Source organism: Rhinatrema bivittatum, chromosome 2 (assembly GCF_901001135.1).
Source record: "Rhinatrema bivittatum chromosome 2, aRhiBiv1.1, whole genome shotgun sequence".
NCBI classification, from domain to species: Eukaryota; Metazoa; Chordata; class Amphibia; order Gymnophiona; family Rhinatrematidae; genus Rhinatrema; species Rhinatrema bivittatum.
In genome coordinates this window covers 421,474,208-421,979,850 of record NC_042616.1, presented here as the reverse complement: position 1 = coordinate 421,979,850, position 505,643 = coordinate 421,474,208, and the positions used below count along the sequence as shown (strand labels likewise).

The window sequence follows — 505,643 nt, the reverse complement described above, 5'->3', positions numbered from 1 at the left end:
TCCCTCCCAATCTACTTAAGCAATGGAAGAAGAAATGTATGGCCTTTATATGGGCCGGGCAGCGACCCCAGGTTTCTCGATGCATATTATTTCTTCCTAAGTCCGAAGGGGGGCTCCACGTCCCAGATATTGCCAGATACTATTGGACGGCCCAAATTAAAAATCTGGAGGATTGGCACATTATGAGGCAACCTAAGCAATGGGTAATGCATACGCAAGCTTGGCTGGGACAGGTTCCCCTATGCAGTCTATTGTGCAACCTAAAAGCACGTGGTTGGTCAATCCTAATGAGATTCTTCCGCCATCTTCGAATTTGTGGCATCAATTGCGGACACAGCTAGTGGGAGGGCGGGAGTACCATGCTAGTACTAGTTTATACATCAATAAGGCATTCCCTTCAGGATATGAGAGTGCAGAATTTCAGGTGTGGAGACAGAGGGGGATCAAAACATGGGAGCAAGTTTGGGGACTACAGAATTTGTGGACTTTCCAAGACTTGCAACACACATATGACTTGCCTCTATCTGCTGCCTATTCCTATGTACAGTTAGCCCATTTTGCTAAGGCCCATCAGCTCATGGCACCACTTAATATGGGAATGTCCAGCTTTGAAAAGATTTGTCATAAGGCCAATTACTCTAAACAAGTTCTCTCCCTGACTTATCGACTTTAGCACCACAAGTAAAGGCTCCCCCAGCTTTTCAAAGGGCCTGGGAAAGAGATATATCATTTGACTGGGCACCCATATTATGGAAGTCAGTATTTGGGGAAGGGGTATATTGCATTCTCACTCATTGAAAACACCTATAAAGTGGTATATCGATGGTATGCATGTCCTCTACAATTACATAAATTTGCACGTCACAGACACTTGTTGGTGGGCATGTGGGGAGGCTGGCTCCTTTTTGCACATGTGGTGGAGGTGCTCTACAGTGCAAAAACTATGGCAGGAGGTATCTCATTGGTTGAATGAAATATTCCCGGGATTGGGTGCTCTTACGCCAATGCACACTTTACTGGGTGTTAAGGTATCTAAGAGCTCATCAGACCAGAACAGTCTGGCACAAATCATTCTGACAGCTAGTAGATGCGAAATAGCTAGGGTGTGGAAATTATCCCAAGTACCAACAAAAGCAGTCATACAACAAAGAGTGGATAAAATATTTTTATTGTCCCGCATCACAGCTTACAAACACAATAATATATCTACATTTGAAAAAAATTTGGCAACCATACCCAGCTTTGGAAATCTACTCGTACAACATCTACATCTATTGTGTAGATAATCTATAGTGGACCCTTCATGACTTGACTTACCAACACCAGGTTCTATTTGCTTCCAGAAGACATTCGATGGCTCCCATGCATTCTCTTACGACTGCTTGGTAGGATTACTATATATGTATGAGGCATTTGGGGGGAGGGGGTGGGGGGAGGGGAGGTCTAAAGGTGTAAAATCAATGCTTATCTTCATGTTTTGAATGTGAATCTGCTCTTATCTATCCCTCCTATTGTCTGGGGGATTCGTTATTTATTGACACAGATACAACTGTTATAACTTTTGATATCGTTTATGTATCTTTTATTCTGGTATGTCTGTACCCAGTCGGATTCACTGTTTAATAAAAAATTGTTAATTACAAAAAAAACCCCAAGAAAATGCTCCAGGGAGACTGGGGGTCTTGGTTTGCCAGACTTCCGACTATACAATGCTGCATGTCAATTACGCTTTGTAGGGGAATGGCTCACTGGTTTTTATGCTTACTGTGAAGCTGGCCTGCTTGCTAGCATGACAGCTCCATGGGTCCCCCCTATTTCTCTTGCAGGCTTTCCCAACGATCTTACGAAATTTGGATATCCCAAAAGTGATGCTCTACCCATGTCTGCGTGCCTGGAAGTGGTTACGAACTCTGAAGGGCTTGCCTGGTACCACTTCTCTGCTGCTTCCTTTATTGGGAAACTTGGACTTTGTATCTGGACAGGATTGCAGTGCTATCTTCAGCTTTTGGGCCCATAATGGCTTGCCGTTCATTTTTCATCTTTATGAAGCCAAGGCTCCAAACATGATCGATTTTTCTACGCTAGCTCGAACTTTTCAAATACCATCTCAACACTTTTTCGCTTACCTTCAAGCGCACCACTACTTACAGTCCTACTGGGCCAGTGAGACATTTCTATCAGAATCCTCCTTTGCTATAATGGTTTTTGAAATAGCACATTCTCATAACTCCATTACAGGCTGGAGCAAATTGGGTAAAAGCTATAAGCAAATATGCCATCTGGACTCCTTAACCTCTTATTGGTCTACGGCAATGGACGAGCCAATCACAGGACCATCCTTGTCTTGTTTCAAAACTCTGCATACCCACATTCAAGATTTGGGTCTCCGAGAACTTCAGTTCCGGATACTACATCATACCATCTGTGATGATGTCCGCAGATTTCGACTGGGCCGGCTCCCGTCTTCACTGTGCATAAAATGTGCCCAAGTGGATGGTACCATGATACACCGCCTCTTTAGCTGCTCCAGACTCAAGGTGTTTTGGTCTAGGGTACTTGCATTTATCTCACAATGTGCTGGTGCTGCGGTTCAGAAGACCGGCAGGCTTCTTCTGTCAGGCTTGAGAGATGCCTTGGGGCAACGCCACACTTCACAGGACCGCTTTGCTATTCTTTTAGAATGCCGTACGATTTTGTCTAACTGGATTGAGCCCCTCAATCTGCCCCCTATATCAGTGTGGCACCACCAGATGGCATCTGCCTTGCAGATGGAGTGGTTGGATTTTACTGTAGGGCACAGGAAGCCAGATAAGAGATATTGCGAAAGCTGGGCTACTCGTTTTCAATTACTACCCTCTGACATACAAAATGGTCTCCTTACTACTGGGTATCAAACTACATGGCCATAATTTTAGTTCCTTAATATTCTAGCTTTGCTGGGCATGGTTGCAGCCCATTTATAGACGTGTTATAAGATATGTTGAATGTTATACACTGGCAGTGTAGGGTTGCTCTCGGGGTTAGCACCCCCCCCCCCTTTTTTTTTTTCCATAGCAGCATCTGACTTCTCTCTGGTCACCTAACCTGGCAGAAGCCCCCTTGGTCTCTGGGGGTAGGGATTGTGTGAAAGTGAGCAGATGAATGGGTTGAGTGTCTGGGTATGTTTGTGGTGTGAGAGGTCCATGGACTCCATGATGGTATGGCTGAGCAAGGCCTTTCGAAGGTCTGCTTGGCTTGTTGTAAGGTAGGGGTGTTTGTGTACAAAAAGGAGAGTCACAGTGAGGTTCTGAAACTGCCCGGTGTTTTGGAGGAGGAAGTTCTCCTGTTCTGTGTATACAGGGGCTCCCCCCTAGTTTGTTATACTATTACTGTCTTCCACCTCAATGATGCCATGTATTCCGCTCTTTTTGTACTATACTGCAAGTCTTATCTCAATAAAAATTATTCTGGGAAAAAAACAAAACCAACCTTTTCCAAAAATGTGACCAGTGGTGAAAACAGAAACCTGATAGAAAAAACACACATTAACAAGGTCACTCAATGATAACTTTTATTTTGCACCTACAAAAAGAAAAAAATAGTATCAAAAAGGCAACATACAAACTGGAAATTAGCTGGTCAAAATGGAGAAGAGATGCAAAACAAAAAATTGAACAAACTGCATCCTTATGTGTAGACCAGTATTTGGTTTGCAAACGTGGCACATAAAGCCATACTACAATATGATGGGAATGCATATCAGCAAACGGATCCATATAAAATCTCTGATACTTTTCTCATTTAGAGAGCTGGACAAGAACTGATCATTTATGGAGAATCCCAGTCCTTTTGACTCCCTTAAAGCACCTCCTGTTAAAAACACTTATGTACAATTAGTGACAGAATTTACTTGAAAGATGATATGGAATCAAGGGCAATATTAGTCACTATCAGAACATTACTCCAACATGAAAAATTAGTGCCCAGCAAATTGAAACACTCATTTAATGCTTGTAGTTAAGCTATCAACAAGCATCATAAAATTTCTATTTACAAAACAGATTGTTAAACGTCTGCTAGGGCTACTGCAAAAGTGAAATAAAGGGGGAAACAACAGCCCCTAAAAATAGAACTGTAAGACTGATGTTCCCAATCATGTTCCTAGCTAGACTGGAGGTCAGTGGAGCCTACTTCCTTACTAATCCCCACTCAGTATTAAATACTGTCTAACAGCACAAGAACGGGACAAAAAGTTTATTTCATGCCCTTGTATAAATGAAAAAAAAAAAAAAAAGAGTAAAAAATACAAACAAAATTCTACCAAATGTATTCATTCACTGATTCTAAAAACTCAACTCTACAATTAAAAAAGGGAAAGGTGCAAGAAAGCTGAGACAGAATTAGCATCCATTCCAAGCTACTGTTTCTGTCAAAACAACCTACCTGTATGCCGTACATACAAGACATGCTCTTCTCATCCCACCATTTTCAAAACTGGAATCTTGCTTTTATATACCGTACTCAAAATGCTAAGAATCTGCTCTACACTGCAATCTAGGGCTTGTACTGCCAAATGAATCTACAGTTAAGATCTTTCCTCTTTCAGTATGGAGAAGGAAAGGAGTAGAAGAGAAGTCAGATCAGAGAGACAAGGAGTGGAGCCTACGGTGCCTTCTTACTCTCATCATATGCACCAACCTCAACACTGTGCAAATTATTTCCTGGAGGAAGGTAATCAAGTATTTATCCCCCTAACCTCCCCTCCATCATTAAATAAACCTTAAAAGAATATACTTACTATGGGGGAGTCAAAAAATACCACCTTAGTTTGAAAAAGAACATATTTAAAAATTAAAACTTATTTCCCATATTTTTCCCCTACCCTGTGCTCTCTTCTCCTTGCACAGTACTACCTACCTGGAAAAAGCAGCTTACTGTGGAAAACATATTCAAAACAGATAGAAGATGCAGAATCTGCTTTTTTTAACCACTATGTAAAGACAATCTCTTCACTTCATTCTCAAAACTCATTGCCCTATCTTAAATTTGTGATTTCTCTTTTCTATTATATCAAGCATTGTTCCTACTAGAGTTCCCCTTTCTACATTCAATAGTTAGCACTGTACCTTTTTCATATCACCAAGTCAAAATATAAATTAGTCCGGACTTATTACAGCAAGCTTAATTCTTTAAGAGTCCTTGTTAATTGTTTTCAGACCCATGCCATATTTTGTCCCATGCATGTTAAGTATCTTATGTAAAAGTCCCACCTCCTCCAACCTACCATCATGCTATCTTTAAGAAATGGTGTAATTAGGTTTTTAATTTCTTCTTCCAAGTAGAGTGCAGGACTGAGCTACAATATTAAAGAGATCAGGACTGCTGAGGACAGAAGTAACAGAAGTAATACAAGAGAATTGTTTTTGGTTTTTTTTTTAAAAGGGTAAAATGAAAGTAACAATATACCTGAAAGGAGGAAATAAGTATTTAAAAAAAGGCATCTACTTCAATTAGTGGTCTATGGTTACTCAAGCTCCAACTAATTAACGACACTCATTTCTACCCCAACTCACCCTTCACTAAAACGCCACCAGCAGCTAACAAATGAACCTGGCTACTGAACTCATCAGAATTGTACATGTGCCAGATACCAACACATGACAACTCTGTAATTTCCAGAACGGAGCATTTAACATTAAACATGCGCATACAAGGACATTTACTGGGTGACAGGTGTGTATATTAGCATTCTTCCATTTTCACTCTGAAAGCTAAATTTTCATGAGAAAAAAATCATAAAAAAATACAGAAATCATAATGAAAAGAAAATATGGTAAAAGCAGTTATTTAAATCCAAGGCAAAAAAATCAACCTTTCAATGGATAACTACTTTTGTGGTATCATTTCCTTGGAGTAGTTGAAGAAGAAGGAGGTGGTGGTGGTGGGGGTGGAGGTGGATATTGGTAGGTGGTTTGTCCCATATAATTCATCATATTACTGGCGGGAGGCTGGGGAAACTGCTGAGACATCAGCGGCTGCGGCGGCTGGTTGGATCGTCCCACACCGCCGTACTGCTGCTGGCCAGAGCCTTGAGTGTTTCTCCCACTCCCAGCGGAAGCACCACTGCTACCACCAGTGGCCCCGTAAGTTCCGGAGCTGTAATCCTGGGTCCCGTAGCCACTCCCACCAAAGCTACCCCCTCCTCCATAACTGTTTTGATTGTAGCCGTATTGGTTCTGCTGTGCCCCAAATCCAGTGTTCTGGTTCCCATAACCAGCACCATAGTTCTGGCGACCTGTTTGGTCTCGGTTGTCTGCTCCATTGCTGTATCCTCCTCGATCTCCAGCGTTGCCTCTGTCCCTGTCTCGAAAACCACCACCAGCTTGGTCTCGTCTATCCTTGTTGCCCCGAAGCCTTCGATCACATTCCTCCTGGTACATCATGTTTGGGTTGTTGGCTGTGGGAATACGATAGCGTGATCGACCTCCTAAAAGAAAGAAAAAAATATGTAAGTGCTACACAATCTTTCAGAAATAACTGCCAGACAAAACAACTCTGCTTACCTGTAAGCAGGTCTCTCCTTAGACAGCAGGAGAAAAGTAGCTATTACGCATGGGCGACATCATCTGACGACGCCAATACAGACCCTGATCTCAGAGTTGAGTAAAGACTATCTGAGCATATGCGAGAGTTCCAGCGTGCACACGCTGCCTCATGAGATTCTCCAAAGCTTAAGCGAGGTAATAAACTCTCCAGGGAGATAGGCGGGTATTAAGAATAGCTAATTCATCCTGCTGTCTACAGAGAACCCTGAATACAGGTAAGCAAACTTGCTTTCTCTGTTGACAATCATACATGAATTAGTCAATACATGTGGGAAGTCCCAAGCTCAGGATTGCACTATGGAAGCATTCAAAGTCAACCCAGTCTCACCAGGTGGAGTGTCGACTACTGTGTGAACAGGGTATACAGAACTGTTTGTATAAACCATCTTTTTAGGACATGCTGTTAACACTAGTGTAACGAAGATGTGCACAGATGACCAAGGGGTAACTTGTGTCTTTAATAGAAATAGTCCTGTAATGAGCCATTGAAGTCAGCATGGCTCTCATTGAAAAGCCTTGACAGTGTGAAATCTTCAAGCCAGTTAGCGCATAACAGTGCACAATACAGCCCTCTATTTATTGGTATCAAAGAACACAAACATCTGAGAAGTTTGACTGTAAGGCTGAATTCTCTTTAAGTAATATGCCAGGGCTCTCTTACAGTCCAAAGATGAAAAGTCTGTTCTGTGTGTGCATGAGGTGTTGGAAAGATTGTAGGATGCATAATGGCTTGATTAATATGCAACGCAGCCACCTTTTGGAAGGAACTTGGGGTAGGTCCGCAGAACCACCCCATTGTGAAAAAATTGCAGATCTGGTGAATATGAAACCAGAGCTAGTAGTTCAATTACTCTTCATGCTGAAATGACAACCACAAGAAACTTCAGGTGAGAAACTTCCAAGTCCACTGACTCAAGGGGTATGAAAGGAGGTTTTATGAACTGAGCTAGGACCTAATTTAAGGTCCTCAAAACACTAGTGGTTTACCAACCAGAGATGTGGAATGCCAGAGTTCTTTCATGAACTTTGTTTCCATGTATTGGTATCCCAATGAAACGCTGCCCACCTGCTGATGATATACCACAATGCTTCAGAGATGAACTTTGACTGAAGACGTGATAAGGCCTGAGTTGCTTACCTATAACAGGTGTTCTCTGAGAATAGCAGGATGTCAGTCCTCACACACGAGTGACATCATCCGATAGAGCCTGGCCCAGAAATTTAATCTAAAAAATTCTACAGATTTCTAACATACTCTACTGAGCATATGCAGCTGGAGTTATTACCCTGTCCTCTAGGCAGAGTCCCTCAGTCCATAATATAGTTAATACATGGAGAACCAATTCACAGGGGAGGCAGGCGGGTTTCATAAGGACTGACATAAGAAAATTATTCCTTACCTGCTAATTTTCATTCCTGTAGTACCACGGATCAGTCCAGACAATGGGTTGTGTACCCCTTCCAGCAGATGGAGTCGGAGCAAAATTGTAAGGACGGCCCCTTATAGGTTAGAGCGCCCTCTGCGTCCCTTCAGTATTAAGAATATCCAAGCCAGTAAGAATACCATGGGATGGATCATGAAACAAATAACAGTGAACTGTAAAATCTAGAACTGAGCATCAAGGTGGCCCAGAAATTTGCAAACATGAACCAATAGGCAAGGAACAGAATTAGGTAAAACCAAGTAGTCGAGCTGATAGCAATCCCATTCCCAGATCCTTAGGGAGGGCGTCTGGACTGATCCGTGGTACTATAGGAACGAAAATTAGCAGGTAAGGAATAATTTTCTTTTCCCTGTACGTACTCGGATCAGTCCAGACAGTGGGATGTACCAAAGCTTCCTACGGAGGGTGGGCCCCGGATAGCCCAGCTCGAATAACCTGTGCACCGAAAGAACCAAACATCGGTGGCCGTACATTCAAGCGATAGTGATGTGCAAACGTGTGCAACAACTTCCAAGTCGCCACCCTGCAAATTTCCTGAGGAGAAACGGCCTGGCTTTCTGCCCAGGAGGCGGCTTGAGCACGAAGCGAATGTTGAGATTACTTACCTGATAATCTCCTTTTCCTTAGTGTAGACAGATGGACTCAGAACGAATGGGTATAGTATCCGCGTGCTAGCAGTTGGAGACGGATCTGATGTCAGCACGGGGTATATATACCCCCACAGGAAGCGTAGCAACTTAGTAATCTTCCTTGCAAAAGCTGTTATGGATGTGTGTACTGACGCTCAGTGAAAAGTGAAACAGGATTCCCCTGACCGATTGATAGTAGCTGGAGACCGCCAGCATTCCCAACCGGGAGGCGTTGACACCTGGTAGAGTGTACGCTCTTATGGAAACAGAGGACATGGCTTACCTTGAATCGGTGAAACCCATGTACACAGGCAGCTGGGCGGGATGCAGAGTCCATCTGTCTACACTAAGGAAAAGGAGATTATCAGGTAAGTAATCTCAACATTTCCTGGCGTGTAGCCAGATGGACTCAGAACGAATGGGATGTACAAAAGCTTTACTCCCAGCCTGGGCGGTAGGCTGCCTGAGGACCATGTAGAACTGCCCTCGCAAATGCTGAGTCCTCCCTGGCCTGGACATCCAGACGGTAGAATCTGGAGAAGGTATGGACGGAAGACCATGTCGCCGCTTTACATATTTCTGCAGGCGACAGCATCCTGGATTCCGCCCAGGATGCCGCTTGTGCTCTGGTAGAATGAGCCTTGACTTGTAGAGGCGGAGACTTCCCAGCCTCCACATAAGCTGCACTGATAACTGCTTTAATCCAGCGGGCGATGGTGGGCCGCGAGGCCGCTTCACCTTGCTTCTTCCCGCTGAGCAGGACGAACAGATGGTCCGTCTTTCGTAGTTCTTGCGTCACTTCCAGATATCTGGGCAGTAATCTGCCAATGTCGAGATGGCGCAATAAACGCCCTTCTTCAGATTTCTTCAAACCCGCCGTGGTAGGCAAGGATATGGTTTGGTTAATATGAAACTGTGAAACCACTTTCGGTAGAAAGGAGGGAACCGTGCGAAGATGGATAGCCTCAGGAGTGATTCGGAGAAACGGATCTCGACAGGACAGTGACTGTAGCTCTGATATGCGGCGTGCTGAACATACAGCCAGCAAGAACACCATCTTCAAGGTTAGAGAACGGAGAGACAGGCCCCGAAGGGGTCTGAAGTTGGATCCTGCGAGGAAATCCAAAACAAGGTTGAGATTCCATAAGGGCACAGGCCACTTCAGTGGCGGATGAATATGCTTGACTCCTTACAGGAAGCGAGAAACATCTGGGTGCTTGGCGATGGGCTTGCCATCCCTCCTGGGGCCATAGCAAGACAGCGCCACCACCTGAACCTTGATGGAGCTGAGGGAGAGACCCTTCTGAAGTCCATCTTGCAGGAAATCCAACACAACAGGGATTGTGGTCGAATGTGGATTGGTGCCATGAGTGTCGCACCATGCCTCGAATACTCTCCAGATCCTTACATAGGTGAGGGATGTGGAAAACTTGCGAGCTCGGAGGAGTGTATCAATCACGGGCTCCGAGTAACCTCTTTTCTTCAGTCTAGCCCTCTCAATGGCCAGACCGTAAGAGAGAATTGAGCTGGATCCTCATGGAGGATGGGACCTTGACGTAAAAGGTCCCGGAGAGGAGGCAGGGGAAGAGGCTCCCCTGCCAGTAGTCTTCTCATGTCCGCGTACCAGGGTCTTCTTGGCCAGTCTGGAGCCACTAGAAGAACTAGGCCCCGGTGTTTCTGAATCTTGTGGATGATGGCGCCCAGCAGAGGCCACGGAGGAAAGGCGTATAGCAGAGTCCCTGGAGGCCATGGCTGGACCAGGGCATCGATTCCGTGTGAGAACGGGTCGCGCTTGCGGCTGAAGTATCTGGGTACTTGAGCATTGGACTTGTCCGCCAGTAAATCCATGTCCGGAATCCCCCAGTGATCTACAATCATCTGGAAGGCTGTGGGTGACAGCTGCCACTCTCCCGGATTTAGACTTTCTCTGCTGAGGAAGTCTGCCGTGGTGTTGTCCTTCCGGCAATGTGGACGGCGGAGACGTCCTGAAGATTCGCCTCTGCCCAAACCATCAGTGGGGCGATCTCCAGAGATACTTGTCGGCTTCTGGTTCAGCCCTGACGGTTGATGTATGCCACCATGGTGGCGTTGTCTGACATCACTCTGACTGTTCTGTTCTTCAGTTTGTGAGCAAATCGAAGGCATGCCAATCGGACTGCCCGAGCCTCTAGACGGTTGATGTTCCACGCTGACTCTACTCCGCGCCACCGCCCTTGTGCGGTGAGTCCTTCGCAGTGTGCTCCCCAGCCGCTCAGGCTGGCATCTGTGGTGAGCAGAGTCCACGTGGGGGAGGACATCCTCGACCCCCTGCTCATGTGGTTGGACTGCAGCCACCACCGTAACTGTGTCCGGACTCTGGCAGGCAGAGGTAGGTGCGTGGAATAGTCCCGTAGACGAGGGCTCCAGCGAGAGAGCAGGGAGTGTTGTAGAGGTCTCATATGGGCCCTTGCCCAAGGTACCACTTCCAGGGTGGATGCCATGAGACCAAGAACCTGCAGATAATCCCAAGCTATGGGCCGACTGGCTCCCATCAAGTACTGGATACGCGTCTGAAGTTTCAACCTTCTCTTGGTAGTGAGACTGACTGTGTCTGCCTGCATGTCGAACTGTACTCCCAGGTATTCCAGGGACTGGGAAGGCTGTAGGCAACTCTTGCTGAGGTTGATTACCCAGCCCAAGCTTTCCAGAAGGGCGATCACCCTGTCGGTTGTCCGATGGCTCTCCTCTCGTGATTTCGCCCTGATCAGCCAATCGTCTAGGTAGGGATGGACCAGAATTCCTTCCCGCCTGAGGGCCGCTGCTACCACGACCACCACCTTGGTGAAGGTCCGTGGTGACGTGGCCAATCCGAAGGGCAGAGCCCGGAATTGGAAGTGGCGACCCAGAACCTTGAAGCGTATATAGCACTGATGATCCGGATGGATCGGGATATGCAGGTATGCTTCTGACAAGTCTAATGCCGTGAGGAATTCTCCTGGCTGTACTGCGGCCTTGACGGAGAGCAGAGTCCCCATGCGAAACCTCGAGACCCGTAAGTATCGATTGACTGACTTGAGGTCCAGCACAGGCCGAAAGGTGCCCCCTTTCTTGGGTACCATGAAATAAATGGAATAGTGTCCAGAATTCACTTCCCAGGCAGGTACTGGGATGATGGTTTTCAAGGACAGGAGCCTCGCCAGGGTAGCTGCCAATGCTGCCTTCTTGTGTATGGGACATGAAGATTCCACAAACTTGTCCGGAGGGAGATGATGAAAGTCCAGATAATATCCCTCCCGGATAATGGCGAGGACCCACTGGTCCGAAGTAATCTCGACCCATCTGGGGTAGAAGAGGGTTAACCTGCCCCCTATGGCTCCGTCCCCCAGATGAATCGGCGGATTCTCATTGGGAGGTGCGGCTGGGACCCGAGCCCGGGCCTGCTCCCCTCTTGCGCTGCTTGGTCCAAAGGACTGATTCCTGGCCTGAGGACATGGTGCCTGGTAGAGACTCCTGTAAGGAACAAAGCGCTGTGAACTCCTGCCCCTGGAGGGCCTTGGAAAGGCGCGCTGGCCCCTTCTGAACCGATCTTCCGGCAGTCTAGGCACTGGAGAGGCACCCCATGTACTGGCCAGTTTATCAAGGTTGCTGCCAAATAGGAAAGATCCCTTAAAGGGCAATCTGGTGAGGCGTGTCTTTGAAGGCGCATCAGCTGACCATCTCCGGATCCAGAGCTGCCTCCTGGCAGCTACGGAGGATGAGATCCCCTTAGCTGTTGTCCGACCCATCTGGGGTAGAAGAGGGTTAACCTGCCCCCTATGGCTCCGTCCCCCAGATGAATCAGCGGATTCTCATTGGGAGGTGCGGCCGGGACCCGAGCCCGGGCCTGCTCCCCTCTTGCGCTGCTTGGTCCGAAAGGACTGATTCCTGGCCTGAGGACATGGTGCCTGGTAGAGACTCCTGTAAGGAACAAAGCGCTGTGAACTCCTGCCCCTGGAGGGCCTTGGAAAGGCGCGCTGGCCCCTTCTGAACCGATCTTCCGGCAGTCTAGGCACTGGAGAGGCACCCCATGTACTGGCCAGTTTATCAAGGTTGCTGCCAAATAGGAAAGAGCCCTTAAAGGGCAATCTGGTGAGGCGTGTCTTTGAAGGCGCATCAGCTGACCATCTCCGGATCCAGAGCTGCCTCCTGGCAGCTACGGAGGATGAGATCCCCTTAGCTGTTGTCCGGACCAGGTCTGATGCAGCATCCGTGAGGAACGAAAGAGCTGACTCCATGTCAGCTGCTGGAGCGTTGTTCCTAACCTGTGACAAACAGGCACGCGTCACCACTGTGCAGCAGGTCGCGATCCGCAAAGATAGAGCTGCCACCTCAAAGGTCTGTTTCAGAATGGCGTCCAGTCGCCGGTCATGAGGCTCCTTGAGGGCCGTCCCCCCTTCAACTGGAATGGTAGTGCGCTTGACCACAACGCTAATCAAGGTGTCCACCTGAGGGCACGCCAGCAGGTCCTGGATAGCCGGTGCCAATGGGTACATGCCCGTCAGGGCCCGGCCCCCTTTGAAGGAAGCCGCTGGTGCCGCCCATTCTAAATCTATCAGTTGTTGTGCCGCTTGCAAGAATGGAAAATGGCGGGCTGTAGGACGAAGACCTTCCAGCAGGGGGTTCTGCGCAGAGGGTACCATAGCGCTGGGACCTGTAATATCCAACTCCGCCAGACACTGAGACACCAGGTCGGAGAGATCCTCCTTAGGGAAGAACCGCCTCATGGTTCTATATGGCTCAATCCCTGGGGGAAGTTCCCCCATCGTCCGGGAGTTCGGACTCGTCCGGTGAAACCTCCTGGTCTGATTGATCTGGACTGTCCAGCGGCGGGAGGTCCTGCTCACGATAAGGGCGTGAGGGTCCAGGAACAGGATCCGCAGGAGCCGCCGCAGTCGCAGCCACCGCAGAAACAACAGGAACCGCAGGGCCTGGACGGGAAGCCGTTTGCATCTGTACAAAGGCATGAATCCCCTTAAAGAGATCCACCCAGGAAATTGAAGCAGCCTCTAATCGCCGGGGTACAAGATCCCCCGGGATTCCCGATTGGTCGAGACTGCCCGCTAAATCCAGGGTATCCCCTGGGGAACTGTCAGCAAATCGTGGCTGAGACTGGTCCTAGCCCGAGGGTCCCACGGCCTCCTCACATTGGGCACATAGGGAGTCTGGTTCTTCACTGTGCGTGGCTCTAAGCTGGCATGCAGAGCAGAGGCCAAGGGCTTTAATGCCTGAGGCAGGCGGCGCTGCCGCTGAAGACGCTGAGGCATTCTGTTCCATTGAAAAGTATGCGCTGAATGCTTAATAGAACAGGCGTACAACAATAATAATATGCGGCAGCAATATGCGCTTAATACAACAGGCGCACAATAATAATAATATGCGGCAGCAATATGTGCTTAATACAACAGGCGCTTAACCATAATAATATGCAATATGTTCTCAGCAATAGGCGGCCATGAAAACAGCTCAATTGTATGCAATATGCTCTCAGCAATATGCAGTTAGCAATACACGCTCAATGGCATTCAATAGGCTCTCAGCAATATGCGGTTAGCAATACACGCTCAATGGCATTCAATAGGCTCTCAGCAATAAGCGGTTAGCAATACACGCTCAATGGCATTCAATAGGCTCTCAGCAATATGCGGTTAGCAATACACGCTCAATGGCATTCAATAGGCTCTCAGCAATAAGCGGTTAGCAATACACGCTCAATGGCATTCAATAGGCTCTCAGCAATATGCGGTTAGCAATACACGCTCAGTGGCATTCAATATGCTCTCAGCAATAAGGCAATATACGCACAAGGAGGAATAGAGCCGCGCCTATTACGGGCGCTCAATACCTGAACAAGGCCCACAAAATGGCACCCTCCACGGCGTGCCACGCCGCCGATCCTCTGTTCCTCGGAGACCAGAAATAAGAGATGTACGCCTTACCTGATCCTCGGCGCTTCCCGGCTGGAACCCGGGCGGTCTCCGGCTGCGGGGGGAGAGGGCAAGTACCTTCACCGCCGTGTTTGAGGATATGCACCCGCTGCCTCGTCCACGCCGGGACCGAGGCGCCTCGTATGCCTCACCCGAACCTTGCCCGGGGGCTATGTCCCTGCTGCGATTCGGCCACCGGACCGAGGACTTAGACCTCCGGTGGATCATGGAAATCACCCCGGGAAACTCTACTGGGGGAGGGACCTTAGGGTATCACCGCAGGAGTGCGGGGCTCGATGTTGCAGAAGTTGTTGTTGAAAGAAAGAAGAAAGTAGAAAATAGAAAGTAGATTTGGAAAACACGCTCAGCGAGCGTGCAGGCTCTCCAAACTGCTTTGGAGACGGAAATTACTACGTTGCTACGCTTCCTGTGGGGATATATATACCCCGTGCTGACGTCAGATCCGTCTCCAACTGCTAGCACGCGGATACTATACCCATTCGTTCTGAGTCCATCTGGCTACACGCCAGGAAATGAGCTTTGACACCTAGCGGAGGAACACGACCTGCCCCGATGTATGCGGCAGAGATCGCGGCCTTGAGCCAACACGCAATGGTGGCCTTAGAAGCCTTGTGCACTCGGTTGGGCCTGCTCCAAAGGACAAAGATCCGATAAGCGGAACTCGTTATTGACCTCCAAATATCGAATGAGAGCCCGCTTAATATCAAGATGTCGAAGGTCCCTGGAATCTGCCTCTGGAAAGGACGGGAGTTCCACCGTTTGAGTCACATGAAAGGCGGACACCACCTTTGGCAGAAAAGCAGGCACCGTGCGTAACGAAACCCCAGAGTCGGAGAAACGGAGGTATGGTTCTCTGCACGACAGTGCTTGAAGCTCCAAGATCCTTCGAGCGGAACAGATAGCCACTAGGAAAACCGTCTTGAGTGTGAGAACCTTGAGGGAGGCTCCAATCAGTGATTCGAAAGGCGGACTGGCCAGGAGGGACAAACAGTGGGATGGCGACTTGACATGCTTCGCGCCCCGCAAGAACCGAACGATGTCAGGATGAGACAAGAGAGGAGCACCGTCCACATGACGCACTAGAGAGCCAAGGGCCGCTACCTGGACCCTTAGAGAACTGTAGGCCAAGCCTTTGTCGAGTCCCTGCTGCAAGGAGGAGAGAATGTTGGCCACCGAAGCACGCCACGGAGAGACCGGCACGGCGTTACACCAAGACTCAAATATCTTCCAGACTCGCACATAAGCAATGGAAGTAGAGGGTTTGCGGGCCTGAAGGAGGGTGGAAACAACCGCATCGGGGTAACCGCGCCGTCTCAGCCTGCGCTGTTCAAAAGCCAGGCCGCAAGATAGAAGCGATCTGCCTGGTCAAAATATACTGGTCCTTGATGGAGAAGGTTCGGAAGCTGAGCTAGCCACAGAGGACCGTCCACCGCCATGTTGACTAGGTCCGCAAACCAAGGTCTGCGTGGCCACTCTGGCACCACGAGAATCACCGGCCCTTGGTGGGCCTCTATCTGTCAAAGGACTTTCCCCACCAGGGGCCATGGAAGGAACACGTAGAGAAGGAGGTTTCGCGGCCAGGGAAGAACCAGGGTATCCACTCCTTCCGCGCTGTACTCTCTTCTGCGACTGAAGAAGAGTGGGGCTTTCGCGTTCTGTCGAGAGGCCATGAGATCGAGATGAGGAGTTCCCCAATGACGGAAAATCTATTGAACTGCTGCTTCGGACAGTTCCCACTCTCCGGGATCCAAGCGTTGCCGGCTCAGGAAGTCTGCCTGAACGTTGTCTATTCCCGCTACGTGAGAGGCTGCTAGCCGAGCGAGATGGATCTCCACCCAGACCATTAAACTTGTCCGTTTCCAGGGACACGTGACGGCTCCTTGTCCCTCCTTGACGGTTGACATACGCCACAGTTGTCGCGTTGTCGGAGAGAATCCGTACTGCTCAGCCCTGGTGACGATCACCCATTGAAGGATCTCCAAATCCACTCCCCGTAACAAGTGATCTAGACGAACCCACCAGAGCAGGCTGTTCCTGGCTGGGTCCAGCAGTGGTAGTTGTGCTTGAAAATCCCGAGAGACCGGTTTCCAGCGAGAGAGTAATGCATGCTGTAGAGGACGCATATGTGCGAAAGCCCACGGAACTAAATCTAAAGTGGAAGCCATAGATTCCAGGACCTGGAGGTAGTCCCATGCCATGGGGAGCGAAAGTCAACTGAAGTGCCGTACTTGGGTGAGGAGGGCTCGCGCCCTGTCCTGCCGAAGAAAGACTTTGCCCAGCCTGGTGTTGAAATGAGCCCCAGGTAATCTATTGTCTGGGAAGGAACCAAACTGCTCTTCACCAGATTGATGACCCATCTGAGGGAACGGAGGAGCTGGAGGACTCTGTCGATCGCCCATTGGCAGAGATCCTTGGACTTTGCACGGATAAGCCAGTCATCCAGGTAGGGGTGGACCAGGATGCCCTCCTTCCGGAGCGCTGCTGCTACTACCACCATCACCTTGGTGAACGTGCGCGGCGCTGTCGCCAGCCCAAATGGGAGAGCTTGGAACTGGAAATGCAGGCCAAGGATCTTGAAGTGGAGATAGCGCTGATGATCCTGGAGGATGGGAATGTGCAGGTAGGCCTCTGTCAAGTCCAAGGAAGCGAGGAACTCCCCCTCGTGAACCGCCGCTATTACGGAGCGCAACGTCTCCATCCAGAAATGGGGAATCCTGAGGGATCTGTTGACCATCTTGAGATCGAGAATGAGATGAAAGGAACCTTCCTTCTTGGGGACCACAAAGTAGATGGAATAATGGCCGGACCCCTGCTCTCCGAGAGGCACCGGGAGAATGGCCCCTAATTCCAGGAGACGATCCAGTGTCTGGCGAACCACGTGTTGTTTGGACACTGGTCCGCAAGGGGAGAAGACAAAGCGATCTCTTAGAGGTCGAGCAAATTCTAACGCATAGCCGTGCCTTAGAATATCCAGTACCCATTGGTCTGAGGTGATTTTGGCCCACTCCTCGTAGAAGAGAGACAGCCAACCCCCTTATCCTGGGTGTTGAATAGTGGGCCGGCAATACATCATTGAGCGGACTTGGCGGGAGCACCTTGGGAGAGGCTGTCCCTGGACGATCTCCATCCCCGAAAGGAATGAGACCAGGATTGCGACCTGGAGGAGGGAGTCCTCTGAGGGAGAGTCCGAGACTGGTGGAAACGACGTTGTCCCCGGAAGCGGGTGGCAGCGAACATCCGGGAACTGCGAGGACGATCCTCGGGTAACTTGTGCACCTTGTTCTCACCCAGGGACTTGATAAGCTGGTCCAGTTCATCCCCGAACAGTAACTTCCCTTTGAAAGGCAAGGAGCCCAGCTGTGATTTGGAAGAAGAATCCGCTGACCAGTTTCGGAGCCAAAGCAGACTCCTGGCAGAGACTACAGAGACCATGGACCTGGCCAGTACCCGGAGCAAGACGTAGAAGGCATCCGCCCCATAAGCTATGACTACCTCCAGAATTTCCACCTGCTGAGCCTCCTGTGGAGAAAGCTCTTGGGTACAGAGAAGCTGCTGCACCCATCTGAGAAATGCTCTTTGCATAAGGGAGCTATAGACAGCTGACCTGACTCCCAGAGTGGACACCTCAAAGACCCTTTTGAAGTATACCTCCAGCTTGCGATCATGCATGTCCCGGAGTGCAGCACCCCCAATGACGGGGATAGTTGTCCGTTTTGTGACCGCCGACACAGACACATCCACTTTGGGGACCTTGAGAAGATCCAACGATTCCTCAGGAAGCGGGTACAACTTGTCCATCGCTCTGCTGACCCGTAGAGAAGTCTTCGGAGTATCCCACTCCCGCGACAACCGGAGGAGCATAGGGTGAAAAGGAAAAGTCTTGGCTGGTGGGCGAAGACCCTCCAGGACAGGATCTCCTTTCTTTGACGTTGTGCTGGGGCCCGAAGTGACTTTTGGGGCCTCAATGTCCAGTTCGTTGAGCACACGAGGGATGAGGGGATCCAGCTCATCCCTTTGAAAAAGGCGTAACACACGAGGGTCATCACCCTCGACTGGCGTGGTCGGAGAGGGGTCATCCAGATCAGGGTCTGTATCCGGATCTTGATTAGGAAGACTGGGAATGGACGGGTACCAGGGAGGGTCCTTGAGATGGAGCTTCAGACACTGAGGGTACAGGTCCCACAGTAGGACCCCTGGAGGCTGGAGAGGAGCCCCAACATCCCCCGGCTCCTCTATCCTGAAGAACTTGGCAGGCAGTGGGGCAGAGGCAGGATCCATGTGAGCTAAGTAGGCATTGTGCATTAGCAAGATAAAGTCCGTGGAGAAGGGCGGGGGTGGGCCCAGAGGGGGGGTAGTCTGCCAAACGAGCTCGGTTCAGGGGCAGTGGACGAGGTCTCAAGCTATTTGGTCAATCAATCACTTGGAAACCAGAGCGGTTCGCCTGGCGCTGAGAAGTTTCCTCCCTCTTGTCCATCATCGGGCGGTTAGGATTCTCTCAGACAACGCGACCATGGTAGCATATATCAATCGCCAGGGAGACACGAGAAGTCGTCATGTCTCCTTGGAAATGGACAAGTTGATGGCTTGGGCGGAGGCCCACCTCTCACAGCTGGCAGCCTCCCACATCGCAGGGGTAGACAACATTCAGGTGGACTTCATAAGCCAACGTCTTGACCTGGGGGAGAGGGAGCTCTCCGAGGTGGCAATGCAGTTCCTCATCCAGCGTTGAGGGACCCCTCACCTGGATCTCATAGCCACTTCCCACAACGCAAAAGCTCCGCGGTTCTTCAGTCACAGAAGAGAGCAGGGCGAGGAAGGGGTGGACGCGCTAGTGCTCCCATGGCCATGTCACCTTCTCCTCTACGTGTTCCCACTGTGGCCCCTCGTGGGCAGGGTTCTTCAGAGAATCGAAGTCCACCGGAGCCCCACCGTCCATGGTTCGCAGATCTGATCAACCTAGCGGTGGACGGCCCTCTCCGCCTCGGCCATCTTCAGCGTCTACTTCATCAAGGGCCAATATTTTTTGACCAGGCAGATCGCTTTTGTCTTGCGGCCTGGCTTTTGAGAGGCATAGACTGCGACGCCGGGATATCCGGAGGCCGTAGTTTCAACTCCCCTCAAGGCTCGGAAGACTTCTACGTCCCTCGCTTATGTCCGAGTGTGGAAGGTTTTCGAATTCTGGTGTACCTCCCCATTCAGCTTGGCCACGGATGGCCTCGGTCCCTCCGATCCTTTTGTTCCTACAGGCGGGCCTGGAGAAGGGCCTTGCGTACAACTCCCTGAGAGTTCAGGTCTCTGCTCTTGGATCCCTGGTACATCGACAGGAGGGAATTCCGCTTTCCTCTCACCCAGATATCGTCCGATTCCTCAAGGGTGTGAAGCATCTAAAACCTCCAGTTCAGGCTCCTTGTCCTTCCTGGAGCCTCAACTTAGTCCTCCGGATCTTGGGAGGCCCTCCTTTCGAGCCTCTGCATGACGCTACCCTCAAGGAGCTCACACAAGACAGTTTTCCTCGTGGCCATTTACTCTGCCCGCCGGGTTTCAGATCTCCGGGCGCTGTCCTGCAGGGAGCCCTACCTCCTTTTCACGGATTCTGGGGCCACCTTATGCACGGTGCCCTCCTTCCTGCCTAAGGTGGTTTCGGCGTTTCATCTGAATCAGACAGTGGAGCTCCCCTCTTTCTCCACTAATGAGCCACGTGAGCTCCGTAAGCTTGATATCAGGCGCATCCTGATCCGTTACCTGGAGGTCACTAATGAGTTTCGTCTTTCGGATCATCTGTTTGTACTTTGGCATGGTCCCAAGAAGGGATCCAGGGCCACGAAGACAACGATCGCTCACTGGCTAAAAGAAGCTATTGTGACGGCGTATATTGGAGCATCAGGGCCCATTCTCTTTGTTCTCAGGCGGCGTCCTGGGTGGAGAGCCAGTCTGTTTCTGCCCAGGAGATTTGCCGGGCGGCCACCTGGAAATCGTTGCAGACTTTTGCTAGGCACTATCGCTTGAATCTCCAGTCGTCGTCTTTTGGTTCTTTTGGTGACAGGGTCATTCGAGCAGGTCTGACAAGGGCCCACCCGAAGTAGGGAAGCTTTGGTACATCCCACCGTCTGGACTGATCCTGTTACGTACAGGGAAAAGAAAATTATTCCTTACCTGCTAATTTTCGTTCCTGTAGTACCATGGATCAGTCCAGACACCCTCCCTACGTCTGACTGGGATATTTGTTTGGAATTTACTGCTCGACTTCCTTGCTTTGCTTTTCTGTTCTCTGACCTCTGCGGCAGCCTCTCTCTTATGGTGCCGTTCAATCCTCTTTTTGCAAGTTTGCCCTTTGGCGTCTGTTTGAGGTTTGCCCTTTGGCAGCAGTTGGTAATTTTTTCATTCACACTGTTTGAAGTGGACCCAAAAAACAGCAAGGCAGACAATCTAACAAAGCCGTGAGGAAACAACAAAGAAATAGATGCCCAAGGAAATCTTTGCCAAATCGGGCATTTTTAATGAACACGTCTCCACCCAATAAAGATTTGGCAAAAATTTCCTTGGGCATCTATTTCTTTGTTGTTTCCACACTGCTTGAAGTTACACGTGTCTGATTTCCTTGATCCATCCTTCTTTGTGTATCCTGCTTTGATATTCTTATTACTGAAGAGTAGCAGAGGGTGCACTAGTTTATAAGGCAGCACGCTCCGAAGCTTTGTCTAACTCCATCTGCTGGGCGGGGGACATAACCCACCGTCTGGACCAGGGGTGGGCAATTCCGGTCCTCGAGGGCTGCAAATCAGTCGGGTTTTCAGGATATCCTTAATGAATATGCATGAGAGAGACCTGCATACACACTGCCTCAGTTGTATGCAAATCTATTTCATGCATATTCATTAGGGGTATCCTGAAAACCCAACTGGTTTGCAGCCCTCGAAGACCGGACTTGCCCACCCCTGGTCTGGACTGATCCATGGTACTACAGGAACGAAAATTAGCAGGTAAGGAATAATTTTCTTATCTTTCTCTCTATGGCGTCAAGCTCCCTATGCTCACATCCCGGAGGAGTGGAGGCATGGGTGCAGGAGTGCCAGGCCTTTTTTAGGGCAGACTCCACTACCACTGACTGGTGGGAGCTGCCTCCTCTCGAACCCCAGGGCCTGTTGCACCAAGTAGGTGGCATCGGCCTTTCTGTTAAATGTGGAGGCGGAAATGGGGTGCTCCCACATATGGAGGAGAAGTTCCTTAAAAATGTCGTGGATTGGAATTGCCACGATCTCTTTAGGAGTGTCAATGAACTGGTACACTCCCAGCATATTGTGACGCGCATCCTCCTCCTTAAGGAGTTGGAAGGAAATGGCCTCAGCCATAGCCTTAACAAACCCTGCAAATGACAGGGAGCGAAGGCTCCGAGAGGGGGTCATTGGAGTACTCAGCTGACGAGTCTGTGGAGTCATCACCCCAAGGGTCATAAGGACCCTCTTCCTCACTTGGGCCAGGGTGCTGAGGGTGAGGGACATGAAGGACATGAGGGGCATCGACCCTGGGCTCAGAGGGCTTCGGAGAGTGCAGGGGCACAGATGGTACCAATGGAGCCCCAGGCATCGAGGGGGGTCATCGGCAGTGGCAAGCCGGAAGGGCCTGGCAGCAGCTCAGGGAACCGTGGGCAAGGAGTCCCGGTCCCCGTGGCCTCATCCTCCTCGGAGGACCTGGAAATCAGGATCGCTCTGGTGGAGGGTGGCCAACAGGGCACCGAAGGCCCCGAAGGCACTGGCTGCATCTGTACAGCACGCCAAGAAGGATGTCCAGACGCTCCAGAATAAAATTAGGTCTTACCTTTGATAATTTTCGTTCCTGTAGTACCACGGATCACTCCAGACTCCTGGGTTTTGCCCCCCCCCCCCCCCCCCTCTAGCAGATGGAGGCAGGAGTTTACAAACAAAACTCCGCCTTATATAGGCTGGTGCCACCTACAGTCTGGCAGTATTACTTAAAGTCAAAGCTGAATGGAACCCCAAGAACTCACCAATCTAATAATTCTCCACTGTAACTATAGACAGTAACTTAACTACAGTAACCGGCTCAACAACCCCGCAATGGGAACAGAACCTGAGCCCCCATAATCGCTCCCACTGGATTGCACTGTAACTGATAGAAAGAAGACGAGCATAACGGACTCTCCCTGCGCATCGCAGAACAAAGGGCGGGGCTCTGGACTGATCCATGGTACTACAGGAACGAAAATTATCAAAGGTAAGACCTAATTTTCTTTTCCCTGTACGTACCCGGATCAGTCCAGACTCCTGGGATGTATCAGAGCTGACTTTAAATGGGATGGGACCTGGAGAGGCCGGCCCTGAGCACCCCTTCACCAAAGCCCCCACCGTCTGGTGCCTTAACGTCCAGACGATAATGACGAGCGAAAGTATGCAACAACTTCCACATCGCTGCTCTGCAAATCTCCGCTGCAGGTATCTGTTGACATTCCACCCAGGATGCAGCCTGGGAACGCGTAGAATGCGCGTGTAGACCCACCGGTAGAGATCTACACTGCAACAGATATGCCGAACTGATAGAACAAAGATGATCCGAAACCCGAAAAGCGTTAGTAACCTCCAAATATCGCAACAGCGTCCTTCGGACATCCAATCGGTGCAAGTCCTTGGACAAGGGATCCGCCCTGTCCAAATCCGAAAAAGAAGGGAGGTCTACGGTCTGATTTAAATGAAAAGCGGACACAACCTTAGGAAGAAAAGAAGGAACCGTACGAAGCGACACTCCCGAGTCTGAGATCCGCAAAAAGGGCTCCCGACAAGACAGAGCTTGTAGCTCGGAAATCCGCCTCGCCGAAGCAATAGCCACCAAAAACGTCTCCTTCAAAGTCAAATCTTTGAAGTGGACCGGCGAAGGGGGCTCAAAAGGGGCGCCGCATAAGGCCTTCAGGACCAGATTCAAGTTCCAGGAAGGACAAGGCCAGCGTAAAGGTGGGCGTAAATGCTTAGCTCCTTTAAGGAAACGAACCACATCAGTATGAGACGCCAAGGGCACGCCGTGCACCCAGCCATGCAAGGCCGCAACCTGAACACGCAAGGAACTACACGAAAGACCCTTTGCCAAACCCTCCTGGAGAAAGAGCAAGACCTCGGGAACGGAAGCCTGAGTAGGAACCACCTCCTGAGCCAGACACCATGACTCGAATACCTTCCACCCTCGCACATAAGATAAGGACGTAGAAACCTTGCGAGACCGCTATAGAGTGGTTATTACCGCATCCGAATACCCTCTGGCCTTCAACCTACGCCTCTCAAAAGCCATGCCGCTAGACCTGGTCAAAACAAACAGGCCCCTGGTGAAGGAGGACCGGAAGATACGGGAATCGAAGGGGCTCCTCTAAGGCCATGTTTCGAAGGTCCGCAAACCACGGGCGTCGCAGCCACTCTGGTGCTACGAGGACTACTTCCGTAGGGTGTAACTCTATGCGGCGCAGAATCCTGCCGATGAGGGGCCACGGAGGAAAGACATATTGGAGGACATCCGTCGGCCAAGGCATCCACGCCCTCCGCTCCTGTTTCCCTGCGGCGAGCGAAGAACCGTGGCACCTTGGAGTTCCTGAATGTTGCCATCAGGTCCAGAGCGGGCGTCCCCCAATGTGTGCAAATGAGTCGAAACGCGTCGTCCGCGAGTTCCCACTCTCCGGGATCCAGCCGATTGTGACTGAGAAAGTCTGCCTGTACGTTTTCTAACCCGGCAATGTGGGACACGGCAATGCTGCACAGGTGTCGTTCTGCCCACGTCATCAATTGCCGAGCTTCGGACGCCACTGGCTGACTCCTGGTTCCCCCCTGTCGGTTGATGTAGGCTACCGCGGTCGCATTGTCGGATAAGACCCTGACTGACTTGCCCCGAACCAGTGGAAGGAAGGCCTGCAGAGCCAGCTGAATCGCCCGGGTCTCTAAGCGGTTGATGGACCAACCTGCTTCCTGCGGGGACCAAACTCCCCGGACTGACTTTCGAAGGCAAACCGCCTCCCCAGCCGGACAAGCTGGCGTCCGTAGTGACCATCGTCCAGGAAGGAACCGCTAACGGTACTCCTCGGCTCAAATTGGCTGGGCACAACCACCAATCCATGCTGGACCGCGCCGACTGTGTTAGCAGTAAAGGTAGGTGAAATTGCTCCGAAACCGGATTCCTGCGGGAAAGCAATGTTGACTGTAAAGGTCGCATATGAGCGAAAGCCCAAGGAACCAATTCCAGCGTCGAAGTCATGGAACCTATCATCTGAAGGTAATCCCAGACTATTGGCATGGGCTTGGAGAGCAAACGCCGAACTTGGGCCTGTAACTTGACCATGCGCTCCCGCGTGAGAAATACCATTCCTCGACGAGTGTCGAACAAAGCTCCCAAAAACTCCAGAGATTGAGACTGAATCAGTCGACTTTTGGCCACGTTGATCACCCATCTGAGTCTCTCTAACAATTGGATCACCCGTTGAACCGCTTCCTGACACAGCCGCTCGGACTTTGCATGAAACAGCCAATCGTCCAGATACGGGTGAACTAGTAACCCTTCTCTGTGAAGGTGTGCTGCTACCACCACCATAATTTTGGTGAACGTTCGAGGTGTGGTCGCAAGCCCGAGCGGTAAAGCCTAAAACTGGTAATGTTGACCCATTACTGCAAAACGTAGAAACCGCTGATATTCTGGCCGGATTCTGATGTGAAGATATGCTTCCATGAGATCCAGGGAGGCTAGGAACTCCCCCTGTCTTACCGACGCGATCACAGACCGTAGAGTCTCCAAATGAAAAAGAGGTATGCGCAGGCACTTGTTGACGCTTTTGAGGTCGAGAATCAGACGAAAAGTCCCCTCCTTCTTTGGAACCACGAAGTAAAAGGAATACCTGCCTCTGCGCAGTTCTCGTCGCGGGACCGACACGATTGCGCCGAGACCAGAAAGATGTTTCAGCGTTTCCCTTATCGCTCGACGCTTGTCTGAAAAACCGCAAGGGGATACCATGAAACACTGGTGGGGCTGCCGTGCAAAATCTAACGCGTAACCTTGACTTATCACCTCCAGGACCCACTGATCCGACGTGATTCTGGTCCAACTCCTCGTAACACCTGGATAGTCGACCCCCGACCACCGGTACCGTGGCATGGACATCATTGTGAAGGCTTACCACTTTGCGTACTTTGACCGGCTCCTGGCCGGCCGAATCGGCACCCACGAAAGGACTGCGAATATGACTGCTGCCTGTTAGCACTATGGTGAAACGAGGAAACCGACCCCTCTCGAAGTCCGGGGCCTCCGACCTCCCCGGAACCGCGCAAAAGAGCAACTTACAAAGTTCCAGTGCCCAACAAATCGAAATAAATCGCAACTAGCAGAATAAAAGACTTACTTTTTTTTAATAATTACCAGTCACCTGTGGTTCCGGTACCACCTGGGGGGAGTGAGCCGGGCTCCCCGGTGTCACCCCCTGGGCAGGATGCTAGGAGACAGAAGAATATTGCCAGACTGTAGGTGGCACCAGCCTATATAAGGCGGAGTTTTGTTTGTAAACTTCTGTCTTCATCTGCTAGAGGGGGGCAAAACCCAGGAGTCTGGACTGATCCGGGTATGTACAGGGAACAAAGGTGCTAACATTGATGGCAGAGGCTCAGGCACCAGTACAGGAGCCGGTGGCACCGGTATCTCAATGCCTTGCAGCACTTTGAGCACCGTTGATTGTATCCTGTGGTCCAACTCCTCCTGGAAGTCTTGAGTGGTCAGGACTGATGGAGGGGGATGAGGTTTTGCCGGCTCATCCTCAGGTCCTTGAGGTGGCACGGCGCTTGGCACCAGTAACGTGGGGAACGCCTCGGGCTACCAGGGTCACCGGAGGGGCTCCAGTGGCCGGTGCCACTTCTATGGCAGCTTGATGGCCGATACCGCTCCAGAACCGTGTCGGGAGGGTGACCAGTGCCGGTGCTTCTGGGATTACTTCCGCTGCTCGGCCCAGTCTTTACCTGGTGCCGAGGAAGGCGATGATCCAGAGGTCTGGGGGAAGGGAGAGACCACAGACGATCGATCTCCCGCACCCCGATCCTTGGGGGTGGAAATCGAAAGGACCATGAGAGACTGGGACAGCTCCCCACAATCCTTGGGCGTCGAAGCAACCGACGCAGGAGTGGAGGATTTTGGGGTCCTGAAAAGTTTCTCCATTTTGAGGTACACACACCGCCCCTTGGGTGTCATCTGATCACACAGACGACACCCATGGACATCTTGCGAGGCCCCGAGGCAGAGGATGCAAACCTCATGTCGGTCCGTAATGAACATAGTCTACTGGCACTGGGTCGACACCATGAAAAAGACACGGTGTGCAGTCGATGGCCGATGGGCACCTGGAGGTGGAGAGTCGGGAAATCGACTGCAAGAACGTGCAAAACTGTTAAAGAACCTATCGTATCAGGAGGGCACTGACTGCAAAGGGGACCAGACGAGGATTAAAGAGAACTCGAAGAAAATAGAGACAAATTTTGAAAAATTGTGAAGCACCACAGTCTGAGAGGCAACTGAATCGCGGAAAAGAAGAGACCGAAGAGGGACCTCACGTGCCGAGCGGATAGTAGCAGGGTGGGCATGCTCAGTCTGCTGGCCAAGTTTCTAGAAACTTTGACAAACGTTTTCCAGGTTGGGCTCCATCGGATGATGTCACCCACATGTGAGGACTACTATCCTGCTTGTCCTAGGAGAAAGAACAGTATCAAGCATGACTGTCAACATGACAATTCAGTATCAAGTAGCTTTATACATTTTAAAAACAGAAGTATTTTTAATACTGAATGACTTTTCTCTGGATCACATAGAGATTGAGACTGATCATCACCAATTAAAACTATAATTCTGCTTTTATAAAATAATTGCACAAAATTAGCAGTACTCACCTTTCATTCCTCCACCGCCCCCTCGGTGATCCACCAACTGCATGAGTTTAGGGTTGATGGCCTGATTGGCCTCCTCTAAGACCTTGACCAGCTCTCTAGCTTGCTTCAAGTTACCAGGTGTGAAGAATGTATAGGCTGTGCCCTTATTGGTGCTACGAGCTGTTCGGCCAATCCGATGCACATAGTCCTCTGAACTATTGGGATAGTCATAGTTGATCACAAACTTGACATCTTCCACATCTGATGGTACGATAGATTTGCAGATGCCATGAATAAGGAAAGGGAGGGAAAGGGCAAGCATGTGTGCATGTAGAGCACCAATGCAATGAAAGGGATAAAAAGACAGAGATAAAGTTAGTTCCTGCATGGGACCTAGGCAAAATGGACTTAACCCAACAAGAGTAATGCTCAAAAATTTAGCCCTCAGAAGGAAAAACTTGAACTACTTTGTAATCTAAAAATCAGAGCTATTTAAAGCAGGAGTTATATGGTTTTATTTAAAAATCACCACCATTATTTTTAGTTAATTGCACCTTTACAACATTTTTATACTCTTCAAATGCAACTAGGGATCCAAAAGCCCCATAGAATCTTCCTGGCCTAATAAAAAAGTAATTTTTTGATGTATTATATCTGACTCCACAACAAAGAAAGATGCAACAGTTTTAAAAAAGTATACTACCTTACTCCTTAACCCTACAAAGGAATTATATAAAGAAAGAAGTACAGCAGGAGCAATCCATGCTGCCAGAGGACAAAATAAAATAAAGGAGCTATTACTCTTGTTGGGAGAAATCTACTAATGCATTACAAAGATAGGGATTACTTACCTTCACGGAGGCACCAAGACATTTAAAGCGCTGGATTCATAGTCTCCCCCCTCACCCACCATACATTTTTCCAACCCTCTCAACTGGCAAAATATTTCTATGCATGCTGAGCTCTGAGATGTTATGCCTACCTCTTACAAAATATCAGACACTACAAACAATATTAATTACATTAAAATTTCAAAATAAATCAATATTCTTAATCAAGTATTGTCTCAAGCATCTTTAGGAACTGTAACTGCTGTTTTGCAGTCCTTACTAAGATCATGCAAGAGGACACTCTTGATTAGTTAGATGTATGAGTAAAGCTGTATATGATGTAGGTCTTACAGTTTATCATTTGAGCTAAGGCCACACAACCTTTCACTCTGAAGCCAGATTTCGGCTAATAGTTATAAATTTAAGCATCCAGAATATATAGAGAAAATATAAAGAAAATAAGGAAAATCTACATCTCAAAGAATATTCTGGACAATATTCTCAAAGTACAGGTTCTTGCTTATAGAAAACAAAAACACTTATACTGTGTTACCAGACTGATGCACACTCCCTCCTTGGGGAAGAATCAGCTGCAGCCGATCCCGTCTCTTGGCATTTGGCGGTCTTCTTTCGAAAACTCCGCCCCTCTGACACGGTACCACCGGAGTGGGAGTATGCATCAATGGTCCTGGCGTAGCAAGAAGTCCCCACACGCTCGCTCTGCTAGATGCTTCTCTGTAGCCCAGTGCTTGGTTGTCAAGCGCAGGAGAACCAGGTTTCAGCTAAAAAGATCCAGTCCTCCAACGCTTTACCCCTCCACCCTGGGGCTAAAGTTTATTTACAATTAAACATTCCAAGGGCCAAACTGCATCTACTGCCCAGACTTCTATAATTTCAAGGATAAGAGGGTATAACAAAGATGTACAAGTTTTGAGGTAGCAGGGAATGGGCATCCAGAATGTCTGTTTCTTATTACGGTAAGTTATTGCTGACTTCCGTATGCTAGTGATTAGACCATGCCGTTCCCACAAAAACTGAGAAACAGCCGATACCAAAGGAGTGGCTCTTCTTGAATTGCCAAAAGCAAGCTTGCCCATGTGCAACATTTTGGGTCTAGCTTTAAAGAGATTATGTGTACAATGGATAGTGGGAAAAGAATAAAGGGAACAAGAAGTAAATTTCAGGCAGACTCCTCTTCACAGGTCTCGGGAGGGAGGGGGAGGGGAGGATGTGGTAGAGTCTGATAAACGGCCTGGCTCTGTCTCTCAGTCTGTTCCACACTGCACGGTACCGTTTCCAGGAGACTTACTCCAGGCAGACGTAATAACCCGCAAGTGCCATTCCTTTGGAAGACAAGGCACCACGGTAACTTAGCATACAGCTGATTAGTGGCATATGGGATTTCTCCATACCAGAAAGGTGGTCCTGGGAACTGTAAAGCTAAATTAGTTGGGTGGATGGGCAGACCAGCTAGGCCATCTGGTCTTTCTGCCATCGTGTTTCTATCTATCTATATCTGAGAATGACAAAAGGACAAAGAAAAGCATAGGGGATGTTGCTTTTTTTTTTTTTTTAAAAAGAGTATGTCAAAATAATTTGATATTCAATTTTTTGTAATTATAAAAAAAAAAGAGCATAAAAATTCTATTTCTTATTTGGAACAAATCTCACTTTTTCATAGATCAGATTTCATTAATGACACATGACATCTTAGGAGTCATATATACATGCTCTTTTTTTGATTTCTATCCCAAGCATTGTTCTCCTAGAGTAAAGACTATGGCATCACATTGGGAAAAAAATTACCTTGAGTAAAGCCAAATAAAAAGAATGATGAATTTCATTCTTAAGTGCTAATATACATTCATATTGGAGAATAAGTGAGTCAGATCAATCTGACCTGAAACATACTGACAAAACTTAATATAGGTGAACTCTACTTATGTACGAGCTTCATATATAATCTTGCTGACTTTATGGAAGCTGCCAAGAGCAGGTCCATGACTGTACAAAATGAAAACGATGGGCAAGCACCTGAGGAAAAGGACGGGGACAGGACACTATGTGCCATCAAGAAGCAGACCATAAAAAATGTCCTCTCCAGTACAAGACATCATTAGGGCCAGAGTTGTGACTGCCCTCCTGAAAGAGAGCTGCTCCAGGCCCCCAATGCTGATTCTTGCAGGCCCTGTATGGAGAGGGATCTGCAGCGTGGCATCGTTTCTGTTAAAAAGAAAGAAATTCAAGGATATTAATATGACAAAGTAATCAACAGAAAAAATAAAAATTTCAGTTTGTGCAGAGGAAAAAGGTGTGACCTTCCTCAGGGGATGAGTTGCTATGAAAATTTGGAGGGAAATGGAAAAAAAAAACTTACCTGGTTATTTTTTATTTTTAGAACCACCTTTCCATGAAGCAAAATAGCCTCAACAGACACGGAGTACCCCTGCCACTCAGCCAAAGCATGCCCCCCTATGTTTCATGGGTCAGGAGGCAAAGCATTCCTACGAGACCGTGGAGGTTGGAAGGATTTGTTTCTCTTCTACAGGAATGCCACAAGACAGAGCCAAGAGCAGTAGCTATTTTAAGTAACAAGAAACAGACTGTGTACCATTTCCAAGGGGAGAAAGGTGTTACATAGGGAAGAGTCCAGGGCAGGGTTGCCATACTGGTAAGCCAATTTATATATATATATTTTTCTAACATCTAGGCAAGATGCACAAAGAAGCGATCAAGCGTTTTGCAAGCTTGGCTAAAAAATAAAGTTACGACCAGTGACTAAAGTTGGCCGTCCTGTATCAAACTACTTTCAGGCCTTCCGCCCCCTCCACCAGGCCCAAGATCTACCTGCACAGGTCCAGACATGACCTTGGAGGGGAGACTCTTCTGGCTATTGAGTTTATACTCTTGATCTCTGAGACAGATTTAAAGGAGAACTCTTATACTTTCTTCTCAAAATGTATTTCCATCTTTTCACCATCATACAACTTTAAAATCCTTTAAGTTAGTACAACTGCACCAACAAACCTCCAGTCTGAGGAGGATCAAACTGTTGCACAAAACAAGAAAATAAATGCAGAGAAAGATTGTCAGCTATGACAAATTAGTCCATTATGATAGCAAGAGAGTTCGACTTTAAAGCTTAAGTACGTAATCTTGGAAAAATCTGTCTCCCTTTGGGATATATAACAAGATTTTTAGAAGAGAAAGCCAAGTTAAACCAAGTGCAGTAGTCAACAGACTGCTCATCAAATGGCATTAGACTATATGAATATGACATTGCTTTAAGGCAAATATCTTTCTGTAAAATAAATAATATTTGCTGCCACAATATTTTTCGTATAGTTTGTGTCAGAAGCAATATTACTCAAAAATTACTTACAGAAAAATAATCTTGTGTCTAAACACAAATACACTAGATTTGAGATGCCTGTGCAGGTTATATCATACAAAAACTAAAAACGAAGAGAAGATATATTTTGGGGGCTGACTGCTCATCAAAAGAGGTGCCCAAGACAGGGACTTGGAGCAGGAATTTTGCATCATGTAACCAAACACAAAACTAAAAGGCTAAAACCATTCAGATCTGCAGTTAAGATTACCTTATAAGATATTTAATTTTCAGAAAATTCTGTTAAAGTAAACAGAGCTACAAAAGATGGCTACTGCAAAAAGACACTATTTTGTTTTACTTAATTTTTTTCACCTAATTCTACTTTTTTTTTCTTTTTAAATGTAAGAACATTTTCAAAACATTTATTCAAAATGGACAGCACACACTATGTCTAATCTGAATCAAATTGACATAAGCTACCCTTTGTTCCTTAAGAGAGAAACTTAAGTTATCTACGTTCAAGTTTTGAAAAGCTCTTGAAAAATGATATACAAGGCTGCAATCCAAAGCTAGCTATAAGTCACGTTCTAAAATGTTTCAGTGCAGAAAGCCTAGAAACCAATGTCACAAGCCAGATCTAAAATTTACATAACTGACACTACTGTAGGACTCCCATTATATGGGTTTATATTTAGAAGAATCTCACTTATAATACTCGTGTCTATGACTGTAGGCAAGACAATGCAGGCACGCAGAAAAGTATTAGTGGGATTCTTCTAAATTTAAATCCATACACAATGAGCCTTGAAGCATTCAGTGAAGTTAATTTTATGTGTGTGTATATATACATACACATGTAAAATATAAATATTTATATATATGCACACACAGTCCTTACTGTAATATTTTCTTTTATTGGTTGGGAGGGCTTTTGGACTTGTCTGCATATATTTATGGACATTTGAAGCCCTCAGACTTAGTCCTCCTAGAAGACAGAATACTAAGGACTGGGGGTAGGGGTGAGTGATTAAACTAGATGTTTCCTCTCCCTCCTGGCGATCATTTAGTCATGCCTAGGCCTTGCTGCAGACCAAAGCCTGGTCGTTAAGAGCAGGAAGAGACTTTGAAAGAGAAAAAAAAATGAGATAGTTAAAAAACTGTATTTTTCTTGTGGGGTAAGTCATGCTTTGAATGGCTCAGAAATTTTTACAGTAAAATCACTACTGGTGCTCTGTGCACTATACGAACCTAAACCACGAGAGGCAACATCTGTGGCAATGAGGATTGGAGCCTTCCCAGTTCGAAATTCTGTAAAACAAGAAAAACAGTGGCTACAGTATCCAAAATAAACTACAATCTATTTGCCCCTGTTAAAGAATTTCTAAGTAGATACAAGGTGAAATTACTTCTTATCGGATAATTTCCTTTCCTCAAAGTAGGGCAAGTCAGTCCACAACAGTGGGTTCTGCACTCCAGCCAGCAGATGGAGACAGAGAACAATTCCTCATGCCTCTAGTCGACTGATTGACCAAGTCGTCTCTTCAGGAGTCCACTGTCCTTGCATCACCAGCTCCTTAGGGTGTGCTCCCCAGCCCTGGAGACTCACATCCGTTGTGACCACTGACCAATCGAGAGTCTCCAAAATCCATACCTTTTTTGAGATGTTCCCTTCGCAACCACCAGGGAAGCTTCTGCCTCACCTCCAACAGCAAGTCAACGTCACATTGTACTCTTGATACTGGGGATTCCATTGAGACAGGAGAGACCGCTGCAGAGGACACATATCAGCACGCGCCCAAGGTACAACCTCTATTATCGCGGCCATTGATCCAAATATCTGCAGATACCACCAGACAGACAGGCCAATCGCTGCAGGTAGGGTGCAGACCTGACCCCAGATCTTCTGAATGCAAGACTCCGGGAGAAACACCTTGCTTTGCGCAGTGTCAAACCTGATGCCCAGATACTCCAAGATCTGAGATGGCTGTAGGTTGCTCTTGGCGAAGTTCACTACCCATCCCAGGTGCTGCAATAACTGAACCACCCTGGTGGACACCACTCGGCTCTCCTCCAATGACTTGGCTCTGATTAGTCAGTCGTCCAAGTACGGATGAACCATAATGCCCTCCTTTCTGAGGGCCGCAGCCACGACTATCATCATCTTGGAAAATATCCTGAGTGCCATGGCCAAGCTGAAGGGCAACGCTTGCAACTGGTAGTGCCGACCTAAAACTTCAAAGTATACATATCGCTGATGCTGCTTGTGAATTGGAATATGAAGATAAGCTTCCGATAGATCCAGAGAAAGGAAAATTAGTTTCTTACCTGATAATTTTCATTCCTGTAGTACCACGGATCAGTCCAGACTGCTGGGTTTTGTCGTCCCCCCCCCACTCTAGCAGATGGAGACATGTTTTTAAAGCAAAGCTCCGCCTTTTATAGGAGAGTGCCACCTACAGTCCGGCAGTATTATATAATGTCAAAGCATGATGGCTCCCATAAGATACCATAACTATGTACACTAATCCTTGAACTAGAAAAATTAAAACCGGGTCACTGAACCCTTCAAAGACCTGAACCTGTAGAACCACTCAAGATTAATCAAATCAAATTTCTGCAGACGTGGAAAAACTGATAAAAAAAACCTTACGAAACGAGTGGACTCTCCCCCACGTTCATGACTCTATTCGGGCGGGACTCTGGACTGATCCATGGTACTATAGGAACGAAAATTATCAGGAAAGAAACTAATTTTCCTTTCCCTGTACATACCCAGATCAGTCCAGACTGCTGGGATGTACCAGAGCTGTTCTTACCTGGGATGGGATCCAGAGAGGCCCACTTGCAGCACACTTTCTCCAAATCCTCCCGACTCCGCAACTTGCACATCCAATCTATAATGCCTTGCGAAAGTATGTAGCGACTTTCACATAGCCACCCTACAAATCTCCTGTGGAGAAACCAAGTGACACTCCGCCCAAGACATCGCTTGCAACCTAGTAGAGTAAGCATGGAGCCCAACTGGGAGAGGTCTACCCCGTAGCAAATAAGCCGAGCTGACAGCCTCTTTCATCCATCGAGCAATGGTTGTTTTTGAAGCCATGTGACCCCGTCAAGGACTACTCCATAGCACAAAGATAGTCAGACATACGAAAATCATTGGTAACCTCCAAATACCGCAGCAACGCCCTGAGGACATCCAGCTTCCGCAATTCCCCGGACAAAGGATCCGACCGGTCTAACTCCCCGAAGGCTGGAAGCTCCACCGATTGATTGACATGAAAAGACGACACCACCTTTGGCAGAAAAGAAGGAACCGTCCGCAAAGGAACTCCCGAACCGGAGATCCTCAAAAAGGGTTCCCTGCAGGAAAGAGCTTGGAGTTCTGACTGTTGCGACCGTCGCTGCCTGAAGTCTCCACTACGCCCACCTTACCTCTTTGGCGACTCCCTCTTTGCCTGTTGGAAGTTTGGCTGCTGTGGCGACTCCCTGCCGTTTCCCTCAGGCGTCCCCGGACCGGCTCGAGCTGCACTCCACCATGTTTTCTAGCAGCCTAAGGGCGCTCGCGCGGCCCCGACTGAAGTACCAGCAGTGGCGCGAACCTCAGGGGCGTCCCCCTGAGGTGACGTCATCTTCACCGGATATTTAAGGTCCTTGATATCGCTAACGAGTCGAGTTAGCAAAGGTTATACTACCGGCTTTCCTCCAGGTATCGGCGGATGGGATTCGCTCTCCGCATACCTTGCTACTCTGCCTCCTCGGACTTACCAGGGGTACCCGCTCCTCGGGGGCCTCGCTTTCTCTTTGCTTTTCAGATCACAGTCTGGAATCTGTACTCGCTCCTCGAGGACCCTCGTTCCCTGACTTGCTACTGAACACCACTTCTTCCAGGAAGTCTTTGCTGCCTACAACACCAGTGAGTTACCATCTCTTTCTCAGAGCGTTCCCTGGAACCAGGTACTCGCTCCTCAAGGGCCTATTTCATTCCAGCTCCTGGGCTGTAGAGACTGTGTGAGTGTTACCATCAAGGTTCTGTTCCTGAACTCTGCAAACCCTGCCTACTCACTATATTCAAGTTTCTCTACAGCTCAGTTATCCAGGATCACTGTTCCAGTATCTGAGGGACTACAGCCCAGTTGGGCACTTCCAGCTCACTACTGCCACCTCTGGTGGTTCAATATACTGTTTAATAAAAGATCTAGTGTGTCTCTCCATACTCTGAGCCTAACCGGTGGTCCCTCTCGGGAGCCTCCCCCGGGGGCGTTGTCATCGGCCATCGGCCCAAGGATCCACCCACAACTACCTCAAACACTAACACCGACACTCTACGAGCCGAAGTAATGGCGACCAGAAAAATCACCTTCAAGGTAAGATCCTTCAGTGTTGCCCTCTTTAAAGGCTCAAAAGGCGCAGCACACAAGGCGGTAAGCACCAAATTCAGACTCCAAGATGGACAAGGCTGTTTGACCGGAGGACGCAAGTGCTTTACTCCTCGAAGGAAAGAGCTACATCTGGATGCTCTGCTTTGGCGAAACCACACAAACAACCAAGAGCTGCTGGAGGATGTGACGTCATCCCAGCAAATGGCTGGCTAACCCCGAGTCTCTCGCCAGACATCAGCAAAATTAACTGACATCGGGCACCCCGACCGGCGCTTCGCGCAACAAAGGCTCCCAACGCCTCCAGGCTTACCGGCAGATGTCTTATAGGCGGAAAGCGATCGATTTGAAGAAGTTCTCGTACACTAAACTGCCGCTGGAAGGAGAGCCTCAAGACAACAACATGGCGGGCGCTGGAACCGAGGCAGCAGACCTCGAGGCGGTGACGGCGGTCACCCTCGCGGCTGAAAACGTGATTCCTTCAAGGGAGGACATGAAGGGATGGTTCGCTGAAATTAAGGCGGAAATCGCGGCGAAAACCGAAGCTATTATGTCCTCCATCGAGGAGCTCAAAGGGGACGTAGCAGAACATGGCCGCCGCTTATTTGAAATTGAAACCAGGGCGGAGGCAAACAGCGTAGACATCAAGGAGCAGCATGAAACATTAAACACTATGCAAGAAGAAATGGAACGCTTGCAAAATAAAATGGAAGACCTAGAAAACAGGTCAAGGCGCCATAATCTCCGGTTTAGAGGTATTCCGGAGGGACCTGACTACGCGGACTGTATAGATACAGTGGTCCAGATTAGCACCATGCTTCTTGCTGCAGGCGCGGGAACAGCTTCCACGGAGCAGGAGGTGGAGGTGAAAATAGCACGGGCGCACAGAGTCTTTGGACCCCGTGTGAACAATTTGCCTAAAGATATTATAGCCTGCTACCACGAATTTGCTGTTAAAGACAAAATCGCCAGCATCGCCCGGCAGCAAACTAGCTGGAAATGGCAGGGCCATGAGGTCATGATTTTTATAGACCTCTCACCCACCACAATAAAGAAGCGGAGGGACTTTAAACCTATTACGGATCTTCTCCGAAAAGAAAATATCAGGTATAGATGGTTGTTCCCATTTGGGCTCAACTTTACTTTGAAAGGTGAAGCACTTAGGGCGAAAACGCCGGCGGAGGCCTCCACTATACTGCGCGACGCAGGTTACCCTGAAATCTTGGGTTTATCGTCTCTTCCAAAGCCACCCGTGCGAAAGGAGGGACCTCCACGCTGGCAACGGGTGAACAGAGGGGATAGGAGGCTGCGGCGACAGCCTGATTCACCCCCTCCGCGTTGAGCTTGGGCAGCGTGAATCTAATGGCCCGAGGAGGGCAAAAGGTTTTCTCTTTGTGACATTGCTGCTTTGACATGCCTGGGTTTCAGGGGCAGGTCCTCGCTTTCAAAGTTCACTTTATGGAACTATTTATTCTTGCTGAAATGTTTCCTAATGATTCTGTCTGTTTCCATGTGATGTTTTCAGGTTCTGAGTTACACAGTTTATAAGTTGGGGATGTCCCAAAATTGTCAGAAAATGTTTCTTTTAGAATATAAGATGTCTTGGGGAAAGGCTATGCTGGGATGATTGACTCCTCCCTTATTCAGACAGCATGGCCCTGGGATAGGGAACAGGCTGTGGGGGAGGGGGGAAAGCGGGAGGGGATGTTAGAGGGCAGCACTTACTATGGCCATATTGCTAGAGGGGACGCTTGGATATTAAAGAATTACAGACAAACTAGCTTCGTAGAGGGGGAGGGACCACAGGTGACAGCCATTGGGATATTCACCTATGACTTTATTAAATCATGACGGCCTTTAACGTTATGTCCCTAAATGTAAAGGGACTGAATACACCTCTTAAACGGCAATCTCTGTTTGATGATTTGAACTTCCATCATACTAAGATCGCCTTTGTACAAGAAACCCATTTAAAGAAGAGATATGAGCGTCTGCTTAAGCACCCTAGTTTTCCTAGGCAGTACTGGGCAGCTAGGCCACTGGCTCGAAAGTACTTAGGCGTGGGAATACTTATGCATAAAGATCTGATATATGAAGAATTATTATGTCGGACGGACCCTGAGGGACGATATCTCTTACTGGTTATTGCCATTGGAGGGGACAGGTATACCCTAATTAGTTCATATGCACCTAACGAGGGACAGGGTGCCTATCTGGACGGCCTTTCGCAGCTTATTGATCTGTGGGCGGAGGGCCATATACTCTTGGGAGGAGACTTTAATCTGACTATAGACCCACGCCTAGACAATTCTCACTCTAATCCTCCGGCTAGACGGACTGACCGTCAGGCTTTCCGCCGTTTTCTGCGGCATCATGGCCTGGTTGATGTGTGGCGGGTTTGGCACCCCAAATTTAGGAATTATACATTCTTGTCTAAAGTGCATAAAACCTACTCGCGCATCGACTACTTGTTAGTGGATAAGGGCTGCTGTACCCAGGTTATTGACCCGACACTGGGCCCTATCACCTGGTCCGATCATGGTCCGGTATTTATGGACTTTCATTTCTCTGGGTACGATAAAGGACAAAAATACTGGAGGCTTAATGATAGTCTCCTCGAGGAGGAGGAATTTTGTACCCAATTATATGGGGAAATTCAGGAATATTTTCAATTGAATGATACCCCTAATATTTCCCCAATTGTACTATGGGACTGTTTAAAAGCGGTGCTGCGCGGCAAGCTTATTGCCAGGGGTGCTTATGTCAAGCGCTGTAGACAGCGGGAAAAAGTTGATATCCTGTCGCGTTTGCAACAGTTGGGGAGAACACATTTAGTTACAGGGGATGATGGCCTATTGGAGCAAATTGATGCCTTGCGCAAACGCCTGGCGGATCTGGAAGCGGCCCAAATAGCCCACAATTTGACTCGCAGTAAGCAGCTATATTATGAAGGGGGTAACAAGGCGGGACGACAGTTAGCCCGCAAATTGAAGGTCCAATATGCCCAGACTAATATTGTAAAATTAAAAGATGAAAATGGGAGGATGCTGACCTCAAATACTGACATTAGGCAGCGCTTTCTCCGTTTTTATACGGAGCTTTATGCCCCTAAAATGGATATCCACCAAGCGGAGTTGGAGGCGTATTTTCACAATACTCCCCTGCCACAAGTCACACCTGAGGCCCAGGTATTCCTAGCTCGGGATATAACTGCAGCGGAAGTGACGTGGGCCATTAAATCGCTGAAGCTAGGCAAGTCGCCCGGACTGGATGGCTACACTGCTTTATTTTATAAAAAATTCATGACTTTATTGGTGCCTCCGCTGGTCTCACTATATAACTCGTTGCAGGGGCCGGTATCGCTATCCCAGGTAGACAATATGGCGGGGGTCACACTGCTGGCGAAACCGGGCCGAGATCCCACGGTCTGCGGCTCTTATCGCCCCATTTCTTTAATTAATTTAGACATGAAAATATTAGCAAAAATATTGGCCCATAGGTTAAATGTGTCCTTACCTGGATTGGTACATCCTGATCAATCTGGCTTCATCCCGGGCCGTATGGCATCGGATAATGTCCGTAAAACGGTAGCTGCCATGGGGTGGGCTCGCTCGCACAATATTCCCATGCTACTGTTAGCTATCGACGCCGAAAAGGCCTTTGACTACGTGCATTGGCCATTTTTGTTTCACACTCTGCGCTTATACAATTTGGGGGACAAGTTCATTAATTGGATACAAAAACTATATGAAGCACCCACTGCTTGTTTGAAAATTAATGGGGGGTATTCCTCTCCGTTTGCGGTTGGTAGAGGTACCAGACAGGGATGCCCGCTGTCGCCCTTGCTCTTTGCCCTCTTTTTGGAGCCCTTTACCCACCGCATACGCAGTAATCCCTTAATCACTGGGGTGCAGGTTGGAGAGTTTACCTCGAAACTGTCGCTTTTCGCAGATGATATTTTGTTCACTATTACTGACCCCCTTCGATCCCTGAGCGCAGTTTCCGATGAATTAGAGGCCTTTAGCAGGGTCTCGGGGTTCTCTGTCAATTGGGAAAAATCGGAACTGCTAAACGTCAATGGCTCCCCAGCCTTGTTGGACCGAGTTACATTGAAGTTCCCCTTTAAGTGGGCTAACCGTAAATTAAAGTATTTGGGGGTCTATCTGGGCACGGACAAGGATCTATTCCACTTAAATTATACCCCTCTTATGGCAAAAATATATAAAGATCTAGAGGAGTGGGATAGGTATCACATTTCCTGGCTGGGACGACTTGCAGTGCTAAAGATGAACATCTTGCCCCGGATTCTATATTTACTACAGACTCTACCCATTGTCATTCCTGTTCAATTGTTGGATAAATGGCAAAAGAGACTAAACAAATATTTGTGGAAGGGGAAAAGACCTCGGATCGCACAGCGAACCTTGTTTGTACCTAGGCATAGGGGAGGGTTGGGAGTGCCTAATCTTGCCCGTTACCATGGCGCGGCCCACCTGAAGGCGGCTATAGAGTGGCATGATTCTAAACATCGTAAGCCATGGGTGCAGTTGGAGCAAGCCTTGCTAGGTGACTTCCCTATTACGGCATTGCTGTGGCAGGCTCGAGCCTCTTGGTGTCCCAGACTGATTTTACCGGAGACCGTACAGGCCACCATGTCCGTTTGGGACCGCTGGAGGACCACCTTAGTGGGAGGGCAAGGTTTTTTCCATAGTTCCCACTTATTTTACCATGGGGAGTTTCGACCAGCGGGCACCCCGACCGCATTCAAAACTTGGATAGACAAAGGTATATTGCAATGGTCGCACATCTGGTCCCCTGGGGGGCTGACCACCTTTCCTACACTTAGCCGCCAATTCCAGTTGGGGCCTGCTGATCTCTTCCGCTACCTACAAGTTAGACACTTTTTCCTTCGACATAGGGTGGCAGTTGACCTGGCAAAGGGTATTTCAACTTTTGAAAGTATGTGTCGTCAGGCCCATTTGGTTACCAAACATATAACCAATCTATACTGTTTATTAAGTGATGACTTTGTTATGTCAGCGTCTCATATTCAAGCATGGCAGGCGGATCTACAGTGCGATAGGACTAAGGAGGATTGGCTGCGGACATTTCTACTTCTGAGGAAGGGACTGATCTCAACCCAGCATATAGAAAATGGATATAAATTATACTTTCGATGGTATGTCACCCCGTGTCTTATTCAGCGCTACTCGCCCAACACTCAGGGACATTGCTGGAAACTTTGTCAGGAGCGAGGCACTTTTTTTCATCTTTGGTGGCAATGTCCGAAAATCCAAGAACTTTGGACATCTATATCGACGTGGATATCAACGATTCTGAATACACGTATTCAGCTTACACCAGCACAAGCATTACTGAATGAGGAGCTCCAAGACAGATCAAGATTTCATAATAACTTTATTAAATTTGTGGTTACGGCGACCAGATGTGCTATAGCACGCAGCTGGAAGGATCCCAGTGTCCCGACGCTATCAATGGTACAGGCAATGGTCCTAAACACCCATACTTTGGGCAAGATTACAGCATTTCGCAATGCGTCGACCCATAACTTTCACAAGGTCTGGGGCCAGTATGAACGATGGTTATGCATTTCTGTTGTATAGTAAAGGCGGGGGCTGGCCGACTGCAGGCTTGGCGTGCCTCGCAACCGGTGTACCAACCCTGGGATAACAGCCTCAAAGGGGTCTTCCAATCGTTTGAGGTGCATGCATTGTCATGGGGCTTGTCACTTCCTAGGTCTCTCTATACTTTGCAGTGTGATGGCATGTTTTTGATTACCAAGTGTCTGTATGTTATATATCAGCTACCTCTACGGGGAGGGGTGGGGGGTTTCTAGGGGGTATATTTGGATAAAATGGCGTTCAGTTATGCTGTACATGCGTATTTTCTGTTCTATTCTGGTTGCATTTATTATGTACTTGGTGCATTTCTGTCTTGTTTTCTGCCAATAAAAGTTATAAATGGGAAAAAAAAAAAAAAAACAACCAAGAGCTGCTACCTGAACTCGTAAAGAACTGCACAATAAGCCCTTGGACAGCCCACTTTGAAGAAAACACAGAATTTCCAACACCAAAGCTCGGATTGGCGAAACGTCTCGTTCTAGACACCAGGACTCAAAAACCTTCCACATTAACGTATGCGAGATTACTTGATGTCTTACGTGACCGGAGAAGAGTAGATACCACTGCTGGAGAATAACCTTTGTGACATAGATGGCGCCTTTCAAAAGCCATGCCGCTAGACAGAAGCAATCGACTTCTTCCAAACAAACGGGTCCTTGGTGAAGTAGGTCTGGAATCTCTGGAAACCGTAGCGGACCTGCCACCGCTAGATTGAGGAGGTCCGCAAATCATGGGCGCCTTGGCCATTCCGGCGCTACTAAAATTACGGGTGCTGGGTGATGCTCCATCCGGAATACCCTACCGATCAGCGGCCAAGGCAGGAATATGTACAGTAGAACGTCAGTGGGCCAGGGTAGTACCAGGGCATCTACCCCTTCCGCTCCAGTCTCTCGGCGACGAGAGTAGAACCTCTGAGCCTTGGTGTTCCGAAACGTTGCCATGAGATCCATGCTGGGCCTGCCCCATGCTACGCATATATGCTGAAAGGCGTCATCCACCAACTCCCATTCTCCGGGATTGAATTGGTGCCGGCTAAGGAAATCCGCTTGCACATTGTCCACGCCTGCAATGTGAGACGCCGCAATGCTGACTAAGTGTTGTTCCGCCCAGCTGATCAACTGACACGCTTCCACAGCCACAGGGTGGCTCCTGGTTCCTCTTTGGAGGTTGATGTATGCCACCATGGTCGCATTGTCCGACAACACCCGGACTGCTCTCCCTTGCAGAAGAGGGCATAACGCTTGTAACGCTAACCTCACTGCTTGAGTCCCCAGCCGATTGATCGACCACTGAGATTTCTCGGGAGACCACAGTCCCTGTACTGATCTCCTCTGGCACACTGCTCCCCAGCCGGAGAGACTGGCGTCCGTGGTGACAACTGGCAGTCTGGCACCTCCAGAGGAACCCCACGGGATAGATTGTCTGTCACCAGCCACCATGAGAGAATGTCCTGCGCCGCCCCTGTAAGCGGCAGAGGGAAATAGAACAGCTCTGATACTGGGTTCCATCGGAACAGTAATGCGTACTGCAAGGGCCGCATATGAGCAAACGCCCAGGGCACCAGTAATGAACCCAAGAACATGTAAATAATCCTGGACCCTGGTAATACTCTTGAGTAACAAGCCCCTCACCTGGTCTTGTAACTTGGAGATGTGTTCCATGGTAAGAAAAACTCATTCCTTCTGAGTGTCGAAAAGAGCTCCCAAATATTCCAAGGACTGAGAGGGTACGAGCCTGCTCTTTGAAAGGTTGACCACCCAGCCCAGCGACTGAAGAAGCTGTAGCACTCTGTGAATCGCGACCCTGGCCAGCATTTCCGATTTCGCTCTAATCAGCCAGTCGGCCAAGTAGGGATAAACCAGTAGACCTTCCCTCGGAGATGGGCCGCCACCACCACCCAAAACCTTGATGAATGTCCTGGGCGCGGTAGCCAGACCGAAGGGTAGAGCCCGAAACTGAAAATGCTGGCCCAGAATGCAGAACTGAAGAAACCTTTGGTGGTCTGGACGGATGCCTATATGAAGGTAAGCTTCCGAAAGATCCAGCGATGCTAGAAATTCTCCCTTTCTGACTGAAGCAATGACCGACCGCAAGGTTTCCATGCGAAAGCGAGGAACCTTTAGACATTTGTTCACACTTTTGGGGTCTAGAATGGGCCGAAAGGATCCCTCTTTCTTTGGCACCACGAAGTAAATGGAGTAGTGACCCTTTCTTTGTACCTCTGGAGGAACTGGGACGATGGCCCGTAACTGCAGAAGCTGCTGCAACGTCTCCCATACCTCTGCTCGCTTTGTGGCATACCCGCAGGGAGAGATGAGAAACCGATCTCGGGGCTGACGTGCAAAATCTAAAGCCTAGCCTTGTTTTATCATGGTCAGTACCCACTGGTCTGTAGTACCTTGGCCCAATCCTCGAAAAACTGGGACAGCCTGCCCCCTATCGCCGGTACTGAGGAGTGGACCGGTGCCCCTTCATTGTGAAGACTTGGATCCTGGGGAAGGCTGAACCGGTTCTGCCGAATCTTCGGCCCAGAAACGGCTGGGACCAGGCCTGTTGCTTTGCTGGTACTGGACGAAAGGAAGAGCTGGGCACCTTCGCTGGTCGATACTGCCGATTCCCTCTGAATCTGGCCCGAGACGAGAAGGAACCTAGAGAGCGAGGTCTGTCCTCCGGCAAACGATGAACTTTATCTCCCAGGGACTGAATCATATCTTCCAAGACCTTTCCAAAGAGTAGCTTACCCTTAAAAGGCAGAGATCCCAGTTGTGCCTTGGACGACATGTCCGCCAACCAGTTTCTTAACCACAAGAGCCTCCGGGCGGAGACCACCAACACCATAGACCTTGCCAACGTCCACAAGAGGTCATGGAAGGCATCAGCGCAGTAAGCCACTGAGGATTCTAGATGGCCCGCCTGGGCAGCCTCCTCATCCGAGAAGCCCGCATTGGCTTGTAATTGCTGCACCCAGCGGAGTCCCGCTCTCATTGTAAAGTTACTGCATATAGATGCCTGAACTCCCATGGCTGAGACCTCAAAAATCCTTTTGAGTTGCACCTCCAACTTCCTGTCCTGTAGGTCCTTGAGCGCTGTCTCCTCTGTGACTGGGATCGTGGTTTTCTAGGTGACAGCAGAAACTGCCACGTCTACCTTAGGGACACGCAACATCTCCAAAGCCTCCTCTGGCAAAGGATACAGTTTATCCATAGCCTTACTGACTTTCAACCCGAGATCCGGGGTATCCCATTCCAGGAACAACAAATCCGTAGCCGAGAAATGGAAAGGAAAAGCGGTGGCAGGACCTCTCAGGCCCAACAACACAGGATCCATCTTACCGAGTTTGGATTCCACAGGAGGGCTGTCAATGCCCAGCTCAGTGAGAATAGCCGGGATAAGTGGTACAAGTTCCTCTTTGCGAAAAAGGCGTACCACCTTAGGGTCGTCATCCTCTGCGGCCTGCCTCTTTCTGCCTGTTGTGGATCAGGATCTGCCTAATCCTCTCCATGCAGAATCTGGGGTTGAGAATCCGGATCTCCGGGATCTGAATCTTGCGCTGAAGAATCAGTACCCCCCTGTAGAGGGGATGCTTAGGCTTGACTGGACCCGCATCCTTATGAGTCTTAGTGCGCTTGTGAGCATGGGACTTAGTCCCTAGAGGCAAGTTACCCCCCCAATGCAGTTTCCCTGTTTGTTTTTGCCTTAAAAGCTTTATGCAGGAAAACAATGAAGGATGAGTCAGAGGAGGATTCAGAAGTCTCCTTAGGACTGTTCTCCGTGGTGAGGGAAGCAGGCTGCACAGATTTCCTGCCCTCAGGGAGCCTCAGCTGAAGAGGAAAACACCCCTCCCCCATGGCTGCCTGAGTAGCAGAGCGGAACATTTGCAATATGGCCTCCATTCCCGCCCTTAGCTGAAAAAGATCAGGTGCAGGCTGAACAGCCCCAGCTGCAACCGAAGAGATTCGTGCCGGCTTAGTTTTCGGCACTTTCTTTATTTCTCTGCACCGGAGAAACCCTCTCCCCCCCCCGGTAAATATTCTGCACAGTCCCACACGGGAGAGCCGTGCGCGGGCCAAGCTGCATGCGCAACACTCGGCATCGGAGGAGCCAGCAATAAAACCAACAAACAAAAAATCTACAAAAATCAGCCCCCCCCCCCCCCCCCCCCAACCAAAAACATGGAGGAAAACACACACACACACACACCCGCGATGAGAGGGAGAAGGAGAGAGACGGCCCGACAAAATGAAAGCAAAAATGAAAACTTTTTTTTTTTAAATTAGTCTTGCCTGAAGTGGTCCAGGATGCTGATCTGTCTGGGTAGAGTGAGCCGGGCTCCCCGTATTGCACCCACTTTGCCCAAGGCTAACAATAGGGTCCTCAACCCTTGTTGGCAGCTGCCTCAAAACCAGCAGGGGATGGCCCTCTCAGGACTTGCCGACCCTCTGGGAGGTTGACCACAGAATTGTTTTTTTGTTTTTTAAAAAAAGAGACCAATCCACTAATTTAAGACAAGAAATCTATTAACTAATTCTGACTAACTATCCCAGAAAATAATATACCCTGACCAGACTGTAGGTTTTGCACATCCATCTGCTTGGACACAGAGTACCGTATTTTTCGCTTCATAAAACACACCTGACCATAAGATGCACCTAGGATTCAGAGTGGGAAAATTTTAAAAAAAAAGTGTGCTAAACCGGCTCTGTTCCCAGGGACTGTGCGTCTTATGGAGCAAATTAGGGTAGGGCATAAAATGTTTTTTGGTCCCCATCCCAACCCTTTAAATTTAATTAGCTACAACCCCCCACCCTCCTGACCGCCCCCCCCCCCCCCCAAGACTTGCCAAAAGTCCCTGGTGGTCCAGCGGGTGTCCGGAGCAATCTCCTGCACTCGGGCCGTCGGCTGCCAGTATTCAAAATGGCGCCAATAGCCTTTCCCCTTACTATGTCACAGGGGCTACCGGTGCCAATGGTCGGCCCCTGTCACATGGTAGGAGCACATTCCATTGCTTCTACCATGTGACAGGGGCCGACCAATGGCACCGGTAGCCCCTGTGACATAGTAAGGGGAAAGGCTATCGGCACCATTTTGAATACTGGCAGCCGACGGCCTGAGTGCAGGAGATTGCTCCGGACCCCCGCTGGACCACCAGGGACTTTTGGCAAGTCTTTGTGGGGGGGGGGGGGCAGGAGGGGAGGGGGTTGTAGTTAATTAAATTTAAAGGGTTGGGATGGGGACAAAAACCAAAACATTGGTTGTAGGGTTTTTTTTTTGTTTTTTTAATATTCGCTCCATAAGACGTACAGACATTTTCCCCCCACTTTTGGGGGGAAAAAGTGTCTCTTATGGAGCGAAAAATACTGTTATACTGCCGGACTGTAGGTGGCACTCTCCTATATAAGGCGGAGCTTTGTTTTAAAAACATCTGTCTCCATCTGCTAGAGGGGGGGCAAAACCCAGCATTCTGGACTGATCAGAGTACGTACAGGGAAGTGAGAAATTCTCCCTTCTGCACCGCCATGATCACTGATTTTAACATTTCCATCTGAAAATGAGTAACCCAGAGGGCTCGACTAATTCCCTTGAGGTCCATAATAGGTCGAAGCAAACCCTCTTTCTTGGGAACCATGAAGTAAATGGAATAGCGCACAGTAACCTCCTGATCCTTTGGAACTGAAACCATGGCCTTCAGGGTGATCAACCATTGCAGGGTGGACTGGACCGCTGACTTCTTTTCTACAGAGTTGCAGAAGGAAACCATAAAAGCATCTGAGACAGGACAGCAAAGTTCCAAAGCATATCCGTCCCGCACCTCTTCCAAAACCCACTGGTCAGAAGTGATGTGAATCCACCTCCGATAAAACTAAAACAGGCAACCGCCTATCTCTAGCACTGGAGGATGGACCCCCGAAACTCACTGGGAGGATCACAGAGTTCTGGAGACAGAGGCGCCATCTTTGCCTGGCTTCCTTGCCCAAAAGGACTGAGACATACCAAATGTCCGAGATCTCAGACTACTCAAATCTCTGGAGAAGCGAAAATGCTGAGAGCTCCGAAACTGCCCCTTTATCTGAGAAAACCAGGGAGTCTACTTCTTATCCTCCAGCAACAGAGGAAATCTTGACTCTTCCCACTGATCAGCCATCTGAAGACCCTGCAGGGACGAATTCCCCTGTGGAGACATCTCCCTGGGCCTCAACACACTTTTGACACACATTGAGGGACCTTCTGGGACTAAGGACCCACATATGGCATGCTGAGCAGATACGAAACTTCTTCCCGCACTGCTTCCCCAATGCCATGTCACACTCTCTCTCTTTTCCCTAACAGACTGAGCAAGCACGTCTCACTGTGTGCCCCAGCAGTTTCTGCCATTTAAAAGGGAGCTTGCCGCTAGTGACTATAATGCCGTTAAAACTCCGCTGGTTCCAAAAGTAGTCTCACAGCACTCCTTGATTGCGTGGTTCGGCGCGGCTGTGATCACAGCTGCCTGACTGATCGGCCTGAAAAGAATCTTATCAACACCCACTCCCAGTACTGCCCAATGTGCGTGTTTTGTTGGTTTTTTTTTTTTTTTTAAACTTTCTCTGCCAAAACCGGCAACAGACAAAAAATGGCAGGGAGAGAGAAGATGGAAGAAAGGAGGACCAGACAAATAAGAGGACTATGGAGCAGGGCTGATCCCGGGGCCTCCTTACCCCACCAGATCTCTTCTCCTATCAGGCGGAGGGTTAGGACCACAGCCTTCACCTCACTCCTTTCCAGTCTCTTGAAATAGTTTCCAGAGTCTCAAATTGAGGGAGGGAGCGACTGCTTTCATCACAGGAGGTCAAAATGGCCTGCTCAATCCTGGCAGGCTGAAATCCACAAGGATGCATGTCCACCACCTGCTGGAGATGGAGAAAAACTGGCTGGCTGGTGCTTGAGCAAAGCTATACGAGGGTGACATCAATGAGGAGTCGGTCTCTGTCTCCATCTGCTGTTGGAGTGCACAATTCACTGGTGTGGACTGGCTTATCCAGATGAAGATGAAGTATGTTTTGCAATTATGTCTACATTTTTATGTACATCTAAATCATAGACAGTAAATAGACTCACCAGTAAGTACCCAGTCTCTCTCTGGTTGACTCTTGTCCCCATGGATACACATTGCTGGCCAGCTATCAAACAGAAAAAAAAGTGCAATGCTATAGTGACGATGGTAAACCACTTTTCACCAATTATACAAATGCTGTGCCCTTAGTTAACATTCTGATCACCATGATACATAATGTAATCCAGGGGTCCACAAACAGGGGTGGGGGGGGGGGGGAAAAACAAGCTTACAGGAGGCCGCCAGCAGCAGTGAGCACAAAAAGACAAGAGTGCTCATCTCTGCTGTCTGGGGCTTAGTGGAATGCTGTATCAGGGGAAGGTGCATGTGGCCGCTGATGGACCTGATCCCACCGCCATGCAGCTGCCAGCAGACCTCATCCCACCAGTGGCTGAGCAGAGGAGGACACCCTTCCAGTCTGTGCAGGCCCGTGGTACTAGAAATTGTGACAGGAACACTTTCTCTATGCTGATCTTGCAATGCATGAGATCAGCATGGAAGAAGTGCTAGCCCCGCCAATTTTTAATAACGCGTGCCTGCACAAAGGAAGCAGAACAGGCTTCAGTTCCAGAAGCAGCAATGTGTGACTGGCTCCTCCCCAACAACCATGCGGCGGTGGTGATAGCAGCAGCAGGAGAGAGCAAGAGAGAAAGAAAGATAAAGAGAGAGAGAATGGGCGTCTGCCTATGCATGGGTGAGTATGGGTGCCTGCTTGGGGGGGGGGGGGGGGTTGTCTGTTTGGAAGAACAGGTGCCTGCCTGAGCATGCATCTGTATGAGAATGAATGAGTGCCTGACTGGGGTCTGCCTGTGTATAAAAATGAATGGGTGCCTGCATGGGGGTCTGTCTTTGTGTAAGAATGAATGAGTGTCTGCCTAGGGTCTGTGTGTATGAGAATGAATGGGTGCATGCCTGAGGGTCATGTGGGTGAGAACTTGTGTGTGTATGAGTAAGAGCTTGTGTGTACCTGGTGGTGGGGAGAGGGTCTTAGAACCTGTGTATGAGAGTGTGTGGGTGTGTATGAGAACATGTATGTATGTGTGAGAGAGAATGAACATGCGAGTGTCTGTGAAAGAGAGGATAAAGTTTGCTTGTCCCACTAGCCCCCTAATCCTCGACAATTTCAGAGTGACTGGAAATAAAGAGTTCCCAGGTATGACAGCAGGGTTTTTTTTTAATCCTTATTTGTTTTAATTATTGGATGTTATTTGATCTGTGTGCTGTTTTGAAATATTTTATTAGTGCTTGGGAAATTAAAAAATATATATATGACTAATAGATGTTATTCTATTTTTCAGTAGTTTCAAAATCATTTTTATTAGTATGATTCTACTATTATAATTGATGCTTTATGTATCTTGATTTTTTTTTGTTTATGAAAATGGTGATTCTCAAAAGCCAAGCTGTAAGACAGGAGCTAGCCACCTGATCTGAAAATACAAGACCCTGGTGTAGAAGCTTTGTTAGATGGGCAAGACGCAACTGCCTGTCCACAGCTAGATTGACCAGATCCATAAACCATGGCTGCTGAGGCCACTCCGGTGCCACTAGAATCACTTCTCCCAAGTGAATTTCTATTTGTCACAATACTTTGCCCACCAGCAGCCACGGCAGAAACATGTACAGGAGAACACTTTGTGGTCATGGCAGCACCAAGGCATTGACGCCTTCTGTTCCCTGTACGTACCAGGATCAGTCCAGACAGTGGGGTTATCTCCCCCTTCCAGCAGATGGAGTCAGATAGAATTTTGAAGGATGCTTCCTTATAAGGTAGTGCACCCTCTACTAATCCTCAGTATTCTCTTGACTCCAGCAGATGACAGTGGTGGCTTTCGTTCCCCACTGAGATGACTAGAAAGCTATTTTAGGAATTTTCTCTATTTTCCTCAGCTTTCCTTTCTTTTGGATGGATCAAGTCTGATTTAAAAAAAAAAAAAAAATCTTTTGAATTTTGAATTTCTGAGGGAATTATTTGGAGAGCTCTCCTGTGACCTCTGCTCTTGTTTTAGTGGGAGCATGCTAAGCTTGCAGGCAGTACTTTTTGCAGCTCTCCCCAGCCCCTCTCATCTTTGTTGTCGGGGTAAGTTTTTTTTTTTTTCCTTTTTGACAGGGTATTTCCTCTCTTCCTCTCTCCGGGGTGCAAGTCGGTGGTGCCAACCTCTTCCCCCTGTGGCTGCTATCAGACCCGCTGCCCTTGAGACGCAGTTTTCCTCGGGGAAGCCGGCACAGAGAGGCGCTATTCCTCTGTGCCTCTATCTGTGGCTTGCTGAGGAATAGAGAGAGAGCAGGGCTGAAGCGGAGGCTATTACCCGCTTCTTACAGCCACGAACCTGGTGAACGTGAGGAAGAACAGGCTGAAGCGGAGGTTTTTCCTGCTTCCCGCAGCTTTAAACCCTGCCTGTTTCTCGCGTTGAAATCAGCTGGTTCCCTCGCAGATCCGTCGGGGATCCCCATGCCTCGTTCGTCCAGGTGCTGCACTTGTGGAGACCCCGGTTGGAGGCTCTCCTACAAGGGAAATTGCACAGCTTGCCTCCCTGGTGGGGAGGGACCCTCTCAGCCGCCGGGCCGCTCTGGTTCTCGTCTTCTGGCACGCCTCGATGGACAGGGGCCGACCCCAATCCCGCTGACCGCGGGAACATCGGCCATTTTGTCTCCAGACTCGGCTGCCCCTGCGCTAACAGGAGAAGAGCAGGACATGCCTATCTCATTTCAGCCGCCGGTTTTGACACCCGTTCCACCTCTGAAGCCTTTTCCTCTGTCAGGGGATCTTCCCACTCTTCCTCCATCGGGGCCACCTCAGTTTTCCACGGATTTTGTTCTCCTGCTTCACAATGCTTACCTGGCCAGAATGGGCCAGCACCAGGAATTTCTGGCGGGACCTCCTCCTCCTAAGGTATCCAGAATGGCTGTTTCCACTGAGGTCTTAGGGAGTGCCCAAGGGTCAGCGGTCCCGGGAACAGGGGTGCCTCCAACCACCTCAAGCGATCCGAGGGTCCGTTTGGTTCACCCCTCTGCATGGGGGGTAGGGGGGTGGGGTGTCTGTTCCTCAGTAGGACCCGGATCTGGATGAATCTTCAACTACGGCTCAATTGGAAGGGGATGATCCTAGAATCCTAGATCTTCCAGAGGGATGGGCTGGTCCCCCTCATTCCACATATCCTACAGGAATTGGACATTGAGGCTCCTCAGGACCCGTCTGAGCCTAATCCACCAGCGAAGAAAGGGGACCCCCTTCTGGCTGGTCTACGTCCGCCATGTAGGTCCTTTCCTTTCCTTCCCATCCCACTTTCCTTCAACTGTTATCCAGGGAATGGGATTCTCCGGAGACCTCCCTCAAGGTTAGCAGAGCCATGGATAAGCTATATCCTCTCCCGGATGATTTCCTGGAGCTCCTTAAGGTTCCCAAAGTAGATTCTGCGGTCTCAGCGGTGACGAAAAGAACTACCATTCCAGTAATTCAGAACACTACTACATAACTATACAACAGACCTCAACACAGCAAAGCGCAATTTCTACACATCAAGAATACATGATTACCAATATAACCCGAGGACCCTCTTCGCCTATGTCAAAGACCTAACCAACCCCATCCAAATTGACAATACGCCAAACTCCAGCAACATCTCAAGTGAAAAACTAGCACAATTCTTCAAGGACAAAGTTAACAACATCATCGCCAAGATTCCCCAAAACTACAACGACCCAGTTGACATCCCCCCTCCCATCCACACATGGTCACAATTCACACCCGTTGCTTCCACAGAAATCGAGCCTATCATCAGAAAAACCAACCCTGCATCCCACCCTCTAGACCCCATCCCCATCAAAACCCTAAAACTCAGAGAGATTATTGTCAAACCAATAACCTACATCATTAACTTATCCCTAGAACAAGGAATCTTCCCAGAAAAACTCAAAAACGCCATCATCAAACCTATCATCAAAAAACCTCAACTCGACAAATCCGACCCAGCAAATTACAGACCAGTCTCCAACCTCCCATTCCTAGCAAAAATCATCGAAAAAACAGTCAATCAACTCACAGAACACCTTGAAACCTATAATGTTCTACAGCCTGCACAACATGGTTTCAGAAAATTCTTCAGCACTGAAACCCTCCTCCTCTCTCTCACTGATACCATCCTCAGAGGCCGCGACAAAGGCAAATCTTTCCTCCTGATACTTCTTGATATATCCGCCGCCTTTGACACCATCAATCACAGAACTCTCCTCACCAGACTTAAAGAAATTGGTCTCCAAGACACCACAATCAAATGGTTCAACTCCTACCTCTCAAACAGATCCTACATCGTCAAAACGAACTCATCTGAATCCTCTCAAGTGCCCCTCACTCATGGAGTCCCACAAGGTTCTTCACTATCCTCAACCCTATTTAACATTTACCTCATCCCACTATGCAAATACCTTTCAGAGGCAAACCTCACCTACTTCATCTATGCAGACGACATACAAATATTACTCCCCATAAACAAGTCCATCCAACTAACCATGGAAAAATGGAACAAACTCAGCTCAAATCTATCCCACTTGCTATCTCAATTATCACTATGCCTCAACCAAGCCAAAACAGAAATCATTCACATCCACGATGACCGTCCCTCTCATCCACTCAAGTGCACCCCCTCCGACCACCCAGGAAGCTCAACCAACCCGGGAGTGCCACAAATCTCACCCACGCCGTCCACAAGAAACCTAGGCGTAACAATCGACAGCCAACTCAACTTTAAACGACACATCTCCAATACAATCAAGGATGGATTCTTCAAACTCCAGACACTAAAAAAACTCAAACCCCTTCTCCAAGAGCACGATTTCCGAACAGTCCTTCAATCAATTATCTTCACAAAACTTGACTACTGCAACTCCCTCCTCCTTGGCCTACCAGAAACCCACATCAAACCCCTCCAAGTGCTACAGAACGCTGCCGCCAGAATCATCTCTAACAACAAAAAATCCTCCCACATCACACCCACTCTCAAAGAACTCCACTGGCTACCCATTACACAAAGAATCCAGTATAAAACCCTCACCCTCATGCACAAAAAAATAAACAACAACAATATGAACTGGCTAAACAACGGAATACAACCTTACCCTACACTCAAAGAACTCTCAGATCCACCAACACTGGCCTTCTAGCCGTACCCAATCTCAAATCTGCACACCTCAACGTCACCCGCAAACGAGCCATAACAATAGCGGGCCCCACCTTATGGAACTCCCTCCCCACCTGTCTCAGAAATGAACCTTCATTGCAAGTCTTCAAAAACACCTCAAAACATGGCTGTTCCTAAAAGCTTTCCCACCTGACACGTAACCTGCCCAAATGCAACTGCAACACACCACGCCCCCTACACAAGCATCTCGCACCACCATCTTCCCTCCCTTGCACCACCTTCCTCCCACCTATCCCCCCCCCCTCCCCCCCTTTCAACCCTCCTTGCCAACCTTAACCTTAAAATATCCTCATCAACAAGTCATTTATGTACATATGTTATATACTATATCAAATGTTCCATGTAATCCTGTTATTTCTGTTACAATTCGTTATATTTTATTACAATGTTATAATTTATTATATTTATTACAATGTTATAATGTAAAATAGGGCTGTTACTACCCTATTCTTTTAGTTATCTGGAAACCGATGTGATATCTCGATCGAACGTCGGTATATAAAAGAAATAAATAAATAAAATAAATAATGGGTGGTGCAGCCTTGCGAGATCTTCAGGATCGAAAGCTGGAAGTTTATCTTAAGAGAGTATTTGAGGTGTCCGCGCAGCCATTTGTTGTTCCTTCGTTCAGCATGCAGGCCTCCGCTGGCTTCAACAGCTGCTCAGCTCCCAGGAGTTGCCTCCTGAGGAAGCACTTCAGGCAGACCACCTAGAGGCCTTCATAGCATATGGAGCAGACACTCTATATGACATTCTGAGAGTCTTGGCCAGATCTATGGTTTCTGCAGTCTTGGCTAGACGCCTCCTCTGGCTCCGCAGCTGGTTGGCGGATTCTTCTTCCAAGTTGCAGCTGGGATCCCTACCCTTCAAGGGTAAGCTACTATTTGGGGAGGATCTGGACCAGATTATCAAGTCCCTTGGAGAGAATAAGGTACACAAACTGCCAGAGGATCGCCCTCGTTCTTCTAGGTCGTTCAATTCCACTAGAAGCCGATTCAGAAATCAACGTCGTTTCTGCCAGGCAAGGACTACAGCCTCTCATCAGCCGTCCTCTCGATCTCAATCCTGGACTCAGTCCTTTCGTGCCCAAAGACAGCCCTGCTCTGGTCTGGCCCAAGGATGTCCTCCAAGCCTTTACAATGAAGCTATGCCGGCCCACACCCCAATCCCCAGGATAGGGGGACGTGTCTCCCTTTTCTACGAGGAGTGGGTCAACATCACGTCAGATCAGTGGGTCCTGGATATTCTAAGTCACGGCTTCCTTCGTAGTCCCCAAGAAGGAAGGTTCCTTCCGCCCGATCTTGGATCTCAAGATGGTCAACAGGGCCCTCAAGATTCCCCACTTTCAGATGGAAACCTTGTGCTCCGTGATAGCGGCGGTGCACTCCGGAGAAGTTTTGGCCTCCCTGGATCTGACAGAAGCTTATCTACACATTCCCATCCTCCAGGCACATCAGCGTTTTCTGCGATTCAAGATTCTGGGACAACTTTTCCAGTTCCAGGCTCTACCCTTTGGTCTTGCGACCGCTCCTCGAACCTTCACGAAGGTGATAATAGTAGTAGCTACCGCTCTCCGGAGGGAGGGAGTCTTGGTGCACCCATACCTGGATGTCTGGCTCATTCGGGCAAAGTCCTCAGCCCAGTGCCACCAGATGGTCAACAAGGTGTTGACGCTTCTTCACTCCCTTGGTTGGGTGGTCAACTTCGCCAAGAGCAGTCTTTCTCCATCTCAATCTCTGGACTTCCTGGGGGCGCATTTCGACATAGCGCTGGGCAAGGTGTCCCTGCCCCCGGACAGGGCTTATACACTCATAGCTTAGATACGACGATTCATCGGTCTCTCGCTTCCAACGGCGTGGGATTACCTCCAGGTCCTGGGATCCATGACTTCCACCATCGATCCGGTCCCCTGGGCATTTGCGCATATGCGTCCCTTACAGCGCGCCTTGCTCTCCCGCTGGAAGCTGGTGTCTCAGGACCTTCCAAGCCATCCTCCCTCTCCCGCAGGGAGCCAAGGACAGTCTCTCAACCTGACTCATCTTCTCCAGGGTGTTCCTTTGGACATCCCGAAATTGGTAACCGTCACGACGGACGCCAATCTCTCTGGCTGGGGAGCGGTGTGTCAGATGAGTTCTATGCAAGGGAAGTGGACACCATCCCAAGCAACTTGGCCGATCAATCGCTTGGAGACCAGAGCAGTGCATCTGGCATTGAAATGCTTCCTACCTCTCGTCCGTCGCGCAGTCCGAACACTCTCAGACAATGCGACCACTGTGGCTTACATCAATCGCCAAGAGGGCACGAGGAGCCAGCATGTCTCTCGGGAGACAGACAGGTTAATGGCGTGGGCGGAGACTCACCTCTCCCGCCTAGCGGGTTCCCACACCGCAGGCGTAGACAACGTTCAAGCCGACTTTCTTAGTCAACATTGTACATGGCTGGACAGTATATTGTATTTCCTGAACTTATTGGCAACCTATTCTGCCACCATGTGCTTTGGCAAGCTCTTCGTCTACCATGTGCTTTGACAAGTCCAGCACCAGGAAGAAGCCAACTCCCCAGAGACAGTACCTGATTGAACTAAAAGCAACGATCCCCATTGGTCACCGGAAGTAGAAAACACACCCAGGATGCATGTCAGAACATTCCTATTGGACATTGCAAAAAGTTTAAAAGTCACGGACACACAGCTCCACGCTGAGAAGCACCACTGAAAACCCCGTTGTAACTTGCCTGCTTCGCCGTGGAACAACAACTTCCTCATTTTCTTGTTCCGCTTTTCTTTGTCTCTGTCTTTCTCTTAAATAAACTTGCTTTTTAGATCAAACAGCTGCCTGCATCCCGGAGAGTGGGAACTCTCAGAGGAGGCGGTGAATCTCCTGTTCCACAGAGGGGGGGACCCCCTACCTGGACCTAATGGCAACCTCCTGGAATGCCAAGGCAGCTCAGTTCTTCAGTCGCAGAAGAGAGTATGGCGCAGAGGGAGTGGATGCCTTAGTCCTCCCCTGGCCCCGTCATGTGCTCCTCTACGTGTTTCCTCCTTGGCCTCTGGTGGGCAACGTGTTCCGGAGAATAGAATCCCACCAGGGCCCGGTAATTCTGGTGGCACCGGAATGGCCCCGTCGCCTGTGGTTTGCAGACTTGATCAACCTCGAAGTGGGCGGACTTCTTCGTCTGGGTCACCTTCCACGCTTGCTGCATCAGGGTCCGGTATCTTTCGCCCAGGCCGATCACTTGTGTCTTGCGGCCTGGCTTTTGAGAGGCGCTGGCTGAGACGGCGTGGATACCCAGAGGCCGTTATCTCAACCCTCCTCAAGGCTAGAAAGACGACTGCATCCATCTCCTATGTCAGGGTATGGAAGGTTTTTGAGAACTGGTGTGCCTCCATACCTGTGTCGCCACGGACTGCCTCGGTGGCTCAGATCCTATCTTTTCTTCAACAGGGACTGGATAAGGGTCTGGCCTACAACTCGCTGAGCGTGCACGTCTTCGCCCTAGGCTCTCTACTTCATCAACAAGAGGGAACTTCCCTTTCCTCTCACCCGGATATCATCAGATTCCTCAGGGGGGTGAAGCACGTGAAACCCCCGGTCCACGCTCTTTATCCTTTGTGGAGACTCAATCTCGTTCTCCGAATCTTGGTCGGGCCACCCTTTGAACCCATGCGTTCCACGACCCTCAAGGATATCACTCTCATGACTGTTTTCCTGGTAGCTATCTGTTCTGCCCGCAGAATCTCAGAGCTTCAAGCACTCTCTTGCAGAGAGCCCTACCTTCGTTTTACGATTCGGGAGTTTCCTTGCGCACTGTGCCTGCTTTTCTGCCCATAGTGGTTTCCAAGTTCCACTTGAATCAGACTGTAGAGCTTCTGTCCTTCTCAGCGGACGATTCGGCGGATCTACGCAAGCTAAATGTCAAGCGTATCCTCATTCGCTATCTGGAAGTCACTAATGATTTTCACTTGTCGGACCATCTTTTTGTTCTCTGGCATGGTCCGAAGAAGGGGGCCAAGGCGTCGAAAACTACCATTGCTCGCTGGCTGAAGGAGGCGATCTCGGTGGCCTACATTGGGGCGGGTCGACAACCTCTAGCGGGTGTCAAGCCCCATTCTCTTTGAGCTCAGGCTGCTTCCTGGGCGGAGATGCAATCTGTTTCATTCCAGGAGATTTGTTGAGCAGCAACTTGGAAATAGTTACATACCTTTGCTCGTCATTATTGTCTACACATACAGTCGCCTACTTTTGGCTCCTTTGACTCTAGGGTCATTCGAGCAGGGCTTTCCGGGGCCCACCCTACGTAGGGAAGCTTTGGTACATCCCACTGTCTAGACTGATCCTGGTACGTACAGGGAAAAGAAAAATTATTCCTTACCTGCTAATTTTCGTTCCTGTAGTACCAAGGATCAGTCCAGACTCCCTCCCTGACTGTTTATTGGGTTTGGGATTGCCTTTCTGCTCAAATTGTTCTTCAGCGCCTTTTTCCTTTGGCTGGTTAATGGTTCATTCTGCAAGTTTGTTGTTTGACACTGTTTTGTGCTTATTGCACACTGTTATTTGTTACTTAATTCTATTGTTCTTGATCCATCCTGGTTTTCCTCTTTGCTTTGATATACTCCATACTGAGGATTAGTAAAGGGTGCACTACCTTATAAGGAAGCATCCTTCAAAGTTCTATCTGACTCCCATCTGCTGGAAGGGGGAAATAACCCCACTGTCTGGACTGATCCTTGGTACTACAGGAACGAAAATTAGCAGGTAAGGAATCATTTTCTTTTCTGCGAGATGCCATCAAGTCCATGTGGGGCTTGCCCCATCTGCAATGGGTAAGATGCATCGCTTCCTCCGACAACTCGCACTCCCTGGGATTCAGCTATTGATGACTGAGAAAATCCGCCTGCACATTGTCTATTAAGAAGAACATAAGAACATGCCAATGAGGTAGTAGCAGATGAAACTGCTCTGACAACAGATTCCACAGGAAGAGCAATGCCGACTGCAGAGGCCTCATGTGAGCAACGCCCAAGGCACCAGCTCCAAAGTTGAAGCATTGGAACTGAGAACCTGCAAGTAATCCCAGACCCTGGGTACTGCTCTCTCTAACAAACTGTGAATTTGCCTCTGAAACTTGCAAATGCGTTCCCTGGTGAGAAACACCTTCCCAATCTTGGTGTTGAAATGTACCCCCAAGAACTCAACACCTGAGTAGGGGAAAGATGACTTTTGGACAGATTCACTACCCAACCCAGGGTTCTCAACCACTGTAGCACCAACACCATTGTCTGCCTGCAAAGGACCTCTGACTTTGCTCGAATAAGCCAATCGTCCAGATTCGGGTTAAGTAGGATGCCCTCCTTTCTGAGAGCCGCCGCCACCACAACCATCACCCTGGTGAATGTCCTTGGAGCAATCGCCAATCCGAACGGAAAAGCACAAAATTGAAAGTGTGTCCCGAGGATCATGAACCTCAGGAACCTTTTACGGTCCAGATGAATTACTATGTGCAAGTTTGCCTTGGTCAAATCCAGATAGCTTCCTGAGCAAACTCCCCTTTGCACACCGCTGCAATGACTGATCACAGAGTCTCCATTCGAAAATGAGGAACTCTGAGAGCCATGTTTACCTTTTTCAGGTCCAAGATTGGACGAAAGGTCCTCTCTGAGCAATCAGCAGCTCCCCAAACAGGTAGTCAATGGTCAGAGGGACAAGACCTGAGCGGTCACTCTCGTCACCGGTCAAGCAGTTGTGATTTCCTGGAGTCCCACTCCCCAAGAGTCATAATGGCCACATTCATTCTCTCAGTGAAGACATTCAGCAGAGGTCCAGTGTCTTGGAGAAAACAGATGCTCTTGAAGCTCGGACATCAAACAGCTCCTGGAAACTGCTAAGGTATGTGGAGCCATCATCAGGCGAAGGGAAGGGTTCGAAAACAAAAATGTTCTGTTAGGTCCATGAACCTCAGGAATCTCTGGTGCTCTGGCCTGATGGCTATGTGCAGATATGCTTTTATCAATTCGAGAGGTGCCAAGAACTCTCTTGTGTGCCACCACTAGGAGGGAACTCAGAGTTGGACCTCAGAGTTTCCATGTGGAAACGGGGAAACTTGAGAGCTGCATTTACTTTCTTTAAATCCAATATCTCTTGAATTGGATACAGGGGGGAGAAGAAACAGGATGCTTAACTTAAAAATGACCTCCAGCACACTAAGCATGTTCAGGGTCTGAACCAACAGACGCGGGCCACGCCAAGCGTGTTCAGAGTCTGAGCCAACAAACTTAGCAAGACATCTCTGTGAAAATAAAAAGAATCTGAGCAGAGTCCAAAGTGGCTCTCAATCACATGCAATTTCTCCCTCTTCTAGAAGTGACATAACCAATTCCCCATCGGACTCCTCCAATGAATTATGATCCACACCCCCTTGAACATTACCAGGGACAGTCTCCCTGCGGCATGTTTCCTGCCATGACTGACAAATGGGAGGCCCAAGCACGTGATCCCTACATAGTAGGATGCTTCGCCTTCGCTGGGAACCCCTGCAAAAAGGTCTGCAGGCTCTGGAAACATTCCACCCAGGAGGAGGAGGAGGATGGATCTATACCAGAGTCCATAGGCCAAACCTTGCTCTCTCCAACCTTTCTCGGGGAAGCTTGTGCCCTTGGGAACAAGGGAGAACTGACCATTGCCTTGCCTCCCACTCCACTCCCCCTCCAGAGACACCATAGACCGAAGGGATGTCCCAACATGGGCAAAAGCTGTAGTAGTCAAATCGCTTTGAGCATCTAAACAGCATTGACACAAATGGAGAGAGAGTGAGGACTGAATTGCAATCAGACGGCAAGCCTCACAGACAGCAAGGCGTTTGGTAACTGTTCGTCCCTGGCACCTAGTTCTCCTGAACTTTGGCTCCAGGCGGCCTCCTGTGCGCACACCAATGCCACCTGGGCATACACGCACACCCCTCCAGGAAGCATGCAAATACGCGCTCAAGGCTAGGCCGCGGTTGTATGCACACAAGTATATGTGCAAATACGCGCTCATATAAGCCATGGTAGTACATACACAAGTAGCTGCGCAAATGTGCACTCAAATTTAGATTGCAGTCTTAAGCGCACAAGTCTAGGTCGCAGACGTTTATGCTTAAACTAGGCTGTGGCCTTACATGCATAGGCACCAGCACATGCAACCACCATACGGTGAGAACGCGTGCTGTAATGGGAGATACATCCCATTGCAACAGCTACAATGGAATGGAATACTGATGAGGGCTGAGAGTTAGATAGAAGCTCAGCCGGGGGAGGGGAAGACAAACTCCCAGAGGGCAAAGGGGCTGAAGGAAGAGGGATTTGAGCCAGGCCAGGACCCAGGTGAGGCTGATTAAAGGGAAGCAGCTACACAGACAAGACCGGTGGGAGTGGCAGGAGGAGGAAGCAACTCATACCTAATGACAGCAGTAAGCCCTGGTGGATTTTTTGGGGTGAAGTAGGAAAACGCTGAGGTAGGTGTGTTTGTTTGGAACATGTTCTCTTCAGCTTTTGAACTTTCCTACTGAAGGTGAGGAGGCAATCTGCCTCAGCTCTAGAGAACCAACTGAGCTGGGGAAGGGAAGGGCACTGCTGGGACTGTGATTGAATTAAAACTCCTGAAAGCAGGCTTAGCTTCAGGGAACTGCACTCAAGGGCTTGGCCATTGCAAGCAGTGGGGCTAGAACTGAACTTTATTTTGGAGAGATTATTGGGCCAGGGCCGAGCCCAGCATTAGGGCCGGAGTTTAAAATCCTATTGTGGGTTGTGGCGCTGAAACAGGCACAGCCGGAGAGTTCGAGCGTGAAGAAGTGTTGGTCCTGGAGAAGGCCAGACTCTTGGACCTGTGTTGGCCACTGATGCTGTAGGCCAGGGTGTAGGCAGCAGGCAGAACCAGGCTGGAGTTTGTTTCCAGGACCAATTTTGCTTACAACCAAGTGCAGGTGGACTCACGTTTGTTTAAAGTCAGTCAGACATTGGGAGATGTTGGGATACTGCAGCAAGGAACTGCTGGAGGAAGCTACAACAGCGGAACACCACCTGGTGAGCGGTTATGGTGCACACACCTATGCACATAAGAAAAGAACCGCCTGCCTGCATCTTCAGCGCGTTTAGGCCCGGATCTGTTTAACATCTGACACCAAAAAATCAGCCTGAAGAGCTTCTCAACAGTTCAGGCCTCTTGACTAGCCGAGAATCCATGGTGACAGGGGCCAAGCGTAATAGGTGTTATCCCAGGACAGCAGGATGTAGTCCTCACATATGGGTGATGTCACTGGCGGAGCCCTATTGCGGGAAAAACTTCTGTCAAAGTTTCTAGAAACTTTTGACTGGCAGCCTGAGGCTACTGAGATGGCCCAGCATGCCATGATATTCTCTGCCACAGGGGTCTCACTCCAGTCTCGTAGGTAGCAATAAGCTTTAGCAAAAAATAAAATAATAAAAGGTATGAGACCCAACTCCGCGGGGTGGCGGGTGGGTTTCGTAAGGACTACATCCTGCTGTCCTGGGATAACACCTATTACAAGGTAAGCAATTTTGCTTTATCCCAGGACAAGCAGGATGCTAGTCCTCACATATGGGTGATTAGCAAGCTAGAGGCTGAGTCATTTTGTAGTGAAGCAACACTGAAGCACTGTTGTTGAAATGAGTCCGCCGAAGAACATAGCAGGTTAGTTGTAGAAGGAGTTGGGGTTAAACTGGAAACAAGTTCTTTAAGACAGATTGTCCATAGGCTGAATTCTTGTCGTCCTTGTTTGTCCAAACAGTAATGAGCTGCAAAGGTATGAAGAGAACTCCATGTTGCTGCTTTACATATGTCACTGAACGATAGTGTGCTACTGAAGTTGACATTGCTCTTACTGAGCGTGCCTTTACTCGCCCTTGAAGAGAAAGGCCTGCTTTTTCATAGCAAAACTGTATGCAATATGCTAGCCAATTGGATAGAGTACGTTTACCCACTGCTTTACCTGGTTTGTTTGGATCATAAGAAACAAAAAGTTGATTGGATTTCCTATGGACTGCAGTGCGGTTTAAATAAAACGATAGAGCATGTTTACAGTCCAAAGTGTGTAAGGCTGTTTTTCTCCTTGGTGAGAATGAGGCCTTGGGAAGAATGTGGGTAAAACTATTGATTGGTTCAAGTGGAATTCTGTAACTACCTTGGGAACATAAGAACATAAGAAATTGCCATGCTGGGACAGACCAAGGGTGCATCAAGCCCAGCATCCTGTTTCCAACAGAGGCCAAAAACCAGGCCACAAGAACCTGGCAATTACCCAAACACTAAGAAGAACCCATGCTACTGATGCAATTAATAGCAGTGGCTATTCCCCAAGTATAATTGATTAATAGCCATTAATGGACTTCTCCTCCAAGAACTTATCCAAACCTTTTTTGAACCCAGCTACACTAACTACCTTCTCTGGCAACAAATTCCAGAGCTTTATTGTGCGTTGAGTGAAAAAGAATTTTCTCCGATTAGTCTTAAATGTGTTACTTGCTAACTTCATGGAATGCCCCCTAGTCCTTCTATTATTCGAAAGTGTAAATAACCGAGTCACATCTACTCGTTCAAGACCTCTCATGATCTTAAAGACCTCTATCATATCCCCCCTCAGCCGTCTCTTCTCCAAGCTGAACAGCCCTAACCTCTTCAGCCTTTCCTCATAGGGGAGCTGTTCCATCCCCTTTATCATTTTGGCTGCCCTTCTCTGTACCTTTTCCATCGCAACTATATCTTTTTTGAGATGCGGCGACCAGAATTGTACACAGTATTCAAGGTGCGGTCTCACCATGGAGCGATACAGAGGCATTATGACATTTTCCGTTCTATTAACCATTCCCTTCCTAATAATTCCTAACATTCTATTTGCTTTTTTGACCGCTGCAGCACACTGAGCCGACGATTTTAAAGTATTATCCACTATGATGCCTAGATCTTTTTCCTGGGTGGTAGCTCCTAATATGGAACCTAACATCGTGTAACTACAGCAAGGGTTATTTTTCCCTATGTGCAACACCTTGCACTTGTCCACATTAAATTTCATCTGCCATTTGGATGCCCAATCTTCCAGTCTTGCAAGGTCCTCCTGTAATGTATCACAGTCTGCCTGTGATTTAACTACTCTGAATAATTTTGTATCATCCGCAAATTTGATAACCTCACTCGTCTTATTCCTTTCCAGATCATTTATATATATTGAAAAGCACCGGTCCCAATACAGATCCCTGAGGTACTCCACTGTTTACCCTTTTCCACTTAGTGAGAGGGAAGGAATTTTGGATGTGTACGGAGAACCACTCTGTCATGTAGAAACTTTGTATAAGGTTCGTATGCGACAAGTGCTTGTAACTCACTAACCCTCCTAGCCGAGGTGATGGCTATGAGGAAGATAGTCTTCCATGTGAGGAATTTAAGATCACAGGAATCTATAGGTTCGAAAGGAGAACGCATGAGTCTTGTTAAAACCAGATTCAGGTCCCATTCTGTGACTCGAGGCCGAATTGGTGGTTTAAGGTGCGTTAAACCTCTCATAAACCGACTGACAAGAGGTTGTGTGGATATAGGTTCATCTCCTACCTTGTTATGGTAAGCTGAGATTGCACTTAAATGTACTCTTACAGATGAAGTTTGGAGACCAGAGTCTGAAAGATGGTATAAGTAGTCTAGAAGAGAAGTAGTGGGGCAAGTGAAAGGATCAATATGGTTTTGCCTGCACCACAAAGTGAATCTTTTCCATTTGGAAGAATAATTATTTTGTGTGGAAGGTTTACGTGAAGCTATAAGCACTTGGGATACACTGGATGAAAGATTGAGTGGTTGTAAAATCAAGCTTTCAACATCCGTGCTGTTAGTGAGAGGAATTGAAGGTTGGGATGGCGCAACCGACCCTGATCCTGAGTTATGAGAGTGGGAGCTACTCCCAGACGAATGGGATCCCTGACTGAGAGGTCTAGAAGTGTGGGAAACCACATCTGTCGAGGCCAATATGGGGCTATGAGTATCATGGACCCCTTGTCCTGTTGTAGCTTCAATAGAGTTTTGGTTATGAGCGGTATCGGAGGATACGCGTATAGTAGCCCTGAGTTCCAAGGGCGAGCAAAGGCGTCCTTGGCTGGCTGATTGTTCTGTGTGTGTAGAGAACAAAAATTGTCCACTTTGTGATTCAGATGTGACGCAAAGAGATCTATTGTCGGTTGTCCCCAACGTTGAAATATCCTGGTCACTACTGAGGGATCCAGGGACCATTCGTGCGGTTGGAACTGACGACTGAGTCGATCTGCTACTACATTGTGAATTCCTGCCAGATAAGTGGCCCGAAGAAACATTGAGTGGTTCAGGGCTCAGCCCCAAATCTGTGCAGCTTCTTGACAAAAGGAGATACGAGCCCATACCTCCCTGTTTGTTGATGTACCACATGGCTACTGTGTTGTCCGTTTGGATGAGAACAGTCTTGTGTGAAAGGCAGTCCTTGAACGCATGCAGCGCATAACGTATAGCTCGAAGCTCTAGGAAATTGATTTGAAATATTGCTTCGAGTTTTGTCCAAGTACCCAGGGTTTGGAGATTGTCTATGTGAGCTCCCCAACCCAAGGTGAATGCATCTGTGGTTAAAGTTATTTGTGGGACTGGTTGCTGGAAGGTTTGGCCCTTGCACAAATTGTCCTTGTTCACCCACCAAAGCAGAGATGAGCGTAACTGGTGTGTGACTTGAATTAGAGAATGAAGTGGTTGAATGGCTTGGATCCATTGAGATCTTAAAGTCCACTGAGTTATTCGCATGGCTAGTCTTGCCATAGGAGTAACATGCACTGTGGAGGCCATGTGGCCTAATAATGTTAGAAGCTGATGAGCTGTGGCTGTTTTCTTTGAGTGAATCAAGTTTGCCAACAGAGATAGTGTTTCTGCCCGATCCTCGGGGAGAAAGGCTTTTGCGAGGATGGTGTTCAATTCTGCTCCTATGAATTGGAGGAGATGAGAGGGAGTAAGATGGGACTTTTGATAGTTGATGAGAAATCCCATGTTGTGAAGTAGAGTAATGGTGTGATTTAAAGAAGTTAGAGCTCCTTGTTGAGATTGATTTCTGATGAGCCAGTCGCCTAGATATGGAAAAACATGAACACCTTGTTTGTGCAAGTGTGCTGCTATTACTGCCAGACATTTGGTGAATACTCTTGGAGCAGAGGCCAGGCCGAATGGCAGAACTCTGTATTGGAAATGTTGATCGTCCACCATGAAGCGCAGATATTTGCGGTGAGGGGGGAATATTGGAATGTGAGCATAAGCATCTTGAAGATCCAGAGAACAAAGCCAATCCCCTTTTTGATGGAGTGGAAGTATGGTAACTAAGGATACCATTCTGAACTTCTCTTTCTTCAGAAATCTGTTGAGATTTCTGAGGTCTAAGATAGGACTAAGGCCTCCGGTTTTCTTTGGAATGAGGAAATAACGGGAATAGAAACCTTTGCCTTGCTGAGTCTGGGGCACTCGCTCGACAGCCCTGGCTCTCAGAAGGGTGGATAATTCCAGGTGAAGTTGAAGAACATGATCTTCGCTGAGATGAGAGTGTTTCAGTGGAAAATCTGCAAGAATTGAAATGAAATTGAGTTGGTATCCTTGGTTTAATATAGACAGGACCCATTGATCCATTGTTATTGATGTTCAATTGATGTGGAAGTTGGACAGTCTGCCTCCTACTGGTAGTGCTAAATGAGGATTGACATAGAGGTCTTGTTCCCTGGATGTACTTTCAAAAGCCGGTAGCAGGGCCAGTTTGTGGAGCTGGTGGTGCCCTTGCTGCTCTCTGTTGTCTCTGCTGAGGTCTCTGTTGAGATCTAGGATGCCTTGGTCGAGATGTGGGGGGGGGATAGTATTTACGTTGCCTGTAGAAAGGCCGTCTGGCATCTCTACGTGGTGGCCTTCTGGTAGCATGTGTAGCAGAGTCATGTGGAAATGAGGATAATTGTCGTAAAGTTTCCGTATGATCTTGTAACTGGGAAACTGCATCCTGCACTTTGGAACCAAACAAATTATCGCCCAGGCAGGGAAGATAGACAAGTTTATCCTGCACCTCTGGTCTTAAATTAGAGGCCTTAAGCCAGGCCCAGCGTCTTGCAGCAATGCCAGATGCAGCAACTCTTGACGCTGTGTCATAGCTGTCGTAGGCTGCTCTTACCTCGTGCTTCCCCGCATCTAAGCCCTTATTTATAATAGTTTGTGCAGCTTCCTGATACTGTGTGGGTAAGGATGGCACAAACTCCTCCATCTGTTTCCAGAGTTTTCTCTGGTATTGGGTCATGTATAAATGGTATGCTGAGATTTTGGAATTCAGCATTGACCCTTGGAACACCTTGCGGCCCATTTGGTCCAGAAATCTATTATCTTTTCCTGGAGGTATTGAGGAATGGGCTCTTGTCCTTCTGAATTTCTTTTGTGCCGATTCCACTACTACGGAGTGGTGGGGGAGCTGAGTTTTTTGGTACCCAGAGGTGGGTTGTACCAGATAAGTTGATTCTATCCGCTTGTTGACTGCAGGAACCGAGCAGGGGTGTTCCCAAATACGTTGCTGCAGTTGTAAAAGAATTTCATGAACAGGGATAGCCAGAGTGTGCTTCGGGGGATCCACAAATTGGAGCACTTCCAAAGTTTGCTGTCTGACATCCTGCTCCGTATGTATCTGGAAAGAAATAGAATCTGCCATTTCCTGAACAAAAAGCGGGAACGAAAAATCCTCTGGAGGTGATTGTTTTGTTGCAGGAGGCGGAGATGGGTCTGACATGAAGTCCTCTGATGAGGGGTCAGAGTCAGTGTCGGACCAAGTATCATATTGAGTTATCTGGTGAGGAGGTGTAATTTTGTGAAGAGGAGGTACACCAGAGGGTCCTGGTAAGGGTTCTTCTGGTGAAAGATCCTCAACTTGCTCTCCTTCTGGGCGAGATGGTAAGGAGGATAGTAAGTCATGATATCTTTTGGTTAGAATATCATGTAGTGCCCTTTCTTCTGAAATTGGAAGCTTGGGAAGTGATTGAAGTTGTTGAGTCATCGATGGTTTTTGCTTAGTGGATGACTTAAGCTTCGATACCTTTGACTTGTGAAGTGGAGGTATGGTGGGTGCCGTGGTATAGATGGACATAGATTGTGACATCGATGGAATAGGCGATGCTGATGAAGAAAGAAAGGAAAACTCTGATATAGGAATGGAAAGTGGCGGTATCGATGACATCGAAGAGCTTGGCATTGATGGAATGTCTTTCATCGGGGTAGGCATCGAGAAGGATGAAGGCACCAGTGATGTAATCATCGAAGACTTCATTGACATCGAGGTAGTTTGTACCATCAGTGTTATCGATGATATCGGCTCGATGGCGCCGGCATCGGCGTGACCGCCGGCATCGGCTCGATGGCGCCAGCATCGGCGATGGCACCGGAAGTTGCTTCTGCAAAGCCTCCATTACCATCTTCTGGATGAGGACCGTTAAGTCCGGAGTAGTGGATACCGGTAATGGTGTCGATGGTGAAGATGAAGGCATCGTAGATACCAAGGTTTGCTGAGCATCGGTGGATTTATGCCATTTCGCGGACGGTTCTGTCGAAGACGGAATCGACGGGGACGCCGAAGATAGACGATGTCGATGCTTGTGTTTTGGTCTCTGTTCCGAAACTGACCTGGTCGATGACAGATGCGGTCGGTGAGGTAGCGTCCCTGGATCCGTCGACGTGTCGTTTCTTTATTAGGAGTTTTTTGGTTACTCCTGCGGGAGAGGATTTCGTCGACGTGGATGGCGATGGAATTAATTGTAGTTGAAAAAGATGAGCCATCTTTTCCCGCCGAAGTTTCCGACCCTTTGGGGTCATTTCTTGACATTGTGAGCATGAAGATATTTCATGCTTTTCTCCGAGGCAGATCACACATTCGAGATGTGGATCTGTTACTGACATGGTCCGGTTACAAGTAGGACATTTCTTGAAACCGGATGCCATGTTGGTATCGACGGCCGTCGATGAGAATCTCTGAGAAAAAATATCAATGAGAATGAGAAATCTATGCTACTTTTTGTCACCATCCGGTGACAAAAGTGACATAAGACCCAATGTGGGAGAAAATTGAAATTTTAAGGTGACTTTTTCAGTCAAAAATGTGAGAAGTCTCACAGGGCTCCGGTAACTGCGATGCTGATGGCAGCGCGGAAAAACGAAGACTGGAGTGAGACCCCTGTGGCAGAGAATATCATGGCATGCTGGGCATGCTCAGTAGCCTCAGGCTGCCAGTCAAAAGTTTCTAGAAACTTTGACAGAAGTTTTTCCCGTGATAGGGCTCAGTCAGTGACGTCACGCATATGTGAGGACTAGCATCCTGCTTATCCTGGGATAAAGCATCTTGCTAAACACACTTTGCACATAAGCAAATTAAAAACGGCAGAAGACCTCTACTCCTCCTCACTGCAATTGCCTCTCTGTGGGACAGGGAACTGCTGGTGATAGTTGAGGAGGGTATTCTCCTGCCTTTCCTGCCAACGCTGCTAGGGAATCAAAAATGGCCACCGTTTTTGTGCTGACGGGGAAAACCCTCAGTGCTAGTCATCTGTGAGGCTTGTTCTACCAGCGTAGCCATGTTTGATACAGACCCCTGAATGCTTTTGCTGCATACACACACTGTTCCTCCCCACACCTGCGGCACCACCAGCTCCTCAATGGCATGTAGGGGAACAGTCCCTCAGCACCCCCGAGCCAACACCCGGTCTCCTCCTCAGGCAAAGAAGCTGCTGAAAAACCCCATCACTGAGCTCCCTGAGCTGCTAAGACAGCTTCCCCCCCAGAACCTCGCTGTGGCACAGCTACCTCTATCTAGTTCCTTGTTCTCTCTTTTTTTTTTACTCTCCAAGAACAAATAAAGATACACAGAAACCAATACTTTCTTTTGGTGCAGAGGTTCAGGTTTCAGGAGCGCAGGCCGCATGGCAGATCAGAAAAGAGCCAGACTTACAATAACTACTCACTAGAATGGAACACAGAGCTGCTAGCAGAAAAAAAGAAAATCGGCCAAATTAAAAAAAGGGACAGATTAAAAGAAAACAGCTGCCCTGAGCCTGTAGCTGCCTCACCAGCCTTGTGAAGGGGAGGCATCTGGACCACCATATTTACACCCCATGGAAGAAAGGAGCAAGCGTACAAAAGGATCACCAACTCCCAGCTTGTCCACCTTGACCAGGCAGGGAAGGACTCACTAGGACCCAAAGAAACCCTGGGAGGAAGGCTCATAAATCGAAAATAGTCTCCTGAATGCAGAAAGAAAAATTGGTTCTTACCTGCTAATTTTCTTTCCTGTAATACCACAGATCAGTCCAGACAAGTGGGTTTATTCATCCCTACCAGCAGATGGAAGGAGAGGACAAATCTTTGGGCACTGCTACATATCTGAGTGTGCCACCTACAGTTCCTCAGTACTGACCTGTACCCAAGCCAAGATAATTTAACAGTAGGGCGAACCAAGCCCCTGGGATGGATACCCCTGAACTGAATAACCATCAACCACAGTCAGAGAAACTTCAGAACATTGTAACAAATTCAATCTAGCTTTGAAACCATTTTCATGTGAGACTAAAGGCCCAGCAGCAGAAACAGCAGTCTTTCGGCACAGATCCCAAGGGTGGGCCTCTGGACTGATCTGTTGTATTACAGGAACGAAAATTAGCAGGTAAGAACCAATTTTCCTTTCCTGAACATACCCAGATCAGACCAGACAAGTGGGATGTACCAAAGCCCAGACTGTACTGAAATGTGCTCCCAGGAAGTCTATCGTCTGCGAAGGAGTGAGACTGCTCTTGGGTAGGTTGATGACCCATCCAAGGGAGCGGAGGAGATGTAGAACCCTGTCGACTGTTTTCTGGCATAGATCCTTGGATTTCGCTTGGATGAGCCAGTCGTCCAGGTAGGGGTGCACTGGGATCCCTTCCTTCCGTAGTGCCACCGCAACGATCACCATTACCTTGGTAAAAGTATGCGGCGCAGTCACCAGGCCGAAGGGCAGAGCCTGAAACTGGAAGTGCTGGCCAAGGATCTTGAAGAGAAGATAGCGCTGATCAGTATGAGAAGATATGCCTTTTTCAAATCCAAGGAAGCGAGGAACTCCCCTTCGTGCACTGCTATCACCGAGTGTAAGGTTTCCATCCGGAAATGTGGGATCTTGAGAGCCTTGTTGACCATCTTGAGGTCGAGGATTGGACGAAAGGAACCTTCCTTTTTGGGGACCACGAAGTAGATGGAATAATTGCCTAACCCTTATTCCCCCAAGGGTACCGGGAGAATGGCCCCTAAGGCCAAGAGGCGATCTAGAGTCTGGCGAACTATGCATTGTTTCTTCACTGGTCCGCAGGGGGAGAAGACAAACCTGTCTCTTAGAGGCCGAGCAAATTCTAAAGCGTAACCATGCCTTAGAATATCCAGAACCCATTGGTCGAAGGTGATTTTGACCCACTCCTCATAATAGACAGCCGGCCCCCTATCCTGGGCGTCAAAGAGTGGGCCGGCAATACTTCATTGGGAAGACTTGGAGGGAGCCCCCTGCGAGAGGTTGTCCCTGGATGGTCTTCGTCCCTGAAAGGAATGGGACCAAGACTACGACCTAGAGGAGGGCGTCCTCTGGGAGATTGTCCGCGATTGGTGGAAACGACGTTGACCCCAGAAACGGGTGCGTGTCGCACTGAAATTCCTGGTACCCCTAGGACAATCTTCGGGCAACTTGTGTACCTTATTCTCCCCGAGAGACTGGATGAGCTGGTCCAGTTCTTCCCTAAACAGGAACTTTCTTTTGAATGGTAGAGAACCAAGCAGAGACTTGGAAGAGGAATCCGCTGACCAGTTACGGAGCCAAAGAAGGCGTCTAGCCGAGACTACTGAGACCACAGATCTGGCCAGAACCCGGAGTAGATTGTAGAAAGCATCTGCTGCTTACACTATCACCGCTTCCAGTCGTTCCACTTGCTGCGCCTCCTCCGGGGGTAGCTTGTGGGCACTAAGAAGCTGTTACACCCATCTGAGACCTGCTTTCTGCATGCAGCCGCCCTGACCCCTAGGGCTGACACCTCAAAGACTTTCTTTAGGTATACCTCCAGCTTGCGATCCTGCATATCTCTGAGAGCTGCTCCCCCAGTGACAGGGATGGTCGTTCTTTTCGTGATTGCCGACACCGACGCGTCAACCTTGGGGATCTTGAGGAAATCCAGAGCGTCTTCAGGGAGCGGATATAACTTGTCCATCGCTCTACTGACCCTCAGAGAAGGGAGGAGAGGTTGGACCACCAACGTGCACCCCAAGTAAATTAATTTAGAGGACTCCTGTGTAAAGGAAAAAAAAAAGGTACAGAACTTACCCCAAGTGAGAGGAGGACATAGGTAATTTCAAAAGTACGAAAGCTCTGTCTCCAAGTTTCAGAATAACTGAAACTAAGACAAATTCTTACACAGATCCTCCTAAGTATAACTTTTTGTTTACATATGATCCATCCAAAGAAAGAAAAATATTAACAAAAGCTATTAAGATTGCAAGGGGACCGCAGGTGCCACTGTCATCTGCTGGAGTCAGAGTAATACTGAAGAGATACAGAGGGCGCTCGAACCTATAAGGGGCCGTCCTTACAATTTTGCTCTGACTCCATTTGCTTGAAGGTGGACATAACCCACTGTCTGGACTGATCCGGGTACGTACAGGGAACAGCCACATACGCAACCTTTGCCTAGAGTGGCAACAGCGTCCCTGCAGAAGACTGTGTCTGAAGCTTCTGGATCCAACATAAACAGGCACGCTGCATCAGACTGGCAGAGACTGCCGCTCGGAGCCCCAGAGCGGACACCTGAAAAACCCATTTAAGCTGTACTTCCAGCTTCCAATCCTGCATGTCCTTCAGAGCAACCACCCTGGTGACTGGAATTGTGGTTTTCTTGTTGACCATTGAAACGGCGGCATCCACCTTCGGGATCTTTAGGGAATCCAAATGATCCTGCAGCGATGGATAAAGATTTGCCATTGCTCTCCCCACTTTCAAGCCGAAGTCTGGGAAGTCCCACTCCCGGCTGATCAGTTTCTGGATCTTCTTAGGAATGGGGAAGGCGCTGGGGGGGGGTTTCCGCAGCCCGTCCAACATCGGATTAACTCCCTCGTTATCAGATTCCTCCAGGGAGAGCTTTACCCCCAATTCCTCCAGCACCTGGGGGATAAGGGGTTTCAACTCCTCTCTTTTGAACAGGTGGACCCATTCGTGGGTAGTCACCCTCAGCTTCAGGCCCCTCAAATGCCCTTAGATCGTCCTTAGAGTTATCCAGATCCTGGAGAATCCCCCCATCCGGGTCAACATCTAGGTCCTCTGTCGGAAAAAAGCCACCCTCATCCTGAGGGTCATTCAAATCCTCTGAATCCCTGGTATCTGAGCCCAAGTGCACTGAGGGAGGTCCCTGAGGTTGCCCCCACGATCCCATGGCCCTCAACGGGTCATCCATCAGTCTTTTAGCAGAGTCTGAAGGACTGTCCTCAACGCGCCTCTTCCCGGCTTCCCTAGCCAGGAAAGCCTCATGGAGCAAAAAGATGAATTTGGGCAAGAAGCCCCTCTGGGCCGCCGAGATCCAGCCCATACGCCCCTCCACATGCTGCTGGACCATGGGGGATAGAAGGGGTGGGGGGAATCCCTGGAGCCGAGAGATTGGCCCCCTTACCCAACTCCCTCCTTCACAAGGGAAGGAACACAGGCCTGAGGCCCTCCCGCGGTCCTCGCTGACCATGAAGACCTCCTTCTTGCAGGCTTGGCCAAAGCCCCCTCCCTCCTCCTGCACACTCCGTGCAAAGGGAGAGTGAGGTTGAGATATGCAGACCAGATTCCAGAGGCCCAGCAGGCCTCCACCAGCGGCCTATCCATCATTGCGTTGGATTCACGAGGGGGGAAGGGCGCACTATGCAGCCGCCGCAGAACAGGAACTAGAGGGCGCACCGCCGCGAAGTTCCCGCTGGCGCGAATCAGAAGCACTGACACCGTGGGAAACGTGTGTGGGCACCACCATACGAAAACACAAAGAAGGGGCATTTTCCCCCAGCTGGAGTACCTTCCTGAGGCGGCAAAGGCAGATCCTCTGGGGCCGACCCAGGATGATCCCACTGAGCCTCCTAGCTTTGCTTTTTTTTTTTTTTTTAAGAAACCCCAGCAGCAATTACTCAGGAAGGAAAAGGAACCCCACAGGGGGGATACTTCCCTGAATCCAAGGGGCAGGCAGAGGAGGGCTTCAGGACCCATTGAGGGAACCAGTCCCCTGGCTATCACGGGCTAAAACTTCCATCCCTGGCTCAACCCAAGGGATGGCCCTCAACAGGAACCTGGCACCTCAGGGAGCAGAAATCTTCCAAACACTAGATCAGCCAAGACTGCAAGTAAAGCAAATGTTGCTTACCTGTAACAGGTGTTCTCACAGGACAGCAGGATGTTAGTCCTCATATATGGGTGACGTCACAGGACGGAGCCCAATCACGGAAAACTTCTGTCAAAGTTTCTAGAACTTTGACTGGCCCCTACTGGGCATGCCCAGCATGGCACTAACCCTGCAGCCAGCAGGGGTCCCCCTTCAGTCTTGTTTTGAAAGCTACAGGTAGTGCCGAAAAATAAAAGAAAACGAACACAACACCGCGGGGTGGCGGGCGGGTTTCGTGAGGACTAACATCCTGCTGTCCTGTGAGAACACCTGTTACAGGTAAGCAACATTTGCTTTCTCACAGGACAAGCAGGATGGTAGTCCTCACATATGGGTGAGTACCGAGCTGAGGATGTCCGAACATGCACCAAATGTACCCAACGGTGTGCAACAGGCACAACAACTGGGGTGGAATTTGGTAGAGGGCATCCGGAACCCTATCGGGCAGGCGGAAGGGTGTTGGTACGTGGAAAAAGGTTACGGAGGACAGATTGGCCGAAGATGGAATCCTGTCTTCCGGCTTTGTCCAAGCAATAGTGGGCTGCGAAAGTGTGGAGAGAACTCCAGGTAGCAGCTCTGCAAAGGTCAGGAAGCGGCACCGATCGTAGGTGTGCTACTGAAGTCGCCATGGCCCTCACAGAGTGTGCTTTAACACGGTCTTGAAAAGGAATGCCTGCTTGCTGATAGCAAAAAGATATGCAATCCGCCACCCAGGTGGAAAGAGCTTGCTTACCCACAGGTTGCCCTAATTTGTTTGGATGGAAAGAGACGAATAACTGAATGCTCTTCCTGTGGGCAACTGTATGGTCTAGATAGAAAGCTAGAGCCCGTTTACAGTCAAGGGTATGCAGGGTCTGTTGGAGTTGGAGTGAGGCCTGGGAAAGAAGATAGGTAGTATGATGGATTGATTAATGTGAAACTCCGAAACTACCTTGGGCAAAAACTTAGGGTGAGTGCGGAGTACCGCCCGGTCCTGCAGGAGTTTAGTGTAAGGCGGATAGGTGACTAGGGCCTGTAACTCACTAACCCTGCGAGCAGAAGTGATAGCTAAAAGGAATAACGCTTTCCATGTGAGATACCTAAGGTCACAGGAGTGGAGAGGTTCGAAAGGTGGTTTCATGAGCCGACCGAGAACCAAATTAAGGTCCCAAGAAGGGGCCGGAGGACGTAAAGGTGGCTTGATATGGAGCAAGCCTTTAAGAAATTGTGTTACGAGGGGTTGTATCGAAATAGGGACACCCTGATTCCTTTATGGAAGGCGGCTACCACGCTAACATGCATTCTAATGGAAGAGGTCTTTAGACCGGATTCTGATAAATGCCAGAGATAGTCCAAGAATTTTGGGATTGGACAGGAAAAGGGATCAAGGGACTGCGAAGTGCATCATGATGTGTACCTTTTCCATTTATAGGAATAAGATTGTCTTGTGGAAGGCTTCCGTGAAGCAATCAGGACACGAGAAACTGATTCGGAAAGGTTAAGTGGTTGAAGGATTAACCTTTCAACATCCATGCCGTCAGGGACAAGGCTTGAAGATTGGGATGGAGTAGGCATCCGTCGTTTTGAGCGATCACATGCGGGTCCGTTCCCAAGGGAATGTGCCTGCGGATGGAGAGATCCTGGAGTATGGGAAACCACACTTGGCGCGGCCAGTGAGGTGCTATCAGGATCATGGTTCCTTTGTCCTGACGTAGTTTCACGAGAGTCTTCGAGAGAAGAGTAAGTGGAGGGAATGCATAAAGCAGACCGGTTGCCCACGTAAGGGAGAATGCATCTCTGGGCCGAGAGTGCTTGCTACGAATTAGGGAGCAATAATTTTCCACTTTGTGGTTCTGAGGGGACGCAAAGAAGTCTATTTGGGGATACCCCCATTGCTGGAAGAGAGAGATCGCTACCGATGGATTGAGCGACCACTCGTGCGACTGGAAGACACGGCTCAATTTGTCTGCCAAGAAATTGTTCACTCCCGGCAAGTAGGTGGCCCTGAGGTACATCGAGCGGGAGAGCGCTTCCGCCCAAATCTGTGCAGCTTCCTGACACAGAAGGAAGGAGCCTGTGCCGCCTTGCTTGTTGATGTACCACATGGCCACCTGATTGTCCGTCTGAATCAGGATTACGTGATTTGATAGGCAATCCTGAAAGGCTCTGAGAGCATATTGCATCGCTCGAAGTTCCAGGAAATTTATCTGGTGTTTGGCTTCCTCTGGAGACCAAGATCCTTGCATCTGTAGATTGTTTACATGAGCTCCCCAACCAATGTTGGAAGCGTCGGTGGTGAGAATGATTTGAGGATCTGGTAGGTGAAAAGGCAGTCCCTGGACGAGATTGGTGTGATCTTTCCACCAGGCGAGAGATAGACTGAGTGCGGTGATGTAAACAATGGTTGACAGAGGCCGAGTGGCTTGAATCCATTGTGACCTCAGAGTCCAATGCATGACTCTTATGGCCAGGCGGGCCATTGGTGTCACATAGACTGAGGACGCCATGTGTCCCAGCAGGACGAGGAATTGGCGAGCTGTTGCTGTGTGTTGAGACTGCAACCGGTGAGCTAGAGACACGAGGGTTTGAACTCGCTGCTGAAGAAGAAAGGCTTTTGCCTGTAAGGTGTCCAAGTCTGCCCCAATGAAGGATAAGGTTTGAGATGGGAGTAAATAGGATTTCTCGTAATTGACAAGAAATCCTAGAGATATTAGAGTGTGAATGGTGAGGTTCAGGGAGGACCAAGCGACTTGCTGGGTTGGGGCCCTGATCAGCCAGTCGTCCAGATAGGGGTAAGACATGGACACCTTCCTTCCTGAGAAAGGCTGCGACAACTACGAGGCATTTGGTGAATACTCGTGGTGCCGATGCTAGGCCGAAAGGGAGCACTCGATATTGGTAGTGCTTTTGGCCTACTAAAAAGCGTAGATTCTTGCGATGAGCCGGAGCTATCGCAATGTGGGTGTAAGCATCTCGGAGGTCTAGAGAGCAGAGCCAGTCTCCTCTTTGTAGCAGAGGTAGAAGAGAGCCTAAGGTTACCATTTTGAACTTCTCTCTTTGAAGGTACTTGTTGAGGGCTCGTAGGTCCAGAATTGGATGAAGTCCTCCTGACTTTTTTGGTATCAGAAAGTACCGGGAATAGAACCCTAGGCCTTGTTGTGAAAGAGGGACAGATTCTATTGCGTTTGACTGGAGGAGGGGGGAAACCTCCTGCTCCAGAAGGACAGAGTGGCCGGTTAGTCCCCATGTTTGCAAAGGTGGGGAGTCCGGAACAGTTAAGAAGTTTAGGTGGTAACCCTGAGCAATGATTGCTAATACCCATTGGTCGGTTGTGATTGAGTGCCACTTTTCGTGAAAGTGACCTAATCGACCTCCCACTGGTATGCTTTGTAGAGGGATCTGGCTGCCGCTCTCCAAGTGGAAGTCAAAAACCCGAAGCAGGCCCTGGCTGGGGAGCTGCTTGCGGTTTTTGCTTTCAAGGCTGGCGAGGCTGAGATTTTTGATAAGGCCTCGGTCTGGATCTTGTTAATGGGGGATAATACTTCCGTGTACGGAAGAATGATTTCTTAGAGTCCTTTTTGAAGGGCTGTTTAGAAAGGAAATCAGAAGGTATCGATGAGAGCTGCTTGAGGGTCTCATGATGGTCCTTTAATTCAGCAAGTATTTGTTGAATTTGTTCTCCAAATAGATTATCCCCTAAGCAGGGCAGGTCAGAAAGTCTGTCTTGAACTTCTGGGCGAAGATCAGAAGACTTTGAGCCAGGCCCAGCGTCTTGCCGAAATGGCAGCTGCAGACACTCTAGTGGAAGTGTCAAAAATATCATAAGCTGTTCTAATTTCATGTTTTCCTGCTTCAAAACCCTTAGTTACCAGGGCTTGAAGATGTTGGAATTGTTCAGGCAGGGTTTCAGCGAAATCTTATATTTGCTTGAAAATGACCCTATTGTATTGGGTCATGTACAGCTGATAAGAAGCTATCCTGGAGATAAGCATGGCCCCTTGGTATACTCGTCGACCAATATTATCTAAGAACTTATGTTCTTTGATAGGAGGTATAGACGAGTATGGTTTCGTTCTTTTTTGCTTTCTTTTGGGCTGATTCAACCACTACTGAATGGTGGTCAAGCTGAGGTTTTTGAAAGCCAGGTGCTGACTGTACGAGATAAGTAGAGTCAGCTTTTTTGTGTACTGGAGCAATGGATTCAGGATTCTCCCAATTCTTTTTTAGAAGGTCAAGAAAAACCTGATGAATTGGAATGGAAGTGATCACTTTAGGGGCATCCAGGAATTGGAGAAGCTCCATCATCTGGTGCCTGTCATCTTGCTCTGTTTGAAGCTGAAAAGGGACCAATTCCGACATTTCCTTCACAAAATTGATGAAAGAGAGGTCCTCTGGAGGAGAACGCTTTCTACTTTCAGTAGGAGAGGGTGGTGAAGGTAAATCATCGGTGTCTGTGGACGTATCATCCCCCCAGGTGTCATAAGGATCAGCGGACTGACCTGTAGGACCAGGAGGGGGTTGGATACCCGAAGGTCCCGGCTGAGGCTCCGGTAAAATCGAAGGAATCACCGGGGGCACCGAGAATGCCCTGGCGGGCATCGGTGCTGGCATTGAAAGCATCGATGGCGCCGATGTGCGTATCGCCCCCGATGAATGAATCGGTGGCGAGGGACGACACGGCATCGATGGTTGAGGCACAACTCCCGAAGGAGGAATGCGAAACGGTGTTTCTCCTCCCGATGAAGCTGTCATCGGGGAGCGCACCGGGGCTGTCGGTGACCCAGGAATTACTGGTGGAAGGGCAGTCATGAGCGCTTCCATCCGGGAGAGCAGCGGTGCCAGCGCCGCTGGAATCGGGTCGGTGACCGGTTCCACTCTCGGCACCGGAGGGACCTGGAACCGTTGCATCGCCTTGTCGATGGCCTCCTGGACCAGCCGGTCCAGTTCTTCCCGGAGACCTGGGGTAACAAGACCCGTCTCCGTAACGGAAGAGGGAGGCTGGGGCAGAGCCGGAGGGACCACCTTTACAGGCGGAATCGCGACTCCCAAACCCCGATCGGGTGAGGGTTGCCTCGATGTCTCGGTCGCAGGAGTGGACGGTGCCGCTCCTGGCTGGGGTTTCTTCGATGGAGGCTCGGACGGTATCGAGGTCGATGACTTCGGTTCCTCGAGGGTCCAAGACTTGCGATGCCGATGTTTCTCCCTCCGATCCCCTCGATCTTCGGGGGAAGGGACGGGAGTCGATGGCCGTGGAGATGTCGATGGTGGACGGTCACCGGAGGATTGTCGACGGTGGTGTGACTTCGACGGTGCTGGTTCCGAAGACATGGATGCGATGGACGGCGTCGGGGTGTGAGCACGGAAAAGGAGTCCCATCTTCTCCATTCTGGCTTTGCGACCTTTAGGTGTCATCAAGGCACATTTGGTGCAAGTCAGGACATCATGCTCACTACCTAAACACAATACACAGACTCTGAGGGTCTGTGATAGACATGGTGCGCATACAATCTGGGCACCGACGGAAACCCGACGCCATGGCCATGAGAAAAAATTTAGCCGCGGTATGTCGACGGCCAGTAGGCCGCGAGGGCCAAACTCGACGGAAATCGACGAAAAACGGCAAAAAACTTACCGAAGTACCGTGAACTGAGTAAAGAAAGAGGAGGGACCCCTGTGGGGCAAACTTAACCTTAAAGAAGTCCGTGAAGAAATTCCTGTCAGGAATGTGGTCAGAGCTCCTTAACCGCGAGACTACTGCTGCGCGGAAAAAAGAAGACTGAAGGGGGACCCCTGCTGCTGCAGGGTTAGTTGCCATGCTGGGCATGCCCAGTAGGGGCCCAGTCAAAGTTCTAGAAACTTTGACAGAAGTTTTCCGTGATTGGGCTCCGTCCTGTGACGTCACCCATATGTGAGGACTACCATCCTGCTTGTCCTGTGAGAAACACCTCTACCATCTGCTAGAGGCAGAGAAATACTAAGGAACTGCAGGTGGCACTCTCAGATATGTAGCAGTGCCCAAAGTTTTGTCCTCTGCTTCCATCTGCTGGTAGGGATGAATAAACCTACTTGTCTGGACATGTTCAGGAATTGCAGGTTTTGCACCATCTACCATCTGCTGAAGACAGAGAAATACTGAGGGACTGCAGGTGGCACACTGGGTTATGTACAGTGTCAGTGATGCTTTTTCTGTCTCCATCTGCTGGCAGGGAGGCAAAACCCAGGAGTCTGGACTGATCTGGGTACGTACAGGGAATGAAGGACTCTGACAGCAAGTGGTCAATGCTCCTTGTTGCACTGGAGCCACTGCACCATACAGGTGCAATGACGAATGAAAAAAATGTATAAAAATGATTGAAAAACCTATCAGACTAAGAGAGAGAAGAAAAACCAACCATAGGTCCCTGTGCTGAACCATTCCTTTAGTTTTGAACAAAAGGAGTGCCAAAAAAAGCAAGAGACCGAGGAATCACAACCAAAGGAGTATGCGGAAAATGTGAGACAATGCTGCACATACCCAATAGGGCACAGTTAAAATTGTAGATATTTTGGCAAAGTTTTGGGTCAGGCTCCATCGGATGATGTCACCCTATTCGTGAGGACTGGCATCCTGCTTGACCTCAGAAAACGTTTAATGCAAGGACTTATACAGTTTATTTAGATTTATATTCCACTTTTCGCACTTTTTTCAGAGCTTCAAAGTGGATTACATTCAGGTACTGTATTTCCCTATCCCCAGAGGGCTTACAATCTAAGTTTGTACCTGAGGCAATAGAGGGTAAAGTGACTTGCCCAAGGCAACAAGGAGCGACAGTAGGACTCGGATCCTGGTCTACTGGTTCGTAGCTCACTGCTCTAACCACTAGGCTATTCCTCCACAGTTAAATAAGTTACAATGATCCAATAGATCTGATATTTAATATTTAATAATTATGTTATGTTCAGAAACTCTGTTTAATGTAACGCCTTAACCGCGACAGTTTTGTTCTATGTAAACCGACCTGATTTGATATTTGTATTGAGAATGTCGGTATATAAAAATCCTAAATAAATAAATAAATATCAATATATATCCTTTCCTCCCTCTCACACACTTTTTCAGCTACAAAGGCAACAAAATACTTTAACTTTCAAGTCTATAAAATGTTAAATCCAGAACGTGTTCACAAGTGCATCCTGAAAGGGCTGAGATAGAAATAAATGTGCTATTCTGTTGCACACAGTAACAGCATCTGTATTTCTGTTATTAAAATAGTCTGCTGAAATGTAGTGAATGCATATCATCCTGCCTGCCAACCAATTAGCTGATTATGTACCACTCAGGTGGAAGAAAAATGGAAGTGTTTTTTTAAATTTTACACAAGTCAACAATTTAATGCCATTTCTTATATGAAACAAAGAAATTTGGTTCAGGACTTACCCATCTCGCCTCATTCTGCGTGTAAGGTCATCGCATCGGCGCTTAGTTTCTACAAAGATGATAGTCTTATTCTCTTTCTCGGCCATTATTTCCTCCATCAATTGAATCAGCCTGAAACAGGACAATACATGGTAGGAACACCCAAGAATGACTATTACGAAAGCAGTCTTTCATAACAAAACATCTGTACATCTCTAACACATATACATAGAAGGTAATTTTCAAAGGGACTTCTGCAAGTAAAGTAGGGCAGAGTTGCTTACCTGTAACAGGTGCTCTCTGAGGACACCAGGATGTTAGTCCTCACACATGGGTGACATCAGATGGAAACCCGATGTGGAAAATTTATGTCAAAATTTGTAGAACTTTGACCAGGCACACTGGGCATCCCAGCATGCCCTACACCACATTTCCACCCAGGGTCTCTCTTCAATCTCGTAACAAAGAATTACAATTAAAATAAAAAATAGGAGAAACCCAATTCCGTGGGGTGGCAGGTGGGTTCTGTGAGGACTAGTAACCTACTCTCCTCAGAGAACACTGTTACAGGTAAGCAATGCTGCTTTCTCCAAGGACAAGCAGGATGGTCGTCCTCACACATGGATGAATCCCAAGCTACAGGCTTCTCCCCAGCATCAATGTATGCAGCCATGACTATCTCCTTAATCCAGCAAGCTATGGGAGCCTGTGAGAACAGCTCTCCCTGCCTAATACCGCCGTAAAGGACAAACAGGCAAACTGTCTTCTGTAAAGGCTTAGTAACCTCCAGATACCTAACAATATGACTCTTGACATCCAAGGGTTGCAACAGATGATACTCCTCTACATCTCTCTCTCTGTCCACAAATGGCAGGGAGATGGACTGATTCAAGTGGAAGTCAGTGACCTCCTTTGGTAGAAAAGAAGAAACGGTACGCAGCTATACCACCCCTGGAGTCACCCGGAGGAATGGCTCCTGGCAAGACTAGACCTGCAGTTTGGAAACCCTATGTACAGAACAAATTGCAATAAGAAACACTGTTTTCAAGGTCAGTAACCACAAGGTCTGGTTACGCATTTGTCTAAATGTAGGGCCCACTAAGAATTCCAATACCAAATTAAGACTCCATAGGAGCACCGGAAACCACAAAGGAGGATGAAGATGTTTCACTCCTTTTAGGAAATGGGCCACATCAGGATGAGCCGACAGGGAACCACCATTCACCTGACCCCTGAAACAGGCAAGAGCCGCTACTTGTACCTTTAAGGAATTAAGTGCCAAGCCTTTATTCAATCCATCCTGCAGGAATTCCAAAATGAGCGGGACCTTGACCGAACAAGGAAGAGTACCTCAATCCTCACACCAGGCCTCAAACACTTGCCAAACCCGCATGTAGGCCAATGAAGTGGATAACTTCCTAGTTCTCAGCAAGGTGGAAATCACTGTCGAGGAGTATCCATGCTTCAGCAAGCAAGCCCTTTCAAGGGCTATACCATAAGACAAAATCGAACTGGATCTTCGTGAAGTACAGGTTCCTGCCACAACAGGCTCCTGTGCACCGGAAGTCGAAGGGGCGAATCCACCAGGATCCTCCGCAGATCCACATACCACGGTCTCCTGGGCCAATCTGGAGCAACCAAGAGCACCATCCCTCTGTGGTGCTCAATCCTTCGAACCAATTTACCCAACATGAGCAATGGAGGAAAGGCATACAGTAACCTATCTCTGGCCACTCGCACCAAAGAATCGGTCCCCAATGACTTCGGATCTCTCCTGCAACTGAAGAATTGCAGAACTTTCGCACTGCGAGAGGGTTGCCAGATATAGAGATGGGAGACCTCAGCGATTAAGCATCAGCTGAAATGCCTTGTCTGACAAAGCCAAAATTGTTACCCTTGTATAGGTGTTATCCAGGACAGCAGGATGTAATCCCACATATGGGTGACATCAGTAATGGAGCCCTATACGGAAAAAACGTCTGTCAAAGTTTCTAGAAACTTTTGACTGGCACAGTGTGCCCACTGAGCATGCCCAGCATTCCATGATATTCTCTGCCACAGGGGTCTCCCTTCAGTCTGGTTTGTAGCAATGAGCGTTAACTAAAAAATAAAATGTATTGGACCCAACTTCGCGGGGTGGTGGGTGGGTTTCGTGAGGGACTACTTCCTGATGTCCTGGGATAATACCTATTACAAGGTAAGCAATTTTGCTTTATCCCAGGACAAGCAGGATACTAGTCCTCACATATGGGTGATTAGCAAGCTACAGGCTGAGTCATCTTTGTATTGGACCAACAGGTTACAACTTGTGCAACAGGCACAACTGGTGTACTGTTGGGAAAAAATGAGGCAGCCTGAAATCACGAAAAGTTGGATGTGGAAGGAGTTGGGATTATACTGGAAACAAATTCTTTAAAACAGATTGTCCATAGGCTGAATCTTGTCATCCTTCCTTGTCGAGACAGTAGCCGCAAAGGTGTGAAGGGAACTCCATGTTGCGGCCTTACACACGTCAGCTATTGGCACTGAACGGTAGTGTGCTACTGAGGTTGACATTGCTCTTACTGCGTGTGCCTTTACTCGCCCTTTGAGAGGAAGGCCTGCTTTTTCATAGCAAAGCTGTATGCAATCTGCTAGCCAATTGGACAGAGTTTGCTTGCCCACTGCTTTTCCAGGTTTGTTTGGATCAAAAGAAACAAAGAGCTGGTTGGATTTTCTATGGGCTGTAGTGCGGTCTAAGTAGTACGCAAGTGCACGCTTACAGTCCAAGCTATGTAAAGCTCTCTCTCCTTGATGAGAGTGTGGTCTTGGGAAGACGATAGATTGAGTCAAATGGAATTCCGTAACTACTTTTGGCAGAAATTTTGGATGTGTACAGAGTACCACTCGATCATGTAGGAATTTTGTGTAGGGTGAGTATGTGACAAGTGTTTGTAACTCACTAACCTTCTTGCAGATGTGATGGCTATTAAGAAAATAATCTTCCAAGTGAGAAATTTAACGTCACAGGGATCCATGGGTTCAAAAGGAGAACGCATGAGTCTCGTTAAGACCACATTAAGGTCCCATTGCGTGACCGGTGGTCGGTGTGGAGGTTTAAGTTGAATTATTGGTGCATCCCCAACGGTATTATGATAAGCTGAGATTGCACTTAAATGTACCAGAGTCTGAGAGATGCCATAGATAGTCTGATAGAGATGATGTAGTGCAGGAGAAAGGGTTAATACTATTTTGTGAGCACCACGTGGTAAACCTTTTCCATTTAGCACAATAGTTTTTTTGTGTGGAGGGTTTACGTGAAGCTACAAGCACTTGAGAGACATTAGTTGAAAGATTGAGAGGTTGTAGAATCAAGCTTTCAACATCCATGCTGTGAGGGATAGGGATTGAAGGTTGGGATGACGCAACCTGCCCTGATCCTGAGTTATGAGAGTGGGTGCTGTGCCCAGGCGAACTGGATCTTTGATCGAGAGGTCTAGAAGTATGGCAAACCATACTTGTCGAGGCCAATATGAGGCTATGAGAATCATGGACCCTTTGTCTTGTTGTAGCTTCACTAGAGTTTTGGTTATTAGCGGTATCGGGGGCTACGTGTATAGAAGGCCTGAGTTCCAGGGGCGAGCAAAGGCGTCCCTGGGTAAGCGGTTTCTCTGCTTGAATAGGGAGCAATAATCGTCCACTTTGTAATTCAGTTGTGATGCAAAGAGGTCTACTGTTGGTTGGCCCCAACGTTGAAAGATCTTGGTCGCAATTACTGGATCCAGAGACCACTCGTGACGTTGGAATTGACGACTGAGGCGATCTGCCACTACATTGTGAATTCCTGCTAGGTAAGTGGCCCGTAAAAGCATTGAGTGTGTTAGGGCCCAGTCCCAAATCTGTGCTGCTTCTTGACAAAGGAGATACGAGCCCGTACCTCCCTGTTTGTTGATGTACCACATGGCTACTGTGTTGTCTGTTTGTATCAGAACAGTCTTGTGGGAGAGGCAGTCCTTGAACGCATGTAGCGCATAACGTATAGCTCAAAGCTCTAGGAAATTTATCTGAAATGTAGCTTCGAGTGTTGTCCAAGTACATTGGGTCTGCAGATGACCAATGTGTGCTCCCCAGCCTAAGGTGGATGCATCTATAGTTAAGGTCACTTGCGTAATTGGTTGTTGGAAGGATAGGCCTTTGAGCAAGTTGTTCATGGTTGTCCACCACAGGAGCGAGGATCGTAGTTGTTGAGTCACTTGGATTGGATAAGAAAGCGGTTGAATGGCTTGTATCCATTGTCTTGAGTTCCATTGCGTGCGCCTCATGGCTAATCTGGCCATGGGAGTGATGTGAATTGTGGATGCCATGTGACCCAAGAGAGTGAGACATTGATGAGCTGTTATTTGTGTGCGTGCTCGGAGAGAGCCTGCTAACGAGGCTAATGTCTGTGCACGGTCTTTTGGAAGGAAAGCTTTTGCTGTTATGGTGTTTAATTCTGCACCGATGAATTGTAACAGGTGAGATGGTGTGAATTGGGATTTCTGGTAGTTGATGAGGAATCCCAAGGAATGGAGTAGAGTTACTGTAAGCTTGAGAGAGGTGAGAGCTCCTTGCCTTGTTTGACTTCTGATGAGCCAATCGTCCAGGTAAGGAAACACGTGTACGCCCTGCTTGTGTAGGTGGGCAGCTGCCACTGCCAGGCACTTTGTGAACACCCGAGGTGCTGAGGCAAGGCCGAATGGTAGTACCCTGTACTGGAAATGTTGATTTCCTACTAGGAATCGTAGATATTTTCGATGAGGAGGGAATATCGGAATGTGAGCGTAAGCATCTTGAAGATCCAGAGAACAGAGCCAAATCTCCCTTTTGAAGTAGAGGTAACATGGTGCCCAGAGAAACCATCCTGAATTTTTCTTTCCTGAGAAATTTGTTGAGATTTCTGAGGTCTAGGATGGGACGTAGGCCTCCTGTTTTCTTTGGAATGAGGAAATAACAGGAGTAGAATCCTCTGTCCTGCTGAGGCCGGGGAACTGGTTCCATGGCCCTGGCTCTCAGAAGGGTGGATAATTCTGTTTTGAGAAGTGTGGATTGGTTGTTTACCGTCCAAAATGAGATGGGTGGAGTATCTTTTGGTACAGTGAGAAAGTCCAAGTGGTACCGCCAAACTTATGACTCTCAGAAGACTTAAACCACTACTAACACCAAATGACTTCTGGTCAGTACTACAAGCATTAATTTTTTCAAGCACTGATTACTGTAATGCCCTTCTACTAGGATTACCCCACACCACGATAAGACCACTACAGGTATTACAAAACACAGCTGCAAGAATTTTAACCGGTAAAAGTAAGATAGACCATATCACCAAAACCCTAATTGAACTACACTGGCTACCCATTGAACAAAGAATTCAATGCAAGACTCTATGCACCATACATAAATTAATACACGACGAAAAGGCAGAATGGCTGAACACAGCCCTTCACGTACACGTCCCTAATAGAAACTTGAGATCAGAAAACAAAGCCCTACTAACTATTCCCTCAGTAAAAACAGCCAAACTAACTCAAGTAAGGGATAGGGCCCTATCCCTGGCAGGACCTATAATATGGAACACAATGCCTTTAGAAATCAGAACACAAAGAGACATCAAAGCATTCAAAAAAAGTTTAAAAACAAGGCTATTTAAGCAAGCATACCACAAAGGGAATGAAGAGTAGAATCCAGGGAATTGTATGATGCAGTCCGAAGAACTCCCACACACACATCAGCTTACTCGAATGGTGTGTGTGTGTATATTTTATTTTACTTTACCTCTATTAGATTGCAACAACAGAGGACCAGACTTAAGTGTTAATTTATCTTATAGCTGTTATACTTAAAGTAGACATGACGTAAATCCAGTTCACTTGGAACGGTAAGATTTACATGAGGAAGGCTCTCGTGAAGCTACAGGAACCTGAGAGACTTGAGTCGAAAGATTGAGCAGCTGCAGGATCAAGCTTTCAACATCCAAGCTGTTAGGGCAAGGGTTTGTAGGTTGGAATGGCATAACATGCTCTGGTTCTTAGAGTGGGCACTGTGCCCAGGCGAATTGGTTCTCTGATCAAGAGGTCAAGGAGTATGGGAAACCAGACTTGTCGAGGCCAGTACGGGGCTATGAGGATCATTGACCCTCTGTTCTGCTGTAGCTTCACAAAAGTTTTGGCTATAAGCGGAATTGGAGGAAACGCATATAGAAGCCCTTTGTTCTAGGGGCGAGCAAAGGTGCCCCTGGTAAATGGTTGTCGACAGCTGTGGAGGGAGCAGAACCTTTCCACTTTGTGGTTCATTTTGGACGCAAAGAGGTCGATGATTGGGCGACCCCAGCGTTGAAAGATTTTGCTCGCTACACAGGGATCCAGAGACCATTTGTGGGGATGGAAACGTCGACTGAGATTGTCCGCTAGGACATTTTGTATGCCTGCTAGATAAGTGGCCCTGAGATGCATAGAGTGTGCTAGGGCCCAGACCCAAATCTGCACTGCTTCTTGACATAGCAGATAGGAGCCTGTATCACAACCACTAAATAATATTTAATATGAAACTATGTTACAGTATTTGATGGCACCTGTTTAGTTAATATAACTCAACACATTTAAGTTTGAAATTATGTGCCTTATTGTGAACCGTTGTGACGGCAACTAGCTTAACGACGGTATAGAAAAGATTTTAAATAAAATAAATAAATATGTGATGGAAAGTACCCATTGGTCTGTGGTAATGTGTAACCAATTGTGTTGGAAGAAGGCAATCCGACCTCCTACCGGCAAATTTGGGGTCGGATTGGTAGAGCGGCTGCTGTTCCCTGGTATTACTTCAAAACCCCGATGTGGCTCCTGTTTGCGGAGGGCGTTTGAGCTCTAGGCGCTCTTGGTTGTCTTGACTGTGTTCTCTGAGTTGGCCTGGATGAGCGTCCACGGGCAGAAGGTGGATAATAACGCCTTGATCGGTAGTATGGACACTTGGAATCTTTTCTCGGGAGTCTTCTTGATGGTACTTGAGACTCTTGAGGTACCGAAGATAGTTGTTTTAGGGTTTCTGAGTGTTCCTTTAGGAGAGAAACCGCTTCTTTCACCTTATCTCTGAAGAGATTGTCTGCTACACAAGGGAGATCAGCTAGTTTCTCCTGTATTTCGGGTCTCAAATCTGAGGCCTTGAGCCAGGCCCATCTTCGAGCACTTATACCTGTGGCTGATAGTTTTGAAACGGCATCAAGACTATCATATGCTGCATGAACCTCGTGTTTGCCAGCTTCCAGACTTTTATGAATTATGTCAGAGAAAGACTCCTGAACTTGCTGGGGAAGAGTTTCAGAGAGTTCTTGCATTTGCTTCCATAAGTTATGCTGGTATTGCATGAAATATAATTGGTAGGACACAATCCTGGAAACTAACATGGATCCCTGGAAACATCTTCCTATCTATGTTGTCTAGGAACTTGTTGTCTCTTCCTGGTGGAGTTGAAGAATGAGTTTTTATTCTTTTTGATTTCTTTTGTGCTGACTCAACTACCACTGACTGGTGAGGTAGTTGAGTCTTCTGGAATCCTGGGATGTGTTGGACCAGGTATGTCGCATCAGTCCTCTTGTTTACTGGAGGTATGGAGCAGGGATGCTCCCATAATCTGTGTAACAGTTCTTCGAGGACTGGTATGGCTAAAACCTCCTTAGGAGGGTCCATGAACTGTTAACACCTCCAGGGTTTTTTGCCTGGTGTCTTCCTCAGACTGTAGCTGAAAAGGAATGGTGTCAGCCATATCCATGATGAAGTTGGAGAAGGCTAAGTCCTCCGGAGGGGATTTTCTACATTCCTCTGGAGGAGATGGTTCTGAGAAGACTTCTTCGGAAGAGGTATCAGTGTCTGTATCCTTCCATGTGTCAGGTGTATGTGGTCGAGACACCTTTGACATCTATGATCGTTCCCTAGGTTTCGATGGGAACAATGGGGATATTGGTGGTAATGGGCGTGGAACCCCCGATGGACCCGGAATCGGATCTGTAATCGGTGGTTCTTCGGCAGTATCTTCTCTCCTCGGTAGTGGTATTGGTAGTTCCTGAGGTTTTATAGGAATTGCACCGATAATTGTATCTAATTTTGCTAAAATCGGTGCAAGAAGGAATAAATCGGCGGAATCGACGATGGATGCGAAAGTGTCATCGGTATTGGCATCGATGGAACCGGCGATGGAACTGGTAAGGGCATCGGTACTGGCATCGATGGCCCCGGGGATGGAACCGGTAAGGGCATCGGTACTGGCGTCGATGGAAACAGTACTGGCGTTTGCGCTGGCTTTGAAGGCAGAGTCGGTGCTGGCATCGAAGGGATGTTGAGGAGCGCATTCCTGACTGCCTGGCGGATATAGCCGTCCAGTTCCGCCCGCATAGCTGGTGAGACCAGAGCAGCTATGGGGGGAGGCAGTGAAGGTGGTTCTGATACCTCCGCAGAACCCTGAGGAGGTACGGTTCCCGACACAGATATCGGTGGGGATCACTGTGGGGTGGAAGGCCTCGATGAAGCGTCCTCTCTCCGGGGTTTCTTAGATGCTGGTGCAGGATCCTTCGATGGACCGCCGGATATCGGGTCGGTCTCGGGATCGTGAGGCCCTCGATGCCGATGCTTCTGTTTGTGGTCGGTGCTTTTCTCGATGACCGACATTGATTTTATCGAGGATATAGACGGGGTTGGTGATGATCTATCTCCCGCTTCATCCGGTTGTCTTTTCTTCAGGACGACTTTACGGATCGCTCCAGCTAGAGACGACTGCGTGGACGTCGAAGTTGAGGGCATCAGCTGTAAATGGAACAGGTGTTCCATTTTTCTCCATCCGGAGTCTCCTGCCCTTTGGGGTCATTTTGGCACACTTCGGGCAGGTTAAGACATTGTGTCTCTCACCGAGACAGAGCACACACTCTAAGTGTGGGTCCGTGATGGACATTGTTCGACAACAAATCGGGCATTTCTTAAAACCCGTAGCTATTATGAAGTCGGACAGCCATCGACGACTTTTAGCTAATAGATGGTACGGAACAGACGCAAAAAAGGAAAAAACTTACCGCGATGGTAAAAAAACGGGGGACCCCTGCGGTTTTGAAGTTTTTTGGTTGTTTTAGAAATATGGTGAAAATCGCCACAGGACTCCAATTAAGCGCGAGGCTAACTGCTTCGCGGAAAAAAGAAGACTGAAGGGAGACCCCTGTGGCAGAGAATATCATGGCATGCTGAGCATGCTCAGTGGGCACACTGTGCCAGTCAAAAGTTTCTAGAAACTTTGACAGAAGTTTTTCCGTATAGGGCTCCATTACTGATGTCACCCATATGTGAGGACTAGCATCTTGCTTGTCCTGGGATAACATGTATTCTCCCAGATCCAGACTTTCCCTGCTAAAGAAATCTGTCTCACATTGTCTTTTCCTGCTATGTGCGAGGCTGAGATCATCTGGAGATGCACTTCGGTCCATTCCATAAGCTGATCTATTTCCTGTGACACATGTTGGCTCTTAGTTCCTCCCTGCCTATTGATGTAAGCCACAGTCATTGCATTGTCCTACATTATCCTGACCGATCGACCCTGTAGCCTGTTGCTGAACTGCAAACATGCCAACCAGACCATCCTGGCTTCCAGCCGATTGATGTTCCAGAGAGACTCTTCTGCACTCCAGCACCATTGTGCTGTCAGCTCCTGACAGTGAGCTTCCCAACCATGGAAGCTCACATCTGTTGTCAGTACTAGCCAGTCTAGTGGTGCTAGGGAAACTCCCTTCCATAGATGATCCACATGTAGCCACCAACACCGTTGGGAGGAGACCTCCATCGGGAAATTGAGCCAAAGCAAATAGTCTTGAGACTGCGGGATCCACTGAGGCAGCTTGGAGCGCCGGAGAGGACGCATATGCGCCCTTGCCCACGGTACCACTTCCAGGGTGACTGCATTAAAACAAGTACAGTTGAGAGCAAAATGTTCATCAACAGACGTAGCTGGGCCATTAACTCCTGAATACAAGCTCTAGAAGGAAAACCTTGCCCTCCTTGTCAAACCAAACCCTGAGGTATTCCAATGACTGAGTAGGCTGAAGACTTCTCTTGGCCAGGTTCACCACCCAACCAAGCTCCTGCAACAGGGAGATCACCTTGTGGGTCACCAGGCGGCTCTCTTCCAGCAACTTGGCTCGAATTAGCCAGTCCAAATATGGGTGTACCAGGATCCCATCCTCTCTCAACTCTGTCACAACTACTACCATTACCTTGGAAAAGGTCATGGGAGCAGTGGCCAGAGCTCAAAACTGATAATGGTGTCCCAGAACTGCAAACCTCAGAAAAAAATGTTCTAGTCAGATGGGAATGTGAAGATACGCCTCAGAGAGGTACAAAGAGGTCAGAAATTCCCCAATTGCACAGCCATTATAACTGAGCGCAAATTTTCCATGCGAAAACGCTGCACTCGCAGATGACAGTTGACACCTTTTAGATCCAGGATGGGACAAAAGGAGCCCTCCCCTTCTTGGGCACAACGAAATAAATGGAATATCACCCCATATTTTCTTGAGACATGGGCACTGGAACCACAGCCCTCAGGCTGAGCAGCCTTGCCAATGCATCCCTGTGCCCGGCACCTGCATCGACGGGGACTGGTGCAAGATACTACTTAGGTTTCACTTGCTGCTCGGCCCAGTGCCAAGGTCGAAGATAACGAACCTAGCACCCTGGGCCTGGAGGAGATGGACAACAGTCTGTTTCTGGAGCCACTATCCAGAGTGGTTGTTTTGGTTTCCAATTCCAGTTTGTCTCCATATTTATAATTTGTGGTGAAGGTCAGTTCTGGGTGTGTGACCGAGGTGAGGTATTTTACTAGCATGTAGGCATTTGTATCAATCTCATTTGTTGTGTTTTCTCAATAGGACATGCATTAGTGGTAAATTACTCTCTTTTCATAAGAGGGGTATTGTGCCTGCAAGTAAAGGGAGTTTGTTTTGCTTTTACTGAGATGTCATCAGAACCAGAATATCTTTTTTTATATGGTGAGTTGTATGGATAATGCCCTAGTTCTGCTCTGCACCCATTTTTGGGGGTCGAGGGGGTTCCTGAGGATGCAGGAAGGAAAATTGGTTCTTACCTGCTAATTTTCGTTCCTGTAGTAGGACGGATCAGTCCAGACAGCGGGTTGTATCCCCTGTCCAGCAGATGGAACCAGAGAAAAAAATAACTGAAAGGCATACCATATGGGCATAGCTCACCCTGCGCTCAAATCGAATACGTTCAAGCAAGTAACAATTCAACAGTAATAATATAACGCCAGTTTGGAACAGTGTTATACATAGCTCTTAAGAATTATGAAAATAACATCCGGTGCCTTATGAATCCTTTATTTAATACTTCTGTAGGATAAAAAAAGGCAATTAGCAGCGCTGCAAAAGGAAAAAGACTAGAAGCGGACTGAAAAAGTAGACTGGGAGGGAGTCTGGAGTAATCCGTGGTACTACAGGAACGAAAATTAGCAGGTAAGAACCAATTTTCCTTTCCCTGTATGTACCCAGATCAGTCCAGACAGCGGGATGTACCAAAGCTTCCCTAGTTAGGATGGGACCGAGACAGTCCCGCTCGGAGTACCTGTCTGCCGAAGGAACCAAAAATAAGTGCCTGAATGTCGAGACGATAATGCCGAGCAAACAATATGTAAGGATTTTCAAGTGGCCGCTCTGCAAATTTCTTGCGGGGAAACCAGCTGGCTCTCTTCTGCCCAAGTAGCAGCTTGCAAGCGCAACGAATGGACCCTCCGGAACCAGCCGGCCCCATCAGAGATAGGCGGACGCAATAGCTTCCTTTAGCCAGCGAGCTATAGTAGCTTTAGAGGCCTTCTGCCCCTTATGAGGGCCGCTCCATAAAACAAAGAGATGATCAGAAACTCTGAAATCATTAGTGACCTGTAAGTGGTGCAAGAGAACTCACTTAACATCCAAACGGCGTAAATCATCACTAGCCGAGCTAGCAATATCCTCCTGAGAAAAGGCAGGGAGCTCCACTCACTGATTTGACATGAAAGGAGGAGACTACCTTTGGCAGGAGGAAACCGTCTTTAAAGAGACGCCCGAATCAGAGAACCTCAAGAAGGGTTCTCTACAGGATAAAGCTTGCAGTTCAGATACCCTCCGGGCCAAACAAATAGCCACCAGGAACTCTGTCTTAAGCGTGAGGTCTTTGAGCGTGGACCGACGTAGAGGTTCAAAAGGTGCCTCGCAGAGAACCCGAAGGACTAGGTTAAGACTCCAAGACAGGCATGTATGCCAGACGAGCGGATTCAAATGCTTAGCCCCCTTAAGAAAATGCACCACATCCGGATGGGCTGCCACCGCGTAACCATCTAATTTCCCCAAAAGAGAGCCAAGAGCTGAGACTTGAACAGCAAAGAGTTGAAAGACAAGTCCTTGGAGAGATCATTCTGGAGAAAGGAGAGAACTAGAGAGACCGAGGCCCTGCGCGTCAAAACCCCAAGTTCCACACATGTTATCAAACACTCTCCAAACCCGAACATACGCCAGCGACGTAGAGGTTTTATGAGCCTTCAAGGACTTGGCGCCGGATCCTTGGGGGTTTCCATCTCGGAACGGCCGACGTCCCCGAAAGGAATGAGACCATGCCTGAGATCTGGAGGGGGTATTCCGCTGAAAAGACCCACACGGCTTGTTGTACCTGCGCTGACCTCTGAAACGAGAGCGCAAAGGAAAAAAGGATTTGGACTGTTTAGGGCAATCCTCAGGCAGCTTATGAACCTTGTCTCCTCCCAAGGATTTAATAAGCTGTTCCAGGTCCTCCCTAAAAAGCAACTTACCCTTAAAGGGAAGAGAGCCCAACTGCAATTTAGAAGAGGAATCCGCTGCCCAGTTACGTAGCCAGAGGAGTCACCTAGCGGAGACCATGGCTCTTGCCTGCACTCGGAGATCATAAAGGGCATCAGCGCCATAGGCAATTGCCCCTTCGAGCCGCTCTGCTTGTTCGGCCTCTGCAGCCAGGAGGTTCTGGGTGCTGAGTAATTGTTGAACCCACCTAAGGCTCACCTGCTGCATGAGACTGCTCCACACCGTCGTGCGGACCCCTAAGGACAGCACCTCGAAGATTCGCTTGAGGTATAGCTCCAACTTGCGGTCTTGAAGATCTTATAAAGCCGATCCCACCACTGGGATGGTAGTGCGTTTGGTGACAGAGGACACCGAAGCATCAACCTTGGGGACTTTAAGCATGTCGAGGGCCAGATCTGGCAGGGGATACAGCTTATCCATCGCCCTGCCCACCCAGAGACCAGAATCGGGGGATTCCCATTCCCGAAGTAGGAGCTGCATAAGCATAGGATGAAACAGGAAGGTATGAGGCGGAGCCCGTAAGCCAGCTAGGACCGGATCCACAGTGCCGGAAGTGGATGCACTGGCAGAAGTGGAGGCACTGGTGGTATCTTCCGGTGGGACTTCAATCCCTAGTTCATCCAGAACAAAGGAAATAAGCGGATCCAGCTCCTCGCGTTTAAATAATCGCAGGACCCGTGGGTCATCTCCTTCTACGGGTGGATTCACAAGCAGCAGATCCGGATCTGAATCAGGATCTGGCAAAGGAGCAGGCTGTGGAGGGTGAAGAGTATCTGAGCCCCCAGGTACAGTGCGGACCCTAGAAGCCCCCTGCGGGTCCGGTGAGCCAGAGCCTTGGCTACCGACCAAATGAGGAATCTTAGCCGGGGGAGGGCCCGGAACGGGATCCCCCCTATGCCTCCAAGCTAGCCAAAAAAGACCTGTGTAGAAGCAGCACGAACTCTGTGGAAAAACCATGGTAAGGCTTGTCAGGTACCTGTGGGGGAGGGGCCCCTTGAGAATCAAAATTTGTAACAGGGGGGCCCATGGGGCTTAAGTCAGGCGGAGAGTGTAGTAAATCGGGCTCCCCTCCCCCCTGAGGCTCTGAAACTGCTTCGAAGTCCGGGGACAAAATGGCCGCCATTCCTGCGATTTTCTGAGGTAGAGCCGGCCCGGACGCACGCTTAGCGACCCGACCCCGGGTCGTTGACTTAGAAGCAGTCCCAGAAGGTCCTTCCCCTCCGGGAAGCAGACAGAGCAGAGCCCTTCACGGGAGAGCCGCAAAGCAGGCTCCCCGCAGGCGAGGCAGAGAGGTAACCTTGGCATCGGGCGGCAAGAAATCAGCTGAGCTGAAAAAAACAGTGAAGCGCAGGAGCCAGCAAAACAGCTGTGAGGTGCTTAAATCCCTGCCGGTCGGCGTAACAGCCGCATAAAAGATTTTTGCCCTCTGCTTCAGAATAAAACAAGCAGAAATAGTCTCCTTTAATCCCCTTTGTTTTTTTTAAACTGTTGAACTTTCACCACAACAGAGGAATGGCAACGTCTCTGCAAGGGGACCTGAGGTAAGAACATCTCAGGGGAGACCAAAACAGTAAGGGGGAGTGACTGGACCACCAGTATCACCCCTGTGCAGGGAAATTGTTATGGATACCGGGAATTGAAGTCCTAGGCTGAATAATCAAGAGGAAATCCCCCCTAGGACTCCTTAAGAGCTAGGAGACAGAACTGTCTCCTGTAAATTTAAAAACTCTGTTCCAACCTTTTTTTTTTTTTTTAATACTTGCTTGACCCAATGTTGGAGAAGAAACATCTGAGGAGAGGAACCGCAGGTTCGTCTGACTGCATCTGCTGGAACCAGAGAAATACTGAGGAGCGCAGGGTGAGCTATGCCCATATATGGTATGTCTTTCAGTTATTTTTTCTCTCTGGTTCCATCTGCTGGACAGGGGACACAACCCGCTGTCTGGACTGATCCGGGTACGTACAGGGAATGTATATTTACATTTAGCCCCATGACAGTCACATGTTCAGTGTGTCATGCATGTGAGAACCATCTGTCAGGTGTGTCCAGGCCAAAAAAAGGTTGAGAGCCACTGTGCTAAGGGATGGAGCTTGGGCAGGGTTAAGTACTGGGCAGGGTTAAGTACTTCAATGCATGCTTTTTCGTTTTAAAAACTGAACATGTATATTCTCTCAGCAAAAAAGAAAATTATTCCTTACCTGCTAATTTTTGTTCCTGTAGTACCATGGATCAGTCCAGACCGTGGGTTATGTCCCCCTTCCAGCAGATGGAGTCAGAGCAAAAACTGAGAGGGCGGTCCCTCATAACTGGTGCGCCCTCTGTAAACCTTCAGTATTAAGAATATCCAAGCAATAAGGAAAAACACCTTGGATGGATCAATACAAATTGAATATCATGGATCAATACAAAATTGAATATCAACTGTAAACAAGTCTAAGCAAAAAACTTGCAACCTGAACTCTTAATCAGTCCCAAACCGATCCTGAAATAATTACACAGTCGAGCTGAAAGATTATCCCAAATAACCCCCAACAATCCGTAGGGTGGGAGTCTGGACTGATCCATGGTACTAACGAAAATTAGCAGGTAAGGAATAATTTTCTTTTCCCTGTACGTACCAGGATCAGTCCAGACCGTGGGATGTACCAAAGCTTCCCTAAGTAGGGTGGGCCACTGATAGCCCAGCTCGAATGACCTGAGCCCCAAAAGAGCCCACAATCGGTGGTTGAAGATTCAAGCGATAGTGACGCACGAATGTGTGTAACAACTTCCAGGTAGCCAACTCTGCAAATCTCCTGCGGAGAGGCCGCTCAGCTTTCTGCCCAGGAGGCTGCTTGAGGTCGGAGAGAATGAGCCTTTATACCGTCTGGCGGTGGACACCCAGCACCAATGTACACCATAGAAATTGCTTCCTTTAGCCAGCGGGCAATGGTGGTTTTAGAAGCCTTGTTTCCCTTCTGGGGACCACTCCAGAGGACAAGAGGTGATCCGATAAACGTAAGCATTAGTAGCCTACAGACATTGAAGGAGAATGCACTTGACATCAAGGCGTCTAAGCTCTCTGGAATCCTCGTCCTGGAAGGACGGCAGCTCCACCAACTGATTCAAATGAAAGAACGAGACCACCTTTGGTAGAAAATATGGTATGGTACACAAGGATACCCCTGAATCCGTGAAGCGTAGATAAGGCTCTCTACATGACTAGGCTTGAAGCTCCGAAATTCTGCGAGCAGAACAGATAGACACGAGGAATACTGTCCTGAGAGTGAGTTCCTTGAGGGTAGCTCTCTTCAGAGTTCAAACGGTGGACCGCCTAGAATTCGAAGGACCAAATTCAAATTGTGTGGACTGGCACCAAGACTCAAAAGCTTTCTGGACCCCGATATAGGACATGGAGGTGGAAGACTTCCTAGCCTTGAGAAGAGTGGAGATAACAGCCTCTGGATACCCTCCTCTTCTCAGCCGGCGCCGCTCAAAAGCCAGGCCGCTAGACAGAAGCAATCTCCCTGGTCGAAAAATACTGGGCCCTGTCGAAGAAGGTTCAGCAGATGTCTCAGTCGAAGCGGGCCATCCACCGCTAGGGTTGACCAAGTCTGCAAACCACGGCCTTCGAGGCCATTCCGGAGCTACCAGGATCATGGGCCCCTGGTGACTCTGTTCTTCGGAGCACCTTTCCCACTAGGGGCCAAGGCGGAAAGACGTAGAGCAGGAGGTCCCACAGCCACAGGAGGGCTAAGGCATCGACGCCTCTGCGCCTTGTTCTTCTTCTGCGACTGAAGAAGTGCGGAGCCTTTGCGTTCCCTTAGGAGTGGCCATCAGATCGAGATGGGGAGTCCCCCTTCGCGTGAAGAGGAGTGACACTGCTTCCTGGGACAGCTCTCTCATACTGGGATCTAAGCGTTTGCGATGTAAGAAGTCCGCTTGAACATGGTCTACGCCTACAATGTGAGACGCCGCCAGATGGGACAAATGGAGTTCCGCCCACTGCATTAGCTTGTTCACCTCCTGAGCGACATGGAGGCTCCTTGTCCCTCCCTGATGGTTGATGTACACCACTGTCGTTGCATTGTCGGAGAGGATTTGGACTGCTCGACCTTGGACTAGAGGCAGAAAGTGCTTTGCTCCAGACAGTTGTTGGGCCACGCTGACTGAACTGGCATCCACTGCCCCTGTGTCGATTGGCGTCCACACACAGCCCCCCAGCCTGGCGTCTGTCGTAATGATCACTCACTGCGGAACCTCTAGGTCCACCACTCTTAGCAAGTGATCCAGGCTGAGCCACCAGGTCAGGCTGTCCTTGGCTAGAGATGATAGCGGCAGAAGAGTCTGAAATTCCCGAAATACCGACTTCCAACGGGAGAGTAATGCTCTTTGCAAGGGACGCATGTGGGAAACGCCCAAGGCACTGCATCTATAGTGGAGGCCATGGAGCCCAGCACCTGGAGTTAGTCCCAAGCAGTGGGAAGTCGGAGGTTCTGAAAGCACCGAACATGAGAGAGGAGAAACTGGGCACAATCAAAACAAAGAGAGACTGTGCCCACTTTCGTGCCGAAATGGGCTCCCAAACAATCACAAACTTAGAAGAAAAGGCCTGTTGTCTCTTTAAGGTCCCCCCGCATCGGGAGGAGAGGCAGGCTCTAGGTCAGCCGGTTGCACAGGGCTTAAATTAGGTGTAATAAAAAGTACCAAATCAGTAGTAAAATGAGAATTCCCTTCCCCCATCTGGCAAAGAAACAGGTGCAGCAGGCTGGCTCTCCACATGTGGATACAAAATGGCAATCGAGGCATCAGGAGGGAGGGGGTGTGTGTGTGTGAGGAGTTGCCGCAGGAACGGCAAAGTCCTTCTGTGCCTGGCTGCTGCGAGCGGGAGAGAGAGAGAACTGCTCTCCGCTCCTTCCCTCGTAAGCTGCCGGTCCTCATACATGGTACTGATTAATAAAAAGTAAAAACCTTTCCTCTTTTTCCTTTTCCCCTCCAGACAGCCTAAAGTGACAGAGGAATTTTACTTCTCTGACGAGAGACCTGAGGTATGAGACTTCTCAGGGGTCTCCACGGGGAAGGGACTGGACCACCCCTCCCCCTGCACCCAGCTCCTCACAGGAACAAGAAATTCAGCGCTGCCACCTGTCAGAAACGACCCGCTCTTCCGTTCAGTCAGAGGAATGGCGCGTCTCTGCAACTGTTAGGCTGCCCCGAGGAAGAAACAGCATCTCAGGGCAGCAGGGGGTCGTGAGGGAGAGGTTGGACCACCAACATTCACCCATAAGGCAGCTGAAATACTGGCTGTAAGAAATAAGTAAATACTTACCCCAAAAACAACAGAACAACATAAGACAGAATGTACAAGACAGACCTGTCACTGAAAACAAAGTTCTGCCTGCAAGTCTCCAGAGAAGCTGAACACAGGCTTTTTTTTTTTTTTTTAAACTTTATAACTATGATCCATCCAAGGAAAGAATTAGAGGAAAACTAAGAATAAAGAAATTCTGTAAACTATCCTCTAAATGAACTGGGGAACCGAAGGTGCAACTGCCATCTGCTGGAGTCAGAGAAATACTGAAGGTTTACAGAGGGCGCACCAGTTATGAGGGGCCGCCCTCTCAGTTTTTGCTCTTACTCCATCTGCTGGAAGGGGGCCATAATCCACGGTCTGGACTGATCCTGGTACGTACAGGGAACTGTGCATACCAAATAGCAGGTGTAATTGTGTGTATGTAGTTTTGCTGTGATAATTTTCAAAGCAGACTTATGCATGTAAGATTTTTTCTTTTTTTGCAAATCAGTTTAACATATGCACAATGTTACAAATATTATCTCTATTGTGCACATGCATAAACACACTTATGCTGCAGGTAAAGTGAGGAACTGGATGTCAATAACTTAAGAATCCAGTAAGCAATGTTCCAATTATCCACATTCTTCACCTTACCTGCAACATACGAGATCAATGTTTGTCTAGCAAAGGAGAACTATGACAGCTATAAGCTGGGTTCGTAAAAAGCATGTAAAACTAGGAAACTATCGGACCATTAACAATGTTTTGCAGTAGTTCCAGTGAATTGGAAAATGCAAAATAGAACCACATCCAGTGTTGGGTAACTCATCTAACCTTCGTCCTGACCAATTATCTTAGTAAGATCCACTAAATGTTTAGAATATAATGCTCACATGTGTTTGATCCTCCAGAGACAACTTGCTATAAACTTGTCTTGGTAAAATACTGGAACTTGCTGCCTTCTTTCTAAGACTCCATTTTGATTATCTGCCTGAGCTCAAGGCTTTAGAACCTATCTTCACTATGTGATACATACTTGTGATCTTTCTCATTCTCCTGGCAGACATCAACAATCTGCAGAATGTTATGATTAGCGCTCAGCTCCAAGTTCCCCACATTAATTTGCACATAGTCACGTAGAAAGTCCTCTGCCAGCTGGCGCACCTCCTTTGGCCAAGTTGCACTCCACATCAGGGTCTGCCTGTCAGGCTAAAGGGTATAGAAGGAACAGGAAGAGTGGAATATCACTTTATATGGCTATGATAAAATTAAAAATAAATTTCATATCACAACATATGCCTACCCGAATCTGGTCAACAATTTTACGAATCTGCGGTTCAAAACCCATGTCAAGCATTCTGTCAGCCTCATCCAATACCAAGTATGTGCAGCGGCGGAGGTTGGTCTTCCCTGCCTCCAGGAAGTCAATGAGGCGTCCAGGAGTGGCAATGCAGATCTCCACACCTTAAAAGCAATGAAAAACAGACACCTAAGCTACACATTTATCAGTGTATCTGTAAAGAAATTCAACCTGACATACCCTAGTAACATTCAGGTGTGTTTTTGCTGGAAATGGTGGATTTTCAGATCAATTCTGTTTCTCTGAGTACAGAACAGATACAAAATGGAAATTTGATCTCATCTGCTAATTTTCTCTCCCCAAGTCCTACCAGACCAGTCCAGATGCATAATTTTTGCCTTCTTAGCAGCAGATAATTAGATGGCTGAACCTGCTCTATATAAGGCCCTGTGCAGCCTACAACTCTTCAGCATTTCTGTATCAAAATGTGAGCAGGGAAACTGATAAAGTCAATGATAGGCATTGGACCCCCCACCAATAGAGGGCTTAAAACCAGTAAAACAGAAACTAACTTCTGAAACTCAAAGAAAAACTATTATGCATACATTTATTCTGACAGGCTAAAGCAGATACAGAGCAGAACCTGGTCTGGTCTGATTAGACACAAGGAAAATAATTAACAGATAAGGAGAAATTTAATCTTATCTGTTAATTTCCTTTCTCTAAATCCTGTTAGAGCAATCCAGATGTGTGGGTTATACCAGTGCTGCCAGCAGAAAGACAGAGAACCACACTCTCTTCAATGACATCAACTGCTTATAAGCAATTCAGACTAAGCACTTGCCAGAATACTTGTGTCAAAGCAATGGAGTAAGAAAACCCCTATGAAATTATAAAATAACTATGAAAACCTTGAGGAACAGAAGGACATTTTTCAACAATTATTCCCCTCAATATTCCATAGTGAAAGAAAGGAGGAAAAGAGATAGAACAGCTAAAAGAAGAAGATATAGAGAATCAAGAGTTTTCTACTAGAAAAAAAACCTCTGAATCTTCCAAAAGACTTGAAGGACTCCCAGCCAAGGACTATAAAATGCAGCCATTGATTTCCCAGAAGGGTCCTGGACTGGTCTAGCAGGTTTCAAAAAAAGGAAATTAACAATTAAGACTACATTTCTCCTCTGACAAAGTAGACTCTGTCCTCGAAAGCTCATGCCTCAATAAATTGGCTAGTCTATAAAGTGTCACCTGCCTTGTCATTTTTGCTTCACCAGACTAACACAGCTATACCTCTGAAAATCTGAACTAAATGTCTCCTTTTTCATCCTGCTAAACCAGTCCAGTACCCAAGTCCCTTCTAACAGAGGTGGGAAGATGACAGAGCTGCTGTGACAATGTCTGACCCAGAAGTAGCCATCTCCCTTGGCTTATACCTCTAATCTGTTGTGGCTGCCTTACCAATTGTCTGTAATCGACTCAGCCCGAGCCCTTGTAGAACAAGTGCAAACGTGCTTCCAAAACCAGTAGACCTTTTAGCAAATATACTGACAAGATTGTCTGATCCACCTGTGCTGATTTTGAAACTGTTTCCCTATTGCAAGGCTCGCTGACCACCACCAAAAAAACTAGTTTTCTGAAAGGAATTAGTAACCTTTAAACAGCTGAGGAGAATCTGATGAACATCGATGAAGAGGAGACCTGTCTCTACTGTGACATTTCAATTTAGGGAACACCGGAAGAGATGCTATCTGGTTAAAATGAAAAACGTGACCTGGGTAAGAAGAGAAAAACTGGTTCTTACCTGCTAATTTTATTTACTTGAATCCCACAGACCAGTTCAAATGACTGGGTTTTCTCTCCTACCAGCAAACGGAGACAGAAAAGAAGAGCTTTACTGAACTGTTGGTACTTAGGTTACTGTGCCACCTGCAGTTACTCAGTATACCCTGTAACCAACCTAAAAAAACTTAACCTCTTGTTTTCAAGCAGAGGAATGAACAAACTATCAGTAAACACCAAAGGGAAACCCCTCCAATGAGAAGATTTGAATGCTAAGAACATTCTGAGCATATCTATACAAACAGCAAAGCGGTCTTTAAAAAACTAAGGGCTGAATTCTGGACTGGACTGGTCTGTGGGACTCAAGGAAAGAAAATTAGTAGATAAGAACCTATTTTCCCTTCCTTATCATCCCCTAGACCAGTCTAGACGACTGGGATGTACCCAAGTTTCCCTAGACTGAGCAGGAACCTGAAAGACCTGCTCACAACACACTCTTTCCAAATCCAGAAATATCTGGGCCCTGCATGTCCAACCTATGCTGCTTGAAAAAAACCGTGCAAAGAAAACAAAGTTGCCATTACAAATCTCCTGTGGTGAAACCAATTGAAGTTCTGCCCAAGATGCTGCTGGCGCTCAAATGGAATGTGCTCTCAGACCTACAAGAACCTAATGTCCCTTGTAAACATATACCGAAGCTATGACCTCCTTAATCCACCTCGCAATAGATGCCTTCTCTCCTTTATTTCATCAACTAAACACAACAAAAAAAGATGGTCAAACTTACGGAAGCCATTTGTAACTTTTAAACATTTCAAATGGGTCCTACGCACATCCAAATATGAAGTTGTCTAGAGTGTATTAAGGAAGAAGGAAAAGAAAATTATTCCTTACCTGATAATTTTCGTTCCTGTAGTACCACGGATCAGTCCAGTGGGTTATGTCCCCCTTCCAGCAGATGGAGTCAAAGAAAAACTCGAAGGGCGCCCTCATATAAGCAGGTGCACCCTCTGCATCCCTTCAGTATTCAGAATATCTAAGCACAGATAAACCGTGGATGGATCAAGTAAACCAGAACTGAACAATTAGAACAACGGTAACAAACTTAGGAACACTGCCAACAACAGAAACTTGCAAAAAGAACCATTTACCAGTCACAGCAGTATTGTATTATGGTGCGAACCACAGTGAAAACAATCCCAAGAACCCCATATAATCTCAGGGAGGGCGTCTGGACTGATCCGTGGTACTACAGGAATGCAAATTAGCAGGTAAGGAATAATTTTCTTTTCCCTGTACGTACCCGGATCAGTCCAGACAGTGGGATGTACCAAAGATTCCCTACGTAGGGTGGGCCCCGGAAACCCCTGCTCGAATGACTCGAGCGCCAAAAGAGCCAAACCCCTGTGATGGATGATTCAAGCGATAGTGCCACGCAAAAGTGTGCAGCGATTTCCAGGTAGCTGCATGACAAATCTGTGAAGACACCGCCTGGCGCTCGGCCCAGGTAATGGCTTGAGCTCAGAGAGAATGAGCCTTTAGTCCCACCGGAGGTGGCCGACCTGTTCCTACATATGCAGAGGAGATTGCTTCCTTCAACCAGCGAGCAATGGAAGTTTTAGAAGGCTTGCGGCCCTTATTAGTGCCACTCCAGAGGACAAAGATGATCTGACAAGCGGAAGTCATTAGTCGCCTCTAAATAGCGAAGGAGGACGTGTTTGACATCAAGGCGGCGAAGCTCCCTGGAGTCGTCATGCGAAAAGGATGGAAGTTCCACCAATTGATTCACATGAAATGTCGAAACCACTTTAGGCAGAAAAGACGGGACTGTGGTTAAGGATACCCCGGAATCAGTGAAACGAAGGTAGGGCTCCCTGCAGGAGAGAGCCTGGAGCTCCAAGATTCTGTGGGCAGAAGTGATGAAGACCAGGAAGACCGTCTTGAGCGTCAAATCCTTGAGTGTAGCACTCTTCAGCGGTTCGAAAGGAGGACTGATGAGTACGCAGAGAACCAAATTGAGACTCCAAGAGGGGCATAGAGCGTGGACCGGAGGCTTCACATGTTTGACTCCCTTCAAAAAACATACAATGTCAGAGTGAGATGACAGAGGTGCCCCTTCCAGGTGACAGAGGAGGGAACAGAGCGGCCACCTGGACCCGCAGCGAATTGTAGGCTAAACCCTTCTCCAGACCCCGCTGGAGGAAGGATAGGATTTGGGCTATTGAAGCGTGACGTGGAGAGATGTGGATGGAATCACACCAGACCTCAAAAACCTTCCATATCCTGACGTAGGAGAGAGACGTGGAAGTCTTCCTTGCCTTGAGGAGGGTTGAACTAACCTCCTCTTGATAACCTCGCCTTCTTAACCTGCACCTCTCAAAAGCCAGGCCGCAAGACAAACGATCTGCCCTGTCGAAAAATACTGGACCCTGACATAGTAGGTTCTGTAGATGTCCCAATCGAAGAGGACCATCCACTCTGAGGTTGATCAAGTCCACAAACAATGGCCGTCGAGGCTATTCGGGCATCCCTGGTGGGCCTCTATTGTCCGAATTATCTTCCCCACCAGGGGCCAAGGTGGGAACACGTATAGCAGGAGATGATGCGGCCATGGGAGGACCAGGGCATCCACTCCTTCTGCGCCGTGCTCCCTTCTGCGACTGAAGAAGCAAGGAGCCTTCGCATTCCTTTGGGTGACCATGAGATCCATGTGGGGGGGTTCCCCACCGACGGAAAAGAAGAGCCACTGCGTCCTCGGAGAGTTCCCACTCTCTGGGGTCTATGTTCTGCCTGCTTAAGAAATACGCTTGCACATTGTCCACCCTGGCTATGTGAGACGTCGCCAGGCGAGAGAGGTGACTCTTTGCCCATGCCATCAGCTTGTCTGCTTCCAAAGAGACATGCTGGCTCAGAGTCCCTCCTTGCCAACTGATGTACGCAACTGTGGTCGCGTTGTCAGAGAGCACCCTCAAAGCACGATGCTGAACTAGCAGGAGGAAATGCTTCAATGCGAGGCGGACTGCTCTGGTTTCCAGGCGATCAGCCACGTCGTCTGAACAGACGTCCACTGCTCCTGCGCTGCTTGGTCTTGGCATACCGCTCTCCAGCCCTAGAGGCTGGCATCCGTGGTGGAATTATCCACTGAGGAACCTCCAAGTCCACTCCCTTCAACAAGTGATCCAGACTGAGCCACCAACCCAGGCTGTCGGTGACACGATCCGATAGGGGAAGGATGGCATGGAACTCCTGTGACACCGGCTTCCAGTGGGAGAGTAAAGCTCTCTGCAAAGGACGCATATGCGCAAAGGCCCAAGGGACCAGATCGATAGTTGAGGCCATGGAGCCCAGCATCTGGAGATAGTCCCATGCTGAGGGGAGTGGAAGACAACTGAAGCTCTGTACCTGAGTGATGAGGGACCAGGCTCAATCCGGGCGAAGGAACACCTTGCCCACCCTGGTGTCGAAGTGTGCTCCCAAAAAGTCGAGTGATTGCGAGGGAGCGAGACTGCTCTTGGCGAAATTGATGATCCGGCCCAGGGAGTGGAGGAGCCGTAGAACTTTGACGGCCTGTTGACATAGGTCCTTGGTCTTTGCCCGAATGAGCCAATCGTCTAGGTAGGGATGAACAAGAATTCCCTCCCTCCGAAGGGCTGCCGCCACTACCACCATGACCTTGCTGAAAGTGCGGGGCGCAGTTGCGAGGCCGAAGGGCAGCGCCAGAAAATGGAAGTGTTGCCCCAGGATCTTGAAGCACAGAAAACGTCGATGCTCCTTGAGAATCGGGATGTGGAGATAAGCCTCCATCAAGTCCAAGGAAGCCAGAAACTCCCCACGGTGAACTGCCGCAATGACGGACCGCAACGTTTCCATCCGGAAGCGAGGGACTCTGAGATCTTGATCTGAGATTTTGAGATCGAGGATTGGGCGGAAGGAGCCCTCCTTTTTGGGTACCACGAAGTAAACGGAATAGTGGCTGGACCCTTGTTCCGCTGGAGGGACCGGAAGGATGGCTCCCAGAGCTAGGAGCCAGTCGAGCGTCTGCCGAACAATGAGGCGTTTCTGCACTGGGCCGCACGGGGAGAAGAGGAACCTTGTCTCTTAATGGCCAAGAAAATTCTAAAGCGTAACCGTGCTTTAGAATATCCAGGACCCAGTGATCCGAAGTAATCTTGACCCGCTCCTCGTAGAAGAGACGAAGCCATCCCCCTATCCTGGGTGTCGAGAAGTGGGCCGGTACAGCTTCATTGGGAAGACTTAGAGGAATCCCCTTGAGAGGGGCCGGTCTACAACTTCGAAAGGAATGGGACCAGGCCTGGGACCGAGCTGGCAGCTGCCTCTGCGAGCCTGGCCTGGACTGGCGAAAACGTCACTGACCCCTGAAGCGACTCCTGGAGGAGCTGAACGTTCTGGAGGTCCGTGGCCGATCCTCAGGCAACTTATGCACTTTGTTCTCCCTGAGTGATTTAATGATCTGCTCCAGGTCCTCTCCGAACAGCAACTTCCCCTTGAAAGGCAAAGATCCCAGCTGCTGCTTAGAATCCGCCGATCAATTGCAAAGCCAAAGGAGACGTCTTGCAGAGACCGCAGAAACCAATGATCTGGCCAGGACGCGGAGGAGGTCATATAGCGCATCTGCTCCATAAGCTATGACGGATTCCAAACGCTCCGCCTGCTGAGCTTCCTCCGGAGGCAAGTCTTGTGCACTGAACAGTTGCTGAAACCATCTGAGACCTGCACGCTGCATGAGAGAGCTACAGACAGCGGCTCTGACCCCAAGAGCAGAGACCTAAAAAATTCTCGAGGTAGACCTCGAGCTTTCGGTCCTGGAGAGCAGTGCCACCCATGACCGGAATTGTTGTGCGTTTAGTGACCGCTGTTACAGACGCGTCCACTTTGGGCACTTTGAAGAGCTCTAGGTACTCTTCAGGGAGGGATAGAGCTTGTCCATAGCTCTGCCCATTCTGAGAGTGGCTTCAGGGGTATCCCATTCCCTGGACAACAATTGGAGGAACATCTCATGGAAAAGAAAAGTCTTTGCTGGAGGGCGCAGCCCTGCCAGGATGGAATCCCCCTTTCTTAGCTGTCGTGCTAGACCCCAAGGTGACCACCGGGGCATCAATATCCAATTCTCTCAGAACATGGGGAATGAGATGGTCCAGTTCTTCACTTTGAAAAAGACACAGGACCCTTAGGTTATCTCCTTCGACCTGCAAGTGAACTGTCCGATCATCCAAATCAGGATCCGGTAGTGTAGGCAGCAGAGGGTCCTGAGGCGTCGGAGCCGGACAGCTGGGATGTGGAACCACCCGGACCCTGGAGGACACCGCAGTGGCCTCTGCCCCCGAGCAATCAGTGGGTAGCTCCAATCTGCTCTGTTTGGCAGGAGGCGGTCCGGAGGATGGCTCCTGCTGCTGTCCCAGCCTTGCTAAATAAGCACTGTGGAGTAGGAGAACAAAATCTGTAGAAAACGGCAGGGGATGGGGCGGGTGCCCCCACAGAGTTCCCCGAAGTTGTAGCGAGGTCCGGAGGGTCCATGGGGGTCAGGAGAGGCTGCGGAGAAAATCCGAGGTCAGAATTGCCAGCGGGCTGCCCTAGGGCAGCCGGCTCAGAAAACAAAATGGCCGCCATTCCCACGCTAGACGGGAACGGGGACAGGCCCCCCCCCCCCAGGAAGGCCGGCGCGCCTGAGAACGCGGTGTCGAGCGAGTAGCTGGGCTCGAGGAACCCTCCCCGCCGGGGAGGCACCTGGAGCAAAGGCCTTCCCCCTTGAGAGTCGGGACCCAGGCTCTCCACAGGCTCCACGTCGTGAAAATCGAGGCATGGGGGGAGGGAGGGAGGCAGGCAGCCCAATCAAAAGATCACCCCCGAACTGAGATGAAAGCGGGAATGAACCTCCGCTCCAAAAGACCAAAGACTCTAAGTCCTTCTGAAAATCACCATTGATGAAAGGTTTTTTTTGTTTTGTTTTTTAGCAGAAGAATGTCGCCTCTCTGCTAGCGCTGCCCTGAAGCAAACAGCTTCTCAGGGCAGCATGTCGTTGGAAAGAGGAGGAGTGGTTGGACCACCAACTATCACCCCTAAAATGTCAAACACTCAGATCTGAGAAGAAAATAAGACAGAACTTACCCCACATTCAAGAACAAAGCAAAGAAATGGAGACAGTCCTGCCTGCAAGTTTCCTCAGTGCCTCGGCACTGAGAACCCTAACTAACTTCAAACAGTCTGAGGAGTTTCTACTTTTTTTTTTTTTTTTTTTTTTTAAATTAAACTTGATCCATCCATAGACAAGAACAAGAGCCAACAAAGGAAAAGAAAGCTAATGTTCTAAGTATAACAAGAGAAAAGGGAAAACCGCAGGTGAAACCACTCACATCTGCTGGCGTCAGAGGAATACTAAAGGGACGCAGAGAGTGCACCTGCTTATATGAGGGCACCCTTCGAGTTTTTCTCTGACTCCATCTGCTGGAAGGGGGACATAACCCACTGTCTGGACTGAAGTTCTCGAGTGTATTAAGAAAGAAGGAAAATCCTTTTTCTGAAAAGTAGGCAATTCAATCAATTGACTCAAGTGAAAAGGAGAAACCACTATTAGCAAAAAGATGGTACTGTATGAATAGAAATTCCCTCTTCCAAAATCTGGAGAAAAGGAACCCTACACGACGAAGCCTAACTCCAAAATACATCTTGCTGAACAAATAACCACCAAAAAACATTTTTCAGTATAATAGAAACAGAAATATAGAAATGACGGCAGAAGACGACCAAACGGCCCATCCAGTCTGCCCAGCAAGCTTTCGCACTTTTTTTTTTTCTTCTCTCATACTTCTGTTACTCTTGGCCCTTTATAACCTTTTAGTTCTATTTCCCTTCCACCCCCGCCATTAATGTAGAGAGCAGTGCTGAACTGCATCTAAGTGAAATATCTAGCTTTCAATAAGCAAGCTACACCCATGCTTGTTTACCCAGACTATGTAATTCGGACCTTGTTGGTTATTGTCTGTATATAGATCCACCTTACTTCATTCCCCCCTGCTGTTGAAGCAGAGCGCTATGCTGGATATGCATTGAAAGTGAAGTATCAGGCTTATTTGGTTTGGGATAGTAACTGCCGTAAACAAGCAAGCTACTCCCCACTTATTTTGTGAATACAAATCCTTTTTTCCACATTTTCTCTTGCCGTTGTAGCTTAGAGCAATGCTGGAGTCACATTAACCGTGTGTATATTTATTGAATCAGGATATTATCTCCAGGCAGTAGCCGTCATTCCCGCAAGCCACCCACACTTCATTCACGTCTTCTAGATTTTATGGATCCACAGTGTTTATCCCACGCCCCTTTGAAGTCCTTCACAGTTCTGGCCTTCACCACTTCCTCCGGAAGGGCATTCCAGGCATCCACCACCCTCTCCATGAAGAAATACTTCCTGACATTGGTTCTGAGTCTTCCTCCCTGGAGTTTTAAATCATGACCTCTGGTTCTGCTGATTTTTTTCCAACGGAAAAGGTTTGTCGTTATCTTTGAATCATTAAAACCTTTCAAGTATCTGAAAGTCTGTATCATATCACCTCTGCTCCTCCTTTCCTCCAGGGTGTACATGTTTAGATTCTTCAATCTCTCCTTATAAGACATTAGATGAAAGCCATCCACCCTTTTGGTCGCCCTTCTCTGGACCGCCTCCATCCTCTCTCTGTCCCTTTGGAGATATGGTCTCCGGAACTGAGCACAGTACTCCAAGTGAGGCCTCACCAAGGACCTGTACAAGGAGATAATCACTTCCCTTTTCTTACTCTATATTCCTCTCTCTATGCAGCCCAGCATTCTTCTGGCTTTAGCTATCGCCTTGTCACATTGTTTCACAGACTTCAAATCATTACCCCTAGGTCTCTCTCCTGCTCTGTGCACATCAGCCCTTCACCACCCATCGAATACAGTTCTTTCGGATTTCCACACCCCATGTGCATGACTCTGCACTTCTTGGCATTGAATCTCAGCTGCCATATCTTCGACCACTCTTCCAGCTTCCTTAAATCCAGTCTCATTCTCTCCACTCCTTCCGGTGTGTCCACCCTGTGGCTTGATGGAGTTGAGAGACAATCCCTTCTGTAGGCCGCTCTGCAGGAATTCCAAAATCGCAGGAATTTTGACTGAGCGTGGTATGTCGTCGCGGTCCTCGCACCAGGCTTTGAATACTCTCCAAATCCTTATGTTAGGGATATGGAGAACTTGCGTGCTCGGAGAAGAGTGTTAATTACCACCCCCGAGTATCCGCTCTTCCTCAGGCGAGTCCTCTCAATGGCCAGACCATAAGAGAGAATAGAGCTGGATCCTCGTGGAGGATCGGTCCCTGTTGGAGCAGGTCTCTGTGTGGAGGTAGCAGAAGGGGGCTCCCTATCAGCAGTCTTCGTATGTCTGCGTACCACGGTCTTCTTGGCCAGTCCGGGGCCACTAGAAGTACTGGTCCCCTGTGATGTTCTATCTTGTGGATGATTGCGCACAATAGGGGCCACGGCGGGAAGGCGTATAACAGAGTCTTCTGTGGCCAGGTCTGTACCAGGGTATCGATTCCCTGGGACTGAGGTTCCCGCCTGTGGCTAAAGAAACTGGGCACTTGGGCGTTGGAACGGTTTGCCAGGAGGTCCATGGTTGGTGTTCCCCAACGGTTTACTACCAATTGGAATGCTGTGGTTGACAGCCTTCATTCTCCTGGGTCTAGACTTTCTCTGCTGAGGTAATCCGCAGTGACATTGTCTTTCCCGGCGATGTGGTCGGCCGAGATCTCTTGAAGATTCGCTTCCGCCCAGGACATTAGGGTCTATTTTCAGAGACACCTCTTGGCTTCTAGTTCCTCCCTGGCGGTTGATGTAGGCCACTATCGTGGTGTTCTCAGACATTACCTCTGATCACTTTGTGTCGGAGTCTGTGACCGAACCGTAGGCAGGCTAGTCTGACTGCCCGGGCTTCTAGGCAATTGATGTTCCATCCCGACTCTTCTTTGTTCCATTGCCCCTGGGCGGTTAGCTCCTGGCAGTGTGCTCCCCATCCTCGTAGGCTGGCATCCATGCTGAGCAGGATCCAGGTTGGGGAGGATAGTCTCGTTCCCTGGTTCAGAAGGCCTTCTTGTAGCCACCATCGTAGTTGGGCCCGAACTCTGTCCGGGAGCTGAAGGCGTATGGTGTAGTTCTGGGACAGTGGATTCCATAGTGATAGTAGTGGGCGTTGTAGGGGTCTCATGTGAGCTCTTGCCCATGGCACTACTTCCAGTGTGGATGCCATGAGGCCAAGGACTTGTAGGTAGTCCCATGCTGTGGGGCGAAGTTCGCTTAACAGGGTTCGTAACTGGGTCATCAGTTTTGATCTCCTTGTCAGTGTTCAAGATGACCTTGTCTTGTTTGGTGTCGAACTGGACTCCCAAGAATTCTAGAGATTGGGGGAGGGTTGCAGGCAGCTCTTGTTTGTGTTGACCACCCACCCAAGGCTCTCCAGTAGAGTTTTGACTCTGTTGGTTGCCTGGTGGCTTTCCTCTGTGGATTTCGCCCTGATCAGCCAATCGTCCAGGTAAGGGTGCACATGGATTCCTTCCTTCCTCAGTGTTGCTGCCACCATCACTATGATCTTGGTGAACGTCTGGGGTGCAGTGGCTAACCCGAATGGTAGTGCCCGAACTGTAGTGACGGTCCAGGATCGAGAAGCGTAGAAAACGCTGATGCTCTTGATGGATCGGAATGCGTAGGAGGATTCTGACAGATCCAGGGATGTAAGGAACTCTCCCAGCTGCATCGCCCTTATTACCGAGCGTAAGGTTTCCATGCGGAAGCGAGGAACCTTCAGGTGATGGTTGACCGCCTTGAGGTCCAGGATGGGTCTGAACGTTCCTTCTTTCTTGGGGACGATAAAATAGATGGAATAATGTCCAGTATTTATTTGATGTGGAGGCAACGGTGTTATAGCCTCTAAGGCTAGCAATCTGGTCAGTGTAGCTTCCACTGCCATACTCTTGGAAGGGTTGTGGCAGGGGGATTCCAAACTTGTTCGGAGGGAGGTGGTGGAAATCCAGGTAATATCCCTCTCAAATGATGGATAGGACCCACTTGTCCGAAGTTCTCTCGACCCATCTATGGTACAATAGGGCAAGTCTGCCCCTATGGCTTCTTCCTTTGGATGGGTCGGCTGATTTTCATTGTGGGGTGTGGCTGGGGCCTGGGCCCGAGCTGGCTCCCCTTTTGTTATGCTTGTTCCGAAAGGATTGGTTTTGGCCTGTGGGGCGGGCCGCTTGATATGTGCTTCTATATGGTAGAAGCGCTGTGATCCTCTGCCCCTGGAGGTTCGGGGGAAGGATCGCTGGTTTCTCTTATTCCTGTCCTCCGGTAGCCGCGGCTATGGGGACTCGCCACATTTGTTGGCTAGATTCTCTAGTTTGCTTCGAACAGGAGGGTTCCCTTGAAAGGCATCCTTGTGAGTCTAGTTTTGGAGGATGCGTCGGCCGACCAGTTTCGGAGCCAGAGTTGTCTTCTGGCTGCCACGGCGGATGGCACTCCTCTAGCCGCGGTGCGCACCAGATCAGAAGCGACGTCCGTGAGGAATGATACTGCTGGTTCCAGGGCCTCCCCCAGGAGTGTTGTTCCTGGTCTGTGATAAGCAGGCGCGTGTCACCACGGCACAGCAGGCCGCGATCTGTAAAGACATAGCAGAGACGTCAAAGGACTGTGAGGATAGACTCCAGACGTCTGTCTTGAGCATCCTTGAATGCTGCTCCTCCCTCCACCAGGAGAGTAGTGCGCTTTGAGACCGCACAGACCATAGCATCCACTTTCGGACATGCCAGGAGATCTTTGTTGGCTGGGTCCAGAGGGTACATGGCTGCCAGAGCCAGCCCCCCTTTGAACGTAGTTTCCACATGCATCCCATTCCAGGTCAATTAGTTGCTGGACGGCTTGCAATAGTGGGAAATGATGGGAGGTCTGACGGAGTCCCTCTAATAGGGGGGTTCGTTTTAGGTTCCCCTGAGGCACTTGTGCCCGGGATAGCAAGCTCTTTTAAGCTGTGTGTGACCAGGTCTGGAAGCTCGTCCTTGGTGAAGAAGCGTCTCATGGTTCGGTGGGGCTCTGTCCCCGGGAGTTCCCCTTTCTCCAGGGGTTCTGAATCCTCATCAGAGTTGTCCGTGTCCCTGAAAGTGGGGCTTCTGGGCGGTGGGATCACTTCCCTGGGCATAGAGGGTCCCGGGATGTTGAGGTCCTCTGTGGAGCTGTGGCCGTATTATAGGAGGCCCTGGATGCATGTGGACGAAGGTATGCAGACCTTTAAAGAATTCCACCCAGGAGATAGATGCTGGGTCTAGACTAAGGGGCGCAGTGTCCCTGGGGAGTCCCATTTGACGGGGAGTCCCGCTGTGCAATGCTAGACCCGGAGTACTGTTCGAGAGGCTGGAACCCGGTACCAGCTGGGGAGGGCCATGAGTTGGATCCCCTAGGGCCTCTTCACACGGGTTACACAGGGCCATGGCCTCCTCATGCTGTGCAGCTCTAATGTGGCATGCTGGACAAAGGCCCTGAGCCTTGAGTTTCTTTTCCGGTGGTGCCATGGCTTGTGCGCATAAAATACAGTTGTGCGCTTAGGTTTGGTGCGCGCTCAGGGAGATGTGCGTGCTGTTGTGCGAGCAGATCGAAGTTATGCGCCCGGCACAGCAAGCGCGTGGTTTTCCTTTGGTAAAATTACTCTAACGCTGTGCAAGCGTGCATAGAGTCCCTAACTACTATGGAGACGGAAAATATTGAAGAGCTGCACTTCCTGCAGGGGTATATGTACTAGGGCTGACGTCAGATTGAAATCTGATCCATCTCCAACTGCTATCAGGAGTTCACTATACCCATTGGTCCTGAGTCCATCTGCTACACGCTAGGAAAAGGTTGATTTAGTGGAGCTCTTACAAAATAGGAAAATTAGTTCTTACCTGTTAATTTTCATTCCTGTAGTACCAAGGATCAGTCCAGACTGCTGGGTTATGCCTCCCTTCCAGCAGATGGAGTCAGAGAAAAGCTGAAAAGCACCCACCATATAACCTGGTGTGCCACCTGCGATCCCTCAGTATAATCAATATAATAACAGCTATTCATTCTGCTTTGATAACTATTTTTTTTTTTTTTTATAATTCTTTATTTTAATTTTCCTTAGATTATAACAGGCAAGAAACAAAAATAATTTGTATCTTACATACAAATAAACAATCGTAGTGAGGCAATATGACAATAATTACCCTTATAATCAAATAATAGCAATATCTTAAAGAAAATGTGTACCGTTGGAGAGAAATAAAACTAAGCGAAAATTACAAGGTATAAATGGAATTACCATAATTTTAAACAAATAGAGATAACAACACTTTCTATATTTATTTGCTCTCACTCATTTTCTGCATTTTGGGGGTGTGAATCTAGGAATGTCTGTAAAGCTAGAACCTCAAAGAAAACATACTTTTGATCTTTATACCAGATTTCACATTTACATGGATATCTTAACAAAAATCTGGCTCCCCTTAATAGGGTTTCAGACTTCAATCTGAGGAATTCCCGTCTCCTTACTGTTGACCATGAAAATGTAACAGTCTATTGCGTAAAAATAAACGCAAGATTGTATCTCTTTCATGTGGGAACAGGAAGGAGACAAAAGGAGTTTCTCGTGCTGTTATAACTGTATCAAGAGTAGTTTCTAAAATATCTGACAATTCAATGGATTGCTCTTGCTGCACTTCTCTTGTAGTAGATTTTTTAGCAATATAATAAATTTTAGCAAATACAGGCATAGCCTGTTCAGGTATTTTTAATATATGTAGTAAATATTCTTTAAACATATCCTTCGGGGAAATCATTCTTAAAAAAGGAAAGTTTAGAACTCTTATATTAGAGTACCTGAAGCTGTTTTCCATATATTCTAATTTCCTCATACTTAATGTTTCACTCTTAACCAAGTTGTTTTGAAAATTTTCTACTTTACCCAAACGTTGTTCTTGAATTTCTAAATTAGCCTGATTGGTTATAACTTTCTTCTCTATTTCTGAAGTTTTCTTTTGAGCTTCTACATGTGTTTTAGTTAAATTTATTATTGCATTCTCAAGAGATTTAATTGCAGCCCATAGCACATCCATTATCACTAATGTTGTTGGATTTACAATTATTCTATCTTCAGACTGTCCCAGTTCTCGAACCCCAGCTTCAATGTTTCCCATCTCAGGTCCTACTTCACTTAATTTTGTATCAGGAAATATTGTATCATCAATTTTATCCTGTAGGACTGTTGGTGGAGATGGGATATTGGGAGCTCCGGGGCTTAAAGAGATGGCTTCTGCCAAGGAGGCTGATTCTCGCTCTAAATCTGCCTCTAATGCGGCTCTGTCCTCCGGATTGGTAGTTGCTGTTGCCACAAAGAATGATGGAATGTGGGATTGAGTTGAACCCGGTAATGGAGATGAAGATACAACCTCCCTTACACGGGCCTTTCGTTTAGTATGAGGCATTGTCTATTCGAAAAATATCAGTCCTTGTGGATATCTCTAATTTTTTTCTTCAACGGCAAACAGTATTGAGGTAGAGAGAGAGAAAATATCACTGTTACTCACTGGGAAGCTACCTGTAGATCTTATTTCAATGAAAAAACCTTAGGAATAAGTTCAATCTCGACAAAGCCGCGCGCCCCTTTGGCGCGCGCGCCCGGCTTCGGCAGCGCGCCGCGGGAGGGGGGGGCCGATTTTGTCCTTACTGGTCCCACCCCTGATGACGTCAGCGGCGCGACAGGCAGGAAGGAACTCAGGCAGTATCAAGCGTCTGTGCGAAGAACTTCCCAGCAGGTAATATTTTAAGGAAATTCAGGAGAGGGGAACCCAAGTTCTTTCTCCTCACCTCGCGGTCCCAGCTCTCGCTCTCTCTCTGCCCCTGCTTTGATAACTATTTTATTGTATTTTAATTCAACAACCTATGACTAGACCAAGTCAAACTTAAATATCTTCAAGTAAACTTATAGGAATGTCTTAAACACCACCAACCATGTCGCGTAGATGCGTACTCGTGAAATAATCTGCCAAGAGAAATACAAACTGCTGTACAGACTCTCCTGCCAATGGGCGGGCGTCTGGACTGATCCTTGGTACTACAGGAACAAAAATTAAATAAGAACTAATTTTCCTTTCCCTGTACGTACCAGATCAGGCCAGACTGCTGGGATGTACCCAAGCTGCCCTAAAAGGGGTGGGGGGCCTGGAGAGTCCAGCGCGGAGCACATTGCTGCCGAAGGAATCCACCTTCGGATCCCAGACATCCAACCGGTAATGTCTAGCAAATGTGTGCAATGATTTCCAAGTGGTCGCCCGGCAAATCTCTTGGGGTGAAACTCATTGGCTTTCTGCCCATGACGCTGCTTGTGACGTAAGAGAATGCGCCTTAAGGCCCTCTGGTACTGGGCGCCCGTGACATATGTAAGCAGAAGCAATAGCGTCTTTCAACCAGCGTGCAATAGTAGTCTTAGAAGCTTTAGACCCTTTCTTAGGGCCGCTCCACTACACAAAAAGATAATCCGACAATCTGAACGGATTGGTAACCTCTAGATACTGTAAAAGGACTCTACAGACATCCAACCTCCTCAGATCCTTATCTTCAACAGAGAATGCTGGCAACTCAATAGACTGGTTGACATGAAATGCCGAGACTACCTTCGGAAGGAATGAGGGCACTGTCCAAACAGAAATCCCCAAATCAGAAATACGCAGAAAAGGTTCCAGACATGACAAGGCTTGGAGCTCCGAAACTAGTCTAGCCGAACAGATAGCCACGAGAAACACCGTCTTAAGCGTCAAATCCTTCAACGTGGCCCGCTTCAAAGGCTACGGAGAACCAAATTTAAACTCCATGATGGACAGATCGCGCGCACTGGAGGCTTCAAGTGCTTGACCCCTTTCAAGAACCGTGCCACATCTGGGTGAGCAGCAATGGAAGTACCATCAACCTTACCACGAAAACAGCCCAAGGCTGCTACCTGCACTCGGAGTGAACTATACGCCAAGCCCTTCCGTAATCCGTCCTGAAAAAAGGCAAGAATGTGACCAATAGTGGCTTGCTGCGGGGGCAAAGTCAACCCACGGCACCAAGAATCAAACACCTTCCATACTCGAATGTAGGCGATAGAAGTAGAAGTTTTTCTTGCCCGTAGAAGGGTGGTAATAACTGACTCAGAGTAACCCTTCTTTCTTAATTGTCTCCTCTCATAAGCCAAGCCGCTAGACAGAAGCGGTCAGCCTGATCGAAAAATACTGGACCCTGATGGAGTAGGTTCGGCAGGTGACCGAGACGCAAAGGACCGTCCATCGCTAGATTGACCAGATCCGCGAACCACGGTCTTTGCGGCCACTCCGGAGCTACTAGAATCACCGGTCCTTGGTGAGATTCTATGCGTCGTAATACTTTTCCTACCAATGGCCAAGGAAGAAACACAAAGGAGAATGTGAGACGGCCAAGGAAGTACCAGGGCGTCCACCTCTTCTGATCCGTGATCCCTTCTGCGACTGAAGAAACGGGACGCCTTGGCGTTCAGATGAGTCGCTTTTAAGTCTAGGCAGGGAGTCCCCAACCGGCTTGATATCAGCCGCATCGCTTCCTCGGAAAGCGTCCATTCTCCGGGATCTAGCCTCTGACGACTGAGGAAGTCCGCCTGAATGTTGTTGACCCCGGCTATGTAAGACGCAGCAATGCGGGCAAAACTGCGTTCCGCCCAGACCATTAACATGTCCACTTCATTGGCCACGGCGTGACTCCTTGTACCCCTCTGACGATTTATGTAGGCCACGGTGGTCGCATTGTCAGAGAGAATCCGTACTGCCCGGTGACAGATCAGGGGTAGAAATTGCTGCAGCGCCAGACGAACTGCTCTGGTCTCCAAGCGATTGATGGACCACTTGGTCTGTGACTGTGTCCAAAGACCTTGCGCTTACCTTGACTGACAAACTGCCCCCCAATCGGAGAGGCTGGCATCAGTCATCAATTATCCATTGAGGATTCTCCAGGTCCACCCCTCGAAGTAAGTGATCCGGAATTAGCCACCAATCCAGACTGGACCTGGCCGGTTCCAGTAGAGGCAATGGAAGTTGAAACTCTTCCGACTTGGGGACCCAACGCGAAAGGAGTGCCCTCTGCAAAGGTCTCATGTGCGCAAAGGCCCAAGGAACCAATTCCAGGGTAGATGCCATAAAACCAAGAACCTGCAAATAGTCCCACACTACGGGTGAGGGAAGGGACAACAGGCGCCGTACCTGAGACATCAACCAGTCCATCCGCACCAGAGGGAGTGAAACCTTGCTGATAGCGGTATCGAAGCAGGCTCCTAAAAACTCCAACACCTGGGAGGGAACCAATTGGCTCTTGGCACAATTGACCACCCAGCCCAGGGACTGTAGGCGGTGCAATACCGAATGAACCGCCTCCCTGCAAAGTATCTCCGACTTTGCTCATATAAGCCAATTGTCCAGGTAGGGATGTACCAAGATCCCTTCCCGAAGGCTCACTGCCACTACCACCATTACCTTGGTGAACACGCGGGGAGCTGTCGCTAGCCCGCAAGGTAGGGCGCAAAACTGATAATGTTGTCCCATGATCATGAACCTCAGAAATCTCTGATGGTGTGGTTGGATTTCTATGTGGAGGTAGGCCTCCGTCAATTCCAAAGAAGTCAAAATTTCGCCTTTGTGGACAGCTGCAATGACCGATCTCAACGTCTCCATGTGAAACCGTGGTACTCTCAACACCCTGTTGACCTGCTTGAGGTCCAATATTGGCTGGAAGGAGCCCTCCCTTCTTGGGTACTACGAAATAGCTGGAGTAGTGACCGGTCCGGCGTTCGGCTCTGAGAACCGAATCAATGGCCCAGAGAGCCTTTAACCCCCTCCACTCACCGAGTCAGTAAATCAATTTTCCGGGAAATTAATTGCAGGGCAAAAAAAAAAAAACAAAAAACCAACCCCAAAAATTAGCCAGAAGCTAGAAATAAGCTAGGAGCAGTGTATACCTAAGTAAAAAAGTTGAATAGTTCAGCTCAGTTACTCACCTTGGAAAGGTGTTGAGGTAGTGTGATTGGGTTTGAATAGGGACCAACATTTGTTAATCAAGAGAGCAGTGAGTCACTCAGGCTAACTGAAGTTAGACTGTTTGACAAAGTTCCTCATGAGAGGCTTCTAGGAAAAGTAAAAAATCATGGGATAGGAGGCGATGTCCTTTCATGGATTGCAAACTGGCTAAAAGACAAGAAACAGAGAGTAGGATTAAATGGACAATTTTCTCAGTGGAAGGGAGTGGACAGTGGAGTGCCTCAGGGATCTGTATTGGGACCCTTACTTTTCAATATATTTATAAATGATCTGGAAAGAAATACGACGAGTGAGATAATCAAATTTGCAGATGACACAAAATTGTTCAGAGTAGTTAAATCACAAGCAGATTGTGATAAATTGCAGGAAGACCTTGTGAGACTGGAAAATTGGGCATCCAAATGGCAGATGAAATTTAATGTGGATAAGTGCAAGGTGATGCATATAGGGAAAAATAACCCATGCTATAATTACACAATGTTGGGTTCCATATTAGGTGCTACAACCCAAGAAAGATCTAGGTGTCATAGTGGATAACACATTGAAATCGTCGGTTCAGTGTGCTGCGGCAGTCAAAAAAGCAAACAGAATGTTGGGAATTATTGGAAAGGGAATGGTGAATAAAATGGAAAATGTCATAATGCCTCTGTATCGCTCCATGGTGAGACCGCACCTTGAATACTGTGTACAATTCTGGTCGCCGCATCTCAAAAAAGATATAATTGCGATGGAGAAGGTACAGAGAAGGGCTACCAAAATGATAAGGGGAATGGAACAACTCCCCTATGAGGAAAGACTAAAGAGGTTAGGACTTTTCAGCTTGGAGAAGAGACGACTGAGGGGGGATATGATAGAGATGTTTAAAATCATGAGAGGTCTAGAACGGGTAGATGTGAATCGGTTATTTACTCTTTCGGATAGTAGAAAGACTAGGGGGCACGCCATGAAGTTAGCATGGGGCACATTTAAAACTAATCGGAGAAAGTTCTTTTTTACTCAACGCACAATTAAACTCTGGAATTTGTTGCCAGAGGATGTGGTTAGTGCAGTTAGTATAGCTGTGTTTAAAAAAGGATTGGATAAGTTCTTGGAGGAGAAGTCCATTACCTGCTATTAAGTTCACCTAGAGAATAGCCACTGCCATTAGCAATGGTAACATGGAATAGATTTAGTTTTTGGGTACTTGCCAGGTTCTTGTGGCCTGGATTGGCCACTGTTGGAAGCAGGATGCTGGGCTTGATGGACCCTTGGTCTGACCCAGTGTGGCATTTTCTTATGTTCTTAAGATAGCTGCTGCTTCACTGTAAATTCAAAAATGTCATTTTTTTTTTTTTTACACAGTAAAGTTTGATTTAGTCAAAGGTTGTCTGAAAGAGAGAAATCAAACCTGATGGGAACAGTTCCCGGGAATTTTAGACAGAACCAGGACCGCAGGTTATGCCTCTCAATCTGCTGGAGTCAGAGAAATACTGAGGGAAAGCAGGTGGCACACCAAGTTATATGGTGGTTGCTTTTCAGCTTTTCTCTAACTCCATCTGCTGGAAGGGAGGCATAACCCAGCAGTCTGGACTGATCCTGGTACGTACAGGGAATGTATAATAATTTATATGGGGATATCTGTGAGTATTTTCACCTGACTTTTCTACATTGTAATTTCTTCAGCGCTATGCTTTCTACCCCCCCCCCCCCCCCCCCCCCCCCAACGTCTTTCCCTTAACAGCTGTAGCAGCCACCAGAATCCAAGCTATTTAGTTCAGTCCATCCTTTCACATTTCTTTTTTTTATATAACTTGATTGGCCATCCTACTCAATGCAAGGACCCCTTAAACAGGGAGGGAACAGGACCAGAGCCCACATTATAAAAGGGCGCAGAGATAAGAAGAGAACAAGAGAGAAGAAATCAATAGGCCCATAGTGTTTCAACACCCAAGTGTGCTGGAGCCCCTCACAGCCCCAGGAAACCTAAGGCTACCTAACCCTACTTTCTTACACTCTGGATTCAACCAGGAGCTCCAAAGGATGGACAACTGCTGCTGTACACATAGAAATCTTGTCAAGATTTCCTTCTGCAAAAGCTCATGTACTGATGCCTTAGAAAACATATTTCTCTGTCTCTACATGCTGGCAGGGAGGTATAACCCACTCATCTGAACTGGTAAGGCAGGATAAAGAGCACCATACTAATTATTCTGGGAAGACTGTCTCCTTGTGAAATCTACGAAGAGACCTTGCACACAGAAACCACGGATTCAGGAGATCTCTATCTTTACAGCCTATTTGAAGGAAAATATTGAAATATAATAAAAAGACTAAACAATCTGGATATGTTTTTTTGTTACATAATAGTTATACAATTGTTAGATTAACAGTACAAGATAAAATAAAATATGCCTCTACCAAAATGATTATTTTCCTGAAACAGACAGTCTAAAACATTTACCTCTTTCCAGGTCTCTGATTTGAGGTCCCTTTGGAGCTCCACCATATACACAGGTGCTCTTCAGTCTGGATGATTTCCCATAGTCATCAGCAACCTGCTGCACCTGTTGGGCTAGTTCACGTGTTGGAGCCAGAACCAGACACTACAAAAAGAGAAACAAATGCTTTAAATAAAAATGGGGAAATGTAACCTTCCTCCTTGAAGACCAAGATAAAGAAATACAACCAAACCAAAAGTTACATTTTCTGAGACACCAGCATGTTCACCTCACAGTAACATTCTGCAATTTTGGCTGACTGTGAAGATGGCTTAGATGGAAGTGTGTAGATATATAGAAATTTATGTTTACCTCAATTTCCTTTCCTTTATTTCTACTACATTAATCCAGAACTAGTCCCTCATCCAACTGATGGAGGAGAGAAGGAGAAATTACTACTTACCTGTTAATTTCTTTTCCTCTACGGCAGGCAGGCCAATTCACACCAGTGGGTTATATAGTCCTACCAGCAGATGGAGACGGAGTAAAGCTGACTCGCTGACGTCACTGACATATAGCCCTGCCCAGACATAAGCCCGCCAGTAGTCCTAGAAAAGCCAAACTGTGGACAAACTGATTTTCCTTGAATATAGCTATTAACAGTCAACCAATCATGATTCAACTAACTGGGAAACAGTGAGCTCAGCAAAAACATTATCAACTAATCTTAGAGGCTAGTTATGTCACTTACCAGTCCTTCAAACGAATGAACAGAAATAAAGGAAAATTGATCCCGACACGACAAAGCTTGAAGCTCGGAAATCCGCCGCACTGAGGTAATGGCTACCAAGAAAACTGTCTTGATAGTTAAGTCCTTCAACGTGGCCCGCCAGAGGGGCTCAAAATGGAAGTTCACATAAAGTTTAAACTCCACGCAGGACAAATCTGTCTGACAGGAGGACGCAAATGCTTGGCCCCCTTCAAAAAACGGGACACATCTGGATGAGCTCCAGCGAAACCCCGTCAATTTTGCCCCGCAGACAGCCCAGGGCCGCGACCTGCACCCGGAGAGAACTGCAAGCCAGGCCTTTCTTCAGGCCCTCCTGCAAGAAGGCTAGAATTTGCACCACAGAAGCCCGTCGCGGGGGCACATTCAACCCACAACACCAAGAGTCGAAAACTCTCCAAACACGAATATAGGCCAATGACGTGGACGATTTTCGTGCTTGCAGAAGGGTAGAGATATCAGAATATCCTCTCTTCCTCAATTGCCTCCTCTCATAAGCCAGGCCGCTAGACAAAAGCGAGCCACGCGATCGAAAAATACTGGACCTCGTCGCAGTAAATTCGGAAGATGGTTGAGACGCACCGGACTATCGATCGCCAAGGTGATCAGATCCGCAAACCACGGCCTTTGGGGCCACTCTGGAGCCACGAGGATTACTGACCCCACGTGGTTTTCTATCCGATGCACTACCTTGCCCACTAGGGGCCAAGGAGGAAACACGTAAAGCAGAACGTCGCGAGGCCACGGAAGGACAAGGTCATCCACCCCTTCCGACCTGCGATCCCTCTGACGACTGAAGAACCGAGCTGCCATCAGATCAAGGTGTGGGACCCCCCAGCGACGAGTGAGAAGCTGGAAGGCTGCGGACAATTCCCACTCGCCTGGGTCCAGATACTGGCGGCTGAGAAAGTCTGCCTGCACATTGTCCACCCCGGCTATGTGAGAGGCTGCGAGCCGGACTAGGTGTCGTTCCGCCCAAGACATGAACCGTTCGGCCTCCCAGGCCACCAGCCGGCTTCTGGTTCCCCCCTGGCGGTTGATGTAGGCCACAGTCGTCGCATTGTCTGAAAAGACTCGCACTGCATGCTGAACCACTAGCGGGAGAAATGCACATAATGCTAGGCGGACCGCCCTGGTCTCCAATCGATTGATGGACCATGTCGCCTATAGACTTGTCCAACGACCTTGAGCGGATTGAGACTGACAAACTGCCCCCCAACCAGAGAGGCTGGCGTCCGTCGTGACAATTACCCACTGCGGCTTCTCCAGGTCCATCCCCTGCAACAACTGGGCCGGAATCAATCACCAAGCGAGACTGGACCTGGCTGGCTCCATCAGTGGCAACGGCAGGCGGAACTCCTCCGACTTTGGATCCCACCGAGAAAGCAACGCACGTTGTAATGGTCTCATATGCGCCCATGCCCAAGGAACCACTTCCAGGGTAGAAGCCATGGAACCAAGTACCTGTAAATAGTCCCACACTATGGGGATGGGCAAGGACAGGAGGTGCTGGATTTGTGCTTCCAAACTGAGCACCCTCTCCTGAGTGAGGAAGACCTTGCTACCAAGGTGTCGAAGCATGCTCCCAAGACGTTGAGGACCTGAGACGGCTCTAAGTGGCTCTTGGCAAAGTTGACCACCCAACCAAGAGACTGAAGCTGGAGCAGGACCCTGCTCACCGCCACCTGACAGAGGCCCACTGATTTCCCCCGGATGAGCCAATCGTCTAGGTAGGGGTGAACCAAGATCCCCTCCTGTCGCAATGCCGCTGCTACGACCACCATTACTTTGGTGAAGACCCGAGGTGCTGTCGCTAACCCGAACGGGAGAGCTTGGAACTGATAATGCTTCCCCAGGACAATGAATCGGAGAAAACGCTGGTGATGCTCGCGGATTCCGATGTGAAGATATGCCTCAGTCAGGTCCAAAGAGGCCAAATATTTTCCTGAGTGGACAGCCGCAATGACAGAGCGAAGAGTCTCCATGCGAAAGCGGGGAACTCGAAGGGCTCGGTTGACTGCCTTAAGATCCAATATCGGACAGAAGGACCCCGCCTTCTTCGGGACTACAAAATAAATGGAGTACCTGACGGACCCGCGCTCCTCTGGAGGAACAGGAACAATGGCCCCCAGGGCTTTCAACCAACCTAAAGTTTACCCAACTACTTCTTGCTTGGTCCAAGGATCGACTGGAGAAATCAGAAAGAGATCCCTTAACGGGCGGGCAAAATCCAACTCGTAACCGTTTGCTATGATATTGAGGACCCACTGGTCCGATGTGATCCTGACCCACTCCTCGAAAAACAGGGAGAGGCGAACCCCCACCACTGGGCACCAGGGAGAGGGTCGGAACACCTTCATTGGGCCGGCTTTCCTCCGGCGGCCCCGAGAGCCTCCATCCCGAAAAGGTCTTCGACCACGAAAGGAAGTAGGCCACGACTGAGATCTCGTAGTCTGTTGCCGGACCGGAAAGGCGGGTGTCAGAGACTGCCGAAACCTGCACTGTCCCTGAAGCGGTAACACGCCGCCCCAAAGGGCCTAGACGCCTTGGGCTTGTCCTCAGGCAACGTATACACCTTATTCTCCCCTAGAAACTTAACAAGGACATCCAGCTCATCCCCAAACAACAACTTTCCTTTAAAAGGAAGATTGCCCAACTGGGTCTTGGAAGAAATGTCTGTGGACCAGTTCCGGAGCCACAGAAGCCTCCTTGCCGAGACTGCAGTGGCCATGTTGCGCGAAGAAGCTCGTAACAGATCATATAAAGCATCCGCAGTGTAAGCCACCGCGGACTCCATCCTATTTGCCTGGTCCGCTTCCTCTGGAGGTAATTCTTGTGAGGTGAGCATTTGTTGCACCCAGCCGAGTGTCGCCTGCTGCATGAGGCTACTGCAGACCGCTGCCCGAACACACAGCGCTGATACCTCAAAAATGCGCTCGAGGAGGACCTCCAGCCGCCTATTCTGCAAGTCTTTAAGGGCAGTCGCCCCCGTGACCGGAATGGTGGTCCGCTTCGTGACCGCGGTAACTGACACGTCCACCATGGGAATCCTGAGGATATCCAATTCCTCTTCCGGTAAAGGATAACGCTTGTCCATCGCCCTTCCCACCCGTAAGGTCGCATCCAGAGATTCCCACTCCCGCGTTCCATTGGGTGGAAGGGAAATGTTTGAGGCAGGGCCTGCAGGCCAGATAGCACCGGTTTCCCCTTAACCGGCTCTGAGGTGGGAATTGGAGCTTCCACCTCCAGCTCCTCCAGGACATGAGGAATCAAAGGATATAACTCCTCCCTACGAAACAAGCGCGAAACCCGGGGATCGTCCCCCTCTACAGGGGTGGCCTCATCAACACCCCCATCTAAATTTTGGATGAGAGGACCAAAAATGCCCCCCCAAAGGAGCAGGCCCCGAAGGTACATCCGGGACTGGAGGAGCATTCAGGGTCGCAACCCGTCTCTCGACCTTTGCTGGAGGAGGTTCGTCCTGCTGCTGATTAGCTTCAGCCTCCAAAAATGCTTTGTGCAATAGTAAAATAAATTTGGAGGAAAAAAATGGACTGCTCCTTTAAGGTATCCGATGGGGGTGGAGAAAGAGGAGGTGAAGGGGGAGGGGCCGCATTCGATGAGGAGGCAAGTCCGGGTTCGCACAGACGAACTGGGCTCAAGCTGGGAGGAGAGGAAAGGGAATCCTCTCCCCCATCCGGCAGATAAGTAGCTGATAAAATGGCCGCCGTTCCCACGCGCGCCGGCGACTGGGCCGACTGCAATCGCAGGCGCCTATCCACGATATGCGGTAAATTTGCGCTGAAATCCCCCCCGACGAGCCCTCCCCTCTGGGGAGGCAGCGGACGCAAAGCCCGTCCCGGGAGAGGTGCAGCCCCGCCTCCCCGCATGCGGAACATGAACGCCCTTCGTGGCATCCCGGGGGGGGTCTCCGAACCACGCAGTAGGTATGCTTAGCCCCTATGAAAAAATAACAGGATTCGATTAACTGTGCCGATTCGCGGCCTTCCGGAGCTCTGAGTATCCGGGCCCCCCCCCCGAGGAAAAGATAGTCTCGGAGCGCTCAGGGGAGGGACTTGACCACCGGTTAATCCCCCTTCAAGAGACGCGCTTTCCTCCAGGAACAAGGCTTATAGAGCCACCAGCCTCAGCCTTACCTCTACCGCCTCTGCCGTGAGAAACCCTGAACAAACAAAAACAGCACGTTTTTCTGTTTGGTTTTTTTTTTCAATTAGCTTGATGCAGCCAAAGGCTGTAAGCAGAAGAAAACAGAGCCTGAAAACTCTGAAGAAAAAGTAAGAAGTTTAAAGAAAATTTAAAAATCAGGATCAGGACCGCAGGTTCTGTGAATTCCTCGGCTGAGTCAGAGAAAATACTGAAGGATCGCAGGTGGCACACCAGGTTAAGAGGGGGTGCCTTTTCAGTTTTTTCTCCAACTCCATCTGCTGAAAGGGAGACACAACCCAGCTGTCTGGACTGATCCTGGTACCTACAGGGAACACTCTTTATCTTCTGCATTTAAAGGACGAACTAAAAGCAAGTAGGCAGCCCAGGCTGGGTTGTGGATCGGCCTGCTTTCCTTAGAGGAAAGGAAATTATCAGTTAAGTGATAATTTCTCCTTCCTCTGCACTCAGGCACGTCAATCCACACCAGTGGGATGTACTAAACTACTCCCGAAAAGGGCGGGAGGTTGCATGAAAACTGCATCCTCCTGAGCCTTAACATCCAAGCGGTAATGCTTGGTGTGTGTGAAGAGGACCAAATCTCAACAGGAGACAACCAAAGCTCAGCAGACAAAATGGCCTGAGCTCTAGTGGAATGCGCCCTGACCTGTCTAGGTAATGGGACATCTGCATCCACACAGGGGGCCGCGATGACCTCTTTCACCCAATGGGCTATAGTTGTTCGTGTTGCCGTTTCTCCTTGTTTACCTCCACCATAGAGCACAAAGTCGATCAGACTTCCTGAAAGTGAGTAATCTCCAAATACTGCACCAGATGCATGCGACATCCAAAGCATGCAACAAACGCTAATCACGCTCATCTCTATCCCTGTCCAGAATGGGCAGGGAAATAGAATGATTCAAATGAAACGCCAAAACCACTTTTGGAAAAAAGGAAGGTACAGTCCCCAGAGTCATTCATAGAAATGGCTCAATGCAAAAAAAAGAGCCTGCAGCTCAGAGAGCTGTCATGCTGAACAGACTGCCTCCAGAAAAACTGTTGTCAAGGTGAGCAACCGCAAAGCAAGACCCGCCAAAAAAAACACAAGATCAGATTTAGGTCTCAAAGAGGTACAGGTAGTCACAAGGGAGGACCGTAGCTGCTCAACTCCCTTCAAAAATCTGGACACATCAGGATGGGAAGGCAAGGATCTACCATTGACTTGCCCCCTGTAGCAAGCGAGAGCTGCTACCTGCACCTTCAGAGTGTTTAAAGCCAAGCCTTTAACTAAACCTTTCTGCAAAAATTCAATTTAGGAGAATTTCAACTTTGAGAGGATGAGAACCTCGCTCCTCACACCAGCTGTCACTTCGTGCAGGTTAACCCTAATCTGTTAAGGGTAGTAACTGTCACTCTGTACAAGTTATCCCCATGCAGATATGTTATACAATCCCATTCTTTAAGTCTTTAGGGATCAGCGTTTGTCCCATGCCCTTCTGAATTCATTAAATGTTGTCTTCACCACCTCTTCTGGGAGTGTTTTCCAGGCATCCACCTCCCTCTCCGTGAAGAAATATTTCCTGATATAGGTTCTGAGTCGTATCCCCTGGAGTTTCATATTTATTTATTTCATTTGTAGTATTTATATGCAGTCATTCCGAAGTCAATCACAATGGTTTACAAAATATAAACATAATAACAGGTACATAAAATACATATAATACAATATAAAATAATCGAATATGAAAGGAACAGCCAAAACAGGAATAAAATATAATTTAAAATATAATAAATTAAACAAGAAAAGAAAAACAACAAAATACCTCATTTGTAATCTAAAATCAGAAGAAACATCCTGCAGGCCAGATTAAATAAGGAAGAAAACTGCCTTAGCTAGCCATTACTCTCATAAGCTAGTTTAAAAAGCCAGGTCTTCAGTCCAGTTTCCTTTCCAGCAGAAAAGGTTTGAAGTTTGTGCATTGTTAATACCTGTCAGGTATCTGAAGGCCTGTATCGTATCTCCCCCTGCACCTCCTCTCCTTCAGGGTATACCTACTTAGATCTTTCAGCCTGTCCTTGTAGGTCTCAAACAGACCCCTCACCATTTTGGTTGCCTATGGATCATTTCCATCCTGTCTCTATCCTTTTTGAGATAAAGGCTCCAGAACTGAATACAGTACTCCAGGTGAGGCCACAATAAGGATCTTTGTAAGGGCAGTCTCACTTCCTGATAGTTATACCTCTCTCTCCTTGCAGCACAGCATCTTTCCGGCTTTAGCTACTGCCTTGTCACATTGCTTCACCGACTTCAGATTGCCATGCAGAGTCACCCCAATGTCCATCTCCTGGTCCATGCATGATAAGTCTTTTGCCCCTCTCCCCCCCATTACATACAGCTCTTTTGGATTTCCACACCATAGGTGTATGACTGCACTTCTTGGCATTGAATTGCAGCTGCCAAATCTTTGATCATTCCAAGTTTTCTTAATTCATTTTTCATTCTCGCTAGTCCTTCAGGCATGTCCACTCTGTTGCAGTTCTTAGTAGCATCTGCAAAAAGGCAAACTTTTCATTCTAATCTCTCCGCAATGTTACTCATGAAGATATTGATCAGAAGAAGTTCCATTTACTATTACACAGTCAACCATTAGTAATCCACTCTACCACCTTGGCGCCCATATCTAAGCTTCTCATTTTATTCACGAGCCTCCTGTGTGGGACCATATTGAAAGCTTTGCTGAAATCCAAGTAAATCACACCGAGCACTCTTCCTTGATCCAATTCTGTCGCCCAATCAAAAAGGTCAAATCAGGAGACGTGATGAGCAGCTAGGGGTGAGAACGTGTCCTGCTCTGGCTCCTAGGCCTCTGAACACAATCCTTCGACATTCTTGGGTCTATTAGCTGCATTTTGGGACTTCTACAGTGTCCAAAGATCTAGAATCTAAATTCTTACCTGCCATGTGGGCTGATCACCTGATCAAGCAGTTACGGTCTAGGGAAAAAAGCACAGGCTGGCAGAGGGGATGACGCTGAGGAGCTGGCTGCTGAGGAAGAAGAGTGACCTGCGCTTACCACCCAATTTGATAACTCTCAGCTAAAACACAATTTGGGGACCTTTTCCCCACAAAGCATACTTCCACCATTAATAGCTTGCTGTCATTGTGGAAAAGATCTCTACCCTGGTTGCCTCTGTGCAAGATAATGATGCCAGGATTGAATCTATGGAGACCAAGATGGAGGATTTGGAGCTGGCAACTACTAACGCAAGCAGAAAAGTTGAAAAGTTGGAACGGCAACTTACTGCTGCGATTGATAAAATTGAGGAACTGGAGGATCATGAAATTAGTATAGTTATTTTAAGAAGTAGGGTTTATAAGTATACATTGTATTTTTTTTTATCACTTTACTTTTGTTTATATTATATTTTACTTTTATTTTGTGTGTTTGCGTAGTTGTTGATTTAGATATTTATTTTTCTTTTATTCTGTTTTTTATATTTCAATTTTGTGAACCGTCTTGGTCAAATTTTATTTGTGAAAGACAATATAGAAATGTTTTAAAATAAATAAAATAAATAAATGAACACCAGAGAAATATTAGGCTGGTCGGTTTCACTGAGGGTGCAGATCAGACAGCCTTTTTTGAGCAATGTCTGCCTACTAGACTCAGCCTCTCTGCAAAGGGAAATCACCTCAAGATTGAGCAGGTGCATGGTGGCCGTCCATGCTCCATCATTATATGCAAGTGCACAGATTTCAAGATAAAGTGAGGATTTTAAATAAAGCACAGGAGCTCGGTGAAATCCTGCATCATGGAAAGCGGGTTATGTTCCTTCAAGATTTTGCTGCGTCGACACAGAAAAGAAGGGCGGAGTATGGCCCGATCAAGAAAGTTTCAGAAGCGTGGCTTGGTGTATGCCCTTCTCTACCCGGCACATCTGAAAGTCACCCTGAACAATAATAAAGTTAAAATTTTTGACTCACCATCGGAGGTGCACCAGTTTTTGGAGCAGATAGGAGACGCAGCCTGCGGGAAGACAGCGTGCTGCCTCAGCACTCCACGAGACTTGATTGTTTTGTTGTCTTTATCTCGCTTTCTTGTTGGTACATTGTTGCTTGCTACTTTCTTTTCCTATCTCCTTCTTCTTTGCAGAACTAATTGACCAGTTTCTTACTTTTTAGGGGCTGGGTGGCGAAGGGGGGTTAGTGATCATAACTTGTTTTGTTTGGGGGCAGGGGGGGAAGGCAGTGGATGATTGTGAGGTTGATGTGGGGACTCGTTCTTTTAAAGGTATCTGTTTTCTTTCTTGATATGTTTATTCTTTATTATGTCCACTTTTATTATTACTATTTACTAGTCGCATTTAGGTTGGGTCGCTGGTGGTGGCACTGATCCCAGCGTCGGGTTCTGGTGCAGTGAAAGTATGCAAGCATCATCACAGTTTGCACCGACTGACTGCAGTGGATGCGTTACACAGAGACTGCAGGTGCCAGTGGCTCTTCCTGCAAGAACTGAGGGGTTCATGGTTTGGACTTCTTTTTTATGCCTCCTGCAGAGAGGTTGCGGGGGGGGGGGGGTTTGAGTACCAGAATGCTGTTTGTTATGCTTATTAATGTTTTTCCTGAGTTTTGATGTGTCTGCTTCTCTCTTTTGCTCACTGATCATGCAGCTTATTAACTATGAGGGTTCAGGGTGGTGTCCAGAGGAGGATTCTGAAGTGGTCTTTTTCCCTTAATTTTTTTAAGCATTTTTCATTGTCTCATAATTATGTGTGGCTTCTTTTGAGTGGTCCCTCCCTGTCCCTTTGGACTGCCTGGTTGAATTTGTGGGGTAGTGAGGAGCTAAGGGGGATGGGTGGTTTTTCAGAGATTATGTCTTAGGACACCGGGTAGATGGGGTTTTGGTTTTATTAGAGGGGGGTAGTGGGTATTCTTGTTGTTATGTGGGGATGTGTGGCTCACCCCTCGGATCCCAATTTAATTCCCATCCGAGGGGCAATGGGTCGGTTGGGGTTGTTATGATTTTTTTTTCAGTTGAGACTCGTGTTAACTCACCTACAGGGGTGGGTTGTTTGGATTGGGTGGATTTCATTGGGACTCTCATGGGAGCTTTGGGAGGACTAGTGGGGTTTCTTAAGAAAATATTTCATCTTTGTCTCTGGTTTATTAAATTTTCCGTGTGATTCTCCAATATGTCGGAAGATCTGTCGGAATAGTCCCATCTTGCTGCAGTGCGGTCTAAATAGAACGCTAGCGCACGTTTGCAGTCCAAGGAATGTAGTGCCCATTCACCTGGGTGTAAGTGAGGTTTTGGAAAAAATGTAGGAAGTATTATGGACTGATTTAATTAGAAATCAGAAACTATCTTTGGCAGAAATTTAGGGTGAGTGCGGAGTACCACACGATCGTGGAGGAATTTGGTATAAGGTGGGTATGTGACCAATGCCTGTAGCTCACTGACTCTGCAAGCGGATGTTATAGCAACTAGAAAGATCGCCTTCCAAGTGAGATGTCTAAGCTCGCAGGTGCGCAGGGGCTCGAACGGAGGTCGCATGAGCCATGCTAGCACAACATTGAGATCCCATGATGCAATTGGGGGACGCAGTAGAGGCTTCAGCTGGAGTAAGCCTCTCATAAAGTGCCCTACCAGGGGTTGCGCCGAAATCTGGGCATCTCCTACATCTTTGTGGTAAGCGGCTATGGCACTTAGATGCACTCGGATGGAGGAAGTTTGTAAGCCAGACTCCGAGATGTGCCAGAGGTAGTCCAGGAACAGGGATCTATTTCCTTTGTCATGCACCACAAGGAGAATCTGTTCCACTTTGAGTGGTAAGATGTTCTAGTAGAAGGCTTCCATGAAGCTACGAGGACCTGGGTCACATCGTTAGAAAGGTCAAGTGATTGCAGAATCAACCTTTCAACATCCATGCTGTTAGAGACAGGGATTGGAGTTCGGATGATGCAACAGTCCATTGTTCTGCGTTATTAGATTTGGATCTGTGCCCAGGCGAATTGGTTGCTGGACTGAGAGGTTGCGTAGGATGGGAAAACAAATTTGTCGCAGCCAGTATGGGGCTATGAGAATCATTGTGCCCCGGTCTTGTCATAACTTCATGAGAGTCTTGCTGATGAGTGGAATCGGAGGGTATGCGTATAGAAGATCCGTTGTCCACGAGTCACGTTACCCCACTCGGGGATGTTGTGCGACTGCGATGTAGAGTAGAATTTGTATCTTTGCGGTTGTGAATTGACGCAAAGAGGTCTATGTGTGGGTGGCCGCACTGGTGTAAAATCATGTTCGCTACAGTGGGATTTAGGGACCATTCGTGAGGATGAAAGGTCTGGCTGAGGTTGTCCGCCATCACATTGTCCACTCCCGCCAGGTAGGTTTCTCTCAGTTATCATGGAACGTGAGAGAGCCCAGGCCCAGATCTGTGCCGCCTCCTGGCATAGCAAGTAAGAGCCTGTGCCCCCTTGTTTGTTGAGGTGCCACATCGCTACTTGGTTGTCTGTTTGAATTAGGATTACCTTGTTGGATAGGCAATCCTGAAATGCGAATAGGGCATACCGTATCGCCCTGAGCTCCAGAAAATTTATCTGGTGGTTTGCTTCTGCTGTGGTCAGGTTCCCTGGGTTTGTAGGCTGTTGACATGGGTTCCCCAACCCAGGTTGGAAACATCTGTGGTTAATGTAATCTGAGGACCTGGATGTAGAAAAGGTAGTACTATCTGAAGACTGGACTCCTGTATCCACCAAGCTAGTGAGAGTCGAAGCTGGCTGGTGACGTGGACATTGTGGGACAAATGTTGATATGATTGGGTCCACTGGGACTTTAAAGTCCATTGTATTACTCTCATGGCTAGTTGAGCCATTGGGGTAACGTGAACAGTAGAAGCCATGTGTCCTAGCAAGGTTAGCAGGTGACAAGCTATAGTAGTGCGGTGAGTTTGTACTGCTCTGGCTAAGGTTGACAGTGTGCGTGCTTGGTCCTTCGGGAGGAACGCCCTGGCTTGAATGGTGTTGAGATCTGCTCCGGTGAACGAGAGTGTGTGTGATGGAGTCAGATGTGATTTGGGATAGTTTATGAGAAACCCCAAAAACTGTAGCAGGTGTATGGTAAGACGGAGGGATTGAAGTACTATCTCCCTGAATGGACCTCTGAGCAGCCAAACATCTAGATACGGATAGACGTGGATAATGCGCTGCCTTAGGTAAGCTGCTACTACTGCCAGGCATTTTGTGAATACCTAAGGTGCTGACGCCAGGCCAAACGGCAGCACCCGGTATTGACCTACTATGAATCTGAGATATTTTCTATGAGTAGGGGATATGGCTATATGGGCATAAGCCTCCTGAAGATCTAGAGAGCAGAGCCAATTTCCTATTTGAAGGAGAGGGAGCATGGTGCCCAAGGTGATCATCCTGAACTTTTCCTTGCGGAGATGTTTGTTTAGGGCGCGGAGGTCCAGAATAGGACGTACGCTGCCTGACTTCTTTGGAATCAGAAAATATTGAGAGTAGAACCCTTTTCCTTGCTGCAGTCGGGGAACCGGTTCCACGGCATTGGAGTGCAGGAGGATTGAGAGCTCTACCTCGAGAAGTGGAGTATGGTCGGTTAGACTCCACGCCAGACGTGGTGGCGAGTCCGGTGGTAGTGCCAGGAAGTTTAGATGGTAACCATGGGCAACCACAGAAAGGACCCATTGATCAGTGGTGATTGTGTGTCATGCGTTGGTGAAGTGGCACAGACGGCCTCCCACAGGAAAAGTTGATGGAGGCGAGGGTTAACTGCTGCTCTTCAGAAGGGAGTCAAAACCCCGATGCAGGCTCAATCTGCGGAGCTGGTTGGGTTTTGGGGCTCTGTGTTGCCGAGACTGTTCTCTTTGAGAGGGTCTCGGTGGTCGAGCATGAGATGGAGGAGGGTAATACCTACGTGGCTTATAGGATAGCCTCCTTGGTTCCCATCTAAATGACCTTTTGGCAGTAGACGAGAAGTATGAGGGAACAGCGGACAGCTGGCGCAAGGTCTTATGGTGATCTTTGAGTTGCGCCACTGTCTCCTGAATTTTCTTGCCAAACAGATTGCCCCGTGCATGGAAGATCTGCCAACCTGTCCTGGACTTCTTGGCGTAAGTCCGAAGATTTAAGCCATGCCCAGTGTCTGGCGCTTATTCCCACCGCTGACACTCTGAAGGCAGTCTCAAAGATGTCATACACTGCCCTGACCTCGTGCGTTCCAGCATCAAGCCCTTTTTGGAGGATCGTAGAGAGTCCCTTCTGAAACTCTTCCGACAGGGTCTCGGAGAAGTCCTGGACTTGCTTCCAGAGACTCCTCGAGTATTGAGTCATGCATAGCTGGTAGGCTGCTATACGTGCCATAAGCATAGATCCCTGGAACACTCTTTGGCCGAAGGCATCCAAGGACTTTTTGCTCTTTACCCGGAGGGGCAGAAAAATGAGGCCGGGATCTCTTGGCCTTCTTCTGGGCGGATTCAACCACCACAGAGTGGTGGGGTAGCTGGCTTTTCTGAAAACCTGGCGCTGACTGAACCAGGTACGTGGCGTCAGTTTTCTTGTTTACTGGTTGAACTGTACCAGGGTGTTCCCAGGTACGGTGTAACAAGTCGAGGATCACTTCGTGGACTGGAACTGCCATCACTTCCTTGGGGACATCCACGAACTGAAGTACCTCCAGCATTTTATGCCTGGCATCCTCCTCCATTTGCAGTTTAAAAGAGATGGTTTCAGACATCTCTTTTATGAAGTTGGCAAATGTGAGGTCTTCAGGAGGGGAGCGGCGATGCTCTTCTGGGGGTGAAGGTTCTGATAGAAGTTCCTCAGAGTCTTGAGAATCAGAGGAATCATTACCCCAGGGATCGTATGGTGGATCTCCTCCACCCTGCGGGCCTTCAGATGGAGGCAGAGGTTCAAATCCAGCCGGATCTGGTGGTGGCACCGATGAGAAGGATGGAGGCACTGAAACAGGAGGCGGTGGCACAGAGGACGGTGGTGGCACCAATAGTATCGGTGTTTTCAATGGTTGTTGGGGTGGAAGTAGACCCAATGGTCCTGTAATCGGCTCCGGCATCGGTGAAAGCTCTTCCTCGTCTGAAGACAAGGGAATCGGGATCGGTGCCGAAAGAGGAATCGATGGCTTCGGAGGCGCCGCTGGTCCAGAAGGAATGGGCACTGATGGAAGTGCACCGATCAGGATATCCAATGACTCGAGGAGTGGAGCCAGCATGGTAGGCACCAGATCAGACGTCAGCATGGGAGTCTGCGCTGGTGGCGACTGGAATCCACGAAGTGCCTGAAGTACTGCCTCTTGGACCATCCGGTCCAATTCCTCCCAGAATGCTTATGTTGGTAACACAAATAATGAAAGAATCCGAGGCAGTCAGGAAATCACTAGTAATGCAAAAATCAAGATCCTGCTGTGTGTAAAAGGGTCAACAATATGTTATGCTCAAAGTGACCTCATATAACGTGCCCAAGAAGCTACAGGCTTCAAAAGCTCTAGGGAGCGTTAAGCCTTTCTAATCATTGGTCACTGAGATTATTTTAACAAGTGCTCCCAAATAGGAGCTAGTCAATGTTGAAAGATACTTCAATTGACAAAGTTATCCTGAGAAACACTTATCTTGTGTTGCAATGCCCTCCAGTCCACATATGACTGGTAATGGCAGGGATTACAGTCCATATAAAGGTGCAAAACCAGGCTGAGTGAGATGAATCCGACGATATCCGACACTGCGGTGTTTCAAAGCAACCTCCTTCTTCAGGGAGTCGGATGGTTGATTCTTGCCGGCACAAGGACTGTGAACTGAAAACAGACTGTTTAAATTGACCCCATAATAAAAATATTTTAAAGAAATGGCATCAGACTTGGAGAGCACTTACTTTTGAATGAGTTCTTATGTCACTGTGATTGTAAATATCAATGAGCGCTGCAACAACAAAATGAGAAATAGTCCATAAGAAATGCCATATCAGTCAGGCAATTCTTGCGTTACCTGGTTACCTTACTTGCGCGATGCCGAGCGGCTAATTTGCTGCCTCGCCGTAAAAGATCTGTAGGTGACAGCGCTGAAAAAAAGATGCTGACATTTAAAGATAAAAGGCCTGCCAATTTCTGAACCAGATGGTCAGAAATGATGAAGAAAACTAACCATATATGGCTATATACTTCATCAAGGCGCCATTTTGATTGTTGGTGCTGTCACCGAACTATCTCTGAGGCTGTGGGAGCTATCCAAATATGGGCACATGTGTCACAGGTGCCATAATTGATTTTCTTTTTGTCGAGACGAAAATGAATATCGCCATCCAGGGGCGCTGGCTTTTCTGGCTCATCTCCCAGGTCCACCCCCACCGGAGGCGTGGGAGCTGAAGAAGGGTCCATGTCCAGGGCCTGCCCTAGCCCAGGCTCCGCCCCAGCAAGACTATTGGAGGGGCCATGAACCGTTCGAATCCAAACTGCCCCTTGTGGCTCCTGTTGCCTGGGCCGCTTGCTAAGTAGCCCCTCCGGACCCTTAGACCCTCCCAGGTCGGCGGTCTCAGCCTGGCCACCCTGGCTGGCCAGATAGGCCTGATGCATCAGGAGCATAAATTCCTGGGAAAAAACAGGTGGACCCAGAGAATCCCCCACCGGGGGGGGGGGGGGGGGGAGGGGGCAGTGGGAGATCAAAAGCAGAGTTCAATGGATCTCCGTGCTTCTTAAAACTGTTGGCGATAGCGCAGGAGGAAACTCCCCACCCCCACCCGATGCCTCACGTCAGCCAACAGAGGATTCAAAATGGCCGCCATTCCCACACTCAGCGGAAATGGGGCTGCCTCGCTCTCTCTCTCCTGACAGCCCTTTATCCCGTGCCGCACAGTCTGGTCGTCAGACCTGCCAGCGCGCGGTAAGAACCCTCCCCACCAGGGAGGCAGCGCACACAAGAGACCTGACCGCCAGAGAAGCTGACTTAGCTCCCTGCAGGCCTCAATCAGCACAACACGGCATGACAGCACCAGCGCTTGCGAGGACCGCACCACCAAACCCCAATACAGAATGGAGCGAGCCCTGACAAAAGAGTGCAAGCCAACCCACTGTCTGTAGCAAAGGGGAAATTGCCACTCCAAGCACTGCTGGGAAAGCACCCAGCAAGAGAGAAAAAAAAATCCTTTTTTTTTTTTCACGAAGGCTGAAATGCTCCGTGTCCCCGTGGGGGGGGGGAGGGAGGAGGAGGGAACCGGACCACCAGCTATCAACCCCGGCAGCCAAACAGAGGAGCCCACAGGGTCACCAACCCGGAGGATGGTCCCCCTAGAACCTGCCAACTCTACTTTGACCACCAAGAGAATAGAACAAAAAAAGTCAGCTGCTAATTCTATATATATATATATTTATTTTTTTTTTTTTTTTAAAGAACCCCACAGTATCAGAACTGCAGGTTTTGCACCACCTCCATCTGCTAGAGACAGAGAAATACTGAGAAGCTGCAGGTAGCACACCAACTTAAGAGGGGGCACTCTCGAAGTTTTTCTCTGTCTCCATCTGCTGGAAGGGAGGCAAAACCCAGTCTATACTGATCTGAGTACGTACAGGGAACGGACGGCTCCCTGCGATCTCTCAGCATCGATGGAAGCAAAGCAGGCATAGAGGGAGTAGACTAGAGAGCCCTGAAAAGTTTCTCCATCTTATCGAGGCGCGCCCGACGCCCTTTGGGTGTCATATGGTTGCACAGATAGCACCTGCGGATGTCATGCAAGGCCCCCAGGCAGAGGATGCAAACCTCATACGGGTCCGTGATGGACATCGTCTACGGACACTGGGGGCACAGATGAAAAATTTGAGAAAACACTCGAAAAATATCGAGAAAAACAAGGAAATTGAGAGCTCCACCGACTGCAAGGCAATTGCACTGCGGAAAAGAAGAGACTGAAGGGGGACCTCGCTTGGACGCGCAGATAGAAACATACTGGGCATGCTGAGTATGCTGGTCAAAGCTTCTAGAAACTTTCACAAAAGCTTTCCGTGCTGGGCTCCATCGGATGATGTCACCCATATGTGAGGACTATCCATCCTGCTTGTCCTAGGAGAAAAACTGTTACTGGAACTTCCCTAGGTATGGACAAGTTAAAGTAAATTTTAATTAGGTAGTATTTATTGTACAACCAGTTTCTTTTCCCTATTTGCTTGCTTGTTTACTTTGTTAGCCCTCTGTCTGATCGATGAGCCAATCATTTTTTGTATTCGGTCTATAGGGGTCTTTCCAAAAATTGTGACTTTTGAGGAGTCTCAGAAACCAAAGGATAGATTCTGGACAAGGTACTTGCTCAGAGGCAAGCAGGAACTCAGTTGGTGGGCAGGAAATATCTAGTGTAGGAGGCACAAGTGGGCCTGAGCAGTGTTTGGCAGGACTGTCCAAGGGTTAAACCCTGAGTGGGTGGTTAGGGGTAGCTAGCACTAAAGCATTACTTGAAAAGTGGGATGAATTCCTGGTGCTGGACCTCTTCCTTGACTTAAGACTCCAAGTAGTATGATTTGCTGCTTGGTTCTGATGAGCCACATGATGGCACCCTGATACTTCAATACTGGTATCTTCGATGCTGCTAATATGCAGCTGAAACTAAAGATGTTTAGCAGCTTAAGTCTTCAAAATCTGTCATTCCTAGGCAACATCTTGGCACTTATGTTGCAACTAGCAACATCATGGTCTTGTTCCAGACGCCTTAAGCAATCCTTTTTGAGAGTTTGTTATGGATGTCTTCTGATTATATATGTGGTACCTATTGAAGCCACTGAACCTGCTTCTATGGTTTTGTGAGAAACATTAAGGTGAAATCAAACAAAATAATTATAAAAATTTAAGCTGACATGAAGCCACTCAACAGCACCCAAAAAAGAAAAACAAACAAAAAACAGGTCGTGGAACAGCAGTAATGGCAAAAAAGAAAAACATGCTGAAAATCCTAACTAATGAGGCCCTCAGTGAAAAAGAAGCACTTTCAGTGTGAAAAAATTGCAGGAAAACAGTGAAAAAGAACCAGAAAAAGGAGAGAATCTCAGACATCCAATCACATGAATGGACAAAGACTGAGAAAGCTCATATAGTAGCATCTGCGCAGCAATGTCTGTATATTCTCTGAAAAACCTTCTAGGACAGGTTTGTTCTCTGTTGACAACACCAGCACAGGTAAACAAAACAATAACAATTAAAAAAAAACTTGAGCCCAGAAAGTGTCTAGGTTTTTCTTGGCTCTCAAAGTTTTTCCCCCAAGTTGGCACAGTCAATGGGGAATAAACTTTCCAGTATTCAATAGGATGTGCTAAACTCAAACGTGATCTGCTTTGCCACCTTCACCACAACGTATATTGTGCCAATGTATTTATAAAGAAACCGCGAGAACTGAACAACAAACTGAATGGCAGGGGGGAAAAAAAAAAAGATACAGAACTAACAGCAGGAGGTGAGCAAATGAATGACTGCGATGCGTGACCACACCCCGCCCTGACGTCACTGGGAGCTCCGGCGATGGTTGAAGAGCGCCTCACCATCAGGCGCCAGCGAGCGGGGAGGCCACCCTCCATCCTGGGCCCCCGCGAGAACTGAACAAACTGAATGGCAGGGGGAAAAAAAAAAAAAAAGATACGGAACTAACAGCAGGAGGTGAGCAAATGAATGACTGAGATGCGATGTGTGACCACGCCCCCCCCTGACGTCACTGGGAGCTCCGGCGACGGTTGAAGAGCGCCTCACCATCAGGCGCCGCGTGCCGAAGGGGCGCGACAAAGGGGCTCTCCCCTTTGTGCATCCCTTCGTGCAACCCTTGTGCTTCTAAAAAAAAAAAAAAAACCCTTTTATATTTTTCTGTTATTTAACCTTTATTCCAATTCTTTACCTTTTCTTTTCGCTTGTTAACAATTTTAATTAGAAATGTTCATTGTATTAGACTATGGAAATTTATTTCCTGCTATTCTGTTTAATGTAAACCGGTATGATTTACATCGGATGTAAGAATGTCAGTATATAAAAATTAAAAATAAATAAATAAATATATAGCCATTGAATACAGGGGAAGAAAAAGTACTTACAATTGGGCCATCACCTCTCTCCAAGTATGGCTGGTGATTGATGTGAACCATAGCAGGCAGCAGATACTGAAATGAAGAAAATTAACAGGTATTTAAAACTGAACAAGCTACTAGAAATCCAACTGACTATTTAACAGATTTATAACTAAAAACCTATCAGCCAATTTCTAGGTAGTGTACATAAAAACATACATAACATCAAACAACAAGCAATCAGACCATAAAATAAAACCCAAACAAACAATATCTTAAAATTAATTTACATCATTAACAAATATTTGGGCCGAGCGCACTGTTTAATCCGCTGTCGGACGCGGGTTAAAAAGGCGCTAATCGACCCCCTAATGCAATAGGGGGATTAGCACCTTTTTAACGCACGTCCGACACGGAGTGAATGAGATAGCACTCATCACAAACTCGGCATCTGTTTTCATAACCGGCCGACTGCCAGTAATGAAAATGGCAGGCAGGTTATGAAAACTGAAGCAGAGTTTACCGACGTCGGTCTTCACAAACAGCAGCCGCGGCGGGTCGCGTTAGGAAGGAGGCGCTAAGGTTGCATAAGCGACCCTAGCACCTCCCCCTAATTTCCATATTGCATGGCAGTCAGGTCTCTGTATGTACTGCCTCCCCGGTGGGGAGGGTTCTTACCGCGCACAAGTCATACAAAAATAACTTCCAGAAAAAAAGATGCTGTAACAGCTCGTACATACCGCCAAGGTCTTGCCGGAACCAGTCTGTGCGATGCCCACCATGTCCCGGCCACTCAGAGCTAGAGGGAAGCCTTGGCACTGGATTGGGGTTGGTTCTGTGAAATTCTGATCCAGCAAAACATCCATGACATATTCTAGAAGCAAAAAAGGCTTTAAATTATTTACACACACAAACACACCAGCAAATTAACTCAAGATCTTTTATGAACTTTATGAACTAAGATTTCTCACTATGTCTACGGGATAAAAAAAAACTTTGCTAGATCTAGCCCTATATATTTTAGTTTGAGCATAAACCGTAATAAGGTCTTGAGAGGTATCAGCACTCTTGACAGATATATGAGGAAGGTTAACTATGACACGAGCCCCCTGTTTCCATAGCAGAAATTTCAAGATTCTGCAGCAAAGATTAGCAAATTCTGTGGCAAATCTGCATAATCTGACTATGCCAAAAAAAAAAGAAGTCAATTTTTAATTAAAACCATTCATTGTTTTTAAACAATATTTAAACTATATACACAAAGTACAAAAATTTACAATTTATCAAGGCATGTTTATAAAGTTAACTGTGAAAATGTCATTTTAGTTTTGAATTGAAATAATGCAATCCACACCAGGAGCCGGTATAAGCTTGAAAGCCCTGTATTTTACTGCCTTCTGAGACATTCTGGCACATGCTGTTCAGAATAGCACTTCATGTGATGGTCCTATGCAGCACAAGCAGCAGTCGTGAAGATCAAGAATGGAGATTTTATAGAAAAACATAGCACTTTCTTAAATGCTAGTGTTTTCTTCGCTCCATTTTGAAAAGGACTGCAGCTATATCAATTTTTAAATGAAAAATCTACCCTAAAGAAAAGGAAAATTAGTTCTTACCTGTTAATTTTCGTTCCTGTAGTACCACGGATCAGTCCAGACCATAGGTTGAGCCTCCTGTCCAGCAGATGGAGACAGACCAAAACGGAAAGGGTATCCTATATCAGGACAGAGCCTACACTGCAGCCCTTCAGTATAACCATTGGCAAAGCAGTAAAAGGCATAAGATCAAGCAAGTAACAGATTAACTATGAAACTTTTGTAAAACAATCAAACAATACAACAACTGAAGGAAACTGTGACTAAGCGCTCTTGCATGACTACCCCATATCATCGTGAAAGATGCTTCCGGTGCCTGTGATGAGAATCCAAGAGAGCCATGCAGAGACACAAAAAGATTCCTATAAGAAGGAAAGAACAGTAAATAGTTCGAGCGGACCGAATACGGGAGGGCATCTGGACTGATCTGTGGTACTACAGGAACGAAAATTAACAGGTAAGAACTAATTTTCCTTTCCCTGTACGTACCCGGATCAGTCCAGACCATGGGATATACCAAAGCTTCCCTACAAAGGGTGGGACCGAGACAGTCCCACTCAAAGTTCCTGCTGACCGAAGGAACCAAACACTGGCACCTGAACGTCAAGGCGGTAATGATAAGCAAAGGTATGCAGGGATTTCCACGTAGCCGCCCTGCAGATTTCCTGAGGAGAGACTGCTTGACTCTCCACCCAAGAAGTAACCTGAGAACGCAAGGAATGAGCTTTCAAGCCCTCAGGGACCTCCCGGCCCTTACAGATATACGCTGAAGAAATAGCTTCTTTCAACCACCGAGCGATTGTAGTCTTAGAGGCTCGGTCGCCCCTTTTTGGGCCGCTCCACAGAACAAAGAGATGATCTGAAATCCGAAAGCATTGGTAACCTGGAGGTAACGTAGCAAGATATGTTTAACATCCAAACGACGAAGGTCATTGCCTCCGGGTCCCGCTACATCCACAGAAGAAAACGCAGGAAGTTCCACCGACTGATTGACATGGAAAGAGGAAACAACTTTCGGCAGGAAAGAAGGCACGGTTCTGAGAGAGACGCCAGAGTCCAAAAAACGCAGGAAGGACTCTCTGCAAGACAGAGCTTGAAGTTCCGATACCCTCCTGGTGGAGCAAATGGCAACCAAAAACACAGTCTTAAGCATCAAGTCCTTGAGAGTAGCCCGATGGAGAGGTTCGAAAGAAGCCGCACAGAGAGCCGGAAGAACGAAATTTAGGTTCCACAAGGGGCAGCTTTAAGTGTTTAGCGCCCCTAAGAAAATCAAACAATATCCGGGTGAGAAGCCACTGCATGGTCCTCAATGGTGCCCAGGAGGGAACCGAGAACAGAAACCTGAACATGCAATAAGGTGATGGAAAGGCCCTTGGAGAGCCCACGCTGAAGGAAGATGAGAGCCATAGAGACAGACGGCGAGCGCACCGAGACACCCGCTTCCGCGCAGGCATTCTCAAAAACTTTCCAAACGCGAACGTAAGCCAGGGACGTAGACCGCTTACAAGCTTGGAGCAGAGTGGAGATAACCTCTTCTTTATATCCCTTGTGTCTCAAACGGCGCCGTTCAAATGCCATGCCGCCAGACAGAAGCGATCCGCCTGGTCGAAAAATACGGGACCCTGCTGAAGACGATGAAGAAGGTGACAGAGATGAAGGGGACCGTCTGTCGCTAGATTTACCAGATACGCGAACCACGGCCTGCGAGCCCACTCGGGGACCACGAGAACGACCGGACCCCGGTGAAGCTCTATTCTCCTGAGAATTTTTCCCACGAGAGGCCAAGGTGGAAACACGTAAAGGAGAATGTCGGACGGCCAAGGAAGGGCCAGGGCATCCACACCCTCTGAGCAATGTTCCCTCCAGCGGCTGAAGAATCTGGGAGCCTTGGCATTGGCTAAAGTCGCTATCAAATCCAGGTGAAGGGGACCCCACCTGCGAACAATCAAACCCATTGCCTCCTCTGACAACTCCCACTCGACAGGATCGAGACGTTGTCAGCTGAGAAAGTCGGCTTGAACATTCTCCTTGCCCGCTATGTGAGAGGCAACTAGGTAATCCAAGTGCCTCTCTGCCCAGGCAAAAAGCTTGCTGGCTTCCAGCGCCACCAGGCGACTTCGGGTACCCCCTGACGATTGATGTAGGCCACCGTGGTGGAGTTGTCAGAGAGAACATGGACCGCTTTGCGGCGGATTAGGGGGGAGAAAGACCTTGAGGGCCAAGCGACTGATATGCCAACAGGACTGTCCTGGGGACCAGTGTCCTTGAGTTGTTTGAGATTGGCAGACCGCCCCCCCCCCCCCCCCGGAGAGGCTGGCGTCTGTCGTGACTATGACCCACGTGGGAGTCAGAAGGGGCATCCCCTTCAGGAGATGCGCCAGCGACAGCCACCACTGAATGTCTGAAATGGTAGAGTCGGAGGGGGGGGGGGATCTCTTGGAACTGTTCGGAGACTGGGTGTCAGCGGGATAATAACGCTTTCTGTAAAGGATGCATATGCGCAAAAGCCCAGGGGACAAGGTCGATAGTGGAGGCCAAGGTCCCCAGTATCTGCAGGTAATCCCATGTCATGGGGAGCGGCAGAGAGATAAAGCTGTGCACTTGATTGGTAAGTTTGAGTGCCCGAGTGTCCGGGAGGAACACTTTTCCTACTCGTGTGTCAAAGCGAGCTCCCAGGAATTCCAGGACCTGGGAGGGTTGGAGACTGCTCTTGGGGAAGTTGATTATCCAGCCGAGGGAAGTGAGAAGAGCAAGAACCCGGTTGACGGCTCGTACACAAAGAGCGGATGACTTGGCCTGCACGAGCCAGTCGTCCAGATAAGGGTGGACCAGGATTCCTTCCCAGCGGAGAGCCACCACCACTACCACCAACAAGGCCGAAAGGAAGTGCCCGGAATTGGAAGTGTTGATCTAGGATGTGGAACCGAAGATACTTCTGATGGTCTGGTTGAATCTGAATGTGCAGGTAAGCCTCCGTTAAGTCGAGGGAGGCAAGGAACTTTCCCGGACGGACCGCCGCTATCACCGCCCTCAGAGTCTCCATTCGAAAATGGAGCATCCAGAGGGCTTGGTTGACCCGCTTGAGGTCCAGGATCAGACGGAAGGCGTTGTCCTTTGGCATGACGAAGTAAATGGAAAAGTGGCCGGTGCCTTGTTCCTGCACCGGTACCGGTACCGGGAGGAGAAATAGCCTAGTGGTTAGAGCAGTGGACTATGAACCAGGAGACCTGGGTTCAAGTCCTGCTGTTGCTCCTTGTGACCTTGGGCAAGTCCCTTTACCCTTCATTGCCTCAGGTACAAAAAGTTAGATTGTAAGCCCTCTGGGGATAGAGAAATACCTACAGTACCTGAATGTAAACAGGTAAAATAATCGCCCCTGGAGCCTCGAGTGGACCGCAAGGGGAGATGAGATGAAAATCCGGTAAGTCCGGGCCAATTCTAATGTGTAGCCTTTTTCTATCACCTCGAGGACCCATTGGTCGGACATGATTTTGGCCCATTCCTCGTAAAACAGAGAAAGACGCCCACCTAAGTTTCGTGCGGAGGAATGGACCGGCCGTATCTCATTGTGGAGCAGTCTTGGTGGCTGGGTGATGCTGACTCCCATCTCGGAAGGCACGGCAGCCACGAAAGGAATGAGATCAAGACTGGGACCTGGAAGTACCACCCCGTGGGAAGGAACCGCGGCCAAGGGTGTTGTACCAACGCTGTCCGCGGAAGTGGGTACATGTGGGAAAGAGACTTAGACTGCTTAGGGCGGTCCTCCGGCAGCTTATGGACTTTATTTTCACCCAAAAATTTAATGAGCTGTTCCAGGTCCTCTCCGAAAAGCAACTTGACCTTAAAAGGGGAGTGTGCCCAGCTGTGCCTTAGACAAGGAGTCTGCGGACCAGTTGCACAGCCAGAGGCGGCGTCTGGCCGAAACCATTGCCTTGGCCTGAACGCCGAACAAGTAATACAGGGCATCCGCGCCATATGCAATGGCGCCCTCTAAGCGTTCCGCCTGCTCCGCCCCTGCAGATGGGAGGTCCTGGGTGCTGAGTAATTGTTGCATCCCCTAAGGCTTGCCCGCTGCATGAGACTGCTGCAGATTGTTGCCCGGACCCTTAGAGCTAAGACCTCAAAGATCCGCTTCAGATAAAACTCGAGCTTGTGGTCTTGGACATCCCGCAACGCTATAGCGCCCACCACCAGAATAGTGGTATGCTTGGTGACCGCAGAGACAGAAGAGTCCACTTTGGGAATATTCAGCATGTCCAGGCAATCCTCGGGGAGCGGGTAGAGCTTATCCATAGCCCTTCCAACTCGGAGGCCCGTCTCCAGGGCTTCCCATTCCTGTAGGAGAAGCAGTTTATGCATAGGATGGAAGGGGAACGTACGCGGGAGTACCCTAAGTCCCGCCAGGACCGGGTCCGCGTTTGGTGGCATTGCCGCCGTCACAGAATCATCCAGCAGAGCATCAATCCCCAATTCTTGTAAAACGAAAGGTATGAGAGGCTCCAGCTCCTCCCGCTAGAATAACCGGAGGATGTGGGGATCGTCGCCCTTGAGCAGGAGGGCCTGAGCCGAAGCTTCACCAAAATCATTAAGAGGGTCCACGGGGGGCTGTGGAGGGTCCACCGGGAGGGGGACTCCCGGGACCACCCGCACCGGGCCTTGCGGATCCGGAACCGTGGGGGAGGGAGCAGCGCGAGCATCCGAGGGATTTTCGGAGGGAGAGGAATTTGGGGGGGGGGGGGGTTTCCGCCTCCTCCTGCAGGCTAGCTAAATATGATTTCTGCAATAGGAGCACAAAATCCGAAGAAAATCGGGCCAGAGATGGGGGGTCCGGGGCATCCCCCTGAGAGCACACCGGGCTCAAATCGGGGAGTAAAACTGGCAAATCTTGCTCCTCTGCCCCCTGTGAGGCAGAATCAGCATCAGGAGACAAACCCAAAATGGCCGCCGTTCCCACGGTTTGCCGTGTCGGGAATGGCCTGGCCATGCGTTGTGGAGCACGTCCCCGGGCTTGAGTTTTTCGGCGCCGCCACATAGGGGCCCCTCCCCACCCGGGAGGCATCTAGAGCACACCCCATCTCTGGAGAGCCAGGAGGCCGACTCTCCACAGGCTAAACACAAATTTGAACGAGGCATGAAGTGAGCAGCACAGCCGCGAGAGAAATCACAAACAGCTGAGTAGGGAGTCCCAGAGGAGAGGAGCAGGAGATCGAACCCCCTCCCTCCGTAAGAGTCAAAACCTTTCTGCCTCTGATTTTCACTGAATTAATAGTATTTATTTACTATATATATATATATATATTTTTTATTTTTTTATTATTATTATTTTTTTTTTTTAAACTTGTAGAGATATAGTTTAGCAGGGGAATACGCGTCCCTGAATATGCACCCGAGGTATAGACGTCCCGGGGCAAGGCAGAAGGCTGAGGGAGAGTGTATCACCACCAGTATCGCCCCAGGTAAGGTGGTCATCGGGAAGGGAACCTAGGCTGAGCAAGTCAAGGGGCAAAGCCCCCCTAGGAACCCCAAGAGCGAGGGAGACAGGGCTGTCTCCCTGACACAGATACAAATTCCAATTAAAGATCTCTTCTTTTTCTATTTTTTTTTTTAATCAAATAAAAGACAGGTAATACTTGCCCCCTAAGAAAGAAGCAAAGAAGAAAACCCCGTAAGGGAAGGGCAAGCTAACAAGGAACCACAGGGTGAGCTGTCTGGCATCTGCTGGAGACAGACAAATACTGAAGGGCTGCAGGGTAGGCTCTGTCCTGATATAGGATATCCTTTCAGTTTTGGTCTGTCTCCATCTGCTGGACAGGAGGCTCAACCCATGGTCTGGACTGATCCGTGTATGTACAGGGAATGAGAAATTTATCTCCATGTTTACACCTTCCTATTTTCTTCCTCCTAGAAAAGAGTAAAAAACCACCTAATTTGTTTTTAATTTTCTGTATGGACAAACAGAAAATAATCAGCCACCTAAGTGGGTGACTATTTCCAATTTTGCAGAGATGGAAGAAAGCTTTCTTAGAGCTTAGAAAGACCATGAAGGTCTGAGAATGTATGGGAATTCAGTACAGCTGTTATTGTATAAGTCTCTTCAATCTTTTTTCTTCCACTTAAGGCAAAAAGATGTAATATTTGCTCTCCCTCTTCAAAGCTGTTTGTCATTTTTGTGGTTTGTTCTTTTTTCTCGTTTAATTTCTATTTGCTTCTTGAGTCTAAAAAATAAAAATTATTTAACCATATTTAAATACAAATACTGGACATCAGTACAAAAATACTCACGGGGGAAGCTAGCCTGGTGAAAATTGAATACCGGTTTTGGACAGTCCGTTCCTCTTACTGTAATTTCCTTCTTACGACGCAACTCCTCCACATCAAACTATATATGAAAGAAAAAAAATGAGTGTTTACATAGCAATTCCAATGTGGATTTTGTTTGCTTATATAAACTCATGATCTATTACTTATTCTATAAACAGCTCATGCCTTTTCACTGGTAGCTCAAGGCAAATTACAGGTACAGTAAGTATTTTCCCCTGTTATCAAATGGCTCACAATCTAAGTTTTGTAGAGAGTCAGCAATATTGTCAGCAACATTGGGACTAATGGCTTATTGGCCAACAGTCTTTTGGGCCTGGCCAGTTCTAAAACAAATGTTATTGATTTAACTTGTGCTCTATTTAATTTGAAGGTGCTCACAGAATATCTTGATGACACAGCCATGGGAAACTAGTCATATTCGGAGGACACAAATTCTTGGTTGGCGTAATGCCCATACTGGGTCAGACTAAGGGTCCATCAAGCCCAGCATCCTGTTTCTAACAGTGGCCAATACAGGCCATAAGAACCTGGCAAGTACCCAAAAACTAAGTCTACATGTTACTGTTGCTAGTAATAGCAGTGGCTATTTTCTAAGTCAACTTAATTAATAGCAGGTAATGGACTTCTCCAAGAACTTATCCAATCCTTTTTTAAAGCAAATGTTGCTTACCTGTAACACGTGTTCTCACAGGACAGCAGGATGTTAGTACTCACATATGGGTGACATCATCAGGATGGAGCCTAATCACGGAAAACTTCTGTCAAAGTTTCCAGAACTTTGACTGGCCCCTACTGGGCATGCCCAACATGGCACTAACCCTGCAGCCAGCAGGGTCCCCCTTCAGTCTTATTTGAAAGCTACAGGCAGTGCCGAAAAATAAAACAAAACGTTACGAACACAACCCCGCGGGGCGGTTTCGTGAGGATTAACATCTTGCTGTCCTGTGAGAACACCTGTTACAGGTAAGCAACATTTGCTTTCTCACAGGACAAGCAGGATTGCAGTCCTCACATATGGGTGAGTACCGAGCTGAGGATGTCCAAACATGTACCAAATGTACCCAAAGGCGTGCAACAGGCACAACAACTGGGCTAGAATTTGGATGAGGGCATCCTGAACCCCACCGAGCAGGCGGAAGGGTGTTGGTACGTCACGTTGTAAACAGGTTATAAAGGACAGACTGGCCGAAGATGGAATCTTGTCTTCCGGCTTTGTCCAAGCAATAGTGAGCTGCAAAGGTGTGGAGAGAACGCCAAGTGGCAGCTCTACAAATGTCAGGAAGCGGCACAGCTCATAGGTGTGCTACTGAAGTCGCCATGGCCCTCACAGAGTGTGCTTTAACACGGTCTTTGAATGGAATGCCCGCTTGCTGATAGCAGAAGGTTATGCAGTCCGCCATCCAGGAGGATAGAGTCTGCTTACCCACAGGCTTCCCTAACTTATTAGGGTGGAAAAAGACAAACAATTGAGTGTTTTTCCTGTGGGCAGCTGTACAGTCTAGGTAAAACCCTACTTTAGGCAAGAATTTCAGGTGAGTGCAGAGTACCACCCAGTCCTGCAGAAGTTTAGTGTAAGGCGGATAGGTAACTAGAGCCTGCAATTCACTAACTCTGCGAGCTGAAGTGATAGCCAAAAGGAAAATCACTTTCCATGTGAGATATCTAAGGTCACAGGAGTGGAGAGGCTCGAATGGTGGTTTCATGAGCCGACCCAGAACTAGATTAAGGTCCCAAGAAGGGGCCGGAGGACATAGCGGAGGCTTGATGTGGAGCAAGCCCTTCAAAAAACATGTTACAAGGGGGTGTATTGATATAGACACATCCCCGACACCTTTATGGAAGGCGGCTACCGCACTGACATGCATTCTAATGGAGGCAGTCTTAAGACCTGACTCTGATAGATGCCAGAGATAATCCAGAAATTTCTGGATTGGACAGGAAAAAGGGTCAAGGAACTGAGAAGAGCACCATGACGTGAATCTTTTCCATTTGTAAGAGTAAGCTTTTCTCGTGGAAGGCTTCCGTGAAGCAATCAGGACACGGGAAACTGGCTCAGAAAGGTTAAGTGGCTGAAGGATTAACCTTTCAACATCCATGCCGTCAGGGACAAGGCTTAAAGATTGGGATGTCGTAGGCACCCGTCGTTTTGAATGATCAGAAGCGGGTCCTTTCCCAAGGGAATGTGCTTGCGGATAGAGAGGTCCTGAAGTATTGGAAACCACACTTGGCGAGGCCAGTGAGGTACTATCAGGATCATGGTTCCCTTGTCCTGACGTAACTTTACGAGAGTCTTCGAGAGAAGAGGAAGTGGAGGGAATGCATAGAGCAGACCGGATGCCCAAGAGAGGGAGAATGCGTCTCTGGGTTGAGAGTGTTTGCTGCGAATGAGAGAGCAGAAGTTCTCCACTTTGCGGTTTTGTGGGGACGCAAAGAGGTCTATCCGAGGAGATCCCCATTGTTGGAAGATGGATTTCGCTACCGAGGGGTTGAGACACCACTCGTACGGTTGGAAGACGTGACTTAGCTTGTCTGCCAGCACATTGTCCACTCCCGGCAACCAGGTGGCCCTGAGCTACATTGAATGGGAGAGAGCTTCCGACCAAATCTGCGCAGCTTCCTGACACAGAAGGAAGGAGCCTGTGCCTCCTTGTTTGTTGATGTACCACATCACCACCTCGTTGTCCGTCTGAATCAGGATGACTTGATTTGAGAGGCGATCCTGAAAGGCCCTGAGAGCATATCTGATTGCTCGAAGTTCCAGGATATTTATTTGGTATTTGGCTTCCTCTGGAGACCAAGAGCCTTGTGTCTGCAGATTGGCTACATGGGCTCCCCACTCGAGGTTGGAAGCGTCGGTGGTGAGAATAATTTGAGGATTTGGAACCTGGAAGGGCAATCCCTGGAGGAGATTGGTCTGATTTTTCCACCAGGCGAGAGACAGACTGAGTGAGTCGGTGATGCGGACAATGATCGACAGAGGCTGAATAGCTTGAGTCCATTGAGACCCCAGAGCCCAGTGCATGAGTCTCAAGGCCAAGCGGGCCATTGGTGTGACATGGACTGAGGACGCCATGTGTCCCAGGAGGACGAGAAATTGGCATGCAATCGAGGAGTGCTGAGACTGCAGCTGGTGAGCAAGGGACACAAGAGTCAGTGCTCGTTGTTGAGGTAGGAAAGCCTTTGCCTGAAAGGTGTCCAAGTCTGCCCCAATAAACGATAAGGTTTGAGATGGGACTAAGTAGGATTTTTCGTAATTGATGAGAAATCCTAGCGACATTAGTGTGTGTAAGGTTAGATTGAGGGATGACAGAGCAGCTTGCTGAGTGGGAGCCCTGATTAACCAATCGTCCAGGTAGGGGTAGACGTGAACACCTTGTGTTCTGAGGAAGGCTGCGACAACTACAAGGCATTTGGTAAAGACTCGTGGCGCAGACGCTAGGCCGAACGTGAGCACTCGATACTTGCGATGAGCTGGAGTTATCGCAATGTGGGTGTATGCGTCCTGGAGGTCCAGAGAGCAGAGCCAGTCTTCTCTTTGTAGAAGAGAGCTCAAGGTGACCATCTTGAACTTTTCTAGTTGAAGGTACTTGTTGAGGGCCCGTAAGTCTAGAATAGGACAGACACCTTCCGATTTTTTGGGAATTAAGTACCGGGAATAGAACCCCAGGCCTTGCTGAGAGTATGGAACGGGTTCTATCGCTCTTGACTGGAGGAGGAGGGAAACCTCTTGATCCAGAAGAATGGAGTGTTCGGATGTTCTCCACATCTGTAGAGGAGGGGAGTCTGGTGGTAGGGCGAGAAAGTTCAGATGGTAACCCTGAGCAATGATTGCTAATACCCATTGGTCGGATGTGATTGAATGCCACATGTTGTGGAAGTGGTACAATTGACCTCCTACTGGTATGTGTGACAGAGGAATCTGGCTGCTGCTCTCTAAATGGAAGTCAAAAACCTGAAGCAGGTCCTGGTTGAGGAGCTGCTTGTGGTTTTTGTTTTCGGGCTTCATGAGACTGTGGTTTTTGATAAGGTCTCATGGCACGAGATCTGGATGGTGGCAGGTAAGACTTCTTTGGGTGGAAGAATGACTTCTTAAGAGTCCTTTCTGAAAGGCTGTTTTGAGGAGAAGTCAGAAGGCATCAAAGAGAGCTGTCTTAGGGTCTCATGATGGTCTTTTAATTCTGCCACCGTCCGTTGAATCCACTCGCCAAACAGATTATATCCGACAAGGCAGGTCGGGTAACCGGTCTTGTACTTTTGGGCAAAGATTAGAAGACTTGAGCCAAGCCCACCGCCTCGCCGAAATGGCAGCTGCAGACACTCTGGTAGAAGTATCAAAAATGTCATAAGATGTTCTGATCTCATGCTTGCCTGCCTCAAAACCCTTGACTAGGGTTTGTAATTGTTCTTGAAATTGCTGAGGCAGGGAGTCTGAGAAATCCTGTATCTGCTTAAAAATGACCGTGTTATATTGGGTCATATAAAGCTGGTAGGCAGCAATTCGGGAGATGAGCATGGCCCCTTGAAATACTCGGCAACCAATGTTATCTAGGAACTTCTGTTCCTTTCCAGGAGGAACAGATGAGTGAGGTTTTGACCTCTTCGCCCTTTTTTGAGCAGACTCTACAACGACCGAGTGGTGATCAAGCTGAGATTTTTGAAAACCTGGGGCTGATTGTACCAAATAGGTAGTGTCAGCTTTTCTATGTACTGGAGCAATAGATCCAGGATGTTCCCAGTTCTTAAGAAGATCAAGAAGGACCTGATGGATGGGAATAGAGGTGATTACCTTAGGGGCATCCAGGAATTGGAGCAATTCTATCATCTGGTGCCTATCATCATGTTCAGTCTGCAATTGGAAGGGAACCAATTCAGACATTTCCTTCACAAAATTTATAAAGGAGAGGTCCGCTGGAGGAGAACGCTTCCTACTCTCAGTAGGTGAAGGTGAAGGTAAATCATCGGTGTCTGTTGAAGTGTCATCACCCCAAGTGTCATAAGGATCAGCACCTGCTACTCTAGGAACTAAAGGGAGCAGAGTGGTTGAAGACCTGAAGGCCCCGGTCTAGGCTCCAAAGGAATCGGAGGAATTATCGGAGGCACCGATGATGGCATCGAAGGCATCAATGGATGAGTCTGTGGTGCCGACGGATGTATCGGCACCGATGGATGGGTCGGTAGCGAGGGACGTATCGGCATCGATGGCTGAGGCAGAACTCCCGATGGAGGGATGCGAAACGGTGTTTCTCCTCCCGATGATGCAGTCAATGGGGAGGGCATCTGAGCCATCGGAGACCCAGGAACCATCGGAGGAAAGGCGGTCATAAGCGCTTCTATCCTGGAAAGCAGCGGTGCTAGCGCTGCCGGAATCGGGTCGATGATCGGTTCCACAGACGGTGCCGGTGGAACCTGAAGACGTTGCATCGCCTTGTCGATGGCATCCTGAACCATCCGATCCTCAGAGACCTGGAGCAAGCAGCCCCGGATCCAGTACAGAAGAAGGAGGCAGAGGCATAGCCAGAGGGACCACCGTTAAAGTTGGAGTCGTGGCTCCCGATCCCCGATCAGGTGAGGATTGCCTTGGTGACTGTCGCAGGAATGGTCGGTGCCTTTCCTGGACGGGTCACTTCGACAGCGGCTCGGATGGCGAGGTCGATGATTTCGCTCCCTCGATGGTCCGAGTCTTACGGTGTCGATGGCGATGTTTCTCCCTGCAATCCCCTCAATCCTGAGGGGGAGTGGAGGGTGGAGGGTGTCGATGGCCGAGAAGTCGTCGATGGCGGTCAGTCACCGGTCGGTGGTCGATGCTGGCGCGAAGTTGACGGTGCCGACGACGTCGATGCAATGGACGGAGTCGGGGTTTGAGCACAGAAGAGAAGTTCCAACTTCTCCATTCTGGCCTTGTGACCCTTAGGTGTCATTAGGGCACATTTGGTGCAGGTCAAGACATCGTACTCGCGTCCTAGGCACATTATACAGGCTTTATGGGGGTCTGTGATAGACATGGTGCAGGTACAGTCCGGGCACCGATGAAACCCCCGACGCCATGGCAAAAAATCGAGCCGCGGTACGGTCGACGGCCAGTAGGCCGCAAGGGCCAAACTCGACTGTAATCGACGGAAAACGGGTAAAAACTTACCAGAGTACCGCGGACTGAGAAAAGTTAGAAGAGGGACCCCTGAGGCAAATAACTTTTAGTAATTCCGTGAGGAAAATTCCTGTCAGGAAGCTCTTCAGAGCTCCTTTACCGCGAGGCTACTGCTGTGCGGAAAAAAGAAGACTGAAAGGGGACCCCTGCTGGCTGCAGGGTTAATGCCATGCTGGGCATGCACAGTAGGGGCCAGTCAAAGTTCTGGAAACTTTGACAGAAGTTTTCCGTGATTGGGCTCCATCCTGATGATGTCACCCATATGTGAGGACTACCATCCTGCTTGTCCTGTGAGAAACCCAGCTACACTAACTGCACTAACCACATCCTCTGGCAACAAATTCCAGAGTTTAATTGTGCGTCGAGTGAAAAAGAACTTTTTCAGATTAGTTTTAAATGTGCCACATGCTAACCCCATGGAGTGCCCCTCTAATCCTTCTATTATCTGAAAAAGTAAATAACTGATTCACATTAACCCATTCTAGATCTCTCATGATTTTAAACACCTCTATCATATCCCCCCTCAGCCGTCTCTTCTCCAAGCTGAACAGTCCTTTAACCTCTTTAGTCTTTCCTCATAGGGGAGCTTTTCCATTCCCTTTATCATTTTGGTCGCCCTTCTCTGTACCTTCTCCATCGCAACTATATCTTTTTTGAGATGCGGTGACCAGAATTGTACACAGTATTCAAGGTGCAGTCTCACCATGGAGCGATACAGAGGCATTATGACATTTTCCATTTTATTCACCATTCCCTTTTTAATAATTCCCAACATTCTGTTTGCTTTTTTGATTGCCGCAGCACAGTGAACCGATGATTTCAATGTGTTATCCACTATGACACCTAGATCTCTTTCTTGGGTGGTAGCTCCTAATATGGAACCTAACACTAACTATAACATGGGTTATTTTTCCCTATATGCATCACCTTGCACTTATCCACATTAAATTTCATATGCCATTTGTATGCCCAATTTTACAGTCTCAGAAGGTCTTCCTGCAATTTATCACAATCTGCTTGTGATTTAACTACTCTGAACAATTTTGTATCATCTGCAAATTTTATTACCTCACTCGTCTTATTTCTTTCCGGATCATTATAAATATATTGAAAAGTACAGGTCCCAATACAGATCCCTGAGGCACTCCACTGCCCACTCCCTTCCACTGAGAAAATTGTCCATTTAATCCTACTCTTTGTTTCTTATCTTTTAGCCAGTTTGTAAGCCACAAAAGGACATCGCCACCTATCCCATGACTTTTTACTTTTCCTAGAAGCCTCTCATGAGGAACTTTGTCAAACGCCTTCTGAAAATCCAAATACACTACATCTACCGGTTCGCCTTTATCTACATATTATTAACTCCTTCAAAAAAGTGAAGCAGATTTGTGAGGCAAGTGTTCTGTGATTTTGACATTTAGAACACTTTCCACTATTTTTCCTGGCACTGAAGTCAGGCTAACTGGTCTGTAGTTTCCTGGATCACCCCTGGAGCCCTTTTTAAATATTGAGGGTTACATTAGCCACCCTCCAGTCTTAAGGTACAATGAATGATTTTAAAGATAGGTTACAAATTTTTCCTGAAAGGTCTGAAATTTCGTTTTTTAGTTCCTTCAGAACCCTGGGGTGTATACCATCCAGTCCAGGTGATTTACTACTCTTCAGTTTGTCAATCAGGCCTACCACATCTTCTAGGTTCACCGTGATTTGGTTAAGTCCATCTGAATCATCACCCATGAAAACCTTCTCCGATACGGGTATCTCCCTAACATCCTCTTCAGTAAACACTGAAGCAAAAAAATCATGTAATCTTTCTACATTGGCCTTATCTTCTCTAATTGCCCCTTTAACCCCTCGACCATCTAATGATTCAACTGACTCCCTCACAGGCTTTCTGCTTCGGATATATTTTAAAATGTTTTTACTGTGAGTTTTTACCTTCACAGCCAACTTCTTTTCAAATTCTCTCTTACCTGTCTTATCAATGTCTTACATTTAACTTGCCAACGTTTATGCATTATCCTATTTTCTTCTGTTGGATCCTTCTTCCAATTTTTGAATGAAGATCTTTTGGCTAAAATAGCTTCTTTCACCTCCCCTTTTAACCATGCCGGTGATTGTTTTGCCTTCTTTCCACCTTTCTTAATGTGTGGAATACATCTGGACTGTGCTTCTAGGATGGTATTTTTTTTTTTTTATTTTTTTATTTTTTTTTAACAATGACCTCGCTTCTTGCGCACTTTATTTTTGTAGCTGTTCCTTTCAATTTTTTTCTATTTTTCTCATTTTATCAAAGTTTCCCTTTTGAAAGTTTAGCACGAGAGCCGTGGATTTCCTTACTGTTCCCCTTCCAGTCATTAATTCAAATTTGATCATATTATGATCACTATTGCCAAGCGGCCCCACTACCGGTACCCTCTCTCACCAAATCCAGTCTAACTTCAGTTAGTCAGCCAGAGTGACTCACTGCTCTCTTGATTAACAAATGTTGGTACCTAATCAAACCAAATCACACTACCTTAACATCTTTCTGAGGTGAGTACTGAACTTTTCAACCTTTTTACTTATACACTGCTCCTAGCTTATTTCTAGCTTCTGGCTACTTTTTTTTTTTTTTTTTTTAAATATACAAACACTATCTTCTGCTGCCTTACAGACTATTAAAAATAAACACAAACTACCGCTTACTAGCTAGCTGCCTTACTATTTGAAAACACAAACAGTCTAACTTCACTTTATTCCCTGCCTTACTGACTATTAAAAGCGCAAACACACTAAATAATATTCCCAAAGAAAATTTCCCAAGCAAAAACTTACTGATTCCTTTCAGTCACCAGCAAGGTGATCCTCGCCTCTCAGTGCCCAGAAACAACTATGGGAGGAACAATGTGGGGGAATCAGGGTATGTGGGTGAGATAGATGGGCTTTGATGAGCAGATAAGGAAAAACAAAGAGCAATGTCTTAGAAAATAGAAATGCATAGATTAAAAGTTTTGCACGCAGCTGCAGTAGAGGTGTATAAGAGAGGTAAGAACAAAGTCAGTGGGAAGAGTTTTGATCTGGCTTTACGCTGTACATGCCAGAACGCCTTCCCCAGGAGGAGGAATACTGAACAATTTATTGCCTGCTGTTCTTTCTTATACAATATAATATCAGTGCATGAAATAAAAGAATAATTTTAGGACAGACTGAATCTTGAGTCTCTCTCTTCCTTTAGATTTGTGGACAGCCAAGGTGTGATAAAAACATAGGGGGAAGAAGCACCTTGAAGGTTTAGCTAAACAGGCAGTAGCTGGATAGTTTGTACTTGAGACAATAGAGGGTAAAGTGACTTGCTCTGGTTCTAAACCTGCTGCTCTAAACACTAGGCTACTCTTCCAATTCCACCAAATAATTCTCCCACCATTCTTGACTTCAGGATTATCCTCTTTCTTCAGGTTAGAGACCAGCTGTAACTCTCAGCCTCAGGAGACTAAGCTACCTGCCACCTGACCAGAGCTCCATATTCTCACTGAAACTCAAACAATTGTAATAGCTAACCAAGTCCTTTGTTGTTTAAATGCTTTCATATAGACAAATTTGCAAAACATATCCAAATGTATAATGGGCTCTCTTTGCACCTAACACATCAGAAACCACTGTCACAATAACTCGACATTCAAAGGTCTACCACCTTTTAATCTCTAAATCAAATTCCAAACAGCAGGTTTGGGTGCTTTACAGGGAATTGTTCTATGAAATCTGCCATATATGGCAGAATGAACTTTTCTGATATTTGGGGCTAACAACTCTGGAAACCACAGTCTTCTTCGCCAAAAATGTAGAGCTTCACTCAGTTCTTTGCCATTATTTGTCCTGAGTATAATTTATGGAAGAAAAATATACAGATGTGAATACTTTCATACTCAGGTGAGCTTTCACAATAAGTAGAAATAATTTAAAAAATATCCATCATTGGCTCCCATTCATTTCCACATGAGAGATTTGCGTATACTGACTCTCCATGATATGCACATTTATGTCATGCATATTCATTGTGGACATCCTGAAAACCCAGGTGACTGGGTGTCCTCTAGGACGGGTTTGGGAGCCACTGTTATAGAATAACCCAGCGGTTCTCAACCAGTGTATCGTGACACACCAGTGTGTCGCCAAGCACACATGCAGGTGTGTTGCCACACTTCCCGGTCCCCCGCTGACCCAGCTGCTCCCCCTACCCCAGCGAAATAGGAAGTCATCCTCAACCCAGGCTTAAAATATTGATAGCCCAGGCAGAACACGGCAGGAGAGCTGGAGTCAGCAGCACCAGCATGGTCTTTTCTTCCCTCCCACGGCCCAGAAAAGAAAGTACTGTGCAGCAAACGCGCGCTCGAGAAGAAGAGACCATGCGTGCATCATCGTCCCGAAGAAGAGAGGCACGACACAGAGCAAAAGAGGAGCAATGTCAGCCCCTGCAACGGATGGGGGTCCTTTCTTGAGGCTGCAAGGGCTGGAAGAAGAGGAGGCTGCTGCTGATAGTTTGTTGGGGGACTGAGTGAGCAAGTATGTGTGTTTGAGATCCTGTGTGCATGTGTGTGAGACAGAATGTATGTAAGTGAGTGACTGAAAGCCTGTTTGGGTGAAAGACAGTATGTGTGTGTGATCAAGAACCTGTGTGTGAGAGAGATCATGTGCATGTATGATTAAGAGCCTGTGTGTATGTATAGGTAAGAGAGATAGCATGTGTGTATATGTGTAACTGGCAGCCAGTGTAGGTGAGAGAGCATTTGACTATTTGATTGAGAACCTATCTGTAAGTGAGAGGAGCATGTGTGCAAGTGTGTGATTGAAAGCCTGTGTGTAAGTGTGAAAAGAGACAGCATGTGTGTAAATGTGTGATGAAGAGCCTATATAAGTGAGAGAGAAAAAGCATGTGTATATGTGCATGACTGACAGCCTATGTAAGTGAGAGAGAGAGAGAGAGTATGTGTTTGCGTGTATGATTGAGAGCCAGTATGAGAGCTTGTGTGTGACAAGAGAGGATAAAGTTGCAGACAAACCATCCCTCCTCCTGCGAATTTAAAACAATCTCAGGGCACTTGGATATCAAATGTTCCCAGGTATGCAGAGAAAAGCATTTTTTTATCCTTATTTTTTTTTTATTATTGGGTCTGTGTGTCTATTTTGAAATATTTTATTGGTATCTAGAAAAGTTTTATATGAAGTTTTTAATTATTGGATATTCCATTCATCAGCTTTTTTGAAATCTGTTCTTTTATGGTTTTACTGCTATTGATTTTATATTTCTTGATTTGTTTTGAGGACTGGTGAAGTTTGTCTTTTTTCTTTGTTACACTGCATACAGTCTCTCTGGCTTGTTGTGGTTTCCAGTACAGTTTTTGTCTGCATGTTTCTAGTTATGCTTTATGGCCTCTTTATTCTTTGTTATGTGAGGGTCTGCACATTTGACTAAGGTGAGGTATTCTGCTGGCGTGTATTTTCTGGGTAGGGCTCTATAGCAGCCTGGCTTGGTCCGTTTTCCTAATAGGAGGTGTATTGGTGTCTTAAGGCCTGGTGTAATATTTTCAGTGTTGCCTTTTCTTAGGTAAGCTGGTTACCTTTTGAGTGCTGGAAATTGGTGTTTTGGTATGGGATGTTTACTATTTATGCAGTTTCTGTTCAGAGTACTTATCTTTCCCTTGTGCCATTCTTAACAAAAACAATACTGGACCTTTATTTTTTTTATTTCCACTGTGAATTGTAATGAGCAGTGTGTCACACATGTGAGCATGGTCTGTCAGGTGTGTCACGAAGGCAAGAAAATTGAGAACCACTGGACTAACCTACTAATTAGAATAACTTTACAATGGTTAGCAGAGTAGCTCAAGGAAATAATTTAGATAACTTTAGTCTTCTGTGGAATTAAAACTAAGTTCAGGGGTAGCTTATTTAGTAATACCATAGTATACACTTCAGGTAAGTTATTTTTAGTTGGTCTTATCTTTAGTAGTTATGGCAACAGGATTCTTTATCTTTAGTAGTTATGGCAACAGGATTCTTTTTAGAATGTACTCTTAAGAACAAAAATATTTCATAAATTAGAAAAAGGATTTTGGAAAATTGTATATAACTGCACCTATTAGTGACCTTAGAAAAATAAATGCAATATAACCCTAACCAAAATTATAAGAAATAATAGGTCTATTAATCATAGGTAAAGATAATAAGAATCCTTGATTAGGATAAATTACGTGTCATCAGTTGGAGAAAAGTACTGCCTTCTACTAGGATGGGGTGGGATGGCAAGTGATTTAAATCACTGCATCTTCTGCAAATAAAACACATTAAGTAAATTTCTTCTGATCTTGATCAGCAGCATTATATTTTATCTCTGTGGTAATAGTTTCTAGTGGCTCAGGTTTACTTTTATACCCTTAGCAAGAAGAGAGTCTATCAAGGGAACCACAAACTACATACCTCAGATTTAAAAATATATTCTGAAGTCTGAAAGAATAAGATACAACACTTCATACATCCTAGCATCAAGTAAGCAAGCAAACAGGACCACAAGCAGGAATTCTGAGAGTAGAGATGGCAGTTAAGATTCTATAGGATCGCTAACTTTACTTGCAGGACAGTTAATGAAAAAGCAGGGACTTTCTCATTTCTTTCATCAGGTACCAGAAGCTCCAAACAACTGAAGGATGGCTGGGAAAGATTGTTATCGCCAAAGCTGTCACTGTTGTTACCACTTCTACTGATGTCTAGACAGATGCTCTGAACCAGATCCTCACTGTAAAAGATGTCTGCAGATTGCCCCCCTTAGGAAACAGGTGGCAGAACTCAGATGGCGAAACTGAGAAGCATCCAGAAGAACGAGGACTACATCGATGAAATGATTACTGAAGCATCAAAGATGGAAAACAGAGGTAAAAGGTGAAACTGGACAAGATGACAAATGGACCCAGATTACTACAGCTACTTGATCCTATACCACGTTTCCAATTTTCCTTAAGTGAAGAAATGGGATGTAACCCTAGAAGTAGGGAAGAAGAAACCATCAGACAATGAGGAACCAAAACATGCAAACCCCCAAATTGTAGGCTGAACAACCACTGCACTTAAGAGACAGGAGGGTAGTGGTGGTTGACTGGTTGGTGACTCACTTCTGAGAGGCATCTATCTGTCAACTGGATACGCTGCCCTAGGAAGCGTGCTGTCTGCCGGGTGCCAAAATCAAACATTACAGAGAGACTGCCAAAAATCCTTAAGCCTACTGAATACTATCTGATGCTGCTCTGCTAGCACAAATGATACTGCTAGGTACCAAACAGATTGTATCAAAAATGACTTTGGGAGAGAGGGTAAAGCAGATAGGTGCTTCTCCATCCTCCCAGTTAAGGAAAAGGCTTAGGCAGGGAAACACATTTTGGGATAAATTAATGGCTGCATAGGTGTCGCCAACGACAACATTTTGGCTTCCTGGACCATGGAATGTTTCAAGGATTGCTGGGCAGAGATGGGGTCCACCTGTAAAAAAAGGGACATAGCATCTTCCAACAGAATGGCAATCTCCCGAGGAGGGCTTTAAACTAGGATCATTGGGGATGGGTGAACAAAACCTTAAGGTAAAACATTAAATCCTTATTTTTAAAAAATGGGGTAAAAGGGCAACATCTGGAAAGCTATGTACACTAATGCTCACAGTATGGGAAATAAAGTCCTGGATCTAGAGGCAGTAATGGAAGAAGCTGATTTTAGATGTAGGGGGTTTTATGAAGACATGGTTCATGAAAAAACATGACTGGGATAGTTAATATACAGACCTCCATCACAGATAGAAGAAATGGACAGAGATTTAATGGAGGACATTCACAACATTGCTAGGGGATTTCAATCTGCCGGATGTCGACTGGGACATCCTGGCTGTGGTGTCTTCTAGAAGCCGGAAGATCCTGGATTCTCTGCAAGGAGAAATCTTCTGGCAACTAGTAACAGAACCCACACGGGAGGGATGATACATCTGGTTCTTATCAAAAAGAACAGTATCTATAATAGTCTAGGATACAATGTTCATCAGAAGGTGTGGTTCAATATTAAGAGTGCAGGAGATGAAAGGTTCATTAAAAGGGGAAGTTGAACTTGGGGAGCTGAAGTTGGCACAACCTGCAGATCCCCACTGTTGACAGGTGGAGCTGGACGAGGCAGAGGCCCAACCGGAGTTTCACCTTTACCAGCCCACATTCCCCTCGGGTTGAACCTTTGGGTGCTGGGGCTGGCAGGTCTTAGAGGTGGATAGCCTCTGCTGATGGTTGTAAGGTCTGTTGAGACCGATGGGCTGGAGCAGATGCGGTACAAGCGAATCCTGAAGCAGGCAACGTTCAGGAAGGTCCAAGAGGCAGGTTAAGGTCAATACCGGGTAGCCGTCCAAAGGGAAAGGCGGGATGGATAGGCAAGGAGCAGAACAGAAGTACAAATGAGGAGACGTGGTGAACTTAAGAACTGAAGATAAGAAATGGAACTGAAAACATGGAGTGAAGGAACTGGAGAACAATGACAAGGATGCTGAGGCAACACACAATAGAAGGACGTAGAGAAACCTGTTGCCGAGGCACTGGAGGAAAGTCTGCAGGGGCCTTTTACAGGTTAGAGGAGTGATGTCATTGGGAGGCGCCTCCTGTTCTTTCCCACTGCAGGTCCTTTAAAAATCGATGGAGTCAGCGCGTGCATGACCTAGGAGGAATGGAGGCAGTAGTGTCCTGCCACACTGGAGGAGGAAGGTAGTCCAGCATCGGGAAACAACAGGAGAGGCCTGGCCTGAGGTGTAAGTGCGATGGTTTGTGGGAGAAGTCCATGGACCAACAAATTTAACAGGAAGGGTCCAACACCTCAGGAAAACTATGTTAAAATGGGGGAGTAACTCAAGGAGTTATCAACTGAATGGGGAATCTAGAAGAAATGGAAAAGTGATGGTTAAAACTAAAAGGAAATATTATAAAAGGCAGCTAACCTTTTTGGTAGGGAAGTAAATAAAGGAAAAAAGAAAGAGGCTATCGTTTTCTAAAAATGGGAAAATAAAACATTCAAAAACTAAGATCACAAAGAGGAAAACAGGCAACAGTATATAGAAAAGCTGTAGCTGGGAAAGTAGTCAGGAATGCAAAAATTCAAATGAAGAAAAAATATCAAATACAGTAAAACGGGGACAAGACTTAAATATGTTCATGAAAGAAGGGAATGCAAACATGGCATTGTAAGATTATTCAGAGAGGAAGAGGAGGAATATGTAGAGGCTGAGGAAAAACACAAAATTGCTTAACAAATATTTCAGTTCAGTGTTCACTGTGAAAGAGCTAGGCACACAACTGCATAAAACAAACAAGAAAGATTGGAAATGAAGTAAACCTCAATCAATTTTCTGAACAATGTGTTCATGAGAAACTAATGAAACTTATCTTAAAATTAGATAAAGTAATGGGGCCAGATGGGATACATCTGAGGGTACTGGCTAATCTTTTCAATCCTTCTTTAGAGTCGGAAGTAGTTCTGAAGGACTAGAGACAGGCAATATGGTTCCTATTCATACAAGTAGAAATAAGGAAGAGGCTGGAAACTTCAGACCGGTAAGTCTGACATCACTGACAAAATAATGGAATCGTGCAAGATAGTGCAGTTTCGGGAATCCGATGGATGGCAAGATCTGAGGCAGCATTGTTTTACCAGAGTAGATCTTATCAGACAAATCTGCTCAATTTCTTTGATTGGGTGACCAGGGAGTTGATTCAAAGGAGAGCGCTAAATGTAGCGTACTTGGATTTCAGTAAGGCTTTTGACACAGTTCTGCATAGGCGACTGGGCTAGAAGCTGGATGAGTGAAGTGACAAAGGGTAGTGGTAAATGGTGTTTACTCTCAGAAAGGGAATGTTACTGATGGTATGCTTCAGGGATTGGTTCTTGGGCCAGTTCTTTTTTTAAACATTTTTGTGAACAACTTATGGAAGAATTGTTGGGAAAGGTTTGTCTTCTTGCCAATGATACCAAAATCTGCAACAGAGTCGACAGCAAGGATGTTGTAGAAAACATGAGGAAGGATCTAGCAAAGCTTGAATGGTCTAGGGTCTGGTAGCTAAGATTTAATGCTAAAAAATGCAGAGTAATATATTTAGGCTGCAAAAACCCAAAGGAGATATACAGTATTAAAGGGTGAAATTATTTTAAGCACAAAAGAAGAGCAGCATCTGGGGATGATTGCATCTGATGATCTCAAGGTGGCCAAACAGGTGGATAAAGTGACAGCAAAAGCCAGATAGATGCTTCGCTGCATAGGGCCCTCCCTATGCTTTGCCTTCCTTTTTCTGCTATGGTTAGCAGAAAAAGGAAGGCAATATTGCCCCTGTATAGATCCCTAGTGAGACCTCATTGGAAATACTGTGTACAATTCTGTAAACTGCACCTTCAAAAGGATATAAACCATTTGGAGTCAGTCCAGAGGATGGCCGTGAAAAAGTCAGTGGCCTTCGTTCTAAAGCATATGTGGATAGTCTTAAAGACTTAAACATATATACCATAGATGAAAGGCGCGATAGGGGAGATATGACAGACATTTAAATACTTCAAAGGTTTCCATGCACAGCAGGCAAGCTTCTTTCAATGGAAAGATGGCTCTGGAAGAAGGGGTCATGGGATGAGGGTAAAAGGGGGTATACTCAGGAGTAATCTTAGGAAATACTGCTTTTACAGAAAGGATAGTAGATGCATGGCATAGCCTTCCAGTGGAGGTTGAATTCAAGAAATACAGGGGATATCTGAGGGAGTGATAGGAATTATAAAGTTAAATTAGTTGGGCAAATGGGCACATTAGATAGGCCATATGGTCTTTTTCTGTCATCATGTTGCTAGGTTTCTATAATCTAACTTCTAAATGTGACAGATCCTAAGAAAAATTCCAAGAAACTATTAACACCACACTTGGGGCCATACAAGATGATGACTTGACTGCAAATTCGTCCAGAAAGGTCTGTGCCCAAATGAAAAAGTCCTCCAAATACAGTAAACACAATTGCTTACCAAGGACGACACGATATCAGTCCTTTCGGATGAGTGACATCATCAGTGGAGCATGGGCTAGAGTAGCGACTCAAACGTCCAGGTCTTTTGGACGTGCTCCTTTGAGCATGTGCAGGATTGTCCAGCATCACAGTGATCAATTCGGGGCCATCAGTTCTGCATATATCTATAAACCGAGGTAAACTCATCCTTGGGAAGGTGGCAGGGACAGATATCCTGCTATCCTCAGCAAAATATGTTATAAATAAGTAACTTTGCTTCTTCTGAGAACAAGGATATGCAATCCTCACAGATGGCAAGCAATAGCTACAGGCTGCCTTCAACAAAAAATGAGATAAACAAGAAATTATTGCTAACAGGCAAATATGTTTTTGTTGGCAACAAACCTTTTTCTGTTTTTTTTTTTTTTTTGTTTTTTTTTAAGATAACCTGGAAGTAATAAAAATGGGCCTAGGGAAGATGGAGTTGGTCCATCAGCTGGATTAGTACATTACACAACAGGTGACTTGATTGGAGATTCAAATAGAAGCAAGCCCCACACAAATCCAACATCTAAAGGCTGTACAGATATGGATTTATTTTCAACATGGTGGTGATAAGCATCAACTGCATCAAAGTGAACTCTAACCTGTCTTGAGACCAGACTCTGAGAGATGTAGAAAGTAAAGCTGTTTATGTGTGGGGCAGGAGAAATAAAGTCTAGCACCTTTCCCTCCACTTAAAACCATTAAGATTTTCTAGTGGAATCTTTCCTAGAAGCCAGAAAAAAAAAAACCCAAGACATTCTCAGATAGATTTAAGGAGTTAAATACTACTCTCTCAACATTCAAACCATAAAGGTTAGGGGTGGAGTAAAAATGTCCTGATTCTCTGTGATGAGAGTTGGAGAATTCTCTAACCAAATTTGTTCTCTGATGGATAACTCCAGAATGAGTGGGAACCAAACTTGTCTTGGCCAATGAGGGACTATTAGAATCAAAGCCCCTTACTCTTCTGAGTTTTAGCAGTCTCTGCCACTAGAGGAATGGGAGAAGACTCTCTCCCCATTCTAGAGAGAAGGCAGCCAAAACTAGTTTGTCTTGATATCCTTTTCTCAAACAGAACTGCAGACTCTCTGTTCACAGGAGTTCAAGCAGATGCCTCATAGATGTTTCCACATACTGAACATCTAGTTTGCTACCTCTCTTACCAGGGCCAATTTATGTGGTTCTAGGAACTGACCGAATTTGTTCATTAAGTCATTCTTTGAGAGGTGGCCCAGTTCCTCATCCTGACAATTTACTGGCACAGGAGAAATGATTCTGTTCCTCCCTACTTATTCACTTAGAACTTAACTGATTTTCTGCTTGTACTAGGACAGATTATCTGAAATCCCTTAGAAAGTTCATCAAATTAGCTTCCTGGAGCTTAAGTCAATTTTGAAGCATTTCAGAGCATACCATAGGCCCTGGATGTGAATCCACTATACATCTCCGTAGTTAAAACAATTTGAAGTGTGGTTTCCTTTGGCCAAATTTGATTGGTTCAGCCACCAGGACAAGGAGACCCTGGGGTGCTGAATGACATGGACATTCTCTTATTTAGATATTTTATATACCGTCATTCCAATAATAGCTCACAACAGTTTACAAAGTGACATTCATAGCTATAGCTAATCACACAAACTGATGTGTTACAGAGGTGTTATTCATAGAAAGGCATTAATATTTATCAAGTGAGATTTCTAGTACATATTAATAATAGATCTGGTATTTAAGGCAAAAAGTATTTTAAATAAATCAAAATGATAGTTTTCATATCTTAGTAGGTGGGTTGTTTTGGGAATCTTACATTCTCCTTTGATTTATTCTTCATGGTTCGATTATCTTATGTCCTTCTTGTCTTTGTGGATCTGTATATTCTGAAGTTTTAAAGTCAATTTATATTAATTTTTGGAGAGCCATATTTTCAGCTCTCCTTTAAAGTTCTGATAAAGTACATAACACCTCAGGCAGAGAATTCCACAGTTTTAGACCCGCTATGGAAAACACACGATCTCTTTTTTGTAACAGATGTGTGTTCCATATTGTGGGAATAGTAAATAGTCCTTTATTTTGAGATCTTAGTACAACCATACAATGTGGATTGTATGGTTGTACTGTCACTTCAAACAAGCCGGTCTCATTGGAATGAATGACGTTGAAAATTATCATTAATGTTTTATAGTAGATTCTGGATTGTACTGGTAACCAAAGCAGTGACATCAGCAAGGGTGTAATGTGATATTTTCTAGATCCTAGGAAGAGTCTTGCTGCGGCATTTTGTAATAGCTGTAGTAGTTTTAAGTAACATGCTGGAAGTCTTAGTAGTAAGGAGTTACAGTAGACTAGGTTTAAGAAGATTAAAGTTTGCAGTACAGTATGGAAGTCCTGAAAAGTTAGTAATGGTTTCAACTGATGGAAGTATACGCAATTTGGAGTAACCAGTCTTGATTGATTTGCTGATGTGCATTTTCACTGTAAGGTTCTCATCTAACAGTCGGGCCGATACAGTAAAGTCCGCGGGAGAGCGGTGTCCCTAGCGCCTCCTTTTAGACCGGAGCAGCGGCTGTCAGCGGGTTTGACAGCCGACGCTCAATTTTGCCGGCGTCTGTTCTCGAGCCCGCTGACAGCCACAGGTTCGGAAACCAGACGCCGGCAAAATTGAGCGTCCGGTTTTCGACCCGCGAGCCAACTTCAAATTTTTTTGTGGGGGTTTGTTTTTGTTTTTTTTTACTTTTGGTAACTTTCGGGACCTCCGACTTAATATCGCCATGATATTAAGTCAGAGAGTGCACAGAAAAGCTGTTTTTACTGCTTTTCTATGCACTTTCCTGGTGCCCGAAGAAATTAGCGCCTACCTTTGGGTAGGCGCTAATTTCTGAAAGCAAAATGTGCGGCTTGGCTGCACATTTGTTTTCTGAATCGCGCGGGGAATACCTATTAGGGCCATCAACATGCATTTGCAGGTTGCAGGCACTATTAGGTTTGGGGGGGTTGGACGCGCGTTTTCGGCCCCTTACTGAATAAGGGGTAACGTTAGCACGTTGAAAATGCCCATCCAATACAGTGCGCTCCATCGGAGCGCACTGTACTGTATCGGTCCGAGTGTTTCTAAGTCCCATGCTTGATTTGAGGGGTTAATTTGAAAATTACCCAGATTTAGGGGCAGGTGGATTAACTATTGATGAGTTTCTACACAGCCAAATGATTTCAGTCTTTTTTCGGTTTAATGTTAGTTTAAGTTGCGAAAGTTCTTGTTGTATTGCTTTCATATAGCTAGAGAGTAATGAAGCTGTATTTTCAAATGATCTGTTGAATGGGATGTAAAACTGTATGTCATCAGCATACAAGAAGAAAGTTATTCCTAGTTTAATCAATAATTTACACACGGGCCGATACAGTAAGGACGGGGAAGAGTGCGGTAGTGCCGGACACACCCTCGTTTGCCGCACGCACAGTCCGGATCACATACCGCTCGATACAGTATTTAAATGGTATGCAAATGCAAGCCGTGTCCATGAAGCGCAATCCATTTTACTGTATAGAGCGCTATACAGCGCCTATACAGTATCCTGGGTGCGCTGGTACCTGTCATTTCAAATGTCATTTGAAAAAAATCAGGTACCAGGTGGATACATGAGAAGGGCTGGTGCAGTTTGTTTTGTTGTCGTGTGCAAATGATTGCTTAACTGCCTGACCCCATCACCCCCCAGGAAAGACCTTTAGAGGAGCCAGGATCGGGCAAACTTTCCCCCAGCCCCCGCTCACCTGCCCTGGCCGCGTCCATGGGTGCTGGTCTCCCGTGCGGGCGCGCTGGCAGCTCCGGAGCAGCCCCAGTCCTCTCTCCCCTCCTCCCGGGATGCCACTGGCAGATTTTTTATATTAAAAGTAGCCTTGCAAAATTCACAGCTGGTGCTAGTGTTTATTGCTCCCCATCCCAGCAGGTGGAGACAATGAGAGAGGTGAGCCACCGGATAGAGGGCTACCTTGGTGCCAGTGTAATTCGGTCAAGCAAAGGAATGTAGATGAGGGCTTCGAAATTATTTTCAGGGGGTTGATTAATAGGGGGGAGTGTGTATATATGTTTTACTGATTCCAGATGGCAGGGCTACATATAATCTCTTTAAATGTTAAGGGTCTGAATTCCCCAAACAAAAAGAAGCTACTTTTTCAAGAGGCGAAAAGGGGTCAGGCAAACATTTTTTGTCAGGAAACCCATTTTCTAAAACGGGCAGAACAGCTCCTAATGGACAGATTTTTTTCCCCAACAATTTTTGGCCTCTGCATCTATTCACTGAAAGTATGGTGGAGTGGGGATCTTGATCTCTAACTCACTTGTTACAAATGTTAAACATGTTCAAAAGGATCCTGAGGGAAGATACGTAACCTTAAAAGTATTAATTGATAACACTCCGTTTACATTCCTCACACTGTGGCCCTAACACAGACCAGCGCTCGTTTCTGCACCATATTTGTAGCCTGCTGGAGACCTGGGCAAAGGGTAAGGTAATAATTGGAGGTGATTTTAACCTCACCAGGTACACTTACCTAGATAACTCGAGCCATACAGGAGGGGGCGGTTGGATCCATAAAAGGGCCTTAAAACCTTAATTAGCGAAAGGGGATTGATCGACATCTGGCACTTGCAAAACTTCACTCAGCATAATTACACCTTTTTCTCACACTCCCATCAATCCTACTTTCGCATGGATATGTATTTATCACCGCCCACCGACGCACTCCAGGTGGCGACATGGGACCCGACTATTTAACAGGCCGACTGCGACCAGAAGCCCCTTGCTGGACGGATCTCCCTGCCGCACGGAAGACTCAGACCCGCCGACATCCCTACCCAAAAGGTAGGCCCTTGCCGCGGCCAACCCCCCCCCCCCCCCCGGACCCACCAGGAAAAAAAAAAAAAAAAATTCTCGACCTGCCGGCCCTGCCTCCTCGGCAGTCCCCAGATCTACCTACCTGATCTACCCTCCAAGGAGGGCCTAGACCACGCAGGCCTGACCGTCCACCGGCAGGCACAAACTGCCCTCACCCCACCGTCCACCGGTGGAGTCTGCTGCGCCCCTTGACGCCCTCCTCAACCGGAGCACAGCCCAGGAAGTGCCGTCCTTCTCCTCGCGGCCTCTGACCCCGCCCACCGATGCGTTCCAGGCGGCGACGTGGGACCCAGCTATTTAAACAGGCCGACTGTGCCTCTGGAGCCACGCGCCTAAGGAGCGCGACAAAGGGGCTAGCCCCTTTGTGCGCCCCTTCGTGCAGCCACTGAGTGCGACAAGTTATCCTCCCCCCTCTCCCACAGTAGCTGAGTTCCATTTTCTACTACTCGCACAACAGCCACACTTCTAACTACACAAACCAAGATGCTAACTTATCCCATCCCCATAATTAACCACCTCTACTACAACAGGAGGAAATGAGCAACTCCTACTCATCTTCATCAAACGAGATCCCTGATACCCATCATGACATCCCCCCTCACTCAATTCCTTGGTCTCTCTCTCCTCTCACTGACGCTTCTCAACGCACAATCCCTCACAAAAAAACCTCACATTCTCAACGACTACTTATTGGATTCAGAATCTGATATCTGAGCCATCACTGAAACATGGCTGAAACATACAGACATAGCCCTAACCAACCAACTACTGCTACAGCTCTACGATTTATTCTCAATACCTAGACAAAAAAAAAAAAAAAGAGGTAGCGGCATTCTTCTAGCTGCAAAAAAAGAGCTAAAACTAAATTCCTCAAACCCTGAAAACGGCCTCCAAATTAGAAATTGGCCTCTTCAAATCGAACAAACTACAAATTTGCCTAATATACTCCCCCCCCTGGGCTCCTAGACTCAGACCCCTCTCCTATCATTGAACTCATTGCCAAACACGTCAACGCGGACTCCCCAGCTATTATCTTAGGGGACTTCAACATTCATGTAGACATGACTCCACTGTCTCCCAACTGCGAAGCCCTACTCTCCTCCTTCAAGGCCATAGGATTCAAGCAAATCATCAACATGCCCACCCACGAAGCTGGCCACACCCTGGACCTCATCTTCATAAATTCTACTGTCACATTCATATCCCCTCCCTCCTGCACCCCTATCCCTTGGTCGGACCATTCAATGATCACTACAGACCTCTCGATAAAGAAAAACCCGACCCCCCCCCCCCCTCATCAAAACTTCCATTCACTTCAGAAAACCCTGCTCCATGGACAACCTCAGCTCCCACCTCTCTATGGATCTTCAAAACCTTGACCTCTCTAACGCAGACTCTGCCCTGACTTCTTGGCTCAATGTCACTAATTCAGTGGCAAACAAAATTTGTCCCATGACTGCCAAAGAAATCAACCCTGCCCTTAAAAACAAAAAAACCTTGGTTCTCACTAGAGCTGAGAAACCTCAAACAAGAGCTAAGATACAAGGTACAGAGATGGTGCAAGGACCCCACCCCCGCTTCGCTGTCAGCCTACAAAGCCACAATGCACTCATACAGGAACATCATTCTCCGCACTAAGATTTCTACGCCAGCAAAATCCACAACTTTCTCTACGACCCAAAGGCCCTGTGCCTCTTACGTTTCAGCACTTACAAAACCCTCCCCGCCCTCCATCCCAGATGACAAAGCCCAATCTAAGTCAAATGAACTGGCAACTTTCTTCGAGAGAAAAATCTCTAATCTCCTAACTCCGCTCATTCTCTCGAATACCCAGCCTCCTCCCCCCTACACACCCCCCAACAGCCAAAAAGCAAACTTTGATACCTTCGAACTCACATCTTCCCTAGAAATTGAATCTATCCTCAAGAACATGAAACCCTCCCCTCACCCCTCAGATCACATCCCTTCAAAACGTCTACTCACCATTCCAAACACCATCTCCAAACCTCTAGCGGAAATCATAAACGGCTCCCTAACCCAAGGATCAGTACCTGACCCTCTGAACCTCGCCTCTCTTAAACCACTTCTAAAGAAACCCAACCTGGATCCAGTAGACCCAGCGAACTTCCGCCCCATCGCCAACCTTTCTTTTATTGCCAAACTAATGGAGAAACTGGTCAACTCCCAACTCTCTGACTATCTAGACAATCACAAGATTCTCTAGCCGGCTCAGTTCGGATTCCGCAAATCCCTAAACACTGAATCCCTCCTAATCTCACTCACAGACAATATCCTCATGGGCTTAGACAAAGGTCAATCATACCAACTGGCTTTGCTGGATATTTCGGCTGCGTTTGACACCGTGAACCATTCCATCCTCATTAACCACCTTGCGGATATTGGCAGTTCAGGTACAGTCCTCAACTGGTTCAAGTGCTTCCTCAGCAATAGAAACTACAAGGTCAGAATAAGCAACAAAAAATCCCACCCCATCAGATCTTCACATGGAGTACCTCATAAGAACATAAGAAAATGCCATACTGGGTCAGACCAAGGGTCCATCAAGCCCAGCATCCTGTCTCCAACAGTGGCCAATCCAGGCCACAAGAACCTGGCAAGCACCCAAAAACTAAGTCTATTCCATGTAACCATTGCTAATGGCAGTGGCTATTCTCTATCCTCAAGGATCATCACTCTCTCCCACCCTCTTTAACATATCTTCTACCTCTCTGCCAGCTCCTTGCAAACCTAAAATTGACACATTTTATTTACACAGACGATGTTCAGATACTGATCCCCAAAAACCCTCAACTTCTGGAACAGCTGCCTACACTCCCATCAACCTTCTTCTCTCTAGCCTCAACCCTACCAAAACTGAACTTCTCCTCATCTCACCCAACGAACATAACCCCTTCTTTAACAACCTCACCACAACCTCAGCCTCAACAACCCATGTAAGAAATCTTGGCACTATACTAGACAACAGACTGAACTTTAAGAAATTCGTCAACAATACCACAAAAGAATGCTTCTATAAAAGCTACATATCCTGAAAAGGCTCAGACCACTCTTGCATTTTCACGACTTCCGCGCAGTTCTCCAAGCCACCCTATTCTCAAAAATAGACTACTAGAACTCACTACTCCTCGGCCTTCCGGCAACCTCCACTAAACCTTTGCAGATGCTCCAGAATGCAGCCGCAAAGATCCTAACTAATTTCAGTCGAGGAGAACATATCACGCCCATTCTCAGGAATCTATATTGGCTTCCTATCAACCAGAATCCTTCATAAATCCCGTACCATCATACACAAGACCATCCACAATCAGTCCTCACTCCAGCTAAAAATTCTGCTTCACCTACACTCCATGAGACCAACCAGAGATGCCTATAAAGGGACTCTCCAAGCTCCCCCTACCAAGTCCACGCTCCACCCTTCCATAATGAAACGCGCCTTCTCTACAGCCGGACCGTCTCAGTGGAACGCATTACCCCCAGAATTACGTCAGGAACAATGCCCGCTTACATTTAGGAAGAATTTGAAGACTTGGCTATTCAAACAAGCCTTCCCTTAATCTGTGGCAGCACAAATATTGACTCCCGATACTGTCCTCGGTTCAGAAACATGCTATTATGCTGCTACTACGATTTAATTCACTGTAATTAAGCTGCAATCACCTCCGCCATTCCTATTCTTACCTCTCCCTCTTAATTTTCCTATCCCCCCCCCCCCCCACATAGATCCTACACAGTCAACCCTGTCCTTCCTTAAGAACTAAGTTAAGTTTGAAGTTAAGTTCTATTCTATTCTGTTTAAGTTATCCTGAATTTATTTGGACTACTCCCTTGTTATATGTAACTTTCCCCAGGTTCAGTTCAATGTAAACCGGTGTGATAAGACTTTGTCCTGAACATCGGTAAAGTAAAAAGATGTAAATAAATAAATACATACATAAATTTAATTGATAAGGATATTGCAGAAATGGTAATTAAGACTGACATAGGGCTTATTACTTGGTCCGATCACATTCCTATCTGGTTGGAAATTAGGTTGCCTACCAGATCCCTTGGAAGTCAGCATTGTTGCTTAAATGATAGCTTACTAAATGACAAAACCTTTGTGGAATCCTTGTCTGGTGACATTCAGGAGTACTTACATCTGAATTATAGAGGACATGACTCCTGGTACGGTATGGGACTGCTTGAAAGCTGTAGTTAAGGGGAAACTAATAGCGCGGGCTAGCTTTCTCAAAAAGGAAAGGAATGCCAGACGCCCGAGTCTTATGCAGCGTATCACTAAACTAGCCCTCAGTCATAAGCAGACCCTTGACCCTAAAAAGCTAGACGAACTTCAGTCTGCTAAAAGGGAGCTGCAAGCACTTGACCTAGAGAAAATGGCTTTCCATCTTGATTTAAGTCAGAAACACTTTGAATTTGGCAATAAAGCAGGACGCATGCTAGCTAGGAAGCTCAAAGAGAGAGCAGCTCAGTCTCTTATCACCAAAATCAAGGATTCCACGGAGTCAATGTTATATGAAGCTAGTGACATCTGTATCCATTTCACCCGCTTCTATGAGGAACTGTATGCTTCTGATGACCTGGGGGAGGGTCTTAATAATTAGATGAATACTTACAAAGGGTGGAATTACCTTCCCTGTCGGGAGAAGCATGTGAGTTCCTAAATGCTGAGATAACTCACACTGAACTATACCAGCCCATCCAAGGCCTGAAGTTAGGAAAGTCACCAGGCCTCAACGGTTTCATGGCTAAATTCTACAAAACCTTTCAGGCCGAGGTGATCCCACCACTACTCCGGATGTTTAATGCCTTGCGGTCCGAGGGCTCCATCTCCCCAGAAACTAATCTAGCTGGTATCACTATCTTGGCCAAAAGTGGGAGACACCCCTCACTGTGCGGGTCGTACCATCCCATTTCCTTGATTAATATTGATCTGAAACTCCTGGCCAAGATACTGGCTACCAGACTGGGAAAGGTATCTCCTCTACTAATCTATGAAGACCAATCAGGGTTTGTCCCTGGGAGTGAATGCCGAAAAGGCATTTGACAGGGTCCACTGGCCATACCTTTTCAAAGTCCTTAAGAAATTTAATTTATTTATTTATTTTTAGTTTTTATAAACCGACGTTCCTGTATAAAATACATATCACACCGGTGTACAGTGAAATAAAACTGTCGCCACGTGGGCGGCTTACATTATAACAAATAACATAAATAACATTATAAATACATTTACATTTTACATTTTAACAGATAACATAATAACTAAATAAATAACATTGTAAACAATTAACTGATAGACATAAAGGAGTAAGATGGAGCTTAAAGGAGCTTAATCTGGGACCCAGTTATATTCGATGGATCCAGTGCTTATATGAAAAACCCTAGGGGGTGTTTCAGAATCAATGGAGACTATACTCAGCCATTCCCGGTGAAATGAGGCACCCGGCAGGGATGCCCGCTGATCGCCCCTCCTGTTTGCCCTATTCTTAGAACTGTTTGCGGCCTTAGTTAGATCCCATCCCGCCATCCAAGGGATGCAGGCGGGATCCTCTGTTTATAAAATGTCCATGTTATGATCTCCCTTTCACAGTGACGACACCGGCCTCCTCTCTTGAGCCCTTATTGCAGGAGATGCGAGCATATGGTAAAGTCTCTGGCTTTAAAGTAAATGAGGATAAGTCGGAACTTAATATATCCATGACACCTGTCAGTTTTGCAGTTATCAAGGATACCCTGCCATTCCGAATTGCAAAAGGCTGGGTTAAATATCTGGGCGATAAGACTGGCCCTGAGCATCGTGAACTATTTCGCCTTAATTACGGCCCGCTTTTCACTAGCATTGGGAAAGACTTGGATCCTGGTTTGGAAGAATAGCCATAGTTAAAATGAATATTCTACCCCACTTATGCTACTTTTTTCAGACCTTGCCAGTCTCAGTCCCGGACACTTTGTTATCTTTATGGCAGCGCAAACCTTTTTGGTTCATCTGGAGCCTTCAGGTACCTAATTTGGCTTGGCATTTCAGCACCTCCCAGATAAGTGCGCTTATCCAGTGGCACTCTCGGGAGACCCCGAAACCCTGGGTCAGAATAGCAGCTGAAGGAGTGAGCGACCCACCTTTACATATTTATTAACGGTCTAATATTATACACTATTTGCTTACTTTGATTAGTTTTTGTTATATGTTAAAACTTGTTCACTTCGTTTGTTCAATGGAAAAACTTGCTTACTTCATTTGTTCAATTGTAAAAACGTTTTTCCTAATTCTGTTCTATGTAAACCGCTAAATGTAGCGATAGTTACTGTTCCTTGTAAACCGGGGTGATATGTATATTATACAGGAACCTCCGGTATATAAATTATATAAATAAATAAATAAATAAATATTAGGGCCTAGCAAAGGGGGAGGATAGATGTTGCAGGCCTATCCCCTTTCTCCCAACTAATTTTATGGGGGAAATGGCGGTCTCAGTTGGCTGGTGAAAAAACTGCCTATTACCTAACATCATTCCTGTTTGACAAATCCTGCACCCAGGTATGCAGCCAAACATGACCAGGTTCTGGCTAGGGAAAGAGCTCTATACTTGGGAGTGTTTATGGAATGGCTGGAATCTCTTACCTTTTAGTGATCTACAACACACACAACACCTATCCCATAAGGATTTCTTTGCCTACAATCAAATTTTCCATTTCTTTTCCTCAGCACATATTGGGGGGCTCTCAAACAGGGTAAATCTCTATTTGGAAACTTTTGTTCACAGGCAGACAAGGTGACCAAATCTCTCTCTAAAATTATGACTCATCAAACGGGTACCCCCAGGGTTAGCTCACATTCCAAATAGCATGGGAATGGGATACTGGGGAAGTCCTCAAAGAAAGCGACTGGTAACACTCTTTCTTCACTACCAGTAGATGCTCAATATCCTCTGTGATAAAAGAAAATGGTATAAAGTACTATATAGATGGTACCTTACCCCTGACAGACTGAGCAAGTTTGGTGGGGGTGGCAATAACCTTTGCTGGAAGGGATGTGAGCTACTAGAACATTCTACCATCAGTGGTGGGAATGCCCCAGTATAGTGCATCTCTGGGAAGCTGTCCTAAATTTTATTTTCGCAGTAATAAACCTCCGCATCCCCAGGGATCCAAATATTTCTTTGCTTAATATGTTCCCGGGCCAAGAAACCAGACCTGCTCATAGTTGGATTCAACAAGTAGTTTCCTCCATTAAATGTGAAATAGCTCTTTGGTGGCGTAAGCCAGGGATCCCAACCATAGGAACAGTACAGTCCAGAATAGACAGGGTATACTGCACGAGTAAACTCACGGCAGTCCACAATAGCAGGATAGCCCATCATAGGGATTCCTGGTCACCCTATCTAAAATGGAAGTCTGAAAATGTCTGACTCAGATGGTTTAGAAACTGTGTATGAAACATTCTCTTCACAACACTTATGGGTTGGTTTATATTTCGATAACCGGGGGTGGGAGGAAGTTTAAATTGAAAAACAAGACGCATACACAGGTTTGTTACCATTTTATTGTTCTCTACCATGCAGAGATGCTCTGAATGTATTTTTGTTGTTTTGTTACTCTGGTATTTTCTTATACCCTGTTCTGTTTATTCTTTGAGCAGTCAAAATTTCAATTACAAAAACAAAAAAAAAAAAAAAAACGAGAAATTCCAATTTGCACTGCCATAATATAACAGATTTTCCTTTCAGAAATGAGTCACATGACACCTTTGAGATCCAGGATGGGTCGAAAAGACCCCTTCTCTTTTATGGAAAAGACAAAATAAATGGAATAGTGTCCTATATTTTCCTGCGAATTGGGAAAAGGATTCATGGTCTAAAAATCCAGCAGTCTCCTCAACACAGTTTCCACTGCCTCTTTTCTGTAGAGAGTTGCATGGAGAGACCATACAGGCATATGGAGAAATTTAGCGAAATCCAGAGCACCGCCATCCCTCACCACATCCAGGACCATCTGGTCCATTGTAATCTGGACCCACCTCTGATAAAAGACAGATGCCTGCCTATCTCCTGTACTAATAGGTGAGCACACACATCTTCATTGTGAAGATCAAGGTGCTCCAGTCCTGGAGCCCGTATCTTACGAGGCTTTCTAAGATGAAAGGACTGAGATCTTCCATAGAGGCGAGACCTTTTAGTAGATGCTCCTCTGTAAGGATGAAACCAATGGGAATCCCTAAAGCAGCCCTTTGCCTCAAAAGGACGCAATGTGCCTTCTTGTCCTCTGCTAAGAATGCAGCGCCCAGTTCCATTGTCGATCTGCCATCGGACCCCACTCCTTGCGTCTCCTGAGAAAGACGCAAACCAGCCCGAGCCGCCAGGCAGCAGCTAGAAGCAATCTGCAAATTCATTGCCATGGCTTCAAAAGCCTGGGGCAGCCTCAATCCTCCTATCCCGAGCATCTTTTATAGCTGCCCTTCGTTCCACCGGAATTGGTGGTTCGCTTGGTAACAGCGCATATCAAGGCATCCACCATCAGGAATCACAACTGATCCCTTCCTTTGGATCCAAGGGGTACAAACTTGCAAAAGCGCATCGCCTTTTAAAATTTATCTCCAGGGCACTCCATTAAAGGTCAATCAACTCTTGAACTGAATCCAAAAGGGGAAAGAAACAGGATGCCTTGGCATAAGGTGGCTAATACAGGGTCCTCCTTTGCAAGTCCGCAGCATCACCCCAGCCCACACCAAGCATCTTTAGAGTGAGTCAACAGACTTAACAAGTCATCTTTGTGAAAAAACCAGGAGCAGAGTCCGACAGTTCCAAATCAGGTGAAAATTTCTCCCCTTCCAAAGGGAAGAAAACTCAAGTCCCTATCTGAGTCATCCAAGGTATCATGATCCACATCTCCCGGACATCACCAGGGACAGCCTCCCTGCGGTGCTTGCCTGCAGTGGCTGACAACTGGGAGCCCCGAGCATGCGAACCCTTCTTAGTAGTTGCTTTGCCTCCATTGGGCGCCCCTGCAGGAAAGCCTGCAGACCCTGTAAAAATTCCACCCAGATAAAGGAGGGGGGATCCAAACCGGGGCCCACAGGCCCAAATTGGACATTGTGCAACCCTTCTTCCGGAGATGTCTCTGTTATCGGGGACAAGGGAGGAGGGGATACATCCGCCATGTCACTTCAGCTCCAGTGGCCCAATCGCCTTGAGCATCCAATCAGCATTGACACAGGCGAAGAGAAAGTGATAGCTGGATTGCCTTTATATGGCAACCCTCACAGATAGCCAGGTGTTTAGACCATTTTGTCCCCGGCGCACTGGGCTCTACGCAGCCTCTTGCACGTCCACCACCAGTGTCTGGGAATACTTGCCCAAAACGTAGCTCACAATCATATGCACACAAATACCCGTGCGCAACTATGCAGCCAAAACTAGGCAGTGGTCCTACATGCACAAATATAGGCTGCAGCCTTATGCACACAAGTATGTGCGCATTTACATCAGAACACTGCTGGACAGTGAGACTGCATGCACATGCCTGTGTGTGGGAAAATCACCACCACAGCCTATCATGGAGCTGTCAGGACTGAGCTTGAAGAATGATGCCTAGCCATAGGCTGCTGAACCAACCAAGCCTGAACCGCCTCTTCTATATACTAACTCCCAAGAGAAGTTAGAGGGAAAGTGGGTAAAGACCATCAATACAGAGGGAATAATATCTGAAAGGAAAAAGAGGGACACCAAAACTGCCCTACTCATTTTTCTTTTACCTGAACTCAGGCCCTCTCTGGCTGAGAGCACAATCGGGTCACTAGCTACAGGGGAAGATGGCACAAGCCTTCACCACCGAGCACTCCCTCATCTGCAAACTTTTTTTTCTCTACACCTATCCAGCTCCCACACTTAAAATGCTCAACAGAGGGACCAAAAATTGGTGTAACCTCAGGAGATCAAGTGATGCTCTGAAATCTATCTTCTCCTTTCCTTTCGCTTTTTATTTTTTTTAATTTTTTTTTACTACAAGCAATCCCCAGTAGAGAGATATATGCCCACCATTTGCTGGAGACAGAGAATACTAATTGGCTGAGGTTGGGGCGGGCCTATATGTCCGTGACATCAGCAAGTCAGTTTTACTCCATCTGCTGGTAGAGGTATATAAAACTTGTATGAATTGGCCAGCCTGAGTACAACCCCCCTTGAGAGACTTCTCGGGGAAATTACCAGTTTAACCAGTTACCAATCCATTGTGGATTGGTAACTGGTTAAAAGACTGGAAACAGAGGGCAGGACTAAATGGTCAGTTTTCGCAAATGGAGAAAGGTCATTAGTGGATACCGTAGGGATTGGTACTGGGACCTGTGCTGTTTAACATTCATAAATAATCTGTAAAAGGGAATGATGAATGAGTGATCAAATCTGCAGACAAAATTATTCAAATTTGTTAAAACGGTAGCAGACTAAGAGGAACTACAGCAGGACCCTGTGAGACCAGGAGACTAGGCAGATGAAACTGAATTTGGTAAAGTGCAAAGTGATATGCATATGGTAAAATAATCCCAACTACAGATACACGATGCTAGGTTCTGCATTGGTAGTCACTACCCAGGAAAAGGACCTTGGCGTCCTTGTGGACAATATATTGAAATCCATGGCCCAGTATATGGTGGTGGTGGTCAGAAAAGCAAATAAATAGTGTGTTAGGAATGATCCAAAATGTTGCACAGGAGGTGGATCCTTGAGCCGAGGTGGGGTTGATGCTACCCGTAGAGCAAGCCCTATGGGTCCCCACAGTCGGTAGACAGAGCTGGCTGACTGACGGAGCTGACTGGAGTTTCGCCAGCCCTTGTTCCCTGCAGGTTGAGCCCTTGGGTACTGGGGCTGGCTGGAGTTAGGTGGGCCTCCGTCCGAGGACTTCTGATGGATGAGGAGGTGGTCAGCCAGCAGCAATGAGGGTAGGACAAGGCGGAGTCCCAGAAACCCGGGCGCCAATTGGAATGAGAGGCAGACAGGGGGCGCCCGAGTAAGAACAGGCCGAAGCCTGAGTAGCCAAGTCCAGAAAGAATACAGTAGAGGTGTCGTTGAACAAGCTGGAGTCAAGGCAGGCGGCAGGCAAGGTAGAACGGTAACGGAAGGCAATGGTCAGGTCCAGGAGATAAGTAATGTGGTCAGACAAAGCAGAGGTCGGGTCCAGGAGAAGACCCGTAGCGTGATCAGGCAAAGCAGATGTCGGGTCCAGAAGTCAGTCCATAGAACAAGTAGAGTAACACGGGAACACAGGAACAAGGGAGAACACCAGAACTAGGATAGGAACCAGGAACACGAAGGAGTCACCAGAGGAAGCAACATAGTACACAACCAGCGTGGTGACCTGTTGCAAAGGCAACTAACTGTAGCTGGGCCCGGCCTTATATACCGGGACCCAGTGACGTCATCACCCGCTACGGCCCCTTTAAAAGAAACAGATGCACGCACTCACAGCACGGGGAGGCCTGTCACGGAGCACGGACTTCCGTCACAGGGACAGGAGCACCAAGGGTGGCCCGAGGTCATAGGCGGTGGCCCATGGCCGCAAGAGAAATGGAGCCAGACAGTGGAGCAGGCAAAAGAGGGTAAGAGGGCCTAGCCATGGGTCTGCAGCGGCTGGCACACGCAACACAAAAAGGCATGGAGAATAAAACAAATTATCAAATTGTCTCTGTATCGAGTCATGGTGCGACCACTTCTTGAGTACTGTATGCAGTTCTGGTTACCCCATCTCAAGAAAAATATAGTGGAACTAGAAAAGGTGCAGAGGGCGGTGACAAAAATGATAGAGGGTGGAACATCTCTCCTATGTTGAGAGACTGTGCAGGCTGTCTCTTCAGCTTGGAAAAGAGTTGGCTGGGAAGAAAAATAAGAATTTTATAAAATGAGTGGGGTTGAATGGATAAATAAAGTATTTACCCTTTCAAATAATACTAAAACAAAAGGACAAGCCATGAAATTAGCAACCAGCAATTCAAATCATAGAAAGTATTTTTTTCACTCTGCGCACTATAAAGCTGTGGAATATACTGCTAGAGGATGTGATCAAGGGACTAGCGTAACGGGGTTTAGAAGAGTTTTGGACAAGCTCCTGGAGGAAATGTCCATAACACATTAGCCAGGTAGACTAAAGAAAGCTATTGCAATCCCTGGGAGTAACAGGAATTAGATCTACGTTATGGGATCTGTCATGTTCTTGCGACCTAGTGACAGGATGCTGGGCTCGAAGGACCTCAGTGTGACCCAGCATGATATTTATGTTCAGGAAGGATGCATCTCACTGAACAGACTGCCACCAGAAATATAGGGATTCATATTCAGCCGCTGTGCAACTCGGCTATTTAGTCAATTAACTTTTAGAACAGGTCTACTGGATGACTGGTAAGTTGTCTGGCTAACTCAGCTCCTTCCAGTTATGCCCCCAGAATGCCCCTAACTTATCCAGCCAAAATTTAGCTGGATAATAGAATTTAGCTGTTGTTAAGTACCCAAATATTCTTTTAGCCAGATAATTTCTGAGTTATACAGCTAAATGTTTCTGAATATGGACCTCAGTCTTCAACAGCAAATCCTCAAGTTTTGCCTGCCTGTTCCTGCTACAGCCTCAACACCCGGTTGAGATTCCAACAAAGGACGACTGAATGAAATAGGATGTCTGAGATACTTTATACCCTTTAACTAAACCATGACCACATGGGCTGTTACTAAAAAACCTTCCTATATTTATTTATTTATTTATTTTATATACCGACCTTCATGACAGGTGTCATATCAAATCGGTTTACATGGAACAAGGGGAAAAAAACATTCTTATCAATCATTTAACTGTAAAATAATCAGAGGAGGTAAAAAAGTTACATATAACAAGGAGATCGAACTTGGGAATAGAAGAAAGAGAATGACAGCGGGATAACCATTGTGAAAAAATATACAACTGCCATCTAAACCTCAAGGGAACTGAGACAGCCCATTTTCAAAGCTGGTTTGAAGGGAAAGTAAGTGGAATAGATGCCCTGAAAGAGCTGATACCAGGCAAACATCCTTCAGACCTATTCACATGGATTGAGCACTGGTGGATCGCTTCCAAGCCTTCAATATGGGTCGCATTCATCAGGGCTCAAAAGACCTCTCTTGCATAAGTGAGTCCTCTCAATGGCCAAGCCATAAGCAAGAAACGAGTCGAATCTGTCATAACAGGCCCATGTCCAGAGCAGAATATCATGTCTCCTTGCCCGACCTGGGAACTATCATTCAGAACAAAGAATAGATGAGTTTCTATTCTTTTTACCACTCTTCCTATAAGTGGCCACGGAGAAAACAGAGAAGGTAGTCTTCCAGCCATGGATGATTCAGAACATCTATTCTCATAAAGCTGCCTTCTTTTCTGCAACTGACCCCCCCCCCCCCCCCCAGGGAGCAGATAGGAGTGAAGTGACCTGCAGCTGTACTCTCCACATTTCAGGAATTTTCCTGTAGTTCCTGCCATGTCTTGGAGGTGGCCCAAAAGTATTTGATGTCTTCGGGAGGCACCGCCGAACTCACACACTAAAGGGGTGCATCTCCTCCATAAACTTTTGAGTAAAGAACTGGAGCACTGCAAGTACTTTCACTACCCCTATTTATTTTTCTGAGCTTATCAGAGGATCTTAATGGGGAAAAAGAGGAAAAGAAGTTAAAAGCCTCCCATATTGACTCACCGCTCCACCTTCAATTTTCCAATTGTCTATCCAAAGCTTTGCAAAACCAATGGAAAATGTATCCTCCGGGACTGGCAAGCTTGGCATTGATAACATCACTTTGAATGGAACTTCTATCTCCTTAACCCTGATGCTCGTACTCCTCCTAAAGCAAGATTAGAGTCCTTGCATCAACCTGAAGACATTGAGTGATTACCCGAAAGTGGTTTTGATCTTTGTTTTAGTGATGGGCAGGTTTTGGCACAGTTGGAGTTACCGTGGAAAAGCCGATAGAGGGACTCAGGTCTGCATCCAAGGAGCTTAAGAACAGTCAGTGACTCTTCTTAGCTTTGATTATTTTAGAAACATTATGGATAGCTATCACTGGACTTGGAAGATTTCTAACTAGTGAGATTGATATAGTGTGGTTATATTCAATAGTGTAGCTGCACTGTTTAATATGCTTCCAACATTAGCCGGATAAATTTATTCGGCTAACTTTGCTATGTGGACGCTGAATGAAGACTTCCCAGGGGCTGCTCTCTCACGCCTTAGGTTCTACAAGCAACTCCAAAGGGTGGTAAATTGGGAGCCCCTTAAATGCTGCACCTTTTCCAGATATGTCTGCACCTGCTGGAAACAGAGAAATACTGACAAGGTTTACTGCTGCACAAGCTCATGTATAGCAAGAGATGTTACAGAAAATACAGTTCTTTGTTTCTGCCTACTGGCAAGGAGGTATAACCCGCTTGTTTGGACTGGTATGGCAAAATAAGGGAATATTTGTTGATATGAATATATTTTTAAACATCTAATATGATCTATATCTTGATGCTGAATGTTACATTTTGGATGCACAACACAAAATTATGATCTCAATACAAATTACAGAATCAAATATACTTTTTTTCAAAGACAAAGTGTAACATAATTGCTCAGAGGAAAGAAGATAAAATCTGATCTAACATGGTTTAGAAAGTAAATTAACAGCATATTCACTAAAATAATGAAATGCAGAATATGGCAACATTACCCAGGCCACATTAAAAGCAGCATGACCATGGTTTAGCTGCCATGTTCAACAGCTCAGTTTTCCATGTACTAACCAGCTCCTCATAATAATGCTAATGCACATGCAAATTCTGCACTTTAGTCAATCATGTATTAGGTAACGTCTATTAGTAAACAGGCCGCTCAATGCATGTATGTTTTCTAGTTACAGTAAAACATGCTATTTTTACATTAAAAATTAAATATTACATTCCTACAATTTACAAGGTAAATATTCTCATGCATATTTATGTCAAACTTACAAAGAATCTCAGAACTTGGAAAGACAAATGATATTCTGACTGGCATAGTGGCAATTACTTATTCTTTCCTGGAAACACTTACAGATGTCATCCTAGTCACTTCTGGATGCTCAGCATAGAAATTCTTCTCAAATTTTGGCAGTTCACTCAAATCCCATTTCTTTTTACGGAGACGCTCTCCGGGATTGCCAAACTTCTTTGGAGGAAGGAGGCCACTACCACCACCACCACGGTTGGAACCAAACCTGGGTCCAGAGCTGGTAACACAAATAAATACAAATAAATTAAATCACAACCACCACCAAATGGAGGCTCTTAGTGGATCGGCAATAATTGCTATCACTACGCACAGGATCTATGTTCAATTCCTGAGTCAGGTTTCTACTCCCCAGGCCAGCCAAGGAGTATATGAAGGCAACATTCATAACTCTTGGGGGAAGGAATTCAACAGCAACGTATAGTAACCATACTTAAGTGTCCACATTAGTTGGGTTTCAGAGGGAGCTACAGTTTGTAGTTTCTGGCTAAGGACTGTCACTGCGATAGCAGGGCTTAGTTGGGAAGAGAATATAAAAATTGTGCAAAAACCCTAGGCAGCTGTGATTGAAGGCTTGTGGGCACAGATGCAGAACAGAAGCTGGTTCTAATTGAGCTGAAGTCCAAAGCAGCACTGTCAGACTGAAAAAAAAAATCTATCATAAGCAATACAATGTTTAACAAGCTCAGTAAAAGCTTCCCCATCAGAAACCGTATTCTGTTCCTGCTAATAGGTAGCCACTCTCAAAACTACCTGTGGGGTTTACCAGTATAAGAGAGTGTGTGGTCCCAGTACAAATGGTCCCAGTTCTATCAAGATGGGGATTATGGAACTCATTTAAAAAAAAAAAAAAAAAAAAAAGCACTTTAGAAATACACTTGGATTTTATCAATCAGCACTAAATAAATGTATATAGAAAATTAATTTGCTAAAATTAGCCTAGTTCAAGTTAATCACATACAAACTATCAAGGTCCTTAGGGAAGATACATCTGCCCTTCCCCGGCAAATCTAGCACCCTCCTTACTCCGGTCACTTAAAAATGTTTAAGTTATGAAATTGTTAATTTTTCGATTTCCATGTTTCTCAATATTAAAAGGCTGGTCTAGCCTGACAGATCAGTGTTAGGACTATGCACTGCCATGCAGAGGTCTTGGTTACAATTCTCCAATTAGGTCTTCTGCTCCATAGGCCAGCCAGGGATGCTGCAAAAGCAACATTCACATTCCCTGGTGGGAGGATTAATAGGGTGCAGTGGTGAAATCTCGTGGCGCCACTTTGGATACATGATTGCAGGGTGCTGGTAGGAGCCCTAGCATGTAGCCCCTTGCCAAGGACCTTTGCTACCATGACTAGGTTGAACTAACAGAATGTAAAATCATGGCATCATAACCCAAAAGAGGGCAATCCCAACCAGAAGCTCAAATGGATAGAAGGAAAATGCCAGGTGAAACAAAAAATAAAAGCTTAAAAAAAAAAAAAAGATAAGGAATGGTGAATCACAATGAAAAGCTGAGATTGCAAGTCACACACTACATATTTTTTTTTTTTATTGAGGTCACCTGCACAAACATAAGTGCAAAGCCAAGTCCAGTTCACACTGTCATATATACAGAAACCCTCCAAGTTCACAGGCATCTAAATAACTGTAAACAAAGATGTGAAATACAAATTAGATAATGCACATATACTTTATTTTAAAGTTCTCTTTTTCTGCACTGATCATTTAAATAAGCACAAATTGTAAACTTTTGAGTAATAACATTAAAACTTCAATTCATGCTGCTGCACATTTCTACACTCACCTTTCTACTCATATCCCATGGAATTATGTATCCAGTTTGTTAGTGCACATAATCATATTAACTTCCTTAATTCTCCAGAATGGGACTACCGATAGTAGAATGAGGATCACAATGGCAGTGTGAGATAATGAAAACCAAGCGCCAACTGACCCAACTGCAGAAGCCACCTCCTTTCCCCAAGCACTGATTGGTCTTCAGGAAAGAGGAGCATCTGCAATACCAATCGGTACTCAGGTGCAACAAAGAGGGAAGTATATGTAGGGTCAATCAGTGCCTGATAAAAGAACAAGACGACCTGCAGTGGAGCGAAGCAGTGCCTGGCTTTCAGTAGCACCCTGCTGATCTTCTGTTCTGAAGGCTTTGCCCCCGACCACCCTATTTCCTGCTAATCCTCAGCAACTGAAATCTGTTTCTTTGCTACTGGAGACAGACAATGGAGACTGAATAGGAAAACTGAGCTGAGGGAGTTCCAGAGTTTGGAAAACGCAGAGTACAAATTGGTAGGGAGGGCAGCGAGTGATAGGAAGATGGCAGGGTGGCAAACAAGATAATGCCAAGAGTAGAAGTGAGACTGGCATGCGAACATGAAGGAGAGTAGCACGGATGGTGAAAACTGGCAGGGAGAGTAAGAAACACTAGCCCTTTGGAGGGAAGGGGACTGCTGTAGAGAAAGACCAATATTTGGGGTGGGGGGGGGGGGGAGTACATCAGACACTGCAAAGACTACGACCTAGGAGCACGAAAGAGCTGGTAAGCTCTTGCTGTGGAGTGCAGAATTCCTCCCTTGTGCAGAAAATAGCAGAGCAAACCCCGGCATGCTGCGGAAAGCGTCCCGCTTGTGCTGCGGGACGTGCTCCATTAGCGAAGACGAAGGCCCCGGTGCACCGTTCGCAGCGAAGAGGGAAGACCCTGGTGAGAATGTGTGTGTGTGTGAGAGAGAGGAGAGGGAGGGGAGGTTGAGAGCAGGAGTGTGAGAGCATGGGAGGTAAGAGAGTGGGGGGGGGAATGCTTGAGTGTGGGTTTCAGAGAGAGGGAGTCTATATGAGGAGATTGTGAAGGAGTGTGTATGTGGGAGCTCGTGTCTATGAAAAAGGGATCGTGTGTATTGTGAGGGTGCTAGCCTGTGTGAAGGGATTGTGTATGTGTGAGACAGAACCTGTGTGAACAGGCGCGTGAGAGACATAGGTAGCCTGTGTGAAGATGTATGTGTGAGAGAGAAAGGGAGCTTGTGAAGGTGTGTATGCAAGAAAGAGGGCCCTGTATGAGGGGATGTGTGTATGTGCGAGAGTGAGGGAGCCTGTATGAGGGGGTGTGTATGTGTATTAGAGAGAGGGAGCATGTGTGAGAGAGGGAGGGACAGAGGGAGCCTGTGTGAGGGGCAGTACTGAGAACAGGGTCAAACTCTGGGACTGGCAATAGATTGGAAGGGGTTGAGCCTAGAGGTAGAGGGAAGAGATACTGGCAGGTGGAAGAGTTGGGGCCTGAGAGGGCAAAGTGGCCAGGGGAGTAGGGCGAACGAGTGGAAGGGACACTCTTACAGTGAATTTCTAGGGAAATTCTGATCAAAATATTTAAAATTCTGCACCTTTAAGTAATAACTTTTTCTGTATTAATTTAAAATATAATGTTATATATATAGTCTTTAAGTGATTACATTTTAAATTAATATAGAAAAAGAACATAAGACATAAGTGGAAGGACTTATATAAAGAAATTGGAACTCCGGTGAAATTAAGAATTAGTTTAAGTTTGGAGAACTTTAGATGTTGACATCTTGAGATTATTTATATATATGGTATTTGACTTCATCAACCAAGAGAGGAGTATATTTTGATATTTTTTGCATTACTTAAAGACTGTCATGTAAATTGTGTTATTTTGTCCAACATAAAGTTTTCAGAATTTTAAGTTTTTGTACACAGAATTTTAAATTTTTCTGCGCAGAATTGCCCCAGGAGTAAAAGTACCTGTGGGATCAGTTGGCCCCCAGATTTTCAAAAAATGAAATGCCAGTGAGTTTTCCTTTAAAAATCTGCTTTTAAAAACTGTTCCAATGTGGGAAAACAAGATGGCCGCCGCCTAGTTAGCACACAAAGACGCTCTTCTCCATGGATTTCCTGAATTTTCTACTCTTTCATGCTTATTACCTCTTCAAAATGCCTCATACAAAAAGAAAAGCAAAAGTGAGAGAAATTTTGACGTCGTCTCCAGATTGAATCGCTCTTTGCGACTCCCCTACAAACTGCATTGGAGGGTGCAGCGGCTGGGGATCTCGGTGCTGAGCAAACACCGACCCCCTTGGTCGAGGATACATCTCTTAGACCCGGTGCGCCGTTGGCTCCATTACTACCATTCATAGCTTCAGTTCTTTCAGAAGAAGAAGGAGAAAAAGAACCAAAAGTTATGCCTGACTTTACAAACTTCCTTAGTTAGACCACCGATTATATCTTTGGATTCAATTTGGAATGCATTAACCTCAATGGAAAGAGAACTTTTGGTTCTTTTTCTCCTTCTTCTGTGGGGTTTCCATTCTTCGGCACAGCTTGAGCAATCCGTTGTTTTTTCCTAAGGCAAGCACTGACTCTCCAAAGCTAACGTCAGTATTGCGTCCCTTCTCGGGGCATCAAATCTTTCTCCAGATCTTAACTTCCAGAAGTGCAAGTTCTGGAAGAGTTAAGAGTTAAGACTAAGAGATGTATCCTCGACCAAGGGGGTCGGTGTTTACTCAGCGCCAAGATCCCCAGCGGCCGCACCCTCCGATGCAGTTTGTAGGGGAGACACAAAGAGCGACTCAATCCGTGGCTGCCGTGCATCAAGCATCGGAGACAACATCAAAATTTCTCTCACTCTTGCTTTTTGGAATCCAAAATTACATCTATGGACAATCAAATGAAAGAATTTGATACCAGCATAGCTTATTGTGAACCTGTTCAGAATAATTTGATACGTTCGGATAGTGTTCATTCCAAGAAGAGAATGGAGAATTCATTGAGAATGCTAAACTTGAGAGTTTTGAATTTCCCCTATTTAAAGTTAATATCTCCTAGGGATTTACTCAAGAATTACCTGACAAGGATTCTTAAACTTTCTAGTGAAGCTATACTATCTTCTTTCTTTTAAAGAAGTGAATTTAGAAAATCAACCACAAGTTCAACTACAGGATGCATCTTTAAATATTTCAGATATTCTGGAACTTTCACAAGATACAGATATCCAGACAAGAGGAACTCTTTTGGTAACCTTTGCATTTGTATATGAAAGGGACTCTGTACTGAGGCTTCATTTTCGGAATCAGTCACAACTATTCCATGGTCAGAAAATATGGATCTTTTCTGATATATCAAGAAACACTCAAGAACGCAGGAAGAAATTTCTAACTATGAAGGCTGAAGCTGTTTCACGTGGAGCAAGGCTCAGCTTAAGATATCCGAGTAAATGTTTGTTAGTATTTTGGAAGTTTAAGTATTTGTTCTATGAACCATCTCAGTTGCGTACCTTTTTGGATTCACACTCCTGAAATTTTCTCTGTGGGGGGCCAGGTATTATGAATTATGTAGGGGATGTCTAGGAAGCAATATACTGTATCTAATTTTCTTTATAATATTCGCTTAATATAGCCTTGTTTTACCCCCTTTTTTCTTATTAATGCTGAGATACAGTTATTTTTTTCTTCTTCCAGAAAGTTTTGGAGATATTCTATACGGTAACGGTTGTGTAAGTATCTCAATTCTGTACAAGTGGATGCTTGTGTTAAATTGAAAGTATAATAAAAATAAAAAACTTAAAAAAAACTGTTCCAATTTCATATATCTTAGAGCCAAATGCAATATGTGAAAAACGTGCATTGAACCTCAGCGCATTTTCTTTATTCATGTGCTAAAAAAGTTAAGTGATATGATGATGCACCCGCAGTTTTAAAAAAGTGTGATAACATGAAAATACAAACACAACATGCTTAGCATGCATAAAATATGTTGTGTGTGTTTAAAACCAGAGTACAGGAACCCCACACTGTTGAAGAATTTTAAATTGTGCTACTTAAAACCAGCAGCCTTGCTAAAAATCAAGTTGAAATCAGACAATAGCTGTCACAAAGGTTGTTACATGGCCCATATGCAAGAACTTTTCTCTCTTGCTACAGAATTGTAGGAAATGAACTGTGCCTTAACCCCTTCCTTTGCCACTGCATTTTTCTTGCTTACCCTCCCCTCCTGTCTCCCCATTATCCCTGCAAGGAGCCACTTCCTTCCTCCTCTACCTTCCATCCCCAAAATCCAAATACCAGTCTCCCAATCTACTATTGCTACTGAAGTTTATGGTTCCCTTACCCTTAACAATTTGATTCATTGCAGCATATTCCCAGGCTTAATTCTGACCTACCTAAGAAATAGCACCAGCAATGCAGGGGAAGGAGAGGGCAAGGGGGGACAGCCACAAGCTTCCAAGTAATAGTGGGTGACGGCACCCACGTGGAAAGGGAGCCAACACCTGGGTATTGAGGAACAGGGAGCGAGAAGCTGTTTTCTCTTTCTGGGAGTGGGGTGAGAAAGAATAAAACTAGAACACAGTAGATGTTGACAGATAAGAATCAGCTGGCTTTCGTATCAATCCAATTTTTCTGCCTGTGGGCCTGATATAATAATGTGCTTTCAGTGGAGTGCGATATTTTGCCCACAGCTGTGTGCCCATTTTTTGTGCAAAAACTGTATTCTCAATGCAGCAAGGTTTGCGCACAAAAAGTGTGTTACACGGTACATGCCGCTTAGCACACTCGCATGGAAATACCATGCTAATGAAAGGATTAGCTATTACCCCCAAAGCAGAGGAATGCACTGACTAAAGAAGACAGAAGAAATGAAGTAAAAAGACAACTATTACAGTGTACTGGGGAACAACCGTTCCCCTGCTCCTATCTGCTGGAGTCAGAAAGATACTGAAGAGGGAGACTGGTTGTGCTGGCTTATGTGGCAGCACCCTCTAAAGTTCTTGTCTGACTCCTGGACAGGGGACATAACCCACCGTCTGGACTGATCCTGGTACGTACAGGGAAATAGCTTTTTTTATTTGGTGTCCTATCCAAACCAAGTTTTCAGAACATTGTTTGGGGGGGGGGGGGGGGGGGGGAAGAAGGCATGCAACATGAAGACACTGACAGGTTGTGTGTTCCCTCCTGCCCCCCTCATCCATGTATATTTTCTCTTCTGAGTGGAACTTATTGTTTCTTTGCTCCTCACTCAAGTTAAAAGTGTGGCAAGGCATTAATATATCCTTAGGAGCCGAATTAATAAGCCCAGCTTTAAGACTGTATTACTGAAATTCAGTGCAAAGTTTCATAACACAGGCATTAAAACAAAATGTAACTGGATGAAGTAAACAAATGCTATGGTAATCCACTGGGAATTAAAAAAAAAAAAAAGCATGCAAACAAAAATGTGCATACTGAGTTTGCATGATCATGCATTTTAGTTTGGGTGGTGAAGGGAATTTATATGCACAAAATCATTTTCATGAGACACACAGCAATCTCGTAAGCCTTTTTTCTCTTTAGAAAGCAGGATAAACACTGTAGAAAAAAAAACTGGGGGAGTGGAAGCAGGTAGAACAAAATAAGCAATCTAAGAATAGTAATAAACAAGGTACACTGACAGGCTGATACAGAAAGACATGCCAACAGCCACCTCCCCTGAGCACCCAATGCAGTATTTAAATGAGGCAGTGTAAAAAAGGGCACACTAAGGGAGAATTGTGCATCTGTAGCACTTAAGTAGTTTACTACATTGGATGCCCGCAATTGCAACAGGCGCTCAATACAAGTGTGTATTTGATCCCGCTTCTTTTTTATTTGCTGAAATGTATTATATTAGGCGCCCCTTGCTATGGGCATCTAAATTATGCGGCTATAAGAAAAATGGCCCTCTTTTAGATCACCAATATACATTTAATTTTCTGAACTGCAAGCAGTAAAATTAGAGTCACAACAATACTGAGGAGGACTTCACACTTACTGCAACACAGAGGACTTTTTTTTGGTCACGGATAATTTTTTTTTTTTTTTTAAGTTTCTCATGAGCCCTCGACTGTGAGTTGACTTTAATCCACCTCCAGGTTTGGAGTTAAATTCCCCACGTTAAAAGGAGCACATTGGGTGCCCAGCACTTACCTGCATTGGTAGAATTTACATATGATGGGCACTATCAGGTAGGCATTTGTTAGGACATGCTATTGCATTGTGTACTAGTCCAGCGCGCCCGATTGCGAGTAAACTCGTGTATGAGACTGGGCACACCTTATTGAATCAGCCTGAGAGGGAGAGTTGGGTAAGAGAAACGAAAATGATGGGAAAAATGGAATGACAATATAAAAGAGAACTGAAAATTCTTAATCTTCCTTCTAGAGGCAAAGTAATAGTTTTCCATTTGCGCCTTCAGTAAAATAGAATTTCAAAGCGAGTATGTAAACAGCTGAATGTGCACTTCTGGAGGACAGTTTGGTCATTACTACAGAAAGCATAATCAGAAGAGTCTGAATGCTTTCTATTATACTTTATCACTGTAGTAGTAAAGTCAAGTAGACAGGATACATAAGACATTTCAAGAAAGCACTTAAAACTCAAAAGGGTTAGAACATTTTTAATGCAATATAAGTTGCTTTCAAAGGAATGGACCTTTTATGCACTTTAAATTAATTTACAGCCATATGTACATTTATGCAAATAAACACTGGAGTGATTTTGTAGTGTAACAAAGTGAGGCATGGATTTTTCCTAACCCTTCTGCAGAATATTCCTCCAAGTTTCTGCACAAAGGGGGCAGCAGGAGACTATGCCTCTTTGTGGAAGAAACTCTGGCAGGCTTTATAAATAAATTATACAATTAGACATAAATTACCGTCCAATTGCCTCGCTCACAACATTAGCAAAAATTATCAAATCTGTTGTATTTCACCATCTGAATACATTGATGACAATAACCTGCTCCATCCAAAGCAACATGGTTTTCGCAAAGGACATAGCACCAAATCTCTTTTGCTATCACTCTGACACTACTATACTTTGACTCCAGCACTGACTGTATTATTTTTCTTGATATCTCAGCCACATTTGATACTCTAGTCTAAACCATGAGATTCTACAATCTGACTTCAAACACATCGGCATTAATGGCACAGTACTAGACTGGTTTACTTGTTTCTATCTAATCATCTGCAACAAATTAATCTTGGTAGTCACCACTCTGCATAGTACTGCACTAACTGGTGTTTCGCAAGGTTCTTCTCTATCAGCTACTCTTTTTATTATTTATCTCCTTCCTGACACCTGCTGGTTTAGGTTTAACCTTTAAAATATACACAGACAATATCCAGTTCAACATCTTCCTGGACACACATTTTCATTATTTCATATATATATCTAAAAGCCATCAACACATGGCTACCACACAATTGTCTAAAATTAAATACCATTAAAACTGAAATGGTTTATCTATCTTCAATACCCCACTGCTCATGTTCCCCACCCTCTGAATTCATAAACGAAATCTGTACTATTCCGATTGTAAATCATGCTCAAAACCTAGGAGTAATTATAGATTTCAATCTGTCAAACATTTCTACAGTAGTAAAAAAAGTTTTTACACAAAAAACATTTACTAAAAAAACTAAAGCCTTTACTATACCCTGACTTTCGTACTGTTCTTCAAGCCTTGATTCTAACTGGAATAGGTTACTGTAATTCTCTGTATGCTGGCCTTCCTGATACTGCACTTCGTCCTTTGCAATTAATTCAGAATACTGCTGCCCCTCTCATTTCTAACTAAAACGCAATGATCATATTACTCCAATTCTTCAATTACACAGGATTCCCATCAAATATATACAAATTTAAAGTCCTATCAATTGTTCATAATCTCATCTACAACCCCTCATCTATTTGGCTTTGTTCCTCTCAGACTAGATCTAACAAGAAAACGTGCTTTTTCAGTTGCAGCCCCTCTTTTATGGCACTCCCTTCCAGACTCATTACCACTTGTCAAACATTAAAGAGTTCAAAACGCTCTAAAAACATGTTCCTCAGTTTTTAACCTGATTCCTACAAAACCATAACATCTTTACACACTTGTTTACACCTAAATTCCATTTTAAACACAGATGGTTCCTAAATTATGTTTATCTACTTACTGCTCTTATTTTGTTTATGTCATGTATGATTTATTTTACCTTTCTACCGCCCATATATTCTTAACATTACGATTTATTTTATTCTCATTTTTAGTTACTGTATTCAATTATTTTTGTAAACCACTTAGATCTTATACTATTGTACAGGCAGAATAGAAATAATTTTAAATGGATAAATAAAATATAGCTGACAGTGGGCAAATTATTGGGCCACTGGTGAAGATAAAGGGACATGACTATCACCATCACTGAAAAGACAGACTACATTAATTTTGAGACCAGGGAACATTTTAGAACAGAGATCTCAAAAGCCAATGCTCCAGAACCCAAACCATATTCAGATATCTTGACAACCAGAACATAAGTAAACTAAAAACTAGAGAAAGTGCATGCAAACATTAATGAGACTATGGATTATCCTGAAAGGCTGACCTGTTTGTGACTCTCAGACCTGGACACTACTAATTTACAAAAATAAAACCCCTCATCTTTGGTCCCAAAGAGAAATCTGGTGGCCCTCAGGATACAAGACCCTATAAAAGATCAATTAGCAAAGCACTACTTACAAGGCAGAGTGGTCTATGTAACTGTTTTCCATTATTTCGTTTTTCCTTGGACTTTATCGGTGTTTATTACAAAAACAATGGGAGAAGTCATCAGAAAATTATTTTCAAGGTACATATCTTTTTTTTTGTGCTTGCTGTAATAAACACTGATAGATTCCCAGGAGAAATAAAATAAAAACAAAAGGTCCCTATCTACACCAAAGCTAACCTTTCCACCCCCCAAAGAATAGCCAGACAACTCTCAACATTTACAGGACTACAGTAAATGTGATAAACTCATGTGATAGACCACATAACTCCCATCCTGAAAGAGCTACATTGGCTACCCGTATACTTCCGTATCATGTATAAAGCCATGTGTGTCATCTTCAAAACTATACATCAACGCATCTCCCTCGATCTTCAAATCCCCCTCCAAGCATACAATTCGACAAGACCTACCAGAGAAGTTTACAGAGGCGCCCTCCAAGTTCCTCCCACGAAAACGACCAGACACATTACCCTCAGAGATCGGGCCACCTCCACAGCTGGCCCTTCTCTATGGAATTCCATTCCTACAGATCTCAGACTAGAACCCTGCCTCCTAACTTTTAGGAAAGGACTTAAGACTTGGTTATTCAAGCAAGCTTTCCCAGACACAATCTAATGACACAATCCAAGGACTCAATCCAAGGACTCCCCAAAACATTCAACCATTAACAATACCACTTGTACATAGTATTTAATTAATTTAATTTGTATTTTGTCTAACCAGTTATTCTTTCCTATCTCTTCCTTCTTCTCCAAGTTCTGTGACCCTTGTTAATTGTAACTGTTTCCTTCGATCACCACAGTTTTAGTTTGATGTATTTAATGCACCCCGTTTCATGTAAACCAGCAAGATATGTCCTCATGATTGCCGGTATATAAAAAACCTTAAATAAATAAAATAAATAAATAAATAAATAAACTATCCCAAGCTTGTCATAGATGTATTAAGTAAGTCCAATAAAAAGATAGCATCTAGAATTAATTTGTTGACATGTAATACTCTGTATCCAAGTGGAATAACACGGCAACCACAATTCTTTGCTCGGGACTACAAAAGCTGGAACAAATAAGATCACGGGGCACGTCAAATCATCCGGGAACTCAGCAGGCCCTCCCCTCCCCTCCCCCACGTTTACAAGGGACTACCGGCCATAAGTACGCCCTATTCCGGCTTCAATTAACTGCTCGAAGTTTATCTTATGCCTATGCCCTATGAAGATATTTCTATAGCCTACAAACACACACAACCCATAAAACTCACGCACATTTCCGCTAATTCCTATGGCATTAACATAAGAAGGTGCTTCTTCCCTTTATTTCCCCTCCCCCCCCTTTCTTACCCGCCTCGGTCCCGGTCTCCGAAACTTCGCATTTTAGTGCCGAAAACCGAAAATTAAAACAAAAAATTAAAGCGTAAATGCTAAACTCGTTTCAAAAGAAAAAAAAAGCCTATATTTATACAGACAGTGCGTTATTTGTAATCGCTTTCTCCTCAATGGCGACGTGTACGAGTGAAGGAAACGGGACGTAAAAGCCCAGGCTTTTTCCTTCTTTTCTAGAATAAACGGCTCAGCTGACCTCGACCGTGGAAAACAATTTGTGTTTATTAAATATAATGCACGATTCTGAAGCGTTTTCTTGATTTTTAATTGCGTTTTCGATGTAAATCCGCCAGCACGAAGTGACCACGTCTTCTTCCAAACAACAGCCGCTGCACAAAATGGCGACGGCCGACCAATTTTTCCCCAAACTCTCCTCACGCTTTTTGCGTAACGTAAATGTCGTGTACTCCACCGTCTTACGCTTGGAATATTGCGCAAAGAAATCGGTGAATATCGATGACGCGCTACGTCTCACTGCTCTCTATTCTGGATGCTGGATTGCGACAAAAAGGTTGCCTAAGGTAGTTTTTTATTGTTACAGTTTACGCTGGAATAGTGACAAAAACTTAAAAAAAAAAAAAGGCGTAGCTGATGCGCAATATTGGCGTAACGTTATGTTCGGCTCTCTTAATTGAAGAGTTGGTAGTTTACGCACGAATTGTAGCGGTTTACGCTTTAGGAATAGTGCACACGTTTTCGCTTGTTCAGCTCGGCTTCAGTTTACAGCTCCACCATGTTGTGTGTTCTGTACAGGGGCCAAGTGTACGGGGGATTATTTCAAAATAGGCGTACGGGTTATATGTCTGACACGCTTGAGCTTTCTATGCCTGTAAAGCACATACTTCAAAAGTTCCTAAAAGCATGCCAAATTGACTCTTGAAAGATTTACATCATATGACCTAAAGCCAAACTATCTCTAACATACATTTCACTTTTTACCTAAATTGTGGATTGCAATCTGGTTGAAAGGCAGGAAACAGAAAGCAGTCAACTGGAATACTTCAGGGTTCTGTACTTGGACCAGTGCTTTTTAATATATTTATAAATGATCTGGAAAGGGGAATAACAAGTGAGGTGATCAAATTTGCAGATGACACTATTATTTAGAGCAGTGGTTCTCAACCTTTTTTCTGTTGGGACACACCTGACAGATGGTTCTCACATGCGTGACACACTGACCCATGATCGTCACAGGGCTAGATGTAAAAGTACAGTTTGCATCCACGGGAACCCCCCTGAACCACAATAATGGATGTAAAGCAGAATTATGACATTCCCCATACAACTCATCCTACAAAAAAGATGTTCTGGTGTCATCTCAGTAACAGCAACTCAAACTCCTTCTACTTCCAGGCTCAATAGCCCTACTTATGAAAAGACAGCAGTTTACCACCAATGCATGTCCTCTTGAGAAAACACAACAAATAAGACTGATACAAACGCTTACATGCTAGTAAAATATCTCGGTAACAGACACAGAACCGACCTAATATACTCCCAGGATCTGTAGTAATGCACATAAACTAATCCGCACACAGTTACATCTGTATTATGGAATACACTCAAACAGGAGCAACCCTATCTATGAAAAGGCAACACTACAAATATTAAATCAGGTCCTAAAAACCAATACACCTCTTATTAGGAAAACAGAACTAGCAAGCAGCTATAGATCCCCACACAGAAATAATTGTAAAACTATACTAATAAGCAGAAAAAAAGTTTCACAACAACTATGAACAGAATAACATCCAACAATTCAAAACTCATAAAAACTATTAAAAATTCTCCAAACACCAATAAAATATTTCAAAAAAAGAAGACACATCCCATAATATTAAATAATTAAAATGGCAGTCAATCAAGAAAAATAAACTTAAAAAGCCACCTTTACTTACCCCCCTCCAGCAGCTCTCCTACTCCCCTTCCATGCAGGCCGTGGCACACACCAGAAGCAGCAGTAGAAGCTAAGTTCTATACTCCTGGTCCTTTTCCTTAGGGCCTATGTCTCTCACACACACACACCATATCAGTCATGCCCCCATGACCAGTTTCTGTCTCTCACACACCAATCATCTCCCAAACAGTCTTTGACAAACACACCAGTCACCTTCCTGAACAGTTTCTCTCATGCCATACACACACACAGGCTTCCCACGCCCGTGTTCCACTTACATATATGGGCTTCTCACTCTCATAATCACTTTCTCACACACACTCACCAGTCTCTCACTCCCATGCTTGTTCTCTCCACATGCACAGGCTTCTCATTCCCATAATCACTTTCTTTCTCTCACACACACACCAGTCACCTGATCTCTCTCATGCATACACACACACAGGCTTCCCACTCCCATGTTCTCTTTCAGATATACAGGCTTCTCACTCCCATGCTGTGTCTCACACACACCCAGGTTTCTCACTCCCATGCTCACTCTTCATATGCACAGGCTTCTCATTCCCATAATACTTTCTTTCTCTTTCTCTCTCACACACACACACACACATACACACACACTAGTCACATGATCTCTCTCATGCATACACACACAGGCTTCCCACTCTCATGTTCTCTTTCTGATATACAGGCTTCTCACTCCCATGCTGTGTCTCACACACACACACACATATTTCTCACTCCCATGTGTAACCCTTGAAGTTCAAATTTCTTTATGACTCCTTGTGTCTGAAACCTGCACTTTGATTCCCAGCCCAGTATTAGAAATGAATCCACACGCTCCTTAGTGGGTAACAGTTTTATCTTTACTGGGATGAATGACTGAAATACATCTGTTCACTTCCTAAGCATCTGCATTTTTCATATAAACACATGTATATAGTACAAGAGAAAACTCAACTTTGTCATAAACTCATGTTAAGTATTTCAACCAGAATCAGCATGTGATAATAGCACCAGACCCTAAGCAGTCTCTAAACAAGCAAAGTTCCAGATTGTACCCTACTGTGTGTCCATTTGAATTTAGAGCTGAAGATGGCGTCAGTACTGCTCTTTGCTTCAACCGTCAAGTCCACAATACAGCAGCCTCTATCCAAAAGAAAAGCTTCAAATCTTGACAGGGCACAGTTCAATTACTCCCAAGTCGTCCACAGCAGGGTTTCAGAAAAGCAAACCTTAATCAGCAACAGATATTTATTAGTTCAGAGCAGGGCAGAAACTCTGTTCAGGCTGTAGCAGTGATCTGCTGCACATGCCCAATACAATCCAATTTTGAATCTCCTTTCCCCCCCACCCAGCTCTTAAAGAGACAGCACTCTACTGTCAGTCTTTTCATGTCACAATAATGATTCAACATTTCTCTGCCCTAGTTCCTAGAGGTATGTTACATGGTCCCCTCCTAAAACCTGACGTCACCGGCAGGTATTTATGTCCACAGCTTATATATTAACTCTGTTTGTTTGCTCAATATCTCTTGCATCATACTACTTAGTTGCTGCATGGATATACACGCCTCTAATGGATTCCTTGAATATGACTGTCTCAATATGTTGTGGCTGTGCAACCCCTTGGGCAATTGCACTTCAAAGTCATCGAATCTACTAGGCAGTCTCCTTGGTCTCTGCGATCTTTGAGGTAACGGTAGAAGTCCTATTTTGGTCATTGATTCATCAAGAGTTTTCTTCTTCCCCGAGGAGGATGCACGCTATTCTTCATTGACTGAGCTGTTCAAATCGCATGAATTGTTATGATTTACTGGTATACTAACTTCCACAGGATCCTCTTCCCATGACTCTGGATGAAACTCCTCCGCATTAGGATTTAATGTTCCATTTGACTGAATTTCACCAGTAATTGGACTCTCTTCCAGTTCAGTTGGATCTGAACTTCCGCTCTCCATGATAGAGCCATCCATACTATCCTCAGCGTCCTCCTTCTGCTTTTTCAGCAATTGCTTGGTACTATTGAATGGTTCACAATGAATATCAGCCTCTTCTCTTCCAGAAATAAATCCACAGGGGCGCAGTAGATCCCTGTGTAACGTCCTTTCGGGTCCATCTCCTGTTTCTGGCTTCACCACATAGACTGGTATACCTTCAATTTGTTTTACCACAATATACACTGAAGACTCCCACCGATCAGCCAATTTGTGCTTGCCCCTCAACTTCACATTCTTGACCAATACTCTATCACCCTCTTCCACTGAGGATGGCATTACTTTCGCATCCCATCTGCGTTTGTTGGCTAGTTGATGTTTCTCAGCTTCCTGAGTAGCCAGTTCGTATGCATACTTCAACCTCTGATGTAACTCTCGTACCTATTGATGATGAGTTTCAGCGTTATGACCCACTGGACTGATGCCGAAACATAAGTCTATTGGAAGTCGAGGTTCTCTTCCAAGCATGAGAAAAAACGGAGAAATTCCAGTACTGTCATTCCGAGTACAATTATAGGCATGTACTAGTGGCCGAACATATTTTCTCCAATGTTCCTTACGCTTATCCTCTAATGTACCCAACATTTCTATTAAGGTTCTATTGAAGCGTTCTACGGGATTTCCTCGAGGGTGATATGGAGTAGTTCTGGATTTAGTGCCTGCTATTCTACATAGCTCTGAGATGAGTTCAGATTCAAAATTGGCTCCTTGGTCACTATGGATTCGTTTTGGAAATCCATAGTGGCAGATTAAATTCTCCCACAGGGTAACAGCAACAGTTCTTGCGGTCTGATCTCTAGTGGGATTTGCCTGAGCATACTTAGTAAAGTGATCCGTGACTACCAAAACATTTCGTGTATCCTTGTCTTCAGGCTCTAAGGTGAGGAAATCAATGCAAACTAGCTCCATGGGGGCGTAAGCTTTTATATTTACCAAGGGGGCTGCTTTTTCTGTCCTAGCTTTTCTCCGCACACATCTTTCGCATGTCTTCACCCATTGCTCTACCCCATGTGCCATTCTCGGCCAATAAAAATGTGCATGTGCTACGTCCAAGGTCCGTTCACAACCCAGATGGCCAGTTTCATCATGTACCCCCTCCAGAGCTCTCTGACGATATTTTCTTGGAATCACAAGTTGTTGGTGTGGTCCTCCACTCCTCATCACTTTTCTGAAAAGTACCCCCTCTTGAAGACATAGTTTTTGCCATTCTCTGAAGAATAATCGCAATTCTGGATGCTCCCGATTCCTGTCTCGATCTTCAAATTTCTCACCTCTCTCCAGCATCATTATGACTTGGGATAAACATGGGTCTTCCCTCTGGAACACTCTCCAGTCACCCAGGGTAAACCCAGGTAGGGTGGATTGTCCAGGCCACAGGTCCGGGTCATCAAAATCATCTGGAACAGCATCTCCTCCTGCAGGTAAGATTTCCACCAAGGCACCAGGGCTGCACTCAAACTTGGAAGTAGAATGAGGTGTAATGGGAGTGTCGTAGTCTCCCGAATCTTCTGAAATATGTGTCAAAATAGAGACATCATGCTTCTGGAATGCCGCCTTACATATTACCTTAGAGTGTCCATTCCTTCTTGATCTGTCTTCACACAAGATAGCATCTTGGCAACCCTCTCCTCATATTTAAAAAATTCTTCATCATCTTCTTCAGGATCATGTGGTCTCCTAGACAACCCGTCAGCATCTATATTGGCTTTACCAGATTTGTATCCAATGTCAAAGTTGTACAGGGAGAGGGATGCTAACCATCGATGACCTGTGGCATCCAGTTTAGCAGTCGTCAGGATGTACGTCAGAGGGTTATTATCTGTCACTACTTTAAACTCTGCACCATATAGATAATCATGAAATTTTTCACAAACTGCCCATTTAAGGGCTAAAAATTCCAATTTGTAGATAGGGTAATTCCGTTCACTTTTAGTGAGCCCACGACTGGCATATGAAATCACTCGCAGTTTTCCTTCTTGAATTTGGTAAAGTGCAGCGCCTAGCCCTGTAGTGCTGGCATCAGTGTGTAATACATAAGGTAGCTTCCAATTTGCGAAAGCCAACACAGGAGCAACCGTGGGTCTTTCCTTTATAATTTCGAATGCTTTCTGACATTCTGAGGTCCACCGTGTACCCAATGGCTGCTGGCTTTGAATCCGGGCTTCTTTCCTATCCTTTCGACTGTTTGTTAGTCCCACCAACAGATTACTGAGCGGCTTAACCAAGCGTGAGTATTGATTCACGAATCTTTGGTAATAGCCCGCAAATCCTAGAAAAGATCGCAGCTCTCTAATGTTTTTAGGTTGTGGCCACTTAGTAATGGCTGAAATCTTCTCTTCATCGGGGAGCACCCCCTTCTCTGAGATATGATGACCGAAATATTTCACTGACTTCTGAAAGAATTTACATTTAGATGGAGAGAGCTTCAATCCGCATTTCAACAGTCGTTGTAACACCCTCATCAATCGATCCTCATGCTCTTCCAGTGTGTCCGAGAATATTATAAGATCATCCAAGAAGGCCACAACTTCATGTAGATTAATATCAGTCATTACTTTCTCTATCATTCTTTGAAAACTTGCTGGAGCATTTGTCAGTCCTTGAGCCATTCTCTTAAATTGCCAGTTTCCAAAGGGCGTGGTGAATGCAGTTTTAGGCCTATCCATTTCTTCTACCTCAATCTGATAGTACCCACTCTTGAGATCTAGTACTGAAAACCACTTGCTACCTGATAGGAGAGTGAATGTCTCCTCAATTCGAGGCAACGGATAGGAGTCTTTTCTGGTTATGTTGTTCAATTTACGATAATCAACAACCATCCTCAAGGTACCATTTTTCTTTCTAACCAATACCACAGGTGAAGCATAAGGGCTATCAGACTCCTCAATCACTCCTGTGGCTAATAGCTCCTTCAGGTGCTGCCTGAGATCCTCAAAGTCAGCTGGGGATACATGACGTGTGCGCTCTTTGAATGGAGTTGGATCCAACAGGGTGATTTTATGCATTATTCCTGGAATACGTCCAATATCAAGGCCATGACAGGAAAATGCTCCTTTTGCCTCTTGATTAATTCTCTTTTCTATATGCTGTTTAAACTCTTCAGATATTGGAGAATCTCCGAAGTCTAGCGACACCTTCTCCTCCATGTTACCCTCTCCAATAGCTTCTAGTTTAGCATAGAGATGTGAATCGGAACCAGAATCGGTTCCGATTTCAGTTCCGATTCACATCTCTATAGATGTGAATCGGAACCAGAATCGGATCCGATTTCAGTTCCGATTCACATCTCTAGTTTAGCACCATCCTTATAGGTCGACCCTGTAACGTTCATGGTCCTCACTATATCGACTGGCTCACCTACACCCAATGTCCTTCTAGGAGGCAAACTGATGCTACAATCCGATATATTCTTCAATAGCACCCTAGCCTTTGTGTGCGACTTACTGCCAGTTCAGATGAGTTGAGGTTGTACTAGTAAGCCTCCGGGTAGAGGATAATTTTCTGAAGCCTCAAGCAATATGGACAAACTCTGACCATGTCTGGGCATTCTCAGAATGCATTCCACTTCCTTCGCTTCATCCCTTTCGAACACTATTGGTCTGGTGCTGGTCAATCTAGCCATCATTGGCCTAGTAACTCTTTGATTGGAACTTTGATGAGAAACATAGGTCTGATATGTAGTTACCCAATTTTTGTCCATGGCTAACTCCTTAAGGTAATTTGGGCCAGCCAGTTCTTTACAGTCATGTATTAGATGTCTGAGAATATTCGTTCCCACTATTAAAGGCAGGGGTTTGTTCTTTTGATCGGGACAGACTAGAGCAAGGACAGAATATTTGTTCCCACTTCCACAGGCCTCCTTGGGAAACTGTACTTCAACTTCAATATACCCCAGATAAGGAACAGGTTGACCTGCACCCGTAACACAAAGTAAGTCTTCTAGAGGGTATAGCTTTCGATGTGATAAATAGTCTTCATAGAAGGTTTGTGTTATGCACGTCACTTGAGAGTCAGTGTCCACTAAGCAAGGGCACTGCACACTATCCAAATAAGCGGTTGCAGAACAAACCTTTCCCACGAGGCGTTTCAAAACATCATCTGGTAGAGGTCATGGTGGGATATGATCACTGGATATTTCTCTTTTGGGACTTATCTGAATTGCATTTGGTGCCTTTGTCTGCCCCTCGCAAAAGCACCTTTTTAGTTTAAAGGAGTATATGAAACCTGCCTAATGCTGGGTATTTTTTTTTTTTTCAAATTTTTCCCGCAATTTCTGTTGGGCTAGAGCAGCATTTACAGGATTGATGCATTCTCCCATCATGTGTCCATTCTCGCTACAGTTATAGCAAAATGAAAGTATCTTGGGATGATGCCTCCCTTTTTGAGGCATCTTCTCTATCCAAGAGTTTCTTCGCATCATGCTGTTTGCAGCAGGGCTATTTACTATTTCTGAATTGGCAGCTCTACAATGAGTGATCAATGGGGTGAGCAAAACATTATCTTCTTCTCCTGAAAATGTTCCCAACTCAGATCCCACCTTAAACTCGCTTGCCTCTGGTGTCATATGTTGAGCAATGCTTATGTCATTTGCTAGGTAAGTCCTGCTTACAGGTTTAATCTGGGTAACTCCCAATTGACGTATCCTCCTAGATTCTTTCATGTTTCTTTCTTCCTCATTCGTTCTGATTTTAAATAGCAGCTCCAAGTACTGTGGCAGTTTCTTCGACTGGCTCTCTAATAAGTCCCTCAATTGCAGTCGGGTAATCAGGGTCTCCTCCCAGCACCCACGTACAAACTGTTGTAGTAATTGCCTGTCTGGGGCGAGCCCAAAGAAAATTCCCCGCTCCACGACTTTCTGTAACAGGACCTGAAGCCTTCTCAAATAGTCTGAAGATTTTTCTTTGCCATTCTGGAAAGTTTCAATAAATTGAAAAAATAATTCCTCTCCATTAGTTACACTGCCATATGCCTTCTCCAGTTCCTCTAAACACTGACCTGCTGTGGCACTTTTATCTATGTAAGAGACAATATTTAAAGCTGGAGGAAGGAGACTTTCAATTAATTTCCTTTTTTTTGCCCCTGCGGTGAGATCTAGATCCTGCAGTAATTGCTTAATTTGAATATGCCAAGTTTCATAGTCTCCTTCATTACTAGGTTTAGGGACATTTCCAGAGAAAACTTTAATTTTGTAGTACGTATGATTCAACTCTGTGCCCTTTTCCTTAGGAGTTTTGATCACATGCTCCACTATAACCTTTGAAACATCCGCAGGAATAGAAATTGGTGGAATGGAATATTGAGAAGAATTGACTGCCACAGGATGTTGGGTTAGCATAGTATCCTGCCATTTGGGGACTTTTTTTCGGCTTTTAACTGGAGTCTGCAATATACTCTGGGGTGATTGATCCATATCTCGCGTTTCTTTTTCTTGTGACCCCAAACTCTCAATCATGAGAGCAGATGTTCTTTTTCTCAGATCTTGAATATTGATTTTATGACTGTCAGCTATATATGCTAATTCATCTTGAAGTCGATCTGTCATATCTAAAAGTATGTCACTCACTAGTGGGTCAGTGCATGCTTCAGAGGCCATCGACTCAACATTCTGTTCTAATAATGTCTCATCTAAGACAGGTAAAATTATCCACTGACTGTCCAGTTCCACTTTTAAGCTCATTCTTTCTAAAATAATTATAGAAAGCGGTTCTTCAAACTCACACAAAACTTGATCAGATGACTCAGCTCTTAAACGTTTCAATTTTGTAACTACACCCGCTGGGCTTAAGACATCTTCTACACTTGCTAAAGATATTTCAGGGTTTACAGAACTCAGAATAACAGAATTATCAGGAATACAATCATAGTACTTGCAATACTCCATTTTGTATGAGAAAGAAACAAAGAGAATACTGTGCTCACTTCACTAATGATGCTGGGTCACTCAGTAGCAGGTCAGACAGAGAGAAGAAAAAAAACTACAGCCCCACGTTGGGCACCAAAATTTGTTGTAACCCTTGAAGTTCAAATTTCTTTATTTATTTATTTATTTATTTATTTTGGGTTTTTATATACCGGCATTCGAGAACGCAGTCCCATCATGCTGGTTCACATAAAACAAGGGTGTATCGTAAACATAAACTAAAACAATGGTGTAGAAAAAGGCAGTTACATATAACAGGGTGATTAGAACTTGGCAGAGGAAGAAGAGAAAGGACAGGTCATTAATTCAAACATATAAACGATAGCGGAGATGGTTAATCATGGTGTAGGTGAAGGTAGGGATTGGTATGGATGAAATAGATCAGTTTGAGTCCGGGAATGCTTGTGTGAATATCCATGTCTTTAGTCTTTTATGTCTTTTATGACTCCTTGTGTCTGAAACCTGCACTTTGATTCCCAGCCCAGTATCAGAAATGAATCCACACGCTCCTTAGTGGGTAACAGTTTTATCTTTACTGGGATGAATGACTGAAATACATCTGTTCACTTCCTAAGCATCTGCATTTTTCATATAAACACATGTATATAGTACAAGAGAAAACTCAACTTTGTCATAAACTCATGTTAAGTATTTCAACCAGAATCAGCATGTGATAATAGCACCAGACCCTAAGCAGTCTCTAAACAAGCAAAGTTCCAGATTGTACCCTACTGTGTGTCCATTTGAATTTAGAGCTGAAGATGGCGTCAGTACTGCTCTTTGCTTCAACTGTCAAATCCATAATACAGCAGCCTCTATCCGAAAGAAAAGCTTAAAATCTTGACAAGGCACAGTTCAATTACTCCCAAGTCGTCCACAGCAGGGTTTCAGAAAAGCAAACCTTAATCAGCAACAGATATTTATTAGTTCAGAGCAGGGCAGAAACTCTGTTCAGGCTGTAGCAGTGATCTGCTGCACATGCCCAATACAATCCAATTTTGAATCTCCTTTCTCCCCCTCCCCCCCAGCTCTTAAAGAGACAGCACTCTATTGTCAGTCTTTTCATGTCACAATGATGATTCAACATTTCTCTGCCCTAGTTCCTAGAGGTATGTTACACATGCTCACTCTTCACATGCACAGGCTTCTCATTCCCATAATCACTTCTCTCTCTCTCTCTCACACACACCAGTCACCTGATCTCTCTCATGCATACACACACACACACAGGCTTCCCACTTCCATGTTCTGTCTTACATATACAGGCTTCTCCCTCCCATGCTGTGTCTCACACACACCCAGGTTCTCACTCCCATGCTCACTCTCTTCACATGCACAGGCTTCTCATTCCCATAATCACTTTCTCTCTCTGTTACACACACACACACACACACACACCAGTCTCTCTCTCATTTCTATGCTCACTCTCCACGTGCACAGGCTTCTCATTCCCTGAATCACATTCTCTCTCTCTCACATTCACATACACACCAGTCACACCGTCACCTTACCAACCAGTCTCTCTCTCATACATGCACACACACACAGTCTTCCCACTCCCATGCTCTCTCTCACATAATCAGGCTTCTCACTCCCATGCTTTCTTTCACATACACCCCCACAACACCAGGCTTCTTACTAACATGCTTTCTCACATACCCAGATTTCTCACTTCCATGCTTTTTCTCTCTTTCTCACTCTCTCTCACACACACACACACCTGACTGTCTCACACTCTCACATACACATCAGTCATCTCCTTGAGCAGTCACTTTCATTGTCTCTCACATATACACATACATCATCTCTCTGACCAGTTTCTCTCAATCAAACACATGCTCTCGATCAAATACATTCTCTCACTTACACACAGGCTCTCAATCACACACACATTCTCTCACTTACACACTGGCTGGCTGGCTGCTTCTCTCTCTTTCTCTCACTCACTTCCTCTCTCTCTCTTCCCCCCCCCCCCCCCCCCGAGCACAAATGGTAGCTGCAGCAGCCTCCTCCTCCAGCCCCCGCAGGCCAAGAAGGAAGAATCCCATCGACCGCGGGAGGCTCATGCTGCTGTCTCCTTTCTCGATTACCGGCGGCTTCAATTGCTCGGGGGCCAATACTGCAGCCGCCGCTGCTACTATATCACGTGGCACGGTCTTTCTCCTTCCCGCGCACTGCGTATCACTTCCTGTTCCGGGTCCGGGGGGATGCAGGAGCGGGAAGAAGAAAAGGCCAGCCACGGGTGCCACAGCTTCTTTTAGCACTGCTGCCGTTCCCACTGGGCTTTAACGTGCTGATAGCCCGGCGGCAACGGCAGCAGGGAAGAAAGAGCAGCGGGAGAGACCGGGAGCACGCGACACACGAGCCGGTGCTTGGTGACACACTGGTGTGTCGCGACACACCGGTTGAGATCCGCTGATTTAGAGTAATTAAATCAAAAGCAGATAGCGATAAAATACAGGAGGACCTTGCAAAACTGGTAGATTGGGCATTTAAATGGCAGATGCAATTTAATGTGAACAAATGCAGGAAAATACATATAGGGAAAAATGTCAGAATGTCTCTGTATCGCTCCATGGTGAAACCGCACCTTGTGTATTGATTTAATTCTGGTCTCTGAATCTCAGAAAAGATATAGATGCACTGAAGATGGTATATAGAAGGGTGACCAAACTATCACGGTTAGTTTTTTTTTAAGAGAAAGGGGTCTGAGACAACTCTTGCTTGCCATTTTCCACCAATATATGTCCATAAGTCCACATTGACTAATTCGGAATACAGCTTTTTCTAGTGCTATAATCGATCTAACATTTAGTTGACTAATACGCTAGACTTCAGCAAGTTTAAGCAAGGAAGTAAATTTCTTACATTGCCCACCCTGCATGATTACTTTTTGAACCGCAGTTTGTTTTATAATAATTGATTTATTTATTGGTCTAATTTTTTATTTCTGACAGATTCTGAAAGTGTTTCTCAACACTGTTCTCAAGGATTGTATTTATACTGGTCTATACATTAAGTTATGTCGCTACACCATTTTACACATTTAATCAACAAATGTTGAAGGTATTTTTTACTTAATTTTTTTAGCCTCTTTTTTTTCTATTTTATTTCCCCTTTCACTAATTTTATTTCTAATTTTATTTTTTCTTCCTATTTTAAGTATTTTTCTCTTATTCCTCATAGACTATCACACCAAGTGGCTCAGCTTGGACTGTACATATTTTTTTGACAGTACATTGATTGATCACAATTGAAGACAATCTATAACGATAGGTATTTGTCATTCTCTGTACCTTTTGCATTTTCTGTTTTTTGACCATTTTCCACTATCACTTTCTGGTGTGTATATTGCTTAGTTTTGAGTCTCAATCACTTGTGCCAAGGTTATACACATACATTCATATTCATTCTTGCATTCATATACTCCTTTTAAACAACCACACTGTATTTGTATTTATGTATGTATTTATGTATGTCAAGTACATTTTTTTTTAATATATGTATTTTGTTAAATATGCATGTATGTTGTTTTTATTGTTGACACATTATTTATGTCATATTTGTATGTGTATCAGATTTTAAATTATATTTTTTGCCCTTAATAGCCCCTGAGGCAGCTCCTGTAGGAGTGAAACTCGGCCAGAGTCGGGCTTTTTCCAATAAAGGCTGTTTCACACCGATCACCCTCTGTTTCTTCGCTTATCGGCAATTTGGATCGGCTTCCGTTTTGTTTTTTACTGAGTCATGGAGGACACCGGCTGTTACAGCATCTCCACAGCTATCCTCCTGCGACTCCTCTCTCAGCAATCCGATTCCTCTGAGGAGGTGAGCGTCCATCGGCCCTCTTACATTGCCCGTAGAAGCCTCCATAGTCAGCCTCTCACGGGCTCTCCATTTTCACCCCGAGTGAGGCATAGGTAAACTTTTTGCAAGCAGATGGGGAGAGAGACGTTACATGTCCTCACTCTAACGTGCCATCTTGGATCTCCACAAACATAGTTTTAATATATATTTTTTAACTTTATTTTTATTTAAATCTTGTGAGCATATTACAGTGCATGTGACCTAAAACTATTACATTCAAAGCTGAATAAAATGAAGTTACTTACCTGTAACAGTATTCTGTTGGACAGCAAGACGTCAGTCCTCACATGTGGGTTACATCATTAGATGGAGGTCCAGCAGGAATTTTGATTTCACAGTTCTAGAAAGTTTGAGCATGCTCTATTAGGCATGCGCAGCCCTAGCTCCTTCGCTGCTTCCCAGGCAGGGACCCTCAGTCCAATGGCATAGCCATGGGTGGGCCATGGCCCATCCAGTTTGCGCTGAGGCCCACCCTCTCAGTTACCTGGCACCTGAGAAGAGAGACCTGTTACAGGGCCATCATGGAGCTCATCCTGCTTGGCCCAAGAAGAGAGGCCTGACAGTCACAGGGCCATCGCAGAGCTCATCCTATGTGGCCCGAGTAGAGAGGCTGTCAGTCACAGAGCCAATGTGGAGCTCATCCCGCGTGGCCCAAGGTTACAGGAAGCAAGAGTTGAGGGCCAGAAACAGTCACTTGCAAGCTCGGGACCCCCGCCGGGCTTAGGTGTTGCAGTTTCCTGGACGGACAGGGCAATACTGCAGACGATGTCCAGAAGTGCCACAGTAAAGGCAGAGCCCCTCCTTTCTCAGACGGAGATTTTCGGTCGGGGATAATCGCCCGCGATTCACCTCCATGGGTTCCATAGTGGAGGAAGGTGGTAACACTGGAACCTTCACTGAAGAGTGGGATGTACTTGTGGGGCGTGCGGCAGGAGGGCGTGGAGCCTTTACTTCTAGGTGTTTTTGCCGGAGGCGATGATCAATCCTACTGGCAAGAGAGATCAGGTCCTCTAGAGATGTGGGAGTCTCACGGACAGCGAGCTCGTCCTTTAGAGCACTCGAGAGTCCATCTAGGAAGATGGCTTGCAGACAATCTTCTTGCCACCCAAGTTCTATGGCCAAAACTCCACTGTATATTCGGAGAGGGTCCTTGACCCTTGACGGAGGTGGAGTAAACTATGACTGGCAACAGCCATACGACCTGCGTCTCCGAAGTTCTGCTTGAACAGAGTAATGAAGTCCAATAACTTGGAAAGAATGGGGTCAGAATGTTCCCATAAAGGAGAGGCCTGTACCAGAGCCTTCCCTTCCAACCGGGGCAGAATGAAGGTGACTTTGGTAATCTCCTTCAAAAACAATGAGGGTCGCAGTGCGAACTGCATACAGCACTGATTAAGGAAGCCACGACAGGAGCGTGGATCCCCATTGTACTTGGGGGGTGCAGGAAGTGCCAAAGTTGCTTTGGGATGCATCGTGGCCGGGAGGCCCACCAGATTGGCCATTGCTGTATCTTGTAATTGAGAATGCAGTTCTTCCACCGAAGAGGCTAGCATCTCTAAAGCTTGATGATGTTGCTTTACCATGGCAGCCAGTCCTGGAAGGGTCCTGGAGGCGGGAGACTCCGCCAAGTCCATGGTCTTGGCAACCTGTTGTGCTCGGGGGTGGACCCTTGTCCTGGAGCAAGGATGGAATGGCTCCTGAAAGGGAACAGGAGGTAACTAGCCCCAGGGAGCGGAGCACTGGAGGAGACAGCGGCTAGGTAGAGCTTCACCATTGGAAGCCCGAGGTCCCCCCGGGAGGAGCCCATAGGGACCCAGGCCGCTTGGACTTAGGTGGGCCTCGCAGGGTCTCCTGGGAGTATGGAAGACAGGCGTGCCCACTGACACAGAAGGAGCGAGGTCGGGTTCGAGCTGGAGCAGGGAGAACCAGAACAGAGTTGGTGATGACAAGGCAAGGAACAGCCAGAATCTGGGGACGAGGTCAGGCAGGTGAAAGGTCAATGTCCATAGGTCAATCCGAGGAGTAGTCAATGAGGCAAGGGTCAGATACCGGAGGTCAGAGAAAGTCAGAGGCAAGCAGGTCAGGAGCAGGGTGAGGTCTTGAGGCAGGCGGTAGACAGACAGGCAAGTCAGGAGCAAGCCAAGGTCAGTACCAGAAGTCAGTCTTAGAGTACTACCTGGGTAGACAAACTGACGATCACAGGAACAGGCAGGACTCAGGAACATGGAGTCAGGAATGGAACTGGAACAGAAGGATCCTGGAACGAGACTAGGAACAAGCAGGAACAAGTGCAGAGACAATCTAGCATACAAGCCGACCCGATTGCCAATGCAAGGAAGTGGAGTGTTAGATCAATCAGGGCGCACCGTGGAACCAAGACCCACCCTCGGCCCTACAAGTGTCCGGGTGGTCTCTGCGTGCGCATAGGGGCGTGGTTAGCATGGCAGGATACGCTGAACCTCGACGTGAGGCCTGGCACGCAGAGGAAGGCCCGGCGACCGCCACCGCAAGACGCCAGGGCCTAGCTGGGCTAGCAACTACCGCGAGGGAGGTTGTCCCGGGACCCGCTGAGGAACTATGCAGGTGAGTGGTCCCGTCCGCGGGACGGCCGCAGGCGGGGCGCATAACAAGAAAATTGTCCATTTAATCCTACTCTCTGTTTCCTGTCTTTTAGTCAGTTTGTAATCCACGAAAGGACATCGCCACCTATCCCATGACTTTTTACTTTTCCTAGAAGCTTCTCATGAGGAACTTTGTCAAATGCCTTCTGAAAATCCAAGTACACTACATCTATCGGTTCACCTTTATCCACATGTTTATCAACTCCTTCAAAAAAGTGAAGCAGATTTATGAGGCAAGACTTGCCTTGGGTAAAGCCATGCTGACTTTGTTCCATTAAACCATGTCTTTCTATATGTTCTGTGATTTTATTTATTTATTTTATTTAATAATTTTTATATACCAACTTTTCATGCAAGCATATCAAATCGGTTTACAGTAGATAGCAAATATTCATTTAAAATATTTGCATTTCCAAAGAAGAAAGGAAGTAAATATATTGTTTCATAATATAAATAATTAACATAGCAAACTAAATAGTAGGCTAAATAATCAAAATTTAAACACTTAGAGAGGTAGTATAGTAAGCGTAGAGATAGTATAATAAAAAATAAAAATATACATTACCTTGGTATAAAATCAGAAGTGTGAGATAATTATGCTAACAGCTCTTGGTAGGCTTGTTTAAAAAGCCAAGTTTTAATCCCCTTTTTAAATAATTTGATGTCTGCTTCTAATCGTAATTCCTGTGGAATAGAGTTCCATAATAGGCGTCCAGCAATTGAGAGAGTTCTATCTCTTACATTATTTAGATGCGCAATTTTGGGGGAAGGAATTGGCAGCATCCCTGTTCCCATTGATCTGGTGATTCTTGAGGGGGTGTGGAAATGAAGTGAAGAGGTTAGCCATTCAATTTTTTCATTGTAGAGGGTTTTGTGAATTAGTGACAAGATTTTATGCTGGGCCCTGTAATTGACCAGCAGCCAATGAAGTTCTTTTAATATTGGGGTGATATGTTCGGATCTTCTCGTACCTGTCTAGAGTCTAGCTGCAGAGTTCTGCAGAAGTTGCAATGGTCTTGTGATATTTGCGGGAAGGCCTAAGAATAGTGAGTTGCAGTAGTCTAATTTTGATAAGACAAGTGCCTGTAAAACAGTTCTAAAGTCTTTTGGGAATAGGAGGGGTTTTAATCTTTTGAGTATGTTTAATTTGAAGTAACCATCGCTTATGATTTTTTTTAACGCAGGATTTCATAGAGAATTCGCAATCTATAAGAATCCCTAGATCTCGTACCTCTAGGGAGATGGGGTAGTTTTTGGCCGCTTCTTGAATTTCAAGCTCTTTTGTCTTGCTTAATTTAGGTGAGATGTATAGGATTTCAGTTTTTTTAGTAGTTAGGGAAAGATTAATTTGGGTTAATACCTTTTCAATGGCGGATTGGTATATGTCCCAGAGCCTAAGAGTTTGGTCAATAGATTTTTGGATCGGTATTAAAATTTGAACGTCGTTGGCATAGATAAAATGTGTTAGACCAAGACCTGATAGAATTCTACATAGAGGGAGCATATAGATATTAAAAAGTGTAGAGGATAGAGAATGATCCCTGGGGTACTCCAAAGTTGAGATTGTTAGGATGTGATTCGTTAAGAAATTTTACTTTGAAGGTTCTATTTTTTAGGTAAGAGCTAAACCATTTGAGCACGGAGTCTTTAATGCCTATTTCGTTTAGTCTATCAAGGAGGATATTATGATTATTATTTATTTTGTTAGAATAAAATTCTTTTTTTGCTTTATTGGTGGCTTCGTTGTATTTATGTAATAGAGATTTGTAGTTAGTTAATGTTTCAGTGGAAGGAGAAGCTCTCCAATGTCTCTCAGCTTTTCTCAGTGTTGTACCATGGGGTGTGGTGTTTTTTGTTAATGGAAATAACTTTTTTAATAAGTGGGCAGCAATTATCAGCTACTTTTTTTGTTAAAGAGAACCATGAATTGATTGTGTTATCACTGTTTGATGTATCTATGACATTCAGAGCTTTTGAGAGATGATCAGTTAGGGTATCTAGTTGACATGGCTTCCTGTATTCATTTCTGGTCTTGGTTGCTGGGGGTGTTATGGTTGTGTATTGGATATTTATATCACAGGTAATTAATTTATGATCAGACCATGGGATTTGGGTAGTAGTAGGACTGAGAGTGGTATTGAGATAAGAGTTGATGAATATTAAGTCTAGTGTGTGTCCTGCTTTGTGGGTTGATTGATTTACTATTTGTTGAAAACCTAATGCTGACATTGAGTTTAAGAATGCCTCACAGTTATGAGATAATGGGTCTTTATCGACATGTAAGTTAAAGTCACTGAGCATGATGGTAGGAATTTCAGTTTTTAGGTTAGTAACAAAAAATTCAATTAATGGAGAGACATTAAGTTCTAGTAAGCTTGGGGGTGCATAGATTAAACAAATTAACCACTGGGAATAGAGCTATTTCGAATTTGGGTGGTGAATTTATTTGCTGTATTTTTAGGAGGAGTTCCTTTTTTGATAGTATCATTATATAGAAACATAGAAATGACGGCAGAAGAAGACCAAACGGCCCATCCAGTCTGCCCAGCAAGCTTCACACATTTTTTTCTCTCATACTTATCTGTTTCTCTTAGCTCTTGGTTCTATTTCCCTTCCACCCCCACCATTGAAATATCTAACTTGATTATACCACCCCCTCTTTTGATGTTTAGAACATTTTCCACTATTTTTCCTGGCACTGAAGTCAGGCTAACCTGTCTGTAGTTTCCGGATCACCCCTGGAGCCCTTTTTAAATATTGGGGTTACATTAGCTATCCTCCAGTCTTCAGGTAAAATGGATGATTTTAATGATAGGTTACAAATTTTTAATAATAGGTCTGAAATTTCATTTTTTAGTTCCTTCAGAACTCTGGGGTGTATACCATCCAGTCCAGGTGATTTACTACTCTTCAGTTTGTCAATCAAGCCTACCACATCTTCTAGGTTCATCGTGATTTGGTTCAGTTCATCTGAATCATTACCCATGAAAACCTTCTCCAGTACAGGTACCTCCCCAACATCCTCTTCAGTAAACACCGAAGCAAAGAAAACATTTAATCTTTCCGCGATGGCCTTATCTTCTCTAAGTGCCCCTTTAACCCCTTGATCATCTAACGGTCCAACTGACTCCCTCACAGGCTTTCTGCTTCGAATATATTTTAAAAAGTTTTTACTGTGAGTTTTTGCCTCTACGGCCAACTTCTTTTCACTTGCATCCCCATAAATGTCTCTAAACGATGTTTAAAGAATATTTTCAAAATCCATTCCTTATCCATCTCCAATGCAAAACTATCAGAGTAGCCGGTTCTGCTTGGGCTTGATCAGATAGTTCCAAAAGATCTGTAACATTTAAGCCAGTTATACCATTTTTTGCTTCCTCTGATTCTCTCAGGGGATCAGTAGTCCCTCTAGAGCAGAGCTTTCCAAACTTTTCATGTTGGTGACACACTTTTTAGACAAACATAATTTCGGGAAACAGTAATTCAGTCTACTAGTAAACCAGAGGTTAAAGGTTAAACGAACGAAACATATTTCGACAATTTATGTATGTTTCCTTAAATATATACATAAATAAAATGTTTCACGACACAACCTATCTCATGAAAACCTTAAATTTATATTAAAAATATATATTCCAAGATTCATGTTATTGTTATAATTTATGAGAAACAATAATAAAACAAATTGTCTGTCCCACACACACTCATCTCTCTCCTCCCCCCAGCACATGTCTGTACCCCACACACTCATATCTCTCCCCCTCAAGCACATGTCTGACCCCCACACACTCATTTCTCTCCCCCCAGCACGTCTGTACCCCACACACTCATATCTCTCCCCCTCAAGCACATGTCTGTCCCCCCAGCACGTGTGCCCACCACTCACTCATCTCTCTCCCCCCAGCACTTGTCTGGCCCCCACACTCATGTACCTCGTCTTTTTGATTGTTGCCAGTTAAGTGCTTCACTCCCTTCCATGATCACCAGACACTGCTGCTTGCAGTCAGTACTCTTCATGGCCAGGCCTCATCGGCAAGCAGCAGCCAATGCAAGGATGGCTGGGCTCGTTCCACCCACCAAGCCCCCCCCCAAAAAACGCGATTGACAGCAAAAATCACCCAATAATAAGCAACCCATAAACTGAAAAAAAAAGTGAATCTCTAGAAAAAAAAAAAAGCCCAAACTCGCATCAGAGTTGACCAGGCTTGCGCGACACACCTGCACACTGCAGGTGACACACTAACGTGTCCCGACACACAGTTTGGAAAGCTCTGCTCTAGAGGCTTCTCTTTTTAAACTTCCCCTCACGGGGACATAAAATACACGAGTAAGCGGTGATATTTGATCAGAAGGTACCTTCAAAATTTCCTGGAGATATTTACTGAACATGTCTCTTGGGGAAATTAATTATATGAAGATTCTTATTTTTTAGTAAGTTCTCCATATTTTCAATTTTATTTAACAAGGCCAAACTATCTTTTACCAGCAGCTCATGTTGATTTTTCACAGAATTAAGGAGTACCTTCTTCTCAGAATCTTGACTATGCATATTCTTGACAGTATTTTCCAACGATTTGATTTGTGCCTCATGGTCTTCCATTTTAAGTGTAATCGGCTCAGTCTGTTTGATCATTAAGTTGCCCAGCCCAACAATAGCCTCCCACAAAGATTCCAAAGTTATTTGCTCTGGTCTCTGCGGGCAAAAGGAGGAAATTATAAAACTCATCTGCTGTGGCATTGATGAAATCGCCGGTGGCTCCGATTCACCTACATCTGGGCTGCCGAGAAGCGCAGGAAGCCCTCCGGGCGGTTATTCCATGCTGCTTTTTTCCGAAGGGAGACTCTCCGTGCGGCTCTCTCCGCCAGCACTTATGGCATGCTTCTGGGTCTCCATCCGGGGCTCGCACCAGCACTGGATTCCTTGGCGCCTCCCTCACCATCGGGGACAGTGTTCCCTGATCCCGCGTCTCCTCACCCGATGTTACAACTCCTCGGAGAACGTGGGCATCCATCAGGCCCGTTCTTGGCATCTCAGGTAAAGCCCCAGGGATGGCCCTTTCTCAAGCTTGCCTCTTCCTGGCCGAATGGGGCATTTTCAAAGGAAATTCTTTAAGAAAAATCTCAAGAGCACCACGCTCATGGTGCTAGCACTCCGTCACCATCTTGGATCCCAGCCACTTGCCCGCAGTTTTGAAAACTGTCCCCTTGATGGGCTGGCATCTCATTTGTTCATTAAATCTCCATTTAAAGAAAGAAAGAATCAACAAACCACATTAATATTTATAATATTCTATATTTATTATTTTTGCTTGCATTTGGTTTTCTGGATCAGAAATTCAGAATTGCTCAAAGATAACTGGTCACAAAATTTAACTTGTGGCATGGAAAAGGCCCATTGGTATACTCCCTTCCTGTACTTGGATCTCCACATCTCAGCAATTATTTACATCATAGTTCTAAAATTATGGAGTTGAACCCACTATTGGGGCTTAGGGATGAAAATAAATTAAAAAAAATTACCTGAAGAAGGTTGGGATTGGGATAGGCATAACTGGTTGACAATGTCCATGGTTTTCATTCTGAAATTCCCATGCATTATTCATGACATGGACTTGGCACCTGCTACAAAATCAACAGGTACTAACTTACTCATGTTACTGGACAGCCCTGAAAGGAGTTCTCTTTAAAAAAAAAAAAAAAAAATTGCTTCCAGGCCTGCTTCAATGAGGGGCAATTTTCAAAAGTGTCCACATTGTTGCAAAGTCCATGGCAGTTTTCCCCACAGACTTTGCACCAGTTCTAAAAGAGAAAGTACACGAATATGTTCCCTTTGAAAATTGCCTCAGGAAAAAGTAACCAGAGATTTGCATCTGCTTTTCCTGCAGGTGCTTCTTCCCTTAAAAATAATACACATAAGGCTGACCTTTGGAGAGTATAGGGCCAGGGCGAATCAACCGCAGTGGCACCCTAGAACACTGAGGAGCATGGGTCCTACCTTCCAGATGATGGGTAATTTTAGTGTTGGAGATGGGGGCTACCATGGTGGTCCAGTGCCAATCCCTCCTCCTCCCAAAGTTCAGGGCTCAGGGTAGTCAAGCTTATTCGCTGCTTTCTCTAAAAGACGGCCTTGCACGTACATTTTAAAATGTAAATCTATGCGCATTATTTTCCTTCCCCAACTTAAAAACGCCCCTGGGTTCACTTTTTTTACCCATCTAAAAGTACACGTATTATTGATCCTCATGCATACTTTTAGAAGAGTAAGACCTGGGCAATTTTCTGACTACCAGTGTACCTGGGTAAATCAGTACTCACCTGAGTAAATGGCCTCTGAAAATTGCCCTTATACTGCATAGGTTTGACAGAAGAAGTTTGGAATAGAAGTTTGGAGCAACTGATTATGATTTCTAAGTTGAAACTGAGTTCTCCTGCTGTCCTGTCCTCCTCCTCCACAGGATTTATACCACGTCATTCTCCTTCATGTTTATACACCCTATTCCTAAATTGATAGTTAATGAAAGGTTGCCTTCTCCTGGCTGGGATGGGATGCTAATATGAAGGCCATCAAGAGAACATTTTGGAAGACAGAATACATCACAATAAATTCTGTATCCAAGCAGAAACAACTGTTGAAATGTGAGAGAGCCTAGGCTTCCATGTGCCTTTTCCATGCTATATGAGACACTGCAAGAAATTGTTCTGAACTTTATATCAAACCAGCACTGTACAATTAAGACAACAGAAATGTTTGGAGAGACAATTGGTAGGCTTGGATTTAGGCACAGGCAATGTAAGCAACTGCCTCCAAATTTTAATATGCGCTGGAGCATAGCTGCTGCTGCTGCTGCCACTGGTCCTTTAAAACAGCCCAGCCCTGTGGCAACTCCGTCAAGAAACTTCATGGCCCTTGTGTGCTGTCAGACATTGCAGTGCTCCTCCTTCTCTCTCCTTCCATATAGGCTTCCTGTTACTCTGGAAACCCATGAGAAGGGGCAGGGTGCCACATACTTGTCAGCACCCAGAAGCTCACATCACAGGCCCTGTGTGCTTGATAGTTGCTGCGGAGCAGGGCCAGGCCACTCTATATGACCAGCAGAAGTGAGGAGGGAGTCAGGAGAGGGGATGATCTGGTTAGGGGTAATGAGGGAGAAGCAGGAGAGGTCTCCTTGCACCTCCAAAGAGGGACTCCTGCCCCTCTTCCGATTACTGTCGAAACCCCGGGAAACAAAGCCCCCCACATGGACTGTTGGCACCCTGGTTTTAAATCTGGCCCTGCTAATTAGTATGACTATATTTGCTCTGGTTATTTTAGTGATTGCAATCTGCTCAACATCCTTCCTCTCAGGCTTCTTTGCAAAGCTGTGTCAAAATGCTTCTTTGAAAAAATTTATGCCAATATTTGCTTCTTCCCTTGCTTCAAAAGAAGAGCTTCCCAAGAGAGAAGCACTGGATCCCAAGGGGGGGGGGGGGGGGGGAAGACAAAGAATTGAGAGTAAAAGAAATAAATCCAGTGAGAACCCCAGCAGTCTGTCCTAGCATTGTCGTCTATATTTTTAAAACCAGACATCTTTATAAGGAATACAAATTATGTTCCATTATAAACATATCAAACAAATTAGCATTGTCGTCTATATTTTTAAAACCAGACATCTTTATAAGGAATTCAAATTGTTCCATTATAAACATATCAAACAAATTAATAACACAAGACAATTAGTTTATAATGCTGTGAAATCTCAGGTGTAGCCAGCCATTCTGCAGAGTAGTTAGAAAGCAGTATCAACATGGTAGAGTTTCCTTGTTTTATTCTTTTGCATCCCCAACACCTCCAGCTGTGATTGCAAATGTGGCTTCATTTTCAGGCATTTCGGGGCTTATGAGGGAAGAAAGCAAAAATATCGGTCAGCACTATTCCCACCTTATCATATCTCAAAAAGCAAAAGACCCTCAGATCATCTATGCAAATGAACTCTGATGTTAACAATTGTGATTTTTTTTCCAAACAGGGTTACACATCTTTTTTTTTTTTTTTGTTTTAACTCTTTTTTTTATTTCATAAACAGACAGACAACAAGTCCAATATTTAAACAACCTAGCAAACAAATAATGGTGTTCGAGAGTACCCCATAACAGCAAGTAATCGGTACACTGATGATAAATGCTTATTTTAATGAGCTGAGTATTAATAGGTCCAAAACCTACCCCATACAGAATCATAAACCCCACCTTTCCTCTTAAGAGAGTATGCCAGCTTCTCAAAGGGAGCTATCCCAAACAATTGCTTCCTCTAAGTCTCTAGAGAAGACATTCCCTTCAATAAAGAAGCATCGGTGAACCGTGCAGCCAGTAACATCTGGCTTATTAACAGCCTTTGTAGCTGGAGGCATTTACTATTTGTATATGCTGGAAAAGAGTCGATCTAATGGTTAGACTCTTACCTCGAACCTACCTGTATTTTTTTTTTTTAACTCTTTATAAATTTTAGGCATACAAAACAGATCAATGAAGGAACCACGTGTCACATACTGACATTTTAACATTGTCACGTTCCATGGATGTTGAATGCAAAGCAACTTCATTTATGCATACACAAAATTTATCTCATTACAACTGTGTAATACTGATGGTAGGGCCCCCAAACAGCATTTTATTTAAACTGCTCATGTTTCATAGTATACCGTGAACGTTCAGTGCTAGCAATGTCTCGGACTTGAGCACATCACACAAACCCTGATAATGACGCTTGGTGCCGGAGGGGATGTGATCATAGGGATTCTCACCTACATATGTGGTGGACATGCCCTATAATAAGATATTTGTGTGGTGTTTTTTGAAGAAATGTCACAGGTTATTGTTTCTGATATTCTTGCTTCTCCAAAGATGCATTACTTGGATCATAGGAATCGGTTTTGGAGGGTTACACATGCTGAAACTAATTTGATGGAACTGATTGGATAAAAAAAAGATCTGGAGTCATTTAGCAACCCTACATGGCACGATTTATGGATCAGTTTTCACAGCTATGTCAAGATTCCTAAGCGCTGTACTCAAAGCATAACTCCTTAAGGCTGCATCACAAGACGTGTTGTTCCTTCTGGACTCAGATTTGATCAGGTTTTGAACATCTTTTTCAATGTGCACAAGCCAGGTAAAAGGATACTACAGGGCTACCCTATGGCTCAGGTCAGAGCAGGATTGGATTTTAGATTATGGCACACATCGGCAAGTCTGAATGGGGGCAGGGGGCCCGGAATCTACTTCAGAGACTGGATTGAGAGAGGCTAGTTTTTGAACACCTTTAAAATTTGGCATCCTAGGCAGGTGCCTATACCTAAATCCAGCCCTGGGTCCAAAGCACTGCATTCTTCGACTTGTATTCAAAATGTTCTAACTAATGGGGTCAGCAGAGCTTGGGTGCACTGAGGAGGAAGTGGTACCTTTTAAACTCAGGAAGGGAGAGAAGATAACTGAAATTATTATGGCTACAGGGCAGCACTAAGGGATAGACTTGAAAGAGACTTCCCTCTAGTCTGCTGGGTTAGCAAAGGTGCCTGTTGTAGCTTGCAGATGTTGTCTGTGGTGGGATTTTAAGCAGTGATGGAAAAATGGAGAGAAAAAAAATACTACGAAGACCTGACCCAAAGGCCTAATGCTAGTGCTGTCACTGACATGGGGAACATCTAGGTTTCATTCTCATATCTGCCTTTTGCTCCTTCTGGGGCCAGCAAGAGCTAGGGATGCTGCTCAGACAACATTCTTAGCCCCCAGGGGAAGAAAGAATCCCAGGCATCTTGCAATAGTAGCAAATATGGGTGGTTTTAGGATGTACATGTTGCAGACTTCTCAGGGAGCTGCAGTCTGAGGCCCTCTACTGAGAATTATATAACGGGAAAATGGTGAGCTAATGAAAAATATATGGACTTATAGAACCATAGTCCCAGTTCAGATAAACTCCTATTCAGCTGGAATTCCAAATGTGAAGAGGAAACCAACCCCCCCAAAAATATCCTAAGATAAAGAACATCTGGCATTTTAGTTTTTATGTGTACTGATTCCACCGCAGTTTGTTCAAATAGAATACCATGACAAAGAGAGCCTTGTTCAATGGAAAGGATGCTCTGGAATGAGGAGTTGTTTAATGACGGTAAAAGGGGGTAGACTCAGGAGTAGTACAAGGACATATTTCTTTACAGGAAGGGTAGTGGATGAATGGAACAGAAGGGTAGTGGAGAAAAAAACAGTGTCTGAATTAAAAAAAAAAAAAAAAGCATGGGACAAACATAGGGGATTTCTGAGAGAGTGGAAACAATTGCAGAGCTGAACAGAATGTGTGTATTGGCAGACTAGATAGGTTGTATGGGCTTTTTCTGCTGTCACATTTCTAAGTTTCTAAGAAATCATCTAGTTCTTAAAAAAAAAAAATAAAATTTTTTTTAATTCATGCCACATAATGCTTCAGTGCTACCCCTAACACCCACTCAGGATTAACCCTGTGGCCACATAGAGGGCCTGCCAAGCACTACCCAGGCCCGCCTGCACATGTGCACGTGCTCCTATACTGGCAAACTCCCACTAGCCAACTGGATTCTTGTTTGCCTTTGGTCAAGTCCCCATTTGCAAGCTTTCTGGGTTGTTTCTGGGGATACCAAAAACCCACATAATGCAGGGGTCACACAGTTCTTAGATATGCACCTAGAAACCAAATACACAAAACACCAGGATAATGAATCAGTCCAAGACAGGTAGAACTAACAAATTAATAAGTTTTATTAACAAAAAGTAGGAACAGTGAACAGAAAAAGATTGACTTTGCAAACAAGAATAGGTAAAAAAAACAAGGATTCAAAAGCTAGTTAAACACTTTCTACCATACTTATCTAGTGCTTAGGAAGGTCAGGAAAAAGGCTGTTTACATGAGCTGAAAAGGGCCTCAGCAAAGATTTTATTTTTATTTTATGATGTAATTTTTTTTTATGGTTTATATTTAAGGAATTGTTTTAATTTATGATTTGTTGTTTGAATTATGGTCTGATGAATGTTATACACTGCACCGATCAGGGTTCACCTGCGTGTTCGGTTAATAAGAATGAATTAATAAATAAATTTTTGTCTCTCTGTACTAATAGCTGAGACTAGTGAATTCTAGTATCTTCAAGGCTAGTTTTCTGTCTGAGGGGCCAATCAAGGCACAAAGTACTAGCATCTGCTCTCTGACCGTTAGCTTTCTAATTAGTGTTTTCTGGCCAGTGGAGCTGCAAGATGTCACAGTCCTACAGCTTCCCTCAGGATACTAGGCTATCTATGCTTCCAAGCCTTATTTTGAGTCAAGCCAGCATCCCAAGCTTGTTTGAACTAGAGTGCAGAGGTCAAACGCTACCTTCAGGAGGATGTGACATCACCGGTCTCGATGGAAGCATAATTCTGTGCTCCTGTTCCCCCTGAGTAATATCCATTGAGTATTATTGCATTCTCTTGAAATATCAACTATCTGTTTGTAGATACTGGTGTAACTTAGGTAAAAGTTAGCTTTGAAAAAGAAATTGATGGACTTTAAACAGTTTTCATATGTGAAAGCTAGCTCAGATTCGGCAGAGGTTGGAGAAATGGAGTAGTCCACAAACATGCTCATACCAGATATGGTGTTGGATCAGGAAGGCCAGATTCAGCAATTGGTTGAAAGTGTTGTCCTGACCCACGCTGGATTTAGACAATGGTTTTGCGATATGAGGAAGGACATGAAGGAAAACAAAAAAGATATTTTAAATATGTTTGATTTCAGAGAGGAAATAACGAAAATCATCCAAAGTGTAAAGGAATGTGATACTCGTTTAGAAGCTCAGGCCAGTAAGTGAAAAACCTACAATCATATTATAAATCTTTACTGAAGGAGAATGCGGAGCTTAGAGAAAAATTGGAAGTTACTGAAAATAGGTCTTGTCGGTGTAATCTTTGTTTTCATGGGATTCTAGAATCAGCTAAATATCGAGACTGCAAGGTGGTAATCCAAAAGATTTGTGCGCAGATAGAGATAATCATACAGAAGAAGAAAAGTTGGCCACGATGATGATTGAGATAGAATGACCACATTGCTCATTGGGTCAAACTCTACCTACAAGCCAGCCAGAGGACATGAGCTGTCTCTGGGGAGAAAGCACAAGGCCTAAAGCAAAACAAGAAATTACAGTGCACATAAACCCTCCTGTTTCACCATAATCCATTTCTTGGAAATATATTACTAGAACTTGATTTTGATAAAACTGAATCTAAGCAGCAGTCAATCCCTTTATTGTTTAAAAAAAAAAAGCCACACTCTTCTGTGCCTTATTGTTCAACATTTTCTACAGCGAGAACAGATCTACAAGTTCCAGAATATTCATGGTTGATAGTTAAATACAAATAAAATATAACTGGAACATGTAATCCTAAAGATACCCTTTCAGTGGGTGACTATTGTAAGACTCTTACCTATCGTAAATTTTGGCAATACGCAGCTCGCCTCTTCCTTTGCGTAGGCTAATTCTTGTTGTTGAAGCATGAGCAAGTATATGTCCACCAATAGGCTTTTTAGGGTCAGCCTGGAAACTGGAAAACAAAGATCATAATCATGTGTTTTAGAACATTTGTCTTCCATCTGCAGAATTCAAAATGAGTGTAATAAAAAGACATTGGTCTGAAAGTCCTTTGAAAGCTTTTGTAAACAATAATTTATTTTTAAATAGGAAATGCCACAAAACATGGAGTACATTCAAAACTTAATTTGTCTTGACTGATCTGGTGTTTCAGTGGTAGTGCTGTGCATTGGTGTACAGTGGGACCTCTGTTTGATTCCTAGCTAAGATTTTCTGCTCTTCAGGTCAAGCAGGGAATGAGATTTGCTGAAGCAGCATTCATAGAGAGGATGCAGGAAGACAGTCACTGACTTTAAAGCCCATGATTGCAGGGTTCTAAAAGGCACCCTAGTCTACAGTCACTGGCTGAGGACTGTTGCTGAGATTGAGATTGGACTACAGAAAGTTGGGAGGAATATAAAATATGGGCAGTAGATTTCCAGCATTTCTACAGGAGTACTTGCAGTGCACTCAGAAATTATTCAGACCCCCTTCACGTTTTCCACATTTTGATACGTTAGTTTTATTCTAAAATGGGTAACCTGCATTTTTTCCCTCTTCAATCTACAAACACCCCATAATGAGAAAGCGAAATCAGATTGTAGAAATGTGTGCAAATTAATTAAAAATAAGTATTCAGACCCTTTGCCATGACACTCCTGTTTACATTGATCATCCTTGAGATGTTTTGCCAGCTTGATTGGAGTCCACTTGTGGTAAATTCAATTGATTGGACATGATTTGGAAAGGCACACCCCTGTCTTTATTAGGCCCCTTCTGTTGACAGTGCATGTCAGAGCAAAATCAAAGCCATGAAGCCAAAGGAATTGTTTATAGACTTCCGGGACAGGATTGTGCTGAGGCACAGATCTGGGGAAGGGTACAAAAAATTGTTGCAGCAGTGAAGGACCCGATGGAAACAGGACTCTTCCTAGAGCTGGCCACCCACCCAAACTGAGCAATTGGGGGAGAAGGGCCTTGGTCATGGAGGTGACCAAGAACTCAATGGTCATTCTGACAGACCTCCAGAGTTATTTTGTGGAGAAGGGAGAACCTTCCAGAAGGACAACCATCTCTGCAGCATTGCCTTTATGGTAGAGTAGCCAGACAGAAGCCACTCTTCAGTTAAAGGCACATGACATCCCATTTGGAGTTTGCCAAAAGGCACTTAAAGGACTCTCAGAACATGAGAAACAAGATTCTCTGGTCTCATGTAACCAAGATTGGCTTGAATGCCAAGCATCATGTCTGGAGGAAACCAAGCACCACTTTATCACCTAGCATACACCATCCCTAAGGTGAAACATGGTGGAAGCATAATTCTGTGGGGATGTTTTTCAGCTGAGGAACTGGGAGACTAGTCAGGATTAAGGGAAAGATGACTGGAGCAAAGTACAGAGAGATCCTTGATGAAAACCTGCTCCAGAGCACTTGATCTGAGTGGAGCAAAGATTCACCTTCCAACAGGACAATTACCCTAAGCACACAGCCAAGAAAACAAAGGAGTGGCTTCAGGATAAATCTGTGAATGTCCATGAGAGGCCCAGCCAGAGCCTGGAATTTGAAATCAATCGAACATCTCTGGTGAGATCTGAAAATGGCTGTGCATCAACACTCCCCATCTAACCTGACAGAACTTGAGAAGATCTGCAGAGAAGAATGGGAGAAAATCCCCAAATCTAGTTGTGCCAAGAGTGTAGTGTCATACCCAAGAAGACTTGAGGCTATAATCCCTGCCAAAATGCATCAACAAAGTACTGTCATGGTTTTGCCTGCCATGCAGCCTCACCATGCCATGATCCAGCCTGCTGTGACACCTCCCTATCAGCAGAGGCCTCCAGTGAGTTCTATTCTGGGCTACCCAAATTATCTACTCACTGGCCACATGAAGCAGCCTGTGGTGCAGTCTCTTCTCCACTAGCTGCCCTTAGCGAGCTTCACCTCCAGCCTAGTCCCGTTCTTGCCACATTGGTCTTAGAGCTCGCCACTAACTCGCTGATCCTTGTTGCCCCAAAAAAGGCCAATGAAAAGGCCTCATAGCTCGACCAACATACCAAGGACAGCTGCTCTACGATGTGGATTAAGTCCAGATACCTGATGGGTCGTCTCTTATCCCCTTCCCCTCCCCGATCCCGCTGCCATCCATGTAATAGCCGCTTAATGATGAAGCTCATCACCAGGTTCCCCCAACCTCTCAGCTTCTGGAAAAAGGAGAAACCTGCCAGTTGTGATTTGACTGACGACAACAAATAACCGTTGTCCTTTGCCCACAGTACAAATTTCACCACCGACTCCTCCCTAACTGGTCCTCCTCTCCATCCTGTCGACTGTAGGAAACGAGCCACCACGCCCCTTCCCACCACATATGCTGTCCAAGTGGCTGGGGCCACGATCTTCCGTATTAATCTCCATTCTTCTTCTTCCGACCCAGCCTCCAGAGGTGCTCTGGAAAATGCTCTGCCTTCAACTTTGCTTGCGGGGCCAACGCTCTGAAGACCTTTCATTTGAAACGAGAGAGGGCATCAACGATCACATTTTTAACTCCTGGGACATGCTTGGCTGTAATGCTAACATTCCCCTGCAAACTCCTGTAACAGTGCAGAAACCTTCAAGCATTTTGCTGACAAATGGTTAATCACTTGTACTACCACTAGATTGTCACATCAGAAGACCACTCGCTTGTTACTTAGCTCGGCCCCCTAAATTGCTAACACTGCTACAATGGGGAACAACTCCAAAAACATAATATTCTTGGTAATTCCCTCCACCACCCAGTCCTCGGGCCACGTTCAGCGCACCACTGTCCCGGAAAATACACTCCAAAACCGGTGGACCCAGCTGCATCCGAGAACAGCTCAAGATCCTGATTCGATATCACGCTGTCCGGTATCATATGGACCCCGTTAAACAACTCCAAGAAAGCCTCCTACAGTCCTAGTTCGTCCTTAATCCTGCGCATCACTCTTATAAAACGGTGCCCCACATGAATTCCAACTGTAGATGCCGATAACCTCCTTATGAAAGCCCTCCCCATCGGAATGACTCGGCAGGCAAAATTTAGTGACCCAATCAAGGATTGCATCCGCTGCAAGGTTACCTTGGTTGACCCCTTAACCTCCTGCACTACTTCCCTCAACTTTTGCACTTTATCCCCTGGCAGCCGCGACACCATTGCCTCAGAGTCTAACTCAATGCCTAAAAAGGTCAACTGCGTGGACAGCCCTTCCGTTTTGTCCGGCGCAATTGGCACACCCAACTGTCTTGCCACCTCCAGAAAACCATCCAACTGCTCCCAGCACTGATTGGACTGACTGTCCCCCACAAACAAAAAATCATCGAGGTAATGCAACATGCTGTCACAGAGCATATATTGTTCTGTATCCCATTGCAAGGAGCTGAATGCTTCAAAGTAAGCACACGATACTGCGCAACCCATAGGTAGGCAACGATCAAGGAAATACTGCCCTTCGAAGTAAAACCCCAGTAACAGCACGCTCACCAGATGTATGGGCAACAGCCGAAAAGCAGACTCAATATCCGCTTTCACCATCAGTGCACCCCGTCCTGCCTTTCGTTCCAACTCCAACGCGTCATCGAATGAATCATACCTCACTGAACAGTCGCTCTTAGGAATAAAATCATTAACCGACGCTCCTCGCGGGAATGAAAGATTAAGGATTAGCCTGTATTTACCTGGTGTCTTCTTTGGAATGACAGCTAATGGCGAAAGATGCGTCCTGCGAAACGGCGGCTGATCAAAAGGACCCACTATTCGACCTAGGCTCAGCTTTGCCTGTAATTTTGCCCTTGCTATGTCCGCTAACCTCACCACTGACCTTGCATTCTTTACACTACCCCCTCCCCCCAGCCCTGTGTATGGAATCCTGAAGCCGTCCCAAAAACCATAGTACAATAACATAGCCGCCCTCTTATCCGGATAATGCCTTAACCACGCCCTCAACTCCGATACCACCACTGGGGCTGCACTCTACTTTTGGGTGCACTTAGATGCTGGATGGGCACTGCCACACGTGGCGCACGTGTGTCGGAACTTGCAATCTGGAAACAAACAAGTGGCTTTGTTAAATCTCCAGCACACATCCGTTCCTCCAGCTGCCACTTTGCCACCCATCCCCACTTTGAGGTTACTCCCTGCCGCCCAAAAGGAGCTTGTACTTCCTTCCCCGCTCTCCCCACTTGCCGCCCCAATAAGACCCCCACCGCTGCTCCCTACCCCTTTTGCACTACTCTTGCTCTTGTTGGTCATCTGCGTTAACCACAGGTGAATGTTCTATGTACCCCACGACATATGGCGATTACCCGCCATTTTATCCCTGAACTTCTCGTCATAGTTGAGCCAAGCCCAACCTTCATAATCTTTAAAGGCACCCAATATGTTATCTGCGTATGCCAATAACGATCCATACTGAGCTGGCTCAAAGTGACCCAATTACAATTGCCAAATGCAAAAATCCCCTGACCCAATTCAGAATATTCTTTGACACCTTGGGTCCCGGTGCTCCGCTTTTTGCCCTTTTCTTACTTTTCTTTTTGTCCTTCCAACATCCCCTTCTACCCTCCAACAGTTTGAAAATATTAACATACTTCCGTTTCTGAATACGCCTCCGCATCCTCCTAGGCACTTCCTCTCAAAGCTCCATCAGTGATGCTAGCACGGGATGCCCCATGTCCTGCTTCGGGCCCTCTCCTATCCCCGCTCACCTATCCACCTCCGTGTCACTTGAGGTGGATGATGAAGACGATATCGAGCTGGTGTCCGACTCCGAACTAGGCTTGCTTGCCCTCTTTCTCCTTACCCGCCCTACTCAGCTCCCTTGTATTCTCCCACTCATCGGCTCCAGCTCCCACAGATCTACCACCCGCAACCTTTGTTGGTCTGTCCACAGCTGCCGAGCCTCACTGCTCCCATCCTTCCATGGAGCACGAGAATGCCTGTTCTCTCCAGGCCTCCTGTTGGGATGTGCCAGGATGAACTGAACCCGCCGGACCTGCAGAAACAGAAACACAGCCCGCAGAATTGCCCCTGGACCTGAGCTCCAGATGTCTTCGCACACCCAGCCCTCGCATGCCTGCCAGTGAGGTCCCAGCTGGTACCTCCATACCCTCATCCTCTCCTACCCACCAGCCTTGGCCCACCCCGCCTGGTCAAGCACTCAAGCACTGCTCTCATAAAACCCATCCCTGTACCACAGTGGCCAACCTCCAAAACTTCCCCATCCCCAATACCCTGTACCTGCTGTCGGGAAAGGAGGATTCCCTCCTGGCTGCATATCTGAAAAATCTGCAGAATCTCCTGTTGGCAGTGCAGGGAATCTGCTCACCCCACTCCATGCCGCCCTGCTGTGCATATCTCTTTCTCCTTGCGCACCTCCTCCCGCCGAGTGGCTGGGGATGCTACCTGACATACATGACCCTCGTCTTCTGCTTATGTGGGCAGCACTACATGCACCTTTGCCTAGGTGAGCTGCACTGGTTCGGGGGGGAATTACCTCAGGTATAAAACCTGGAGACTGATCCTCGGCTGCCAGTGCAGCCTGACCCCTGGAGCTTTTCTTGGGAACCAGGGCTTTTCCTTTGCTCCTGCCCCAAGTCGGCACCGCCGTGGCCTTGCCAGACGCAGGCTCCTGCCCGGGCGGGGGAAAGGGGGTGGGTCTAAATCCTCCCCGTAAGCATCAAGGGAAATGGCAGGGAAGGAATCAGCTCCTTGAAAAGGGGGGGGGGGGGGGTGAGGGAAACGACCTCAGGGCTGCTCTCCCCACAACTGGACACAGGGGAAGGGGAAGAGGGAGGTAGAACACTTGCCTGCAGCACAGGGACAGTCTGAAGAGTCTGGAGGAGGCAGGGACCAACCGAGTGATCCGGGCCTATGGCTGCCAGAGGGGAGGGCCAAGGGAGCTGAGCCGGCCGAGGAACCACGATCCCCACCATGACGCTGCATTTTTTTTTTTTTTTGCTGAATCCTTCCTAATCTAAATATTTATAATTCTTTTTTTTTTTTAACCCACGATAGGGACAGCAGAGGCACCAGCGATAGAAAATCGCCAGAGCAGCCTCCTGAAGCAGCTAGCAGGATCATCTGGCAGGGAACATCGATCCCTGATCGATTTTCAAAGTACCACTTACATAAAAAATAAGGTTTTATGCACATACATATTCAAAATCAATCCCTATAAACCTTGTCCTTGTCTAGTGTGTGTACCACTCTTATCTGGGATTAATCTGTCTTGATTTGTCACTGCTACATTCTGTCTGCACATTTGTAATTTAATATATTTTTATTTACATGGCTGTGCAGCAGTCCCACATTCTACAGAGCAGCAGCACCTTTTAAATAATACACTGGCTCAGTAATTATCTCTATTTCATTTTTTTATTGTGATATATATCTCACTCCTATCACACAAAGTGTATTCGGAGCAGGTTGCAGCAAATAAAATAATAGAGTAACTCATAACCAAAAATAAAATAACAGCATTAGTACAATAATAAAAAACACATATAAACAACAAAATTCAACAGGTCAGTACTAAAAATGTTTGTCTGGTTAAGTCCCAGACTTAGATAAACTGTGGGATTTAAAATCCTATCAGTCTGACCAAACTGGAAAATCAAGGACAGTCTGGGAGTGTTCTGAGGCAGGGTACAATTATTCAGCTAAGTTAGCTGAATGGTAAATAACAGCAGTTAAAGATCTAAATGGTCCATACAGTATGACACTGTTAGTGTTATCTGGCTAACACAGCTGACTAATTTTAGGTCTTCCAAAGAGCAGTACGTAGCTGGGTATATTCAGCAGCATGCTCACTCATGGAATATCCCAGCTAATTTTGCTGGCTGGCTAATCACTAAAAATTGACCACCAAATAGGTAAGTAAATCTACTTAAGGGGCTGATTAAAAAAAAAAAAGAAATCTCAGTTTAAAAATTCAGGGGTAAACAGTATTAAATAAAAATGTCTTTATTGCCTTTCAGAATGAAAGTAGATCTGTTATGATCCTAATATATTTAGGGAGATCATTCCAGCATTTTGGGCCTACACAGAAAAGCACCCTATTCCTAATGCTATGTGGTTTCATTGACCTCACTGGAGGAATTTCAAGTTGGGTTGATTAAAAGGAATGCAATGTTCTGGTCGATTCATAAAGGAATAATTTCAAGTACTCTGGTGCCAGATCATGAAGGGCTTTAAAGACTAGCAGTGTCAGTTTAAAAAATAACAGGAAAAATTGGCAACCAATTTAACAATTTTAGTGTTGGGGTACTGTGTTCATGTTTTTTGATGCCAGAAATAAGTGGAGTGGCACTGTTCTGCACAAACTGGAATGACTGCTAAGGAAGCCCTATTTATAAGGTGTTATAATAATCTATTTTGGAAACCGCCAGCACGTGAATGATGTTCTAAGATCCTCAGCTAGGAAAATGATATGCACATTTTTAGTTTCATTGCTGTGTATTTTTAATGTATTTACAATTATGAACATATCAGGATGTGAAGCCCTCTGAGCCGAGGCAAAGGGTGCTATATAAATAATAAAGATAAAGATGTCTAATCAAATATAGTACAAAGTAACTCCCTCAAATAACCAGGGTAATCTGAGGCTCCAATATCAGATGAGGGTCAGCATAAATTCCCAGTAGACAAACATTTTTGGCCACTGGGAGAACAGTGTTAAACAGGGTAACCACCAAGGCAGACCATAATGAAGGCAGCCTCCTAATCCATAGTGTGAGCAAAGGCTCACTACTGTTGCCTTCTCAGTGGTTAAGACAGGGATAGAACCGTATCCCTTTTCTTTTTCTTTTCTTTTCTTTGCTTCTTATAAAATAGAGTTAACGAGAGAAACTGCAAATTGTTAAAACGGATTGTCAGAGAGAGAGGAATGTTGCTTCTTTAGCAGTTGGAAGGAGACAAGCAGAGATAAGACTGTACCCCTCCCCACACATGGCTTTAGCAAGGACCTTTGCATAGAGAACGTAACTTAGAAACTGTATGTAGACAAAGGCATCATGAACAGTATCTTATTGGGCAAGGGAATTTGCACATACACAAGGGAAAAGGGAGGGGGAAAAAGGGGGCTTGCATAAGCAAGAAAAAGTGTATAAAATGTACTGCTTGAGCCCGTGGGGGTGTGCCTACTTCTGTATGACACCTGTACTTGCAAGTCCGTGAATAACGCCCCCGTATACTGTTTCACTAAACTTGCACTTCCAAGAAGGATTTGTTTGCTTGTTTCTTTCACATAGTAGCTCAGATTTACTTGGATTCATTTTGGGCTTGTTGGCCTGCAGCCAACTGGCAATAACCCTTAAACAATGATTCAATTTGCTTAGCGTTAACTCCCTTAGAAGACCTAAGTGAATGTAGATTTAAATATCATTTGTACCATTTTGGATGTTGGTTTGGGTTTTATTGAATTTTAGGGTTAGTTGGTTTGGAGATGGGTTTGTCTATATTGATTTGTTAGTATTTTATGTATGAATGTTGTTATTTCATATTTCATGCGATTTGCCTTGTCCATGTATTACTTGAAAACTATGGAATATAAATTTAGAATTAAATTAAATATATGTAAGTCTAAAAACATGTCCCAATGATTTTTGTTAGTGATAGTATGTAGATGTTAAATAAAGCTGGGAACAAAAGTAAGTCCTGTAAAACCCCGAAGATATTTCTTGAGAAGCAGAGAAATTTGAACTTGTGTCGATCTGTAACTTACCATTAGTCAGAAGGGAGGTCTGTACTAGGGGTGGCCAACCTTTCACACATCAGAAGCCACAAAACAAGAAAGCACAGTAGCCAAGAGATTCACCTTTGAGGAGTGGCTGGGGGGTTTCTCCCCGTCCAACTCCACCCCCTAAAGAAAGGGCCAACTCTCTTAACCTCTACTTCATTGCTATAGGTCTCCTTCTCTTAATTCCCCCACCAGATTCTCCCTCTCTCTTCAACTCTGTTTCCAACCCTGCCCTCCTCCCTCTCCACCTAGCCTGGAGCATTCCTGAGATACTAGGGAGTCCTGAAACTCCCAGAATCTTCTGCAAAGAATAACATAGAGTTTCTATCCTAAGTTCAGCAAGAAGTACAAAGGTCTAGAATCATTATGAAAAGACCGGTAACCTTGGACTAAAAAATAAATGAGTTCAAGTAGGTTAGCGGTGGATGGGCTATAATTGGCACAAAATCATATCAGAAGGGTGTAATGTATCTTCTGTTCTCTTAGAAATGAATAAAAACATGGTTCCCAAGAAGAGAAAGCTGATAAGAAAAAACTAATAAATAAAAAAAGCAGGAGGAGGACAAAAACACTGCCCCAACAAGCGGGAGTCAGAATGGTCACCTACTTTGTGTCTATGTGAAGAGGACTTGGTAAGAAAAGGATGTATTTTCCTTTTTGGGTCCTGGAAGCTATTTTGGTTTTAGTATTCATGATTATACAGAATAAAAAGTACACACACTTGTTATTGCACTTTTGGTTTGTTTTTATTGTCTGGGAGCACTTAGTCTCTGGGATCAAAATTCCGAGAGACTAAGATCCCTAAGCTGTGCTGAGAAAAAAAACAAACAGTTCCAGTATCTCTCATATCTCATTCCCCCTTTCTCTCTCTCCCTCATCTGTCCCCTTTCTCTCTCACTGTCCCCATCCAACCTCTCTCGCTTTCTTCCCTTGCCCCCACCACTCCACAGCATCTTCCTGGCTTCCTTGGTGTCTCCTCAGGTTTTGGGCCGCTGGCAGCAGCAGGATACCATGGAGGGACTGCAGCCTGTGGGAGCTGGCAGCAAGAAATCACTCAGTACTAGGGCCTGCAGGAGGCAGCTGTGGCAGGGGCGGTGCTTGGTTCATCCAAAGTGCTTCTTCAAAGGTTCTGGTGGTGCAGCGATATGTGGAAGTAGTCTGTAGGTGTAGTGGTGAAATGCAGCGATCAATTCCTTTACGTGGCAATCCTCTCCTAAGCAGCCAGTAACATGCAGAAGTTATAAAGTTCTGTAACGTCTGCAACACACTGGCTGTTTAGAAGAGAGAAAATCAGCAGGAGGCAGATAAAAGGCCAGCATGCATCAGGACACGTAGTTCAGGGAATAGGGGCCAATTGGTGCCAGACTACTGTAGCACTCAAAAGTCATTTGAAAGTGCTGCAAGAGGCATCCAAAGGGCAGTTGGTCACCCTTGCTCTATACAGACTCGCTCCTTTTGCAGATCACAACTGCATACAACTTTGCACAGCAAGAGTGCCCTCTGCAAAATGGCAGCACTTCCCCCAGTAGCTTGTTTGAGCTCCTGGTCTACGCCTTGTAAAAATTCCCTAATTAGGAAACCTCCAGAATCTGAATTGGGCTAGGTGAAGCTCCAGACCTGGCCACTTACCCAGAACTCTAACCAAGGAAGCTATTATCATATTGGGCTGGCCTTTGCAACTGGAATCCATGCATATTCCTCTGGAGGCTATTCTATATGCATAAATATTAGCGCTTCCTGGAGCTATCTTGCATTGCTCATACAAATGTATGCAGCTTCAAAATCTCACTCATTGGGAAGCTGGTCATTGTGTGCAGGTTTCTGCCAATCAGTCACAGGATAGTGAAAAATAAAATCTGTCTATTTCTCCTCTAACTCAGGTCACATCTACCTCACAAATTTAATTATTAGGGCCTATTTTCCACACTTTATACCCTAATACTTAATCCGAGTACTCATGAGGACTATGACAACGGAGAGGAAAACACTATATAACAAGCTATACAAAGGTCCAGATTTGCAAGGCGCTAATCGCCTACATGAAAAGTGTCTAGAGTTTAATGAGATGCAGCAAGTAGATGTCTTATTCTTCATAAAGCCAATCTGGGCTTGAAAACAGATTTCCCAAAAGATACAGGTCTCCTGTTTCCCTTTTACCTCAAACTCTCATAAACTCAGAATTCCTAAGGCAGTGTTTCCCAACCAGTGTACCTTCAGATCTGATCAGGTGTGCCACAGAAAAGCCACCACTGGGAGGGCAAGATGGCTGCTGCCTGATCTACATGCTGAAGAAGTGCTCCTCCGGCTCTTTACCTGAAATATTTTTTTTCCCTCTACGTAAATTCCTCATACGAAGAGGAAAGCTCGGTGGAGGGAGATTTCAAGTTCTTCTCCTGTGCCCGAGCAATTACAACCTTGGATTGAAACCTTCTTTGTGGCAACCCTATCTGAGACACCGGAGGGGAGAGCCGCTATGGAGATGGCGCCAAGCAATTGCCGCCTCCACTGGCTGAAGTAATAGTATTAAGCCCTGGCGAGCCGAGCATGCTTCTACCTCCTGTTCCATCGATATTGGATATTCCTAAATTGAGATTGAGAGAGATTGATACCTCTGAGGCCCCGAGAAGGGAAACCATTTTGGTTTCTCCTTCGGTTAATCCATTTGGAATGGATTCCACGGGCCTTTTTCTCATCTCAAAATTGCCTGAGACGGGAATGTGAAGGTATGTCCGTCACTAAAGCCATTATTTAAGAAGCCAAAAGAGATAACTCTACAGAGTGTTTGGTTTGCTTTAATTTCTATTGAGAAAGCTATAACCTCTTTAACAGCTATAATTGTGGATAACAACCGGCGAGTCCTGGCTACAGAAAATCAAGTTGGATTGTTGGCCACTAAAGTTACTGAGATGGATACAAGGATTTCTAATCTGGAAACAGTACAGCATAAATTGGTTCAATCAGATATTGTCTCTTCTAAGAAAATGGAAAACATGGAAAATGCTTTAAGAATTTTAAATTTAAGGATATTAAGAGCATAAGATTTGCCATACTGGGTCAGACCAAAGGTCCATCAAGCCCAGTACCCTGTTTCCAACAGTGGCCAATCCAGGTCACAAGTACCCGGCAGGATCCCAAGAGGTAGACAAATTCCTTGCTGATTAATCCCATGAATAAGCAGTGGATTTTCCCAAGTCCACCTCAACAATGGTCCATGGACTTCTCCTACAGGAACCCGTCCAAACCCTCCCTAACTGATCTACACTAACAGCTTTCACCACATCATCTGGCAATGAATTCCAGAGTCCAATTATGCATTCAGTACAACAATATTTTATCCTATTTGTCTTAAATGTATGATTTAGTAATTTCATTGAATGCCCCCTAGTCTTTGTACTTTCTGAAAGAGTAAACAACTGATTCACATTTGCCTGTTCCATTTTATAGACCTCTATTGTATTACATTTTCCTTATATAGGTTTGCTTCCCCCCTAAGGATCTATTCAAGAGCTATTTAGTGCAGATTCTCAAATTTCCATCTGAAGCTGTTCCAATGATAACTAAGAGCCTCATTTACTAAGCATTTTTCCCATAGACACAGCATAGGAGAAAAGCCAATGAGGCCCTAAGGCTTATTTTTTTCCTAAATCAGAGGGAGATACACCTAAGAATCCAGAACCCGTTTCATCCATAAATGCATCTGAATTATTAGAATTGTCTCAAGAGACGGTTATTCAGAATAGAGCTACCTTGTTAATAACTTTTGCATTCTTATCTGAGAGAAATTCTGTGAAGTTCTTTTTCCGGAATCGTCATCAGTTATTCTACGGTCAAAAAATTTGGATTTTCCCCGATATCACTAGGACAACACAAGAACGCAGGAGGAAATTTCTCTCTATGAAACCTGAAGTCTTAAGTAAAGGTGCAAAATTTGATCTGAGATTTCCATGTAAATGCTTGCTAAGATACCAGAACTCTACTTATTTTTTTAACTTTCCCAGCTACGGGTATTCCTGGACTCCCATTCCTAATGTTCCCCATGTGTTGGCTCGGCATAATTTTGTTTGGGGGGTGTAAGTTCAGGATTAGTATTGTACAACTATATTTCTTGAAATAATCAATCTTGTTAAATTTTGTCCTCCCTCATTTCCTAATAATCAATGAGACAAATATTTGTTGGGGAACTTAGAATTTCATTTTGCAATGTTTCATTGTTTGTATATTACAAATTTTGTCTTAATTACTGGTACAAGTAATACTTGTATTATTGTGCTAAAAATTCAATAAAAAGAAAGAAAAAAGAAAAGCCACCACTGCCTGATATTCAGATCAGGATCAGCATTTTAGGCATTGCTCTTAGCAATTCATACCAAAAAGAAACACTAGAGGTGGTTCTTAAATGTGTAGAAGCTCGTTTCTGAGAACGTGTAATCAACTATATCTCTTCCATGAGCTCCAGAATGTGGCTGCAGGGCACGGATAACTGGACCCCATTTTGTGCAGCACACACATTGAACACAGCAACTTTTCTTCTTCCCTGTCTTGAGCCTCCCCCTCCAGTCTTTGTCCTTTCCCCAGGCTCAGTGAGATGGAGAAAGCATGCACTGAACACTCGATGTAACTTACTCTGCTGGGAGTAGCAGCAGTGAAGGAGCTCTGGCAACCACATGTAGCAGGCAAGATAACTTACATAGCTGACTGCCCATGCTGACTTCTCCTTTATCCTGCACTTACACAGAGAGAAAGCTAATCTATTTTTGTGGGTTCATGTGTGTCTCTGCCCCCTTTCTCCCTTTGGTTCAACATTTGGAAGAGAAACTGGGGCGTTCAGTGCTTTCCTAGCTTTTCTTTTGACCATATGAGACCTCTCCACACTGCCTGCTCCATGTGCCACACAACATTTTTATCAATGTAGATGTGCCTCAAGCTTGAAAAGATTGGGAAACACCACCCTAAGGTAAGGAAAATTCCTCAGTTAAACCCTTATGTATAAATGGGGAAAAAGGGCAATGTCTAGAAAGCTATGTACAAAAATGCTCATAGTATGGGAAATAAAGTCCCAGATCCAGAGACAGTCATGGAAGTGGTTGACTTGAATATAGTGGTGGTCATGGAGATGTGGTACACACTAAGTTGAGTATAACTCCCCCACGAGGGAGGGAGTTTTACTCGACTTAGTGCTCACTAACAGGGATAATGTCTCTAATATCCGGAAGGGTGCCCACCTCAGCACCAGTGATCATCAAATGATATGGTTTGATATTGCAAATAGAATATGGAAAAGTCACACGAAGACCCGAGTTTTAAAATTCAAAAATATGGACTTTGTCAAAATTGGGCCGTACCTGGAGGTAAAACTAGAAGACTGGGAGAAAATGAGAGACATGGAACAATAGTGGGCCAAACTAAAAGGAGCAATTACAAAGGCAACAAATCTATGTTAGAAAAGTAAACAAAGGTAAGATAAATAAGAAACCAATCTGGTTCTCAAAAGAGGTGGCTGAAAATATAAAAGCAAAAAGAACAGCGTTCCAGAAATATAAAGAATCCCAAAAAGATGAACATAAGGAAAAATATCTGGTGAAACTAAGGGAGATAAAGAAGGAAATCAAGAAAGCAAAAAGGCAGAAGAAAGGATTGCCAAAGAGATAAAGTGAGGATGTGGTCACCTTCCATGCTGGAAAAAAGTGGGATAGTCTGCCTCCTACTTGTAGCAGTAGAGATGGGTTCACGCTCCCTAAAAACCCTGAGGGGGCTTAGGGGGATTGCTGTCTTAAGGCGGACAAGGCTGTCAAGGAAGTCGTTTGCATTGTTGAATCACTTGCTGCTGAGGAGGCTGAGGGCGACTTGGCATATAAGGTTGAGGCCAGTAGGATGGGTAAGGTCTGTAGGGACGCCATTGGTAATAAGGCTTCCTATAGGATGAGAAATATTGTCTAGAAGCAGCTGCATCAGAAGGAGTGGTTAGCGACATGACAACAACTTCTGCTCTTTGAGCTGTGCTACAGTCTCTCTCAATTTGTCTCCAAAGAGATTGTTTGGGAGACAAGGGAGGTCAGCAAGCTTCTCATGTACGTCTTCGCGAATTGCACTTACTCGAAGCCATGCTAAACTTCGGGCAGCGATGGGGTTTTCCATGGAACTGGCCGAGGTGTTGAAGCCTTCATAAACAGTTCGGAGGAGGTGCCTTAGCCCTTCCTCCAAGTCTTGGAATTGTTCGGGAGGTCAGTGGTCTGGGGTCGCCTCCTGAAGGTAGGGCCTTTAGGGATGGCAGACACTCATATAGGTACTGTGTAATATAGAACTGGTGCTGCTGAATCTTTGCATTTAGTATCCCAGATTGAAAGGCCTGTTTCCCGAAATCATCCAAGTTTTTGGAATCCTTTCTGGGTGGAGTGTTTGAATGCAGACATGATTTTTTGGCTTTCTGCATAGCTAATTCCACTACCACTGAGGCATGAGGAAGCTGCACCATGGAATAAAATTGTGATTGCCTCATATGGAATTTTAAATCCGTTTTGCAAGAGGTTTGTGGTCCGGCAAATAGAGATTCTCAGGCCCTAGTCATGATTGCGTCCAGCGTGAGAGGGCAAGGCCATAAGTTCTAAGGGTGATGCAAAGATTTTGAGGATGCCCAAGACTTCTGCTCTCAGGTCAGGTATATTTCGAGTCTCAATGTTGAGACGCTGCCCCACTTTTCCCACAAACTTGGAATATGATAGATCCTCCGGTGGAGATAAGGGCTCTGGTTGTTCTTCTGCAGGGTAAGAAGGATCCCTGTGGAGGATTCCGGTGAAGTGGAAGGTTGGGGGGACATATCCCCATGAGGAGAAGCCGGTGGAGGTGGGCCGGGAGAAGGAGGACCTAGTCTGAGACTTCCCTGTGGCAATGGCGGGTCCTCCAGGGGTATCTCGCCTGGATGTTTTCCTTGCTGCTCAACCACGGTGAGAAACTGAGACAGGATGAGTGAGATCTCAGACATTGGGAGGCTAAGGTTTCCTGTGGGGCAGGCATAGGTTCCCTATGAGCACCTCTGGGTGGTACTGCAGCCAGCAGGATGTTGGAGTCTGGACTTCTTGGTTTCTGTGTGTCCTTGGTAGGCCACTTGTCTTTCTTTTTTAATGGTTCCTGGAGACCTGATTTAGTTCTGTGCTGGGAGGCAGAGGACAGGCCAGAGTAAACCCTGGATGAGGCCAAGGAACTGTGAGAGGTGGCATGAGAAGAAGGCGCCACATCAGAGTCCACCACCAAGAGTGGGGAAGGTTTCCAAGGCGTTTGTGTCCTGACCAGTGCTTCTTTGGTGTCTTAGTAGCATTGTACATCGAGGGCGTCGTCTTCAGCATCGATTTACTTCGAAGTGTCGTTGACGCTTTATGCTTTTGCTTTGCAACCGGATCACATGGTCAACTCTTTGACTCAGTTGCGTCAGTGGTGGGTCGGGGGCTCGACACTGATCGACGCTGATGGCGTCATTGGTGCCACCGACACATCCCCTGTGTCGTGCGTCGGAACTGAAGGAGTTCGCTTCGGTGCCGGCCCGGACGAACCAGGAGGCCCTACCGAGGAAGCTTGACGATGCGTCGACGCTTTGGAGGCCTGGGGGATCCCGGAGAAGACTTAGTTAAGTCTTCAGAAGGAGCATATGATCCCGATGCCTCTTCCATTATTCTCGCGATCCTGGCAGCCCTCTGTCGCTGGGCTCGAGGGGTCATGCATCCGCAGTCCCTGTACGTCGTTTGGTCGTGCTGAGGACAGAGGCAAAGATAACATTTGGCATACCTGTTGGTCACCAACATGATTTTGCCACACTGGCAAAATTTGAACCCCCGGTGACTGTGGCATCTCGGCGAAAAAAGTAGTTTTTTTTTTACTTGGAGTAAAAAAATCCCGTCAGGAGAAAGAAGCTCTGCGTGCAGTTAAGTGCACGGAAAAAAATGGATTGAGGGAGACCAGGGCTGCGCAGGAAGATCCACGCAGGCACACTACACTGAAAAGACTCAGTGTTCTAAGAGAGCTCCACCACCTAGCCGCCCGGAGGACATCCCAGACAGCATGGCTAATTCATGCTACTTATCTACACACAAATGCCACAGGATTTTGCTCCTGTGGAAATCTGGACTTCCTTCCCCAACCAGAGATCAGTGAGGGTTCCAGACTAAGGCTCAGTCTGATCAGAAAGACAGACTCCTCGCCCACTCGGCATAGGACTTTAAATCTTATTGTTAAAGATAAACTTGTTTTTCAACAAACCGGCCTCCTGTTATATGAGGGAGGGTTGACACCTGTATGGACAAGGACCACTTTGTCAGCCAACTAATCCTCACAATCTTCAGTTTTGTACTTACTACCAACCTTTGAAGGAGAAAAGTGAAGGTCTCTAAGAGACCCCACCTTGGGTGCGAAGTCTTTTATGCAAGCTTCAAAACCCAGGATGCATGCAGTCGTCATTAGGGTAAGTGGTACTAGTACTTTAGAACAAGTCTGTTGTGTTTCGCAGCTCGCAGGGGCCTCCCACGAGCTGTGCTACTCACCTCAATACTGCTGGGCCTTCCCAGACGTGATCCCTGCTGACGCAGCAGGACGCCACCAGCCCCCCCAATGCACGTGAGCATCAACGTTCTCAGACTTAAAGGGCCTGCAGTAGGATGTCACCCACCCGGACCTATTTAAAGGCAGGCCACATGCCCTTTAAATGCCTCATCAACAGGTCCTCCTACAACTAGTAGTGCGTGTTGCTTCCTATGTCTGCCCTGCCTGTACCTGCTTCATCTGCCCAGCCTGTACCTGTTTAATCTGACCAGCGTGTACCTGCCTCGTCTGTACAGCCTGAGCCTGCCTCATTTGTCCAGCCTGACTCTGTCTCATCTGCCTAGCCTGACCCTGCCTTGCCAGCCTAGTTGGTTCCTCTTCCTGTCCTGCCTTTTGCCTTCTTACCCCTCAGACTGAAAACTGGTTTTGACCCTTGCCTGGACCTCCATTTTTGCCTGTCTGCTGCCTGCCTTGACCATTGCCTGGACTTCTGTTTTGCCTATCTGTTGCCCATCTCGACCCTTGCCTGTCCCTTGAATCTGCTACTTCGCCTACATCCAGAGACCCTTGCCTAAGTCCTGCCAGCCCCGGAACCTAAAGGCTCAACCCGAGGGGAATGAGGGCTGGTAAAGGTAAAGCCTCTACTTAGTCTCTGCCTCACCAGGGTCCACCTGCCAGTGGTGAAAACCTGCAGGGCTCCTCCCTGCAGGTTGAGCCAATCTCACCTCAGCCTCTAAGGGTCAACAAACACAACAAAATCAGCCACCTGAATAGTGTGACCCTTGTGGCTGAATGTGCAGATGTCATTTAAGATGTGGCATGGATGAAACCATCCACCCTTTAGGGGCCAGTGTACAATACGAACGTGACACCGGTTTGCCTGGAACGGTCGCATAGCGATACATTCATGTTTTTTCACAGCAGGTACTCCTTCATGAGAGAGAAAATCTTTATCTGCTCCTTTGAAGAAGATTCCTATTAGAGTGAATATGTTGCTAGTACTGTGAAAACACCAGATCTTGCGACAGCCCTCTGCACATCATAAGAACATAAGAAAATGCTATGCTGGGTCAGACCAAGGGTCCATCAAGCCCAGCATCCTGTTTCCAACAGTGGCCAATCCAGGCCATAAGAACCTGGCAAGTACCCAAAAGCTAAGTATAGCAAATGTTGCTTACCTGATGTAACAGGTGTTCTCACAGGACAGCAGGATGTTAGTCCTCACAAATGGGTGACATCGAGGATGGAGCCCACCACGGAAAACTTCTGTCAAAGTTTAAACAGAACTTTGACTGGCCCCTACTGGGCATGCCCAGCAAGGCACTGACCCTGCAGCCAGCAGGGGTCTCCCTTCAGTCTGATTTTCAAAGCTACAGGCAGTGCCTAGAAAGTAAAAATAAAACGAACCCAACACCGCGGGGAGGCGGGCGGGTTTCGTGAGGACTAACATCCTGCTGTCCTGTGAGAACACCTGTTACATCAGGTAAGCAACATTTGCTTTCTCACAGGACAAGCAGGATGGTTGTCCTCACAAATGGGTGAGTACCGAGCTGAGGATGTCCCGACTTGCACCAAATGTACCCAACAGTGTGCAGCAGGCACAACAACTGAGGAAAAATTTGGGAAAGGGCATCCGCACCCTACCGGGAAGGTGGAAGGGTGTTGGTACATCAAGTTGGAAAAAGGTTACGCAAGACAGATTGGCCGAAGATGGAGTCCTGTCTTCCAGCTTTGTCCAAACAATAGTGGGCTGCAAAGGTATGGAGAGAACTCCAGGTTGCAGCTTTGCAGATGTCAGGAAGCGGCACCGAACGAAGGTGTGCCACTGACGTCGCCATGGCCCTCACAGAGTGTGCTTTAACACGGTCTTGAAAAGGAATGCCAGCTTGCTCATAGCAAAAAGAAATGCAGTCCGCCAACCAGGAAGAAAGAGCCTGCTTACCCACAGGTTGTCCCAACTTATTAGGATGGAAAGAGACGAATAATTGAGTGCTCTTCCTGTGGGAAACTGTACGGTCTAGGTAAAAAGCTAGAGCCCGTTTACAGTCTAGGGTATGCAGGGTCTGCTCTCCAGAGTTGGAGTGGGGCCTGGGAAAAAAGATAGGTAGTACATAGAAACATAGAAATGACGGCAGAAGAAGACCGAATGGCCCATCCAGTCTGCCCAGCAAGCCTCACACATTTTTTCTCTCATTCTTATCTGTTACTCTTAGCTCCTTGTTCTATTCCCCTTCCACCCCCACCATTAATGTAGAGAGCAGTGATGGAGCTGCATGCAAGTGAAATATCTAGCTTGATTAGTTAGGGGTAGTAGGGGCAGTAACCGCTGCGATAAGCAAGCTACACCCATGCTTATTTGTTTTACCTAGACTATGTTGTACAGCTCTTGTTGGTTTTTTTTTTTCTTCTCCCCTGCTGTAGAAGCAGAGAGCCATGCTGGATATGCCTTGAAAGTGAAGTATCAGGCACATTTGGTTGGGGGTAGTAACCGCCGTAACAAGCCAGCTACTCCTCGCTTTGTGATTGCGAATCCTTTTTTTTTCTTCACCCTGTCGTTGAAGCTATGCAGGATATGCGTGAAGCATCAGTTTTTTGTTTTTGTTTTTGTTTTTTTTTTTTTTCCCCTGCCGTTGAAGCAGAGAGCTATGCTGGAAATGCGTGATGTATCAGTCTTTCTCCCATGCCGATGCAGCAGAGAACCATGCTGGATATGCATGGAAAGTGAAGTATCAGGCACATTTGGTTTGGGGTAGTAACTGCCGTAACAAGCCAGCTACTCCCCGCGTTTTGAGTGCGAACCCTTTTTCTTCTCCTTTGCCGTTGTAGCAGAGAGCTCTGCTGGATGTGTGAAGTATCAGTTATTCTTCTCCCCTGTCATTGAAGCAGAGAGCTATGCTGTATATGCCTTGAAAGTGAAGTATCAGGCATATTTGGTTTGGGGTAGTAACCGCCGTAAAAGTACGATAGATTGATTGATATGAAACTCCGAAACTACCTTAGGTAAAAATTTAGGGTGAGTGCGGAGTACCGCCCGGTCCTGCAGGAGCTTAGTGTAAGGCGGATAGGTAACTAGGGCCTGTAATTCACTAACCCTGCGAGCTGAAGTAACAGCCAAAAGGAATAACACTTTCCAAGTGAGATATTTCAAGTCACAGGAGTGCAGAGGTTCGAAAGGAGGTTTCATTAGACGACCAAGAACCAGGTTAAGGTCCCAGGATGGGGCCGGAGGACGCAAGGGTGGCTTTAGATGGAGTAAGCCCTTAAGAAAGCGTGTTACTAGGGGTTGCACTGAAATAGGATTACCCCCAATACCCTTATGGAAGGCGGCTACCGCACTGACATGCATTCTGATAGAAGAGGTTTTAAGACCTGATTCAGAGAGATGCCATAAATAGTCCAAGAATTTGGAGATTGGACAGGAAAGGGGATCAAGGGACTGAGAAGTGCACCATGATGTGTACCTTTTCCATTTGTATGAGTAAGACTTTCTTGTGGAAGGCTTTCGTGAAGCTATCAGGACTCGAGAAACGGAATCTGAAAGGTTAAATGGTTGAAGGACTAACCTTTCAACATCCATGCCGTCAGGGACAAGGCTTGGAGGTTGGGATGGAGGAGGCATCCGTCGTTTTGAGTGAGCAGATGCGGGTCCTTTCCCAGAGGAATGTGCCTGCGGATGGAGAGATCCTGGAGTATTGGAAACCATACTTGGCGTGGCCAGTAAGGTGCTATCAGGATCATGGTTCCTCCGTCCTGGCGTAGCTTCACGAGAGTCTTTGACACAAGAGGGAGTGGAGGGAATGCATAGAGCAGACCGGTTGTCCACTTGAGGGAGAATGCATCCCTCGGCCGAGAGTGCTGGCTCCGAATGAGAGAGCAGTAATCGTCCACTTTGTGGTTCTGAGGGGACGCAAAGAGGTCTATGCGGGGAGAACCCCACTTGTGAAACAGAGAGGTCGCTACCAGAGGATCGAGTGACCACTCGTGTGGGTGGAAGACACGGCTCAGCTGGTCTGCCAATACATTGTCTACTCCCGGCAGGTAAGTGGCCCTGAGGTACATGGAGTGGGAGAGGGCTTCCGCCCAGATCTGCGCAGCTTCCTGACACAGAAGGAAGGAGCCTGTGCCTCCCTGCTTGTTTATGTACCACATGGCCACTTGGTTGTCCGTCTGGATTAAGATTATCTGATGAAAGAGATGATCTTTGAAAGTGCGGAGCGCATAGCGGATTGCTCGAAGTTCCAGGAAATTTATCTGGTGTTCGGCTTCCTCTTTGGACCATAACCCTTGGGTTTGAAAGTCGTCCACATGGGCTCCCCAACCGATGTGAGAAGCGTCGGTGGTTAGGATTACTTGCGGATCCGGTGGAAGAAAGGGTAAGCCCTGAAGGAGGTTGACCTGAGTCGTCCACCAGGTTAAGGATAGGCGCAGCGCTTGTGTGACTGTGACTATGGAGGACAGAGGCTGAAAGCTTGAATCCATTGGTGTCGTAGAGTCCATTGTGTTACTCTCATGGCTAGTCGGGTCATGGGAGTGACTTGAACCGAGGATGCCATGTGTCCTAGGAGAATGAGGAACTGGCGAGCCGTGGCAGTGTTCTGAGACTGGAGCTGGCGAGCCAGGGACATTAGGGTGTGGACCCTCTGAAGAGGAAGGTAAGCCTTTGCCTGTAAGGTGTCCAAGTCTGCTCCAATGAAGAATAAGGTTTGAGACGGGACTAAGCAAGATTTCTCGTAATTGACAAGAAACCCTAAGGAAAGGAGTGTTTGAATTGTCAATTTTAGGGAGGATTGAGCTATCTGTTGGGTGGAGGGCCCTGATTAGCCAATCGTCCAGGTAGGGGTAGACGTGGACACCTTCCTTCCTTAAGAATGCTGCTACCACTACGAGACATTTGGTAAAGACTCGTGGGGCAGAAGCCAGACCGAAAGGTAGGACACGGTATTGATAATGGTCGTGGCCTACGAGAAACCGTAGATATTTGCGATGGGATTGTGTGATCGCAATGTGGGTATAAGCGTCCTTGAGGTCGAGAGAGCACAGCCAATCCCCTCTTTGTAGCAGAGGGAGCAGCGCGCCTAGGGTTACCATTTTGAACTTCTCTTTTTGAAGGTATTTGTTGAGGGCTCGAAGGTCCAAAATGGGACGTAGTCCCCCTGATTTCTTTGGTATTAGGAAGTATCTGGAATAGAATCCCTTGCCTCGTTGAGAGGGAGGAACGGGTTCTATAGCATTTGATTGCAGAAGAAGAGACACTTCCTGTTGTAATTGAGCCAAATGGGTGGATAGACTCCACGCTTGAAGAGGCGGGGAGTCTGCCGGAAGAGTTATGAAGTTGAGGTGGTAACCCTGTGCGATAATTGTTAGTACCCACTGATCTGAGGTGATCTGCAACCAAGGTTGTAGAAAATGGTACAGTCGACCTCCTACAGGAATGTCTGGAAGAGGGGTTTGGCATGTGTTCTCTACAGGGGAGTCAAAGGCCAACCGCAGGCCCAGGAGGAGGGGCTACAGTAGGCCTTTGTTTCCTAGGCTGACGCGGCTGAGGCCTAGTAGAGGATCGAGCTGGACGAGGCCTGGCCGATGGAGGGTAGTAACGGCGTGGCCGAAAGAACGACTTCTTAGAGTCCTTCTTAAGTGGTTGTTTGGAGGAAACCTCAGACGGAACAGAAGAAAGTTGTTTCAATGTCTCGTGGTGATCTTTCAATTCAGCTACTATTTGCTGAATTTGTTCTCCAAACAAATTGTCCCCTAAGCAGGGTAAATCCGCTAAACGATCCTGGACCTCTGGGCGAAGGTTAGATGATTTTAACCAAGCCCAACGTCTGGCCGAGATGGCAGTAGCTGAAACCTTTGTGGAGGCATCGAAGATGTCATAAGCCGTTCTGATCTCGTGCTTCCCCGCTTCAAATCCTTTATTAAGAAGGGCCTGAAGCTGTGGCTGGTATTGGTCAGGTAATGTGTCAGCAAAATCTTGCATCTGTTTAAGGATGGCTCTGTTATATTGCGTCATGTAGAGTTGATATGAGGCTATGCGAGAAATCAGCATAGCTCCATGGTACACTTTCCGTCCCACACTGTCTAGGAATTTATTGTCCTTGACCGGCGGAGTGGAGGAGTGTGGCTTGAGACGCTTGGCTTTTCTTTGTGCGGACTCCACCACAACAGAGCGATGATCCAGTTGAGGCTTTTGAAAGCCTGGTGCTGACTGGACGAGGTATGTGGAGTCAGCCTTCTTGTTAACTGGTGATACAGATGAAGGAGATTCCCAGTTTTTCTTTAAGAGATCGAGAAACACCTGGTGAATGGGGATGGAAGCGATGATTTTTGGAGCGTCCAAAAAATTGAAGCAGTTCCATCATCTGGTGTCTGTCATCGGTCTCAGATTGCAGCTGAAAAGGTATAATTTCGGACATCTCCTTTACAAAATTAATAAAGGAGAGATCCTCTGGAGGAGATCTTTTTCTACTCTCTGTAGGAGAAGGCGGTGATGGTAAATCTGTGTCAGAAGATGTATCATCACCCCAGGTATCATAGGGATCACTTGGGGGTTGAAGCCCCGATGGACCTGGTTGAGGATCCGAAGGCATCGAAGGAAACCTTGGAGGAACCGGTGGTACAATCGGTACTGGGAACGGCATCGAGGGTTTCGGTGCTGCCGATGGAGTCGGTGCCGGTCTTGGAACCGATGGAGCCAAAGGATAAATCGGTGGAGATATTCGAGAAGGCACCGATGGGACCACCCCGGAAGGGGGAATCAGGAACGGTGTTTCTCCCGCCGATGAAAATCCAGTCGGAGACGATGGTGCTGTCGGTGCTACTGGAATTATCGATGGGAGGGCATGTACAAGTGCCTCCATACGTTGTAGTAGCGGTGCCAGCGCTTCCACCAAAGGTTCGGTGGTCGGTTCCTTCCTCGGTGGCGGAGTCGGTGCCGGGGTCGATGCCGGTGGCGGTGCCGGAGACGGTGCCAATGGAGGTTGGAATCTTTGCATCGCTTTCTCGATGGCCTCCTGGACCAGCCGGTCCAGTTCTGCCCGGAGACCAGGGGTAACAATACCCGGCTCGACGGGAGAGGGAGGCTGAGGCAGAGCCGGAGGGACCACCGTAACCGGTGGGATCACGGCTCCCACACCCCGAGAGGGTGAGGGTTTCCTCGATGCCTGCGAACGAGACGTGGACAGTGCCAAGTCTGAACGAGGCCTCTTAGTCGGTGGCTCGGCTTGTTCAGAGGTCGATGACTGTGGATCCTCGACAGGCCGAGACTTGTGCCGTCGATGGCGATGCTTGTCCTTCCGGTCTCCTCGCCCATCCGGGGAGGGGACAGGAGTCGACGGCCGAGAAGTCATCGATGGTGGACGGTCACCGGAGGGTTGACGATGGTGGTGCAACTTCGACGGTGCCGGTTCCGATGACGTCGATGCTATCGATGGCGTTGGGGTGGGTGCATGGAAGAGGAGCCCCATCTTCTCCATCCTGGCTTTGCGACCCTTAGGTGTCATTAGGGCACATTTGGTGCAAGTCAGGACATCATGCTCACTACCCAAACACAAAACACAAACCCTATGGGGGTCTGTGATTGACATAGTCCGGGTACAATCTGGGCATCGACAGAACCCCGTCGCCATGGCTTAAGGCCAAATTTAGTCACGGGCTCGGTAATTGCCAACAGGCCTCAAGGGCCAAATTCGACGGTAGTCGAAGAAAAAAGGCAAAAAACTTACCGGTTTCCGCGGAGGTGACAAAATTTGTCGAAGGGAGACCCCTGAGGGGCAAATTTTCTTCGGAAAGAAAAATACCGAATTCCTGTCAGGAACGTGGTAAGAGAGCTCCTTTCACCGCGGAAAAAAGAAGACTGAAGGGAGACCCCTGCTGGCTGCAGGGTCAGTGCCTTGCTGGGCATGCCCAGTAGGGGCCAGTCAAAGTTCTGTTTAAACTTTGACAGAAGTTTTCCGTGGTGGGCTCCATCCTCGATGTCACCCATTTGTGAGGACAACCATCCTGCTTGTCCTGTGAGAAATTCCATGTTACCATTGCTAATGGCAGTGGCTATTCTCTAAGTGAACTTAATAGCAGGTAATGGACTTCTCCTCCAAGAACTTATCCAATCCTTTTTTAAACACAGCTATACTAACTGCACTAACCACATCCTCTGGCAACAAATTCCAGAGTTTAATTGTGCGTTGAGTAAAAAAGAACTTTCTCTGATTAGTTTTAAATGTGCCCCTCTGGGCTGCATGCCCATGCAAAAGTAGCGGTGTGAGTTCTTCCCCCCCAAATGGGTTCCTGAACCCAGAAGGATACTGAAGATAGTTCAGATAGAAAGCAGCTAACCAGAAGCAAACTCACCAGCTAGAACTGTGGAGAATTTCTGGATTTCAGGCTTGAAATCCTTAATTAGATTATGCTAACACAAGGCTTGACTCTGTGCTTTTTAGACCTAGCTAGTAACAGCTAAAAAGCAGAAGTACTGAAAAGGACTTAGCTACAGCATTCTAGGAATATATACTTATATAGAAGACAATATTCAAAGCTGGCCATTTTTTTTTTTTTTTGTAATTTAAATTTTATTAATCAACACAGAATACAAAACAACGGGCTACAATTGTTGCCCAAATGTAACAGAGTCTTGTAACAGCAGCCAACTACATTACAATAAAATGAGAAAATCATAATCCTGCATGAGGTTTTCTCATTTTGTACCTCCCCTTACCTCCCCTCCCCCACCCCCATTGATTATTCAGCTAAGTGCAGTGTGTAACTGTAATTGCAATAGTGGTGGCTCTAAGGAACAAACAGGCAGCATGAGGTGTGGCATACAAAAAATAACGTAGCAAGGGTAAAATCCCACTTGTCCTAAAGATGTGAATAACACTTAGGAAATAGCTAAATGGTGGCAATACTACAACAGTATGCCAAGTAAGAGGCAACATAGAGCCTGAGAGTAGAGTAGTGGTCATTGGCCCAGGACTAAGTGTACTCCCTTCAAATGAATAGGGATTGCCACCAGGGGTTTAATGTTATCCCAATTTCCAATTTAAGTAAAGCAAATGTTGCTTACCTGTAACAGGTGTTCTCACAGGACAGCAGGATGTTAGTCCTCACATATGGGTGACATCACAGGATGAAGCCCAATCACGGAAAATTTCTGTCAAAGTTTCCAGAACTTTGACTGGCCCCTACTGGGCATGCCCAGCATGGCACTAACCCTGCAGCCAGCAGGGGTCCCCCTTCAGTCTTATTTAAAAGCTACAGGCAGTGCCGAAAAATAAAATAATAAAATGTTACGAACCCAAAACCACGGGGCGGTGGGTGGGTTTCATGAGGACTAACATCCTGCTGTCCTGTGAGAACACCTGTTACAGGTAAGCAACATTTGCTTTCTCACAGGACAAGCAGGATGGTAGTCCTCACATATGGGTGAGTACCGAGCTGAGGATGTCCGAACATGCACCAAATGTACCCAAAGGCGTGCAACAGGCACAACAAATGGGATGGAATTTGGTAGAGGGCATCCTGATCTACCGGGCAGGCGGAAGGGTGTAGGTACGTCACATTGTAAATAGGTTACGAAGGACAGACTGGCCGAAGATGGAATCTTGTCTTCCGGCTTTGTCCAAGCAATAGTGGGCTGCAAAGGTGTGGAGAGAACTCCAGGTGGTAGCCCTGCAAATGTCAGGAAGCAGCACCAATCGCAGGTGTGCTACTGAAGTCGCCATGACCCTCACAGAGTGTGCTTTAACATGGGTCTTGAAATGGAATGCCCGCTTGCTGATAGCAAAAGGATATGCAGTCCACCAACTAGGAGGAGAGAATCTGCTTACCCACAGGCTTCCATAACTTGTTAGGGTGGAAAGAAACAAACAATTGAGTGCTTTCCCTGTGGGCAGCTGTACGGTCTAGGTAGAACGCAATAGCCCGTTTACAGTCAAGGGTATGCAGATCCTGGGAAAAAATGTAGGTAGTATGATGGATTGATTGAGATGAAAATCCGAAACTACCTTAGGAAAGAATTTAGGGTGAGTGCGGAGTACTGCCTGGTCCTGCAGAAGTTTAGTGTATGGCGGATAGGTAACTAGGGCCTGTAATTCACTAAATCTGCGGGCTGAAGTGATAGCCAAAAGGAAAATCACTTTCCATGTGAGATGTCGAGGTTCACAAGAGTGAAGAGGCTTGAATGGTTGTTTCATGAGCCAACCTAAAACCAGATTAAGGTCCCAAGAAGGGGCTGAAGGACGTAGTGGAGGCTTGATGTGGAGCAAGCCCTTCAAAAAACGTGTTACAAGGGGGTTGTACTGATATAGGGACATCCCCGACACCTGACATGCATTCTGATGGAAGAAGTCTTATGACATGACTCTGATAGATGCCAGAGATAGTCCAGGAACTTCAGGATTGGACAGGAAAAGGGGTCAAGCGACTGAGAAGAGCACCATGACGTGAACCTTTTCCATTTGTAAGAGTAAGATTTTCTCGTGGAAGGCTTTCATGAAGCAATCAAGACACAGGAAACTGGTTCACAAAGGTTAAGTGGCTGAAAGATTAACCTTTCAACATCCATGCCGTCAGGGACAAGGCATGAAGATTGGGGTGTCGAAGGCACCCGTCGTTCTGGGTGATCAGAAGCGGGTCCGTTCCTAAGGGAATGCGCCTGCGAAAGGAGAGATACTGAAGTATTGGAAACCACACTTGGCGTGGCCAGTGAGGTGCTATCAGGATCATAGTTCCCTTGTCCTGACATAACTTCACGAGAGTCATCGAGAGAAGAGGAAGTGGAGGGAATGCATAGAGCAGTCTGGTTGCCCATGAGAGGGAGAATGCATCTCTGGGCTGAGAGCGTTTGCTGCGAATGAGAGAGCAGAAGTTCTCTACTTTGCGGTTGTGAGGAGACGCAAAGAGGTCTATCCGAGGATATCCCCATTGTTGGAAGATGGAGTTTGCTACCGAGGGGTTGAGAGACCACTCGTGCGGTTGAAAGACGCGACTCAGCTTGTCTGCCAACACATTGTCCACTCCCGGCAAGTAGGTGGCCCTGAGGTACATCGAATGGGCGAGAGCTTCCGCCCATATCTGCGCAGCTTCCTGACACAGAAGGAAGGAGCCTGTGCCTCCCTGTTTGTTGATGTACCACATGGCCACCTGGTTGTCCGTCTGAATCAGGATGACTTGGTTTGAGAGGCGATCCTGGAAAGCCCTGAGAGCATATCTGATTGCTCGAAGCTCCAGAAATCAGGATGGCCTTGTTTGAGAAGCAATCCTGAAAGACTCTGAGGGCATATCTGATCGCCCGAAGCTCCAGGAAATTTATCTGATGTTTGGCTTCCCCTGGAGACCAGGTTCCCTGAGTCTGCAGGTCGTCGACATGAGCACCCCAACCTAGGTTGGAGGCGTCCATTGTCAGGATAATTTGAGGTTCTGGAATCTGAAAGGGAAGGCCTTGAGGGAGATTGGAGAGCTGCATCCACCAGGCAAGCGACAGGCGGAGCTGCTTGGTAACGGGGACAATGCTGGACATTGGATGATAAGCCTGAACCAACTGGGACTTCAGCGTCCACTGCATGGCTCTCATGGCGAGGCGTGCCATCGGAGTGACATGTACAGAGGATGCCATGTGACCAAGCAAAATGAGGAAATGACGAGCTGTGGTGTACTCTCGAGCCTGGAGGCATTGTGCTAGGGAAATGAGAGTGCAAGCTCATTGCTGAGGGAGGAATGCTTTTGCCTGCACGGTGTCCAGGTCGGCCCCTAGGAAGGATAGGGTTTGAGATGGAACTAGCTTGGACTTGGGATAGTTGATCAGAAACCCAAGAGACAGCAGTGTATGGAGAGTTAGATGTAAGGAGGCTAGTGCGTCCTTCTGAGTTGGAACCCTTATCAGCCAATTGTTGAGATAAGGGTAGACATGGACACCTTGACACCTCAGGTAGGCCGCGACCACTACGAGGCACTTGGTAAAGACTCGAGGTGTGGATGCTAGGCCGAACGGCAGTACCCGGTACTGGAAGTGTCAGGGGCCGACTAGGAATCGAAGGAATTTGCGGTGATCGAGATGTGTGTGTACGCGTCCTGAAGATCTAGAGAGCAAAGCCAATCTCCTCTTTGAGAAGAGGATGAAGAGAGCCCAAGGTTACCATCCTGAACCTTTCCTTTTGCAGATACCTGTTTAAGGCACGCAGGTCCAGGATTGGACGAATGCCCCCTGACTTTTTTGGAATGAGGAAATACCGGGAATAGAACCCCTGCCCCTGCTGAGAGAGGGGCATAGGTTCTATCGCCCGGGATTTCAGGAGGGTTGAAACCTCCTCCTCCAGAAGAGAGGAGTGGGCGGACGATCCCCACATCAGCCGAGGTGGGGAGTCCGCTGGTACAGTCATGAGGTGGTAACCTTGAGCCACTACAGCGAGTACCAACTGATCTGAAGTGATCATGTGCCATATGTTGGTGAAGTGGCACAACCGACCCCCAACGGCTACGGACGGTAGAGGAGGTTGGTTTATGCTCTCCAGCGATGAGTCAAAATCCAGCAGCTGGGCCCGGTGGAGGGGCTGGCTGAGTCTTCTGAGGCCTGGATTGTCTGGTCTGACCTTTCTGGTAAGGTCTGGAGGGGCAACCTCGAGTAGCAGGAAGATAATATCTCCATGGCTTGAAGGACGGTCACTTAGAGTCCCTTCTGAATGCCATCTTAGAGGTGGACGGGAAATCAGAAGGTACTGACGAAAGCTGGCATAGCGTCTTGTGGTGGTCTTTGAGCTGTGCTTCGGTCTCCTGGATTTTGTCCCCGAAGAGATTATCTCCAGTACAGGGCAGGTCAGCCAATCGGTCCTGTACCTCTGGTCCTAGGTCAAAGGACTTTAGCCATGCCCACCGTTGTGCACTAATCCCTGCTGTGGACACCCTAGAGGCAGTGTCAAAAATTTCATAGGCAGCGCGGACCTCATGCTTGCCAGCATCTAGACCCTTCTGAGCCAAGGCATTGAGTTGATCCTGAAGCTGGTCACCCAAAGACTCAGAAAAATCCTGGATTTTCTTAAAAAGGTCTCTGTTATACTGAGTCATGTATAACTGGTAGGAAGCAATGCGAGAAATAAGCATTGAGCCATGGAAAACATGATGGCCAAAGGCATCCAGGAACCTCTGTTCCTTCCCTGGAGGTATGGAAGAATGAGGCTGGGCCAACTCCATTACCACAGAATGGTGATTCAGCTGTGGTTTTTGAAAACCAGGGGCTGTTTGTACCAGGTAGGTGGCATCTGTTTTTCGATTCACCGGTGGTACAGAGCCTGGATGGTCCCAATTCCTCTTTAATAGGTCAATAAGGACTTCATGAACAGGTATGGACATGATCTCCTTGGGTGCATCTACAAATTGGAGCACTTCCAGCATCTTGTGCCTGGAGTCCTCTTCTGTCTGAAGTTGGAATGGAATTGTTTCAGACATTTCCTTTATAAAATTAATAAAGGACAAGTCCTCTGGAGGAGAACGTCTTCTCTCCTCAGGGGGAGATGGCTCTGAAGGTAAGTCATCAGTATCCTGGGAAGAATCATCTGTTCAAGGATCGTAAGGTTGATCACCGGCTCCCATAGGGTCTCCATAGGGAAGAAATGGTGCTATTCCTGAAGGATCAGGCCTAGGCACCGATGGCATAGATGGTGGCACCGAATGATGATGATGCAGCATTGATGACGGGATAGGCACCGATGGAACTGGTGACATCAATGGGCGAGTCGGTGGCAAAATCCCAGTCGGCCCAGGCATAGGTTCCAGCCTCAGTGTTTCTTCGTCCTCCGATGACAAAGGAATTGGGGTGGAAGGCATTGGACATACCGGTATCCTTGGTTCCCCCAGTGGAAGGGCACCGATCAACGCATCCAGCCTGCCGAGTAGCAGGGATCGGGTCAGCGACCGGGGGGCAGGTATCGGTGCCGGCGTCGATGGAGGTTGGAAGCCCTGCAGCGCCTTTCCGATGGCCTCTTGGATTATCCGATCCAATTCCTCATGGAAGCTTGGGGCGTGCAACCCCAGCTCCGGAGTAGGAGGCAGTACTAGCATAGCCGGAGGGTCCACCTGTGAAAGTGGAGTTGTGGCTCCCTGCTCCAATGAAGGTGGGGAACGCTTCGGTGTCCCAGTCGCAGAGGAGGAAGGGGCCTTCTCTGGACGGGGTTTCTGTGTCGGTGGCTCTGTCGACGCCGATGCCAAGGGCTTGCCTGGATCAGCGACTGAGCCTTCCGATGATGGTGTTGACGCTTTTCACGATGTTCTCCTCGGTCCTTCTCCGGAGTCGAGGAGGAAGAAGTTGGTGCTAGGAGGGTAGCACCGGTGTCCCGCTGCTGGCGAGAGGTCGATGGCACCGGCTGAGATGATGTCGAAGCGCTCTATGGAGTCTGTGGCTTTGCCTGAAAAAAAAACTCCATCTTCTCTGAGCAGGCCTTACGGCCCTTGGGTGTCATTTGGGCACATTTGGTGCAAGTTAGGACGTCATGGTCGGACCCCAAACACAACACACAAACCCTATGTGGGTCTGTGATGGACATTGTCTGAGGACAGTCGGGGCACCAACGAAAACCCGACGCCATGGCTTTGACAAAAATGTAGTCGCGGTGTGGTCGTTGACCAGTAGGCCCTGAAAGGGAAAACTTGACAGGAATCAACCGCAAACAGGGGTAAAGCCTTACCTTAAGACCGCGGACTATGGAATCGATAGGGGGACCCCTAATGGGGTAAAATTTTTTGAAAGAAGGTCCGTGAGGAAAATTCCTGACAGGAATCTCTAGAGAGCTCCTTTACCCGCAAGGCTACTGCTGCGAGGAAAAAGAGACTGAAGGGGGACCCCTGCTGGATGCAGGGTTCGCGCCATGCTGGGCATGCCCAGTAGGTGCCAGTCAAAGTTCTAGAAACTTTGACAAAAGTGTTCCGTGATTGGGTTCCATCCTGATGATGTCTTGCCCTTCATACAAATCATTCACAATCCTCAGACCAAGAAAAAAAGGCGGTGGTCTAATGCTAATCATAAAGAAAAGCTTACAAATGAAACCACAGCTAAGATATGCTCCCCATTCAAAATTGCCCTCTTTGACTCTTCAAAGTTACAAATCTGTCTAGTATACTGTCCTCCTGCAACCTTAGAACGAAATTGCTCCCCTTTTATAGAATTAATGATTGCCAACCTAACCCTCAATGAACCAATCCTTGGCGATTTTAATTTACACATGGACACATGTCCCCTATCATCCACATGCAAAGCCATCACAGATGCTCTTGCAACAATGGGAGTAGAACAAATAGTCAACGGATCAACACACAAAGCAGGACACACCCTTGACCTAGTTTTTATCAACACCGACATCTGGAACTCACACCACATAAAAATCACTGAAATCTGTACCATGCATACCGATCCCATTTAACAAATTACAAAAAACTTATCCATAATACAAAGAAAGACTTCTACTCGACCAAAATAATCAAATACTAACAAAACCCCAGAATGCTTTTCACCATCGTAAAAAACCTCATCAAATCACCTAATGAAACAAGAACAACTCCAACATAACCATATATTGAGGAAGTTAAAAATTGTTTACTCCGGGGGGGCACTGTTCGCCATGAGAGGAGATGGCTGCTCACGTTTAAGGCTCCAGCTTTAGCTCCTACCCGATCAACAAATTTGCCATGAAAAACTTTGGCAAACCCAATTTCAAGCACAACACCGGCTTGGGCATGAGTCGCTGGCGAAATTGACCTAGTAGAGCTGTGCTGCTCGCTGCGGGATGGGAGTGCTGCAAGTAAGTGCAGGTCCGGCCCCGATATCACCCCAGCTACCATTCTCGCCGCGGGAAACTAACAGTTAGCCTCTCGACATAGGCCAGTCTGGGCGGGAGTCTTTGGAGTAAATGCATACAGCACAAATTTAAATTTAAATAAAAATCAAAGAAGTGCTGATTACTGCGGGGTGAGTAAGCTGCTAGCACCCGAAGTCTTGCATTATCTGCTTCTGGACCGCCATTCTAACCGCGGGAAAACCTACAACTAAGCAACAACTTTAAAAATAAAAATTAGAATGCTGCGGAGATTCTTACCTTCTCCAACTACAATTTCTGCCGCAGTATCAGGTTGGGCAGGAGTGGGTGATTTTAAATCTAACAAAAAGTGGAAGCGAGATCTGCGGAGCAGCAGGGGAGCTGAGGGATATTCTCGCCCAGGCACAGCCTTCTTCCTGACAGCCATTTTTGCAGCGCAAAACACAGCAGGGGTACAGGAACGGAGACAACAGACGTCGGAACTTCACCAAAGTCTGCCCTGAGTGAGAGCTACTATTTTAAAGGGGACTTTCAATATTAGCTATCCACCCTTACAAGGGAAAAAATAAAATAAAATAACAAATAACTACAACCTTAAACCTGGCGAGCTGTTTCCTGTGGCCCAGAAACGCTGCTGTTGTCATGAGACTTTCTCAGCGGTTCCCCTCGAGAGCCACCGTACTCTCTTTGCTGCAAAATTCCATTGGGAATTATAAAAAAAAATAAAATAAAAATTTTACCTATATACTTTACTTAATCAGTGACGGGGCACTGTTTGACATGTAGCAAGATGGACTCTAGTTACTAATGCTCCCAGCCACTCTTCACTCTTATTGCCTATTTCAAAGAGAATAACAAAACTACGATCACCCTACTATTCGCATAAGCCCCTCAGGAGACTTGGTGACTAAGAGGAAAAGAAACCTGAACTTGCAAAAATTCTCCTTCACCAGAGCTGCAGCTGAACTCCGGAGATCGGGGCCTAACAGCATGGTGGCCGAAATGGGGGAGAAGGACGGATCAGACACAGAAGCTCCGATATTATCCCCCCACAATCTGAGCGCCAGTCAAGCATCACTGATATTCCCACAACAGTGGGAATATCAGTGATGCTTTCCCACAACAGTGATTTTGAGAGAATGGTTTATGGAGCTGCGGACGGAGATTAAGCAGCAAAAAAGGAGATCCTAGACTTTCTCTGATCTTAGGGAGAACATGGCTTCCCTGGGTCGGCGTGTGGATGAAATGGATGTCCGGTTGGAGGATCAGGAGCTTCATATTAAGGAGATAACGTCCCAACAAACAACCGTGTCCTCAGAACTCTCAGATCTGCATGAAAAAATTGAGGACCTTGAGAACCGGTCCCGCCGGCAAACCTTAGGATCAGAGGCGTTCCCGAATCGGAGGACTTCACCAATTGCCTGACAACGGCGAGAGCAATCTGCTTACATTTATTACAACAAACACCATGAGCGAGCTCTCAAGATACAGATAGCGGTAACATTAATATCCAGATCAAACGTACCCACAGGGCACTGGGATCGCAAAGAGAGAACAGAGCCCAGGATTTCATCATTAACTTCCTAAGTTATAAGCAAAAAGAGGACATTTTAAAGAGCGCTAGAACACAACGCATTTACATTTATCAGGACCTGGCGCCCAGTATGCTGAAGAAACGCTAAGAATGCGTGCGGTCACTCAGGCTCTACAACAAGCCGAAATGCGCTATAAATGGAACGTTCCATTTTTCTTGTTATTTCAAGTTAAAGGTATCTCCTACCGGGTAAAAACGGAGAGGGAAGCTACTACGGCATTTCAGCAAGTGGGAATCGCAGCGAATCTGCCGGTAAAGCATTAGGCTGTTGAAGCAAGCAAGCCGGCCCTGCGCTCAAGATGGCGCCGAGTCGGGAAGATGAAGCAGCATAGCGCGCCATCCTCAACGAAGGGATCGCAGGATGCCGCAGATAAAGGCTGACGCTGTGCGAGGGGCTACATGCTGGTTTGATTATACCTGTTTCTAGATTTTAGTCCATTAAGGGTAATAGCACCTATGCAGACTGCAAGTTTTGCTACTTGTAGAATCGTTGTTAATCTGTTTTGTTCCAGGAGCAGGGAAACTATGGCAGGGAAAGGGAGGGGGAGGGGGAGGGGGGCTGGGAAAAATGAAGGACTAGTAGTTCCTTTGTCTGACATGGAGAAACTCCTCAAGATAGGATTCGCCAGAGGAGGTCAGCGGATCAGTAAAGGGAAGGGATTTGTTGTCCAAGGCAGGAAGAGGCATTGGGGTCAAGGAGTCTATAATATTATGCTATGGCTTGCAAATGTCATGGTCATCAAAAGCAAGAATACCAGCGGGATGCACAATAAACAATTTAATTGGAGGGGTGTCACCTTTTATGATAGTTTTAATGAAATGTAAGTGCTCATGATACGTTTAGTCACACTTAGGGGCAGATTTTCAAAGGGGTACGAGCGTAAGATAAGCATGTATCCCCCGAAAAGCTGACCCTTCCACCCCGTGCGCGCACCGAGCCTAAGTCCTGGGGCTTTCCTGGGGGGGGGCGTGTCGCGGCCGGCGCATCATCGGGGGCGTTCCGGGGGCGGGGCTGCGGGTGTGGTTCCGGCCCAGGGGTGTTCCAGGGGCGTGGACATGGCCTCAAGACCATCCCCCGGACCGGAACATGGCGGGCCGGCATTCGCAAGTTACGCCTGCCTCAAGCAGGCGTAACTTTTGAAATAAAGGTAGGGGGAGGAATTAGTTAGGGCCGGGGGGCGGGTTAGTTAGGGGAAGGAAAGGGAAGGTGGGGGGCGCCGGAAAGAAAGCTCTCTCCGAGGCCGCTCCGATTTCAGAGCGGCCTCGGAGGGAACAGAGGCAGGCTGCGCGGCTCTGCACGCGCAGGCTGCCGATTTTTGCGCAGCCTTGCACGCGCCGACCCCGGATTTTAAAAGATACGTGCGGCTACGCACGTATCTTTTAAAATTGGTGTACTTTTGTTTGCGCCGGTTGCGCGTACTTTTTAAAAATCTGCCCCTTAATGTAAAAGGGCTCAATTCTAATAGGAAATGAGTGCTGCTTAAAAGGGAACTGCAAAATCTGAATGCTCATATTGTTTTTTTTTGCAGGAAACACATTTAAGAAAGCACCATGAACAATTATTAATCATTAAAGAATTCCCCCATGTCTTTTTATCCGCAGAAGGGAAAAATGCTAGATATGCAGGCACTGGGAGTTTGATTAATACCAGTTTAACCTTTATGGTGTTGCTTCAGATTTCAGATGCTAATGGCAGATATATGCTTGTAAAAATTAAATTAGGAAATGAGATTATCACTTTACTCTCTGTATATGCTCCAATAGGAGATCAAACCATGTTTTATCAGCACATAAAAAAGTTACTGGACAAACATAGATAGGGTATATTGTTAATGGAAGGAGATTTCAATTTGGCCCTCTGTCCCAAGCTTGATAAATCTGCTAGCGCTCCAACGGTTCTACCTCCACATAGTACCAAACCACAAAATATACTACGATCCATAATAGGTGAGTGGGCTTTAGTGGATATATGGAGGCACTTATACCCTACCGCCCGAGTTTACACTTTTTATTCCAGTCTGCATAACACTTATTCACGCATTGATTATGTGTTAGTGGATAAGCAATTGTTGACCAGGGTGCGAGGCTCCGATATCGAACCTATAACATGGTCTGATCACAGCCTGGTATAGGTAGACATTGATATACGAGGAGGGCAGGGTGGAAAGCAGTACTGGAGATTAAATACAGCTCTGTTACAAGATGAGGCTTTCGTTAAATCTGTTAAAGAGCAATTAAATGAATATTTTTGGATAAACTCCCAACCTGATATCACAGCTAGTGTACTCTGGGAATGTTCTAAGACAGTGATTAGGGGTCAATTTATTGCCAGATCAGCGGCTCTTAAGAAAGAGAGAGAGTCAAAGCGGGTAGCGCTTACTAAAGAGCTGGCTGAGCTTTCTAGAACACATATGAGAAATCCCACTCCTCCGTTGAGGAACTGCGAGCTAAAATTAGGAGCATTGATGACAATCAAATATTGCACCAGCTAGAGCTAATTAAACAACAATACTTTGAAGGGAGCAATAAAACCGGTACACTTTTAGCCTGCCAGCTTAAAGCAAGGGTTTCACAAAGTGTAATCTCCAAAATTAAAACTGGACAGGGGAACTTAGTGACAGACCCCATGGACATTCAGAAGGCTTTTTCAGATTTCTATGCCTCCCTGTACAGCCAAGAACATAACATAACACGAGTCTATTACGGAATATCTCAGAACCGTGGCCTTTCCAACACTGACTGCTGAGCAACAACAATTTCTTGACAGGCCTATCACAGAAGGGGAAGTTCATATGGTTATTAAAGCTCTAAAAGCTGGTAAATCCCCCGGCTTAAACGGATTCTCAGGAGAATACTATCAGGCTTTTGCTGAGGAAGTGACTGCATATCTGGCTGCTCTCTTTAATCATATCAGAGATGGGGGGATATTTCAGCACCAGGCTAATGTGGCTGGCATAACAATTCTGCCTAAACCAGGAAGGGACCCTACCTTATGTGGGTCGTATAGGCCTATCTCCTTAATAAACCAGGATTTAAAAATACTGGCCCTACGATTAAATAAATATCTCCCCACTTTAATACATACAGACCAGGTGGGATTTGTGCCCCATAGAATGGCTGCGGATAATGTGCGCAAACTTCTCGATTTGATATGGTGGGTCAAGAGAGAGAGGACCCCAGCTGCTTTATTGGCAATCGACGCAGAAAAGGCGTTTGATCTCGTGCACTGGCCTTTTCTATTCCACGTCCTAGAGAGTATGAATTTTGGCCACCATTATCTTACCTGGATCCGACAGTTGTATAATTCACCGAGAGCCACTTTGAAGGTGAACAGCGGGTATGGCGATCCCTTCGTGATTGGGGGCACAAGACAAGGCTGCCCTTTATCGCCCCTGCTTTTTGCCCTATTTCTAGAACCTTTTGCCATTCGAATTAGAGCCTCCAATGAAATACAAGGCATACATTTAAAAGACCAACAATTCAAACTCTCTTTATTTGCCGACGATGTAATGTTTACATTATCCAATCCAAAGCGGTCCTTGCTTGGGGTGGAACAGGAATTAAAGCTATTTAGCAAGGTGTCTGGATTCAAGGTAAACTTTGAAAAATCTGAACTTATGAATATTACCTTGCCTCAGTCTGAAATTAAGGAAATTACACAGATGTTCCCCTTTCGATGGGCCAAGAAAGCATTGAAATATTTAGGGGTTTATTTACATCCTTCTCTGGAAAAGCTGTATGCCCTTACCTATGCTCCGCTGTTAAAAGCTGTAGACCGTGACTTGGATACATGGCATGGGGGGCTCCATTCCTGGTTGGGTAGAATGGCCATCATAAAAATGAATGTACTACCTCGATATCTGTATTTGTTTTCCACACTTCCAATTTATCTCTCACCCGCTCTCTTGCGTTGCTTGCAGAAGAAAAGTTTTGATTTTATTTGGCATAGATGTCCTCCCAGGGTAGCTAGAGGTACTTTGTACCTACCCAAAGAGCACGGGGGAATGGGAGTTCCCAATCTACATGTGGCTTCTCAGTTGAGGGCAGTGCTGGATATACACAGAACCCAAGCCACTAAACAATGGGCTAAGGCGGAACAGTTAATGTTGGGCTCGATGCCTATAGAGGCGACTCTGTGGCAGCCCAGACACACTTGGTACCACACGGATTCCATCCCTGGTCTTTTCAAACAACCATTAAAGTAATGAATAGCTGGAAAAAGAAACTAGTGGGGAATTATAACTATTACTACCAATCCCATCTTTTCCATAATAGGGAGTTCCCGATGGGTTATCAATCTGCGTCCTTTAAATTATGGCAGCAGGCGGGTGTCTGTATGATAGGGCACTTGTTCCAAGAGGGTGCCTTACTTAGCCTTTCACAATTGGCTCACAAATATGAACTGGGAGCAACTAAATTTCTGGCTTATGTGCATACAGTTAAGCACTTCCCAGCTATTACGAGGCAACAGATCTTTGTTTGAAAACCTATGTATGAAAGCTGACTTCCACTGCAAAGTAATAGCTAAAATCTATGGGTTACTTAACAATTCAGGGGAACATATCCCGGTGCATCGATGCAAATGGGAGGCAGATATAGGCCGTACACTCACAAAACATGAATGGGAAATATTTATAGGAGGATGGGCAAAGGATCCATTTCTGCTAGCTTACAAGAAAATGGATATAAAATGTTGTACCGGTGGCATTTAACCCCAGACAAACTACACAAATTATATCCTGCAGTGTCCTCGCAATGTTGGAGAGGATGCAGTAATGTTGGCACCTATTGGTATATATGGTGGGAGTGCCCCAAGATTCAACCGTTTTGGCAGTCAGTTTTGGAATAGCTACATGATCTATTGCATGCACATTTTTCATGGGATCCTATCAACACCTTATTATCGGTTCCAGTGAGAGACTTGGAAGTGCACCAGCAAACGTTCTGCCAACATGTGGTAACTGCTGCGCGTCTTGCGATAACGCAGCATTGGAAATCTGGAATGGGGCCCTCCCTTGCAGACATGTTGACTGGGTTGCGTAGACACCGTCAGTTGGCCTATCTAATGGCGGCAAAAAAGAATCAGCTGGCTACCTATTCTAAAACATGGAAAGCATTACCAGACAGCAACATATCACAAGTCTAGGGATATGGCTACGCTCTCCCTGAGACAATTAAAAAAAATATTTTAAAGAATATGAAATGCGGGTGACTAGTCATCTCAATTGGGCTTTTAGCTCTATTAAGCTCGATTTAGCCCATTCAAGCCTCATTGTATACCACGTCCAAGCCCCTAATGAGAATTTACACATTGCCAGATATGCTGCATTTACTTCTATGACTTAGCACTAATGTATGTATCTCTGTCTTGGAGCTCTCATTATGTACTTTTGTACTGTTACTCTTTGATATTGTCTTGACATCCCCTGAAGTTTTCTTGAAGTTTTCCTGGTATTCCACTGTATTCTGGACAGAGACCCCGACTACTGATGACTGGCAATATGCTGATCCATTTATGATGACTGCAAGCACTATCTGCCTTGGGGGGGTGGGGGGGAGGGCAGGAGATACTTTTGCAATTCAATGTACACTAAATATGTTTCATGTGTTTACCAGATCTGCAATATTTATTGTTAAAATAAGCATATTGTTTGTATCTTTTGCAAAAAATTCAATACACAAAGTTAAATAATAAAAAATTGTTTACTCCAAAAAGTAACTGTAATTTCTTAGGAAAAATGTAAGCTTATGCATAGGTATTAGTTACATGGAATAATGTATAAGATTCTTGGGAATTAATGAATTTTGATGCGTATTCAGGTAGAGCATGATAAGCAAATGTTGCTTACCTGATGTAACAGGTGTTCTCACAGGACAGCAGGATGTTAGTCCTCACATATGGGTGACATCGAGGATGGAGCCCAACCATGGAAAACTTCTGTCAAAGTTTCAGGAACTTTGACTGGCCCCTACTGGGCATGCCCAGCACGGCACCAACCCTGCAGCCAGCAGGGGTCTCCCTTCAGTCTTGTTTCAAAGCTACAGGCAGTGCCGAAAAATAAAATAAAAACAAACCCAACACCGCGGGGTGGCGGGCGGGTTTCGTGAGGACTAACATCCTGCTGTCCTGTGAGAACACCTGTTACATCAGGTAAGCAACATTGCTTTCTCACAGGACAAGCAGGATGGTTGTCCTCACAAATGGGTGAGTACCGAGCTGAGGATGTCCTAACGTGCACCAAATGTACCCAACGGCGTGCAACAGGCACAACAACTGGGGTAGAATTTGGGAGAGGGCATCCGCACCCTACCGGGAAGGTGGAAGGGTGTTGGTACATTATGTTGGAAAAAGGTTACGGAGGACAGATTGGCCGAAGATGGAATCCTGTCTTCCAGCTTTGTCCAAACAATAATGGGCTGCAAATGTATGGAGGGAACTCCAGGTTGCAGCCTTGCAGATGTCAGGAAGAGGCACCGATCGAAGGTGTGCTACTGAAGTCGCCATGGCCCTCACAGAGTGTGCCTTAACACGGTCTTGGAAAGGAATGCCAGCTTGCTGATAGCAAAAGGAAATGCAGTCCGCCAACCAGGAGGAAGAGCCTGCAAGATAAAAATTTCACAATGTGAATCGAAACCAGAATCTGAACCGATACTGGTTCCGATTCACATCTCTATTGCTCGATGACATCCGATGCTTGACGGTGCCCATCGATGGCATCGATAGCCCCCCACTGATGCTCTGGCACTTGGATGTGCACTGGCAACTAATATCACCCATGGCACCATCGGTGCATCAACAGTGAAGATTGCCCATGCTCATGCTCACCCTCTCTTCCTTGGAGATTGCTTTGCTAAATTATGTTGACAGGCAGAAGAGCAGGCTATGTCATCCAGGGCACCAGACATGAAGATTAACTTGAGCCTTTGGAGACTAGTGTGGTTCCCAGTAGTGTAGGGAAGATAAGCTCTCCTCCCCACAGGAAAGCTCCTATGCTCTCCACTGCCCTCTGAAGGACAAGAGAGGAGTTTTTTTCAATCCTGGAATCCTTTGGGCCTCCATTGAACAGTGATTGGACTAATTTTCATGGAGTTCCTGACTAGATGGAAACTCAGGCAAATCCTCAGGCTAGAGGCCTGGCCCATCCACACAAAGACCCTGTAAACTGCAGGTCCCATGAGGCAACAGACAAAGGCAAAAATCACATAAAGGTGTAAGAAAAAAATAAAATTCATAAGCTGCTGGGTAGTATTGTTTATTATTGTAAAATAAACTTCCAATCAGGCTGTGCTGGGTTCTCGGCCTCCACACCATGCAGCCAACAGAAGTAAATCATTAAAAAATAAGAAAAAACTGAAATAAACAAAAACTACCTAACTATATACAAGTGAGAAAACAAAACCTGCAGGATCTTGCAAGAAAAAACTGCTTTTCCAGCTCCAAAAACATTTGGTACAGTAGATAAGTCAGAGCAAAGAACTGTGACTTGCAAACTTGGTGGCAAAATGAGAATGAGGGACCTTGCCTGGGATGCCGCTATAGCTGCACATGTTCAGTAGAACATGCTAAAAGCTTCTAGAATCTTTGTAATCAAAGTTCCTTGCTGGGCTCTGTCAGATGATGTCACCCATATGTGAGGACTGCCATCTTGCTTGTCCTTGGAGAAAAGCCCTATTTCCCAGAATTCCAATAGCAACAAAGGAAAATTAGTTTCTTACCTGATAATTTTCGTTCCTGTAGTACCAAGGATCAGTCCAGGACACCTGGGTTGTGACTCCGCACCAGCGGGTGGAGACAGAGCAAAACTTGTGGGCGGAGCCATATATAAGCCCCTGTGCCAGTCACAGCCCCTCAGTCATATGTAATGTCAAAGCAGCAATGTAACCAAGTAACAAACTGGCTAGAAAAATTCAAACTAACACCGAAAAACTCGAACTTGAACTGGGCTCCCCAACCGGGAGAGCTAAAAACAAGCGAACAGCAGAACTTAAGAAATTATGAGCGGACTCTCCGTTACTGTAGCGAAGCCCTGCGGGTGGGATCCTGGACTGATCCTTGGTACTACAGGAACGAAAATTATCAGGTAAGAAACTAATTTTCCTTTCCCTGTACGTACCAGGATCAGTCCAGGACACCTGGGATGTACCAGAGCAAACCTACCGAGGGTGGGAAGCAGAGAGTCCCGCTCGGAGTACCCTCTCTCCAAATCCCCCGGAATCGGTAGCCCGGACATCCAATCGGTAATGCCTGATAAAGGTATGCATCGACTTCCAGGTAGCCGCCCTGCAAATCTCCTGAGGCGATACCTGTGAAGCTTCTGCCCAGGACGCAGCCTGGGAACGAGTCGAATGAGCCCGAAGACCCACCGGAAGCGGCTTACCCTTTACCAAGTACGCTGAATCAATAGCCTGTTTAAGCCAACGCGCAATCGTTGTGCGGGACGCTGCAGCCCCTTTCTTTGGCCCTGAGAACAAAACGAACAGATGGTCGGTTACCCGGAACGGATTAGTAACCTCCAAATAATGAAGAAGAGACCTTCGCACGTCTAGCTTTCGCAGTTCTTTGAACTGGGGATCAGTGGACTCCCCGACCCTGAAGGCCGGTAACTCCACTGACTGACTGACGTGAAAAGACGACACCACTTTAGGAAGGAAGGAAGGAACCGTCCGCAAGGATACTCCGGAATCGGAAATCCGCAAGAACGGTTCCCTACAGGACAGCGCCTGCAATTCGGAAATACGCCGAGCCGAGGCAATTGCCACCAAAAACACGGTCTTCAAAGTAAGGTCCTTAATAGTTGTACGCTTCAATGGCTCAAAAGGAGCGGAGCTTAGAGCGGAAAGAACCCAGTTAAGGTTCCAAGACGGACAGGGGGGACGCAATGGAGGACGGAGGTGTTTAGCCCCTCGAAGAAAACGGGAAATATCAGGATGAAGAGCCAGGGAGGTTCCTCGGACCTTACCCCGCAAACAACCAAGAGCTGCCACCTGGACCCGTAACGAACTGCACGCCAAACCTTTGGTCAGACCGGCTTGAAGAAACGTTAGAATATCTGAGACTGAAGCAGAAAAGGGATCCAACCCTCGCTGCACGCACCAATCCTCAAAAACCTTCCAGACCCGGACATAAGCGAGAAACGTAGACTGTTTCCTGGACCTCAGCAAAGTAGCTATCACCGCGTCTGAGTAACCTTTTTTCTTCAGACGATTCCTCTCAAAAGCCATGCCGCGAGACAGAAGTGATCCGCATCCTCCAAACAGACGGGGCCCTGACGTAGGAGCCCCGCGAACCCCTGGAGACGAATGGGTAACGACACTGACAGCTGGATGAGATCTGCGAACCACGGATGACGCGGCCATTCCGGTGCTACCATGATCACATGAAACGGGTGCAATTCTATGCGCCGAAGAATCTTGCCTATCATCGGCCACGGGGGAAACACGTAAAGGAGTACATCCGTCGGCCATGGAAGTACCAGAGCGTCGACGCCCTCTGCTCCCCGTTCTCGACGCCGACTGAAGAATCGTGGAGCCTTCGCGTTGTCCCATGTGGCCATCAGATCCATGTGGGGAACTCCCCATGTTCTGCAGATGAGCCGAAAAGCTTCGTCCGCCAACTCCCACTCTCCGGGATCGAGGTGATGACGACTTAGAAAATCCGCCTGTACATTGTCTACCCCGGCAATGTGAGAGGCTGCTATGTTGCTGAGATTTTGTTCTGACCAGGTCATCAAGAGCTGTGCCTCTGCAGCCACCTGTGGACTCCGCGTCCCTCCTTGTCGATTGATGTAGGCCACAGTGGTTGCATTGTCCGATAGTACTCGGACCGCCTTTCCGCTTAGTAACGGTAAAAAGGCTTGGAGAGCTAGACGGACCGCTCTGGTCTCTAGTCTGTTGATAGACCACTGGGTTTGAGAAGCTGTCCACAGCCCCTGGACCGACCTTCCTAGGCAAACTGCTCCCCAGCCGGAGAGACTGGCATCTGTAGTCACTACCGTCCATTTGGGTACCAGCAGGGACACTCCACAGGAGAGATGCTTGGAGTCGAGCCACCAGTGGAGGCTGGATCTCGCTTGGCCCTCGAGTGGAAGAGGCAGGAAAAACTCCTCCGAGACCGGCCACCATCGGGATAGTAAGGACGACTGCAACGGCCGCAGATGAGCGAACGCCCAGGGAACGAGAGCTATTGTTGAAGCCATCGAGCCCAGGACCGTCAGATAATCGCAAACTCGAGGACTGTGAAGAGAGAGCAATCGTCGCACCTGAGACTGTAGCTTGTCCCTGCGTTCCTGGGACAAGATCACTTTGCCGTTCCTTGTGTCGAAAAGAGCTCCGAGGTATTCTAGGGTCTGAGTCGGTACCAGTTGACTTTTGCTGAAATTGACCACCCAGCCTAGAGACTGTAACACCTGGAGGACTCTGGCCACTGCTTGCTGACACAGAGGCTTGGATTTTGCGCGAATCAACCAATCGTCCAGGTAAGGGTGAACCAGGAGACCTTCTCGGCGTAGTTGCGCCGCAACTACCACCATCACTTTTGTGAAAGTGCGAGGAGCGGTTGCTAGACCAAACGGTAGCGCCCGGAACTGAAAATGCCGCCCCAGGATGCAAAACCTTAGGAATTTCTGGAACTCCGGCCGAATTCCCACGTGCAGGTACGCCTCCGTGAGGTCCAGAGAAGCCAAGAATTCGCCTGGCCTTACCGAAGCAATAACCGAACGAATCGTCTCCATCTTGAAGTGAGGAACGCGTAAACATCTGTTTACGCCTTTGAGGTCCAAGATCGGCCTTGACGTGCCGTCTTTCTTTGGGACTATGAAGTAAATGGAGTAACGGCCTTTGCCGCGCTGATGGATAGGGACCGGAACGATAGCTCCCAAGCTTTCCAAGCGCCGGATGGTGTCTAGCACTGCCACCTTTTTGGTCGGAGCTTTGCAAGGAGAGACTAGGAACTTGTCCGCTGGAATTCGAACAAAATCTAATGCGTAACCGTGTCTTATCACGTCGAGGACCCACTGGTCCGAAGTAACTCTGGCCCAATCCTCGAAAAACAACGTTAACCGCGCCCCGACATTTGGGATCTCGTGCAGAGACTGAGGCGAGGATTGGACCGACCGCATTTCATTGCGGTCCCTTGTGAGCTCCCGCGGTCGAGGTTCCTCCCTGTTTGCCAAACCGCTTTCCTCGAAAGGATTGCTGCCACTGAGAGGCCCGGGAGGAAGAAGACCTGTACGAGGGACCCGAGGAACGAGAAGGACGAGATTTTCTGGAACCACGGAACCGTGACCTGGAGGAGAAGGAGGACCGCGCTCTGTACTTATCCTCAGGCAGCCTAAACGCCCTGTTCTCTCCTAGGGAGATCATCAGGTCATCCAATTCTTTGCCGAATAGCAGCTTACCTTTGAATGGCAGTGCTCCAAGGTGAGCTTTAGAAGAGCCATCCGCTGCCCAGTTTCGTAACCACAAAAGGCGACGCGCCGAAACAGACGCTACCATGGATCTGGCAGAGGTCCGTAATAGATCATGTAAAGCATCTGCTCCATACGCTATTGCCGCCTCAAGACGATCAGCTTGAGACGCCTCTTCCGGGGAGAGATCAGCATTCGCCTGAAGAACTTGGGCCCAGCGCAGACTAGCCCGCATTGCGAAGTTAGTACAGATAGCGGCCCGTACTCCTAGAGCGGACACCTCAAAAATCTTCTTAAGCTGTACCTCCAGCTTCCTGTCCTGGATATCCTTGAGAGCCGTCGCTCCTGTAACCGGGATAGTAGACCGTTTTGTCACCGCCGAGACTGCTGAATCCACTTTCGGAAATTTGAGAAGGTCTAGCGCATCTTCAGGGAGTGGATACAGTTTATCCATGGCCTTACTGACCTTGAGACCCAGCTCCGGGGTATCCCATTCTTTAAACAAAATATCCGTGGACGAAAAATGAAAAGGAAAAGCCACTGCCGGTCCCGTGAGACCTAGCAAAACCGGATCCATGTTGGCCTCCTGACGGACCCCCACTGACGGAGCCTCAATTCCTAGCTCCTTAAGAATAGCCGGGATTAGAGGTATCAGTTCGTCTCTACGGAAGAGGCGGACCACTTTGGGATCATCTCCCTCAACTGCCTGAGTTCCTTTGCTCGCTCTAGGCTGGGAGGAGCCGTCCGCCGTTGTGTCCTCAGCCCCCATCAGGGGCTCTTCGGCAGGATCCGTGTCCGTCGAGGAGGAAAACTCCGATTCCGAGTCCTGTGGGACTCCCCGCAGGGATTGCTTCCCCCGCGGGGGCTGTCTGGCGGACCCCTCGACTTCTCCAGTCGTCCGCTTCTTTGAGGCATGCTTACTAAGGCCCCCCTCGGAGGCTCCTTTTCGCCTACGCCTACTGCGCTTACACTTAAGGACTTTGCGTAGAAGAAGCGCAAAATCTTCTGAAAAAGAAGCCGAGTCCGAGGAATCGAGTCCGGAACCCTCCCGAGACCGAGACCTCTCCGGAGCGACCCCCCCCGCAAGACTTGACTGCGGAGAAAGCGGTGGAGGCATAGCAGAGTTCCCTGCCGGCTCCCGCCTGATTTCCTTGCCTGTGGCCAAAATGGCCGCCACTCCCGCGCTGAGCGGGAAAAGATCCTGCTGTCTGTCAGGCAGAGCACTGGCGCGCGGTGGCGAACGCGCGGCCAGAGAACGGACCCCCCGAGACGCCCCCGACGAGCCTTCATCGCCCGGGAGACAAGAAGCACAGAGGCCGTCCCTCGAAAGCCGCGCGCGCGCCGAGCCGCAGGCCCGGCAAGAAGAGCCGCGAGGCATGGCAGCAAAAAAATGCGGGAAATACAAGCGCTGACAGAAAAAAAATAGAAACTTTTTTTTTTTTTTTTACCAAAATAACGCCACGACTACCCCCCCGCGACCAGCACCTCCCCCCCGAAAAAACCGGAGCGGCAGCACTAAGTAGCAGAGAGCCGGTGCAAACAAAGAAAAATAGAAACTTTTTTTTTTTTTTTTTTTTTTTTTTTTACCGCTTGTCGCTGTCCACGGTCCTGAAGCCCTGTTGCAAGAGGGGTGAGTGAACCTGGCTCCCCGGTGTCAACCCCTAGCGCTGCTACTAGTAAGCCGGGTCCTCGACCCTAGCAGCGGCCTCAACCAGGGGGGGGTGGTCCCCTCAGAACCTCACAGCCCCCCTGGGAGGCAGGGCAGACAGGACACCACTCACTAAAAAACAGCCAAATTTAAAAGGAAATTAAACTCAAAAGAGAAAAATCTGAAAAAAGAAACCTAACTACCACAATCAGTGCAGGCAGAGGCTGTGACTGCACCTGCACCACCTGCTGGAGACAGAGTAAGACTGAGGGGCTGTGACTGGCACAGGGGCTTATATATGGCTCCGCCCACAAGTTTTGCTCTGTCTCCACCCGCTGGTGCGGAGTCACAACCCAGGTGTCCTGGACTGATCCTGGTACGTACAGGGAACCCTTTATAAGGAGGAAACACTGCAAATATTGTACCGGGCCCTAGAAAACCAATACATCTCCTATTAGGAAAACAGAACAAGCCATATTGCTACAGATCCCTACACTGAAACTGCATACTAGCAGAATATCGAACCTCAGTCACACACCAAAAATACAGGGTAAGTGGCAACAAATTAGAAATATTCAAACAAAAAATGAATTCTTCTTTGTTCTGCTGTCCAATCCAGCTTTACTCTTCCGCTCCTGTCTATAGGGCACAGGTGGAGAGAGAGGAGGAATTGAATAAGGGAGCAGAAGTCATACTCTTTGCGCTGCAGTGTGCCCTCTAAGCTCATCCTGTCCCCTCTTATCCATGAATGTCATGAGGAGAGGGGTTGGATTAGGGGGCAGATTGGCTTTTTTCTCTCTGAACTATGCTGTGTCTGCTCCAAGTTCACTCACCTCCTGTTGTCCCCTGTAGCTGTCTGGGAGGGGAGATGCTGGAGCAGGAAACAAATGCTTTTCTCTGTTGTCTAAGATTCAAGTATTGGCCAATAGAATTATCAGTGTAGATCCTTGTGTACTCATATAAAAGAGATCCTGCCATGCTGAGCTCAGAGCAGCTGCCCTTTTTTGCCCTTAAGTAAATGTGGCCCTGCCTTTAACTAGATTTTTACAGAGTAGTTCGAGATCTGTCTTTTTTTATTTCCCTTGTTGGAGTAGTGCTAATGCGCACTCTTAGTTATGGCTTATATTGCTGCCAAAGGATGGAAGGAGGGGAAGATCCAATGAAGGATAGATGTCCTTTCTCCAGTAGCTGCCTTCCTGTAACCAGACCTATCTCACTTATTCTCTCACTTATTCTATGGGGAAAGAAAGTGGAAGAGGTGGTGGAGAGACAAGACAGAGGAAAATAGGAGAGAGAAAGAAAAGGGCAGCAAGCATAACCTATCATACCATTTATTTTGTAGGCCACCAGTTGCTACTAAAACATAGAATATGACAGATTAAGACCATATGGCCCATCCAGTTTGCTCATCCACATCTCCTCAATTTTATAGTCTCTATTTTTCCTGCATCGATATTTGGTAGAAGCAAAGAAGATTCTGATAAAAGGTACTTAGAGAATTTATTTACCTTCATACCCTACTTCTCCTAGTACATCAAAGTGGCTTACATCAATATACACGATAAAAGGATACAAATAATTTGGTGACAGACAATACATTAAACCAGCATTCCCCCAAACTCATAATAAAGAACATTTTAGTACACTGCCTCACACAAAATAAAAGCTAATTTGAACTCACCCTTTGATAACATCAAAATATATTAGAATAAGTACCCAGCCAAAACCAATCACAAAAACATTCCTCCACCCAATCCAGTTCACAATGAGATGTTCTTCCCAATCAATATAATGGCCAACATGCACAGCATTACCCAGCCCAGCCACCAACACCTGACTAATCAACCACCATCACCATACTGGAAACAATTAAATCAAAGGCTGCCTGAAACAGTCAAGATTTGACCAGCATCCTGAAGTTGAGGTAATTAGTTTTAAAACAAACCTTAAATGGCAAGCTATTCCAAAGGGTGGGAGCAACATAGCTGAATGCTTTCCATCAGGTGCAAGATAAATTAACTGCTAAAGTGGGCACAGCCAAAAGGGCCTGCTCAGAGAATCTCAAAATCCAACTTGGCTTGTAAGAAATCAAACAATCTGAAAGGTGCTTAGGGGTTCCATAATATAATCCCTTCAACACGAAAGATAAAATTTTGAATTTAGATTTATATTTCACTGGAAACCAGTGCACCTCCTTCAGAACTGATGAGATATTATCAAACTTCCTTTTACCTGATAGCAGTTGCATTGCGGTGTTCTGAAGGAGGCTGTAGTCACTTCCAACTAGTGGATGGAATACCCTGGTATAAGGCATTACAATACAAACTAAACAATTATTAGGTGATATTTTTTTTATTGGACTTAGTACATCCCTTGACTAGCTTTCGGGAACTAACACTCCCTTGCTCAAAGCAGAACAGAATGAGTGCTTACGTCATGGTTGCTCCAGGGTCAGCAGTCATTTGATTGGTGACAAACACAGCCACATTGTATTCTGTGTGATAGAAAGAGAGAAAGGCTTCAGGGAATTCAGAAATCATTAAAATTGTACTTTTATTGTCTAAGGGGGTCATTTATCAAACTGCTATATGGTGTTTTCGCATGCGAAAACGTCATAACGCATAGTGCGATGCAAATTAGAAAAAGGGGAGGAGTTTGGGGCGGGTTTTGTGGCCACGTGGGCTGGCTTCATGATTTGTGAAGCCATATCGCACAGCTTTAACGCGTATTGAGAGAGAGAGAGAGAGAGAGAGAGATGTTACCCAGGAGAGATTCCATCAAGCTAGGTTGAGAGAACATTGCACAAATCTCATCTTTGTGCGAGTTTCCTCACTCCGCAAGTCATCAAATCTTCACAAGAGAGCACTGCTCTGTTCGTACGTCTCACTCTGAATGTCCCCTACACTAATACTTAAACCTCACCTCGAGTGACTAGGTAGGCCTCATATAGAGGTATAAATACCTACCTAGTATGAGGACATTATGGCTAGGATCTCTCTCTCTCTCTCTTTACTTTGTGATAAACTGCTATTACCATAAAACACACCCCTTTTCCTATCACAGGTGATATTTAGTACATTTTGATAAATCCAGGCCTAAATTTGCAGGACCTCCTTTTTATTTGTTCTTAAAAAAAAAAAAATCAAGAGAAAGTCAGTAGAAAAAACTGCATTTTTTTCATCTTAGGGAGAACTGACATTTTCTTATCTGTTAATTTTCTATTAACTCTGAGAAATCAGGGTTAATGAAAACATATTCTGACTTGGTGATGCAATAGATCAGAAATCACAACAGATCACTAAAGTGCAAGTCCCTCAGTTACTCCTCTCCTCCTATCTGCAGCAAGAGAGACTTTCCACTAAAGCCCACTTACTCCCTGACCATTGAATACTTTTGTCAGCTAAATATATATGATAAACAAAGAAACCAAAGAGAAGGAAATTAAATACAGTACATATTTTCTTACCAGTAGTCATTTCAGAGTTGATACAACTGAGTAAGAAAGGAAGTGAAAAAAGCAATGTCTGACAAAAAAAAGACTTGTTTCCTGACTGTCCCTATGCACACACATTTATCTAAGATAATACACTCAAATCTTTAAACTAAATCTACAGAATGGGATGATGTTGGCTGCTTGGCCTTAATGTAAAGAACATTTTCTTATATTACACTCTTCCAATCAGTACATATGGGATATAGCTCAACAGAACATAACTGGGTTGGGAGCAACAGGGTCTGGAGAACTCTCCTACTGAAAGCTGCGTCAGCCAGGCCCACTTGTCCACTCTACAATCTCTTATGATGCCTTGCAGAGGTCTTCTACTGATTCATGCGCTTTTTTTTCAGCAAAAGAAATAAATACTACACTGGAAGAATGAATACTAAGTTTGTGATTCCTTTTGTAACTTCAGAAACACATACTGAAGTCACCTAGGAAGAAAAGTCTTTTATTGGCCTAGAAGTTCCCTCCTACCCTTTTGGGCTTCCAGCTCGATTAGAACCAGCTTCTACTGGACCTGTGGCACCAAGCGCCTTCAGTTGCAACAATATGAGGCTCTTCCCAGTTTTAACTTCCCTCCACAGTTGTCCAACCCAGCCATCACAATGTCAGTCCTCGGCTAAAAGCCCCCTCCAGAACTTGTATGCATGAACCCTTAAACGGAAACCACCAGCTGAGTCTAAAGAATACTGGAATGCTGCCATCACAAGCTTCTTCTTTGTTGCCCAGCCCTGGAGAAACCCCAAAATACCTGGTCTCCTGTTCTGAGATGGCCCAGCTGCAGCAGCTGCTCTGAACACATTTTTTTTGGTAAGCTTTATCCATCCAACTAGGGAAGCAGCGAGCTAGAAAAGAAAGGGGGAACAACAGAAGCAAAACACTAACCCCAGGGGGAGAGGCCACGGAAAATAAAAAGAAGCCCCTAGGAGGGAAGGAGGGTACTCAACCAAAGAGGCAAAGATCCAGTTCCCAAAGGAATTCCCCCTAGTCACAAGTCTAGGCTCAAATGGGGGAGGACATTTCTAGAAGAGGATCAGTTCAACTGGAAGAGGATGTCACGAGACTAATCAAACCAGGAGCAAGCCCAATCCACTAAATTTCTATCTGCTGGAGACAGAGAATACTTGCAGGCTTTGTGCAGCACACACCCTATAAGAAGTGATGTCAATAAACATTTGTTTTATGTCTCCAACTGCTAGCTGGGGAGCATAATATTTGCCATCTGAATTGGTCTGGCTGGATGATGAGGAACATGGTCTGTGGCTCCTGGCCAAGGACCATTATTGTCAAGGTACAAGGGTATGTGGTACCCTGAGTGAACCTTACAGCCTTTTGCCTCACCTTTCCCACATACCATTAAAAAGACATTCAAAGTAGTCTTCTGAGGTAAAATATCATTTACAACATGTACTTTATATTTTCAAGCACTGTTGTGGTGCAAATCAGAAAACTCATATGGTTATAAGTCTATTGTATCCACTGTAATATGTTTTGGGTGTGGTCTTGGCCCTCAGAAAGCTATGAGTAACCTGAATTACAATTACAATATAGTAAACCTCCCATACCATACAACACTAATTTCCGGCACTCAAAAAGTAACAACTCTGCCTTTATTAAGAAAAGTTAACACTGCAAATATAACACGCCAATACACTTAATAGGAAAACAGAACAAGAAAGGCTGATACATATCCTTACACAAACTATACGCTAGCAGAATACCTCTCCTTGGTCACACATGCAAAACAAATACAGATCCTCACCAAATACAAAATAAAGAAACCATAAAGTAGAAATAGAAATATGCAGCAATAACTGAAATGGAAACTGCAACAAGTCAGACTCTGTATGTAATGCAACAGTAGAAAACCAAAAACATCAAACAATAAAATCAAGAAATATAAAATATCAATCATAATAGTAAAAGCATACTAATAAAAAGAATAAATATATCAAAACAGCTGACGAACATACCATCCAATAATTAAAAACTCATGTAAAAACATTTTTTTTTAAATTTTTTTTTTATAATTTAATCTTTATTGATTTTTAATTTCAGAACAAAGAAATATTTCAACGTTACACGTATTCCACCCAGATCACAATAAAGAAAGGGAAATAGACATTTTCTATCTATTCACTCTAAGATAAAATACAAAGAAATTATACATGTATATCTGAGGACAAGTACATTGATCTATTATATTTTAAGAAATGTGGGGAGATCAAGGGTGACTATAGCAGATATAATAAAGAAAATTACAATACGAGTATTACTTGCAGATTATCTGTGAGTCACCAAACATTTATCTTAATCCCAACGAACTTTAGGATTCTCGCTAGGATTGCACAAGGGAATCAAGATGTTTACGTAATTGCTCCGGATCTGTAAAGATATACTTTACATCTCCACGAGTTATTAGGCATCGACAAGGAAAACGCAATATAAATCGTTCTCCTCTCTCCACTGCTTCTTTCCTTAACTCTAAGAATTTTTTCCACTTAATTTGTGTCGACCTGGCTATGTCGGGGAAAATGCGTATTGGCTGACCAAAAAATTTGACATTTTGAAATTTAAAATACTGTTTTAATACATTATCTCTCTCAACCCTTGAGGAAAATTGAACTATTAACGTTGCTCGTAGAGCAATGTCCATTTCAAATGATTTTTCCAAAAAGTAGGTAATGTCCAAAGTATCTTCCTCTTGTAATTCTTGATTTTCTCTCTGTTTCGAGTCTCCACTTCCACGAACACATAACACCTGATAGTAAACAGTTGCTACCACTGGGATATTTTCCGACTGAATTTTTAGAATATTCACAAAATAACTCTTCAACAATTCCAAAGGTGACTGTAGTTTTGTTTTGGGAAAATTCAAAAATCGCAAATTTGCTCTTTTAGATATATTTTCCTGAAATTCCAATTTATTCTGAGTCATTTTTTCTGATCTTATAAGATTTCCTTGTATTTTCTCTATTTCTTTCACTTTATCTTCCAGTATTGTTACTTTTTGTCCAGCCAAATTCACCTTTTCTTCCACTTGGATGGTTTTATTCATAGCTTCTCTCACGTTTAATGTCAATATATTTATAGATTTTTGCATTACAATCAAGATGTTTTTTATTTCCTCCAACGAAGGAGCTAGAACTGCAGTTGTATTGAGAAGAGAAAAATTGCTCATTGCAACTCCTACCTCCAAAAGTCCTTTGCCACTTGACTTATGTTCTTCCAGGCCCTGCTGTTGGGTCTCCTTTTCACGGCCCCTGGAGCCCACTTCCATCGGGCACTCTGAGGAGAAATTTCCATCTCCTCTCAGGGTGCCGTCCTCTTTGTCGGTTGTTCTCCTTGGTGGGTCCGGTATCGCTGGATATCCCGGGCTTAGGGATGTTTCAAAAATCTGGGGGCTGGGCTGCTGCTCCAATACAGCCCCAGCGACTCCTACATCCGGGTCTAAGTTTGGCGTTTCCGCGAAGGCAGCTTCGATCCGCATCTGTCTCAAGGAATCTGGAGTTGAGGTAATTTCACGCACCCGAGCCTTCCTCTTAGTGTGAGGCATATTCAGATTAATTTTCAACAAGAAACTCCGATTAAGGAAAAAATTTCTAAGAGTTAGGCGAGGAAATTATTTAGCGGGTCAGGAGCTGCGATCTGCACACCCTCACAGTTCGGCGGCCATCTTGATCTATGTAAAAACATTTAAAAATTTTCAAAACACTAATACAATTATTCAAAACAGCAGACACAAGAAATAACTCCTAATAATTAAAACTAACAAGGATAAAAAAAATCCCGTTCTCCAACTTTTGATTTCCAGGTGCTCTTACATTTTCATGGATTGCTGCACAAACTTTCTCCTTTCTCTCTCTCTCACACACATACTCTCAATCACACAAACTTCCTCTGTCACTCACTCTTTTTTCACTTTTGAAACATAAGCAGCAGCAGCAGCAGCAGCCTCTTTCAGCTCGTGCAGCCAACTGAACTCCTCTTTTACTGGGCTGCGCAGGCCAATGCTTCTGCTGCAGTTCTCTCTTTGGGCTGTTGCTGCCTCTGTTTTCTTCTATGCTGGCTAACACTGCTCCACCTCCTCTTCTTTCTGGCCATGCAGACCGAAGCTGCAGTCTACTCCTGCAGCTGCGATTACATTTTCTTCTTCCCAGCTGTGCGGGCCCACACAACTTCTTCTTCTAAGCTTGCACATGTGGGAAGGAGGAGATGCAATTGTTAAGCTGCTGCCAAATCTGTGAAAAACTGTTGCGTTCAACAGTCTGTGGCATGGGGCCACGGACCGCCACATTTACTTCCAGCCCCGGATCCAAGCCAGCCCCAGCAGACACCGAGGGAGACCCCCTGACACACACATGGCAGCCTGCCACAAGCCATCTGTCTCTTCCACTACTGGGAACTCCGATGCTGCTTCTCCCCCACCGGCACAGCAAGCTACCATGCTCTGCCAGCCTCCAACGCCGCATCAGTCTCGGGCCCTCCTAGGTAAATACACCAACCTTACCATTCATAAAGGGCAAGTAGCGGAAAACCAGGGACGGCGCTGCCTGATGACATCATGGCCTGAGTGATATATAAGACCACTCCATTATAATACTGTTTATGTTTGAATAAGGCAATGCAATAGTATTGCTGGTTTTTGAATCTCAATAAAATTCACATGTTAAAAAAAAAAAAGACCACTCCTGCAGTTTCTCCTCGTCTTGGCAATAGGTCGATTCCATCAGAGACGTGCATTGTCTCAGTGTTGTTCCTGTTCCTTCTCCTGGTTCCTTTATGCTTGTTCCTGCTCCGCATTCTTGTGTTCTGCTGTACTGTTCCTGGTTCCTATGATGGCAGTCGGGTCTGTGTTGGAGTTCTGGTCTTCTTTGTGGTCAGTCTTCCCCTCATCTGTTTTCAATGTCTTCGTCCCTGCTTGTGTATAACCTGCAGTCGAACACGGGTTAAATAGGCGCTAATCCACCCCCTAATGCAATAGGGGGATTAGCGCCTATTTAACACGCGTCCAATGCGGAGTGAATGGGATAGCGCTCATCACATGCAAATGCATGTGAATGAGCCTATTTCTCAATCACTCCGAATGCAAAAAGATAAATGTGCGTCTCTCCTTTCTGGAGCCGTCTTCTTACTTGTGGGAGCCTTGGAAAGGGGATTCTCCCATATCCTCTCTGTACCCACTGGCCTAAAGTTATTTGGGTCCACTCCCCATATAAATGAGTCAGCTGATCTCCAATTTGTGAAACTGGGGAGAGAACCTCCATATCTCATTGTGAACTCTTGGATCCTTCAGTGCTGTTGCACCACCATCTCTTGAAACTGAGTCCTGTTACTGATATGCCCCTTCAGAGAGCATGTACTTTTTCTCAGCCAGTATCGCTTTGCTTCCTTAAATCAGAGTCTATGAGGAAGACCTCTTTGGAAGCTATTGGGCTCATCTTCTGGCAGTTTATGTGCCTTGGACTTCCCCAAAATCTTTACCAGCTTCTCTAAGTCTTCCTCTAACAAAAGCCTCCCCGGAAAGGCAACTTGACCTCGCCCTGGAAAATACATTTGCTGGCCCACACAGAAGCCTCCATCCCTCTAGCCAAGGCTCAAACTAAATCATAAAGGGCATCTGCTATAAAAGCAAAAACAGAATCCAGTCTTTCCACCTTTTGCAATGTCAGCCCTTCATCCTTACTTCTTACCAGGATCTGCTGTACCCATCGAAAACATTCCAGGGATTAACTACAAATTTCTGCCTGCAGAACTAAGCTTGCTACTTCAAAAGACTCTCTATCTTCCTATCCTGAGCATCCTTCAGAGCAGTACTCCCCTCCACAGGGATTGTGGTCTTCTTGTGAACTTAGAAACCAAAGCATCCACCTTAGGAAACTTCAAATGCTTCATAGCCTAGTCAGGAAGAGAGTACAGCTTATTCATTGCTCTGCCTACGTTCTGCAGAAACCAAAGCCTTCACCATGCTATGAAAGGGAAAAGTTTTAGCAGGACCTCTGAGACCCTCCAAAATAGGATCGTCTCTCTCCTTGGAGGGTTCTATCCAGTCCTCCTTAATGCCAAGTTCTGCTAGTGACTGAATAATCATATTTGCTAACTCCTCTCTTTTAAATAGATGAACCACATATGGATCATCTCCTTCCTCAGCAGGGATCTCCCCCTCTTCCAAAAAATCCCCTTCTGGCTCACTAAAATCCCCAGCCAAATCCCTAAATGCACAGAATCCCATCAGGTTCAGAATCCTACCTGGCCAGATTTGGCTGGGAAGGTAGCGCAGGGACATCTGAGTGTCAAGAAAACCCAGACCAGATAAAAAATGAGCAGAACCCAGTTTAATAAAAAATGCTTTGAGCACAAGTACCACAAAGTCTGGAGAAAATGGAGCCGCTGAAGACCAGAGACATGTCAGAGGCTCCTGTGCCAGCTTCCACATAGGCTGTGTTTCTCACGCTTAGCAAGCATGGCCATGCTGCACCAAGAATTAAAATGCTCTCTTACCTCCTCACATATGAAGCTCCCAGGAAAAAGGCTATTTTAGCCCTTGTTTAAAAAAACTCCTGCTCACTCCCTACAATCTTCATCCTCCTATTTTCTTTTTTTTTTTTAATTTTAACTTTAATCACTTGGCAGAAGCAAGAAAAGAAAGCAAGCTTGCTTACTGTCAACCGTGTTTTTCCCAAATAGAAGGATGAAATAGCCATTACATGTGGGTGATATCATCTGGCAGCACCAAACAGACTTGTCTCTCCAAGTTTATAGAGATTTGAACTCTACTAAGCATGTGTGGGAGTTCCTGCATGGGAGTTGCTTCATGAGCCTCCTCAGTCAATATCAGAACTGAATCTAGTTATGTAGTTGATTTTCCAGGGAGGTGGGTGGGATTTCCATAGCTAATGTATCATGCGATCTATGGAAAATATCATTTACAATAAGCAAGCTTGCTTTTTTCCATCGATAAGCAGGCTGAATTAAACATTACATGTGGGGATTCTCAAGCTAAGAGTTGTAGAGCGATACTTAATAAGCAACCTGGACTCCACTGTGGAGAGTGGACTATAGCTGTTGCGTGTGCCATCCGCAGCAAGCCCTCTTACCCTCGTTCGCCTGCTCCAGCGCCTGGCTCTGCTGCTCTCATGGCCGGTGGCCACTGCCTCCAACCCCGGGTTGCTCTAACTCTGCAGCGGGTGTCCCTGCTCTGCGGTGGGTCTCCCTGTGCGGTCCGCAGGGAGATGCTGCCATCTCGCTCCACGCATCAGCTGTTCTTTTAAAGGGGCCGCGGCAGGAACCTCATCCGCAGCCCCGGATGATGACGTTACTGGATCCCGTATATAAGGCCGGGCCCAGTCAATGTTTCCTTGCCTTGGCAACAGGTCTCCACACTGGTCATGTCCTGAGTTGCTTGTTCCTACGTATTCTCCGAGTTCCTGGTTTCTGATTCATCTGTGTTCCTGTTCCTGACCTTGGTACCCGTTCCTGTGTTCGTCTCTAGCTTGATTGTTCCATTGACTGACCTCCTGGCTTTGACCACTGCTTCATCTGACTATGCTACTGCTTGTCTCCTGGTATTGACCACTGCTTTGTCTGACTACGTTACTGCTTGTCTCCTGGTATTGACCTCTACATTGCCTGACTACGCTACTGCTTGTCTCCTGGTACTGACCTCTGCCTGACTATGCTACTGCTTGTCTCCTGGTATTGACCTCTGCCTGACTACGCTACTGCTTGTCTCCTGGTATTGACCTCTGCATCACCTGACTACGCTACTGCTTGTCTCCTGGAATTGACCACTGCTTCGCCTGACTACATTACCCCCTACTCCTGGTTTGACCTTTGCCTTGCCTGACCATCCATCTGCTGACTTCTGGTATTGACCCACGCTTGCCTTGCCACTCTCCTTGCCTGCCGCCAGCCCTGACTTCAGCCTGCTCTACGATGCTCCACTCATCTTCATTCTGGACTTGGCTTTTCAGGCTTCGGCCTGTTCTTACTCGGGCGCCCCCTGATTTCCTCCTGTACTCCTTGGTGCTCCTCGTTGTCCCAGAGAAGACCTCGGACGGAGGCCCACTTAAATCCAGCCGGCCCCGGTACCCAAGGGCTCAACCTGCGGGGAACGAGGGCTGGTATTGGCGAAGCTCCAGCCGGCCTCCGTCAGTCAGTCAGCTCCACCTGCTGACGGTGGGGACCCGTAGAGCTTGCCCTGTGGGTAGCGTCAACCCCACCTTGGCCCAAGGGTCCACCTCCTGCACAACAGGTTGCCAAGGCCATGGACTCAGCGGAGCCGTCCGCCCTCCAGGCCATTCCCGGACTGGCTTTCAAGGTGCAAGAGCAACAGCGGTTTCTCGAGGCACTGGCCTCCTCCATCGAGCATCTCCACACTCGGCTTGATGCCCAATCAGGTCACTCGGTTCCGGTACCAGCTCCAGCTAGCTGACAGCCGTCTCCCTCGCCTTCCAAGGCTTTGTTGGCCCTACCAGCTCCGCCTTGTTTCAATGGGGACTCCAATCTCTGCAGAGGGTTTATCAACCGGTGCTACATGCAATTTGGTCTGCAGCCGTCCATCTTCCAAGATGAACTCACGAAGGTTACCTTCATCCTATCCTGACTGGAGGGTAAGGCATTGGTGTGGGCTTCGCCTTGTGGGAGCGTTTGGACTCGCTCTTACAAGAGCTATCTCACTTCGTGGCTTTCTTCCATCGGACCTTTGATGATCCCGGACGGCAGGCTGTGGCAAGCACCGATCTTCTTCATCTGTGGCAAGATCAACGGGTTCTGTACGATTACACCATTGAATTCCAGACTCTTGCTACAGAGTTATCCTGGCAAGAAGATTGCCTCCAAGCTATCTACCTGGACGGACTATCCCCGCGAGCTCCCATCCTCCCTTGAGGACCTTATCGATTTGACAGGCCGTATCGACCATCGCCTCCAAGACCGCCACCGTGCGGCTCGGACACCCAGACGACCCTCCTTGGAGCGCTCCCGCTCACCACCTACCTTGAGTCCCGCCGCTGGTGGTACTCCATCTATCTCTAAAGCGGAAGGGCCCATGCAGTTGGGCCATGGACGTTTGTCCCCGGAGGAGCACCTCCAGCGGAGGCGGTTGGGCCTATGCCTATACTGTGGAGCTCCTGGTCACCGTCTCCAGACTTGTCATGTCCATCTGGGAAAATTCCGGGCCTAAGTTCAGAACTTGGGTGCTTCCTCACCGGCCCCCCAGTTGTCTCTACCTGTAACCCTGACCTGGGACTCCATTCCTTCCCTGTCCTTGCTCTCATTAACTCTGGAGCAGGGGGGAACTCTATTCTAAAGGACTTAGTACAACTCCTGGGTATTTCTACCCATGCCCTGGAGACTTCCTTGTGTATTGCCACCATATATGGTGAGCCGTTGCCTGGCCGAATTTCTCTGATAACTGAGCCAGTCTGCCTTCTCACCAGTGCCCTCCATGAAGAGGTGGTGGAACTCCTTGTCTTAGAAAAATCTATTCACCCAGTGGTTCTAGGATTACCCTGGCTCCAACGTCACTCCCCCCAATTTGATTGGGGAACAATCCAGCTCATTGAATGGAGTCCAGCTTGCCATCAGACTTTTCTGAAGAAGGTGGTACCATCTCCTATCTTTTCTCTTGTGACCACTACCTGTTGCGTCCGTCGGTCTTCGACGGCTTCTCCCCACCTACCTCTCTCTACTTGCAGCTCCTCCCGCTCACCTTGGACTGATGGCTGCCACGGCGTCTGCTTGCCGTTCTCTCCGGCGTCCCCGGACCGGCTTTGGTGCTGCTTCCCGCCATTCTCCTTCAAAGTACCTCTAGGGTGCACGCACGCATGCCGCCCTCATCTTTATCTTCACGTTGGCGCGAACCTCAGGGGCGTCCCCCTGTTCTGACATCATGACTCCAGGGTATATCTGCCTACAGTATCTGCTAGCTTGTTGAGTTAGCAACAGGATTCGTACGGATGGGATTCGCTCTCAGTTCCCAAGCTACTCTGCCACTCCAGCTCTACCTGGAACTCTTACTACCCTTCAGGGTCGCTAACGGGGTACCCGCTCCTTGGGGGCCTCTCTGCTTCTTTCAGGTGCTATCAGGAAACTGGTAGAGATGTGAATCGTGTGATCGATCGTCTTAACGATCGATTTTGGCTGGGGAGGGGAGGGAATCGGATCGACGCGGTTTTGTTTTTTTAAATATCGTGTAAATCGTAAATCGGGGGAGGGCGGGAAAACCGGCACACTAAAACAACCCTAAAACCCACCCCGACCCTTTAAAATAAATCCCCCACCCTCCCGAACCCCCCCAAAATGTCTTAAATTACCTGGGGTCCAGTGGGGGGGGTCCCGGTGTGATCTTCCATTCTCGGGCCATGGGTGCGTTGATAGAAATGGCGCCGGCGCTACCTTTGCCCTGTCATATGACAGGGCAAAGGTAGCGCTGGCGCCATTTTGGTTCCTGTCCCCGATGTCACGAGCGTAGGAGATCGCTCCTGGACCCCCGCTAGACCCCCAGGGACTTTTGGCCAGCTTGGGGGGGCCTCCTGACCCCCACAAGACTTGCCAAAAGTCCAGCGGGGGTCCGGGAATGACCTCCTGCACTCGAATCGTGTTGCCGTACGGCCGGCGCCATTTTGCAAAATGGCGCCGGCCATACGGCAACACGATTCGAGTGCAGGAGGTCGTTCCCGAACATACTATAGGGCTATAGTATGTTCAAGTATTAATAGATTAAGAGTCTATCTTGAACCGACGGAGGACTTTTTAAGAAAAACAAAAAACTTTTTGATAAAAATATTTTTTCAATTAATAAAACATATAAAGAAGGTGAATGATTGAGAAGACCGGTTGGTGTCTTAAAAAAGGTCACACAATGTCAGGCTTGCTGACGCCTTCTATAGCCACATTTGATTTGATTTGATTCCACTCCAATATTGATAGCATATGGTTTTGGTGGATATTTTTGACTCTTTGTGCTAATACTTGGTAACTGAAACCTCCCATTATTATTGTGTTCCCACTGCTGTTCTCTTACCCAACACATATGGAATTTCTATCCATAAGGATAGAAATTGCATTTTGTTTCCTGCAAGATTCTTATCCTGCAATCTATGTTATCCTTTACATATAGTACCACCCCTCCATCAATTTGATCTGCCATGTCACGTTGATTTAATTTATACCCTGGTATCGCAGTGTCCCATTGGTTATCCTCATACCACATCTCTCAGATACCTATAATATCCCTAGCCTCATAACTCTCCAATCTTACTATTCACATAGAGACATTTTAAAGTATGCTTTTATTTGTATTTCTATTTGTACTGACAATCTTCTTATTAGCAAAAGAAATAAGCAGTTTAGTCATTCACATTTGCTCTAGGCACCTCTCCTATACACCATCTACGAGTTTTGCGATTTTCCCAGCAAGGCTTGATAAGGTTACCAACTCTGCTGAGAAAAGGTTGGAGACAACGAGATGTACCTGTTTCTCCTACCAGACCCCTTTGCCGTGGAATGCACTGACATTAGAAATTTTAGTTCAAAGGGACTACATGAAGATTAGGAAAGGAATGAAAACCTAGTTCAAGCAATCATTTAACAATAGTTGGTCAGTGTGATCTTAATTGCTTAGTATGTTTTCTGTTTTTATAAATTTTAACTACTGTATCCATTTTAGGATTCTGCTAATAGGCTATGTTGTATTTTATGATATTTTTGATTTGCTATATTTTATGATGGTTTTTATGTCAGCAAGTCCTATTAGGATATATACTGTTTAATGTATTATGAAATGGTTACATTACATTTATTATAAACTACCTTGATTTTATTGTGCAAGGCGGGATAATAAGACTAAATTAAATAAGTTTTCACTTCAGACCTCCAGCAATTTATTAAAAATGGAGCAAGCAGAACAGCAGAATCTGCCAGAATGATCAGGAAGTGATTGATTCTTACAAATCTGCTTCTCCTATGGCCTGCTGGCTATCATGAACAGAGTAAGCCAATAGGTTGAGGGAAGCGGTTCTGACTCCAGTTTTAAATATACCATGAAGGGAAGACAGTAACAGAGAAAAAGGGAAGGGAGAGCAAAGAAGAAGAAAGGAAAAGACAAATTAAAGGAGGGGAAGGGAGTTGGCAAATAAAAGAAAATTATTCCTTACCTGCTAATTTTCGTTCCTGTAGTACCATGGATCAGTCCAGACAGTGGGTTATATCCCCGTCCAGCAGATGGAGTCAGAACAGAGTTTGAGAGCGTCAGCATATAGAGTAGTGCACCCTCTGCTGGAGCTCAGTATTACGCATAGCAAAGCCCAAAAGCAAAACACAACATTTTGGATCCAGATCCGTCCCCAAAAAGGAACAGAGAAAGATATAAGTAAACAAACGGTCAACGGGACCACCAACAGTCAACTTGTGAGGAGCTGTGAACAGTAACAATAATCAGAGACAAACAGAATGAAAGTTACCTGGAAGAATCCGAGCAGGACCTAATGAAACCCCTAGTGGCGGACGTCTGGACTGATCCATGGTACTACAGGAACGAAAATTAGCAGGTAAGGAATAATTTTCTTTTCCCTGTACGTACCTGGATCAGTCCAGACAGTGGGATGTACCCAAGCTTCCCTAAACCGGGTGGGGTCCTGAGAGATCTGCTCGGAGAACTTGATCGCCAAAAGAATCCGTGTACTGAGGCGCCAGATGTAGTCTGTAATGTCTGGAAAAAGTGTGCAACGACTTCCACGTCGCCGCACGGCAGATTTCCTGGGAGGAAATGGAGCGAGATTCTGCCCAGGACGCCGCTTGGGATCGCGTGGAATGAGCCGACACGCTGCGAGGCGGCACCCGCCCCGCCGCAATGTAAGCCGATGAGATGGCGTCCTTTATCCAGCGCGCAATAGTCGTCTTCGATGCCTGAGAACCTCTCCTCGGTCCTGACCAGAGGACAAACAAATGATCGGATACCCGGAAGTCATGGGATAAATATTGTGGATCCATCAGGTCCAGAGGACGCATATAAAGAGCAGGTAGTAAAATACTGCACGGAGCGGCAGTAGCCACAGAGGCATTCACGGAGCGGGATGCCAGTGGCCAGTGGTAGGTGTCCACCTTCATGGAGCGGAAGGATGTAGGGCTGTCATCTCCCAATTAAATAAAAAACAAAAACAAAAAACAAAACAGGGATGGGATCCATCAGGTCTAGAGGACACATATAAAGAGCAGGTAGTAAAATACTGCACGGAGCGGCAGTAGCCACAGAGGCATTCACGGAGCGGGATGCCAGTGGCCAGTGGTAGGTGTCCATATAAAGAGCAGGTAGTAAAATACTGCACAGAGCGGCAGTAGCCACAGAGGCATTCACGGTGCGGGATGCCAGTGGCCAGTGGTAGGTGTCCACCTTCACGGAGCGGAAGGATGGAGGGCTGTCATCTCCCAATTAAATAAATAATAAAAAAAACCCAGGGATGGGATCCATCAGTTCTAGAGGACGCATATAAAGAGCAGGTAGTAAAACACTGCATGGAGCGGCAGTAGCCACAGAGGCATTAACGGAGCGGGATGCCAGTGGCCGGTGGTAGGTGTCCACCTTCACAGAGTAGAAGGATGAAGGGCATCCATCTCCCAATTAAAAAAAGAAAAGAAAAAAAGAAAAAAAAACAGGGATGGGTTCATGGGCTTATAGGTATTACCAATTATTAGGCTTTTCAATATTTGATGATAGTTAATGTGACTTTCAAGGCATTCTTCACTTTCGGTGCATGTCCGGCATGACTCCTTGCTTCAATGACAGGGGAAAAGAAAAACTGATACTTCACACATTTCCAGCATTGCCCTCTGCTTCATGGCAGAGAGCTATGCTGCCGCTTACCCAACTAATCAAACTTAATATTTCACTTGGAAGCAGCTCCAGCACTGCTCTCTACATTAATGGTGGGGGTGAAAAGGGAATTAGAACATAAGGTTACTAAGAGCCAAGAGAAACAGTTAAGTATGAGAACAAATGTGTGAAGCTTGCTGGGCAGACTGGATGGACCGGTTGGTCTTCTTCTGCCGTCATTTCTATGTTTCTATGTTGGTAACCTCCAGGAAATGGAGCAGCACACGCTTGACGTCCAGGAGCCAGAGAGACCGGGGTTCCTCTGGAGCGAACGCTGGAAGCTCCACCGTTTGATTGACGTGGAAGGCCGAGACCACCTTTGGTAGGAAGGATGGCACCGTACAAAGGGAAACCCCGGAGTCGGAGAAACGCAGATAAGGGTCCCGGCAGGATAAGGCTTGGAGCTCTGAGATCCGGCGAGCAGAAGAGATGGCTACCAGGAAAACCGTCTTGAGGGTCAGGTCCTTGAGGGAGGACCCCCTCAGGGGTTCAAAAGGAGGGCCCGACAGCGTTCGCAGCACCAAGTTGAGGCTCCAAGAAGGGAAAGGATCCCTGACCGGTGGCCGTAGGTGTTTGGCTCCCTTCAGAAAACGTGCGATATCCGGCTGAAGGGGTAGAGAGCAGTCCTTCTGTACCAAGACATTCAAGGCCGCCACCTGAACCCGGAGCGAATTATAGGCGAGACCCTTATCCAGACCATCCTGTAGGAAATGAAGGATCAGCGGGACAGTCGTGTATATAGAAAGAAAATCTATTGTATTTCCTGACTTTATTGGCAACCTATTTCACCACCATGTGCTTTGGCAAGCTCTTCGTCGACCATGTGCTTAGACAAGTCCAGCTCCAGGAAGTAGCCAACTCCCCAGAGACAGTACTTGTCAGTACCTGATTGGACTAAAAGCAACGATCCCCATTGGTTACCGGAAGTAGAAAACACACACAGGATGCGTGTCAACACATTTCTATTGGACAATGCAAAAAGTTTAAAAGTTTCGGACACACAGCTCCGCTCTGAGAAGCAGCGCTGAATACCAAGTTGTAACAAGACCGCTTCTCCGGGGAACAATAACTTCCTCTTTTTCTTGTTCCGCCTTTTCCTTTGTCCCTGTCTTTCTATCAAATAAACTTGCTTTTTAGATTGCAAAGCTGTCTGAAGTTGCCTTCCTGAGTCCCGCTATAAACAGTCGCCTCCATGGTTTGGACCCCGCGGTCGGAGCACCAGGCTTCGAAGACCTTCCAAACTCGAACGTAAGCGACGGAGGTCGAAGGCTTGCGGGAATGAAGCATCGTTGAGATCACTGTCTCCGGGTAGCCTCTGTGGCGGAGATGGCGCCGTTCAAAAGCCAGGCCGCAAGACAGAAGAGTTCTGCCTGCTCGAAAAATACCAGCCCCTGACGCAGAAGATGAGGAAGATGGGACAGGCGAAGTGGGCCGTCCACCGTCATCTGAAGTAGATCTGCGAACCATGGCCGACGGGGCCATTCCGGGGCAACGAGAATTACAGTCCCTCGATGATGTTCCAACCTGCGGAGAACCTTGCCGACCAGAGGCCAAGGAGGAAACATATAGAGCAGTTGATCCGACGGCCACGGAAGGGCGAGGGCATCCACCCACTCCGCGCCGCGCTCTCTTCTGCGGCTGAAGAAGCGTGGAGCCTTGGCGTTGAGAAAGGTCGCCATTAGATCGAGGCGTGGAGTCCCCCAACGACGGACGATGAGATGCATTGCCTCGTCGGAGAGAGCCCACTCACCGGGGTCTAGCTGTTGACGACTCAGGAAGTCCGCCTGAACGTTGTCCACCCCGGCGATGTGAGAGGCTGCTAACCGGACGAGATTGCTCTCTGCCCACTCCATCAGGGGAGTTGACTCGAGGGAGACATCCTTGCTTCTTGTCCCCCCTTGACGATTGATGTAGGCCACGGTGGTGGCGTTGTCCGAGAGGATCTTCACCTCTCTGTGTCGCACCAGGGGAAGAAAACGCTGGAGAGCGAAACGCACGGCTCTCGTTTCCAGGCGATTGATCGGCCACTTTGCCTCCTCTGGCATCCAAGTCCCCTGCATGGCGCTTCTTTCGCAGACGGCGCCCCATCCCGCGAGGCTGCCATCGGTGGTCACCACCACCCAATTGGGAACCTCGAGCGAGACTCCCCGAGCCAGATGCGAGGGGACAAGCCACCAATCCAGGCTTTTCCTGGCTAATGGTGGAAGCGGCAGGATCACCTGATACTCCTGGGAGACTGGTTTCCAACGGGATAGCAGGGACGCCTGCAGTGGACGCAGGTGTGCAAACGCCCAGGGTACCATGTCAATGGTGGAGGCCATTACTCCCAGGAGCTGCAGATAATTCCAGGCGGTTGGTTCTTCCAAAGCCGAAAACCGAGACACGTGCTCCCTCAGGGCTTGCGCCTTGTCCTAGCGCAGGAACACCATACCCCGCCGGGTATCAAAGCTCGCTCCTAAGAAATCCAGGTGTTGCGAGGGCACAAGGGAACTCTTTGGAAGGTTCACCACCCAGCCCAGAGAGCGTAGGAATTGTACTACTCTGGCCACTGAGGTCTGACCATGTGAGAAGGACTTTGCTCGAATCAGCCAGTCGTCTAGGTACGGATGTACTAGGATACCCTCCTTGCGGAGGGCCGCCGCCACCACTACCATGATCTTTGTGAAGGTCCGAGGTGCGGTCGCCAAACCGAAGGGAAGTGCCTTGAACTGAAAGTGTTGACCGAGAATCTTGAAGCGAAGATACCGCCAGTGAGCAAGTATGCTTCCGAGACAAACCTGTGGAGAAAGAAACTCAAAAAACTTCCACTTACCCCAACGGAAGAGGAAAGGAGTACAGAATAGAGAAGGCAGAGCCACAGACACACGCCTCCTCAAAAATTGAAAAGTCTTTTTTTTTTTTTTTTTTAAATTTTAAGGATCCAAAATGAAGAGAAACATAAGACAGGGAAATACTGTGGAGAAAAAGAAAGAAATAATAAAAAATGAAGAAACCCTGTCAATCTGGGGGAGCTAGTGGATCCCCCCACTCACATCTGCTGGAGTCAGAAGAATACTGAGCTCCAGCAGAGGGTGCACTACTCTATATGCTGGCGCTCTCAAACTCTGTTCTGACTCCATCTGCTGGACGGGGGATATAACCCATTGTCTGGACTGATCCAGGTACGTACAGGGAACAAGAGATGCTTTGTCCAGAGCAGGAAGGAAGAGGAGGAACCAGCTGGAGGGGAAGATTGAAGGCTATGGGAAGGATGAAAAAAGCTATTGGGAGAGGGAGGGATAGAATGTATTACCTGATACAGCAAAACCCATTGATATTTTTTGTGTAATTTAGGTGAGAAATGTTTAAAATGGAAAAGAAGAATGCAGGACACGAAAGAAGAAAGCTCAAAATTCAACAGAAAGTAGAAGAGATAGGATGGCAAACTGAAACCTTGCTCAGGCTTCCAAACGTCTTGATGCTGCCCACGAAAAACTGTACCTCCTGCCTCTGTATTTGAAATATTACTTGCCTTCCGATATCTTCTGGAGTCGTGACAACATCTGAGCAAGTCTCTGCTGCCGCTCAGCAAGTTCACCACGGCCACTGAAATCAACACGGAAGAGGGCCATGATGGAATCTATGATCTGGATAAAATAAATAATCAAGGAAATAATATAAAACTAAAGATGATGTTAACTATATATATGCATCCAAGAGTCTCCCACAAAAGTATAAACAAATAATGAAAGCTGCTTTTCTTAGACATAAAGCATTGTGTACTTAGGAGCAAGGCTCAGCATACAAGTCTGCTGCAGTGCTTTCTGTCTTAATTTCTTCAACAGGAAACAAATATGGAACAACTTAGTGGTTAGAGCATTGAACTGGCCATCGGTATGTCTCCGAATGTAATCCCAGCCTTACCACAGACTTTGTGATTCTTGGCAAGTTGTCTCTTTGTGAATCAATTTACTCAGTTGTACTTAAGGAACCAAAGCAAGGACATACTTTTTTATGTTCCTTTCAGATGTTGTCATGCAATATTCAGGTCATCTACTCCTGAGCGAGCAGCATGTCCATTTCTGAGGTACTATGACTATAAAATACTTTAAGATTTTCTAAGATAAAAGGTGTTATACAATACAAAAAGTTTGCATAGAACAAGGATGGCCAACTCTGGTCCTTAAGAGCCACAAACAGGCCTGGTTTTCAGGATATCCACAATTAAATATGCATAAGAAAGATTTGCATACAATGAGGCAGTGCATGCAAATCTATCTTATGCATATTCATTGTGGATATCCTGAAAACAAAAACAGATTTTGGCTCTTGAGGACCAGCGATGACTGTCCCATCATGGCAGGTCCTACAACTATATTCTAAAATACTTCATAATTATGTACAGGTATGCTTACAAGATATGCAACACACATAAATGCACTTGAAGAGATCAGATTAAAAGTTAGTACTAATAGGCAAAAGAGAAGAGGTTAAAAAGCTTTTGAAAAAGAAAGAGCCAAAAGGGTTTTGGCAGCTCCTTCTAGACAAGGCATAGGCATCTGGTCCTCGAGTACTGCAAACAGGTCAGGTTTTCAGGATGCCATAATAAACATTCATGAGATATATTTGCATAAACAGCCTTTATTATATGAAAATATCTCATACATATTCATGGTGGATATCCTTAAAATCAGTCCTGTTTGTATTACTTTAATTGCCTATCCCTGTTCAGCACAGAGGATGCAGTAACAGCAACTTGACAGCAACTGTGACTAGGATATCATTGATGCAACGGAGGCAGCATTCACAGCTCCTCAGAATAACATCCTAGTCATCATATGATTGCCATGTCTAGTAACTGGTTTTAGAGCTCAATACTGCTGGCGGTGTGCAGGGTTTTTTTTTTTTTTCATTTCATTTATAGGTTTGGTTTTATTTACATATTTTTCATGTCATTTATTTTTTTAAGTATCCTTGGTTTATGGCAATTTTGGAAATAGTTTTGTAAGCATACATCAAGCTCTTGTCTTTTCATTTTTTTTTTTGAGAAGTGTTTGGTTTTAAATGATTTTATTGTAATTTTAAGTTTTATGTTATTGGTTTTGTACATCGCTTTGGAAGATTTTATAATAAAAACTGGAACGTGATTTACAAATGCTACAAATAAATAAATAAATAAATACACATTATTTTCCATAGTTTAAGCTAAAAGCTGGCTGCCAAGCCTGCCAACTAAACATGCAAAATTTTGAAAAAAAGCCCCCATCCTGGCACTGCCAGGCCCCCCCTCCCCCCACAGTTTACCCAAACTGGGAGCCTTCCAGGGCAAGAGTGATCCTCCAGTTGTTCCTGCCCCACCAGGGCTTTACTCCACAATGGTGCCAGCTGATTCAAGACTTACACCATTTTGTTGTACGGTCTGCACAACACAATGGCTCTAGCCTTGGATCAGCTGGCGTCACGGTGAAGACTAATGGATAGGGTAAGCTATGGAGTGGGTAGGGCCTGTGTCAGGCCAGAAGGTAGTAACATAGTAATTGATGGCAGATAATGACCAATGGTCCATCAAGTCTGCCCAGCAAGTTGCTTATGGTAGTAAATGCCGCTTCATGATTGTTACTCCCGTGTCTTCTGTTAAGGGTTGTAATTGCTGCTCTGTACTTATTACGCCTCCCCCTCCCTTCCCCGTGCCTTCTGTTAAGGGTAGTAACAGCTGCTCTGTACACATAACCCCCCCATGCGGAAATGTTACACCTAAAGTTAATATAGTTTACCCTAGTTCTTCATGCTTATCCTCTAGCCTCAAAGGATCTGCAGTTTTTATCCTATGCCCTCTTAAATTCCAAAACTTTTCATGTCTTCACCACCTTTTGCGGGAGGACGTTCCAGGCATGTACTACCCTCTCTGTGAAGAAATATTTTCTGATGTTGGTTCTTAGCTGACCCACCTGGAATTTCATGTGGTGATCCCTAGTTCTATAGTTTTCTTTCCAATGGAAAAAGTCTAAAGTTTGTGTGTCATTAACACCTTTCAGGTATCTGAATGTCTGTATTATATCTCCCCTGCACCTCCTCTCTTCCAGGGTATACATATTTAGATCTTTCAGCCTCTCCCCATAGATCTTCTGATACAGACCTAGCACTATTTTGCCCTTCTCTAAACTGCTTCGAACTTGTCTCTATCTTTTTAACAATATGGTCTCCAAAACTGAACACGGTACTCTAGGTGAGGCCTCACCAAAGATCTGTTCAAGGGCATGATCACCTCTTTTTTCCTGCTAGTAATTCCTCTCTCTATGCAGTCCAGCATCCCTCTGGCTTTAACCACCATCTTGTCACATTACTTTGTTGTCTTCAGATCTCCAGACACAATCACCCCAAGGACCCTCTCTCGGTCCATGAATATTAGTATTTCACCCCCAATCGCATACAGCTCTTTTGAATGGCTTTTTTTTGTATATGTTTGGCACACAAATTTTGTAGTGGCAGTAGAGCTAGCTGCAAGCAATTATGGGGTAGATTTTAAAAGAAGCGCGTGCACGGTTCCGGGTGCAAGCACTCGGACTCGCCGATTAAAATCTGTTGGCCAAGTGCACATACGCACCAGATTTTATAATCCGCGCGTGCATTTGTGGGCGGCGTGCTGCAGGGGGAGTGAATTTTCAAACATTATGCGTGGTGACGCAAACGGGCCTCCTCCAGTTCCCTCCCAGTCCGCTCCTTAATTGGAGCGGACTGGGAGGGAACTTTCCTACCCCCCTCCCTAATCTTCCTTCCCTTTCCCCTCTCCACCCTGACCCCTACCTAACTATAAGAATTCTTTTTATTTTTTTATTTACTGCTCCATCGGAGTAGAAGCAACTTGTGTGCCCCGGCTGGCTGCCGGAGCACGCTTCCCCGAAACAGCAGCTAATGTCTGCTGTCCCGGCCAATCTCCGTCCTGCCCCATCCCGCCCCTTTTTCAGGGTCCGGCAATTGTGCACGTATCTGCAGTTATGCGCCTGGCTGGGTCTTTTTGAAAATGCGCGCGGTGTGTGCAGTGCCTGGTCACCTGCATAACTGCCAGTATTTGCACGCATGGCCCTTTTAAAATCTTGCCTTTTTTGTTTAAATAAAAGATGAACAAAATGTCATTCTTTTCTTTTTTTGTTTCATTTTCAAAATGAAATGAAATAAAAGCACATCTCTAATGTTATAAAATCGGGGGTTGGCGCGCGCGCAAGGGGGTGCACAATTGTGCACCTTGCGTGTGCTGAGCTGTGCTGCCTTCCCTCCTTCCCTACTCCCCCAGCCCACCTTCCCTTCTCTTCCCCTACCTCCCCCGCCCTTTCCCCCCATACCTTTTTATTTTTTTTTTCTTGTTATAAAACTTACTTCAGTCCTGGGGCTGAAGTAAGTTGCGCACGCCGGCCGACTGCTGGCGCGTGATCCCTGGCACAGCGGCCATTTAAGCCTCTGACCCCGCCCAACCCCCGGACTGCCCCTCCCCGCCCCTCCCCGCCCCTTTTTGCAAGCCCTGGGACTTACACGCATCCCGGGGCTTTATGCGCGTCGCCGGGCCTTTTGAAAATAGGCCCGTCACACGTAAGCTTTTGATAATCCGGCCCTATATGTGTAAATGCACTTTACCCGTGTAAGTGGGCTTTTGAAAATTGTTATAATATATGCCATTGTATTGCCATAGGATATTCATGTGTAAGGGCACTTTACGCACATAAATGACTTTTTAAAATTGCTTCGATAATATGATACATTTACACATTTAACTTCTGTTAAAATTACCTCCATAGGTTTTTCCTATAGGCCAATTTCTTTAATTGATGGACTGTTGCCCAGACAGGCAATGAAATCTTGGGGAATAAAAATGTGATTTTTTTGGCAGACCTGGTGTTTAGTTCCTGAAGCACAAGGGGGACTATAAGTAATTAGTGTTTTGGGTGGCTCTACTGCCCTGATGGAAGTAGGGGGTTTTTTTGTGAGTTGTTTTTATTTTTGTATTTATAAAATTTCTTGTCTTCCTGTTCAAAGTTTTGCTGGATTCTGATGTTTTGTATTTTGGTTTAAATAACATACACCATTTTGGGCAGCCCTATTGTAGGATTGGGAATGCAATTTATAAATATTTTAAACAAACAAGGAAAAAAGATCAGGCAAGAAAATTACCAGGAAAGGAAGATGCCAGGGATCCCAACATATTCCTCAAGATGGTCCTGTACAGTCAAATGGTAAATTGTATAAAAACTAGATTGAGAAGAACTAGGAAAGAGTCAAATAAGGTGGTCACTCACACATCAGTCGTCTCAGTCTCATGCAGAAGCAGATTGAAAAAGGTATAAATACAGATAAATTTAGTCTTACCTGCTAATTTATTTTCCTTGAGTTCAGCCAGACCAGTTCAGATGCATGAGTTAGGTTTCCCTACCAGCAGATGGAGACAAAGAACACTTGCAGACATCAACCCGTACAGGGTCCTGTGCTGATCTTAGCTTGCCAAAAATAAACTCAAACTTCTCAATACCCCCACTAACCAAGGAGCTCCCAAAGGACAACTCATTTGAATCTCCTCAACCAGGTAAAACAGACTTGTGGAAGCCAGGTCAACTCTCAACCTTATAGTATCTGATATATGGATTTCTTTGACCTGTCTGGATGGTCTCAAGGAAAAGAAACTAGCAGGTAAAAATAAATTTCTCCTTTTTCATCATCCAGCCAGACCAGTCTAAATGCATGGGTATTTTGAGGGATAGCTCTCAAAATACCCAATCCAAAGGGTTGAACATCTAGATGCTAATGCTTTAAGAAGGAATGTAAGAAGGCCAAAGCAGCTGCTCTACAAATCTCTATTGGAGACACCAGCCAGTGCTCTGCCCACAATGAGACCTGTGCTCTAGTAGAATGCACTTGAACACCCTTGGGCATTGGCAATCCCTTGGTTATAAATGCTGAGCAATTCGCCTTCTTAATCCACCTCACTATTGAGGCCTTGGAAGCCTTCTATGAACCACTGAAGAGAATGATTAGATGATCTGACTTTCTAAAGACATTAGTCTTCAAATATCTGAAAAGAATCCTGTGCACAGCTCTCCAGACAGGATTCCCTCTTGAAAGAGGGATGAAACTATCTGATTAAGGGAAAATTGTGAAACCAGCTATCTAGAAAGGATGGAACAGTGTAAACAGACATGGTCTCCTATTACACTCCTGCTTGCGGTTTTAGATGCGAGCAGGCACTTACCTCCGTGGCACGGAGCCGCAGCCAGTTCTTCTCCTCACCGCGGCAGGAGCCACGGACTCTAGCATGCCTTTCCTGCATGGCGGGCCCGGCCGCCATGCTCCAACGCAGCTGGAGCCGCCGCCGCCACCCTCTCCATCTTCGCGGCCCAGAGGCCGCAGTTCCCGGGCTTTCCTGGCAGCTGGAGCCGCCTTCTGTCCTTCCTGCAGTGGCAGGAGCCACTGCTGACGTCGGGGCCTGCTCCACGGCCCAGCTCCTGCTTCAGCTCTGCTCCTCCAGCGACGCAGCAGCAGCAGCATGGCCACTGTCCATGATCCTGCCCACTACTCCTAAGGGGCAGGGCCGCAACTTCCTTGAAGATTTAAAGGGCCAGCCTCCTGGTCCCACCTGGACTCTGCCTTGGGTGTTTCTTGATCTTCAGCCCTATAAAAGGGCTCTGCAGTCAGTCTGGCGGGGTCTTTGCAAGGAGTTAGTCTCCTTGGGGTTACTCCACCCAAGGACGTCTCGTCTTTGCTCCTGCTGGCATTCTCCTGTTCTTTATGGGATCCCTCGTTGTTGTTCTATGTGCCTAGTCTCTTCTGGATGTCCTTCATCTTGTTCTTGATGTTCCATGATCCATTCCTGATGTTCCGTGATGTTCCTACTTTGATGTCCAGAACCTTTGGTTCCTTGTAGTCACCTCTCCTGGCGTGCCATGTCGTGTTTCGTCACCTCGTGGCATGAGTCTGTCTTCTTGTCTGCAGCTCAAGTCTCCAGAGGGTCACCCTTGCCCGAAGCCAAGTCTCGTCTTGGTCCTGTGTCCCATGTTTGAAGCCAAGTCTCGCCTTCGTCCTCCATCCCGACTTCTGGCCCTTGGATATTCTTGAGGCTGCTCCGTCCATGCCTAAGACTCTGACTGAACCTGTTCCATTTCAGCGTGGTCCGTGACCAGCCATGGGTGGCTGTGTAGTGCACGCCTTGGTACAGGCTTCTACTGAATCTTCGCCAAGTTTCAGCTTCATCTTCCAGGTATTTGTCTGGAGTCTGCCCTCACTCAAGCGTAGTCTGTGACCAGTCCCGTGGGTCCGCTCTGTGGTGGGCTATGTAGGGCGCGCTGCGTCGCAGCCTCAACCCAGTACTTGACTTTGTTCCTGAACCTTGATCCTGAGTCTTCACGCCCAAGCTTCTCGTCTGTATCTTCACGTCTTCAAGTTCTTCTTCTCAGTCTTCATGTTCCAGAGCCTTTGTCTCACCTCCTGTCCGGCCAGTCGCCTTTGCTGTTCCCAGTGGCAGGTCCGAAAGGGCTTGGAGTAGTCGGAGGACCACTCAGAGACCAACCTGCGTAGTTGGTCTCACTCAGGCTGTGCAGGTCTGCAGGGGCCTGGCTTCCTGGTCTCAGCCCAGGCTCGGACATGTCTCGCCTGCCTTGGTACCAGCTTGGAGTCCTCTAGGTCCAAGGGCACACAATCCCCTTGGAAATGAGACCGCTCTCCTAGCGCTCCCTAACAATATGCTTACTCCCCTAAGAAATCAAGACACATCTTGATGTGCAGCCAAACACCTGCCCCATAATATATCCCCTATAACAAGCAACAGCCACTACCTGCACCTTATTTATTTATTTATTTATTTGAAAGTGTTTGTATACCGTCTTTACAAACAGTGTTTAATCAAAACGGTTTACATAACTAAATAAAAAACAAACAAATAAAAGTTAAACTTAAAAAACATAAGATTGTAAAATTATAAAATGCGTAAAATTACAAAAATACTCAATAAAAATAAAAAATATCTAAAACAATAATTAGTTTACATAAGATAAATCAATATATAATAATGATGTGCCATTTTATTTGCTTGCATGAGAGAAAAGAGGTTATGTAATGTAGAGTGTGATATATTGAAAGCAGATTGAAATAGGTGTGTTTTTAAGGATTTTTTGAAATGTTTAGAGTTGGATATAGATCTTAAAGAGTCTGGTAGTGCGTTCCATAAGATTGGTCCAATGACTGAGAATGCTCTTTTTCTGGTGATGTCAAGAAGGGCCTGTCGTGGTGATGGGATATCTAGAAGGTTTTTGTCCAGTGATCTTAGATGTCTAGCGGGTTTGTATATTCGGAGAATTGAGCATAAAGTAGCAGAATTAGGAGTGTAAATGAGGGAGTGTATAATGGACAGGATCTTGAATTGTATTCTGTATTTAACTGGTAGCCAGTGTAATGATTGAAGTATCGGGGTAATGTGATTTTTTATGGAAGTATTTGTTAAGATACGTGCTGCTGCATTTTGGATCAGTTGAAGTGAGTGAAGTGTGTTATCTGGGAGACCTATATAAAGAGAATTACAGTAATCAAACCCCGAAAAGATAAGTGATTGACGTACAGTCCGAAAATCGTGAAAGAAAAGTAAAGGGCGAAGCCGTTTCAGGAGTTGGAGCTTATAAAATGAATTTCTGGTAATTGTGGATATGTGTTGGGAATTTAGGGCTAAATTCTTCTCTAGAGCATCTTGCAGAAAGACCAAAATGGATATTTAATTTGTATTTATTTACATATTTTATCAATCACAAATCTTACATAAAGTGATCAAAGCGATGTACAATAAAAACAAAAAATCAAATATAAAACACAATCAAATTAAATATCTAGTACAAAATTACAATAATAAAAGCCAAAAATTGATCTCAGAGCACTAACTTAACAATCTAAAACTCTAACTATATCAAATTCATTACATAAAACCATAAAATACATAATAAGCATAATCAAACATAAAAAAAGGAATTAAAAAAAGATAAGGTAACATAGAAAGATCAATTTAACAGGAAGAAAGGCTTTCGTAAATAAAAAAAGTCTTTAAAGCCTTCCTGAACTTCAAATAATCATTTTCTAGATGTAAATCTAAGGGAAAAGATTTCCAGAGACATGGTGCAAAATAAGAAAACAGATTTCCCTAGTAGAGTCTAATCTGATTTCTTTAGGAGATGGTAGCAGTAGCAATTCCTGTTGAGAAGACTGCAATAAATGAGCAGAAAGATGATGAATAATTAGACCTGAAAGATATGTTGGCGAACCCCAATGCAATGATTTAAAAGTCATTTCAATTCAATTTTGAATTGAATTCTCAAGGATATTGGAAGCCAGCACCTAAGTCAGCACCTTGACACACCATGCTTCAAAGATTCTCCAAACTGTCACATTCACTAGAGATGTGGAAACATTTTTATTTATTTTATTTATTTAAAGGCTTTTATATACCGGAGTTCATGCACTAGTGCATACCACTTCGGTTTACACAGAACAAGGAACAGAAAATTACATCAAACAGATTGAACAATTAAACAAATATACAAATATTGACTGTAAAAGGGTAGATACCACTGTATAGACTGTAAAAGGGTAGATACCACTCTATCAGAGCACTACCCATTGGAACTCCTACCCGTTGGAACTCACTACCCACATAACTCCAACTCGAACCTTTCACCAACACATTCAAACGTAAATTAAAGACCTGGCTCTTCAAGCAGGCTTACTCTGATTAGATCCTCTGCACCTTTGTCCCTGTCCCTGTGCCGCATCAGTACCTTAACTGAACTTTGTACATAGTTATTTTTTACACTGTTTACCTGTTATGTTATACAGTTTAGCGGCTTTTGTTTGCCAGCCCTCGGCTACTTCTCTCCCTTTTTCTATGTAGTCCCACCTCCAGTACCTGTTTGATGTATTTCCTATCTGCAGTTCTGATGCAAACCGGTATGATGTGACCACTAATACCGGTATAAAAAGCTTTACATAAATAAATAGCCTTCCCTAGACAAACACTCCCTCTCAAGGGCCATGCTATATGACAAAATTAAGACAGACTCTCGAGTACCATTGGCCCCTGAAATAAAAGATCTCTGGACTGGGGTAACAAGAAAGGAACTTTGTCCACTGGCCTCATTAAATCTGCATACCAAGGGCATCAAGGCCAATCGGAAGCTACCTAGATCACCAATTCACGATGTCCAGCGATCCTCTGCAGCACCCAACTCTAAAAGACTATAGAGAAAAACATACAGGAGACCTCAAGCTGGCCAATCTTGAATTTGGGCATCTAGCCCAATTGCACCCCTTTCCTTCTTGTGGCTGAAACTCTTCCTTGCCTTGGCATTCCTGCCAGTGGCCATCAAATCCATCATAAGTTCCCCTCATCTGTTTATGATCTGGAAGAATGCTGCTTCTGAGAGGTACCTGTCCTCTCGAGTATAGAATATTTTGGCTCAAAAATATTTGCTTGAACATTCTCCACTACTGCTATGTGAGCTGCCAAGAGCACTGTCATGTGCTTTTCTGACCACCTTAAAAGGTCTACCTGTCCTGCCACTTACAGACTCTTGGTTCTTCCCTGGTGGCAGAAGAATAAGCTACTGCTGTAGCATTGTCCGATAAGATATTTATTTATTTATTTAAAAGTATTTCTATACCGCTTTTACAAACAAAGTTTAGTCAAAACGGTTTACCTTTGCTAGACAGAAGCCTCCAGTCGGCCGTCCCTGGGGACTCTTCCAACCATTTTGTGGCACTGCACGGCTTACCATCTGCACCGGAGCTGGCAAGGCTATTCATTCGACACATCTTCCGTCTACATGGCATGTCTAAGCATATCCTCTCGGACAGAAGGGTTCAGTTTACAGCTAAGTTCTGGAGATCCCTGTGCAAGAAATTTGATATTTCATTGGATCTTACTTCAGCTTACCACCCGCAAGCCAACGGACAGACGGAGAGAATGAACCGCACATTAAAACAATTCCTCCGTGCTTATGTCAACTCTAGACAAAGTGACTGGTCTGAATTGCTCCCCTGGGCTGAATTCGCTTTGAACTCACATCAATCCGCCTCCATGGGGGTCATCTCCTTTTCAATTAGTTTACGGACGTCAGCCATTACTCCACTAACTATACCATTATAAGTAGCCTCTCCTGCAGCCCAGGCATCGGTGCAAGAATTACATCAGCTGTGGGAACACACAAAAGAACTTCTCCAGAAGGCTGGACAACAGGTCAAGAAGTTCTATGATGCGCATCACAGAGCCACACCACAGTTACAACCCGGCGACAAGGTATGGCTTAGTACCCGTTTCATCCACCTTAAACTGCCATCAGTTCGATTTGCGCCAAGGTACATAGGACCATTTTCAGTTCTCCGCCACCTGGGTCCAGTCATGTACAGTTTGAAGCTACCACCGGCACTCTGAATACATAATGCATTCCATATCTCCCTTCTGAAGCCACTCATCCTGTCAAAGTACTCCAGGAAAACACCAGAGCCCCAGCCTCTCGCTGCCAAAGAAGACATCACATATCAAGTAGAAGACATCCTTTATGTAAAAAAACACGGCAGACGATGGGAATATCTTATTTCCTGGGAAGGATTTGGCCCTGAGGAAAATAGTTGGGAACCTGCATGTGTTAGGGTTTTGAGGTGTTGGAGTGGATTCTTGGGTATTGCGGTGATGGCCACTCCCACAGGGAGGAGCCCCATGAGGAACCGCAGTACTAGGCTAGACTCAACACGGAAACACAGTGAATTCATATTTATTATACAGCTTGGTGGTACTGCCCAGAGGTGGCAGCAGTGAGGTAACCCAGTAGGTAGTCCAGGGGTCCTCGGGAGAGGAGACCAGTCCCATGTTCGTGTAGATGGTAAACAGTGCAGAGTGGAAGAGAGAGCCCGGATGTAGACTCCCAGCGCTGAAGCTGCAGATGACACAAGCTGAGACAGTTAAGTTACTCACTGAAGTAGATAGCTGTATTGATGATAATCCTGGCAGGCAGAAGTAGTAGCTGTAGGTACCAAGGTAGGGAGAGCAGGCCCTCGAGGAGTGAGTACCTGGTATCCCAGATAGGTACTTGAAAGAAAGCACAAGGGCCCCCGAGGAGTGGGTACCCAGGTTAGAGTTGACCCCGAAGGGTAGAGAGCTTCCAGCAGCAGCTGGGAGCGGTAGAGCAGCTTAGACCGGTGCGAGACTAGTCCGAATCCGAGTCCTTGCTAACTTGATTTGTTAGCAAATGAAGAGAAGGCTAAATACCTGGATGGCGTGACGTCACTCAGAGGGGACGCCCCCGAGGTTCCCGCCATGACGTGGATAAAGACGTGGGTGGCATGCCCGCATGCCCCCTATGAGGCCCTCAGGAAATCCATGGCGAACACCGTTGCTGTTGCCATTCCGGGGACACCGGAGAGAGCAGCCATCTTCCCAAGGCTTGAGGAGAGAGAATGAAGAAAAGTGAGGCACAGAGGTCGAAGCCGTCTGAGACCGACGGACGCAACAGCATGTAACATCTTTGACAAAGATTTGATCCAACAGTTTCACAGGACACATCCTAGGAAGCCGAAACCCCCGGGGAGGGGTCCTAAGAAGGGGGTACTGTTACGCCTGTCGGTCACAGACGGCTGCAACCTCTCTTGCTCACCTCTTTTTTCCCTGCTCCAGCAAGTCTGGGAAGAATGGCGGTCTCTGCCAGTGCCCGCCGACCTCTCCGGCATTCCCGGGAGAGTGTGGGGGATGCCGACTGACATCTTGGACCCGGAGTTGCCTAGACACGCGCGCAAGGGCCTCATTTGAACACGTCATGGCGGGAACCTCGGGGTCATCCCCGCCCGATGACGTCAACCAGCCCTTGCTTCCTCGAGTTAGCAAGGAGTTCCGTCTTGCTGAATTCTCCACATTCAAGGACTTCCTGTTCCTGACTTGGTCTTGGCATCTGGACGCTCTGAGTACCTGCGTTCATGGCTATCCGCTCCTCGGAGGGCCTTTCTGCCTGACCGTGTCTAGACCTGCGCCTCAGGTCTAGACACATCTCTCTCCAGGAACCATTTACTGTGAGTACCTCTATTTATTTATTTATTTATTTAAATTCTTTTAATATACCGATGCTCAAGACCAGGTCTTATCGTACCGGTTTACAAAAAACTAGGGGGTAAACCATTTAAACCAGTAAAAACATTGAGAGCGAAAAAGTTACATTACAACAGGGAATGTACAACAAGGCTTTTGAAGAGAAGTAAAAAGAAAAGATTAACAATTTCTAATTTGAGACTTCTACTGACTTCTACTATACAGACTGCATTGTGGATTCCACGCGGTGTACCCCGACCCTCAGGCCACTACCATCCTTCCTCAGTAGAAGCCATTGAGCTTTCCTGCTCTACAGAATTCATATACAACATCTATAGGAGTCACTTCCGGGTTCCGGCCTCGCTACCAAGTTCTTCAACATCTACTATACAGACTTCCTCGGCATACCCTGCTCCATGGGCCACTACCGGATCTGTATTCCTAAGGTGCCTACACTCGACAGAGGGGATCCCCAGCTTACCCCACTCCACGGGCCACTACCGGATCTTCTCAATTGTGCTCTCACTCTGGATAATTCCCATTGCCCAGGACTGTACTACTATATCTCCAATTCTGCGGACATTACTTTTTCCTTCCTTTACAATAAAGACTCCTCTTCTAGCTGTGTCCCACGCCACGGAGACTGTGCCTGCTGACGGTGAAGTTCACAGGGCTCCTCCCTGTGGGCGGAGACACCTCATCTCAGCCCGGGGTTTACATTCTTGCTTAATTATAACAAATACTATGTTCCACGCAACCTAAAATGGCCATTTTGTCCAAGTCCTGCAGCCTGACAACACCTATTTTGACTCCTCATTGCTCCTGACCTATACTTTGATTCAGGCCCCGACTGCACCAGTACTCATGGCCCATGGCATATATGTATAAGATTTGCAAATCAAATGGTATATATGTATATCAAATGGCATATATGTATAAGATTTGCAAATCAAATCCTATTATCACGGTTAGCGGAGATAGGCATCTCAAATACAGCCCTATCCTGGTTCTCCTCATACCTTGACCACAGAAAGTACCTAGTCAAACTTGATAATTTTGAATCCGCTCACATTCCCCTCACACAAGGCGTACCACAAGGCTCCTCTTTATCGTCCACCCTCTTCAATATATATCTACTCCCACTCTGCCACTTACTCTCTAAACTAGGACTAAAATTTTTCTTATATGCAGATGACGTACAAATACTCATTCCCATTCGGAAATCCCTCACTGAAACCCTGCAATATTGGGAAACTTGCCTGACATCCATCAACTCTCTCCTCTCCAATATCCACCTTGCACTCAATGCCTCTAAAACAGAAATCCTCATCCTAACAAATCAATCTATCGACTCGATCCACCAAATGAATCAAAACGCCTCACAAGCTCACACACTACCGCCCAGTGTCAGAGATTTAGGAGTTTCCCTAGACAATCAACTAAGCTTCAAATCTCACATTAAATCACTACTAAAAGGGGGCTTCTTTAAACTTCAAACCCTCAAAAAACTGAAGCCCCTCCTCCACGCCCACGACTTCCGCACTGTTATGCAAACCACCATACTATCTAAAATCGACTATTGCAACTCCCTTCTCATAGGTCTCCCTGCCTCCACTATTAAACCCCTCCAAATCCTCCAAAATGCTATGGCTAGAATCTTAACAAACACCAGGAAAACTGACCACATCACTCCCATACTACAGGATCTCCACTGGCTCCCCATTTCCTACCGTTCCCAATACAAAACACTTACTATCCTCCATAACACATTATACAAAAACAACTCCCCCTGGCTTGAGGATATGCCACATTTCCGTCAAACTAATCGCCCCACCAGAAACACCCTCGCTGGCACCCTTCAAACCCCTTCACTCAAAATTGGGCACCTTACCACTACCCGGGACAGAGCCTTCTCCATTGCGGGTCCTACCCTCTGGAACTCCCTTCCTGCTAAACTCCGCCTAGAACCGTCCCTGAGCCACTTCAAAAAAGGAATCAAGACATGGCTCTTTAAACAGGCATACCCCAACTCCTCCCAATCCTAGTCATTGTCATGTCTCGAAATTACTCAGCTCCCGCTCAGCCTACACACCCCCTCCTCTACCTCCCCTTCGCCATCCCAACTCCCCCTGCTCCCCTACCTTCCCAGCTCCCCCTTCTCCCTTACCATTTTAGCTCCCTCACCCTCCCAGCTCCCTCCCTGCTCCCTTCCCCAGCACCCTTCTGCCTCTCTTCTGCTCCCTTCCCCAGCACCCTTCTGCTCCCTTCCCCAGCACCCTTCTGCCTCTCCCCTACCCCCCCCCTCCCTTCCTACGAACAGCCTTTCCTTGAAAGTGCCATTGCCTTAACGATCTCCTATACCCCTACCCCTACCCCCTCCTCTCCTTTCCCCTCCTCGCTCCCCCTCTCCCTGCCCCTGCATTTAACATTAATATTGTAAATAAGTTCATATGTTAAGTTCTTAAGTGTACATGCATCCTTAACATCCTGATGCATATCTACTCTTAACATGGATAATCTTCATCCAGTTCTTTTACAAAGTTGTATCCCTGCTCGTTGACTCTCTCTATCCTTGTTCCTAGTTCATTGTAATATCGTTAACTCTCTCTATCCTCGTTCATTGTAATTTCCTTTCTCAGTTAATTGTGAACCGACATGATGTGTCCTACGAATGCCGGTATATAAAAATTGTTAAATAAATAAATAAATAAATAAATAAATAAATAAATAAGAGGCTTTATAGGCAAATGGAAACAAATATAGAACTACATAAAGACACAATGTCACTTTTTTATGCACATTTTTGCCAAATTTCAGATGCAAATATCTCTACTGTGTAGTTTTTAATTATTTTTTGTTTATGTCATTTGAAAGAGCATCTTTTTTTCTACAAAAATCTCCCTGTTTCATTTTGAACCCAGTCTTGCTTTGGGTGCGCTATGTTACACAGCAGGCAGCCAAAGATGCCTTTTTTTAACAAGCAAATGAGCTAGAGATGTGAAATTCTACAGTGCAATGAAGCTTGTTGTGCTTGCCATGCTTGTTAGCAGTGTGTTGTGGTAGAGATTTTGGAAATATGCCCTGGTCTGTGACATCACTGTGCTCTTTAAATCCCTGGTATCAAATTTTAATTTGTGCCAAAGGATGACATTAAAGTAATCAGACCTGTTCAGGATGAGAGGTTTAGCAAAAGTCATACAGTTGCTGGCACAAGGGAAAATGATCAATTCAAGCCCATTGATGCAACTAAAATTTGCATTAGTAAAATTTCAAATGACATCACCTCATTCATTGTATGTGTTCTAGAACATGAATGTGAATATTTTCATGCCCTTCAAGTATCTAGCTTCTAACCTGGTCAGTATTTAGCTTGCATCTATGATAAATCCTGGTGGATTGGCCATATATGCAAAGTCCCAACTGTCAATCAGGTCTACCACATCTTCTAGGTTCACTGTGATTTGGTTCAGTCCATCTGAATCATCACCCATGAAAACCTTCTCCGATACGGGTATCTCCCCAACATGCTCTTCAGTAAACACTGAAGCAAAAAAATCATTTAATCTTTCCGTGATGGCCTTATCTTCTCTAATTGCCCCTTTAACCCCTCGATCATCTAACGGTCCAACTGACTCCCTCACAGGCTTTCTGCTTCGGATATATTTTAAAACGTTTTTACTGTGAGTTTTTGCCTCTGCAGCCAACTTCTTTTCAAATTCTCTCTTAGCCTGTCTTATCAATGTCTTACATTTAACTTGCCAACGTTTATACATTATCCTATTTTCTTCTGTTGGATCCTTCTTCCAATTTTTGAATGAAGATCTTTTGGCTAAAATAGCTTCTTTCACCTCCCCTTTTAACCATGCCGGTGAACGTTTTGCCTTCTTTCCACCTTTCTTAATGTGTGGAATACATCTAGACTGTGCTTCTAGGATGGTATTTTTTAATAATGACCACTCCTCTTGCACACTTTTTACTTTTATAGCTGCTCCTTTCAGTTTTTTTCTGTATTTATCTCATTTTCTCAAAGTTTCCCTTTTGAAAGTTTAGCACGAGAGCCGTGGATTTGCTTACTGTCCTCCTTCTAGTCATTAATTCAAATTTGATCATATTATGATCACTATTGCCAAGCGGCCCCACCACTGTTACCTCTCTCACCAAATCCTGTGCTCCACTAGGAATTAGATCTAAAATTGCTACCTCTCTTGTCTGTTCCTGAACCAATTGCTCCATAAAGCTATCATTTATTCCATCCAGGAACTTTATCTCTCTAGCATGTCCTGATGATACATTTACCCAGTCAATATTGGGGTAATTGAAATCTGATATCATACAGAAGCAAACCTTGCACATAAGCAAGTACTCAGTTAGACTGGTGCAGGAAAGAACATATAGTCCCATTGAAGATTCAAAAAAGTGATTTATTTAAATTGAAGATTACAATATGCTGTGGTCCCTCCCGATGCAGCTTTCGCGAAACACGGACCGTGTCGGGGGACTTTAAACTTTCCCGATTGTATTTTGAATGGAGTTGCCTGATCATTTAGATGAACTGTGATCCTTTGAATTTAAATAAATCACTTTTTTAAATCTTCAATGGGACTATATGTTCTTTCCTGCACCAGTCTAACTGGGTAATTGAAATCTCCCATTATTACCGCACTACCAATTTGGTTAGCTTCCCTAATTTCTCTTAGCATTTCATTGTCCATCTCACTATCTTGACCAGATGGATGGTAGTATACTCCAATCACTATAGTCTTCCTCAACACACAAGGGATTTCTACCCATAAAGATTCGATTGTGCATTTAGTCTCATGCAGGATGTTTATCCTGTTGGACTCTATGACATCCCGGACATAAAGCGCCACACCGCCTCCCGGGTGCTCATCTCTGTCATTGCAATATAATTTGTTCCCCAGTATAGCACTGTCCCATTGGTTATTCTCCTTCCACCATGTCTCTGAGATGCCAATTAAGTCTATGTCATCATTCACTGCTATACATTCTAATTCTCCCATCTTACTTCTTAGACTTCTGGCATTAGCATACAAACATTTCAAAGTTTGCTTTTTGTTTGTATTTTCATTCTGCTTTTTAATTGATAGGGATAAGTTAGAATTTTTTAGCTCAGGTGAGTTTTTAGTTACAGGCACTTGGACTACTTTTCTTATTATTGGAACCTCACTGTCGGGATGCCCTAATTCTAATGCATAATTAGAATCCTTTGAAGATATCTCCCTCCGAACCATGTGCTGCTGAGCGACTGTCGGCTTTCCCCTTTGTTCTAGTTTAAAAGCTGCTTGCCTTATTCTGTGTTCCAAGTGTCTCCTTGTTCCAGTGTCTCCTTGTTCCTGAATCTCCGTGTGTTCCTGTATCCTTACTCAGGTAGTACCTCTTTGGATTGATCTCTGGTACTGACCTCTGCCTGCCTGACCATTCTCTTCGTCTGCTGCTTGGAACTGACCACTGCCTGCCTGACCATTCTCTTCATCTCCTGCCTGGAACTGACCACTGCCTGTCTGACCACTCTCTTTGTCTGCTGCCTGGAACCGACCCTCGCTTGCCTTGACTACGCTCTGACTGACCTTGGTATTGACCCCTGCTTCGGCTGACCACTCTGAACTGATACTCTTGCTCTGACCCTTGTGCTTCACTCGGACACTCTCTTCTGGCCTACTGTGACTACCAGACCAACCTGCTTGGAATCCTCCCCCGGCCTTCACCTGACTAGACCCGCAGGTGCTGCCTACCTCGCCCAGAGAACCTTCCTGAACTGTTACCTCTCTGAGGTCTCCAGAGCTTCCAGTTCTGGTCTGGTCCATCCTCTCTGCATCAGTCGCACACCCTTGCTCGTGCTGGGCACACCCCTCCACTATCTCTCCGGGAGAGCATCCGAGGCCCACCTAAGTCCAGGCGGTCCGGTTACCCAAGAGCTCAACCTGCGGAAACTCCGGACTGTTATTGGCGAAGCTCCAGCTAGCCTCTGTCTCCTCGTTGCTCCGCCTCCTGGTGGCAGGCGCTCTCTGGGTCCGACCAGAGGGCTGTACCAATCCTGTACCAGGCCAAGGGTCCACCTCCAGCGCAACAATTATATGCATGTGATATAAACTTTCTTAAGCAAATATTTTAAAATAATGTTAACAACTACTTCCTCAGTTCTAGATAAGAGCTGTCCGAAACGATGAACAAACTAAACAAGCATAATAAAAATTCAGAATGAAAATCATCTGAAACAATTTTTCTAAACATACCAAAAGTTTGAAAATCCCTGCTTCTTCATGGAATTTAGCAGCCACATAATCCAACAGCTCCATCTGGTGTTCACCTGGGGATGGGAACACAGAATACATGGGAAAGAGAGAGGCTTATGAGGATAAATATCAGATTTAAGGATGTTATATAAAGTCATAAGATGAAGTAAACTATATTGAGTGTGATAAATACATTTTTTTCTGAAACCTTTTATTGGTCTTGTTTCTGTTTTGTGACTAGGTTGTAAGCTTCATGGGTCAGGGACAGTCTTATGTTTACAGTGCCGTGTACATCTACAAGTGCTGTGGAAATGATAAATAGCAATAGTCGTAAAAAGAAAATTACTTCTTACCTGCTAATTTTCGTTCCTGTAGTACCATGGATCAATCCAGACGGTGGGTTATGTCCCCCGTCCAGCAGATGGAGTCAGAACAAACTTCTGTGGGTACTGCTCTATAAGCCAGTACACCCTCAGAATGCTCTCAGTATATAGAATATCAAAGCCAAGACAAAGAACTGTTGCAAATGGTGAATCAAGCCACTGAAAACTCATTGAGAATGGATAAACACCAACTGTTGTCAAAAAACAGAGAACTATAACGAACCAACTTGCAAAAAGAACTGTGGGGCGAAGCCCCTGAACATAGAGGTGAGACAGCTGAATGGAAGAAACAGAGACAGAGGACAGTTTGAGTGGAAAACCCCCCAATGTTTCTGAGGGAGGGCGTCTGGACTGATCCATGGTACTACAGGAACAAAAATTAGCAGGTAAGAAGTAATTTTCTTTTCCCTGTACGTACCAGGATCAGTCCAGATGGTGGGATGTACCCAAGCGTCCCTAAAGAGGGTGGGCCCCTGAAAGCCTTGCTCGAACTACCCTGTCCCCAAAATGACCGGAGGACGGCGACTGCAGCTGTAGTCGGTAGTGCCGTGCAAATGTGTGTAACGACTTCCAGGTCGCTGCTCGACAGATCTCCTGCACGGAAACAGACTGGCTTTCTGCCCAGGAAGCAGCTTGGGCACGAAGAGAGTGAGCTTTGACCCCTAACGGGGGCTCCTTACCCGCTCCAATATAAGACGTTACAATGGCCTCCTTGAGCCATCGTGCTAAGGTAGTCTTCGTGGCCTTATGGCCTTTACGTGGCCCAGACCAGAGGACAAAGAGATGATCGAAAAGACAAAACTCATTGGTGACCTCCAGGTAGCGAAACAATGTGCGCTTAACGTCCAGCCTGCGGAGATCCCGGGATTCCTGCATGGAGAAGGAAGGTAACTCCACCGTCTGATTTAAGTGGAAGGCCGAAACCACCTTAGGAAGAAAGGAAGGTACCGTGCGCAATGACACACCCGAGTCAGAGAAACGAAGGTATGGTTCTCTACATGATAACGCTTGTAGTTCTGAGACTCGACGCGCAGAGCAGATGGCCACAGGGAATACCGCCTTAAGAGTGATGTCCTTGAGGGTAGAGGAACGCAGAGGTTCGAAGGGAGGTCCTGTCAGGGAGCGAAGAACCAGATTGAGGCTTCAGGAAGGGCAAGGATTCTGGACCGGGGGCCTCCAGTGTTTAATTCCCCGGAGGAAGCGTACTATGTCAGGGTGAGAAGACAAGTTCCTGTGATCCTGGAAACGCACCAAGGACCCCAGGGCCGCCACTTGAACCCGGATGGAATTGTAGGCTAGACCCTTGTCCACGCTGTCCTGAAGGAACTGAAGGATCTGAGGCACAGAAGCCGCCCTCAGGCGCGTAGAGTGCGAGGTGCACCAGGACTCAAAGACGTGCCAGACATGCACATAAGCGATGGAGGTAGATGTCTTCCTAGCTTTGAGTAGAGTCGCGACAACTGGATCCGGGTACCCCCGGCGTTGGAGTCGCCACCGTTCAAGAGCCATGCCGCAAGACAAAAGCGTTCTGCCTGGTCGAAAAATACTGGCCCTTGGTGCAGGAGTCGAGGCAGATGCCCCAGGCGAAAAGGTCCGTCCACTGCCAGGTTGATCAGGTCCGCGAACCACGGCCGGCGCGGCCACTCTGGTGCTACGAGAATGACTGGACCCTGGTGCCTTTCCATTCTTCGGAGAACCTTGCCCACTAGTGGCCAGGGTGGAAATACGTAGAGCAGAAGATGAGGAGGCCAAGGGAGGACCAGCGCGTCCACTCCCTCTGCGCCGTGTTCCCGTCTGTGACTGAAGAATCTGGCCGCCTTGGCGTTTTGAGCGGTGGCCATGAGGTCTTGATGGGGGGGTCCCCCAGCGCTGAAAGAGCAGCCGCAGAGCCGCTTCGGAGAGCTCCCATTCTCCTGGATCCAGACGTTGTCGACTGAGAAAGTCTGCCTGGATATTGTCCACCCCCACAATGTGTGAGGCTGCCAGATGAGAAAGATGCCTCTCCGCCCAAGGCATCAGGATATCCGTTTCCAAGGAGACCTGTTGGCTCCTCGTGCCCCCTTGACGGTTGATGTACGCCACCGTGGTCGCATTGTCAGACAATATCCTGACTGCTCGATGCCGGATGAGCGGGAGAAATTGCTCCAGTGCCAGAAGCACTGCTCTTGTCTCCAGTCGATTGATGGTCCATTTGGCCTGTTCCTGGGTCCATAGCCCTTGGGCCGATCTCGACTGGCAAACTGCCCCCCAGCAGTTCAGGCTGGCATCCGTGGTGACTACCACCCAGTCCGGAACCTCCAGGGGCATTCCCGAGCCAGATGGAGTGGATCCAGCCACCACAGGAAGCTGTCCTTGACGCACTGGGGGAGCGGGAGGACAAGCTGATAGTCCCGAGACACTGGTTTCCAACGTGAGAGTAGAGCCCTCTGTAAGGGGCGTAGGTGTGCGAAAGCCCAGGGTACGAGATTGATGGTGGACGCCATGGATCCGAGAAGCTGCAGGTAATCCCAGGCCATGGGGGCTGTCAGAGCAGAGAAGCGTTGTACTTGCTCCCGAATTGATTGCGCCCGATCGGGACGAAGGTAGACTTTGCCAACGGCCTTGTCGAAGCGTGCCCCCAGGAAATCCAAGGTCTGCGCCAGGAGGAGGGTGCTCTTGGAGAAGTTGATGACCCATCCCAAGGATTGAAGGTGCACCACTCGAGAAACCGCTGTGTGTCCTTGTGCGAGAGTCTTGGCGCGAAAGAGCCAATCGTCCAGATATGGGTGGACCAGAATGCCTTCTCGTCTGAGGGCTGCCGCTACCACCACCATGACCTTGGAAAATGTCTGGGGGGCGGTCGTGAGGCCAAAAGGGAGCGCTTGAAATTGAAAGTGTTACCCCAGGATCTTGAAGCGAAGAAAACGCTGATGCTCCTGGAGAATGGGTATGTGTAGGTAGGCTTCCATCAGGTCTAGTGACGCAAGGAATTCCCCTCTGTGGACCGCCGCTATTACGGACCGTAATGTCTCCATCCAGAAGCGAAGAACTCTGAGAGACCATCTTGAGATCCAGAATCGGCTGGAAGGAGCCGTCCTTTTTGGGAACCACAAAGTAGATTGAATAATGGCCAGAACCCACCTCCCATGGGGGTACTGGTATGATGGCCCCAAGGTCTAGATGTTCCAAACTATGTAAGTAGATTCGAATGTGGACCCTTGGTCCAGAGGGTACTCACCAAGGCGCCGGCCTGAAGAGTTCTTCTCTGGAAGGGGGAATGGCGTAGTCCAGGCAGACGTTAAAGGCAGGTGAAGCAAACACAAGTCCAGGTCCAAGCAGAGGTCAAGGCAGGCGGCAGGCAAACACAAGTCCAGGTCCAAGCAGAGGTCAAGGCAGGCAGCAGGCAAACACAAGTCCAGGTCCAAGCAGGGTCAAGGCAGGCGGCAGGCAAACACAAATCCAGGTCCAAGCAGAGGTCAGGGCAGGCGGCAGGCAAACACAAATCTAGGTCCAAGCAGAGGTCAGGGCAGGCAGCAGGCAAACACAAATCCAGGTCCAAGCAGAGGTCAGGGCAGGCGGCAGGCAAACACAAATCCAGGTCTAAGCAGAGGTCAGGGCAGGCGGCAGGCAAACACAAATCCAGGTCCAAGCAGAGGTCAAGGCAGGCGGCAGGCAAACACAAATCCAGGTCCAAGCAGAGGTCAGGGCAGATGGCAGGCAAACACAAGTCCAGGTCCAAACAGGGTCACGGCAGGCGAACACAGAGAAGCACAGGAAGCAGCCACTCTGGAACCTTGTTGCGAAGGCAACTGCTAAGTCCCAGGGAGAGGTTTAAATCTCCCTGGGTGATGATATCATCTTCCGGGGCCGGCCCGGCCCTCGCGCCCTGGCCCCTTTAAGAGGTGGGGTTTTCCGCGGTTTCCCCGACGCTGCTGTACTAACGCTGGAGAAGTCGTGTCGCGGTCTGTGTGCTGCCCGCCGCGCCGAAGGACGGTCCCGCTCCGCCGCACAGAGAGAGGTAGGGGGTCCTGGCCGAGGGTTTCCCCGTCCAGAAGTCGTAACACTAGAAGTCTGTCGAGGGTCTGAAGGACAGCGAGCTGCTTGTGGGGGGACCCGCAGGGGGAGAAAAGGAACCTATCTCTCGGGGTTCATAGAAATTCAAATGTGTAGCCTCGCCTTAAGATGTCCAATATCCACTGATCCAAGGTGATACAGACCCACTCCTCGTAGAAGCGTGAGATTCATCCCCCGATCCTGGGAATCGAGGAGTGGGGCCCCCTGGCATCATTGAGCGGACTTGTTGGCAGCACCGGGGGCCACTCCATCCCTGGCTAGTCTGCAGCCACGAAAGGACCGAGTCCATGACTGAGACCTAGTGGAGGGAGTCCGAGGTGTCGACTGCCTGGTAGCGCGGGGTCTATGCTGCGTCCGGAAACGGTTTCTGGCTGTGTTAAAGGACCAGGAATCAGAGGATCTGGGTCTGTCCTCAGGGAGTCAGTATACCACATTTTCCCCCAAAAGCTTGATAATCTGGTCGAGATCCTCTCCGAAGAGAAACTTACCTTTAAACGGTAGGGATCCCAACCGCGCCTTAGATGAGGAATCCGCTGACCAGTTTCGGAGCCACAGGAGGCATCGTGCCGAGACCACCAAAACCATTGACCTGGACAGTACTCTCACCAGATCGTAAAGGGCACCAGTTCCGTAGGCAATCACTGCTTCTAGGCGGTCTGCCTGAGCTGCTTCCTCTGGGGGCAGAGACTGAGAAGTCAACAACTGCTGCACCCATTGAAGGCCCGCTCGTTGCGACAGCAAAGTGCAAATGGCAGCCCGAAGACTGAGGGCGGAAACCTCAAAAACCCTCTTGAGGTAGACCTCCAGCTTGTGATCCTGCAGGTCTCGCAGCGCCGTGCCCCCAGTAATCGGAATAGTTGTCCGCTTCGTGACCGCTGAGACTGCCGAGTCCACCGTCGGAACCTTAAGAAGGTCCAGTAACTCCTCGGGGAGGGGGTAGAGCTTGTCTATCGCTCTGCTGACTTTCAATGATGATTTGGGTGCATCCCATTCCCTGGCAATTAATTGCATAAAGGTGGGATGGGTAGGAAAGGCTTTAGCTAAGGGGCGGAGGCCCGCCAGGAGTGGATCCCCCTTCTTCCCCGACGTGGGGGGTGCTGGTATTTCTTGCGGCGGGTCAATGTCCAGCTCCTGCAGGATATGGGGAATGAGGTCATCTAACTCATCCCTTTGAAAAATGCGCAAGACTCTGGGGTCATCTTCTTCCAGCTGGGACGCCAGGAGGGGGTCATCCAAGCCCGGCTGCAGTGGATCGACGAGAGCCGGATCGGAGGCTGAGGAAACTCCTGCTACCAGGTGTAATGCCAGCCCCACCTGGGAAGCCCCTTCCGAAGATCCTGCCGGCACGGTCCCCGGAACATCCACCACCCTAGGGACCTTAAGCAGTGGGGGCGCTGGAGTGGAGTCTGGAACATGTCCCCTGCTTGCCATGTACGCACTATGTATCAACACTACAAACTTTGTGGTAAAATGAGGAGGCCCCGAAGGGGGCAAGGCAGGGGGATCCCCAGGTAGCCACCCGGGGACCAAGGGCTGCACCGGAGTAAGAATCGGGGGTGGATTGTCCCCGAGATCCTCCATCTCCTCTCCCTCCAATTCTCCATAGACGGGAGGGAGGCCGAGCCAGAAGGATGCAGGTGTGCAGTGTCGCGGGAGGAAGGCCGTCTCATCAGCAGCGAGGTGCCCTCCCCTCCGGGGAGGCACCTCGAGCACACCCCCTCACGGGAGAGCCAGGAGCCCGGCTCCCCACAGGCAGCACAGCGCTGAGGTCGTGGCATCGGGCCGTGATCGAGGCACCTAGGAAGGGGGAGGGGGGAGCCGCGAGGAAACCAGCGCCGCGGGCAGCAGGAAGACGCTTCTGCTGTCCCCGGCCCTACTGCAGAGCCACCAGCTCTCCTCAGTAGGTGGCCCCGAGGAATGCGAGTCTTGGGGCCGCGGGCCAAATCGCGGCAACGGGGGGAGGGGCTGAACCCGTCAGCAATCACCCCCGGAGGAACCAAGTCCACAAACCTAAAAGAAAAATAAAGGATTCCCCAGGACTTACCCCCAAAGTCAGGACCGTGAAGAAAAGAATCGAGAAAAACCAGAGAAGTCCCCAGACAGAACTGATTGCAAGTTCTGAAGGGGCAGAGCCTGAAGAAAAGGACTTGCCTACGTTTTGTTTTTGTTTAACTAAACTTGATTCACCCAGAGCAATAAGAAGAAATAGGGAAAAAGAAACAAACTTCTAAGTCCCAGGGGAGCTAAGGCTCCCCAGCTCCTATCTGCTGGAGTCAGAAGAATACTGAGAGCATGCTGAGGGTGCACTGGCTTATAGAGTAGTACCCACAGAAGTTTGTTCTGACTCCATCTGCTGGATGGGGGACATAACCCACCGTCTGGACTGATCCTGGTACGTACAGGGAACCAGTGAATTGAGGACAATAAAGGTAACATGTTATGATTAAGTATGTCTATACATGTCTGAAGCTGGCATTTAAATGTATTCATTTTTGGAGAGAAAAGCTTCTAAAGGAAAGATGATAAAAGAAAAATATAACTGCAAAAATCCAATAACCACCTTGAGTTTCACATTCTATGATAGTTCTTGTATTTTTCTAGATGGTCATTTCAAAGCAGCATTTCAGCTCAGTCCTATATAAAATTTGGCTGAGTTGAAATAATTCCCCAGCAGTGTCTAGTGTAAAATATAATACTTCAAAACTGCCATAAATGATACCATTCACAGTAGTATGGAAAGCAAAATTGCTTACCTTGTAATAGGTGTTATCCCAGGACAGCAGGATGTAGTCCTCACATATGGGTGACATCAGTAATGGAGCCCTATCATGGAAAATTTTCTGTCAAAGTTTCTAAAAAGCTTTGACTGGCACACTGAGTGCACTGAGCATGCCTAGCATGCTATGATCCCTGCGTCCACAGGGGTCTCCCTTCAGTCTCGTTTGTAGCATTATGCATAAGCGAAAAAATAAAAGAAAATAATAAAACGTATAGGACCCAACTCCGCAGGGTGACGGGTGGGTTCTGTGAGGACTACATCCTGCTGTCCTGGGATAACACCTATTACAAGGTAAGCAATTTTGCTTTATCCCAGGACAAGCAGGATGCTAGTCCTCACATATGGGTGATTAGCAAGCTATAGGCTGAGTCATTTTGTAGTGAATCAACATTGTAGTATTGTTGGTAAAAATGAGGCAGCCAAAATCACAGTAGGTTGGATGTAGAAGGAGTTGGGATTATATTGGAAACAAGTTCTGTAAGACAGATTGGCTAAAGACTGAATCTTGTCTTCCTTCTTTGTCTAAACAGTAATGAGCTGCAAAGGTGTGAAGGGAACTCCATGTTGCAGCTTTACATATGTGAATAATGGGCACTGAACGATAGTGTGCTACTGATGTAGACATAGCCATTACTACATGTGCTTTTACTCACCCTTGGAGAGAAACATTTGCTTTTTCATAACAGAATTCGATACAGTCTGTTAGTCAGTTAGAGAGAGTTCGTTTTACTACCGCAACTCTTGGTTAATTTTTGTGAAAAGAAACAAAGAGTTGGTTGGATGTCCTATGGACCGCTGTGCGGTTCAGGTAAAAAGCTAGTGCACGTTGTTAGTCTAAGGTGTATAAGACTCTCTCTCCCTGGCTAGAGAGAGGTCTTGAAAAGAAAGTAGGCAAGACTATAGACTGATTAAGTGAAAATCTGTTACTACTTTTGGTAGGAATTTGGGGTGAGTGCAAAGGACTACTCTGTCATTCAGGAATCTTGTGTAGGGTGAGTATGTGACGAGAGATTGCAACTCACTGACCCTTCTAGCCGATGTAATGGCTACTGAGAAAATACTTTCTATGTAAGAAATTTCTTGTCGCAGGAATGTAGTATACTTAGGTCCCAGTCAGTGACCGGTGGTCGAATGTGAGGCTTAAGGTGAAGTAAGCCTCTCATAAACCAACTTACTAGGGGTTGCGCTGTTATTGGCGCATCCCCTATTCCCTTGGGATATGCTACTATGGCACTTAGGTGTACCCTTACAGAGGATGTCTGGAGACCAGAATCAGAAAGGTGGCATAGGTAATCTAGTAAAGAAGGAGTGGGGCAAGAAAAAGGTGAAAACCTGTTTGTGTGCACCACTTGGTAAATCTAGTCCACTAAAAGTGGTAAGGTTCATGTGCGGAAGGCTTTCATGAAGCTAAGAGAACTTTAGAGACTTGTGTTGAAAGATTAAGTGGTTGCAGAATTTCAACATTCAAGCTGTCAGGGCAAGAGTTGTTAGGCTGGGATGTCACAACTTGTGTGATTTCGAGTTACGAGAGTGGGCGCTGTGCCCAGGCGAATTGGTCTCTGATCGAGAGGTCGAGGAATATGGAAAACCATACTTTTCGAGGCCAGTATAGGGCTAAGAGGAGTATTGTTCCTCTGTCCTGTTGTAGGTTCACGAGAGTTTTGGGTATGAAGTATGGGAAGCATACTGGTCTTGGGCAGGACGTGGGCCTGAGGAACAGTGAACTCCGACCCGGTTCAGCATTGTAAGAGTGCTGGCTATGAGAGGTAGCGGAAGATACACATTTAGGAGGCCCTTGATGGAAGAAAGGTGTCTATGGGAACGCATTGGAACCATGTGTAGGTAGTAGAATCTGTGCACCGTATGGTTCGATTCAGAAACATAGGGCAAGTTCGGTTGACCTCCGCACTAGAAGATTTTTCTCTCTACACATGTCCAAGACCATTCGAGATGATGGACACCTATCTGGAGAAGGTCTGCTAGTGCATTCAGTAAGTGTCTGAGATCAGTGGCCCGAAGATGCATAGAGTGAGCAAGGGCTAAGGATAAAGCTGTGCAGCTTCATTGCAGAGCAGCTAAGATGTTGTTTATGCTTATATGTTGGAAAGCACATTGTCCCTATTCTGTCTGTCTGTATGCACAAAGAATTGTTGCAGAGGTAGTAATGGAAGGCATAAGGGTATAACTCATGGGAGAAGATCCAGGAAGTTTATGTGGAACTGCTTGGAGCGGAATAGATGCATATTGGGTTGAGAAGATTTGTCATCAAACTTACAACCTGAAGTAAATACGAGCATGAGCAGGATCAGACTAGGATATTGGTTCTAAATACGTGATATAGAGAGGGACGAAAGCGGTTGAATAGCTTAGACCCACTGATAATGGAATTTCACTGAATCTAACCCATAGCAGTTTTGGTCTATGAGGGAAGTGCATAGTGAAAAAACCTCAGAGCCCGAAAATGTAAAATTTTTGGGGGGCTAAGGTTATGGAATATGCACGCAGGGACATGTAGGAATGTATTAGAATGTCTGCGCGGATGCTGGACAGGAAGGTCATTGTGACTGTGGTGTCCAGAAGTGTATAAGGGAATTATAGCAGTGACAGTAATGTTGAGATTACTTACCTGATAATCTCCTTTTCCTTAGTGTAGACAGATGGACTCAGAACAAATGGGTATAGTATGCTCGTGCTAGCAGTTGAAGAAGGATCTGACGTCAGCACGGGTATATATACCCCCACAGGAAGCGTAGCAACTTAGTAATCTTCCTTGCAAAAGCTGTTATGGATGTGTGTACTGACGCTCAGTGAAATAGTGAATCAGGATTCCCCTGACCGATTGATAGTAGCTGGAGACCGCCAGCATTCCCAACCGGAAGGCGTTGACACCTGGTAGAGTGTACGCTCTTATGGAAACAGATGACATGGCTTACCTTGAATCGGTGAAACCCATGTACACAGGCAGTTGGGCGGGATGCTGAGTCCATCTGACTACACTAAGGAAAAGGAGATTATCAGGTAAGTAATCTCAACATTTCCTGGCGTGTAGCCAGATGGACTCAGAACAAATGGGATGTACAAAAGCTTTACTCCCAGCCTGGGCGGGAGGCTGCCTGAGGACCATGAAGGACCGCCCTCGCAAATGCTGTGTCCTCCCTGGCCTGGACATCCAGACGGTAGAACCTGGAGAAGGTATGGAGGGAGGACCACGTCGCCGCTTTACAGATTTCTGCAGGCGACAGCATCCTGGATTCTGCCCAAGATGCCGCTTGTGCTCTGGTAGAATGAGCCTTGACTTGTAGAGGCGGAGACTTCCCGGCCTCCACGTAAGCTGCTCTGATAACTTCTTTAATCCATCAGGCGATGGTGGGCCGAGAGGCCGCTTCCCCTTGTCTTTTCCCACTGTGCAGGATGAACAGATGGTCTGTCTTTCATACTTCTTGTGTCATTTCCAGATATCTGGGCAGCATTCTGCCTATGTCAAGATGGCGTAGCAAACGCCCTTCTTCAGATTTCTTCAAACCCGCCGTGGTAGGCAAGGATATAGTTTGGTTAAGGTGAAATTGTGAGACCACTTTAGGTAAAAAGGAGGGAACCGTGTGAAGATGGATAGCCTCTGGAGTGATTCTCAAAAAGGGATCACGGCAGGACAGTGCTTGTAGCTCTGAGACGCGGCGTGCCGAACACACCACCAATAAGAACACCATCTTCAAGGTTAGAGAACGGAGAGACAGGCCCCGAAGGGGTCTGAAGGTGGATCCCGCGAGGAAATCCAAAACAAGGTTGAGGTTCCACAAAGGCACTGGCCACTTCAGTGGCGGACGAATGTGCTTAACTCCTTTCAGGAAGCGAGACACATCTGGATGCGTGGCAATGGTCTTGCCATCCCTCCTGGGACCATAGCAAGATAGTGCAGCCACCTGAACTTTGATGGAGCTGAGGGAGAGACCCTTCTGAAGCCCATCTTGCAGGAAATCCAGAACAATAGGGATTGTGGTCGCATGTGGCTTGGTGCCATGAGTGTTGCACCATGCTTCAAATACTCTCCAGATCCTTACATAGGTGAGGGAAGTGGAAAACTTGCGGGCTCGGAGGAGTGTATCTATCACAGGCTCCGAGTAACCTCTTTTCTTCAGTCTAGCCCTCTCAATGGCCAGACCGTAAGAGAGAATTGAGCCGGATCCTCGTGGAGGATGGGACCTTGACGTAGAAGGTCCCGGCGAGGAGGCAGGGGAAGGGGCTCCCCTGCCAGTAGTCTTCTCATGTCCGCATACCAGGGTCTTCTTGGCCAGTCTGGTGCCACTAGAAGAACTAGGCCCCGGTGTCTCTGAATCTTGTGGATGATGGCGCCCAGCAGAGGCCACGGAGGAAATGCGTATAGCAGAGTCCCTGGAGGCCATGGCTGAACCAGGGCATCGATTCCGTGTGAGAACGGGTCGCGTTTGCTGCTGAAGTATCTGGGTACTTGAGCATTGGACTTGTCCGCTAGTAAGTCCATGTCCGGAATCCCCCAGTGATCCACAATCATCTGGAAGGCTGAGGGTGACAGCTGCCACTCTCCCGGATCTAGGCTTTCTCTGCTGAGGAAGTCCACTGCGGTGTTGTCCTTCCCGGCAATGTGGACGGCTGAGATGTCCTGAAGATTCGCCTCTGCCCAAGCCATCAGCGGGGCTATCTCCAGAGATACCTGTTGGCTTCTGGTTCCGCCCTGACGGTTGACTTATGCCACCGTGGTGGCGTTGTCGGACATCACTCTGACTGCTCTGTTCTTCAGTCTGTGAGCAAATCGTAGGCATGCCAATCGGACTGCCCGGGCCTCTAGACGGTTGATGTTCCACGCTGACTCTTCTCTGTTCCACCGCCCTTGTGCGGTGAGTTCTTCGCAGTGTGCTCCCCAGCCGCTCAGGCTGGCATCTGTGGTGAGCAGAGTCCAGGTGGGTGAGGACATCTTCGACCCCCTGCTCATGCGGCTGGACTGCAACCACCACCGTAACTGGGTCCGTACTCTGGCTGGCAGAGGAAGGTGCGTGGAATAGTTCCGAAAGCGGGGGCTCCAGCGAGAGAGCAGGGAGTGTTGTAACGGTCTCATATGGGCCCTTGCCCAAGGTACCACTTCCAGGGTAGATGCCATGAGGCCGAGAACCTGCAGATAATCCCAAGCTATGGGCCGACTGGCTCCCATCAAGTACCAGATACGCGTCTGAAGTTTTAACCTTCTCTTGGTAGTGAGACTGACTGTGTCTGCCTGGGTGTCGAACTGTACTCCCAGGTATTCCAGCGACTGGGAAGGCTGTAGGCAACTCTTGCTGAGGTTGATTACCCAGCCCGAGCTTTCCAGAAGGGCGATCACTCTGTCGGTTGTCCAATGGCTCTCCTCTCGTGACTTTGCCCTGATCAGCCAGTCGTCTAGGTAGGGATGGACCAGGATTCCTTCCCGTCTGAGTGCCGCTGCTACCACTACGACCACCTTGGTGAAGGTCTGTGGTGACGTGGCCAACCCGAAGGGCAGAGCCCGGAATTGGAAGTGGCGTCCTAGAACCTTGAAGCGTAGGTAGCGCTGATGATCCGGATGGATCGGGATATGCAGGTAGGCTTCCGACAAGTCTAAGGCCATGAGGAATTCTCCTGGCTGTACTGCGGTCTTGACGAAGCGCAGAGTTTCCATGCGAAACCTCGGGACCCTTAAGTATCGATTGACTGACTTGAGGTCCAGTATGGGCCGAAAGGTGCCCCCTTTCTTGGGTACCATGAAATAAATGGAATAGTGTCCAGAATTCACTTCCCTGCAGGTACTGGGATGATGGCTTTCAAGGACAGGAGCCTCGCCAGGGTAGCTTCCAATGCTGCCTTCTTGTGTATGGGACATGAAGATTCCACAAACTTGTCCGGAGGGAGATGATGAAAGTCCATATAATACCCCACTCGGATGATGGCGAGGACCCACTGGTCCGACGTAATCTCGACCCATCTGGGGTAGAAGTGGGTTAACCTGCCCTCTATGGCTCCGTCCCCCAGATGAATCAGCGGATTCTCATTGTGAGGCGCGGCTGGGACCTGAGCCCGGGCCTGCTCCCCTCTTGCGCTGCTTGGTCCAAAAGGACTGATTCTGGGCCTGAGGACGAGGCGCCTGGTAGCGACCCCTGTAGAGAGTGAAGCGCTGGGAGCTTCTACCCCTGGGGGGTCTTGGAAAAGCGCGCTGGTTCCTTCTGAACCGATCTTCCGGCAGTCGAGGTACTGGAGAGGCGCCCCATGTGCTGGCCAGTCTATCAAGGTCGCTACCAAACAGGAAAGAGCCCTTAAAGGGCAATCTGGTGAGGCGTGTCTTCGAAGGAGCATCAGCTGACCATTTCCGGATCCAGAGCTGCCTCCTGGCGGCTACGGAGGATGAGATCCCCTTGGCTGTTGTCCGGACTAGGTCTGATGCCGCATCCGTCAGGAACGAGAGAGCTGACTCCATGTCTGCTGCTGGAGCGTTGTTCCTGACCTGTGACAAACAGGAACGCGTCACCACTGTGCAGAAGGTTGCGATCCGCAAAGATAGAGCTGCCACCTCAAAAGTCTGTTTCAGAATGGCGTCCAGTCGCCGGTCATGAGGCTCCTTGAGGGCCGCCCCCCCTTTCAACTGGAATGGTAGTGCGCTTGACCACAGCGCTAATCAAGGCGTCCACCTGAGGGCACGCCAGCAGCTCCTGGATAGCCGGTGCCAGGGGGTACATGCCAGTCAGGGCCCGACCCCCTTTGAATGAGGCCGCTGGTGCAGCCCATTCTAAATCTATTAGTTGTTGTGCCGCTTGTAAGAATGGAAAATGGCGGGCTGTAGGACGAAGACCTTCCAGCAGGGGGTTCTGCGCGGAGGGTACCATAGCGCTGGGACCTGTAATATCCAACTCCGCCAGGCACTGAGACACCAGGTCGGAGAGATCCTCTTTAGGGAAGAACCGCCTCATGGTTCTATATGGCTCAATCCCTGAAGGAAGTTCCCCCTCGTCCGGGAGTTCGGACTCGTCCGGTGAAACATCCGGGTCCGACTGATCCGGACTGTCTGGAGGCGGAAGGTCCGGCACACGATAAGGGCGTGAGGGTCCCGGAACAGGATCCGCTGGAGCCGCAACCGCAGCAGACGCCGCAGCCGCAGCTGGAACAGCAGGGCCTGGACGGGAAGCTGTTTGCATCTGTACAAAAACATGAATCCCCTTAAAGAGATCCACCCAGGAAATGGAGGCGGTCTCTAATTGCCAGGATACGAGATCCCCCGGGATTCCGGGTTGGTCGAGACTGCCCGCTAAGTCCGGGGTAGCCCCTGGGGAACTGTCAGCGAATCGTGGCTGAGACTGGTCCTGGCCCGAGGGTCCCCCGGCCTCCTCACATTGGGCACATAGGGAGTCTGGCTCTTCACTGTGCGTGGCTCTAAGCTGGCATGCAGAGCAGAGGCCGAGGGCTTTAATGCCGGAGGCAGGAGGTGCCCCTGCTGAAGACGCTGAGGCGTTCTGTTCCATTGAAAAATAGGCGCTTAATGAAAAGCGGAGGCAATATACACTTAATATAACAAGCGCTTAATAATAATAATAATAATAATAATAATAATATGCGGCAGCAAAATACGCTTAATCTAACAGGCGTTCAATACAACAGGCGCTCAATAATATGCGGCAGCTATATACGCTTAATACAACAGACGCTCAATAATATGCGGCAGCAATATACGCTTAACAGAACAGGCGCTCAACAATATGCGGCAGCAATATACGCTTAACAGAACAGGAGCTCAATAATATGCGGCAGCAATATACGCTTAATACAACAGGCGCTCAATAATATGCGGCAGCAATATACGCCCAATGATATCCAATATGCTCTCAGCAATAGGCGGCTAGCAATATACGCTCAATGATATCCAATATGCTCTCAGCAATAGGCGGCTAGCAATATACACTCAATGATATGCAATATGCTCTCAGCAATATGCAGCTAGCAATATACGCTCAATGATATGCAATATGCCCTCAGCAATATGCGGCTTAGCAATGTACGCTGAACAATATGCAATGTGCTGTCAGCAATATGCGGCTTAGCAATGTACGCTGAACAATATGCAATGTGCTCTCAGCAATATGCGGCTTAGCAATATACGCTCAATGATATGCAATATGCTCTCAGCAATAAGCGGCTTAGCAATGTACGCTGAACAATATGCAATGTGCTGTCAGCAATATGCGGCTTAGCAATATACGCTCAATGATATGCAATATGCTCTCAGCAATATGCGGCTTAGTCATAGACCTGCGCCTATCATGGGCGCTCAATACCTGAGTAAGGCCAACAAAATGACGCCCTTCCACGGCATGCCGCCTACGGGCCACGCCGCCGATCCTTGTTCCTCGGAGACCAAAGAGTAAGAGATGTACGCCTTACCTGATCCTCGACGCTTCCCGGCTGGAACCCGGGCGGTCTCCGGCTGCGGGGGGAGAGGGCAAGTACCTTCACCGCCGCACTTTGAGGAAATGCACCCGCTGCCTCGTCCACACCGGGACCGAGGCGCCACGTTCGCCCCGCCCGAGCCTCGCCCGGGGGCTACGTCCCTGCCGTGATTCGGCCACCGGACCGAGGACTTAGACCTCCGGGGGATCACGGAAATCACCCCGGGAAACTCAACTGGGGGAGGGACCTTAGGGTATCACCGCAGGAGTGCGGGGCTCGATGGTGCTGTAGAAGTTTAGTAAAAAGAAAGTAGAAAGTAGAAAGTAGATTTGGAAACACGCTCAGCGAGCGTGCAGGCTTTCCAAACTGCTTTGGAGACGGAAATTACTAAGTTGCTACGCTTCCTGTGGGGGTATATATACCCGTGCTGACGTCAGATCCGTCTCCAACTGCTAGCACGAGCATACTATACCCATTTGTTCTGAGTCCATCTGGCTACACGACAGGAAAAGGAGAATTAGTTTCTTACCTGATAATTTTTGTTCCTGTAGTACCAAGGATCAGTCCAGACTGCTGGGTTATGCCTCCCTTCCAGCAGATGGAGTCAGAGAGAAAAACTGAAAAGCACCGCCCATATAACCCGGGGTGCTCCCTGTCATCCTTCAGTATTATCGATATCAAAGCAGAATGAACTTACTAAAGATAAAGAAGAGCGTGTAATAGACCAAAAGCTAATACGTTTTTGCAACCAGTGACTAGATCAAGTTAAAAAAGAGAACTATTTAACAATAAGACTCAACAGTCATCAACAATCTGTGGAAAAAAAGAATATAGGAATTGCTGACTGGACTCTCCTGCGCACGGGCGGGCGTCTGGACTGATCCTGGGTACTACAGGAACGAAAATTATCAGGTAAGAAACTAATTTTCCTTTCCCAGTATGTACCAGGATCAGTCCAGACTGCTGGGATGTACCCAAGCCGCCTTAAATGGGGTGGGGCCTGGAGAGTCCCGCACGAAGAACACTACCGCCAAAGGAATCCACGTCGGGATCCCTAACATCCAGCCGGTAATGTCTAACAAAAGTGTGCAATGATTTCCACGTGGCCGCCCGACAAATCTCTTGCGGTGATACGCACTGATTCTCCGCCCAGGAAGCCGCCTGAGCCCGCAGAGAATGCGCCTTAAGACCTTCTGGCACTGGGCGCCCGCTACCAATGTAGGCAGAAGCAATAGCATCCTTCAACCATCGTGCAATAGTAGTCTTAGAAGCCTGAGCCCCTCTCCTAGGCCCGTTCCACAAAACAAAGAGATGGTCTGAAAGACGAAAAGGATTAGTGACCTCCAAGTAGCGTAACAGGACCCTACGGACATCCAACCGTCGCAAATCCTTATCCGCGTCGGAAAAGGCCGGTAACTCTATGGATTGATTGACATGAAACGCAGACACCACCTTAGGCAAGAAGGAAGGGACAGTGCAAATAGAGACACCAGAATCAGAGATATGCAGAAAAGGTTCTCGACAGGAGAGGGCTTGAAGCTCTGAAACCCGTCAGGCCGAACAAATTGCCACGAGAAAAACCGTCTTGAGCGTCAAATCTTTAAGTGTCGCTCGCTTCAGAGGCTCAAAGGGTGATCCACAAAGAGACCGGAGGACCAAGTTTAAACTCCAAGATGGGCAGACCGCTCGCACTGGAGGCTTCAAATGCTTGGCCCCCTTTAAGAATCTCACCACATCCGGGTGAGTCGCAACAGAAATTCCATCAATTTTACCACGGAGACTGGCCAAGGCCGAGACCTGAACCCGAAGCGAACTGTAGGACAACCCCTTTTGCAATCCGGCTTGCAAAAAGGACAATAGGTGAATGATAGCGGCCCGTCGAGGGGACAAGTTGTATCCCTGGCACCAGGACTCAAAAACTTTCCAGACCCGTACATAGGCAAGCGAAGTGGAGGTCTTCCTGGCCCGCAGCATGGTAAATACGACTGCATGCGAATAACATTTACGCCTTAACCTCCTCCTTCATAAGCCATGCCGCTAGACAAAAGCGATCTGCCTGCTCTAAAAATACTAGGCCCTGACGTAGAAGGTTGGGTAGGTGGCTGAAGCGTAGCAGGCCGTCCACTGCTAGGTTGATTAGGTCGGCGAACCAAGGCCTCCGCGCCCACTCGGGCGCTACCAGGACCACTGGACCCCGGTGAGCTTCTATGCGACGCAGTACCACCGGGGAGGGAAGAGAGAGCAAGCGGCGGCCTCACGACATCAACCAGTCCATGCGATCGATGGGTAGGGAGACTCTGCCTGCCCGTGTATCGAAGCGAGCCCCAAGAAACTCCAGTACCTGGGTCGGGACGAGCTGGCTCTTGGCAAAATTGATAATCCAGCCCAGAGACTGTAGCTGATCTACCACCAATCTGACCGCCGACCGGCAGAGCTCCTCTGATTTTGCCCGAATAAGCCAATCGTTCAGGTAGGGGTGTACCAGGATTCCTTCCCGACGCAAGCTTCCCGCTACCACCACCAACACCTTGGTGAACACGCGAGGGGCCGTTGCTAGCCCAAAAGGTAGGGTGCGAAACTGAAAAAGTTGCCCCAAAATCATGAATCTGAGAAAACGCTGATGCCGTCTCTGTATTCCTATGTGAAGATACGCTTCCGTCAGATCCAAAGAAGCCAAAAACTCGCCCTTGTGGACCGCGGCAATGACGGACCGCAATGTCTCCATCCGAAAACGAGGTACCCGTACTGCTCTGTTGACCTGCTTGAGATCCAGGATCGGGCGGAAGGACCCATCCTTCATGGGAACCACGACCGGTTCGGCGCTCGAACGGAGGAACCGGCACAATGGCCCCCAAAGCCCGCAACCGCTCCAGGGTCTGAAGCACCACTTGTTGCTTGCGCAGCGGCCCACAAGGGGATATCAGGAAAAGATCCCAGAGGGGACAAGCAAAATCCAAAGCGTAGCCGTGATTTATAATATCTAGAACCCACTGGTCAGATGTAATCTTGACCCATTCCTCGTAAAATTGAGATAGTCGACCCCCGATGTATGGAACGGAGGAATGGGTCGGCGTCACTTCATTGTGCAGTCTTGCTAGTGCTGGCAAAGGCGTGGGTTCCGGCACGTGGGGGCCGTCTGCCTCGAAAGGAAGACGACCAAGACTGGGCCCTGGACGCTGACTGCCTAGGAGCATAGCCCGATGCCCCCCTAGCGGAGCGAAAACGGCGCTGACCACGAAAACGGCCACAGAAATTACTGGCGGAACGAGCCGCTCGAGGCTTGTCCTCAGGAAGCTTGTACACCTTATTGTCCCCCAAGGCTTTGATAAGCTGCTCCAGCTCGTCACCAAACAGCAACTTACCTTGAAAAGGAAAAGACCCAAGCTGAGCTTTAGAAGAGGAGTCGGTGGACCAGTTTCGGAGCCACAGCAGCCAGGAGCCGAAACCGCAGAGGACATGGTGCGAGCTGAGGTCTGTAGTAGATCATATAGGGCGTCTGCCGTATAGGCCACAGCCGATTCCATATGCGCCGCCTGTTCAGCCTCCCCCGTAGGAAGAGCCTGCGATGTCAACATTTGCTGAACCCAGCAGAGCAAGGCACGTTGCACAAGGCTGCCACAGACCGCCGCTCGGATTCCCAGGGCAGACACCTCAAATATACGCTTAAGCAATGCTTCCAGCTTCCTATCCTGCAAGTCCTTGAGGGCTGTGCCCCCGTCACCGGGATGGTAGTGTGCTTGGCGATGGTTTTAACAGTGGAATCCATCCTGGGGACCTTCAGGAGTTCCAGTGTCTCCTTAGGGAGTGGGTATAACTTCTCCATTGCTCTAGTTACCCTTAAGGAGGCTTCCGGGGCCTCCCACTCCTTGGACACAATCTGCGAGAGTTTCGGGTGAAACGGAAAAGTCTGTGGCGGATCGCACAGTCCCGCCAACGCCGCATCCCCCGTAGACACCTCTGCCAGATCCTGAGACACGGGGAGCTCCAGCTCCTGCAGCACATGCAAAATTAGGTGGTTAAGCTCCTCCCTGTGGAATATTCGTAGGACCTGGGGATCATCGCCCTCCACTTGGGAGGCGGAATCGCCCTTATCATCCAGGGCAAAAGGATCCGGGACACCCGGATCCACCGGGTCCACTGGATCAGGACCCCTGGGCTCCCCCGGGTCTGCGGAATCAGGCACTCTGTGCTGTACCTTGCTCCCCGAGGCCCTCGGGGCTTTGACTGGAGTGGGAGCTCTGTCATCCCACTCTGATTCCGCTTCCAAATAAGCCTGATGCATCAATAAAATAAACTTCGAAGAAAATGGTGTCCGCCGCTTTAAGGGCCCCCCCGAAGGTCTGGGCGCCGGGGGGGCAGGTACTACCGGCGAACCGCGGGGGTCTGTGAGGCGGGGAAAGTGGAGGGGGAAGATCCTCTCCCTCATCTGAAACGCTCTCATCCCCGCTGGAGGCAGGCAAAATGGCCGCCGCTCCTGCGCTGATCGGGAGCGAGCTAGGCCCCTGTCCTCCTGCCATGCGGTCCCCACGCGGTTGCTGGAGCCGCGAAAAAGCTGCCCCCCCTGTCGAAACGTCGCTTTGTGAAGGCCCCTCGCCCTCGGGGAAGCACCGGGAGAAGAGGCCTTCACGGGAGAGCTGGATCCCCGGCTCTCCACAAGAACTGCAAGCCGTGCCACGAGGCATGAAGAGGCAGCCGGGTGGAGGACTCCACCCCCTCCGGAGGCCTGGGAGAACAGGCAGGTGTGGGCCGGCGCCAGGTAACAAAAAATGAAAGTCTGCAATTTATTTTCTTCGTTTCCCTATATGATTATTATTATTTTTTATTTTTTTTTTAACAAAAATAGCAATCCGCCTGCGGGCAACGGCTTCTGGGGGTCAGAGAAACGCCTCTGGTAGAGGGGGAGAGTGACCGGCCCACTGGTGAATCCTTCCCCTCTGCTCACCGGGCCCTAATCGCAAACTCCGGGAAAAGAAAAAGGCAGGACCGAGCCCTGCCCTGCCTGCCCGAAACTGGCTGCTTCAACTACTTTCTCTTTTTTTTTTTTTTACTGTCTATATCCGATTACTTTTAAAATGATTTAGTCACCAGCGCAGAAACTGTATCACACAGCCCAGAATTTTATCAAACTATTAATTTATCCTTTTCTTTTTTTCTTTTTTTTTTTTAAACCTGAAGGGCCACAGCCCCAAAGAAAAAACCAGAGATCAGGACCGCAGGGAATGCCTCTCAATCTGCTGGAGTCAGAGAAAATACTGAAGGATCGCAGGGAGCACCCCGGGTTATATGGGCGGTGCTTTTCAGTTTTTCTCTCTGACTCCATCTGCTGGAAGGGAGGCATAACCCAGCAGTCTGGACTGATCCTGGTACATACAGGGAATCCTAGATAGTGGACTGACTGTGGTTATGCAGCTGTCCATGCAAGGAAAGCATGAATGATGTTGGACTCCGTAGAGAAACAGCAGTCACCGATATTGGTTCAATGAAATACCTCAGTTGCCGAAGCTGGTACCACCGGCAAAGCTTGGAATTGTAATATTGTTGACTCACCATGAGGCACATAGAAAGAATAGAGGTAATGTACTTACTGCGTTTTGGAAGCATGGTAACGAGAAATACCATTTTACCTGTGCCTTCTGAAGAAAGTTGGTATTTCTGAGGTCCAGGATGGGCGGAGATTAACTACTTTCTGTTGAAAGAAAAAATAATGTAATTAAAACTCCCCAACCCCCCTCTTCCCCCCTCTGCACTTTATAGCATGTAGGGGAATGTACCGGGAACCTTGGTACAAGGTGGGGTGGCTGCTCTGATATCCGGCCAGTTGGAAAACCGGGAGGTGTCCAACTGGAGGGGTTGATGTAATCTGGATATCATGTAACCTCCCACGGGAGTGAGAGCAGTAAAGTTTTACCCGCATTTCTGAGTGCTGTACAAGGAGACATCGAGACCTGTATCAGGCTTCAAGGTGGACTTGCACTTGAGGCAACATTTGCTGGATATCGTGTTTAGCAGAACAGCGAATGCACCTGGAACTTTGGTTCTGAAACAGGAACCAAAAGCTAGAGCATTAATCAGACAAGAGCCCCGTTGCTGAAAAAGGGAGGAAGCCCTGATGCAATCCCAAAGAAAAGAAAGAGAGGTTCTCCTGGTATTGTGACTGACATAGCTGGCATAGCAATATGTGACACTAATACAGTTCTTGGAAAGTACATGGCCTAGAACATTTCAAACTATGTGGCCCAAATTAGAGAACACATCTCAATGGGAATTCCGCAGAAGCGGGTACTTACCCATCCGACGTGAACCGCTGAAGGATGAGCCGGTGAAGATTGCTGGCTCCGTGGATTTCCAGAGTCCTCGAGGGGTAGCCTGTGGACGAAAACGTCCGTCTCAACTCTGATACCTGGTATGGTGGCGCAGGTATAGAGGAGACAAGGCTGGGCATGGCTGGCACTTAGACCGTAATGAGCGGCGGGCCAGAATCCCGCACCTATGTCGGTGGGGCATGCCTGGGAACAAGGGAGCCAATTAACGAGCTCGTGAACCCGACCCTTGTCGCAGCGGCTCGATGTCTCTTGATGCCAGTGCAGAATTCTTCGGACCTCGATCCGGTGTTTCTGGAGCAGGAAGGACTTCCAAACTGTGCGGAACAGTGCCGATGGCAGTGGTGATGTTGCTCGGTCCAAGCATTGTCCAGCATTGAGAAGGATAGCAGCAATGTGCTGGATGGCGTCGGTGGCGGATGGTCATCGTGTCGGTGACGATGGATGCCACGGTGCTCGACCTAGTCTTTCCCCAGCGCCGAGATGGAAGCCCTCGCTGTCCTGGATGGCGATCGATAACGGACTGTCAGCATGCCTGCTCTGCTCCTGATTCAGGGCTTTAATAAGGACCCAAAGCATGGAGCACTGTGTTCAGGCGAGGGCATTATGTGGCGGTGTTAATTCGGCATGGATGGTGTCGATGGCGGCCAAAGCGGCCTCGAGAGTAACGTAAAAATGGATATGAAAAATGTTGATGACTCGTCCAGCAATGTTGACAGTGATGGAGCACTGGCGACATCGGCGTAGGTATCTATGGGAACGATGTGGCATCGAATAATCGAAAAAACATCGCTGGTTTCGGAAAAAATGATACCGGCATTGACGGAGTCAATGACCGCATCCATAAAAACGTTGACGATACCGATGGGAACGACGTGAGTGTCGAGATCATCGATATATGGAGGTGGGCGCCGACAATATCTGTGGTATGGCCACAGGCATCGACGGTATCGATTAGATTGACTCGGGCAGCAATGACGTCCATGGCATTTATGCCACGGACATGGGCATTGATGGCACTGACATGGGCACCGATGGAATTGATGTTGGCATGGATTTCACCGATGGAATGGACATTGGTATAAGTGGAATCCACTTTGGCCTCAATGTCATCTATGGAATTGGCATTGGCATCGATGCCATGCATGTAAATGGCATTGGCATGGATGCCCATCAATGGAAATAGCCTGGGCATTGATTTCCATCGATGGAAACAGCCTGGCATCGATGTCCATCGATGGAATCGACCTGGCATCGATGTCCATCGATGGAAACCATCTGGGCATCGATGGCCATCAATGGAATGGACCCCAGCATCGATGTAGATCGATGGAATCGACCTGGCATCGATGTAATAGACCTGGTATCGATGGCCATAGATGGAAATCGATGAAAAAGTCCTGGGCATCGATGGCATCCATAATTTAAAGGATGGCATCGGTGGAAATGACCCTAGTAGCGATGGAAGTGCCCCGGGCAGCAGTGGCATTGACTCGAATATGGATGGCAGCGACAAGATAAGGTGTTCGTCGATGGTATCCACCCGGGCAATGATAGCACCAATAAAAGCTAAGGAAAAAAATCATTGCCATGGATGAAAACATAGATGGCACTGATAGAAACGATGTAGGGAGGATGGCATCAGGGTACTGCAGGGGGAGGGGTACCTGTGGCATCAAAAAATGCAGGATGGCCTGAAGGGGGTACCGACGGTAGCGATGGGGTATCGACTGCACGAAGGTACCGAGGAAAATTAAGGACCTGAATCTACAGGGGCCGTGGCGGCACCCCTAACCGTGGAAGTCCCTGTCCCACTAGCGCTAATAGCTAGGCAGAGTGTCACAAAGGGACACTTGCAGGCTATGTGTGACTAACTGAAAAACAGGGAGAGGGAAGGCCGCAGTCGGTTGGCAGCCAGAAAGGTGACAGGAACCGACCGAAAAAACATGGCATAGTACTCACCGAACATCGAATTAAACCAACGCGGAGGGAGACCCGTGCAGGGAAAAGTGTTTCCATGAGGAAAAAAGTGTTAGAATTTCTCACAGAGCTCCTAATCGCTATGCTTACTGCAGAGCGGAAAAAAGAAGACTGAAGGGAGACCCCTGTGGACGCAGGGATCATCGCATGCTGGGCAGTCAAAGCTTTTTAGAAACTTTGACAGAAAGTTTTCCGTGATAGGGCTCCATTACTGATATCACCCATATGTGAGGACTAGCATCCTGCTTGTCCTGGGATAAGAGCTGTATGCAGGTGTGACACCACTGGCATTTTAGACCAGTCTGAAAGTAGTGCAGATGTAACATAGTAATGACAGCAGAAAAAGACCAAAATGGTCCATCTAGTTTGCCCTGCAAGCTTCCCAAGGTAGCAACTGCCGCTCCATGCAGGTTACCCCCTTGTTTCTCTTAAAGGTAGTAACTGCTGCTCCGTGCAGGTTACCCCCATGTTTCTCTTAAGGATATTAACTGCCGCTCCGTGCTGGTTTAGCTTTTTTATTTTTTCCCATTCTCTAGCCTTTAGGGATCCACACAGCCTTTGAAATCCTTCACAGTTTTAGTCTTCACCATTTCCTCCGGAAGGGCATTCCAGGCATCCACCACCCTCTCAGTGAAGAAATGATTATATCTGTATTATTATATCTGTGACAAATGTCCTGTATGACTTGTATCATATCATAGTTTTCAATACTGTGGAGCTCCTCACAAAATAAAAACTTTAAAGTTCTAATCATTTTACATTGGCACTTCCTGATCACCCCCATCTTCATTGATATGCTTATCACAGAAGGTGGAGAATGAGGAAGTGCTGCCAGAACTAAGTACATCCAGCTAGGAAAGATGCTTTGAGGACACAGCTCTGTAAATGTCTTACTGGTGTACGCTCGTGCATACAACACATTATCCAGCACAGCATCATGATCTACGTTGAAACGGTTTGCAATGACACGGAGGCGGTCAGGCCGGCTGCAGTGCAACAGAGTTAAGGAAGTGCCAGTATGAACATGGCTGCTGTCCTTAATTTGATCAGGGCACAGGCTTGGGCACAAATATCACTCAACCATAGTCACCTTCAGAAACTCAACACCTTGTTTGAAACCTTACTCCGCAGGATCCTTAAGGATCAGTAACATTGTTTATAGATGTTTTCACATTAGTTCCAAACAAAGTCAATGTTTTAAGATAAGGAAAAACATGGTGTTTTCTAGTTTTCTTCTATTTCTCAGAAACAAGAAGAATTAATTTATTGAAAGCACATCTATTCCCAAATAAGGCTGCTTTTAAAAGGGGAATGAAAGCAGAAGGAGAGCATCAGAAAGGGCAAATTATTTTGAAATGCAAAGCTGTATTTTTATCAACCTCCTACACATGCTCAGCTGACTCACATTCCTGCAAACATATCTATATCCTTTCAACTGATGGGAGAAGAACATGTGAAGTACAATTGGCTTCAGGGCATTATGGGATCCTTTTTCATGCTAAAACCCCTCCCCATGCATTGTTTCAGAAGAAGGAGAGAAGGTTTCACTAGGGTGCTGGGATATAAGAAATTGTGGGTGTTTATTTCTTGTGGAACATCATGGAAACAATATGCATAAATGTCACATCACAAACAGATGAAATACGGCACAGTTTTGGTCTATGTTAAGATAAAAACAGTGTTTTTTAGAAATATGTTAAAAGGAAAAAGGAACCAACAACCTGCAGAGAAATTAAAAATTAGATCAAATACCTTAAAAAGGTGGCAGCTATCATCAAATTTCTTGCTATTTCCTACCACCTAGGTTATAAGGAGAAATCAGTTCTTACCTGATAATTTCCTTTCCGTGAGTCCAGCCAAACCAGTCCAGACGCATGTGTTATATCTCCCAACCAGCAGATGGAGACAGAGACTAACAGGTTTGTTAACATTACCTCTTATAGGCTCCTGTGCTGACTTCAGCCTGTCAGTATTCTATGTAACAAGCTAAGATAAACATTTTTAATTCACTAAACTTTCCCTCACTCCCCCAAGCAAAAAACAGAGGGCTTCCAAGGAAGAAAAACAACAGAAACAAGAAATGGAACAGAATAACCTGCAATCCTTGATAAGGTTTATTACCATAACATCCAGTGTACCAACTAGTGCACATAAGCAGCTATTCTGAAAGTGAATCAGGATTACAATACACTTGGCAGAACAGGGAAGGTCCTGGACTGGTCTGGCTGGACTGAAGGAGGACATTATCAGATAAGAACTAATTTCTCCTTCCTCTTCATCCATCTATTCCAGATGTATGGGAGGTACCCAAGCTATCCCTTTACTAGGTGGGACACTGTCAAACCTGCTCTCAAGACTTCCGAACCAAAGTAAGACTCTTCTATGACTCGAAGATCAAGGTGACAGTACTTTGATTAAGTATGCAAGGAAGACCAGGTTGCCACTTTGCAAATCTCCAATAGCAACACCAGGGGATGTTCTGCCCACAAAGCCACCTGTGCTTTGGTAAAGTATGCCCTCAATTTCTTGGGAAGTGGCAAGCCCTTGTATATGTAAGCTTCCCCTATCAGTTCCTTATTTCTATGAGCTAGCGACACCTTTGAAGTTGTTCTGACCCTTCTAGGACCATTAAATTGAACAAATGATACTCCGAGGTTATGACACTAATAGTGACCTTTAATTACAGCAGAACTCTCCTACCATCTAAATGACTGTCAGGATCTCTGAGTTGGGGATACATCACAAGGAGCAGTACAAGAATGCAAAGCTGGATACTGAGCAGGACTAGGGACAGTCTTCTGCCTAGCCAGTCCCCTTCCCCACAGGTTGAGCCTGTTGGGTTCTGGGGGCCAGTAAGTCTCTGAGATAGTAGTACATCATAGTGAGTCTGGAGCAAGGCTAAAACAAGGCTTGGACATGGGGTGCAGGCTGGGGTAAGGTTTGGACAGAAGTGCAGGCAAGGCAAGATACTGGGAGCTTCTTTAGCAGCCTACAAGCATGTAGATATTGCTGTAATTGGCTTAAGAAAAAGTTGTAAAACAAGTATAAGGATAGTTTCTGTTACCACTCTGACATTTTGTGCTTCTTCTCTTGGCAGGATTACTATAACCAGGACTCAAACTTGCCTTTGCTGGTAAGGCAACCGTTACTGATTGACAAGACATGTTTAATGTTGCGGTCCCGGTTGCTAGGCTAGCAACTGGGTCCTTACCTTTGTCCTTCCCCGGGAGGCCGTGCCGGGTCGCGGCAAGTGTCGGGCCTGCCACGCCGTGTTGCAGCGGCGTCTCCACGAGGGGAGACGCCGCCAAGGTCCGATCTTTGCTCCACCCCTCCAGGAGCACGCATGTGCGAGCGCGAGAAGGGAGCTGCTAACGGTTCAGCACCTGCAGGAGAGGACAGCCCTCTGGATGACGTCAGATGCCGGCAAGATACTTAAGCCGGCGTCTGCCTGCTCAGAATTGCTTAGCAACGAAGTTTCTTTTCAGAGAGTGTAGTTGCCATCCTGCAGTTCCAGCTCCTGTGATTTCTGCTTCTGTGACTCCTGCTCCGGTGACTCCAGTTCCTGACTCTTCAGCTTCTGTGACTCCTGCCTTGCTGATCCTGATCTAGTCCACGGTATCTGTTTCAAATTCCCTAGCTTGATTCTCTGGCTCTTGACTTCAGCTTCTCGTCCGGTTCTCCTGTCTGCCACTTGCTTCAATTTCTGGATCGTCTTCTCATTGCTTCGCACCACCGTCACCTAAGTCCCAGCGGTCCAGGTCCTCACGGGCTCCTCCTGGGGGGATCTTGGACTTCCAGGGTAAAGACTCCCTCTTCACTACTCTCGCCTAAGTCCCAGTGGTCCGGGTGCTCACGGGCTCCTCCCGGGTGTACCACGGACTTCCAGGGTGAAGTTTCTACACAGTACTCGGTCAGCTAGCCGCCAACCTGGTCTTCTCTTCAGCAGAGTCCAACTTCTCTTCCAACTCTTCTCCGCAAGGCCGGCCCAAGGGTCCACATTCTTGGTCACAACATTTAAATTGTCTGTGTAGTCCAGGGAGGCAGAGCAGGGTGGAGAAACAGAAGCTGTGTTTGGAGCTGATTTGGCCTTTACAGATATAGGATACAACTCAACATGGTAATTCTTGGTGGCATTCTTCAATGACACCATAGTGGATAATTTTGGAGAGACTGCTTCTGTGTGAACAGACTTTAGAATTTGCATAGCAGGCACTAGATTAGAACGTGGGGGTTTCAAAAAACCTGGACTGCATCTGGAAGCGGGGTTTTGCTGGCTGCATTTTCTGGTGTCTGGGTGTTCTGTGATTCTCCTGGAAGCTGGCTGAGAGGCAGTGCAAATTGGACAGGCTCTTTCTGGAGGCAGGTACCTAGGAATACACTTATTCATCCACCAGGCTGGGTTAATAGAGCCATACTCTAAACAATCAGGAAAAGGCATAGCATTTTTTGCCATGTATTTATTGCATTTCCAATGTGCTGGGGCCTGAAGAGAAATTGTGTCGTCAGGCAAGGGTATTCTCAGGTTGGGATCAGGTTGGATTGTAGCACAGCTGCTACAGAGCTTGGCAGAAGCAGGGTTAGTAGCCCAGCATTTTGAACAATCCCATAACTTAAGTTTGGAAAGTGACATATAATGCATTCAAGATAGTGTGATGGATTCAGAATCTGGCAGGCAGTGCAGACAAAGCATTGCACAGGGTCAGGAATGCTGTGAGATGCTGGGGCAGAAACATAGGTATTCAAGTTAGTGCCTAAGATATTAAAATCAGATTCACCGGCTGGTCCAAGGGTCCTGTAGCCACCCCTGAAGGATGATGCATTGCCTTCTCATTCTGTCAGGATCTCTGAGCTGAGGATATCTCACCCGAGGAATGGTAGAGAACTACAAGGCTGGATGCTAAGCAGGACTAGGGCCAGCCTTCCTCCTATCCAGGCCCCTTCTCCACAGGTTGAGCCCTTGGGTTCTGGGGGTCAGTAGGTCTCTGTGGCAGCAGTACATCATGGCGAGTCTGGAGCAAGGATTGGACAGGCAGGGTAGGCTGGAGAAAGGCTTGGACATGGGAGTGCAGGCAAGGCTTGAATATGGACTGCAGGCAAGGCAAGATACTGGGCAGGACCTGGAATTAGACAAGACACTGACTGAGGCAACACAAGGCAATTATAGGACACAGGTACAGACAAGGGCTAGGCAAAGCAGGAATACAAGGGCTGGACTAGGCAGGGCACATTAAACCTAGCCAATGACAGAAATAGGACAAGACAGATCAGGACAAGACCAGACAAGAACTAGACTAACAAGCAGGACTTAGGCAAGGCAGACAAATGTAGCATAGAACAGAGAACATATAAGCCCGAAGGCAACAAGGCTAAAGGCTGCTAGGCTATAAATAGAGGCCCGGAGGCCGCAAGGTGAGATAAGGCCTAGTATAGGACACATAGCAGGATACTAGGAGTAGGAAGGCCCATAGGCCACAAGACAAGGCAAGGAGCAAGAAGGTCCATAGGCCATAAGGCGAGATAACAGGCAAGGCTTGGATACGTAGAGCTGGAGATTAAGTGTGATGAAAGCAGTGAGGAGGAGCTTGACAAGGCTAGAGGCTATGCTTGCTGAGGTCCCTGGTGGAGAGGAGGCTACGTCGCAGGCTGAATCAGGAAGCCAGTGAGAATATGGCTTTGATAGTTCTGAGCAGAGCTGGTTGAGGCATCATTGCAGAAGGCAGCCAAGTAGAATGAGGCTGTGTAGCAGATGAAATCCTAACAATGACAAAACTGAGCATAATGATAAAGGGGATGGAAGGGCTCGCCTATGAGGAAAGGCTAAAGAAGTTAGGCTGTTCAGCTTAGAGAAGAGACAGCTGAAGGGGGATATAATAGAAGTCTTTAAAATCATGAAAGAACTTGAAAGGGTAAATGTGAATCAGTTATTTACTCTTTCAGATAATACAAGGACTAGGGGACACTATCAAGTTAGCAAATAGCACAATTAAACAAATCAGAAAAAAAGGAAAATTAGTTTCTTACCTGATAATTTTCGTTCCTGTAGTACCATGGATCAGTCCAGGACACCTAGGACACCTGAGTTGTGACTTCGCACCAGTAGATGGAGACAGAGCAAGATCTGTCGGACTTGGCTACATATAGCCACGCGCCTCACACAGCCCCTCAGTCTTACGTAATGTCAAAGTAGAATTATCTAAATAAGCTATCCCCAACGGGGCCCGATTCAAAAACCCCAACTGGAACAAAACCCCCCAACCGGAGGAGCGAACCAAGAAATCAGATTAGGTAAACAAACAACGAGCGGACTCTCCGTTACTTCAGATTAGCAAACACGGGCGGGATCCTGGACTGATCCATGGTACTACAGGAACGAAAATTATCAGGTAATTTTCCTTTCCCTGTACGTACCAGGATCAGTCCAGGACACCTGGGATGTACCAGAGCCACCTTACCGAGGGTGGGAACCAGAGAGTCCCGCTCGGAGTACCCTCTCTCCAAAACCCCCGGAATCAGTGGCCTGAACGTCCAACCGGTAATGCCTAGTGAAAGTGTGCAACGACTTCCAGGTGGCCGCCCTGCAATCTCTTGAGGCGACACCTGCGAGGACTCCGCCCACGAAGCCGCATGCGATCGTGTCAAGTGAGCCCTAAGGCTCACAGGCAGAGGCTTACCCCGGACCACATACGCCGAGCCAATGGCCTCCTTGAGCCAACGAGCGATTGTAGCCCGGGAAGCCGCCCCACCTCTTTTCAGACCAGAAAACAGAACGAAGAGGTGATCTGACACCCTGAAAGGATTAGTGACTTCCAGGTAGCGAAGGAGGACCCTCCGCACGTCTAGCTTCCGCAGGTCCCTTGATTTCGGATCCGACGACTCTGCCACAGGGAAAGCAGGAAGCTCGATCGATTGATTCAAATGAAATGCCGACACCACTTTTGGTAAGAAAGAGGGAACCGTCCGTAAGGAAACCCCCGAATCAGAGATCCTCAGGAACGGCTCTCTACATGACAACGCCTGCAACTCCGAGACTCGCCTCGCCGAGGCAATCGTGACGAGGAACACTGTCTTTAACGTAAGATCCTTGAGCGTCGACCGCTTGAGTGGCTCAAAAGGCGACGAGCACAAGACAGAAAGTACCCAGTTGAGGTTCCAGGATGGACAAGGATGGCGCAACGGAGGACGCAGATGCTTAGCCCCCCTAAGAAAACGTGCTATATCCGGGTGTAGAGCCAGAGACACCCCATGTACCTTGCCCTGTAGGCAGCCAAGCGCCGAAACCTGAACCCGCAGGGTACTACACGAAAGACCTTTGGCAAGGCCAGCCTGAAGAAAAGCTAGAATGTTGGAAACGGAAGCCGAAATAGGATTCACGCTGCGCTCCGTACACCAGTCCTCAAAGACCGCCCAGACTCGGACATAAGCCAAGGACGTGGATTGCTTCCTAGCCCGCAACAACGTGGAGACCACCGCATCCGAATAACCCTTTCTCTTCAGACGCTGCCTCTCAAAAGCCATGCCGTGAGACAAAAGTGATCCGCATCCTCCAAACAAATGGGGCCTTGATGGAGGAGCCCCGCAAACCCCTGAAGACGAAGGGGAGCATCCACCGAAAGTTGGATGAGATCCGCAAACCACGGGCGCTGCGGCCACTCCGGTGCCACCATGATCACTCTGGAAGAGTGCAGCTCTATGCGCCGGAGTACCTTGCCTATCAGCGGCCAAGGAGGGAACACATACAGCAACACGTCCGTCAGCCAGGGCAGAACCAACGCGTCGACACCCTCGGCCCCTCGCTCCTGCCTGCGGCTGTAAAATCGTGGAACCTTCGTGTTCTGGAACGTGGCCATCAGGTCCATGTGTGGCGGTCCCCACCTTTCGCTGATAAGACGAAAAGCATCGTCCGCCAGTTCCCACTCTCCGGGATCCAGGTGATGACGACTGAGAAAATCCGCTCGAACATTGTCAACTCCGGCGATGTGGGACGCCGCAATGTTGCTGAGATGTCGCTCCACCCAGCACATCAAGCGTTGCGCTTCCGCCACCACCAGTGGACTTCTCGTCCCGCCCTGGCGATTGATGTAGGCCACGGTGGTAGCACTGTCCGACAACACCCGGACCGCCTGTCCCCGAATCAGCGGGAGAAAGGACTGCAGCGCCAGGCTTACTGCCCTGGTCTCCAGGCGATTGATGGACCATTGAGATTGAGCCAAGGACCACCGGCCCTGCACTGACCTGCCCAGGCAGACCGCTCCCCAGCCAGAGAGACTGGCATCCGTAGTGACCACCGTCCAGTCGGGCATCAGAAGGGACACTCCACACGTCAAATGATCCACTTCTAGCCACCAGCGCAGACTGACCCTCGCTTGAGCTGGGAGCGGCAGCGGTAGATGGAACTCTTCCGACACTGGCTTCCAGCAGGAAAGCAATGCTGATTGTAACGGACGTAGATGGGCAAAGGCCCAGGGCACCAAAGCAAGCGTTGAGGCCATAGAACCCAAAACCGTCAGATAATCACAAACCAGTGGAAGCCGAAGAGACAATAACCGGCGCACCTGACTCTGGAGCTTGCACACCCGCTCCCTGGTAAGAAATACCTTGCTCTGTTTGGTGTCGAACCGGGCTCCCAGGTACTCTAAAGACTGGGTGGGAACCAGATGACTCTTGTTGAGATTGATCACCCATCCCAGGGACTGCAACAGATGGAGGACCCTGTCTACTGTTTGCCGACACCAACTCTCAGACTTGGCCCGGATCAGCCAATTGTCCAAGTAGGGGTGTACCAGGAACCCCTCCCGTCGGAGCTGAGCCGCCACCACTACCATTACCTTCGTGAACGTACGGGGAGCCATGGCGAGACCGAAGGGAAGAGCCCTGAATTGATAGTGCCTGCCCATAATGCAAAACCGGAGGAACCGTTGATAAAACGGCTGGATGCCGATATGGAGGTACGCCTCCGTGAGATCCAAGGAAGCCAGGAACTCGCCCGGACGAACCGAGGCAATCACAGATCGAATCGTCTCCATTTTGAAGTGTGGAATGCGAAGGCATCTGTTTACCCCTTTTAGGTCCAAGATTGGCCGTGCTGTGCCATCCATCTTTGGCACGATGAAATAAATGGAGTAACGACCCTCGCCTCGTTGACCGGGAGGCACGGGGAGTATCGCACCCAAGCTTTCTAGGCGCCGAAGAGTACCCTCTACGGCTTCGCGCTTCCGTGGGCACTTGCAGGGCGAAACCAGAAACTTGTCTGTCGGAGTCCGTGCACAATCTAACGCGTAGCCTTGTCTTATCACGCTGAGGACCCACTGATCCGATGTTATTTTGGCCCATTCCTCGTGGAACAACTCCAACCGGGCTCCTACTTTTGGGACGAACGACTGGAGTTGACGCGAGCGATGGACGGACCGTATCTCATTGGGAGGCCTTGGACCCCGTTCCCGCCGAGGTTCCCCCTGTCTACCGAACCGCTTCCCTCGAAAGGACTGCGGCCAAGAAGAGGATCGGGAGGAACCCGCACAATAGGAGGGACCGGAGGACCTCTGGGGACGAGATTTCCTGTTTCCTCGGAACCGAGACCTACTAGGGAAAGAGGACCGAGTCCAAGACCTGTCTTCAGGCAGCTTAAAGGCCCTGTTTTCTCCGAGGGACAACATCAAATCATCTAACTCTTTGCCAAACAATAATTTTCCCTTGAACGGCAGCGCTCCGAGGTGAGCCTTGGACGACCCATCCGCCGCCAATTGCGGAGCCAAAGGAGACGACGCGCTGAGACGGCCGAAACCATGCATCTGGCTGAAGTACGAAGGAGGTCATAGAGAGCATCTGCGCTGTACGCTATTGCCACCTCCAGACGGTCTGCCTGCGTGGCCTCTTCCTCGGAGAGGTCTGCATTGGCCTGGAGGACCTGCGCCCAGCGCAGGCTCGCCCGCATGGCGAAGTTACTACAGATGGCTGCACGGACCCCCAAAGCCGAAACCTCGAAAATCTTCTTCAGCTGCAGCTCAAGCTTTCTATCCTGTATGTCTCTGAGGGCAGTGGCCCCTGTGACTAGAATCGTCGACCTCTTCGTCACTGCCGACACCGCCGCATCCACCCTTGGCAACCGAAGAAGCTCCAGGGCATCCTCTGGGAGAGGGTAGAGCTTATCCATGGCCTTGCTGACCTTCAGGCCCAGCTCCGGCATATCCCACTCGCGGAACAAAATATCGGACGCCGAAAAGTGGAATGGGAAGGCCACGGCTGGTCCGGTGAGACCCAGTAGCACCGGATCCATGTTTGCTCCCAGTCTAGAAACCACCGGAGGCGCTTCCACCCCCAGCTCCTGGAGGATAGCCGGGATAAGTGGGAGCAACTCATCCCTCCGAAATAGGCGGACCACCTTCGGGTCATCTCCATCAACGGCCGGCGTACCCTTACCAGTACCTGGCTGAGGGGGACCGTCCCCCGTAGCCCCATCGGCCCCCCCCGGGGGCTCCTCTCCCGGATCTCCCTCATCCGGTGATGTGGACTCAGTGTCCGTGTCCTGAGGGATACCCCTCAACGGGCGCTTCTCTTTAGGAGGGACTGAAGTTCTTCGCGAGTCAGCACCGGATTTCCTCTTCCGGGATCCGGAGCCTCCGTCGGATCCCTTGCCGTGAAAGGATTTCCCCGCTCTGCGCCTGCGGCCTTTATACTTAAGGACTTTGCACAATAAAAGTGCAAAGTCCGAAGAGAAGGAGGATTCAGAACCCGATGAATGTTCAAGCGCATTGGCCTCCACTGGGGATTCAGCCCCCCCCCGGGGGGTCCCCCCCCCTAGGGTCTCTGTTGTGGGGAAAGCGAGGGAGGCATGCCGCCATCAGCCACGGCCTCCCGCGTAATTTCCCGGGCTGTACCTAAAATGGCCGCCACTCCCGCGCTGATTGGGAAGAGATCTGCAGGCCCATCTGCAGCCTTCCCCACACGCGGCGGCGAACGCACCGGCCGGGACCGGCCCCCCCGAACGGCCCCGGACGGTCCCTCACCGCCCGAAACACAGGAGGAACAGATTCCCACGCGCGAGCCGAGCTGCATGCGCGGCAGACCGACCCCCTCGGCATCCGGCACGACCGCAAGGCAGGGAAATAAATTAAAATTGAAATTAAATTTGAAATTAACACCCGCGCCGGATCAGCCCCCCCCCTGCGAAGAAACGGAGAGCCTGCGCGACGAAAACAAAAGAACATTTTTTTTTTTTTAAACTAACTTGCCGCTGTCCTCGGTCCTGAGGCTTCTGCTCCAGTGGGGGTGAGTGAACCGGGCTCCCCGGTGTTACCCCCGACGCTGCTACTGGAGTAGCCGGGTCCTCGACCCTAGCAGCGGCCTCTACCAGGGGGGCATGGTCCCCTTAGAACCTTCAAACCCCCCTGGGAGGCAGGACGGACGGAGGACCTTCCTTCTTCTATCTTCCTGTAATTATAAAATTGCTTCTTTTTTTTTTACAAAACTTTAAAAGAACCCTAAGCCTGACTAACTACCAGGAGTAGGCCAGAGGCTGTGACTGCACCATCTACTGGAGACAGAGTAAGACTGAGGGGCTGTGTGAGGCACGTGGCTATATGTAGCCAAGTCCGACAGATCTTGTTCTGTCTCCATCTACTGGTGCGGAGTCACAACCCAGGTGTCCTAGGTGTCCTGGACTGATCCTGGTACGTACAGGGAATTAGTTTTCACTCACACAATTAAACTTTGGAATTCATTGCCAGAGGTTGTGGTTAAGGTAATTCTTGTTGCTGGGTTTAAAAAAGGTTTGGATAAGTTCCTGGAGAAATTCATAAACTATCAATCAAGTTGACTCAGGGAATAGTCACTGCTTATTAACGGCTTTAGTAGCATGGTATCTATTTAATGTTTAGGTACTTGCCTGGTACTTGTAACCTGGATTGACCACTGTTAGAAACAGAATGCTAGGCTTGATGGATCCTCAGTCTGACCCACTTTGTTCAAAGAACCCAAAAAGGGATCTCTACACAATAGAGCCTGCAGCTCTGAAATTCATCTGGCAGAACAGATTCCTATTAGAAAACACTGCCTTAAGAGTAAACAGTTTAAGCAATGCCTCTCAGAGGCTGAAATGGATGACCAAGTATGGCAATATCAAATTCTAATTCCAGAGAGGTACTGATTCTCTTACCCAAGGCCACATATACTTCACTTCCTGAAGAAAACAAGACACATTCTGATAAGACGATAAAAGACTGCCCATCAACTGGCCTGTGTATCAGGCAATAGCCACTACCTGCACCTTAGGGAGTCAATAGCCAACTCTTATTCAATGTCCCCTGCAGGAATTCTAAGATAACTGGCACCGAAGTTCCTTTATCTGAGACCTTTCTAACTGAGCACCAATCCTCAACCTCCAGACTTTCACATATGCAAATATGACAGAGTCCAGGCTGTCACTAATATTGCCCTTGAAATTTGAATATTTAATGGTTGTAGGAGGGGTTTGGTATTTTTGATCATTCCCTATGTATTAACCCCATTTTTGGGGTATGGCATCTGGAGTATATATTGCTTAGAAGCATGCCCAGAAATTAAGAGGGAAGGAGGAACTTGAGAGGGTCAGGCACTGCTGAAGCAGCCAAGAGGGAAGGAGGCAGTTGAAGATTCCTACAGGATCTCAAGCAAGAGGTATTAGTATTTTGATATTCCCCCCAGGATTTCAAATACTTTTGGGAGAAATTTTGGATCCTCCCACGATCTATGAGAAGTAAAGAGGAGTTTTGGGACTTTCCACAGGGTTCAGAAGGGAGAGTGCTGAGTTATTTTTTGGATGGGCCTCTGCTCATCAAGCTTTACAATTGAACATTGAAAGAGTTTGGATTAAAGGATTTTTTGGACATGGACTTGATCAGTTTGAAGGGAAGGGCATACCCCTGGTATCCCTGAGGATTTGGGGCAAGAAAGAGGATTGGAGCTATAGTCTGATTGCTTGAGTGATCTGAAGAATCAAGGGTAAGATTTTTTATACTTTTTGATACAAGGTCTCAAAGGGCTAAACCCATTGAGAGAGTGGTACAGTTTTTTCAGTTTGAAGAAAAGTTAAAACTTGGACCAGTTGCAGTTGGATGTTTTTTTTTTATGTGGGGAGGGTTGTCCTCCGGTTTTTGTGCTTGGGGAATTTCTTCTATTTGCTGACTGAATTCATGCTGGAAACCTATTCCAGTTTTTCTACCTTGCAAAGGGAGCAGTTTTTCACTATGGATAATGATGCAAGAGAAGGGAGGTAATACCTAAGGTGGACAAATTAACAATCTTCATTGCTATTATATTTTTTATGCTGTTCTTTATTTTTGGAATTGTGGCTTTTATTATTTTATTTAAAATTGCAGTGAAGACTATTTTATTTGAACACCATTCTTGGACTCCTTAGAGTGTTTTTCCTGGTTTCCCTACTCTTGCTGTTATTGCCTTCATTGCTCCTTCTCTGAACTGTTTGACATCGGTTGGAGGTCTTCTACCTTTAGCGATAGCATTAAGAGTAAAGAGTGGATATTATGATGCTGCTTGCGGGCCTAGCTGAGCGCCGCTGCCTGTTCCTTGCGGTGGGCAGAGCCACCATCGCCACTATCTCCTGCGGCCTGGAGGCTGCCACCGATGCTGCCACCCACGCGGCCTGAGCACTGCTGCCGTCTGCTCTTCGCAGCGGGCAGAGCAGCCGCCGTTGTGCTTCCTCTCAGCAGAAAGCCGCCGCCGCTGATCTGCTTCTTCTTCGCAGTGTGGAGCCACCGATGTGTGGGCCCTGTTTCACGGCCATGTGCTGCCTTCAGCCTGATCTTCACAGCATGGACGCCACTGCCACTGTCCTGGCCTCTCTCTAGGCACGCGGCCGCGCCTCTCTCAGTTATTTAAAGGGCCAGTGGTGGGAAAAGCCCCGCAGCCCTGTCTGATGATGTCATCAGGGCGTCTTCTTGTCAGCCCTATAAAAGGGCTCCTCGTCAGTCCCTCGTTGCCTTCGCAAGGAGCCAGTCCACTCCTGGATTCCTCAGCTGTTCCAGCTCTTCGTTCCAGAAGACTCTGAGGTCCATCTTCACTTCTTTTAGGCCCTCTATTCTTCATGGGAACTCCTTTGTCTTCGACCGTGGTTCATGGTCTCTCGTCGGATCCTGCGTCCTTGACCATCCTGTCTTCAGATGTTCCTGTCTTCAGATGTACCTGTCTCCAGATGTTCCAGTCTCCAGATGTTCCAGTCTCCAGATGTTCCTGACGTTCCTGATGTTCTGCGTTCCAGTCCTGATCCTGATGTCCTAGTCTCCGGCTCTTCGTCCAGCTTCTAGGGTTCCTACTTGTTCATCTTTCCTGGTGTGCCACCGTCGTGGCCCGTGACCAGCCCATGGGGAGCTGTGTAGGGCGCTTCGTGGCACAAGGCCTATCTTCACGTCTGCAGCATAAGTCTCCAGAAGACTCCTGTTTTTAATGCCGAGGTTGGTTCCTGAATCCAAGTTCCAAGTCTTGAATCCTGTTCCCGTTCTTCGGAGTACCTTGTGCCTGCTTCCATCCATGCCCAAGACTCAAGCCAGAACCTGCTCTGCTTCAGGGTGGTCTGCAACCAGCCACAGGCGGCTGTGTAGGGTGCGCCTTGGTGCAGGCCTCTCCTGCATCTTCGACATGTTTCTGGATCCAAGTCTTCATTTCCTCACCTGGAGTCTGCTTCGTGTCCGGAGTGGTCCACGACCAGCCATGGGTGGCTGTGTAGGGCGCGCTGCAGTGCAGTACTCAACCTGTACTAGTGCCTGAACACCGAATCCTTGTCCAAGTATCCTGAAACCTTGCCTAATTCTCCGAGTAGCCTGAAACCTTGTCCAAGTCTCCAAGTACCTTGTCTCATCCTAGTCGTCAAGTGCCTACGTCTCATCCAAGTCTCCAAGTGCCTTGTCTCGTCCTTGTTTCCAAGTGCCATCGCCTGTTTTCGACCTCTGACCATTCTGTTGCACCTGCCGTTCCCAGGCGATGGGTCCAAAAGGGCTATCGAGTGGCCAGATAGCTACCCCAGAGACAAGCATTGCATTGTTGGGTCTCTTCTGGTGCATTCGGGTTTGGCAGAGGTCAGGGCCCCTAATCTTCAGCCTGTCCGTTTTAGGATTTGTGGGTTTGTGGACCCTTGGCCCGAGGTGAGGGTTGCTACCACCTGTGGTAGCAGTTGTTCTTGACCCCTCTGGGTCCGGTCATACAATGGCACTGGCAAGCTTTGCAATTGTCATGTTTTATAGTGTAAAACATGGCACCGGTTGCATATCTGGCCAGTACTGTTGTATGACCGGTCCAGGGGTGACTCCTGTCCTTTTCTATTTAAGAAACCCCCACAGAATGAATAGGTAGGGGCTGGGTGAGGGGGCTGTGGGGGTTGGGGGGGAGGACCACAGGAGGCCACAAAAGAATTGGATAAACCAGTAAATACTGCAGGTTATTTGCTAGCACATACTGTTTACCAAACTGAAAAATCCAAATAGTTTTCAGATTTTTCGGAATAAGTCCATTTTTGATTCATTCCATTTAGAACAAAAACGCAAATGGACTCTGTCTCATTTTACTTATTTGGCTAAAATGAATGCACATCCCTACAGATCCCGCAGGAAAAGCAGGCTCCTGCAACAATAATGACAATATAATTATTTCTTCTTTGGTTTCATGATTGCATATCCTCCTGCTACTGCAGGTTCAGTACCATATCTTTATGGATTTCTCTTTCCAATCTTCTTTCCATCCCCAAAAATGAATAATCTAATGGACTATGTATTTATTCTTTTTTTTCCAAGACCAAGAGCTTCTTTTTATCTCCCCCCCCCCACCACCCAGTTACACATCATTCCACCAATACAAAAGGATACAAAGTGTTTTCTGTGTCTATGAAGATAATTTTTCCTCCTGAATATCCATTAGCTCCTGGAAGCTGGGCTGTCACTAAGGAGAAACACAATCAAACAAACAAATTTAGCTGCAAGTTAAAACAACAAGAGCTTTTCTGAGAAAAGGAAAAGGTTACTTCAGCTTACAAGCTTCATTAATATGTAGCTGTTAGTCTTCTTACTCTCTTCTCTCTATCGGGCTGATACAGTAAAATGCGCGGCAGAGCCGGCGCTCTGAGGCGAGCACCCGCTCTCCCGACGCGCGCCCGCTCTCCCGACGCGCGCCCAGGCCACTCTCCTGGGCACGCGATTTAGTATTCAAATGAGGGCCCGCAGTAATAAAGAGGTGCTAGTGTCCTTAGCGCCTGCTTATTGGCAGAAGCGGCAGCTGTCAGTGGGTTTGATAGCCGACGCTTAATTTTACCTGCATCGGTTGTCGAACCCACTGACAGCCACGGGTTCGGAAAACAGATGCTGGCAAAACTGAGTGTCCGTCTTCCAACTCGCGAGCCGTGGGCTGAGTTTTTTTTTTTAATGATTTTTTATTTTTGGGGCCTTTGACTTAATATCGCTATGATATTAAGTCGGAGGGTGTACAGAAAAGCAGTTTTTTCTGCTTTTCTGTACTTTGGGCAGGCGTTAATTTCTGAGAGTAAAATGTGTGGCTTGTCTGCACATTTTACTTTCTGTATGGCGCGGGAATAACTAATAGGCTCATCAACATGAATTTGCATGTTGCGGGCGCTATTAGTTTTTGGGGAGTTGGACACGTGTTTTCCTTGCGCTATTACCCCTTACTGTATAAGGGGTAATAATAGCGCATCGAAAACACGTGACCAGATGGGGGTTAACGGTGCGCTTGGCCGAGCGCACCGTTCTGTATTGGCCTGTATATAGGCAAACAGTATTTTGTCCAAAAGCTACAAAGATAAGGATTACAGAAAAAAGAACAGAAGAAAACAAAAAAGATGTTAGAATGTTTCTATAGAGGGCAATTTTGATGCTGCCTCTGATGCTTGCAGGCTCGCAGGTACTTTGCATTGCATTGAAGCAAGTGTAGCATACACACCCTAAAATACACAGAGCAATTTGAAAATACAATCACCACTTATGTTGTCCCTCCCCCAACCTAATCTCACTCACTTTTAAACCCACATGAGAGGTGAGGGAGCAATGTACAAACCAGATTTTTATGCAGGTCAACATGTTCACCTGTATAAAACCTTTTGAATATGGCTCCCTTAAAAACTGCATGTGTAGGGAGGAGAAACATTTAGGAGAAAGTTGATTACCAGTATATTAAAAGGGGAGTAGTTAATGGTAAAGGGAAAGATTAAACATCTTACTTTAGTTGCAACCACTGTAAATAGATCCTTCTGTAAATAAGTTCCTGCTATTTTAACAGTTGTTCTTTTATTCTCCATTCCATGCTACCTATCTTTTCCCACCTCTCCTGTCTCCCTCACCCCTCTCCTCTTTCTCGCCTGCTCCCACCCCCCTTCCCCTGTTCATTGTAATTTCCTCCTTTTGAGTTAATTGTAAACCGGCGTGATGTGCCATACGAACGTCGGTATATTAAAAAGTTGTTAAATAAATAAATAAATAAATAAAGAGACCAGCAAGCATCCAGTCACAGATAAGTCAGAAGAAATGCAGTGAGAAAGAAATACAAATGATCAGAAGATACTGTAGATAATCTAGAATACAAACACAAAGAAAGGGGAATTACTTACCTGTAATGAGAATTTAGTCTTAGCTCTTGTCAATTCCTGGTCTATTAGTTCTCCTACCAGTTTGAATAACAAACAGCCCGATACAGTAAAGTCCGTGGGAGAGCGGACGAACGCCCGCTCTCCCGGCGCACGCACCGGCCAAGGGCCGGTGCGAGTGATTCAGTATTCAAATGAGCTGACGCGGTGCAAACGAGGAAAAGGAGGCGCTAGGGACACTAGCGCGTCCCTAGCGCCTCCTTTTGGCCTGGAGCGGCGGCTGTCAGCGGGTTTGACAGCCGACGCTCAATTTTGCCGGCGTCGGTTCTCGAGCCCGCTGACAGCCACGGGCTCGGAAACCGGCAAAATTGAGCGTCCGGTTTTCGGCCCGACAGCCGTGGGCCGAATTCAAAATTTTTTTTTTTACTTTTTTTTACTTTTGGGGACCTCCGACTTAATATCGCTATGATATTAAGTCGGAGGGTGCACAGAAAAGCAGTTTTTACTGCTTTTCTGTGCACTTCCCTGGCGCCGGAAGAAATTAGCGCCGACCTTTGGGCGGCGCTAATTTCTTAGAGTAAAATGTGCGGCTTGGCTGCACATTTTACTTACTGGATCGCTCGGGCATACCTAATAGGGCCATCAACATGCATTTGCATGTTGAGGGCGCTATTAGGTGCTGCGGGTGGGCTGCGTGTTTTCCTCCCCTTACTGAATAAGGGGTAAGGGAAAACACGCGTCCAGAGCAGGGTGACAGTGCGCTCCGACGGAGCACACTTTACTGTATCGACCTGAAAGTTACTTACCTGTAATAAGTGTTCTTAGAGCACAGCAGTTCACCAGTCACATGACTGAGTAATGCCATCCTGATGGCTCTGAACCAGTCACCTCAGTTTACCTCTTTGGCAATCCTTTCTTCCTCTTGTTCTTTTGCTTTCCTTATTTCTTTCTTCATTTCCCTCAGTTTCACCAGATATTCTTCCCTGTGTTCCTCTTTTTGGGATCATTTACACTTAAGAACATAAGAAATTGCCATGCTGGATCAGACCAAGGGTCCCTCAAGCCCAGCATCCTGTTTCCAACAGAGGCCAAACCAGGCCACAAGAAACTGGCAATTACCCAAATACCAAGAAGATCCCATGTTACTGATGCAATTAATAGCAGTGCTATTCCATAACTAAACTTGATTAATAGCCGTTAATGGACTTCTCCTCCAAGAACCCATCCAAACCCTCCTTGAACCCAGCTACACTAACTGCACTAACCACATCCTCTGGCAACAAATTCCAGAGCTTAATTGTGCGTTGAGTGAAAAAGAATTTTCTCCGATTAGTCTTAAATGTGCTACTTGCTAACTTCATGGAATGCCCCCTAGTCCTTCTATTATTTGAAAGTGTAAATAACCGATTCACATCTACTCGTTCAAGACCTCTCATGATCTTAAAGACCTCTATCATATCCCCCCTCAGCCGTCTCTTCTCCAAGCTGAACAGCCCTATCCTCTTCAGTCTTTCCTCATAGGGGAGCTGTTCCATCCCCACAGCTTGAGTACGCATTCAGTTCAGATTGCCACATTTCAAAAAAGATTTAGCGGGCCCTGTCAAAACAATAAAAGAAAAATGTTAACAGCCCTATGCGTGCCATAGGGCTGTTAACATTTAACACTGTTCTTTTTGCCTTTATTTTTTAAGTCACTTACTTTGAGAACCATATCGGTTTCTTTCTCCTCTTACTTTTGTTTACTTTTCTAATATATAGATTTGTTGCCTTTGTAATAGCTTCTTTCAATATGGTCCACTGTTGTTCCACCTCATCCATTTTCTCCCAGCCTTCTAGTTCTTTCTCCAAGAACATCCCCATTTCGACAAAGTCCGTATTTCTGAAAATCAAAACTTTGGTCTTTGTGCAACTTCTCTGTTATCTTATTTTTAATATCACACCATACTATTTGATGATCACTGATACTCAGATAGGCACCTACTCAGACATTAGAGACATTATTCCCATTTGTAAGCACAAGGTTGAGTATCACCCTCTTCCTCGTGTTCATTACCATTTGTTTTAGCAGAGATCCTCAAAGGCCAACCACTAACTCCCGCAGAAGGGATACTCCAGTCTACATCTGTCATATTTAAATCTCTAACGAGCAACACTTATCCCTTCTTTCCCACCTTTTGGATGTCTTTGACCAGATCTCTGTACAGCTCTTCTATCTGAATCAGAGGCCTGTAGACCACACCTATGTAAATTGAAACACCATCTTTTTTAGGATAGACCATAATGCTTCTTCCCTAATCCACGTTCCTTAAATTTCAGTTAGCTGGATATTGTTTTTGACATAAAGTGCTACTCCTCCCCCTTTTGGTTCTGTCTATCCTTCCTTAATAAGTTATAGCCCTAATGGCTGTATTCCAATCATAAGACTCAGTGAACCATGTCTCTGTAACAAGAATGATATCTAAGTCCACTTCCACCATTACAGCCTGCAGGTCTGGGATTTTATTTCTTAGACTGCGAGCATCTGTGCTCATAGATTTCCAACTTCTCTTCCTCAGCTTGCCGCTCTTCTTGGACATCTTTTCTGCCCTATTCAACTGAATTTTGTTGATTTCTTCACCTACTTCTTGGAGATTTCGGGGGTGACATTCCAATTGCTTTCTGCCACCCACATCCTCTAGTTTACCATATTTTTCGCTCCATAAGACGCACCTGACCATAAGACGCACCTAGGATTCAAAGGGGGAAAAAAAAAAAATGGTGTGCTAAACCGGCTCTGTTCCCGGGCTTCTGTGCGTCTTATGGAGCAAATTAGGGGAGTGCATAAAATTGTTTTTTGTCCCCATTTCATTTTCGGATCTGGGGAGGGCCATTTTGGTCCACTCCTCAGATCAGAAAACTTTTATCGTTCTCTTTCTGAAAAAAAAAAACAACAAAAAAACCCCCCATCCCAACCCTTTAAATTTAATTAACTACAACCCCCACCCTCCTGACCCCCCCCCCCAAGACCTGCCAAAAGTCCCTGGTGGTCCAGCAGGGGCCGGGAGCGATCTCCTGCACTTGGGCCGTCGGCTGCCAGTAATCAAAATGGTGCCAACGACCCTTTGCCCTTAGTATGTCACAGGGGCCGACCAATGGCACTGGTAGCCCCTGTGACACAGTAAGGGCAAAGGGCCATCGGTGGCATTTTGATTACTGGTAGCCGACAGCCCACGTGTCCCGCTGGACCACCAGGGACTTTTGGCAGGTCTTGGGGGGGGGGTCAGGAGGGGGGGGGTTGTAGTTAGTTGGTTTTTTTTTTAATATTTGCTCCATAAGACACACAGACATTCCCCCCCCCACACACTTTTTCCCCACTTTTGGGGAAAAAAAAGTGTGTCTTATGGAGCGAAAAATACGGTAAATGCCTTATGGCATACAATTTGAATTTTTCACTTAGGATCCTTTTTCCTGCCAAGACAAATGTAAGGCATCTTTGACATAGAGCCTTTTACTGTTCCATACACAGCCCCAGCACCCAACTTTTCTTATTTACACCAGGTTTTGAGCCATGCATTGAAGTTATCAATATGGCTCTCTGTCCCCTTTCCATGACTAGGTAATACTTCTGAAAAGTAATAGTTTTCACCATGTGCCTAATCTAGTTCCCCAGATAAAACTACTATCTCTGCAAGGTTCCTCCTCAAGATGATAATGTTTGGTGAAAGTATGAATGGGAGACCATGTCACTGCTTTATAGATATCTGGAATTTCACAGATGAGCTTTAACTTTGGTCTCCAGATGATTCCCTGTAAGGGTGTAACAACATGCAATACAGCTTGAAAATCATGCAGATGAGGTCTGTTCCTTTATTGGAGATCCTTGTGTCACTGTAGATAACAAATAATTGAGATGATTTTCTAAAAATGTTTATTCTATCTAAATACGAGAGTAAATTGGTATGCAGTTTGGGGAAGAATACTGGCAGCACAATGGATTGGTTCAAATGAAACAGACACCATTTTTGGTAGAAACTCAGGATATGTTCTTAGGACTACTCTGTATTTGAATATCTGCATGCATAGAGACTGAATAACTACAGCTTGCAGTTCACGCACTCTGGGCCTGATTTTAAAAAGCATTACTCGAGTAAAACTGAGATTTACTCGATTAAATGCACTTTACTTGAGTAAGTGGCTTTTGAAAATTGCTATAATGGTAGTTACATTTTCGCACGTAACTCCTTTTATTTATTTAATTTATTTTGCGTGTTTTGTATACAATCATTCGGTTTCGCCATCAGAATGGTTTACAGTAATCGGGAGAAAAGTTATTTGAACATCATCACAATGTATTGTCATAAAGTCGGTTTACAGTTTTGGGATTTGTGTGTTAATTATTACATACAACATGTTCTACTAAAGCGTAGGGTGGGGTTACAAACTAAAGTAGAAAGGTGGATATGTAACTAGGATGAGTTACAGTTAAGTCAGTAAAAAACAGGTTTTCCAGGTTCAAGGTATACTTAAGAGGTTGTTAGATATACAATTTGAGGTTAGTTGCAAAATGTCTTAGAGTTTTGAATGGTGGTAATTATGTTGTTGGTCGTGTGATGGAGTTTTCTTCTTGATGTTGGGTTGCGTGGGTGTCTGGCAGTGTGGTTGATTGAGTGAGTTTGAGTAGGCTCTGGTGAATAGCTAGGTTTTCAGCTCTTTTTTGAAGGTTTTTATGTTTGGTTGAGTTCTTATTTCGATTGGTATTGAGTTCCATAGTGTGGAGCTGGCGATGGATATGGCTCTCTCACGGGTTATGTTTAGTTTTGTGGTTCTGGCGTGAGGGATTTTGAGGAGGCCTTTATTTGTTGAGCATAGGTTCTGTTTTGGAGCGTGGATTTCGATGGTTTTGCTTAGCCAGTTGGTTTGATATCCTGTGATTAGTTTATGCAGAATTGTTAGTACTTTGTAGTCTATTAGGTATTTTATTGGGAGCCAGTGTAGTGAGATGAGAGTTGGAGTAATGTGCTCATGTTTTTTTGTTCCTTTTAGAATTCTGTTGGCTGTGTTCAGTAAGATTTGGAGCGGATGGATGGTTGCGAGTGGTAGGCCAAGTAGTAGGGCATTGCAGTAGTCTAAGTTGGAGAAGATGAGTAGTTGCAGGACTGTTCTGACGTCATCTCATGCGAGGAAGGGCTTAAGACATCTGAGTATAAGTAGTTTGTGATATCCTTCCTTTATCTTGTTAGTTATGTGGATTTTGAATGATAGTTCATTGTCTATGGTGATTCCCAGGTTTCGAGCATGAAAATTACTCCATCTGAGAGCTGAAATAATTGCTCTTAGGAATAAAACTTTCCAAGAAAGAAATTTTAAATCTACCATTGCTAAAGGTTTGAATGGAGGATTCATTAAGATAGAGAGGATTATAGTGGAGTCCTGCTGAGCAAGTGGATCTCTATGTGCAAGGATGAGTCCTGTGAGGAGTAATGTTTTAATAGCTTCTGTGCCGTAACATTGGAGCCAACCTATGAAGGTTTTTTTGGCATGATGACTTGTTTTTGCGCCAATATGAGATGATCCCTTCAGCAGCACGGAGATGTCAGGGTTCTGGAGTCAGAGAAACCCATCTGAGGAGCAGCATGGGACTGCGAGGCAGGATTCTGTACTGAAAAGGGCCGGTCTTCCGCCTACCTAGCCCCCTCCCCTGCAGATTGAGCCCTTGCATTCTGGGGGCCAATAGGTCTTTGCAGTGGCAGTATATGGTAGTGAATCCGTACAGGCTGGAACCAGACTAGACAAGGCAAGGCTTGGACAAGGTAGGCAGGGCTTGGCAGACTGGACGAGGTATGGCTGGAGGCAAGGATTGGACGAAGACTGAAGGCAAGGCTTGGACAAGGCAGGCAAGGCTCAGTAGGCTGGATGAGGCATGGTTTGGACAAGGCAGGCAGGGCTGAATAGGCTGGACAAGGCAAGACTGAAGGTAAGGCTTGGACAAGGCAGGCAGGGAATGGTAGGCTGGTCAAGGAGAGCAGGGCAAGACTGGATACTGGACAGGACTTGGAACTAGACAAGATATAGGCTGATGTAAGGCAAGGAGAGGACTCTGGTACAGGCAGGACTGGACAGGATACTAGAACAAACAAGATTGGCAGGGCACGACAAGACTAACCAAGGACAAGACCAAACAAGGCAGACTAGGACAGGAGTTATACAAGGCTGACAAGGATAACAGAGAACATATAAGCCCGAATGCAACAAGGCAGGCTGCCTGTAGGCCACTAGACAAAAGGAAGGCCTGGATAGGCCTCAAGGCAAGATACAAGACACAGTAGGCCCGAAGGCCTCAAGAAAAGGCAATGCACAGAGCAAGAAGGCCCAAAGGCCACAAGGCAAGGCAAGAAGCAAGAAGGCCCGTAGGCCACAACACAAGGCAAGGCAAGGAACGAGGGTCAGATCACAGAGCCAAGAGTGACACCAAGAGAAGACAACACTAGAATGGCAAGACGGGTTTACAAAGGGGTGATACTTAGGTATGTCAAGAATAGTAAGGAGGAGCTTAGCAAGGCTAGTGATGAGGCTTACTTAGGGCCTCTGCTGGTGGGGAAGCATCATTGCAGGAGTCAAGAAGGCAGGATAAGGCTGTGTAGCAGGTGAAATCCTAACAGGAGAATTCTGTGCAGTGACTCTTAGAAGTTGATGGCACCAATGGGAGACCTTTTTTCTTTTTTTGCTCAGAAAGAGAGGAAGAATTTCCCTCATGACACTTTGGGGACTTTGATCTTTTCAATTTACATACTGGTCAACCCAAGTTTTTCTCCTCTGATGATGATAAAAGAAACTTCAATTTAAACTCTCTATAAGAGAAAGCTCTGGAGGACATTCTTCCACAGGCTGCACAATTGGGCCGAGGTACTTTAAGCAGAGTTCATGAAGATCAGAACTTTCCATTTTATCAACATATATTTGTAAGCAATTTGAATGGGGTCTTTGAAATTTTTAAGGGTGGCAAAGAAGAATGAAGAAAAAGAAACATTTTTTTGAGGGGGGAACTTGCATGAACACTAAAAATAAAATGGAATATTAAACTAAACAAAGAAAACAAGGCACAAAAATCTGAAAAAATGCAGCTATAGGTGAGACAGGAGAGATCCTTTTGTGATAGCAAAAGAAAAATGACTGGCTTGCATGGCACAGCAGCATATGAACTCTCACACATGCTCAAAAAGATTTTTTTTACTGTTTCCAGTCTCTAATAGAGACATTCTGTCTCAGCGTTGTGCAACAGTTGTGTGGCTGGATTCGTCCTGCTTGTCCATGGAGAAAACTAACTTGTTTTCAACACCCTGGCAGTGAAAGCAAGAGATGGAAGACTGAGGTGGAATATTTCTAGCTGGAAAGGCTAAACAATGGCTAAGCACTTAAGCTATATTTGACATGGCCAAAAAGGGACTATTAAGATTGTTTGTCCCTTTTCTTTTCTTAGCTGGAGAAGTGTCTTGGGGAAAAGCATAGAGAAATTCTTCATTCCATCTTGAGGCAACAGGGTGCTGATCTTCTTGACATTACAAGGGTACCTTATGCTTTAACAATGCTGAGAAAAGGTTTATTCACAGAGTTCCCCAAAGACAAAAAAGATGCTCTACTATGCTTTTCTGCACTATTGTTTAAATGGTAAAGTTTATTATAATTACACCCCTGTTTCTTGTGAACCAGCATGATGGGACCACCGTCTTGAATGTTGGTATATAAAAAAGTTAAATAAATAAATAAAATAAAATTGTTGTCTAAGGACCATTCATATGGTTGCAGTTTTTTCTGTTTTTCTGTACACTTACCTGGTGCTGTCTATGGTTAATGCCTGCCTTCGGGCAGGTGTTACTTTCTGAGAGTAAAATGCGCGGCTTGGCCGCACATTTTCTTTTCAGTATCCCGGACGACTAACTAACAGGCTCATCAACATGCATTTGCATGTGATGAGCGCTATTAGTTTTCGCGAGTCTGGCTGCACGTTTTCAAGGTGCTATTACTCCTTACAGTAATAGACGTGTGTCAAAAATGCTCAGCCAAACGGGTACTAAACGATGCGCTCAGCCGAGCGCACAGTACTGAATCAGCCTGATAGTGAATAAGGGCTTTCAATAAATGTATCTTATGGGACAGCAATTCTGAATGTTGGTTCCACTGCAGTTTGTCTTATGCGTGTTACGAAAGCGCCCTGTGGGCCCTGAGGAGGGACACAGAGGCATGATTGTCTGCTCCTGGAATTGAGCCCTTGGCCCATGGAGCGACTCAGTGAGGAGCCCCAAGACACGCCCCGAGGGAGGTGAGCAAGTGCAGGCGAGGGAGGAGCAAGTACACAGGAGCTGGGACGAAACAGAGTCAGCCCCCCGCTGGGCTCACAAGCACTGGTGAAGTCAGACGGAGGCAGAGGGCTGGAAACGAAGAGACAAGGAACTGGAACAGGAGACTCCGGATCCTAGAAACAAGAGATGAATCAGAGTACATAGAGAAGACGAGGACTCCTGGTACTTGGACGAGGCAAGACTCTGGAGACTTGGACGAGACGAGGCTCTTGGAACATGGAAGAGACAAGGCTCTTTGGAAGTTGGTAGAGACAAGGCTCTTTGGAACTTGGAAGAGATGAGACTCTTGGTACTTGGAAGGCACTGTCCCTCAGGGCACCCTACGCAGCCCGTCGTGGGCTGGTCACGGACCACCTTGTCCTGCTGCGCGCCCTACACAACTTGGGAGGCTGGTCGCAGAACACACGGAGAGCGGAACAAGCACAGGACGGAGAGAAGGATCCAGACAGCGCTTGAGTGAGGTCCTACCGGAAGGGGACTCCAGTCAACCGAAGATGGACACCGAATGAGACGGATTTATTCCCACGAAGAATGGCTGGAGATGAAGTCCGGTGGACGGCAAGGCTGCTTGCGGATTCTTCAGGATCGAGATAAGAAACGAAGGAGATCGGTACACAAGAGAATGGTACCTCCGAAGGCAAGGGCATCTGGACATCTAGACGCCTGGACATCTGAACGAGTGGACATCTGGGCATCTGGACGAGAGGACATCAGGACGAGTGGACATCTGGACATCTGAACAGGTGGACATCTAGACTAGAGGACATCTGGACGAGGAGACATCTGGACAACTAGATACAGACGAGAGGAGCTCCAGGGCTTCAGGAAGGGAAGCCGAGGACTGGAACATACCAAGAAGAAGATCCGATGAGGGACGAAACCTGGAATGTTGGATGGAGACATCGGAACATGAAGAACAAGGAACATGAAGTAATCTGGCCAGGAGAGTAGATGTAACTCCATTCAAAGGCCCTGAGGAACTGAAGCAAGGCCTTTATATAGGCCAGGTCCAGGAAGAGCCCCAAGGACGTCATCCGGTGGGGCCAAAGAGTACTTCCTGTTTCTGGCCCTTTAAATGGTGAGGCGAGGTGCACACCCGTGCCTAGAGGGACCTGGAGGCTAGAGGGCGGAGCCGAGGCCTGTGGTGGCGTCCTGCTGCAAGGAGGAGAAGAGAGCAGGCTAGAGGCAGCTCCTGCCACGAGGAAGAACCCTGACGGCGGTGCTTGGGCCGCGTAGGAGGGAATCCCGGCAGGGACTTCCCCACTGAAGGCAGAGTTGGCGGCACAGCTCCCAGCCACAAAGGATGGAGTTGACGGCCCTCATCAGCCCGAGGGCGGCATTGGGCCATGGTGGTGGCAGCAGCCCGGAGCAGCAAACCGCAAAGACGGGGAAGCATCGGTAGCAGCTCCAAGGACGCAAGGAGGCAGCAGGGATGAGCTGGACAAGGAGAGAGGTGAGAGCCTGTCTACGGGATGGGGTCCGCAGGCAGGTTCGTTACAACACCCCCCCTGAAAGCCCTTCCAAGCCTCTTCAATGGCTGAGGGTGGATGACATAACTCCAATACCAGGTGGGGAGCTGGGGATCCGAACACAGGTCTTCAATGCTTGCGAGGAGTTGAAGAGAAGACGAAGCAACATATTGACGACTTCACGTAGACACAGGAAATTATGAGAAGAACATGATCTAATTAAAACATAGACATTGCCCCAAGGAGCGGGGAAGTACAGGCAATCTCTGGTGTAAAAGGTAGGCTCTGCCCCGAGGAGAAGGGAAGGCCAACAGACCAGGTCTCTGGAGAAAGCGCACGCAAGCCTCCGAGGAGAGGGTACCTGAGCCAGAGGCCAGAGCATTTGATGAAACAAGGAAGTCCAAAGAACATTGTACCAAAGATGGAAAACTTGTCATGGTGGTATGAAAATACCCTTAGATGAAAGTTGGCACAAATGCAGCAGTCAAAAAAAAAGGAAGCTCAAAGTCAGTGGTTCCAAATCTTTATGGTCGAAGAGATCCCTTTTAATTCGATGAAGGAAGAGAATTGTCTCTCAGGAAAATACGTATAGTATTGCAGGCTCCCATATGGTAAAGAAACTGTCCAAGAGGAGCTTGGGAAGACAGCAGACATCACTATGATACTTCAGGTAGGATACTGATTCGCTGTATTGGAATTTTCCAGATAAGAGTATTTTCCTGTATTGGAATTGTATTCGCTGTATTGGAATTTTCCAGATAAAAGCCCTTGTTAATTGTAACTGCTTTTCTTCGACACGTTATTTATGTTTTTAATATATTTATTGCACCCCTGTTTATATGTAAACCAGCATGATGTGATCGCTTCATGAATGCCGGTATATAAAAACCTTAAATAAATAAATAAATAAATAAATAAAAATAAAGAGTATGGATGGATATCTCTCAGGATTGCGTCAGATGAGCCTTTGTAGGTAGACGATAGCAAGGATTCCAGCAGGCTATAGGCAAGCAAAAGATGGCAATTATAGTCCTTAGCTAAGAAGCAGATGGACACCAGAGGAGTGGGTGTAGCGAATTCATGAACTCCAATTCAGGTTCTACCAGCTCAGAACGAACGAAAAGGACGCTGGAAGAGAATGACAACGAATTCAAGATTCAAACAGCTCGCCATGGTACAACAAAGGAATCACAAATACAGTCTCAGTAGCTTGCACTGGAGAGAAAGATTGAAATCTCCACTTGTATGGAGCAACGCAGGATCATAGCTGAAGATCCAAGGCAACAAGCCATGTTGAAATCAAGGAAATAAGGGCTCCAAGGTGAATTTCAAACGAACCGGAGAGAAGTCCAGAGCTAGTAACTACACCAGCAAGGAGCGAGGTGAGCAAGATGAAATGGAACCAGGTCTGGGGTGCAGGCCCCTCCTGCAGGTCGTGTAACCCCAGGGACCTGGAGTGCTGTATACTCTTTGAAGCTTGGAGATACTTGACGAGAGGGTCAAACTTGATACTAGATGTGGAAACCTGGGCGCAGGCTTCTTCTGCAGTGCACAGAAGCGTGGAAAAACATTGAATGGCTGTCATTTGTACGCTGCTGGTCTCCCCTGGCAGCGCCTGTATTTGAGCCCAGCTGTAGCACTCTTGCAGCAGTCCTTCTCTCCTGTGGTGCACCAAACCATAGGAGAGCACTGAATGGCTGCAGATTACACTCTGCCAGCCTCCCCCTGGCAGCGCCTGCATTAGAGCCCAACACTAAATGGCTCTGTTTCTACTCTGCTGGACGTGACTGCTGTTTCCAGCTGCAGATTTCTCTCGGCAGTCCTCCCATCCCCTGCAGCGCTTAGAAGCATGGGAGAGAATTAAATGGCTGCCATTTCTGCTCTGCCAGACTTCCCCAGCCGAGCCTGTATTGTAGCCCAGCTGCAGTTTTCTCATGGCTGTCCTCCATTCAGCGATCACAGAGAGGTTCCCCTCAACTAGTCTCCCTGCATCCAGTGAGAGTGACAATGAGGGCGCTGTTTGACCATAATGGCACCATGATGCTCAATGGTTATGAGTGACTAGAATGGTGCTGCAGTAAAATAGCTCCTGCTTCCAGTGGGAGCAAAAATAATGGTACCGTAGGACTCATCTTCCTGCATTCAATGAGGGAGACAAAATGAAACCACGCAGCTGCGAGGTAAGAAAACCCAGCCAGCTATTCTCTCATCCTGCCTGGAGTCAATACCCAGACTGCCACCAGCCCGAATCATGAGAGAGGCAGCTGCTGATGGTCCCTGCTCCAGCTGCTTGATGCTTTGGTCTTCCTCCATATAGCTGCTTTCTGGTGTTTTTTTTCTTTTTAAACATTGCTAAACCGAGCCAAACAAGCACACAAAGTAAATAAATACTTCCCTGCTAGTTGTCTTCAGAATCCAGAGCAGAATTCCACAGGAAAGGAGGAGAAGAGGGAAAGACAGAGGAATGAGGGAACCAGTTCTACTGGTTTCCAGACCTCTTTTCCTTAATGGGTATTAAGCACACCAAGGGCCACCAACCCCCCAATCTAGGACCTAGCACCCCTCGGAGTAGACCTTCATCTCCAACATTAGACTGCAGGATTTTGCACCTCTACCATCTGCTGGAGACAGAGAAATACTAAGGGACTGCAGGTGGCATGCTATCTTAAGTAGCATGATGTCAGTAAAGCTTTTCTTCTCTGTCGCCATCTGCTGGTAGGGTTGAAAAACCCATGCATCTGGATTGTTCTGGGGTATGAACAGGAATGTCTTATTCAAACCACTTGCTGAAGGGAACATTTACAAAATATAGCTCTGCCTGCGAAGACCAAAAGCAACTGGAAACAGAGAAGGAATGGCAAAATTTAGTCCTGTGATAAGAAAAACAAACATAATAGATTTCAGATTTCACTGGTCTGAAACCTGCAGCACTGGAGGGCAAATTGTGGGCTTCATTTTCAAAACATTTACATGCTTAAAAATGGGTTTTATATGTGTAAGTGCACTTTATTCATGTAAGTGGGCTTTTGAAAATTGCTACAATACATCATATTGAATTGTGCATAGGATTTATTCACGTAAGTGCACTTTATGTGTGTAAATGGCTTTTGAAAATTGCTACATTAGTATGTTACATTTACATGAGTAACTTTTTTGAAAATTCAACTGTAAAGCTTTTTCCCCCCATTCTATGTCTATGGGGGAAAAAAGCTTAGTAATCAGGCCCACTAAGGTGCAGACTAGGGGGTGTAACAACAGCATACCTGTTCTCTAAAGTCTGCATCTTCATAGTCACACTATTTTATCACTAATTAACATAACAACTATTCAATAGGCTTATCTCTGGTGAAAGGCTGGATACTCTCTTGCATGCATTATCTTCTTACCCAGTTTTTTCTCCATATCCTTCTTTCCCTGCCAACTGTCTTCTTTTTTTACACTCTGCTTATCCCTCTATCCTTTCCTGCCCATGTTCTTCGTTGCAGTTTCACAAAATGCACCTACCACAAAGAGTATGAGATAGCTGAGTTTTGCCTGTCCGGAATTCTGAAAAAAAATACATGGGGGTCAGTGTGTCTATGTGGAAGACATTTCAGCCAACAAGGTAGTCATTTCGTAGCAATTAGTGACCTAGCAAGAACAGTTAAGGCTCCCAGGCAAAACCCAGGGGCTTTAACCCATCAGGCCACTGGCAACAGGAAATGCTTTGCCCTAAAAGTTATTGTTGGGTTTTGGTGTGTGTGTTTTGTTTTTGGATCCAGCAGTTTACTCCTACTCCTTTGTCTTCCAGCTCAAATAGAACTAGGGTAAGGATCTGCCGGGGGATTTTCCCCCATTTTATATTCACCCTAATCCGCCCCCACCCCCCCCCCCCCACATACTTATTCCAATCACTGCAGTAACAGTCCTTACCCAAAAAGTCATGATAAGGGCTTCTTCGGGAACCCTGCAATCACAGCCACTATGTATCACCTTTGCTTAATAATCACTCCATCCCTCCCCATGGGCTGTAGCCACTGCTTTTGCAGCCACGGCAGTCTCAGGAATTGAATCCGGGTTCCTCCACTGACCCACCAGACCAACCCACTTTTTATTTACCGTAATTGTGGTAAATTGTATAATTATAAGCAAGTAACTAGATAGGAGAATGGATACCAAAATACTTAGAAAGCCACAGTACTTATTTAAAGTTCTTATATGGCACCCTGCTCGGTGCACCTTACAAAGAAAATTAGGACAAAATAAAAATCAACATGGTGCATAGCAAAGGATATTCAGACCAAGAATAGAATAAGAGAATCAAGTGTAAAGGCCTGTTTAAAGAGATGGAAGTTTGTCAATCAAAAAGGTTTATTGGACATTGGAAAGGAGTTTGAAAGAAAGGGTGCTAAGAAAGAAAGCCCGGCTAGAAAGAATGGATAATTAGTTTAAATAGAACTTAGTTTTAAAGATAGGTATACTAAAGTAGAAAAAGAAATAGCACATCAGAACAGAACACAAAACAAGCATCACATGGTTTGGAAGTCATTACTTATAAAACAGGTGGGAGGGGAAGATTGTGCTGACATTTCTAAAAATAATTTTCTAATATCTTTTTAACTTTCTGTACCTCTTTCCTGCTGCAATTAACTGTTACAAAGTACATCATTAAAGTAGTATATAGTTAATTAGAATATCTGTGCAGATAGTTTGTTCTCTTTGTTTTTTCACTTGAGCCTTTAATTTACATTTATAAAAAGAGCAGAACTGAAGGAACTTTCTTATTTGTCTTTTGAGTCCAGAAGTAATTTCCTACTGCTCCTTTCGGCTTCTAGCTCAGTTGAAATCAGAGCTGAGATCTGGGCCATAAGCCTTCATTCGCAACTACCTTGGATTTTTTTCTCCATTGTATATTCACTCCCCCATGTACCTAGTCCAGTCATTGCAGTGATAGTCCTCAGTTCCTTCTGGAACCCTGCCATCATTGGTTCTAAATCCTGCCACTAGATGTGATCACTGAGAAACAAGCATGACGCACCCTCCCCTCCCAAGTAACTGTGAATGGAGGCAGCATAAAGCACTTTTTGGATTCGCTGATAGCATTTCCTGCTTTTATAGATATATATATTATGATGATCAGGGGGGTCTCCAGCCAGTGTTTTCCAGGACTCTGGAGGCAAACTTTTGTCTTCAAAACCGGGATGCTTTATTTATGAGGTAAATTTGCATGCACTGCCTACACAGCATGCAAATTTTATATCATGCATATTCATTGTGGATATTCTGAAAACATGACTAGCTGGGGATCCTCCAGGACAAGTTTGGGAACCTCTGGCCTAGACTTTACTGACACACTAACTTAAATCTTGGTATATAAACACCATCCCTAAGTTTCTATCCATTCAGCCTTTTTGTAACAGCTCTAGTACTTGTCCATTTAAGCAACACTGCAGCTGGAATCTCATCCCTTAAAGACTTACACTGTTACGCTCCAAAGCACGGGGGCCTTTGGATTCTGTTACAAGCGCGCCCTCCGGCAGTTGTTATGAACCGAGGGCTGGGAGGCCTTTGGCTATGGTTATAGGCATGGGGGCGTGGTCGTCTCTTAAGCAGGTGGTGTGAGCCCTTGAGCCACGGCATGAGCCAGGGAGGAGCCCCAAGACACACCGCGGGAGTTGAGCTGGTGTGAGCACGGGTAACAAGAGCAGGACAAGGCTGAGACAAGAACAGGGGTCCTAGATCTGACCCTCTACCGGATCTGCATGTCCCAGGATGACCAACAACGCAATGTTGATCGATGAACAGTCCTCCAACCGTTCCAAGCCCTATCGGACTTGCCGCTGGGTAGGGCAAGAGGCAGCAGGCCGGACAGAGGACGAGGGCAGACAGAGTCCTTAGAACACAGAAGACTTTGGATGAAGACTGAAGCAAGGACACTGTACACGAGGACTGAAGTGAGGACACTGTAGACGAGGGCTGAAGCGAGGATCAAGAACTGGGTCAAAACTGCGAAGCAGCGCGCCCTACACAGTCCACCCACAGGACTGGTCGCGGACCACGCTGGGCTCGAAGCAGACTCCAGGAGGGATAGTGGAAGCTGAAACCAGGACATGATGAAGGTCCTGAAGAGGCCTGCCCTGGGACGCACCCTACACAGCCCCCGCGGGACTGGTCGCGGACCACGCCAGGCTCAGAGCAGGTTCGAACAGAAACTTGACATGGACGGACACAGGTTGCAATAGGCTCTGAAGACCGGGACAAGACTGAAGCAGGATTCGATTCTCAAGGATTAAAAACAACAGACTGAAGCAGGAAGTCTTCCAGAGGGTTGCGCTGCGGAGATGAGGATGGCCTTGTACCATGAGGCGCCCTACACAGCCCACCCGTGGGACTGGTCACGGACCACGTCAGCGGTATGCCAGGAAAGTGGACATCTGGGAACCAAGGTATGGAGGCAGAGACGAAGGCAAGGACATCAGGAACATCGAGAGAACAGAAGAGCAGAACATCATGCACTTGGAACACGAAGACATCTTACGACAGGGACAGAGGACATCAGGAACTTGAAGACAACTGAAGACCTGGACGAAGAACATCTGGAACATGGAGTCGACTGAAGACCTGGACTAAGGACATCTGGAACATGGAGATGACTGAAGACCTGGATGAAGGACATCTGGAACATGGAGATGAAGCCGTCAAAGCAGAAGAAGACCACGGAGGACCTGAACCGGTCATAAGACACAGACGACTGTGGAACCCGATCCGAAGGCCAGGAGCAATGGAGGAGAGGCCCTTAAGAAGGCCTGGAGCAGGAAGTTATCATCAAAAGGAGCCAGCAACACTTCCTGTGGCTGGCCCTTTAAATATTGTGAAGAGGCGCATGCCGGCGCCTAAAGGAAAGCCCTGAGGAAGCAGCACCATGGACAGCAGTAAGCTGCATGCAGGAGCAGAGAGGAGCCGGCAGGCTTCGGGGCGGTGACCAGGCCTCAATGAAGTCAGAGCAGCAGCACGCTTTTCCTGCCGCTCGAAGAGGATCCGGGGCGGCGGCTCCCTGCCGCGAGAGCGGTGATTCGGCGGCGATGCAGGCCACAAGAAGAAGGTGCAGATGGGCTCGGCCTCCAGGCCGCATACCGATGGCGTTCTGGCGGTGGCCTAGACAGTGCCACGAAGACAGAGGCTCCCGACGGCATCGGCAGAGGCAGCTGCTCGGCGGGGCCGGCCCTGCCGAGCAGGGCAGGAGCTGCTGCGGCCTCCAGGCCGCAGGGGACGGCAGCAGCAGCGGCCTGCTGTGAAACTGAGCCGGTAAGTGGGGAGTCTGCCCGCGGCATGCGGGCAGATTCACAACATACACAATCACAGTTTATTCTTAAAGATTTTCTCTTTTATTTGCTGTCTGTTACTTCCCATTCAGCTGTGGTTCCAACACTACCTTTAAAGTATGTATTAAAGAATTCCTAAAGACAAAACATTTTCCACTTGGAGTTTTCAATACAGCATTTCTCACAAGCACAGAAAAAGCAGAGTTGCTTACCTGTAACAGGTGTTCTCCTAGAACAACAGGATGTAGTTCCTCATATATGGGTGACATAATCAGATGGAGTCTGGCACAGAAAACTTCTGTCAAAGTTTCTAGAACTTTGACTGGCACACTGAGCATGCCCAGCATGCCACTATCCATGCGTCCAGACAGGGTCCCTCTTCAGTCTCGTAACATAGAATTCCTGAAAAATAAAATAACAAACAAAGAAAAAACACAACTCCGTGGGGTAGCAGGCGGGTATTGTGAGGACTAACATCCTGCTGTCCTAGAAGAACATCTGTTATAGGTAAGCAACTCTTCTTTCTCCTAGGACAAGCAGGATAGTAGTCCTCACACATGGATGAATATGTAGCTACAGGTTGCTCCCGACTATAAGGAGCCAGCACTTAATAGTTGCCAGCACTTAATAAGTGCCAATGTGCACAACAAATCATGCTACTACAACCTGGGAGACAGCCTGAATCCAACCTCAGATCTTAAGGTAGGCAGAGTTGGGTATCACAATTGAAAACAATTACAGAGGACAGACTGATCAAAACTGCTATCATGTCGACCGTCCTTATCCAGGCAGTAGTGTGCGGCGAACGTATGGAGAGAACTCCAGGTCGCAGCCCTGCAGATCTCACCCACAGGCACCGCATGCAAGTGGGCAACCGACGCTGCCATGGCACGTACAGAATGTGCCTTAACATGGCCGCCAAACTGCAGTCCCGCCTGTGCATAGCAGAACGAAATACAATCTGCTAACCAGTTTGATAAGGTTTGCTTGGACACTGCAACTCCAAGTCGATTTTTGTCAAACGAGACAAAGAGTTGTATGGATTGCCTATGGCCCACCGTACGCGCTAGATAAAAGGCTAGGGTCCTTTTGCAGTCCAGGGTGTGCAGAGATCTCTCGCCCTGGTGTGAATGCAGCTTTGGAAAAAAGATGGGTAGGACTATAGACTGATTGTGATGGAAGTCCATCACCACCTTAGCAAGGAATTTAGGATGCGTGTGCAGAATCACCTTATTATGAAAAAAATTTTGTATAAGGCGGGTACGACCCTAGAGGCTGAAGTTCGTTGACCCTGTGTGCAGAGGTGACCACGGCCAGAAAGATAACCTTCCAGGATAGATTCTTCAGGTCACAACACCACAGGGGCTCAAATGGAGCTCTCATCAAGTGGGCCAAGACCACATTGAGGTCCCACGACACTGCCGGTGGCCTAATCAGAGGCTTGACCTGTAGTAGACCTCGTATGAAGCACCCCACCAGTGGCTGAGTTGAGATGGGTGAGCCATCCACCCCATGGTGATAGGCCCCAATGGCACTGAGGTGGACCCTCATGGAGGTGGTCTTCAGGCCAGTCTCGGAGAGATGCAACAGGTAGTCCAGGAGTTTCGAGGTGGAACAGGAGAGCGGGTCCAACCTGTGTCCCTCATACCAGACCAAGAACCTCTTCTACTTCAGACTGTAAGATTTTCTAGTGGAAGGTTTCTTGGACTCCACCAGGATTCGAGATATCCCTTCCGAAAGGTCCAGGGCCTGCAAGGTCATCCTTTCAATATCCAAGCCGTGAGAGCTAAGGCCTGGAGGTTGGATGGTGTAGTCTCCCTGATCCTGCGTATTCAGATCTGGGGAGGTCCCCAGGCTGATCAGCACCTGGAAGGAGAGATCCTGAAGAAGGGGGAACCAGATCTGCCATGGCCAATACGGCGCAATTAGGATCATGGTTCCCCGATCCTGTTGGAGCTTCAGGAGAGCCTTTGACATTAATGGAAGCGGTGGGTATGCATACAGGAGACCGGTGCCCGAATGGTGGGCAAAGGCATCCAATGTTGATCCAGTGTCTCCCTTAACCAGGAAGCAAAAACGATCCACCTTCATGTTGCAAGGGGAAGCAAAGAGATCAAGAGCTGGAGTCCCCCAGAGGCGGAAGATTCGATCCGCAACCTCCTGATTGAGAGACCATTCATGGGGCGAAACAAGCAACTCAGAACGTCCGCCGTCACATTCTCTGCTCCTGGCAAGTACATGGCATGAAGAATTATGTTCTGGGACAGCATCCAGGACCAGATCAGGACCGCTTCCTGACAGAGGAGGAACAACCCCATGCCTCCTTGCTTGTTCAGGTACCACATCGCCATCTGGTTGTTGGTCTGAATCAAAACTACCTTGTTGGTGAGGTGATCCCGAAAGGCCCACAGAGAGTATTGGATTGCATGGAGCTCCAGTAAGTTCATCTGACATCCCCCTTTCCTGTGCAGACCATCAACCCTGGGTGTAGAGATCTGCAACATGAGCTCCCCAATACAGGTGGGAGGCATTGGTAGTGAGGATGACCTGCAGGGACGGAACCTGAAAAGGTATCCCCACTTCCAGATTGATTTGGGTCTTCCACCACGATAAGGACTCCCGAAGTGGCGGTGTGACACTATTGCATACCCGAAGGTCCTGGGTGGCCTGATGCCACTGGGACTGCAAGGTCCACTGCGCCATGCGCATGTGCAGTCGAGCAAAGGGCATAACATGGACCATCACTGCCATGTGGCCCAGCAAGCACAGCATCTTGTGCGCCGAGTTCCGGTGACTCTGAGAGATTGCCCCGCCAGGGACAGCAGACTTAGCACCCGGTCCCGGGGCAAAAACACCCTGACTTGGTACATATCAAACCTAGCCCAAATGAAGTCCAGCTGTAGGGATGGAACCAGCTGGGACTTCAGGTAGTTGATCAGAAACTCCACATTCTCTAAAATCCGGATGGAGGATTGGAGAGACTACAAGGCCTGGGCCTGGTGTTGCTCTTGATGAGCCAGTCGTCCAGGTAGGGGAAGACCTGCACCTCCTGCTTTCTGACGTAAGCACTGACAACAACTAGGCACTTTGTGAAAACGTGGGGTGTGGATGCTAGGCCGAAGGGCAGTACCCAATACTGGAAGTGTTTGTCTCCCACCAAGAATCGGAAATACCTCCGATGGCTGGGAGAGATGGCAATGTGAGCGTAGGCATCTTTTAAGTCGAAGGAGAGAAGCCAGTCTCCCTTCCATAGAAGAGGGATCAGGGCCCCCAGCGAAACCATTTTGAACCATTCCCTTGCAAGGAATCTGTTCAAAACCCTCAGGTCCAGGTTAGGATGGAGGCCTATCCTGTGCCTCGCTGACTTAGCGGTACAGGATCGACTGCTTGAGCTGCAATAAGGACGGAGAGCTCTACTTGCAGTATCTGCTGGTTCGCCAAAACCCCCCATGAGGTACACGAAGGGGATTTCGGGCGGGACCCTGCAGAAGTTTCAGTCTGTACCCCCGATGAATGATGGATAAGATCCACTGGTCTGAAGTAATTGCCCGCCAGTGGTCTGCAAAGGATTGCAGGTGGCCTTCAACAGGAGGGTCATTCATCAAGGGGACAGGCAGCTGGCCTAAACTACCTCCAGGCCAGTCAAAACCCCATGGCATGGCTCTGCTGCAGGGCTGGTTGTGGCCGAGGGGCGCAATGTTGTTGCATGCATGTTCTAGGCATAGCAAGCTGTGACCTCACTCTACCTGCTGGAGGATAATATTTCCTCAGGTGGTAAAAGGGACATTTTGAACTTTGCCTTAATGATTTTTTGCAAGAGGACTGAGGGTCAGAGGTTCTGGCCGACAGATGCTGGAGGGTTTTGTGATAATCCTTCAGCTGTGCCACTGCTTCCTTGATTTTATCTCCGAAGAGATTTTCACCAATACAAGGGAGGTCCGCAATATGCTCCTGCACTTCTGGCCAGAGATCCAAGGCCCGAAGCCAGATCATGCGGCAAGTGCCTATGCTTGAGCAGAAATCCTCACCGCCCTTTTGAAAACATCATAAGCAGACCGGACCTCGTGCTTGTCACACTCCAATCCCTGCTAAATCACCTTCAGGAAATCTTCCTGAAGCTGTTGCAGGAGGCATTCCACCAGACTGAACCTGTTTCCAGAGGTTCCTGGAGTACCGATCCATATACAACTGGTAACATGCAATCCAGGCAGCCAGCATGGACCCCTGGAAGACTCTCTATCCTAGGGCATCCAGGGTCCTGTGATCGCGACCTGAAGAAGCTGAAGCATGGGTCCTTGTCCTCTTAGCTTTCTTGAGAGCGGATTCCACCACCACAGATTGATGTGGAAGGTGGCAGTGTTCAAAACCCATGGTGGGTTGCACCAAGTAAACCGCATTGGTTTTTTGGTACTCTGGGGGAACCGAAATGGGGTGCTCCCACAACCGGATGAACAGATCCTTGAAAATGTTGTGCACCGGTACTGCTACCACCTCATTAGGGGCATCCACAAACTGTAGGATCTCCAGCATTTTGTGCCCAGAGACCTGTTCAGTCAAAAGCTGGAAAGGCACCAACTCTGACATAGTCCTCATAAAACTGGCAAACGTCAGGTCTTCCAGTGGAGACTTACTCCTTTCCTCCAGAGGTGAGGGCTCAGAGGGAAGGTCCTTGGAGTCTTCTGAAGAGGACAGGGATGCCCCCCCTCCCAAGGGTCATAGAGAGTGTCCTCCTCACTCAAAGCACCAGGGGACACCGGAGGTGGAGCCCTTACGCTAGCTCTAGGCCTAGACCCCGAAGGCACTGGGAGCCCCAAAGGTTCCATGGGCACTAAAGGATGCACCAGAGTCAGTGGCACCATGGGCACCGAAAGCACTGAGGGAATCGGGGGCTCACTGGCACTGAACACGAAGGTCCTTCCTTATCGGAGGAATCAGCCACCAGAATAGCCTCCAGTAGAGGCCGCTTTGGTGCCCCATGCAGCATCGAAGGCAGCCAGGGTACCGGGATGGCAAGGCACCGAGCAGTAAATCCGGTCCCTCTATCACAGGAGCAAGCATTGATGGAGCTGGCCCTGGCGGCGGCCCCGAAGGAACCGGCTGTTCAATGCCTTGTAGGGCTCAACTGACTGCCAATCGTACACAACGCTCCAACTCCTCCTCAAATGCTGACAATGAGAGGACAGTTTGAGAAGGAGGAGGCAGAAATGAATCTCCATCAGAGCCCTGAGGGGGATCAATGCCACCACTGAAACCGGTGGAGATTACCTCGGGTCTTCAGTCCTGATGGAGGGTGGAGCCTCCTCAGACCGGGGCTGCTTTGGGGGCAATTCGGATGGTGCTGATGCCTTCCCAAGCTTGGAGCCATGGGAAGATGGCGATCGATAGCGATGTTTTCTTGAATTCTCCCAATGCTCGGCCCGATCCTTCCCTGAAGCTGAGTGTGACAGCAAAGACCCAGACCTGGAACGAGAAGAAATAGAAAGTGGATGATTCCCCGTGCCCTGTTCCACCAAAGAACTTGGTGGTGGAGAGGACAACACGGGAGAGGTCACTGATTAACGTCCCCGGAGCGTTGATGCCCTCGACACCGACGTTGAGGGCTCTGACTTTTTGACGCTGAAACGTTTAATCATCTTATCGAGATGCACATGACAGCCCTTCGGAATCATCTGGGCACAGAAGGCACATCCATGGACGTCATGTGATGCCCTCAGTCACAAAATACAGACCTCATGAGGGTCTATGATGGACATGGTCCGGTGGCACTGGGGACATCAGCGAAAACCGGATGACACCATGGAAAAAAGAACCCGGAGCATGGTCAATGGCCGGGAAATACTGGGGAATGGCCCCATCAGTAATTGACCGTGAACAACTTCACTAACCCCAGGAGACAAAGAGACCTGGCCTGCCCGGGAAAAATGGAAAAAAATAATTTTATACAAAACTAGCCACAAACTCAACAGCAGCGATGTGAAAGCCTTGCGGAAAAAGAGAGACTGAAGAAGGACCCTGTGTAGACGTGTAGATAGTGGCATGCTCCGAGTGCCAGTCAAAGTTCTAGAAACTTTGACAGAAATTTTCCATACTGGGCTCCATCTGATGATGTCACCCATGTGTGAGGACTACCATTCTGCTTGTCCTAGGAGAAACAGCATTACACTACAGTTTTTAAAGCACCATGTCAGAAGAGCTCAGCAATCCTTCTAACTCTGAGTTGATAAAAACTAACCCGTGAAGGTCAATATGTTACGTACAGTGTTTTCGTGTGCCCTTGGGCCTCAGCCCGACCCCAGATGGATCCAGGGCTGAACCGAGGGTTGATGGCGTGTTCCAGCATGGCTGACGGTCTTACCCTCTGCCAGGCCTGCAAGCTCCCAAGGCCAACAACATGATGTTGGAATGTGAATGGTCCTCTGACCATTCCGAGCCCTTTCGGACCTGCCGCTTGGAACGGCATGGAGCAGCAGGCCTGGCCTGAGGATGAGGGCAGATGGAGGCCTTGACATGAAGACGTGACACTATGACGAAGGTGAAGACATAACATCAAGGCTGAAGTGAAGGCGTGACACCAAGGCTGATGCGACGGCATCAGAGATGAGACGAATAACTTGGAAGGAAATCCAGATGAGATGAGAAGCTGGGCAGGAGGACATTGGCACTGTCTCTCAGGGCGCCCTACTCAGCCCACTTTCACGGGCGGACCCAATGGGTTGGTCGCGGACCACCCTGTCCCACTGCGCGCCCTACACAGCCCGAGGAGGCTGGTCACGGACCACGCTGAGAACGGGATGAGCGCAGGGAAGAATCCAGCCGAGGCAGAACTTCAATGACGGAGCCATGAGTCGTCCGGAGCTCCACAAAGGCTGGCAGTACAAGACGGCTCAGGAGCACAGGAACGAATTCCACCTTCAGGCCACTCCCGGCTCGGGGAAGACGTCATCCAAGGGGCCAAGGCCTGACAGGACCAGAAGGCTTAGGAGAGCTGAAGACACAGGAGCAGGACACCAAGGAACCAGGAACATGAGGAAGCAGGACGTCCGAAGACGAGACACCAGGACACCAGGACATCTGGACAGGGACCTCAGGCACGAAGACTTGGCAAGACACAGACGTGACGAGACGAGGAGCTCCATGGAGAAGACAAAAGGACCTGTCGGAGCGCTGGACAGAAGGAGCTTCCAGAGACAAAGTAACTCCTATGCAAGGCCAAGACGTAATCGGAAGACAGCCCTTTTATAGGGCTAGGCAGGAAATCAGTCCTTAGGTGGGGCCAGCACACTTCCTGTGTCTGGCCCTTTAAATCCTAGAGAGAGGCGCAGCCGCGTGCCTAGAGGAAGGAAGCAGGGCTGTGCAGGACCGTGGACAGCGGTCCTGCACTGACGTCTGAAGCGTAGCAGCAGGGCTGGGCCTGAACACAGGCCCCGATGACGGCAGCGGCTCCAGCCGCTGCAGGAGGCCCTGGGGGCGGCTCCAGCCGCTAATCGAGCCCAGGGATGTGGCCTCCGTGCCGTGAAGATGTCAGTGACGTCGGTGGTGGCTTCATGCCGCGAAGGCAGGCAGCGTGGGAAAGTCCGCGGCTCCAGCCGCGGTGAAGGCCTGACTTCGGTGGCACCATGCAGCGGCAAGGCTGGACACCAGGGGCGGCCTTTGGGCCGCAAGGAGAAGCACAGTTCACGGCTCCGGCCACGTCGGGGAGAGGCAGCAAGGGTAAGAGAGTGCCTGCTCGTGGGGAATAACTCCGCGGGCAGGGTCCATGACACAATATACAACAAACATATAGGTTTTTCACTACAGGAAATTACAGTCATAAGCAATACAACAAACAACCTGTGTGCACATCTTTTCTATGAAAATTTATTTAAACAGATTGTATTCAAAAATCATTTAAAACTATATAATACATACACAAATAGTATATATTATTCATATAAACTCATACACTCTCCTTATCATACCAATACAAATTTATCACATATAAATATAAATATAACATCACAAATATTCAAAAAATCTTTTATTAAACACTCCCCCTTCAATTATTTATTTTTTTTGAAAAGTTGTCAGTTCAGCAATTCAACGGCGTGGATAAAAATCGGCGGATGTAAAGGCAAATATATGGAGACTGCCGTATTTAAAGAATTATTGGAATAGTCCGTGGTGTTGATCAATATTGGTTGACACAAGAGAGACTACTATAAAGGTGTTGTACTGAAGAAATATTGAAATGCTGTTAGGAAGTACCATGGTGTTTGAGTATGGGACATAAATTGATCAGATAATTTGTGAACATAAGTAAGAAGGGTTTAAGTTGTTGGTTTAGGATTTTGAACAATGGGAAGATTTTAGACACATGGCTCCCTGTTACATTAGTGATGATCCTGTGTGAAATAGCTATTACATCACCTGATGAAACCTTGGGTGAAACAGGAGTCTCTTGTCTGGAAGAGGAAAATGTGATCAAGTATTTACAATGAAAAAGAATATGAAGAAATGAAGAGAAGTTAAAAGGAGGGTACCTCTGTGGATGATATATATATATACATCAAAATAAATAATTGAAAGGGGAGTGTTTAATAAAAGATTTTTCAAATGTTTGTGATGTTATATTTATATGTGATAAATTTGTGTTGGTATAAATGAGGAGAGTGTATAAGTTTATATGAATAATATATACTATTTGTGTATGTATTATATAGTTTTAAAAGATTTTTTAATACAATCTGCTTAAATAAGTTTTCATAGAAAAAATGTGCACACAGGTTGTTTGATAAAAACTAAACAGATTCCAGGTCAGAGTTTCTGAGGCTTCAGTTCAGCAAACATTTCAGTCTGGATTTTAAACACACAGCTATGCAACCCATATTAATGCTAATTAGTGACACTGCACCCTCTGAGCTTAAATGCAACTTTGCAGAACTTATAAAGTCAGACAGACTGAAGCAATACCATGTGCTGGCTGCAGCACATGGCTTAACGCGCATCCATTACCCCAAAGCAAAACATTGGTTAGCACGTCCAAAACACGCATCCAATTGCGCACGTAGGTAATAGCACATTATTGTAAATGCATATTGATGAGGCTATTATGTATTCCCCCGATGCAAAAAATAATGCGCACGTTTTTACTCGCCAAAATTAACACCGGCCCCAAGAAGGCATTAATTTTGGAGGAGCCCAAAAAGTGTACAGATAAGCAGAAAATACTGCTTTTCTGACTTCCTTCGACTTAATATCATGGCGATATTAAGTCAGAGGAACTAAATAATTAGAAATATCCCCCAAAAAATAATTTAAAAAAAAACAAAACAAAGGATGCCGGTGGTCAGGTTAGGAAAAGGGACACTCAATTAACAAACATCCATTTTCATAACCTTTGGTTGTGCACAGGTTAGGAAAAGGGACGCTCTGAAATTGAGCATCTGTTTTCCTAACCAGCTGACAGCCACCTCTCCAGGGCACCCGCAGCTGATGAGGCGCTAGGGGCACGCAATTTCCCCTAGCGCTTATTCTACAGGGTTTTAATAGCTTTCTTTGAAGATTTTCTTGATATGCATGAAATAACACTTTCCTCTTAGTTCATGCATGGTCAACTTGCCTTTATACTAGCAGAAAGAAAGAATACTGAGAGGGTGATATTCAGCTTGACTTATCTGGATAAGTATGAACTTATCCAGCTAAGTGGCGGTGGCTGAATATCTGCCAGGGATCAGCGCCCACCACTTAGCTGGATAAGCACTTATCTGGATAAGAGGCAGGCCGGTGAGAGCGATCCAGGGAAGAGCTAAGTTAGCTGGATAAGTTATATGGCTAACTCTGATTAGCCCATAGATCTGTCCTAAAGTTAGTTGGATAAATTTATTGGGCTAACTTTAGGATAATCGGGTATATTCAGCAGCATGGCCGCATCTCTGAATATACAGGCAGGGTTAGCTGGATAAGTTTATCCAGCTAACTAGCCAAGCCACACAGTGGCCCTACCTCTACCTCTGAAATTGCCTGCAGGCTATTTAGTACTCTAAAACATCACATTATGACACATACCATGGGTTAGCCTGAGTGTGTATAAATTATTACTACCTTGAACTACTGCCAGATCAGTGCCCACGTGCAGTCACACCATACACGGATAAAGATGGTCCTGTAGCATGGGCAGGAGAAAGTAATGGGTCAGATACATAGGCCCCCACCTCCTCCATACACCAGCTCTCCCCAAAGCAGGGGAACCTGCTGGGGTTATTTGTGGCCCCAAATGCTGGGAGGGCATGGTGGTGGCAGGTTGTCAGTGAGCATGGAGCCTATGAAAAGCTCCACATTTAGGCCCTGCTCCAGCTTAAAGATGTCCTTGAATATTGCAAGAAAGAGTATTGAGTAGTCTGTGGAAAAAACAGGATCTAAGGATTCCTGTATCCCCAGATCATCTAGATTCCTTCTGGCAATGCAAGTTTTAATTGTACCTTACTTTGAGCATTTTTTGTAAAAGTGTGTTACAAATAAACGTTGTTATTATTATTATTATTATCCTTGAATAAAAACTTTAAAAGGCTCAAAAAATGGCAGAAATGTTTTCTTACTTTAAAGTATGGCATTTGTACCAAAGATATCCATTTTCTATTGGAATAAAAAACAAAAACCAGAAGCACTGACGAGTATTAATGAAATACATGCATTTTGTAGAAGCCAATTACTCAAAAATTTGAGTGAATATCACTAAGAACTGACCATATGTATGACACAACACATGCCTTTATTCTGCTGCACTTACCTCCAAAGGCCTCAGTTATTGCCATACTTTCAATCCCTCCACCTAAAAGTTTGCTAAAAATACAAAAGAGAAGGAAATGGAACAGATGGTTTATGCAATGATTTGAGGTACATCTCCCCACTGTTACAGGGAAGGCACTAAATGAAGGTGCCACTGGTCCTCATTCATACCTTCCTAGAAATTCTCTTTTCTTTAAACCCCTTTCCCTCTCTCCTTACTAGACTGGACCTTTGCAGTTTTCCTCTGCAGTTGGCTCTGAAAGATTACTCTTGAGTTCAGCTCAGCTCTCGGACTTCCAGCACAGTACATGGAAGTCAGTGCTTCCTTGAAAGCCCTCGACACAGGCACTATATCGGTCCTGAGGAGATCCAAGGTTACAGGCTCACTCCTGGCCATTATGTCACTGGAGAGCAAAGTCCTAAATCAACTTTCTCCTGGGTACAAAGAGCTACAAGGGATCAAAAACCAGGTTTGGGAATTGAGTCCTACTTTCCTGTTCAGTAGTCTGTAGTGTTGCACTGGGCATCCTAAAAATGTGTTTATCTGGGATTCAAGGACAAATCATGTATTTGTCAATGAAAAACATTTTAAATTTTCATTTGGTGATTACTTTAGGGAGCTACCAACTAATTATGTAAGCCATGAATGATGCTCTGAGCCAGTTCTTTCTGGTTTAATCTCTTTCGCTAAGGGGTAGATTTTAAAAGATTGTGGGCGAGCATCCATGCGCGCGCGCTGGGTAGCGCGCGCACATGGACGCCCAATTTTATAACATGCGTGCACAGGTGCGCACATGCTATAAAATCAGGGGTTGGCGCATGCAAGGGAGTGCACAATTGTGCAACTTGTGTGCGCCAACGCCCGCGGCCTTCCCCGTTCCCTCCCAGGCCGCTCTGATTTCGGAGCATCCTCGGAGGGAACTTCCCAACCCCCTAACCCTCCCTTCCCCTTCCGCCCCCTAGCCCTATACTAAACCCCCCCAACCTTTATTTTACCTGTTGTGCCTGCTGACAGCCTGCTGGCATGCGATCCTGCGACACAGTGGCAAATGGCCGCTGTGCTGGAGGCCTCTGGACCCGCCCTGCCCCCTCCCCTTTTTCAAAGCCCCGGGACATATGCACGTTGCCGGGCCTTTCTAAAATAGGCACGGTGCGCGTAACCGCACCGGATTTACGTGCATAGGCTTTTTTAAATCTACCCCTAAGTGTTTAGGGAGTTACTCCTCTTTTCTCAATACAAATCCTTAGAAAAGGAAAACTGAACCACAGAACTAGATCATAATCATTCATGGCTTAATGGTGTAAGGGGGTCCTATATGTCCCCTAGTCCCATACTAGTTTTATCAGTGTATCCACAGACATAGAAATAGGAGGTCAGACAGTAAGAGTGTAGTAGCTTTCAGAAACTCCCCAAAGGGAGATGTCTTACCAAAAGTGTGTTTCTATAAAACACATGAGCCCACTTTGGCTCATCTTCATTCTTCTCTTCCAGTTCTGTTCTAGGAATATGCTAAGGCTCATGGGATGAGCACTCAGGCACCCAAGAGTTTGGAAGTCATCTTTAGGTCCAAAGAGTTCATGAGATTGAGAGAACCAGAAGCATAAAGGGGGTGAAGGGGGAATTAGTCCCATATGCCTTGGTTTCAAAGAGGAATTGCCTTACGAGCCTTCCTACAGATAGGAAAATTAGTTCTAACCTGATAATTTTTGTTCCTGTAGTACCACGGATCAGTCCAGACTCCTGGGATTTGCCTCCCCTCCAGCAGATGGAGATAGAGAAGTTTTGACTGACTCTGCGCTATACCCTGAGGTGCCACCTATAGTCCGTCAGTATTACAGTGTAGCAGAACCTTGAAAAACCAAATATGAACTCTAACTTGAAATCTATGCCACTGTAAGCGTGGAAGAAGAAAACCCTATAATGCCAAGATTCTACCTACGAACGCTAATGGTGAGCAGAATCTGTAATAACTGTGAAAGTAATCTGCCGAAATAAACCAAAAGAACTGCATAAGTGGACTCTCCGTTAACCCAACGCTGAAATGAGCGGGACTCTGGACTGATCCGTGGTACTACAGGAACGAACATTATCAGGTAAGAACTAATTTCCTTTCCCTGTACTTACCTGGATCAGTCCAGGCTCCTGGGATGTACCAGAGCTTTCCTACACGGGATGGGACCCTGAGAGTCCTGCTCAAATCATACCTTCACCAGACCTACCAGAGCCTGGGGCTTGGACATCCAACCGATAATGCCTAGCAAAGGTGTGCAAAGATTTGCATGTCGCCACCCTACAGATCTCTTGTGGTGAAATTTGTTGACACTCTGCCCATGAGGTGGCCTGCAAGCGGGTGGAATGCACTCGAAAACCAATTGGAAGCGTCCGGCCATGAAGCAGGTACGCCGAACCAATTGCCTCTTTCAATCAGCGGGCTATCGAAGCCCTAGACACCTTGTACCTCTTCTAGGACCACTCCACAGCAAGAAGAGATGGTCCGTCAGGCGGAAGTTAATGGTAACTTCCAGATATCGCAAAAGCACCTGGCGCACATCAAGTTTCCTCAGATCTCTAGATTGGGGATCGGAGCAGTCCAAATCCGGAAAAGATGGGAGCTCCACTGACTGATTCAAATGAAAGGAGGATACAATCTTTGGGAGAAAGGAAGGAACCGTCCGCAAGAAACTCCCGCATCTGAAATCCTCAAGAAAGGCTCCCTGCAGGATAACGCCTGAAGCTCCAACACTCGGTGCACTGAGGAAATAGCCACGAGAAAAAACACCTTTAATGTAAGATCTTTGAGTGTCAACCTCTTCAAAGGTTCAAATGGTGCCGTTCACAGAGCTTTGAGAACCAGATTTAGGCTCCACAATGGACAAGGATTCCTGACCGGAGGACGCAAATGTTTTGCCCCTCGGAGAAAATGTACCACATCCAGATGCATGGCTAAGGCTCCCCCGCATATCTTACCACGGAAGCAAACGAGGTACCCTTAAAAAGCCGCCCAATAAGCCTTTAGCCAGATCGGCCTGCAAAAAGGACAAGATATCAGACACCAACCCACAAGTAGGGTCTACCTTGTGTTCTACACACCAAGACTCAAAAACACCCCACACTCTGATATAAGCCAGAGAAAAAGAGGTTTTCCTTGACTGCAAAAGGGTAGCCACCACTGCGCCTGAATAGCCTTTGCTCCTTAGCCGTTGCCTCTCACAAGCCATGCTGCTAGACAAAAGCGATCTGCCTCTTCCAAATAAACGTGCCCCTGATGTAGAAGATTCGGGAGGTCCCAAAACCTCAAGGGTCCGTCCAAGGATAGGTTGACTAGGTCCGCAAACCATGGATGTCTCAGCCATTCCGGAGCAACCGAGATCACCTCTGATGGGTGAGCTTCTATGTGCCACAGCACCTTTCCCATCAGAGGCCAAGGTGGAAACATACAGTAGGACGTCCTTCGGCCAGGTGAGAACCAAGGCATCTACTCCTTCCGCCCCTGCCTCTCGGTGTTGACTGAAGAAGCGAGGGGCTTTGGCATTCCGAAAAGTTGCCATTAGGTCCACGCGTGGTCTGGACCATTTGTTGCATAGGAGAAGAAATGCTTCCTTGGAGAGCTCCCACTCCCTGGGATTGAGACGGTTGCAACTTAGAAAATCCGCTTGAGCATTGTCGACCCCGGCAATGTGAGAAGCTGCAACGCTGACAAGATGTTGCTCTGCCCAGGCTATCAACATCTGACCAACTTCCCCTGTAGAAGCGGTAGAAAGGCCTATAACGCAAATCTCACCGCTCTGATCTCCAAACGATTGATCAACCACCGGGATTCCTCCGCTGACCACTGTCCCTGCACAGATTTCTCCTGACAAACCGCTCCCCAACCAGTGAGACTTGCATCTGTGGTAACCACCGTCCACGTGGGAATTTCCAAGGGCATCCCGCGGTGCAAACTGTTTGAGAGGAGCCACCAATCAAGACTGGAACGTGCAGAAAGAGGAAGAGGAAGATGAAATTGTTTGGACACTGGGTTCCAACGGGAAAGTAACGCTGACTGAAGAGGTCTCATATGAGCAAAGGCCCACGGAACTAGCTCTAAGGTAGAAGCCATTGAGCCAAGGACTTGAAAATAATCCCAGACCCTGGGAGGACGCTTGCCCAATAATGCTTGAACTTGTCCCTGCAGCTTGATGATTCGCTCCTTTGCGAGGAAAACTCTTCCCAGTCTCGTGTCGAACAGGGCCCCAAGGAACTCCAAAGACTGGGAGGGAACTAGGTGACTCTTGTCTAGGTTGATTATCTAACTTAGCGACCGCAACAGCTGAAGCACTCAGTCACCGCCGAACGGCAGAGAGACTCCGACTTTGCTTGAATCAGCCAATCGTCCAGGTATGGATGAACAAAGAATCCCTCCTTCCGAAGTTGTGCCGCCACCACAATCATCACTTTGGTAAAAGTCCTGGGTGCCATGGCAATTCCAAATGGCAAAGCGCAGAACTGGAAGTGTTCTCCCAGAACAAAAAACCTCAGGAACTTCTGATGGTTGGCTCAGATCCCGATGTGCAAATACGCCTCGGTCACATCCAGTGATGCTAGAAACTCTCCCTTGTGCACGGAAGCCACGACCGCCCTCAGGGTCTCCATGCAAAACCTCGGGACCTTTTTTAAGTCCAGAATGGGTCGGAACGTTCCTCCTTTTTTGGGCACCACAAAGTAGATGGAATAATGGCCTCTCTTTGTTCCGCCGGAGAGACAGGTACAATGGCTCTGAGGTCACGTAGATGCTGTAAAGTGTCCCGTACCACCTGACGCTTTTCTTCGTATGAGCATGGGGAGACTAGAAAGATTTGTTGAAGACGATGAGCAAAATCTAAAGCACAACTGTGTCTTATGACATTGAGAACCCACTGGTCTGAAGTCAACTTGGTCCATTCCTCGTAGAACAGAGAGAGTCTGCTGCCTACAACCGGAAAAGAGGAATGGATCGGCATCGCCTCATTGTGAGGACGTGACCCCTCCTGCCAGTTGAGGGGCTCCGGTTCTACCGAAACAATGCCCCCAAAAGGACTGGGTCCAGGACTACTGCCTGCTGGAACCTTGTCTAAACGAGGAGCCCGACGACCGGGAAGGTCGAAACCTCTGATTCCCCCGGAAACGGACCCGAGCAGGAAAGGACCCCCTGGGCTTGGGCCTAACCTCCGGCAGTCAATGAACCTTGTTCTCCCCCAATGATTGAATCATACCTTTAAGTCCTTTCCGAACAAGAGCGTGCCTTTAAAAGGTAGCAAGCCCAGCTGAGCTTTAGAAGAGACATCCGCAGACCAGTTCCTCAACCAGAGTAGTCTACAAGCCGCAACAGCTGAAACCATGTATCTAGCCGAGGTTCTCAGGAGATCATACAGGGCATCCGCACTGTAAGCAACTGCAGCTTCAAGCCGCTCCACTTGAACAGCCTCCTCCTCCGAAAGAGACATGTTCTCTTGCAACTGTTGCACCCAGCACAAGCCAGCCCACAAAGAAAAACTGCTGCTCATAGCCACGCGCATGCCCAGCGCTGAAACCTCAAATATTTTCTTAAGTTGCAGTTCAAGCTTACGATCCTGAAGATCTTTAAGGGCCATCGCACCCATCACCGGGATGGTGGTCTTTTTGGTGACCGCTGAGACCACCACATCCACCTTAGGGACATATAGGAGATCTAGAGCTTCCTTGGGTAAAGGGTAGAGCTTATCCATTGCCTTACTGACTTTCAACCCCAAGTTAGGGGTGTCCCATTCTCGAAACAACAAGTCAATGACTAAGAGATGGAAAGGAAAAGATGTGGTTGGACCACGAAGCCTCACTATAACCAGATCAATAGAACCCATCTGGGAGTCCTCCTAAGGAATGTCAATGCCCAGTTCTTCAAGAACCACAGGAATAAGGGGGCCTAGCTCATCCTTTTGAAATAGATGGACTACCTTGGGGACATCACCTTCCACGACGTGGGACCCACGGCTTGACATTTACTCCTGGCCGCCATCCTGGTTGGCCCCCTGTGGAGGCTTGGACCTCGGCTCTTGATCCTCCGGCTCAGAAGCCTCGGAGGATGAATCCACCCCCAGGTGGGACAACACAGTCCAAAGAGGGCACTTCTCTCTTGACCCCTCTTGATCCCCCTCGGAGATCGTCTCTTAGGAGCTGGCAAACTGTGGTCCAATAAGAAGCCTCCTGCATTTATTTTAGCTGCTTTTCTGGCCTTAAAGGTCTTATGCAAAAGCATAATAAAATCCGATGAGAAAGATGAAAAGGAGGAGTCAGAGCCGCCCCAGGGCTCTCCTCTGCTGCGCCTGCTAAATCCTCCGTCGATCCGCCCCCTCCCCGGGACTTGCCTGCTGTAAGGATAGTGGAGGAGGAGAAACCCCCACCCCCACCATGGCCTGTGCTGCCATACGAAAGGTATTCAAAATGGCGTCTGTTCCTGCACTCAGCGGGAACAGATCTGCCATAGGGAGTCACAGCCTCTTTTGTCTCACCGATGCTTTACGGGCCATCAAAACACCGGCCCTGGCGGCCCCAGACATGCCCTCCCCCCGGGGAGGCAGGACGCACACAATCCATTGCGCGAGACCCGCGCGTGTGCGTCTCCACAAGACCGACAGGCCGCACCATGCAGCATCGCAGGAACCAAAAACCTCAACAAATAAAGGAGAGAAGCAGCGAATGCTGACCAAACACATCGGGGGGATTGGAGAGTCCGGAACAAAGGCAGTACAAAAAATGCAAATGTTTTGTTTTTTCCAATACAACCTGACTGGCAAGCCCCTGCGGTCCTGGTCTTCACGGGGTGAGTGAACCGGGCTCCCCGGTATCGCCCCTGGCGCTGTGCGCAGCTGGCAATAGGGTTCTCAACCCGGAGCTTCAACGGCCTCAAGTACCAAGGGGATAGTCCCCCAGGACCTGCCAACCCCCTGGAAGGCTAAAAGGATTCCTCCTTTTTTTTTTTTTTTTTAAAGGGAAACTTAAGTCCAAAGTATAACTAAAAAATTCCCTGTACTTTTTTTTTTTAAACTAACTACAGACTATAGGATTTTGCACCTCCACCATCTGCTGGAGACAGAAAATACTGACGGACTGTAGGTGGCACCTCAGGGTATAGCGCAGAGTCAGTCAAAACTTCTCTGTCTCTATCGGCTGGAGGGGAGGCAAAACCCAGGAGTCTGGACTGATCCAGGTACATACAGGGAATCTGGTTTATCATGTAGTCTTTGTCTTGACTACACTGTAAGCTTCTTGGAGCAGGGACTCTTATGTGTGTCTATACAGCGCTGTATATGCCTATTAATGCTTTAAAAATTATAAACAATAGTAGTAGTATTACTTACAGGTCTCCCAGTGAGCCATTTCTCTCCACTACAATCTATCCAAAATTCAGCTGCATGATTTATCTTTTGCCAATGTTGCTATACCCATATAACCCTCTTCTCAAATCACTACATTGTCTCCCTCTCCATTTCCGCATACAGTTCAAGCTCCTCTTTCTCACCTACAACAGCCTTCACTCTGCAGCTGCTATCTCTTGTCTTATCTCTCCCTACACTCCTCCTTGTGAAAGCTGCTCACTGATCAAGTTATTCTTATCTATGTCCTTTTCCACTACCAACTCCTGACTCTGCTTTCCATCTTGCTGCATCATACATTTGGAACAGACTTCCTGAACTGGTACCTTATTCAAATCCAGTCTAAAAACTCATCTTTTTTAGGCATCTTTTAAATCTTAAGCACTGAATATCCCATTTACAGCCTTATTGATTTTAACCATTTTCTTAATAAATGAAATTCCAAAAGTTTCTTATGCCCTCTATGTTTGTCTTGATTAAATAGTAAGCTCTACTGAGGAAGATAGCCTCTTATGCGTTTTTGTACAGTGTTGCAGATGTAACAGCTTATATAGGAAAGAGTCTGTAGTGATATACTGAGCAAGAGGCAAACTGAATGAGCCCAGTGGTCCTTACCTGCAGATAACCTGCAGACAACTATTACATTACTTTTAAAATGCCATATCCTCAACTTGTTTTTTATGAGCCTGTGAGACAGCACACTCTGGACTCTGACTCTTCTTTCATAAACTTTATTTTCCACAAGCACATTAACAAATATCAATGGCTTACCTTCAGCTAAATTCACATTCAGCATCTATCTTCAATATTCACATCTCAGGATGTATCTTCATATCCTTACAGGAGCTACCTTCTCCTGGAGACTCGGGGCCTGTCTATTCCCACCTGGGCCCAAACTCTTATTCCTGCTTTCTAGGGATCTGCCCATAGACCTACCTGCATCTCTAGCTTTTAAGGTGGACCAGGCTAGATGCCTGGTCCAGGACTGGTTAAGGAGGGTTTTAAGGGACACTCCTTCACAAAGCCCAAAATATACCTGAATATCAACAACATAAATTTGGCACTTAACCCTTTGCTGGCGGATCTTTTTACAAATTGGTTGCAGATAGATATTAAATAACAATGGTGATAACACTGATCCTTATGGCATCTCCAACTGTAGTATCCATATAGTTGATAATGAGTCACCCAGCTTAACTCTATGAGATTTACCTACGCCAAATGAAGCAAACTATTGTAACAATATGCCTCCAATACCGAGGACCTTCAAATGATCATGGTCCATGATATTGAAGGCAGCTGACAGATTAGGTAGAAACACAAGGGGTCCATCTGCTTTTCCATATTTCTTCTCATGTCATATGTTGACACTAACTGAGCTGTTTCAGTATTATAACTATCTCAAAATCGTGACTGACTAGGATCTGAACAAGTCTCCTCATCTAAAACGGTCAATTGCTGGGTCACAACCCATTCAATCAGTTTACTTAAAAATGACAGATTTGAAACTGGGAAATAATTATCTAAGACTAAAAATCTAGCTGAGGTTTTTTTTGAAGACAGGTAATTGCTTCTTTCAAACTCCACAGAAGCATTGATGATTCCTGTTCAACCAGCCAAACCAGTCTAGATGCATGGGTTATGTCCACCAACCAGCAGATGGAGACAGAGACTGGCAGGCTCTCATGCTGACATCAGCTGCTGTGTTTGCTTTCATGCAGCCTGGAGGCTGCCGACGCCGTCTCTGTGCAGCTGGAGCCGCTGCCCTTCAGCCTTGCAGCCAGGAGGCCACCGACCCCGATGCTCTTTCCTGCTGTGGTGGTAGAGAGCCGCCGCTGCCTTCCTCTTTGCGGCTAGGCCACCGCCGGTGCTTCTTCACGGCCTGGGAGCTGCTGACTTCCATCCTTGCGGCCAGGAGGCCGCCGACGCTGTCTCCTCGCGGCCTGGGAGCCGCTGTCTTCCTTCTTTGCGACCAGGACGCTGCCGATAATGTTTCCACGCGGCTGGAGCCACTGTCTTCCTTCTTTGCGGCCAAGAGGCCGCTGACGCTGTCTCCACGAGGCTGGAGTGCCCCCAGTCTTCCTTCCTGTGGCAGGAAGCTGCCTCCGATGCTAGGCCTGGTTTTGCAGCCTAGTGCTGCTCCTGCTCTAACCTGCAGCAGGGACGCCGCTTTCCAGGGTCCTGCCTAGTGCCTCTTTAGGCGCGGGGCCGCACCTCTTCCCTGGATTTAAAGGGCCAGCTGTAGGCAGTCCTCCTGGCTCCTCCTAGTGATGTCATCAAGGTGTTTCCTCTTCAGCCCTACAAAAGGGTTCAGCTTTCAGTTCTTCGTTGCCTTCACAAGGAGTCAGTCATGGAGCTGGACTGCTCCTGGATTCTCTGTTCCAGCTCTTCGTTCCAGGAGACTCCGATGGCCACCTCCGCTTCTTCAAGGCACTCTGTTCTTTGTGGGAATTCCCTTGTCTTCATCTGTGGTTCCTGATCCTTCATCTGCATCTTCGTTCCATGTTCTGGTCTCTCGACAGATTCCATGTCCATGTCTTCAGATGTCTTCGTCGTCCAACCTTCCTGATATCCTCACCTTCAGATCTTCCTGAAGTTCTCACCTTCTGATATCCTATCTCTCCTGAAGTCTGTCATCCAGTTGTTCTGCTTCTTGGTGCCTCCTCGATGCTCTTGGTTGAGTGACCTGGGGGTTCGAAGTCCAGATGTCTTGACGTTCCAGACGTCTTCGTGTCCCGATGTCCTCGTCTTCAGATTCTTTTGATGTCCTCGTCTTCAGATCTTTTGCTTTTAAGCATTCAGACCCTTTGGCTCCTTTTCAGGGAAGCCTTCTTCTCGGATGTCCTGGTTCCAGATTTACCTCCTAGTGGGCCGTCCTCTGTTCAACTTCATGATGACCTTTGGGTGCATCTTCCACACCGGGCCTGAAGCCTTTGCTTCTTCGGGTTGGCCTGCGTTGATCATGCTGGGTCTCCAAACTCAGTCCAGGACGGTTGCTGCTACGAGTCATGGCCAGATTCCTATTCATGCTGAGTTTTAACTCTTCTGTCGTCTTTCCACTCATCAAGTGTCTTCATCAACGTTCCTGATGCTCTTCTCTTCAGCCTTGTCAAGTACCTTCGTCTGACCCTGTCTTCAAGTATCGTCTGACCATGTCTACAAGAGTCCTCGTCTGATCATGTCTTCAGTCTTCAAGTCTTGTCCAAGTCTTCGAGTTCCTGATTTGTTCCAGTTCCATTGCCTGCCCTCGATCTCTGTCCTGACGCATTTGCCATTCCCGTACGGCAGGTCCGAAAGGGCTATCAAGTGGCTGGAGGTCTACCCCAGAGACCAGCATTGCGTTGTTGGGTCTCTTCTGATGTGTCAGGTTCGGTGGAGGCCCGAGTCCCTGGTCTGCAGCCTGTCCGCCTGTACTTGGACATGTCTCACCTGCCTCGGCGCTTCTACGGAGCGCTCTGCAGTCGAGCCGTAGTCCAAGGGCACACAACTCTCCCCGGAATCGGGACTGCTCCCTAGTGCTCCCTCAACATGTATGAGGAAGGGAGAGCTATAGCAGCTCCCTTGGAATGCAGGAAGAAGTTTGTGCTTTGCTTGGCCTATGGCCTACACTGGTAGTTGGGGAGAGGAGGCACTCTTTATCGCATGTGTAGATAGAAAAATTGGAGCAGGCAGTCAAGTGAGTTATCTGCCCTGGATGGGACCACATTGGCGGGGTCAGTGGTGAACCCTGTTCTTGTGCTGGCTGGCTTGCTGCCATGGCAGGAACAGCAACCATTTTGGATTTGTGGTAATAGGAACCTGAACCAGAGCCTCCAGGAGAGCAAAACAGCTACCTTCAAGGTAGTCCAGTTATTGTAGGAAATGGGTTGGATGGTGAACTTCACAAAGAGAGAGTTGCAACCTTCTTAGTTGCTGGAGTATCTTGGGATTCATTTCAACATGAAGTGAAGTCATGTCCAGTACAGAGAATTCAAAGGCTGCAAGGTCAGGTAAGTTCTTTGTTAGACACAAAGAGACTTTCGATGTGGAGTTATCTCAAGGGTTGGGCTCCATGGCAGCAGCTCTGAATCTGGTTCCTTGGGCAAGGACACATATGAGGCCCCTACAGAAGGCCTTGTTATCTAGGTGGGATCCTAGGTCACAAGATTAAATAAGACTTTGTGTTCCAGAGCAGACAAGGCTGAGTTTGGATTGGTGGCTAGTGATTGAGAATCTGGAGAAAGGAGTAGAACTGGAATCTCCCTCTTGGATCACAGTAACAACAGATGCCAGCCTATTCGGTTGGGGAGCACCCTGTCAGGGCCTGGTGAAGCAGGGGATTTGGGTGGCAGAAGAGGCCAGGTAGTCTATCAACAGTTTACAGAGACCAGTGCAATACATCTAGCTCTTCTTCAGTTTGCACCAATTCTCCAGGGACAAGCAGTCAATATTGTTCAAGAATGCAACAGTAGTGGTGTATGCAAACCACTGGGGGAAAGGGGGAAGGAAGGAGATGAAAAGTTCTCAGGTGTCAGCAGAAGTAGTCTCACTTTTATCTTGGGCAGAGAAGCGCATAATGGTTATCTCCACCTCTACATAGCGGGAATAGAGGTGGAGATAACCTCTATTCCTCTATTGCGACTGAGTGGATTTTCTCAGTCGCAATATTCTGGATTTTGGAGAATGGGAGTTGCTTTGAACGGTTATGATCAGTTCATGGTTCGTTGGGGGATGCCGGTGATGGCTCTGATAGTGGCCAGCAAGAATGCAAAGGTGAAAGGCTCTTCAGCAGAAGGAAAGAAAAGGGATCATTCAGGTTGGATGCACTGATCCAGGAATAACACTTAGAAGGCCTATTTTATGTGTTTCCCCTGTGGCCTCTGGTAGGCAAAATCTTACAGAAGATCTTGAGGCATCGAGGACTGGACATGCTAGTGGTGCCCGATTGGCCAAGATACCCATGGTATGCAGATCTGGTCACACTGCTGGATGGATATCTAATACGGTTTCCTCATAGCAGAGGTATGCTCTTTCAGGAGGCCAGTGGAGCATGAGGAACCAAATCAATTTTGTCTTATGGCTTGGCCCTTGAGAGGGCTTTTTTGAGTAAGAAAGGTTATTTACATGAAGAGGTGGTTTTCCATCAATAAGCACTTTCAATTAGCCATTACATGTGGCTAAAGATGTCTTAGCCAGATTGGAAGCTGTCAATATCACTAGCCCCTGATACCCAGAAATCTTCTGCAAGACTCTGCTCACTAAAAGCCACAGAGGGAACCCTGAACTGGGTAGTCTTGAATCAGGGCATTCAAACTGGATGAACCTCTTACTATTCTTAGGCTGAAAAATATTCACACGTAATCATTTCTGCTGATTGCCAACAAGTCCATCATTGGCTCTCCTCATTTGGACACAATCTAGGAGTACGTCTCCTGGGAAAGACTGTATCCTCCAGTCTATTGCAATTGAGGAAGACTACTTGTACATTCTCTACTCCTGCTATAAGAGCAGCAGAGAGCTCTTTTACAAGCTTCTCTACTCAGACTAACTACAGACCTATCTCTTCCGCCACATGCTGACACCTGATCCCACCTCGGGGAAACTCATGCCACCACCATAGCACCTGAGGAACCTGGGTAAACCTATCAAGCATGTTTTCAACCAGACCACTTGGTTTCTTCTGGATACCCATCTCAGCACCAGTGATCATCAAACGGTATGATTTCATATCACAAATAGGATATGGAGAAGTCGCACGAAGACCCGAGTTTTGCAATTCAAAAACACGAACTTTGTTGAAATGGGGAAGTACCTGGAGGAAGAACTAGAAGGCTGGGAGAAAATGAGAGATGTGGAACAACAGTGGGCCAAACTAAAAGGAGCAATTACCAAGGCAACTAATCTATATCTTAGAAAAGTAAAGAAAATCAAGAGAAAAATTAAACCTATATGGTTCTCAAAGGAGGTGGCTGATAAAATAAAAGCTAAAAGAACAGCGTTTAAGAAATATAAAGGATCCCAAAGGGAGGATCACAAGGAAGAATATCTGGTGGAACTGAGGGAGATGAAGAAAATAATCAAGAAAGCAAAAAATCAAGCGGAAGAAAGGATTGCCAAAGAGGTAAAGCGAGGTGACAAAACATTTTTCAGATACATCAGAAAAAGGAGAAAAGTCCAAAGTGGTATAGTGAAATTGAAAGGTGAAAAGGATCAATGTGTGGAGAGAGACAAAGAAATGGCAGAAATATTAAACGAATACTTCAGTTCGGTGTAACACTAAAGAGGACCCTGAAGAAGGACCATCACTAGTTAACAAAAAACTGGAGGGGAGTGGAGTAGATGAAACTCCATTTACAAAAGAGAATGTATGGGAAGAGCTATGAAAACTGAAAGTGGACAAAGCCATGGGGGCCTGATGAGGCTCATCCCAGGATACTGAGGGAGTTCAGAGATGTGCTGGCGGGTCCGCTGCGTGACCTTTTGATTGGGTGACTAGGGAATTGGATCGAGGAAGAGCACTCGATGTCATCTACTTGGATTTCAGCATTTGATACGGTCCCACACAGGAGGCTGGTGAATAAAATAAGAAGATTAGGAGTGAGTGCCAAGGTGGTGGCCTGGATTGCAAACTGGTTGACGGACAGAAGACAATGTGTGATGGTAAATGGAACTTACTCTGAAGAGAGAGCGGTGTTAAGCGGAGTGCCGCAAGGATCGGTGTTGGGACCAGTCCTGTTCAATATCTTGTGAGCGACATTGCGGACGGGATAGAAGGTAAGGTTTGACTTTCTGCGGATGATACTAAGATCTGCAACAGAGTGGACACGCCGGAAGGAGAGAATGAGATGGGATTTAAGGAAACTGGAAGAATGGTCAAAGATATGGCAGCTGAAATTCAATGCCAAGAAGTGCAGTCATGCATATGGGATGTGGAAATCTGAAAGAACTGTATTTGATGGGCGGTGAAGGGCTGATGTGCACGGAGCAGGAGAGAGACCTTGGGGTGATAGTGTCTAACGATCTGAAGTTGGCGAAACAATGTGACAGGGTGATAGTTAAAGCCAGAAGAATGCTGGGCTACATAGAGAGAGGAATATCTAGTAAGAGAAAGGAAGTGATGATCCCCTTGTACAGGGCCTTGGTGAGGCCTCACCAGGAGTACTATATTCAGTTCTGGAGACCATAGCTCCAAAAGGACAGAGACAGGATGGAGGCGGTCCAGAGAAGAACGACCAAAAAGGTGGATGGTCTTCATAAAATTACTTATGAGGAGAGATTGAAGAACCTAAATAAGGAGGAGCAGGGGCGATATGATACAGACTTTCAGATTCTTGAAAGGTTTTAATGATCCATGGTCAACAACAAACCTCTTCTGTTGGAAAAAAATCAGTAGAACTAGAGGTCACGATTTGAAACTCCAAGGAGGAAGACTCAGAACCAATGTCAGGAAGTATTTCTTCATGGAGAGGGTGGTGGATGCCTGGAATGCCCTTCCGGAGGAAGTGGTGAAGACTAAAACTGTGAAGGATTTTAAAGGGGCATGGGATAAACACTGTGGATCCATAAAGGTTAGAGGATGGGAATGAAGAGAAGAGCCATGGGGTGGCTTGCTGGATTGGTGGCTACTCCCTGGTGATTACTACCCTTACTCAAAAAGCCTTCACATGGTTAATGCAACTCCAACATTGCTCTCTGTTTCAACGGCAAGGGGAAATGTGGAAAAGAGGATTTGCATTCAGACAACATCTAACAAGGCACTGATCTGTGCAATGTGGGTAAACAAGCATCGGGGTAACTTGCTTGATGCGGCGGTTACTACCCTTAACCATTAAGCCTTATGATTCACCTTTGATGCAACTCCAACATTACTCTCTGCATCAAAGGAAGGGGGTGGCAGGAAATTTGAATCAAACAGTTACCAACAAGGGCCCTGAACTTGGTGGTCGGTGAAACAGATAAGTATGGGAAAATAAGGGTGGGAGCTTGCAGGGCAGACTGGATAGGCTGTTTGGTCTTTTTCTGCCGTCATTTCTATGTTTCTATGATTCCAAGTGCTTTCCATCACTATACAGTGAGCACCCCAGTCCCAGAGACTGGCATCTGAGAACACCAATTTTCAAATGGGAGATTCAAGATTTAAGATCCACTCCCACTGTCAGGTTCTTATGTATAGCTACCAAAGAAAAACTCTCTCTGGTTTATGTCATCAGAGGAAGTCTCATGAAATACACCTGGGACTAAGGAGACCACTTTGAGAGCAAGTCCATCTGCAAAGGTTTCATGTGTGCTCTTGCCCAACTCACTAAATCCAAGGTATATGCCATGGAACTGAATATCTAAAGATATATCCACACCATGGATCTCTGAATCCTCAGTAAACCATGAACTTGCTTCAGCAACTTTCAGATCTTTATTTCTGTCAACTAGACCCGGATTTGCCCAGTGTTGAACCAAAACCCCAGGTACTCTAGGGATCAAAAAGAAAGCAAGATGCTCTTTTCAAATTTGGAAACCCAGACCAGATTCTGCAATAACTCTATCACTCTGGCTGTCCATTCACTTTCCTGGGCCAACTTCAGACAGATCCACCAATAGTCCAGACACGAATGCACCAAAATACCTTCTCTATGCATGGCAGTCACCACAACCATCACCTTGGAAAAAGATCTTGCAGTCTTGGCCAACTCAAAAGGGAGAACCCAATATTGAAGGTGAAGATATTTCTGATGCCCTTCTTTTATCAGGATATACAGATATTCCTCCACTAGATTTAACAACATTAAGAATTCTCCTTGTTGCACTGCTATTATAACTGACTTCAGAGTCTCCATTCTGAAGTGGAATACTTTTAAAGCCTTTGCTGAGCTGCTTCAGGTCCAGAATAGGGCAAAAGATAGTCCCCCCCCCCTCCCTATTCTTTAATACCACAAAATAAACTGAGTACCAATCTGGATGCCATTGAGGATATAGAACCGAAACCACCACCCCTATATGCAGCAGCCACATAAACATTGCCCATACAGCTTCCCCTTATGAATGGACAGACAAGGGAAAACCATAAAGCGTTTGAAAAAAGGGTGGGAAAACTCCGGAGCGTAGCTGTCCCTGACAACTCCTAAAATCCATTGATCTGAAATAATGTGGATCCATAAAAGGCTGACAGTGGCCTCTCACACCTTTATTGGAAGGTCCAAGAACTTCCAGATTGCCCCAAGACTCCATCCTTACCTTGCTTCTTGGAATTCTGAAAGGACTGGAATCTGCTAAAGGGTATACACCACTGGCCATAGGCCAACCTCTCTGGTTTTGCATGCTTGGAATCCCTAGAGCAGCACCAAGCTGGAAGTGGTTACGATGTCCTCTTAGACTTGTCTTTGGGCAGTCTGGGGATTTTCAATTTCCCCCATGCTTTCACCAGATTTATAAATCTTCTCCAAAAAGATTTCCTAGAAAGAATGTTTGATCGACCTTGCTTTGGAAATTGAAACAGCTGAACAATTACATAACTACTGCAAACGATGGACAACTATAATGGAAGTCATACTCCTTGCCAAAGCCTGGACTAATTCATATGAGGCATCTGCCAAAAAGGTTTCTCCCAATGCCATTTGAGCTGCATCTTCCAGGATCATTCCCCCCATAGTGTAAGGAACTTTCCTAGAATTGTTGAGACAAACACAATCCTGCCCGAGCAACAATAATTAGTACACAGCAGCCTACTGCACCAAACAGCCTCTAAAGCCGACTTAAGTACAGCCCTATCCTGATTATTCTTGAGGGCAGATCCCCCTTCCACAGGAATAGCGGTCTTCCTAATGTAATATAAATGAGTGCTCCACTTGAGGAAATTATGTTTTTCCCCTTCCTGAGTCACGAGGGATACAGCCTTGTCAGAGTCTTACCCCATTTAAAATTTAACTCTGAGGCATCCATTAAACAGAGATCAAATCCATATCTATAATGATGGAAACGCTTTGAAAGATTTCCTAAAATTTGACATTTTAGGTTTTTCTTCTGATTTAACAGACTCTTATCCTCTTTAATTTACATTTTTTCCACTATGTCCAGCATTCTTAGGGTCTGTGAAACTATGGGGAAAAGTTCCTCTTTATGGAACCACTGAACCATAGCATAAATATCCTTTCTTTGGAGAACATTCCTCCTCCTCTGACTTTCCCTTAAAACATTAGCGCCCGAAGTTTAAGAGTCCTGCGCGTGTAAAATCCAGGGGGTTATATACATGGCCGGGCCATGCACATGCCAAGCGCATTTTAGAAATGGCCTGGCCATGCGCGTAATCCCCGATATGGGCAGAAGTGCCAGGCCATGGAAAAGGGACCAGGCACAGCTGGCCCACTGCCGGAGCACGGAGCTTACTTCATCTATTCAGATAAGTAAGTTCCGAAATAAAAAAAATAAAGGTAGGGAAAGGGGTTTTAGGGGTCAGGAGGAGAGGGGAAAAGGGAGGCACAATAGAAAGGGATATAGGAAAGTTCCCACAGTCCGCTCCTTAATTGAAGCGGACTAGGAGGGAACTGGGGAAGGCCTACCTGCATTGCTGCGCATTGGTTTTTAAAATTTCTCCACTTGAGTGTGAATCCTGATCCGCCCACACATGCGCGGGATATTAAAATCCAGCACGCATGTGTGCGCAAGAACTGTATTTTATAAAAAAAACTTGGTTCTTACCTGATAATTTTCGTTCCTGTAGTACCACGAATCAGTCCAGACTGTGGGTTATGCCTCCGTTCCAGCAGATTGAGACAGAGAAAAACTCGAAGGGCACCCACTCTTAATCTGGTGTGCCACCTGCATCTCTTCAGTATCAAGATTATCCAAGCAGAACAAGAATAATAACAACGAATCAAGCAAGGACCAAACCTTGGAAAACAGAGAACTTTAAAATTAGAACTGGTGGGAACCCATGCCCCATCCAACAAGAAAAGCAACCTGTAGCCTTCCTCTGTAGTCTTCTGCAATAAAACTGAACATCAGAGCGGACTCTCATGCAACCCCCTCAACGGGTGGGTGTCTGGACTGATCCGTGGTACTACAGGAACGAAAACTATCAGGTAAGAACCAATTTTCTTTTCCCTGTACGTATCCAGATCAGTCCAGACTGTGGGATGTACCAAAGCTTCCCTAGACAGGATGGGATGTTGAGAGCTCTGCTCGAAGAACACCATTGTCAAAATTGCTAACACCTGGAGCCTGGATGTCCAAGTGGTAGTGACAAGCAAACGTATGCAGTGTCTTCCAAGTAGCCACTCTATAGATTTCTTGTGGCGACACCAGCTGGCATTCAGCCCAAGAAGCCTCCTGGGAGCGAATGGAACGGGCTTTTAACCCCTCAGGAACCGGTCGTCCTTTACAAATGTAAGCGGACGAAATAGCCTCTTTTAACCATAGCGCAATAGTTGCCTTAGAAGCTTTCTGGCCCTTCTTAGGACTGCTCCACAAGACAAAAATGATCTGAAACTCTGAAAGGATTTGTGACCTCCAAAAAGCACAAAAGAGTCTTTCTAACATCCAAACGCCCGAGTTCCCTTGCATGCGGGACATCGGCCGATAAACTTGAAAAGGCTGGGAGCTCCACTGATTGACTTAAATGAAAGGTTGAGACCACCTTTGGCAAAAAGGAAGGAACCGTTCTAAGAGAGACTCCCGAATCAGAAATTCTCAAAAAAGGCTCCCTACTAGAGAGGGGCTGAATTTCCGAGATTCTGCAAGCTGAGCAGATCGCCACCAAAAACACCGTTTTCAAAGTGAGGTCCTTTAACGTGGCATGTTTAATAGGTTCGAAGGGCAGATCACCCAAGACTCTAAGCACCAAATTAAAGCTCCGGGAAGGACACACAGGACGGACGGGAGGATTCAAATGCTTCACTCCCCTGACGAATCGCACCACATCCGGATGCGATGCTAACGACATGCCTAAAAGAGAACCCAAGGCTGCTACTTGTACACGGAGGGAATTAAAAGACAAGCCTTTGGATAAGCCGCTTTGCAAAAATGCCAAAATGTGAGCAACCAAAGCCTGCCTGGGAAAAACTCCTTGCTCGCGACACCATGCCTCGAAGACTCTCCACACTCTGACATATGACAGGGAGGTAGAGGTCTTTCTGGCTTGCAGTAGAGTAGTAATTACTTCCTCTGAATACCCTTTCTTCCTTAATCACCTCCTTTCAAAAGCCAGGCCGCTAGACAAAAGCGATCTGCTGGTCAAAAATATAGGACCTTGATGAAGCAGATTGGGAAGATGTCCGAGCCTCAGAAGTCCATCTACCGCAAGATTGACCAGATCTGCGAATCACAGATGTCGGGGCCACTCTGGAACAATTAGGATTACTCTCCCTAGATGAACCTTTATCCTGCGTAGAACTTTGTCCACCAGAGGCCAGGGAGGAAACACATACAGGAGAACTAAGGTCGGCCACAGAAGCAACAGCACTTCGACTCCCTCTGCTCCGTGACCCATTCTATGACTGAAGAAGTGAGGGGCCTTGGCATTTCCTCCCGTCACCATCAAGTCCATGTGTGGCGACCCCCATCTGCGCGAGATGAGATCCATTGCTTGGTCCAAAAGTTCCCACTCTCCTGGATCTATCCGCTTCCGACTCAGGAAATCCACCTGTATGTTGTCTGTTCGGATGATATGAGATGCCGCAAGTAGAGCGAGATGTTTCTCCGCCCAAGCCATGAGCTGCTCCGCTTTGTCAGCCACGGTTTGACCTTTGGTGCCTTCATGGTTGATATAGGCTACGTCATCGCATTGTCGGACAGGTCTCGGACCGCCCGATTGCGTAACAGTGGGAGGAAGTGCCGCAGCGCTAACCGAACTGCTTTGGTGTCCAGGCAATTAATCGACCAGCTCGACTCCTCCATCGACCAGTGGCTCTGGACTGAGCAGGACTGACAGACTGCTCCCTAGCCAGAGAGACTGGCATCCGTGGTCACTACGATCCAATTTGGAACTTTGAGGTCCATTCCACGAGTTAAGTTGTCCGGGGCAAGTCACCAGCCAAGACTGAATCTGGCGGGATCAGTGAGAGGTAGAGGAAACTGGAAATCTTCCGATTTTGGGTCCCAACGGGAAAGCAATGCTCATTGTAATGGTCTCATATGAGCAAAAGCCCAGAGAACCAACTCCAAGGTGGATGCCATGGAACCGAGGACCTGCAGATAGTCCCAGGTTTTGGGAACTGGAGTGACAACAAGTGATGAACCTGTTCTGTCAATTGACTATTCGGTCCAGCAGAAGGAATACCATCCCCACACTGGTATCGAACCGGGCCCCCAGGAAGCTCTTGGCTTGACTGACAACCCATCCGAGCGATTCCAGAAGACTCACCACTTTGTTGATAGCCTCCTTGCAGAGGGCCCTCGACTTTGCTCGAATGAGCCAGTTGTCCATGAATGAGAAGCCCTTGCTTCCTCTGGGCTGCCACCATGACCATCATAATCTTGGTGAATGTGCGAGGAGCCGTAGCCAGACCGAACGGCAGGACGCAGAACTGGAAATGCACACCTAGGATCATGAAGCGAAGAAATTTCTGATAATCCTCGCGGATGGGTATGTGCAAGTATGCTTCTATCATATCCTGGGATGCCAGAAACTCGCCTTTGCAGACCGCTGCAATAACTGAGCGCAGAGTTTCCAAGCAGAAATGCGGGATTTTGAGAGCCCTGTTTACCTTTTTCAGGTCTAGGATAGGCTGGAAGGATCCCTCCTTTTTTGGGACTACAAAATAGATGGAGTATCACCCCATCCTCCAGTCCTCTTGGGGAACAGGCCTTACCACCCCAAGAGATATCAGGCGGTCGAGAGTCTGCCGGACGATCTGCGCCTTGGTCCGCGAACCACAGGGGGAGACCATAAAGAGGTCTTGGAGAGGCCGAGCAAATTCCAAAGCATAGCCGTGTTCTATGAAGCTTAGAACCCACTGATTGGGTTATTCTGGCCCCTTCCTCGTAGAACTGGAATAACCAGTCCCCAACATGAGGAATGAGCCAGCCATATCTCATTGAGAAGACTTGGATCCAAGGGATGTTGCAGCGCCTCCGAAAGGAAGAGTTCCAGGTTTGTGGTCTGGCCATTGGTTGCTCTGCCCCGCAGCCTGCACTCTGCTCTGACGAAACCTCCGTTGTCCTCGAAAATGAGAGCAGGCCGATGGGAAGCCCCTGGAAGGTTTCGGTCTATCCTCCTTGAGCTTGTGAACCCTGTTTTCACTCAGGGACTTTATCAGCTGCTCCAACTCTTCTCCAAAGAGAAACTTTCCTTTGAACGGTAACGCACTCAACTGGGCTTTGGAAGAGACGTCTGCTGCCCAGTTATGAAACCACAGGAGCCGCCATGCAGACACTGCGGACGACATAGTGCGAGAGCAAGTAAGGAGAAGATCTTACAGAGCATCCACCATATGCAGCCGCCACCTCCAAGCGCTCCGCTTGTGCAGACTCGTCAGGAGGGAGGTCTCTGGACGTTAACAATTGTTGTACCCAGCGGAGGCTCGCCCGGTGCATGTAGCTACTACACACGGCTGCTCGGATACCCAGGGCTGAAACCTCAAATATGCACTTGAGGAGGACTTCAAGTTATCTATCTTGAAGGTCCTTGAGTGCCACCGCTCCTGCGACTGGGATTGTGGTCCTTTTTGTCACAGACGACACTGAGGTGTCTACCTTAGGAGACTTCAAAAGCTCAAGGGAGTCCTCGGGCAAGGGATAAAGTTTATCCATAGCCCGACCCACTTGCAAGCCCGCCTCTGGCACATCCCACTCCCAGGCCATCAGCTACTGAAGCATCGGATGAAAAGGAAAAGCTTTCGCTGGAGCCCGTAATCCCGCTAGGACCGGGTCCACGGAATCCTGTGGCAGGGTTTCCTGGGGGAGCTCTACCCCGTGTTCTGATAGGACCCAGGGAATAAGAGGATCCAACTCTTCTCTGTGGAACAGCTGGAGCCGCCTTTCCCAGGTTCTCCTCTGACCCCGTTCCAGGAGTGGACAAGGCAGTAGTGAGCGGGTCCGGAGCCCTGATGTCCGCTGCGTCTGGAAGGGCAGACCCACCTGAAAGCGTGGAGCCACGCAGCTTAGCGACACGCAGGGACGCCTGGGAGTCTAGTCGCTTGACAACTTTGAGGGGAGGCCCAACCGGACGACCCAAAAGCAAAGCACTGCTTTGCTGAGTCTTTGCAGCCAAAAAGGCTTTGTGCATTAGCAGCATAAACTCCAAGGTGAAGGCATTAGATCCGGCCCCTTCTCCCACAAGGGAATCGGGCTCACCTTCAGAAATATCCTGATCTGGATCTGAAAGATCCTCAGGACTAGCAGGAACCGGGAGGGAGAGAGATCCCCTCCCCCAGTTGCCCTGGCCTGACTTCAGCGAAGGAATTCAAAATGGCCGCCGTTCTCGCGCTAAGAGGGAACAGATCAGCCCGAGCCTCTTGAGGTGTTGATCTTTTTGCTGTACCTCGGGGCTTTGAGGAACTCCCCGTTGCTCGACTAGAGCTACCTTCCCCGCTGGATAGGCACTGAGAGCACAGACCTGAACGGGAGAGGTGTGACAACTCCCCGCAGGCAACGCAGCGTAATGGACGCGGCATCGGGGAAGACGGTGTGCGCCAACAGGGGCAGAAAGAAACTTGCGGCAGAAAAAGAAGAGGCAGAGAGCCCAACTTACCAATAAAGAAACTGACCGGACTCAACCAAGACCTGTACCGCAGCGCAGCCGCTGTAAGAAGCAAAAGAAACGGCAGAAAAAAGCTGACAGGCTGCCTTTTTTTTTTTTTAATTGGGCCAGGGGATTCGAAAAAGGGAAGAGGGACTGGACCACTGGTAATCTTCCTCAGGCTCCTTACCTGTCAGGAGCCCTGCAGGGTCACCAACCCCAGCTCCTCAAACCTGCTACCAAGGGGGATGGTCTCACCAGGACCTGCCTACCCCCTGGGAGGATATGCTCTTTCTTTTTTTTTTTTGTCCTGCTTGATTCCCTTTTATTATTATTATTTTATGTATTTAATTTTTTTTTTTAAAGAGAGACTGCCTGAACCCCAAGATCAGGGCAAGACTGCAGGTTTGCACCACCTCCATCTGCTGGAGAAAGAGAAATACTGAAAAGATGCAGGTGGCACACCAGGTTAAGAGGGGGTGCTCTTCGAGTTTTTCTCAGTCTCCATCTGCTGGAAGGGAGGCATAACCCATAGTCTGGACTGATCCGGGTACATACAGGGAACATGTGTGCGCCAATGCACGCATGTTATAAAATCATCACATCCATATGCAAGCGCCGGAAACCGCGCACACATGGACACATGTGCGCTTGTTTGAAAATCAACCCCTAAGGTTTACAAGTGACAGATCTGAAAGCACAGGACTTTCTCCCCTCTCAATCCTCTTCTACTTCTTTTCTCATTCTTTTGCTTTGGATTTCCAGACAGAGTCCCTCAGGAGGGAGTACCACAGGAGAGAGAACCAGAGCTGCACTCTGCCTTATAGAAAAAGGCCTGATGCAAACTCTTCACAAACTCCATGGAAACAGAGGCCCAGGAAGTGGAAGGAATCACATCTCTCCTGAAAAAATAGGAGCTACTTCTTTTGGAATTCCTCCCAGAGAAGCCACAGACCAGATTGCTAAACATCCGAAACCGCCCCCTACTCTGAACTACTTCTTCTCGCAGTTCCAATATGCCCACTGTTCCCATCATGGCATCAAGAACATTGGCAGAAATGGCCTGCAGTTGACCCTGCCAATGCAGCCCTCCCAGGCAGACTACACCACATGCTGCCTTCTCTTCCCCACTTGATTTACAGAGGCTTCCCCCTTCTAGTGCCTGGCAGTGTGATTCCCACACACTGCAAATTTCTGAGCGTTTTGCATGCTCCTGAGAGATGCTATCACTTCCTCCCTTACCTCTTCTGCTTTAGTCCAGAGTCCCTCAGACAGCAAACCATTCTTCTACGCTCTACATTCCTTTTTTTTTTTTTTTTTTTTTTACAACTGTAACAAGCAGGAACCAGGCACAGCCACAGAGCAAAGGAGAGGGGAGGAAAAAAATAGAGGAGAACCTTGTTTAGTTCTTTTTTTTAAGGAGAGGAAAGACCATGGAAAAGGAGAGAAAAAGCATGGGGAGGGAAGGAGGAAGAAGGGTAATTCCAGTGATCGTAGCCAGGAAAATCCCTGTGCCAAAAACTGGAAGCCCCCTGTTCCATTGGCTGTACTCAGCTAAGAGTGGGAGTACAAGACTTTCACCTCAGGAACTGCCATCTAAATTTCTGTCTTCTTCACTAAGCCTAATCAGGCCTCTGGTCACAGCATGAGATGCTTGCCTTTCCTTCTGTTGGAGACAGAAAATACTAGCAGGTTGACATCATCACTGGAGCCTATAAGGGGGGGGGGGGGGTGTCAGCAAACCTTATTAATCTCTGTCTCCATCTGCTGGTTGGGAGGCATAACCTACATGTCTGGACTGGTCTGGCTGGATGAAAAAGAACAGGCTAGTCCAGTCCTAATTTTGCCCACTACATGTATGGATTTGTAGTTCTGATTTTCCCAGCAATTTCCCTAATACAATCAGAACTACAAGTCCATGCATGCAATATGGCACAACCAGGATTGAACTAGCCTGTTCCTTATGACATGGAGCAAGATGGCAACTCTAAATGGAGATCCACTAGAATCTCTGTAGGAAAATGGCATCAATACTGATTCTCAAAGATTTTCTCTTACAATTTTTTTGGAAACTGTTGAAACCTTTGAAGTCGCATAGCCATAAAGACCTGAGGCTGCAGCACTAATCTCTCTAGAAGATTTTGGTTGGGAAAATCCTTCAGTTGTATATGGAATCAAAAAGCCTGAAAGTTGTTCAGGAAATCAACCAAGTAATGATTAATAAAAATGTAAATAGTATAAAGAGAGAAAGTAAATGGCTACTCAAACTCTTGGCTCCCGGTGGTAACATGGAATACCATCTTTCTCTTCTCACTGTACTGGAATGCTGTTAAGAAGCCAGGCTCCTAGGGCAGAAACAGCATGACACAAGAAGCAGTTAGCAGTCCAAGATATGTTCTAACATATTACAAAGCAATTCTATGAGGAGTAAAAATTCAGCATGTCATGGGGACCAAATTCAGGCATGTCTGAGACAGATATCAAGGACAGTGGAAAGGACAAGGGAGGGAGAAAACCAGATGTAGGCCCCTCACTCCCACCTTCTCTGGTCCTCATCAGAAAGAGGGATTTGGTGGCAATTCTTTCCTTCTGGGGAGAGAGGGGGAAGATAAACTTCTGGGCCCTACTAGTGTCTGATATCAGAAACCAGGCAGTCACTTACAAACAGGGCACACTACTCATAAGTTGTTGTTCCAAAGAAAATCAAACTTTATTGCTAATACATTTCTTCTTGATGACAATGGCAGACAGTAGTATCCTTAGCAGTGATGAACTGTACATTCCATTCATGAGATTTAAAGAATCCAACACAGCTCCAACAGTTGCTTTATTAATAGAAACCCTTATTAGGATTTGACTCTCCCAAAGATAATTTCTCTGTGGACTGCTTTAAGTTCAGTGGTAAGGGAGTCACTACAGAGAATCTCAGTAACTCTCTTTCTTCCCTAAATTGTTCTCTCTGAATAGATTAATCTCTTTACCACCCAGGAAAAAGATCTAGGTTTCATAGTGGATTATACATTGAAATCGTCTGCTACGTGTGCTGCAGCAGTCAGAAAAGCAAACAGAATGTTAGGAATTATTAGGAAGGGAATGGTGAATAAAACGGAAAATGTCATAATGCCTCTGTATCGCTCCATGCAGGGCCAGCGAAACCTACTGTGCAAGCCGTGCCCTTGCATAGGGCAGCGGCTCTGAGATGGCGGCAGCCTGGGGACACCAGTATGGAAAATGGAGCAGAGGCCGCGGGGCTGCCTGGCAGAATCCACCCCGCAGGCAACCCAAGTAGAGAAAAGGTTCTGGGCCGCCCACGGCATAGGAGACCCTAAGGAGGCTTGCGTGCTCAGATTTAAGCATCAAATTGGGCAGGGGTAACCCAAATCCCTACCCGATCTGATGTAGCAACACATAGATCCCCACCCCTGCGCGAGCCGGCAACAGCAGCTTTTTAGTGATGCCGTCTTCTACTGTTGCAGGACCGGTCTTGTGGTAGGAGCTGCAAAATCTTACTGCTCCTCTCTTGAGACTGGCCCCACAGCAACAGGAGATGACGTCACTGAACGCTGCTGCTGCTGCTACTGGTTTGCACAGGGGAGGGGATCCAAGTGTTGCTACATAGGATCAGGCAGGGATTTGGGTTATCCCCACACAATCTGATGCCTAAATCTGAGCATGCAAGCCTCAGGGTCTCCTTTGCTATGGGCAGCCCAGAGTCTTTTCTCTACTTGGGTTGCTTTCAGGATGGATTCTGCCAGGCAGCCTGCAGCCTCTGCTCTATTTTGACAAGGAGGAAGAACTTGGAAAGGGGAAAGAGGCGGGGAGTGACTGGGTAAGAAGGAAGAAACTGGGGAAAGCATAGCAAAGGGTGAAAAGAGGGGAGGAAAGAGTAGGGGAGGGACAGAGCGAGAGAGAAGAGCCTCTAGAGAAAGGGAGAGGGGAAAAAGCTAAGGTAATGAGGAAAGAGAGTGAGAAGAGGGAAAAGCTGAGATAGTGACTCACTAAGGAGTGAGAAGAAGAAGAATCTCTAGAGAGACAGAGATGGGGGAAGAACTGAGGTAGTGTGAGAAGAGGGGGAATAAACAAAAGGAGGGAGGAAAGAAGGGGGAAAAGTGGGAGAAAGCCAAGATAGTGAGGAAAATGGGAGAAAGAGCTGAGGCAGTGAGACTGGGCTGCCCAATGGCCCCCATCCCACCAGCATCCAAAGTGGAGTGGAGACCACCTTGCTATCCCAACCCAATGGAGGCCAAAGTGAAGAGGTGGGCCCAGGGCTGCTGGGGGAGCAAGTGGAAGAAAAGAAGGCGAGGCCTATGTGTGTGAGAGCATATGTGTGTGTGTGTGTGTATAAGAGAAGGCACGAATGTTTGTATGTGTGTGCGTATGAGTGTGTGTGAGACAGAAGGAGTCTTTGAGAGAGGTAATTTGTGTGTGTAGGAGTATGGGAGTCAGAAAGAGAGCATGTGTCGGTGTGTGTGAATGTGTGAGAGGGAGCATGTATGTATGTGTGTGTGCATGTGAGATGTGGGAGACAGGAACTATGTGCATCTGAAAGAGGAAGTATGAGTGTGTGAGCATGAATATGTATGAGAGAAAGTGTGTGTGTGTGTGAATATATGAGAGAGAGGAGAAAGTTTGTCTGCCTTCCCATACCCATTAATTCACAACAATCTCAGTATGACTGGAAATTGAAATTTCAAGGTATGGAAAATAGGATGGTTTTTTAAAAAAATCCTTTTTAGTTTTCATTATTTGGTGTTATTCAATATGTCTGCTGTTTTAAAATATTTTACTGGTGTTTGGTAAATTAAAAAATCAATTTATATGAGTTTTTAATTATTTGATTTTTATTCTTCTGGCTTGAAATATTTATTTTCATTATTAATATGGTTTTTACATTGTTTTTATACTGTTGCACTGTATTCAGTGTCTGGCTTGTTTCAGTTTCGAGTTCATTTTTTGTCTGCACATTTTTATTTATACTTTATAGTCTCTTTTTTTATTCTGTATTTGGTGATGGTCTGTCTATGTTCTGTGTGTGAGGTATTCTGCTAGCATGTAGTTTCTGTGTAGGAATCTATAGCAGCCTGGCTTGTTGAGGTGTATTAGTATTTTAGGACCTGGTACAATATTTACAGCATTAATTTTTAATAGGTAAGATTGCTATTGTTGAGTGCTGGCAGTCAGTGCTGATTTAGTATAGGAGGTTTACTATATTGTAGGGATGTGAATCGGGTGATCGATCCTCTTAACGATCGATTTTGGCTGGGGGGGGGGAGGGAAATCTGATCGTCATGGTTTTTTGTTTTTTTTAAATCGTAAAAAATCGTAAAAAATCGTAAATCGGGGGAGGGCGGGAAAACCGGCACCCTAAAACCCACCCCGACCCTTTAAAATAAATCCCCCACCCTCCCCAAAATGTTTTAAATTACCTGGGGTCCAGTGGGGGGTCCCGGCGCGATCTCCCGCTCTCGGGCCACGGCTGCATTAAAAGAAATTGCGCCGGTGGCCCTTTGCCCTTACCATATGTGAGAGCAAAAGTAGCGCCGGCACCATTTTGACTTTTGCCCTCACTATGTCAACATAGTGAGGGCAAAAGTAGCGCTGGCGCCATTTTGAATATTGGCAATATGGCCCGCGTGCAGGAGGTCGCTCCCGGACCCCCGCTGGACTTTTGGCAAGTCTTGTGGGGGTCAGGAGGCCCCCCCAAGCTGGCCAAAAGTCCCTGGGGGTCAAGCGGGGGTCCGGGAGCGATCTCCTGCACGCGTGACGTCGGGTGACAGGAACCAAAATGGCGCCGGCGCTACCTTTGCCCTGTCATATGGTAAGGGCAAAGGGCCACCGGCGCAATTTCTTTTAACGCAGCCGTGGCCCGAGAGCGGGAGATCGCGCCGGGACCCCCCCACTGGACCCCAGGTAATTTAAAACATTTTGGGGGGCTTCGGGAGGGTGGGGGATTTATTTTAAAGGGTCGGGGTGGATTTTAGGGTGCCGGTTTTCCTGCCCTCCCCCGATTTACGATTTTTTGACGATAAATCGGGGGAATTGCTATTGTATCGCGGCTCTAACGATTTTTGACGATTTAAAATTGTTTCAAATCGTCAAAAAAAGATTCATATCCCTACTATATTGTATATATATGTATATATCATGGCTTTCTGAGGGTCAAGCCCACATCCAACATACTTTACAATAGGCCTAACACCATATGGGATTTTTGCAGGGTTTTCTGATTGGTGCCACAGCAGTGCATGTAAAAATATACATGTTGCTGTAAGTGAAATTTTACCTTAGAAGTCTCTGCTCTGAATGCTCTTTTTAATGCACATTTGTCTTGCTTATTGCCCAACTGGCTCTTTAGATTTTAACTGCTCACCTTTAGTTGAGCTTCTAGCCACCCATCTATGCCCTGATCTGCCAACCATCATAATGGGAGACTTTAACCTTCATCCAGATGTTGTCCCACGTTCCACTGCTTATGAGACTTTCTTTGATTCCCTTAAAGCCATGGGATGGGACCAAATCGTCAGCGGTCCAATCCACAAAGCAGGGCATACATTAAATCTAATATTACCAACAACAGATGTTCTAATGATTCTAAATTTGATATTATAGCTATCCCATGGTCCGATCAACATCTCATTTCCAGTATCCTACCTTTTAAATCTCTTCCATCTCCACAGTCCACAACTAACTATTTTCTTCTCGAAAATCTTTTAAACTTGAAGACCTACACAATGAACTTCCTGATGCACTCAATAGTATCACTTTTGAAAATGTTGCTTTAGCCACCTCTCAATGGTCCATGGCCCTTGAAAAATTAGCCATCAAAATTTGCCCAGTGATAAACAAAACATCAGTACACAAAAAACAAACCCTTGGTTTACACAAAGTTTAAAAGAAATGAAAACCTTACTTAGAAGAAGAGAGTGAACTTGGAGGAAATATCCAAATACGAAGAATCTCTCCAGTTACAGAATTCTGCTCTCTAAATACAGAACTAGTATTAACAAGGATAAACAGGCATTCTATGGAAACAAAATCCATGGCTTAAAGTTTAACCATGAGGCCTTATTTACCTTTGTACAAAGCTTAATCAACCCATTGTTTTCTGTTTTATTTCCTAACTGTGATAATATTCAAAGAAATGTGACAACATTGCCATTTTCTTCAAAGAAAAAATTTCCAATCTCACTACAAAATTATCAGCCACACCCAACCAACTATCTCCATTTCCTGGTCAACTTTCGAACTGGCTAGTTCTTTAGAAATGTCTTCAATCATAATTATCTAACCTTAAACCTGCAAACCATCCTTGGGATCCTTTCTCCCTAAAACGCTTATAACCTGTCTCAGACTTGACCTGATCCTTCCTACTATTACTAATATAGTTAACCTCTCCCTATCAGAAGGGTGCATGGCCCTGCTGCTAAAAAGAGCTATAGTCAAGCCAATACTTAAAAATAACAAAAAAGATCCTTCTGATTTTAATAATCTAAGACCTGTTTCCAATCTACCTTTTCTTGCTAAAATCATTGAAAAACAATTGTCGGATTATCTAGATTCTAATAATATTCTCTTCCCCTCATAACTTGGATTCAGAAAACACTTTAGCACCAAAACCCTTCTATTAGCTCTTTCTGACACTGTCCTTAGGGGCTTCGACAATGGTACCTCTTATTTGCTTGCTCTTCTAGATCTGTCTGCGGCCTATGATACTCTGGACCCCTCCATACTAGTGCAAAGATTAATCGATGTTGGAATAAGTGGAACTTTTCTTGCATGGTTTAAATCTTTTCTGTCTGATCGTAATTTTCAAGGCCAATTAAACTAAAAAATTTCTTCAAAAATTGCAATTGGCACTGGGGTTCTCCAGGGATCATCGCTTTCAGCGACCCTGTTTAACATCTACCTTCTTCCCCTTTATAAACTCTTAAGTGGATTAGGTATTTTTCATTTTATATATGCAGATGACATTCAACTCTTGATTCCCATCAAAGACTCATTGCCTGAAACCCTGAAATTAATTGAACTCTATCTCTCTTCTATTAGACAGCTGTTCCCGCACATGAATCTAATTCTCAACCATCAAAAAACTGAAATAATTCTGTTGAGCAGAAAAGCTTCCTTAGTCAAAAACTTCCAATTTAAGATGAATTTTATGCACATAGACGCCACAGTCCAATTGATTTAGGAATCTTGATAGACAATGAATTAAACCTGAAAGGAGATATAAACCACAAAATCAAGGAAGGATATTTTAAATTCCATGTACTCAGACGCCTTAAACCTTTACTAGAAATCAACGACTTTCGAACCATTTTACAATGGTTCTCCACACTAGACTATTGTAACTCTTTACTGTTTATTTATTTAGATTTATATTCTGCTTTTTGCACTTTTTTCACTATTTGGTCTACCATCTTCCTACATCAGACCATTTCAGACCCTGCAAAATGCAACTGCAAAAGTTCTTTGTGGTGGTAAAAAATATAATCATACAACTCCTACACTCATCAGTCTGCACTGGTTACCTATCTATCATAGAATAGAATACAAAGTTTTATGCTTAATTCACAAATCCATTTATCATGACAACATTGAATGGATTAATGCCTCACTTTACCTTCACACCCCAGAAAGAAACCTAAGGTCTGCCAATAAAGGACTCCTATCAGTACCAACCATCCAACTGGCTCATTTAACAGAAGTAAGAGAAAGAGCCTTTTCAATAGCTGGACCTATATTATGGAATCAATTACCATTCGAACTCAGGACACAAAAAGATCTTAAAGCTTTCAAGAAATCATTAAAAACCTGGCTCTTTAAAAAGGCATACAACATCTGAATTTGCAGTGATGATATGCTCTTGAAACTCATGACCCATTTTGGTTTGTTTTTTTTAAATTTTATTTTATTTTAATTGCTTGGATGTTCTCGACTTTGTTTTATTATATTATTGCTTTTATTTTATCTTGTATTATATTATTATATTAGAGTATTTTATTTCACTGATATAATTTATTTTATTTTATTGTTTTCTTTTATGAATATTCTGGTTAATCATGTTTTATCTCTTTGTAACAGAAAAAAGAAGAGCTTAATCTAAAAATGGAACCGGACGGCTTCCAATTTTAAATGAATAAGGAAGCACATCGTCAGGCTTGCTGATGCGGTATAGATACAGTTTAAATATTGTGTAGAGTTTTTTGAGTGGGGTCGAGCGAGTGTGAAAAAATATTGTTGGCATTTTTCCTCTTTTTTTGGTTATCTCTTTGTAAACCATTATGGATGTATTACAGACTAACGGTATATAACATCAAATAAGTAAATAATGTAAATCTGTTTATTATAAATGCATACATTTTGTGTGTGTGTGGGTTTGCGTGTAGAAAGACTAGGGTGAAGATGGGGGGTTTAAAATTCATCTAGGGCATCTAATACCCTTGCATTGGCCCTGGGTTCCAAAGGAGAAGGGGTGGACCTGACTAGGGAGGAATATCAAATTTTAAAGTTTACATCACTGCAGGAAGATGAATGAACTGAAGGTCACGGGGGGGACGGACACGACAGCACAGTAATTGTTTGCACAGCACAGCAAAAAAGCTAGCACCGGCACTGGGTGCAATACTGGTCGCTGCCATCTCATAAGAACATAAGAAATTGCCATGCTGGGTCAGACCAAGGGTCCATCAAGCCCAGCATCCTGTTTCCAACACAGGCCAAACCAGGTCACAAGAACCTGGCAATTACCCAAACAAGATATAGTTGCACTGGGGAAGGTACAGAGAAGGGTGACCAAAATGATAAAAGGGATGGAACGGCTCTCCTATGAAAAAAGGCTAAAGAGGTTAGGGCTGTTCAGCTTAGAGAAGAGATGACTGAGAGGGGGATATGATAGAGGTCTATAAAGACACGAGAGGTAAATGTGAATCAGTTATTTACGCTTTCAGATAATAGAAGGACTAGGGGACACTCCATGAAGTTTGGGCTCCACCTCTTATCCTGCCCAGCAGTGTCCCGCCCACAGAGATCTCTCCCTCTATGGGTTTTAATGTGGGCCAGGCTAGATATCTGGTCCCATACAGGTTAAAGGGGGAGTGTAGGGCCACTCCTTTACATACCCTCCTCCTCAGCTTGAACCCACTAGGATGAGCGTTTCTACTCAACCTGGATCCCATATAGGGAAGTAAATTCTCTTACCCCTGGGCCTCTTCTGGCTTTGTGCCAGCAAAACTCTGGGTAGGGGTTAAAGGATCATACGTCTTGCCTTTTTCACTCAATGCACAATTAAATTCTGGAATTTGTTGCCAGAGGATGTGGTTAGTGCAGTTAGTGTAGCTGGGTTTAAAAAAAGTTTGGATAAGTTCTGTTATGATTGTGGACCTTTGTTTCGAGGTAGCAGCTACCTCGAAGGGCGAGGCCTGTTGGACCGTAGACTTGCTAGAAGACTTCACCCTGGAAGCACGCGACCCCCCCAGGAGGAGCCCGTAGGGGTCCGGCCGCTGGGACTTAGGCGACTCTTCTGAAGACTGTAAGATGTCTGGATGCAGGCGCCTCCTGCAGGTTGTGGGTTCCAGACGGCTGGCGCCTCCAGCAGGTCGTGACAGTCTAAGAATGGGTTTCCAGAAGAGATCAAATCCAGTCCAGAGATCAATACCTCAGCAGGATCCGAATCCGGGCCAGGGTCGAAGCAGGAGAAGGGTCCAAAGCCGTACCAGAATCGAGGCAGAAGAAGGGTCCGAAGCCGTACCAGGATCGAGGCAGGAGAAGGGTCCGAAGCCGTACCAATGTCAAGCCAGAGAGGAGTCCAGAGCCGTACCAGGGTCAAGCCAGAGAAGACACGTCCACCGGTCCAGAAGTCAGCAACAAAGAATCAATCCACGGAGCAGGGAAGAAGGGCGGACGAAGAAGCAAAACCAGGAGCCAGGAACCACTCAAGGCAGGAACCTCAATACTAAGGCAAGGACTGGATGCTCAGCCCTTGCCTTAAGTACAGGAAGCGGAAGGAGGAGCTACAGAGGGAGCCATGACACTTCCTGTCATGGCCCCTTTAAGAATTTCTTTACAGTCGTGCGCGCGGCCCTAAGAGGAGCAGGGGGAGGAGTCAGCTAGCCGCGGAGCCTTGCTGCCGGCTCAGCAATGGCGGCGGTGAAGAAGAGAACAGGCAGGGCTGCCTGCCCTGCAGATCCCCGCAGTCAACCCCGGCGATCCGGGTGAGTCCCTTGCTGCCCCGGGTCCTTTCTTCGTCGCGGCCGACCGCGGCCGGCGGCCATGACACCCGGTCCCGGTCGCGGTCTGCCGCGACCGACGCTTCTAACAGTACCCCCTCCTTTAGGCCTCCCCCTAGAAGGCTTGGGTTTACCAGGGTGTTTGGAATGAAAGTCTTTGAGCAATGATTTGTCCAATATATTCTTTGCCGGTTCCCATGAGTTCTCCTCCGGACCAAATCCCTCCCAGGCCAGGAGATACTCTCAAATGGTGCCCCGTTTCCGGACATCCAACACCTCTTGTACTTGATAAACGTCTCATCCACCGCCTGAAGGTGTGCTGGTTCTGGCGGCCTCCGACTAGGCCATCTGAGGATCAATGGTTTTAGAAGAGACACATGGAAAGAATTGTGAATGCGTAAGGAAGCCGGTAACCGAAGTTGATAGGTCACTGGACCTAGTTGTCTCAAAACCGGAAACGGGCCAATATATCGGGGAACCAATCTCATGGAAGGAACTCTCAGACGGATGTGCCGGGTGCTGAGCCACACCTTCTCCCCGGGATGGAACTGCAGAGCCTGGCGTCGATGCGGATCAGTGAATTTCTTTGCAGAGCGGGCTGCTTTCTGTAGCATCCTTTGAGTATGAGCCCAAAGTTGTTTCAGTTGGGTAGCAGTCAACTGAGCAGCCGGAGAAGACACAGGTAAGGGTACAGGCAATGGTGGACGGGGTTGACGACCGAAGACAATCTGAAAGGGGGATGCTCCCGTAGAGGTCCCAGTATGCGAATTATGCGAAAATTCCGCCCAGGAGAGAAGAGATGCCCAATCGTCTTGGCGAGAGTTAACATATAAACGTAGGAACTGTTTTAGTGTCCGATTAGTGCGCTCAGCCTGGCCATTAGCCTGGGGATGAAAAGCCGTAGTGAAATCCAAGGAAATCTGGAATTTTTTGCAGAGGTTGAGCCAATAGTGAGCAGTGAACTGCGGACCCTGGTCTGAAGTGATGTGATGAGGTAGGCCATGTAGACGGAAGATATGTAGCATGAATAATTGAGCTAGTCGCGGGGCCGATGGGAGGGAGGGGAGTGGAATAAAATGGGCCATTTTAGAAAAGCGATCCACCACTACCCATATCACCGTATTACCATCGGAAGGAGGAAGCTCTACAACAAAATCCGTGGAGATATGTGTCCAGGGTCTGGTGGGAATGGGCAACGGTTGTAAAAGGCCCCAAGGTTTCCCGGTAAGGACTTTATGCTGAGCGCAGGCTGGACAGGAATCCACATAAGCTCGTATATCTTTATGCATCTCCGGCTACCAATAATACTGTTGTAACAGCGCCTGTGTTCGCAGTCGTCCGGGGTGTCCTGCTAATTTGGAATCGTGACCCCAAGCCAAAACTTTATTGCGCAGCCGCTTAGGTACCACCGTTTTTCCAGGTGGTACCGTAACGGTAGTAGCCACGATGATACGGGCCGGATCAATGATATGTTGTTCCAATTCTTCAATATCTTCTGTGGAGAATGAACGGGATAAGGCATCAGCCTTGATGTTCTTGTCGGCAGGGCGATATCGTATTTCAATATCGAAACGAGTGAAAAAGAGAGCCCAGCGGGCTTGACGTGGGTTTAACCGTTGAGCTTGTTGTAGATATGTTAAATTTTTGTGGTCAGTAAAGATGGTGATACGATATTGGGCTCCCTCCAACCATTGTCTCCACTCCTCCAGCGCCATCTTAATCGCAAGCAGCTCCTTGTCTCCAATCGAATAATTACTTTCTGCTGCGGAAAATTTCTTAGAGAAATATGAACAAGGATGTGCTGTTCCAGATGAAGTATACTGACTAAGAACAGCACCCACTCCCTCAGCTGATGCGTCAACCTCTATGAAAAATGGACGCTTGGGATCGGGATGCCGCAGACAGGGCTGTTGAAGGAAGGAGTCTTTAAGGGCTTGAAATGCTTCCTTGGCCTCCCCAGACCAGATCTTGACGTTAGCTCCTTTTCGAGTCAGGGCAGTCAGAGGTGCGGCAAGTTTAGAAAAATTCCGGATAAAACTGCGATAATAATTTGCGAATCCTAAAAAACGCTGAAGCGCACGTAGTCCATTAGGCTGAGGCCATTCTTTGATGCATTTTAGCTTCACGGGGTCCATATGAAATCCTTGTTTGGATATAATGTAACCCAGGAATGGTAAAGACTCTTTTTCAAAAATACATTTTTCAATCTTAGCATACAGTTTATTCTCTCTAAGTCGCTGTAATACCTGAATGACATGAAGTCTATGAGCTTGCAAATTAGCCGAGAAGATAAGAATGTCATCTAGGTAGACCACAACGCAGATATAAAGCAGGTCTCGGAATATTTCGTTAACAAAGTTTTGGAATACTGCAGGGGCATTAGTCAGTCCAAACGGCATAACCAAGTATTCATAATGTCCGTCTCTTGTGTTAAACGCCGTTTTCCATTCGTCACCTTCGCGGATTCTGATAAGATTGTAGGCCCCTCGGAGGTCCAATTTGGAAAATATCTGGGCCCCTTGTAAACGATCAAAAAGTTCAGCGATCAAAGGCAGTGGGTAGCGATCTTTAATGGTGATAGCATTAAGTCCACGGAAGTTGATGCATGGTCTCAGTGTTCCATCCTTTTTTCCCATGAAGAAAAAACCAGCTCCGGCTGGCAAGGTAGAGCGTCGAATGAACCCCTTTTCTAAATTCTCTTGAATATAGTTGGTCATAGCCTGAGTCTCTGAGGCAGATAAGGCATAGACCTTCCCTTGGGGAGGAGAAGCCCCCGGAATTAGGTTAATGGCACAGTCAAACTTTCGATGTGGAGGCAGGATATCCGCTGCCTTTTTAGAGAAGACATCCATAAATTGGCTATATGGTGCGGGTAGACCTTCGAGTCGTGTGATGCAGAGGTAACTGTCCTTAGGTGTCGATTCTTGAAGACAAGTATCTTAACAGGCGGCTCCCCATTGCAAAAGTTTCAGAGTTGTCCAATCAAACTGAGGATTATGCCGTTGCAACCAAGGAATCCCCAATACCACGGGGTGGATAGCTCTCTGGATAACATAAAACGAAATTTGTTCGCAATGTTTGGGTCCGATGTGACACTCCAGTGGAACAGTCTGATGGGTTATCCTCCCTGGAAGCGGATCTCCATGAATAGAGGATATAATCAATGGTGTGGGACAAAGTTGCAGCGGAATATGGAGTTTCTCCACAATATCTTGGAGGATGAAACTTCCACCTGCGCCAGAGTCTACCAGGGCCATGGTGGAGAAATGGAGGTCCTTAAGTGCCAACGAGATTCGGAGAGTGAGTGGGGGAGCTGGAGAGGTACTGCCTAGGGTTACTCCCCCGCCAGAGCCTAGGCTTTGAAGTTTCCCGGACGAATTGGGCAACGGGCTATGAGGTGACCCGATCCTCCACAGTACATACAGAGACCTGCCCGCCGGCGTCTCTGTCGTTCCTCAGGGGAAAGAGGACCACGCCCCAGTTGCATAGGTTCTTCAGTATTCCCTCCTGGAGATGTTGTCAGTTGTGGGGTGGTTGATACTGGCCGAGATGAGTTCCAAGAGCTGGTTCTTCTGGAGTTAGCTCCTTCATGAGCCCTTTCTTGCAGACGACGGTCTATCCGGTTTACTAAGTCGATGATAGCGTCTAATGTCTCTGGTAGTTCTCGAGCCGCCATCTCGTCCTTGATTTTTGATGACAGACCCTCCAGGTATATGGAACGCAAACAGTTCTCTTCCCAATGCAGTTCCGAAGCCAGTGTTCTGAACTCGATAGTGTAGTCTGCGAGGGCTTGGTTACCTTGTCGTAGTTGCAGCAGTTTAGACCCGGCCACTACCTGTTTCCCTGGGTCGTCAAAGATGGTGATGAAGAGTTTCCAGAACTTTTGAAGATCTTGCAAGATGGGATCCGATCGTCGCCAATAGGGAGATGCCCATGCCAGGGCCTTTCCCTCCAACAGTGACAAGATGTACGTGGTCTTGGTGAGATCGTCTGGAAACGCCGAGGCTTGGAGTTGAAAATGCATGTTGCACTGATCGATGAATCCTTGACACAACCGAGGATCCCCTGCATAGCGTGGAGGTATGGGTAATGGAATAGTAGGTCGGCTGACACTTGGTGCCAACACTGGTACAGCGGCAGCAGCGGCCTGAGCAGCTGCCATGGATTCCATACGTGCATTAAGTCGTTCTAATGAGGCTGCCATGGATTCCAGAATCTGTTGTTGTTCCATGACCTTCTGAGCCAGTCCGGGAATGGCTTGACGCGCCGAGGCCTCTGCCAGGTCCATGGCCTTAGTATTCTGTTATGATTGTGGACCCTTGTTTCGAGGTAGCAGCTACCTCGAAGGGCGAAGCCTGTTGGACCGTAGACTTGCTAGAAGACTTCACCCTGGAAGCACGCGACCCCCCCAGGAGGAGCCCGTAGGGGTCCGGCCGCAGGGACTTAGGCGACTCTTCTGAAGACTGTAAGATGTCTGGATGCAGGCGCCTCCTGCAGGTCGTGGGTTCCAGATGGCTGGCGCCTCCAGCAGGTCGTGACAGTCTAAGAATGGGTTTCCAGAAGAGTTCAAATCCAGTCCAGAAATCAATACCTCAGCAGGATCCGAATCCGGGCCAGGGTCGAATCAGGAGAAGGGTCCAAAGCCGTACCAGGATCGAGGCAGAAGAAGGGTCCGAAGCCATACCAGGATCGAGGCAGGTGAAGGGTCCGAAGCCGTACCAGGATCGAGGCAGGAGAAGGGTCCGAAGCCGTAGCAATGTCAAGCCAGAGAGGAATCCAGAGCCGTACCAGGATCAAGCCAGAGAAGACACGTCCACCAGAAGTCAGCAACAAAGAATCAATCCACGGAGCAGGGAAGAAGGGCGGATGAAGAAGCAAAACCAGGAGCCAGGAACCACTCAAGGCAGGAACCTCAATACTAAGGCAAGGACTGGATGCTCAGCCCTTGCCTTAAGTACAGGAAGCGGAAGGAGGAGCTACAGAGGGAGCCATGTCACTTCCTGTCATGGCCCCTTTAAGAATTTCTTTACAGCTGCGCGCGCGGCCCTAAGAGGAGCAGGGGGAGGAGTCAGCTAGCCGCGGAGCCTCGCTGCCGGCTCAGCAATGGCGGCGGTGAAGAAGAGAACAGGCAGAGCTCCCTGCCCTGCAGATCCCCGCAGTCAACCCTGGCGATCCGGGTGAGTCCCTTGCTGCCCCGGGTCCTTTCTTTGTCGCGGTCGACCGCGGCCGGCGGCCATGTCACCCGTCTCGGTCCCGGTCTGCCGCGACCAACGCTTCTAACAAGTTCTTGGAGGAAAAGTCCATAAACTGCTAGTAATCAATAGAAAATAGCTACTGCTTGTTGCTGGCATTTGTAGTATGGGATCTATTTTATATTTAGTATTTGCCAGGTACTTGTGACTTGGCTTGGTCACTGTTGAAAGCAGGATGCTAGGCTTGGTGGACCTTTGATCTGACCCAATATGGCATATCTTATGTTCTTTTGTTCTCATTACAGTTATCCATTACCAACCCCCAAATATCACAACCGCACCCTGTGCCCTTGTCCCTATGTCTACCCATAGCCTCTGAACTAAGTATATCTGTATCTCCGAGTTCTGATCCTCCCTGCCTGGACTCTCTGGATTTCACTTCAGAGATCCTGTCGGGGCTTCTTTTCCATTAGCTGTTTTCCTTCAGGCTTTAACTCTCTTCAACATTTTCCACGGCGTCTTCTGACTCCTCTGCACCATCTCCATCTGCAGCACCGCTCTCTGGCCATTCTGCAGTGGTTACATCTAGGCACTCTGCAGCACCTTCCTCTGGCCTCTGTGCAGCACCTTCATCTGGATCCTGTGCTGTGCCTTCCTCATGCCAGTTTATGCGGCTTCCAACAGGCCACTTTATACTGTCTCCTTCCGGGCAGTCTGTGTTGTCTCTTTCAGGCCAGACTGTAAAGCATCGCCATGAGTTTTCTTGCATATCAGTCACAATCACTGCAGATTCATTCACCTGAGTTTCAATCTCTTTTCTTTCACTATGTTGTGCCTGTCCTTGCAACTCATGCTTTTCTTTTGCCATCTTTTCCAGCAGTATGTTCACTGGTTCTATACCAGGTTTTCCAGTCACACCATCAACAAACTCCACTCTGGTTCCAGCACATTTGCTGCTTTTATCTTCGTCTGCACCTTTGTCCCTCTGGAGGGTAAACCACCAGTTTTGTGATTCAAATGGCTGCTGTGCTTTCTCGGCTTCCAACTGCTGTGAGCGCTTCCTTGGTCTTACTCTTGGCAAGTTGGCAATTAAGAGCGTTGCTTTTGTTTCCCATTCCTTCCAGGCTCACGCTCAAGCATTCTGGTGCTTTAGGGCTTATTCTTGCAGCTGTGACTGTCCTTCCAAAAGTTTTTGACTCACAACTTGCATTTTCAACTCAGTCATGCTTTCTCATAGACAAGACTGACTTCATTGAGCTCTAGTGCAGACCGTCTTGCTGCTGGAGGGCCATGCTCTGTTCAAACACACACAGCCATAATTGATTCTTTTTTTTTCTTGGAGGAAAAGGCAAAAGAGAACAAAAACAGCAAATAACTCGCTTTATATTCCCTAAGAAAGCGAAGCTTTTCTCTTAATTTGCACTAATACTTTTAAAGCTATTATTTGTCTTCAGGCCCCAAAAAAACACAGCTCTCTGAATTAAAGAAAATTGGCTTTTTGTTCCTCCCTGAGACACAGTCTTTTAATTTCCTTACTGCTTTGTGTACAGCTAACAGCACTGCTTCTTTGGCAGGCAACACAAAATGCAAACTTTCTTTTCTTGTCTATTTTCTTTTTTTCCCCTGGAGACTTGGGTTTCTGCCTGTGCAGAGCGTAGTGCAAAAATCCCCAAACTGACACCATATGTGGGACAGCCGAGTAACTTTCTTAGGCTGAAGACAGGAACCACACTGTCTCCAGCCTTTCTTACAAATTTCAGATTTATTTATAATTATCAGCATACAAATACATAGATTGCTTACCTCCAGCAGCGTACTTCCACTATTACTTTATACCAGAGAGGATTCAGGAGCTGCTGTTTCCTGAAGATGCAGGACCCCAGCTAGGCTGGAACGAAAGTGTTGTATTTTGGACATTGAAGCGTGGGCTCTTGATCGCTGTAAGAGATGGCACCTCCCACAGGGTGGGGGGTCCTGTGGGGACTTGCAGCGATAGGCTAGCTCAAGGCAGAGATGGACACAGAGAATTAGCTTTATTGTACTGCAACGTAGATGGTAACCTGAGGAACGGGTGATGATTCCAGCCAGGACAGGAGGAACCAGATGGTAATGTTCCGTCAGTAGGTTGCAGGGTAGAAAATGCAGTTCCACAGTCTCACCAGGTCCCAAGAGGGAGATGGGTCTGGTAGTGGTCCACAAAGCGGGGTAGGCCGAGAACCCAAGCTTAGATGGAGAAGCCAATAGATCCGGTAGTGGTTGGCGGTGCGGGGTAGGCCAAGGATCTATGGAGAGAGAGATGAGACAATGCAGAGACAGAACAGGAGTGGCAGTACTCATTCTGATGCTGGTAGTTGTAGTATAAAGGAACCTCCAAGGAGCGGAGGTCCCAGATGAACAAGGCCCCTGAGGAGTGGATACCGTAGGCGTCCTGGTATTGAGTAGGCAACCCCGAAGGATAAGTAGGAGCACGACAAGGCCCCCGAGGAACGGGTACCTTAGGCAACCTAGTTGGTAAGAGGTAACCCCCGAGGGTAAGGAGGTGCGAGGCAAAGCCCTCGAGAAGTGGGTACCTAAGTCGTCCTGGAGCGAGAGTACACAGAGCAGGAGCGTCTGGTAACATGGAGAGATCAGCATGGGGGATTCCTTGCTAACTCGTAGAAGGAATCATGAACAGGGATTAAATGCCAGAGTTAGTGATGTCATGCGGTGGAGACGCCCCCAAGGTTCCCGCCATGACGCACGTAAAGGACGAGGCTGGCACGCGCGCATGCCCTAAGTGACTCCTGGAGAAAGATGGTGAACGCAATCACCCATGCCGGACTGGGAACGCTGGAGGGTACGGTGAGGAGAAGCGGAGGCAGCCATCTTCCCAAAATGAACTGAGTCAGGTAGAAAAAAGGTGAGCAATAGAGGGCGCAGCTGTCTGCGACCGACAGGCGCAACAGAAAGATTTGCTGAACTCAGAGAGGGCAGTTTCTTTTCTTATCTCTTTCCTGTAAGCTTCTCCCTAGAGATCACAGATTCCTGCAGCTATTCCCAAAAATCTCTAGAACACACTAGGAGTATTGTTATCTCTTTCAAGGAACACTCCACTTACTAACTAAAACAAAGGGATGTAATTAAAAGTTGGGGAAAACCATTATATCTTCTGTCATCATACCTCCTCCATTCTTCTCTGTATTCTCCTGCTCCTACTCCTCTCAGCTGGGGATAATAATCCCAATCTTTGTCCTCCAAGGCAATTTTCACCCCATCTGTGCACATCAAATTGTTACCCCTCCAATATTATTATTCCTATTCTCCTCCTCCCTATCTCTTTTCTCCCTTTCTCTTGCTCCCTGTGGAATGATTGATCTATTTCCAACAAACTTGTCTACATTTATGAATTCTTCATCTCTCATACTTTTCATCTTCTTGCCTTGACTGAGACTTGTCTTTCCTGGAGGACTCCCCTTCAGTTGCTGTTTTCCGTCATAGAAGTTTTCTTTTCTCCCATACACCTTGCATATTCCTCGCACAATAATGGTGGTGTTTGACTACTGCTCTCCCCCTCCTGCAGGTTTCAGCCCTCTTCTTCCACCTCAAGTCTGCTTATTTTTTCTTCCTTTGAGGCCCACTCCATCCACCTATTCACCATATTCACTTTCCAAGTAGCTATCATTTATTGACCCTCTGATAAATCCCTGTCTTCCTTTCTCACCAACTTTACTCCTGCTTTCTTTTTTCCTTGAATCATCTTTCCCTTCCCTTATTCTTGGGGACTTTAACATTCACTTCAACGATCCTGCTGATTCTATGCCACATAACTTCTTGCCTTAACTTCCAACTCTGCTCTACTGTCCCTTATCACCAGCATGGCTACTGCCTTTACTTAGTTCTTTCTTCAACTGCTGTCTTTCAGACTTTTCCACCTCAGTTCTTCACCTCTCAGATGGTCATCTGACAACTTTCATATTATACCACTTTCCGCCAAAGTCTTGTCCAGTCACCACCAATACTTTCAGAAATCTTCAGTTGTGTCCTTTCTATATCTCTGCTTTCCTCCACTACATTGTCTGAGTCAGTTGATAAGACAGTTTCTTCTTACAACACTATACTCTCCTCTGCTTTAGACACTCTTGCTCCTCCCTTACCCATCTTGTAAGGTGCACAAAACCACAGCTTTGGCTTACCCTAGAATTCAAATCCTGTATGCTTGTGCCTGCTCTGCAGAGTATCTCTGGCTAAAATTCCATGTCTATGCCAACTTCATATATTTCAGATTCATGCAGACCTCCTTCCAGTCTGCTACTGTACTTGCCAAGCTAGACTACTATGTCCATCAAACTCTCTTGCCGCCAGCCCTTGCTGTCTTTTTTCCACACACAATTCCCTCATCATACTGCCTTTGCCCCCCAGCCCTCTATGTCTTACTCTGCCTAGACTATGGATAACTACTTCCATGACAAAATTCACATATTAGTCTTGAATTCTCAATCAGGTAATCTCTACCTCCCCTTCTTCCTCTCCCACTTCATTCCTCTTCCCTTCCTCTGGCCTCTGCCATCCTATCCTCTTTTTCTGAAATTAAATTTAAGGAACCTGCCTAACTTCTCTCCTCCTCCAAATTCACTACTTGTTCATCTAACCCCATTTCCCCCAGCTCTATTTCCCCTGCAGTCAGCCCCTTCATCTGTCACATCCTCAATATATCACTTTCCACTGCTACTGTTTCTGCTGCCATCAAACATGTTGTGATCATACCATTCCTCAAAAAATCCTCATGGGACCCTATCTGCCCTGCTAACTATTAACCCATGTTCCTCCTCCATTTTGCACTTGAACATGGTATTTACCTCTGCTTCCTGATTTTCTTTCATCTCAAGCCATTCTCAATCCATTCCAGTCTGGTTTTTGCCCTCTACATACCACAGAAATAGACCTTGCCAAAGTCTTCAATGACCCATTTATTGTTAAAATCAAAAATCTTTGCTCAATCCTTATCCTCCTTGATCTATATGCTGCTTTTAACACTATTGTTTACCATCTACTCCTTGATACTCTAAACCTCACTTGGATTTCAGGACTCTGTCCTGTCTTGGTTCTCTTCTTACTTCTCCTATCACACTTTTAGTGTGTCTTCTGGTGGATCCTCCTCTACCATCATCCCACTATCAACTGGTGTGCCTCAGAGTTCCATCCTGGGCCCTGTTCTCTTCTCTCTGTATACTAATTCCTCTGATACTCTGATCTCCCTTCATGGCTTTCAGTATGAGCTTTATACAGCTGAGTTACAGATGTGCCTCTCTACACCAGAAATTACATCAAGAATCCATAACTAAATATCAGCCTACTAATCTGGCATTGCTGCCTGGATGTCTCATTGCCAACAAACTGAAATTTCTTATATTTTCCCCAAACCCACTTCTCCCTTCCCCTATTATGTGGGCAACATTGTTATCCTCCCAGTCCTCTTAGCCTGTAACTTTGGGATCATCTTCAACTCCTCTTTTGTTTTCTTTACACACATCCAAAACACTGCTAAAACGTGCAATGTCTTTCTCTATATTATCAAAATCTATCCCTTTCTGAACACACTACCTGAACCCTTATCTCTTTTCTCACCTCCCACTCAGACTACTGCAACTTGCTCCTCACAAGTTTCACAGTGAACCATCTCTCTCGCTACAAGCTATCCAAAATTGAACTGCACAATTTACTTTTCACCAATATCACTACACCTATCACCCCTCTTCTCAAGTCATTATATTGTCTCCCTATTCATTTCTGCATTCAGTTCAAACACCTCTTACTCACCTACAAGAGCTTTCACTCTGTAGCTCCCCACTAGCTCTTCTTTCTTACTTCTCCCTACATCCTTCCTCATGAAATCTGCTCATTGATCAAGTCACTCTTATCTATGCCCTTTTCTACTGACTCTGCTTTCCACCTTGCTGCACTGTACACTTGGAATAATCTTCCTGAGTTTATTCATTATGATCCCTCTCTGGCCTTATTCAAATTCAGTCTAAAAACTCAACTTTTTCAGGCTGCTTTTAAATCTTAACCTCTGATTATCCCACTCACAGCCTTATTAATTTTAACCATTTTCTTAATAAATGAAATTCCCAAGTCTCTTTTGCTCTGAATATTTGTCTTGATTACATTGTAAGCTCTACTGTGTTTTTGTGCAGTGCTGCAGAAGTGACACTTAGTAATGCATAGGATAGAATCTGCAGGGTTATACTGGGCAGAGGCATCTGAGCAAATTGAGCATGCCAAATGGTCCTTGCCTGCAGACAACTATTACATTACCATTTATTTGTCCTGGATGCATTGAGTGGACTCCAGAGCAGCAGGTCTTTCTTTAATTCAGCTTCACTCACCATCCAACTCCAGAGACATATTGCAGTCTAAGCCATGATTTAATCTCCCCCCATCTGCTTTCTTTTTTCTTTAATTCTTTATTTTCAAAAGTTTTTGAAAACATCCCAAGAAAACCTCTTGTACAGCAAAGCAGGTGTATACAAAATAGACAAGAAACAAAGTATTACATTTACAATAAGTAAACAAATCAAATAATTTTTGTAGACATCCTAAATTATAGGAAATATGGAGGAGGCGATACTTTGAGCGTATATTTAAGGATTCATAATACCAAAAAAGAGAAAATGTGTATGCCTAGCGATGCCACCACTTTACATTAACTAAGCCGAAGTTGGGGTGGTATTCACGCGGGCACGTGCATCTATGAAAGCTTTAAGCTGTACAGGTTCAAGAAAATTATAATTTACACTCAGATGCCTAACACAGCATTTACAAGGATATTTAAGAATAAATGTAGCACCTAGTTGAAGAACAGACAAACGCATTGCTAGAAACTCTCTATGGTGAGCTTGTGTCGCTTTTATCACGTCCAGATAAATCCATATCGGATGTCCATACAATTTTGTCTGCCTATTTCTAAAAAATAGCTTCATTATATAGTTCCGATCGGATAAGAACACAAACAAAATTAATAGTGGTCTCCTTTGTTTTATCTCTGTATCAACGGTCATCTCTAATATATTAGATAAGTCCAGATCTGAAACTTGAGTTCTCTCAGGTTCTGTATCTTCAACTTGAATTCTTTTTTGAAGGTAATAAGCCTTCGTAATGACTGGTAAGGCAGGCTCTGGAATCTTAAGAATTTAACTTCATATAGTTCCTGAATAACTCCAGTAGGGACATCATTTGCACCACGGGAAAATTAAGTACTCTAAGACTGTGGGCTCTGAGGGCGTTTTCCACCCTCTCAAGCCTTTTATTTGTAACATTTTCCGAAATAATCAATTTTTGTTGCACACTTTCAACTTTTGTAATCTTCTTGTCCAATTCTTCGACTTTTTCCCCAAACTTTGAAATTAGATTATTGTTCAATATCGATTGATTTCTTGTTTCAATTGTAACTTGTGATAATGTATTTATAGAGGTTTCAATCGATTTTAATGCAGCCCATATCCCCTCAAGAGTAATTTTCTCCAGGGTTGCAATGCTAAAACCTGCAGTTAAAGCCCTCATGTTGCTGTTTCCCGCTTCCACACCCGCTTCCACACCCTCGCGCATACCCATCTCAGTACCTTCTGGCATTGTTGATGACTCCTTCCTCCTGGCCCCCAGCAAGTTGTCCAGAGTTAAATGTTCCAAATCACATCTCAGGCTTAGGGAGCTTACTTCTCCTAGCCCACGGACTTCACGACGGTTCTCTTCCCGGTTCACAGCGTCTCCCTCACTTCGGTCCAACACTGAAGGGCTCTTCGCTGCTTCCAGGATGCCAGGTATCGCGGTGTTTCCCGGGTGCATGGGTTACTCGGCTCTCCGGGGCTTAAGGTGACATCATAGGTCAGGGGAGAAATTGCTCGCTCCAGCTCTACTCTCCCAGTGACCAAGCATTCCGGCGAAGATGTGGTGGCAGCCGAAAAGAACCCCTCAATCCAAGGCTGTCAGGGATCAATGAAGGCCGAGTCATCCTTCGCCTCTCTAAGCCTCCCCTTTCTTTTAGTGTGAGGCATTTCCAAGGAACTTCAATGTAAAACGTAAGAGCCTCTCCACAAGCATCCGTTTCGGTCTTCACTTAGGCACATCTGCTTTCTTTTTCAGCTGCACACTGCTCATAGATAAGCAGTGCCTTTCTGGACTAATGTGCCAAACATAGCAGAAGGGGAGAAAGCAAAGATAACACAGAGAAGGGAAAAGGATTGGGTACACACAGAGCAAAGGGAAGAGATAGCAGAGAGAAAAAAAGATGAAGGAAGGGAGAAAATGGAGGGAGGAAAGGGAAAGCATCCAATTTCATCCAGTGAACTTGATGGCAGATGACTAGGGATGGTCTCACTGGATATACCCAGAAAGTGAGGCAGCACCCAGCATGGCGAGCTCTATTAGAAGATATAGTGCTTGATCTTCTCAGAAGAGGTGCAGGAAAAGATGCTTGAAGGAAGATGCTTTACTGCTCACATCACTGTATGTTAGCTATGCATTCATTTAATTAGACTTTTATTAATATTAAAACAAACAGAGGCATTGGCAGAAAATAACCAGAGAAGTTCCAGAAGCAAAGGAGAATAGCTGTATAGAAACACCAGAACCAGGATATAAAATGGAACATAATCCACCCCCATCATCAAAATCCAGGTCAGAAGTTCTTTGTCTAATCCTCACAACCCTCCCTATAGTTTCTCAGTGCTTACAGGCCCAATGCTATGTATTGTAATGCTTACAATGAGTTTACTGGCAGCCTCTTTAATCTTATCCACCTTAGCTTCTGATAAGCCCTTGATGCTGCAAAGAGCTCGCTTGGTGGTCATCTGGATCCCTTTTATAGTGCAGATCCCCACTGATTTCAGTTTTTTGATGTCCACCATGTTCTAACAAAGACAAGAAAAAGAAATGCCCACACAGGACTTAAAAAAACAATAAGAAAATGACACACAATTCATAGAGGAGTTAATATGAACAGAACCACAAACGAGGAGCTTCAATTTTACATTTTCTATGTTGGTAGTTCTGATTTTATATTCCAATTGTTGACATTTTTAATGTATTTCTTAGACATTGTTTAAATATGAGTAGCAGGATTGCTTTGCTAGGATGTGTGTGCACTTTATATTTCCTCATATCAGTTGGCTCACAATTCTAATAAAACTGGTATAGTGTGCTTTCCCCCTGTGAGGTTGTGGTTATGTAATTTAGCTTTTGTACAATGATTATAAAATAATAACACAAGTTTAAAATAACTAAAATCATCAAATTATACCCAGAAAGAAGAAATTACTACTTACCTGATAATTTCCTTTCCTCTAATAAGAGCAGGCCAAGCCCCAGCAGTGGGTTATGCACCTCTGCTAGCAGATGGAGATGGAGCAAAAACTGACATCACGGATATATAGTCCCGTCCCAACATTAGCCCACCAGTATTTTCTAGAAAAGCCAAACTGTGGACAAACTGATTATACTTGAATGCTATCATTAGCAATCAATCACTGATACTTCCAGTCTATTGGAAACACTGAGCTCAGTCAAAAGAAGTAATATATTTACAAAACTAAGGGACTAGAGAAGCCACTTACCAGTCTTCACGCTAAGCAAGCAAATCCCTCTGCAATGTTCGCCCTGAAAAGGCTAACCAAAATCTAAACATCAGCAACCTAGGGCGGGTCGTGGATTGGCCTGCCCTCAGAGGAAAGGAAATTATAGGGTAAGTAGTAATTTGTCCTTCCTCTGCATTGTGGCAGGCCAATCCCCAACAGTGGAATGTGCCAAAGTTAATCCCGAAAAGGACGAAATCACAGCGGGTGAATAATCCTGCTTCAACAACCGAACCCTTTCAATGGCCAAATTGTAAGACAAAATCAACCCGGATTCTCGTGTAGAATGGGTCCCTGCTGCAACAGATCCTTCCAAGATGGTAACCTGAGGGGACCACCACCCAGCAGTCTCTAGAGATTGGAATACCACGGCTCCAAGCCCAATTCAGAGCCACTAAATGGACGGTGCTGGTTTGACTTGTAATCTTCTGGATAATCCTGCCTATCCGAGGCCAGAGTGGGAATGCATACAGCAGGGCACCATGTGGCCACTCCTGAATGACAGCATCAATGTCTAGCACTTTTGGGTCCCTCCTGCAATTGAAAAAGTGTGGAGACAAAGGCTTTGCTCAGTAGCTGGCAAACCACACTGGGCCTGTCTGCATCGACACTTCTCAGATCTCTCTGTACTTCCTTATCTGCACTAAACACACACTGAGCTTGACTGCATCAGCATTCCTCAGATCTCTGCACTTATTTATTTATTTATTTTTGGTTTTTATATACCGGAAGTTCCTGTATAAAATACATATCACTCCGGTTCACAGATAACAGAGGTAACTACCGCTGGATGGCGGTTTACATGTAACATATCAAACAGTTGATCTATAATAGAGTAGAGTAGAAAACAAACTAAGTTCAACTAAGAATACCTAAATAGAGCCTTATCTTAGGCTCACAGACAGCCCCCACCTCTTCACGAGGAGGTTGCTTGCTTCACCCAGAAACTGGCACAAGGCTATCACGCGCACAGTATAAGATGTAGTAACCAATAGCAATGAAGGCATGCACGCAGCACGCAGGCAGCATGCATTAGCACGTAGCAGTATAACCAATAGTATGCTGAATACGCTGTGGAATTGTGTAAACTCTGTATAATCAAAAGAGCACTCGAACTGCGTTCGGGGTGCCTTCCCGAGAACTCTGCCTGACGTGCCTTCTTCCGTGTGTCATCCATCACAACATCTGGTGACCCCTCCAGACGAGAATCCCCCTACTCATCCGGCCGGACGAGCCCAGGTGCACCGCAGCGAACTTCGCTTCCACATTCGTGAGTTTGGGGGGGGGGGGGGGGGGAACTGTCAACACAGCAGAAGGTTCATGCAAAAGAGTTGCAGAAAATAGTAAGAAATCATTTCTTTATTACAAAAGGAGAGGCAATTCAAGTCAGATAAGAGATATAGAAAATATGTTGAAAGAAATAGAAAGCCAGTGCCCGTGGTATCCAGAGGCTGGTACTTTGAATATCCCGGACTGGATCAACTTAGGGAATGCCTTGCACGCACCCCCGCGTGCCTCAATAAAACATCTATTGCTTTGGCAAAAATGCACGGAAGCGATAGAAAATCTGAGGACACACAATCACAAGGCACCGTCCCCAACCAAGGCTCCCGTGGCATCCTCCGAGTCCACCTCGGAGGAAGAACCCCAGGAAACCAAAGAAACTGAAATCAAAGAAACTAACCTCCCTCCGCCTTACCCTCAAACTCCTTCACCACCCACAAGCTCCCTGTACCCCCAGCTGCCATTGCCCGCGACAGTCATTGATTCTGCATCACCGATTTATCCAGATAAATTACCATTACACAACACCGTTCCACGTAACGACCTATGCGGTGCGGTCTGCGTGGGGTTTCACCAAGAACAAGTGAAAGGAAATCTCACAGGAGAGGAATTATTGGAGGGGCTTCAAGCATTTCCCATTACGGAGGTCCCTAATGACTAGGGTGGGATTCAATATCAATGGTCGGCATTACCGTATAGTATCCTACGGGAACTCCGAAAGAGCTTCACAGAAACAGGAATTCATTCCACCTATACTCGAGGGATGTTAGAGGGAATTGCGAATAGCTATAAATTAATTCCCCAGGATTGGAAAGATCTGGCCCGTATGATCCTTACCCCTGCTCAGTATGTGGTTTGGGACTCAGAATATCAAAGGGAAGCCCTCATAGCTGGAAATACCTCGGGAGGAGCATATATACCTGACCAACTTTACGGGGTGGGACAATTTGCAACGCTGGAACAACAAGCAGTGGGGACGCCTGCCGCTGCCTATCCAGCGATAAATCGCTGTGTGACCAAGGCCTTTAAGAAGGTTCCTGAATCCGGAAAAGCCACAAAATCATTTACGATGACCCGACAGGCAGCCACAGAATCTTACATACAATTTATAGATTGGCTGCAAGAAGCCATTCAGTGTCAGGTAGACAACCCAGAGGTGAGCGCTGAACTAATAAAGAAATTAGCCTTTGAAAATGCAAATGCGGACTGTAGGAAAGCTCTGCAATCCATAGTCAGTAAAATAGACTACACCTTAGCCGACATGCTAAAGGCTTGCATGGACATAGGTACTCATGCCTTTCAAATGGACACCCTGGCGAACGCCTTGTACAAAGGTCAGTTCCAAAAACCCAAGGGAGCATGTTTCAATTGTAAGAAACCTGGCCATTTTAAACAGCAGTGCCGTGCCCCAGGTGGAGGTGCCTACAAAGGTATTGACTCCGCCGGAGCCTCCAAATCCCGTCCAAAAACAGTCTGCCCAAAATGCAAAAAGGGTTTCCATTGGGCAAATCAGTGTAGAAGTGTCAGTCAGGGAAACTAGATTCCGGGCCAGCGACAAGCCCCAGCCCAATTGTCACAAACCCCACAACCCCGGCAAAATCTGCCATGGCGGCCACAATCGGAAGTGCCGGGATAGACCTGATTAATCAAGAAGCAAAATTAGTCACATTCCCTGGGATGGTTACTTTGATGCCGTCCCAACTTACAGGCCCATTGCCTGAACATACAGTGGGGTTGATTCTCCCCCGGTCCTCTGCGGGAAAGGCCGGGATTTCCATCATTCCCGGGGTAGTGGATTGCGATTACGAAGGTACTCTCATGATTCAGATTGAAACCAAATTCCCACTTACACTAAACAAAGGAGACTCCTGGGCACAATTGGTTATAGTCCCTTATGTTTTGCCCGCAGGAGGACAGCAAACTGTCAGAGGTACCGGCGGCTTTGGTTCCACTCGCGCCCCTGCAATACACCCTAGCATTTTAGCAGTAACCCAAGAGATCAGGAAGGAGAAAGCGAAAAAAAATTACTTATTAGATGGTAAGCCCTTTGAAGGGATATTAGACTCAGGAGCAGACGTCTCGGTTATTGCCGCTGACCACTGGCCCATGGATTGGCCGACCGTTGATTCTCTCTCAGTATGGGGGGGGTCGGGGGATCCCAAGCAGCTAGACGTAGTGGCCGTTGGCTTACAGTGACCACCCCGTCCGGCAATGGCTCAGCTACACTGAGGCCGGTGATCCTTCCCCTTCATATCAGCTTGTGGGGAAGGGATCTGATGTCCCAATTCCAAGCCCGCTTAGTGCTCGAAGACTAATCATGTCCCACATGAAGCCGACTGCTTTACCTTTGACTTGGAAGTCCAACACACCCATCTGGGTAGAGCAGTGGCCTTTACCTACAGATAAGCTTCAGGCCCTTCATAAAATAGTGAACGATCAATTAGCCGCAGCGCACATCGAACCTACAGTTAGCCCTTTCAATACCCCGGTCTTTGTAATAAAAAAGAAATCGGGGAAATGGAGGCTTCTGCATGACCTCCGAGCAATCAATGCCATATTGCAACCGATGGGCCCGCTTCAATGTGGTACGCCCAACCCAAACATGATCCCTCATGATTATCAGATAATAATTGTAGATCTAAAAGATTGTTTCTTTACAATCCCGTTATGCGAAAAGGATAATCAATTTTTTGCTTTCACAGTCCCTGTCTTAAATAACCAAAGACCTACCAAACGATATCAATGGACCGTATTACCACAGGGAATGTTGAACAGTCCCACCTTGTGCCAGCATTTCATGGACAGAGCTTTGCAGGAATTTCGGGATCGTTATCCTCGAGCTTTAATTTATCATTATATGGACGATATTTTAGTAGCTGCACCTCAGATCCCAGATGACTGGATGGGTCATCTGTCCGCAGAGCTGGCCAAGTCCGGGATGATAGTAGCCCCGGAAAAGGTTCAGAGAAGTGAACCCTTCCTATATTTAGGTCTTAAGATGCTGCAGACTTACTCAAGCCCTCAAATCCCACAGTTAAAACTGAGCGATGCCATTACATATATACAATTACAACAATTACTGGGATCCATTAATTGGCTGAGACCCTATGTGGGACGGCCTACCCATATGCTCAGTCCATTATTTGATGCTCTAAAAAATAAAACAAGTCCATCAGAATTGATTACGCTCACATCACAGCAGATAGAGATTTTCCAACAAGTTAATGAAGCACTGAAATTAATCTGGGTAGACAGATGTGCTGATAATGTTCCCTTTACTTTAATCCTGATTCCAACAGCAAAGCAACCTATAGTGGCCTTGACACAGCAAATCGAGAATCAAAAAGGGAAAAAGACATTGATAATAGAATGGCTATATTTGGCACATACTCCCCCGCACACAATCAATACTCTACCACTTATGCATGCAGAACTGATTTTTAAGGGACGAGAATGCAGCAGAGTTTTGTTAGGGCTCGACATTGTGAATATAATAGTGCCCTTGCCTCTCAGAGACTGGGAAAGGATGTTATATCAGTCAGCAGCACTGCAAGCTGCACTAGCAGATTATGTAGGGAAAGTTTCCTATCATATACCCTCAGATCCCCGCCTCCTCGCATTTAATCAAGTGCCGCTTTCAGTTCACCCAGGGCTGTCGCCCGCTCCCTTACCACAGGTTCAGACTTTCTTCACTGACGGCGGCCCAAAGTGGGGAGCGGTCGCCTGGCAAGTGCGAGAACAATGGATGACGAAAATTACCCCACCTCAGCAATCAGCACAAAGAGCAGAACTAGCTGCAGTCATTCTAGCTTTGCAATGCTTTGCTAATGCTGATTTAAACATTATTTCAGATAGCCAGTATGTTTGTAATGTAGTTACTCTTCTTCCCGGAGCCTATGTAACCCCTTCTTTAGATGATAACCTATTATCCCTCTTTCTGACACTACAATCAGCCCTCCAAGGTCGCACACACCAGCTTTACATCGCCCATATCAGAAGCCACCAGCCTTTCCCTGGGTGGATATCTGAAGGCAATGCTATCGCCGATGCGGCTACTAAACAGGCAGTGCTCAGCGTCACTCCCTGGAATAGCCACTCCATGTTTCATCAGAATGCTAAATCGATCGCTAAACAATTTAATATCCCACTAGATCAAGCCCGAGCCATTGTGCAACAATGCCCCCAATGTTCACAGGTCGCATCTGCCCCTTCTATGGGCGTGAACCCACGTGGCTTACATGCTAACGAAATCTGGAAAATGGATGTTACTCAATATCCTCCTTTCGCCCCCTGGAAATTTTTACATGTAACCGTTGACACCTTTTCGCATTTTCTATGGGCCATCCCCCCAAAAAGGGGAAGCTACCAAGCATGTTATCAATCACTGTATAAGAACCTTTTCGGTCATGGGGATGCCTTCCATTTTAAAAACTGATAATGGCCCCGCTTACAGCAGCCATTCCTTCGCTGACTTTTGTCAACAATGGAACATCAAACACATATTTGGCATCCCTTACAACTCCACTGGACAGGCTATTGTGGAGCGAGCCAACCTCACTCTTAAGACAGCTCTTGATAAACACAAACAAAAAGCAGGAAATGCCCCTGGACTCCCCCCCAAACAGGAATGGCTGAACAAAGTACTGTTTACCTTAAATCATTTAAATATATCACATTCCAATCAGGCCACAGCTGTGGACAATCATTTTGGGAACAGGATTAGCAATCCACAACCATCAGTTTTGTATAGAATGTTACCTAACCCTGTTTGGCATGGCCCCGTCCCCTTGTTAACTTGGGGACAAGGAAATGCTGCTGTGCTTGCTTCCTCAGGTCCAGTCTGGGTTCCGAGTCGTTGCATTAAGCCGTGGAGAAATAGCGTGGCACCAAGGCCTGAAAAATCCGATTCCAAACTTCTCCCTGAGTCTTCACAACCCTCAGAAGGACCGGGATCGGGCTCCTCGCCAGAATCATCAGATGACTTGGGGACAAATTAAGGCATTATCCAGCCAATCCACACAGCTCCTGGAACAGCAGGTACTTGAAAAAACTCCAGAGAACTTTTTGCTTGCTGCATTCTCTTGTTTGAATGCCAATTCATTGACAATTGTGATGTGCATCTTCTTATCTTGCATTCTCCCTCCCGCCATGGCGATCTCTGAACAAGGACTATGGCAAACCAATATGTACATTACCAATGCACAGAACTTATCACCACTATTGAACCAAACAGATTGCTGGGTTTGCATGCACATGCCAACCCATACCAGAGGAGGACTATTGATGCATGCAGTTCCCTTTAACCTAAGTAGTATTGCAGAATCGCTATGCATTGGACATGATTTTAGCCACAAAGGGAGGCGTATGTGCATTGATTGGTTCACATTGCTGTGTATACATATCTGATTATAAAGCTAACCTCACATACACCATTGAGCAGATGGAGACTCCAATAGCCGATCACCCTCTATCCGATAACGAACCCCAGTCCCCTTGGGACTGGCTATGGTCCTGGCTCCCCAACATGGCAGGTCTCAGAAAGATAATTCCCATTGTATTACTTTGTATCTTCATTCTAATATGTTGCTGCGTCTGTATTCAATGCTTGCCCAACCTGGCTAACATACTTATACCTAAAACACAACGTAAAGATTTCCTGTAAAATACAAAAGAAAGGATGAAATGTGGAGACAAAGGCTTTGCTCAGTAGCTGGCAGACCACACTGGGCCTGTCTGCATCGATACTTCTCAGATCTCTCTGTACTTCCTTATCTGCACTAAACACACACTGAGCTTGACTGCGTTGGCATTCCTCAGATCTCTGCACTTACTTATCTTAGGTTCACAGACCAGGTTGCTTGCTTCACCCACAAACTGGCACAAGGCTATCACGCACACAGTATAAGATGTAGTAACCAATAGCAATGAAGGCATGTACGCAGCACGCAGGCAGCATGCATTAGCACGTAGCAGTATAACCAATAGTATGCTGAATACGCTGTGGAATTGTGTAAACTCTGTATAATCAAAAGAGCACTCGAACTGCGTTCGGGGTGCCTTCCCGAGAACTCTGCCTGACGTGCCTTCTTCCGTGTGTCATCCATCACAACAAAAAAGCGTGGCACTTTCGCATTGTTGAAGGTCGCCACAGGTCTAGGTCTGGTAGGCCCCAGCAGTTCACAAGGAGCTGAAAGGCTTTGCCTGCCAGCTCTCATTCCCCTGGGTCCAAATTTTTTCTGCTGAGGAAGTCAGCTCTGATATTGTCCTTTCTGGCAATATGAGAGGTGGATATGTATAGAGGATGTTGTTCCATTCACACCATGAGCGCATCTATTTCCTCCGATACCTGTTGACTCTTGGTTCCACACAGATGATTGATGTAAACCACCATCATCGCATTGTCTGACATTATCCGAACTGTCCGAGCCTCTAGATGTTCGGTGAACAAAGTCAGCATGGCTTTACCCAAGGCAAGTCTTGCCTCACAAATCTGCTTCACTTTTTTGAAGGCGTTAATAAACATGTGGATAAAGGTGAACCAGTAGATGTAGTGTACTTGGATTTTCAGAAGGCGTGTAGTGTACTTGGATTTTTAGAGAGGCTTCTAGGAAAAATAAGTAATGGGATAGGTGGCGATGTCCTTTCGTGGATTACAAACTGGCTAAAAGACAGGAAACAGAGGATTAAATGGACAATTTTCTCAGTGGAAGGGAGTGGGCAGTGGAGTGCCTCAGGGATCTGTATTGGGACCTTTACTTTTCAATATATTTATAAATGATCTGATCTGGAAAGAAATACGACGAGTGAGGTAATCAAATTTGCAGATGATACAAAATTGTTCAGAGTAGTTAAATCACAAGCAGATTATGATAAATTGCAGGAAGACCTTCTGAGACTGGAAAATTGGGCATCGAAATGGCAGATGAAAATTAATGTGAATAAGTGTAAGGTGATGCATATAGGGAAAAATAACCCATGCTATATTTACCAATGTTAGGTTCCATATTAGGTGCTACCACCCAAGAAAGAGATCTAGGTTTCATAGTGGATAACACATTGAAATCATCGGTTCAGTGTGCTGCGGCAGTCAAAAAAGCAAACAGAATGTTGGGAGTTATTAGAAAGGGAATGGTGAATAAAACGGAAAATGTCATAATGCCTCTGTATCGCTCCATGGTGAGACCGCACCTTGAATACTGTCTACAATTCTGGTCGCCGCATCTCAAAAAAGATATAGTTACGATAGAGAAGGTACAGAGAAGGGCGACCAAAATGATAAGGGGAATGGAACAGCTCCCCTATGAGGAAAGACCAAAGAGGTTAGGACTTTTCAGCTTAGAGAAGAGACAGCTGAGGGGGGATATGATAGAGGTGTTTAAAATCATGAGAGTTCTAGAACGGGTAGATATGAATCAGTTATTTACTCTTTCAGATAATAGAACGACCAGGGAGCACTCCATGAAGTTAGCATATGGCACATTTAAAACTAATCGTAGAAAGTTCTTTTTCACTCAATGCACAGTTAAACTCTGGAATTTGTTGCCAGAGGATGTGGTTAGTGCAGTTAGTATAGCTGTGTTTAAAAAAGGATTGGATAAGTTCTTGGATGAAAAGTCCATTACCTGCTATTAATTAAGTTGACTTAGAAAATAGCCACTGCTATTACTAGCAACAGTAACATGGAATAGACTTAGTTTTTGGGTACTTGCCAGGTTCTTATGGCCTGGATTGGCCACTGTTGGAAACAGGATGCTGGGCTTGATGGGCCCTTGGTCTGACCCAGTATGGCATGTTCTTATGTTCTTAACCTCAAGCATGCTAACCAAATCGCCCGTGCATCCAATCTGTTGATGTTCCACTGCCACTCCTCTGCATTCCAGCAAACTTGCAACATTAACTCCTGAAAGTGAGCGCCCCCAACCCAGAAGGCTCACATCTGTTGAGAGTACCATCAATCTGGCATCTCTAGGAAAACTCCCTTCCCGAGATGATCCGCCTGTAACTACCAGTGCAACTAAGACCTCACCTCCAATGGCAGAAGCAGCCTCACACAATAGTTCTGTGACTACGGGTTCCATCGGGAAACAATGCGCATTGAAGAGGTCGCATATGTGCCCTTCCCCAGGGAACTTCTTCCAATGCGGCAGCCATCAACCCCAGGACCTGTATATAAGACCACACAGTCAGGCGAATAGTGCTCGTTAGGGCCAGAGTCTGAGTCAGTTGCAAATTGCTATTGGCCAGATTCTCCACCCAGCCCTAGCTCTTGTAGTAACAAAACTACTTGTGAGAATTGTGAAGGCTCTCTTCCACGCTCTTTGCTCAAATCAAGTAGTTGTCCAGATATGGGTGAACTAGAATGCCGTCTGTGCGTAAGGCCACTGCTACCACCACCAAGACCTTGGATAAGGTCCTGGGTCCAGTGGCCAGTCCAAAAGCCAAGGCCTGAAATGCCGCTTCAGAATAGCAAACCAAAGGAACCGTTGATGTTCCCGGTGAATGGGAATATACAGACATGCCTCTGTGAGATCCAGAGACGTGAGGTATACCTCTGCTTGTACTGTCATTATAACACAGTGCACCAGTTCTATCCTGAAATGAGTGACTTGTAAATGACAATTGACTCCCATGAGATTTAGTCTGGGTCGAAAAAACCCTTCCTTCTTGGGCATAACAAAATAAATGGAATAATGGCCCATATTTGCTGCAATTCAGGAATGGGAATCACAGCTTTCAGGTCCAACAGCTTTTGCAGTGTAGCTTCTGAAGGGAATTGCATGGAGATATCATAAAGGCATCCCGAGGAATGCATAGAAATTCTACGGTATACCCGTCCCGAGTCACTTCGAGGACTCATTTATCTGAAGTAATCTGGGCCCACCTGTGATGACGAAACAGGTGGCTACCTATCCCCTGAACAATAGGTCAGCCCACAAATCCTCATTTTTTTGTGAAATATGTTTATTGCTTTTCACATATATTAGACATGGCAGATGTTAAATTACTGCCGTAACAATGTACATTTTCATGAACAATAAGTGCATGCATAACCATAACAATCTATTTATTTATTTATTTATTTATTTGTTGAGTTTTATATACCGTCATTCGGTAGAGCCATCACAACGGTTTACAAAAGTGTACATTTTTCTTAGCAGTTGTGGAAGCAAAGATCCATCAGTACTTTCAATCAAGATGTGGGGATGGTTTAAATGGGCCTACTAGGATTTTCAAAACGTGACTAAACAATACAAAGCACCTCCGTAATCCATAACGTTTTGAATCTTAAACACCACAAGTAACTGTTTCGTGCCTTAAGTTTTCCATATCTGACCCTCCATTCTTGTTCTTTAAAAGATCGGGCTCCAAGGCAAAAGGATAAAGAGATAAGGATGTTTTGCCAGTCTATCCCCCCCTCCCCCTATTGTCCCCCCTCCCCCCATCCCCATGTGTCTGTGCAAATTGTAGTCTAGCAAACGCCTGGAACTCCTTACCAAAGCCTAAGAAGGACTTAAGTTGGCCCTTAAGGGTTCGCTATGGAATCGTTAACTTATGGTTGGGCGCAGGTAGGCGTTTAGGGGCTGCCAAACTGTTTCGACTTCTAGCTGACGCTTAGCCGAGGTATGTCTTGCGCTACAAAATTCTAAGGTATATAGCTTAATGAACAATGTGAACCAGTGTTCGTGCTTCGGAGCTTCTTCGTTCACCCAACCTCTAAGAATTACCTTCTTTCCTATCAGACCCGCTTTACATATAAATTTGTGCTCAGCGACCAACGGCGTTGGATATGTCGCCACCCCAAAGAGCCACCACATAGGATCTACCGGTAGGACCTTCAGCATCAACTGGCTACACGTTCGTATAACCTGCGACCAAAAAGCATAAATCACAGGGCAAGCCCAGAAACAATGAGGATAAGAGCCTTCTTCGAGTTTGCACTTCATGCATAAAGGCGAAGCAATGACTTTAGCCATAAAGGCCCGAGATGGGGTCATATAGTATAGCCGCAGGAACTTATATTGCAGCTCCCTATACAAAATGCTTTCTGACCAAGTAGGTAAATCTCGGAAGCAAGATAAAAAGGCTTGCATGGATAACGTGAATTTGGACTATTTTGTCCATCGTCCATACAGCAGGGCAGTGTCGTCAATATCTGGCGTTGCCTGTAACGCCTGTCGGTAGGCCACTATGGTCGGTCTACGTTGCGATTGGGCTAAAATCAGCTTATGCAAGGCCCAAAAATGTGGCATCGGCTCAAAAATGCTCCTCTGGGTTCTCAAGAAATGCCGAAGTTGTGAATATGCAAATTGGTCTGTGCTCTGAAGGTGGTACGCATCCTGTAGTTCCGAGAAGGTGAACATTAGCCCCGTATTCTGAGAAAAACATTGATACACCCATTTTAAACCCTTGCTTTTCCATTTATGAAATATGGACATTGTATGTGCTGGGGGGAACAGCGGATGATCGCAGATATCTAAGAAGGCTGTCACCTTGAAGGTTAAGTGCATCTGCTTACATAAGAAGGCCCATGCAAGACGACATGCCCGTATCCAGGGTTGGGCAACAACTATAGAGGACAAGTGTTCTTTGGGTAGCTGAACTATCACATTGAAGGAATGAATCCCCAGCCAATCTTGAAGATCTATCAGAGGAGTATAATATGTAGTGCTCCCTAGCATGTCCCTTAGATGTCGCATGAGCGCCACTAAGTTATAAGTCCGGATATTGGGACAGTTGAAACCTCCCTTACCAAATGGTGTCATTAAGGTGTGCAGGGCGATACGTGCCTTCTTTCCAGCCCAAAGGAACTTACGCAATATTACATTGAGTTCCCTGCAATGTCCCTGAGTAAGCCATACCGGTAGCATTTGATTTGGGTAAGATCATCATTTTATATAATTGTATTCTGCCCGATATTGAAAGGGGTAGAGACTGCCATCGCTCTAGGGCTCGTCTCGTATTGCTGAGTAGAGGTTCAACATTGACTCTATATAGGTCTGACAAGACCGTCGGGATTCTAATGCCAAGATATTTCATCGAGCCTTGGACCCACTTAAGCGGGAAATTCCCTGGCCACGAGCCTCGCACTTTGCCCCCCACATCCAATGCCTCTGACTTGTCTTGGTTCACCCGCAGCCCCGCAAATTTGCCATATTCCACTTGGATAGCTAAGAGAAGGTATAAAGAGTTGTGAGGGTTGAAAAGATAAATCAAGATATCGTCTGCAAAGGTGGCCACCTTGAACTCGTGCCCAGTATTACCTTTCCCTTTGATGTCTGGGTTTTGGGCTATCTTCCTGAGTAGCGGATCAATTGCCAGGATATACAATAGGGGTGAAAGGGGGCACCCTTGCCGGACCCCCCTCCCGATGTGAACGGCTTCTGATTTGTAACCATTTGCTACGATATGGGATTTGGGATTTCTATAAAGCAGTGAGAGAAAAGTCAAAAACTTACCTGTAAAACCATATCTCTGAAGGCTAGAGAACATATATGGCCATGAGACCCTGTCAAAGGCCTTTTCAGAATCAAACCCTATGGCCTGTGCAGGTGTCTTATTGTGAAGAGAGGTTGCCATAGCCGTTATAAGACGGATAATGTGTGTACATGCAGGTCTATTCTTAACAAACCCCACCTGATGGTCTGAGATGAGTGTGGGTAATAAATGCCCCAGCCTATCTGCTAAAATTTTTGCTAGTATTTTAAGGTCACAATTTAGCAGTGAAATTGGGCGGTAAGAGGCTGGTTGTTGAGGGTCCTTTCCCGGCTTGGGAAAAACGGTAATGTATGCTGTATTGAAATGTTCTGGGAGAGATTCTTTTGTGTTGCTTCATTGAAAAAAGTTGTGAGTGGGGGAACTATCTGAGAGTGTAAGAGCTTATAAAAATCAAATGAGAACCAGTTGGGGCCTGGAGCCTTTCCCCTTTTGCTTGAGGAGATAGCATTAGATTCCTCTAACGGTATTATTGGTCTATTTAAGAATGCCATTTGAGAAGCTGAGAGTGTTGGAATAGGAAGCCCCTGAAAAAAATCTGCTTCCTCTTGTGCCCCTCCAGTCACATCATCTGTATACAGAGATTCGTAAAAAACACAAAAGGCTTCACAAATGTCTTTACGAGATGTAACTACTGTCCCAACCCTAGTTTTCATGGATGGAATGAAAGTCTTCCCTCTGTGAGCTCGGACTAACGAGGCTAAGTGTCTGCCAGCTTTATTGCCAAATTTTAAAAAATTCCTCTCGGCAGTCTGAAACGCCTGTTGGGCCTTTTGGTGTAATGCGCAGTTAATATCTCGTAGTACACTGAAATAAGCCTGGTGCTGGGTTGAGGACGGATTTGAGGACATTTGCTGCTTATGTATTCGCAGTTGGGATTCTAGCTTTAATATTTTTTGGTTCAGTCGCTTAGTCTGGGAGTACTGAAAACCTGGCTGTTCACACAAGCTTACCGCTGAAGGAACTGCTATCAACGTAACTTTGACTCTTTTACCTAATCCCCTAATCCTCTTTTACCTAATCCCCCCCCTCCCCATCTCCAATCCCGCCCCGTTTCCAGTCCCTGCCCCAACACCCCCCCCCCTGCGCACCTTCCATTGTCCCCTCCTCCCACAAGATATATTATGTTAAAAATCTCCTTAGGATAAATCTCTGTTCTATGTCTCGCTACTATATTGTTTTTTCGTTGATTATTTATCACTCTCTAGTTATTGTGTTAAAAAAATTCTGTCCTGCCTTCCATCTCCCATGTTCTCGCTCCCTGTTTAATGTAACTTTACCTTCTACTTAGTTGTTAATTGGTTTCCCCCTGTTCCATTGTAAACCGGTACGATAAGACCTCGTCTTGAGTATCGGCATAGTAAAAGAATTTAAATAAATAAATATAGGAAATAATCTCTCCTCTTATAACGGCCTTAGCTGTTTCCCAGAACAATTGAGAGTTTGCCTTATGTGAATGGTTGTGGAGGTCAAAGTCTTTCCAACGGGTTAGGAGAAAATCTTTAAAATCTGGATCCTCTCTAAGAAAACTAGGAAACCTCCAAAACCTTTCATTTGGTTCTTTATTTTGAAACCTTAGTTCGATCCAGATCAACGTGTGATCTGAAACTGCAGGGGAAGCAATGACTGCTTTGATAAGGGCCTGAAACCCATCTTGTGGGATTAATATGTAGTCGATTCTAGATAAGGCAATGTGCGCCCGTGAGACGTGGGTGTAGTCTCTCTCTGTGGGGTGTAACATGCGCCAAGAGTCTATTAGGGAGAGTTCCTGACAGAGAAACGCAGCTCCCTTCCCTGCACTGCTTGGAGAAGCTGAGCTTGAGGGTGACCTATCAAGTTGCGGATCATGAGTAAAATTAAAATCACCCGCTACCACTATGTAACCCTGAGCATGGGTCACCAGTTGCGTTAATACATATGTGTAAAAAGCGTGAGAGTAGGTGTTCGGTGCATATATGCAGAAGATCGTGGTTTTCTGTCCGTGTGCCAATGACCATAACCAACCGCCCTTCTTGGTCCTGACTAGTTTGAGAGATTGTACATGAAGCTGATTTGTGTACCAGGATCGCCACGCCCTCTTTCTTTCCCTTAGCCGGAGAAAAGTAACAGGCTCCCACCCAATTCTTCTGTAATTTTTGACTCTCAATAGCAGAAAGATGAGTTTCTTGTATGCAGGCAACTGTGGGATTGCTTTTTTTTAATTGTTGAAGGATTTTGTATCTTTTAATTGGCGATCCCATCCCATTCACATTCCACGATACGATTTTTGTGATATCACCCATCATGCAGAGCTATTAAGCTTTGTGCCAATACAGAATCCAACCTATGACTGAAAGCCCCTGAACCTCTCTTCCATACTCCCCTTTTGCGATTCCCCTCCATAACCAACATAGAATCAAATAGTGTTAATACCTTTAGGAGTACCATCTTGTCCTTGAGATTATCATTCCATTGTACCCATGAGCCAACCGTAACTATACAGAAAAACACATGACACATGTCCCCCTCTTCTTCCCAGCCCCCCTCCCCTCCTCCTCCCCTCCCTCCCTTCCTCCCACACCTCCCCCTCCCTGTCCCAGACTCCCCAAACCTTGCCCTTCCTAATCCCCTTTAAATGGGGAGAGAGTCACGATTGGATGCGGGCAGGTGCCACACTTCTGTCACAGCATCCGCCAGAAGTTTGTCCCCGTAATGCCGGGTGGGGTACCTCTCCGAACATCAATAAACGATACTATGGATAAGTTCCTTCTCATGCCTTGAAAAGACAGCGCTTGTGCCGATCACTTCGACTTGGTTGCTCTCTAGGCCGGTCCCACTGTTTATGCACAAACTAAAGGTGTAAACGAAACTGAGAATGTAACATACTACCAATATGTAGGTACTTAACGATGCGTGTCAACGCGCGAAAGGCCTCATCTCTTGCCCTGGTAACAGTCACTTTTCCACACATTAACCTGTTAGGACACTCGGATTGACCATGTCCAATTCTTCCAGAAAGTCCCAGATACCTTAAGGAATCAGAGCCCAGGTCCATCATATTCATCTGTTAAAATTTCCCCAGCACGCAGGAGCCCCTGCACCTCGGATGGTGGCTGTATGCTTTTAAAATGGCTGACCAACCTCCGTATCTTAGCGCCAAGTTTGAGCCATAAACTGCTGCGCCGCTTCCGGGGTTTCAAAAAGATGTGTGCGATTATCATGCCATATTTTAAGCCGTGCTGGGTATTGCAAGGTGAAACGCACTTGCTTGGCAAATAAGGTGGAACATATTTGTGAGTAGCCCCTCCGTTGCCCTGATACCTTAGCCGAGTAGTCCTGGAAAACTCGAACTCGATGCGATTCATAGGCTAGATCCGGGACATTTCTGTACGCCTGCAAAAGAGCTTGCTTGTGTGCGTAGTTAAGAACCTTTGCAATAACTATTCTGGGTCTGCTCTCACCTTCTCGTCGCTGACCAAGGCGGTGGGCCCTCTCTATACGAAAAACAGGGAGCAGCTCTGGTAGGTGGAGAGCATCCGGGAGCCAACTTTCTAACATGGTCCCCAGGTTTTTCTCGGACAGGGATTCCGGGAGCCCCAGAAGCCGGATATTAGACCGTCGGCTTCTATTCTCTAGGTCTTCTATTTTGGCCGCCTGAACCTCAAGTTGTTTTTCCATCTCCAACATTTTTGTGTTAGAGGCTTGTGCGTCGTTTTCCAGCGTTCCCACCCGCGCTTCCATTTGCTCGAGCCGGGGGTTCAGGTCCGAGAGAGCTGTGTGAATGTCTGTAATTTGAGAAGATATTGTTGCAAGCTTAACATCTAGCGCTTCCATCAGAATCGATTTAAACTGTTCCGAGACCCCCAGTGAGAGTTCGGGCGAAGCAGTAGTCAGTGGCGCTTCTGGTCCCGCCACCATCTTGGCGTCGCTCATTTTCAGTTTTTCTTTGTCTCTTTTCCCCGCTCTAATGGGCATTCCTTCAGGTGAGCGCTGCATATAGTTGGCAATGGACATGTACTCAAGCGGGAGCACCCTGTTTCGATGCGAAGCAGGCAGTTTGCAGGCTTGGAAAAAGGTTAGATCGAAGCGTGGCACCCGGAGCCCTCTTAGGCACGTCTAGCCTCGCTCACCGCATCAAGTGACCCCCACAAAGCCTCATTAAGAAAATCAATGGGCTCCACTTCCGGAGCCCACATCCTTTCGAGGCCTTCGGGAGCAAAAGGCCTGAGATCTGAGGAAGGGATGGGATCTTTGGGAAGAACTTCCCCTATAAGGCTGAAAATGCCAGTAGTCTCAACAGCGGCCAGTCACCCGAAAAGTCTGGGAAACTTGTTTCTTGCCCTCTAGCAAGTGAGGGACGGGTTCTCCCCATTTACTTGCCATTTTCTCCAATTCATTGCCAAATAAAAGTAACCCCTTGAAGGGCAGCTTGGTAAGATTGGACTTTGAAATAGTATCTGCTGACCAGTTGCGCAGCCACAGCCATCACCTGGCCACTATAACAGAAGCAGATCCTCTAGCGGCTGTGCGAACCAGGTCACAGTCCGCATCAGCTAAGAAGGCAGCCCTCCAGTTCTACCATAGGCCGGTTAGAGGAAGTGGCACTGCCAGATTCTTGAGAAGGATGCAAGGTAGCTTGAGTTGTAAGCTTGTAAGTTCATCGCCACTGCCTCAAAGGCTTGCTTTAAGATCACCTCAATTCTTCTATTCTGAGCATCCTTAACAGTTGCACCTCCCTCTAATGGGATGGTGGTTCATTTTGTGACAGAACCCACCAAAGCATCCACCATAGGGAAACACAACTGCTCTCTGAACCTGCGGATCTAAAGGGTATAAACTCTCCAAGACATGCTCCCCTTTAAAGGAAGCCTCTGGCGCACTCCATTCCAGATCAATCAACTCTTGAATCTCATCCAGGAGGGGAAAGAAACATGAAGTCTTGCATAGGGTGACCAAAATGGGATCCGTCTTCTGCATTCTTGAGGAATCACTCCCAGCCACTCCGAGGGTCTTCAAAGTCTGAGAGATAAAGCTCGGCAACTCATCTCTATGAAGAATTCTATGTGGCTCCAAATCTGGGAGAATCTCTCCTTCCTCAACAGAAGAGCCACCGTCATCATCATTGGTGTCATCTTTATTCATATGCATTCAAACCTTGTCAGGCTAAACTGCGTCACAGTGCTTGACCGTGGCAACAGGCAAAGGAGAACTCTGAGCGTACGGACCTAAACTAGTAGGTTTTGTTGACTCAGATGACTGCCCCTGTAAAAATGTCTGTAATCCCTGGAAGAGTTACACCAAGGAAAAGGACAACGGATCCATTCCAGGCCCCATAGGCCCAAACCTGACATCCTGAGAACGAATTTCTCCTGATGACTCTGCCAATGTATCAACCGAAGGAAGGGACACACACGTATCACCCTCAGTTCCACTCCCCTCAGACCAAGGAGATGGACCATAGTCGACAAAAGCACGAGACAAATTCCTACGAGCATCCAGGAAGAGCCAATGCAGGCTTATAGAAAGCTCCAGCTGTATCGCCTTGATGTGGCATGCAGGACAAATAGATAAGCGCTTAGTCTTCTTTGTCGCCGGCTCCATGGGTGTAATGTGTTCAACCAGGTATAGGCACATTCCCAGCTGGACACACAAAATGTGCGCCCAGGTACCTGCATGTAAAAACTGCGCCTAAACCGGATGCACAAAAAACGTTTGTCCAGGCATACATGTCTACTCACTTTTAATGTCTAAATCCAGGTATATGACTGTTTGACTACTCGCTGCTATTCAATTTGTATTTTATGTGACTTTGTCGCCATGTTTTAAAAAAAATCTGTGAATGTGATATTGTAACCCACCCTGAACATAGAAAGGGTGGGCTATAAATGTTTTAAATAAATAAATAAATACTGCGCTTGCCCAAAACTAGGTCACAAAATGAACCACCATCCTGGTAGAGGGAGGTGCAATCCAGTGGGAGCACTAAGAGGAGAGGATCATCTTGCTAGTGGCGGAAAAGAATCAGTAAGTACTGCTTGGGGAAATTTTTGAAAGTTAAAAGTATTGGGGAGAAGTAAAATTATTGGGGTATATTATTTAGTGTGTTTGTGTGTCGGTATTGAATAGCTAGTCAGAGGGCAGGCAAAAACCAAGAGTTCTGTGTGTTTTGTATTATATAGGTAATCAGAAAGGCAAGCAAAAACAGAAGTTTGTGAGTTTTGTATTAAATAGGTAGTCAGAAAAGCAGGCAAAAATCAGAAGGGGGTAGGTACGTCCTCGAGGAGGCATAGTCCCTGGAAGGAGATCGATAGGACAATCAAACCTTCGGAGAGGCGGTAGAAGGTTGGCTTTTTGCTTGGAGAACAAGTCCTCAAAGTCTGAGTAAGGGGCAGGTAGGCCAGAAGACATGGCAGCCAGAGGAACCACGGATGGAGGTATCACTTTCTGGAGATAAGACTGGTGGCAGGCGGGACCCCACTCCACCAGTTGCAACAAGCCCCAGTTGAATTGGGGAGAATGCTTCTGTAGCCAAGGGAGTCCAAGGACTACTGGGTGGATGGATTTCTCCAACACTAACAACTCGAGTTCCTCAGTATGTAAGGCACCAGTGCGTAGCTGGACTGGTTCCGTAGTCAGGGAAATTCGGCCGGGTAACGGCTCTCCGTAAATAGAAGCAATACATAAGGAGGTCTCAAGTGAACGAGTTTTTATACCTAAAAGCTGCACAAGGTCCTTGAGAATGAAATTACCTCCTGCTCCAGAATCTACCAGAGCAAGAACTGGAAAGGACCGGGAATCCCAGATCAAGGTAACAGGTACAGATAACTAAGGGGCGAAGAGGTTGCACCCAAGTTCAGGACCCCTACTGAACTCGGGCGGGGAAGTTTCCCGGACGGATAGGGCAAGTCTATAGATGGTGGCCAGGTGCTCCGCAATATAGACATAGACCGGTGAGTCTCTGCCGGAGGTGCTCTTCCGGTGTCAGCCGCCCACAACCCAACTGCATGGGCTCTTCCGTCTTAACCACCATAGTATCCCTGCTTGGAGCAGGTTGGTGATCGGTGGCGAACGGGATTGAACCTGCAAAGGCTTCTTGGGCATCCGACTCTCCCGGTGACGTTCTTGGAGACGGTGGTCGATTCGGCCTGCCAAGTCTATAAAGTCCTCAAGAGAGGAAGGCAGCTCTCATGCAGCCAACTCATCCTTCAGCTGCGGGGAGAGTCCATCCAGGTAGATAGCTCGGAGGCAGTCTTCCTACCAAGTGAGCTCAGTAGCCAAAGTCCGAAACTCGATGGTATAGTTGAAGAGACTTCTTTGACCTTGACGGAGATGTAGTAAGTTGGTGCTTGCCACGGCATGTTGCCCAGGATCATCGAAAGTCCGTTGAAACACAGCCACAAATGGAGTCAGTTCCTTTAACAAGGAATCTGAGTGTTCCCACAGGGGGGAAGCCCAAGCCAGCGCCTTCCCTTCGAGGCGGGATAAGGTGACCGTGACCTTAGTCAATTCGTCCTAGAAGACGGAGGGCTGCACAGCGAATTGCATATAACATTGGTTAATAAACCCTCTGCAGAGTCTGGAGTCACCATTGAAGCGCGGGGGTGCTGGAAGGGCCAACAAGGCTCGCGGCATCGACAGAGATGGCTGTGGATGAGGAGGAGCCGGAATAGAAATTGGATTATTAGTGAGAGCATCAAGCCGGGCATGAAGACGATCCATGGAGGAGGCCATTGCCTCGAGAAACTGCTGCTGTTCTTGTACCTTGGATGCCAGGCCTAGGACGGCCTGGAGGGCACACGGCTCCACCGAGTCCATGGCCTTTGCAACCTGTTGCGTCAGAGGTGGAATTTTGGGCCAAGGACATGGGAAGGAGCTAGATGACTCTTGGGCAGGTTGACAACCCAGCCCAGAGATCGCAGGCAGAGCAAGACAGCATTCACCGCCTAAATGCATGACTCCTCCGACTTTGCCCGTATTAGCCAGTCGTCCAGATAAGGGTGAACCAAAATCACCTCTCTCCGCAAAGGTCTGTAGGGCTCTGGTCAGGCCGAATGATAGCATGCAAAACTGGAAATGTTTACCGAGAATAAAAAAACTGAGGAATCTTTGATGGTCCCTGTGGATCCCGATGTGCAAGTAGGCCTCCATCAAATCCAGGGAGGCCAGGAACTCTCTGCTGCTATAACAGATTGAAGAGTTTCCATCCAAAACTAGGGTAACTTCAGAGCCACATTGACGTTCTTCAAGTTCAGGATTGGTCGGAATATTCCCTCCTTCTTTGGTACCACAAAGTAAATGGAATACCTCCCCTGGCCTTACTCTTTGTGGGGAACAGGACAATGGCCCCCAGACTCTGGAGCCTCTGGATGTTCTGTTAAATGATGTGCTTCTTTGCGGGGGATCAACAGGGAGACACTTGGAACAGGTTTCTGAGCGGACGAGCAAACTCTAATGCCACATTCTATAACGCTGAGAACCCAGTGGTCTGACGTGATCTTGACCCACTCCTGGTAAAAAAGAATCAGCCAACCCCCAATGAGCGGAACCAAGGAACGGGCCAGCAGTGTCTCATTGGGAGGGCTTGGTGCCGCCCGGCCCCTGGCTGGACACCTCTCAATTGGTTCTACAGCCACGAAAGGATTGGGACCAAGTCTGAGACCTCCCCGAGGTCTGCCTCTGACCTGTGCCTGGAGCTCTGCTCTGATCGGAAATGCCTTTGGCCCCAAAAAAGACAGCAGGCACGGAAAAGTTCTGATCTTTCGGCTTGTCCACTGGGAGTAAGTGCACCTTGTTCTCTCCCAGCTGCTTTATCAGGTCCTATCCAAAAAGGAACTTGCTCGAGGAAATGTCTGCAGCCCAATTACGCAGCCACAAGAGTTTTCTCGCCGAGACCGTCAACACCATTGTTCTGGATGAAATACGATGAAGTTCATACAAGGCATCAGCTCCATAAGCTACTGCAGCGTCTAACCGTTCCGCCTGCTTTGCTTCCTGGGGCGCAAGATCCTTGGCGCTCTGTAACTGTTGCACCCATCATAGATTTGCCCTCAGCATATAACTGCTGCAAACTGCCATTCTTATGATGAGAGCTTAGACTTCAAATATCTTTTTGAGGTGCACCTCAGTTTTTGATCTTGAAGATCCTTCAAAGCCGCCGCTCCAGTGACCGGTATGGTAGTTCTCTTTGTGACTGCCGAAACCACCACAACTACCTTAGGAACCTTCAACAGCTCCAGAGTGTCTGCCGGCAACGGATATAACTTGTCCATTACATTGCTGACCTTGAAACCCGTCTCAGGAGTATCCCACTTCTAGACCATCAACTGCTTCATCATCTCATGAAAAGGGAAGGTCTTAGCTGGACCCCACAAGCCCGCCATGACAGTGTCCTCCATGTTGGGGCTCAGCTCCGCTAGCAGGGGTGTGATCCCCAACTCCGTCAGGACATGCGGGATAAGAGGGGTCAATTCATTGCGCTGGAATAAGCAAACCACCTTAGGATCATCACCCTCCATGGAAGGCGGTTGACCATAGTCATCCCCTGCATCAGGACCAACCAGGGAAGGAGGAACCTCACCAAGGCCATCCTCTGGATCCGAGCCCTCCAAGGAGACTTCCGGAGCCCCCCCCCCCACACCACGGGGGCTTGAACCTTACAGTCGAGTAGCTGTCAGCGCCTCCCCCGAACTGGAAGCTTTCTTAAGTGGCCCTTCAATCCTCCTGCTCCTGGAAGCCCCTCTCTTGCGAGCACTGCTGGCCAAGAAGGACTGCTGCATTAAAAGCACAAATTCTGGGGAAAATCCAGAGGGACCCCCTGTATCCCTTCCAAAGGAATCGCGTTCCTCCTCAGAGTGCACCCCTGAGGCCCTCCAGGCCTGTATGACATAGTGAGGGCAAAAGTAGCGCAGGTGCCATTTTGAATATTGGCAATTCGGCCCGAGTGCAGGAGGTCGCTCCCGGACCCCCGCTGGACTTTTGGCAAGTCTTGTGGGGGTCAGGAGACCCCCCCAAGCTGGCCAAAAGTCCCTGGGGGTCCAGCGGGGGTCCGGGAGCGATCTACTGCACTCGTGACATCGAGGGACAGGAACCAAAATGGCGCCGGCGCTACCTTTGCCCTGTCATATGGTAAGGGCAAAGGGCCACCGGCACCATTTCTATTAACGCAGCCGTGGCCCGAGAGCGGGAGATCGCGCCGGGACCCCCCCACTGGACCCCAGGTAATTTAAAACATTTTGGGGGGGTTCGGGAGGGTGGGGGATTTGTTTTAAAGTGTCGGGGTGGGTTTTAGGGTTGTTTTGGTGTGCCGGATTTCCCGCCCTCCCCCGATTTACGATTTTTTAACAAAAAAAACCATGACGATCAGATTTCCCTCCCCCCCAGCCAAAATCGATCGTTAAGACGATCGATCACACGATTCACATCCCTAATACTGAAGGGACGCAGGGGGAGCACTGTCCTGATACAGGATACACTTCAAGTTTTTCTCTGTCTCCATCTGCTGGAAAGGAGGCTCAACCCACTGTCTGGACTGATCCGGGTACCTACAGGGAACTGGAACATGCTTCTATTATCCCTGTGCCTGGAGCCCTGTTAATTCACCTTCAGGAAAAAAGTACAGCATGGCTCTTTAGCCAAGCATTCCTGATAGAAACTTCCTGTCCAAAGACCTAGTTACTACAGAGGCATTCCTATTTCTAGAACAACAATGAAGAACCTACCTATCAGGCCGATACAGTATGGTGAACTCGGCCAATGCACATCCAAACACCTGTTTGGATGTGCATTATCCACGCGCTCCTATTACCCCTTATACTATAAGGGTTAATAGCGTGTGGAAAATGCGCCGCCAAACCCCCCGAAATGAATAGCGCTCATCACATGCAAATCCATGTTGATGAGCCTATTAGTTATTAGCCTGGAATACTGAAAGTAAAATATGCAGCCAAGCCACGCATTTTCCTCTCAGAAATTAACGCCTGCCCAAGGGCAGGCGTTAACTTTGAAAGCACTAGGAAAAGTGTACAGAAAAGCAGAAAAAAATACTTCTATTTATTTTATTTATTTAGATGTTTTATATTCTGCTTTTCAGCACTTCAAAGTGCACATCAAAGCAGATTTCTCTGTAACCCTCCGACTTACTATCATAGCAATACTAAGTCGGAGGCACCAAAAATACAAAAAAAAAAATTTTTTTAATCTGCCCACCAGTCAGCGGGTTCGAAAATGGATGCTCAATTTTGCCGGCATCTGTTTTCCGAACCCATGGCTGTCAGCGGGTTCGAAAACTGACGCTTTAAATGTAAGCGTCCCTAGTGCCTCTTATTAGCACCCGGCTCTCCCGCACCTTTTATTAAATTGGTCTGAATGAATCTGACTTCAAATGTGCTTAACCATAATTGTATGTTGATTTAATACTTTACAACCTGCTTTAATTTTATTGTAATCCACTTTAAGACCATTTATGGTTAAAAAAAAAAAAAGTGGAATATGATTAGGAACAAGATTCCTAAAGGAAATAATTTTTTTAAAGACTACTTTTCTTCTTGAAGGCTTACAGTAGTATAAAATAATGCTACAAGTCACAACTGACTTTCCCATCAACTGTGATGAAATGTATTTATTTATTTTATTTAAAAGTATTTATATACCGTTTTTTAAAAATAAAGTTTTTCATCAAAACGGTTTACATAAGTAATAAAAATAAAGAAAAAGAAATTAAAAAATAAAAATAAGTAGATTAAAATACATAAACTGGTATATACCTAGTAGTTAACAGTATTAACAAAAAATCTACTAATAATGGAGCTGGGCCATAGGTCGCTTTAAAATCATGGGATGGAAAGGAGGGAGGGGGGTCTAGAAGTGAAAGAAAAAATAAGCCTGCAGGATGGGGGGGGGGGGGGGGGATAAGGTAGTGGAGTGATGCTGACTAGAGGAGGTTGAATGGTTTGAAGGAATGTTGAATGCTAGTTGAAATAAGTATGTTTTCAATGATTTTTTGAATTGTAGTGAACTAGATAATGAACGAAGAAGGTTAGGTATAGAGTTCCAGAGGGAGGGTCCTGCTACAGAGAAGGCCCTCCTTCTGGTGATGTCTAATCTAGCCTGCTGTGTTTAATACTGTAAAGGCAAATATTGCTTTCTAAATGTCTGTTTTCAGTATTACCTTCCGTCTACCTTTCTGCTTTAATACTTGGAAGCATCTGATTTGGGGGTTTTTTTGTTTTGTTTGTAAACCATAGTTATTAAAACTGCAGACACAATACTTTTTGTTAATACTGAGGAAACAAAGGTTACAAAATGATTCTACACAGGAAAGGGTGTATTCTAAGATCAGATCTGGTATCTTACATAAAACATACAAATCATGGATTGAATGGCTTTGCTATACTGTACTCACGATACCATGCTTCTGTAACATGTCAATATCCTGGAAAAAGGATTCCTATAGAAAAAGAAAAGGATGGAATTTACATTAGAGCTGGGATGATCATATAAACAAAAATTGCTTACTGATTAGTTAAAAATAGTTGTCAAACAGGCAATGTAATTGTGCAAAAGCAACAAAAAGGCAATTATGCTAAAGCAGAAAAGTAGGCATCTCCTATGAGCACAGCGAATTCTGTAGCTGAGTGATAAAGACCCTAGTTTGAAGTTAGATGATTGTTGCGCTGGAGGTGGACCCTTGGCCTGGTGCAGGATTGGTACGGCCCTCTGGTCGGACCCAGAGAGCGCCTGCCACCAGGAGGTGGAGCACAGGAGGAGACAGAGGCTAGCTGGAGCTTCGCCAATAGCAATCCGGGGTTTCTGCAGGTTGAGCCCTTGGGTACCTGGACCGCCTGGACTTAGGTGGGCCTCCGAGGGTCTCCCAGAGAGATAGTGAAGAGGTGTGCCCACCACGAGCAAAGGTGCGTGGCTGGTGAAGATAGGATGGACTAGAGCCAGACCAGGATCACTGGAGACCTCTTGAAGGAGACAGGAAGTAAAGGTCCTCTGGCAGTGCCTAATGGTCTAGTCAGAGGTAGGCCACAGGCAGTGTCTGAGCTGGCTGGTCTGGTGGTCACAGGAGCGAACAGAGTGTCCAAATGTAGCGCAAGGGTCAAAGCCAGGGTATCCGTCCGAGGGTGGCCAGCCAAAGCAAGGGTCAGTTCCAAGATCAGTCCGTACGTAGTCAAGACAAGCGAGGGTCAGTTCCAGGCAGCGGTCAAGCGTGGTCAGAAGGCAGGCAGTGGTCAAGCATGGTCAGAAGGCAGGCAGTGGTCAAACATGGTTAGAAGGCAAGCAGTGGTCGGTTCCAGGCAGCGGTCAAACGTAGTCAGGCAAGCAGAGGTCAGTACCGTGAATCAGTCTGAGACGGTACGACAGGAGGAGGATCGAAGAGCAGGGAACAGGAGAGACACTGGAACACAGAGAGGACCACGGAAACACAGGAACGCAGGATTACTGGAACAAGACAGGAACACAGGAGCACTGGAACATGACAGGAACACAGGAACACGACTGGATCAAGGAAGCAGGAGAACTCAGGAACAAGGAACAGCAAAATAGCCTCACCGAAGTGTCGACCTGATTGCCAAGGCGAGGTTCTGGGGACAGAGCCTTGCCTTAAGTAGGAGCCTTAGGTGACGTCATTGGGCGATGTCCGATGAGAGCTTCCCGCCCTTGGCCCTTTAAATGTTCTAGATTCAGCCGTGCGTGCGCCTAGGGGCGGGGCTGAGGAAGTTGAAGACTCGGAGCTCCTATGGGAGCTCCAATGAGAGGCCTGCGGCATGGAGGAAGCTGGAGAGGGCCGCGGTGAGCGTCGGGGATGTCAGGAGCTGGCAGCAGCGGCAAGGGAGTAGGACCGGAGCTGGTGGAGGGGAGCGCGAGGTGAGCAGGCCCGGTCGCGGCCACAACGCGGCCGGGACGTGCAACAATGATACTCTATTGGCAATGAAAGACTGGATTCACAACCCTGTGTGTGACTCAAAAAAGCTTATGGCCAAAGTTATTGGTTGCCTTGGATGAATAAATGTGTTTGTATCCTATATTTTGAAAATGCTGTTGAGAATCCCCACAAATTTCAGAGAAGCTGAACACATTTCTTTGAGGTTTTAGGCAGACCCCTTTCTTTGGTACAAATGTATTATCACCTTTATTAAGATGTGCACGAAGCCCATTACTCCATTTCAGATACATAAAGGCACTTTTTGTTTTGATTTTTTTGGCTAGGCAGTTTCCTCCTGCTCCACTAAGCTTCCAGCTAAATTGGAATCGGCCTCTTTATTTATTTAATTTGATTTATATTCCACTTTTCAGACACTTCAAAGCAGATTACATTCAGGTACTGTAGATATTTCTCTGTCCCCAGTGGGCTCACAATCTAAGGGGCCAATGCAATACAGTGCTCTCAGCCGAACACACTGTATAACCCGCAGTTGGACGCGGGTTGTATAGACGCTAATTAATCCCTGATGCAAAAATAAAGTGCGACTAGGTTGCACATTTAGCAATCAGAAATTAATGCCTGCCTGGAGCACGTGTTAATTGCTAAGTGCTCCTATTTAACATTGTTGCGATATTAAGTAAGAGGAAAAAGTAAACACATTTTAAACAAAAAAAAAAAAGTTAAAAAAAACGCCGGCAGTCGGGTGCAGGAAACAGACGCTCAATTGAGAAGCGTCCGTTTCCTGAACCCCCGAATGTGTGGTGTTTAGGAAACCGACGCCAATAAACTCGGCGTTGATTTTCCTAACCCGGCCGATGCACTCGAGCTCTCCTTAGTAAGGAGACGCCAGGGGCGCACAAGCGACCCTAGCGCCTCAATGCTAACGTGACCCCCTAATTTAAATATTGCATGGCGCGTTAAGAAAGCAGGTGCTGACTGTTCAGCACGCGCTTTCTGCGCCAAAGTATTGCATCGGCCCCTAAGTTTGTACCTGAGGCAATGGAGGATGAACTTGCCCAAGATCACAAGGAGCAGCAGTGGCATCATGAGCCTTCATTCACAGCTACTTGAGATTTTATCCCCTAATTTATATTCCTCCCCACCCCCAACTCAGCTTAGCCATTGCAGCAACAGTCCTTGGCCAGGAGCCAGACACTGCGGCTTCTAATAGTACCTAACTAAAAATTGGACCCCGAAGTTCATCAACTAGGTATAATTGTTGTGCAATGACTGAAACTCCCTCCCCTCAAGGACTGTGAATGCTGCAACCTGACTTTGGAATCAAATCCAGGTCATCTGCAAGGTGGTGTGCGGCACCCCTACCAATCCACAGGGCTGGCCTCAAAATTGGTCTGTTGATGTCAGCTTCTAGAACAGGGCAGAGGAGGCACATAGTGGAGGGTTTGTTTTAGGCCGCATGGTCCTTTAATCCTAGTGTGGGAGCATTTGGACCTGCATTATGGTTCTGGTGCTCTGGTGCTAGAATAACGAAAACTGAAAGATATAGATAAAATAATGCAGCTGAAATATTTCTAAGTCAGCTGCATTATTTTACTTACATAAACTTGAGTATGCATTAGCTGCATCTGCAAATTTGATCACTTCACTGATTGTTCCCTTTTCAAGGTCATTTATAAACATGTGATAGGTGGGACTTTCCTCACTTCAGGTGATGTCACTGAGGTGTGCTGTGCTATTTGTGCGTCTCTCGCTCTGTGTGTCGGACTGGTCCCAGAGCCCTGAACCGCCACCAGCACCTCACCTCGAGTTACTGGTTGGCCCTCCTGTGGTGATGTAAATAGTTGACTACTAGGAAGGCCTTATAAAGAGTTTCTCTTTCTCTCACAAGTAGCAAAATAGAAGTATCAGAGGGTACAAAAACTTTAATGCACTCTGTGATATACTACCTCTGCAAAGCTTGTGGTGCGGTAAGTCTAAAATTATCATAAACACACCCCTTTTGATTACCGTGGCCATTATCCATGCAAAATTTTATCATTTTGACGAATCTAGGGGCAAGAACGGAAGAATACCCTGCCATGTAATGTCATGGGATTCAATTGCAAGAACTTTTGACTATATACCTCATACTGATTAGTCCCACAATTCAAAAAAGATATTGCCAGGGCTCTTCAAAATATAGTGTCAGTCATCACTTTATATTCAAAAGGTGCTACTGTGACTTTTAATTAGAGATGTGCAGCCCAAATAATATCATTTTGTGTCATGTTGTTTCACAGGAGTGAGGTTGTTGCCTGAATTAAATTTAATTGAGGGCTATTTTATTTTTTTATTTTTTAATTTCAGTTAACAGTGCACAATATTTCTGAATATTTAAGTACTTGCCAGGTACCTATAGCCTGGATTGGCCACTGTTGGAAACAGGATGCTGGGCTTGATGGACCCTTGGTCTGACCCAGTATGGCATGTTCTTATGCTTTGCATGCATTATACGATTTTATGCATGCAAATGCATGTGTAACCCATTTTCAGTGGATTTGAATGTCAGGCTAAGGGCACATAAAAAGATTTCTTTTGCAGCTACCTTCTCTGCCATTTCCCCAACACTTCTGTCCCCAAGGGGTGGATTCTTTTCTGCGGGGGAGGGGGGTTAACCTTCTTGGCCCAGCAATAGTGATCTCCCATGTGAGTGTATTACCATAGCTCTTTGGGACAGGTACACTTTCAAACTAGGCTGGTCTCTCTGAATAGGTGTTCTCGTCTCCGACTGAAGAAGCGAGGTGCCTTAGCATTCTGAAACTTTGCCATTAGGTCCACCACCAGTTTGGACCACTTGGCCCATATCCTCCGAAAGGCTTCTTTGTCTAACTCCCACTCCCCAGGGTCTAGGCGAGGACGAGGTGTCTGACCACTTCCTTATATCCTGCTGTCAACCAGGGCGAGCCGCTGAGCTGGGAGCCACCCTTGGCCCTTTAAGAGGCCGGGCGGTCCGCGCGCGCGCACCTAGGGGCAGGGCCAACGCCATGGAGGACACCGAGCCCCACCGTGAGGCATGGACAGGAGACTGCGAGCGGGGGAGCTGGGGCCGCTGCGAACTGGCTGCGGCTGCGGAGGAGGAGATCCCGGAGCTTGTGGACGGGAGAGCAAGATGAGCAGGGCCAGCCACGGAATGGACGCGGCTGGGACGCGCAACAGTACCCCCCCTCCTAGGCCTCCCCCTTACCGGCCTGGGCTTCTCAGGATGGGTCCAGTGGAACTCAGCGAGGAGGTCTTTGTTGTAAATGTGGTGGGAGAGCTCCCAGGAGTTCTCCTCCGGCCCGAAGCCCTCCCATGACAGGAGATATTCCCAATGGCCTCTATGGCAGCGGACATCCAGGACCTCTTTTACTTGGAGGATGTCCTTGGGTTCAGCAGTAGGTTGTGTAGGTTCAGGAGGCCTTCGAAAGGGCCAGGACAATGCGAATGGCTTCGATAGGGACACATGGAATGTGTTGTGGATGCCCATGGAGGCGGGAAGCTGCAGTTGATAGGTAATCGCACCTATGCGTTGGGTGATCGGAAATGGTCCGATCAATCTAGGAGCCAGTCGTTGTGAGGGAAGACGTAGTCTGATATACTTTGTGCTCAGCCAGACTTTCTGGCCGGGCCAGAACAAGGGTGTGGTGCGACGATGAACGTCCGTGAAGCGTTTGGCTCTCTTGGCAGCCTGACCCAGTCTCTCCTGGATCTGATTCCAGAAGCGACGAATCATCTGTGCCGTAGACTGGGCTGCAAGCGAGGGCAAGGAAAGCAGCATTGGTAAGGGCAGACGTGGCTGGCGACCGAATACCACTGAGAAGGGGGAGACGTCAGTGGCAGAGGCGAGGTGAGTATTGTGGGATAACTCGGCCCATGGCAGGAAGTCGGCCCAGTTATCCCGCTGATCATGGACATAAGATCTTAGGAATGTCTTCAAGGAGTGGTTTGTCCTCTCGGCCTCACCATTCATTTGAGGGTGGTAGGCCGACGTCAGATTCAGGGTGATGTCAAATGTTTGGCAGAGTGACTTCCAGTACGTGGCAGTGAATTGCAGCCCACGATCTTTAGGTAATCCATGTAAGTGGAATATATTGTTGAGGAAGAGTTTCGCCAGTTCAGAAGCCCAGGGGAGGCTCCTGAACTGGCGAAACTCCTGAACTGGTCCTGTAGTGGGACAAAAAGGGCCATTTTCGAAAAGCGGTCGATAGCATGTGGCACATTTAAAACTAATCGGAGAAAGTTCTTCTTCACTCAATGCACAATTAAACTCTGGAATTTGTTGCCAGAGGATGTGGTTAGTGCAGTTAGTATAGCTGTGCTTAAAAAAGGATTGGATAAGTTCTTGGAGGAGAAGTCCATTACCTGCTATTAATTAAGTTGACTTAGGAAATAGACTTAGTTTTTGGGTACTTGCCAGGTTCTTATGGCCTGGATTGGCCACTGTTGGAAACAGGATGCTGGGCTTGATGGACCCTTGGTCTGACCTAGTATGGCATGTTCTTATGTCCTTAATAACCCAAATGACCATTTTACCCTTAGATGGGGGCAAATCAACGATGAAGTCAGTAGAGATGCTTGAGTAGGGTTCGGTGGAAGCCGGAAGAGGTTGGAGGAGTCCCCATGGACGGCCAGTCGGGGGTTTTTGCTGTGCACAGATGGAACAGGAGTCCACATAACTGCGGGAGCCTTTAACCATGCTAGGCCACCAATAATGTCTTCTTTACATTTCGAGGGTCTGAGCCCGGCCAGGATGGCCGGCCAACTTTGCATCGTGGGCCCAGCGGAGGATGCATTCCTGGAGACAGCATGGGACCACCGTCTTCCCGGTTGGTACCGTGTTGGTCACTGCGAGGGTTATGCAAGCTGGGTCGATGATGTGTCTAGGGATTTCGGGCGTATCTTCTGGCTCGAAGGAGTAAGAGAGAGCATCTGCTCGGGTGTTCTTAGCTGCTAGACAGTATTGGAGTTCAAAATGGAAGCGTTCAAAGAACAGCGCCCAGCGGGCCTGTCTAGGATTCAGAAGTCGGGCTTCCTTTAAGTATTCAAGATTCTTATGGTCTGTGAATATCGCGAACTTATGCTGTGCTCCTTCTAACCAGGGATGCCATTCCTGAAGGGCCACTTTCACAGTTAAGAATTCACAGTCCCCAATCGTGTAGTTTTGCTCTGCAGTGGAAAAATTATGCAAGTAGAATGAGCAGGGCACTAAGACCCCCTTGGAGGAATATTGGCTCAGGACTGCCCCGGCTCCAATGGCGTCAACTTCGACGATGAAGGGGCGGTTAGGATCTGGATGATGTAATCATGGTCCAGTGCAGAAGGCCTCTTTCAAGGCGTGGAAAGCAGATTGAGCCTTGGAGCTCCAAACTTGAAGGTTACTAACTTTCCTAGTCATGGCCGTGAATGGAGCAGTTAGCGTGGAGTAGTTAGCCTCCGCGCCTTGCAAGGAATCTTTTCAAGGCGCGGAGGCTTACTGGCTGGGGCCAATCTCGAATACCTTGGAGTTTCTCAGGGTCTATGGTGAAGCCTCGACTGGAGATGATGTAGCCCAGGAATGGAAGACGGGTCTGTTCAAAAATACAGTTCTCTAATTTTACGTAGAGGTGATTGTCTCTGAGGCATTGGAGGACTGTTTGAACATGTGAGCATTGGAACTTTAGGTCTTTGGAAAAGATCAGTATATCGTCCAGATATACCATGACAAATGAGTATAGTAGGTCCCGGAAGATCTCATTCATCAAACGCTGAAAGACCGAAGGGACGTTACAAAGTCTGAAAGGCATTACTACGTACTCGTAGTGGCTGTCCCTCATATTGAAGGCAGACTTCCAGATATCTTCAGGCTGGATTCGTACAAGATTGTATGCCCCTTGGAGATCTAGCTTTGTAAAGATTGGATGCCTTAGACGGAGTCGGTGATGGACGGTCATCGCTGCCCTGGTGCTCCCGGCGAGGTTTGATGACTAACTTCTTCAATGGTCCTGCCAGTGACGATTGGGTGGACATCGATGGAGTCAACTTGGTTTTGAACAGAGTCTCCATCTTGTCGAGGCGAGCCCGCCTACCCTTCGGAGTCATCTGGGCACAACTTGGGCAGTTAGACACGTCTTGTGATGAGCCGAGGTACAGCACACAGACATCATGTGAGTCGGTAATCGACATGGTTCGGGGGCACTCCGGACATTTTCGGAAACCTGTTGCCATAATAGTAGAGATTGAGGCCCAAAAACGGTCAATAGCCTGAGGATATCGAAAAAGGTGGGAGTAGGAACCGACCGGGAATAATGAACTTACTCACCGACCGATGGAAAAACACTATCATGATGGGAGACGCCTATGAGGGAATCTTTTCTGAAGTAAAATATTAATTTTTTTCTGTGAGGAAAAGTGTTTGAGAAATTCTCACAGAGCTCCTAACCACGAGGCAAACTGCAGCGTGGAAAAAAGAGACTGAAGAGAGAACCCTGTGGCTGCAGGGATCATGGCATGCTGGGCATGCTCAGCGTGCCAGTCAAAAGTTCTAGAAACTTTGACAGAAAAGTTTTCCTTGATAGGGCTCCGACCGGTGACATCACCCACATGTGAGGACTACCATCCTGCTTGTCCTGGGAGAATGACTGTTGATCAGTGATCCTCCATTCTCCTCCAATTCCTGTCTATGAGAGGTCGAGACGGAAAAACATAAGAAATCTGATTTCCGGCCAAGGCTGGAGTAGAACATCAATTTCACTACAGCCCCATTCTTTCTGGAAACTGAAGAATCTGTCAGCCTTAAAGATCTTGTGAGTTCCATCAGATATATCTGAGGGACACTGCACTGATCCGAACACCCAGCTAAACACCCAGTCTCTGGGATCCAACATATTTCCACTGAGGAAGGCAGCATAAATATTTTCTACTCCTGCAATGTGAGATGCTGAAAGTTGCAGTTGTTTCTGCTCCACACACTGGACAACAGCCTTGCTTCCTGAGCTACCATCAGGCTCTAAGCACCCCTCATCTATACACATAAGCTATTGCTATTTTACTATCCAAGAACAGCCAAACTGTCGCTTCCTTCCCTAAGGTCAGGAACTGCAACAGAGCTTACCTAATATCCCTGGTTCCAGCTGTTTATAGATTTCAAAGCTTCTTCTTCTTTCGCAGAGCCCTTTGGCTATGCTGTATTAACAGAGAACACCTCAGTCCACCAGTCTTGTGTCTGACATGACCTCAATTATTTGGAAGGCTCCAGATCCATTTCCCTTGATAAATTCATGGGACTTGCCAATCAAGCTAGGATTTTTCTTACATGGAAAAGGGAAATGTACTCTGTAGTCCTACGACTGTGAGAACCAGCAAGACAACAGGGACAACTGAAGAGGCTGCATGTGTTCCCAAGCTCAAAAAACTATATATAAAGTGGCTGCCAAGGAACTTAGGAGCTGGAGATAATCCCAGCCCTCTGTGAGAGAAGATTCACACTTGAGCTAACAATTTTACTGATTCTCCCTTGAATCCAGAAGACTCTGCCTACTATGGTATTGAAGGAAGTCCCCAGAAACTCCAGAGACTGGGAATGCACTTGCAACGCACTGCACAAGACTGACTGCTACTACCAAATCATCTTAGCCCTTAATAACCAATCTTCCAGGTACAGATCGAAACAAGGGTGGGTCATGTCCTTGTATCCCAGGAGTGAAAGTCTTAGATGCTGAGACAAGCCCAGTGGGCAGGACCCTAAAGTGGAAATACTTCCCTCAAATACAAATAGCGAAGAAACCTCTAGATATTTTCCGAAATGGAAATGTGAAAGAAGATTCTGAAAAGTCCAGGGACAAAAATTACTCCCCTTGCCTCACCACCACAATGACAGAGCAAAGAGTCTTCACACAGAAGCAAGGCATATGAAGACATTTGTTGATCTCTTTCGATCATGGATTCTCTTTAGTGTTTTTTTAACCCCAAAAAACACAAAACAGAAGGAGCACTGACCTAAAATATGAGCCTCGAGTGGTACTGGAACCAAGGATCCCAGACACAAATCCTCTCCAGAGTTGGTCATAGCAAAAAGCCTTCAGAGTATGACTTGTAGAGGGACACTCTAAAGCAGGGGTCGGGAACCCATGGCTCGCGAGCCAGATATGGCTCTTTTGAGGGCTGCATCTGGCTCGCAGACAAGTGTCGCCACACTTCGCGGTTCCCCGCTGACCCAGCTGCTCCCCGGTCCTCCGCCGCCCGGGCTTAAAATGCTGTCAGCCCGGGCGGAACGCGGCGGGACAGCTGGAGTCAGCGGCACCGGCGTGCTCTCTTCTCCTCCTCCCCCCCCCCCCGCGGCCCGGAAGAGGAAGTGGTGAGCATCGGGTGCCTGCGCGGAAGAAGAGACCACGCTAGTGTGGTCTCTTCTTCCCGCGCAGGCACCCGATGCTCTCCACTTCCTCTTCCGGGCCGCGGGGGGGGGGGGGGGGGGAGGAGGAGGAGAGAGCACGCCGGCAGCGGCACGACTGGAGTCAGCCGGGTGCCAGCGCTGGAGTCATCGGGTGCCTGCACGGGAGTCTTCCCGCGCAGGCACCCGATGCTCACCACTTCCTCTTCCGGGCCGCGGGAAGAAGAGAGCACGCCGGTGCTGAGCGGCACCGGCGTGCTCTCTTCTTCCCGCGGCCCGGAAGAGGAAGTGGTGAGCATCGGGTGCCTGCGCGAGAAGAAGAGGCCACGCTTGTGGGAAGAAGACTGCAGCGCGGCTCGGAGGAAAATGAAGAGTTTCAACCGCGGCCGATGGGACTCCGCCTCCGCGAGGGCTGAAAATGAAGGAGGTTAGTGTTGGGAGGAGGCTGCTGCTGCCGCGAGTTCCTGGGGTGGGGGTGGGGGAGAGAGAGAGTGAATGAGCGAGCAAGCGTGTGTGTTTGAGATCCTGTGTGTGTGAGTGAGATTGCATGTATGTGAATGATTGAGAGCCTGTGTATGTGAAAGAGAGTATGTCTGTGATTGAGAGCCTGCCTGTGAGAGAGAGAGCATGAATGTAAGTTTACCATTGGGAACCTGTATGTGTAAGTTTGTGATTGAAAACCTGTTTGTGTGAAAGAGTATGTGTGTATGATTGAGATCCTTTGTGTGTGAGAGAAATCATGTGTATGTATGATTAAGAGCCTGTGTGTATAAGTAAGAGAGAGATCATGTGTGTCTGTGTCTGATTGACAGCTGGTTTAGGTGATGGAGCATGTGAGTATGTGATTGAGAGCCTGTGTGTAAATGAGAGAAAGAGAGGACATGTTTGTAAGCATGTGAATGAGAGTCTGTGTGTGAGAGAAAAAGACAGCATGTATTTATGTGATTGAAAGCCTGTGTGTGTGTGTAAGCGTGAAAAGATAGACAGCATGTGTGTAAATGTGTAATTAAGAGCCTATATAAGTGAGTGAGAAAAAACATGTGTATATGTGAGTACTGAGAGCATGTGTGTATAGGTGTGTCATTGAGAGCCAGTGTGAGAGAGAGCGCTGGTATGTGACTGAGAGAGGAGAAAGTTCCAAGCAAACCATCCCACCTCCTGCTAATTCAGAACAATCTCAGGACACCTGGATATCAAACGTTCCCAGGTATGCAGAGCAAAAAAATTTTTGTATCCTTATTATTTTTCATTACTGGATCTTTGTGTCTGCTATTTTGAAATATTTTGTTGGTATCTGGAAATGTTTTATATGAGTTTTAATTATTGGATATTCCTCTCATCAGCTGTTTCGAAATATGTTCTTTTTGTTAGTACAGTTTTACTGCTGATGATTTTATATTTCTTGATTTGTTTTATAAGGATGGGTGATGTTTCTTTTTTCCTTTGTTACACTGCATACAGAGACTCTGGCTTGTTGCAGTTTCCAATTCAGTTTTTGTCTGCATGCTTCTTGTTATGCGTTTTGGTCTCTTTATTCTATGTTAGGTGAGGGACAGCACGTGATTCAGGTGAGGTTTTCTGCTGGCGTGTTGTTTCTGTGTAGGACTCTATAGCAGCCTGACTTGGTCCGTTTTCCTAATAGGAGATGTATTGGTGTCTTAAGGCCTGGTGTAATATTTTCAGAGACTTATTGTACATTAAAAGTGGGATCTTACATAAAATGCACACATTTACTTGTATTTAGTTTTAAACATATTGTATGGCTCTCATGGAATTACATTTTAAAATATGTGGCGTTTATGGCTCTCTCAGCCAAAAAGGTTCCTGACCCCTGCTCTAAAGGCACCAGAAGCAGCAAACTCTAAGGAATAACCATCTTGATCAATATCTAGAACCCACAGGTTCAAACTGAAGTGAGTCAGCTCCTGGTAATATTGCTGAAAGCAATCATTTACAGGGACTACTATGAGAGAACCCACTGATTCACATTGGACTGAACAGGAAGCCCCAGAAGACCTCTCAGCTTTCTGATTCCCTGAAAATACATATTTCTTTCTTGAAAATTGCTCACATGGGAGAAAACCGCTTTTCAGATCTAACATTCTTGACCTCTTGCATGCAGCAGGACACTACCAGGTCCACAGCCTCTGGCTCCTCTCCTTCAAATTTAAAAAATGTACACGTGACTGTTTTTAACATGGTTATTTTATATGAAAGGACTGAACAAAGGCCATCCTCTGTAACTACTCAACTGAAGTCTGCTACCCCATAAGCAGTACTGCCTCAGTGCATACTTCATAGGCTGTACTGTAATGCAAAGATTATTGCATGCCCCAACTGAGTTGACAGGTATGATGCTTAGATAAGCAACAAGCCATTAAACACTAGACTTAGCTAGTGACACAACCTATCTAACTTGTTAAGAAACTGATCCCCCAGATGAAATGCCTTGTGGCTAAACAGTATATAAACAAATAAAAGCATATCTACGAAGGAAACATTGTTCAATAATCCAGACCTACCTCATCATCATGATAGCCCAATTCTTCCTCTATTACTTGATCCTCCATGGCTTTCATTGTTTACCTGCAGAGTGCTAGAACAGGGGTTGAAGAAAACACACAGTTAGTTGTGGGAATAATCATTTTACTGTAATGGAGTCCTCTAAATATTGAGCATCTCCTGTGACTTTATGCAAATTCATAAACCAGCATCTATGCAAATGAGTAGATAGCCAATCAGATCTACAGTTTCAATTTGAGCCACACTGTACTTATATCAGTGGCCTGCAGGCTTAAATACAATCATTCACATATAATTGCTCACAAAGTCAAAAGAAAATTTGCAGATTCAAAGAATGTTGCAGGATTATTAGATAATGTTTAATGCTACCTGAGCTGCATAAGCCATACAAAGACTCTCTCGATTGGTCCGATTCTAAAACCAGCTGAAGAGATATACGATTTGTTAAATTACCGTATACAGCTTAGGATTGGTCTGTTTCCAAAACCTTCTACATGAAGCCAGGCTTAGTTGACTTAGACATTTTAAAGAAAATGTACCCATTCAGTGCTAGAATTCATACCATTTGGTATTATACTTTGTAATTCAGATATCCATTTCTGTTCTCTTTGTAATAAATACTTGTTTTGTCTCCTCCCCGTGGGTGTGATTTTACTGCCTCCATTACAAAAAAACGTAATTGATCAAATGTATGTTTGTGTTCAAGACAATGAAAAACCATGGGTGCTTCCAGCCTTTTATTTTTAAAGCAGCTGCTATTTTTAAAGGTAGGCTGCGGTCACGACTAAGTATAGAAGGATTCTTAAGAAAATAGTGCATCTCTTTAAAGGTTAGTTAATGGAGGATTTTTAATCTTAAGATGTTCATCATTTTCATTACCATGGATTTCTCATCTTAGGAATATCTCCCTGACGCAGCCGTTCCAGCGAAACTTTGGCCAATTGTTGGAGACCACGAGCAGTTTTTGTGGAGAATCATTTTCAAGTCCTTCATTGATCCAAGTAGCATTACAACAAGATAAGTAATGGTCTATATCTTTGCAAGTTTAAAGTTCAGTATACTGATGAAGAGCCCATTGTGGTCCAAAGCTAAAACGCTATAGCAAAGCAATGGTTATTGAATAACACAATATTACTGCTTCGTTGTTCCTGCAAATAGAATCCAATGATCAAAGAATAATTAATGTGCTTAGAAAATTATTTCATGCAAAAATCATATTTCAAAAGGAGGTTTTTATGACTAATGATTGAACATCACCAGGATGACTATTTAGTTAGCCCTTCTGGTATCTGAAGTCTTTTCCTCCTATTAATAAAAATAAAAATAATTCAAAAATATACAAAAGTTTAATGAAAAATTTTATAAATATTTTTGTCATCAATAGTGTACTTTTAAATAGATATATAGGTGTGGGTTTACATATTTTGACATTAAACACACACGTTCCAGCCCTTTTGAATATTGATTAATTTTACCATTACAAACAATTTGCAAAGTATTTAAAAGCTTTATTAGAGACTGTTTATCTCTCTCCTTTTAACCTAAACTCTTTCTTTCTGCCCTTGCCCTATTTCCTCTCTTTCACTCCTGCTAGTACCGGACTACCAGCACCAGGTTTCCTCTCCCCTGCTAAGATCTCTCTACACCCTAGATCTCCCCTTGCCCCTTCCTCTCCCCCTACCCATTCCTCTACAAAGTGCAAATTTTCTAACAGCTTTAACTGATATACTGTTCATCTCCCCCCCTCTTACCTAAACTCTTTCTCTCTACCCTTGCCCTATTTCCTCTCCTTCACTCCCTTCTGCTAGTACCGGCCTTCCAGCACCAGATTTCCTCTCCTCTGCTAAGATGTCTCCACACCCTAGAACTCCTCCTGCCCCCCTTACTTCTCCCCCCTATCCCTTCCCCTCCACCCATCTGCAGTGTGTCCAACTCCACCAACATAAGATGGGCCACTGAACCTACCACCTCATTTATAATGATACATCCTATACCGACACTCAGACACCTCAACCCCTGACATAATGCACCCCACAATCAGGCCAGATCATTATTACCGATCATGCTAAATCCTCTCACCCAACTCCTGGGCCTCACAACCTTCACACTCATTCTAGTTAACTTGCAATCCCAAACCAAAAAAACCCATATTCTCAATTTACTACTTGACGAAAAACCCGACATTTGTGCTATAACTGAGACCTTGCTTAAGGATACTGACCTAGTTCTACTAAATCAACTCCCCAACCACACCTATGATATTTTCTCAATACCCAGACTCAAGAAAAGAGGCGGAGATATACTTCTCGCTGCAAAAAAACATTTCAAGCTGATACCGCACTCAGTCAACCTCCTCCCCCCACCAAAAAATTTTAAATCGGCCTATTCAAATCTCCTAATTTGCAAATATGCCTAATCTACACTCCACTAGGTATACTAGACAGGGCCCCTTCTCCTCTTATCGAATTCATAGCCACTAACATATCATTTGACACACCAGCCATTATTCGCGGAGACTTTAATCTGCATGTAGACGCTCTCCCTCTATCACACACTTGTGAAACACTCTTGCCCTCTCTTAATGCCGTGGGATTCAAACAGATCATAACTAACCCCACTCACAATGCAGGCCACTCCCTTGACTTAATCTTTACAAATTCCTTAATCCTTCCCCCCCCCCCCCCCCCCCCCCCCCACCTACACTCCCATTCCTTGGTCAGATCACTTCCTCATACACACTTCCTGCTCCATAAAAAATGCAAAAACAACCATCCACTTTAGAAAACCCTGCACCAGAGATGATCTAATCGATGACCTCTCCAACCAGCTTAAAAAACTTGACTTAACCGATACAGAATCTGCACTTTCATCCTGGAACCACCTCACCAGCAACATCGCCAACAAGATCTGCCCCTTAAGAACAAAAGAAATTAACCCCGCACATCACTAAAAAACCTTGTTACACCTCAGAATTAAAAACTTTGAAACACAATCTGAGAACTCAAGAAAAGAAATGGCGCAAGGATTCTTCACCCACCCAATTAGCTAAGTATAAATCCCTCCTACACTCCTACCAGGAACACATTCTTAAAACCAAACGAGACTTCTATGTGCAAAGAATCCACGACCTACAATTTAATCCCAGAGCCCTCTTCACATTTGTGTCTGATCTTTCTAAAACCTCAACAACTCCCATCCCAAGCAAGGAAGCCAAAATAAAATGCGAAGAACTTGCACAGTACTTCGATGATAAAATATCCAAACTCACAATACGATTTCCCACCACATCTCTTATCAAAGCCCCCACTAAAACCCACAATGCCAACCTACACAACTTTGAGACCACTGCCTCCACAGAAATAGAAGCAATTCTCAAGAAAATGAGACCATCCACAAATCCATCAGACACGATTCCCACCAAATCCCTCCTATCAATCCCCAAAATAATAGCCCATCCCATAGCTAATATCATTAACAGTTCCATCACCCTTGGAACTGTGCCTACTCCCCTCAAACAAGCTATCGTCAAACCGATACTTAAAAAACCCAAACTCGACACAGCTGATCTGGCTAACTACCGTCTTATATCCAACCCTCCCTTCATAGCAAAAGTCCTTGAAAAAATTGTTAACAGTCAACTAACAGATTACCTAGAACACCACCTTCTCTTCACATCTCAACACGGCTTTCGCAAACATCGTAGCACAGAGACTCTGCTGACCTCCCTTACCGATTACCTCCTCAAAGGCCTAAACAAAGGGCAATCATACATTCTAGCCATACTCAACATTTCCTCAGTCTTCGATACCATTAGCCATAACATTCTAATCGAACAGCTATCTGAAATAGGCATCTCTGGAATCCCACTGCTCTGGTTCAAATCCTTCCTAAGCAACAGAAAATACAAAGTCAAAATAGGTAACAGTAAATCCAAGGCGATTAACATAACTCGTGGTGTACCTCAAGGTTCCTCTCTTTCCTCTACACTCTTTAACATATACCTACTGCCCCTCTGCCACCTCCTATCAGAGCTCGCTCTCCCGCACTTCATTTATGCTGATGATGTGCAAATAATTATTCCCATCAATGACTCTATACCTAAAGCCCTTAAGACCTAGGATACCACCCTCTCTGCCATCAATAATCTCCTTACTAATCTCCATTTAGCCCTTAACACTAATAAAACAGAACTCATGATCATTGCACCCCAACACATTACTATCAATCCCACCCCCCCCCCAACACTCTCCCGTCCACCTCTAATTTCTCTCAACATTTATGTGACCTAGGCGTCACCCTTGACACCCATCTCAATCTAAAAAAATTCATCAACTCCACTCTAAAAGAATGTTATTTCAAACTCCACACACTAAAAAAACTAAAACCCCTTCTGCATCTCAATGACTTCCGCTCAGTACTGCAATCCATCAATCTCTCTAAAATTGACTACTCCAACAGTATCCTCCTAGGACTCCCCAAAAACACGATAGCCCCCCCTCCAAATGCTCCAAAATGCCGCCGCCGCAAGCATCCTGACCGGTACACACAAAAAAGAGCATATCACCCCCATTCTTAAACAACTTCACTGGCTCTCAATATCTGCCAGAATTAAGTACAAGTCACTCTCCCTCATTCACAAAGCCCTTCACAACCCTAACATGCATTGGTTTAGTGACTCCCTACTATTCCGCTCCACCACCAGACCCACTAGATTACAATACCAGGCAACATTACAAACTCCCTCACTAAACTCACCAACCATATGTCCACAAAAGAACGTTCTCTATCTATCGCTGGATCCATACTATGGAACACTATGCCCCCTGATCTGCGACAAGAACTCTGCCCTAAAAAATTCAAACAAAAACTCAAAACATGGCTGTTCACGCAGGCCTACAGTAGTAACACCTAACCCCCCCCCACTCTTCCCCCCTTGTAAACCTCCCCCTCTCCTTCCTTCTCCCCACCCTTGCTTCTTGAGCTGTTTACTAACACCCTTTAAGCCTCCCCTACCCCTTCCTCTACCCCTGTCCTACTCCCCAGCTACACTTCCCTATTTGTCTTTCACTTGCCCCTCTGCTCAGCCTTTCGCCGTCACCAATTCCCCCTTTGACCCCCATTGCAACTCTGCATTCTCTCCTGCTTCTTCATCCTCTGTGACACTCTTGCACTAATTTTATACTATTACAACCCTGTAAATAGCCTCAGTGCCTGTAAATAGATCCAGCGCCTCCTTTGGTATCCTCAGCGCCTGTAAATAGTTCCAGCGCCTCCTGTGGTATAACTCTTTCCTCAACTATTTCTCCCTTCTTCAGCCTTTCCCACCCCTCTCCTTTATCCTTTCCAACATATTGACCTCTGATGTATCTGATTTATGTGATCGTTTCTGTTCGCTTTTCATATCTTTCACCAATTTGCTGTCTGCTTGGTAAATTTTCCCTGTTATAGCCTTATCACATCTCCCCCCCCCCCCCAGTTGAAATTATATTTATTGTAAAGCTCTGTTATGCTGCATTATTTGTTCTCTGGAAACCAATGTGATGTCCCTAACGAATGTCGGTCTATAAAAATGTCAAATAAATAAATAATAAATAATTCCTTTCATGTATCACTATTAAAGCCGTTAGTACTTTCTCCTTTCCATGCTGCTCCTTCTAAACCAATTGACGTGGAGTCTGATGATGACCCTATCTATCAGGTTCGGGAGATCCTTGATGTCCGCCGGCAAGGTAAACGCTGGGAATATTTGATTGCCTGGGAGGGTTTTGGTGCTGAAGAAAACTCATGAGAGCCATCATCTAATATTCTCGATAAAACTTTGCTTCAGCACTTTCATCAAACACACTCTAGCAAGTCTGGCCCTTCTTGGAGGGGGCATAAGAGGGGGGTACTGTTGCGGCCATGGCAACCCCCGACAGGACCCCCCTACCGGCTCTGCTGTTTCTCTTCACCATGGCTTGGCACGGCACACTCCACGCCGCAGCAGGCCTCCCACAGCATGCCGCATGGCCGCCAACGCTGTCCTGCTCTCCCCAACGGGGCTTCCCCTAGGTGTGCGCGTGGGAAAGCTCCGCCCCTTAAAGGGGCGGTGGCGCAAAAGCCAAGCCCGGCCCCGGAAGATGATGTCATCAAGGAGGGGTATTTAAACCCCACAGCTGCTATGAAGAATTGCCTTTGCAACGGGTGTTCTCTGCTGAGTCCTTAGTTGCTGTCCTGCTCCGTGCCTTGTTCCTGCTCCTGCTCCTGTAGCCAGTCCTTGGCTTGATTCTTTGGTTCGACCTCGGCTTGTCTTCTCGTCTATGATCATCTGCTGTCCATCCTGACCCTTGGCCTGTGACTCTTTTCCGCTTCTTCGCTGCCTGCCCCGTATCTTCTGCCTGGACTTCATCCGCTTCTCCGTGGAGCTTCAGTTCCTGGTTCCTGTCACGCTGGGTGAATGCTCTGCGTACCCACTCCTCGGGGGCTTTCCTGCGTTCATAGGCTAGCCACTCCTCGGAGGGCCGTCCCGCCTGATCTCCTGGAACCATTCCGTGTGAGTGCTTCTCTTCACCAGCTCCACCTCCCGGAGACGAGTTCCACTGGGGGCAATCCCTCAGTGGCCATCACCGCTCGCTCCGGCTCAAGGGTCCACAACCATAACAGTTTGTAACAGTGCAGTATCGCTCTCACACTCCGAAAGAGAACTGCTTGAACCATGAGTATATTAACTGCTATTAATCAAGTTGTCTTAGAGAATAGCCACTGCTATTACTGGCATCAGTAGCATGAGATCTACTTAGTGATTGGGTACTTGTAGCCTGGATTGGCCACTGTTGAAACAGGATGCTGGGCTTGATGGACCCTTGGTCTGACCCAGTTTGGCAATTTCTTATGTTCTTATGTTCTTAACCTTACACTAATTCCTTGAGAAGGATAACACCAGAATTTACTGCTTATCTTTTGGGAGTGGGTAAAGGGACATGAGACCCATGATTTAGTGTGTTGTATTATCTCTCTCTATCTCTCTCTCTCTGAGCTGTTCTGTATATAAGCATGTTGCTAGCAACAGTTTTGAGTTTAGTATTTTCTTCTATGCACATAAGTATACGTATTGCCTGAGTCAATTACTAGTGTAATTTACATCATCCTGATATTATATTTGTTTTACCAGAACACTTTTGTATTACAATAAAATACTGTTTTATAAAATAAACTTTTCTACTGACCTCTTGGGTCCATATTATCTCTTTCCACATGTTGTAGGCATGTTGGACCGAGGTAGAGTTGGCGCAACCTGCAGGAAGGAGCCCTGCAGGTACCTACTGTTGGCTGGCGGAGCTGGCTGTGGCAGAGGCCCAACTGTTCTATGGAGCCTGTTAAAACAGGGCTAGAGCATCAAAGTGCCCCCACATCCAACAACCGAAGCACAAGAAGGTGCACCGAGCTCACACAGCTCGTTCAACCCCAAGGCCATGGCAAAGCCTAGATTTGGTGCCATGGGGAGGGGAGCATTGAAATGCCAAGCCTCACTCGAGACTAGGACTCTGGATGATGAATATCAGACTCTTTTCTTCTTTTTTTTTATTTCTGGAACATTAAGTGCCATGGAAGAGCCTATCTAGACAGTGAAGAAACAGTTTTAAAACAGAAGTATACAGAGAGAAGACATTTTTAATAGAAATAGCAGGAATAGTGTTAGCAGTGAGACAATTTTAAGACTAAATATATTAAGATTTTGAAAAGAAGAGAGAAATAAAGGTACAAGTCCATGCAGCTGCTTGGCCAAAAAGATGAGGAGACTGATGAGGCAACAACTGCGTGGAAATTCCTACACATATCAGGTAGAGCAAAAACTCTATTTGGTAGGCCGATGCAAAAAGATGCGTTCAGCCAAATGTGTTCCAAAATGTAAGTACTGTTTAGCTACCTCAATGGAAATCCCATACAAATGAGAGCATTAAGCAATATTCCCCGATGCAGAAAGGTGCAATGGCCTAATCTGGATTTTCTTAGCGCTGGAAACTTAACTCCTTGGTCAGAGATGGAGTTAAGCTTCCAGCGCTGCTGTGTGGGCACATAAAATGACAAAAAGTAAGTCTTTCCCGCTCCACCACCACTTAGATGGATAAATATGGATTTATTTGACTATCTGGTTCCCATTAGCCGCCATCACTTAATCAGCGATCTTTTTTTTTTTATTCTCAGCACGGTCTCTTTCTTCCCAATTACTACTCTCCCACCCCTCACCCAGAGTTAAAATGAACGGGGTGGGGGGGGGGGGGAATCAGTCTATGCACTTTTTAATTCCTGATGCATTAGATTATCATTAGCTTGCTGCATCAGGAGTTAAAAAAAAAGTTTAATCTGTGCATTAAAACTTAACACACAGATGGAGAAATTACTACTTATTTAGATTTCTAGTGCTTCCGGTAACCGCAAGGGAGGACGAAGATGTTTCACTCCTTTCAAGACACAGGCCATGTCTGGCTGAGCCAACAAGGGTCCACCATTCACCTGACCTCGGAAATAGGCAAGAGCTGTCATCTGTACCTTTAAAGAATTAAGGGCCAACCCTTTACTCAAACCATCCTGCAAAAATTGCAAAATGAGCAGAATCTTAACCGAGCGAGGAAGAACCCCCTCAATCTTCACAGCAAGCCTCAAACACTCACCACACCCGCACATAGACTAAGGAAGCAGAGAACTTTCTCACTCGAAGCAAGATGGCAATCACCACAATAGAATATCCATGCTTCAGCAACTGAGCCCTCTCAAGGACCATATGTAAGACAAAATCGAGTCAGATCTTCATGAAGAACAGGCCCCTGCCTCAGCAGATCCCTGTGAGCTGTAAACCTGAGGGGAAAGTCCACCAGGAACCTTCGCAAATCTGCATATCACAGTCTCCTGGTGCTAGGGAGTGCTAGGAGAGCGGTCCCGTTTCCAAGGGGATTGTGTGCTCTTGGGCCACGCACGACCCCAGAGAACTCCAATGCGGTAGCGAGGCAGGCGAGACATGTCCGAGCCTGGGCTGAGACCAGGAAGCCAGGCCCCTGCCGACCTGCACAGCCTCAGTGAGGCCAACCAAGCAAGGTTGGTCTCTGAGTGGTCCTCTGACTACTCCAAGCCCTTTTGGACCTGCTGCTAGGAACAGCAAAGGCAGCAGGCCGGACAGGAGGCAAAGGCAGACAAAGACTCTGAAACATGGAGACTCAGACGAGGAACTTGGAAGGACTCTGAGCACTAGGAAGACTCAGATGAGTATTCAGGATCAAGTACTAGGTTGAGGCTGCGATGCAGTGCGCCCTTCACAGCCCACCCACAGGACTGGTCACGGACCACGCTTGATGCGAGACAGACTCCAGGAGTAGAAGTGGAAGTTGAGACTGAAACATGTCGAAGATTCAGTAGAGGCCTGCACCGGTGCACGCCCTACACAGCCGCCTATGGCTGGTCACGGACCACGCTGGAGCGGAGCAGGTTCTGGCAGAGTCTTTGTCATGGACGGAGCAGCCACAAGGAAATCCGAGGGCCAGAACGAGCCTCAGGAAACAGGACCAAGAAGGGACTTGGCTACAGGGAAGGATGACCCTCCAGAGGCTTGTGCTGTGGACGAGGAGGCAGGCCTGTGCCACGAGGTGATGGAGCACAATGGGGGCACACCAAGAAAGGTGGACGAGGAACCAGGGGTTCAGGACATCAAAGCTGGATGACGGAACATCCGGAACATCAGGACTGGATCACGGAACATCAGGACTAGATGACGGAACACGGAACATTAAGACATCAGCAGAGACAAGGAACAGAACAATGAGGGATCGCACGAAGAACAAGGAATGCCAGCAAGAGTGAAGACAAGAAATCCTAAGGAGGACTAACCCCTTGCGAAGGCAAGGACAGACTGACTGCAGAGCCCTTTTATAGGGCTGAAGAAGGAAGACGCCCAGGGAGGAGTCCAGGTGGGGCCAGAAGTGCTGGCCCTTTACATCTTCAGAAGAGACGCAGCCCTGCCCCTTAGGGGAAGTGGGCAGGACCATGGACAGCGGCCATGCTGCCGCTGCGTCGCTGGAGAGCAGGAGCTGGGTCGTGGAGCAGGCCCCGAAGCTAGAAGTGGCTCCCTGCTGCTGAAGAGACACCGAAGATGGCTCAGCCGCCAGGCAAGACCGGGGACTGCGGCCTCCGGGCCGTGAAGATGGAGAGGGCGTCTGCTCCAGCCGCATGAAGAGCGGGTTGGCGGCCTCCAGGCCTCATGAGATGCAATAGTGCGGCTCCAGCCGTGTGAGGAACGCATCGGCGGTCCCGTGCCGCGGAGGTAAGTGCCTGCTCGCAGCTGGGACCGCGAGCAGGAGTATAACACCTGGGCCAATCTGGTGCCACCAGAAGCACCATCCCCTTGTGACTCTTGATCTTCCGAATCATTCCGCCCAACATGGGCCACAGGGGAAAAACATACAGCAGCTTGTCCTCCAGCCACTCCTGCATGAGGGCATCGATGTCCAAGGATTTTGGATCTCTCCTGTGACTGAAGAAGCGAGGAACCTTCGCATTGCAAGAAGTTGCCAGCAGGTCCAGAAACAGAAGGCCCCAGCCATCCACTATTAGCTGAATCGCCTTGTTTGACAATTCCCATACTCCTGGATCCAGACACTGCCTGCTGAGAAAGTCTGCCCTTACATTATCTTTTCCTGCAATGTGCAAGGCTGAGATCTCCTGAAGTTGCACTTCTGCCCATTCTATAAATTGGGCTATTTCCTGCGACACTTTCTGGCTCTTGGTTCCACTCTGTTGATTGATGTAAGCCACTGTTCTTGCATTGTCCAACATTATCCAGACCGCTCGACTCTGCAATCGGTCGCCAAACCGCAAGCATGCCAACCGGTCCACACAGGCTTCTAGCCGATTGATGCTCCAGAGACTCTTCTGTACTCCAGCGTCCTTGCGCTGTCAGCTCCTGACGGTAAGCTCCCCAACCCAGAAAGTTTGTATTTGTCATGAGTACTAGCCAATCCGGTGATATTTTAAGGAAACTTCCTTTCTTAGATGATCCACTTTCAACCACCACTGCAGGTGAGTGCAGACCTCCATCAGTAAGTAGAGCCGAATTGAATAGTCCTGAGACTGTGGGCTCCAATGAAACAGCAGAGTGCACTGAAGAAGATGCATATGCACCCTCGCCCACAGCACCGCTTCCAGGATCGCCATCAGTCCGAGCACCTGTCAGACGTATTGTGTTCATCAACAGACGCAGCTGCGCCATGAGCTTCTGATTATGGCCCTCTGGCAGGAACACCCTGCCCTGCTTCATGTCGAACTGAACACCAAGATACTCTAGCGACTGAGATGGCTGAGGACTGCTCTTGGAACGTCCACCATCGGCTGGAAACGGAGAATACTGGAGGGCTGATGTCAGTGCAGGGGTATATATAACATGATGTCAGCTTTGCTCCGTCTCCATCTGCTGGTAGAAATGCATAACCCACTTGTTCTGGATCCACCTGTCTGAACTCTGAGAAATATTGCATTGGCCTGTAGAGAGAGGTCCATTCGATGCTGGCAGATGACATCAGGCCCACTTATAATGGCTAATTCAGCCTACTTATTGATGGAAACACTCCCTGAATCTTGTGAATAATGGTTCAAGGCACTTGAAAAGGGTGACAGATCCAGAAACTCTGTACAAAGTAATAAAAAGCTGCTGGGAAACACAAACACACATTCAAAATATGACCATTTCCTAATTTACTCCTGCTAAAAGTTTTTACAACTCAATTAATCCATGAGGTAGACCTCTAGGACTACTATTTTTTTTGGGCGGGGGTTGCAAGAAAGAGGATGCACCCATCTTTGAATCTGCTGCCTCTCAATCTACTAATTTCTTAAAGGAAATATATACCTTAATAACCAAACTATAGAATTCTGAATATTAATGGGGATTAGAACAGTTCTAGTGGTAACGGAATGCCCTTTTCCCAGGCAGTCTAGAATGATGTTTCACCAACTGATCTGCATATCACAGCCAATGTGACAATATGCATTTCCTGGTTAAAGCATATGCTCTAACCCGTTAAATTATTTGTATCATGTTATATTTATTCTACCTGCCTCTATCTTCCTTCCAGCTTGTCTTTAAGCCTCCAAGTTTTCCATACCTTGTTGATTGTAACTTTGACTTATTCCTTTTCCTTTGTTATCTATTATTTACCAGAATTGTTACCTCAGTTTTACCCTTTGTTAAAATGTAAACCGATCCGATATGGTTATCTACTATGAAGGTCGGTATAAAAAACTGCTAAATAAAAATAAATAAATGTAAGAAACTGGAGCATTTCCAGGGCTGAATTTACTACACTAGCATCCATAAGTAGAGGACCAGGGAGGGATTCTCTGCACTGTTCCCCCCTCTCCCCCTTCCTCAGTCCTCTGCCTTTAGTTCCCCCCTCTTTTCCAATCCCCTCCCAGGTATCTTCCATTCTGCACTCTGGGCCATCATATTTCTGCCCCCATCCTAGGTCTTCTCCCGCTTCCCTATCTTATTTAGGGACTGAATTACTAAGTTTTTTTCCAATAAATACAAAATGGCATTCAAAAAAACTTAGTAAATCAGGCTATGGACTTGTCCCAGACCCATCAAAGATTTTTAAGTGGCAGCCTCTGCAACAATATGAAAAGTTCTGCCTGGGGCATGAGCCAGCCTGCATTCAGCAGCCCTATAGTGGCCCTATCCCCACCTCCTGCAGGAGCTACCTGTTACCAAGGAAACTTGTGAGAGTGGTGAGATCTCTACAAGGCTTGTGTGTGTGTTGTGGCTCACTGGCCCAGTACTGAATTTCTTCTATTCTTGCCAGGGCCGTTTCTGGACCTGCTGGCAACTTCTCGCAATGCAAAGGTTCCTTGCTTCTTCAGTCACAGGAGAGATCCAAAATCCTTGGGCATTAATGCCCTCATGCAGGAGTGGCCAGAGGACAAGCTGCTGTATGTTTTTCCCCCATGGCCCATGTTGGGTGGAATGATTTGGAAGATCGAGAGTCTGTTGCACCGGAGGTGGACCCTTGAGCCGAGGTGGGGTTGATGCAACTCGTAGGTAGGGACCTATGGGTTCCCACCGTCGGCAGGCGGAGTGGGCTGGAGGACAGAGGCTGCTGGAACTTCACCTATACCACCCCTCGTTTCCCGCAAGGGTTGAGCCTTTGGGTGCCGGGGCTGGCATGACTTAGGTGGGCCTCTGTGCGACGTCGTTGATGAAGAGATCAGGAGAGTCAGCCCTAAGTCAGCATGGTGGAAAGAAGGAGTACAGATGGACAGGGGGCGCCCACGTAAAAACAAGCCAAAGCTTGAATGGGCAAAGTCCATGACGTAGCAGAGATCTGGGTCCGGAGATAGGCAATATCATAGTCAGGCGTAGCAGAGGTCGAGGTTCGGAGAGGATCAGCGGTGTAGTCAGGCAATGCAGAGGTCGAGGTTTGGAAAGGATCAGCGGCTTAGTCAGGCAATACAGAGGTCGAGGTTCAGAGAGGATCAGAGGCGTATTCAGGCAATACAGAGGTCGAGGTTCGGAGAGGATCAGTGACGTGGTCAGGCAATGCAGAAGTCGAGGTTCGGAGAGGATCAGCGGCGTGGTCAGGCAATGCAGAGGTCGAGGTTCGGAGAGGATCAGCGGCTTAGTCAGGCAATACAGAGGTCGAGGTTCAGAGAGGATCAGCGGCGTGGTCAGGCAATGCAGAGGTCAAGGTTCGGAGACAGACGTAGACAAGGCAAGAAATCCAGAAACGGAAGCCCAAGGCAACGAGTGGCTAGGAGACCAGTTGCGAAGGCAACTACTGAGGACTAGGCCCGGCCTTAAATACCGGGCTACGTGACGTCACCGAGAGTAAGGCCAGCAGCCTTAGCATGCCGCGGGCCTTTAAATGTCCCAGTGAGGTGCACCGGCCAAGAAAGTGGCAGCGACGTCTCTGCCGCGCTGCAAAGGCGCCGATCGCCGGCAAGGCCGCTGCAAGGGGGCAGTGTTGGAATTACTCCCCAAAGCCGGAAAGGACTAGAGCCTGTCCCCAGGAGCGATGGAAGGTGAGGAAGGCCGGCCACAGATACCGTGGCCGGCCGACGTAACAAAGTCACACAGGGATTGGCAGCTGGCTAAAGTGCCATAATTTTGGGGTGCTAGCAGTAGGATAGAACCAAAACAGTACTTGATTCAGACCCAAGCCCTGCTATAGTGGCAGAACCTTGCAAGTGCGCTCCTTGCCTCTTCTTCCTGCAGGCTCTCTCTTGGTGGCAGATTTCAACAGCTCTGCGACATGGCTTTATTTATGGGTTTGTGGAAGCACTGAACCCCCAGCTGTTCTAGAACTTCACCTGTGGTGGTGAAACTCAGTAAAATTGCTCCCCCTTATTTTCTCAGTGCAACCTAGTTTCTGGGGCTGGGGTGGGGGGGAGGAAAGAAGAGAAATATTCCTGGGGTTGGGGGGGAGGGGGACTCAAAAAGAGGAAATGAAATGCTACTGGGGCTGTGGGGAGAAGGAAGGAAGAATGATGCTCCTGGGACTGTGGAGGTGGCACAGTTGAGGATTTGTCCAGGATATCTAATATCCTTGCATCAGCCCTGACTGTGTGACGGAAGCTGCCCTTTGAAAATTTCCACCAGCAGCAATTGCCTTGGTTTCTCCCCCCCCAAGGGCCGGTGCAAGGGTATTAGGCGCCCTAGGCAAACCTTCTATTTGCACCTGCCTCCCACCCGGGTCCAGGTCCCTTCCCCGATTTCATTCGCTCAGACAGGCCCCCTCTCTTACACACATTTAGGTTCCTTGTCTCATTCACACACACACTCTTACACAAGCTCTCTCCCTCTCTCTCACTAACACCATTGCTCTCTCATACACACAATCCCTCTTGCTCACACACACACACACACACACACACACACAAACACGAACCAGAAGCGCCGCTCACATCCCACTGAGCCTCTACTCCTCTTGGCCATGAATAGGATGGACACCACTCATGGCCTCATATGGCTGCTCTTTGCCACTCCCTAATGGCTGGTGCCCCTAGACGACTGCCTAGTTCGCCTACTGGGATGCACTGGCTCTGTCCCAACCTCCCTTTGTCTCCTGGTAAAAAGGAGCCTTCTGGCGAGGAAGAACTGCAGAGGGCCAGCAAAGCAGGAACAGAAGCATTTGAAAAACAGCTTTTACATTGCTTGCTTTGAACTTTGTGCCAGTAGCTGGTCTGGCCAGATAACAACTGGCCAGTTGATAACCATACCTAGCACCCCAGAAACGTGCCTAATTTGACTAATGGCAAATCTGCCCCACCTATTTCCTTTTAAGATCACACACTTCCTTTTTTCTTTTCTGCAGACCTCCCTCAAACTCCACACCACTAAAAATGGCAAAACTAGCTGTGGTTAAATTGTAGTTTATTCTACTGTTATTTTTACAAAGCTAATTTTGTCATTTTCTCCAGAGTAAACGGTGTTTGGCCAGTTAAGTGATGCTGCATTTATCTAGGTTATATAAATGAAAAAGCTGGGGAATCGATCGTTTTGCTTTCTGGATGTGACTGAAGATGTGCTATCTTCTTCATAACAGCGTTATCAAACAGTTCACCAAACATGGGCAACTGAGTCATAAAAACTATTTTCTGGATCTACTTCGGAATTTGTTTGGGGGCGGGGGTTGCAGTTTTCTCCAAAATTTACCGAAAATCCTCGGGAAAGGGTGTAGAATTCCACAGTAAATCCTAGTAACATCCAAAGTAAAAATCTCAAATTTCCATCCAGTTTAATAGAACAAAGGCACACACTGGCTTGGCTTGAGCAGACAGCGACATGTTTTAACCCAATAGACATGGCCCTCACAGCGAGCCCTCCCCAAAACATGCCGAGGGAGATTAACAAAAGACCTGGCGCTGCCTTCAATTATCAGCTCAGAATAGGCCAAATATTATTATAAGCTGAGCTGCAGCTGAAACTGAATTATATTAAAAAGAAATCAAGGGAACCACAATAATTCCTCACCGCAGTACCTTAAAGGTAGAATTTGTACCACAGGCTGCTTTCCACAGAGCGGTACCTCGACCTAAGCGTCACTGCCGTCATCAGGCAAAAGCAGCCAATAAGGTTGCTCGTTTAGCGGGGCCCGTGAGAGAACTGGCCAATGAAAATGAGGCTGTCACTGAAGGTTGGTAAAGCGGGGGAGCCAACACAAAGAACAGAATTACGGGAGTTCTGGCCAATCGGCTCTTGACAAAGCCATCGAGCGAATGACGGCCAATAATAGAGCGCCTCTCCTCTTCGACCCCTGAGGGACCAATAATAGAGCGCCTCTCCTCTTCGACCGCTGAGGGACCAATAATAGAGCGCCTCTCCTCTTCGACCGCTGAGGGACCATCCATTGAACCTCAATGGATGGTCGCCTAAGGACTGTCTGCAGCTCTGCCCACTCAGTGAGGCCGGCAGGCTTTGCTTTCATTAGAGCGTGCCAGGCGGGGAGAGAGCCCCAGGGCAGCAAGCAGTATAAACCAACACATGCAGATTTCTCTGCTGTCCTATTGGGGCTACACAGAGGGACACACACAGGCAGGGGTAGGAGAAAAAGGGATGTATAGAGAGAGAGAGAGACTCCTAGGTCTCTACTATCCAGTTGATCGCTAGGCTAGGATCGGGATAGTTTGCAGATCATCCCTGCAGGCACCTCTCCACAGGCTTCCCTGGATTGGTCAGCAGTTCACGATAAAAACAGGTTGTCTTACGAGGAGCAGTGTGGCTTGTGGCATTCTGATTTGGCTTATGGTATCTTGAATTGCAGTTTTGGAGTGGCTGCGGATGCCTTCCATGTGCTTGGCTCCAGACTACGTTGGCCCATTTTTGGTATTATGACAACTGGAGCCCTTTGCTTATCAATTGAAACTACCAGCAACTCTCAAAATATACAGTGTATTTCATGTTTCATTACCTTAAGCCCCTGGTACTTTCCTAGCTCTCTAGAAAAATACCAGACCCTCAAGAGATAACCATTGACAGAGAGACAACATACGAGGTCAAGGAGATCCAAGGCTCCCACTGCAGGGTTAAGAATCTTGAGTAGCTCATTGCCTGGAAGGATTATGGCCCAGAGGAAAATTGGAAGCCAGCTTCCAATATTTTGGACCGTAATCTACTAAAGGAGCTCCATCTACGCCACCTGAAGATTCAAGCTTCAGAGAGGGGGCTTAGAGGGGGGTACTCTGCATTTGGCGGTCCTCAGACTCCTCTTGCAAACCACCAGATTTACCCCTCAGACGGGGCCTTCCTTCTCATTCCAGAACGCCACCAGCCTGCCTCTCCTTCAAGCATGGTGAGGGGCCGCAATGCGCTGCGGCAGGATGCTGCCAAAGATCTTCATAGCAGGACGACGCCACCACCACTTGGTCCTGCTGCTCCTAGGGTGTGCATATGCCAACTTCCCATTTTCTTAAAGGGCCAGCGGCAGGAAAACCAGGAAGACTCCATCTGAAGACGTCACCCTCTCTGGCCTATATAAGGCCACTGCAGACGTCCTTCCAGCACTTCGGCAAAGGTCTCCCTACTGCCTTAGTAGTGTGAGTTGCCTCAATGTTCTTGTCTCTGCATTCTCCAGTTCCTGTGATCTTCAGTTCCAATCCTTGTCTTGATTTTCAGTTCCAGTCCTCGTCTTCATCTTCAATTCCATTTCCTGCTTCTCCACCTCCAGTTCTTGTCAGTCTTTCAGTTCTTCTGTGTTCCATGTCTCCTTGTCTGCCCATCTGTTCTTTTCCTCGCCTTCTTGCCCTGCCTATCCATCCTGCCTTCCCTTAGGATGGATACCTGGTATTGACTTCAGCTTGCTTCTTGGACTTCCTTGAATTCCACTTGCCACTTACTAAAGCCTGCTTACTGGACCTCCCTGAACTCCGCCTGCCTCTGACCACAGCCTACTTACTGGACCTCCTTGAATGCCGCCTATCACTGACCTGGCCTGCTTCCAGATTCACCTGTGCCATATCTGCTCTACCCTCAACGGATCTCCATCACATCAGCATAGGCACCCCCACCTAAGACCTGCCGGCCCCAGCACCCAAAGGCTCAATCTAAAGAGAACATGGACTGGTATAGGCAAAGCTCCAGTTGGGCCTCTGTCTCATTCGGCTCCGCCTGCAGACTGTGGGGACCTGCAGGGCTCCTCCCTGCAGGCTGCAATAAATCCTCCTCAGTCCAAGGGTCCATGAATCCAACAAGCTGTTTTGGTTTTCTAAGGGTTTTACTTTGGAATCATTTGCCTGCCTAACAAGAATAGTCTCCCCTGCCTTGAGTGGTCAAGAAAGTGCTGTCACTCCCTCTGCCCACCAAAGAAGGAACAGAAGTAATCTGAAAAGACAGACATATTTTATTAGAGAGTTTTGTTCCAGTTTTGGGAGGAATTCTTTTGGCCACCAATTCCTGCCCACAGAGAAGCAGATAGATCTTTGGATTTTGAACATTTTTTGGGATTTTCTACCACCAAAAGACCAAGCTTTCAGCATCACAGAAAGAAATAGGAGATCCCAGCCCTACTAGGAACTGTTTATCACCCAGGAGTGTGGAGTCTTTTCCTAGTGCTTGTCATCCAAAGGGACACTGACTCAGCTAGAGATTATCTGGAGAATTTTGTTGTGAATTGGACTTTTAGTATTTTTGGTTGCAGTAATTCTTTTTATTGAACACTCCACCAGAATGTCTAGTGTTTTTCTTCAGTGTCAAGGGTGCCCTCTGTTGTTTCCTGTTACCAAATTGGGCCCTTTTTAAGGGCAAAGGCTTCTGGTACCAGTTCCTTAGGAGAACAGCTAATGATTATGGGCTATGTCCAAATTAAAGTAATTTAAAAGAAAAAATTCACATCAGACCACAACTTCCCTTTTCTTATTTTATTGTGAAAGATATCAGGAGACAACCAGTGGCAATCACTAAAGCTGTTCTGCATCTCCAAACACTTACAATCAGTTATATAAATCATATATTTCATTGAAAACATATCAAAACCAATCAACATGTTGCAACATCCTTATGTATTTCCTTGCATCATATTCCAATGTTCAGTTGCTATGCCCATAACCAATCACGGGTCCGATCTACCATTCCCAACCTAATCACTTATTACCCCATAATACTATGCCCTAATGCTAAAGCAACAGCCTTTTTCCTCCATCTTAGATATCGTCAGCCATTTCATGCTTTTGGCCCTCCACTTTGAGAGCCATCTCATGCTGGGTGACTGTAGCAATACTAATGCAATACCTCATGATGTTTTTCATTGTAGCAAACACTGCAATATTCATTGTAACTAAGAGTCCAGGTACAGATCCAAAATAACCTTATTTCTTTTATTTCAGTACAATTTCACCATTATAAGATTTTAACAACTTATAATAAACAACTGACTTGCTGAGCTTTGCAAAATATATGTACCACAGTATAATTCTCTGTATAGCTGACCTACAAATTAGAAACCTCAAGACCTTCAAAATAAGGGTCTTTCTACTCTAATTCTACACCTCAAGCAAGGACATTCCAAGTGTGAGTACTGTGGATCAAGAGAGTTTAAAAAGTCTAGGGCTCCCGAGATTTATTCTCCGCTGTACCAGAACGAACCCCGGCACCTCACTGGCCTATTGTGAACTGTGTTGGTGTGAACTGAGAGGAGATAAAAAGAGTTGGGAGCAGATGTGACCCTGGGGATTAAGTAAGGAGCTTTAGTTAATCCCTGTGCAGGAGTTTACAGCTTTAATACTATCAGATATTATTGCTTGGATGCAAATAAGGAAATTTAAGATGGCTGCCCCCTAAAAACTACATTACCCAGATTTCCCAGGATTAGTATCCAGAATGATGCCAGGTGGGAACAGCTGGAGTCTACACTCTTCAGCTCAGCTGCTAGCAGGTGCAATAAATAGGGCAGTCCTGGCATTAGTAAGGGGGAGACTTTCCTCTGAAGAAGATGAAAAAGAGCCTCCTGATTCCTGCAGCATTAAGTTGACGCCTTAGATGATTAAAAGACAAGGATTTTGTGATGCCATTTAAAGAAGTTATAAAGTTGAAATGCTTAGATAAATTCTGCAGGAATTTAGATATTTAGAAACAAAGGGAGTGTTATGTTTGGAAAAACATTTTTGTTATATCTAGTGCAGGGTTTCCCCAAACTGTGAGTCGGGTCTGCAAATGGAGTCATAAAACCTTCAGCTACGATCACAAGTGCCTCACATGACAGCACTTTTCAATTAAAAACAACCAACAGTCTCCCAAGGCTATATGCAGTGCTGATGGAACCCAAAAACACCTATTAAATATACCACCAAACCACAATTCTTAGATATTAATAAAGATAGACCGGCATTCTAGGCTTCATCAGTGAGTGAAATCAAACACGTCAAAAGATCTTCAGCCATATATATAATCATTGGTCTAATAGAGTCCCAGTCCTTTTTTTATTTAATTTTTGCACTTAAAATCAATCTAATATAGAATATATTAATCAAAATAGTGCCATAGACTTATCTTATAAGCTCCCACGATGAATGCTCTCTTCATTGATTCTCTGCCAAATATTGCTGTCAAAACTCACTCAGCGTATACCATGCAATGCTATTTGATCCTCCGCCGACATGAAGCATTTAACAAATCTTCACCAACACGGGGCTGTGTTTCTAATTAACGTCCTTCATCATTATCCCAAAAATAGTCGGTAGTGGCGGCTGCATTCAATCAGCAGCATTTGTAGTGGAAGTCAGCATGGGGCCTGCAAGCTAGCCCGCCAACCCATACTCACAGGCCCTGCAGTGACACTGGCATTGCATGAGTTCCTGTGGTAACAGGAAACCCGGCACAAGGAGAGATCAGGGCCGCTGCAAGGCCAATGAGCTTGCACTAGTTCACAGGATCCATGCTGACTTTCTTTAGTAATGCTGCTGCCGCTTGCAGATCACCGTTGGGTTTGTGACCAGCCATAAGGAGAGGGAAGAGCTGAATGCACATGGGCAGGTAGAGATTGCCACTGCTCCTCACTCACCACTGAGCCTACCCAAGAGAAAAATATTACCCTGTCATCAGCCTGCCCCCTCTTCCCACCAGTTGTCATCCACCTTTAGTCTAGGGCCAAAAGGAAAATATTGCCTCTAACCCTGGCCAGGGGAGTGTTTGGAGGATGGGCTATTTGAAGGGAGGGATGTGAAGGAGGAGGGGATTAGGGGGTTGGATAAGGTAGAGAAGGGTTGGATATGGAATGTGCAGAGGGAGAAATGACAAGAGGATCAGTTGGAAGCTATAAGAAGGGCTTGGGATGAGAAAGGGCCAGCTGGGGAATTAAAAAAAGGCTGGAGGTGGTGAGATAGCAAATGGACTTGGGAGGAGAGAGGAGTGGGGGTTATAAGGAGGAGGGGGTATGCTGGAGGGGAAGAGGTCCTCTGGAAGGGTTGGAGGCTGAGAAAAAAGATCGACTGGATAGGGGGGATGCTGAGCGAGGGATCAGAAGGTGAGGAGTGATTGCTGGAAAGGGACCACACCCCTAATAATTTGTTTTGGTCATCCTCTGGGGTCATGCAAATTTTCAAGTGTTAAAATGGGGTTCATACTGGCTAAAAGTTTGGGAAGCCCTAATCTAGTGGGAAATTGCATTGCTAAAGTATATGCAGAAAGAAAAGTTGCAGCACTGCTGAGAGATTGCCTGAATTGACACGAGAAGGTTTTGTCTGGTTTAAACTGCACTGCTAAAATATATGCAGGGAGAAGAGAGTGCAGCACAGCTGAGGGATTGATATGGGAAGTTTGTTTGATTTTGTTTAAAGTATACTGCCAAAGTAAGCTCACAAGGAAACTGCAGCACTGTGAATGTGATACTGGTGTCTATAAACACTGTCAGGCCGATACAATAAAGTGCACCCAGTCTAGCGCACAGATTAACGAGCGGTTGGATGTGCGTTTTCGACATGCCAGACAAACCCCTGATGCAATACGAGGATTAGCGCATCCAAAACGCGTGTCCAAACAAACCCAAAGCTAATAGCGCTCTTCACATGTAAATGTCATGTAGATGAGGCTATTAGCTATTACCACCCGACGCAAAAAATTGTCGTGCATCCATCGCACACTTGTTAACATGCCAAAAACACACGTACGAACATTAGAACATAAGATATGCTATACTGGGTCAGACCATCAAGCCCAGCATCCTGTTTCCAACAGTGGCCAATCCAAGTCACAAGTACCTGGCAAGTACCCAAACATTAAATAGATCTCAAGTTAATATTGCTTATTTATTAATAGCAGTTTATGGATTTTTCCAATTGGAACTTATCCAAACCTTTTTTAAACCCAGTTACCTAACTGCTGTAACCACATCCTCTGGCAATGAATTCCAGAGCTTAACTATGAGCTGAGTGAAAAAGAATTTTCTTCGATTTATTTTAAATGAGTTACTTGCTGACTTCTTGGAGTGCCCCCTAGTCCTTCTATTATCTGAGAGACTAAATAACCAATTTACTTTAATCTGTTCAAGTCCTTTCATAATTTTTTAGACCTCTATCCTATCCCTCTTCAGTTGTCTCTTCTCCAAACTGAACAGCCCTAACTTCTTTAGCCTTTCTCTGCACTTTTTCCAACTATATCTTTTTTTCAGATGTGACGACCAGAATTGCACACAATATTCAAGGTGTGGTCTCACCGTGGAGCAATACAGAGGCATTATTTATTTATTTAAATTCTTAATATACCGATGCTCAAGACGAGGTCTTATCGTACTGGTTTACAATGAAACTAGGGGAAAACCAATTAACAATATATAGAAGGTAAAAGTTACATTGAACAAGAGGAATAAACATGGGCTTTGGAAGAAAGGAAAGATTTCAAAATAATACAACTGGAGAGTACCAAAATGGTAACGAGATAAAAGTAAATTAACAAATGGAAATAAACATTAAGACATCCTCTGTTTTATTTACCATTCCTTTCCTAATAATTCCTAACATTCTGTTTGCTTTTTTGATCGCCACAGCACACTGAGCCGATGATTTCGATGTATTATCCACTATGATGCCTAGATCTCCTTCCTGGGTGATAACTCCTAAGATAAAACTTATCACCTTGCACTTGTCCACATTAAATTTCATCTGCCATTTGGAAACCCAATCTTCCAGTCTCACAAGGTCCTGCAATTTATCACAATCTGCTTAAGAGTCATCTGTAAATTTGATCACTTTACTCGTCGTTTCCTTTTCCAGATCATTTATAAATATATTAAAAAGCACCAGTCCAAGTACAGATCTCTGAGGCACTCCATGGTTCACCTTTTTCCACTGTGAAAGCAGACCATTTACTCCTATTCTCTGTTTCCTGTCTTTTAACCAGTTTGCAGTCCACAAAAGGGCATTGCCTCCTATCCCATAACTCTTTAGTTTTCTTGGAAACCTTTCATGAAGGACTTTGTTGAATGACTTCTGAAAATCCACATCTACCAGTTCACCTTTGTCCACATGTTTATTCACCCCTTCAAAAAAATGTAGGAACCCCGAGTTTGATCTGCAGCTTCCACTTATGCGGCTCCATCCCAGGCCGAGTCCTGCGGCCTTCTTCGGCTCTTAAGGAAAACCACCCCAAATGAAAGAAAAAATAAATACATACATAATGAGCCACCGAGTTTCATGTTTCAGGCTCTGCGGTGGCTCAGATCCCTGGGTCACATGTGATGACCTGGTCCAGACCCCAACTGCGCAGCCCTGCCCTTAAATGGCGAAGCGGTGGGTTGTGTGCATGGAGTCTGGTGGGGTGGACAGCTCAATGGCTGCCCTGTTGCTCAAAGCATTACCCTCTGGCCAGTCTGGGGTAGCAGGATCAGGCAGCGCTTACCCAAGTGGCTCCAGTGACTCACAGAGGGGAGGTGCCGACACTTAATATTCATTTATTCATTCCTTCACAATGCGGATTGGTCCATTCAGTCACATGTCAGTGAAAGGACCAATCCCCTTTCAGAAGGCTGTCCTGAAAGGGGCTTTGTGTCAGTGAAAAGGACCAATCGAGAACAGCCCTGCTAGGGGTGGGGAGGGAGCTTTGGTCAGGTCAGCCGCTGATGCTAGTCTGGGTGCTCGATGCTATTATGTGCGCACAGCCACATCTCCTGGGAGCCCAATGCTTTTGTGTGCTAGGGAGGCACAAGTGTTAGCTAGCATGTCCTTTTTAACGTGGCAGCTTATTTAAATATAGCATCGGGCACCTAGGAGAGGTGGATGTGCGGACATTGAAAAAACGGGCGCCCAGTTTGGACACATGTTTTTATGCACTTGATATTGCATCGGCCCTTAAGTATGCTTGTTAACCAGGTTACGCAAAGCTTTAGAACTTGTAGCAGAACAATTGTGAAAGACAGGCATTTATACTGCCCATGCTGGGTGATACTTAAGCATAATGTGGAGGCTTAAAAAATGGCAACATTCAGACTGCTAGCTTCGCCTGCTCATCGCCCGGAAGCCTGGCCCCGCCCGTGCTGCTGACGTCACGCCCAAGTCCCGATATAACCGGCACTCAGACTCTCTCTCATTGCCTTGCAACGAGGTTCACAACTGCATAGTTGTTCTGAATTGCGTTCCTGCTGATCTCCACGTTTCCTGCTTCTGACCTTGGTTTGCTTCCGACTCCGCTTCAGCCTGCTACCTGCCTTTGACCCTGGTTTGCTTCCGACTCCGCTTCAGCCTGCTGCCTGCCTCCGACCCTGGTTTGCTACAGACTCCGCTTCAGCCTACAGCCTGCTTCAGCTCTGGTTGCTACAGACTCCGCTTCAGCCTACAGCCTGCTTCAGCTCCGGTTTGCTACAGACTCCGCTTCAGCCTACAGCCTGCTTCAGCTCCGGTTTGCTACAGACTCCGCTTCAGCCTACAGCCTGCTTCAGCTCCGGTTGCTACAGACTCCGCTTCAGCCTACAGCCTGCTTCAGCTCCGGTTGCTACAGACTCCGCTTCAGCCTACAGCCTGCTTCAGCTCCGGTTGCTACAGACTCCGCTTCAGCCTACAGCCTGCTTCAGCTCCGGTTGCTACAGACTCCGCTTCAGCCTACAGCCTGCTTCAGCTCTGGTTGCTACAGACTCCGCTTCAGCCTACAGCCTGCTTCAGCTCCGGTTGCTACAGACTCCGCTTCAGCCTACAGCTTGCTTCAGCTCCGGTTTGCTACAGACTCCGCTTCAGCCTACAGCCTGCTTCAGCTCCGGTTGCTACAGACTCCGCTTCAGCCTACAGCCTGCTTCAGCCTCCGGTTGCTACAGACTCCGCTTCAGCCTACAGCCTGCTTCAGCTCCGGTTGCTACAGACTCCGCTTCAGTCTACAGCCTGCTTCAACTCCGGTTTGCTACAGACTCCGCTTCAGCCTACAGCCTGCTTCAGCCTCCGGTTTGCCACAGTTCCGCTGCCGCCCGCTGCCCTGTCTTCAGCTGGCCCTCGGCCATGTACAGCCGGTTCCCTGCCTCCAGAGTACTTTGGACTTCCTATCGTTTCTGCTCACTCTGGTCCCGGCCTAAAGCCACCCCTGCCTCTGGACTCTCTGTCTATTTGCCAAGTCCCGTGGTCCCAGTGCCCTACGGGCTCCTCCTGGGGGGTTCCTGGGTCCCGGGTGAACACCCTCTACCTGTGGCTCCGCCTCCCGGCCTATCCCATCTCTCTAGGCCGGCCCAAGGGTCCACCACCTCACCTGCAGTGTCCGACTGCAACATCATATGCCTCCACGAGATTTTTAACACGGTAAGTCACATCGTGGGCTTGAAACTGCAACCCAAATGGGTATGTCCATCTGTAGCGCAGGTCACAGACCCTTAAGTTCGCAGTAACTTCCCGGAGGTCATAGCGCTTCTTCAACGTGAGTGGCGACAGGTCTTGAAAAACAGCAAGTGTGTGGTTCTGCCATGTAATTTCCTTCATTTTCTTGGCAATGTCATAGATCCTTTCTTTCTGAGAAAAGCTGTGGAAGCAGAAGACTATGTCCCAGGGTCTCCGGTCCTGTCTCTGCCCGAGTGCGCAATGTGCTCGTTCTAAACGCACTTCTTGATCCCCAGATTCCGAGGGCATGTTTAGCTCACTGGCCTGTAGTAAAATGAAGGAGCAGATTTGTTTCGCTATTTGAAATGCGTCGGTGTACTCAGAATTGTCCGGGACCCCGCGGATCCTCAGATTGCTTCTCCGGCTCCTGTTTTCGAGGTCTTCCATTTTTTCTTGCAGGGTCTGTATTTCCATATTCATCGAGGAGTGCTGAGTGTTCAGCTGGTTAAGAGCAGCCCCATGTCCTTCTACACGGGTGTCTATTTCGTCGACTCTCATGCCCAGTGCCGCCAAATCTTCTTTTAAATCAGCGACAGAGGCCATGATCTCCAGCCTATTTTAACGTCTGCCCGCAGTTCTGTGAACCACTGTCGCAGTTCGCCCCGGGTAATCAGGTCGGTGTGGAGGGGTGATTCCAGGGCAAGGAGCTCATCATGCTCTCCTTCCTGTAGCTCGGTTTCGCTGTGCTCGAGCACCGCTTGATCGGCGCCATCTTGATCTGCTGCCGGAGTAATTTTTCCGTAGGAAAATTGTTTTAAATCAGTGGTCCTACGTTTGGCAGCCATCCTGAGCAGAGAATCGAATAGCCAGAAAACAAAGCTTGGTCTTAGTGCAAAGATCAGGGAAAATACTTAAATTTGTCGGGTTTTGAGGCTTGTGGGAGACGGAGCCACATGGTTAGACGACCTCTCCCATCGGCTGCCGAACAGCGCCAGCATTAATTTTTGAGAGTAAAAATGTACGCGTCAGGTGCGCATTTATTTTTTACATAAGGGGGTACTAGCTAATAGCCTCATCAATATGGCATTTACATGTGATAAGCGCTATTAGCTATACACATTTTGGACATGCTAATCCCCTTATTGCATAAGGGGTTATGGACATGCCTCCAAAACGCATGTCCAACCGTGGGTTAACCTATGAGCTAGCCTGAGCACACAGTATTGCATCGGCCTGATTGTGTGGGAGCTGCATCTGCAAGATAGATTTTTTTCCAAACTCTTTATTTAACTTTGGCACACAAAAAGGAAGTTATAAAATGAGATGCACATATAGCTTCCAGTTGGCAAACTGGAAGCACTTGCAAACATATTGTAACATGCTGCCGACTGCAGGGTACTGCACAGGAGTTGGGATCCCATACCTCAAGGTCCTGTCTCCAGCATGGTCCCCAGCATCCTGATCCTCTGATGTATAGGGGAGAAAGTCTGTTACTTCACTTTCAACGCATAGCCAGCATAGCTCTCTGCTTCAATGGCAAGGGAGAAAGTCTGTTACTTCACTTTCAAAGCATAGCCAGCATAGCTCTCTGCTTCAACGGCAGGGGAGAAAGTCTGATACTTCACTTTCAAAGCATATCCAGCATAGCTATCTGCTTCAACGGCAGGGGCAATGTAGAAAAGAGGATCTATATATAGACAACAACCAACAAGGACTGAATTACATAGTCGAGTAAACAAAAGCATGGGTGTAGCTTGCTTATTGAGGTGGTTACTACCCCTAACTAAGCTACATATTCAATTAGATGCAGTTCCAACACTGCTCTCTACATTAATGGTGGGGTGGAAGGGAAATAGAACTAAAAGGTACTAAGAGCCAAGCTTAACAAGTAAGAGGGAAAAAAAAAAGTGCATAGCTTGCTGAGCAGACTGGATGGGCCGTTTGGTCTTCTTCTGCCGTCGTTTCTATGTTTCTATGTATCCTGCAGCTCTGTCTAGGTCACTTACCAACTATGTGGTTTTATAGGGCCAGTGCACAGGATTCCTGTGGGTATGCCCTCATGAAATCATTACTACTCTCCTATAAAAGGAAGCTCAATCCTCGGAGCCAATACCTGAGCTACAGGTTTTGGTTGTATGTTCCTCTGCATTGCTGTTTTCTGCCTTTCTCCTGTGACCCAGCTTGATTCCTGCCTCAGGCTTCTCTGCTCCCTGCGTTACTGCTCTGGAGCAGGAGACAGGAGAACTGCAGGATCAGGACGCAGACAACACGCACTCTCATGGAGCTGGACCTGTTACCGAGGTAAGGAGGAAGTGGCAAGGCAGGGTATTTATACCTGCCTTCCCTGACGTTATCATCGCTGGCTGCAGGCGACTTTCCCACTGTTGGCCCTTTAAATCTGGCACAGGCGTGCGCATGCGCACCTAGGGGGCCCAGGGATCACTCCGGCATTGGCAGCATCAGGAGCACCGTGAGCAGACTGCAATGGCACAAACCACACTGGACTGCGGCAACGGAGGGGAATGCTGGAGCGGGCTTCCTGATTGCACAGGTGAGGGGGACCTGGCCCGACTCCCCAAGGGCTGGGGAGCCTAACAAATACGTCCCATAATAGCAATTTTCTGCAAAAACATTCTCCCAGAACACCATTAAAGGGGAGGTCTTCCAATACAATGCAATAGTCAAGCAAGCAGAGTGCAATAAATGTGTAACCAATTGTTTTATATGTCTATGCAATGTTGGAATTTCCCTGCAAGATAGCTTTTTCACTTGTTGCAACACTTGCATCTTGTAAGCCAAGGTGCATGTCGGAAAGAGAACCATAAGAAAAAGGTGATAGCAATACCAAAGTTCAAACTGTTGGTGAGGCATCACCTGGAGCCCTGCCTCTAGGTCTAGAGGTAAGAAATTGTCATGTTTGGGCCTGAAGACATTGGAACACAGTCCCTTTTGGGTTTGTTCAATCTTGACTTTATTTAAACAAAGGAACACCACCAGAAGTATACAGGTTCTCTTTACCATAAGAATTTAACTTGAATGCAAATTCTTCTAGAGTAGGGGTTACAATACATACAAGTCTAATAGCAGTTCTTGGTATCTTCAGTTCTAATTGTAAGTAAAGCAAGTTTGCTTACCATAAACAATGTTTACTGTAGATAGCAGGATCAATTATCCATTACACGTGGATTGATGTAATCTGGCAGTACCAAATGGATTTGTTTATCCTAGATAGAGCTTTCTCTATTGAGCATATTATTCCTGTGCTGGTGTTGCCTCAGTTGATATCAGAGCTACTTCTAGCTAGGCAGCAGACTCTCCAGGAAGGTAGGTGGGTATTCCATTGCTAATTCTTCCTGCTTTCTATGGAAAACACTGTTACAGTAAATAAACATGTTTTTTCCCTTGATAAACAGGCTGAATTAGCAATTACATGTGGGCAGTCCCAAGCTGAGGGCTGCAGCAGAGTGATTACTGAGTAAGCAACCAGACTCCACCATGGAGATACACTACTGCAAGAATAAGTTACACAAAACTGCCTGTCTGAGCTTACTATCAGTCCTTGAAAGGATGTCCAGATAGTAATGAGAAGTAAAGGTGTGAACTGATGACCAGGTTGCAGTTTTGCAGATATCTTTGAAAGGCACTTCTTGAAGATGAACAACAGAAGAAATCATAGCTCTCATTTGATGAGCTTTGACAGAATCTGTGACTTGTAATCCTGCTAAGGTTCAGCAGTGTTAAATGTATTCTGCTATCCAATTAGACAACCTATGTTTGGTGACTGTCACGCCAAATCTGTTAAGGTCATAAGACACAAATAGCTGTGAAGTTTGGTGATGTGGCTGAGTTTATTTCTTGTATAAAAGGCGAAGGCTCTTTTGCAATCCAAGGTATGAAGGTTTTTCTCCTCTTCGTGGGTATGAGATCTCGGAAAGAAGGTAGATAATATGATGGACTGATTGAAATGGAAAGCTGAAACAACCTTTGGAAGAAACTTAGGATGAGTGCAGAGGACCACCCTATTAAGGAAGAATTGAATGGATAGTGGATTGTGGAGTTCATCGACTTTCCTAGCTCAACAAAGAATACTACTTGTCCATGTCAGAAACTTAAAAAGCCATTTCTAGAAGCTCAAAGGAGCTTCATCAGTTAAGAGAAGACAACATTCAAGTCTCACAGAACCAGAGGTCTTTGTACTAGAAGCTTAGAGATAAATTTTAAGATCCGCATACGGGCGTACATGTGCATGCGTTTGCCAGCTAACGCACATGGACATGGCGATTATAAAACATACGCATATATGCGTGCATACGTGTGTGTTTTAAAACCAGCTATTTGTGCGTACATGTGTGCACAGTTTCAAATTGATGCACGTACATGCATGCAAATACCACCTCGCTTGCGTAAGTATGTGTGATTGTGTAGGGGGTTTACTAGACACACATGCCAACACAATTACCTCTTTTCCCAGCTCATTCCCAGTTTGCCCAACTAAAGGAGAGGACTTCCTAACTAGCCTAGCTAACTCATCTTCCTTTTAACCTATTAGCTCTGACCCTTAAAACCCTGCTGATTACCATATTTTTTTTTTATTTCATAACTTACACGCCCTCCATAGTAGAAGTAAAGTTATGCGGTCCCTGGCTAATTTTAAAAGGAATGTGCATGTGCACGTGTATCAGCACGCGAGCAGAGATATGCTGCAATTTTATATCATTAGTGTAAAATTCAACCTAGTGAAAATTGCCTCTACCACAAATACTATTGCCGACCTTGCCAATCACAATATCCAAAAACTCAGGGATTATTATAATTCTATTAAATTTTGTGTGGGAAGGGGTGATGGTTTCATATTAATACTCTGCGTCCCATCCTTGGGGTCGTTATCAATCTGTTTTTTAATCATTAACTCACCACCTCCATCCTATGTTTAATTATAGAATTAATTTTTTTAACATGTTATTAGAACATTCTAATGCAGCAAACAACAATAAAATTTGTTTAATTTCCTATAAATATTTTTTGTTGAAAAACTTTTTTCTCGTGCACAACTGCCTCTAAATTTCTCACACCGCCCGCAATGATGTTGTAGTCTTCATGCTATAAATGAATGCTCCTCCATTATTTCACAACATAGAACAATGAAGTACTTAGCTTTTTCATTGCGAAATGTCCAACTTGTACAAGTTTCGGCAGTCAGCCTTCCTCAGGGATCTTTTATCATAAACCCTTCCTAAAATCGAGAAATATCTCTTCCATTGTACTCTCCGATGATCCGATGTAAAGAAAACCTCCTCAGAGCATCTACGATGCAACGTATATCCCTTCTACGCGTTTTCATGGCGGGTGCTTGAACCAGTTTCTCTTTGGCTATTTAAAGTCACATGGGAATCCTGGAAGGACCTATCGTGTCCCTTTACGTCAAAGACATCCAATCTAATTGGTCGTTGAGTCCCGCAGGTTGCTCGGCATTCAATTTAAAAATCCAAAGTTGTTTGTGGTAATTACATGTGGTCTGATTTACCCCACTACCCTCAAAACTATCTATTACTATCCACCTCAACTGTTCGAACTCATGATTGCATTCTATACAATGGGAGACCATTGGTGCAGTAACTGTGCCCGTGTTCAAATGGGAACGGTGTTCGATAATCCGCTGTTTTACCACTCTGCTTGTTACGGTTGTGGACCCTTGGGCCGGCTGGAACAGAAGATGGTGTGCTGTGGAGGACCACGGCAAACGTCCCAACCGGGAGGCGGCTCGGAGGACTCAGGGAAGGCTTCGGCCCTGGGACAAGGTGGAGTCCTATGCGACCAAGGACTCGGCAAAGGCTGAGAGGATGGACGACATTGGGCCCCGGTGACTGAAGAGTCTTCACCCTGGAAGCCGGTACTCCCCCAGGAGGAGCCCGTAGGAGTCCAGCCGCTGGGACTTTTGGAGATTCACCCTGGAAGCCAGAGCCCCCGCAGGAGGTGCCCGTAGGGGCCCGGCCGCTGGGACTTAGGCGAATCTTCTGGGCCAGCGAAGACCAGGAAGGAAGCTGAGTCGGAAGCTGGGAGTCGGAGGAGAAACCAAGCCAGGGATGAGGCAGAAGACAGAGTCGTGGACAGAGCCGGGTCGGAGCCAGAGGTCAGAGTAAGCCAAGCCAGGGACAGAAGCTGAAGGTGAAGTCGTGGACGAAGCCGGGTCGGAACCAGAGGTCAGAAGCAGATACCAGAGCCAAGGGACGAAGACGGAGAACAAGTCAGGAGTCAAGCCGGGTCGAGAACAGAGAGCAATCCAGGAGAACGCAGCAACTAGAGATCAGGTAACCTGAGGAACCTCATTGCAAGGCGAAGATCTTCTCTCAGCTGCAGGGTAATATACCCTGCAGCGTCTGACGTCATCTTCTGGGTTGTCCTCGGTTTCCCGCGCTGGCCCCTTTAAGAGGGAGTCCCTGCGCGCACGCGCGCTTCTAGGGGGCGGGGCCAGCGACGGGAGTCGGTGGCGTCTCCCTCACGGTGGAGACGCTGCGGCAGGCTGCAGAACAGGCCCTGGAGGCCGAAGAGAGTGTCGCGTGGGCCGTGCTGGCCCCGAGGTGAATGGAGGGACCGGGGCACGGCCCGGTTCCGTAACACTGCTAGTCCTTCCCATTAGATTTTTGGGCAAGGACAAATAATTACATAAATTACCATTTTTATGGTACAATCCGTATCTCTCTTTCTCTGTATTGCATACCCAGATGTAAGGTGCATCCATGCAGTGCCTTCTATTGTGATAGAACAAATTGAGCAGTTACCACATTTTCTGTGACTGCCATTAACTTCAGTCACAACTTTTCCAGATCGAGAATGCACAACTCGGTCCCATTAATCTATGTCTATCTATATGTTTAGTAATTTTGTTCTGTACAATAGTTTCACCCACTTTTCACTGTACCAAAGTCAGGCTCACTGGTCTGAAGTTTCTTGGATCACCTCTGGAACCCTTTTTAAAAAAAACAGCATTACATTGCCACCTTCCAATACTCTTTAGCTGATTTTAATGATAGTTCACAGATTGCTAAAAGTAGGCCTGCAATTTCATTTTTCAATTTTTGCAAATTCTGAGACGTATGTCATCTAGTCCAGGTGATTTTCTACTCTTTAGTTTGTCAATTTTCCCTAGTATATTTTCCAGGTTCATTGAGATTTGTTTCAGTTCCTCTGAATCATCACCTTTAAATATAATTTCTGGCATTCAGGGACATCCATGAGCAGGCATAGCACTTTGCTTGATCGTGATCCAAGCCAAGGTATGATAGCAGAGCTAATGCCTGTCCTTGCGTGACATTACCTTACCACATGCAGTTTTTGAATCCACTCATGGTAGGTTTCTTTTTCCAGACATGTTGAGGAGGCAAAGTTTTCTTCTCTTGTGTTTTTTGTGCTGCAGAGGCAGTGAGGCAACTATAAAAAACTAACTCTGAAAAAAAATATTGAAAATTATCGAAAAGGAAAAACATTTAGTTTTAGAGAAAAAATATCTGGAGAGACTAAGCACATAACCATGTTTCTGCTTGGACAGAAAACGACTGAGAAGGCTTGCAAGGCAACACCCATGAGGGAACTCCCTCACATGCTCAGTAGAGCTTATAGCTCTACTAGCTAAGAGAGATGAGTCCGTTCACTGCTGCCGGATGATGTCATTTCACATGTAATGGCTAATTCATCCTGTTTATCAATGGGAAATTCACATTCAGGAAATTACTCAACTTCAGGTTATCAAGGATTTCTCTTTATCTGGCTCCACAACAGATCAACAACCTTCTAAGTGCTGAGAACAACTTCCCTGTTTCCAGCCACCACCTTTCTAGTCCTGAGAACCAATCCAGTTCCTCAGGGGCAGCAAAATTGGTTCTGCCAGCAAAGTTAGTATAAAGTCTCCTCGTTTGTATCCATTTACTTTCATCAGTGCCTTCCAGTGGCTCTGAGGGCAAAAACCAGCTTCCCAGCTAGTCAGTTCTCTAAACTGAGACCCATTAGCAACCAATCTTAACAGGAATATAGACAGAGAAGAGGCAGTCTAGGGGTGGATAGCCAGAACGGTTGATGAGTCAGGCCAGCCCTGTGATTCAGGCCCTAGCACTAAGTGATATGGATTCAGAGCTCCTGACTACTGGAACTGCTTTGACTTTAGTGCACCACAGAAATGGTGTGCTCAGGTCTGGAAAGTGAGGCAACACAGCTGCTGCTACAGAGGTGGCTCCTGCAGGTCAACAAGAAGTGTTTCAGGTGTGCCTCAGAAGAGGCAACCCTTGAGCTGGTGAAGGTCCCCTGAGAAGCCTAAGCTTGCAGTGGGAATGATAGACTCCACTGAGGGAGAAAAATAAGGGACAAGGTCTAAGAAAATAGTAGTTGTAGGGTCTATACCATAAATCCTAAGAGATGACGCTTACGGACCTAAATATTTACTTGTAGAAAGAAAGGAGGATATGATACAAGCATTCAAATACCTCAAGGATATCCATAATACACAAGAGGATATACTTTACATAGCAACATACATAGTGGATAATGGCAGAAAAAGAGCAACTGGTTTATCCAGATTGCCCAGTTATTCTTATCCATGCTGCTAAGGATTTATCCCAGCTGCCAGCCGTTGAAGCTTGACTGCCTCTAGGATATCACTCCTTACTTAAGTCAGTTCTTGGTTTTCTTCTTCTTTGTTTCTCTGCCATCCTGGGTGTCACGGGTCGGAATGGATGTTTGTAAGGGTAACCCCCGGCTGGAGAAGAGCAAGGCAGGGTCTTCACCTTACTGGCCACCTCCCCCTTGGGTTAAGCCTGCAGGTTCTGGTGGCTGGTAGGACTTCGCTAACAGGAGACAGAAGTGAAGGCTGGCTGTGTCAGGGCTGAGAAGCACATTTGAGACAAGGAGTTGCAGAACAAGCAGAAACCGGTATAGGTAAATAATCAGGGGCGGAGCAAGACAGGAAACAGGGCTGGCAAAACATAACCAGAGAAACAAGGACAGACAAGACAGAAA

The 505,643-nt window shown here is 46.9% G+C and overlaps 3 protein-coding genes across 6 annotated transcripts; all 3 read right to left on the bottom strand.

Moving 5' to 3' along the window:
- Positions 1 to 3,533: 3,533 nt before the first annotated feature.
- On the bottom strand, positions 3,534 to 198,962 carry DDX17 (DEAD-box helicase 17). The gene is made up of 13 exons (XM_029590213.1): positions 198,571 to 198,962; positions 186,701 to 186,875; positions 149,465 to 149,561; positions 142,328 to 142,461; positions 141,615 to 141,680; positions 122,606 to 122,747; positions 101,271 to 101,431; positions 101,004 to 101,176; positions 81,845 to 81,955; positions 48,789 to 48,850; positions 32,921 to 32,980; positions 27,530 to 27,769; positions 3,534 to 6,466 (listed from the first exon to the last, which is right to left on the bottom strand). The coding sequence occupies exons 1-13, from the start codon at positions 198,600 to 198,602 to the stop codon at positions 5,880 to 5,882; spliced, it is 2,040 nt and encodes a 679-aa protein (XP_029446073.1). The 5' UTR covers positions 198,603 to 198,962; the 3' UTR covers positions 3,534 to 5,879.
- Positions 122,756 to 137,600, bottom strand: LOC115084859 (wiskott-Aldrich syndrome protein family member 1-like). Of its 2 annotated transcripts, none has more exons than XM_029590214.1 (2): positions 137,435 to 137,600; positions 122,756 to 137,357 (listed from the first exon to the last, which is right to left on the bottom strand). In XM_029590214.1, exon 2 carries the CDS (start codon positions 134,768 to 134,770, stop codon positions 133,646 to 133,648), a length of 1,125 nt encoding a protein of 374 aa, XP_029446074.1. In that variant the 5' UTR covers positions 134,771 to 137,357; positions 137,435 to 137,600; the 3' UTR covers positions 122,756 to 133,645. Both variants share the same exon structure in this region, with proteins under 2 accessions (XP_029446074.1, XP_029446075.1).
- Positions 198,963 to 222,438: 23,476 nt separating the features above from the next.
- Positions 222,439 to 487,052, bottom strand: DMC1 (DNA meiotic recombinase 1). 3 transcript variants are annotated; one of them, XM_029590216.1, is made up of 15 exons: positions 486,903 to 487,052; positions 470,903 to 470,976; positions 458,510 to 458,554; positions 432,487 to 432,633; positions 409,594 to 409,676; positions 384,319 to 384,371; positions 369,757 to 369,798; positions 354,721 to 354,793; positions 339,767 to 339,858; positions 314,940 to 315,013; positions 296,125 to 296,239; positions 277,675 to 277,735; positions 227,379 to 227,495; positions 226,545 to 226,610; positions 222,439 to 222,786 (listed from the first exon to the last, which is right to left on the bottom strand). In XM_029590216.1, exons 2-15 carry the CDS (start codon positions 470,957 to 470,959, stop codon positions 222,717 to 222,719), a joined length of 1,095 nt encoding a protein of 364 aa, XP_029446076.1. In that variant the 5' UTR covers positions 470,960 to 470,976; positions 486,903 to 487,052; the 3' UTR covers positions 222,439 to 222,716. The 3 variants fall into 3 exon arrangements, with proteins under 3 accessions (XP_029446076.1, XP_029446078.1, XP_029446079.1); XM_029590218.1 differs by lacking the exon at positions 226,545 to 226,610 and having other exon boundaries at positions 486,903 to 487,032; XM_029590219.1 differs by lacking the exons at positions 226,545 to 226,610; positions 339,767 to 339,858; positions 354,721 to 354,793 and having other exon boundaries at positions 486,903 to 487,032.
- Between the last annotated feature and the right edge of the window lie 18,591 nt (positions 487,053 to 505,643).

Coding starts and splice junctions, on each gene's coding strand:
- LOC115084859 (XM_029590214.1), bottom strand. CDS start 134,770: ATGCCTGGCAGTAGTAGCAGCTTACCTAAGGCAGCGCATTATCCACGT.
- DDX17 (XM_029590213.1), bottom strand. CDS start 198,602: ATGCGAAGTTTCGGAGACCGGGACCGAGGCGG. Junction 186,876..198,570: donor GGAGACCGGGACCGAGGCGG/GTAAGAAAGGGG, acceptor TTGTGTTACCAG/CTCTGGACCCAGGTTTGGTT. Junction 101,432..122,605: donor AATCAGAGACCTGGAAAGAG/GTAAATGTTTTA, acceptor ATTGCTTTTAAG/GTGTGGAGATCTGCATTGCC.
- DMC1 (XM_029590216.1), bottom strand. CDS start 470,959: ATGAAAGCCATGGAGGATCAAGTAATAGAGGAAGAATTGGGCTATCAT. Junction 354,794..369,756: donor GCTATCTCATACTCTTTGTG/GTAGGTGCATTT, acceptor GTTTCTCCTTAG/TGACAGCCCAGCTTCCAGGA. Junction 226,611..227,378: donor ATTGCCAAAATTTACGATAG/GTAAGAGTCTTA, acceptor GTCTAAATCCAG/CGTGGGTCAGGACAACACTT.